This window comes from Eleginops maclovinus, chromosome 8 (genome assembly GCF_036324505.1).
Source record: "Eleginops maclovinus isolate JMC-PN-2008 ecotype Puerto Natales chromosome 8, JC_Emac_rtc_rv5, whole genome shotgun sequence".
NCBI classification, from domain to species: Eukaryota; Metazoa; Chordata; class Actinopteri; order Perciformes; family Eleginopidae; genus Eleginops; species Eleginops maclovinus.
The window spans coordinates 5314547-5891262 of NC_086356.1; the positions used below are offsets into that span (position 1 = coordinate 5314547).

General features: G+C 40.6%; 7 protein-coding genes across 18 annotated transcripts; 3 read left to right on the forward strand and 4 right to left on the reverse strand.

Moving 5' to 3' along the window:
* The first annotated feature begins 46361 nt into the window (after positions 1-46361).
* On the forward strand, positions 46362-90313 carry lrrtm4l1 (leucine rich repeat transmembrane neuronal 4 like 1). Its single transcript, XM_063889297.1, has 3 exons — positions 46362-46589; positions 59332-60962; positions 89034-90313. Exons 1-3 carry the CDS (start codon positions 46586-46588, stop codon positions 89097-89099), a joined length of 1701 nt encoding a protein of 566 aa, XP_063745367.1. The 5' UTR covers positions 46362-46585; the 3' UTR covers positions 89100-90313.
* On the forward strand, positions 46419-160578 carry LOC134868284 (coxsackievirus and adenovirus receptor homolog). Of its 4 annotated transcripts, XM_063889307.1 has the most exons (9): positions 141027-141162; positions 143129-143217; positions 146087-146187; positions 146964-147139; positions 149056-149260; positions 152129-152281; positions 152979-153101; positions 155520-155661; positions 160038-160578. In XM_063889307.1, exons 3-9 carry the CDS (start codon positions 146094-146096, stop codon positions 160240-160242), a joined length of 1098 nt encoding a protein of 365 aa, XP_063745377.1. In that variant the 5' UTR covers positions 141027-141162; positions 143129-143217; positions 146087-146093; the 3' UTR covers positions 160243-160578. The 4 variants fall into 4 exon arrangements, with proteins under 4 accessions (XP_063745374.1, XP_063745375.1, XP_063745377.1 ...); XM_063889304.1 differs by lacking the exons at positions 141027-141162; positions 143129-143217 and adding an exon at positions 46419-46589; XM_063889305.1 differs by lacking the exons at positions 141027-141162; positions 143129-143217 and adding an exon at positions 101025-101122.
* si:ch211-127i16.2 (probable flavin-containing monoamine oxidase A) lies at positions 106038-141552 on the reverse strand. Its single transcript, XM_063889300.1, has 12 exons — positions 141255-141552; positions 141042-141129; positions 138683-138863; positions 137393-137507; positions 136837-136994; positions 135391-135480; positions 133003-133087; positions 126733-126833; positions 119846-120004; positions 117455-117541; positions 114425-114525; positions 106038-106620 (listed from the first exon to the last, which is right to left on the reverse strand). The coding sequence occupies exons 1-12, from the start codon at positions 141370-141372 to the stop codon at positions 106278-106280; spliced, it is 1626 nt and encodes a 541-aa protein (XP_063745370.1). The 5' UTR covers positions 141373-141552; the 3' UTR covers positions 106038-106277.
* Positions 160579-160978: 400 nt separating the features above from the next.
* Positions 160979-355898, reverse strand: vav2 (vav 2 guanine nucleotide exchange factor). Of its 6 annotated transcripts, none has more exons than XM_063889291.1 (29): positions 354662-355898; positions 297022-297138; positions 215090-215148; positions 204543-204611; positions 196154-196259; positions 193775-193873; positions 191626-191694; positions 190490-190590; positions 182489-182588; positions 180792-180887; positions 178230-178298; positions 177963-178049; positions 176463-176548; positions 176241-176373; positions 175876-175890; positions 174714-174823; positions 174439-174540; positions 173149-173237; positions 172205-172218; positions 172046-172064; positions 171214-171341; positions 168918-168989; positions 168701-168762; positions 168311-168427; positions 167324-167411; positions 167111-167234; positions 165277-165363; positions 164759-164913; positions 160979-163010 (listed from the first exon to the last, which is right to left on the reverse strand). In XM_063889291.1, the coding sequence occupies exons 1-29, from the start codon at positions 354995-354997 to the stop codon at positions 162963-162965; spliced, it is 2757 nt and encodes a 918-aa protein (XP_063745361.1). In that variant the 5' UTR covers positions 354998-355898; the 3' UTR covers positions 160979-162962. The 6 variants fall into 6 exon arrangements, with proteins under 6 accessions (XP_063745361.1, XP_063745360.1, XP_063745364.1 ...); XM_063889290.1 differs by having other exon boundaries at positions 176463-176551; XM_063889294.1 differs by lacking the exon at positions 175876-175890.
* Positions 355899-363457: 7559 nt separating this feature from the next.
* On the reverse strand, positions 363458-370862 carry LOC134868280 (bromodomain-containing protein 3-like). 2 transcript variants are annotated; one of them, XM_063889299.1, is made up of 11 exons: positions 370564-370862; positions 369822-370164; positions 368735-368872; positions 368507-368642; positions 367563-367687; positions 367162-367458; positions 366084-366212; positions 365844-365999; positions 364803-364930; positions 364453-364724; positions 363458-363666 (listed from the first exon to the last, which is right to left on the reverse strand). In XM_063889299.1, the coding sequence occupies exons 2-11, from the start codon at positions 370014-370016 to the stop codon at positions 363563-363565; spliced, it is 1680 nt and encodes a 559-aa protein (XP_063745369.1). In that variant the 5' UTR covers positions 370017-370164; positions 370564-370862; the 3' UTR covers positions 363458-363562. The 2 variants fall into 2 exon arrangements, with proteins under 2 accessions (XP_063745369.1, XP_063745368.1); XM_063889298.1 differs by having other exon boundaries at positions 365829-365999.
* Positions 370863-371154: 292 nt separating this feature from the next.
* Positions 371155-376775, forward strand: LOC134868285 (WD repeat-containing protein 5). Its single transcript, XM_063889309.1, has 14 exons — positions 371155-371328; positions 372238-372347; positions 372484-372592; positions 372982-373055; positions 373261-373350; positions 373629-373718; positions 373814-373897; positions 373978-374033; positions 374559-374605; positions 374802-374877; positions 375047-375080; positions 375262-375336; positions 375522-375609; positions 375724-376775. Exons 2-14 carry the CDS (start codon positions 372270-372272, stop codon positions 375822-375824), a joined length of 1002 nt encoding a protein of 333 aa, XP_063745379.1. The 5' UTR covers positions 371155-371328; positions 372238-372269; the 3' UTR covers positions 375825-376775.
* A 39-nt stretch (positions 376776-376814) lies between these two features.
* Positions 376815-478856, reverse strand: rxraa (retinoid X receptor, alpha a). Of its 3 annotated transcripts, none has more exons than XM_063889302.1 (11): positions 478594-478856; positions 451080-451193; positions 416806-417044; positions 401481-401631; positions 399501-399680; positions 394371-394555; positions 387437-387566; positions 385888-386020; positions 384025-384116; positions 381368-381473; positions 376815-380698 (listed from the first exon to the last, which is right to left on the reverse strand). In XM_063889302.1, the coding sequence occupies exons 1-11, from the start codon at positions 478619-478621 to the stop codon at positions 380551-380553; spliced, it is 1506 nt and encodes a 501-aa protein (XP_063745372.1). In that variant the 5' UTR covers positions 478622-478856; the 3' UTR covers positions 376815-380550. The 3 variants fall into 3 exon arrangements, with proteins under 3 accessions (XP_063745372.1, XP_063745373.1, XP_063745371.1); XM_063889303.1 differs by having other exon boundaries at positions 394371-394540; positions 451074-451193; XM_063889301.1 differs by having other exon boundaries at positions 451074-451193.
* Between the last annotated feature and the right edge of the window lie 97860 nt (positions 478857-576716).

The following is a 576716-nucleotide window of genomic DNA, read 5'->3' on the forward strand; positions in this document are numbered from 1 at the left end:
GTACTAGGAGTAATTGACAATGTTGTTTACATCCCACACAATCTAATTGTATGTGTTCCAAACATTTACACTATATCATTTATTGATCATGAATTGGGATTTATCTTAAAGCGGCATGTGGAAGACGTTGATGTATTACAATAAAAACAAAAAGATATCTACAGAGTTCAGCATAAGTTAGAAAAACTAAAACATACTAACTATTAAATCAAATCAAATCAAAGGATATATCGTACATTTTAAAGTGTGCAAAAAGAACTTGCGGTTAAAAATCAAATGCAATGACGAGTGAAACCAGAATGAACCATTTCTCGTGAAACTTTCATACTTGAGTAGTGACACCTTTGTAGTTATTTTAAACCCTACAGTTGATTTAAACCTAACCTTTGCCACTTCCAAACCACACTTTGTCTATTCCTATCCCTAACATTGACATGCAGTGTTAGACAAGCAAAGGAATACCCAAGTTAAAGACACCAAAGGGTTGGTATTCTCACATGATTGACTTCATCTGTAAAACATTTAAGCATACAAGTAAAATTGTACTCCTGCAATGTCAGGTATGTACCGTAGCAAGCTATTACAGCCTTCTGAGATAAGTGCTCTCGCAGGAGGACAGCGATATTATTACCAAACATAATACTCATACAAGCCATCATCTATTTACTACATTGTGACCAAGTGAGGGTTGTTAGCGCTCTATCAAGTCGCACGCCACCTGCTTTAGGAAAAGCTTTTAACCACAGGTGGTGAGATTAATCAACACTCAGCCCTCAGGTTGCACATGATACGCTTTACTGATTATTCATGGGTAGAATTAGCGGACCATGTTGATTGCTATGTAGCAGTGAAGAGAGCCTATCATTAGTTCCAGATCTTAACATTTGGATGTGTAAAGTCTCCTTTTTTAATGCACAATTTATGGAAACTTTGTTGTGAAATGAACGTAGTTTTTACTTAAACTTTAATATGTGACATTTTAGTCACTTATTCATTCACACTTGGTTGGGTCATAAGCTGTCCAGAGGGGTGTTGCCATGGCTGAGGCATTGCTGTACTTTTTTCATTCAATGACAATGAACTAAACTGAAATGATTCACAGCCCAATCTGGAGCACTTTGACCCAGCAGGAAGGGGAAAAAAAAGACCACTGCCAAAAGACCAACAGCAATGTCCTTGATGTCAAGATGAGTGACTAATTAAAGACAATATAACTGAGAGGGAAAACATAATGCAGATGCTAACAGGACATGAAAAGATTCATGAGTTATGTGGGCCATTCTGCCATCAAAGTTATACCCAACTACGAACCTTTTTTTGGATGATTGCTGTTCATATCTCCAGCAGAATGCCACATTTAGAATCTGAGCTCTGAAACCATGTGGAGGCTCTTTAATAACACCTCAACATGTTTTTCTACTTTTCTTCTCGTAATAACGGTTAGAAGTTATTCAACGAGTCCCTTCATCGACACAACAGAAAAAAAAGTGTCGCTATTAATAACCAATTTATCGTTTAAACTGCTAAATATTTGCAAAGACTTATTTCTTAAATAAGGAATGTTTTGTTACTTTATATCATGTGTTTTTAACTAGCGGTCGGACAAACCATCACATTTCCTTTGGATTAATTAAGATATGCTGAAGTTACTTTTCTCATTCTGTTTCATTTTTTGCCTATTCCTCTCATTCTGTCAAAAAAAAAACACCAAATCTCAATTCCCCCTCGTAAGTTAGGCATAATAACACAGCGTCATGTTTTCTCATTTAATTTATACGAAACAGTCAATCATCATGCATAATGCAGCGAGGCAAGGGTGGAAACAAGCTCACGGGCTTGGGGGTAATGCTAATTGAATTTGATGATGAAGTATCTTCTAGACAAATAGTTTGTGACTTCATCCTGTGATATAATTATTCATGTTAAATGAGGGTAAAAACATGCAACGTTGTTAAAAAGGCATTCCTCACGCAACCAATATGGTACTGGCATTTTCATAGGCCTCCTCCTCAAGACACAAGGCTCACTTTGCCAGCTGTTTCTCTTGTGCCTATTTATATCTAAACCTGTAATGAATACAGAAAAAAACTTAATATTTGATGTGTAAATGTAGTTTTAATTATATAAACACTACCGTTTTTTGCTTGTGACAAATGACTGAACGAATGGAACTGTTTTAGTGATCAAATTCCCAAGAGGCAAAAGACACAATATAATTCTGAAAAGAATTGCAGCTCATTTGGTGCGTTTCATCTCCTCTTCTGAACATCTGTTTTCTACGCCCCCGTGAACCATATTTTTGTTTCAAAAATCAAAAAATATATAGTACATTTTTAGTTTAATTCTAGTTGGCATTGTGGCGAGTCCAATCTCTAACTTAAATCAGCTCATTTAAATTGTGTGCTGTAGTTTTAATCAAACATACAACTTCAAATGACTTCTCGCACGAAGAAATCCACTCTACATCATCTGAAAGCCATTAAAGCACAGCTAATACTATGAGACCATTCATATAACAAGCAAATATGAATAATAATACCATAGAGAATGAAGCACGCTGTTGGGATTAATAAGGATTCCCGACAGCACCCACCTTCCATGCAGCTTTGACAGTGAGAACACATACAACACACATGTCCAGGCCTGTGCATCTTCACATTAGCCAAGTTAAAACAGATTGTGTTGCTGACTGGTCCAGCCAACCAACAAGGATTAACCCTGAGTAAGTTTCGACCCAATAAACATCCCCTTAATGCCTGTCTGTCAGATGAAAACCTTCATTAAACATGTTGCTCTTGGCATCACAGCAGCCTCTAGGTTTGACGACAACAACAGCTTTTCCTCAATTCTATTAACTGAACAGAAATGAATAGAAACATAATTAAAGCAAGCAAATGTGTTACCCATGTATACAAATTACGAAGCAAACAGAAGAACGAGAAGCGGTGTTGTTAATGTTAACACTTCTATTTGAGTGGACGTCAAGGTCATTATAGGACTATTTCACTCTGTCCTCTACTGCAATGGCTTTTTTAGGGCCAAGGTCTGACTTTAACATCCCTCTTTGACTGCCTTTAGTATCTGGCAGGCAACCAACAAAGCACATATTATGAAAAATATGCCTTACCCCTGGATTTGTGGATTGTTTTCACAGAGGTCAAGTCCCTTTTAGTTTATTGCTGCAATGGTAAAACGATCCTATACTTTTTCTGTAGGTTACAGATATATGCAAATAATGATCAAAATGATTATTGATTATTCTATCTACGTAAAACTGCCCTTTACCATAATTGTGTGCATCATTGAGGGTCAAACTCAAATATAGAATGCGTATCCTTGAAGTCGTGGATTGGAACCTGCATGTGAAAGTAAAAACGAGAAGGACTCATTCAGCAACGCTATAATTCTGCCAGCCAGCTGGTGTCGAGGATCAAGTGGCTTGCAGTAATTGGTCCAGTTCTTTTTGATGTGAACTTCCAGCATGTTTGCTAATGTGTCAAACTGGGATCCTGACATCTCAAAGAACATCTTCTGATGATATTCTCCTGCTCCAGTTTCAGCCTCTGAAACTCTTCCTGCTTTTGACGATTTTTCCTTCCCCACAAATGAGGAAATAATCACTGCTTGAGGCCTTCATGTCATTTCCGAATTACCTTTCTTGTAGGGAATCGAGAAGAAGAAAGAAAATGCATCAGCCTCCGTGTACACAATTGTATTCAGCTATCCCTAAATATCTATGTTGAAATGAAAGGAAAAACAGTTTTCTTATTACATGTCCAGGTTATATATTACCCTTTCTTTAGAGACCATTTATATTCCTATATTTCAGTGTGTAATGAACCTGCTCTACGTACAAAATGTATGTCAGCACATACAATACTTGAATTGAGTTAACTCATTTGATCATGTCTGAAAACACCATACTACCCTCTTGCTCAGCCTTTACCTGGGATAAGTCAACCAAGTCTGATCAACAGACCTTAGGCTGTTAAATGTAGAGAGAGAGAGAGAGAGAGGGACTGAGAGAGAAAGAGAGACAGGGAGAGGGAGAGGGAGAGGGAGAGGGAGAGAGAGAGAGAGAGAGAGAGAGAGAGCGAGAGAGAGAGCGAGAGAGCGAGAGAGAGAGAGCGAGAGAGAGAGAAAGAAAGTACCTGGCAGCATTTCCTACAAAGTGAGCAGGGGTGTAGAGCTATTTTTGTACCAGACCGCACCGTTGCCTTGCGCATGCATGCACGCGCACAATCGTTTGTTCCTCTACCTTGTTGACGGATGACTTAAAGTGTTTGCATGACTCATCTCTCAAAAATTGTGGCAGGGCAAAAGTTTTAACCTGCTGAAGCAAGGCCTAGGACTGAACATTTATTGGGAAAAACTTGGATGTAATCTGATGTTTCCTTTCACACCCAGGTATGAGAAGGTTGACGGTGAAAACATTTTTTCCACAGATTATGACTCGACCCAGAGGTTACAAATGAAACATCAAACAACAGAGGACCGATAATAGACCCCTGGGGGACGCCACCGATAATCACCGCACTTAAGGCATTCTCTACAGAGACAACTGTACAGCTGTTGTAAGCATAGTTGTGTTGCTATGATGGGTTAGAAAGCCTTGCTGAACCAAATTAAAAAGGGAGCGCACATTAAAAAAGCTGTGTAACCCCCCCTTCTTTTATACCTTGGTAAAACTGTGCAATTTAGTCCCTAGATTAATTTCTATGAGGGAGTTCTCAGATGATACATCAAAAAAGCTGGGAGAAGAGAAGCTTTCAGAGTGGAGCCTCCCATAATGTCATTATTTAATCTATTCTGAACTTCAAGATATCTGACTCCAGACAACCTGCATAGCAACCTTATTACAGCCACTCTCAAAGCCTCATTATGTTGGTAATTACCCAAAAGCTAGTGACTATAATTGAGGGTTGGTACACAGATGAACTGGTAAATTACAAGCTTCAGCCTCTTGATCAGCCCACCCCTCCTGCATCTGCATAAGAGGAGGTGCAACATTAATTTGCCTGTTGATCAATTGTCTTCCGTACTTCTCTGGTAACACACATGTATTTTCTCATACATGATGTGATACGATGACTTTCACCTCGCATGACATTCCAGCTTTCATGTTTTCCTACTTCCATTTGAAATGTTCTAGCCTGAAGTTCAACATTAATCCTTCCCTTTTAAAACGGCTATTTAATTAAAAGCAAAGAGCAGCGCACAAAGACTAAGATGGAATTTGTGTCTTGTTTACCTCTCAGCTATTTGTTTGCCTCCGTTTAAACGTGTACCTTCCATTAATTGGTTCTTGAAGTGCGTTAATCCCTCAGAGATAGCTTTATAGTGCTCTATATTCAATAGGCGGGTATTAGAGAGCCAGCAGCAGCACCTTGCCTCCTCCTCTGAGACGGAGAGAAACAGTGGGTGCTTTCTCCTGAGAACAGACAGCAGTATTCATTAGGATATTCATGGGGGCAGAGGGACAGCTGAGAGCAGCTCAGCGGCATACAGTTTGCAAAGCAACAGTTTAACGAAAAAGGTTACTACTTGAGCAATCCTTCAAACACTATACATCCCACACGAACACGGAAATACATGAACATGCGAGTACGTTTGTCAGGCATGTTTTTTTTCTCCCCAGCCTCTCTAAGCCCACATATATATAACATTAGCATGCTCCTATTGCTGTTACCAAGGTGTTCCGTCGACTCTCCACACCATAGTGTTGGTTTAAAGCCTGCATGTTTTTTTAGCTGCCAGAGAAAATGCGGTTGTGATCGAGATTCACGAATGCATTCTGCAGCTTTTGGTTGATGCTCAGCAGATACGGAGTTGCCAAAACAAACAGAAAAGATGCTGCACCGACACGCTGCCCGTCTCTGGCTTTCACCAGCGTAGACTCTCTATGTAGATTTCCTTTTTATGTTCTCTATAAGGAGATGCCCTCAATCCTCACAAATGCAGGCACATTAATGCATGTAAGCACATACACACAAAAAAGCATGTCTTCCTACGTGCCCTCCCCCCCACGGAAAGCAGCAATGTGGAGCTTGAGCTGCAGTGTGAATTAAATGGATGTGGTGAGTAGTACTCACTAACAGTCTTCAGCTGCACTGCCGTGGGGAGAGACAGCGATGGCAGTGACGAGTGAATGTGTGTGGGGAGAAAAAGTGAGAGAAAGGGGGATTGCCATCACTCACTGTGTCAGTGGGAGAAATAAAAAGCAGAAAAGGGAAGGGAAAAGATATCAAGACACAGAAAAAAGAAGAAGTCAACACAGGTGCTTACTATACAGAAGCAAAAGTTTCAATTTGCTTGCAGATATCGATTCAATAAACCTTCACATACAAACTCAAAAGCAGTCTTTGAAAACGTCCTTCATTACAAGACATGGATACACGGCATTATCTGTACTCCCGAGGGCCATTCTCTTCTCTATGCTTTCTCATGAACCCATTTTATGTTTACATTCAACGTTTCTGAATGCATCCTCGAGACATGACAAACATCTCGAGTCCATTTTCCTTTTCTTGCCCAATACTATTTTTCCGATACTCGAACGAAACATTTGCTTTAGGAGACGTCCTTAAAGCGGCCACATCTTTTAGTATAAATAGTTGAGTTATATAAAGAACAAAGAGAATCCTCTGGAGAACATAATTGCCAAACTGTGTTGCAATATGCATCCAATATTTGTCAGAACCTTTGACTCTAAACCCAAAACAGTTCATAGCGCAACAGGAAAATTCAGGGGTACGAATCCTTAGGATTAATCCTCTGGGGACTAGGGCTGCTCAATGTATCGAAGATCTATTGGCATCGTGACATCAGCATTTGCGCCACACAATATTGACCTTCATGTCTGATCAGAAGTGTTTTCTGTTGGATTCTACCTTTTTGAGAGGAGAAGTGTACTGTGGCTTTTCAATATGTGTTCTTATCCAGATGGACACCCCAACAGAATGCACGGTCGGTGATGTGGCAAAGAAATCATTTGAATATATTGTATATTATTAAATCATGGCTTTATACTCATCATGTTACACCTTCTGTTTCTCTAAATGTTAGGTCCATGCTATGGAGTCTCATTTTGAACAATACAGATATGTTTTGATTGGGTAGAACATTTTGAATGTGTATAAATAAGTTACATCATTGACCAGTGCAACATGCGCATTTAATCAGGCTCAATCCTTAAAGAAATGACACAAAAGTGGACCGAATTTTTTCCTCACCTTGGATCACATTGAAAGAAAAAAGGTCATCTACAGGAGAATTACTATTTTGACTCATTACAAAATGCCAGAGAGCGTTACCGCAATATTTTCTGTTTTATTTATATTGATTTCAAAGTGCCATCTAGTGCTGGAATTTTGTGTTTCCTTTAGATAAAGTCATTTCAGCATTAAACTATTTGCAGAGAACGCAAAAATGGATGCTTTTAATATGAACTCAAAAGCCAGAAAGGAACTTGATTTTTGTTGGGTGTTGACCTCCAAATCTGCCATTTAATTTGTGTGAATGAAACCAATCCCTTTGCCTGACAGCCAAGCACAAACAACATGAAGAACTGTGTTATAGTAGGGTTCACATATGGCCTTTACAAGAACAAGGTTAATACAAATCTATCATTTCTATTCACGACACTGTCTGCTAAATATCGTTCTCCACATCATTTATGTGTTTGACATGTCCTGTACATGTTGCCTGAATGTGTATGTATGTGTGTGTGTGTGTGTGTGTGTGTGTGTGTGTGTGTGTGACTGGGGTGGTTATATTAAGAATGACAGGTCGATCTCCTGTCTCATTAGGTGGGTTGAGAACAGCTTGCCATCAGAGAAACATTTCTGTCTCTCACCTCCATACTTTCTCTCTGCCCCACTCAACGGGCTATTATTAGACCCCACATGAAAGGTTGGACAGCACTGACATATCATTATGATACATTAATTAGTGAAAACACCTGAACTTATCACTCTGACATGAGTCGGGGTAAATTTGTTGCAGTCAGTGTAAAGGTTTATAGACAAAAACTAAAATAAATGCTACAGGATAACTTTATTTTTGTGGAAGACTTTTGCTGCTCGGTGCATAATTTAGAGTCAGAAAAACTGGAAGCAGCCTCTGAAAATTTCATTGATGTCTCAGAGGAACACAAAAAAAAGTGTGAAAAGCAGGAAGCGGGAAATAAAAACTTGGATGGGCGGAATCTAACACTCACATATGGAACCACCTTTTTCTTGTTACCTCCCGCTTCTATTAATCTGTGCACCTCTAACACATTAAGGACACTTTAATTTCAGTAAGCACCACTCGCAAAACTCGACCACTTTAGGAACCCTTTTCCATCCTGTTTCGACAACTGCTGTTAACAAATAGGAGTACACATAGAAAATAACAAAAAGGCTTAACATCCAAGCATTTGTGTTCATAAAGCGCTCTTGTTAAGTACATAAATAAATACAATTAAGAGGCAGAAAGTGCAGTAGTGCCTAAAAGAGAATGGAAGCTACCAAATTCATTCTGGTTAGCAAGAATAAGAAGTACATCAAAGAGAACGAGCTGAAAGAACTCTGCTGTTTCACATCAAACATTTTACTGAGCTATCTGTCTTTTAACTTTAATGCTTCTATGGTTTAAGAAAGACAGAACGTACCATTCAACTGCAGCAAAACTAAAGGGCAACCTCCTGGTAGAGCAAAACAGTAAGAAACAGTTTAACAAAGGGAGAACCGCAGAGAAGAATACAAAAAAAAAGAGGAAGTGAATTCTCTTCTACTCGTTCCAACATAAAAGGAAAAAGGTCATCCTATGAACTAGTCTCAAGTGAATATTCAGAGGTTGGGGTTCAGGTTGGGTATACAGAACAACATACAATGATGATTCAGATTTCCCTTCCGAGCAATGACCAATTATATCTTGTGAAATATGCAGGAGAGAACTGAAAATAGCGTGTAAGCCTCAAACGCACAGCATTGCAAAAAGCTCTGTGAAGCTGTACGGCGAGGCTTTGATCTGAATGCTAACATCATCACGCTAAGCTGCTCACATAGACAATGCTAACTGGGAGATATATTAGGAATGATATATAGTGAAAATGCCATCAAAGGTTGACCACAAGCTATAAGATTAGAAAAAACAAAAACACTTTTATTTGCAATGTATATAAAGAACTTCTGAACTTCCCCAAGGTGATGACAGATGCATGGACATATTTACAGCATCTTTGCTCTTCAGTATTGGAAAGGTTCTCCTACATTCTAAAACTTCTTCACCGAAATAAGTTTCTGATAACATTTGAGGCTAGAAATAAGCCGTGTGATAGCTTGATCCGATCCGTTTTCTGGGACCTTCCAGAGGCTGCCATTGGTTTATTGGAAGGGCTGTTCAGTCATTCTTGAAATGTTCATTTACATAAGACTGTTAGTTTTGCCCTTTTTTCCAATTGGTTTTAGATTTGAATCTAATGTTATATCTCACAGGCTTAGTGCCGAGCTGAAAATAGTTGTATAAAGCCGTTATAAAAATGGACAATTCAGCAGGAAAATCACTTCCGGAACTGGAGCTGTTCAAAAAAGTGGCCGATCTCTGATCTCTTTAATGTAGTATTACATGTGAATTAAGCATACATAAGTTTTATAACACAGTTTACGAAGTGCAACAAATGATTACCTTGTATTGTGACATTTCACGCATTTAATTCTGATGACGCTTTTGTAAAACGCTACCTTAATTAGTGCAATGAACCAAGAGAATCCTGCCACTGCATCGGCTTCTAAAGAGCCAAACCCTTATAAGTATTAGTACATTGACTTCAAATAAGAAGAAACCTTTTTAAGTGTATATATATTAGCTCCAAATGAGACAAACCTTTTGAAGTGCTTAACACATGGTTGCTAGGGATGCCGGATGTTAAGAGTATCTATGATTCATCCTCACGGGACCATGAACATCTATAGAGGTTCTTCACAATTCTGTGTGGAATTCTTCTCTTCTATCTTGTTGCTCATGTGACGGAATCTCGGATTTATTTAACGGAAACAGGGAGTCCCTTTCCAAGATTGGTGCTCGCTGATCTGATATGACCCATGTTTTCATTCACTCGTTGTTTATTGGCGGTCATAGTCGTTCTATGTCGGGCCATGTTGTTGGTTTGATTGAGATTGAATTAGACATCAGCTAGTATTTAAAAAGCTAATGTCAGCTGCAGTTCACAATCTGCAGCACAGTTTGTGATCCCTAGCTGTGTCACAGATGGTGGATCGGGACTGTTAATGCAAATACAGTTTAACATAAATTGCCTGATATGCAAGGAAGTTGCCTGTCTACAGAGATGGATAGAAAAAACTGCTCCGGTCACATGTTAACAGATGGTGGTCGGGTGAATTGGAAAAAGACCATTAGTTTGAGGCTGACAGAGTAGTGGAAGCTATCTGTGAACACCAGCATCGATTGGAAAGGGGTCATACTTATCGACCAGAAGTCAGCTGACGGCTGAAGAATGATCAACAACGCCTTCTATATCCAACAAACATGAAGACCATGGCTGTGTTGGAAATAATTCACTCTTTTTCGACTCCATACTCACTATCTAGAAAGGTTACGTGAATTTTCTTTTCTATGCCGTGAAGTTCCTAATTGCAGTCGCACAATGAAAGAGTTCCAGCTGGGTCACCTTAGATGCATTTTTGTGCAAAAAGTAGATGCAGTATTTCTAGAGCAACTAAGTAGTTGGTGGCCGTTTGTATTGGGATGTGCTGCTCACATTAAACACGTTATCTTTTATTTACAATTCTACTATAGTTTGTGATGGCTGCTTACTCTCCTCCTGTCTATTTGACTCGATCCGTGATCTGATTCAACTCGAGTTATATCGGTATAAAAAGACTTTCCTTTGTTTTTATCCTTTATACCTCACTAACATCTTTGAGTTTTCCTCCAGGGTATAAGACTTCTCAAAATGCAATGGATATAATTTGTCAAACTTACTATATAGTGAATGATTTCTGTCATAGCCAATCAGGGTTTTAAATCCCCCAACATATTGAAGTAGTAACAATTCTGTAGCCAAAGATCTATTCTCAGTGAACTTAATTTGTGATGTCAGGCCCTATGGCCCATATGGATAGAAGCTCTGGAAACATTGAGAAAAGTAACCTCCATGAAGGAAATGCTCTGCAATTCTGTCTCTAGGCAGCTGTGACTGAGGACAGCAATTATCCACCAATCGGAAGTTCGTCATACAACATGTTGCAGTATTTTTTCGAAGATTTTGAAACCCGAATTAGGAAATGTTTATAGCTTCAGATGAGCAGGTTGCACCTTGTATGGCAGTGTCTGCCACCAGTTTAAAGATGTGTGTGAATGGTCGCAAAATAGAAAAAGAGCTAGATAAATGCAGTCTGTTTACGATTAAAAATAAAGAGATGTAGTCGGACTTTAACGCCAAGAAATTGCGCCGTGAACACCCCAACCCACATTAAAAGTTTCAAAATGTCTTGACACTGTACGCTTTTGTTAGAATTGAACTTTTTTCTGTATATTTAGCAACATTTCAAAAAATTGCGTCCATCCATTATAATGTATTCCGCAACTTTTACCACTGTCAACCTCCTCACACCCTGCTGCTTCTTCTGCTTGTTTCTTATTACCTTGAGACCAAACTGCAGAAGAATGTGAAATGCATAAAGGACCGGGAGGCACGGATAGAGAATAAATGCTGATCCGGCAAGCAAAGGAAATCCTGAGGGAAAACATTACACAAACAGAGAATGAGGAACACACATAACATACTTTCAAAAACACACACAATAAATGTTGGTTTGAGACTATTCTTGCAAACTGGTGCCCTTTGTGAACAATTTTCAACAAAATGAAAACGTGATTATAAAATAAATAAATTGGATTTATATTCAAAGTAAAGATGAATCATCATATTTGGCTTTATTTTCTTTAAAGAATACTGTCAATCTTTATAAGCATTCCAAGTATTTAGGGGAAGCATAATTCTGCATTACTGCATGTGTTTGTATAACTGTAAAGGTATACATCTTGAAACAGTAACTAATTATTCAATTAAGGAATGATACAAATAACTTGTATTTTCAGATTTTACTATGTTTTTTCTTTTACTTTGAAATTCCATAAAAAGCAACAAAAAAAACACAACACAAAAAATACAAAACAAAAGACTCCAAACAGTCAATCAAAACTGTTTTCCAAAATCTAAAAGCTTTAAAGTTCCTGAATACCAGAATAAAAAAAAGGTATATTTTATTAGGTAATATAAAACGACATAAACAACTTACAACATGCAGTAGCTTCAAAAAGTAGGTCCTATGAACGTTTATAATTTTACAGGGGACATTATGCTCATTTTCAGGTTCATATTTGTATTCTGACATGTTTACCGTAATTTCCGGACTATAAGCCGCTACTTTTTTCCCACGCTTTGAACCTCGCGGCTTATACAATGACGCGGCTAATTTATTTTCCCCGCTTTCACAAGCTTCATGCCGCCAGAATGGGATTTTGAAAAAAAAAATAGACAAAAAACTGAGCACCGTCAAATAATGTGACGTAAATCGAGCGTGCTCAAACTTCCCATCATTCTGATTACGGTAGTCATTTTGTCACCCTCATCAGCAAAGACACGGAGAAATGCATATGATGCAGCTTTCAAGTTGAAGGCGATCGATCTGGCAGTTGGAAAAGGTAATACCGGTAGGCACCTGCGGCTTATTTATGTAGAAAATACTTCTTTTTTTTAATTCAGTGGGTGCGGCTTATATTCAGGTGCGCTTAATAGTCCGGAAATTACGGTACATGCTGTAATGTTCAAAACCTCTTTTCACCCTCTGTCTGAAACCAGAGCCCAGTCTGCTCTGATTGGTTAGCCGGCCAGCTCTGTTGTGATTGCTGAACTGCTTAGGGATGTGTTTAAAATATCCCACACCTTTAGCATATTAAGGCTGTATTTGCGGTATGTGGAGATATTAATATCCCACTGTAATAACTACCTTGGAAACAGGATCAACAGGACACGTTTCTACCAGGACAACATATATAACGTCATAATTCCCAAACCTATTCTGCATGTTGACTTTTTCAGTGATAAAAATGAGTAAAAGTATATTTTATCCAAGTTGGCTAGTCACTAAAAAACACCACGGGAAAGTTTACAAGTTTACAGACATTCATTATAGTGTGGACACAATGATACCGTACCGCAGTGAATGACACACTGACACATGAGGCTGAAGCCCTTATTCCAGCCATTATTCAAAGCCTGAAGTACATTTTAGGTGAAGTTATTTGTTTCTGCCAAGGCAGAATTACTTTTTGAAAAGCTGACAGAGTGGTGTTCACAGACTTTCTTTCTGCTCAACTTGTTGTGACATGAAAAAATGAAAGCATTTTTTGGATAAAGGCTTCATGACTAAAGAAATGACTGAGTAGATTTTTTTTTCATCCCACTTGTGTGTGAATTTTCATGTAATTTATTATTACTAGTTACATAAAATCATATAATGTAATGTATACTGGCCTCTATTAGAACATAAATAAAGAAACGCCTCCGCCACCTTCTGTTCGAGAAGTCTGTGCAGCTGTTCACTAGACTTCCTGTTTGGACTTTGAAAGTGAATTTTTTATCAGTGGATATGCCCATGGGACCTGTCTCACAGTTGAACACCGGGGTGTCCTGTAAAGCTGTAGCACAATGACAGGACCAACCTTACTTTGGACATTGGGATTTAACAATTCAATGCAGCAAGGATTGAAAGCAGGAGATCAGAGACGATTAAAACTACTCCTGGATTGGTCAGGGACTCAGGGAATTGAATCAACTACAATTATGATGAATAATTGACCATCAATCAAGGACAAATGAAAACCCTTCTAGCCTAGTTTACACCTTTTCAAATCAGATGGTATGGTGCTTTAATCTGCTAAAAAATCAATCAATCAATCAATCAATCAATCAATCAATCAATCAATCAATCCATTAAAAAAGTAACATTTCCATGGATTGATATGTCTGTTCTGCAGAATTGACTTTTTAAATAGTAGACACCGATGCATTAATATTTAATTAAATTCAACAATTATAAACTATTAAAAATAAAATGTGCTTTTGAGGGTTTCTCTTTCCTGTAGTGTAGGTTTGTGTGCATGTAAATGGTCTGCAAAGGCTAAAATCTCAAAAATGAGCATAAGAGCACCCTTATTAACCAATTGTGTTCCTTTTTACTGGCAAGATGTACAGTATATAACTTAAGTTGGGAATAAGACTAATAATAGATGTAAACAACTGAAAGTAATATAATGTCCAGCGCACTGTATTAAATACATGTGGGATTGTGTTAACATATGCTGCACACAATTGAAACAGATTAAGTAGACTGTCCAAATAGATTTAGGGGTAAAATAAATAAATACAATTCAGGAAAAATAATAACAATGTGCAATGACTCACCCAAAAAGTATCACAAAAGACATACAAACTGTTACTGCAGACAGGGCTGGAGAAGATTGTCGATGTGAAAGAGCATTTGGTTTAAATACGTAAACAGGCTTATCACTGCCTGTCATTAAGGCCCAGCGGGAAAACTGTGCATTGATACAACTCGGTGTCACATTGAGTCTGGCAGAAGATCTTCTATTCATCTCATATTCTGCAGGGCTGTGGTGAGAGGGATGCAGGGACAATCTGCTGCATCAATCACTGCGGGGAACCCGGCGATGAAACTTCAGCACATTAATATGCAACAGTAAATGTCATCCATGATTGATAGCAGCAGCGAGGCTACCTGAGAATCCTCAAACATTCCTGATATAGCATCTATGACACTATTAATCATTACGTAAAACAAATGAGCTCTGGACTCCAGTGGCCTGCAAATAGATCTCCGAGCCAAATTAATGTACAGGTTTTTAAGAATGAGGTCCATGTTTTTTTCAAGCGTTCTTTTGTACGACTGTTACTTTTTGCAAAACACGTAATTCAACGCAAAATATGTGGTAGCTACGGTTGGACGCTAGTCATGCTAGTTCCCACGACTTATGCTTATAAACATGGCCTTTGTTACTTCTGTGCTATTTACCTTTTGCCTCAGTACATTTCAGTATCCAGCGTGACCGTTCAAATGAATGGCGGGAAAATAACCTACGGGTTCAACTTTTAGACACCAATTATTTTAAATAAGGGATATAGAAGTACAGATGTCTCTTTACGAATGCAAGTCCATGGGAAAAAAGTATTTGTGGGCCCAAATGACGTGACGGACTAGAACGGAAGTGTACTACCACCGTTTGGCCTCCAAGAACAAGGCACTACGGGGTCTTGCAGCAAACGCTAACCTTCACCAAGTGCCTTAAATATACGCTAGCTGGCCCTCCCTAACAGTGTTCATCTAGTGCATATGATATTGTGAACCTCAAATGAAAATGTATTTTAATTAACAGGAATGTGCTGTACACATGACACATCTAAGACCGCTCCAAAGATGCATGGGCATCTTTCGGTGTCTGGATGCTTACTCTGGTGCAATCGTTTTAAGGTTGACCATAAAATGCTAACCATATCATCAGATCTTCTTCTAGACGTTTGTTAAAATATAGTCCATTGGATAGCAGTGTTGTTCCTAGAAAGGGCATTTCTGTCTGTCCTCTGCTGAACTTACCTCTGAGTGTGTGTGTGTGTGTGTGTGTGTGTCTGTGTGTGTGTGTTCCAGAAACAGGAACTTCAGACAGCCGAGCAGAAGGTAGAAATGATTGGGTGACATTTTAGCAGCTATAGGTGAAACACTGGACTTAATGTCAGGGTAAAGATGGAACCGCATCTAAATAAACAACTTTTGCTTTCTATTTGTCTTGGACTGATATTTACGAAAGTTAAGATAACTGCGATTGGTTGTTCTTCGTCACATGCGCCTGAAATGCGCATATGTACAGCTCTTAAGATAAACATTTCTGAAGTTCTTTGCATTCATATGAATAATATTAAGGCATCGGAAGCATTCTCCTTTTGGTTTCTATACCCAGGGGTATTGACCAATCACATTTGAGCAGGCTCTGGTGGAATTTACGCAAACATTTTGTGTGGAGAGCAAAAGAAGCAAAACATATTTGCTTGAATGCAATCTCAGAACCAATCGGCTGTTGATGCTTTCTTATTTGCCCAAATCCTTTAAAACTTGCTATTTCTAAAACCTTCTTGTCTCTGAACTCCTATTGTAAACAATCAGCCGTACACAGAAAACAAATGGTACATATCAGCTTGCTTCACAAAAACGGACATTTTCCATAACCGCACTCTAGAAAGTAAAACAAAGTCACAGGGTTTCAAAGATGCTTCTGACATGCAGAGACTAATTTATTATGTTTCATTTCAAAAAGATTTCAAGATAGTGCTCGAATGAAAAGAAAAGAGGTGTAGCAGGAAAGTTATTAATGTAACTTGTCTCAGCGGAGTACAAACACTTTCTTTCCAAAGAACAAGCATGACACATATGTCTCCTTGGGTCATGAACAAGGCGGCTCAATTAACAGCCTTTTACGGTAAAGATACCTTAATTGCATCCGTCAGTTGACAGAAATTAGCATAGCACAAAAATGTACTTCCAAGAATGTCATGCAGTAATGTCATCTGATATCAGTGAAATGCTCTGTAATTAAAATCCTGTTTTAAAGTGTAGAATAATGCATTCATTTTGGGTACACAGAACTGTCACCACAGATAATAAACATACAGTTATTTAAATAAAACTGTTTATTTATATTTTTGCTTTACTGATGCGTGAGAAATATTACACCTGAAGCACCACAAAGCATGTATAATCATAATAAGAGGCAGCAAGAGCCCATATGATATCTCTGTGAAACAGTGATTTAACTATCTTGTTTCATAAAACAGCTATAGGCTGTTATTCAGATTGTGTAATATGCTAAACGGAAGATAATCTCCAGTAGATCAAAACTATACAAATCCTTTTGTATGCCCATGTCAGACACACTTGGGTCAGTGCATTGAGAAACAGAGAGGACATGTAAGCGTGTTCTTATCTGCACTGAGCAAGGCAGCCCTTAATGCTAGATAAGAATTTTCAAGAAACTGGGGGTGTAATGTGTTAGAAAAGAAGTTCAAGTCGAGGTTAAAAATAGTTTTTATAACTTGTTATTAATGGAGATCAGTCCTCTAAGAGGAAAATATGATGCTCTCTAAAGTGTGAATATCACTGGTTCTAAAATAGTGAAGCCATGTGGAAATGTCTAAAAACCTGCTATCTTTTAATGGCCAACAGGATGCGAACCAACTGTTCCAATTGTATAAAAGTCTACGAGAAAATGTCCTTACTTCTCACTCATTTTTTAACCTTTAGTACACAGTTTCCTTACAGATTTAGGGTCTCAACAGAGAGGACACCCTGGTTGTAATCTGCACCGAGCGAGGCAGCTCTTATTGCGAGACAAGATTTTTTAAGAAACTGTAATGTCTCGTAGAAAAGTAGTTTGGCAAACCATTGGGGGAAATCACACTGACCATGTCTACTTATTATATAGAGTTTATTGTGAAACTTGGATTGGATTGATAAATCTTTGATGTCAGTTCACTAACGGCATCATTCAAGACGTGTAATGCAGGTAAATGCGCTCGTGAGGTCCTGTAATAGGACTTATTTTCATTATAAACATGACAACAAGACCAATTTCTTGCAAACAATGATAGCAAAAGCTGGAATGCTGGGAGAGCAGCATGCTCATTTAAACACACTGGAGCCAAGCTGCCAGGGGGCTCAAATATTCCTAAGTGGTCTGGTTAAAAACATCAGCCATATATCCAGAGAAAGAGTGGTGGAGGCTGCTCAGCGAAAGCATTTAATTAGTACGCAGGCCACAAGTTTCCCAATGTGTTCGGATCCAAAGTCAATCATTTGAATACCATCAGCATTCATGTCTCTAGCTTCACCTGCTCGGAGCACAAGGAGATCAGAAATTGAAACAGTGTTTACTCATCGCAAGCAATCATATTCAGGGCATCATCATGAGCGCTGATTACAGTTGTGGAATGCTCAAAACTTTGACTGCATGAGTAGCTTATCTTGCTGAGTATTTGTACATAGAAATGGTATATTCTCTCTGACCCTTTATGCCAGTATTAGGCCGGGGAGATTTGTTGAGATTGTGAAATTGATTGGCCACAATATCGATCATCATGTGTCCACGCTACGATATCCAATTATGCAAGGCCTGTTGTGAATTGGGCTTTATGTTCGTGCTTTCTCATTTTCCATTGCTTTTTCTATTCTCCAGCGATGCATATTTGTATTTAAAAAAAAACACAACATCATGGGAGCATATTTGATGTGTTCATAATAACCCATGTAGCCACAATCCAGGAGCCAAAATATCCACTCTCAAGTAAAACGCAAAGGCCACTATTATTCCTTCTTCAACAAATAGGAAAAAGAATAGTCCGAGAAGAGAGAGTGGTGTTGTTGTTGAGGAGAATTTGCTACGCTGGTGGAAAAACAATCAGCAACCCTTTTGTCTAATCTCGGTCAAAAGTACTTGTGTTTTCAGTCTAGTTGGAAAAGTAGTAACTCCCTCAGGCTTGCTGTTGTAGCCAGATAATGTGGACATGCTCGGCTTCCTTCCAAAGTATTCATAAAAAGGCCAACTGCATGTAAGCACTGTAAACTGTCTAACTGTTAATGTAATCCATATTTATTTCACTTTGAGTGTCACGACTATAAGACACCAGATCTTGTATTATAATTTGTATTTCTAATGTGGACGACAACATTGCCTGATCCCCACGGTTGATATTTTCCCATCAATCAAAACCTATAGGTTGTGGAAAGAATGTAGGCCTGGTTTTGACTGTGTTCAGTCTATAGATATGATATCTCTATGTTTATCTTTGGCTTTTTTTAATACAATAATATTGTACACTCTGGTTTTTCTTTAAGCAATATCATTTTTTTCCCGATTGCGATTTCTATATCGCATAAAACCCCAAGTGATCAGGATCGCTCAGGTTGAAGGCAAGAGACGGAAGGGTTCGGGGTTGGGCAAAATAATACCGTTTATTTCGTTACAAACGTGCACACAAAAGACAGCTCCCCGGCACTTCCAGGACGGCAAGGCCAGGACGGGGTGTGTCGGCTTCCCAGGACCCAGCCTACTGCAAGACAGACCAGAACCAGGTTACCAACATGCTTTATCTTAACTGCCTGATTACCTGATTCCGATCAGCTGTCTGGTCTCCGGCCGAGCCACTCCCCTCACCCCAGCAGCCGGCGCTCTAACCACACCCGGCTGCCACACCCCATTTGGATGATTTTAGTTTTACATTGTGCGTCTTTAGCTCCAATCGTTCATTGGCCAGCAATCCGATTGTGTAGAGGTCTATGAGAAAATGACTCGCTTCTCTCAGTAGCATTTTCTTGACAGACTTATAGGTTCAATAGCTAGTTTTTAAATGTTCAACATTCAACATGATGATGACTTTAATTTGAATATCGCATATAACAGCAATTGGATAATCCTAGTTTAGCTTTGTGCATCTTTTTTTTCTACCTCTGAGAACATACAAAGTCGAGGGCATCATCCCTTCATTATTAAACAAAACAATGAACACATGAATAAGTAAGCAGATGTATAAATACATATTATAGCATGGCAGCTATGTGCCAATAAATGTGAACTCAATCATTACATGATAAAAGAAAGGCCCAAGTAGCCTTCAGTAAGGTAACTATGAATGTAGTATTCATTACCACAGGCTCATTATATGTGTCCCACGTAGAAATACTATAATGGGACAACATATGAAAACTGCCAGAAAACACTGTAAGGTCATAAAACATTTACCGAGTGCCATAAATATTATAAAGACAAGGTAGAGCCGTATCTCAGCACTGTGCAGAACGACAATGCGGCTGTTTAAAAAATGTGAATGGAAGGCATTCGAAACATCCCCTCCCCCCGCAGTATGGCAAACAATGTAATTCCTTGTTCAGGCACCAAACCACGTAATTATCTGTGAATCAGTGCGACGGGTTGTTATTCTACCGTTTGACCCCAGAGGGACTCCATTTGTAAAAATAGGGTTACAGTTATTATGGTCACTGTCGCTGCCCGATCTGTATAAAAATAGCATAAGTTAACACTAAACCCTGATCAGCATGGATGTATGGTATCACCTTTCAAACTGAGCCCTGCATGACGGTTTTATTCCTTTTAGCTATTTGACCAACAAAAGCAGAGGAAAAATCCAAACTGTGTTTCTTTACCTGACACACAGCCACAGTAGGACCTGCATTAATTCAAATCCTCCTAGTCCCCTTTCAATAAAGCCTGCTCCATTTTGTTTCACATCATCCAAAGAAGCCTCAAGCTTTCCTTTGATTCCCTTTCCTTTCACACATGGGAGCCAATCATTAATCAGCGTGGTCTTTATTAGCCCAATCAGCTTCTCCAGAGTATTTAATTCGCCGTGGTCAATGATAGCGTACCACAAGGTCTAACTAAAATATAAAGGTGCACTTAAATGGCTTCATGGTCACGGTGTAATATTGTGGCTAATGTTGCCATTCTGTAAAGCTCATTTCAAAAACACCTTTGAATTTTTTATGTCCAAAAACGCTCAAATAGGAAATTAAAGGTGACGGTATGTACAGTATGTTTTTATGATATGCATTCTTTGACACCATCACTTTTTATTTCCCTTCAAATTTCTATATTGTTTATAAAAAGACGAAGAATATAAATAACAATTAGGCGTCTAAATCTCTGCCAGTTGCGTCACAATTTCTGCCATAAACTGTTGGAGAATAAACCTCTGTGAAAATCCTTTAGGGAATGAGTTACGGTCCATCAGCTTGGCTATAAAGTCGATGCCATGGGCTGCGTTGCAGTTGTGCTGAAAATATTACACAAATCACCACAAGCACCGTGTGTGCGTGTATGCAAACACTGAATGGCAAGCGTAAAAACAAAACATAAACCGCTGTAGCTGTAGCAGGTCTATGAATAAATTAATGTATTCCATAAAATTGCCATGTGTCTGATCTGCTTCACTGTAGGGATTTCATCATCTCAAAATAGAGTGAACTGAATGTTGAGTACCTCTCAAAAGTGCTTATAGAAACACGGTTTTTCAGATTAACAACAGAGATTATAGCAGGCATGTTCTCGGCACAGTGTCTGCATGTATGATTGATGCAGAACAATGTTGAATACATCCTCATGTTTTCCATGCCGGGGGAAACATATTGTTGCATTTTGAGAAAAATTGTACCCGTTGATTAATGTGAATGTACAGCAGCTCCAGAGTCACAGTTCAGCCCGCGGTGAACATTGCAAACTGAAACTCACCTCTCTGTGAAGTGTTTTTAGCATGTAGAGGAGTGCCTTGAAGCAACAAGCATGAAGTCAGTTTACGGGGTCAGTGCATTCTGCAGACTATAAGTCATATTAGTCATTCACTGTTTACACCCATCTGCTGCCTCATATTCTATTCAACAGCTGCAACGCAAGAATTCAATACAATTACACCAGGGCAGGAATCTCCTCTCAGCCACTGTCAAGGGTGGAAAAATCAATGGCTGCTTATCTCGTCCGCTGTCCCACGAGTGGAACAGCAGTTAGTAGTCTGCTTTCCCAAACGGACAATGATACATTGGCAGGCTGGGAGTTTTATGCTGTAGAGTGTCTGGTCACTTACCCCTGCAGCATGTGAGGCCAATAAATGTTAGTTTTTTCATACACTCATGAGCAAGATGCACTGCTGTCATTCTTGCTCATTCTCCAGGAAAAAAAAATAAGACATTGCTGTCATGAAACAAAAAAAAGGCACCCTAGGTTGTTGTGACAGTTGAAATGCTGTGGGAAGAGCATTCACTGGATGTATGCCTTCAGGAGAAGAAGGGATTTATCACTGTCACACCATCCACCTGCATGTCAAACAATAACACAGTGTATTTAGAAAAATGAGAATCATCATCCAGTTATAACCCTAAACCCAGTGTTGCTCCCTCCCACGCAGAGTTTGTTCTTATTGGCGTATAATCAGCGTTTCGGTCCAGGCAAATGCCAGTGGCAATGGGGAAAACATCTGTCCGACCTGTGTGCAGCACAAGTGATATTTTTGCAATTGTTTATCGCCAAGCATTTTGTATTTGCTGCATAATGTAGTGTTATTTTCTTTTGGGTACGCTCCAAGATCTGAGGAGATGCTTTCAAAGCAGACAAAGATGAAGCACACTTTCCCGAAGTGTGTTCAAAGAAATGACATCTATAGTTGCTACCAATTAAAATGCATAGAAAAGTGGTTGAAAACTCACTCTGAATCACCTCAAGGCCTTCAGGATGGTGCCTGAACCCTCGTGTTTCTTTTTTGTAAACTTTTCAGACATACCAATAAATATTGAATTTTAGACACATGGAAATTCTCTTCTGGACAAATGACACACAGTATCTTGATAAATGACATGGTGTCTTGTGCTGTATTCATCTTGGACCCTAAGAAGAGATGTGGTAAGGTTTGTGCAACACTCATCTTATCCACCACATACTATTTTCACAATGATTCACTTTGTGTAAACATCTGGGTGTAAATTGTTTCAGAGCCAATAGTGCTTGCTCATTCTCTCCTACATTTGTTCTCAACGCACATTTTAACATGACACGTTTTTGTGTCGATGCTTTTTATTCAGTTGCACATTGAATTCAGTTTCAGCAGCGACTGCAGCCTTAAACATTCAACAAGGGGTGAAAACTTGGCCAGTGGGCAGACTGAAGTGTGTTTGATATGTTCTATGGGGGTCCTGCTTACTACCACCTCAAATGGACTCCACTGTGCACCAATCACATGAAGACAGCAGGAATCCAACTCCCTGCTGAAATAAAACTCCACCATGGCTCATGCAATCAATGGGGGCTGTAGTGCATTGTGGATGCACAGTGATATTGATGATGTCAAGCAAGGATTGCCTGACATGGCTTTGCTACATGACTCAACTGGACTGCCCTTTTAAAGCGAAGGGTCATGCTGGGAAAAGTTCATGAGGTCTGCAAGGTCGCATGTACATGGCAGACTGCACAGTAGAGCTGATAGAGTAAATCCATCATAAGCTGATCTGCTCAATGATTTGAAACATGTCCATCAATAGTGTAGAACAAGATGTGAAAAATGATAGCTACTTCCTTGGAAACCAACCCTCTCGCCAGACAAGTTGTCCATATTGGATGTTCGTGTAAAAACCCCCCAATAAATACAAGTATTTCCACAATACCTGCCAACGGTGTCTGTGGTTTGAGTACTAGGCAAACCCTTTTTCAAGTGTGAAGTAAAACAATCCTCACATTCCTGTATGTACATTATGCAAAACAGTCAAAAATATAAGTTAAAGATCAAGCAAAACATTCTGTGCAAATCTGTCCATTCATCGTCTATGGAGTGGATACAGGATGTTTATATGTTTATACGGGGGTGGTGGTGGCAAAGTCCATAGGGGCTTGGCCTGGGAACTGGAAGGTCACCAGTTCAAGTCCCCGAAAGACCAAGTGCCACCGTGGTGTCCCTGAGCAAGACACTGGTTACCTACACTGCTCCCCGGGCGCCGTACATAATGGCAGCCCACTGCTCCTAACCCTAGGATGGGTCAAATGCAGAGACCACATTTCGTTGTCCTAGTACTTGTACTCTGTGCAATGACAATAAAGTTGAATCTTCATCTTCTTCATTTGATGCCTCAATTTCACAAACATTGATTAAACTTTCCAAGGTCATTGAAATAACATTTTCTAATTATTAATTTGGGGTCTTTTCAAAACAGTACTGCTATAATGTTTGCTTCTCTTCATACAGAACACAAAAATGTCACTTCTTTAAGCGATGAAACTGTCTAATGTGAGTATCGTTTTCTGAAAAGATCCCTTGGTCCTTGTCATTTTGTAGTTTGGGACATATTGTGGATAAGGCTAATAAACTGGTTCAATTTAACTCAAACACTTCACCAGGGTTCGATATTGTTACACGTTGTACCAGGTATTACAATACACTGAAACCCAGTACCCTATGTGGTCTCCACAGCCTTACTCTATACATTCTTACCTTTCAAATAAGTAAGGATTTCACTTGTTCTCAGGAAATGTTCCTTTAATTGACAGTTATGTTGATAAGACGGTGTACAAAGTCAGAATGAGTTTGCAATCAATTCATCTAAGTCCAGGTGAGATGGGGGTTCAGTGAAGCCAGCGGGGAGCCTTGTTGCCGAAGACAGGGACAGTTCATATGTTTTCACCTCTAAAGTGGATTTCTCTGTTTGTCTGGAAACTGGGCAGTAGTGCTAAAAAAAGATGAAGAGAACCTGCAAGTGCTACTTCAAAGGTTACCATTCACAGTGCGTTAATGGACACTGGCATGAGTTGGAGGGAGCGGAATTGTGTTTGTAAGACATGAGAGACTGTTATTGTGTTTGTTTGACAGGAATGAACATTGAAATGAATCAAGCCCCTGCTTTATTCACTACATTTTGGCCAAGAATTTCGTCCCATGTTGGCTATGACAAGAGAACAATTTAGCCGATAGAATAAAGAGAAATTGCATCCGAGTGATCAAAAACAGGTCCCCATGCACTTGCTGAGAAAGAGGAGTTGGCGTAAATGTCACCTGAAGTGCTGTTTGCTGGCCTTATTGCAAAACAATATGAAAACAAGAATATTTTACATTTTCTTCCAGTCATATTTGTTTCCTTTTTTAGTTGATATTCCAAGAATGCTATGTTTAGGCGCGGCTGTCATCCTTTGGGAGGTCTTCACCATAAAGCCAAAGTTGCCTGTGTTAGAAACGCAGCCAGGAACAGCACAGCATACTAATGTGTGCATATTCACTGCAGTTTTCTTTTTTGTCTATTAAAACACCATGCCAGTGGATCACACACACAGGGATTAAAGACTACTTTAACCTGGGGAACTTGCGAATAGAGGTGGCAACAACAATGGCTCTGATGAAAAGACAAAACAACAACAAAGGCAGCAAAGGGAATGTTTGATCAGAGTAATTATTTTGTGAGTCAAGCCCAGGTCAAAATATTTCAATGTAAGCACTTTGACAACAGGTTAGAGAGATGCCAACAAAGTACTACAACTGGAAAGTCCAGACCCCACATTCAGTCTATGTATTATATACTGTACCTTTGTAGCCAATTTGACCATTTGCCCAAATTTGGAAGTGGAAATGTATACAAATAATACAAAATAAAAGAAACTGTTATTTTTCCACCGGGAAAAAGCGTGACTTTCTGTAATGTTGAAGAAGTATTCTAGCGGACACAAATGAGAGTCCAGAAGGGTATAAACAGTCTGTATGAACGTCTCCATCTACCCGTTTATTTGGGCATTTTCAGTTTGCGAATTTACAAAAACTGTTAAGTAAAGGCTTTGGCTGACGTGCAGAAATCGGAATTGAATGAGCACTGATCAGGAGAGTGGGATTGCATCCGCAATTTTCAACATGTATTGTGCGCAACTCGGACAAGCAAATATTGCTGTTAAACCCCCCAAGTGATGCATTTTGTTAGCAGTATAAGATGAATGCATCTTCTGGTTCCTGTCAATATACTTAAAGTACAATGTGAAAGATATGGCCAGGAGGTGGTGCGTTCAAAATCCTATTAACATACTGTAAGAACTCTTGAGTTATAAAAGCGTGTTCAGTGAAGTCTCCGTTACCTTGACCGTTGAAGTCTTATCAGAACTTCCTTGAGTCTGAGTGCCAGATTTAAAGAAATACTCTCAAGGCAATCCGGAGATATTGCATTTACAAGGATGGTACGGATGTGTGGCAGCTCCAGGAGACACTTTTGTTAGCAGTTAGCTCAATTTCAGTCAGTGCAAACTCCAAGAAGGAGGTGCTGATCCTGCTGGATCAACACACTCTCTGTTGCTTCCTTTCACCAAGTACTCCACCATCCCACTGTGACTGTTGGTGTGTAACCAGTCCCTTCAAATCCAAGTCCCCACAGCTGCCAACTGAATAGCATGATCCTCTCCTGGTGAAGTGCTCCCTGCTCAGTTGTTCGGATGAAACAAGAACACTGGAGTCTGCTTTGTTTTTATATTATTATTGTATAGACCTAGCAGTAGAGTTGAAATATTGCCACTTATCCCTTTGGAATATGTGGGTAAACCTTTTACCGAACATGAAGGAAAAATAAATCTGTGCCATAATTTCCCCAGTTGATTCAATGTACTGTAAGGAAGTATCTTTACTGAATCTGGAAAGAGTTTGTGTATGTACTAAGGAAAACAACACTGTTCTTTGCTGCTGCTGCAGCCTCTGTGTTGCTGGGTCCCTTTTTATTTGCAACAGTATTCATGTTTCTGCAACCTAGCAACAGAATTTGCAGCTTATGCCTTTACATCAGGAGTGGGAGACCCACTTAAAGGGAAGCTTAACTAAGAAAAATGGCAAATGGCCTTGAGTGGGACACCATGTGAATGCATTCACTGTGATGTGGAGCAATTACATGACGTTCGCGCCTATTGTTTGTCCATACAAACTGCAACATTTTTACACCATGCAAAATAAATACTTCTCTAGATGACCTTCATACAAAAAGCAGAAGCAGCCATTCCATCCACTTTATAGCTGAACCACACGTAGACTGTTTGCCTCAAGAGAGCACTACAAACGAACATTGATGACCGTCTGTTAGATTGATGAGAAGTAGCTCCTTTTCTCTTTGTCTTTCCCTGTGTCTTGACTCTTTCAAACACACACAAAGACCCCCCCCCCCCCACACACACACACACACACTCTGAAGATTCTATTAAGATTATCCTGTATGAAATGGTACAAATTGAAAAAACTGAAACTTCATCTTCAGCTCCAAATAAAGTACACTAAGCGAGAGGCTCTCCTTTTTATCAGTGTGCTGAAAAGGAAGTCCTTGATTCTTTATCCTCGGTAGATTAAAAATCCACTCAGCAATCTCTCAGTAAAGATTCTAACCTACGATGAATGTAGATTCCACTGGAGTTGTGTTGATAAAGAGCGACCAGTATGCTATAACCCTCACCCTTATAATGGATTAGTTATATGAATGTGTCATTTTTAGTGTGGTAGGGCATACCCTGATGTCTCAATTAACAGTTGTAGTGTTTTATAGATAAAATCCGTACAACACACTTGAAGCCAGACATCAAAACAGACCTACCGTATTTTCCGGACTATAAGGCGCTCTTAAAAGCCTTACATTTTCTCAAAAAACAACAGTGCGTCTTCTAATCCAGTGTGCCTTATATATGGATTACGGTAATTCTGGTTGTGCTTACTGACCTCGAAGTGATTTTGTGTGGTACACAGCGCTCTGTCAAAATGTTTTAGTACGACTTTGGTAAAATACAAAGCCGCACCGCTTGCAGCATTACGGCTACCGTAGTCAGGAGCGTCGCGGAGTTGCACCAAATGGCACCGGTCAAGAGACACGCTTACGACGCGGACTTCAAACTCGAGGCTATCAGTCACGCAGTAGAACATGGGAATAGAGCAGCTGGGAGAGAATTCAAGATTAATGAATCAATGATACGGAAGTGGAGGAAGCAAGAAGATGACCTGCGCCAAGTAAAGGAGACCACACAGAGTTTCCGAGGAAACAACGCGAGATGGCCGCAGTTAGAGGACAACATTGAACAGTGGATTATTGAACAGAGAGCAGCAGGTAGAAGCGTCTCTACAGTCTCTATTCGAATGAAGGCAACAGCGTTAGCACGGGACATGAATATCAATGACTTTCGAGGCGGTCCTTCTTGGTGCTTTCGTTTTATGAAAAGACGTCATCTCTCCATCCGCACACGAACTACCATCTCGCAGCAACTGCCAAGGGATTACGAAGAAAAGCTGGCTGCTGGCCGCTTTCCGCGCATACTGCGAAAAGAAGATCACTGAAAAGAAGTTCCGGCCAGAGCACATCACTAACATGGACGAGGTTCCCCTCACCTTTGATATCCCCGTGAACCGCACTGTGGAGAAAACAGGGACCAGAACGGTGTCTATACGTACGACAGGGAACGAGAAGTCATCCTTCACTATAGTTCTCGGTTGCCAGGCTAATGGCCAGAAACTTCCACCCATGGTCATTTTCAAGAGGAAGACTTTGCCAAAAGAAAATTTCCCAGCCGGCGTCATTATCAAAGTTAACCCGAAGGGCTGGATGGACGAGGAAAAGATGAGGGAGTGGCTGAGAGAAATTTACGTCAAGAGACCGGGTGGCTTTTTCCACAAATCTCCGTCCCTATTGATCTGCGACTCCATGCGCGCCCATCTCACCGATGCTGTCAAAAAACAAGTGAAGCAAACTAATTCGGAGTTTGCCATCATTCCGGGTGGATTAACTAAAGTACTCCAGCCGCTAGATATTGGTGTAAACAGGGCGTTCAAAGTTAAACTGCGAGCTGCGTGGGAGCAGTGGATGACAGAAGGCGAACACACATTCACCAAGACAGGGAGACAGCGCCGGGCGACTTACGCCACTATCTGCCAATGGATCGTGGATGCCTGGGCTAATGTATCAGTCTCAACTGTGGTCCGAGCTTTCACGAAGGCCGGAATCATCACTGAACTGCCAGGTAGCAGCAACGACACTGACTCGGATAATGACGAAAGGGATCCGGGCATGCTGGATGCCGTAATCGCCCAACTGTTCAACTCGGACACTGAAGATGAAGAATTTGAGGGATTTGTGGACGAGGAATGAACTGAAAAAGTGAGAGTATTGTGTTGTATTTTACGTGTTATAAGTGAACATATTACTGACTTATCTGACTGTTTTGTTTCTGTTATATAATTAATAATTATATAATATGTATCCGTTTTACGGCATGTACAAAAGGAGTGTGTAGGAGAGCGACATGCGGGTCGGGCGTGTGTGTGCGGAAGAAGTAGTTTTGGGAAAGTGAAGTTGTTGCCAGGTTGGCTGCGTTGTCGGGTGTTCGAAGACAATAAAAAAGGATTACTCCAGCTTCGCTGTTTCCCCCTCCTCTTTCCTCAGAGTGTCACATACCCAGCTGCTCTTCACTACGGTATAGAGCATAACAACGCTGGAGGTAACAACATTTCGCTTAATGCGCCTTATAGTCCGGTGCGCCTTATATATGAAAACATTTCGAAAATAGACCATTCATTGACAGTGCGCCTTATAATCCAGTGCACCCTATAGTGCGGAAAATACGGTACTCCTTTCCCCCCATTGGAAACTAACTCATTTCCATCCCAGTCTTGTGGTGCTAACTGTTGTGCGTACTTCAGCACTGTACCCGGCAAGCCCGGCAAAGCAACCAGCAATTGGCGCCCCAAATGCAAGTGCTTTGAGATGGATAACGCTCTTTGACAGTTCCTTAAACGTGTCGAGTCAAAGTGACAGATCCCAATTTTCATAACGCTCAGCTAAATCTACGAGAATCCACTCTTTAGTTTACAGTTTAAGAAAGAACTGAAAATTGCGTACAAGACTATACTAACTATCACAAAGTCACTGGAATAACCAGCTCAGTAACACAGAAACATGACTCTCTTGTAGTTTCAGTACGGCTGCTTACATTAACCAAAAGTATCAAAGCTTGTCTTACTCTTCCTTGTGTCCGTAAACAAGAAGATTGCAACCACCATTTACGAAATGAGGTGAACCTGCTGCAACAAAGCAACAAAATCCTAACCTTGTGTATAGAATATAGGACGGATAGAGCTTCTTTATGTTCACAGTGAAAGAACCAGTGATCCTCCCAGAAGCCTCAGCTTTAAACGAACAGAACTGTTGCTTTCATTTAAACTCTCAAGGACAGAGAACTGACATTGAACACTCACATTTCGTTTTTGATATGACGAGGTTATCATCTGAGTGCACGGTGTAAGGTATTCATATTCTCAACAATACTATCATGCTTCTGTGTCAGTTCTGTTGGTTACTCTTCAAGTTCCAGGGGTGCTATAGAAGGATCTGAAGGTCGTGTATGAAAGCCTGTCAGCTACAAAAATGTTGTCCCTGTGGTCAGCGTTGAAAAGTTACTTTAGAAATGTAGTATTTAACAGTTTCTTAGTTATTATAAAAAATGGTCGGTCACTAATGTAATCTCAACATTACATTTGATTGCTTTTTGGCTACTTTGAACACATTTTACACTTAGATAAAATGAATTACTCTGTGCAAAGTTCTTTTTATAACAGTTGTTGACATAAATTGAATTTAGATTAGAACAGAGCAACACAATAAATGTTATGTTCAATTTAAACTCTAGAGGGAAATAACACACTGGGACGTAAAGTCTTTGAAATCCACAGCACTTTTTTTGAGTAAATGTAATTGTAAAACAGGCTCTAGGCATTTAATATGTTGACTTCTCCGTTTCAGGTTATGGGCTTTTACTTTGTTGGTTACGGGACCTCGGTCACACTGAGCGCGACGCGCATTGTTTACGTTTTATTCCGGCGCGCTCTGGTAGTAGCACGTCTTCCCGTGTTGACGAAAAGAAACCTGTTTGTTAAAGTGTGCTTCCATGCGAGAAAGTGAGCTGGTTAGTATGATGTTATTCCCTGTTGTAATGAATGGAATGTGTTGGTGACGTGTACTACTCGTTATAATGTAGTTACATACTTGCCTGTAGTACCTTGTGGGTATATGGTTATGTATGTAGGTAATATTACACATTTGCCGTGAGTTTAGCCTGCTACGCTAATATGTTCACACACACACACACACACACACACACACACACACACACACACACACACACACACACACACACACACACACACACACACACACACACACACACACACACACACACACACACACACACACACACACACACACACACACACACACACACACACACACACACACACACACACACACACACACACACACACACACACACACACACACACACACACACACACACACACAAACTTGAATAGCCCTTACTGTCGTGCACATCCACTAACCCTCACCCACAGTAATTCAACAGAAACATTTCTTGGTAATTCAACTCGTATAATACTTAGTGCTGCACTTCAAACTCCCTCCTCCACTGAATATTACTGTCATCGCTGATTACAAATTGTCCCAGATTACCCTGACTATCTCTCATTTCATGAATGGTATGTTCCATACCTTGACTACAGGAAGAGACGATTTGCACTTGAGCTGTGTTTTTATCCAAACTCCACTGGTGGTCATTATTTTCGAGCGCACAATGGAGAACATGTGAGAAATCCCTAGAATAGCTCCTGTCTATTTTTAAAATGCAAATGCAATCGGTCATGTCCTCTGTACTGCTCTTCCTCTTCTCAGGAAGGCCTGTAACCTTCTCTCAATAGCTCTTATGAAACATACAGTATATCACTTAATGTGTTAAATTGGAGAAAAGGTTACCGGGAATAATAGATTTGATTTATGCGACATGACAGGAATGATGAGATTATGTCTGGGATTCAACGCCATTTCAACATTACAAAACCTACATTTGAGAACGTTTTCTTGTCTTATATTTATTTGGAATAATGAAGACTAAACGACTATTGCTCCCAAATGCACAAATCAGAACAGACAGAGGATAGACAAGGCAGGGATCGTCCAGGGATAGCCTTCAATACATTTCTAACCACCGGATGAAAAGCAAGTGTTAGAAAAGCATCCAACCAATCCAACAAACAACCAAAAATGCAGTCTGATCTTTGAAAATGGTTTCAAAACCGTGGAGGGGCGATCTGCTCACATTACATGGTCTGTCAAGCAGATGCTAGCAGGATGGTTGCGATTGAAAAAGTGCTTTTTGAGCCACTCCATTGCTGCCTCTGTCCACCACCTTAATGAAACGTTTTTAAATCCAACACATTAGATCTGGCGCTGTTTTCTTATCTGCGATATACCATGACTTCAACCTGCTCTGCATCAGACACCTTTCCCTGCATGTTCAAGGTGCCATTTTCAAGAACTATTTCCTTACAACGAGGTACAAATAGACTAAATGTGAACTCGCTGAATACAAACGATCCTGTATAATTATAGCCAACGTGATAATCACAAGGACCTTGATCTTACATAGAGATCGCAATTTTTTAATCATAATTATTCATAGGAGTAGGTGACAAGAGTGACTGCTATATTTAAATTGAAAGAGCACTAATGAACTATTTATGGCTGCACCGTATTGGACAAAACAGACATTGCAATATTACGCTTTCATTCAATATGCACTTCAATATATAAAAAGAAGACCTGATTACAGAACAACCTATTGTGCATTTCAAACTTAAATGAACCAAAGTAGTGCCTCAAGGGCTTGGTAATAAGAGAACAGGACACCTACCCTCTTATTACCAATTTAACCAGGAACCCATGTCATGTATGAATGGTCATAAGCATGCATAAAGCACACCTCCATTAAGCATGGAGAGACAATACGAACCTTTTTCCAAAAAGGGGCCCTATTATGCTTTTTGGACTAGTCAACATCTCAATATTATTTTGTGATACGAGACTAAACACTATCTGGGATTATGGATTACGCAATGTTGTTGTAAGTCTTTTCTTTTCTTGGCTTTAAAGACTGCATTACAGTTTTGTGATTTAATATGATGAAATTGTTTGAAGCCTCCATGCTTTTGAAACTGTTCTACTATTTGACTTTATCCTCTTAGTCAATAGATCCAAAATAACTGATCATTTATTGACAAAGATCTCGGTAATCTTTTTTGAAATCCCCATAGTCAACTGTTCAATATCATTGCAATTCACTGTTGAGGAAAGACGATTCCAAGAAACATTTTCTCCATATTGCCCAGCCAAAATCGAAAGCCCTTCACAAGAATATTGAAGACCTGTCCTAGACCGTGCTGCTACCGGGAGACCAGAGTCTTAGTGATGCCTCATTGCACACATTAGGTTTAATAACTAGAGAGCAAGCATTTCAATACCTCTGACTTTGACCCTGCGCAACATCTTGCTATCACAGTATGTGATGGTTTTGATGTTCAGTCATGCTGCTTTACAAGCCCTGGATTGCTGTCTGTAGATTATCCGAGCCAGCAAACAGTTTCCTGGCCTGTGCCAAGACCGTAAACACTGTAAACACATTTTGTGGTGGAGAGGCCCATCAGCTTCCTCTATGCCCTGCTGCCCCGCCAACGGTGAAATATGCTTTTTAGCTGCCAGTTCATCTGCATGGCACAGCTTAGCCGTTAGCCAGAGTCCAACATCCCCCTTCTGAACACCTTCCCTTAGAGCCTTTAAGTTCAGGGAACAAACCAGCTCTTGACCGATCTGCTGGTGGACTGCAACAAGATGCACCTCAGCAGATGGAAAGAGCTCACACTGTGTCCTATATTGAACTGTTTACGTTTATGTTAGGCCTATCAATATTTCGAGTTGACTCTCGCTAATAATCTGGAAACCTTAATACGAAAAAACCTTATCAAGTTTGACCACAACTTCTTCCCGTAACTCCTATAATGAAATCTATTGCAGTGAAAAGCTCTAAAAAGATGGAGAAATTGGCACAAGCTACATGTTGTGGACAAACTATCAGTTAGAACCCTAACTACCTCCTAAACTTGTGGGGTGCAGGGCGGCACTCCTGCAGACCTTCTATGACTCTGTGGTGGCATCAGCCATCTCTTATGGTGTGGTCTGCAGGAGCCGAAGCATCTCGGCTGCTGACAGGAAGCAACTAAACAGAATTGCAAAGAAGGCCAGCTCTGCCCTGGGGATCCCTCTGGACAGTGTGGAGGAGGTGGGGGACAGGAGAAAGGCAGCCAAGCTGTACACCCTGCTGGACAGCATCTCCCAGCCCCTACAGGACACCCTGTCCGTACTGTGCAGCTCCTTCAGTGACAGGCTGCTGCACCCGCTGTGTCTCACGGAGAGAAACCGCAGGTCTTTCCTCCCTGCAGCGGTCACATTAACTGTGCAATATACTGTATACTGTATATTTCCACCCTGCTATATCTCAAAACTGTCACTGCTACTGGATATGTATTTATATATTCTTTCTGCTTTTATCTTCATATATGTTATGCTTTGTTCTAAATGAATAGTTAGGCAATCTTTGCCTTTTTACTTGCTGTAACAAATGTTCACAACAAACATTTCCTCTTCACGCGCCGAATAAAGGTATTCTGATTCTGATAAATCTTGAACAGTCACAGCTTTTTATTGTCCAACGCGATTAAGTGTTTTAATCAATTGACGCCATTACTATACAACTCTGGAAAAAAATGAAGAGACCACTCCAAATGTTTGAATCTCAATCTCTGCATATGGCAGCCATTCCAGTGTATGTGGGATTCCAACACAGAGAAATGTTGTCAGTAGTTTATAGTATACAATACAAAAATACATACCTATAAATAGTAAAACGAGAGAGACAGATAATGCTGCAGTGGTCCCCAATTTTTTTCCAGAGCTGTATATTATTCATCCATTTTTTCAGTTGTTTTTCTGTCAATCAGGTGACATACTGTCAATGAGTTCCTATCAATATATCTATACAACTATTGATAGTTTTCAGCTCTGCACTAAAGGACATCCATTTTTTTTAAATCCTCCCTGCACTGGCAATTAAATATCCCTTCTATGGAAGGGCATACCAGTTGAAAGGTGCTCCCAGCTGTTATTTTGCCAACCCCCTATATTGACATGACACATGCAGCTGCACTCGCCCTGCTGTGGGAAAGATGAATGCAAATTCTTCCATATGACTGATTGTTATGTTCCAGGTCAACGACACGAGACAAATGGCAGAGCAGAGCATCAGCATCAGCTTGCTTGTCAGTGCCAATGCAACAGTGTGTTCATCTGTATTTCTTAGCTGATGATAGCCCCCTGGCACAGGCTAGAACGGGGTCATAGCTCAGTGTGTAATTACCCTGCAACCACGGCAACATTGGAAAAATACTGTTGGAACCGGGTGCTTATTCATGGCTGCCAAAACAAATGTTACCTAGGTGTTTGGGTCTTTTATAGATGGGCTTGCGGCAAGCGATCACCATGATGCGTATCCATATGTTCGCCCCATTAATTACATAACACACTAGTTTATGATCGTGCTCCAAAATTATTTCTGGCTGTCAGTGTTGTGTATTGATGAACCTTCACTGGACAGGATGAGCACTGGTTTATTATGATAATGTGACCTTATCCGCCTGACTGACCTCCATTTATAATGTTGAATAATTGATACGCTTGCTGCCAATTTATATCGAAACTTACATGCACCGTTTGGTCCAGTTAGGAGAAAGATTAGGCCTGAAGCTTCAGCTTGTGTTTCTAAACTGATTTACAAAATATAACATCAGCGCTCCTTGGATTTGCATCAGCTTAGATTACGCAACCTCAGTTTTCCTTGTCTTTTAAACCTTTTATATCAAAGTCACTTTTTTTTTTCCAAAAGGCCCTGTAATGATTTAGGGGGTTTCCTTATCCTGTAGTGTTATAGTGGGTTTTTGTGCATGTAAATGGTCTGCAAAGGCCCAAATCCCAAAGTTCCCTCCAGAGTGACTTTCTAACCAGCGTCTGGAGGGGCTGTAATTGAAAAAACACTTCTTTGTAGATCTAGATCTAGCGGTGCGGTGCTCAGAGCTACATTTCATCATCTGAGAAATATGACAAAGACGAGGTAGTGCACGTTCGTTAAGGATCTCATGACCCTGAAATCCTCAGGGCGGAATCATAAAGACTGTTTCAACCTGTCCACAATGAGAGAGACACGACATGTCAAAGTAAACTTGACTACTACTCTACTTCCAAGTAGATCATCAAGAGTGCGTGCAGATTTTTCCAAGTCTTAATGTGTTACAACTTCTTTCTGGTCACAGCTGGGAACACTGACTTCCTACAGTCTCAAAGTGTTGCCAGGCTATCAGGGAAGACGATGAGCGTCTGCACTTTCTGTATGACTTAGCAATGATGGCTGAAAGAAAGTAGTTTGGCCGTGTCTAGATGTTCTATTAAAATCTCTGATAAACATTGTTGTTGGGTTAGGCGAAGATTCCAATTATGACATTTTCGAGTGCCAAGGGTTTTATACATCATGATGGAAGAATATAATAGCTATTCACATGTTCATGTATGTCCTTTAGGTTGGTGGAGCAATTTTTTGGTGGATAGCGTTTTCTTTTTTACCAATTCCGTGCTTAAACCATGGCAAAAATGTCTCGAAGTTACCACGTTCAGGAAGAACATGCTGTGTTTTGACACCTGGTTATTGAAAAAGTCCTTTTTTAGCAATTACATTGTGAGCACTTGGAAATATCTCACTACATTATGATGGTTTACCCCATCCAAAAATGTGGTCTAATTTTGCAGCATTGTTTAGCCTTCTTCACAACAAGATAGCATGGCATGGTTTTGACAATGGCTACAATAGGGTTATTCACTTTGTTGTGGTACCAACGTCTTCAATCAAGTTTCAAAACCCAGCCTGCTACAGCTTCACAAAGTCAATAACAATGTCTTATCCTTTTACATATTATATGTCTCATCCCTTCCACTGTTATTTCATGCATTCACCTTGTACGCTCTTGCAGGGAACTGAAATGACTTGCAGAGATCCAGCCACAGGTGGGAGAATGGGGATATTTTAAATGTAGCAAGTCAAGATCACTATGTCAGTGATCTCACCACAGTGAGCTCCTATAAGAGATGCTCTTGTCACTGCCTCTTGAACAAAAAGATTTCCCTGTTGAATGTTAGTAAATAATAGTGACTGACACACAATGTTTGCTGATTAAGAGACATTGAAAAACTGCAGCTCAGTTAAAGGCACTTGAACTGCATTTTTGTCGCATTGTTGGAAAAGAAACAACCAACCATCCCTTAGACATGTAATTGACATCACCGATAACACATCAGCAACGGAGCATGTGTTTAAATTCCTGATTCTGCATTAAAAATACAAATGTCTCACTCTTCTCTTCTTAAAGCGGTGATTCTAGACAGTACTGGCTATGGCATCAGCAGGGGTGATGTGATGGTTCCCTAGTTGGGACATTGAACATTCATTTTTCACAGCACAAGCTTTTGTTGTCCTAGATACTGTATGACAAAAAATGTTTTTACCCCTGACTTAGATTTGCAACTGATTCAACAACAGAAGCAGGAGCAGACCCTTACTCTAATCACATCACAACTACAGAGCACTGGGACATACACAGGAGCCTGATGCTGGAAGCGAAATGCATTTTGTGAGAGGAAGCTCAGTTTTTTGCCTTCTTTCTCGTAGCCAATGAGTGTTTATGAACTGTTAGGATCTGTATCGTGCACAAGGCATGCAACGCAATTTGCAACATGATTTCATCATACACATCTGCAAGGGGGCGACTTTGAAGGTAATCTAAACCGGAATAAAACTGAGCAGCGAGTCAAATCCATTATCTCAATACTGAATCCACTCACACATTGAAGCCTAATTATTTTTAACACAAGTATTACATTTTAAGGATTTTATTACTGCATGTTCAGACACAAAACAATATACTTTCTGAGTTGATTTTGCATTATATTGCCACAATTGTTATGATGGCTAACGTGCAAGCAATTCAGCGACGTATGAAGGCCTGAGACCATTCAGATCTTTATAGACTGGTAAAGGATTTTTAAAGCTGTCCTTTGACACTAAGGAGGCCAGTGTAGAGATTCAAGGACAGGTGTAATGTGCTTCACTCTCTTGGTTTCAGTGAAAGATATGGCAGCACAATTCCAGACAAGCGGCAGCGGTCCGACACACCAATTGAGTAGTATAGCCAACTGAGGAATCGCATGAACAAGTTTTTCTCCTGCTTGTTTTCAAAAGAAGGCATGAATTCATGCTATGTTAAAAGGTAAAGATTGTTCTTGGCTGATTTTGTAGTTATCTTAACGATGCCCTGTTATGCGTTTTGGGTTTATCCCGTTCCTGTAGTGTGGTGTACAGGTTTTTGTGCATGTAAACGGTCTGCAAACACTGAAATCCCAAAGTTCCTGAAACCCCCAGTTTGTAGTCCTTTGTTTACTTCCACAACATAGTGACAATCATTACATAACACTCAAGCTTCTATTGGATAGTGCTCTAACACATTGTACGTGATAGGCTAATGGGCGAGAAATGTCTAAGCAGTTGACCAATCACAACAGAGCCGGCCAACTAACCAATCAGAGCACACTGGGCTCTGGCTTCAGACAGAGGGTGAAAAGAGGTGCTGCAGCAGAGGCAGTATGAGAAAAATAAAGAGCTTTTTGAACATTAAATGTCACTGTAAGAAATAGAAAAATGCAACCTGAATTCAGCATAATAGGGCTCATTAAATGTCTTTGATAAAACTTTGTGCCCAGTCAATATTTACAAAAACTTTCCTTGCCTTGTTTGTAGTTTTTAGTGTCATATGCAGTGCGCACAAACTTGTAGTCTTGCTTTTTAATGGCCAAAAACAATTACTTATTTTCACAGAAAACAAAACCTTCTTTATGGCAACTGCCTCAAATTAAATATGTTGAAACATCCCTTCGGTTTTCTGATTAAACAACCCTGATGAAAACATGAGTAATTTAACTTAAGCTGACGTCATGTTTGAAATCTAAAAGCTCTACAAGGTTTGCAGGAATTCGGCTTCGGGCTCTATAGGAGCAGAGCTACTAGTAGTGTGACGCTGTTTTTGAATCCATGCACCTGTTCCTTATCCCCTAACCACATGGTCATTATTGAAACCATGGAATCGAACAAACGTAAAAGACAAATGGTTCATCCCGATCGCCTGGCAAGTATTTCTTCAAAGTGCCTGCCCTTTCCAATGACGACTTCTCAGATGGTTGTCTGCAATAAACCATCTGGCGCGTCAGGTTATGACATCTTGTTATGTACCTTCAATCTCAAGCTGCGAGCCATTTGTTTTCAAAAACAAATGATGAGTCCGGCACATTTAGTGACGTCAGCTCAAATACATTTTTCTGTATTTTCTTCCGTTTTGAGCTCCCTGTTTTTTTAATCCTACGTTTTGCTGAACACATTTTCTCTCCCAGTCGAGGTGGTCAAAAATGCTGTTGACTTCTGTTTTGTCCCAAATAATAATGTTTCCTAACCAAGTCATTTCTGGAGCCAAACCTAATCCAAGCTCTGAAAGACCATTTGAGTATTTCATTATTTTCTCCAAACAAGAGCCGTTCTTCCTTTGGCAGCTAGAGGCCTTTTCCACTTACATACATAAAGGTGTCTTATAGACCCCAAGAGACATTCATGCTTTTCACAGTGGCATCACCTGTCCTGTCCCCTTTGTTATCATTGTTCCCCCTCTGTCATGAGGGCCTACCTCCTCCTCTTGCATCTACCTGACACCTCTTTGCTGACACCACATTTCGTTGCTGTTTGACCTTCGTCCTCTTCACAACGAGAAGGAAGAGGAAGGTAGTGGAACAGAAGGTGTTGGGGGTGGGGGTCCCATAGTGCTGCTGATTTACAGCCCTGCCTCCTTGTAACATGCGGCTTCAGGGGACAGGGCCAACATCAGACCACCATGGGACAGCTCCCTGCACTTGTTACATTCATTTCACGGCTCTTGTCACTGCTTGTCGCAAATGTCATTCCTGACCGAGCTGCACAAGTGTTATCTCAGGAACTAAATGTTATCACCAGACTCTATTTAAAAATATGTACACATTTCCAGAAAGCACTGCAGGATCAGGACAATAACAGCACCTTATTGTAGACGAAAGCTAAAGCACTCAATCTTGAAAAACCTGGAGGAGTTTTTCTGAGATATTGAGGCTTGTCTTGAGAAATCCATTCGAAACTAAATAAGTGCTGTTTTTATGTGACTGGCTCAAAGAAACACAACCGGTCTGACAGCCAAAGAACACTGACATAATTATTTTGATACCGTTAGTTTGACCACAGAGAGCCGGATACTGCAGCTGTTTTGCCCACAGCAGGAACATCTAGTTAATGGTTGGTTTTGTACCCCTGTTGCTCAGTTTGCATTTCCATTCTTCCATTCTCCTTGTTATAAAAATAATTGTGACTCATTCACACAATCAAAAACTAAGAAATATAATTCAAAGACAAGCCTGTCACAAGGTTTTCCTGTCATCAGCCTGACTGAGAATTCTAAGAAATGCTTTTAAATGTAAACCAATCTGCCCTGTGATATGTCAGCTATACCCGAAGACGAAAAGTGGACGAAAGATATGATTGATGCATTATACAGCCACAAGTATGTACACACTTGTAAAACTGTACTGAATGCAGGGTTGGGAGGGTAACTTTAAAAATGTATTCCGTCACCGGTTCGCATAACCTGTTAAAACAAATGTGATCATAAACCTAATCCAAGTATCAAATTAGAAGGTCATGTAACCTGGATACTTTGCTTACTACTTTTGGATTACCCCAATATGAGATGCATTCAAATAAATACAAAGAGATAAATATCATGAAGATGGCTTTTACTTAAGTGTATTATGTAAGAAAACCTTAGAAAGAAGAAACCAAAGTTATTTTTGTGTAAATCTTTCTTTTACAATCAACATGACATGCTCTAACTACAGTATATGGAGCACAAGAGCACCCACGGTATTTTAAACAAATCATGTGTCCACCTACTGAACTGTCAGAAGAAAACAGAAAAATGCAGGCAATAAACAAGCCTCAGGATTCCAGATAAATTATAGAAGAAGCCTGCAGATGAGTAATGCAGTTAAACACATGCTATTTAAAGAGGCCCTATAATGCTTTTTGGTTTTTCCCTTTCCTGTAGCGCATTATACAGGTTTTCGTGCTTGTAAATGGTCTGCAAAGGCTAGAAACCCTGAGTTTCTCTCCCACACACTCCCTGCCTGAATCACCTCCATTGGACTCCTTTGTTTGCTTTCGCGACATACTGACATCATTATGTAATACTTGTGTTGCTATTAGCTATTGTTCAAACACATTGTAGGTGATGGGCTAAGAGTGGGGACACCATCAAAATGAACCCTGGCCAGCTAACCAATCAGAGCCGACAGGGCTGCAGTTCAGGCAGTATGAGGAAAACAAATGGTAAATGGATTTGTACTTATATAGCGCTTTATCCAGTCTTTTCGACCCCTCAAATCGCTTAACATACTACATGTCATGCACAACAAAGACCCTTTTAACATTAAGTCATGAAAACATGTGACAGAGACCAGTGGCAGCGCCAGAGTATTTGTTCTGGTTCAACTAGGGTGGGGCTAACCCATACAGCGGTGGGGCTCAAATCAATGCCATAATTTCAATGTGAATATATATTCAATAAAACAACACGCTCCCACAGCTAGAAACACACACACACACACACACACACACACACACACACACACACACACACACACACACACACACACACGGTATAGTTAATAGTTACGTTGTCCTAAAGCCATAGGACATGGCGGTGGTGGGCGTGTTGGATAACGACACACAACTACCACACACCAGCCAAGAGTTAAAACACATCTCCAGGAAATTAAGAACGCTAATTAGGCAACACCGCAGCAAGGAAGAGCACCACCACTACCCACAAAATGTCGGCAAGCGAAGCAGAACGTTGCATCCATGTCAACCGAATATTCAAGCCAGCTGTAATGTGACAAACCAGGCAGCATTGAAAGATCTCAACTTGGTTACCTCTTAGCCTTGAAGGGTAACTTTTCCTGATGGGTCGCCGCCGCCCATCCCCGGCTCGTTGGCTAATGTCAGTGGTAGCATTAGCATCATGGCCAGAGTCCGTGCCCGCAGTGGTTGGCCATGCCAGCCCCTTTCCTCGTCCTCTTCCTCCTGCTCCTGCTGCTGCTCCATCTCCTCGTCTTTTTGCTCATCTTCGTCCGGCCAAGCCTGGCACATACCGGAGTGGTCGTCTTCCCCTGCAGGTGTCAAAGTTGTGTCGTTATCCAACACGCCCACCACCGCCATCTGTTGTTCCGTCCGACGACGTTTAAAAACACATGTATCCATGATAAAGTTTGACCTGAGCTTAATAGGCTACGAGCACAATATAATTTCCGGTTAACTTCTGTGTGTTGAGCCTAAGCTCGACTACTTCCGGTAGGTTGTGGTTTTTATGGAGATTGGAGACGCTAGTTTAGCTGCTAATAATTTGATTGACAACATACACACATATGAGTGGATTTCGGCTGAAAGAGAGGCGGTTGGCATATCAACGCGTGAAAACGACCGCACTCCATTGTTGTATACCACTTTGTACGAATTCGTCGAGGTACAATATAAGCTTCCATAGCTTTCCAGTGGATGTGTCGGTGAGAGCCGAATGGATGGTAAGAGTACGGCGGACGTTACCCCAAGCAAGAGGAGTCGTGTTCGCAGCAGGCACACATCTACTGACTTGTATTTTAATTAATACATTATTTATTTTAAATCTATATCAACCTGGTCTCCCTTCGTGTTGTTTCATTTGGCCTGACTCATTGAATATTAGTTGGTTTTATGGTAGGGCTAACACAGCCCAACCTAACCCTACCCTGGCGCCGCCTATGGTAAAGACTGTAAGAAATAATAATCAATAGTATGTGTAACTACAACACTGTCTTATTCTGAAAACCGTTTTACTTTGAAACTGTTTATTTTGTAACCGGATGTTGGTTTTAGCCTCAGATAGCATGTAGCTAATATTGTATATGAGTAGAGGGAGAAGGACGTGTGGAGTTACATACTAAACACACCGCCTCTACCTCTCACTCATTGATGCTGCAATAATACTATTGCGTGTTTAATAACTGATAAACCTCAGAAGGGTTGCATAATAGAATATCGTTGGTGAGCTTCATTTCCTTTCCGAGAACCAGCACCTTATCGTGGTGGAGAGGTTTGTGTGCCCCGATGAACCTGGGGGCTGTGTTGTCTGGAACCTTGTGTTCCTGGTAGGGTCTCCCATGGCAAATTGGTCTCAGGTAAGGGGCCAGACTAAGATTGGTTCAAAATGACTCCATGAATAACACAATTGGAAGCGAGAATACCCGGCCCGGAGGAAGCCGGGGTCCCCTTCTGGAGCCAGGCCCAGAAGGAGGACTTGTCAGCGAGCGTCTGGTGGCCGCGGAGCCCGGCCGGGCACAGCCCGAAAAAGCAACGTGGACTTCTGTGCTAGTCATGGATTGGCCATAACAAACACCATGTTCGAACATAAGGATGCTCATCAGTGTACGTGGTACCAGAGCACCCTAGGCAGAAGGTCCATGATCGATTTTGTTATCGTATCATCGGACCTGAGGCCGCATGTTTTGGACACTCGGGTGAAGAGAGGGGAAGAGTTGTCAACTGATCACCATCTGGTGGTGAGTTGGGTCGAGTGGCGGGGGAAGCCTCTGGACAGACCTGGTAAGCCCAAACGTGTAGTGCGGGTGAACTGGGAACGTCTGGAGAGTCCCATGTCCAGGAGGCCTTCAACTCACACCTCCGGCAGAGCTTTTCAGGCATCCCTGTGGAGGTTGGGGACATTGAACCAGAGTGGGCGGTGTTCAAAGCCTCTATTGCCGAAGCTGCGGCAGGGAGCTGTGGTCTCAAGGTCTTAGGTGCCTCAAGGGGCGGTAACCCTCGAACCTCCTGGTGGACACCGGTGGTCAGGGAAGCCGTCCGACTGAAGAAGGATGCCTTCCGGGATATGTTATCCCTGGGTACTCCTGATGCAGTTGCAAGGTATCGACAGGCCCGAAGGGCAGCAGCCTCAGCCGTGGCCGAGGCAAAGCAGCAGGTGTGGGAGAAGTTCGGAGAAGCCATGGAGAAGGACTTTCGGTCGGCACCAAAGTTGTTCTGGAAAACCGTCCGACACCTCAGGAGGGGGAAGCAGGGTACCATCCAAGCTGTGTACAGTAAGGATGGAGCGCTGTTGACCTCAACTGATAGTGTGTTAGGGCGGTGGAAGGAACACTTTGAGGAACTCTTGAATCCGACAACTCCGCACTCTATGTTAGAGGCGGAGCTGGAGCATGAAGGGGGATCAATTCCAATCTCACGGGGGGAAGTCACTGAGGTAGTTAAACAGCTCCACAGTGGCAAAGCCCCGGGGTGGATGAGATCCGCCCAGAAATGCTGAAGGCTCTGGGTGTTGAGGGACTGTCATGGTTGACACGTCTCTTCAACATTGCGTGGAAGTCGGAAACAGTACCGAAGGAGTGGCAGACCGGGGTAGTGGTTCCTCTCTTTAAAAAGGGGGATCAGAGGGTGTGTGCCAATTACAGAGGCATCACATTGCTCAGCCTCCCCGGGAAAGTTTACTCTAAGGTGCTGGAAAGGAGGGTCCGGCCGATTGTCCAACCTCAGATTGAAGAGGAACAATGCGGTTTTCGTCCTGGTCGTGGAACGACGGACCAGCTTTTCACTCTCGCAAGGATCCTGGAGGGGGCCTGGGAGTACGCTCATCCGGTCTACATGTGCTTTGTGGATTTGGAGAAGGCGTATGACCGGGTTCCCAGGGAGATACTGTGGGAGGTGCTCTGGGAGTATGGGGTGAGGGGGTCTCTGCTCAGGGCCATCCAATCTCTGTACTCTCAAAGCGAGTCAGAGATGGTTGATGTGGCCAGGTAAAGGAAAAGTTTGGGGCTCTCTGCTGGAGCTGTTACCTCCGCGACCCTGACGGAAAAGCGGGAGAAGATGGATGGATGGTGAGCTTCATGCCTACGCTAAGATGGCGACGATGACGTCATGGGAGGGCCCGCCCCAGACGATGTCAGCCAATAGAAGTCCGGAAAACCCCATGTGACGACAAGCGGCCAACAGGATCCAGCCCCCGCTTTTAACCGGAGCTCGTCTTATTTTGAAGTTGTTTATGTTTATGTCCGGAAAGGGATGGTACTATAAAATATGTTTGTATTTTGAAATCGATCTGTCTTTTTGTTCCGGACGGCTAGACAGTAACTACTGATGAGCTCCACTCATTCAGTGACCTGTGGACGCCAGTACCGGGCTATTGAGCCACAGCTGTGAAACTTTTGTAAAACCTACTGCTGCATCCTTTTATTAAATACTCCTTTTAAAAGTTATATGAGGAGCTTCACATCGTTTTTCTTTTAAATCTACTCCTGGACTTCGAATAAAAGAACATTTCCTACAAGACACACAATACAAACATAAACTTGAAAATAGGCCCCTTTTTAAAAATGATTAAATATTTTCAAAAGCATCGGCTCTTATATTCTGCTATACCAGCCTGTACAGTTTTTCTCATAGCAAAACGCAAAGCCTGACTGAAGACAGGTAATCGTCTGTCTTTGCTCACTTTGATCCTCCTACTCGAAATGTCACGCTGTCGTAAACGTTCACCAAGTCACTAAATGGTGTGCCAAGACTAACCCAGAAGTCTCACCAGGCTTGAGCTATTCCTAATAATGGCCACAGTTTTATAATTTTTTCTAGTGTCTATATCAACCGAAAAAAATACCAATTTGGAGACCAAATACCAAGCCCAGGAGAGAGAATAAGAGGGGGGGGGGGACTAAATCAAATATTTGAAGGTGTGTGTTTTGGACTGCGGGGATAACCTCGCAAGACTTCAACATGATAATTTAATATTAGAGAGAAATCGAATTGCAGAAGGACTTTTATTGGGAAACAAAGGTTAATCATGGCTGGAAACAACCATTTTCTCTCTGATTCAGACATTGACATGCTCCCTAATGTTATAAATGCTTCACTGTACAAATTTAAAACGTCTCGGAAAAGTATTGCTGCTCTGGCAAAACCTGTGCAATAATCGTTCCTATGCACAATAATTATGCAACAAGAGGTGGGATCAGGCAGGCTACCCAGTCACGCTATAATGATGACCACATAGCCCTAAGCATACACAGCACCTGCATAATGGACAGAGGGGGCATGGTAAAGCATGAGACGGCTGCATTGGTTTGTTTGTGTCGGTGGATATGGAGAAAATCACATCCACGAAAAAGACAAAAACAATCTCACATTTGACCAGATCTGCCTGCAGCTGTTAAACACTGCATTGAATCCTCTCTCTCTTTTCTTTTTCTCAGACGTGCACACGCGCGAACACACGTTCCCCACGCAGCCGGGCGCGCACACGCGGACCCCACTCGCTGATGCGCTGCACACAGGAGCCCCTGACAGTGCCCGCGCCTGCTGCCTGGAGATCGCTGCTCGCATCGCTTCTCCGCTGGATGTTTGCGCAGCAGAGGACACCTTCCTCCGCCGATCACCGTGCCGAAACCCACCTCATCGTTAACTTTTGAACCGTGTGACATGATGTTCACCTTTTTCTAGACTATCGTTTGAAAAAGAAAACCTAGATACCCTGGCGTTTGACTCCCAACTTGGATGGATATCTGCGACAGGTTTGGAAAGTTCCCCCTGCGTCAAGGAGCATGGGCGCAAACTTTAGAAGCTTTTTTTTTATAAACCGGAGGCAGTTTTTTAGAATGAAGGCAGGCGAGTCACCCTTCGCGTGAGTGGCGCGTGGAGCTCCGGAGGCACTCCACTCCAGGTGCTGGGAAAAGGCGACACGGAGGAAGTCGTGATCTTTGCGGCGGATTGCGCCACGGAGGACCGGGGGGGAACGGACCGATGAGCCATCATGGGTAAGTAAGAAAAGGCATAATCCGTCTGCGAATCTTCACTATTATTAGTTGAGCGCACTTGTGGTCCTTATTATAACAATGAGGGTTGATTTGGCGCATATGAGAGTGTGGATGTTTAGATAATTCCATCTTTTTCTGCGGTTTATTCGCTCCAGATCACTACTTTTATTCCAACTGCCAATATTTCTTGAGATTTTGGCTCTTTGTTTCGTTTGCACCATCAACATGGAGAGGTTTTCCTGCTCTGTTAAATTAAAAAACAGAAACACTGCAGGAGGGAGTGCTGGTGCCTCAAGGGGAGGATGGAGACAATAATGCTCACACCTTTATGATGTGGAAGTGATGACAAAATGTGCGACGTGAGATTAGGTGCACAATGAGCTGCAGCTAAATGATAGACAATTATATGTCATATGACATCCCCCCCCCCCCCCCCCATTATTGAAGTTTTATTCCCAATCTGACTTTAAATGGCTTAAATGGGAGCACTCTCTTTTTTGTGCCCACCCCCCACCTCCCTCTTTTTTTCCCATCAGAGCTCTGGCATGTTTTGACTCCATCTACCTCCCCTCTTCTCCTGACAGCTCTGAGCACCTACAATCTCATCCCACACTGCCTATCAACCTCCTCCATTTTACTGACTGTGGGTGCTCCAAGCCTCACAAACCCACACTTCTCTTCAGTGTTTGCAGCTTTTTTTTGTGCATATTCTTTAGGGGGGTGCTCAAAGAGAACAGTGGGTGTTCAGAATGTCACGGAATATGCGTGTAACGAGGTTGAAAGTCACGCCCTTCAAATTCAAGGTGTTCTGATGGAAAGAACACTCCCTTATTTATTTTAAGTGCAACTTTTGTTGGATTTATCAGTGAAGGACTATTATTCACGCAGAGGCACACTCATGCACACTTGTTTGATTGGTGGTTAGGTGCAGAGAGAGGCGTTCTGAAACTGCAGCCCCACTGTGATGGATTTTTGTTTGTCTCGCTTTAGTTATGCCTCTTTTGTTTCGTTTTTTTTATTTTTAAATGAACCGGAAAGCTGGCACAGGCTGCAGAGATGCGCTCTGCCCCACACATCTGTGCAGAATGGTGGCACTTGCCCAAGTAATGAGCAGCTTAGTGCGACTAATGAGCACATGTTTTTACAGTTTTAATTATGTCATCACAGTTACACTCAGCCAAAATAAGTGGCTGCATTTGTTAGGATATCAACACTTGTGACTGAGCTGCTCTCTCGCAGTGTGCATCCCATCTCCATCCAATGTCTTGTTTTTCACAAATGACATAGGAGAGCTACATTTACACTGTCTCCAGGGATGACATTTTCTTCCTTTAGTAGGACAATCAAACATGACATCAAAACGATTTGGTCTGACGTTTTTAGTCCTGTAGGTAAACTTCTATGTCATTCTCATGCAACATATCCTAAAATGCTGTTTGTAGCTTCTCCAACATGAATATTTCCTGGGTAATCTCATATTGAACTAAATATGTTTAGCTCTTTGACTGGCAAACAAGATTTGAAATGCAATACTTTGGACTTTGAGAAACTAGTACATCCATTATTGATAAATCGATTAATCTAGAATGACAGGCAGATGAATCAATAAGGAAAATAATCCTTGTTTGCAACCCTGACAAGGCCCTGATTATGATCTGCACAGATGGGAAGAACCACTTTTTGCTACTGTGTATTTGAGAGTATCAACAAAATACTCAGAATAGCAATCATGATGTGCAGCTAACAATTATCTCAAGCATGATTATACTTCGACTTAGATTGATAAACTCCCATCACACTTTCCTTGAAAATGCTTGAATTGCCTGGCCAACAACACCATTATTTGCAATTTTCAGTGATATAAAACCACAAATGGCAGCACTTTCTCACATTGTAAAGAACTAGAGCATATTTATTCTATTTTTCCTCGATAAATGTTTTCTATAATTGACTATTTCTAGCCCTGCAATTTACGATCCTTTGCAGATTTATGTCTTTATTATTTCTCGATTGGTTGTTTGATCTGAAAAATGTAAGAAAATGGTGAGAAATGGCAGCCATGTTTTTCACAAGCCCAAGATTAGGTCTTTAAATGTTCCTTTCTTCCAAACTCAAAGAAATTCAGTCAACTGTCACATGGAAGTCATTAAAAATAGATTTCCTTCACATTTGAGAAACTAAAGCAGACAGTTTCTTAAACCAATGAATCGATCGTTGGCGAATCAATAGTTGAAGCATCAAGTAACGGCATATCTTTAGGGTTAGACAAGCCAAAACGAGTTAGGAGGTACATACTGCTTACTGGCAGCCCCACACTGATTCTTATCTACGTGTGGCTTGTGAAATTGATATTCTGCCCATTAGCCCACAACAACAAAGCTGTGCAAACGAAGCAAAGAGGGGCTTCATTATATCTAGTTGAGGTGGGCAAAGTATGACTCATTGTGAACAACAAGAGGCCTGATGGACTGTACTCAACTTTTCCACTGTTGTAGAACTGGTTAGCAAGAGCAACAGGGCAATTACGTTGAGATAACCTTCAATTTATTCAATAATCTATCAGTTCCCTAGAGCAGACAGAGAGTAATTGGCCCGTGGAGCCAGGTCTGGAAACATAAGCGGAATTTCTGCTAAAAAAACAACCCAAACCCGTATACACCTTTTTTTGCAATTGCATTTGAACATAAAGTGAACATGATTAGAAGATCCACAGGTTTGCCGCTGGCACAGAACCACTCATTTCTCCTGCAGATTAAACACCATTATGCAGACTTGGAGAACATGATTGGATCAAATTTCTTAGCTCTATAAGTAATTATCAAGTCCTTATTAGATGAATTAAACATTGAAATCCACGGTCTCTCTATCTGTCTATTCGACAGATTAACGGCGGTGGCAGAACATGTTACCAGTACTTGTGTCAGAGCCATGTAATGCACATATTTTAAACGACACAGAAGAAGTAGCCTAACCTTGAACAGTGTAAATAGCTGCAGCAACTCCTTTTTTAAATAGCTCTAGCCATCAATAAGGAATACTCCGTCAGCGCGAGGCATGTTTCCTCATTCTGAGCTGACTGCAAGCTCCCATCAGGCTCTTTCTGCAGCAGTTTAGTTATATTGACCTCACCACTACCCACACACACTTTTAAACTGCAAAAACACAGCATATTAAACTCCTTCACTCCACCTATTGGTCATTCCTTTCACTTCATTCGTCCCAGTCGTCCTTTCGGAGTGCTGGTCTATCTTGCTTCTCAAAGTTTGTATTTTTCTTCTGTTTTGTGTTCTCAAGTCTGAAAGACAAACAGTGTGTCCTGCACATTGAAGTTGTGCAGTGTGATACGGGCAGAGACACAGAACTGAGAACAAAGTCTGGCAGTGAGCAATGTGGGAGCTGAGCTTGCACAAAAAAAAAAAACAGACCACAAGCACATGGTAATGCGTTGTGTATATTTGTACGTCCCCAGAGCACACTACAGCCTACGTGGTTTTTTATACATTTTAACGGTCTCCCTGAGAGCTCTGAAAATTAACAATGCTTGCAAATAGACACAGCAAATTAAGAAACACCTTCACCAGTTTCACATCACAAACACATCAAGTCATCACAAAGGCAGAAAAAACCTGCGAGGAGCTAACAACGGAACCCAAACAGTTTGAAAGAGGTCAGCGCTTCTTGCGGTTTCTCAATTCTGAATTATTGAGTCTTCTATCCAGACGTGGCTGTTGAAAAATGACTTGAAATCAAACCAGTTTTTGGCTTAATACGAAACTCGAGTGCTTTGACATGTGCAAAACATTGCAGCCCCTTGCCAATAGAGTTCACCTAGGCCTATTTGTTGAATAAGTCTATGAACCCCAGGCAAAGAGTTCTCAATAACATCGTTTACGATAGTTTTGGATGGTGTAAATTACACAGTGTTCGGCATCTTTGGCGTCTTTTCTCCGTGAGCATATCCATTAGGAGTCTGCGCATAAAGCTTTCTATGTCAATTTGTATTAATTTAAACCATCTTCATAAGCTACAAACTCAAGCAACAGCTTGCGTGTTCCCGCTGTGTGCACAGCTTTTTGTACTGTCCCCTGGTAGAACTTTGCCTTTGTGAACTTATTGCATCAACCTTTCCATATGCTGTTTGTGTGGATACATTGATTTAGTTGAATCTTAACAAAATAAGAATAATTTTACTCCACTACTGCCTTCCACCCACAGTCATTACTCGCTTGGCCAAAAGAGGTCAGTAGGAAAAAATATTGTAAAGGAATCAGGTCAGATTTTGCCAAAGTATTCAAATAAATGTATATTTTATTACCTTTCATCTGCATGTCGTTTCCAGTGACTCCATTAATCATCCGTGTGGTTTAAAGTTCAAATAAGTAATTTATGATCAAAAGATAGTGGTAAATTATATATAGTATATATAAAATGTATGTATTTTTTCCCTTGGGAAAAAGCATGTTTCTGACCTTTACTGACTACCAGCATACCCCAAACCCACTCATCATCCATGGTGTGAACTCCTCAGGCTTTACATCAGGCTCTCCTCACAGTGTCCAGCTTTAACAACTCGTGTGTGCTGATCTTTTGACACCGGCACTTATATCGATAAATGCAGCTTTCTGCCTCTCTGCACAGATTTTTAATAACATGGGTGTGTAAGTAGGTCCATTGGAAAGCGACTTTAAGTTAAGTACCTAACATGTTTGATACCACAGACTTGTGTATAGTTTAAGCTGTCACATTTTAAAGGGCTTCGGTTGTTAATGTTTAACACGCATGCTGCTGTTAGAGAGGCGAACCATCGACCTCGTGATGCTGTTCGTCAAAAACTCTATGTATTCACGCAATGCAAAGGTTGTTTGCTATGGAACAGGAAGTATATGTGTTTTCATTTAATTAGCCCTTGCATGGTCATTATGGTCATTTTGGATTTGCAAAGAATCAAATCCTTCTTTTAAAAAAGGGACTTTTTTCAATAGCCATTATGCCTTTCTTTCATAGCAGACAGCATTCATGGTCACACAAAAATGTGGTTTGAACAGTTTGACATTCAAAACAACCAATTAGCCTTTATAAAGGCTTGTTTTTTAGCCTTACCCACAAAATGTCAAGAAGTACAAAAATAATGATCTCTATAAGAGGACTGTCTGGCGTCTATCATTTGTTCTTTTTAAATGTGTAATTCAACATTAAAGCTAGTTAGACATCTGTAGTCACAATCAAAACGTCCAAACAATTACACAATGAATCAATTATCTACTAATCTAATATACAGTTAAAATACCACAAACTTACACCTTTAATCCATTTTAAGTCATAGAAAATGTAACTTAAGTCGAATTGTTTAAAAGCCAGTTTTTATCAAATTGAAATGACATTTTTTCAATTCACTTGCTTGACACATTTTTTGTCTCACTTTTTAGTTTGAAGATGTGGAAAATGTAGATCCTTAAAGTACGAATCTCCTTAAATCAACACAACAATTATGCAAACAAGCATCCTTGCAAGTATTCCTGCCTCTTGTAATGTAAGAACAATACTTCATCTTCAAGAAAATGTGAAATTGTGACACATTTTACCATCATAAGAGGAAAAAAAGCTGTTGATTGCCAAAAAAAAGTTAGCCATACTCAAGTTATAGCATTGGTGAGTAACCCTAACCTCAGAGGCAACGGTGTAAATTGGAATGTGCGACACGGGAATCAATAGACATGGCGGCCAGCTATGCTGCACTGCACTTACAGAGAGAAGTTGTACATTACAGGCAGTTTGTTTCGTGGATAAATTAAAACTATACACACCGTATGTTGCTAATCCTATTGATCTGGAATGTTAATGCTCGGACTAAGCAAATCAATACTCCTTGTCATGGCATTAAGTCTTTAAGTGGTAATTATTTAGGCTTCTCTCTTTTTTCACATACAAAAGGGGGGCAGGATAAGCTGTAGCAAGCAGAGCAATATGTCTGTCTTCCTTCACGGTCTTTTAGTGTTGCACCAGAGTAAGTCATGGACTCATTGGACCTTAGTAACTACATCCCTTACAAATTCAGACAGAATAACCGAGCTAAGATAATTCACTGTTCATTTAATTAGACTTTTTAATGCTTGCTGCTCCATTTAAGCCGTAGTTTGCCGTTATTGGTGTGATATTTCCTAGATTTACTCAATTTTTCCATTTGTCTTGTTCTTGTTGAACTGTAAAGTATCGGTTTCCGGCTGGCATGTTTTTGCAGCTTCAGTAGAAAAATAAGCTTTTATCATAAATCTACAGTTTTGCTACGAGTTGAAATTACGACTGACTCCAATATCCAAATTAATGCGTGTGGAATAATGGGTTTTAAGTGTGTAAAAGGTACTTCATTTCAATATTTCAATGCAAGTGTGTCCAAATGAATCACTGTTGCATGATGGTCCCTGTGACTATAATATATGTCACATCCTTGGTAGCCCTGAAATAATTTATAATTTTATGTGCCTTAAATCTGGACGAACACACTCAATAATGTAATCTATCACACATGCTGTAGTGCCCTAGAATTCTGCTTGCCTAAGCTCAACCACACTTTAAAACCTTTGGCTCCAGTGTCGGAGAGTAAAACAGTCTAGTGGAGAAGGAAAGGACGGAGGTGCTGTTGGAGGTATTATCAAATCCATATTTGAGGTTTTAAAAGATTCAAACAAACCTGCTGTATATAAGCTACAGCCTCCTAGTTCTGTCGTGGTTAGTCTTCATCAGGAAGGCGCCATACGTACATATTTATTGTATTTTTCTTTAAGAATAGGTGGAAAAGAAGAAATGGTTTCTGCATTTCTACGAGTGTATAAAGTTGTTAAGCTGCCACAAAGAACTCTTCCTTTTCATGTGTATATCCTCTTCTAAAGTAGACCACTTAATAAGAAATATTTAGTTTTATTCCGCACTTTTCATTTCTTTGAAGTGCCCCAGCATGTGGCCTTAGCCTTTCTGGCCAGCCTACTTGGGCACTCTGGGTAATAGCCTTTGCATCAGCGCTCGGTGCCTTCGAATGAAATATCAACTTGTCGCACTGCCAAGGAATACGACAGCTGACTCCGTTAGTCCTGCCAGAATCCACTCCGTCCCCAGCAAGGGTTAGGGGGAGGGGGGGTCGTCTCACTTTTTATGGGATTCCAGAAACGTTGAGGGTTGATCGTATAGGTGAAGTAATTGGGGATACGATATATTTGATGAAATTACATAATGATTTACTTTTTGCTGTTGTGCATTTCCAAGTTCATTTTCATTGACATTTAGTCTGAACATTTGAGTCCAACTTTCATAAACCACTCCCCATTGGTGGGTTTGTTGAGCCCAGAGGGAAGCACTTTGTTCCGTAATGGATATTCATTGGCCGCAATTGCATCTTTATCAGACACAAATTGTGTTGAGGCTTGATTTGCTGTACGCAATAAAAAGAAAAAGCAATGTGCTTTTGAGGCACTAAACCCTATTGTGCTTCATTTTTCCACTTGATTAAGTGCAAAACTGACTTATGTCATCTTAATATAAAAGGGGAATGTTGCAATGAGGTAATGAAGGTGTAGGGTTTCTGACATAGGACAAACATGCTGATACATTTTCATTGATTTACGTCCAGATTTCAGCTAAATCAGGTCTCTCAAAAACCAGTTTTTGATGGTTAGGGTTAAGTTTTATAGATGCTATCCCTGCAGAAAATAGGGTACAATCCACTGAAGTTCCTAGAAACAAATTAATCTATATCACTTGCAGCTTACCACACAAACCCCGTCCAGTGCTATAAAAAACACAGGGAAAAAAAATGACTTTGGACTTGAAAGTCAGGAACAGATTTATCTTTGTGATTAAAGCACTCTAATGTGTACTTCTGTATTACTGCATTGCAAGTTGTTCAAAACCCAGAGATGTAACTTCTACAAGATAGGAAATCTCCCAAACCCTCTGGCTGTGATTGGTCATGCTCTGCGAAGAAGAGAGAGCCAGGTAAGCAGATGTGTGAAGCTTAGCACAAAAGATCAAATCCCTTCAAACGGGGGAACAGATAGCATTTCCTGCCAAGAGCCATGGTTGTAGCATTTTATTAATATTAAAGGGACTAAAAGTGTGTTTCTTTCCATCGATGTAGGGACGCAGATCCTTGCAATTAGGAATAATGGCCATTCCTGTCGGCTACTGCTGCTGTTAGCCAGACTAAGAGAAAAGCGTGATTCATTTGAAAAGCTGTAGGAGGCCACGCAACTGAGCCCCGTTATAGATTTGGTATTCCTGGAGTCTGATGCATTGAAAAACATAAAAAAATGGAGTGATGCCTGTGCAGAATACTACATGTCAGATAATCAACCTGTGCTTAATAAAAAGCCTTACATTAATCTTGCTCTGTATTGCATCCTGTGGGGGCTCGGTGTACACATGTCCGGTGGGTTGTTATTACTCCTCCGTCTACAAAGAAATCCATGCTGAACCAATGTGTGCTAATTAAAGATGGTGTCTTGCGGAGGCGTCAATGAGCCAGTGGCTGAATGTTGTGGCTTTCCGTCACATCCCAGAGTTTTTCTTCCATGTAAAATATGTGCGAGTCACCCTCTCTGTTTGATACCAAATGTATTTTTCCCCCTAAGGGCAGACCCTCTTTAATGCTCCAATGGAAACATCATTTAAAGGAGACTAATGACTATGTAGAGTACCGTGGAGGTTTGGTCAGTTTGGTATCTAATGGAGGTGATGAGAGGCAGTGGCAGTGTACTGCATCTGTTGCTTGGAGGACTTTAGGGGTTTATTTATAGCACACATTATCACAACGCATGATATCTGCACTGACTTCTCATACTCAGTTTCACTAGAAGTCATTTACCTCCTCCACGTCCTACTTCTTTTTCGCTTGCATTCTTGCAAATTGACAGAAATCCAGCAATAGTTTGCATTCTTTCTCTTCTTCACTTCAATGTGTTATTCATTATTAACTCATTAAAGATGTTTTGATGAAAATCCAGATGCACAATCATTTATTGATTTGTATTATTATTAAAATAACTACTTTAGGGGACTGTTCATCCAGCTTTCACAAAAATATCCACTTTTAAAGTGCTTTGTAGTGTTAACATGGCAAAAAATCAATTAAGATTGTGCAATTTTACGCTCTAACGTACATACCATAATTGATGTTGAGCAGAAGCTAGGAATTAGTAACTACTTTGCCACGTACGACATCCACTCATGCAATTGCAATAAATGTCAGCCTCAGACAAATTTACTGTTCCGTATCCCAACTCATTGCAGCATGGAATCAATTCCGATAAAACTAAAAAAGATAGTTGTTTTTTAAAAGGGGAAATGTTTCTTCGTATCTGGTCATTATATGGCTCAAGACAAACCTGCTTGTATTGAGTTATATTAACACTGAAGCAGCTTGTGAATAGTTGTATCTGGATGACCCACCACAAGCTGTGTTGTGGGTCATCTCCTAAGTTATTATATATTTGATATAATTATATATGTGGCATTATAATGTACTCTGCATACTATGAGTTAGACAATGGAGGATTTATTTTCTTAGCTGACAGGTAACAGCAGAAGCTCAACGCATAGAAAGGACAAATAGACTAGATGCACTGATTGTACAATTCCTGCCAATTCCAATGTTATGTTTGAGATGCTGTTTCCAATTATCTGTATAACTATTTTGCTTTCAAAGAAACAGTTCCATCACTTTTCTTCAATGAAAATTGTAATCCAAGTGTCTGGTCATAGTTGAACTTGACTGTTGAAAAATGTACATTTTGTGACAAGGCCTTCTCTTACTTAAACTACATTTGCCTGATGATTGGCCTGTCTGGCAAGTGGCTCTTAATTCGGCAGCCACATCGGAGGCACATTCCAGCAACTTTTCATATTGAAAGTGACCAACACAACATTAAGCTAGAACAAAGTTATTGAGGTGAAACTCATAACTGTCGTCCACTGCCATTAACAAACCTCATCTTATTTGCAGATAGTCCTATGGAGGTACACAAGGCCTGGAGCCATTCTAAGTAGCAAACTTTCTAAAATACTTCTCAATTTGAATACACATTGACTCAAATGCATATTTCAGAATTTGCATCCTCAATCCATCACGCTCATGGTCTTCCTCTGTGTGTTTACCTTAAATTGCTTGTTTGTCCATACTGGAAAAAGCAATATGTCTCTCCAGAACTTAAGTATACAGAGGCACATTCTGCCAGAAGAGCACTTTTGTTTTTGTATTCATATCATTCTCTTGCGGTCATTTCATAAACCTTGCCCAAAGTCAAACAGTAGCTTCTCACGCATTTACCAAACAAATCACAATATTTGGAATCCATGTGTTGTACTTCTAATTTTTCAGAGAACACATTTTAAGGGGTTAGACCTTGAGAGACCATTTTCTCCACTACCTACCTCTACAAAACCTCTACCTCTGTGTGTGTATGGGGGCTCCGATTTGTGCTGATGACTGATGTAAGTATCGGCTAGCCGGTATTTTCAGTTTTTCCAAACGAGAAATAGGATGACACAATTCAGTTTATATGGATATTGTTTGATGTTGCCATACATAACCCGTTTCTTCTGTCATCCGCTCCCACTCCCCCGCTGCGTCTGTTCAAAAACCCAGCCCCCCCCTGTTCTTTTTGGCTTCACTACAGCTAAGCAGGGGTCACCACTATAAACTTGAAGAGCTGTCACTGACACTGACGGACTGAAAAAGTCGCTTCTGTGCTCACGTTATTCCATCAGCTGTCTCTCTTTCAAAATGAATCAGCACAACAGTGTCTCAGTTCCTAACATCCCCTCGGCAATCAATCAGCTAACCTTCTTCCTCACTTAAACGGTTGTGGTTTTTGCTATAGGACTATACAATGTGTGTTTTCCCGTTAATGTTTTTCAATCATAGTCAAGTCTGGTGTTGCTGAGGTGTTGACACAGTTGAATGCATATGTAATAAGATAGCGTGTGGGTGTAGCTGTGAAGCACTGAAAAATATGGAGAAATGCAGATGCACTAGAGCAGGTGTTCAGCTGTATTAGCATAACGTTGGTGTGGTGAATATATCATCACAAAATACAAATTGCAGTTTGTATATGAAAAAACAGAGCAGCTAAGACCAGCATTCGCTGTGTGTATGTTCATTATTGTCATGGGATGCGAATAACGCATGTGATAAGTCATCCAAAACAAACCATTTTTATTTATTTAGGATATAAGTTGCTTTAACTTGCAACTCAAAAATGTATCTGACTTCTTAAAAAGAACAGATGTTTATCATGAGTTATGATTTTGGTTTAAGTTCTTAGAAAGGCTATGTATTATTGGTGGTCCTCACAAGTGATGCATTACAAAAGTGTGTGTAATAGTAATCTCCTTTCGTGGAATGTGGTAAAAATACTCAACTACAGTAAAAAGTAATATATTAAATGTAATCATTTCAAGCATAACAAATGGCCTCCTTTTGTTCTTATTCTTCAATGCATTTTGACCCCAATATTCTACTCTAAATTCACTTTAATAATCAGTTTTAATTGACAAATCTGTTGCTGTTGGCGGCTACTTCCAAAAACGGAGCAGAGAACAGACATTTGCCCGAGGGGAGTTAATTCAAAGCATATGAATATCCTTTGTCTGAGCATTACTCAGTGTGAGACCAGATAAGAGCCCTGGGTCAGGGATGTGTCCCTTGACATATAGTGCAGTCTGAATGTATTAGGGCAGTGACACAGCTTCTTACGTGTTCGCTCTGTAATGCAGGATGTTGAATTAGAAATCAAAGGAGACTGTAGAATTAAAAGGTCCAACTTTCATCTTTAATCTGTAGCTGTGTGCAAAAGGTTACTGACAAATGGACGGACATTCAAGCACCTACCATTATTTAAAGCAAAACCCCTTGATTGCCTTGCCTGTATGTTGAAAATGATTGTCCAGTTGCATTGTCCTTTAATTGTAGTGCTCGATAAAAGCAGGCCACAAATCCTACACTGATCATACAGCATGGATATACCCTACCTCAAGCAGACCCTGTAATTTGTCAGCCGGTGCAACCTCAACCTACATTTCTTTAATATAAGTGGAATAATCAGACAAATAGATCTGTGTCAAGGTCCTGGAAGGTCCTTATCGTCAATGGAATATTATTTCACCTCTCCTATCTTTTGTATTTAAAGGTTGTATTCTAGTTGTCGGAGGCTTGTAAAGACAAAAGGGGTAAAGGTTAGGTGTAACTTTTGTAACAAAAAGAAGATGAAGATGCTTAATATTACACAGGTAGAGAAAGAAACATAATACCACGTCTCTCTGTGCTGATGTAACAAAACAATTCCCCTTAATTGGGATTAAAAAAGTAGATCTTAAATGTATTTAGTTGGTAGGGACAGTGCTCATTGATTAACAGACAAATTGCTGTAAATAAGCCAGAGTTAGCTGCTATGCTAATTTCCATCTGTTGTCCCTAGCCAGATCTCAAAAAGGCACCCTAAGATATAAAAAAATTAAGAAAATAAATCTGAAAACAGTATGTTCATATACTCCTGTGATAGTTTTGCCATTCAAATGCGTCTGATTTCATTCAACAAAGAACTGAAATGAGTTCTCATATCTGTTTTGAAAAGTTTTGAACCCTTTCAAGGGATACTGAATGTTGTATTCAGTGTTTTTTTTCTGTTGCATATAACATCTGAAAATGGGACTTCAGTAAAATCCTCTCTTCTCTCTCTGTCTCATTCTCTTTTAGGTCCATTGATGTGTGATGGACGACTGACACACCTCCTCCTCCCTCTCCTCCTCCTCTTGCGGGCTCCCCCGCTGTTTAGCTTTGGTGAGCGCACCTGTCCAAATAGCTGCCGATGCGAGGGGAAAACTGTACATTGTGATTCAGCTGGCTTCTTAGATGTTCCAGAAAACATCTCAGTAGGCTGCCAAGGCCTCTCCCTGCGCTACAACGAACTACACACCCTGTTGCCGTATCAATTTGCTCATCTGGGCCAGCTTCTCTGGATTTACTTGGACCATAATAAGATTTCAGCTGTTGACAGTCGCGCGTTCCAGGGGGTTCGCAGACTTAAAGAGCTGATACTGAGCTCCAACAGGATCACATCGCTGCATAACTCAACATTCCACGGAATTCCCAATCTTCGCAGTTTGGACTTGTCTTACAACAAATTGGAAATCCTTCAGCCAGGTCAGTTCCATGGCTTACGAAAACTACAAAACCTACACCTGCGCTCAAATGGTCTCTCCAACATCCCAATTCGAGCATTCCTGGAGTGTCGAAGTTTGGAGTTTTTGGATTTGGGCTACAATCGTATCAAGGCTCTTACCCGCACTACATTTTTGGGGCTTCAGAAGCTAATGGAATTGCATCTGGAGCACAACCAGTTCTCACGGATCAACTTTTTTCTGTTTCCACGCCTGGCCAATCTGAGATCACTCTATCTGCAATGGAACCGCATTAAGGTGGTCAACCAGGGCCTTCCATGGACTTGGTATACACTGCAGAAACTTGATCTGTCCGGAAATGAAATCCAGACCCTAGACCCAGCTGTGTTTCACTGCTTACCCAACCTCCAAGTCCTCAACCTGGAATCCAACAAACTGTCCAATGTGTCTCAGGAGGCGGTGTCAGCATGGATCTCCCTGACCTCCATGAGCCTTGCGGGGAACATGTGGGATTGTGGGGCCGGGATATGCCCGCTTGTGGCTTGGTTGAGAAATTTCCGGGGTAGCAAAGACACCACTATGATATGCAGCAGCCCTAAGTATCTCCAGGGAGAAAAAATTATGGAAGCCACAAGGAACCATGGAATTTGTGAGGAAACTGATTACGTTCTGACTGAAACACCCTCACCAATGTCAGAACTCATTTCTGAAGCAACAGGAGAACCAACCTTTGGCCCCACTAGCGCCTCTCCACCTATGCCAATAGCTAGCACCTTTGGTCCTGTCCCACCATACAGACCTCGACCTATTCCTAATCCTACTTTTCCAGGGCATATGAGCAAAGACCCAAGAGACTCAGTTGCTCGCACCCGTCCCACCCTCATACCACCTCCAGAACTGGAACACATGACTCTTCACAAAGTGGTTGTGGGCAGCGTGGCACTCTTCTTCACGATGTCCCTAATCTTGACAATTATCTATGTGTTTTGGCGGCGATATCCAGTTGCCACCAGGTTGCTGCCGCAGCGATCCGTGGTGGGGCGGAAGCGTCGTAAAAAGAGTCCAGAGCCTGAGCAGAACCTGAGCTCCCAGCTCCAAGAGTATTACATGAGCTACAACCCTGCTGCCACTCCAGAGGCATTGGATGTGCTAGGCAATGGCACTGGTTCCTGCACATGCACAATTTCTGGCTCCAGGGAGTGTGAGGTATGATTCATCGCATCAGCCAAAAATAACAAATCTAAATCAAAATGCAAAGGCTCAACAGAGAGGTAAATCCTTTATCAAGTATGCCCTGCAAAAAAGACACTGTTGAATCACAGTTAAGCATCCTTGACTCTTGATTCACAAATTCTATATGTTAGATTAGTCCAATTACTCAGGTTTGGGGAAAATAGAGAAAACCTAATTTGATCCAGGGTCTGAGTTTGGTTGAGTGTGGAATTAACACACTTGTAATCTCAGCGTTATTTGTTATATACATGTTGTTTTAATGCTACACTATTTCATATGGTCATGTCAACTTGTAGAGAACATGAATAATTGGACATTATCTAACAGTTTTGCTTACAGCACATCACATAAGCATGGCATGACTCATGTTTTGAGCAATTGTGTGTGTGTGTGTGTGTGTGTGTGTGTGTGTGTGTGTGTGTGTGTGTGTGTGTGTGTGTTAATGGGAGTGTTGGGTACTTTAATGCGTGTCTACAAAACCTTTTCTTGGATTGTTTATCTTGTATCATGAATGGTACCTACTCAAAATACACTATTTTTCATTATATGCGAAATTCCCAGCAGTTGAAGATGGATCGGGTAGAATTGTATTTGTTGTTTGACAGTTTTGCTGTCACGTGCCAAAGCTACGAAGGGGTTGCACAAAAGTCCTTTATTGCAAATGAAAAGTGTAACAAGTTCAATTGTTTCGTTACAAGGTCCAACATCCATTATGTTGACTCAGGTTTGTGTTGTCCTGTTTATGGAGGTGCACTGTCACCGCCTTTTTGGATTTTCGCCGGAACATTCGACACTTCCTCAGCTGCGGTGATACATTTATGGTAATTTGCACAGAGGAGATGCACTTCGGTAATCCCAAAGCTTATGATATGGTTTGAAAGTGGATCCCTCCGCTGTGATAAGGAGCATATTTATAAACCAGGGTAATTACAATTACTCGCCTGGAAACTGAGAAAAAGATTAGCATGTGGTCTTTGTTAGATCTCAGGAAGCATGTTTCAGGTATGACAGATTCACCAAGGGTCATATAGAGTTCAAAAGATAGAAAAAAACATTCAGTTTGATCAATTTTTTGTTTAAATGTATGTAAAAAAAACAAAACAGCGATGAACACCAAGAGTGTGTGATATCAATGAAAATTGCAATTTGTTGATAAGTTGCTGATAGTTTTGATAAACTTCTCACAATAACCTTTTTTTTTTTAAATGTTAGATGTTGAATATGTATATGCTGTACTTCATATCAGTTTAAACATATTTTATTATTTATATCATTTTCACTTTACCTGAATGCAGCTTTTCCATTACAGTGGTGGAAAAAACTGTGTGTATCTTAAATAGGATATATTAGTTTCTTTGGAATTCATCAGCATAACTGCAACAGGGAAGTAAAATCAGTAAGTCAACCAAGTCAGCTCAATCTTTGTAAGACATACTTTCTTAATATTGACAATGGAGCAGTTCCAGCTTTTATCTTTTTACATCAACTGTAAAAGTGTTCTCAAAATTGCTTTCCTGCAGTTACTGCACTTCCTTTATTACATCTCTCTCTATGCTGTGTGTTCAAGAGTAGATCTTGACAGTTACAACAAAGTGAGTTTATTTACGTGACAAGCCATTACATTTGGAGCTATAGTGGATAGTTGCAGTTGTGCTGAATTATGATTATTTTAAGTAGCATATAAGCAATTTTGAAAAGGCAATTCTGAGGAACAGTATTGTTAGAGCGAATTGGTTCTGGGGCCTTCACAATGCACATCTGAAAGATGTGTTATTCTTCCTCACTGAGATTTGTGCTCCTTTGATGTGTGCATATGATTTAGAAAGGTGGCAGCTAATCAAGCAATCAGTGACTGGAGCTGTCTTCTAGGTGCTCTCTATGAGTGAACGAGCTTCAGAGGAAAAGTCCAATGTTGATTAATGGGCGGAACCAATTTTTAATCTAAACCCAATCAGGATGCTATTTGTGGAGAAAGCTCCTTTCACATATTCAGCAATTCCACCTACGTACTTCCAAATACAACCTCAACTTTGACTACAACTCGTAGCTCAATGGCTAGGGTTAGGGTTAGGAGAAATGAACCTGTTTCAAACCTGGCATAACTTATAATCATTTGAAAGCTGCTGAAATGCTCTATGCTAAATATACTTTGTTGTTTCAACAACAAATTCCTATTATGACAAACCCATTTATTTTGAGAGTCAAAGACAGGCACTGAAAAGGTTTATGAGACCCCGTCTTAGTTGGTGGCATGCCCGGCCATATGCCCGATTTGTTAGTCATACATCTGGCACCAATATGCTGCTTGACTGCAATTTGCCACAAAACAAAAGCAGGGTTCTGATTCTCTCCTCAAGCAATGCACGTATTTCTGTATCAATCAGCTCCAGTGTATTGTCTCTCTCTCTCTCTCTCTCTCTCTCTCTCTCTCTCTCTCTCTCTCTCTCTCTCTGTCTCTCTCTCTATATATATATATAACCATAATCCAATCTCCTCCAAAACAATCTCTCCCTTTCAAAGACACTGACAGGTGTTTGCAGTAGTTTGTGCAGTGAGGTGGGGGTGTTTCACTGTTGCTTATTTCAGGCGTTTAATAATTGAGAAGCTGGCGTAAGCTTGATTTATTTTGATGAAAATGCGATCTTGCTGACCGGCTCAGTTGGCTGTGTCTTTTATTTTCGGTCTGTGCAGCGCCTGAAGTCTCTGTGGATGGCACTGGGGAGGAACAAAAGGCAACACAACACATTTACCTCGCTGTAGGACTCAGTGAGGTGTTGTCACGACCGGCACAGAATGGTTTCTGTCTATCACTTCAGGCCTGGATATTCCAAACGTATAAGCCCTCGCAAACCAAGACAACTGACGTTATTTATTCAGGCTGATTGGATTTGGTTCACTCTGGAGTTATGCTATGAGATTGCTGAGATTACCAGAATCCCTTTTAGTCAATGCCACATTCCCATCATGCTGTACAGAATGTTAACGTCAACAATTGAAAAGGAAGTCACATTTTTAGAGGGTCTAGCAGTTATTGGGAACAGACACAGTCTTTTTTGAATAAGAGAATAAAGAACTGTATCAAAAGAATAATAATGACACCAAATAAATCATATGAATAAAAGATACGCCTTTACTAGAAGGGCTGAATAGTTAGGTATTCCAATATCCAGGGGCACATTTTTTTAAACGCCAGACCCATATTTTTAATTGTAATTATCATTATTGATAGAGCCCTAGTAAGTGCGAATGAATGACTAGAGAATTAGGACTTGTCATGATTCGGAATCAAGTCAAAGATCCCAAAAGCAGCACATTTAATAAACAAAAAAAAAAGGTAGATGTTTGGGCCCATTTTGGTTTGAAGAAAAATAAATTAAAGTCAATTCAGAGAAAAGCACTGCTTGACAAAACATGCCCCAACTGCGATTAGGGAAACTAAATGACTAATTTTCACATCCCTCTCTTGAATTAGCCTCACAGCACCGAATGAATTCTCAATTGCTAGAGATTTAAAAAAGAAAATGGACGAATACTTTTTTCTCCATTTCTCTTGAGCATTTGTATGAAATGTTGTTTCACAAAAAACATTTATCTAGGGATGGTACCCAGTAAATTATTAACGTTCTTTCCTTTGAGCCGTTTACTCCCACACAATTCTCTTGGCTTTCTTTTATTAAGTTGAGCTTCATCGCCATTTAGCTAAACTGCCAGTTATGTTCAGAAACATTTCATAACTTTTGTTATTTATTATATTATTTGAACCCCAAATGATGTGGTGTTTTGTTTCTAAGAAATCACAAATATCGCGAGACATTCCGACACCAGAGCAATAATTGTGCGGGTAGAATAGTAACTCTAAGCCTGTTTACTATTTGTTAAGAGGGCTGCAGAAACATATTCGCGATTGACAGTTGCTTGCTAGCAATGGAGAGCTGCAGGCTGACAATGCAGAGCTGCAGGCTCGGACAAAAGCAAAGAGAAAGACAGGAGTGTGCGCAGGCCATAGCAACAGAAGGTAACTGTCTCTCGGTCTGCTGGTTGAACCCCGAGAAGTTGAGAGACTCGTGGCAGAGGGTTGAAGATCTGCAGCCTCTGTCCTCTGTGGAATCGCCGGCTTTTAGAAAGCTTGTCAGCCAAACCCCCGTTAACACACCAACGACAAGGTGAGCTAACGTTGCCATAGAGACTCGTTCATATACGGCAGGTTACAGGGCCGTGCCGAGGCTCCACTAACATGTTATTAATAACACACAGAGACGTTATGGTACCGGTATCACATATTATTTAGCCCACTTAAACGGAGCATGAGTTTAATTTCAGCATGTACTTCCATAGATAGCTTTAATTAATGAGCTGCAATAAACTACATTTGAGCATTTAAAGCCCTACTTTTGCGCTTATTTTTTGTGAAAGTAACGCAAAAGTAGTGTAACGCATTACATTTCAGACACAGTAATAAAGTAATGTAACTTATTACTTTAAAAAGACAGTCATAAGTCATATGTACTGTATTACATTTTGGAAGTAACTTGCCCATCACTGGATGTGACTTATCAGCAGTTAGACATGCCAAGGAGCTGTTATTAATAAATATAACGCTTTCGAAGGCCATGACTTCCAAGTGTTTGAGTTCAATACGAACCATACCGGACAACGTCATGCAGCCCCGCCCTAAAGCATACCCTGCCTTATTGTTTATATTACTATAAATGAAACTATGATATAGAAAATCAACCTCATGCTTTATTGAAAAAAGGCTTGAAGCTTATAAGACCATAAACTCATGTTTATTAATATTACAGGTAGGGTCATTTTCTCACAGACTTCTAAACAATCTCAAAGAAAGGATCTGACCATTTGTAAAAATGTATAACACATTTTTCAAACATTCAAGTTGCGGCTGAGAAAATAAATAGGTAAGAGTTAGGGCTATGGGGATAACTTTGGTGAGAACCATTCCTTGTTTTGGGTTAAAGTTATACTCTATTAGGATTAGGGAAACTCCATCATATTGGTAATGCTTAGAGTACTGCTGGAGTATTGATTGAGAGGTATTGATCAAATGCTATGGACACACATCCCTACTCTTAATGGATGTTGTAACTCTAGAGGATGAACAACTTTAAAAGTGCAAGTAAATGAATGGAAAAGTCATGAACAATTGCAAAAACAGTCCAGGAAATCAGAACTTCCTTACAAGAGACAATCACTGGCCCGGATTAGACAGCCACCATCTCCCTCTTGTCTTTTCCTCAAGCACTCTCTGCCTCTTGGTAGATGTTGTGCCTGTGCCCCTCCCACCTCAGACAGCTTTGAAGAGAGAAGGATGTCACACATATAGCCACGGCGCTCACTTTGCATGTCCCCTGGCTAATTCCCCCCCTCCCCAGTTCCGTTCCACTTGATAGGCGTTGCTCCGAAATGCATTTAAAAGGACACTTTCAATTTATGCTCCCTCTCCTCTCCTCTTTACCTCATCAGTTTTTAAGGAATCATTAAGAGCTTAAGTGCAAGCAGGCGTGTAGCACAGAGGGAGATCTCAATGAAAATACACACTGGGTCTCATATTCAAGTTAAGTCATTTGACTCGAGGCTTTTTTTATCTAGCAAATTCCTCCTTCCTGGAAGAGGACCAGCAGCTTTAAATGTGTATATCATGAAATCCTCTCTGGCCTTGAATTTATTAAACTTCTGTGATCAAGCAAGATACAGTTTTTAAACAATTGAATTATTAAGGAGGTTTTATATGTCATAGAAAGCTTTCGGTTTCTGTCCAATGCAGCATTTTATCTCAAAGTGTTTTACTTCTGAGTGGGAAGGAGACCACACTGCTGTTGTCAGCCAATAAACTAACTGCTATTATTGGAAATAGGGGACTAATGAGGGCAAGATGTATGTTTTTCTCTGCTTGGCGCTGGTGTAACAAAACTAAAGAACAGAAAAGCAGCCTGTTTATCATCATTTGGAAATGCACTGCGGTGAGAACAGATGCTCTGGCAAACCTCTCGGTGAGAAGTATTTCCACTTATTCAGTGCAATAGCCTCTCAAAAGTCTCTGAGGGGCAATTTCATGCCCTCTTCCCTCGATCGGCGGGTCACCCTCAAAAGAACTCCTCCCCGCAGAGGCTGAACGGGAGGATGATGCATGTATTGAAATGTTGTAAACGTGGCTTTTCACCCATGGCACTCTTCCCAATTGTACATGCAGTAATACAGCCATACGAGAGAAACCCTAATGAGCGGTGTATTATTAGCAACATCTGGAGCTTGGATTAGCCCTGCAGCAAAGACAAATAGAGATCTTCCATTTCACTGGGTGTCACAACAAAAAACACCATTGTACAGCAGCTTTTGGAAAGTGTGTGCATGTGTCTTGGATTGAAATGGGGAGAAGAGCTCAGTGACGCCTTATACAAAAGATCCTCCCCCCCTTTTGCCCTAAATTTAATTGTCTAATCCTTACCTGCCCCCTCCCTCCCTCCCTTCTCTATTTTGCTACAGGCTTTGGCAGCCCCTGCGTGCCTCATCCTCAGATAACAGTAGCATCAACCCACCCGCCTTCACTTGTTCTGTCAAAACCCACAAACATCTCATTCTAACACGGCTTTTATAACTTCAAAAGCCGACACGAATACATAACCGTCCTAAACGGACTTTGGGTTCTGAATGAGAGTGAGTGTAACTAGCGGTATTGTGACATTACTACACGACACAGTGTAAGTGCAATTAAAATGTACAATGCTCCTGCCCACACGCAGTCACACAGTGTCTTTACAAAGTGCAATATGCACATTTACGGAGAAGTGAACGTGTAACAAAGCGCTCAAGTAATTAAGGCAAGACACTAGAGGCAAAAACATTGTTTGTTTTTCAGTTCTTCTTTCAGATTAGTTGGTAGAAGACAATTAAAAAACACATTTAGTGTGTGTTCTAAAACACTTTATCTTTTTGAGCCTGCAGATTTGTCTGTTACCAAAAGTTAGCATTACTTGGAGTTGATTTACAGAGAAATAATGCAGTTATTTTGATAACCAATATATGGAGCATGTTATATTATTTTCAAGCTAAGTTAATTTACTGTGGAATTACTTTCATCTTTCCTTTGTTCAAGTGATAGTTGAGAGTAAATATTGTGTGGGGTACAATCTATCGCTGTCTGAGAGTGTGACAAAACAATCAACACGAAGAAGCCACCTTTGGAACTTTGTGTAGCTCCTTTTGATTTCATTGGCGAGAGTGGTAGACAACCTGACGGAACATCTGCATTACTGAACTCAGACTGAAGCGAAGTCAGCGCAGGCTCTTCGGGCCCTTTGGCTGTGTGACTAGAGTTAACAGGATTTTTGATAACAATTTATTTCCAATCGGGAAATGACTGATTGAGATATGACTTGTTATCCTTTCTGAAAAAATGACTCACATTATCATTAAAAAATATAATAAATAGATCATGGAGTGATCTTGAAAGAACATCTGTACCGCACAATGAGTTCTCATTAAGCGTGCAAAACATCGTCGGTTGGCCGAGACTTCAATATTTCCCTAAAATGTTCATACAATTTCAATATGGACTCTATTTAATGTGCAACTCTTTTGGGAACCACTGGACTGATTGAATAATACCTATATGAATCATAAAAATAATTGTCTGACCCTTAGTGTAACGCTGTATGACTGCAGGAAATTAGCCTACACACCCATCAACCCATTTTTCCAATATATTAAACCTTCCCCCAAGGCACCTCTAGTTACGTTTCTACAGTGTTATCTGCTACTGTGAACCAATTGAGTTTAGACCATGTGGGAAAATAAACACTGCAGGAAATCAGCTGGAATCTAGTGCTCCATGCCTTTCCAAGTGCTATTTATATCAATATGAGGTTGGTGGATAATGTGCAATCAGGCAAGAAGTGGCAAGAAATCACCTCTATGTAGACAGAGCAGGGCTGCCGCCCCTTAAGGAGTCTGACAGCAGTGACCAGTTTACTCTAAATATAAAGGATGGCAACAAAGAGAGACTGTGAGGAGGCGCACATAAAAGCCCTTAAATGTTTCATTGTTCTCATCAAGAGAGACAGGCTTTCCAAAATAGTTTAGAGTTTGAGTTTATGTGCTTTCATGAATTTGACAATATGAGTCCTTTGCAAGTAGTTTATGCTGTTCATTGTTCCATGCACTCGGGCATTTATGGATAAAAACATTTCCCCTCAGTTAGAAAATCAATATTATTTTCACAGCAAAGTTGCGTGTATCAGCTCTAAATCAAAATGTATAACATTCCACACCGTCTTTTATTCATTGTCTTGATCTCCTAGTTGTTTTACTGAACATGAAATGTGTTTGCAGTCCCCTTTTTATTTTTTATTTTCTGCTCCTGTCATATTCATTTTAATTTCACAAGGCTCTGTCTCTTTCTCTGCATTTGTTTGAATTATTAAAGTGTGGTTTTCAGAGGGGAGCAGATACATTTGTGTAGATCACATCTTTCTGAATGGTGCCCTCAAGGCATCATGTTCGTAGAATCAGGCAGCAGCAACAGCCGCCCACACAGGCTTTGCCTATTAAAGGGAACATTGGAAAAGTTTACATCTTATGGGTTCAAGAACAGTTTTCCCCTTTAACTGCGATTGGGAAAGAGAATCAAATTCGAGGTGGCACTTAGGAACACGAAATGAACGCCATGGATGCTATCGCCCCAAACTCGAGAATCAGGCCTTTTTGGCTTTGAGTATCTTTCATAGGAGTTCATTCGGCCCCGCCTCTAATGCTGTATTCAGTTTTCTTTATACATCCATGGTCATACAGCCTGGAAGTAGCCATTAGAAGACGGGTACATTCTAAAGGAGGGGAGAAACATATTTCAGGAATGCTGTGGCATTTAAACATTGTTAGTACATCGAAAATAGCCCACACACCATTACACCGCCAGCAGCAGAAGAGGAGCTAATGATGGATGAATCCATTCTTTTCTGTTGTTTACGGCAAATTCTGAACCTACCGTTAAGGTTGCAGCAAAGATAGAAGGTCACTGGACAGTCAAGGCTTTTTTCCAATACTCTTTTGTCAAATTTTGAAGATCCGTTTCCTGTTGTTAGCTGGCAACAATGGGTTTGCTATTGCGCCCATCTGCATCAGGGTTCAAAGTGTCGCACTTTCAGAAATGCTCTTATACGTACCTCAGTTGAATTGAATGGGTATTGCATTTATTGTTTATCAGCTGTAATTTCGGGCCCTTCGCCTCTGCCATCAACAAGGCCTTTCGCCCACAGAGCTGCCGTTCACTGGATATTTTCCTCTTATTTGGATCATTCTCTTTAAAGCCTAGAGGTGGTTTCTGTGTCAAAATCCCATTAGATTAGCAGTTTCTGAAATACTCAAACCAGCCTCTCCAGCACGCAACGTTCACAGTCACTTAAATCCCCATCCCTGTTCTGATGCTTTGTCTGCTTGGAATGGTGTGGTTATGTTTTATGCATACTGCAGTGGTGAGTCTATTAAGTGGTTGGATTGAGATACATTTCAGATGACTTTTACAGAAATGCTTGATATTCAGTGTCTCTTTGATGGTGAATCCTTGGTTTGCAGCTGATGTTACCCAGTATGGAGAATAATCTAGCTTATTAGCTTTTTCAATTTTGCGTTTCTGATTAAATCCATTTCTTTTGTCTTTCATATAATTCTTTCTAAATTGATTTCTTTTAATCCAAACGTATGATGTTACTCCGAAAGAGGCACACGTTTTCCAACACAACACTACAATGGAGCTCCAGGACAACATAGTAAAAACAATACAAATAAAACATGATTAAAAATACAACTTTAAATCGTTGCAGATCCTCTGGGAGTCGGTACATTTCTATTTTTATTGAAACACAAAACATATAAGCAATCTGGCTATATATACGAGTTCCCCTACTAGATGTAGCCCATTCTTGTTTTAGTCCTTTTTTGATTGTCTTCAATTTAGATTGGTTGGGATCCTGATTGAATTGTGGTGCCGGTTCATAAAAAGTTCAAGGTATCACATTCAGGATCATGATATCATTTTCATGGCATTTTCTTGTTGAATGTCGCATTATGTCTGCCACTTGTGAACAGCTGGGTATGACAGTGTCATGAGTAGTTGCAGTAGGAGTGCTAATTGCACAATTGGACCCTCTGGCAAGTGTCAACAGCCACTCCAGTGGGAAAGAGAGGGATAGGAAAAATATTTCTCCTTAAGCTATTTGGCAGTTCTTCAGGATCAAATTCGATTATAACAGAAAGTCACAGCCGATTTAGAACACAGGCACGGATTGCATTAAAAAAACAAGTGTTAAACAATATGAAGACGTAATACCATTCTTTACAGTTAACGATTATGTTGGTTCTGTGCAAAAGCAAAGCACATAAATGATTCAAACCAAACTATATAACATACAGCCGGAAATGAGAAACTAGAGGCCCAGCTGCCTGAAAATAAAACCCTAATTGGTGTATTAAAATGTCCAGCGCATGACTACACCAACCCTTAAGGACATCTAATTCTGTATAGTACAGGTTTAAGGTTGTCATGTTTTATCCCCTGTTTTCCAAGCCAGACACTAATGCATGACCACAAACACTTTTATTGAACACTAGAGATTTTTTTGGAAAGCAGCCTTTTTCACTTAAAGGTCAGACCCGTATTAGATCTGGCGTTAGGAAGTGTATGAGTAACACTCACCCCCTCAAAACAACTCAATGATGCACCATTCACTCCCGGCCTGGTCTCCTGTCATTTCATATCATCTGCACCGTTGTATTCAAATGCAAATGCCCTGAACAGAAACATACTTATTCCAGACTGGAAGGATCACGTGAATGAGATGAGTAAAACAGGTTTAATATAATAATGTGACATCCCTTTGCATTAGTCAGTTTAACTGCCTTGAATCCGGGATCAAATACAAATCAGAGTGTGTGCTTATGCACCTAAAGCTGCTTGGTAACTACCAGAATTGCCCAAAGAAGAAAAGTATCTGCATCTTAACCGTTTAGCAGTGAAGCCACCATTAGCTGTCAAACAAATATACCATTGACTAACATGGGGTTGATTCATATTTATAAACAATAACAGTTTTTAAATGTTCACCTAAATGGATTAATGCCCTCTCAGATCATTCAGTTGTTAACGTTAGGACCTTCTACATTTTTGATCCAAACCATATTTGGTCTACAGATGTGTAGGCAAAGCCAAATCTCCTGCACACTCAGAACTGAAAATAAGGCAAGCACGCAGTAAAACAAAATCAGTGGCTGTAGTACATTTGTTTCAGAGGAGGCCAAATGTTGAACACACATTTGGGTAATTGACTGCATGTGTGTTCAATCTGTCTCTCAGTTTGGCTAGACTCAAACAACCTATCCGGGTTTCAATCCGTCTCTGATGCTTCTTGGGTTCATTCATGATTTGTTTGTGTACAGACTGCTATTAAATCTGTCCAAGACACATGTAGTGTGACTGCGGCCAATGACACTGACTGTGGCCAATCTTAAGTACGGTAGAAGTGAAAACTCTTCATGTTTTGAAGTGAATAGGAAACCTCAGTCTTCTCCAATGAATTGAAGTCACAGAACATGGACATCTGACAATGAAGAATAAAAACAATGTGCGTGATTAGAAGTAATGAGCTTTGGTTAGTATACCTCTGATTAGAAGGTACAGTAGTAGCCATTTATTTAAAATATCATGACCAGTGTTTCTCACAGCATTCAGTAAACCTAATGGTATTTGACGACACTCAAGTTTAAAGTACGTTAACTTCAAACTAGTTTTTTAGTTTTGTTTGTTTGTGGCTCTTAAACTGCCCTTGTTCCATCTGGTTCACTTAATCTACAGCCAGCTGTAACACTGCCACCAAAAAGATATCAATAAACTGTGTTTTCCCCTTCATCTCAACAGCTTCTCATGGTCAAAAATCTATTATTGAAGACACTGCATATACAGTGTATATTCTACAGCTGTGTTGCACATTAAATAAGTAATTGCCTCTGTGAAAGGCCTAGTTTGAGTTGACTGGTTTCCATTTTTCTTACTTTTTTTATTGTCAATATCCTCCGAAAGCGAATTGAATTAATCATCTAAGAAGGTTCTTTATCCTGACCATCAGAGTGAGTTCATTCTGATTTTCATCTTTATATTAAACCCATGCCAAATAAGCCCTTGTTTAACTCCTGGCCAACATACTGCCCAGTAGAAATAATGTAATAATCCAATCATATTATATTTAATCACGTTCAAACACAAATTGGATCACGACAGCCCTGAACAGACTTTCATTAGCTCAACAATACTTCTCTACTGAGTAGGCGTCAGAAGTGAATATATTTACTCTGAAATAAGTGACGTTTTCTCACATGATTTGCAATAAAACACATTTTGTTCATGCTTATGAAGTGTTGATTAATTGAGCTGTCAGAAGCAATACACTTGTACTCTAATATAGACGGACTTTTTCTTTCTTCAATAAGTTATTACAGGGTAATTTCATACAGCAAGTCCTTACAATCCATCAAATACTAACCAGTTTTATTTCCCATGTAAGAAAAAGTCAATATAAGAAAATTAGACTTCACTTTGTGGCCCCTTTGCTGCTAGGAGTAATCACAGTGTAAGAGATGGACCAGAGATGGAGGCCGGTTATTGATTTAGCAATTATCATTAAAACAGGCCTAGAAACTATGTTGTACAAGCTTCATGTTGGTCAAGGAATAAACTCAGGGAACATCCGGAGCTGAGATGAGTGGATCTGCAGGGAACGGACATGACAGAACCACTGTGTTTCTCAGTTTCCAACTGGGCCCCAAATGACATGTGGGGGGAAAAAGAGATTTTGATTTGAACACTGACATAGTATTACAGTGCACTGTAGGGGTGGGCGGTATGATGATATATGCCAAGAGAACAGGGACATGTGTCAACTGCTAAAAAAATAACTGCCAAAATATATTCTGGGGCCCTTGTCACTTTTTGAGCACATTTTGAGACAGATGTTCAGTTTGCAGCTATAGAAGCTCAAATTCAGCTATCACAAACTACAGCCATTAGCCTGCTAGATCAGCTCTTTGTAACAGCAGCCACATAAAGTATGCATGGAAATGTTTTAGATTTACAAAAGCCAGTTTGCCACACAAGGTCGAGGATATCATAAGGAAAGAGATCACCATTTTGACATCATGAAAATAACGCCCGGCGCTCCCGTCGACTCTTGGCCACGGAGACTAAAGTGAAGCAACGGAACCACAATGCAGTTCGTCGACGTCAAGCGTCAAGAGAACGGAACCGTGTGGACGGGCTTGTTAGGGTTAGGGTTAAGGTTAGTTTCTGTGATGCTTCATCCAACTACTTCCTTGGATTTGCTTTCATTTAGGTTGGTTGTTGCCACACAGGACCCCAACATCTTCTGGACAGGCCTTGTCAATATTGTCGGTAATCCAGTCACTACAGGGTCATCGGCAAAGGTGGTGATGGAATTGGAATTCCATACGTTAATATGAAATGTAGAAAATGTAGAAAAAAATTACAAAAGGGTTTTAAGATTTAAATTTGAAAGGAATCTGCCAGTGGATTACATTTTCCAGTGCTGTTCGTGACTTTGATCACGTAACTTATTTGTATAGGTGTCTTGCAGGGTTTGAAGGACAGCTATACGGGAAAAGCAAAGCAAAATGTGAAACTGCTGACAACCCTTAATATTAAGTGGATAGGGAGAGTTCACAAGCTTGAAGAAGTGATCAAGTGTGTGTGTGTGTGTGTGTGTGTGTGTCAGTCAGATCCTCTTAATATCCACTTGTCCGTGATGCAACATTTGCACTTTGTGTGCTGTCAGTGCATTCGTGATTCCAGAGCAGACAATCACTGAGGCTTTGTGTTATGAAACTTGTAAAACCTGTAATCCCCACACAATCATATACTTGTCAAGCTGATATCAGCGCTTTTATGTTTAGCTAGGCTACATGTTGCCAAGCAACCCACGCTGCAGGAATTCTTGAGCACAAAAGCTATTATTTTTGAGCTATTTATAACAAAAGATCAAAGATATGTTATACAACAATAAAGATAAAGATCACAAATTGAAGCATGCAGCTGTGTAAGGTAAGAAAACTCCCCCCTGCCATTCCTACAAGTTTCCTAACAAGGGTGTTGTTGCTTTGGTTATAGGTTTTGATTTATTTATCGCCGCATGATGTGTGCAGAGAAAGACTTAGGAGTGGAAAAAAAATGCAGCTCCTAATGTGGTCATCCATCACCTGAATAAATCACTCTAATCATCAATCATAACACTCAGGCACAGACACACATCCATGTGCATTCGCTTACATAAACATGGGTACACCACGAGACGTTTCATCAGGGACTCCCAGCGTCAACTCACAGGCTCAGATTTCCTCTGGGAGATCTTTTGTGTTCTACCTTTTAGACCGTGCTTTGCAATTCTTGCTTAATACATACTCACAGGCAACGTCTCTCTCTCTTAAACTTCAAATGATATTTTTTTTAGAGCTGCTTATTCTCATTGGCCCACTTACATATGGGTCACTTCCCCGCTTCTAATAAAATACATTTGGTGTTGTTCCGTACACGGATGGTGCATCGGGGGAACACACTTGTGCTTTTTTGCTCTTCTCTCAGTAACTGTAGTTAGTCAAAACGTTGGACATAATAGCATATAAAAAATACATTTTAGCTACATAAAAATGTATTCGTTTTTAAAATAGCTTGTGCTAGATCTCCATGATGGCTGGCTGCTTCTATTTGTGTTGAAGAGTTCTTCTTATATTTCAGTGTAGACCTACATTCAAATGATTACTTAAATACAAGTACAATGGTCAATAAGCACTTTCTATATTCAGAATCGTACTTTATTTATTACCGGATCATCATTAGTGATGCATTAATGTGTTCATCACATAACATGTTGAAGCTGGTAGAAGTGTGAGTAATTGGAATGACTGTTCTCCTTTGCTTAACCTTCAAAACATATTTGGATTTACCAGTTGGACAGTCCTACTTAAGGACAGTACAATATTCTAGCTATTCTCAATGTCATTACAGGTGGAGCCAATATAATGCAATGATCGTTACAATAAAAAAACTCTGGACATAAACATTTTTTTAAATACAGCTACAGCTTTCATGAATGTGAGCTGATGTTAGCTCAACGTTTTTGCATAGTTTGGCTAACTTAAATGCTCCGTGTACTTGTGAGAGACAAATTGATCTCGCTATTTATTATTTAGTTTTCGCAATTTTAGTGCCAGAATGTTTGGAAGGTATATGGCCTGTGAAAAATGGGTGGATATTTAAATTGGTGATCCTTGGGCAGGAGGAAAGTTATAATACAGTGGTGGAGGAATGAATCCAATACCAGAGAATATGCTTTAGCTGTTCTGGTTCCCCCGTCTTGAAGTCACCGTTTTTCAAATTGGTTTGTGGTTTCATAACTTAAATAAGGTCTGTGGTTAGCACAAGCTTTAGAGATGATAAAGTTTTGTTCTCAGATATAACCTACGTCTTCCCTAACCACTCTAAAGATCGGCCACTAGTCTCCTCAAGATATAGTTGCAGTGGCAAAACCCACAGAAACAGGAAACTGACCCCCAGTCTTCTATTTTGAAGCAAATGCAGTTAGTTTAATTTTACCACTGCTGCTGTAGTTTTCCTTACAGTTTGAATTAGGTTATAAGGTTATGCTACCCATTTTTACAAAACTGGCACTTAAACATCTATTCTGTGTAAATGTAGTTATTGCATGCAGGTTGAAATTATGCATTTGTGTTATTGTATTCGTACGGTTTGCTTACCAACCGTTTTGCTTTATTGCTACCCTGCAACAGTCTGAATGCTTGCCTTGCAAAGACAGCAGTTTCAATTGGAGTCATAAAGAATTGCTTGGAGGCAAAATATTGCACTTTCTGTCAAGTATTATATATTCATACATTCATGCTCTCAGCACCAATATAAATATGGGTACCCATTATTTACGTATCAATAGAGAGTTGGGATGCATTTCGAAACAAGAATTCGGTGCTCACTACTGCATGTGTTTTATTTCTCAACCTTTTAATTGGAAGGCGACATGCCAGTTCATCCATGAAGTGGTGTCTTCTTTTTCAAAGAGTATTTATATTCCCATGATAGATTTGTGTCCCTGCTGAGAACACAATTAGAACTGTGTCAGACCATCGGCAGGAGGTCATGTCTGTCAAAGAGAGGATCCCAATTATTCCAAACTAACTTCTAAAGACATGTGCAGACATGTTCTTTTACCGTCTACGGACATATCAAACTAAAACTAATTTTAAGATCAGGGGCTTATGCAGGCGTCAGCTCCTTCAAGAAGAGTGTCCTCAACGATCATTGTTTCTCTTTGAGCCGAAATAAGCTCTTTTGTGGTGCTTTGATTTATCCTCCTTTGTCTGTATTGTATATGGGGATTAGAGCTGATCCACGGTTGCGGTCGAATTGTTCATTTTGCTTAAAATGCTTCTTAACGGAAGTACTGACCCTGAAGTTCCTGAGTGGCAGCCATGGTAACAGCCGTTCGAAATCTTCCAAAGCTTGGAAAGGAGCTTCAGAACTTTGTCCTTTATAATTTTCTTTAGTTTAGGATCCACTAGATCATCTTTTACCAACATAAAGAAGATAATGCTGCCCTTGTATGTTTTAAACGTTACGCTAATTACTGTCACACGATCAAATAAAGTTGCGTGGGGTTTATTACACTTTTTATCAACATATTGGAATGGTGATATGCACAGTGATAGATGCGTAGGCCTTGCCAGTTATACATAAATTGCATAATGTTTTATAAATTTCATATATTTTCATACAATCGTATTTAATTGGATTCATGTGGATTAAATACCAAGCCCCAAAGAAGAGCGTCCACCGTTGAAGCAAATTTTCGCATGGGCCAAATGGTGGCACTACACTCACGTTCTAGTCCGTTACGTCAGGGGTTTTCAACCGGTGGTCCGCGGACCCCTGGTGGTCCGCGGCGGCATTGCATGTGGTCCGTGACAAGAGCCTATGTTGATCAGTTCACCATTGTTTTTTTAAATATAAATTCGCTTTGATATTTCAACACATTTCCAGAATACCGTTACATATCGTGAAAAATATGTTTAAAATAATATAAAGGAAATTCAAGCTGACAGAATGTAGCCTTGCGCCTATCCAGTCTATGGTAGCCTGTGATTCGCTAATGGTAATGAGTTGCGTCGCTAACCTCACTTATTATTCATTACGTACAGTCTTGCGAGCAAAGTTGACACACATTTATAAGCATAGCCGACGAGAGTATTTTAAGATAGGTTGTAGTACAGCAAACATTTGTTACATATGTACTAGTCTAGCTATATATCTAGCACCAATGGATCGTTTTGTAGTGAGGAAAGTGCCAGAGGGACAGGCTGCCATGACAGAGGGTCAGGCTGCCACGACAGAGGGACAGGCCGCCACGATAGGGCAAGGACAGGCTTCCGAAGCGTCAACTTCGCAAAAAAGACGAAAAAGAAAATACAATGAGGAATATGTTAAATATGGATTCACAGTGACGACAGACAGAGCAGGAGAGGAGGTACCACTGTGTTTCGTATGTTCAACAATTCTCTGTAATGAAGCTATGAAGCCGTCGAAACTTACGCGGCATATGGAGACGCATCACGTCCACTTGAAGGCCAAACCCGTTGAGTACATGCAACAGATGTTGCGTGATTTCAAAGGACAGCAGGCTACCATGAGGAAGAGTGCAAAAATAAATGAAAACGCACTGAAAGCATCGTATCTGGTCGCTCTCAGGGTTGCAAAAAGTAAGAAGCCCCATACCATTGCAGAGCAGCTTATATTGCCAGCAGCCATAGATATGTGCAGAGCTATGGTAAGCGAAGAATGTGCCAACAAATTAAAAACTATTCCGTTGTCAGACAACACAATCGGAAGACGAATTGGGGAAATGGCAAATGATGTCAAAGACCAGCTGATGGCAAAACTTCAGACAGTTCTGTTTTCCCTTCAAATCGACGAGACGACAGATGTTACTAATGATGCGCAACTGTTAACATTTGTGCGATACGAGGACAGTGGCACTATGTGCGAGGAATTTCTTTTTGCAAACCACTGCCCGGGCGAACTACCGGTGTAGAAATATTTAAAGCACTGGACGATTTTTTCACGGAGCACAATATCTCGTGGCAGAGGTGCGTTGCATTATGCAGCGATGGGGCCCGAGCCATGAGTGGCAGCAAGACTGGACTGTTTGCGCATGTAAGGAGGGTGGCTCCGGGGGTAATTTGGACACACTGCCTGATTCATAGAGAGGCTCTCGCCTCCAAAGATCTCAGTGTTGAGCTCAGTGGTGTGTTTGATGTCGTTGTCAAGACGGTCAACTTCATAAAACGAAACGCATTGAATACACGCCTGTTTTCATCCCTATGCCATGACTTGGGAAGTGAACACAGCTCTCTCCTTTATCATTCAGAGGTGCGTTGGCTGTCTCGCGGCGCTGTGCTCGCCCGTGTGTTTGAACTACGCGGAGCTATCTACGAGTTCTTGTGCGAGAAGCATTCTGATCTGGCTTCCAATTTCAACGATAGTTACTGTTAACTAAGCTGGCGTACCTCACAGATGTTTTTGCAGAGCTGAACAAGTTGAACAGCTCCATGCAAGGGAGAGATGCAAACGTCATGCAGCTCTACGAGAAGCTCGACGCATTTGTGAAAAAAATGTCAAAGTGGATCGAACGAGTGGAGAGCAATAACTTGGCGATGTTTCCTTCAGTTGAGGAATACCCTGACAGCACTGACATCAACGACACTATATGTGAGCATTTGAGGAAGCTTGTGCGTCAATTCGCAAAGTACTTCACTGATTCGGAAGAGTGGCGCCGTGACAGCAAGTGGATCCTGCTCCCATTCAGTGACGATGCATCAGTAGGGTCAAGTCTGACGGCTGTGGAAGAGAATAAGCTGATTGAGATGTCCACAGACTCTGTCAGGAGGCATATGTACGACACACAGCCCCTTGTTAAATTCTGGATAAGTTGGCAGACAGAATTTCCACAGCTTGCTGCAAAAGCAATGAGGTGTCTTTTGCCCTTTCCAACCACATACCTGTGTGAGAGTGGTTTTTCTACACTGGCGTACTTAAAGAATAAGTACAGGGCTAGGCTTGATCCAGAGAATGACATGAGACTGTCTCTGTCTACCATTTCGCCACGAATAGACAGGCTGTGTGGACTTCACCACGCCCAGATATCACACTGACAGGTAGGCCTAATTCTCCCATGTTTTCACTGTTACGACCCTGGCGGGTTTAGGCCCCGCCCTGTGTTAATGGTAAGCCTGTTCTCTCTCCCTGCTTTTCTCAATCTCTCTCTGCTTTTCTCAATCTCTCTGTCTCTACAGCAGGTGATTGGTGACAGGTCTGTCCTGGCTGGGTTATAAAAGCCCTGACCAGCCAGCAGTTGAGGCTGCCTTGGTCTTCATTTGTTGGATTTTGGTTCTCCGGTGTTGTTGGATTTTTGTTCTCCGTTGTTGTTTTGTCACACACCTAGACTGACTTTGCATGACATTTTTAGTTACTTTTCCCAATACTGAATTGCACAACACTTTATTATTCTTTATTCTTTCTTTAAAATAATCTTTAATTTAATTTAATTTAATAAATCTACTTTTATTATTATAAAATCTGCGTGGCCTCTCTTTCATGTTTCATGCATTGAGCTATGCATGTAACACCAAATACACACGCGCACGCGCAGGCACATCAGTGGGCCGCGGATTGCTTTCTAGTCCGAATGGTGGTCCCTGGGACAAAACCAGTTGAAAACCCCTGCGTTACGTCATTGGGCCCACAAGAGTTTTCCCCAGGGAGACGTCTGTAGATCAGCGTATCATTTATTTTTGTGCTGAATTGTTACTTCAATTCCAACTTTGTTAATGAAGAAAAACACTGTTGTCCAAGTTTATGAAGCATAGTCATAACAGCAGAGGGGGCACAGTTCCTAGATGTGCTTAAAATAGTCAACTGTATGGACAATTGTAGTTTCTCCACGGCTGACGCTCATCAATTAATACGCTGGCGCATCCTAACCACGTTGGCCAGTGTAAGTGGAGTCAGATTCTCTCAGCACGCCAGTTGACGTTCTTTCAAGTCCTGAAGAATTCATCTTTCCTTACCCCCGGAATGTTTCTCCCTGAGGTTAAGGAATAGTGGTTAGGAAAAGACAAAGCAGATTTCTTTGAACAATTCGACCGCATCCCAAGTCAACTCATTGGACAGATTGTGTGACTCTAAAACAGGTATCAAAATTCGCACTATACATATGCACGTACATGATCATAAATGAGCAGCTGTGATTAAAACGCACATGACATGTTTTGCAGACGTGAAGCTGCAGTGAAAACTGTCATTTTGATCATCTCTTTTCACTAAGAATTGACACTTTTTCCTAACATCTGCATCTTTTTGCTTGGCTTGCTTAAGGGAATCGAAGAGAACATGAAAAGTCACACAATCACACAGGCGGGGGGGGGGGGGGGGGGTGTAGAACAGGGTAATTGGCGCTCCCAGAGGAATAAGAGGCTTGTGATCCGTTTGAATGTGGCTTCTATACGTCTGTTACTTGCAGCTGTCCTGACTGAGAGCATACTAATTACATCATGCCTGTTAATTAGTATTCTAATTAAAAGCACATAGAGGCGTGAGTGGGGGTGGATTAAAGTAGGGACGGCCTCGGACATGTAACCTGTGTTCTTGCAAGGACCGCAACTTAAGTCTCAGAAGTGGTCCGTTTTCATTTGCGTACTTAGGCAGGGGAACAACACTTTTAATTATGCACCTTCCAATTATGGTCATTGGTGTTGTTTTGTTGTGCATGCAATTATTTCAGAGCATTGTGGACAGAACAACACAACTGATTCATAAGTACGTTGCTTATTGTTGTTAGTTTTCAGACAGTCAAACCCCCAAATATTAGTTTCTTGCCATGACAAACAGAGTGTTCTCATGATGTTTACAGCTTGGATCTCTGTATATGTTTTCTTATGTGAAATTTTAATGCAGCATAGTATGCTTTTCTGTGAATTGTTTGTAAAAATGTGCTGATTTGTATCACAATCAAAGTGAGTGCTTTATTTTTTTTGCTGTTTTACTGTCCTGCCATTCTCAATGCCATCCAATTGAAGTTGCCTTTTAATATTATATAAATCAGAAGCAATGGACACACATTTTATGTCCAGGCCATTAATTATATTGTACATGCATTTTCTAACTCAGGGTTGAGCTTTCAGGCTAGTCTTTGTACCTCACACAAACATTCTTGCCTAAAGGTGGACAGATGGACACAGTTGAGGTTTTGCTGTAGAGCAGATTGCTGAGACACACAGGGCGAGGTATTTATGAAAATGACCTAATTCTAAGGTTTACTGTTTTTTTTTTGTAGCACATATAAAGTGTCCAAGTTAAAACACTCATATTATCTCTTAAGAGGAGTGCTGAAACATACAGTAGAATTCTGTTAAGGTAGTCCTTGACTTTGAAAGTCTGCTGTAAAAAAGCACATATTATTTATCTCATCTATCAAACTAGCAAAAGTCTCAGTATTATACTTTGCCATCACAAATTGTGGTTTGAAATATGTTCATATGTTTTTTTAAATAAGCATGAGTTAATACTTTGATCCATTAGATTAATTGGATGTATGACGGCCTTGCATATAAATACATAAAGTCCATCATAAAGCATCAAGAGTCATTCAAACTTTCAACATTGTCTCTACATTCCAGTGCACGCTGATAGCTTTAGAAATAAAGGGTCAGTCCCCCCCAATGTTGGACACTGTGCATGCCATTTATCCCTTGTGACAATGTGTTCCGGGGCTGAACAGCGTGGTGCCTGCAAATGCCAAGTAATCTTTGCCTATCGAGGGAAAGTTGTCCAATCTGAAAACCACCAGGATCCCTGCCAGCTCCTCTTGTCTTGTTTTCCAACAACTAGCAGCTCATGCGGGGGAAGAAAGTCATAAAGTATGCAAACACAATCCTCTCCAGGGTAGATGTCATTGGGTGACTTGAGAGCCACAAAGGGCAGTGGCTTTTTGTCCTTTAGTCAATCACACATTCTTTTCTTTCCAAAAATTCTGAATGAGCGTTGAATGTTCAGGGTGTATCCAGTTATTGGCTTGTCTTTTAATGTGATTCCTCTTGGCCTAGCTACACAGGTTCTCTGAGATCTCAAGCAGTACAAATAGGCGACAACTACACTTCTATATAGCGCTGCTGTTAGTAAAGAAGGACCTCTGACCATAGTGTTTGGCCAGTTTGTCCTGGACCTTTGCCAGCTTGTTGTAATGCTTACTTTTGCTAAAGGAGAGACAGCCACCTTAGCGTTGCTTTCGGAGATGACACACTTTTCTTCATTTATGCTAACACAATCTTCTCCAGGGTAGATGTAATTGGATGGCCTGAGATCCATAAAGGGCAGTGGCTTTTTGTCCTCTCGTCAATCACATGTTCTTTCTCTTTCCAAAATTGATTGAAACATGATTATATCTTATCAGCTTTTGGCCTGTCTCTTTCCTGCGATTCGTCTTGGCTCAGCTGCATAGGTCCTCTGAGATCTTGAACAGTTTAAATAGCCAACAGCAACACTTCTACCATGCACCGCCATGTTGCATTGGTATGGAATAGAAGGACCCCTGACCATAGTGTTTGCCAAGTTGATCTTCTGCCATTGCCAACTTTTCCTAACACTTAAAGAGAGGAAGCTACAGTACCCTGGCCTTGCTCTTATAGATGACAAACTCTAATACCTTTTACGCTGTGTTCAGTAAGGTACAGAGCATCATTTTGGTGGAGAAAGACAAATGTTCCTTCAGACACATTAAAAATAGTTGCATTGTTTGAACAAAGCAATTCTAGAGAACACGGAAAATGTGTTCCCCCTTCTTCAACTGAAAAGTTTCAATTTGTCTAAGAACTAGCAGCTCGTGCGGGGTGAATACAGCCATAAAGTGTGCCAACACAATCCTCTCCAGGGTAGATGTCATTGAGTCGAACACATATTCTTTTTCTTAGCAAAATTCTGAATCAGACTTAAATTTCAGGTTGTATCTCGTCAGCTATTGGCCTGTCTTTAAGGCACTGGCGACTCCTCTTGGCTGAACAACATAGGATCTCTGAGATCTCGAAGAGTTTAAATAGCCAACAGCTACATTTCTTCCACGCGCTGCCATGACACATTGGTGGGAACCATAGCCTTGATCATAGTGTTTGCCAAGTTTGTTCTGGGCCAAAGCCAGCTTGTTGTAACCGTTTGGCTAAAAGAGAGGAAGCTACTTTGGCCTTGCTTCTAGAGATGACAAACTTTTCTTCTGTCTTCAGTACATTGAAGATGTTACTTTGGTGAAAGACAATTCCTCCATAAGACATATTAAGAAAGTTGTTTTGGATGTGAAAGGATACTCTTTCTATCCAGCCTTCCCAAAAATCCATTCTAAAGAAACGCCAGCAGAAAGAATGTGATCATTAGGTGGCCTGAGGTCCACAAAGGTCAGTGGCTTTATGTCCTTGAATCAAACACATATTCCTTCTCTTTCCAAAATTCTAAATCCAACTTAAATTTCAGGATGTATCTTGTCAGCTATTGGCTTGTCTCTTAGGCATTAGCTATTCCTCCTGTCATATTGACATTGATTCTCTCAGATCGCAAACTCTTCTACCACCTGTCTGCCATGCTGCATTGGTGGAAAAGAAGGACCTGTGACCATAGTGTTTGGCAAGTTTATCCTGGGCCCTTGCCAACTTTTCATTGAAGTTCCACGGAGAGGAAGCTACCTTGGGCTTGCTCTCAGAGATGAATAACTCTTCTACTTTTGTGTTGTGTTCAATAACGTGAGAGGCAGCATTTGCTCTTTCAGATACATTATGAAAGTTGCTCTGAGGTGAAAGGCCATCTGTTTTATCTAGCTGTCCCAATTTTATAGGAGCGGCAGTAAAGAAAAAGTGTTTTCTTCTGCCCCTGGAAAGTTTTACTTTTGAAAGAGTAAAGAAGGGAAGAACATGTCCCTGTTAACAGATGACAAAGCATCAGCACTTCTTTCTTGTCACAATAGAGAAAGCGAGCAGTCATTGAATACTTGCAGCAGAAGAGATGTGAGTTGGTGGAGACTGGGGACAAAAAACATTACAAAGTCATCCGGTCCTTTCATGCAAAGGGATGTAAAAAGCCCTGTCTTGTTGCTTCCCCTTAACCTACCCAGTAGATCGCAAACCCCATGCACCAAGACTTAGTCCCTAACACAGTCCATTAATACACCCATGTACAACTAAAGGCGATTTTTATATTTGTATTATCATTGTGAAGAAAAACACAGGTATTTTTTTAATGAGCAGTCTTCAATAGCTTTTATGTCTATGACCTTCTGACTTCAATTCAATGCAGAATTGTTTGAATGTACAAGACGAGTAAGATAAACCTCTTTTATAACATTTGTGGTTTTTTTCTACTTTTAAATATTCTTGAGTGTGTAAGGCGTGAATATTGATGTGAAAATCCAGTATGTTTTTAATACAACTTTTTTTTCTTATAACTTCTATATTGGAAAGCCGTGAAACAGCTACTGGCTGTTTGCAATGCACTTTTTGATGAGGTGTGAGCAGCAGGGTGAATTATTGTTCCCCTCATTAACTAAGCACTTAGTTAATGGTGAATGAGTATGATGAGTTTGTGTGAATAAAAGCACAGCTGTGTCCATGAAGCAAAGATTTAGGCGGGTTCTGAAATTGCAGCGCATTGTGACGGAAAACATCACGGTAAAGTAAAATGTTTGGTCAGGTTGTAAACACTATGTGCTGCTACCATCAAACAAAGCATAATGAGTCGCATCGCAGTTGACTCTTTGACCTCCATCTAACAAGCAATGCACTTAACCAAAACAAAAAAAATGTGTGTTAGGAACAGCTTTCCACATGTAAGAGATACGACTGCAATTACTTGTAAATTGCTGCTGTGTTAGTGCATCTGCAAAGCCCCATTTCGTGTTTTTTACAACCAGAAGGACACTTTGTTACAAGAAAAATGTTGTAAGATGTCCAAGGTTCAGATTGACAGTATTTTTCTCATACTGCCTGTGCTGCTACACCTCTTTCCACCCTCTGTCTGAAACCAGAGCCCAGTCTTCTCTGACTGTTTAGCTGTCTGGCTCTGTTGTGATTGGTCAACTGCTTAGAAATGTCCCGCCCATTAGCCTGTTACATTCAATGTGTTGAAGTGCGAGCCAATAGAAGTGTGAAGGATACGTAGTGATGTCACTATGTCACAGAATTAAACAAAGGGCTACAATAGTGGTGTGGGAGACATTATGTATACCCATGAGACTATTTGTGTTTTCGCTCAGGAAGCGTCCAAACATTTGCTCCTTATTTACTTTTTTCTTTACTTTCTTTACCCTTTAATGTACATTTGGATTATAATACAAACGATGTATTTGATCATGTGTGCACCCTGCCATGTTTTTGCTTACATAGCCATGTGTTTCCAGTATCTCTTATTTGCATAGTTCTACCAGAAAAACAAGGCTGTCAACACCATCGCATGGTCCGTTACAAGTTGCAATGGGGCAAACCTTTTCAAATTAAATACAGTGTAATGACAACATCTAGACGGGGAGATGATCGTCTTATTACATCATTTATTGCATCCTTTATTCCACCAGCATCACCACAGAGTGATGTGTTCTCCGTCTCTCTTTGAGTGTGTGCTTTTGTGTCTGCATCGGTGCTTAAAGTTCACATTAACACGCATGTGTTCACAGCACAGCCTGAGCTTTTTGCTGCAAGTTGTTTCTATTTATATGCTAGGGTGATATTGTCTAAGGTACGACAATATGTACAGCTGTCTTCTTTTCACTCACTTCCACCTGAGAGCTCAAAAATGAATTGATGGAAGACTTATCAGCCTTTTTGATAACGTTTAATAAAAGGTTGTGCTCAGGGCATTCTCGTCTGAGCCCTTGTCACACAGATCTGCTTCACACCGACAACAATCTGAGCTAGAGCAGCGAAAAAAAATTGAGCTGGGATAATTTCGAGCCGATCCTGAAGGCTTTAGAAATTGCTTAGCCGGCAAAACTCACCGCACTTCTGTTATTAAGGAAATGCGGATTTACCTGTAGCCAGACTCTTTTAAAAAGGTTAAGTTGCAAAGCGCAAGCACAAACGCTCAGTGGTAAAAAAAAAAATTGGATATGCAGCTTTGTGTGTGTGTGTGTGTGTGTGTGTGGGGGGGGGGGGGTGTGTGTCTCTGCTTCTTAAAAATGAATTCAAAGCTTGTGGCTCTTAAGAGAGAGTAAAATGTCAAAATCCCCCAAGAATTTGCCTCCACATCTCAACAAGACTGAGTTGACCATTGCTGACATTTAAGGTCCCAAATCGTTGACTTTCGAATGTTATTTTCCTATTGATAAGAATATGCTTTGTGATAGGAATGAGCCTGTCCTTATTTTAAAGTAAATATGTGTTATAAAGACTGCAGACATGTTCCCACACATAGCATCAGGAATATCAGGCACTATATTTATGTAGAATTGGAAATGCACATTAAATGCTGACGATTTAAGGCTCACATTACGAAACCAGATCAGCCGCTACAGTAACTATATATTTAAGAATACAGTGCATTTCCCAGGATATAAAAGTAGAGAGACAATACATTAATGCTGTTCTAAAGATACAATGCCCATCTATAGATTGCTGCAGAGATGACATTTTTTTGTAGGCCAACCGGGGACGTTAGCATGGTTCCCCTGAAATGAACACCATTATGGATTTGTGTGCATGTAAATGGTCTGCAAAGGAATAAAAACCCAAAGAGTTTATCTCCCCCCCCCTCCTATCTGACTGCCTCCATTGGTCTCCTTTGTTTACTTATGTAACATAACGACATCACTATTTAACAGTTGTGCTTTTCTTGGCTAGCACTCCAACACATTGTATCTGATAGGCTAAGTGGCGGAAAATGTATAAGCTGCTGACCAATCACAACAGATCAGGCTAGCTAACCAACCAGAAAAGAAGGCTGGGCTCTGGTTTCAGTATGAGAAAAATAAAGAGCTTTTTGAAAATTAAAGCATTAAACATGTCACAGTAGAGGCACAAAATAAAAATATGAACCTGAAAAGGAGCATTAAAGGCCTTTAGGCTATAAACGTGGCACATAACGGTACCATGACATCATGTCACCACCACCAAGCTAAAGGTGGTCTTGTATTCCGCATGACGACACTTAATGGACTTATTTAGCCATTAAGCGTTTTTTTTAAAGTAAATGATCTAATTGCCTATTTTACATTTCTTGAGTGAAAAAATAGACCTTATTTCAGGCATCTAAACAAAGATAACGTTCAAGAATCCATTGGCTTTGGGAGGAGTTCATCAGAAATGCAAAATCATAGAGAGCTGCAGGTCCTAAGGAATACCATTGATAACCTAATTCTTGAAAAATATGAAAAATGTACCCTCTCTGGCTGTCATATAATTGACTTACATACACTCAAGTAATTATAGTTTGCATCCAGCTTCTGTTCCAACAGCAACCAATGCTGAATAGATGCTAATTGGAATCTGTAGTGTTGCAAACAACCTGACACGGGGCGGGTTTCTTTTTTCCTTTTCGAGCAGCTTCAACGGAACAGCTTTATTTAAACGTAATTATTTCAGTTTTAATTGAAATTTTGAACACAAGGTTGTGTTGAGCTTTCATTCAATCTCTGAAAGACACTGGGGAAGTCTCTCCACCTCAGCCTTTTCTAAGCTATCTCAGTACAGAACAGGATTTCATCATCTGCTTAATTGCTCACTCTAATTTGCTTTGCTGGCACTGTCACAGCCCCATTGTACCGTTATCAAATCACTGGACACTGTAATTAACTTTACATTGTAACCACCACCTCTGTATCTGCCGCAGACCAGCTGTTAAATGGTTTTAACTTTATTGTCTTGTTCTTCTTCTTTCCCTCGCAGAATGAGTATACGTGCCCACGCCCGCTACCTGGTGCCTGGCTGGGAGATGTGTCTACGATCCATTAACTGCTAAAAGGAACTGCTTTGAATGAAACAGGAAAGAGACATATGCAGGGAACCTATCAGGATCCTACTCACATAATTCAAAGGATACATTTAAAACGATCCTCCACGCTAACAAGGGAAACCACTGACAAAGACCACGAGGAGATGTCTTTTTCTTAAGATTTTATATTGTCTTGTTTTTTTCGCTCATAGGCTTCGCTGCATTCCATAATGCTCCATCACTAAATGAATAAATGGTTGTGGATACACAGTCTTATGGTAAATAGTGGAGCCTTGGAGGAAGACTCATGAGCACTAACGGATGGTTGCATCCAACACGGGAGCTTATTGTATAGACTTTAATAGCGTATTCTCTCCCTGAGGACAACATGGCATTGGTTTAAACAAGGCAAGAGACTGTACAAATTCATGAGGCTTTAAAAAAAAAAGTGTAAAACCCAGCAAGGAGTTTTTAACTAAAATGCACTGAGCAGCTGGACCTGATCGCTCTGCTAATGCAGCTATGTATAATTTAAAGTGTATTTCCATACTTTGATTTCACCACTTTATCCCCTTTAAACCTTTTTTTTTCGTAAGAAAGCCCAATTAAAGTCGAGGGTGGTGTAAATGTGCCTCACTGGAGCAGAAACATTATTAAAACGGAGCTTCGGTGCACCTGTCAGGAAAGAGGAATCCGCTCCATCAGGTGGAAATCGAGCAGCAGCTGGAAGATTGCTTTTGAAAGCCTGAGAGGAAAGCAAACTATCCCCCCAGCCATCTTTGGTGGAGTCTTTGTGTTTTGTTTGCTTTTTTTTAAGAACCGTTTTCTAAGTTGTTTCTAATTGCAATCAAACCTTGACTATACAGTTTGATTTGGAAGACCTAAGGGGTCAATCAGAAGCAAGGGGGAAAAGGAAAACGCTCCTATCAAGGGTATACGATGTAATTTTCTGCAATTATAATGTTGTTAATGTTGTACTTTACGAATCTGTGTTTCTGACATTTTCAACACCAAATACCAAAGAGCCAAATTGGAGCACCTTTGGCTCTCCCAATTGGGTCGTCACAGATCTACGAAAACTCTAAAAGAAGCCTCAACTTGAGTCCAATAGTGTCCAGTAGTGCTCCATTACCAGATTGGCTTTTTTAATTTTCTACGTGTGTAATGTGTACGTCTTTGTGAACAAAGGATCTTGCAACCACTCTCACTAGCAGGATCTTGTCTTGAAAGATAACCTCGGCACTGCTTGCATTTTACGACTTACGTTGGATACATGCTTCACTTCTTGAATACCCCTCAAAGGGAATGCAGATGTTGCTGTGCGCCGCGTGTGCTTGTGTTCCATTCCTTTTGAGTTCTTGATTAAATTTGAACCGCATTGTGAATTGTTTCAACCCTCAGACATCTTTCTACACCGGAAAATGATAATTTTCTATTGTAAATCTCCCCCCCCCCCCCCCCCTTGTTGATATTTAGTAAGCTGCTGTATTCTTGGTTCACTTTCAACAGTATGTTTTTTTAATGAAAATAATGACTTTATTGGTGAGCAATATGAATTGGTCCAATTAAAAATGTTCATTAATCATTTCCTGTGTTCCAGCTCTGTGTGTATGAAGCCAGTCTTATTGAGTGTGCGCTCCTTGGCCACAGTGATTTAATAGCACTCCTCCGTGTCTCCACTGACGCTTATTGAAATCCCTCCTTTTCCCCGCAGATCGCCGGTGACAAGGCGCTCACATCAACATTAGCCTCATTAATTTAGAGAGCAGAACATTGATCTCTCTTCGACCGTTCTGCTCACAGTGACGCTCACTGCGGGCACTCGCCAGCCCTCTAATTACTCCTCTCGTGCTATGTGTTGTATATCTCAAGAGGGGGCCCTGCTTAGTGAATTTGCTCCACGTTCACTGCACTTGGAACATGTCAAGCTGTCAGCTCGGAGGTCCAGATGGCCAATCTGCCCAGCCCTCCCTCTGGTGTTTTCACATCCTCCTCTCTACCTATCTCCCCGTTTCGCCTCTTCCCCCTCGCTCGTCTCGTGTTCTGGGTGACCAAAACTCACAAGCTTTTGGTTTCTAGTCAGTGTTCTGGATCTTATTTTATCTCTTTCTAAAAGGGTCAGTTCACCCAAATACAGAAATGTATCCACTTAATCTCGGTAGTAGATCCTTGCAGGTGGTGAAATTGGGTGAACAGTGTACCCTTCTTGAAAATGGGAATTACTGCCGCGCTGCTCTTTTAGTTTAAGACAATTTACAGAAGCCCATGTTCCGTAACATTGCATCCATATCTGCCAGTTCTAACACATTGTAAGTGATAGGTTAAAGAGTGGGACTTATCTAAGCGGTGGATAAATCAGACCAGTGCCGGACCAGCTTACCAGTCAGAGCAGACTGGGCTCTGGTTTCAGACAGAAGGTGAAAAGAGGTGCTGCAGCACAGAAAGTATGAGAAAAAGAAAGACGTTTTCAAACATTAAAGGATGTAATCATGTCACAGTAAAGCCACAAAATACAATTATGTCAGACAGGAAGCATACGTAGTTTGGAAAGACACATGCACCAAAGTGTTATAATTTGCCATTATTTAAGCAGACGATTAATCCAACCGTTTAGAACATTTCCAGTCCAAGGTGACACTTTTAAGACATTGTTTTCCCCGTATTCAACAGACTGAAACCCAAAGACATCAACCTGTGCGTCTTTGTGTTTTGGACTGTGGAATGCGGGGAAAAGCAATATATTTGTAGACACCGCCTAGGCTCGGCACTGAGTAATTGTCTCATTTTCTAAAAACAAATCAGTAGTTGCAGTGGCTCATGAACATTTTAATTTGAGTCAACTGACCCTTCAAGTATCTTGTGGTTTTGTTTCACTGTCAAGAGCATTGTACATCTCTTTGCTCCGGTTTCTCTGTTCCCCCTCTCTCCTTTCTGTGTCTGTGTCTGTGTCTTCTATGCCGATGTTCCCTATGATCTCCGTAACTCAGTCTCCAGCACAGACAGGGCTGTATGCCTGTGAGCAGACACCATGCATTATTCATGTAGCATGGGCTCCCTGCTGACCTGACTCCTAACAGTTGGCAGTCTATAATACTTCCGCAGAAGGCTTCCACAGGCCCCCTGAATGAAGAAATCAAAAATCAAAATATACTAATGTAAGACACTGCTGTGACTTAGTGTCTTTGCATCAATCAGATAAGCTTGTACATACAAGTGTGTGAAGCAAAGAACATACATTGTACATACAAGCCAGGCTAGATGGATTACAATTGTGAGACTTTAAGGAAGCTCAACATATGATAAGAAAGAGCAACTAATTTAGTGCTGATGATTTCATGGGGACAACTATGGTGGCTGACAGGGGCAATAACGCCACAATGGCCAAAAACACTTACATTTCAGAAGCTATGCTAATTTAAAAAACGCTGCCTCAACAACGCTAAAAACACAACGAAAACTGGGAAACTAAAAGTGATGCACACAGCTGGGAACACACTATTGTTGATATCCGGGGTTAATAAAGTTGGCCAACTGTCACTGGAAACTTAAAATGTAAGTTCAATCAAACGATTACATAATTCCTTTCGATATTATTGCAGATCTACTGTAAGCTAGCTAGCTGAAGTAGCTTACCTAGTCAATTCAAATATACTGACAAAACACTTACAAATATGAAACAGACTAACTCTGCGACGGTGGCAGTTGGCCGTCTTTATAATCCCCGACGTCAACAATCACTCTAGTCCCGGCTGTGTGGACCACTTTTTGTATTGGCCTCTGTAGGTAACAATAAATGAAACCTAGGACAAAAAAAATCTAAGCTGTATGAAATTCACACAATTTAAAAAAGGGCCAGCCTCAAGAAGAAAATATATGAAAAATATTAGCAACATTTCTTTCAGCACAGAGACCCTTTTGAACCATAAGTTATTTTGATTGGCAAAAATGTGAAAGGAAGCACAAAAACAACCGCCTTTTGATTCCTGCGCTGTTCCTCCTTCTGGTGTTCTTGGCTTCAAACAAATGTTCCACTAATAACTTTGCCTTCTTACCTCTTGACGACTGACTCAAAGATGAATCTTTTTTTTTCATGTGAGGCCTGTTAATTTGAATTGACACTTCAATGCACGGCCTTATTCAGGTGCGTTTCTATTTAGCATCAAGATGTGTGACTTATGAAATCTCCAAATCGAGGCAAAGCTAATTGGGTGGTGTTGACTTTAATTATGACTTGTCGGGGCAATTAGTCAGCGACCACTTGAGCAGAAGGAGCTATCAATTAAAATTCCATACTCCATCATCGGGATGACTGTCAACCCTTCATGTAAGCTCCAGTTATTTCAAAATACAGTCACTGCTTTTGCAACCCACACCAGGAGTGGCGTTCAACAGATCATGTGCTCCAGCCATCTGCTTCTGAGTGGGGGGGACCACAGGGTTCTCATCGAGATCATCTCTGCTGCCATCATCGGCCAACTGCTGGTCCGGTGCTTCCTCCTGTTTCCGCCTCCTTCTTTAACCTTGAATCATGGTGAGCAAATCAGTGCCATGGAAACTAAGGGTGCGTTTGCTCTTAACCCGTGTGTCATTGATTCCAAGCATGCACTCTCTAAAGCAACAACTGTGAGTGTAACGTGTATGTTTAAAAAGCTGATTTAAAAAATATTAGGAATCTTGGGGGATATTTCAGAATGTCCGATAAGGGCCATTATAGATACAAATTAAGAAAATACAGAGCCATGGAAAGGGGTCAATTTATCCGAAAGAAGTGGGAAAAGTTTTAAATGTACGAGAAAAAAACAACTGGGATTCATAAAAGAAATGGGAGGGCTAGGGATTCGTTGGGCAAAATATAGCAATGGATGTATGACAACTGGTTTTCCAAAGAGGTGTTGAAAAGGGTTGTATACAAAATACAAAAAGAGGTTCAACTATATGTAGACATGTTCCAAAGATCATTTTTATCATTTTAGTTTTTCCTTTACATGTATGACTTATCCCCCTCCACAGCTTCATATTTAGTTGTTTTATTCTTCTACATACCATGGCCCCAATAAATCCTTATAGTATTCCAATAAGATAACTTATATCAACTGGATTTATTGAGTTAAGTGTGCAGGGAAGATATCTTTGATCATGTCACGCCCCACAAGAGCACACCAAACTCAGTGCAGCAATGTGACTGTAAGCTGAATTCCCAAAACAGCATATGATACTGTTACTGTATATAAAGCTATGAAACCTACTGTACTATCTGCTGGCCTAAGTAGCCACTCCCCAACAAAGCGTCTCAGGGAAATACACTATCTACACCATCCTGAAGTGAAATGGATACATTTATTTGGAATAAACCACCTGACATGTCGGCAGCAGATGATTATCAATGTACGGATATTTAAGTCAGAAACTCATTCCGTGGGGGAGACTATATGAAAGGCCATGTAGTGTTGACAGTTGCCATCAGTACATAAACATAACATCAGCAAATAAACAAGTAAACCATCACGAGGAAATGGTTTTCTAATGTTGGCTGAATATAAAGTGTGTGCAAAGGATTTCCATATGAGGCATTGATTTTCCCTTATAGCCATTTGTGGGGAATAATTACGTGAATGAGCTGAGCAGAACAGCAGTCTTATTTATGCTCCTCTGAAAGCCAACATACATTATTGTCTACCAGAGCTTTCAATTTTCCAACAACAACCAGCCGATAACACTCAAACACAACAAGTGCTTATAAATAAAACTAACAAACGTGGCATAAAATCTTCACAATGTTCCTGAGGAATAATAACCTAAAACAGAAACAGGAGCTCTTTCACAACAAGGGATTAGCTGAAAAGCAGAATTTGTAACCAGCACACAGAAGACAACCGTAGGCAGTTAACGCACACTGATTAAACACAGCCCAGGCAAAGGATACACATGTCAGCAGAAGCACCACTTACTCTGTTGAAGTGAAACAGTGAATGACCTCTGGCCCAGCTGATGATAACCCCCACTCTGGAAAATTTGCGGTGCTGACAACAGGGCTTGAAAAAGACTTGGCTTCTGGGTGGAAGTGGCATTTGAGTCAACACCGCTGATTTAAGCACCTGCCCTTTGAAGATTCCCAAACCAAAAGCCTGTTATTTCCTCCACAGAAATGTTCCCTAGCAAAATGGTCCCACAGTTTGAAAGCTCAACAATGAAATATGAGCTACATATTGCTACATGCTAACGTAACGTCAGCTTTTACGCAGAGTTAACAAAGTAGAAATGGGGTTCTGTTATGCCAAAAAGCGTGTTGATGTTGTGTCCATATGTCAACCCTAAATGCCCAATGGACTACCCCAAAAAAGCAAAATAGGACCTCTTTAAGGCATTTCTAAGCAAAAGTCCCATAGGATAAACTTCTATAGCATGAGAAGAGGGGATTGATGATTTAAATCTATACTTATGTAGCCTCCTTGTTCCCTTTCATATGTTTTAAAAATTGCACTTACTGTAATCTGTGCCTGTAATAACATATGGCTGCTGCGACAGGGCAGACTTGTTGTATTAATACTGATCTATATGTTCTCTGGCTGCTGTCTGTGGCGCTGATTACAGGCTGGTTGGAGGAAGGGTGAAACATTGTGAGTTTCACCGTAATGACATAGCAATTGTCTGGAGCCAATGTGTCCGTTAAGGTCCATGTGTGCCTATAAGCTTGTATTTGAGGCAAAGCAATAAGAAATAATTTGCATCGGGCCCAATGACAGTTATTTTACACTGCTGTTTCTATCCATTCACACCGTATTCAGGGCGGTTTTTTATGTAATTTGGAGTGACATTTCAGTTTTGGTGAGGTCAATGCATTTGAGTGGGCGTTCTGTGACATTACCGGCCGGACGCAAAGCCCAGGGTCCTCTGCTATAAAAGATCAGCGAACAAATTCACGATTCTCAAGCAAGTCCATAGTCATGATAAATGATTAATAAGTGTGGTTGTTCAGCATACTTGCCAACCTTCAGACATAAGGAGCCTAAACATGATGATGATTAATCACCCTTCACCTCAAAAGTCCTGCACTAAGGAGCACTTACATTTTTCCAGTTATGACTCTGAACTGTACATTCCTGCCAGTCTTTTACTGGCACTGCAGCTCTGCACGTCATCTTTAAAAAAAATGAAAAGGCAAAGTATATACTTCTTTCGTATTTGTATTTTGTGCCTCCACTGGGACATGTCTCCATGCTTTAATGTTCAGAAAGCTCTTTATTTTTCTCATACTGCCTGTTCTGCAGCACCTCTTTTCACCCTCTGTCTGAAACCAGAGCCCAGTCTGCTCTGATTGGTTAGCTGGACAGCTCTGTTAGGATTGTTCAACCTCTTAGAAATGTCCTGCCCCTTAGCCTATCATCTACAAAGTGTTGGAGTGCTATCTAATAGAGTGTGAGTGAGATGCACTGCAACCAAGGCGTTTCAAGGCGTTAGGAGCGAAACTCCTTCTGAAGGGATTTTATCCTTTGAATAGCTATCGAGGGATGGAGAGCTTTGACCTAATGTCCGTCATCTCTCTTGATAAAGCAAAAATCCTGGAGTGTTTGCTGCAATTACCATATACATGTGTGTATATTGTAAACACAGGAGGTGCATGTTGTTGGTCTGCCTCTTGACAGGGAGGCTTGAACAAGCACTGTTTGTATCCTGTGTCATTCATTTCCTTTCCCAGTAATGGTTGCTTGAGAAACCCCTCGCTGTTAGCTAAATTAACCCCAGGACTGAATTTCTTTAGATACACTGGGATGTTTTAGCCTTGAAATATTAAAAGTGCAACATTATTATAACATGCATATAAACACAATGAAACTTACTGAAAAAGTACTTATTCCACATAGATGAAAACAAAACAACAGATCGGTAGCTAAGTCCAAATTCAGTCAAGTTAATCAATAAATCAAGGCTGAAAATGTCCGTGAAAACACTGTAATGAAAACAGTTGATAATCCAAAACATCTGATCGAACATGCACCCCGCAAACATTAGTACTTCCATGGCCATGCATAAAAAGGCTTGACAATAAGAAGCATTTCGCAGATTTGAATCAAAGAGGTTTGTGTGCTGTCGAGTGTTTGCAACCTGAAAAGCGTGAACTCTCTGTGGACTCACTTCGTGGTTTAAAATGAGCTAATGAGCCGAAGGTCTGTGCCATCCAGCCCATTTAAAGCCTTCAAATACAAGCAGCAGGAACCCGACAGTCACTGGGAGCAAAGAGGGGGAATGCACTACCAATGAGGTCATGTTATCTTCCTGAGCAGCAAGAGCTCAGAGGCAGCCGCTGTGGGTTAGACATGGACAGGGGACTAATAACGGCAAAGATGGAGTGACTCTGAGTCGATATGTGATATAAATATATATATATAAGGAAAAAAAATGTAAAGAGGGAGCTTACATATTAAATACAGAGAGAAGCACACGTTAGGAAAAAAAGCAAAAGGCAAATAAGTAGAGTGTGTTCAAAAATAAGTATGCAGCATTGCACATAGCATGGTTATTTTGCACGGACAGTGACATAGTGATGTCATTAAGTTACGGAAGTAAAACAAGGAGTCCAATGGGGGCGTTTCAGGCAGAGGGGGAGGTGTGGGAGAGACTTTGGAATTTTGGCCTTTGCTGACCATATACATTCAATAAAACCTATAGGACATACTACAGTGAATGGAAAACCCCAAAAAGCATAAAAGGGCATCTTTAAGTGTGTAATGTTCTTCTCATAGTTTATCTGAAGTTTCACTCTTTGACCTTTAAAGGTTTTTAATATTATATCCAGAGCAATAAAATAAAAACCCAACTTGTTTTTGCAAATATGTCTGTGTTGATATCTGAGCCTCTCTGTGCTTCCTTCACCTCGCTGGGTCCTCGTGCGTGCATGTTGGTGCATGTGAGACCCAGGGTGTTAAAATTGTCTTTGTTTGCACTGTTTTTGTTGTTGCTTTGTTAGCATGCGGTTCAGCTGAGGCCATGTTCACAGTTGTCTGGAGCCAACTCTTCCGCTCAGGATGTTGAATTTGGATCCTTTTAAGTTGAAATGACGTTGTCCCTCATTCTGTTCCCAGGGTAAGATATGAATTTCAACGCTAAAAACTACAACGGAATGTTGGGAATCAATTTTAAGGTCCAGTTTGCATTGATGTGGCTTTTTCAGTTTAGAATAATTATCTTATGTTCATTGACATGTAGCACATTTACTTAGAAACTGCACTGATTTAAAAAACACTGAATAAACCCATTTTTGAAAAGATGTTTAAATTCATTCCCTAGTGGTTTTTCCAAAGCAGGGTGTGCATTTTAGGAAACAGCTCCTCCCACTTGCTCATTTGCTTTGCAATCAAACAAACATTTATGAGGGAATGTTTCATTAAAGACAGAAGCACACAGATGGCATACTAGATGCCAAATTACCTAAGAATTTGTTTTGTTTGTTGCAATGCTGCAAAAAAAAATGAAACCTTGAAAAATAGCCTTCTTAGTTATTGAACCAATTTAAATATAACCTTGCAAAAAAACTCATCTATGGGTTATTCAAAGAAACAAAATCCATTGCAGGCCAAATAAGACACACTGAAAATGAATACAGAGATCTTGTACCTGATACCTACTATGGAACACAGTATACACAAACAGATGGCAATTAAGTTCACAATCATACTCATCAAACCAATTAGTGGCTCTACTGTGTGTCATATCATAATTGGATCTTAATTATGCCATTGAAATTAAACATCCACTTTTTTTTAATGTCTTTCCAATATAAGTTGTTATTAGAGATGAGGGCTGGGAAAATGTTCAGCCTATTTATGTGTATTATTCCTTTCTGTTAGAATTCAGTTTTATAATCAATCTGGTAGAAAGGTGTAATGCAACGTTTTGATGCCAACTGCCTTGAAAAAACAAGAAGTTCAGTTTTTTTTGTTTTTGTCTCAAGCCCTGTAAGAATCCACACTATTAAGGATACCCAGAAATACCCCACACCTCAACACAATGTACAGTATAGCTAAAGTAATCTGTAAAGATGTGAACAAGACATTGAATTCCCAAATGTGTATTTGAATTTATAATCAAGACAGCATAAAGCTCATTCATAACACTTGATCACTTGAATGTCCAATAAGAGCAGCGCTACATCAATAATACGCTGAGCGGGGGGAAAAAATGCTATCATACCTAAAAGCTGCTGTGTCTTGTATTGCATGTCAGACAACAAAACAAAACAGTTTTCCTTAGGAGAAAAGATAGTAAAAGAAAATGTCTGTGGCTTCAGGCCTCCTCAAAGGACGAAAAGCGTAACCAATGGAACCCGGTTAGTAAATGCATGTAAGTCTATAGTGAACACTTCATCACAGCTGAACTATGACGCTCATGTGTCTAACCTGAACTGGCAAAGTCAAAAGTTGTAATGTTTAAAGTCAATAAGTAAATCTATACTGCATTGAAATACAGAAAACATTGACAAGCCAAGGAAATACCTGTTAGTTGTTCGCCTGTTAACTGGTACAATCCCCAATAGCTTCTGATTTTAAATATAGACGGCAATCTACAATGTCATTTTGCGATTGTTGCCTGTCGGAGTATTGTCATTTGGCTCCTTGTAGATAAAAAATGCATGGTAGTCATTTTTGATGAGATTACCGAAAACCTCTGACTCTGTATACCACCAGTGAAATGAAAGCAAAACTTTACACCCTAAAAAAGGAGCAGGCCATGAGGTAGAGGGGAAGTACGAGATGGGTTGCTCTCAACAACACTGTGATAAACACTCACTACTCTGTGTCTATGATTTAATATGAGTAGTATTCTAAATTGGTAAAAACAAATGTAAGAAATCCTCAATGTGCAAATGAGGATTCATCTTTCTCTTCATGTTATACCATCCATTGGTCTTGTATTCAGTCTTCATCAACATTACCTTGTTTCCTATTAAAACATGCTCAAGGGAATATTTGAGGCTTTGATTTGAGAAAAGATAAATCCATTTTTTGTGGCCATCATGTTGTCTATGAAGTTTGTTTCGCTGCTCCTTGTCCTTGTCATGATGGGTTTTGAGTGTTTCTCTGACTATAATACATAATAAATTGAAGTTTGTTTGAATGAAGCACCTGAATGTCTACTCTTATCCAACCCGAAAGCTCTGCAGCCTTGAAATTGTATTCATGAAAAAGATTACCAGGCTGCTTTCAAAGCAAGCACATACTGCTACTGTTGGTCTTGCTTAGCTGCCTTTGAACCTATCCTTGGAACACGGCAGACAAGAAAGCTAATTTGCTTAATTGAAGTGCAACAACACAATCAGATCATAAAACAGTCATCATTTCACCCTAAATGAACACAAATGTGCCCTCCTCAAATAATGATACATTTTCAGAAATAACATTAGTTTGGAGATGCAATATTAAACCCATTGTAGTGGTATAAACTATTAGTTTTATTCATGGCCCAAAGTGTCAGCCGTTTTTTGGCACCACAAAACCCTCATTAAACTACTTTAACACTGATAGACAGTCTAATTTAAGACACATGTACGATAAATATGACAAATGACAACAGGTCCTGTTTGTGCAGGTGGGCGGGGGCAGAGCTCCATAGTAAAAGGTTGAGATTGCTAGCAGTTTAGCGCTGATAATAGATGGTTTTACATGTTATTTCTTGACAATGTAAACACCAGCTGCATAAGGGTCAGACGTCTCAGCATATGATGGAACACTTGAGACCCCCGTTAGCGTAGAAAGTGAAGGAATGTGCTTTTTTAATCCCAGCGAAGCTAGCAGGAAGTTAGCCATTAGCAGCTAGCAGTAAACAGGTGCAGCTCCGTTAACTCTCCTCCTCCGTTCCCACCGACTGCTTCAAACTTTCCTTTCCTTTACTGAGAAAAAGTTTCCATTTTCCCTGAACACCACGGAGTCCTGTTGAACTCGCGGAAGACCCTGTTAGTTCATCTGAAAGTTCCAGAAGAACACTAATGACTGTGAAGATGTTATCTCCACACAGAAACGACACCTCGCCGCCTCGAGCTTTTTTAATTGTGAGTGCTGCTTTTTTTTAAATAAACCGCTGCCATCACTGGGCTTTTGTTCTTCTGCTGTACTTGAATTTTCACTTGGTTTATGTCCGAATATGCTTTCCTGTGCTTTTATTCAACTTTATCGCTTTCCTTGGTGCTGAATGCAGCTTGGTCTTGTGGTCCGAGGCAGAACAGCTAGCTCTTTCAAAGTACCAACTATACATTATGTCAAAAATACAGCGTTAGAAGTGAAAGTTCAGAAACAACCTCTTCTTAAAGTATAATGTGTAAGAAATGTTCGTTTATTTGAAGCCCAGGAGACGGTTTAAAATAAAGAAAGCAAAACTCCCTTAAAAGTTATAAAAGGAGTGTTTAACAAAAGGATGCAGCGGTAGGTTTTACAAAAGCTTCACAGCTGTGGCTCAATAGCCCGGGACACGCGTCCACAGGCCACTGACTGAGCGGAGCTCATCAGTAGTTACTGTCTGGCGGTCCGGAACAAAAGAGAGCTCGATTTCACAATCCTTACATGTTTTATAGAACCACCCCTTTCCGACCATACAATAAACAACTTCAAAATCAGACGCGCCCCGCTGTCGTGCTCTCATTGGTTGGTAGCGGGGGGCTGGATCCTCCTCTATAGGCTGACGTCGTCGGGGGCGGGTCCTCTTATGACGTCACCGTCGCCATCTTGTTAGCGAAGTCCTGGAGCTGTCATCTACGATATTCTATTATGCAATTCTTAGGAGGTTTATCAGTTATTAAACAGGCAACTGTATCATTGCAGCACCAATGAGTGAGAGGTAGAGGCGGTGTGTTTAGTATGCAACTCCACTGGTCCTTCTCCCTCTACTCATATATACAAAACAATATTAGCTTTATGCTATCTGAGGCTAAAAACAACATCCTGTAATACTACCGGAAATGGACAAATATGATCCGTCCAGAAACAGTGAATTATCTTTTAAAGTTCCGCTCTAATATATTGATTATTTCTAACAAATGCCTCCATATCAATATGACAATATTAGAATGTTAATTATTGCATAAAGAGGAATTTAACTGGTGTAGAATAATCCCAATGTATTGACTTTTGGACGCGTTTCTTTAAAGTGTTTGCAATAATAGGTGATTGAACCATGGTGTACCTCAAACACTTATTCCACTAGTGTAATCTTTATAAATGCATCTTGTTAAAAGCGTATTTCTTCATTGTAATGCTACATCTCAATCTGAAAGGTGCCTTAAGCCGTATACATGTTCTAAAGTAGAGGTATAACGTAAAAGACAAACCTTTTTATTTTATTTTTGACTTTGCAGACCATTTTCATTCAGAACACTATATAACACACTACAGGAAAGGCAAGCATAATAGGGTCCCCTTTGACTAAAGCACAAATACTTCAAAATGATACAGTCCTTGAGTAAATAGGGATACTTGCCTTCCCCCACTTCTTGTTTTGGATTCAAGAATGCCCTTTCGGTCATCTCTATTTGTTGACAGCCCTCTGAGTCTATATATTCACATTATTGTCATGCACTTGTCCTATGCGTGTCCAACATGTGGAAATCTGAGTGTAAATCAGATTTGTTCTGCACTGTATGTAAAGATGTTGGGTTGTTGGCCTGGATACAGCCTGGAACAGCTTTAAGGAAGCCAGCCAGGAGTTGATCCAGTGCAAGCTGGTGATAACAAAGAGAAATAGTCAGCCTTACTGCCAGACTACTGTTCAGTGATCAGTGGGTATTGGAGATCCTCCCTAGGTGAGAAATGGAGGCCGACAGAAATCCTTTCCATCAACTGTGCACTCAAGTGATAACGATGAACTTACTTTCTCTGGGATGTTTTCGTTTGTATGATATGATCATGCAGTTATGTCGGTCTACAATCCTACCTGATCTTCATGCCCTGTTATTCGTGTCACTCTTCCTTAAAAAAACCTAAAGATGTAAATCAAAGGTTTCATTACAGTTTTCAATCAATATGAGCGAATGTCATATGCTCGTTTAGCAGTTCAGTGAGTTAGCTTTATATCAGCTTGGAAAAAGCAATAGAATTAAAATTAAATAGAATTTGACAATTTTATAATGGTTCGGAAAAACAAAGGAGCGTGGATGGATAAGGTGTATTGAAAATGAAAACATAGCATATTTAAAGAAAGATATGTTGATGTTTCATTTTAAATTGATTAAAATTGAAACTCGCTATACATGAATTCAGAAGCACCATTGTTGTGAAGAACACTGCTGAGTAACAGAGTTAATTTTGGTCTCACAAGTTAAGAATACAGTTATAAATGGAAGCAAATTAGTGCTGCAGGATCATGCAGTATGCATAAAGAACAACAACAACAACAACCTGTCTTTAAATGTTGAGTTAAACGAAACATCCAGTCGCATAATAGCCCTAAAAATGCTTGATGTGTGTTAAATGTAGGAAAGCTTCTTTGGCAAAGAGAAGCAGAGTCCGTACATAAACCCATGCCAACATATTAACTGAAAGGCCCTTGATAGAACATTAGCATAACAATGCTACGATATGCAGGCTAAACAACACAATTGCCTGAGTAAAATCAACCCTGTGCAGACATAATTTAAAATAAATGAACATTATAAGCTTCACAAAGGCGGTATTTATTCCGTTGTTGCTGAATTGCATTATACTACTCTTGTATTTGTCAGCATAACCTGTATGGTATGATGGCCACATCAACTTAAACAAATAGGGTCTGTTTTTTTTTACTGGTTAAACAGTTGTTTATGGTTACCAATATTGATTACATTGCAGCAATGTAGGGTTTCTAAGTTGATGCTATCGCCTGAAGGCAAACACTAAGGCGAGTGGTCTGACAGGTAGAGGCTACATTAATTACAGCACCATCCCTGATGTAAAAACAAATAGAGTCCACCGTGCAGAGCTGAGGGTGATATAGGCTGAAATACGCTGAGGTGTCTATTCTGTTTTTAATTTAAGTGCCATGTTTAAGGCTTTCAAATTTTTAGGGGCTGAAAAATTCGTTATTGCATTTCATGCTTTTCTTGGGAGCGTCAACATATCGAGCATTCTGTCAGTCATCCTGATTTTATGTGAAACACAGTATTCCTGGGCTTTGAACAAGGAAACATGTAGCCAGCAAAGATTGTTCTGAGTCGTCCATTGCTTTTCCATCCCAGTTAGGATTTAACTATGCCCACTTCCAAATGGATCTAGCTCCATGTGACTACCTCAAAGATGAACAAAGGGAATGTCATTGTCTCTATCTAATCAATGTTCAAGTAACATGACAGCTTTTTGAATCCATTGGAGAATTAATATTAAAAGATGAATTGACATTTACTCAGCTCTGCATATCTGTGATCATCAGGCACATTTTAAAAAGAGCTATTTTCATAAATGTGCTTTGAAATAGACGCTCTATGAAGTAACTGTGGCTGCCAAATACATGGGGATGAAAACGGCAAGGGTGATGCTCTGATGTTGCCTCGATGAAGTGGGCTTAGTGAATTCTAAACTGGGTTCGAGAAACGAAAGAAGCATCCAGGAGCTTTCACCCCTTGGAGAAAATGTTTTGCCGTAAATGCCGTTATCATATTGCAAACACTATCTGTTCCTACTGTGGTGACCCTGTCTGCTGTCTCCCACACCTGTGCAACTTCAGGAATCAGCCGCCTGGCTTAGCAAAACACCTTTCTTACATCTCCACCTCTCCAAATCATCATCTCACTGATATCCAGTTGTCTTCAGTCCAGTTCAGTGCCTGTGACTTGTGGAAATGTATCAGTTTTTCATTTTCACTGCCATGTTGACAGCCCTAGGAAACACATTTGCAACTTATAATCACTGTACCTACATTTGACAGACTCATTGTGAAGTTAATCAACAAATTATCTTTATCATCTTTGCGACATTTGTGAAGTGTGCATAGGAAATGCAGACCTGTTAGTGGACTTTAAAAAAAACCATTTTTATCCTTACTGTGCAATCATTGCGTTTCGGCCACTGGTGTTTTCCAAGTTTTTCTGGAGGACCAGGCCTAATGAGAATGTCCCCTGTCTTTGCAATCACTGCAGTTATTAATGCGTTGTTTCGCTAATCATTTTGCTAATTTGTCAAACTGTGATGTCCTTCTACTCTGGAGGACACAGACATCTGTTATTATCGGACTGTATATAAAAAGATGAAGGTTCCTATGTATTATTTGAACAAAATCAAGGTGACGGTGGTGAAATGTGACCATGTGTTTCTGACTAAACAAATGTCCAAATCAGGGATCAAATGGTGTTAGACAGTCTTGATTCAGCTTGGACTGGGTTAAGTGAAACCAGGGGAGGACAGGCAGTTGATCCAGTGCATGCTAGTGTCGCCAATGGAGTCAAAGACTACTGTCCAATGATCAGTGGGCGTTACAGATACTCTTCAAGAGAGACACAGGGACTGACAAAAATCCTTTCAATCAACCGTGCAATCAAGTGATAGCGATTAAATCCGTTTCTGTGGGACGTTATCATTGTGGGGCCAGTTCATCCATCTTATGCTCATTCCAATGTCTGTTGGTGGTTTTGTGGGCGCTCAAACGTGTGTGTGGCTCAGCTCCAAGCCTCACAGGCAGGTTTTATGGCTTTCTGGGAAACAATGCAAGGCATGCCGAATGAAAGCTCGCTGTGGTTTAAACACAGCGTGATCGCTCTGAAGCTCTAAGCTTGCAAAACACAACCTCAATTTTAAATATTCAAAATGTTTCTGCTTCAGGAAAAAAAACTGGTTTTCATTTGTAATGAGCAACAGATAAAATGAGAAGGAAAAGTTCCTTTGGAGTATGATAATCTATGAACAAGGAAACTTTATTTACATCAACAATTTAAAATGCAATTCATGCAATATCGCAGTGTAAATATACTGTATTTACAAAATCACTACGGCAAAGAGCATCAACTCTTTAGTTAAAACGTATTTATTCCACACAGAAAATGACATGAACAACATTGGCACGCTTGGATACCAATATTACAATATGACTTGATCTGATACAATATAATGAAATCATTTAATTTCAACTTTGTCGTTAAATATGCAGCTTTTTCTGGGGGAAAATGTAATTAGGGAGAACACCTCTTCTTTGAAGCCCCTGAAAAAACTTGAGCAGGTGGAAATCAAACCTGTGCTTCACGTCTGTGTTTATAATCCAAATGTAGTATGCCTTGTTGCTGTAAATACATTTGTAACACAAGCTTTAATCTTAAACATTGCATTCTGTTTCTTTGCCAACAAGACAGCTGCACTTATAGCCAGTGTTGCTATGACCACAGCCTTGCTGGTGCACAGGTGGCGGAGTTTGGATGTTTGCTTCGCTCCACCTTTAGCAGTGTGATTGTGCTGCACAGCTTCCTGCTCCTCCTGGGTCAGGTTCATCGGGCAGAGTTCAGCCAGTACTTCCAGAGATGCTCGCTGACCCGCCTGCACTGCTCCGCTCATGTAGCCACACCACATGGTGGCTGTCTCCGTGCCTGCCCAGTGGATCCTGGAAAGCCAATACAGTCAGTGAGAGATTTACTAAACACATGGCCTTGTGTTGCCTTTTGAAAAGGCTTTAGCTGTGTGCTCTGTTGGAGCGTTCAAAACCCTTTTTTGCACATTTATATAACATTTGAAGCCACTTCCAATAATCATTACCAGTGTTCACCGATGAAGCTGTTAACCAATATGATTTATATTCTAGCAAGTGTTTTACCCCCCCCCTTGTCTGTTTGTCTAGATGCACGCAACTCTGAAATAAAAGCTCACTAAAGCACAATAACCATAATGCCTCTGATTCAGACTTCCCCTGCGCCAGGCAATGACAATAAAGTCTTAAGCATGTCTTTAGAAAACCAATAACTCTCCACCCATGGCAACAGAGTTTGTTGTCAACATCAGTCCACAGGGCTTTGTTTTTGGGGAGAAGCTATAATTGTGAGTTTGATTGTGTAACAGTCGGAAGAAAAAGGGATAGGAGTTGAAGCTTGGGAGGGGAACTATGGAAGTGGATGTTGCTGCTGCCAACTGCCAGCCCCCCCAGGAGGATCCAGACAATGGCTGCAAAACTGATGATGATGAATTAGTTTCTTTTTACCAGTGGCATTCTGAAAACCTATCACTACCCACTAAGGGCAGCTTAGCAGCATGTACCTTTTCTCAAAGACCCACTGCAATGGCCGCAGAGGTAAGAGATTTAGGGCCGATCTTCTGGCTTGTTTCTATGACCTATAACTTATTAGGTGAGGTGAAGCTGAGTCACAGAACCACATGAATAATGTCTTTCAATTTTATCATCCCTTAGGCGGCTACTCTACCTGTAACAGACATAGGAGCAGACGTGAGAACAAAAGTGGAATATGAGAGATTCAAAGCTGCTGCCCCACATCCGGCCACCCTGCAGCCTCAGATGGATATGATCATATGTAATGGCATGGTCTAATGGAGCCGAGGGACACTTTGAACGTGTCATTTCATGAGAGAGTAAAGGAGTCGCTAACAGCCTCTAAAGGAAAAAAGGAGGTTAAAAAATTCTACTGTGCTTACTGGCTCCCCTGTGAGCCCCTGTGACTTCCGATTCCTCATGACTGCTGTGCTGAGTGTAATCACACAGTATGTGGTACATGTGTCCCGGGAGATCCATAATCCCCGCCTTGCTATAGGAAACTAAACAAACCCGGCTACCTAAGCGTCAGGTTCACACCAACCAATTCTGTATTCTACTTAAGCTGCCTTTACATTATCTGTGGCTCGACCCCTCTGTGCTTCATTCCAGAGCTCAAATTATGTAAACTAGGACCTCGATGCTGTGTCTTTTTCGAAGCGGAACCAACGAGACAAATCGGCTGTAAAATGCGAAACAGGAAAGCAGGCAACGTAACCATGGAAACAAAGCTAACTAGCTGTCTTCTCAGCATGGCTCTCCGCCCCTACCTTGCAGTGAGCAAAAAGTACATTTCTTATAATGTGAGGGCAACTAAAGCTCCATGATGTTCCACTCACTTATCATCCGAAGGAGAGTACTCAGCATATCCCGAGGCTCAGAGCGATCGTCCAGTCGGTGGTTCGATCCCCACCCTCTACTGCCTACCTTTTTTATCATCTATACTTCTTGGCATGGCCCACAGTGAACGAACATGTGTCAATGGGTGAAGGCTGACTTATATGCAAAAGTGCTTTGAAGGGTTGCATAGACTGGAAAAACATTATATAAAGGCAGTTCATTGACATGTGGATGACAGCTGATGTACTCTCTAACCCATCACTCTTAATTCAAGGCTCCTCCGCTATACCACCCCCCCACCCTGACCATCAATCAGAGGAAGGGCTCTCCCTTAGCACCTTTAATCTGGCCAGCATCCTTGGTTATTCATTTATCTTATCTGATCAGCAGAGTGTAAGGCCTCAGCACCAAACAAGTTTCCTGAGTACCCAATTCACACACTTCTCTCATGCTGTAAAGCTGGGTATGACAGCGGATTTCACAAAGGGACCACCTTACTATTCAGTAAGGGTCTTAACAAAAAATGGATGAGTGCTCGGAAGTGAAGAGTTGTGCTAAAGCTGCGATGACAAATGCTCAGAAGTATGTTGAGTGTACAGAACAGCCTGCTGGATGATGCCACTTGGGACTTCATCAGCAGAATATCTGAGAAGATGACCTCGGACTGAAAGGCTTTTTGGCAACATGTCAACAAGCTGTGAGTTGGTGATGCACCCCTCCTGCCTTTCCACCGAGACGTCCTGAGGGCCTGATTGATCCTGTCAAACTAAATTTTTAAAACAATGAGATTGTTAAAGTTGCCTGATGTTATATATCTTTAAATACATCATGGTTACACACCGTTTGGTACCGGAATATATACAGCAACAAAGAGAGATACGGACCCAATATTTACTCCGATATAATGTACACAAATGATAATGAAAAAGGAAAGCAATGCATTTACAAAGTAAGTAAATAAAAACAAACGGCAGGAGTGATGTAGGGAGGGATCAATCAACCCAACCATTACAGCAACACACATAGCAGGTGGCCGTGTAATTAGCAGCAGCATTATACTGAGAAGAGTGGGCCAGATTTAAAAAGACTTCTCCGTGGCATTATCGGAACTCAAATACAATAGGATCTCCAAAAAGCAAACCATAAATGCCAATATGCTAACCCATTCCCAGGTTTGTAGGACTCATTCCTGCACCTTTGCAGAACTTAAAGCAGACACAAACTCAGTTTTCTGTCAAAATGAATGCAATGTTTGCACATGAATATGTTGCTCACCACTTTGGAGAATATCCCAAAAATGCACAAGTATAGTTTAATCTCTTCTCTAAAACGGGGGAATGAAGATAAAACAATCCCTCTGAGCTCTCGGGATATCATTTTGACCTCCACTGTACTGTATACTAACTGTTCTGCTGTGTTCAATTTAATCACATTTCCCAGTGGGCTGAGTCAGATACTATAACAGCAGATGAACAAAATGGATTTAGAAGGAAACTGCTGCCTGTTGTCACCTTAAGCACAAATACACACTGTAGGAAGATGAAAGCTTTCTTTCATTTCTGTCATACACCTTCACAAGCATTTGATCCCAGTGAGTGAAGCGTTTTCTGGAATCACTGCAGTCTTCTTGGCTTTTGTACTGTATATGGAAATAAGAAGTGTATCAGCTGCCTGTCTTAATGGAATTGCAGTTGCCTTAATCTGCAAACAAAGCCCAAAATAACTAAACGTTTCTTTATCCGTCCTCAAGATGACCTAATTGACTACAATGGTTGACACTAATTCACTTTCACAGAACATATTACATATTATTCTATGTTGTGCCTCTACTGTGAAATGTTTAAATGCTTTAGAGTGGGAACTCCTCATGGAGGGAACGTTGGGATTTTAGCCTTTGCAGACCATTTACATGCACAGAAACCTATACAGGAAATGGCAAACCGAAACAGCATAAAAGGCCCTCTTTAAAGGATGTTATGATTCTGTTCAAATGTTCCTTTGGGTTGCTTTTAGTCTGTTCCTGTACAGTCTTGTCAGTAGTGACATGCGACGATCATCTTGTCTGTTCTATGTACTTTATACTTAAAGTTAGTCCTATGACGTTCCTGTGTGGTCGTGTCTTAGTGTCGTGATCATGAGTAGATTTTCCGAGATGTTTAACCAAATGAATTCACAGCTTCACACACAGGCTAATCTTTGTGTGCGTTGGAAAGCCTTGTAATTCCCTGGGATATGGGCAGTGTTACATACTGCAGTGTGCATCTTTGTAATTGAAATAAATGAGTTATTTTTTTGTTATTCCTTGTGGGATCTTGCATATTTTAACTTGGTATACTGTGTCAGAAGGATCATCAGGCGTGGGTTGTCTTGGACGATAAGAAAAACCTCTGGTATTGGCCCCACAAGCATCCAACCACTTGTTTACTTTTTCTTTACTTTGTCTCTGTGACGCCCTTGGAATAGAAAACCACTTTGTTTTCATTGGATTGTCTCTGAATAAACAAATGCATCTCTACAGCCTTTGTGCTGGCATATCACAATCATATTGGATGTGTTGGCAGACTTCCTCATGCAAATCGAGTCTCTTAGAGCGGGGGATATGTGGAGGAGATCTGTGCAAAGGTTCTGCGTGTGGCCCGTGTTCATCACGTTGGACCTTTTTGTTAATCTGTTGCTTTGAGTTTATACCTTGAGGCAAATGTGCTGTGAGAGTAACTCACTGCTGGTCAGAGACTGCGGCTTGGCGATAATTCAATGAGGTAATTGATCTTCCTAAATTGTAGAATTACATATTTTATTACAGAAATGTGTCGTCTACATTGGTGTAAAACAAAGCCTTTACTAGTCATGTTTACATTTCTTTAAAAAAGTTGATGTAAAGTTTTTTGTGTAACTATCATTTTTAAAACAAATCCTTGAAATATAAACGGCACTTTTTAACCTAAATTCCACTTAAATCTGTTAATGATGCACTTATGCTCTTAATAGCATGAGAAACAGATTGCAGCACTCTTCATCCGTCAGATTTTACACAGGCATATACAAAAATAGGATTACCATGTGTGTATTTCTTACACGTGTTTTAATTGAACTCTTTATCGTGGTTTATATGGTAATTGGAGATATGACATGACCTACAGCAGGATGGTAGATTGTTGCAGGATCGCCCCGCCTTAGTTTCAGCCTCATTGAACTTGGATTCATTTTGCTATTGACCTTTACTTAATCCCTGACCTGACCAAGAACCTGACATAACTACAACAACCAGGGGATAGCAGTATTTAGTTGTAATCATAAGTGAAATACTTGCCCTTTTTTATAATTGATTGACCAACTTGTTATGAAACCATTGCTTATTCAACATTATAGACCCCGTTTGTGAACGTAGATCAAATATTAACTGACTTTATCTACATTTTTAGCTTTTAACATCTCCCGGAGGAAATATCTGGCTCTTAAGCTGCTTTATGCTCCACTTTGTTCACCAGCTAGTCACTAATTTTGTCTCTTTGCTGTTAAGTGGGGTGCAGTGGGTTTTTATAGCTCTTTTTGCAGAAAACTGCTCAATGTTAAGTCTAGAAACTGTGCTATGAGAGCTGTGAACTTGAAAAGAGGACAACAGTAAAGTTGCTTTATAGCGAGCTAAACAATGAAGTGAAACTCAATTATAAAGGTCCATAAAGCCAAATGGAGCAGCAGAGTTGGTATAGGCCTGATACATTAATTTAGACACCCATTATAGTCGCTTTAACAGGGAGAAAAAATCTAATCCAAACAGGTTATTGGTTGTTTACAGCATAAGTAAACAAAAGTAAATATTTAAACCAAAAATGATGTAAACAGTTCAGAAAACCTAAATGTTTAGACAACCTTATTGACTTTAAACATGCCATTTATAGATGAGCCATAAAAACCTGCACACGTTTTTAGTACAAATAGTTTATTGCTGTGACCTTCTTTTGAGGACAGGTGTGTTGTTGTTGATCAATTCATGCAGAGCTGTTGTCTGTTGGTTTGCAATCCTTTTGATTTACACAATGAGGGTGTAAACATCAGTCATTGCCCTTTAAAGAAGCAGACGCCCTGGTTTAAAGACTGATGTGAACATATTGCAGATCTACGGTTTTAATAAACAAGGGGCTCACTGAGGAATCATTCTGGGGTTTTTAATGATGAGGAGCAGAGTTGATGCTGCCTTTTTTGGAAAGACAGCAGAGAAGGACTAATCCTGAAATAGCTGAATGGATGCAAACCTGACCGTGTGGACATAGAGATCAAAAACCTTAAGCCCCCTACGGAAATCGAAGGTGACATAACTAGACCTTTGGAACAGCTTTTCTTTTCTTTTTCTACACCAAGCTCTGAAAAAATAAAGCTGATATTTTAAGAAATAAAATAATTATGCTGGATTTACCCAGCACACTGATTTATAACATGTTTAATTTATTCCGTAGCAGCCTGTGTGTCATTGGTTGAATGAGCTAATCCTTTTCTGCTAGTAGTCAAGGTAAGTATTGTGAGGAGCAGCCAAAAATATATTGTATTTTAGTTATTTATTACAGCATCCAAAAAAGAAAGAACTCTTCCAATTGTGAAGAGTTTATTCTGCTGGCATTAAACTAAGTAAAGCGTGACCCCACTATGGTCAATATATTCTTGTCTCTGCTCTCTGCTAACCACACCTAGAATTGAGTAGGGCTCTTTGTAAAGATCTCACATACTGAGCACTCGGGCACAGTAACCACGTGAGAAAATTGCTCTAATTATACTTAACGACACTGGTCAGCATTGAGATTCATACCCCTCACAAAATCCCATACTTCACCGGACACTACTTGAATCTCCCTTGCTGTTAAATACAACCCGTTGAAACACCAGCAGCATTTTTGCTGAACCAAAGACGGGCTTCTCTTCATTACACGTGCTGGAATCGTGTCAAGGTCACAACATGTCCTTGAGGATCCATTTTCTATATGGGGTAGGAACGTGGGCCACTGCCTAATGCAGCTGTTTGACTAACGTTATGTGATGAGCTTCCTCTGCTCCCCGCAGACTTAATGTCATTACTGAAATACATTACCTGGACCCTCCTCCCCTCAGCTGTGTGCATCTCCGAGCAGGCCATTAGAAATTGATTACTGGACACTTTTCTATGAGAACGCCACTGCTGACCACCTCTTGCTACTTCTTCAGAAATCAAAGTGTATCTGTGAAGGCATGATCACTCCCAAGGCTCCATGGTCTAAGGCATTCGCTGCTAATAAAGTAGTACCTGGTTGCACTGTTTGTAAATACATTTACTCGAGTATTGTGAGGTACTTGTACTTTAGTCACCGTTGTGTGCTTATTCATCACTGTGATCCTCTACAATCTGGAAGAAAATATTGCGCTTTTTACTTCATAGGTTAGTAGTTACTTACATATTAGGGTTATTGATTCAAAAATATAAAGCAACTAATAAATTATATTTATAATAAATGTATAATTATGGATTATTGTACCTGGAATTATTATAAAGATAGCGCCACCCAAATAATGTTCACTTTAATTAATTAATACTTATGTAGTAATACAGCATCAATTATTATGAAAATGGCCATTCTACATGATGAGGACTTTTAGTTTTGGTACTTTTTAACTCTATGTTTGGGGCGGCCGTAGCTCAGTCTGTAGGGACTTGGCTTGGGAACTGAAGGGTCTCCGGTTCGAGGCCCAATCGGACCAAAAACATGGAGTGTGTACTGGGATTTCCACTGATGCCAGTTCACCTCCTGGGCACTGCCGAGTTGTCCTTGAGCAAGGCACTGAACCCCAAACTGCTCCCCAGCGCCAAAACACTGCTAGCCCTTTGTATATGTCCTTGTTGTTCATGTGTGTGTATTTTGGTGTGTGTTCTTGCAAATGAACACCACAGTGAAAAACTGAATTTCCCCTCGGGGATCTGAATCTTATAATAGTTCTTATATGATATTAAAGTATTGATGCTAATACTTTTGAAAAAATGGATGCAGTAGTTTTACTTTCAACAATGTGGTATTTAAAGGATCTAATTACCTTTTTTATGGTATAACAATTGAGTATGCAGTAACCACAGTCATTATCTCTCATACGATCATGCAGTGCACAATTACTGACCTATAAACTAAAAATGTAGCTCTTGAAAGGATCGGGATGCTGGTTTACTCCACTGCTCCCCCTCTCTTGTTAACCACTTTTTCTATTGGGAGCCTGGAGGAAAGGTGACTCGTTTTGAGTTCAGGCAAGAGGAGAGCTGCTCTGCTGTATTTGTCATCACTCGTGTGATTACCTGCCACAGGGCTTCCTCAGGCTCGGGTGGTAATATGTTAGCAGACCTGGCGCCATGACATTAACAGGGCAGCCGCCGCTGTACTCCTCCTTAGCCCAGTCCTGTACAGCAGAAAAGTTCAATGACGTTAACATTGTTCCATTTCACAACACGGCACAAAAGCAGGGCTTGTTGAAACAAGGCCTTCAAATCTAGTGTGTTTTATAGGATAGTACAGCTCATGAAAACACACCATATTCCAGGGCCTCTGGTAGACACTACCACTGTCCCGCTCCCCCCTCCCAACTCCTCATGATTCGTTGTTATTTAGTAAAATGTCAGAAAATCATATATTATCACGCAATAGAAAAATACCCGTATTCATATTTCATGACACAGCTTAGTTTAATACTCAATTCTGATTGATCAATATGGACCTTTCAGATGTTCCAATTGTCGCTATCAGACTGCTGCTCACGAGGATCAGGGGGACTTTGTGCAGTCATATCAATTGGCAGAAAGAAGTCTGGTAAATGTTACTTCATCTGTGGACAACAGATATTTGTGCGTCTCTGCACATTATCCCATATATGTGTTTGTCCAACTTTATTCTCAAACCGTAGCCTGCTTAGTAAATATAAAAGGAATAAGTTTTGACTTGACAACACAAATGCTTTTCTTCTAATGTAGAAATACACGATTGGAATGAAGCTTTTTATCTGCCAGACAAGTTGTTAGGGGAATAGAGGAGCGGCTTGTCACTACAATGACAGAAGTTGGTACACCTTAAAGGTCAGACCACGGTAAAGTGAGTCTGTGGACCTTTACATGGTTATAAAACTGTAATACTGATGCCTCTGTATGACCTTTCTTAAGAAGAGACCCTCAGTGAGAAAAGTGACTTTTTCTAAACTCTCTTATTTTGTTGAATTCCCCCCCAAAACTCCTTCAGCTCAGACTCCAACCTGCTGTTTGGACTTGACATGAATTCATTACTCCTGTGCTAGTTGGAGAACCAAATTGGCATCAGTGCAGCATCTTTGACCAGTAGCCAATACAATGAATGCAAAATGTATGTAGAAGAACATTACAGGCCCCAAAGCACCAAACAAAAATGCATCCATTCCACATTTCCAGTCTCACATGGTTTGGTTGACAAGGCACACATCATGTAGCATTGAATAATTGAACAACTGTAGTACACACGATGCTGCTCACACAAACCCAGAGCCCCTCATGTGGAAATAACTACAGCATGATACACAACATAAATGGAAATGATGTTTGCAACTCCTCAGATATGTACTTTATTATTTTTATATTATAAATAAAAAAGTTAAAACCTAATTAGTATAAAATATTAAGAAACTCTGCTTGGCTATCGTCAAATCAGGCCCCTTGCGTCCCTCAACACTATAGCGTCAATTTATTTTCCCTTCCACGAAGCTCTAAGTGGTTCTTATTGTATTCTTTAAATAACGGTTCCTGTTGAGTCTCTACAAAGTGGAATCGTGATGTCTCCCTTAACATCCATGCCTCTAATTTCCTCAGGGCAATTTCCCTTTCAACAGTGAAGAGTCCGGGGATTGAAATCATATGTCTGCATGGCTAATGTGCTGTTTCACAGTCTACCAATGTATGTTCAGCAACATTTAATGGGCCAAAATAGCTGTTCTGTATTCAGTGTGTGTGTGTACTGCATGTAAAATGTTCCTTCCACTCTAGTTCACGCACGTTCTGCTTCTCTATCGTGCGTTTGCCACTCCAACTTTCTAGTAATTCAGTATTCTATTGGTTTTATTATTTGGCATAAACAGTTTAACAACCGAGCCTCCATTTTTAGAAGGTTGCTCCTAACAGGAAGGTAGATCTATTGTTGGTTTCCCACACTGTGCTCCTTCGTGTGAAGTCAACTTTTTTGTTGTTTGTCTCTATGGATGGCTTTGCCTTTCACAACCATCCTAGGAAATAAATTGCCTTTTGTTCTGTCCCCGAGCAATTTCAGAACACACCATTTTTGAAACCATGCTGCACATCCACCTTATTATCAAACCATTTGGGATGGCAGCTTTGCTTATACTATGGGAGTTCCGTCAGTTTTGGTAATAACCATTGTTGACATTTCCATGGAGATTTTTTAGTGTATGGATCTTGTTTAAAACATTGGTGGGCCACATCAGCACATTGATGAATGTGGATTAAAGCTTGCATTGATGAAAAATGAGAAGTAATGGTTGTGTGATTATCTCAGGTCTTTGCTAGGGGTGCTTCTAGAACCAATGTCTCTGTATCAAGACTATGCCATTTGGTGATGGTTTTTGAACTTGGCAAAGAAAACAAATGTTGAATGTAAAGTTAAAGTTAAGACAATTGAATAAGTATAGTTTGAAGGGCTTATTTTATACAGAAATATAATAAGGATGTTAGGAAGGGAATCATGACCCTATGAATTATTTCACTTCCTCAGACTGGCCCTCAGCTCATTGCTTTTTAACATGAGGTTTTCAATCCTTTGCTGCAAAAAATTGCCTTCCCCTCTTAGACTGCACAAAATCGTGAATTCTTCCTCAAACTTTAATACCATTGTTTTCTAATGTTAGACATCTGTCACTGAACTACTTACTTTCTCTGCATAGTGGAAGAAAGACCTCAGGTTCTATGTGTTTGACCAGACTGGAAAGCACATGATATGTTGCAAAATATAAGCTTGTGAAACTCTTTTGGGGCGAGACAATTAAAGAAATACAGTTGTTTTTGAAGGATTCATTTTCACAACAATATGACATGGATATTAAAGAGGAAATTATGACCCTATGAATGATTGAACTTACTAACACTGGCGCTAAGCTACTCCTAATACATCATTAAAAAATGTATTTGCCCATTTACTTTTTCTTTCAAACTTCCTTGCCAAGTATGGATAAAACTTCACTTATGGGCTATAAATACTCATACCGATATACAAAATAAAATGGCCCGAATTTCCTTCCCATCTGGAATGCAGCAACAAAAAAGAAAACTTGAAAGTTCCGTTAGACATCTGTCACTTACTTTCTCTTCATAGTGGATGAAAGACGCGGCCTCAGGTCCCAGGTATTTGACTAGGCTGGAAAGCACGGCTTCTCTTCTCTCCCCGCTCTGCAAACAGAAGGACATGCACTTGCCATTACACTCATCACTATAACAGCAGGCTGCGGAAAATATTAATGCATATTTAAGAAAGCAATCCAGCTGGACAAAGGAAGCGGCAGTCCATTTGAATAACTCAGGCGCTGTCAGCACATGCTCCTGGTCGGATTAGTTCACATTGTGAGTTATGTACACAGCAGCTGAGAGTCCTGAGGATCAAAAGGACGGATCACCATGAAACATGCTGACAGATGTTGCAAAACTGTCTCACATTCCTCATCTGCATGTCACTTTACCTTTGCTCTCAGCACACCCTTGAACGATAATTCATAGCTCAGACTCTCTTAATGCACTCTCTGCAGAAGAACAAACAGTGAAATCAAGCATGGAGCCAAATTGCCTCCAATTAGAAACCAATACATAAAGAGCTAAATGTTTTTTGCTTCAGCGCTGTTATTAGTGCCATCTGCATATCCTTTCAAAATTGCCGTTGAAAAAAATATCTTTGATATGTGCCTGCACCTGTGCAAAGCATAACATCGATATACTAACAGCCCTAACCATAACACACTCTTTGAAAGCCCAATGAAGTGGATAAACTTCTATTTAGCAGTGACATAACAAGCACAGTTGAATTATTTAGCACTCTGTGCAGCATGGACCAGTAGGGCAATGACTACGCTTCAACTATGTAGCATGTCAGGATAATGACTGGAAAGCCAAAACAATAAGTGAATTTATATATATCTTTCCAGGTAAGGGGAAAGTACTGGAGCTGAAGTAAAAATGCCAACACTGAAGGAAAGCAAGGGAAAGGGGAGGATGGGGGTGAATTGTGCAAAAAAATGTGTCTTCTTTACTGAAGTAGAAGCAGATTATGTGAAATGTGACCTTATGATGATGATGTTTTTTGTTTACCCTCTATGTTCTTTTTTAACAGTTAGAAACTGGGACCCTGCTGTTCTCTCCTCAGTTTAGATGCTCTGCTGCTTTTGCATAATATTTTCATAATGCTGCCTGAGGCATTTTAGAAAATGCCCTGTTATGTTTCTTTTGCACTTCACAACAGGTCAACCAGGCTTAACCCCTATAACATGCATGAACTATGATTTAAGCTCTATGTGATGGTAGAGATTGATACGCAAAGAGAAGTACTTCAACAAACACACCTAGTACATCTATGTGTTGAAATGTAAATGTAGAGTTCATTTAAATTTGAACACAGTGATGTACCATTCGACTGTGTTTAATGAATCTACCAGACATGAGATGGTTAAGCTTTTGAAAACCATGATGTTTCGCCTGGCAACTTGCAAAATCAGCAATTGATGAGGGCGACCGTCCGGGTACTTTCCCTCTACTCCCCGTTTTGGTAGGAATATCTGCTGTCATTGGATTGGTTGCAAAATCAAATGTGTAGTTCTACGCCAATCCAGACCAAAGATTTAATTATTTTATCTACAGCAAGCCCAAATGTGATGGTCAGTCAGGCAAACAATTACTCAATGTCATTGGAGATCAATGATTGGCATTGATATATTTTGGAATAAAAGCTCTAGGGGATCGATTTCCTTTCAATGTAATGGTGGATAAGCACTAAACTAACTGGGATTTACTGGGCTTGGAAATTTGAATATGCTTCTACAATTATTAGCTTGACTTTTAACCTTACAACACTTTAGATGTTTGAAATTAACCTCATTAGCATCATAATCAAGTTCCATTGATTCAGAAATCCTTTATTTGCCCCACAGTGGGGAGCTTTAGAGTTACAGCAAAAGTGGTATCGTATAATAATATATTTAAGTCATTTAAAAAAAACATTTGTAGCAGTAATTAAACTGAAACTAAGTGACATAAATAGCAATTATGCTCTCCTTTCTCCCTGTGGAAAGCCTGAAGCCAAGGATATTTTTTGTAGTGAAAGAAAAGCAGACCTAATCCTGTTTGTGTTTAACGCCAAATACACAGCAGCTTTTAATTATGAAGAAACAATATTCTTCCCCTTAGAGGCGGTTCTTTCTTTTCACCTATAAGTGTCTGTGTTGCATAATCCTAACCTTCCTGTCTTTCATTTTGTGCGACCAGTTTCTCTCCTTTTATCGACCTAAATATAAACACACCGATAATTTAAAAAAAATACGAAATCAATTAATTTTCTTATTTCCCATTTCTATGGTATGGATTAACATGAGATTTGTAATGAACCACAATGGGAATTCCAACCAGTTGGCACAGCTGTGATAAAATGTTGTTTACATTATAGATAAATACTAATGAGTGTATCCGTTTGCCACATTGATAACACTTTACCTCCTTGGAGCTCCATTGTGAAGCCTGCTGGCCGGCAATGAAGCCTACCAATGCAGCATTACCACTGGGGCTGGTGGCGTCAAAAGTGACACAGAATGGACACCCGGTGGAGGATCCCGCCACTATTTCCCCTGAGAAGCCTTTCTCCCTCCAAAAAGCCTGTAAAGAAACAGAGAAAGTTCACAGTATCAACAGCAGCAGCAGCAGCAGCAGCAGCAGCAGCAGCAGCAGCAGCAGCAGCAGCAGCAGCAGCAGCAGCAGCAGCAGCAGCAGCAGCAGCATATAACCCAATTTGAAAATACTTACAAATAATCTACATCCAGTTCCTTCTCTTTCAGTGCAGACATTTGTCTGGGATGATTGTTCAGCAGTATAGAAAGCTTAATAGAGCCACTCAATGCCACATTCAACAGCATTCACACCCGGGCCCATTATTTATACTTACAAAACACATTTCACTCAATTGATATGACATCAGCAAAGTCACTTGTACATTGTACAGTATTCAAAACACTGTTGACATAACAATGTAAGTGCAAAGCTAACCGCCCAGCTAACCAATCAGAGCAGACCAGGCTCTGGTTTCAGACAGAGGGTGAAAAGAGGTGCTACAGCAAAGGAAGTATGAGAGAAATAAAGAGCTTTTTGATGTCACAGTAAAGGCACAAAAGGCAAATATGAACCTGAGAATGAGTATAATACCTCCTCTTTAACAGCATCTGTCATATCAAACCATCATACGTTTTGTATTGATATATTTCAAACTATCTCTTACATCTGTCAATAATACAAGTCACTTTTTGGTATTACATTTTATTACGCGGCTCAGTTTTGCCAGCAGTAGATGGGAACCATTCACCATTATAAACTGAATATAAACCCCCAATGCTTGAACCTAAAAGAGTGTGAAGGAGTGTCCTACAAACTGAATTATGTGCGGTCTAGTGGCCCCTATAATTGATATGTAATCAGTCCATAAGAAATAGAGGCAGTATTGAACGTTGTGCATCGTGTTGAAGAAAAAAAAAATCAAAACTACACATCAGATTGTTCTCTGTGAGGCAAGGAAGCCATTTATAAAATAAACACTATAAATATTAGCTACCATAAACATACACAAAGTGTAAACATAGAAGTACGTAAATTCTGGTATAATTTATTTACAAAGGTTAACAATGATGTATACTAAGTGTGTTGGCATAGTTTATAAGAATACATTTAATGTGGGCAGAATTTCAATTTCAGTAAATGTCGAGACAATTCTGCTTTACTTCCTCGGTTGGCACGAGACCCATACATGTATAACAAATGTCTCGTTAATTATTAAGTATGTCGCTCTCTTGCACGCTGTGTGTAACCTGCCTGCAACCTTTCTGTCTCATGTAACATATGGCCGTAAAGTACCTTAAGCAGAGCATGAAGTTACACTTTCACATTTCTTATTCATGCATTTCTTTACGTGCTTTGTTTTTACAATACCAAGAGAATTACAATGAAACCCTTTGTGTCACTTCTCTTAACCCGTGTGTTTCAGGTCATTTTGACTCTGAAAGCCCTGATTGTTACATTTTTTTTCCTTTAAAGGGGCCTTATTATATATTTTCGTCCTCTACTGTGACATTTTCTTCATACTGCATGTGCTTCAGAGCCTCTTTTCACACTCTGTCTGAAACCAGAGCCCAGTCTGCTCTGATTGGTTAGCTGCCCGACCCTGCAGCGATTTGATAACCGCTTACAGATGTCCCAACCCTTCAGAATATACTGACTCCTGTAGCTTCATTCATATTGTCTACTTATTATTTAAAACTAATTCATTCATTTAAGTTGCAATATGCTTGCACTTTCAAAGGAGGGCTTTTAAAATAATGAAGGCACAACATTTTCCAATTTAATTGTACCCTAAAATGAAAAATACTTTAAGCACACTGCATCCTTTTTGTTTAATTCAAGTCAAATTTTAGTGAGCCACACCACTCCACTCTGTGTACAGCACATCTGTCCAAGGGCTCCGTCAGCGAGGCTCATTTGAGTAATCAACAAGCTTGAAGTATGACGGCAAAACTTCAGCCTACTTAACACCTCAAGAGACATTAAGAGGAGAGGCACTTTACTGGCAATACAAAGCAACAGCATGCTGGACATCTGCAAACACCATCTGTGACAAGATCTTGTTTGGTTTTGGTTGTCATGTTTTATTTTGAAAACCGTTTTCCTTGTGTCTTGTCTGTTTTAACTTCCGGTGTTTTCCCGCCTTTCTGTGAGTGTTTACCATAGGTGTATACCCCGCCCTTGTGTTTTTTTAACATACCCCTTTTCAGTTGCACTCAATGTGAGTAGTCCTGTGTTTCTTTTTTAGTTTTACTACTTTGCATTCTGAGATGTACTACCTTCATATATACCTCTTGTTTATATTGGCTTTGCTAAAAAAGGGGCCTTATTATGAATTTTGGAGTTATCTCTTTCCTGTGGTCTGCAAAGGTGATTAAAATCCCAAAGTTCACAGCACAAAGTTCATCCCTGTAAAACACTAGCGCTCCGACACATTTGACATGATTTGCTAAGGGGCAGACTGGGCTCTGGTTTCAGACAGAGGGTGATGATGCTGCAGCACAGGCAGTATGAGAAGAATAACAGTAGAGGCTCTTTCATTATATCTCACTTAAGTTATTAATACGTTATCTGTCTCTGCCTTTGGGTCCTACTGCCTTCCTCACCCCTGACAGTCTCGACAGTAGTCTCTGCTCTCCAAATTACCTCCCTCAGCTGTATTTGCAGCATGTTGTTCAAGAAGGCATGGACAGTACACCTGCTGGCATCTTTAACCTAACCTAATTGCTTTTCTGTCCCAACATTCACAAACTGGCTCCTTCAGAATATACAATTTGCTGGTCTTCTGTATCCGGAAGCTGGTTTGGAGATACAGCTGCTGTAGGCGTTAGCCCTGACAAATTACCTAACATTGGGGACCGTCGCCAGAGGTAAATCTAGTGACAGATGTGATGTCCACCCTGAGGCTGCCTTCAAGGACTTGGATCCTGTGAGGGACAAGCTGTGTGCTTCTAGGATTGGCCTCCACCGTGGAGAAGATAATCCAAGGCAGGAATGCAGACTCGACTCTTTAGGCTGAAAATGTAAATTCCTTAGGATTGCACAAGCAATGTGGCGAGGTTTCTGCTCACTCAGCTCACTGTTCGCTTTTATTATATCTCTTCCTAGAGAGGGGTCTGCCGCCATCTGCTCTCAAAGTGTTTCAGGGATTTCACGTGGTCATGGGTTTTTAGCCACTCTCCTCTGACAGGCAGTGAGAGAGCGGTGTCCGGCGCTACTCTCACTCTTCCTCTCCCTTCAGTGGGACTGCTGGTGGTTCTTGATATCCTTTTAATAGGAAGCTGTGTCTATGCATTATGCATATACTTCTCAAGCTGTTTACAATCTAAACAAAGAGGCTGCTAGCTTTAATCTCAGCTAAAAGGATGAGTAAATTGCATGCCATTTCAACTATAGGAGGGACTAAGTGATAAAATGCTCTGAGCTTCATTGCAAGGACTTTTCTACACGATGTCTTGGTTTAATTAAAAATGAGGCCATTCAAATTTAGATTCATTTAATTCAAACACATTTTTAAACTCCTGCAACCCAACATATTGTGATGAAGAAACATAGAAAAGGGTGGTAGTTATGCCCCTCAAGATGATTATAAATATTATTTCGAATATATGATTTCTTAGTGTTGGGTGGAGAGCAATTAAGAGCCTGGGAGATTCTAAAAATTGTAGATCTTTTATCACTGGATGTTGGTTTGTCTGGTACAAATCACACAAGGTGTTTTGAGACTTCCTCTGAGTGAACACACTAGATTACAGATGCTTTTATTGAGCAAGGGAGAGCAGTTAACATGAGCAGTGAAGTCTCCCAATCAACAAGCACACTCTGACCTCAAGTGTGTGCTCAATCTTATATGATGTGTGTTTTTCTCAAAGCCTTTACAAAAAATCAAAACAAATAGGGGTGCAAAATAATGACCACCATTTTCAGAACATACATTTATAAACAATGGACTTTCAATTCTTTCCATTTTAATACATAGTCTTTTTAAAATCTATTTGTTGTGTCTTAAAAATCCCATTTTGCATCTCATTATTGCCACAACTTCTGTCCATAAAGAAGTTATTTCCTTTAGAAACTGAGTCTCTCCCAAACTGTGGAGGTATTTGGCCTATTCTTCCATGCGAGACCTGTATCCAGTCAATAACATTTTTGGGTTTTCAACCATGAATACCTTTCTCTCAGATCCTGAAAGTACACCCTAAAGAACTTGGCCTAGATGACAGGCCTGCAGATCAGAGGATCGTGTTTTGGTCAATAACACTTTTACAAGTAGCCTCACAACCGAGGCCTTCTGTACCCAGCATACTGATGCTTACAATTACTCGCAAGGGCAAAGGTTTGTAAGGTATACCTTGGGGAGGACTTGATCTCATTGTTAATCAATGTATTCAAACAGCCCTAATTAGGTTTAACTGTGTTGAGCAGGGATTACGCTGCTTTTCTCTTACCTTAAGATGCATGTTTTAAAGGTTTTGGAACAAATGAGGGCGCCCACAACAACTACAAAAGCATTAGGCTAAATTGTATCAATCATTTCTAGAATTACACACGGAAATCAAACGGTGATGCCGGGATATGTCAACGATAGAAAGGATCTCACTTACAGTAGAAGTATCAGAGACACAGCATCCTCGTGTTTTCCTCTGAGTCATTAAAGAGCTTTTGTGACATGCATATTGGTGCAGCAAAACACTTTGAAGTGCAACACTCAAACTAAACACCACGCAATGGTAAGGCCCCAATAGACACAGGTGCGTTGACAGTTCAAGGTTGATATCGAGGCCCCTTGCATACCGATACAGTGACACGTTACCGTCATCTCGTTAAGTTAAAAATGTACGAAAGGAATGACACCTGCATTTCATTTAGATGAGCTAATTCAAAGGTCTTGGTATTACGGATGCTACCTCAATGGCTAACACAGTTTATTGAATACATAGTTTTTGTATATTGAAGGTATTCCTTAAATTGGTAAAGTCTATGAGCAAATTAGAGGTCAACAGGGAAGTGGATTATCACGGATATCCTAATTGTGGTGCTACAATATATTCTAGTCAGCATTATGGTACAACCCCAGCAAATCTTCATTATAGACCAAATATATTGCACACAGTTTCATCACAATTTGGACTTTAAAATAAAATGGTAATTGTGGTAGTAACGTGATTTGCGGTAGTGATAGTTCTCCTTCGGTTTTTTCTCCTGTGCATAATTACAAGTGCTTTTCCTATTTGAAGCACTTTTTAACAGCTCTTCAAATCAGATTGGATTGATTTGTCAGTGAGTCGTTTTATTTTCAATTTCGGGGCAGGCAATCTAGTGCCTTAATTTAAGTGACAGCATTGAAAGGGGGGCACAGAGGGGAAATGGTCCCATGCCATATTTGAACCCGGGTTTTCAGGTGCATTCATCTTAAAACATTTTTATTAATTCAAGTTTCTCCCTGTAACAATAGTAATGGGGACCGAGCCGCAGTTACAGCCCATCAATTTGTTAAATCATTTGCAAAAAAGTGCCAATAGAAAGATGCATTGGTTGCAAACTGTAGGAAACTTTTTAAAGTGTAATATATAAGTGTTATAGTTATGCATTTCCACTTTTGCTTCCATGCCTGCCATATGTCAGGGGAACTTATACACACTTCAACACTGATGAGCTTCACACCCTTAATTTTCACTGTGCTATTTTAATAGGAAAGAACTGCATGTTCCAAACACACGAGCCACGCTTCTTGTTTTACACTAACATGTCATATTTATAACTGCAGTTAAGGCAGCTCTCCAATAATGAACTGAAATAAACAATATTCTAGAACAGAGACAAATGTGGTTTTTTTGAGAATCCATAAAGATCTTGGCAAGACACCAAGGCACAGATCTAAGTGCTAAATACTTTGTGTTAATTACATTAGACACATTTACCCACCAACACATTAAACACACATTTTGTTAATTAATTCTGTGGTTGTAAAGTACAGAATGGGGGGGAAAAAGCAACAAATTAAATTCCATATGCAAGAAGCTCTTTTGTAGATCCATAGAGTATGTGCCAAATTAGATGACAGCTGTCTCTATAGGCTTTCTGTTGTATTAAGCAGGTGAACAAATCCATATTTTAGAACAATGTTCACTCAGTTCTGCTGATGTGGAGGCTTTTTTCCATTTTACACAAAAGGAAATGTTGATATTGATAGAATTTCAAGTGTTTTTTAAGGTTGTGAATGGCTGAAAGCTACCACTTAATAAGAGCAAAATGTGCACCATAAGGTCATTTTGATCATTTTTAGCACGCTACAGTTTCAATCCATGCCTGAGCATGCATGCGCCTTGCAGGACTCACAATTATCTGCAATTTGCAAGCAGAAATCCATTGTGAAACGTGACACAGCCAGCACTTGCTTGTAAGCAGTGCTTGAACATTGCTTGGGTGAAATGGGCCCCTATAGAAATCGAATGGACTGTTTCGAGTGCTCTCTAACCCCGCATGAATCCTGTTTTCTATTTAACATTAATTGAAAAATGTTTACAAAACAGCCCATGTGTAAGTGCGACCAATCTAATAATCCTCCATGACAATCACAATCGGTGTTACTCTTTATGGATGTGAAGTATGAAACATGTTATTTAGAGGAAAACCCTTTAGGGATGGAAAATATGTAAAAAGCTGCAACAAATGTTAAGAAAACAAAGTCAGTGTTTAAAATGAATGTGCCTGATTTGCATCCTAAATAACGTTATGCAAATGTGTGTTCACATTTTGATTTGTCTTCTGTTACTCACCGTCTGGTATGTTAATATGAATTTTATCATGTGGCCCACAGGCATGTTCTGGGTAAGGAATTCTCTCTGGTTGGGCAGGGCTGGCTGGTACTGGATCTTTGCTGTAGGGAAAAAACAACAGTACGCCATGAATCTCAAAACCAAAAAGCTCTTTTCAGTCTCATTTAATTCATCTTCCCTCTTCTCACCTGGTTAACTTTAAACTAAAACATTTGAGACCAATCGATGCTTTATTTTTAGAGAACTAATAAGAGAGGGAAATTGAAATAAGTGAAGAACGATGGCCCTCTGGAGCTAATCCCTCTATTGATCAGGATGGTTTTATCTTGAAACATTGACTTGCATTAATGCCAAAGATATCCACATGACCTAATACTACTCTGGCTGTGGCTCGGTTGCAGAGAACTAATCGCGGCTCTTACATCTGTAAAAGCTCCATCTGACTGATGTGAGAGCAGTCAAGTGACTTCATCAGTACCGTTAGAGGTACTGTAAATCGTGCATGCAAATAAGCCAAACCGTTTCTCGCTCTGGCAAGTGAAGCGACATCTGGCCCAAAGCCAGGCTTTTAACAAATGACCGAGTGGAAGATGTGTAACATCATTTAGAAACCATCAAGAGCCCGTCGGCAACCTCAAAATAATACCCTTAATGCTAAACAAAATTGATGAGCCCGAAGCAATACAATTGAAAAACACTGACATGATAAGTGGCTCCAAACTAATTTGACATGGTCACTTAGACGTCGAAATGACAGCAGTGTACACATGACTTAAGACCTGTCAAGTGGTGTCATATCCATAAAGCGGCTTGTTTTGACATCAAAGCTGGTAGCAGGAAATGCCTTCCACCTCATTATTTGTTAATCAGTTGAAGGCTAAATTAGACGTTTTCTAGCATCTTATTCTCTTGAACGCTGAAGTGCAATGCACTGTCATCCACTCTAACGTGCACAACTCTGCTGTGACACTTTTGTGGAACTCTGCATCACAGTTAAAAGGAGATGACAAGAATAAACAGGTTCAACAGAATGGCAGTTTGTATAAATAAGATCAAGCACATCAGTCTGACACTGTGAGCCCAAAAGGTGGCTGGCGGATAAAAAAGCGACACATCACTGCCTGTAAACAGACATCAGTGACAAGATGGACTATTGTCATGCATTCTCTCTGGTATCCAGCAATTTTAACAGAATTTCACTTTGCTCTTGAAGCAGCTACAATATAAATACTGAGGATGTGTTCTCTGCCAAAAGCATTCGAAGAGGCACTTGACAGAAAGCCACTGATGCTTTTGTCAAAATGACAATCAACGATAGAAAGGATCTCATCAGTCCATAGCTCACTGCTGTGTCGGCATTCATTCAAACTGTGCACGCAAAACCGAAAAAAAAGACAAAATGTCAGAATCCTCGAAAAATCCAGCTTTGAAAAGGTTGAGGAGTAGCATATTCTACAAATGTACGCCATGGTAGTGACTGGGAAGTTGATCAAACACTTTGGTCCAGGCTAAAATATGAATTCCTACGACTTTGTCTATACCCTGACTCTTCATGTGGAGCTACCAGCAGGTTCACATGTTTGACTGTGTTTTGTCATGGGTTTTAGTCCATCGTGCCAAGTTGACAATCCTGCTCACTTGGATTTAGCATTATTGTATTTTATTTGCACTAGTGCCACCATAATGTTGACATTTCTTTTGCTAACATATCTCGAGAAATTGTGGGAGGTGTTTACAGGACATTTGAAATGTACATCCATGCCCTACTCAGGATGGATTGAGATGACTTTAGTGGTCCCCTGACTTCATCTCCAGGGCAAATCGGCCTAAAAACAACTTGAAATTGATCTGAAATCTGAAATATATAGCACTTAATTTGACCAAATACTAACAGACCTGCAAATCATTCCTGTCCTCTTCAGAATACAATTAAACATGGAGATGCTGATTTTGGCAATTAGCTCAATCCACCACTTTCCATTGAACCATCAGTTAGCACACATGATTAGTACCTGCTAACGTTCCTAGATTGATTTGACAGCTCTTAAGATATGTAGACCAATGCGGCAAGAACTAGATGGAAGGAATAATTGTTATGTGATAGATATTACTTGGATATTTTTATCATGCAAAGACACATTTTGCTTGAATTACAGCCTTTTTATATTAGGTATTTGTACGGCAATTTACTTTAGAATGACGTGATTTATCTCTGTGATATCAATCAGTATCCTAAATCATTCAAGAAATAATTATAGTTTAACTACAGTGGATGAAATGTCCTAAAATGACAAAATGATTCCTACACACGCCTCATCTGCACCGTTCCCTGAACTGAAGTACTCTCTGAGCATCACTGTGTCATCTTTGGAAAGTGGCTGAAGTTCAAGCGCATCTAATGCCTCTAGAGTAATCTGTACAACTACTGGTTCCTGACCCTTAACATAGCCCCTGTCCCCTGCAGTGGCTCCTTACATTTTTTCACCATCTTTCTGTTCGTCTCAATCTCACTTTCTCCTTTTAACATCCCGTGACATTTTCATGCTCCCTCACTCCTCTTCTTGTGAATGCCCTACCGGACACCGTTGACCTTTATTGACCTTGCTTTCTCAATTTCCTGTCACCGACCTGCGAGTTAAATATGGGGTAGCCTTTAGAGAGGGGCTTTCGAAATTTCCATTACTTTCTCACTCAGAAGTTCCATCGTAGCGCACAGGCACTTTCACCGTCTTTGACTGTCAGACGGATGAGGAAGGTAGAAACATGAAAAGCCACTCAAATCAAGACATAACATCAAAGAGATGATGATTCAGAGATGCTGCTTCCATATTGCAATTTATAAAAAGCAGTGCAAAAAAAAAAAAACGTTAAAAGGTATGACAATAGCTACAGCTAGCCAGAGCAGAAGTCTGGTTCATGGCTGTGCCTGTGTACACTCTGAAATTGGTTCGTCTCTTTCATCTTAAAAAAAGCCAATAGAGCAGAGCACAGCACATGATGTAGAAGCTTGTTGTGAAAGCGAAGACGAAGAGGCAATTACATGCACATCCTCCTGCTAGGTGTTCCACGGAGATAAGGGTCATGTGACAATGTGATAAAAAGCCTTCATGTTACACTTCAACAGTGTCAACGTTTTGATCCAAACAAAGATACGAGAACCACTTATGGCATAACTCCTAGCAAGTATACAAAAGCAGGAACGACAGATGGATACCAAATGGTTGAATAAATGGTTTCACCAACCACTTAATCCTGTAGCTATAGACATCTTTCACTTCCAGTCTTTGATTGAATTATGTGCATAGATCCTTGAGACTTACTGAAACTGAATGGGCTGAAAGGTAGGTGCAAAAGACACAAACGCACGCACGCACAATCAATATGATTCTATATATTTTCTGTTGCAATTTCTTATAAATTGTTGGGTGGAAAATACTTCAAACAGGTTTGAGATGAAGCAGTGAGAAGAAGATTTGATAGTCAGTGAAGCATGAGCAATTGAACTAGGATCCAGTTCTCAACGGACACCAACTCCAAAATCTCATCCTTACTGAGTACAAACTGCTTTTTAGTCACAGCTCTCAGTTACAGCTCTTCGATTTAAATTATCCTTGACAACATTTTTTGTCAATTTTATTTGAAAAACTCTCAGATATCAAGATCAGGTATTGCCCCAACATTCCATTATTGAAAGACGAGAGCCTCTGAAGAGACTATTAAGGAGGTCCTGCCCTTTAGGATCGGAAAACATTCACCATAGCCAAACAAAGTATTAACAAGCAGTTTGTTCTACAGTATGCTGCAGCTGTGGCTCAGGAGGTACAGCTGCCACCAGCCAGAGGGAGTGTTTGGATCCTGTTGTGTTTATGGGCAAGATACTCAACCCCAGATTTCCCCCGATTGTATGGCCATCAGTGTGTTAATATTAGGTAGGACAGCCTCTGCCTCCATAATTTGGTTGCTGATTTGTATATTTAAAAATGCTTTGAGTGTTTGCAAAGAGTGGAAATGTGCTTTATAAATTATTTCTGTGGAAATGTTCCATCCGAGGTTATATTTCTAATCAGAAGACATGCGGAATACACAAGGTAAGCTTATTCCCTTCTAAATCCAGCAAGATAACAATCCCATTGCGTTGGTTATCTTCACAATCACTCTAGCTCCCACTTCACATTTAATCCCTTAATGAGGCTCCATTAGTTTCATTCACAGCACAGTAGAGACTGGCCTAGAATGCTGGCTCACAGTGTCACTTGGCAAATCATTGCCTGACCTGTTTTCCACCTAGTGTAAACAAGCCTCTGGACTAAACGGTGAGTGGCAGATATAATAGTTTCCTCATCACTGCCCGAGCCCACTGTCATTACACAGCTCCTCCTCCACGGGAAGACAGATAGCAACATCAGATAAAGTGTTGTTTGGCTGCCTGTCAAGTTCACTCGCAATCAGACGAAATGCCTTCTTTTAGTCAGGTTTGCAAGCAACATCAAGAACTTTGCTTCACCCGCAATAATATCCTTAGACATTCAGCAGAGACGCATACGTGCACTCACAGCCAGACAGTTGGCATGCTCTGTCAGGATAAGGAGAAAGTGGGGAAAAAAACACTTTGAAACCAAAATGTTAATTTAGTAACTGTAGAGCTGTCTCTGTAGCTACAGCTGAATGTAAGACTGGATGCCTAATTGCATTTCATTTCAACTGCATGCTGCAAAAGGCTTAATTAATTTCTTCATACCGTGCAGTCCCTGAAAGAATCTACATGGGAACCGACAAAAATCGGCTCATACTTCAAGCACGTCCTCAATGGCCAAAATTCGTATTTTCATGCTCATCCTTTTCATGCATAACAATCTCATATGCAGTGAAACCAAACTGTTCATAAATCATGGAGGTGAGAGAGAGAATTGGTTACAAAAACGGGGAAAAAACAAACTGACGGAGCTCATTATAAAAGATGGATGGATGAAAGGGGAGATAAATCCAGGAACCAAGAACAGGACAAACGTGATATATTGGGGAACGCATATCCAGCATGGCTCTGTGTGTGTGAGAGAGTGCAATGGTGGATGTCTTTTGATGCCAAGCACCTATTGGACCCCAAACAGTATTAATTTCTTTGTTCATTCATCCATCTACCCAATCATTGACTCAAAAGCAAGAGACTTGAGAATTGAATCCCCCTCTCTTTGGCTTGTGTACTAAATAGAAAGTACTCCGGTTTACAGAGATTTCTACAGACAGAAATCCTCTCTCTATGATTCACTACGGCTCCTTTTGGGAGAGGTGATGTCTCAATCACTGTCCCGACTTTGGCTTTTTGAAAAGTCCCCGTCAATCTCCCTGCACCGATTTAAGGCCAAAAAGTGGCACTGTGGCATCTGAGCCAGAGCAACCCGTGCTACATTATTCAGCACTGTTCCCAAGCCTGTCTCATTAAGGATCCTGGCTATGGTCCATGCCTCTGTGTATGAGGCTTTCAGTGACAGATCTGTTGCCAGCTTAGTACAAACAGGCACAGACCCAGTGTAAACCCCATCGACAATCCCGATTCGTCCCCTTCCAAACCTGGCAAAAGCTAGCCCCTGCTCCAGCATCATGCAGCAAGATTCCAGTGTGACAAGCACCAGCCAAACAGCAAACATGAACTCAACTCCAAGTCACCTCTCTTTTGCCCTCCAGATGATTGGAAGGTAGGAATTTGTGTTTTCTGACCCGGGAAAAGTTAACTTTGGGTTGGAAAAGTGTTCTCCAACTCACTGACACGCATGATGTCCTATGCACATGGCAACAGGAGTAAACACATTTTATTTGCCCTAATGACTTCCAAGTTCCAACATTTTAAATGTTACATTAGTTGGTTCAATTAAAACTTTTCGGTTCTTCCAAACACTCTACCACAGGGTCCATATTTCCCCCCTCCTCGGGTGCTTGACGGCGAGATAATGACGTGTTTTCCACTTTCAACTTCACACCGCCAACCATAACGATAATGTCACATTAGCTCCTCCAAGTTAAAGTTTTGCTCTGGTTAAAAATTCAATCCAGGCAATTCCCCAGCCCTTAGCCCGACCTCGGGTGGAATTAATTCCAAATGAATTGACCGCCACACCTCCAAGCCGGAAAAGATTTAGCAAAATCAGAGATGTATCTGCATGGATGCACAGTTTGCCACGTTTGACTGACGTAGTGCGAGAGGAGGCTATTTGCCTTCTGCATCAGTGAGAATTTCATTTAGCGAGGCGACAGAGGTGGGAGACGCAGGCTGACCTGCCAAATGAGGGGGGCAGGTGACGATCACGGCTCTGCACAAGAAGGTGTTGGTAGTGGTGGTAACCCGGGCCCACTCAGCATCCTGTTTAAACACATACACAGAAATACAGCCTTAATAAGCAAGTTTCATATATGTGTTAGTACATCACATCCTCTCTGCTGTGGTGGAGCTATTTGTAAGTGTGACTTAGTGACTGATTTTGGACACAATTTGTTTTTATATGGAATGCAAAAATTGCATTTAACTTAATTAGTAACATTTTTTCAAGTAGCTGACCCCATATTTTCATCAGTAGTATCTTAATTGTCCATATTTTAAATTGCATTGTCTAAATTGTTCCACTTAAGGGCTAACCTTCTGCATTTCTTTAATTAAGGCATTTTATTCAGAAAAGCTTGAGATTTTGATGAATTAATTCACGACAAGCCAAAGTATCATACAGAACAAATCCAGACATGCTACTTTTACTATTGGAAACATGTTCTACTTTATTTCACTGGAGTTTTACATCACAAAACGTAAGCCTCTGGTGGTTATTAAACCTCACACCAGAACGTCGCTGTGCACGATGAAAGATGGCTCGATATGTTTGGAATATCTGAAAATTCTGAATTTAAAAGACTGTATTTTTGGCTCTGTTGACTGAATTCCATTTAACTTTATTCAAAAAGGAAAATGTATTCAGAAGACATTAAAACAGTGACTCCCTTCTGTAATCAGAAAGGTCCCACCACTGGCGGTTTGATTTTAAAGATGGCTACCGGATTTTGCTTGAGCTTTCCTCAAAGTCTGTTGTTTTTTATCATTCTTGCTTTCATGTGCATAGCACTATTTCCTTGCAGCAAGAAAGTCCTGGGGATCCAGAGCTGCACAACCTGTAGCTGTGAATGTGAGTGTGTTTGTCACACAATATATGTTAGCCTGGTGATAGACTGGCCAAGTGTGAAGGCTGTTCCCTGCTATCACCCAGTGCATGCCGGATACTCTACAGCCTCATGTTACCCTTAATATTCATTGCATACACTAGACTTACACTATATAGACAAAAGTATTTGGACACCTACACATGACACCCAAATGCCAAATTCTTCTGCATTACTTTGAAGTTGGTCCCCCCTTTCCAGCTGTAACAGCTCCCGCTCTTCCTGGAGGCTTTCTACAAGATTTGGGAGTGTGTCTGTGGGAATTGTTGCCCATTGATCCAGAAGAGCATTTGTGAGGTCATACACTGATGTTGGACGAGAGGGCCTGGCTCACAATCTCCGTTCTAGTTCATCCCAAAGTTGTTCAATGGGGTTGAGGTCAGGGCTCTGTGCGGGCCAGTCACGTTCTTCACACCAAACTCATCCAACCAGGCCTTTATGGACCTTACTTTGTGCACTGGGGCACAGTCATGCTAGAACAGAAGAGGGCCTTCCCCAAACTGTTTCCACAAAGTTGGAAGCATAGAATTGTCCAGAAGCACTTTGTAAGATGAAGCATTAAGAATCCCCTTCACTGGAACTAAGGGGCCGAGGCCAACCCCACAAAAACCACCCCCATATACCAGAGTGCCCCAATATTTTTGTCCATATAGTGTATGAAACTAACTATATTTAATACAAGAAACTAATCTGCAAATAATGGTATTGAGGAACACTTTTCCAAAAACATGGTGACTTTTTGTTAGAGCTTGTGAAATATAACGATTTTATTTGATCACTCCCTGAGATTAAAAGTGTTAAAAGTGCTCAAACTTGGTATTTAAATGTCAAAAGATTATATAAAATGATTTGTGTGTGGTCTCCCACCACAAAAACACATAAACATATTGTGATCCCCGCACATTACTCTGTATACTTTGCACTTTTCTATATAACGCTACCCCTTTGAAAGTCTGTACAGCTCTACAATTTAATGCTTTGTTTTTTTTTTGACTGCACTTTTATTTATTTATATTTATGTCCTGTTTAAATGTTTCTCTAGGGTTAGAGTTCACATCTTTTGAGCTCTAATCACATATTCTTCTCACAATTCCCCAAAACTGAGGATGACATCTTACATATTTCATCCTAAGAAATGACCAAAGCTAAAACATATTAGATTTACTGTGATATAAACCCGTTAACGTACCAAAGACAATCAATTAAAAGCCTGCAATCAGTTAATTATTGGCATCTTTGCTTGATGAATGACTTAAACTAATAAGAGTGTTATTTAAAGTTGAGGTACAGCCCTGGACCTTAGGATGGATGGCCCCCTTGGTTTCTCAGATGACGATAAAGCGAACACTGAGGCAGAACAGCCAGTGCCTTCACAGGAGATGGCCCGTTTCCTCGGTGAGGAAGCTGTTATCTCTGCGTCGTGCCTCATCAATCCCTGAGTGAGCTGTTACTGTACTCTACCTGCCATATGGCTGTCACAGCAGAACCCAGCCGGACGTTCTTTAACCCAACGTGTTCCGCCAGACACTGAGAAAGCTGCTGGGTGCCTCCCTGTGGTGACATAGAAACTGCAATTAAAATCCATCAATACCTCCAATGGGCAAAGAGCCTGAATAGAAATGATTTCTTCAACTTATTAATAAAACCACAAACCAGTGATGGGGTCTTGAGGGCTATCCAGCTAATCCAGTTATAACTTCACCTCATGTGCTGACAGTCCAAAGCATTTCAAAATGTTGTGGGATTCAAGAAACTAGAGATCTACATTTATATTTACAATCAGCAAGATTTATTTCTTGACAAACTGTAAAGGTTACTCTTCATTAGCCGAAGAACTGGCTTCTAAGATGATTTGTCAGGGACGTGTATCTTCATTAGCCTTGATTTGATAACTGATAAGACTTATCACTTCTGATGCTGCTTCAAAGGATCCATATTATTATATTCTGGTTCATATTTGTATTTTGTGCCCCTACTGTGAGATGTTTACTTACTTTAAAGTTCAAAAAGGTCTTTATTTTTCTCACACTGTGCTGCTGCGCGTCTTTCGCCCTCTGTCTGAAACCAGAGCCAGTCTGCTCTGATTGGTTAGCTGGCCGGCTTAGATTATTTACAATGTTTTTGGAGCGCTAGCTAAGAGAAGGGTGAGTATAAGTGATGTCACTATGCTTTGGAAGTAAACTAAGGAGTCCAATGGGGGTGTTTCGGGCAGGGGGGAGGGGGGGAGGGGGGGGGGGGGGAAATTCCCACTGGAGGGAACTCTGGGATTTTAGCCTTTGCAGACGATTTACATGCACACAAATCTATAAAACCCTACAGGAAAGGGATAACTGCCCCAAAGCATAAAGGGTCTTTAACAGTATGTTTAACCTGCTTGTGCTTTTGTCTGGTTCTACTGTTTTTAACCTTGGGTGTTATGAATGGCACCTTCAAATAAAATGTATAAACCACATCTGTGTCGTTACCATGCATGCTTGCAGTACGACTGCTCATTTTTCCTTGAAGATAAAAAAAAGTAGCACGAAGTTCTAAAAAGCAGTTATAGATTGTTGCCATTCTCTTTTTCTTCTTTCTATGGCCTGGAGCCTTTCTTACACTCCACAGTCTGAGAGAGAAAGTTCAGAAGCAATAGCTTAAAAAAATAAACCCAATATGGAACCATAACTTCCATGCTGAGGGAGCTCATAGAAAATAGGAAATCCAATACAAGACTACAGCACCAAGTGTTTACACTTTGCCAATCAATGGCGCGTCTAGGAGAAAAAAGGAAATGGAGGGACAGTGTTTGAACGAGATGTGCAGACTGTATAGAGAGGCTGAAGTGCTATAGTCTAGAAAATGACTTGTGTTTCACAATAGCCCTTGAGTCAACTAAATGCACTGTGGGGAAGGATACAAGCTGCATACCTTTATCTTTAGCTCTTGTGCACAACCTGGAGTGCTCTCCAGCAGAGGCATTACCCCTCCAGCTGCTGCAGCATACATGAGGAAGAAGAGGAAGGACATCTGGGAAGGCTCCATGCCAAGGACGGACCTGCTGCACACTCCCATCTCCTCTTTTAGTTCTGGCAGGAAGGAATGAATGAATCACACATGCAGTAATTAAGTGCTCCTATGATGTGGTGTTAAGTGGTATACCTTTAGCCAACCCGTGCGTTGTGTACAAACTATAATTTATCCAACTCTGGGATTTTAGTCTTTGCAGACCACTTAAATGCACACAAATCTTCTTTAACACACTACAGGAAAGGGAAAATTCCAAAAAGGATAATAGGGCCCCTTTAAATGATGTTGTCCTACATCAGCTCCTCCTGTTGTGGCTGTAGACTAGAATCGTTAGGTAAACCACTGTGATCACTAAATCGAAAGTGTTTGTTTCTCACCGTGATTCACCAACCTTGGAAACCTTTTCGAAGGAGCAAAATAGAGTAAGTTCTATTTCAAAACAAGTCTTAAGACTAACCTGTAGTCCAGGCTTGTTTCTCAATGTACGATTGCAAAGTCATACTGTCCAGTTCAACAGCACCGGGAGTCATTGAGGGTTCCTGGACACACACTGTGGCACACAATCTGTCAATCTGAGCAAAAAGTACAGTCAATACAACACACCCACCCACAATGCTTTACCACTGTGAAGCAAAATGATCTCATTGATAAAACAAGAGTAGTCAGAGGCTGCCAAACATGATTCTGACAGGGCTCCATGCCCCACATTCTCTACCTCCCACTGCTACTTGAAGCACTTATCTTGGGCAGAATATGTTATACTACTTGTTGAGCTATGAATATACATTTGTCCTATCAATCACAAAGCCCCCAGCACTTTGAAATGTTAAATACCACTACAATGTCCATTTCTAATGTCTATAAAGCCGATTATAAAAATAAAGTATTGTAACAATTAGCCTCCAAAGTAATATGGTATACCTGCTGATGTATATACTTCTATTCCTATAAATTTAACCAACAAAAAGATAGTTTTGTATCAATAGTAATGCTGCAAGTCAACAATACATTGACTGAAATTTGAATCTAGTTGACATTACTGGTAAGAATGTCAACTAAATGTGGGTATTTACATTTTATAAATCTGTACTTTTATCTGTTTGTTCTTGTTGTTGTAATGGACACTAAGTCAAGTTTTAAGTCTTCATTGTTATGTGTTTATCAGTTTAGGGACTTCAGATGGAAGATAGCTAATTGCTAAATCTGCATAAATCATCTCTTCTATTTTTGAGATTAATGGATTTGTGTACACGCTCGCTATTTAAGTAAGGCATAATGTTCAGATCGTCTGGATCCTGTTCTCCCTGCGGTGTTTTCTGATGGAGAAAAATATTGTTTGTGTTCTATAGCTAATGTTAAATTGCCTGACTTGTTTCTGCAGATTGATATGACTACACATCGGGAAGAGATGAGGAGTTTCGTTTTGAAACCTCATTTTGAACTGAGCCATGTTGGTTTTCATAACGCTGACTTTTCAAAATGAAACAGATCACTTTTGAGCGGTTGATCCCGTTAGCGTCGGTCGGTTCTCCTAAGCGGGGGTCTGTTAGCAAAAATGTACAACTTTTGGAATGTCCAAACTGACCAAACAGAATTGAGTATTCAATTGAGCCGTGTAATAATGTAAACATAATAGACACTTTAACCACTCATCAACTATGTATGATATTTTCTGATACGTATCAGACATTTCTACATTTTCAAAGGACAGCTCTGCTAGTAACAAGTGCAAAGTCTGCTGCCTCACCTTCCACAGGAGCTGGGTCATGTCCATTAGCCCCATTAGGGACAGAGCAGGGATAATGGTACTGTAGGTGCGAACTTTGGAGCCTGGACCTCCCATGTGGTGCACCTTCTTGCCAATATTGAATTGTGCATAAGTCTCTAAGCCCAGCTCCCTTATGAGCTCCAGGATGTGTGTTTGAGTGCTGAAAGAGAAAGTATGTTTTCCATGATTAAGGATTTAACGTGTGCTCCTTTCTATCCATCTATTCTGATCGCAGAGTAGTGAGTACACAACATTGCTTGAGTCGAGTGAGTCCTTGCGCAGCGGAAAAAAACCCTGCCAAATTATGACATGAAGCAACTGAGAGATGCTTTTTCCTCTTCCATTAAAACATCTTCAAAGTGCTCTTGAACAAAGCACTTCATCTTGTTCTTTTTGGGTTGCCAAGAGCTGACTACATGTTTTAGCCAACCAGCAAGACGCCTCTTAGATACAAATGTTTGAGGGCTTGTTACGTTCAGAGGCTGTCTGAATCGTGCCTAAAACTTCTCAGAAACATCCTTCTTTCAAACAAGACTTTAGATGAGTTACTGTATGATGAATTGTTGTATGAAAACTTATGAGAGATGTAGCTGTTTTGAGATGGACTGGTAGTTGCTTTAAAAGTGTTTTTACCGTAGTTTGGCAGGCTGGAACCCGGAGGAGACAATGTGCCATGAGATAATGAAAATAGACAGTGCAGGGGCTGATGTACGACAAAACCGTTAAAGAGAAGCAAGTTTTCCGTGTTAGCAAACTTTCCATGATTGACAAAGTCTGTAGTGCTTAATAGCTTATAGAGTGGATCTCCATTACCTGTAGACAGTGGTCGGATTTCACTAAGTGCTGTACTTTATTTATCGCTGGTTACTTTTTACATCTAAAGCACATCGTATCTTAGGCTCATATTTTTTTGTACGTTCTATATTTATTGTATTTAATATTCCACACATTTCACACATATTGTACATATAATGTCCTGCTTTATATTGACTTATTTATATTTTCTGCAATGAAAAAAAATCCCAAATTGGGATCAATAAAGTAATCCATCCATCCATCCATCCATCCATCCATCCATCCATCCATCCATCCATCCATCCATCCATCCATCCATCCATCCATCCATCCATCCATCCATCCATCCATCCATCCATCCATCCATCCATCCATCCATCCATCCATCCATCCATCCATCCATCCATAGACACTTTAACCACTCATCAACTATGTATGACATCCATCCATCCATCCAATGAGTTTGAGTACATTTAGCCCATAGTACTTGCAGACTTTAAGTTACTGAAAAGGGCCAATGAGCAAAAGGAGTACTTTACATTGTCGTACTTTGAGTACATTTTGATGCTGATACTTTTGTACTTTCAGACAAGTATTTTGAAAGCATAGTATTTTTATTTTTCCATAAGTACACGATCTGAGTACTTCTATTTGAGAATTTTCAGACGGTAGTGATTTTACTTTTACTTAAAGTACAGGATCTGAGTACTTTATCCACCTCTGCCTGTAGCCGACAGGAACAATTCTGTACCTATTATTGTGTAAATCAAACACAAGCGGAAATCAAATAACTAACATACTATGTCTTTGTGTATGAACGAGTTTGTATTATAATAAGACTGCACTGCATCAGAAGCCTTGAGTCTACACAGCCAGCCTCCAAGCTTTGAACAATACAAATCCTACTTGTTTCACTGTTAATTGTATTAACAATGTATAAGTCACTCTCCTTGAATATATCTATGACTCATTTCAAATTATTTACAGCCTTTAAAATTGTTTTCACAAGTAACCCTAATTAAATATGTTCTGATAAATGGACAAGTACGGGCAACTTAAGATAGGAAACACTGCTGCTGCTTCAGCAAGTGACCATCCTTCGGTTTCATCGATAATGCTATCTACTGCACCACTTAGGCCAAGTCATTAAGAACATGTGTTGCAATTATCATATAGATTAGACCCACTTGTATAACTGAGGTCAAGATGTTTCACGTTAATGATTTCCTTGAAGTTACTTTGCACTTATTTCTATGATAGAAAGAGTAAGAATTATGACTTTAATTTGTTACAATCAACTCACTCCAGAATCTACGAGTTTACATTTGTTTCATATTCAGTGGAACTCTGCACCATCTCAAGTGCTAATAAATCAAAGTCCTATTATGAGGTAATTTCTCTCAGCAATTCAGAAATCCCTTTAAGACATAGTTTTACAAATAAAAAATACCCTTGAAGGGACTCTTAAACAGTTAAATTAACCTAGCATGCTAACATGTGTGTGTTTCCTGTCTTTGTTATTCCAGTAGTTTTTCATCCTTACCTTCCTACCCACTGCCCTCCAAAGTCCCAGCGATCGACTCCATTAGCTGCCGGTATTTCTGCGGACACCGTGCGACCTCCCACTCGATCTGCATGGCATACCACGCATGATTTAGTAAAAGGTATACCTCTTTTCAACAATTTCACAGCTGAAAGAATCCAGTATCAAATGACTCGCATTTCAGGTCACCAATTTGCTTTCAATTCGACAAACCTTTTCCTTCCAGTACCAATATTTTAAACTTGGCATTCCTTTTTCTGAGCAAATGAGCCGCACTCAGCCCAGATAGCCCGGCGCCAACAATAATAACGTCCCAGATTTCTGCAGTCATAGTCGAGCTCGAGTGCCAACCTAAACGTGTGTTAGTGAACTTGAGTCAGAAACAGAAATCCAACATGTATTCCCTTTTCTTCTCTGTATCAATTAGGTTATCTTGCAAAGCATGGGCTGCTTTCATAAAAAGTGCACTTTGGAACTGTGAACAACAGAGCTTTTGACCTACTTTAGAGAGTCGGCAGTGTAAACTCCAGTCATAAGAGACAAGCTTTTGTTATTTGAACAGGGAAGGCTCTGTCAGATGGGAGGTCTTGTGCATTTTTGGCAACTCTGGCGCAGGGGATGAATAAGCTTCTACCAATAAGAAGGTTAGCGTTTTGATCACACCCCCTGCAGTCAGTAAGTGCTATTTTGATCAAAGCGGTGGTGAAAGAAGTACTCAGGTCTTTCCAGGCCTTGCTTGAATAAAAGTAACAACACCACAAAGTAGAAATACTCTGTTACAAGTATAAGTCCTGCATTCAAAATGTTTTCAAGTAAAAATAAAAAGGTATATGCATCAAAATCAACTTAGAGAATGTATACCAATAGTGATCGTTACGCAGAATGGACTTTTTAGGAATAATATTTATTATAAAGCTGGATTTTAACTGATCCGCTAATGTAATACGCAATTTGAATTTGGCAGCTCAGGTGGCTTCAAATACTTTTTATACTGCCAGGTGTCGTAATCCATAAGAAAAATCTGTCAAAATGAGTTTAATGTAATTTTTGTTTCAATATGAACTCGCAAAGTAACGAGTAATCTCGTCAAATACATTTAATGGATGTAAAGTACCCGATTTTCTTTCAAATTGTAGTGGATCTGAAGTATGAAGTAGCGTAACATGTCAAGTAAATACAAATATGCCTAAATGTACTTAAGTACCGTCACTTATTGTTATTCATTTATTGTGTTAACAAGAAATATGTGTGTTTAGCAGAGTGTGTTGTTTTTAAAATGTTCTGAATCGTCAATCTGGATCTTTTTTAACAACTTGAGCTACGACACAAGCCTTATGTTCCCAATTACCAGATTCAACTGTTTTGAAAAGAGAAAAACAATCAGATTTCTATCACTGTATAAAATTAGGATTTGTAGAAATTGATAACCCAACAACAACTGGGACTTACTTAAAAAACAATCATCTCCCTTTAGTAACCCATTCACAGATTGGAGTAATTATTAGAAAGTCAGTAGCAAATGATATCAAGCTGTTGCCAGTATGGCACCAGAGAGCAGTGCTAGAGTAAAAAATACACTGAACTTTTGAGAGTATATTGAAAACAAAACATGGGATCCATAATCCAATCGAAAATGAATCAACAAACATGTTTTGACTCCAAACGGAGAGATACATAAAAAAAGAGGAAGTGTGAGAAACAATCTTGCAGCGTGTTTGAGTTGCCAGGTCTGTTTTTACAGTACGAAATCACCCACTTACTTACCTGTTAACTTACTTCATCTATTCATTAATCTAACTTTCTTTTTCTAGCTGTTTAATATTGTTTGTGGCCTTTTCCACCTTCCGCTTTGGCCATCTGTGTTAGATTTTAAATGAAAATAAATATGTTTGAAAAAGAGCAATACAATAGGCCTATGGACACCGAACATATTAATGGTGAGAAGTGTTAATCCATGTTGTTCTAAAGGGGCCCTATTATGCTAATTTCCAGGTTTCATATTTGTATGTTGTGCCTCTACTGGGACATGTCTCCATGCTTTAATGTTCAACAAGGTCTTTATTATTCTCATACCGCCTGTGCTGCAGCACCTGTTTTCACCCTCCGTCTGAAACCAGAGCCCAGTCTGCTGTCATTGGTTAGCTGGCCGGCTGGATGTCCCAACCCTCCTCACAAGGTAAAACATGTTGAAGCACTAGCTAATAGAGCACCAGTGTTACATATCGATGTCATTATGTTACGTGAGTGTGTGGGAGAGAAACTCCCTCTGGACGGAACTTTGGGATTTTAGCCTTTGAAGACCATTTACATGCGACCCAAAACCTTTTTTAACCCACTAGGCAAGGGAAATCCGAAAAAGCTTAAAAGGGCCGCTTTAAACAGTGTGGTACTGTTATTCCAAGAAATCAGTCAGATTCACTGGCCATTGTTTGGCCTATCATTGGAAACAAGAACTACCGCCTTGGGTGTCACTTGACTGGTTCGCTTTCTCTGCTATGTTCTTAAAATGGATGGTAAAATAGTATAACACAGTTGCATAAAACGCAAGCCAACAAAGGTTTTGAAGAACAAAACAGATATATTTCTTTGCTAGGACTCATGTAATAATCCAAGAAGTGAAAGTCCCTTTAGACTTCACTTGGATTGCCTGTTTTTCTTCTGTCTTTGTTTATTTTTGTCCTCTAAAGTTATTTTGTAGCTCCAGAAACATTAATCCCAGGGAAGACAAACTTGGCATGTTGTGTAAAAATACTTAGGCAATGCCAACATCTTGTGTTGCGTAATGGTTACACAGACCCAAATGACTAAGTCTCCTTTTAGTCATTCATTATACATGTTTAGGAGTATTGTTTTTTAAGCTTGCTGAAATACCGCTAAACAGTGACTGTCATTTTTCAGTTTTGTTGGTCCTGTAATATTATCCCCAACAACATTCAGGCCTTACAATGAAGACAAATAGAAATATTAATGATCTGCACAAAATGGCTGATGAAGATTGTACCTAGATGGCAAATAAGTATAGTAGTCCGTCTTCTCTTAGTCTTCTCTTCAGAAGGAAAGAGTTAGGATTAGGCTCAAGAACTAAATAAGAGTAATAAGAAGCATGTCAGCTGGTAAAAGACTTCTGTGAAGGATGCTCTTATGCTATCTCGTTGCAGAGATCCCTGCTCGCTACTCGTTTTTGAAAGCAGAAATAAGACCTTTGAGACTGTCTTGAGATGGTGCAACAGACTGACTTCTGGTTCAAGTGAGGAGCTAGGTAATATCAAATAAGAGCCTCAGGAAGCACCTTTTTAAGGGTTGTTTTCTCAGATTGAACTGGCCATGAGACACCACTGAGAGACCTTGTTTCCCCGCTGGAATACATCTAGGCGGTTGACCAATCACAACAGAGCCAGCCAGCTAACCAATCGGAGCAGACCAGCCTCCTGAAACCTAAAACCTGAAAATAAGCATTATGGACCTGCCATTGCTGTTCATCACGCTTCAGCCCTAAATCACTTGTTGTCACAGTTACCTTAGGGCTATTGTGAAAAGATTTATATTTGTGGAGTCCTCTTAAGGTTTTTGGGTGTCCACTTGCATTTCGTGTCCTCCCATTTCTAAGGATCCATGTAGTTTTGACTGCTGCATCCTCACAAAATATATAACTGCCAAAAGAAATGGACCATAACAGACATACCCTACAGTGTAACAGAGGGCATACCCTACAACGTAACAGAGGGCATACCCTACAACGTATGTAGCGTTTGTTTTTTGTAAAAAAACCTTACATGGTTGCATAACCTGTGTTTTGTTGTACTGGTTGGTTGTGCATTGACGATACAGTTGAATAGCGAACAGTATACAATGATTCCCTGAAAAGGTTCAAATGCTTATTTTTTCACATTAAATGATGAGTACCGGTTCCAATTCTCTCAAAGCATATCATTTCCTCCAGTAAAGTACAATGCATCACAATGTACAATGCGTGTCAGCGAGAAAATGAGCTGGATTTATATGTAAATGTTTCTGAAAACCGGATGTAAGAAATACCCAAAGCTTGTGAAATACAAGAAAAAAATCACCTGGCATTTTTTTTATATATCTTTATCACACAGGAGATAAAGTCTCTTATCGTTTACAAATAATCCATGTTCTGCCTTGTATGTCATGAAGGACACCCTGTTTCTCATCTTAAAAGGTTGTTTCCCTGTAGGTCTCGGCACAGAGATAAGCCCTTGCCTTTTTTTTCATACCTCCTGCTTTTGTGCAGAACCCTTGCTGTTCTTGTGGCTGTGGCCGCACAACCAGTTTCTTGTCACCTGAGACCTCATGTGCTCTCTTTGTCTTCATTATTATCGGGAAATCACAAATGAAAGGTTCCAAAGTGGTGTATTGTGTGTGGAACAAATAAGAAGCGTACAGCCACTGTGCTTGTTTTTATCCAAATAAATGAAGCTAAAGGTTGATGTAATATTTGCAGTCAAATATCATAGAGAGAGCAGCCTTGCTTTCAGTAGCAGTTCTCATCAAATGACCTCCCTGAGTATGCATCTTCAGAAACCCTTTTTAATTGCATGCTCCCTCCTCCACTTTCACAATGAATTGCTCTCTATCGTTCTTCACCTGCTTTGCCCGGGCACTGGTTTCCTCATGCTCATTCCCATTGGTTTCATCTTCCTTGATTAAAGTCTCATTTAACATGATTTACTAGCTGTGGCAGTTGTGGGGATTAGAAAGCGCAAATAGTTGGGATCGTCGAAGGGTTTAAGAGGAAATATCAACAGCTGAAACTTGTAAACAGGTAAAACAGGTGGAGCCACCGTCCAATCAGGAGGTGTTATGGTAATGAGGGGGGAAGTAAAGAAGGAGCTCTCTGTGGAACTGCTGCTGCTGATTCATCCTTTGTATTCCATCGTCAGACATTTGGTTCTGCATTCAGGTAATATCTACAGTAACAACAGCTTAGTCTTCTAATCATCTTCTCTTAAGATTAGTATCGTAGGTTAGATGTGAAAACTAAAGTATGGTTTTGATCATCTTCATGATTTTATCTCTTACAGCACCACTATGATTAGAAAAACCAACACTGCTTTAAGATCAGATTCTTTCCCGCCCTGGTCGTCCGTCTACTTGTTATTCACCGCAAGTCTCTTGAGCACAGGTAAGAATACAAACACACACACACACACACACACACACACACACACACACACACACACACACACACACAGATGCAATGATGTCTGTCCTCTATTGTATATTACTTTGTATTCCATGGCATTGAATGGAGCCCCTTTCTTGAAATGGTCTTTGAGACCTTCATGGCTCTGTTAAACTCTGACAAGGTCCTCAGTGGTGTAAGCTTCACCTTGTGTTACCATGGCGCTCACTGACTATCCAATCAGGCTTTGAGATTACGCCTCAAGATGACTGTCTAATGTTCCAGGGATTTGAAGTCACATGTTGTTGGTTTTTCTCCAGGGTCGGGCTTTGAATAGACTGGGCTCAAACGCACATTTTATTTTGAAAACATAATTGTTGAAAAGGTTGCTTATATGCGATACGTTCAGAGTATAGAATCCCTGAACACATTGAATATTGAGTTCATTTCCTCCATGCCACAATCCCATTGAAAACATCATTACCAACTTTCTCAATATGTGTGCACATACCACTATACTGTTATAATGTGAAGACATCAAATGACGAGACTAACCTATGGTTCTAGTACTTTAAATCCAATAAGTTTCACTAAAGTGCTGCTTTAGGAATATTTAATATGTCATTTGTTCTATTCTTATAACTTCTCAAGTCAGATCTTCTCTGCGAAACAAATTCCAATCGATATTCAAATCTAAAAGTATCCGTAAAACTGTGTATGTTAACTGTCTTGCGTCTCTTTGATTCATTTCAAGACTTGTCTAACATTTTGTTAAGAACTGAAGTGTGCAGGGGGGATGTTAGTGGCGTCCACGGGCCCGCAGACCATTCAGAAGGCCCAGGGAGAGAGCGTGACTTTGGGCTGCAGTTACACACCGAGCCCCTCGGACACTGGAGAGCTTGACATCGAATGGTCCGTCGTCAGTCCAGACACCACGCAGAAAGATCACATGGTAAGAGGCAGAAGGGAGACAACTGTTACTTAATTGCATATGTATATGTACCGCCTTAAAATTACATTCAGAAAAGATGTAATCAGATTACTGTTACATTTAAACAAATCAGGGATTACTTGCAGGATTCAAATGTATAAATAAAGGTCAATTATTATTATATAATAATACTTACTGCCTGAAATTTCATTTTCCCTTTCCATTTAGGCTGCTTTCATTCTTCTTTTTGTAAACATGTATTCTGTGTTGTAAGTGAACTCCTGATTAACTTAAACACAAGTGCAGTTTGCTTTCAGTTCATGTAATAAACTGAAACCCTTTTAGTAAACTCTACTCTTCTGTAGGTCTGGAAGAAACCTTGTAAATGCTAAAGATCTGGGTTTCTTCTTTTGCTAAGGTCACACTGTTACTGAAGTAAAAACATCTTGTGAATATGTTTTTCTTCTAAATTGAAACTGTACTAATAAATGACTGCCAAATTCAAATTTAAAGAGTTCTTCCCATTTTCTAAAACTAGTTTGGATACTGAACATATACATGAATATTTGACACGGCCCGATTTTTCTTTTTTGGTTTTCATTAAGGCTACATTCTAAGTTTGATCTGTTTCTTTTCTCTGGTCTTTATTTGCATTGCATTTGATATTGAGGGAATCGAAAATAGCAGGAAGTAATCAGGTGACATTTCTTTTATATTGTGACACTTAGATTAGATTGTGTTTTTTAACATCTAACTTGTAATTGTTATATATAAAATGAAGTAACCTTCCCAACCCTGGTTACAACATGGCTCAGCTCAACCCCTATCGCCTTTTCTTTGGTCCTTTTTTATTTGGTAGCACTTTGAGCTGATTCTAGAAGCACTGGACACTCTGTAGAAAAATCATGGTCAAAAACAATTGAGATTCTCTTGGCATATATACAGTCGCGGAAAGAGTTAAGAGACCACTTCAGCATTATCAGTTTCTCTTGTTTTATTTGTTATAGGTACGTCTTTTGAGTCAAATGATTTTTTAGTTTTTGTTCTATTGTATTTATAAACTACTGGCAATGTTTCCCTCTGTTGGAGTTCAACACACACTGTAATGGTTGCTATACATCTAGAGAAAAAGATTCAAGAAGAGATTGCAGTGATTTCCGGGGCTGTATATATTTGTATATATTGCAGCGTACATTATGCCTTCCTGTACCTACAAAGAGGCGTATAATTGGTTCAGTGCGGATGTTTCTTATGTTGCTTATTCAAGGCAATTTCATGTGCTGTTGCTCAACCTATCAGCATATCAGCAATTAAAGAAAAGGACAAAAAAAGTGAGCTGAGTCGAGCTATGCAATGGGAACTCTCGTGACCTATGGCATACCAGAAATGACATCTTTAAAGCATCTAATCTATTTAGATTTCACACTTCCTTTGACTTCAAAGAAATCTATTCTCCATAATGTTGTTTGTTACAGGACTTAATTAAAATGAAGTTCAGGAGGCTGGTGTGTGGCTGACCTCCTAGCACCTTTTCAATTTCACACACATTAGTCATTTATCCTTTTGCCTTTTTAATTAAATGAGTCATTTCTGTCAGAGACTTGAGAGCATGTTTTTCCCCCTCATCTCTTCCTTTCTTTGTGGAACTTTGGCCACTACGAAGCAGAGGAACATCCACAGCTGTAAATATTGTCACATAAAGTTATGAAGTTATATGCTAATGCGTTGGGAAACAATTGCTCATTTATCATCCGTCAGACAGGGAATAATATTATCCCTTCAATTAGAGGTACAGCAACATTAGCATTCATTTTGGGGGGCTGTGTTGCTGTCCCGCTGATCAATGTCACTCCACTACACACAGGGGGAGGGTTCTGACACAACATGTTCAGCAAGTTTAATAATGTTGTGCAATCTCTCTTTTTGTTTTCCACCAGCTCATGTCCTTCACCAGCGGCACTACGTACATCCATGGGGACAACACTCTTGGGAAAGGGTTGAGCTTTGCTGCTCCAGACCCCTCGATGGGGGACGCGTCCATGTCCATCGCCCTGCTGTCCACCGCTCACAGCGCCACCTACCAGTGTAAGGTGAAGAAGTCGCCTGGAGTGGACGCCCGTAAGGTGTCCCTGGTGGTCATGGGTAAGACGGGGCATTGGGCTTGGCACACGCTACCTGCCTACATTATTTATGACCTTCTGACAGCCATGAATGTATTGGGTTTTAAGGAGGAGGAAGCCACAGGCATTTTGGGGTTGCCTGTTTCCATGAAGGTTACATCTCCCTGTCACATGCCAGTATGAATTAAAGTTGCCATTCACTACAAACATGATCTCCAGGTAGCGGCGATCAGGCCCACTTTCATCTTTTAAGACTTCTACTGCATTACCGCTCTGATGTGTGTCCATTAGTGGTTTGTGGGGGGTCAGTTTTGTTCAAGGTCACGGGAATGTCAAGGAGAACTAATTAAATTGCTCTTTCTGTGTCTGTTGAGATTAAAGGCTTTTTCAAGTAAGGCTTTGTTCTATAAAAGGGGGAAAAAATCTTTATTTAATGACAAGCTGCTCCCTAAATTCAGGCATTTTTTTCTCTGGTGACTATTATTAAGAAAATGCTAAAAACAACATTGGCTTTTCGCACAAAAGTATAACTTGATTTTGACACCATTCCCTCGTTTATGGTCAAAATGTGCACAGTTTTCGACCATTGTGATTAAATCAATCATCTTAACTAATCACTCTGGATAGGGCTGTTTTCCTGAAACCGATGGATACAGATTGAGCTGATGACGAGAGTATAAAAAAGGCGAAAGCAATTTGAAATGGACTTTATTTAGAGTAGTTTTTAAGTGTGTTCATCTTCAAAATTGCCAGCGGGGTCGAGTCATTGACTAGATTCTCTTGCAGCTCATCTTGTTTGAAGAGCCTGAGCATTAACTGGGGTTGAGCAGGAGATCATTTCTAAACAGATATATTTGTTATGACTGAGATCTGTAATAAATAACCCTAAAAAAAGATGTATCATGATTGTGTCCCAAACCAGAAGCATAGGACAGTTTCCCTCCGAATGAACTTGAACAAAAGGAGTATTTTTTGATCGATTTCCCAGTACCACTTTAAAAGATGCTTTAAACATAAACCCTTGAAAGCTTTTTTATTTCACAAAAACTTCACAATTCACTACCAAACTGCTCAGCCCTGAACTCCCTTTCTTTATTCTTCAAAAGGTTATTCTAATATCAGCTTAGACTTTAACTAGTGGCTATAATTACAGGATTCTTTCCAAAACCAGAGCCTAAATCTGAGGGAAAGGAAAAATGTTTACAATGTGGCTAAAAAACATCATTCTCTGGCAGAAATGAGTCATTCCCCATCAGATCTTATTTATTTTTCCATAGGAGGAGATTGTAAGGCTCATTTGATTGCCTTAAAGCTTAAACAAATCCTAAAGCAGTTAGTGGTGAAGTTTGTAGGGACTTGGCTTGGGAACTGGAAGGTCATCGGTTCAAGTCCCTGAAAGACCAAGTGTAACGAGGTGTCCCCGAGGAAGGCACCGTTCCCTACACTGCTCCTCGGGCACCGTACATACGGCAGCCCACTGCTCCTAACACTAGGGTGGGTCAAATGCAGAAAGTACATTTCCCCTCTGTGGGATGGTTAAGGGTTCCTTCTCTCTCTTGCATGTCATTCAATAATAATAACAACTGTATTTACACAGCACTTGTAAAGCTAAGTCACAAAGTGCTTGACATGGATTAAAAAAAGCCATTCAGGCAGCCAAACCAACCCAGTACAATATAATTGCTGCTACAATAGCAGCAGTTATACAAACAAATACAATACAAAAAAGTAGAACATGGATGTGGAATAAAACAGAGTGGCGTCATCATTAGATAAAAGCTTTAATAAGAAGGTGAGTTTGAAGATGTTACTGATTCTGCCAGCCTCAGATTCTCGGGCAGGGAGTCTCTCTTTGATTTTAGCCTGGTGTTGGGATCAGCCTTCAGAGCCCAACCCGAGGGTCTGAGGGAGTGGCTCATAAGGGCACAACAAGCAAGTGAGGACATCAGGGGCCAAAGTGTTAAGAGCTTTTAAAGTAATCAGTAAATTCTTAAAATCAATTCTCAAACAGACAGGTAGCGAGTGAAGAGAGATTAAAACAGGGGTGATGTGGTCTCTAGCATTCTGGTATTTGTTAAAAGTCTTGCTGCACAGCCTGAGTTTATAAGAAACATTCAAATGCCGACCTGTTAGACTTCTTAGAGATAGAGCATTTCAAACAAAAAAGAAATATTTGGACGTGCTATTTGGCATAGTCCATTGTTGAACTTTAACTGACCTTGTGGTGTGTGACCCAAAGTCTTTCTATCGACACTCTTGCTCGGTATCTAAGCTGTATCTAAATCACATCACCTCTCGCCTGTTAAAAACTAGCAGATGGTTAAATATATATCGGCTTCAAAGGCTCCCGTGTCAATAGACAGCCTGAAGCTGTTTTCATCCTCACAGCAACACAAACAATCCTGAGAGCAAGCAAATCATTTTATAGATCAGGGTTTTTTGTATGATCCTGAGCAGGGTAAGTGGTTCAAAGAATGCAGTTATTGATAGTAGATGGCTAGGACTCCTTATTATGTAATGTAAGTAGGGGACAACTCTCTCAATGTCTGAAACGTTTAATGCTCTTTTCTCCACCAGTATCGCAATCATTCTCTCACTAATCACCCCCAATTTCATCTCCCAAAGCAGGACTGTACTTCATGTTCCTGCCTTGTCATCTCTAACTCATCAAGCTTACATCTTATATTGATTTTCAAATATATACTTTATTTATGTGTCATAAAAACAGTCTGATAGAATTTTTGAGAGATAAAATGTGTCTGGTTTTAAAGCCCAATTCCAAATGGTTCTTCTAATTTCATTTTAAGGCTAAAAAGCTGGACACTTTTTTTCTAGGAAAAAGGGATACGAATGGCTGTCTGAAATGATCCATTTGTTGTATGATTTCTAGCAAGGCCGTCAGTGCCTAAGTGCTGGGTGGAGGGAGGAGAGCTTATCGGTGAAGTTGTCTCCCTGCACTGCCAGTCTGCAGAAGGCTCCACTCCCTTACAGTACAGGTGGGGGAGAGAAAACGCTGGCCCCTTCCCCGCTGCAACCACACAGGGTAAGTGTGACCTCTGCTGATGTCATGACGCTACTGCACATCAAAGAGCGTGTGTGTGTGTGTGTGGGGGGGGGTGGGGGTGGGGTGTTGGCATTAGGACAGGGGAAAGTTGTTTATTACTAAGGGAAAATAACTATTTTACGAACGTCAGAACTCCTTTTTTATTCCGATTTTTTAGCATTTTCTCCCCCTCACGCTTAATGATATAAATGTACATCAAATATAGTCGACATTTTTGAGTGTAAATTGCATTGAATGGTTAAATAGTTAAAGGAGCCCTAATATGCTTTTGGGGTTATACATTTCCTGTGTTGTGTTTTATAGGTTCTGTGCATGTAATGGCAAAGGCTCAAATCCCAAAGTTCCCTCCAGAGGTTCTCTTCCACTCCTTTGTTTACTTCTGTAACATTGTGACATCACTCTGTAACATCCAGCACAGGCAGTATGAGAAAAGAAAGAGCTGTTTGAACATTAAAGCATGGAGACTCCTGAAGATGAGCATCATAGGCCCCTTTAACAGCTCTCCTCCTCTTCAAACATCTTCACACTGTATGTGTAGAAGCAGCCAGCTTCAGTACTCTGCCATTTCTCCTAGCAACCCTCATGTATCTGCGTTAGATTCCCTTGTATGTACAGCACATGTACAGTAGCTATGTTGCTTAATCCGTGTTGGTGGGCGTTTGTGTGTTTTTCTCAGACAGCGTGACAGGGGAGCTGAGAATCAGGAACCACTCGCACAGCTCCGCAGGATTCTACCTTTGTGAAGTGAACAATGCTGTAGGAGCCGAGCGCTGCCGGATCAACCTGAGAGCGAACAAACGTAAGGCAACAACCCCCCCCCCCCCCCCCCCCCCCCCCCCCCCCACACACACACACACACACACATAGTAAGTCCCTGTTCACATACCACGCGTGACGCATACATTTGAACATGAAAGACTTACATTTCCTTCCCTTTGGTCTCCTCTCTTTGTAGATCTGCCACATCTCCCCGTTCCCCCCACACTGGGTTTTAAACTCTCACATTAATGTGCTCTGCCTATTAAGTTGTCTAATGGTGACGGAATAAGGTCACAGTCAATTGCAACAATTGCGTTATTCGTAGAAGACAAAAGCATTTATCCCATCAGCCTGGACTTCCTGCTGCTGAGTCGCAGAATGTAACATGAGTGATGTCGGCGACAGCCACGTATTAGCTCGAGAAATAACCACGAAAAAGGCAGCAGTGGAAAACAAGTCGACTCACAAAGGCACCTGATCACGTTAGTTAAGTTGGCTCACTGGAGACAGTCCAGAGCCTCCTCACAAGATCTCATTCTGGTGACTATAAATGAACTTTTTAGACTCAAACAAGCCCCCTACATTCTGTGGATCCATAAAAAAAAAGTGTGTCTGTGTGTGCCTCACGATCAGTGGAGCAGACCCCCTTATATTACATCTAGCAGAACCCATAGATTCCAGTCAAAGCTCTGATGTTTAGCTCCAGGCAGGGCATCACTCATTTTCATTTCATGCGCAGGGTGCTGTGCTAGATCATAGGTTCCAACCCTAAGGCTCAGGACCCCCCCCCCCCCGCCCCCCTCTAGAGGTGCTGCAAGATGATTTACAAGATATTACAGAATTAGATGAAGATTGCTGCACAAAAGCCCCCTTACTTACCAATGTTCTTGTTCTATATTGGAAATTTGTACCTGTTTAGCCCTTTCATTCTGAGATTAAAACAGCCCTGTTTTTGTCTGAAGCTTAAAAACATGCTGAATGTATCTCCATACTTTGAGTGTTCAGACAATTAATATATAGCTTAGTCTTACATCCCTGGAAAAGTAATTGAATTAGATTAAGTCTGTTACAAAGCCTTACAGGATGAGGGGAATGAAAGGAGCCTACTGGCTTATTAGGTTTGGCGAAGAGTTAGAAAATGTCCAGAAATAGTCCAATTTTCTAAAGTCCTGTCATCGCTGTAAGGTTGCCATGCAACTGACAGAGACTTGGGGAAGTAACTGTCTCTGTGCAAAACAATAGTTGATATAACCCAGTGTAAAACAAACCAGATCTAAGATTTGAGTGATGTGTAGTGAGCTTTAGATGTGCTGTTTCAGAGGGAGGACGTAGTTTAATGATTCCTTGCATGTTTTCACTGAGGGCCACATACAGAAGGGCTGGGCCACACACTAGAGGTGAGGTATACTGACTAATAGGTTAAGTTACAAGTTGGCAAAATCAATCAAATGCAGGTAAGATATGGTTAAAACTTGAATATGCTTTAAGACAGAAATCAGCCTACATCCCAGCTCTCCATAGGGTCTCATTTGTTCTGTTTGCAGCTCATTCCTTAAAACAGAACCCTCAGATTGCTGATAATAAGGGGAAAGAGGAAGGGGATATTTCAAGCTTCTTATGGAAATAAGTTTCTGTTGCTTTTTCCTCATCAACTAAGATTTGTCAGAAAATGTTTTCATCTTTAAATGACTTATTAACACGAGTACTGTGTTATTCCTGTTTACATAGATATATTTAAGAAGTACAATATAAGACGAGCACTAGTTGCATGTTGGTCATATTCCATGATACTTATAGAATTTGCTGAGGGCCGATTCAGTTGGCCGTAGTTTTGAGGCCCCTGGTGTAACATCAGAATATGTATGAATCCTAATGTTTGAGTATAAATGTAGACTGTTATTTACCTCAGGGATCAGCGAGCCTTGGGGGGTGTTTTCGGTCCAAAAAACCTATTCAATGAAATGTATAAGATGGTAGCTAGTAACTAATTCATGGTTATTCTCCACCTTAGTTTCATATCGAATAACATCACAAGATAAGGCATTGTGCTGCTATTGGAAAATCAGATCTACATGTAGACCTTGGCGGGAGTCTGCAGTCTTCAAAATGCCATTTTAGTTTTCACTTTTTCCAGTCTTTTACTAAGAGTAACTAACTAAGGTACCGAGCTGCAGGCTGTAGCTTCACATCCAATAAACATGGTGACTTAAATACTAATCTAACTCTGGACAAGGAAGGGGAAAAAGTGTAGTTCCCAATTTCCTATTGTCATGGACACTTTGACAAAACAAATACATATTTATTGGAACATGACAATGCAATCTGTATCTAGGATTTGTGAGAAGACATGATTTATTTTGAGAGGTCAGTAACCACTGCACTACACAGTTAAAACAACACACTAATGGATTCTTCTCTCTCTGTGATTAATTCCTTGTTATTCCCGCTGACTTCACAGCTCCAAACCGAGCAGCGGTGATAGTCGGCAGCATCGTTGGCTCTCTGCTCCTCATCTTCATGCTCGTGGTGTTCATCGGGCTCCTCTACTGGAAGCTGAGCGGCAGACGTGACTCTGAGAAGGAATTCTCCAACGACATCAGGTACTGTGCCGCTCTGCGGAGACAGCAGGGCACAGTTAGAGGTGTTGGCTGCCTGACAGTCACATAACTGAGCTGCTGCTCGGAGGGAACAAATCCACACACATTCAAACTGTCTGGCAAGTTTCTGCTATTCATTTATCACCCAAAAGTCCCATGAGAAGGAAACTTCTGCCTCTGTTAGTGTCGCGTTGTTTCAACAGCTTGGCAATTTGTTAGAGGGCATGGACATATGGATTCCACATCATCGTGTGCGCAGACTTCCACATTTGCATTACTTAGCATAATATGGGTTTTGCTTTACGGCACAGTTAAGAAAACACACAAAGTCCACCAAACATAAAAAGACAGAGGCAATTAAAAATGTTGCTTACGAGATTTGGGACGACACACTCAAAAGCTTTCGGATAGAAATAGAATCAACGCTCCAGAGTTAAATAGAAATCAGGAAAAAGAAAAGAAAAGTGTCAATACAGACGGTGATAGACAACACAAACCTAGGTAGTTAGGATTTAATTTCCCAATGTCTCGATCTCACAGAAGGCCTCACAATGTGCCTCACAATGTGATGGAATCCTTGTTTTATGTGACAGCTTTCTTCTTCAGGTAAATTGATGCAGAAATAATGGCTGACATTAAAAATAGCATCAGTTCTGCTGTTTGCTCTACCTGAAAGCCGGAGTAGAAGTCATTAAAAGTTACCAACCTTTCCTTGATCTTCTCCATCTTCCTTGAGAGTTCAAACATGAGACCCTGTCACTGTGTAAAGAACTCTCCTGTGTGTTCGACGAGCAGCAGTGATGTACGCTTTATTAAATCCTGGAACAACACTGGTAAACTACATTTCAGAAATCCTCCTTTTGGCTTTAAAAAGACTTCTCTTCGTCGGCTACTGTACGTCTATTTAATTAGCTTTTATACATAGAGCTCAGTAAATACACCTACGAAATATACAGTTTGAATGATATGGCTGAAATAATGAGCAAAAAGAGCTGCCACCTAAAGCAAAACATGTGAAATACTCCTGCCTGTTTCTGCTATTTTTGCTCCGTCTCATCAACCATGAACTTGTGAGTGAAGTGCAAGCGGAAAGGGACGCTTTTATTTTTCTAACATCCTCCCTTTATGCAGATAGTTCTAATTTTGTGCTGAGTAACTGTGCTTGTACTGTTGTTAACAGCGAAGCGTTACAGATAAATGTAATCTGACTACAGAAACGCGCCGTTCAGAACCACATTCAGGAATCCTTCATTAGTCCCAAAGCGGGGAAATGTACATTTGTTACAGCAAGAGTGGCACAGCAGGTAAAAAAAAAAGGCATGTAATAACACAGAATAAGCTAACAGATTAATATGTTGAAGAAAAGCACACATCATACTAGAATACAAATACAGACAAATACGTAGGTTAGTAAGTATGACTTAAAATGATGAGCAGCAACTTCAGAACTATGTAATGTAAGGGGTTGAGACATTGTCTGTCATGTCTTTCACATAAAGGTGATAAATGCACAGTATTTAATAAATGTGTCTGTTTTGCACATTGTCGTTTAATTGCAAAACAAGCAACAACCCCAGCACTGACTTTGTCTGTAAACGTATGTGTATAAAATCATGTTTGCACAGCCTAGGACAGGAGGCCATCTGACCAATCACAGGGTCAGCTTTATCCTTAATCTTCAAATAATGATGTTGTTGTGAAAACATCATAAGTGTTAGTGTAGCACATGATGTCACTGTTGTAGATCTTCATAATGACCCGTGTGAGATAACAAAAAGCCCTGTCTCCTCTGTTTTACATCTCTCTTTGAAATAATTGAAGTGTAAAGTTTTCGCCCCTGTTCGTTTCTATGGTATGATTAAATTCTAGTACAGTTACAGAAATGCGTTGTAACCGTTTCCTCCTTCTGTAGTGTCATCTTTTATTTTTTCCAATTTATTTTTCATTTGAAGCAGGCAGCACAGCGTGCCCTCTACCCCGTGAATATATAAAAGCTTTTATTAAAAGGATCCATCTAAATGAATAACAATGTCACCCGGGGCCAGATGTAACATGTGGTTACAGAACGCTTGCTGTCCATTTGTTGGACAGATTGGATTGGTTAAGGTCATTTTAAGGTGAAATAAAAAGGAAAAGTGCATCAGGACAACATTTAAAACAATACTTCAATTTAAGTAAAGACTTGAAATGTGATATATTAGCCAAAATGAAGTGCATTGATGCATTGCTTCTGGAAATCTTGGATGTGTTTATGGTTTGAAGGTCCAGCAAAATCACTTCCAGACAAAACACTGATGCACAGTAAACTAGTGTTGTGTACGATAATGTCAGCAAACCCAAATTAAATGAGCTCGTATCCAGCCATCTCCTATATCCCGTCTCTCCATCGGGATTTGGCTCGTCCAGGTGCATTGTGGGGCTTTGGCTGCATCTCATGTTGTGCTCCATTGTTTGTGATTCGCCACACACACACATGCAACGGAAGTTGTTGTTTTCCCTTTAGTCATGAAAGTCCTTCGCCCAACTCGCAGGAGGTGTATTGTTTTCCAGAAGACCCAAGGTTGGTCGTAGCTACAGATTCGTCTGGATTGATGCCTCTCGCCGTGCTTTTGGGATGTTTGGCAGCCAAGGCTGTTCTGCCATTCAGTAGTCCTGGTATCAGTTGGGGTGGTGTCCAGAAAAGTGCTCCTGGATTTAAGGCGTTTGTGTTGTGCTCATGGAGCGGGTGCCGGTTGTCATTGGCCTGCTTTGTGCGCTCTGCTACATGTTCCCTGTTTCCTTTTGTACCGTTTTTAAGAATGCTTTCTGCATTGAAAGCTGTCCTTGGGTGCTTTGAAAGGCGCCTCTAAATGACATTTACTATGATTACATGAAGTTGCTGTAAGTGTGAAAACAGAGCCTTGAGTATTCGGCCTCACCTCATTCTTTCCGGACATGTGGAATTACATGTTCCCTAGTTTTTGTTTTTAACCTGAAATGCATTTGAAGGAATAATTACATAAATGGTAGACAGTTATTTATTGGGCTGAAACTCTAGCCTCTCTCAGCTGTAACTATTTAAAAAAAAAAAACAGCACCCTCTCAAACAAAAGGTCTGTTAATCATTTGGTCCTCAGAGCCGCTACAGGGCCGATGATCAGTAGCTGAACTCCCATCCTAACATCTCAGACAGGATTTGCATAAAAAACAGTGTACCAAAATATTCGGAGATATGGTTCATCTGAAGTTGAGACAGTCCGTGAGCTTTCAAAGTGGATGGGTACAGTCTGAGCGTAGGAGGACATTATTGTGCACAAGAGACAGAGAGACACTTCAAGCAACATCCCCTCTCCATATCTGCGACTAACAGGAGTTCAGTTCTCCTCTCATAAACATAGAAGAGAGGACGGCAGATCAGTCAGGATTTGAGCCAAGACAACAAACGCGCCTCTCAAATAGAGTTGACAGGGGAAGAAAAGTTCAGAAATAAGTTATGAATGGTATCAAATCACGTACTGTATCCTCCTTATTTAAAACAAACAAAAACTGTGAGGGAATATTATGAAGCTGTAATTATTTATATTAAAAAAAGCTCTTGTTTACCAGCAGAAGGTCTATCCGTCCTGCAGCCACATTAATGCAAAGCAGCTCCTGAGCTCGACTGTTGGCAGCGTGTCTCAGAGTGAAGACTGTACTGTTTGCTTCTTGCCAGAGTTTTCTGCTTGAAGCACTAGGGTGCCTTCCCTTCTTCCGTAGAGGACAAGCACAGTTTCAGTGAGAGGAGCCTCGAAATACTCAAACATGCTGCATGGTAAATATTGTCAACACTCCCACGTCTTAAAAAAACAACAACTAAAAATTCACCATTTCACTCTTCCTGTCAACCCTTAAGTCCTCTAACCCCCCATTTTTTGCTGGTCTTCTTTACCTTATTACCTTGTAAAGTGTCTTTCAGCTCTAGGAAAAGCACTATATAAATATCATGTATTATTATTACAATTACAATTACAATTAAGTACAAGCCCTGAGAAAAAAATCAGTTTACTGTATATTTTTTCTATCAGGAGCAAAGCCGCAGTGAAAGTTAGTTGTGCAATCGCCTTGGAAATCTAACTCTTCCGGACATGAAACAGAATAAGCTGTGTAATGAGGAAAACAAATGGTATTCTCTCCCCAATTCATTTGTAGCTAACATAAGCTAATTTGAATATAAACCCTGTGTACTATCGGGGGATGCAGCTCTACCCCACAGCTCCGTAAACAAGCTGTTCTGAGTTCACGCAAAACCATACAATTAAATGAGTCTAGCGATAATTCTGTGGAATTCAAATGAACTGAATTAATGTCCTCTCTATTAAAGACCTTTGACCGTCCCTCTGTTCCACTCTGATGTCACACAGGGAGGATGCTCCGCCTCCTGAGAGCCGCCCGGTCAGCCGGCGTACGAGCAGGAGCGCCAGCCAGCAGCCGGGGGCCGCTTACCGTCAGGTGGGCGGGACCGAGGTGAGCTCTCCCGACGACGGACACACACACTCTCCATCCAGCAACAGCCGGGGACACACACCGGACAAACACAGAGCAGAATGTGACGGATTCTCAGTGTGACAGTCAACCACAGAGCTTCACTGTAATGTTTCAACAGCAAGTAAAGACAGTTTAGACGCTTCAAAATGAAACCTGGAGCAGCAGGACTCTGCGTAGAGCCTAATTAAATTATTCGACTTGTGTGATCTTTTTGTAACATTGTTCATGTCAGTACTTTAGGATAATCGTACTCGAGTAGGAAGAGTTATTACAAAATGTAGGGTAATATCACTGTTTGTAAATCAACTAAAAATAACATGTTAAAGGGGCCTATTGTCCTTATAGGGGTTTTCCCTTTCCTGTTGTGTGTTATACAGGTTTTTATCCATGTGAATGGTCTTCAAAGGTTAAATAAAAGTTCCCTCCTATACATCCCCCCCTGCCTGAAACGCCTCCATTGGACTCATCTGTTTACTTCCTTATTATAGTAACATATGTAAAACCCGGGCCTCGAATGGCTAGAGCTCCAAGACATTGTACAGATAGGCTAAGGGGCGGGACATCTGAGCTGTTAAGCAATCACAACAGAGCTGGCCAGCTAACCAATCAGAGCAGACTGGGCTCTGGTTTCAGACAGAGGGTGAAAAGAGGTGCTGCTTTCGCGCAGGCAGGATGAGGAAAATAAAGAGCTTTTTGAACATTCAAGCATGGAGACATGTCACAGTAGAGGTACAACATACCAAGTTGCAAACATCTGAATATGTTGTTGTTTTCACCATTTTGTAATACAACTTTAAAAAAAAATGATAGTGTCAAATTTAAACCAAAGAGAAATATTTATTTCATGATAGACCTCATTGGAAATACTCAACCATTCAAAAAAATGTACACGATTAAGCACTTATTTTTTTCCAGGACGTATGGACAGGAGTTGAAATATCAATAGCCACATGCAATGGGATTTTGTCCACCATATAAACAGCGACTAGATCCCCCCCCTTTACTTAGACAACATGGAGGCTTCCTGTGTGTGTCCCCCCCCTCACACAGTGGTAGGACTTAGTGATTTTTTTTTGGGGGGGGGGAGGTCGACCTTTCTAATGTCACACATCATAGACAGTCAAAAGTTTAGAAACTAAACATACCAGCACCTTCTGCTCTGTTAGTGAGCCAGAGCCGCCGTGCTCAGTGTTTGCACTCTGCTTCCTCTGTTTCAGTTTTTTAGCAAGAAAACGAGAGGAGGTTTTATTTTAGCACTCTGTGACATTTTCAAACTTAGGAAAAGACATGTCAGTGTAAGCTGCTGAGGATTCATCAATATGAAAACGTGTAGGTGGGGGATATTAAGGCCAGATGCAAACAGTCAATATTCTGTATCTGAAATGAAATGTAAACAAATTTGAACTATTCTAATCTAACAGGGCCAATAAACATCTGAATAAGCATAAATAGAATTAGAGACTCGTCTTCTGTCAACAGGAAAGTGATGAAAGTTTAAAGTTGACTGCCGTCTGAATGACTGTAAAACCTGCATTCATAGCATGCCTTAATTAATGGAAGTACATGGAAACACTGAGCACGGCACCTTGGGAAAAACACAAAAGGTCTTCTTCTGTGGATTCAGGTTAATTAACACGTACATTTCCCTTCAGATTAAAAATCTTCTGACAGTTTTAATTTTTACCAGTCTGCACAGCACCATATTTCACGCATGAAAAATGATTTACATTAAGGGGGAGGCGAGAAAAATTAAAAACACCTGAACATCTGTAGAAACAAGGCAAAGTACAAAAATCAAAACAGACTCCATGCAGACATTAAAACATGGCTGAATTTGGCTTCAAATAAGAAAGTTCTTAAAAAATAATCTATGCACACACACAAAAAATAATCAGTGTGAAGTGGTTGTCCAGTGGGATGTCTCGATGGTTCCCTTTAGCATCCAGTTGGTTTCACCCATTGAACAGTGTGTGTGTTGATGGCTATAAAAACCTTTCTGAGTCCATCCAGTCACGGTTAGGATAAGGTAAATGTTTCACCGTCTCGTTTTCCAGGGCTCCGAGGGCTTGCCATCCCCTAGTAAGTGCCGCAGAACACCCCCCCCCCACCCCCGATCAGCAGTCCTCTGGCTGTGGATGAACTGTCTGTTTGTGGTTCAGTAAGCATGGACCATTCTTCAAAGGCACCGTACTGTACATTGGTCTGAGTGTGTGTGTGGGCTCATGCATACATGGAGAAGTAAAACCAGTCAACAATTCCCTCCACTGGTGTCAGCCCACAAGGCATCACCATGACAACTAAGGCAAAAATCTCTCCACATGAACACAGAGCATCTGTCTTTTTCTCCCCCCCTTATTTTAGTTTCATTGCTTCAGCTAAAATCCCCCACAATAATCATTAGTAATGATAATAATCTCTATTCAATAAATTATCTATACTGTACAATTATTTCACCTGGCGTAGACCTGCAACCAAGGGGAGCCTTTTCAAAGTAAAGCTATCCTGCCGTGTCCTCAGCTCATAGATCCAGGCTGACACTTTCTGCTTCTTCTTTCCTGTACAGAGATTAAACATCCTGCTAAAATAAGAAATGACAAATGTACAAACATAAGCAAAGCAGATGCATAATTGAAGATTGAGAAATGCGGTAAAAACACTTGGATTGGGTATCCAGCAAAAGAAACAACAGCAAAAGTTTTTTTTTTCCCTTGTGTTATTTCCTGGAGAGAGTGAGTGATTTCTCTGAGAACAGCAGAGCGATGATGGTTCCTGATTTAAGAGCGCCGGTAATCATCCCAGCATTACTGCCCTCCTTCTTCGTCCACGTACGTTGAGGGAAACCATCCGATCTGAAGCAGAAAACAGTAAGTATTAGTGTGTAAATATAAACAAAGTAATGTTCATTTAGAATCATTTATACATCGTTAGGGCATGTGGCTTTTTCTGAGCGGCCAGCATCCTTTTTAACATGGTAGAGGAAGTGTGGTTCATGCAGTTGCCTCAGTAAAAAGCACAGGAACACACACCATTTGTTGGAAAGTGCTTCGAGTTGACTATCTACATTTTTCAAAAAAGAGCTGGTGACGTTCCTGTAGAAGCTGGAGTATAAGCTTTTTTTCCCCCTGTCAGACAGACACCATCATAACAAAGACCCTGAGCCCGTTTGTCTGAGCAGATGGGCCGGTGGACAGTGGATGTGTCTGCCGGTGAGAGTTTTACTTTTATCGCATCACACGGATCGCCCTACAGCCGTCTGACTGAGCGGTGACACACTCATTCAACCTTAGTTTGAGAGAAGTCATTTTCCGGTTGGTTCTCACGGCGAAAAATCAATTTCCAACAACTATATAATAGCTCAAATAGATGGATAACAGGGGGCGAGGCTAGTCTGTTTTATAAAAAGTGGTGATACGTTGTCCAGATATCCTTGTCATAGAAATAGAGTGCACCTTTTTTAATGAAAAGCTGGGAAGAGGCTCTGCTCAGCAACTTTCTGCCAGAAACAAACACTATGTGGACACTGGGCCTTAGCGGTACATGCAAAACGTATAACACTTAAGTGAATGTATCTGACCGCTCTGATCTATTCGCTGAAATTAGCCAGACAATGTGCATATTTTTAGATAACTGTACAGCTTAGATGTCACAGCCTTTTAAAATAACTCTTCTACTAATTGTACTCCAGCCATTCTACAACTGTTAGTAAGTATCAAACTGTGTTACACTGTGATAAAGAAATAGGAATTATATTTGTATCACTAGCAAGCAGTCAAATGAGGGTATTGCAATCTGATTCATGCGGTTATCAAAAAGTAACACACTCTTCAGAGAAGTCATGTTGTCTGGAACACCGCTTGGCAAGGCATCAAATCAAACCTACAAAATAAAGGTTGACCAATGCTGCGTCATCAGATACTTATATGCTAAAGTGTAGAAAAAAAGGTGCCATATTACAACTACCCATGGGGCCGTTCTTATTATGTTAATACTGCCACTATTGGGATTGTGTCTTAATCCAAAATGGGGTAAATGTGAGTGAATTAACACGTCGCTCTGACCTATGAAAATGTCCTGCTTTAAGTGGTGTATTAACAAAAAAAGGTGCAAACTAACTGAATCACAAGGAGGGTCTTTGATTCAACTCAAATACAGAACCACTGATACACATTCAGTATAATTTGTTATCATAAGTGGCCACCAACATGGTTCATCTGACGATTGATGTCCTATTTCTGTTGAGGTCTCTTGGAGTAGTAATGTAAGATGGTGACCCGCTATAATAAAACCTAAATTAGACCGTGCAGTAGTTAGCACTGAATCTAGATCCAAATGTAAAGCTTAATTATTACTGTCTTTAGAATAAAAAGTAGACATTACATCCAGTTTGACTGCTACCCCTTTAAACTGACACAGGAAGCAAGGTTTTCATTTTCACACATCTGCTTTAGGAGTTATTTTAATATAAGTTTTATAATTGGTTGAATTAAGTCCCTCCACATGGATCTTGGACTGAACTTTAAAGACTACAGAAACCAGAACCATTTTTGTTCTGTTGACTTTAACCATCCCTGAATGAACAGACGTTTCATGTACTCACTCGTCCGTTGGCCTCTCCTTTCCACCAGCCCTGGTCTCCTCCGATCTTGCTGTAGATTTTGACGATGTCTCCCTCCCGCAGCGAAAGCTCTCTCATGTCTCTTGCTGCGAAATTATACCTTGCCACTGCTGTGCTGACCACCCGGGGAGTGAACACTGCGAGGGGAAACAACGGGAGCTCAGTCTTCTCACGTTGTTAGAAAATTGACACGTGTGAGAGGTGAAACAAGACATGGTGGTTAGAATTAGTTGTGAGGGATGATGGTCATTTCGGTGTTCAGCGTGACACAACACAGCCACACAGTGACAAATGAGCTCCATGTGAAAGGACAAGTTGTTTCATCACGGGAGAGGAAATTGCTTTTCTTCTTGTGATTTAATGAGCGGGTGTGATCACAATAAGATTCTTGGTAATGAAAAGAGAGCCACGGAGAACAATTAATGAGGTCGACAGCACAGACACTTAATATGGAATAACAGTGGGAAAACAGGGAGGAGCGAGAAGAGAAAGAAGAGTACCTGACCAAAAGGGAGCTGAGCTCTGAGAGGAGAAGTTGAGGCCCTGCGGACTGAGGAAGGAGAAGTTGTAGGAGGCGCAGGTGGCTGCTAGGAGAAGAAGAAGAGACAGAGAGGAGGAAATAAAGATGGAAATGCAGAGCTGGAGTCAGAGAAGCAAAAATAAAAAGGAGCACATTGAAGTTGTCTGAAAAGAGGGTAATCATTCTTTAATCGTGTCATGATTTGAAAGCTTTAGTCGCTTCCCTGAAAACAACAATTAAAAAACAATGTCAGTTCGTGACATACTGTCAGAGTGAACGGGTAAACAAACATTTTCCTTTCTATTTTACTCATTATTGTTCATTGTGTGACTTCTAAAAGTGAAACAGGAATTAAAATGTGACACCATCTGCTCTTTGTAGCACATCTCTGCTGCTGCACTTTTACACAACACTTCTCTGGACTCCATTACCAGACTGTCAGTGCATAATAGTGTGGAGAGCACAGCTTTTAAAAGGTAATAAGAGAAGCATCCCAATCCCACTGTTGCCATGCACACCTTCCACAGTGACATTACAACAAAAATGTGCGCTTGAGAGCACATTAGCAGCAGAGAAGACTCAATTGTCTCATTTCCAAATGCAGCCAAAAACCAGAGGCAGACAATCTGTCCGTGGAGGCCAGTTCCTCCTGCGGATCACACGGCTTCAGGACAGAAGCCAGTATTGATGCGGCCTAATGGCTGCCAGCTCACAGCCACAGGCCACTGAGTCAGCTGACAAACTCTTCCCCTTTGTCTCCCTCTCTTTATTTATTTCACACTGCTGGTCTCTCTCTTTGCCCTGTTCCCCTTGGGGCTTCCTCCAATCCTCTCGGTGTGAGTAACCGGCCAGTGTGTCCAATTTATTCTAGCCTCCCTAGCTAGCTATATCCACAGCAAAGATGGCAAGGGAATACATCTGTAAAATGGACACTGGTTTAACAATCATTCAGTCCATCAATCCAAAGAAGTTGGTACAATTTGGACCCTAGCCATGCCCTTCAGCTGTTGCTGGGGTGTACCCAGGTCAGATTGGACAATGTCTTCTCCTAGTTTGATGTGCTCTGCATAGTGCCAGAGGGATGTGTTCAGGAGTCATCTGCATAAGATGCCCAGACCAGATGTCTGACTTTGGAGAACAGCTCAACCTCTATATGATCTTTGTTTGAGCTTTGCCTAAAGATTAAAGATCATGACCACAGGGGAGGGTTTACATGATGCACATTCCTGAACATGTGCCACACCATCCCAAACAGCTGGTGGTAACACGCGTATATATCTGCTGCAATGTGTCGCAAAGACAGAAAGGATGATGACCACATCTACTGCATCTTACTTATTTATGTATGTATTATTTTGTTACATTGCTTTTTGAACTTCATAAAGCAATGTAACAAAATAATACATACATAAATAAGAGTATTGTAAACAATAAGGGATCCAGCTATTTATGGCTACATCTATACAGGGATGTAAATCATTTTAGATTTACAATGCTATTTATAAGGCTGAGTAAAGAAAAAGCACATTTAAGTTGCAACACAACAGAAACACATGTTATTCATCACAAACCAACATTTGAATGATATAAAAAACGTCATTTTATATAAAAACATTTGCAAAAATACGCAGAATTTCCAGCTCGGAAATGCTTTGGGCAAGTCAGTGCCTGAATCTTGCAGAATGAGCACAACCCAGGCTCTTCTAAACTTTCCAAATGAAATCAGACAGATCTAATCAAGTTGGGAGAGTCAAAAGAGTCTTTCCTGACAGTGGCTGAGGCTGCCGGGGGACAGAAACGTGCTGAGGGCTTACCTGGTGAGCGCGTGCTGGCCCGTGTGAGCGAGCGTTCTCTCGACTTGTACGGGTATCGCAGGGTGGTGTCTAACAACTTAAAGCTCTCCTTCAGTGAATGTGCCTGATAGTACTCCACCAGCTCCTGTTACAACAGAAAGCATAGAAGGATGATTGTAATTATCTCACTCTGACATGAAGGTATTAGTGTTTGTAGTTAAACACGTGACTTACCAAAAGACTCTCAAATTTCTTGGCCTCAGTGATGTGAATCCAGCTGTCCTTTTCAATGACTTTGATGTGTTTCACTTCATCATTGAATCTGTAAAGGAAGGAATCAATGAATCAAACATGGATTCAGCCTAAAACTCAAATCAAACTTTATTTAGTTTGTTCACAGTTTATGTAACACTTAAAACCAACTGTAATCAACACACACAGGACTGAATAAAACACGCATAAAGAATAAAATTAGATAAAAAAAAATAACAATAAAAAAAATACAATAAATAAAAAAAACTGAAAAATAATAAAATGCAAAATGAAGTAAGAAGAAAAAACACATAAAATTAGAATAAAAGAAATAAGAATAAAATAGAACAATTAAATAAAAAATGAAATAAGAATAAAGTAAAGAATAAATAACAATGAAAAAATAAATACATTTATAATAAACACAATTAAATTAAAAGCCACGTTAAAAAACTTGTGTTGGCTCTTAGTGTTTTCACTATCTGAAAACATTGTAGGTGATACAGATTCTTGATATTGTTTTCCTCTCTCATGTACCTTTGGTGCTGCTGTCAGCATGAAATTCAGTTTTGTATACCTGAAGGACTCACAGTTTTTTAAAGTAATTTTCACAAACTGATTTCATTATGTGTCTAAAGGCTGGTCCCCCCAGCCCGTTTGCACCAGTCTTAGAGACAAATGTGCAGAAGCATTCCTCCCAGTACACAGTGTGTGACAGTACAGTGTGTGACAGCTCCAGTCAGAGCTGGTGTATTTCTCTTTCAGATGCATTTTCTCAGAGGAAATTCACACAAATAAACAGGATTAAAAAAAAAAGCAATTACCGAGCGGTAATTAGCCGGAGCGGGAAGATGCTCGGAAAGAAGCTGACTGGGGCATCCCGTGAGAATTTGTATTCCCCATGAGAAGTGAATAAAACCACTTCCCCTGAGTTTCTCCCTCTCCCGTTGTACGATGTTGAACACTCACTTGATGCTGATGGCGAACCTCTCTGCCTCCGCCGTCCTCTCTCTGATAAGGTAGGTCCCGCTGATGTGGGATTTCAAAAGGTTATCGGCCTGCTGGCGCTCCATGTTCCCCGCAAACCTACAGAGGAGCAGAATGATGTCACCTTCAAACACAACGTGATTTACAATGCAACCACGTGCTGAAGGCTTAACACATCCTTGACATCAAACAGCCGTGTAGTAATTTGCCTTTTGATTGCGGTCATGTTTAGGGTCACTTCGCTTTGAATTGAAAAGGTGCGAAAAAACATTAGCGTGAAGATATCTGGAGTAATTAAAGATAGTGACCCCGGGCTATTAGCATAGTGTTCATCGAGATACATCCACACTCTTGAGATGTTAAGGGTCTTACCAAGGATATCCATAGTAGTCTGATTCCCTTGAGCACTGCCGGGTGGATAATGACTGGAAAGGCTGGAATAAATATACACTCACTTGTAAACAGAACAATGACATGGAGCAGAAGCATATTCATGTATGTCCCACATAGGAAGTTAAAGTGTACAAGGCCCTCGAGACACTGCAATGATTCTATTTTAACGTAAACATGCTGTATATAGGTGGCTTACCTTTGGGTCCAAACATGGCTTTACACAAGAATTGGGGAAGAAGCCGCTCTTTACTGTTTGTATCAGTTTTCCCTGAAAGAAAAAAAAGGCAAGGCGAGTTAATCGTAGGATATTTAAAATACTCTGTTAAGGGAAAGTGTTTAAGATAAGATGAAGAAATGCAATCAATTATTTAAGAAGAAAAATCGCATACAGTGCTGGAATAAACTGAATGAACCAACGTTAGATGTAAAGCAAAGCACACTCATAAATATCTCATGGCAGGATTAAACTGTTCAGTAGAGGGATAACCATGGGGTGAGATGAAATAGGACATATTATGCTAATTTAAAGGTTCATATTTGTATGTTGTGCCTCTACTGTGACATGTTTCCCGGCTTTAATGTGCAAAAAGCTCTTTATTTTCCTCATACTGCACCTCTTTTCACCCTCTGTCTGAAACCAGAGCCCAGTCTGCTCTGATTGCTTAGCTGGCCGTCTGTTTGTGATTAGTCAAACACTTAGAGCTTTGTCAGAAATGTCCCGCCCCTTGGAATATCATGCACAATGAGCTGGAGCGCTAGCCAATAGAAACGCAAGTGTTACATATTGATGTGACTATGTTAAAGGAGTAAATACAGGAGTCCATTCGAGGCGTTTCAGGCTGGGGGGAGGCAACCTTTGGGATTATCACACACTACAGGAAAGGGGAAAACATAATAGAGTCCCCTTTAAATGAATAGCCACAGCAAGTTGCCCAGAGTCACTATAAGGACAGCCAGCCTGAGAGGGTACAGGAGTCAGAGTGACAGCAGGGTTACAGCGGCTGTCACTCAGCCTGATTGACTGTAGAAGCCCCTGCAGGTCTGCTGGTAGAGCTCCATTGATTTTTAACTAAGAGAGGGCCAATGCTGTTGTTGAAGATACATAGAAGGCAGTAGAATAAATCAGGAGATTGATTGTCTCAGTAATGTCTGGTAATATCAGATTAGAATTCTCTGCACACAAAGATGTGTTAAAGGTCCTACAAGAGGAGGCAGGATAACTTGAATCACACAAACTCCCTTGGGTAGATTCAATATTATTTAAAGACGGGATCAAAATTTATCGCCTAAATATGCTGATAATTAACAAGATTCCTGCTCTAAAGGACGATAACCTTCATCATCCTTCATTCAAATTGGCTCTTAATTTACCATATTGCCTGTCTGGAACTGTGACCTAAGGCAAAATATCAGGATGTGTGCTGCATCTTTAAAGAAGGCAAAAAAGAAAGTCTGAAAATTGTTGTTATTCAGAATGAAGGTGCTTATGTAAAACAGGATGTTGAACACAATCGAGACAACCAAAGTCAGTCACATTCCTGGTTTAGACGCAGGCTTTTGTATGGTACAGCTTACAATAATATCCCTTTTGTAACTCCCAGCCATTCACTTACTCACATCTTGTTTTCTTCCATTTTTCGCTCATAAATATTCATAGATTTACCATGTATAATATCACCCCTAAGAGTAGCTATTTTAACTTGTGCCTTAACTTTACCAAATGTGTTTTTATTTGTACGGTTTGCAATTATCTTGAGCTAATCGAGATTGGATTACCTGTTAAATCACATACCCGTGTGCTGACGCTTCATTTATAGGGCAGCCAGTGTGAAATGTGTTTCCACATTCCAGACTCTGCTCTTACATTGGTTTCAGCGAAAGGTTTAACATTTCTGAGATGTGAAGACTGATATCGCTCTCATACAAGGCTATAGCCAGTCTAGCAGTCTAAAGGTTACAAAATACCAGCACCCAGAAGCTCAATGTTTAACACAGTACATCATGTTTTGTCTGTTTAAACACTAAGGTGTCAAATAAATAGTTGTTGTGGTTCCACAAAGTGTTGAACTGTATTTTGGAAAATGTCTTGACCCTGCCATGGACTTCCTGGAGTCTGTGCCAGCTGCCCAGCAACCTCTCAGTAATAAAAAGAGGAGTCACTGCACCCGGCCAAGTAAAAAACATCTTGGATGGATTACAAACAAGACATTAACAGGGGGTGGGAGTCGGGACTTTTTAAACTTTGGACGAAGCCAGGCTAAAGTGTAGGGATGTATCCCAGAGATCCAAAAGGGCTATGACTTCCCCTCTGCTCAAACAGTATGGATGTGATCAACCTCAACTTGTAAGCACTCAAAAGTAGTACTAATTGATTCATTTAAAGCTCAATATCACAAGTTCTCAATGTGCTGGAGGTCAGAGCCAGCCTGATATGCTCTTTATAATAAATAATCACACTCTACACATCAGATAAGAGTAATTGACAGCCGTACCTCCCACCACGGGGTGTCAGGATCTCCCTTCAGTAGCTCGATAAAATCTCCAGTTTGAAAACAGAGCGGCGTCTTCCCCGGGGGCGCTGGGGTGCCGTGGTAGTTCCTCACTGCCACCATCTTGGGGCCTGGAGACACAATCAAGTGTTTGCTGTGAGTATTGATGGAAGTAGCTAGAGTAACAGTCTCATTTTAATCTAAACTTATGCTGTGAACTCTAAACCGCACCTCTGAAGTAACAAATTGTGATTTAGGCTGATAAAGACAAGCCTGACCCATTAAAGAGGACATGGTAATTTTCCAGTCTATATTTGTATTCTGGGCCTCTGCTGTGACAAACAGGAAAGGGAAACCCCGAAACAGGACAATAGGGCCTCTTTAAGTGACGTAATTGTCCAAAAAAACATAACCACAACTCCCTGGGTTCAAATCGGGTTAAGCATCTCTTTCTCTGTTTACTTTCAAGTACCATATACAGCAAAAATACTAGATATTTCAAAGAAAATCAAGATAAACTTTGTCATTTTAAACTGTCTCGCCCTCTTGAGACTGATCGCCATGTTCTGATTTATTTTAACAACCTCCTATCTCAAATGTGTTCTGGTTTTTGCATGGCAGGTAATCTTATGAGCACATAGTATCTATATTTTGGTATGCACTGCCACCCTCCGTACACAGGTTGATGTGTTTTATTTTTGTTGTTCATGTGTATTGGGTACATCCACTAGATGGCAGGAGAGAGCTGTGCTGAAAACTCATGACATGACGGCTGACCGAATATGCAGCTTCCTAGGGAGGTGCTGTGTGTCATGTTCAAGTGACAGGATCTTACCTGATGATAATCCAGGATCCTGTACAAGAGAAACACATACTTGATCAGTTAAATGATCTCAAACTCAAGTCATATTTGTATGATTTAATGTTGAAGAAAAGGGACAATTAGAGAACATGTTAATGATATATTTCTGCAGTAAGTAAAGGGTCCACTCACCAAGTCAAGAGGATCTGAAACAAGAGACATAAAACAGTGACAGTGAGGAATGTGAATGAACACACCATTCATGATGTCATAAGTAGACTTTGCTTCATTTATATAAGGGTTATACCCCAAAAAGGTGGGCAAAAGCTGGTGAAAATAATCAGTCAGCTTTAGTCCCACACTGATCCAAACCCCCAGAGACCTACAAGCAGTTCACCTTTCAGGAACAGTAGGTTTGTGCTCGTCAACGCAGTGAAATGTCACGAATAATTTTTAATGAGATTAACAAAAACATCTCTGAAATAATCATATCATAATCACACCAATGAAGTCTGTCACACAAGATTGATTTATGATTTAATCCAAACATTGCCAAGCCTTGTACGGAAGCCCTGAGAGACAAGTGAGAACAATCAATAGTTATTGGAACTCTGATCTAATTGTTTATGAATTCAGAACATTTTTATTTTATTTGAATTTTGCCAGGTGAAAAAAAACGTCACAGAAAATGTAAACTCATAAATGCAATTTCTGCCCATTCAGAACGTGGAGTGTGGTGCACTATACCCTCTTGTGGCTGAAATAAGTACTATAACAACAAACGACAGACAGACAGACAGACAGACAGACAGACAGACAGACAGACAGACAGACAGACAGACAGATAGATAGAAAGAACAAATATCCTGGGAATTTTAAACATTTTTTATTAATCATTTCATTTAGAAAATACTATTCTAGCAAACAATTCTCTTGCACCCATACTTAAGTCATACACACAAGAAAGAAAATCATAAAGATCAGATTTAATAATTTGATTACCAGAATATATCGTTTTTATGCACTTGCCACCCAGGGCCTCCGTAGCCCTGACATCAACCCCGCAAATACAAAAAATATATATAAATAGAAACATAAAAAAGGGGTTTCTGCTAGCAGATTAAATGAACACCTACTTATTTTACAGATGGAGATGATTTCCAGACACTCTTTGTGTGCTCCTGTTCCACAGTGAGAGCAGTAGTACCCCTGGTAGAAGATGCCCCTAGAGGACACACACACACACACACACACACACACACACACACACACACACACACACACACACACACACACACACACACACACACACACACACACACACACACACACACACACACACACACACACACACACACACACACACACACACACACACACATCAGTAATGCAAACAGGAAGTGTCTCAGACACAAATTAACTTCGTGTACGTACAACCCACAAGGGGATCGGCCGCTTGGCACTATAAGCCTGTGATTGCGGTTACACATGCTCCATCATTTCCACTCAGTGATCCTTTAAAATCACAGAATCGACTCGCTCCATTTAAGAGCAGTGCTGAAATTGGTTGCAGTTACTGTAACGCCGCATGTGTTGCACACTGCCATGTTGAATAGTAAGTGCCATAAATCAGGATGGGGATCTGCTGGGGCTGCAGCAGTAATTAGCATCTAGCAGGGAGCGGGAACACTGGCCCCTGCTTCCACTGGCTCTGTGAATTTAGGTCAGCCCAGCCAGGAAATGTGTGGGTCAATACACAGAGTGGAGTTTAGCCGGCTGACTGTAATAGAGGGGAAAGTGGTGATTCAGTGACTCGGGCTGTCCCCGCTGCAGTGGAGCAGCACTCTCACTGGGGAGGAGGTGCGCTCAGGGACACAGCGGGTGATGCTGGGAAGGGGGAAGGTTTAAAAATATCAGACTCAGACACACCAAGGATATTTTTTTCCAAGGTTTGCTTTTACAATAATAAGAGGCTAAGCTAGCCAAAAACATATTCCCTCTGTGACTTAAGTGTGTTTGTCTGTTTCTCGGTAAATGTGGCAGAATGTTCTCTTCTTTTAGCCCTTGAGCACTTCACTCTTTTAATGAAACACTACTTTCACTTTTATACATGATTATTACTTGTCCTACAAAATTATGTTTGTTTTATTTTGACTGAGCTGTTATCAGGTACAATGATCTGGCTGCACCACTGCATGAATCACGGCTATACAGTATCTTAGTATGCATGTTGCATAACATGTCTGAGTGTATAAGTGTCGGCCCAGAGAGAACAGACAACTGAGAGAAATAAATCTGTGCTACTGCTGAATACATCTGGATACATGATAGTCATCGGAAAGTCTAGAAGCACATGCATTTATTATTTATTGTAGAATATGAATGTGCTGTTCTGCACATCAGCACAGGAGTTGTCAGGGAGTTACCTCAGGAGCATCCTGCAGGCTCGACAGTTGGTGTTCTTATCAAATGTGTGCATCTGAAAGTTGTGCTGATTGGCTGTGGCTCTCTCTGGCTTGATGTTGGACCTGGAAGTAAACCATAATGATTGAGATTTGTTTAACTTTGCGATTTCTCCACTGTTTAATCAACACAGTGTAAAAAAAAATAGACACTCTCCATCTGGTTATCTTATTGAAAGACAATTTCTCAAGTGAATTTCAAGGAAAAGCTACCAACCCTTTGGTGTAATCGTACTCACATGGCCATTTCAAACTGCTCCATCCACTTCCTCTTTGTCTCCTCTGTTTTACAGAAGAACTGGAAACCCTGCTTCCCTTGCAGGTGGATCAGGTAGAAACCGTACGACCACTGGAGAGAAGAAGTGAGTGAGGAACAGATGGTGGAGACATATGTGGATGGCAATGACAAAAACAGGCAAATAACTTAGTGTTCTGCGTTTTAATTAAAATACGTACAAAAACCTATTGTAAATATCATCATGTTTAGAGTGATAGTTTGCATGTTTTAAAGTGGGCTTGTATCTCTGTCAATCAACACAATCAAAGTTTGGAGAAACAGGCAGGAGAACAAGAAGGGAGCTGCTGATTTTGGGGCAGCAGCGAATCATACGACCCAAAAGAAAGTCAATATGAATTCAATTATACTCTATATTTTCATATTTTCACTGCCATAGTTGGCTCTGAGAGCTAAGCATGAGCTAATGTATACATTTTCTATGTCCGATGAGGCGCTGTAGCTGTTATCTATGCTCTCACCAAAGCCACCAATTTTTATTTTTATTTTTACTCAGCAAACACAGGGTCTGCTGGTCTACTGCTGCCTTGATCTGTCTGTGTACTCCGGTAAATCCGGACAAACTTAAGTCCAACAATAACACAAACAAACTAACCAGTCAAGGCAGAGGTACACAGAAAATGTGGTGCTATGCGAGATAAAATGACTCTTTTTTACATAGGAGTCTGGCGGCTTTGAAGGCAGTATTGAAAACAGCTTCAGACTTTATAGCTGTTTCACAAAAAGGTAGAGTGGTGAAAATATTCTACATATATGAACTGATATTGATTTTTGTATAAAAGGTGGAGATTTTGGCTATGATTCATTGCAGCCCCAATCCACAACAAAGTGTTGCTTCACTTGCCCATTGTTTCTCCAAACTGTGGGTTCCCCTACCGCCATCCACGACAGGTTACACTGACTATAGTTGTGTATCTTATAAAACTCTAAACACCCCAGCTATCCCTTACTCAAAGATGCCCGACATGCTTTAGCGATGCATATTTCCAAAAGCTGGAGGGTGCGCGTGCAGTCACAGCATGACACCCCAAAAGAAAACACCACTGCCAATAAATAGGCCGTTATGAGAAGATGAGTTAAATAAAAAAGGGTCGACTTGAGCTTACCATTTTTCCACTGGACTGGTAAGCATGCAAAAAGAAAGACACCCAGAGAAAGAGCCAGTTACTCATGCAAATCATGAACAGACACATGCAGATTCAAAACAAAGAAGCCATGTTAGACCGGTGGCGCAATGCACTGATTTCATGAATCCAAATGTCCTTCATTGCATTTACATGGTTTCTCGAGCATGGGCGAGCACAACGCATATACGACATGTCAACGCATTACTCATAAGATCTACATCTCATAATACCATCAACAGTCCTTCAGCTCAAGGGCAACATTTGTAATGATTACGTGGGACTTTACATCATTTGCATACATATCGTTCAGCTTGGTCCTTTCAAAATAAAAGCATGATTCTTACCTTTTTCATGTCTCTGTTGTTCATGGGGTCATCAGACATTTTATATGACTGCAATTCAATAATCTCTTTGAGCTCATAGCTGTAGCCTTTCCTCTTGCAGACAATGACCACTTTATCAAACAGGAATATGTACCTGAAGACAAACACACATATTTAGTCTTTTTCCAACTGTAAGAATATGTGATTTCTGGGGTGATTTTTTCCTGGAGAGTTCATTCTTACCGGTCCTGTTTCGTTCGGTTGACGATAGAGCACACCTTCAGCTCTCCGTCTATCTTTGGCCTCCCGTACTCCACCAGTTTCACCTGCTGCTGAGGTCAAAAGGACACGCAGGATGTCAGTCCAAAGTATAGTATGACTTCTATATTTAATGAGAAACCATGATTAATTCAGATACACTTGAATTTCAGACCGATTCAGAATACATTTCCAATAAATGATACATATACAATATTCAGTCCCTGTTTCCTTCCGTCCTGGAAATCCACATTCTTAAGTTGTTTACTGTATGTGTGGCATACGAACCCAGTGACTAGTTGCACCTCTGTATGAACAATACATGGAGATAGGATGTGAAAAGAGAGAATGAGGCAGTCCAGTTGGAAATATTGAGAAATATAAAAGAAGATGAACATCAGCCTGGACGGTAAACACCAAATCATTCACTAAGCGAGCAAGATAAGGTTATTGTTTCTAGCAGCGGAGAGAAAATATGGACATTTTTGATGGGTTATTGCTCTGTGACGCTCAGCGAATAATCACGCTGACAAAATTTGAATCCCATCCTGGAGATAACGTTAGTGACAGTGTATTACTTTTTATACACAAAAGGGCTTCTGCAAAGACGTCAAATCTCTAGCTTTGTAAATGAAAACAGAAGCAGGAACGTTGGATTATAAATGACACAAGTTTAACATAAAACTACAACATTAAAGCAATGGATGAATTCTGGAAAAATATGCGAGACTGACACCACTCTGATATCCGTCACTAACATTTGAAGCTACAGCTACGCAAGCCTTAGCCTAGCCTAGCCTAGCTTAGTTAGGCAAAAAGACAGGGGAAATAGGCAAGCTGGCTCCATCCAAATGGTAACCAAATAAAAACAACAGACAACAAACTGCTTGTTGCTTCTGGCCAAAAAATAGCTCAGCACATAACATGAAGTGTGGCAAAAACATTTTTATTTATCAAGCTTTAAAGATGCTGCTTTTGGGAATTTAAGGCCTCTAGCCAGGATAGCAGTTTCCTGTGCTTTTTGCTGACCTGTGGCTTGTTGGGAATCTAATATTAGAGATCATATCAGAGTTAGGGAGAACATATTCTAATCTAACTCTGGTCAAAAAAGGGGTTTACAAATATGTGTCTAAAGAAGCAAAGAACGTAAAGTCAGAAAACACTTCTTCATTCAAACGCTAGTAAAAGTCAAACATTAAAAATACAGACTGCGTGAGTATGTGTGTGGTTTGATTACATATGATTAACAGTGGGTGTAATGTTATTAGGATTTGATGTGGAGAAACATGACATTGCCTTGAACCAAACCCACTTCAAACCAGTTAATAAAACTGGAAAAATAATATAGATACAGAAATCAAGTCTCAATTAAAATAACTTCTTTAAACTCAAGTCAGGGTCATGTGGGTTCACCTACAGTAAGAACATGAATAAATCCTGAATAACCTTGAAAAATAAATGTCCTCATGAGTTCACAATACTTACAAGATTCTCTATTGAACTTTGGAACTCGCTGATTTTCTTCAGCGTCTCGTTATCCCTCTTGACTTCGTTGATGTACATGGCAAGGTCCTGTGAGAGTGAGGCAAACATTCGTTCAGCCTTATCACGGAGAATCTCCTTTGACATCTGTCATATCATTGTAGATGTACAGCCCTTTGAGGCGCAGTATCTGTATGAAGCATTTTATACAGCTTTTGGCTCGGAGCGTCTCAGAGTTATTATGCAACGCGTCCTAATGCTCACACTGACCTGCATCGCCTCCAGAGCCTCCTTCAGTTGTTGTCTCTCTGGTCGGTCTGCCGAGTGACTCAACAGCTCCTGTGGAGGGAGATAATTATTCATATTTTGTTTACATACATTAATTTAAAGCCTATATGTAATCATAAATGTGACACTGATGTGGCTGAGTCACTAGCCTCCAGGCGTCTCTGAGCGTTATGGTAATAGGATAAGGGTAAACGGTTCCTCCACACAGTCAATCAATGACAATCTTCCTTTTGATATGGGATTGTATGTCTCCTCCACTTGCTTTTTGGAGTGATTTATAAAAAGACTATAGAGCCATGTGTTTTGTTAGAAATAAAAAACCCATTAAAGCTTATTAAATACATATGAAACTGTGCCAGATGTTCAACCAGTTGGCAAATCCATCAGCAGTGTCCTAAAAAAACAAAGAAATTAGCACACTGCTGAACTTGTATATGTAGTCTTGTCGTTGTTGACATTGATAGACAATATAAAGTAATACAAGGGAGGATTTTAGCCTTTGCAGACCATTCACATGCACCAAGAGCTATATGAAACACTACAGGAAAGGGAAAACCCCAAACAGTATAATAGGACCTCCTGATGGATTTATTTACAATGCATTACATTTTCCTCTATGACAACTCTTTTTCACATTTCACAAGAGGGCATGACCTTCCAGATCCCCCCTCCCGGTATAACCCCCACTGTGCAGCCGTGCTGAACAACCAGTACAAGCCATTAGTGCGGCGACACGCGATTATCTCTTGATGGCTTCCCGCAGCAGCCACACCCGCACAGCGAGGAGGACAGTACTCCTATTAGGCCTAATTTCACCTTAATTAACTTTAATTTTATATAAATGATCTAAAGACTCAGCAGATCTTTTTTAATACCGTGGTGTTACTTTCTCCTCAAGCGAAACCGCAGCACAGCCCATAAACTGAGCTTTCACACAGGTTCATAAAAACACTGCAAATTCATCAACTATTCAAACCCTGCTGGAGGAGAATTACTTCTGAGATGACTGTGCTGTATTCACTTTATTTAGAGTGCAGCCAAAGTACATAAAAGAGCAGAGTGTTCGCACCATGACCGTGAAGCTGCTGTGGTGATATCTATACAACCTCAACTGAAGACGTGTATGAATGGACAGAAAAACAGGACACGTCAGCGTGATGTTTCCCCGGGCCGCAGCGGTGTTTCACTGAAAGCTGCTGGATGCAGTGAAATGGGGTGCGTTTAATTGGATTAGAGTGCGCTTGATTTGACCTCAGTGCCTGGCTGAAGGTTTCTGCAGGGGTTCGATACAAACTAATAGACTAGTCGCTCTGTGTGAAGTCTCACAATCACCTGAAGCCAACGCTCGCCTCCATTATGCACCGCCTCATAAACTCATATGCTCATCCATAATTGAGATGCAAATTCAATTAATCATGGGCAGTATTACTGAGGCCGTCTTGTTTCAAGCACCAGGAGGAAAACTCCAGGGAGGAATAATGGCGGGAATATGTGTGGCCAGTCATTGGGCTTTAAATATATTTTCATATTAGTGCATCGGTGCACGGCTACAATAATGATTATAGCTACCAGGTAAACCAGAGGAGTTCTGTTTATAACATGAACTATAGTTGCTGAGAAGTTAGATGCTAAAAATTACTACATATTATTAATTCGTAATTAAAATTAACCTCAACGTACCGTAGACCATTTTAAAATGTAAATAGCAAAACACCAACATTATTGAAGTATTCAAATAAGATAAAGACAAATGATCTGTCACTGGAAACTACTTGTGATTTTTTTTTACATGTCAGCATACACATTTGAACGAGAGGTCATAACTACAATAAAGGAAGTAATTATTAAAATTAAAAGTCTAACACAAAAAACCACAGGCAAACATGCAGCAGGTTCCTAAAAGAAGTATAATTGGTTCCCAAACTGCTGGTGGATTGGTCAAAAACCGATATTTGTGGCGAGGCTAAAGGACCCGAAAATAATGACAGGAAGGTCACCAGTTGAAGCTCATGGTAAGGAATACAGAAAGACTCCGAAGAGGATGGTTATTAAGTAATAGTACAAAAAATAGACAAATAGAAAAGTACGCTGGAATTCATAGAATACCTTCTTTTAAAAGTGTCTAGATCCAGATATGCGGGGGAGAAATCCTTGAGCTTTCAGTGTTAAAAGGTGACACATAAGGCTAAATTGTCTCTTACATTCCTGCTTCTGAAATATGATTACACGTTGGGACGTCGGACCTACAGTGTGCTTTTAAGCCGTAATACTGGTCACCTTTGGTAAACAACCACAAACAACAAGGACAACAACAAGAAACAAGAAACGGACAAAACTCAACAAAGCAACTTTCTACGTAGGAAGGTGTCAGGTGTCCTTATGCATGTGTGTGACCCGGGTCTACAACCCTTTCAAATACACTTGTTGTGCTTTAACTGTGGGTGAGTGTTTTATATTATAAATATGGAATTTAATAAGCACCTTCCATTCCAAACACATGGAGCATTCAGAGAAGAAGTGTTGCAGCAGTGAGATGCCTCCTACCTTCAGTAGTAGGTGATACTTCAGCACCCTCTGCATGGGAACCACCAGCAGATCCTGCAGCTTGAACTTCCCTTCCTGCACTTTCATAGTACATTCCTGAAGAGGAACAACAACACCAGCAGTTATTACGCGTTGCATAACCACACAAAGCACATTTCCTTCCTACTAACAAGCATTCATTCATTGTTCAATAATTCATGGGGTCTTGTTGCATTGCTGTTCCACACATTCACTTGGCAATTCCATCGGCAACAACGTGCCCGGTTTATTATTTCGAGGGGAAACAAAAGCTTTGTGATGCAGTAAGCCTGAATGCTGACTGGGAAATTCCTCTGACTAATGAACATGTTTCTATAAACTCTGTACAGGCTCTGTGTCTTTTGTATGTCACACTATAAGGGTTAAGCTTGTGTAGGAGTTCCTTTATTCACTTTCTATAACTGTGCAGCAACAAGGACAGCTTATCCCGCCACAAATAAGGTTTTTGTGGAAATAGAAGCTTATATATCCCAGTGCAAAGATCTTCTATTTGAGAGAGTGTATCTCAGAGTTTTTGTCAACAGCTCTTAAAGTCACTTCTCTGTCCATGCTAAGTGCTTATGTGCCTTAACACCACTATTACATCAGTGTGTTAGCCTCTCTTCTATTATCCCTTCATATTCTATGGTAATATACAAAGAGGGTGGTCAAATAGACCCAAACATGCGATACAACTTGTTCTATGTAAGATATGGTGAATTTTCAGCGAGACATCTTGAAAGCCGTCACCACAATCCACCACTCTGACAACAATACACTAGTCAGATATATCTGGGGTTATGCTGAGTTCAGTATATTTCAGAATATTATGAATTAAACATTCCTTAAGGGCATATTTGCAAATGAGATTATTTGCCTCTCTGATTTCATTTCAATGTGTGCATGACCACGGTAAATTTGGACCACATTTATACATTTATTTATGTCATTATTTATTCAATGTCTTCATTTATTCATCAGCAAATTTGAATTTCATACTGGTTGTCGTAAGAGATGTCATTTTCTGTAGATATTTGTGTAATGCACGAATGTAAATGGTTGCATAAATTGCATAAACCCCCTAACTGTCCCTTTTAAAGGATTTATTAGCAATTTAATGAATATAGGAAACTAATTATTTGTGTATCCAGTACATCCATCTGGATTTTTCAAATTTTAAAGACACTTTTTTGTTTTACATGTGCAATATTAATAGGATACTAATGGAATATCAAGATGGACATTTATTTAGAAAATGACTACTGGAACTGAACATTTTGAATCATTTGTGTTTACCTTTATTATTAAATCAAGACTAAAACTAGACATTGCTACATTATTATTCTTCTCAAATATTTAAACCTGAAAACATGAAGTGTACTTTCACTATAACTTCAAAACAGTTAAATGTTTGGAGTTTTTTTTGTTGTAAAATCACTAAAAGAAATAACCTACATAATTTCCACTCTGTTGGAGGTGGCTTCTAATGTTTTTGTAAGGTGTCATTAATCTCCGAATCCTTTCCACAGTAAACCAGGATTTAGGTCCATTAGAAAGATGTGCTGATTCCTGCTCATAAATATGTATACAGTCTGAAGGAGAGGCCTGTGTTCACACTGATGTATTATCTCCACAACAATACAATAAATCAGTTGGTTGTCATTGGTGAAGGGCGCTACCTCTACTTTAATCTTGACGTCCTCTCGTGTCGCTATTAGCTCATCCAGTGTCTTCTGTGCGTTCTCCATGTGGCTGCAGTACTGACCGTAGATCAACAACCTGGGAAGGACACAATTCAAAAACAGCTGTTAATCTCAATACACACAGTCACTCATCGCCCTTCATGGGATGGAGAGAGGAAACACTACAAATTGTACTGTAAAAGTCACGTATGAATGAGGTTTATTTTGCCAGCGTTGGCCACTATGTGTCCTTACAATATAAATCACTCAGCATGAGTTCTATGAAAGCATTTGCAAAGCATGTGAAATGTACAGTGACCAATCGGCATCCAGCTGTTTAGTTTCCAAAACAGCTGGTGCTTCGAGCAACTGTAATGTATTTTGGAGTATTTTTATTTCAAAATAAAAGCAGAGCAAGACCCTAATACTCTACTGCCATAGAAGAACATTTGAAAAGACAGAGATAACAAGAAAACTGGTGAATTCTGAACAACCTTTGGCCTGTGTTTCCTATACAAGCCTGGACAGTGAGGTGGGGTCACCAGACAGTTTACAGGAAGTTGTATCATCAATTTGAAAAATACAAGTGATATTAGACAGTCTCTGGCTTGCTGATACATTTTCGAGCGGTTAACTAATTTTATTCTCAGATGGCCCCCTCTGCGCTCCACAAGATGAAACATTCATGTCTGCAAAGAGAAATCCACCGCTGGGTTTCTGATATTTTCGGCTTGTTCTCTGCGAGTTAGTCAAACTAATGAAGACACGTCAGCTCATAAAAAACATTTCCAGCTGAGCATATGGTTATAACTCTACAAATGAGGCTTAATAAGGACTAATGAGGCTCTTTTCAAAAGGTTGGAGTATAAATCATATCTTTGTAAAAACAGAGAGGAAAATGAGATTGGTGTTTGAGTCCACAATCAGCCTTTAGGCAATGTAACGCACATTAATTTACATATTAATAAACACAATTTCAGAGGTCAGCCTGAGAGTCATTTGGCACTGTAGAGGCCAGCTAAATGAATATGTTAATATATGTTATGTGATTAGGAATATACGTGAATACCATGAATAAGTAATGACCGGATCCCAGCGCAATATTTGGAGGGGCGGCCTCCTCTTGCCGTAATCTCAGATTGCTAATGAAAGGCGTTGTCTAATATCAACTGCTTTGCAGAGTTCCTCTTATCAGCGTATGAGGTGGAAAAAAAATCTCTTAATTTGGAGCAGTGAGGAAATGAGAGCTGCATTCATTAGCTAGTATAATGGGACGCTGACACAGATCTGTGGGTTCAGTTGGGAAGAAGTTCAAAGTCATCCTGCCTGGAGGATGCCACTGCAAAGAGGCATGCATTCCTCCCGCTCACTCGCTGAGTCAAAGTAGGGCACTGGCACGCCTGGTGAAGTGCTAAACCAAACACCCCCTCCCCTCCCGTGGAGTTGGCACTCGAGTCTCTTAATCTGAATCTTGAGCGGTGCAGAGAGCTGGCACCCTGAAGTCTAATCAGTCCTCCGATAGATCTGTGTGGCAGACAAGAGGACTGCAAACTGCTCTGATGAAGCAGCGGGAATACAACTACAGCATCATATCAATTCATCACCTTCCTGCTACATTGATGTGCTTCATTTTAAGTCTTATTAAAAAGCATAATTTTACACAGAAGCATAACGAAGAAGAAGTAGGGTTTCTTGCTGCAAGAGGAAAACATCACAGTACATTTACAGTATATACTGTACACACAATATACTGTATGTAGACAATAAGAAAGAGTAAAAAAAGGTCCAGTTGCAACAAGTAGAGCACTGGAAAGAAAGTAATAAAGTCAGGGGTAATAAACAATGTAATTAGGAGCTACGTATGTGCAGAATCAGAGCTGCGATTATTATTCGATCGATTGATGCCCTGTAGAAAAACAAACAAACCACTATTTTGATCATTGATTTATCTTATATGATACTCAATGACACAAGCATTATGGGACAGATTTACAAGACCCATTTTTTCAATTTTCCTTCTACATTAGCCTATGTTCCGTAAACTATAGTGGTTGCATTTCAAGTTGCATTTTCCTGTTAGCAAACCTTAGCTGGATGTTGTCGTCTAGCTTACATTAAGAAATTGATGACATTAACTATATCAGGGGGACACTGTTTAGTTCTTTAAAACATGGCAAAAACCAAATTATTTTGCAACCAATGAAATGACACCATTTACCTCCACCTAGGTAATTTATGTCACAGACGAAGACGAAGACGAAGAAGACATACTTTATTAATCCCTTACAGGGAAATTTCTTTCTCTACCCTGTTGTGTTGACACACATTACACACACAGAGGATATACATGCACAAACACAGAGGAAATACATGCACACACAACCACATGCAGAGGAGAGGTGGCAGAGCAGAGAGGCAGCCAGGTACCCGGCGCCAAGGGAGCAGATAGAGGTTAGGTGCCTTGCTCAAGGGCACCTCGGCAGTGGCCTAGGAGGAGAACTGGCACCTCTCCAGCTACCAGCTCACTCCATAATGTTGGTTTCTCTGTTTGTCAACATATAACAGAATAACTACATGCCTGAGTTTCATGAAACTTGGTCAAAGGGTGTAGTATGGGCCAAAGGAAGAACCCATTCTGTTATGGAGCAGGTCTGGCTCTTTAGGTGCATTTCGATATAGGTTTTTAAAATGTTTGCATCTTAAAAACACAATATGGCAGCTGAGGAATCTCCTTGTTATCAATGTTAAGCGTGACAATCATTGCATGTTTCACCAGAGGTGTAATTCTCCACAATAAAGACCCATCATCTCTTGATCATCTTCTTCTCTACAGAGATCCACAGTGATGATCCCTGGAGCTTCACTGGAGCCCACGCTGAGTTCTGACTGCAGCCCTCCAGTAGCGGTGCTCCCATCCTGGTTAAACTGGCCCTGGACTAATAAGCCCCTGATTAAGACTTGATCCACACACAGAGAGACAGCTCCCATCAGCTCCTGCCCATCCAGGACGACAAAGTGATTGAGATTAATGGCAGCCTTGACCAATTATAATGCAGCGGGTGGACTATGAAGCGTAGGGAAGATCCAAGGTCATATTTAAGAGACACTCGTCACACAGTACGTTATCAGGGAACCAATGCAAAGAACCCAAGCTTCTGGTGTCGTTATGGGAACCATTATAGCGGTTAAAGTGATGCAAGAGGTAACAGTCATCTATGGAAACATCATAGAAATATATAAGAGGGAAACATTAAGGTAAGGAATGTTCTTCTTAAATGACTTTAGATATGCTGTATATGTATAGGACCATTTTATGAATGCTACCTCTAATAGTTTGAAAAGAAAAAAAGTCAGGTTTCAGTATCTTTATCCATTTGCAAATATTAACTTGGATAATGAAGCTCCAAAAAAGCCCATTCCCGAGCAACTAAATCCACATTGGACATCTTCAGACATTAAACAGAAGATAAACTAATCACAGTATTGTTCTAATATATCCAAACCCTCCCATAGCCAAACAATCGCAGTGAGATTACAAAGGTCCAACATGCTTTTTTCTTGGCATTAATGATGCAATTGCTGCCTGTTTTGTTCTGTGAACAGTGTTAATCTCATGCCTTCATATGCCTTTGAGTTAGTTTGGGCATCCCTCACATTCTTTTTAAGCAGGTAATATTTCCTAATGATGAGGGAAGATTATACTTAAAGAAACAACACAGAAAGTTGTTTTCCAGTTGCTGAGCCAGCATGAGCCTGTGCAAGGTGTCCCGTGGAGTTCTCTTGTAAACAAAAGTTATGTTACACTCAGCGGTACTCATCATAATATATCTGGTGTACTGAGGTCCAACGAAAGTGTCGAATAATTTTCCTTCCTTGTAAAACTGTTGCAAAGGGCCAGTTTTTAAGACACTGAATTACCTTCACGTTCACGTACCAGCTTGCACCTCTACCTTCCTCTTTCCTGCCCCCGTGCATCACACAAACACATCTGTAAAGAGGAGCTTTAACCCACAGGGACCCTTGACTTTTTCTCTCATGGCATTATAAAACCTGCAGCAGTGCATATTTGAAAAAGAAAGAATGCAAACGCGTGGGTATAGGAAAAAACCGGAAGCTACTCAGTAACCTCAAACGGTAGAGTTGTTTCAGACAGTTCCCCTTTGGGTTAGGGAGTTTGCTGGTGCATTAAAAATGTGCTTGTATTCTCTTCAGCAACAGGGATATGGCCCTGCTGGACTGGCTGGCCTCTTCCATAATAAGGACGCTGTCGTGCATGTTATTTCACCGAAAATGCAATTTTGAACAACGGTGCCCTGGGAACTTCAACCCCCGTCCTTGTGAAGTCCTGCGAGCCGAGACAATCTCCAAGCAAACCAGAAGTGACAGGCTGTGGAGCCGGCTAATATTCTCTGACACTTGGCATTGGGACCCCCTCACCTCCACTCAACATATCCAGCTCACAGCAAATGGAGTTGAACATGAAGCAAAGACCTCCGATAAAGAGGCTCATAGTGCAGCCATGATTAGGCAGTGCGGATATCAGGAAGCCAGATGACTCCGGAAATGAGTTGGGGAATGCCGCAAATGAGGATATCAACAAGAGGGTACTCAGATGCCCATTTAGTTTTCTAGAGCTGCTTCTGAGAATACCCTTCCATTCAGCTGGGCTGTTTAAAAATTGAGAAGTAGACGAGATAAACCCGTGACATTTCAGCGTGGCATTCAGTGACGACAAATAGAAAAAAAGGGGAAAAGCTTTTCATCTTTCGCACCAACGTTAGAAAGCAGACGATACAAGCACATTGTTGTAAAGGTCACAGCTACTAACAAGCTTAGATAACAGAATTAATTATGCCAGGCCAGGTCCTCAGGAAAATCGCCCAGATGCCTGATGAGAGCGGTGCTGTGAAGGTCCAAATCCCCTGGTAACGGTTGCTTATCGCCACGGAGGGACAAGACACTGCGGTGGCTCATAATGAGGCCCGTGTTCATGTCAATCACACGCAGAGAGTCAAAGCCGGTGACGCACAGAATCTGCAAATCTAATGAACCGTTCGTCTCAAAATAACCCGGCTTCCCATTTCTGAGAATGTCACCAAAGGTAAAAATTAACAACAAGCGATATGTCATCTCCGGATGAATAGAAGGTAAATGTTATATATTTCTGTCAAAGATAGAAGGTTAAATCCACTACCAAACAACCCCAACGACTACAGGTCTTTAGTTGGTCTTGGGCTCTTTTACAAGCTTTGGTCCTCTTAGTTCCAATTAATAGAAATCTTAATGGTACAGTATGAAATGCTTCTTTAATATAATCCCTTTTCAACTTTGTGCCAACCGTTTCCCAGTCTTCTTTCAACATGGCACTGGCTCAAAGCACAACACTAGGTTGGTGAAGACATAGACTTTCCCAGTTTAGAGTGGAAGAACTTGACTGGCACTGAGCCCCAACCTCGACCCTGTCCATCACTTTCGGGATACATTGTAAGCCAGGCCTTATCGATTTATAAGTCACAACATCACAAAAGCTCTTCTGGATGAATGGGGGCAAATCCCCTGCAACCAAGTGTCCAAATCTTGTGGAAAGTCTCCTCAGAAAAGTGGAGAAGGGTATTTGCCAAAGATTAAGGTCATTGGTTTTGATGTTCAACAATCCCATATGGGTGTAAGGTTCAGGTTCAATGTGCTTCATGTCAAAAAGTGGAGTTTTAGAAACAGTAATGAAAGGTGGAGATGGAAGGGATGACATGCGTTAAGGGAGCAGAACTTTAATTTGAATCTACGTTCGCTTGCTATAACCACTGAGCTGTACCACGGCCCTGATGGTCAACATTTCATCGAGGGTGAAATGTAGCGTAAAAAAGCCATTTGAAACAAAAAAGCCACACAAAAACAGGAGGAACTCCTCTTTTTCTTCATGTTTGAGTGAAATATTATGGATTTATTTGGTCGATTTGAATCCCAATACAACAATTAGTCTAACTTTTTTAAAATTCTATTAGAACCATAACAAAAAGGCTTAAAAACCCCTACAGTAAATCAATAATGATGATGTAATTTCAAAAGCAACTATTTCTGCTTAAATCTCTTTCAGGATTCTCCCGCTTTCCCTCTCTCCATGTGTATCCTTTAAGCTTTTAACAGACATCCTCCCAGTCCTTTAAAGGGACCTTTGGCTTACTGGACCTTATCTGAGATTGCGTGCAAATAAAGATTTCCAACCAAAGCTCCGTCAGATCAGAGAGTCAAATGAGCCACCAAAAGGAAGGAGATGCAGGATCAGTGTGTGCATGCGTGTGTAAGATAGAGGGAGAGAGTATGTGCATGCCTCTGTCGATTAGTACGAATGGAGTCTGTAGTGTCACACTAACTCTGTGTTACACGGCCCTCTAGGCTTAAGGGTAGAGGCCCTGGGACGAGACTATTACCTATGCAAACTGACGCCGACCAGAGAAATGCTGCGACTGCCTGTTTCCGCTTGGGAGGACGAGGGAAAAATGTGTGTTATCAGGATAAATGTGAAAAAGGAGTTTAATAAATGCATTCAAGAAAAGGTACACACACACATGCAGGCAGAAAAGTGCGTGACTCTTGCTGTAATGGGTGTATCATTGGAGGACAGTGGCATATCCATAGCTGTGTGTGGAATCATGCCCAGGGCCAGAGCATATCATCACCATCATTACCATTACCTATGAAGCAGCCTCACTCGCAACAGCAGGGAGGCAAATCACTGCTCCCCTCAGGGATGCAAATTATCCACACGCTGCTCAGCAGCTGGACGAGATGAAGATCCATCTGAGAGAAAGCCCTGTTCACCAATAAACCTCGGCTTACACGGTTCCCTGAGTTTTCTAATCACTGCAGCACAGAAATATCCTTCCTATAAAACGTTTTTTTGTCGACAATAAAGACCTTCGATATCATTTTGTAAAAGAAGGGGAACAGTTTTATATAAAGCTTGTCATCCACTTCATGAGTAATCAGTACGATTTAAGAGGGAACTCTTTAAAATGACTCCAACAAGTATTTTATTTTTTCACAAATGTATGTATATGTTTATTTTTTTTGGGGGGGGCTAGCAGTGCCTTTTTGGAAGCTACATGGTTGAAACAGAGGGCATGACACGTGGAAAATCGTCGCTGATTTCAACACGGGTCCTCTACATGTTTTGTTTTTTTATAAAATAGAAAAACGTCTTCACAATTTGTACCGTAAAAACATGGAGCCAGCTTTAAAAGGATAGTGCAGACCCCTACCTCTTTTTTAAAATAGATTGGATCACTTCGGATCCACAAAGAACAATCGTATACTTATACAGTAAAGCTAATCTGTCATTATTTAAGTGTTGTGTGGTATGACTTTGTTCATTTTTGTATTTGGGGAGCATGGAAGATACAAATGCTGGACCAGAAAAAAAATCCATTATTAATACCAGATAAATTAAAAGTTTCTGCGGTAAGATATTTAAACTTCTTTCCAATGAAAATGACTTCATCCAACCTTGATACAGAGCAGATAAAGCAGGTGGCTGCTCTTGAAAACCTGATTTGAGCAAATACTTGAAATCACTTGATTTACCAAAACACTTTCAAGTTAGTCCGTCTGCATTTTGAGATCGATGTGCTTGAGGAACGTAAAACATGGGCTAATAATGTGGCAGTGCAGGAGGAGAGAGCGCTCTGAAGGACTATAAATATGACAGGGAAATGCAGTGTTGAGCGGATTTACCTTGGCAGTTGTGGTTGAAAGGGGAAACATTGGTTACATGCTCTCTTAGCTTTTTTCCTCTACGTGTTTTGTTTGAATCGACTTCTTCTTTGAACACTAAATCCAACAATCCCCTGACAAATCTGTGGATACTCGACATGATGCAGCCTCTTGAAAGTGAAATGCCAGAAAAAAAATGCTCCCAACCATGGTGGTTTTAACACAAGGTACCCAAAAAAGAACAGCTTTTGCATGTCTATAAAACCAGACACAGCTCGGGTCACTAACCTTTCTTTGAAGTCGAGGAAGATCTTCCCCAGGCCGCTTCCTCCGCTCACCATGTTCAGGTCGATGCCTCGTAGGAGGGCGAAGTGGACTTTGATTACATCCTGAGTGAACAACAAATATAACATTAGAATCTAGGTCGAAATAACTGCATTAATATAGTTTGTTTAGGTTTTTGTAACCCCTCAAAGTGTATGTAAAAGTAACAACCATGCCATCAGCCAAAATGCCTTCCCATTGGTGGACAGCAATTATACATATAGATCTATACATACTGTAAATGTCCTAGGATATACAGAACATTATGCATACATAAATTCATCCTTAAAGGTTCAGCAGGCTACAGCACGTTCCTTACATATTGCCATGGTATGCCCTATGATTCAAATGATTGCAGTCGTCCTAGTCCAATGCAGTCTAATTATCTTCGCCATACGCAAGCCTGTGGGGAGACAATGTGGTTGGTCGTACGTGTGTGTGTGTGTCTGTCTGTCTGCATATAATCTCACAAACCACTGGACACATCAGCCTAATATTTTTGGGGATGCTCTTGTGATTTACAATTTTGGGAAAACCTATTTTATGGACTCTTTCATAAAGCCATTGACGGCTTACTCCTACTCCTCTTGCCCAGGCAGTCGGGGCCAACTAATTCCATTCCTGATATATTTGATGCACTACAGTAAGGCACAATTCCAGTTAAGAGATAAATACATTTGTATTTTCATAATACAATATTTGCTGCTATGTTGATTCCAAATCATCTCGTCTTCGTTTGGGTAAAAAAAAAAAACCTTCCTTTACAAGTTGAAGTTATTTCCCAATTCTAAAGTTTTTTGTGAAGTAAGTTGATTATTAACCAGGTTGTACAGCAATAACTGAACCCAATGAACCACTGACAAGCGTTTTTAAAAAGAGAGAAAAAAGTGAGCGTTTTGTTCGCCTCTCTGTGGCGGCAACATTGAACCGGGACATCAGAGCATGAATTTTGCATACTGTCATACCTTAATATACATATATACATCACATCCTGCCATTCACTCAGTCATCCATACACACATTGAACTATTCACTTGATGTGAGACACATCCAGGCGTGTTGTTTAGACATCGCTTTTCTCTGCTTCAGCGGTTTCTTACCTCAAGATTGACAAAGATAGCCTCCATTTCCTGTGGACTCAACACTTGCTTCAACGGGATCATGTAATTCTAAAGAGAAATGAAAGAGATATGTAAAGAGACGAGAGCAAATAAAAGTGAAGTCACTCTTCTGTTTCTGAGTTTCATGTTAAAAACTGTATTGACAAAATGTCATAAACCTCTGGCAAAGCTTTTAACAGACATGTACATATTTATTTTGAAGGCCAGCACAACCTTAAAGTTAACTGCAGCAACACAAAAAATCAATACCAAGCTACACAGTACAAAATGCAGCCAACACAATGTTGTTCACAGGAACTGGTAAGTCTTTAATAGCAGGCTAATGTTCTACCCCATGCTGCACGAATGCTTCCAGAAGAGAAACCTGCCTATTGTTGTTTTATGGTTGTCACATTCCATCATCATAATAATAACAAATGGATCAACTAAGAAGCAATGGAGGAATGAGGCTTTATTAACCCCAACTCAATTAAGCTTGACGACTCCTCAGATCACGAGGGGGTTATTTATTCTCATTTAGTCTCGCGTTGGTCCGACGCGGGATACACAGGATGCACATTTAGTTTAATGAAATTAGTGGAGCGCATGATTTGCGGCGCTCCATCAAATCGGGGATGCAATCTGTCAACGTGGAAAGTGATGTGTTAGCAGCACCGATGCCAACAAAGGAACATTAGCACAGAGAGAAGTTGTATGTGTGTGAGTTTATGACTACTTAAGCACCAGCAATTCACTGTTTTGCAGGGATTCCCACTGAATTTGTCGTATGCTTTACACATGCAACTGTAGGGTTAGGGTTAGCTTTATTCTACTTTTTTAAAAACTTTAAACATGAAATGTAACTACAACATACTTTGATTATTTATTGTTACACCGGAGAATGTGATGGGTAGGTGAACAACATACTAGCGAGGCAAATATGTTTTTGACTTTTTGAAAAGCATGCAAAGTTAGCATCTCAGTAACCTTTTAGGAGTTGTACATACATGTGCAGGACTGAAATGTATTACGATACAGTTATCTCTTAAAAACGGTATTCAGTAACCAAATTAAAGTATGACTTTATTGAAGGAGTGCAATTCGAATGCTCACTGATACTGAAATCGATACCAAATATGCAAACAACGTCAAGGGAAAATAACAATGCAGACAATTCACCAATTATTTTGCACATGAATCAGAAAAGAGGAACATCATCACAGCATTCTGCAGGTTCTTCCTTCCAGCTGTGAAAAAGCTGTAATCGTCCACCAACGTAAATCATTTGGCACATAAGTGTTGCTAGATTTAAAACTTAGAGAAGCAGCAGCAGCAGCAGCAGCAGCAGCAGCAGTACCCGTATAAATGAAATGAAATGAACCTACATTCTAATTTTGTGGTTTGATTCATATTATGTTGGCTGGACCAGATATTTGAAGCGCTTCATTTCTACTGTCGCTTCACCCTGGGATACCTCTCAGCCAGAAAAATAAACTGAATGGACTGGAAAGTGTGCAGACCATGGTGCTTCACGATTACTTGCATTGTACTGTAATATTTTATATATTTTTTCTGCATTATATACACAAAAACGACCACATTCCAACCAGTTAAAGCATTAGGAGGTCATTATGTAAGACTTGTGTCGGGAAGCGTTGCATAGTGTGAATCACAATCAGAATACTTGACTCATCTGAGGGAGATTGGGTTTTATCTCAGCTAGTTATATTACTCCTTTTGTTAATCCCCATTTTTACTGAATGATTACATTCCTTTGGATAACTTTCCCAATACTGGTTGCAAGTGTGTGCATGTGTGTATCTGTGTATGTGTGTGTGTTTTTTATATGTCCTTGCTCCAGTGATGTGCAGGTTCATACTTAAAGCCCCAGGGATCAGGGTCTCTTGTGGGGGCCGAGCCAATAATAACCCTATCGATCCGCTCCTGTGACATTTCTGCTCCCCGATGAATCCGCCAATCTCTGACATTTCCATGCTGTGACCCGGCCCAGGGCCCAGAGACACCAACAAGGAAGAAGTGACAAAAACAAACTCTGATGCAACCTTGCATATGCCAGAATAAAAATGTATGAAAACCCTCGGATGTACAGCATGTGCACATATCCACATACACCTTTTGTGAGACTCACCTTCTCGATGTCCTCTAGAGTCTTGTAGTACTTTGCTTCGGTCTCCTGGATCTCTACTAAGCAGCAATTTCTTTTGTCTTCTTCTGTCATGCCCATTTTCTATGGTGAGAAAGTTAAGCATAATGCGTCAGGACAATCACACTGCTTTCTTTTGGATAAAGAATTATCTTTTTCTGTTTCCTACATTTTTAAATGTTAATGATTTTCTTGCTTGTTTTTTTTTTCTAAATGGAGTTCAAGCTAGCCAGTTTCTGACTGAGTATCTCTCTAAATGTTTTCAGTCTCACATATACTATGACAGCTTAGCATTGTGAAAACGGTGCTGCTGCAATTTTATCAACCACTTTACCAGTCCGCCATTGGTTCCAATTTCTTTCCAAACATTATCGAGTCTATTAGCACACTTTTGAAAATGGCTTGAGTCGTGTAATCCATCAAAGTCTATTATCTGTACGAGATAGTGCACTGCAGACTGTTTTCCAATCAATTTACCATGAAGTCATAATGTAACATTGACAAAAATGAATGCGGACCTAATGTTGAACGTGATGGATTACCAGACCCGAGCTGGTTTCAAGAGTCCGTTCTGCTTTGTTTCACCGGGATAATCTATTAATCAATAACGCTTTCCAGGGAGGCATTGGCATACAATTGATAAGATTTCTTAAATGGTATTCGTAGTGTCTAGAAATGAATGGGAAGCATAGGGAAAATCCATTCAAAAATCATCTGTGCATAAACAGATAAGTACAAATAAAGTGCTGTCCTTCAGGTCTGACTGAACTCAGTAAGATAGAAAGTGTGTTAAAATAAAGCAGATGATTTCCAAATAACCTGGAAAATCTCACCCACAGTGACTGATTTCTGTCAGGCTACAGTAAAATGACTTGGTGAAGACTTTGGAGGGAAAGGGAAGTGCGTTAGCATTTGTCGTCACTGTATGCGAGGACTAAACATAAGTCATATTGATGAAAATGTAGATGAATAAAGGGTTTTTAATTCATAGCCATGCAAGCAGACACATTTTGAGGGGGAGGACGAGGATGGGGGAACGTATCTACATAGAGCGTTTCTCAAGAGACCTGATGAGTCAGTCTCCGTGTAGGAACAAGAGTACATATGCATATACACGTGTTCCCTGACAATATACCGTAATGCATATCCAATTTAGATATAGGCTTCATTTCTATGTAGATTTCCACATTTTGTGGGAGTGATATGAGCAACCAAACTGTGGAATAACTAGCTAAGCCATCTGGAACACATTTGATAGGATAATCAGTGCAGATAATAGAACAATCTGGGGCTAACACTGTAGCGATGTAGGCCTTATTTCACTTTGTTTTCAACCATTCCAAAGCCAGCAGAATATTGTTTATTTGTCTGGTGCTCTGAGGTTGGTTTTGGGCAGCTGGTGGTCCTCGGTGATGTCACTTAACACAGCAGTCATCGAGATGAAGTCACAACTCTCTCCACTGGGCCCTGAGTCAGACTTCAAAACAGATGGGGTCTTCTTTACCCTGGGGCACAGGTCAATAATCTAACTGGCCGCTCATTCTCTTGGGAGGCCATGAGTCGGTTTTAAATGAAGTGTTAGAGGATGTAGCTGACGGGGTGGGGTGAGTCACACGCACAGCGGCACTCACCTGCATGTATCTGATCTGCAGCATGGGGAAAGGCAAAGCAGCGCAAGTCAGAGGTCACATTTATCACCGTTCGTGTTAAAAGATCTGAGCGTGTCAAGAGATATCACATCATGCACATACTAAGGTGAGTGGGAGGAAGTGTGTTTCCTTTTACTGACACTACTTGTCCATTGAATCCTTCCTGGTAATAACGGTTGTCAAAGGGACAGAGGTGGTGCCAAATGATTCATTTGCAAGTCAAAATGTGGTCTAAATTCTTTGCCATCAAGTTCTATGTCGAGACAAAATTGTAATGTGTCGTTTTTGTACCCAAACGAAATTATCTTTGGTATTAATTCAATTTATTTTAACTTGACTCCTTCATGGTTCTCTCCTGCAACTTCTTTGGATGCCTACTACTACTCACAGGAATGCACAGCAATATAGAAAGTTGATTCAGGAAATAAAGGGGAATTAAATGACTTTCTATATAACTATATTTGGGTATGAGCGATGGTATTTGTAAGTACGTTCATGTTTAGTCAAATTCAAATCTGGCTAGTGTCATGGGAGTCCACACATGAGTATTGTCACCAGGTAGACCATTATGGAAGGTGACAAATAAATGCAACCCTCTATTCACACGCATTGAGCAAGCATCATACATTTAAGGAAACTATAATCATTACTAATTTATTTTTCTTAAAGCACACTGAATGAAATTGGGGCAGGGATTGTGTCACACTGTTCTCACCATGGGTTGTCGTACTTCCACCTTAATGATGTCCTCATAGATGTCGTCCCCGTCGTCATCACACGGAACACAGTCGTAGATGTCATCCTCACCCAAGTCATGCTCACTGGGGAAAAAAAACACCACGAAGATGAACGGCTGTAACCTCAAACAACCTGAACTCCAGGAAAACATCCTTTTACTCTGCCAAAAAGGCTCATATCTCAACTTTAAACCTCTCTGACAGCTGGGAGGCAAGGAGCAGTCACACCAGCACAAGCTCATTATCTCTCACGAGCCTCACCTATGGAGTGATATTAGATTTTGAGTCAAAGGGACGCAGCACTCGATGTCTACAAACCTCCAATGAGCTGCGCCATTGAGTGGCATTTTGTCTTAAATATGTTTATGCTGCTTTGGCACCCAGCTAGCTAACTGACCTTTAATTAGGCGAGCAGCCAGCGGAGCACAGACAGTAGCTGTGGAGAGGAGCGTCTTCTGGGAAAGTCCCTCATGCTAAGAGAGCGCACACTGCATCTCCCTCTGTCCTGTAAAAGCAATTATTGTTTGGGGAACTCATCGAGGCAGTGGAGGAGCCTCAGCAGGAATACGCTTCGGCGATGAGCCAACATCGATGTAGTTAATAACCAGGGAGCTTTAGGTCGCTAAAAATGGAAATAAATGATAAAGTAGTGTAAATAAATAAATGCTAAATAATGGAAGACCATGCTTATAGCTTGGCAACTGCTTTCTTGCTAAAACAAAATCTCAAATGTACTGAGGTGGAGGAAGTATAATGCTCATGTATATTGCTGCCAAATATTTAGTTAGTTAGGCTTTGGGCGACAATATTTTGGCAAAACAAGCCTGAATAAAAATGTGCTTAATTAGCTATTAGCCCTCCCTGTTGCTTTATTAAATTGAACCATTGATAAACAGAGAAATCTGACTGAAGCACTTTGATAAGTGAGGAAAGTTAAAAGTATTATAATTGTTGTAATATTTGTTTTTTCATGGAAATAGAAAGAAAACTAATTAAGTCAAATGAGTTTTTGAAGCAACTCTTTAACTTTAATTTCTCCGACATCTATCCTTGTTGTTTTATAACACTGCTTTGTATCTGTCACATTACCCCCACCTTTTCGTAATAAGAAAAATACACTCCCTAAATTCCATCTGGACTGTCTCCACATGCTCAGAAAAGGAGGACCAGGGTTCCAGCTTGGCAAGTGTCCGCTTTACTAAAATGTCCTTGAGCATGACACTTAATGCCTTCCAGATTGCTGTTTAGTGATCCGAGTGGGGGCAAGCCAAAAGGCGACTTGGCGGTTGGATAGAACCTCATCCTGTTTGAGTATTCTTGAGGAAAATCCTTCAGCCCCTCGCCTAATGGGGGCCGTAACCTGGCTGTCCCAGCCCCAAAACAGACAGGACATTTAATTCCACTTTAACATCCCCGGAAATGGAATATTTTTGTAGGGATTTTACATTCTTTATCAACTCGTGAATATTTAAAAAGAAGCACAGGTTATAGGTTATTGGATTTTCTTTATGGCTTGATATGACCTTCTACATCTGCTATCTTTGCTTGAATATTGCTTCTCGCACGGTCCGTGTGAATGTTGGATACAAATCAGAGAAGGCAGAACTGTACTCGACGACATATTGAGCTTTGTCGCCACGCCTCGTGCTGGGGTTGTTTGAAGTTTTAATTGAGGTGGCTTGGTTCACTCTCGGCGCCGTGCTTCTTCCTTCTTCATTAAGTTAAAGTGGCTCACGTTGCATACGGAGAAGGCAGTGTGGGAGGTCCGCGCAGTCCCATCAGTGCCTCCTCTCTGAACTCTGAGACTGATGTGTTGCACGACAGGGACGCTTTTGAGAAGAAGATGTTGAACTTAATTTTCCCTCTAATCCCTTCAGAGACTGTATTATACGACAGAGGTCTAGTGCGGTGATTTGAATATGACCTAAGGAGAGATCTAAGAGGAGCGGGATCTCCGGGGGGGGGACATGGAGGAGGAGGAGTAGGGAGGGCTATCTGAGTGGGGTCTATTTTATAAATACTGTAAATATTACACTAATAGAAAAAATAGAATGAAAGATGTGGCAGCCGGGTGTGGTTAGAGCGCCGGCTGCTGGGGTGAGGGGAGTGGCTCGGCCGGAGACCAGACAGCTGATCGGAATCAGGTAATCAGGCATTTAATATAAAGCGTGTTGGTAACCTGGTTCTGGTCTGTCTTGCAGTAGGCTGGGTCCTGGGAAGACGACACACCCCGTCCTGGCCTTGCCCGCCCTGAAAGTACCGCGGAGCTGGCTGTTGTGTGCACATTTCTCGAACAATAAACGCTGTTGTTTTTGCCCAACCCCGAACGCTTCCGTCTCTTACCTTTTACCTGAGCCATCCCGCTCACAAAAGACCACTGATTGAAAACCAATGTCATCTATATCTATTGACCATAACTCATCGAGGGGAAACAGACTATTGATTAAAAATGACATCTAGGCTCTTTCTTTTTTTCTTGTCAATTTCACAATGACCAATTCACCTTTCTTTCAGTCATTCAATCTAAGGTTTCAGTGGTTGCATGGGAGGAAATCTTTATATGGACTGGCGATGTTATTTAAAGCTTGTCCCTTTGCCTTATTTTGATTTGCTATTAACCATTCCTAATTGATTTTCGTTGATCACAAATAAGCATTTCACAAGCACTGATTTAAAGTTATAGTTACAGGACATTTTTGGACTTTTAATTCATTGTCCACATAGATTTTTCAAAATAAAAGACTGAGGAATCAATATGTAAATGACTGTGAGTCACTTTCACTGATCGTTTCCAATCAGATTTCCAATTACTGGTGTCATTAATGAGCTTCTTAACTGGCGTTCTGTTTTAAGTCTCAATACGCATTGATGTTTAAAGTCAAAACACTGTAATTAACACCATATAACGATCAGTACTGTATATTTCCTAATGTACATATTGCACTGGGTTTGGTAGAACCCAAACAAGCGGCCGCTTAGGAAAAAGGACATGAGTGTTTTGTAAGTGGAGGTTGGCCTTCAGTCTTTGTGAGGACATATTTTAGCATCAACCTCAGCAGTGATTTTTGGATAGTGCATTCTCAAAAGTGTGGGATATTTTAACTTTATTCTCACTTGTCTATTGACTTGGTTATAAGGCGAATAGTGTTTATGGTCAATCTGAAGGTACAATCTATGTTAAACTTGTGCGTTTAGTCACGGTTAAGTATAATATTTCATTGTATTTTATGTCATTTTTGACCTTTTCATGTTCTGTAAAACATGTTATTGATTTGTTTGACCAGGAAATGGAAAATGACTTGGACATACAATTGATGTTGCTTTTGTTTCAGAATTTTAGCTGAAATGTAATGTTAGATTTATGTAGGGATATAGATGGCTTTTAGACATGAATTATTGATGGTTAAGGTTAATGTTTCATGCTACACGTGGCATGTGTGTATATGTGTGTGTGGGTGCGTGTGTGTGCTCCCTGAGAAAGACAAAGCAGGAGAAAAATAGAGGGACAGTATAAATCTGTCACACCACACCTCTACTATTTATGTGCCGTTGTCTTGTTTAGTGGACATTAATAAATCATTCAAATGCACTTTGTGTTTGACTGTGTGTGAGCTTGTGCATGTGCATGCATCGCAATGCATCACTCAGAGACAAAGTGGGAGCACAGTCCTGAGGATTCATGAATTAGGTCTGATTTTCTGTCTGATTACACCATGACGGGCCACAGGGTGTCCAGTGTGTTTACACGCAATGGGCCCTCTGCCTCAATGACATACAGTTAGTAAGGTAATCACTGGATATGGGGGATTGGAGTATGACTCACCATATCAGAGCCACAGAGCATAGGTCCCCGAAGGCAGGGCTGCCTTACAGGTTTCTATTGGAATAATATTATTTCTGTTGTTAGAGCTATGATGCACTGTTAGGGGAGCTTGGGCATTGCCCCTAATAGTGTGTAGATGCTGTTACACTGCATCCATTCAGCTAATAGACCAAAGAACTGAAAAAACACACACACCAGTATGAACATGGTGGATGAAATGGCTTGTCATCAGTGAGGCTATGTGAAGTTTGAAGGTACCTGCCTAGGGATAACAGATGTAAATTAGCTAATAGCTAACTCTGGTGTGATTACTTAATCGTTAGCTGGCCTTCCAAACATATACAAACTAAATAAAATACATTATTGAGTGCTGCACAACTGAAAATGCTAATGTTGCCATTACAATCAAAAGGGTTTGTCATCTCAGGAGCAGAAATGCAGAAAATCCCATGCAATTTGGTATTTTGCCGATCAACAAAGACAACTGGAGATGCAATTAGGTAGGATCATTTTGTCAAATAGCATCATTAACTATTGTATTTCCCATTCCGCATAACTCAGCTTCCATAACATATGATTTAGACTGTAGAAACAGCACTGGGTATGAATCTATAGTGATGCCAAGATGTGATTGCAATCAAATACTCCGAACCATTTGGCCAAATGAGAAAATGATTGCTGAACCACAATTTGTGTAATATGTAGAGATCTGTCCTCCTTTGAAACTCATTTTTACAAAACATTGTTTATGTTTCATGTGCTGTACATGGCTTCAATGTACTCACTTTAATATGAGTGTTTACTTAATTGTTAGAATCATTATTTATTTGGCACCAAAGCTGATGTTGGAAAAATAACTAAGTTCTCAACATTAATTCTATGGTAGCTTATTTCCTAAGTATTTAGAGTATTTTCTATTAAAATGTGTAGTCTATACATTCTTAAAGCCCATATCTATTTACAAAATAGATCATCCTTAGAGAGTTTGTGTGGTAAAGTTCAAATTAAAATAAGTGACCTAACACCTGGCAGTTAATGATACCTGAGTCCCATCCGTCTCCAAGCTATTGACATTTCAAGCCAATCCACCCGAGGGATAATGGAGCAAAATAAACTGCAAAAAAAGAGTGACACAAAGGGCTTGCGACACTGTTTGCTTCGGAATGGAAATCTATGTGTGCCTTTCACCGAAGGAAAGTCCCTTGGCAACTGTGTCCGATCCACCCCCATTTCATGCTTTGTCAACTCCGGGATGGAGTAATTCCAAACAGGGAGGAAGTTAAGCGACATGAAGACTCGACATCACAAATCCAGAGGGGGATGAAGTACGGAAAAAGGGGGTTTACCACATTAATCCAGGAGACCTCGATTAGGTATGAAACCGGCCTCTAACAGATAAGGTGCAGTGGGATACTTCACCAAAAGATATACCTGCACCTATCATAAAATTCCGATGCAATTCATTTACTGCTGTCACTTACAGGGGAGCTCATTCTGACGGCCTAAAACCTCAACCTATCTCAGCTGATGGGAGTTCTCCTGACATGATGTTGTAAATATGGAAATCCACCAGCAAGGTAAGTGACCTCTACTTAACCCCGATAGTGAAATCATGCCCTTGGGTATATTTTTCTCCAAGGTACTGAAGAAAAGCCACACACAAAAGCCTTAAGTATCTAATAAATGAGTTACATCTTTACACACAATGCACCATCATTACATTAGTGAACTCCCAGCTATCCTCAGAGACGTCAACGGGTCCGCCAGTTCAAGTCTTTTGGCCGCTCCAGATTGAAATGAAAGGTTGATCGATTTTTGTTGCTGCTGGAACTGTCTGCCATTTAACATTTGGTCCACCGACATGATCCCTGTTTTTAAATCTCACCTAAAAATCAATTTTTATAGATCGCTTTCTGTCGCACTTAGTATCCCTTGTCGTTTTATCAGTGAACTTAATGATGCCATTTTTTATAGATTTTTTATTGTTTGCCATTATATTGCTCTTCCATGCTGTTTTATTTTCTCACACTGGGAGGAAATATCGCAGTTTTATTCCTTACATGCTGTTATTTTTATGGTTTCATCCGTTCGGTCATTGTGTACGCTGAGATGCTCTTAAAAAGTACTCCATCCATTTAAAAAAATGATCACTTTGGTTAAGATCATCATTGTCCTTTCTCTCACTCTTGCAGTTCAGTCATGCAGCCATTTTTACATTATGCATGCATCAATATTCCAGGCTAATTAATAAGTCTTTGAGAGGAGGGTTATTGCTTGTGTGGCCTATGTGCTAAGTGTGTCAAACTGTATTAGGTGCGGGACCTGCTGATGAATCAATTATGTGTCGGTCCGTTGATGAAACGAAAATGCATGCATGTTCTTTTGTAAAAGGTCAAGAGCAGCCGCACTGCCGAGCAGAATGATTAATTCCTTAAGAACCGGCCCTCTGCACCTACAGGTTACATAAAGAGCACCGTGTTACAAAACCACTGACTCCAGAAAACTCACTTTGAAAATGAACTCAAGCTCCTGGCTCACTGAAGACGCTGCCATGGTTACAGGGACAAAAACACATTAATGAAAAATTGCTTTTTTGCGTGTTTGAAGCTAATTTAACACATAACCTCCAATCTATTGAAGTAATTGGGTATATAGTGTATTGGAGCGAGCAACAAAGGCTTACTCTTATGACGATTTGACCCTTGTTGCTATGGGTACCATGCACTGGCCCAAACCACCAAATCAGACATTAGTCATTTAAACATGATATTCTATGGTGTTGGGATTTATTACGTCCGCCAATGACCTTTGTTTTCAGTTCGGTATTAGTTATTTATTAAGGATTATGGCAAAACAATTGACCTGTTATTCATGAAACTAGGTAGAAGGTTGTAAAATGGACCGATGAACAACCAACTACATTTTTGGCGGGAAATCTGAATTAAGTACAGATTTTCAATTGTTTTAACATTGTGGGACGGGGCATTTGGCCTTGGCTGATCACTGTGCTGTATTTAGGATTATGTAAGCAACAAATGAGCTTTTATTTTATGTATTTAGGGACACATCAGTCAACATTAAAACCTTATGATGAGTAGGGCTTCTTCCTGTTTCGATTCATTTCCGAGATGTACTGCCAGTAGCCCACACGCTGCATGATGAAAGCCCATTCTTTATCCCTGTTTTATTAAATGATATCTTTAAAACATCATCATCATCATCACCATCACCATCGTTTATTTCCTCTACTTTCCTCTACTCTCATGATTTAGTTCGGTTTCCAAGGTGAGGGCCCATGTTGAAAGCTTTCAGGGCTACATGTTTGGCTAAGCTGCGCTATAATCCAGCATTAGCCTGCTTGGCTTGCACTCCTCTCCTCTAGCGAGCGCACATTGCTCATCCCCTCAGAACACTACCATCATGTATTCAGCAGGCATTTATGTATAGTCCGCATGCTCATCTCCCGCTCTCCTCACTCCTATCTTTCTGTGATGAATGACACCCATCTCAAGGCGGTTAGCAAATGATTCTTCATTAATCTGAGTCGGGCGGCTGCTGTCATCCTGTTCCCCGCTGCCAACTCCGAGACCCTACGACTCTTTTTCACACCAACTCAACCCAGAAACAGGCGGAGAGGCAGCCGCAGCAGAAAGTCAGAGCAAGGCTGTTGTCACCATGGCAACAGGCAGATTGACACATGGCTCCACGCGTATATAATTAGGCGGTTAGAGGAAATTGGAAGAAGTGGCAATCACACTTCACTTTGACACGTCGTGTTGGTGGGTGGAGAGTTGTTATTTATCAAGATATACTGATCTTTATATGCAGCAGTTCATGTGTATTTATTTTGACTATAAATGTATATTATATATTATTATAAAGCTATAAAATGTCCAGTATGAATACAGTGTGTAGGGTCAATCTAGCATCATGTTTACATCAGTTGTAAGCACATTGATGGTCCTTTTTGCAGCATGTAAAGAAACAATTTGGCAGTTAAAGAGTATTTTCTGAGCTGAAATGCAATTTGCAACGACCTTTTGTGGAAGGAAACAACAACGTTTAATCTTCTGGAAAATCCAATCCAAATCAAAGTTCCTTTTCAGGGATCTAAGTGTCAAAATCACCTGTGAAAATAGTTTAAAACTATATATAAGACTATGAGACACTACAGTATGATAAAAACTGCAAAATGCATTATAGGGCCTAGTTATTCAATCAAATTGTGTGAACAGAAAAATGTTGTCCCTGTCAAAAAGTGGGGATACACGTCCTATTTGAAGACAAAAACTATTTCCCAAAAGATAACCCGTTTTATTTTAAGCTTTCCACATCAGTTTTGTTTATGATTTGGGTTAAATTAAGGTTAGGGCTTGTGCTGGCATGCACTAAGGTCAAGGAAATCTCATATGTAGTTAATACAAATGTAATCCTAAGTGACACAAACATGTGTATGTGTGTGTGTGTGTGTGTGTGTGTGTGTGTGTGTGTGTGTGTGTGTGTGTGTGTGTGTGTGGGTGTGTGTGTGGAAACTCAATACTTACTCGGCCAGCTCTTCAAGGCTCCGGTACACATCATCTTCATTCAGAGCGGTGTCCTCCGATGGAAAAGGCCTGGGACACACAAATACACACAGAGACACGACGAGTGAGAGGGAATGCAAACTGTGAGATGGAAACACACACACAACAGTGTCCCAGGTAGAACAATAACCAGTGTTTTCTGTCTGCCAGCCTGCCGATCTTCGCTCCATCACTTGGGCAGCACAATAGCAGCATGCATTTTACCAGACGACCCCGTCAGTCACAAACAACATGGTCAAAACACATCAACACATCGCTGCTGACAGATAAAAAAAACCTCTTCACACGGCCAACTTTCTCAGGAATTCAGCGAGAAAAAATTGCCTTTATTTCCACCACCTGATGGATGGCCAGATGCCTTGTAAATCCTCTAAGGGGTTTGAGCAGCTTTCAAGGACCCTCAGGGACATCGCAGAGCAATTCAAAATATTGAAAATGACAGTTTATAGCTGTCTTACTTTTATCCAGCTTGTCGTCTTACTGTATACACTACTTTTCAACAAAGACAATGACATGCACAGCAGGCTACAATAGCATAACTAGAAGCATTCATGTCCGCCCATCGCATAAATAATCTGAACAATTCCTCACGATCCCCTTCTTGTATTTATCATTCCCGCCCACGCCGCGTCAACAATCACAATGCTCCTGGGAAGTATAAATGGATGACTCATCGATTAGCTCATTAAGCGAGGTGGATTTATTTCTAATCTTTGTGAAGATGTATCTGCTTTCCGCTAACATTATTGTCAAGTGCATGTTTGGATCTCGATTGGCTGACATGGTTTATGATGTGTTTTTTTTTCTCCTTTAGTTTCTACAAATTATAACCTATTAGCTTAATATTCGTGCACAATTGAAGCCCATTAAAGCCAGTGAGGTAGTGATAAGCGCTAATCTTCAAACAAGCTAAAGTTACTGAAAGGGAAATGTTGTGTATTATTAAACTACTCCCTCATGTTTATAAGAGATAATAAAACATATTTTTAACAATACAGCCTATTTGCATCAAGCACTAATTTAATAAGGATGGTGAAATGTAAAAAAACACACTCATTAGCAGCTTTCAAAGTACCCACAATCTGACTATGCAATGACTTCAGTTTAAGAGTTTCTCCAGGCCTGATTGTTTGCTTTCACCGTGATGGAAGCATACTGTTTTTACCATCCTCTCCTCAAGCAATAAATCCCACGCACGGCAGCATCCAACAGGGATTCCTGGTACGGTAAACAGCCCTGTAAGGTTGACCTTGAATCCCGTCTGAATAATGTAACTACTGAACACATGATTTGTTTTCTTTCTGTCAAAGAGCCACTGGACACACACGCATACACACACACACGCAACCATTATTCAAGAAAGAGATGGAGAAAAGGATGATGGAGGGCAGTGAGGGTTTCAGGCTCAGGGGGAAACCAAAGAGTGAGATGCGCGTACGTGTTTGACACATAATCGGTAAAAAAAAGAGCTATTGCTGGACTGTGAATTTTGATATACAGTGGGGCAAAAAAGTATTTAGTCAGCCACCAATTGTGCAAGTTCTCCCATTTAAAAAGATGAGAGAGGCCTGTAATTTTCAGCATAGGTACACTTCAACTATGAGAGACAAAATGAGAAAAAAAAATCCAGGAAATCACATTGTAGGATTTTTAATGAATTAATTGGTAAATTCCTCGGTAAAATAAGTATTTGGTCAACTACAAACAAGCAAGATTTCTGGCTCTCACAGACCTGTAACTTCTTCTTTAAGAGGCTCCTCTGTCCTCCACTCGTTACCTGTATTAATGGCACCTTTTTGAACTCGTTATCAGTATAAAAGACACCTGTCCACAACCTCAAACAGTCATACTCCAAACTCCACTATGGCCAAGACCAAAGAGCTGTCAAAGGAGACCAGAGACAAAATTGTAGACCTGCACCAGGCTGGGAAAACTGAATCTGCAATAGGTAAGCAGCTTGGTGTGAAGAAATCAACTGTGGGAGCAATTATTAGAAAATGGAAGACATACAAGACCACTGCTAATCTCCCTCGATCTGGGGCTCCACGCAAGATCTCACCCCGTGGGGTCAAAATGATCACAAGAACGGTGAGCAAAAATCCCAGAACCACACGGGGGGACCTAGTGAATGACCTGCAGAGAGCTGGGACCAAAGTAACAGAGGCTACCATCAGTAACACACTACGCCGCCAGGGACTTAAATCCTGCAGTTCCAGACGTGTCCCCCTGCTTAAGCCAGTACATGTCCAGGCCCGTCTGAAGATAGCTAGAGGGCATTTGGATGATCCAGAAGAGGATTGGGAGAATGTCATATGGTCAGATGAAACCAAAATAGAACTTTTTGGTAAAAACTCAACTCGTCGTGTTTGGAGGAGAAAGAATGCAGAGTTGCATCCAAAGAACACCATACCTACTGTGAAGCATGGGGGTGGAAACATCATGCTTTGGGGCTGTTTTTCTGCAAAGGGACCAGGACGACTGATCCATGTAAAGGAAAGAATGAATGGGCCCACGTATCGTGAGATTTTGAGTGAAAACCTCCTTCCATCAGCAAGGGCACTGAAGATGAAGCGTGGCTGGGTCTTTCAGCATGACCATGATCCCAAACACACCGCCAGGGCAACGAAGGAGTGGCTTCGTAAGAAGCATTTCAAGGTCCTGGAGTGGCCTAGCCAGTTTCCAGATCTCAACCCCATAGAAAATCTTTGGAGGGAGTTGAAAGTCCGTGTTGCCCAGCGACAGCCCCAAAACATCACTGCTTTAGAGGAGATCTGCATGGAGGAATGGGCCAAAATACCAGCAACATTGTGTGAAAACCTTGTGAAGACTTACAGAAAACGTTTGGCCTCTGTCATTGCCAACAAAGGGTATATAACAAAGTATTGAGATGAACTTTTGTTATTGACCAAATACTTATTTTCCACAATCATTTGAAAAGAAATTCTTTAAAAATCCTACAATGTGATTTCCTGGATTTTTTTTCTCATTTTGTCTTTCATAGTTGAGGTATACCTATGATGAAAATTACAGGCCTCTCTCATCTTTTTAAATGGGAGAACTTGCACAATTGGTGGCTGACTAAATACTTTTTTGCCCCACTGTATTTGCTTTATTCTAAGCAAAGTAAGTCCTATCAGAAAATCTTCTGGGGGTTTGAAGCACATATTTGTTTTACTTTCAGAATTTCAACAACAACAACAAAGACATTTTTTGATTTCATCATTGACACTAGAAATATTTATAAAATAGTTGTCCTGCAAGGCCGTAGGTCATTGTTTTTGGGAGAATACAAGAAAAGTTATCTTAAAAATGTTTCAAGGAACAGCCTGTATTGGCTGAACATATTGACTGTATCCTGATTTTGCAATTTCAAATCATTTAAGACGAGGTGCTGTCTTTTAAATGGAAAGTAGTGTTTCTTTTTTGCATTAGCGATTCAGCTTGCTACTTCCTCACTACAAGTTGGACCCAGGTACCCCTCATTTGCTCACTTGCTCCAAAAGGTTGGAATGAGCTCCCCGTTGAATTCTGGACGGCTGAAAGTGTACATATCTTCCATCACGAATAAAAAAACCGACCCAGTTAACACAACAATAATAAAACATGTTGAGCACTGACAGAGTTTAGCAAACTTGAAACTAATGCACCAGCAAATATAACCGTACTATTTTTGTTGTTCGGAGTTTGTATCGGTTTTATTGCACTAATTGTAAGTTGCTTCAATAAAGGCGTCAGCTAAATGCAATGTAAAGGTCGGTCGAGTTGCACGTGTGTTTACTTCGCAAGAAAGAGATTGGCCTGTGTGTGATGAATGGCCTCCTACCCAAAAACGCAGTTACAGTGCATGAATGTTTTCTTTGTTTATTTTGTCTTACATGCCGTTATTATTTAGTGGTGTTGTTCTTTTAAATAATGATATTGTTTTAATGCTATTAATCCTTCTTTGTTGGTCCTGCGTAGGGGATTTTTCTAAAGTTGTGTGCAATCCTGTCTTGTGAAATGTACAAATATAGAATTCTATTTGTTTCACATATTTATGTTGTGGTAGCAAACTCAATTGATTTCTGAACAATGTTTATAGCAGATACAGTTTTGTTACCGTGAAGGACGTTTTCGCAAAGCAGGTCGTACTAGGGTGGTAATGGTTTATGGCTAGTGGGTAAGTACATATTGGTGAGTAATAACTGAAGGGTTGCCTGGCGGTTGATATAATTCATATCTCTAGTGTGAATGTATGTGGAGTACAAAGGAATGCATTTCTGCATTTGTGTTGAGGTTGACTGTGAAGTGAGAAGTGAGGAATGGACAGTTCAGTGTCAGGGGCCAGACGTTCAAAGCTCTCATAAAGGCCCTCCGCTCTTTATAAGCACTCAGCTTTGAAATCCTTTGACTGTGTTTGATCCGAGATACGATCAGATGAGTGACACTTTTATTGTGGTTCCTCGTCCTTGTAAAGAGAAAATGGCGGTGGCCTGTTTGTGTGTGAAGGCCCAATATCGCACAGAGTGACATTTACAGTGTGAGGGTAAAAAAAGAATCGAAACAGTAGTCTGTCTTTTCCTTTTAAATGTGCATATGTTCAAGTGTGTGTGTCAACCTGAGTGTATCTGTGTGACACCAACAATTACCCTGTGGGTAATGAAAGCTGTGGTCACACTGAAAAGAGTGCGTCAGCCATCAAGTTAATGAATGCTCAGCTATATAGTCAAAGGTCAGCTGGACACCCTTCAGGCATGTGCACACACACACACACTCAAACTTGCAAATACACACATTAACATGCAAAGAATCCTGCTAACTCAACACTTTCCTCTGATTCATTAACTTTGCTAACTTTACCATGTCTAAGTGGCCGACTTCATTAAACTTCTGTCCGTCCACGAGCTAATTACACGTATTAGTATGAAGGAATAATAATAGAAAAACTGCCTCGTCTGATTTGTTACTTTCTCATTCAGTTATGAGCAGAAACACAGAGCGCAGAGGGGGGGCTTTCTCAGGAGTGCAATAGCACAGCCGCGTTTGATGACCCCCTCCAATGAAATGTGCATTATATTATAAGTTATTAATGGAGTCCCGCAGGGCTAAATTTAATTACATAGTAGTTTGCGGAGATGTGCGCTCCTATGCATCACCTCGGTGTTGTTTTGCGCTGCCCAAAGCTGCCGTTTTCATTTCGCCTAAATGATACCACCAGGTGCCATTGAACACTGTTTATAATTTGATCAGGACTCCGATGATGAGCCGTCTCTTGGCTTTTCAATAACGCTCTTTTGTCTTTCTTGCACGCGTGTTGCTCAGGCCTGTACGCTGGGTGGTATAGTGGATGCTTTGTATGTTTTTCTTTGTAATCTGTTGTCTGTTCACATGATACACAGTGTGTTTTTTTTTTCTTTTAAACCTTGATTAGTCCCAAGCAATAAATGGTATTCATTAGCCCCTTTGACTTGGCGTATTCACGTGTTTTTAAAAGGTTTTTTATCCAAATGCTTAAAGAACAATTTGAGGTGTTAAGTAGAAGAGTTTAAGTTAGGTTGAATTATTTGGTTTGCTATTATTTTTGGGTCCAAACAGCTGATACATTTTATAAAGAATCCTGTAATCCTTGTCCTTTTTATTATATCCGATGATTTCTTCACTTTCATACGCTAATATTGTAGCTTGTGTGTTTTGTTAGCATGTGTTTTTCATTACCTCCCACAAGGAGAACATGGTGGTGTCAGGATTAAGCATTGGAAAAGATAAATAACCCAATACATTTTGGAATCGTAGCGGAATCACCGGTCGGATACCATCATTATTTTTCATTTTACAGTATGCCGAAATAACTATTCTTTTTAAAGTTATACCAAATGAAAATGTTATTTTAAGGAAACTCATAGGAAGTTATAAAAATCATGGACCCTTATGAAAAAACATTACCTATTGATTATTACCCAAGAACATGGCTTCAAATGGTTAGTTATGTGATTATTTTTCAACCACAAACAAAAAAGAAAGAAACATGTCAGACATTTTGCAGGGGAATTAAAAACATGAACAAGAAAAAACACATTTCATTCTCAAATTTCCTCCATACCAACGCCGCTCTTACTGTCATGCTTATTCTTGTTGATTTCATTGCATCATCTCTGATCTGTTATCTCTACTTTCTTACAGCCAGTCTATGCATGGATGGAGCATGTGCTGGACAAGCTGGTCCCATTGATCCACTGATGTCGATACAGCAGGAAAACAGTGTAGCTGTTACAGTAGGTGGGAACGCAGCTCAAATGGTCAGCAGTGGAAGCAGTTTCACGTCCCAGGACACGGCTTCGTTTCTGCACCGGTCAATAGATCGCTGGAGCCCGAGGAGGCTAGTCCCACTTATTGTACCAACTTACTGCCCTGAAACCCTTGTGTGTGTTTGGTAATGTGTGTGTGTGCAAAATAACATCGGAGTAAGAGCCTGTTTCTTTGCATGTGTGAGTTTTTCTCACAACAGTTACTAATAACTTTAGCACATGAGATGCATTCAAACGTGAGCAAAACAAGAGTGGATGTGCATTGTGATAAGAGCATGCTTATGTGTGTGATGTAATTTAGTCGCGTGAGGGGGCAGAGCTGTGCTGACAGGAAGAGGGAAAGGAGAATGCAAACATTACTGTAAGTCCTGACACTATGGCTGCTCGTTCTACTCCTGCTGTGCACTGCAACCCACTCACCTTAAAAAGAAAAGGATGTAAATTGCACATCCGTATCGCCCCTGTACTGAGTATATCATTCAGCAGCAAAGCAGGAAAATGCCTTATTTCTTATCAATACTCGTGGAATATATAACTTGTGTGTCACAAATGGCTTTTTATACACCACAGAAATACTTGAAGTCACTAATCACCAAAGATATATCCCCTGCAACTGAATTTGAATTGCCAACCATAACTCTAGATTTGTTGATTATCCTTTTTTGCTTCAATGCAAACCCTTTTGTTGTCTTTTGATCAGACAAAATAACCCATTTCAAAACATAATTGTTGCTTTAAATGACACAATGTCAGCTGATTCATCTATAATGATAATACTTGTTAGTTTGAGTTTTAAATTTGTTGTTTGCAGTGTTCTTTGATGCTTTTTAAAAATATACATCATTAAAGGGGACTTATAGCAATAGTACTCTCAACCTTAAATTCAACTCAAATAAGTACATGAGCACATACAAGTATATATATTTTAGAAAGTAAGAGACTGCAGCACACGATTATAAACATCCTAACCCCTGAACATACATGCTCCTCATCTGCTCTGTGTCTCCATGCTAAGCTGAGCTCTCTCACACTCGATGACCTTGATCCCTGGAGCTCACCTCACACGCTCCACTGATGAACTAGGACAGTAAAGCGCAAACTGGTTGATGATGGGGGGGGGGGGGGGGGGGGTTGGCTAAGGACAGTAAAGATAAAGTGGTAGGAAGTTGAGGTTCTGAATAACAGGACAGGGGATGACGCAGGCTTATACTGTAGATAAGCAGTGAGTAACACCAGGTCAACTCAAAGGAAACAAAGATACGTGACACCTTTAAGGCTGTTGATTAAAGGTTTGTATCGTAAATCCATAAGAGACAGATGGATGTAGACGGTAGAAAGGATGCTATTTTGGTTTCAAAGTGGGGGGAGTGGGAACAATAAAGTCAGACGTCTTCCAAATTCACCAAATTAGGGAAAAAAAGGGGAAAGTTTGGACTAAAATGTTGCTTAAATCTGTAAAAATCCGGTCCATGAAAAAAGTTATTTCTGAGTTAATGGTGTCAGTCAACTGAGTGTCGCACCAGAGGGGGAAAAAAACACAAAACTAAAAGCAGCCTTATCCTCATTTTTTTTTTATTGTCGTAGGAGGGACGGTAAGAGATCACTCTTAGATAGAGTTGAATAATTCATACAGAATTTAACTGAACATTTGTCAAAAAGCATTGGGTAAAAGTTATGGAAATGTTTTTTTTTAAAGACGACAATTCTAGCTGCATATAAGACTGACTAGAGACAACAGATTGAAAAGTGAAATGGGTAAATTAATAGTTGATGCATGCCCATTGTATCTCTGGTTTTGCACAATTTAGCATCCTTTTTCAGACCAGGGCTGGAATACTGACGCAGTGACAGAGACATAAACTATCGATGCAGGAGAATAGTGAACACACACATCAAGACCAGATCAATGGACTGCTACAGAACGTCAATGGACATGCCTGTGGCAATGTGACCCAACACAGTGTGAAACTCTCCGACCATTTTAAAACTCAATGGATGGCCTGATGTGCTGTCCTTACTTAAATAAGTTAAGACTGTAGGGTTATTGTCTGGGAGTAAAGATCTCCACCCTGAGGAACTAACGCTACAACCTCCTTTAAATAACTGTAAAACAGTTCTCTTCATGAACTTTTTTTTCTGTAGAAGGACATGGACACCCAACCAATTAGGACATCTCACGATTAACCACTCCAAACCCCAAAACCTGCCATGGGTTAAGAAACGTATGATTTCATAAGCCGCCCTCTTCTGAAGGTGTACATGTGAGACATGGAGGTGAAATCCAATTGTTTCTATTTGGCAGGCCAACACGAAGCCCTTTGCAACCTTATTCCTAAAGGCGTTGTATTGGAAGGTACTGCTTACATGTACAGTATAGTCTTTAAATGAGTGATAGCAGCCACTAGCTTGTACATAGTTTAAAGGGGATTGGAAGTGAGACAGATAAGTTCTGACAGGTCAACGGGTCCTTTGAATGCAGCTGACCTTGCTCTACTAGCAGTATTACTAAGAAGCGGATGAGGAGACCCTTTAGAAAGGTTAACTGGGGTCAGTAAACATCCATGTTGTGTAAGCGCTCTGCTGGATAGCAGCAGCCTGTTTGTGTTAGATCATAGAGTACATGGCCCCATACAGTACACGTGTCATATGCCCATGTGCGCATCCTGCAGCGAAAAAAAGTAACAGTCAGAGTTTTGCTTAACGCTCCAATAAGCACCATGTTAGATGTTATTACAGTGAAATGTCTATGCACTACTACCAATACCAATGAGTATATTTAATTCTTTTGATGCTTCCGTTTACATGGTTAGGATGACCTCTAACAAATGGCACCAACCTTCTCTAATGAAAAGCATGAGCTAGCTCAAACAGGGCAATTGTACATGAACTGCTGAGCACCAAATGACGGAAAGCTGAAAAACACGAGTCCTTGGTGAAGGGGGTGAAACATCCAGCAAGCTGAGGGACCTAGAGATTTTAAATTAGATAAATTGAAGGGAAGGACCAGATGTAGAAGGCAAGTGAATAATGGACTTCCATTTATCACAAGGCGAGAGGTTTAAGTATTCAACAACACACACAAGGGGGCACACCTCCTGCACCAAATGCCGAAGGGAAATAGGTGTCTAATCATGATGAAAAATAAACTCCTACAACAACTCTCAAGTTTGTCAGTGTTTTACATTCTGTGCCAAAGTTCTTAAAAGGTAATACAGTATGAATGATTACCAATTTCCAAGATAATGATGCATGGTAAGATCATTTTTGGATTTGACACGCCAAATAATAACCCTAATAAATGATCTCTACCTTAGATAATAAAGTCATAACCATTGATCCCTGTTGTGTTTTCACATCAAAATCCAAAGCAAATCAAGACTTCAGGGTAAACCTTGGGAACGAAAGGAATTCAATTTTAAGCTCAAGCACATATTAAAAGCCCGTCGATTGTCCGTCTGTTAAAGGAGAGATGGTCCAATTACTAAAACAGAAGAGTTTGAACCTAAACTAATTTTGTACTATTTAATTAATATTCAGATTTCTGAGATTAAAATAACACAGAACTGGTGTTTGACATTGAGATGAAATATGCTTGATTTCGACACCATAGAGCAGACAGACGAATACGCCAGCAGTCAGCATGTTGTGTTGTCTTTATTAATGGCAAGGGACGTTCTCTCTGTCACTCTCCTTGTCTCTCTTTCCCGCCTCACCCTCCTGGCGCAGCTTATAATGGGCGTGCTCCATTTACCCATTACTCAGATGAATAAAATGGCTTTTCATGCGACGCCAGTGAGTCACCAAGCCCCGAACTGATTGAGCAAATGAAGAGAAATCAGAAACCCATTCCAGGCCTAATAATTCTCTCAGCTCCACCATTATCCGTGAAAAATGAGTACCCACTGCATATAATGTAGCATCCTGACTCAGACAGTGGTGTTTATGCTGTACTACTACTGTACGGCAGCACTGTTTGAGTGACATATGGTAATGTGATGTTGGCTATTTAGTGCCCTGGAAGATAAAAGTGGCTAAAAGCTGCAGCTAATTGCCGAAAAATGTAAATTGACTTGTAAATGAGCACCAGATGTTAATAGCCACCTCCATCTTACTGCAGGCCCACAAGCAAATGTGGAATATATTCATCCAAATGGTTTCATAGATACTCTTGAGTGCTTTGCTTGCTCAAATGATAAATTAGAGAGTTAAAAATGAGACACATACCTGATGCCTTTGATTTGTGCAATGCTGTGGTGGGAGATCCTCGATAGAGCGGAGATTACCTGAAATAAACAAAGAAGAAAACACATATAAACATACAACTCTATATTATATTCTCTATTGAAAAAATCATTACTGTTCCAATGTTTCTTCTGCCTCTCTCTTATCAGTGAAACCTTGACTATACTGTAATATGTTTTGCATTTTATTGTTATTATATGAAGCACTCCAAGGAAACACTTGGAGTGGTGGGAAGATAATGGGATAAAACAAACAAACAAAACAGTAAAAGAAGCACGATTAAAACAGTCAGCGACACATGTGATAAAAAGATAAGCAGCATTAACTTTAACAGTAACTACAAGAGAAGCCACGAGGGGCCAACCAATAAGAATATACATTAAAATGTATAAAAAGAAACACAGTCTAAGGCGAAAATTAACTATAAAAACTAATCATCAGAGACAACAATAAACATTAACTGTAACCACACACATAAAGGTAATAATCAACAACAGAAGTAAATACAGAACAGGTTGTTAGATGCCATTTTAAGTGGCTAACATCAAGGTATCAAAAGGGAAATAAAGGTCAAGAGCAATATAGTTCAAAAGTAACTGCAGATCAAGTTGTCAGATGCCATTATCAACAACTAACATAAGAAATATCACAAAGGTAAACAGTCAAAGACACCAATCAACTACAACAGTTACCACAAAACAAGTCCTCGAATATAATAATCAACAACTAACAGAATCAGAATCCCTTTATTCGTCCCACAGCGGGGACATTTTCATGCGTTACAGCAAACAAGAGCCGCATACAGCTCAATGTTATAAAAGATACAAAAAATAACACCATTTTACAGAGACCTAAAAATAGACCTCATCAACCCTTCCGAGGTGTAACAGCCAGGTAAATATTGCACAGTTAATTAACGACATATATACATTTATATTTATTGCACAATATATTGCACCTGGTGTGGGGTGTTATAGTCTGTGTTGTTATGTGTGGGGGTCTACGGGGGGCCATGATGGTTGTACAGTGTGACCGCTGCAGGAAGGAAGGACCTGCGGAATCTCTCCGTGAGACACCGCGGGTGCAGCAGCCTGTCACTGAAGGAGCTGCACAGTGCGGACAGTGTGTCCTGGAGGGGGTGGGACACATTGTCCAGCAGGGAGGACAGCTTGGCTGCCATTCTCCCGTCTCCCACTACCTCCACAGTGTCCAGAGGACAGTCACAGGCCACATTCAGCTACAAAAGTACGTAGTTAACTAGTCGTCAGAAGCAGATAATCACCAACTAACAACAAAAGTAACAAACGGAAATAGTCAAAGGCACACAATAACATCCACAGAGGAACAGCCATTATCAAACTACTTTGTATGTGCTACCAGTTTAAAGAAAGTATGATAATTTGAGTTTAACATTTACTCTTCTTTGGGGATGATTATCAGACATTACTTGCACGTTTCCTAGCAACCCCTCTTGGGCGTATGCAGTGCCACGAAGGACTGTGTGTAAACATAATGCAGGTCACCATGTTAATGGTGACATTAACGGTGTCACGGATAGATGGATACCACTTTGGTTACATTACACAGCAACGCACACACATCTAGTGACCATCCATGTTTTCCTCATTTTACCTTATCTTTATTTTTCAACAGTTTGTCAGCCTCCAAATTTCCCCTTTCTACTTTTTAGTAAAAACAGGTTTAATGTGTGCATGTATTTATCCAAGCTGATTTAATGCTGCTTACGAGCCACACGCGAGTGGGCTTACGGCTGAGGACTACAGATGGCGAGCTTACAGAGTCTACAGAGGCTAGTTCAGGATGATGAGGGAACCACCTTCAGACTCACACACACCAAAACGCAAACCCCGTCTCCTACGCCTCATTACCCTCTCCTGGGTGTATTTCGGTTTGCGACGCCGTGGCAATGCCAGATGTCTTCTCGACAGGGAGGGGAAAATTGTCATCTCAACCCCACTTACTCGGCAGGTGTGTCATCTATAGCCTCTCATAAAAGTCCCTCTTGTCTAAATACACAATGCGACCATCTCAGCCTTTATGGCATTTAACATTCAAGATGAGCTAATGGCTGTTGTGAAGAGCAAACCACCACTTTAGAACTGCGGGGTACTTGCGTTGAAGCACTTTTGACCAATTCTCTCCATTGAAGTTGTTCTCATGTTTAACATAACCAGTTGTAGAAAGTGGGGGGACTACATAGGGCACTGTTATGGAGTGTATACACATCACATTCAATTACATCTAACCTCTTGATGGAGGGAAACCTCAACGGGGCTATTGCCCGACAGCATGATAAGGGGTTATTTCTCTGTGTCGCTAAATACCCGTGTAATAGGCAGTCATGTTCATGCTTAATGGTTCCAATAAGGGGCCAGTCTACCATTACACACCTCCTTAATATATTCTGACTGCACTTATAGAAAACAAAAAGGAAAGACAGACAAAAAGGGAGATGAGAGCTTGGTAATTTAGCCCAATCTGTGTTTAGCGAATGGCTGGGGTGTTTGATGAAGCACGGCGGATAAACCCATTGTTCTGCTAGGTGGCATGCTGCCCACCTGGCAATGCTGCAAGGAGGGATCACATATGGCATCAAGTATCATTATATTTTGTCTTATTAGCCTACGTTGTCTTTGTGGAAGGGTAACAAACAGTACAATTTCAAATGAAAACAAAGCAAAACAAAGAAGCAGTTGGATGGATAGAATGGTGGATAAATTCAGTGTTTAATAGCAGTTAATAATTTATGCCGGCTACTGGGACCAGATCCGGCTAAACTCAACCAGGTTTTCCGAGGTTCAAAGGATAACGGGGCTTTTGGCTTGGAGCCAGAAAGGGTCGCAGCGGGGCCAAAGCCATGAATGTGCCAATACGGAGCCTGCTAGCGTGACGTTCTAACATCACGAGGTGAAGTCTATTAATATTAAATGTCTAGTTTACTTAACATTAAAGAGTTTGTTCTAATTTCTAGTTTGTGTCAGAATCTGCACGGCATAATGTGACAAACATGTCTCAATACTGAGAGTGCCGTTCGTGACTCCCTCTAGCATCGAAGGAGAAATGCTAATTTGCAATCTGTCTTTAGGGCAGCTGGGGAAGTAAAAATGTGTTCTCACATTGTGTTAAGTGCCTTTAAATTACATGTCTTATTTATGTAGAGCTGCAGTTTCACTACAGACATACTGTGGTATGGTGGATGCGTGGTGTTATTTAGTTTTATCTAATAACGTAAAGGAATAATCCACTAAATAGATACATAAAAGTTGCACCTTACACGCCTGGAGGGTGTGAGTGATTTTTTTTAAAGTTGAAAGGTACCTCTTAAAACACTTTTTGTGTTACTGACTATCTCATAATACCATTCCTGCTCCTCATAGGTTATCAAAGGTTATTCCTGATTGTGCTTTTTTCTCTCTTTCCGTCTTTCTGTTCCCCTTCTGCCTCTAACACACTCCCTTCACCCTCCTCTGATCCTGTGGTTCACTCAAAGCCTTTGAGTCTCTACACATTATTAATTTCCCCTTCATCTAGTTCTCCCTGGGGGGTCTCAACTCTGGGGCTAGCCAAAGAGTAAAGCTTCTTCTACTCTAGGAAAATAGGAAGGACAAGTAACATGGTGGTTGGATAGCATAGATTGCTAAAGTTCCACAACAATATCTTGCTTAATCACACACACCCCCCAACACCCCTACAGCCCCCTCGCATTCCCTCACCCACATCGGACCCTTTGACATATGGTATACATCAGATAGTTTCACTGATGCTTGCTGTTTCTGCATGAGGCTGACATGCAACATTTACTATATTTACCGCTTAAGATGTTGGTATGCAAGGGTGTGTGTGTGTGTGTGTGTGTGTGTGTGTGTGTGTGTGTGTGTGTGTGTGTGTGTGTGTGTGTGTGTGTGTGTGTGTGCGTGTGTGTGCATGTGTGTGTGTGTGTTAGGGCAGGCATGATGATTGTATCTGTGGATTATCTCCATTATATGTTATAATAAGGAAAGTGTTTGCAGACACATGCCATCCATACACTTCAGATTCCCCACATGCGGGCCCAGCTGGGTTACAAGCGGAGGCACATGTGCCAATCAGAAGACCTACTGGTTACCCTTGGCAATAGGGCTAGACTGAATATGCATGGTCATCATTTACACGGCAAATCAAATGAAACTTGCAGCCATATGCTATTAACGGTAGGAGGGCGGGGCTGGGATTTGATTAAGATCGGAAAACACGCACGAGAGGACTATTGACAGTCCATCCCAAACCACACCCCCCCGCCGCCAGATCTGTTTATATCTGATGCACTCATGGCGTGATTATATCTCGCACCGCAAATCAATGCATGCTTTTGGAAGTCATCCAACAAAGAGGCTGAGTTAATGAAAATTTCATCACATTACTGTTATGCATTTTCTCATCTTTCTCTCTCTTCCCCTCTCTCGCTCTCTCTCTCTCTCTCTGGGCTATTCTTCCAACAGCCATCTCCCAGAGAGAGTGAGATATTAATGGAGTATTCACACTTTGATAGGACAGCATTGCTATGCTTATGCCAGCCTGCCAAAGTGGTAGGCACGAAGCGAAAAGGGGCACGGAGCGGGAGAGCCGAGAACAGATGGCTGAGTGGGAACCCTGCGTGCCCAACATCAATAATAGACAGACAGAGGAGGGATGGCTGAGTCTGTGAGTGTGTGAGTGTGTGTGTTTGGGTGAGTGTGAGTGTGTGTGTGTGTCCCACTGTCCTACTGCCTCCAGGAGTTTCTCGCAGTTGATTTACAAGCCTTCTTTTATTCTCTGACTTTTGTTTTTTTATCTTTAGGCTTTTGTCTCCCTTTCGTATATTTCTATTTTTTAGGCAAACAATTCACAAACATAAATATATTACACATGCAATAAAGCAAACTAGCTTCCTCTGAAACGTACATGTACAGAACTTACATTTTAGTTCACACTCTGAGGGAAAAGTGACAAGTATTTGACAAATGTAAATGTCAAAGGGGTAAAAAGACAAACCCTAATTAATAGTTTGAATACAACTTTATTGTATACAAGCCTCAATCAGAGATGAAATACATGCACTGATGATAACAACTATCCATAGCCGTTAAAGATGAATACACAGGATAGCTGAGCATATAAACTACAGTTAAACAGCTGCACACATAGACATCTACTGCTGAATACAAGTGGAATTTTAAAGCACAGCCAAAAGCCATGTGTCATGGGAGGTTTGAATTCACACACTGCCTCTGTAATGGGTTCTTGCGTACCTTGTCGATGATGCAGCATGAGTGCAGTGCAAGAAAGACCTGCATGAATGACTGATTAGTCCCGGGCATAAGCTCATGTTAAAGTTGCTGAAAGCCACGAGGAGCAGGGCCTGTGTAAATCCTGATTGCAGTCAGATTGGCACCTGCCTCATAGCACTAAATCCTCTCCAAGCAGACCTTCCAGCTGCTTGATTACAGGGGATTTCATCGCGTCTGTCCAGACAAGAAAAAAAAGCTTTCGTGCTGATCTAAAGGAAAAGAGAGAGTGCCGCTGCTGACCCAAAGACCCCATTAACCACTGGCAAAGTGGCTGTAGGTCTATAGAGGGCGTTCAGCCCACACACAGAATGCCACTGACATGGCACTTCTTGATTGAAATCGAGTGTTAGATTAACATATTGCTAACAATTTAAAGGGGCCCTATTATTTCCATTTTCAGGTTTCATGATACTATTTTGTTTCTCTATGGTGATATGATTAAATGTTCAAAAAGGTCTATTTTCCCCATACTGCCTGTGCTGCAGCACTTCTCTTCACCCTTTGTCTGAAACCAGAGCCCAGTCTGCTCTGATTTGTTAGCTCTGCTTTGATTGTTCAACCGTTTAGAGACGCCACGGCCTTTAGTTTATCACGCACAATGTGTTGGAGCACTGGCTAAGAGAGAAACTCCCCCTGGAGGGAAATTTGGGATTTTAGCCTTTGAAGACCCTTTACATAAGTATAACACACTACAGACAAGGGAGAACCCCAAAGGGCATAATATGGCCTCTTTCACATGACGGTATAGGTTTTAAAGAAAAGTTGTGGAGATGTCAATGCACGTTCTTCTCTATCAATATGAATTATTGATGTCCGTCCGATCAATTTTGGAGCTTATTTAGCTTTCGGACCTTGCACATTGAATTGATCTTAACCTGTGCTCCTTGAAAGGAAAAAGGGCATCCGTCACTAATATGTGCAAATTGTACTCCATAGATCGCATTGACCAAGTCAACACCTGCCAATGCCACGCAGCGCTGTCCATGACCTGTCCCATTTCACAGCGAATTACCATACACGGGTCTGCTCATTTATGCGTGACTCGTACATGTGTGTATCAGCACGCACCCAGCTGGAATGTATTCACATGTGCAGTGCATGAGCGGGCACCTTTTTTTAAACTACTTGTGCAGATCAATGGTGCACCGGCCTGTAGAGCAGGCAGAAAAGGTAAAGAGACATGGATGGGGCTTAAGGGGGAATCATTCAGGTGTCCAAAGGTGTAGGATAAGAGGATGAAGAGGAGAATAAATAGGCAGCAAATAAGTAAAGCAGGATGTAGCAAAGGCCTGGCAAACCCTCATAGAAGACAACTAAAAGGACCCAAGAAAGGGAAAGGATGTGGAACTAAATATTTAACATGATGACTTGGTTCACCTAATCCTTACTCTTACCTAAACAAATATTACTCTAAACCCCTGGAAAGCATCTGACATGGCTTTTAACACCCTTTTACCAAAAGCTGAAACTCCACACTTAAACGTCAAGACTCAATTCAACACCCGTTTTTACCACAGTTTAGAGTCATAACTAAAAATGTGCTAACACTGTGTGACTGCACTGTGAAATGTAGAGCAGCAGGAGATGCATTTACTTTCTTTGTGCAAAGCCGTTCTTGTCACCTTAAAGCAACGCTGAATGGTTTGGTTGACAGGAAATGCTGCTTGAATAGCTCTGCATTACCTCTGAGGACAAGTACATTTATGTGACTGAATGGCTGATGGCTCATGATTGTAATGCTTATATCCCATTTCGAAGCCGATCCATTCATAATGAATGAGGAGGCGTTGTGTTGAAAGTATCACTGCGCCTGTGTTTGGGCTCGAGGCGCAGCGGGAAGGTGGGAGGTTTTTGGGAGCGAGGGGGTGGCGAGAGGAACTGGCAGGCATATGGTGACTCAGCAGTGGGAGGCGGACGGAGATCCCTCCACTGCTGAGCCGGCACAAAACAAAGTTCTGTATCGGGTTACTGTTGGAAGGAGACGCTTTTAGCTGACTGTGGACCTTGAAACAATTAGATTTCTACGAAGCATTTTAGACCTTTATGTAAAAAGATAGAATTTCTTATTTTAAATATCAAGCACTATGAATTTTTGGTCTTAGGCTGTAGATATGAAAGATCCCTCATTTACAGCTTAAAATGTTGGCAGCAAGATAAATAAAGTAGTAGAATATAACTTAGTACATTAACTCAGGTACTGCACTTGAGTTTGAAATACTTGTTCATACCGTATTATACACAAATATTTAAAACACTTCAGTATTTCCATGGAATGCTACTTCTGAATGGTATCCCTCTACATTTTGGAGAGATTTTTACTGCATAATCAGCTATTGATATGAATATGTTTGTACAGTATATAAAAAGGGTTTACAATGAAAAGACTTGGGATTTTAGATTAATCAGACCATTTACATGCACACAAATCAATATAACACACTACAAACCCAAAATAGCACAACAGGGTGCCTTTAAAATGCTTTTTGTTGGCGATACTGATTGTGGTATTTTATGATAACATAATATCAAGAAAAGAGACAATAGGATTGACTTGATAAAGCCAATGCATTATTTAGGACTTTCTAAGGTTAATTTCAGACTGTGGTATTCCTAAATAAAGGATACTTTTTCCCTAACTTCTTACATGAGGCTGAATGTCTGTGTTTCCATCCAGAGTTGAAGTGATTTGGGCATGAGCCCCCTCACAACAGACGTCAAAACTAATCCCCTGAAGATTCTTGAGGTGAGAGTTCAATTAAATGTTAATAAAAGGCTTGGGTGTTGCAGTGATGTGGTGGATGTGTGGCTGTGAGGAATTCACATGAAGCCCGAAGGGGTTCAATCAGGGAGGTGAGTAAATAAACCGCTCTCACATTTTGAGTCTGCCTCCTAATCTCATCCTGCGGGCGCACAATGCCTGACATGACTACATGGGCGTCACGGCGAGCGCGATGGCAACAGAACAACTTGCATTCGCACGTGTTTGAACAGAGCAGCTCTTTAGGGACATGGTGGCAGCTGACAAAACAGCAAACAGTGTGAACAAGTGATGGAGAACAAACCTCGCCTATGTAGATGAATTCTTGATCTAAACGGACCTGATTGATTTCACAAAAACAAAGAGATGGAACGTCTTGCGTGAAGTTATCAAGCAATGAGGTGAAAATATGATTGAACGTAGGAGATAAGCCAACACAAGCGCAAATAACAACAACAAATAGCTTCAAATTTATCTGTAGGGAACCCTTGTTATTATAAAACCATCACGCAGGGTGGGTTATCAGTACAGGGGCATCTTTCGCTGTAGGTTACCCTGAAGTGAGAATGATATCAGACTCACAATCTGTCTCTTTCCCTTACAAAACAGCTGGTCAATTCCTCGCACTATGACTCATGATTTCAACACGCTGCAGAGAGAAATCACACCCTTACGCCAAGTGCTGAAAAGGCTCAACTAAAACAAAAATAGAGAAGGAAATGAAAAGCATGCATGGGTTTATCACTCTGTGACTGTGTGCGTGTTTTGGTTGGCCCAGTTCTTCAATGTGTTTGACATTTGCATGCTAAAAAAGGCCCGGACCCCCCGCTGTGATGAACATTTCCAGAGTGTCGTGCCATATTTTCGTACTCTTTCATTGCTGTTATGAACAGTCCAATCTACTGGACCGACTTTGACAATTTAATCAGCGCCACGCGCAAAGGCGTGTACAGGGCACTCGGTGACAAAATGGGTCATTACGAAATGTTTTAATGTCATCCCCGGTTAAGTTGAGTCCCGAAATACAAACAGCTGTGTGAGAGAAGCTAATGGAATCCCAATTGTTTAAAATGTGCCTTAAAGAGGAAACCGTGATCTGTGGTTTGGAGCCCGATCAAAAACAGCAGCTAATGTATATAATCTGCTCACACGGGGTCACCGGACATACATCTAGATGTACAGTAAATTGGCACTCTGCTGGAAGCTTTTTTGGCAGCATTTGATTCATGTTTATCTGGCTTAATTTTTAGCCATGCTAGAGGCAGGATTTGAGGGATGGTAATAGCAGTTGTGGTTTCCGTCAATCCAACGCTATTACTAAATGGTTTGCTGGGAACTTCAGTTGAAACATTCATGGTTTTCATGATTTTAGGAATACTCTGAATCTGTCTGTTGCTACAGTACAGAGGCTCATCGTTTTTATTTACCCTGTGAAGTATTCTCATATCAATTGACTAGACCTGTCCCAAGATCTTGTAGGGGAATTCATTGATGCCAGAGGATGTACCCTTTAATATTCAATATTTGGGTTGAACACAAAGACATTAGCACGTTGAAGTTGTACATATGATAATTAAGGAGTTTATTGTTTGAGTTTTGGTGAAGGGTAGAACCAGATGAGAGATGAGTACTTTTCCGACATGTCATATGTATCAACGTTGTTTATGTATAGCGTTTATTTTCCTTTAGAACACATTTATCAGGGTCACCGAGTTCAAGTTTGTAGTGTTGTATGTCTCGACAACTGTTTGATGGATTGATAGTTGGTGATTCCTTTCATTTTAAGTTATCAACATTTGTTTGATCAAATACAAGTTCTATTAAGCTCAAATGCTAAATGTTAGCATACGAGAAGAAGCTCTATATTTCTTCCACTTAAGGGGAACGGATAATGAACTGCAGACATCTCATTCTCAGCTTTCAACATCTATACATGCACCTTGGACACATGCATGCATTTGTTACATGCATGTACTTCCTGTCATATGCTTACTTGTATAATTGTAAGTGCATGCCATGCATCATGTCTGTGTCTGAAGCTGCTGGTGATGCCACATTTGTTTTAAGCTCATCAGACCATCAGCTGGCTGTCTACAGAGCACTTCCGACCAGGTTGCCATACAACACTGTCTGGCTCGCATCTCAACAGCACACAGATCCTGCCGTCAGCCAATCCATTAGTTATTATTACACATCCTGTGCTGCTGCTTCTCAGCTGTGGGGGCTACACAGCAAGAGAACAGCAACAACCACAACTAAACAATGTTTAGAATAATAGGAGCTGTGCTTTAGCTCCAATTCCCTCAAGACAACATGTATGCATAAGTCCAATATTCAGAAAACGCAATGCAATAATGTTTAAAGTAACCACTTTATTTGCCAAAACTGCTCAAAAACCATCAATTTTTCTACAGCACTCTCTGGAAAAAAAATTCTTGTTGAGGGAGAGTCTATTTCTCTTGCAAGAGATAGAAAAACAAAGTCTTATAGAACTGTGCTTTTCTCATGACCTGTACCACAGATACACGTCATAACATTTAAAAAGCTGAAACATGTGTAATGATAGTTTTACAACCAAGATATGGATGGATAAACGGGCGTTCAGTAAATATCCATCATGAATATACATTGTGGTCTAGGTTGACTCGACGTCTGGGAATTTAATGTATATATGTTACATTATTCAATAGGGTGTCTAACCCATGAGTCATGGAGTTATTCTATCATTCATTTCCTCTGCAGAGCCTTCTTTTCTGAGAAATTGTCCAGTCTTTAAATGAGTCAGAAGGGCAGGGAGAGAACTCTTAGTTCAAACTAGACCTTGTCCAAAATGACATGGGTCTGTGTTCCTCTATGAAATAGCCCATAATAATCAGGAATATTTATAGAAACCGTTACATTGGAGCTACAGGGTCCTTCCGAAACTCTTTTCTTGCAGCTGTCAATCCAAAAATGGAACACAGAGTTGAATCAAATGTACTTTAAAGGGTCTTTAATTATTGTCTTGGTGATTGTAATGTTGGCCAGCTGGCTGGCGCTGTTTTGATTGGCCGACCGCTTAGAGATGTCTCAATAGAAGCACGTGTGTTGCATATTGATGTCATTCTGTTCTTGAAGTAAAGAAAGGAGTCCAATGGAGGCATTTCTGGCAAGTGGGGGGAGTGTTTTGGAGAGAAACTCCCTATGGAGGGAACTCTGGGATTTTAGCTTTTGCAGACCACTGACAAGCACCTATACTGTATAACACATTATAGGAAAGGGAAAACCTCCAAAAGCATAACTTGGCCTCTTTCATATCCTTGTTTATTTCTTTGTTTGTCGTTGTTGATGTTGTAAATGGAGCTGCTGTGAAGCGAAAATAAGACCTGACAATAAAACGTGTTGTTTTTTTCAACTGTTTTTTCAATGTGTGTTGGCTGTGTGTCTACACAAAAACAGCATTTTAGACTTCCACTTCAATTGGTTCTCTGGGTTTTCATCTAGAAGCACAGATTTTTGGACCAAAACAAAAGGGATCATTCAGGAATGCTGATGTTCAACCAGACAGACTCGCCACTCCTCTCCAGAGGATGTCTGTTATGCACACAGGGGGAAAAGGATGAACACAAATGTTGCTTTTTTTTCTATTATTTTCACAAAACCACAGGACGTTTTCCAATGCTTTCTGATTCATCCGCCCCAGTGTGTACATGAGAGATGATCCCTGACATAAAGCTGTTCCTGGAGACCGTGTGGTGACACAAGGGTTTAAGGCTTTGGAGCAGGTTGTGGAGATAAGAGCAAACTGGGGATCATGAGATGAAATGGGATTTCTTATGATGAGGCTAATACTTCCACACAGTCCTTATCACACACAGGCACCTGAGCATGTGTGTGAGTTGATGGTCCAGTACATGATGGTCTGACAGAGAGCACTGAGAGAATGAATGGGATTAGACCAACATGCGTAATCCAGCTGGCCCGTGGGAGGGTGCTCTGCCCACTCCCCTCTGCTGGAGGAGATAAGGAAATTGGGGAGTAAACCTTCACATCATGAAACATCTGAGCAGAGATTTTGAAGCCGAGGTCCGTACAATTTCATAAAAAAATTTTTTTGATTCATATCACAAATGATTTGTCTCAATGTGTATAGTATACAACACCCAGACAAGGAAAAACTCCGAAATAAATCCCACAAATAATGCAGTAAAAATTGGCAAGCAGCCCCGTGGAGAGGGACAAAAGAAAGATCCTTATCCCAGGATAAAAATACACACTGTACACAAACCACCATGAAAAATAAAAATAAAAGGCGGTTTACCAATAATGCCGAAGGCTGGCAGGATGTTTGCGTTTACAACAGATAGAAAGGGTCAATGCATTCAGTTGCATTATGGGAAATATATCTACCACTGCATTTTTTAAACCCTTTTCTAAAATTCAGATAAAACATAAAGTGTTTATTTTAAGGTTCTCATAAAACATGTTCTTTGTTATAATACAATCATTTAAATCGTAACATTTTTGCAACAAATTATCTCATAATGAAGGGAGTCAGTACTAATCAGAAGGCCATTGAGCAGTTCTTTAAAGTATTAATAGCTCCACATCTTAGTGTTACTCGATCATTTAATGAACTGTACTGTGTATTCAGATAGAACGGATTTCCATCTTCTAAATTGCCAAAGTAACTGCACAGCTGTCATAATATCGAGTTTAAAGACACCCCTTAATGTCTCAGCTGTCATCTCTCTTTCTTTAGATAAACCAGATGTAAATCTAAAGTAATGACTGTTGAACTCTCTCCAAACATCCTTGATATGCCGGTTTATGTCTATAACGTATTATTTAGTTTGAAAAAGCATGTAGAAATGCATGAAAACACGTGCGCAGATCCTTGTTTTGTTCCAACCAATACATGTGCCAACATACTGTATATGTGGATCATGCATGCATACTAATCCGCAGATTAGGGGTGAGATAATATAACCTAGTTGAGGAAAAAACTAACTCCACACAGTATGGATTGATATTTCAGCCAAAATAAAACAACTGCAGTGGGCGCTACACATTATTAAAGCCTCTCTAGAGTGTACAGCTTATTGGTGTCTTTTGCTCATACACATTGACAACTTTTCCCATCTGACTGTAAGTCATGCTCCCGGGTCTTTAGATAAACAGTATTTCTGGAAGATGAATCATTTGGCGACCTACATGCTGCTTCAGATCCCAACTGGCTGCAGCTGAGTGCAGAGATACACACGATGTTGGTTTTCTTTCCCCTCCGTCTTCTCAACTCTGCCAATATTCTCTTCTCTGTAAAACCCTTATCGCACAGCGCAATGTTAACCCAGTGGGAGGTACACATGTAACTCTGTCTCCTTCTATATTCACCTCATAGAAAATGTCATTTGAGAGGTATTCATAGCTGCCTTAGGGAGAGGATAAGCTGTCATCCAATACATGAGGGAACTTTAGAAGAAACAAGCTTTTATTCCATGCTTTACCACAGCCTATCTGCAACAATTCAGCTTTGTTTGTCAACTTAAGACAGCAACGTTGTGGATATAAAATATTCTTTCAGATGCTTTACAATCACGCTAATTGCAGAAGGTGTAATATTTGGTATAAGGGGTCATATTACGCTGATTTCCAGGTTATTATTTGTATTTTGTGCCTCTACTGTGACATGTTTCCAAGCTTACCAAAAAGGTCTTTATCTTCCTCATGCTGCCTGTGCTGAAGCAACTCTTTTCACCCTCTGTCTGAAACCAGACAACATACTGATACCACTATTTTACAGAAGTCAACAAAGGAGTCCAATAGAGGCTTATCAGGCAGTACGGGGAGTGTGTACAAAAAAAAAAAAAGAGATCAGAAGTGAGATAAAAAGGAAAGAACTTAAGATAGTTCGGTGTGATAGATGCTTTTATTGGAACAGTGAAAAGCATCGGCTTCCACCCCGAGGGCTCGTCTGATTGGCCAGCAGGAGGTTTCCAAGGGAGCAGTGAAAGTGACAGCTGAACAAAGGGTTTCCATTAGAGGCCGTGTCCCCTTTCGCTCTGCTACTATTAAGACTCTGACTGTGGGACACCTACTGCCGCTGACAGATGAAAAGGAGCATAAGGCAACATGGAGAAATAAACATTTCTAAGGCAGATTACATTCACTGCTGCATGTCTAAATAATAGCAACAGCAAAAATAGGTTTACTAGAGGATATATATATACAGTGGGGCAAAAAAGTATTTAGTCAGCCACCAATTGTGCAAGTTCTCCCATTTAAAAAGATGAGAGAGGCCTGTCATTTTTATCATAGGTATACCTCAACTATGAGAGACAGAATGGGGAAAGAAAATTCATTAAAAATCACATTGTAGGATTTTTAATGAATTTATTTTCAGATTATTGTGGAAAATAAGTATTTGGTCAATAACAAAAGTTCATCTCAATACTTTGTTATATACCCTTTGTTGGCAATGACAGAGGTCAAACGTTTTCTGTAAGTCTTCACCAGGTTTTCACACACTGTTGCTGGTATTTTGGCCCATTCCTCCATGCAGATCTCCTCTAAAGCACTGATGTTTTGGGGCTGTCGCTGGGCAACACAGACTTTCAATTCCCTCCAAAGATTTTCTATGGGGTTGAGATCTGGAGACTGGCTAGGCCACTCCAGGACCTTGAAATGCTTCTTACGAAGCCACTCCTTCGTTGCCCTGGCGGTGTGTTTGGGATCATTGTCATGCTGAAAGACCCAGCCACGCTTCATCTTCAGTGCCCTTGCTGATGGAAGGAGGTTTTCACTCAAAATCTCACGATACATGGCCCCATTCATTCTTTCCTTTACACGGATCAGTCGTCCTGGTCCCTTTGCAGAAAAACAGCCCCAAAGCATGATGTTTCCACCCCCATGCTTCACAGTAGGTATGGTGTTCTTTGGATGCAACTCTGCATTCTTTCTCCTCCAAACACGACGAGTTGAGTTTTTACCAAAAAGTTCTATTTTGGTTTCATCTGACCATATGACATTCTCCCAATCCTCTTCTGGATCATCCAAATGCCCTCTAGCAAACTTCAGACGGGCCTGGACATGTACTGGCTTAAGCAGGGGGACACATCTGGAAGTGCAGGATTTAAGTCCCTGGCGGCGTAGTGTGTTACTGATGGTAGCCTCTGTTACTTTGGTCCCAGCTCTCTGCAGGTCATTCACTAGGTCCCCCCGTGTGGTTCTGGGATTTTTGCTCACCGTTCTTGTGATCATTTTGACCCCACGGGGTGAGATCTTGCGTGGAGCCCCAGATCGAGGGAGATTAGCAGTGGTCTTGTATGTCTTCCATTTTCTAATAATTGCTCCCACAGTTGATTTCTTCACACCAAGCTGCTTACCTATTGCAGATTCAGTTTTCCCAGCCTGGTGCAGGTCTACAATTGTGTCTCTGGTCTCCTTTGACAGCTCTTTGGTCTTGGCCATAGTGGAGTTTGGAGTATGACTGTTTGAGGTTGTGGACAGGTGTCTTTTATACTGATAACGAGTTCAAAAAGGTGCCATTAATACAGGTAACGAGTGGAGGACAGAGGAGCCTCTTAAAGAAGAAGTTACAGGTCTGTGAGAGCCAGAAATCTTGCTTGTTTGTAGGTGACCAAATACTTATTTTACCGAGGAATTTACCAATTAATTCATTAAAAATCCTACAATGTGATTTCCTGGATTTTTTTTTCTCATTTTGTCTCTCATAGTTGAGGTATACCTGTGATAAAAATTACAGGCATCTCTCATCTTTTTAAATGGGAGAACTTGCACAATTGGTGGCTGACTAAATACTTTTTTGCCCCACTGTATATATAAAGTGCCCACACCAATTACGACTTAATATGTTTTATTCAATAAAATATGTAAGAGAAATAAATTCAATCTGACTGGATTGCTCAAGAATTCAAAAGCATGTATTTTCTATCAAAGCTAAATGAGTCTATCCATGAATCCCAATCACTCATAATTAAAAACACTTTCATTGGGACTAAATGATCATGAATTATTCCAACGAGCACGTAATCATAATCCTCAAGACACTAATGATTTTGCTGAAGAGAGATCCAAAAATCAAGATTGCAATGTGGAACTAAAAGAATCAGTGATGAGTGGAAAAGGCCCCCAATACTTTACCAAGAGGAATGGTAATGATCGTACCACATTTAGCGGACGAATGAAATGAGATCAGATCACGTGCACACGGACGTCATCGACACACACGATGGGAACGTGAAAGAAGTTGAAGAGGTTTGATTTCAAGGTGTTGAATACAATTATCACAGTCAAACAAGAGACCATTGTGTACAAAAGAAGAAGCAAGTATGGTGAAAATTGATTACCTCGTTACCCAGCGATTGATTTTAGGACCAGTTTTATCAAAGAAACGCAAATGAACTGTAAATCATGTCTAAATTGGGTTCAAATCTGATGAAGAATAAGAGAAAGGAACACACAGTTTTTGTCCAACTCTTATGCTTGTTGGCAAATCACAAACACTATCTTCTGTTTGAAAGGAAACCACATCAAACCCAGTAAAAAAATCAACACATTTAATATGAAAATGTTCCTAAAGCAGCACAAGGATTTAGATATCCTCCAACATCCACACAAGTAATCTCCTTTACATTATTCATAAGATCAGGAGAATACAATGTGTCCGCCTCATGGGCCCCCCATAAAAGGCTGTGGGTATTCATAGGCCACACACACTTACCATATAGGTCACATTTAACTCCATTGTGTGACTGTCAGTGGGTCAGCGGTACATGAATACTTCACATTTAAGCCCATTTTCGTAAAAAGCCCTGTACATGCCGGATGTAACGGGATCGACGTGGGCTGTCCACGAGTATGAAGAATGTGTCAATCAACGTCAGGACAGTCAACAAGGGGCTTACAGTCAGGACACCATTGGGGCCTCCGGGCACAGGAAGTCGGTAGGAGCAGAGTAATGTATCTTATCTGCCCTGGAGCAGTTCCTTCCTCACAAAACACAAACTGAAGAGCCGTCAGAGGGGAAGTAAATGACTTATATAATAGCATAGGGTTACTGTGCACGTAACGTATGGCACGGTTTCTGATTAAAAAAAAAAAAGGTTTGTTGAATTTCCTTTAAAAACATATCACATTCCAAGTGAAATTTTGAACAAAAATATAAATATATCAAGTGTTTTGTTAATCAATCAATGTAAGACACATTCATTTTCGTTTTTAACTGCAGACTTTTTTATATTTGATGATGCAAAAAGCTTGAGAAGGTGTTCAACCATAGACTGTGTTAAAGAAGTGAAGTAGCCTATTGGTCTGAAAAGGGAAGCCATTGACATGCACTCTTTCTAACTGTCAGCAGGAGGAAATTATGTGGTTGTTAAAAAAGTCTGATTTATGGAAGTCTATGAACACATCATCCTACATCTCACTTGACTGATCGGTGAACATTTTTCTGACATGTTTAAGCTCTCAAATCATGATTATTTTATTAGTAAAACAGACAATAAAGTTAGGTATCCTTTAGGACGCTGCTACCTTTTAATTGTCATGTTGTTACCATGATGACGACCTGTCAATCTTGGTAAAGGCGTAGCATCACATATGCCTTCCAAACTCTAACCTCTTGTCCAAAACTGGTTGATTCTCGGTCCAAAAGACAAGGTAGCAACAGCCAAACTCTAAGCATCGCAACCATAGTCCATAAACCAATGGGTGACATCACTGAGTGGCTAACAAGTATTTGTTTTATAGTATCTCTTCACGTTCAACTGAAACCCTCATCTATAAGTCATGTACTGTACATTTCAACAGGATGGGTGTCCCATTGTTAGTTTAAGTGTCACGTTTATTAAATGGAATAAATAAACTCCAGAAGTTGGCTTTTCCAATGTGTGTGGGCAGTATAACCCCAACATTATATGTGGCAACAAGTGTTTCCATCTGCGACTACAGATGGGCATGTTCACATGATGCGTGTTACAAACATGCATACAGACAAACGGATGTGCACATGCATCTAGACTGATGTGTGCATGGGGTGTAACATGCATTAAAATGAGAGGTATGATCATTTGTTTATATTTGTCTAGTGGTGTCAGATGAGATCATTTACAGGTTTATTCAAAAGTACATAGCGCTACAGGTGATACCTCACATTTGGTACAAAGAGTCAGAACAACAGAGGAGGGGGAACTAAAATGTCCAGCAGAGAGAAGAAGGGACATTATTTTCTCCCAGTCTAACACGTGTCTGGCAGAGAGGCGAGGACGTTGGAAAGTGTGAAATGAGCCGGGGGTATAGAGGGAGGGGAAAGTGATGCCAAGTCTGACTTCATCTATCAGATTGCTGGAGTGGTGTGACATACTATGGACAGACTATGCTGTCCTCGAGGCAATTCTGAGAATCCACTGGCTTCTGAATGTGTGGGTGTGAGTATGATGTCTTATTTCTTAGTGGGATTACTGGAAAATGTATAAATAGACTGTTTTGTTTTGAAAGTCAGGGCATTTTGTCGGAAATAATATCTGTATTTCTGAACATTTGCAGTATCATCAAACTCAACTCGGTTGGAAAAGCACACTTTGTTTAACAGGTAAATGTCCTCTTGTTTAAACAGTAGTGTTTATGAATTTACGAGAAAAATGGTGAGAAAATTTGCCAAGAAATCCTTTAAATGTAGTAAAAAAACTATGACAAACGTCTAGTAAAATATGTAGTTGCCAATGCCATTTTTAAAATAAAAACAATGATTGTTTGACTATTCAATTCTGTTTCAATGTGCCGTTATTGTCTGATAAATGGAGGTTTTTTTGCAATGAACTTGTCACTTGTCAAGAACCCCCCCTTTGATAACACTGTCAAGGCATGGCAATACATAATAAAAAAAAGGTAGTGAGGGGCAATAACTACTGTAACACACCAGGGGGGATTCATAGCATGCTACCGAGGATCAAAGGTGTGAGGGAAGTGTTTGGGGGGGGGTTGCTGTTAAAGTGTTACCCCAGACTCATTCAAAGATTTGCCCCGGATCTTTACCGACCCTGGAAGCACCCCTGCTGCTAAGGGTTATGGAGAGGTTACAGGAGCCTCCACACTACCAGAGCTGACAGAATGAACCCACCCCCCCCATACATGCTGTGCATGAGACACATGTCAGGGTGGGAGAACTCCTGCATTTATGTCATATCATTAAAATAAAAGCAGTCAAGTGGGAGAGGAACAATAGCATCTGTCTCCTTGTTTGCTGTAACTAGGAGTCTGATGTATGAGGGATTTCTGCCAAATATGTAATATCTGTAAATGTCCTAAAAAGAATAAACAGGGGTCAAAACAGCTGTGAGTAATACACAAAATAAATATATAAATAGGGAAAAGGACTCAAATGTGTGGGACCACCTCTGAGGGTGCTTTCAAGGGCTGCTGGGTTCCATTGTATTATTTCCGGCAACGACTTTGGTGTGTTATTGAGTTCAAAGTAGTTCAACTTATTTGTTAGAGTTGGGTGGAAGTGGATGTTTACATGATTTATTTCCAAGGGGTAAATCTTTTTTCCAGGTATTTTACCGTTACATGAATGCAGCATAACGTACCTGTGATGTCAACGAAAGTGAAACATAATTCCTGTGTCCATCCTGTGATTTGGATCTGCTCAGAATACTATGGATTCATCCATGACCCGTGCTAAAAACCTACCTACAAGTTTCAATCAAGCCAAAAACATAACCTCTTAGTGAAAGACATGTGGGTACAGTAAGTACATATGAGTGTTTTATCACCTACAGGGTTGGTTTTTCAACAAGGAATTATGTGTAAATGCTATGAAACTGTGACAGGATGTGTTCTTGTTCTCCCTGTTCTGCTGTAATAGTATGAACACATCAATCATTTAAAGCGAAGGGAGCCGTGTGTGAAGGGAAAACAAAAGTGTCATAATCTTGTATTTCAGAACAACTACAAAGAATTGTGGGGGTTCAGTGTTTTCTTTCTTTACTCCAGGTATTGGATAAGGGCCATTTGGATTGCACGTCAGGAGGACACCTACGGGTATAGAGTTTTCCTACAGCACTGCAATGCACAGGGGGAGGATGGATGTGTGGGAGTGTATGTTAAAAGGTGGGAGGAGGTGGGATTCTTGGGGATGATTATGTCAGTTCAGATCTGACAGCCCATAGCCAAACTTCAAACGGACTCATTTCTTATTAATGTCCTCTCTGAAGGGGGAGACAATGCATTCCTGCCGCAGGGGGGGATGACCAAATACATTATGCTGTGTGTGTATGCATGTGCTTGAATGTGTGTTTACAGGCTGCACGTGCGCATGCTTGTGTGTGTGTCCCTCCATGCGTGAATGTGTCTCTATGTGACAGATCAAAAGGGAGGCGGAAAATCCCCAAATAATAAATTGGGTCCTCTTTGGGATGCCACTCTATATGATGTCCTACACAACAGAAAGTGAAAGATCCCTCCCATTGCCCCCGAGTGCACGAACCGTGAAAGAACGACACATCAAACTGGGCAACTGGAGTGGAGGGAGTGTCATGTCACATCGGACGGGAGTGGAGGTTGCTGCCTGTTAACCTTTCAGGATGGCCAGATGCATCAGACAGTTGTCGCCGTCGCACTTCCAAACCCCCTGCCCGCCCCCTTCCTTATTCTACATCTTCCCCCCCTTCCTTCTCGCTGAATATTTTCACATTCCCTGACTCCGAAAACACTGTTAACAGCCCGTGCGACAGTGAGAGAGCGTGAGAGTGCGTGCGCTGTATGTGTGATGTGGTTAGCGCTCCGGGCTACGCCAAGCAAACGGCACTCGTCAGCCAATGTGAACAGACACCAAAAAAAGAATAATGCATGCTGATGAGGAGGTGGGGGTGCTAAGGGGATTGGGAAGAGGCTTGAAAGGTAGGTGGCCATGATTGCATGGCTCCACACTGGTGAATAATTCTCTCTCATGAGGGGGGTTAATGTCTCTGGCACTGCCAGCGTGTCACTCAGGAACACTGTGGCATTTTGTCGTTGCCACATTTGAACTTAGATCTCTTTCCGCGTACACAAACAGATACATGAATAACCTAGACTCATTAGAATCTCAACCTACAGACAGGACAGGAATAAAACTAAATACAAACTATCAATTCAAATGATCTGCCTTGTATCTTTGTTTCATCGCAATTATTTAAATGTGGAGCAACATTTCAATCACATATTGGCAGCATTCTTTGCTGCAACTCAGAGGAGTTGCCTTTTTGCCGATCATATGGTATGATTTTACTTCCATGAAATAAAGGCATCTTTTTGTAACCTTTGCACCTCTATTGGATAGCGCTCCAACACATTATAAACGATATGCTAAGGGCCGGGACATTTCCGACACACCTCTAGGCAACAGAGGCCGCCAACTAACCAATCAGCAGACTGGGCTCTGGTTTCAGACGGAGGGTGAAAAGAGAAACCCCATTAGCAATTATGATCTGAGCTTTCATGTGTATAGAGTATAGCTTAACATCAGTAGTTACGGTAACTCCCACGTGACCATGGCCTTTTCACTCCGTACTAGTAGAGTAGGACTTTATCAGGGTCGTACGCGTCAGAATATGACACATATTCGACAGAAGTGCAGATTTAAGTTAAATCACTCTGACATATATCCTCACCAAATACTGTACTGCAGTGTAAGTGTAGTGTAGGCTACTCAACGCAAGCTAAACTATATGACGTTATCTACCTTGCACACCAAGGAGTGTGTTAAAAAGTGAAGCCATCCTGACCAATCATACACTAACACGTTTCAAAGGGAACATATTATTCTTCACTTTACAAGATACCAGGCCGACTTAGTCACTTGCCTGTATTCCAGCATTTTTGTTGCTACATGTTTCATGCATTTTCAAAATAAATGAATGAATACATTTCTGTCCTGAGAAGAAAAGCATGCAACAACTAGCTGCCACACTGCATCAGATTCCTGTTTGGTGTGGATCAGAGCTTGGTGTGTGGTGATGTTGTATCAAGGGAATGTTTTTAGACGGAGACTGCCAGGTTGAGCAGAGCATGGTGAGATAAGTGTGGAAATCTAAGGCTTCATACGGCTTCTGTGGTCGGAGTGCAAACACTCGCTATGGCTCGGAGGGAGCCGGCTAAACAGGATGTGGGAATCTCTATGGTTGTTTTCACTTCTCTCAGTGTGTGAGTGTGTGTGTACTCGAGCATGTGTGACAGTATGTCTGCTTCCACATTTCCATTCTGTAAAGGGATTCACCGCAGCCTGACTGTCAATCTCAGATGGGCGGGGCTAGCTAAACATGAGAACGAATGAATGTTTTTTTTTTAAAGACAACAATTATATTTTAACCAAAGTTTTGGAAAAGTGCTACTGGACAAAAGTGCTACATCTCCAAGTGATGCTTCAACCACTAGCAGACACATTTAAAGAAAAAAACTGTGGCAAAAAACATGGAAGAAGTGTTGGATATAAAAGGCACATGTGATGCTTTACTGCACCTGTCTTCTATTTGATACATTAGCGTCAGATTCAGCCTTTTGGGATAGGTGAAACTTGTTAAACTAACCCGATTGTTAACAGAATATGGACAAAACAGACCTTGGGCAGTGCTTCTATGATTTGGAATATAGTTGAACACATGTCTGAGCAGATATAAATAATACAAACAATAAGGAGCTGCTATTCAAACTAAACAATCCATTCTCCATATATTCTGAACTCGCCAGTGCCTGGGATGCCATTCATCCTGCGGGTGATCAATAAATGCCATAAAACACATCATACAGGGAATACAGAGCACTTCAGTGTACAATAAGCACCGTTTTCCTGGTCAATGGATGATTGATGAGAACTATTTTTTGCACTGGGCAGAAGTCAGAGCAAAACTCACTTAGCTTTAGAGGATCCTTACTGTGTACTATTGACGGTAAGTTAGGATGTTTTCCCACTAGATCCTTGAATTCACTGTATAGCCAGGTGTGTTTGCTAAGTAGAACAGAATCATAACTTCCTTACAATTTTATAAAGTGCTATCCCTTGAAATGGGGGTCTTTGTGGGGTGTATCCAAAAGAGTTCCCTAAGCATTTGCGATTCAACGTGATTTCTTTGATGAAAAACCAATCAAATGGTTATCTTTTCCTAATAACACATACGTAACTTTAAGGTTGGACGATATTAATGTGTCAGGTACCAATTGCATTGTTCAACTTCCAATGTGTGGTTTTTAAAAAAAATAGTCTGGATTCTTCTGGAATGAATCAGAGCTGAGTCTGACCTCTGTTTTGTGGTGGATATGAAACCAGTTTCCTGGACCACTCCCAAGTTCAACAACAGCTTTTACACTTCACTAAACTTTTTAATCTGTCTGACAAAATGGCCTTGGGTGAGAATAACCTAAAGGTAATAGAATGATTCAGCTCACTTACTCGACTTTTAGAGGGGATCTAAACATTGGTCTTTCAGGAAACTGCCTTTCCCTTTGAGCCTTTACACAATACCAACATTCCTCGGCATCAGCCAGGTTTCTCCGTATGCTCCTTCAGATGTGGAGGCAGACGTTGTACTTCCAGGGGCAGGATCTGTCAGGCTGTCTTCCCTGCTGCTGCTGCTGCTGCCAGACACATGTGTTCTCACCAACTGCCTCACTTACCCTAATGAAAAACAAACTCCGCTTTGCACTAGAGGGACCCCGCGTTGAACAACAACAGCCTGAATTAAGCAATTTGCGGCAACGCATGCCATTGCCTCAGAAAGTGACAGAGACACGACAAAATAAATTGTTTTTTTTGTGATTGTTTTTGGAGAGGGAGAAAGATCATAATGAAATCCCCACAGTGGTGTACAGCAGGCGTAGGAGTGATGTAAAACTGTTGAAATACTTGTTCATATTTTCTGTTTTCCTAACAAAGAAAGAGGAACAACACGATGTTGTGTGGATGTGTGATGGGGTGTGTCTAGGCCACAGGACCTCACTCAACGAGGTCTGAATCTCTTTCATCCCCACGTGGAATTTGGAAGCATTTCTAAGCAGGGATGCCTTTATTGTGCACACAGACGTCTGGAGAGAAAGAGAGAGAGGGAAAGGCCCTGAACGAGTGACACATCACAGTCTGAGACAGCTCACTGTGTCAGCTGGAATACACACAGAGGCTCATTATGGGGGCTCCATTCTGCCTGTCTCACCAGGGACGCCCAGGATGGCAATGGGGGAGGGGGTGGGGGAGATATAGAAAAAAGGGGATCATAATCTCTTTTTTCTTGGTTCTTAAAAAGGAATGCAGATAGAGCAATCCTTGGTGGATCAGAGACAGCGATGAAAGAGCAGTACAAAAGTCAGGCAGGATAGGGGAGGATGCCTTGTGGCTTGTAGAGAAAGAGTTTGGGTATTTCCTGATACTGCGGTTGACAATGTGCAGCCAAGCTGTAATACATTTCCCGTTATAACTCTTTCACACTGCGATAGAATTTTGACGGATAAACAAAACGCAATTCTTACACCAAAAAGCAAAAATAGGTATCAAAGCGTTTCAGGTTAGTAGTGAGAGTAGTACTCAACCAATCATGTTTGGCTTCTTGTAACATAAGGCAAACAGTCCTAGTTGAGCGCAAAAGAGCTTAACTTCCCTAAAATCCCGTCTCTGAACCCATTGGCTATTGTCTGCTTTAAAATTGGCCTGTAAACTGGCTACTTCTAAAACAATCAGGTTGTAGACGCTGTCTCTCAACCCCTTAACTCGATATTAGTTGCTTGCGTTGCAGAACAGATTGTAAAAACAACCGGCACACGGACAAAGAAAGTGTTTGCTAAGATATGCACTGGCTACACCTGAACTCCAGAAAGTGGGACGTTGACCCAAGGCTATTTCGTCTTTGAATAAAAGCTGAGGGGTTCTGGGATTCCAAACTTAACTAGTGTTTACTGTCACCAGGGTATGGAACATGAGCCACAGTTAACATGCTTTTTAAATGCATAAACGACCTAACCCTGATCAATAACAAATAACTTGTTTTGTCTAATGATGTCTAGCTACACCAACCCTGAGAGAGGGCAGCACATATTAACAGAAGTTTGAGCGGTCTTTGTCAGGTAAATGTAGATATTTGTTCTACATTTGGAAAATCTTACCCATCCTGGAGGCTTAAAGCTTGTCGAACAATCTTCAAATGAAAATGACTGAATAAAAATCTCACAGGATGCTCTTTACTAAGAAGTGTGTACACCTCTATAACCTAAAATAATCATGAAGCCGAAAATCAGGTAATGTTTTCAGTAATGTAGGGGTTGTCAAAGTGGTGGTCATGAACTCAAAGCAGCTCTCAATTATTTACTCAGCACTTTTTTTACAGGACAGAAGTCAACTTATTTTCTCACCCTGACAACTGACGAAAGAGGAACACTGGATTTGTCTCAGAGCACTTGCTCCCCAATGAAGCAAAATAAGATTGAATGTCTTCACGATACCCACTGTTATGCTTGGTTTCATCCTCTCTGTTCTCTTACTGATTGAAAATGCAAGATACTGTCCCTCAGTGGCCCAATGGCACTCGCTTATCCTTTCAGCTTGGCCGCATCCAAAAAGGAGAAATAACTATTTTCTTGTGTAGAGTGTTGGAGTTTAGTATCTTGACAGAAATGCAAACAGAAAGGCAGGTTCACAGCCAAGTCGCCGGCTTTGCCTTTTTCTCCCACAATAGCGCTGGGGGGATTTTAAACGGGGCTTTCAAACCAGGGAAATCCATTAAGCTGTCAGTTGTCGTGTGCTGGCGAGGTGCCGCACACAGCTCACCTGTCTAATTTTATTGCTAAACCATGCTTTTTTTCCATAAAGCCCGTGCTTTTAAAAGGGCACGAGACAGGCTTTGGGACCACAATTGGTCTATAGGGCTATTTTCACAAATCCCTGCCATTGCCTTGTTCTTGAAAAATGGTTTACAGACCTTAATAATGTAAGACAATCTGCAAAAGGTTCACCACAAGAAAAGGACCATGTCTTTTCAACGCCTTCCTTACGCATTGGTTGTAAAGGCATCTGATAAAATAGAAATAAGGGTATTTAGAGTATTAAGGTATTTTCCAATGTTGTTCAAATCCAGCCTGTCCCTGGTCGAATACCTATTGGTAAAATGCAATACATGCACACAATGTTCATTTCTAATTGATGCCATTATACTGAACTAACCTCCTGACTATTATCAGGGCAAGTCAATCAGAATCCTTATAAAAACACACACTTGAGCCCAATAAAATACCCCGTGCTTCAAATCGGCCAACTTAATGGGGTTACTGGTGTCAAGAAGTTCAATCAGTTGGTCGCTCTCACACATCCAGTCATGTGGTTTTTCCTGCTGGTTTTGTCATTGATGTGACAGCTTCTCCCTCTGCGGACGGCACTGACCTGTCTTAGACGGTGAGCCAGATCACAACAATGTGAAGTGGACGGGACAGCCACATATACACGGTCCATACACAAGCACTGAAGATGTCAAGACAATGTGCACACAAACACACACGGAAAAAGGCTGTGCGGAGTGTGTGTGTGCTTGTATCGCCACAAGCGCACACACCGATCCTGAGCACAAACTGAAAGAGACAATGACACTCTAAATAACCTCGGATCGAGGCGACAGGGATGAATCTGACAAGGAGTCCCGTCATCTGTGAGGGGTTATAGGCTACTTGAATCCAAGGCTATTACCAGCTTTTTTCATTCAATCTCTGGAGAAAACCACAACATCACAACTAGCACAAACACACCTTTTATCTACTCGGTGTCACATCAAAGCTGTCCACACTCGAACTCGGTTATAAATGTGGCTTATTCTACATATATTGTTGACTGATGGATACGAGTCTGATTAACCCAACATGCATGGCATTGCTACAGGGTCAAATCCTTCAATAACGGCATAAAAAGACTGCTGAATCGAGTCCAGCCAGCTACTTTATGCAACCAGTGTTAGATTCAGATAAAAACTGTTTTGTTTAAGACGTTGGGATTCAATACGATTAGCCCAAGACTCAAAACAATGATGTCTGATGATGAAGAAACTTTAAAATGTCCTCGAATGCTTTGATTTTTTTGCCATTCACAAACTATGCAAATGAATGGCAGCACATATAACATTATGTGATAGAACTTCTTGCTTACTTATAAAAAATGAAAAAAAGTATTTGTTTTCGCAACATCATACATTTTAGTTATGGTTTTACATTCTTGGTTATCTTGTCATTCTTGTGCTACATGATCTATTTTCATTCCTACCTGCTTACTTGCCCATAGGTATGGAGTGTATCAATACAGATGGAAAGGAAGTTAAGGTGTCAATAAATAAATAAAAACAAGGTCTAATGATTATTACTGACGAAAATTCTGATCAAAAATTGTCTTTGTGTTTATATTTAGGTAGGACAAATTAATTACATCTGCAAAACATCAAAGTATAACATGTAATAGTGGCAGTAGCATTTGCTACATATTTCTTTTTCCTTTTTTACCTCTGGTAGGGGGACTGCCCTCAGACTCATTAAGCTTGTTACTTTTCCCCACTGGCTGGCAAAACAATATCTATATCTTGGTGGAAAGCCTTGAAGGGTCGCCTCTTAAAGCACTCAAGATGATGTAATCTGGCCATGAGGCCGCTGAAATGACACCAGTGGACATATCTGGCAACGGCAACAGCCGTTAGCCTAGCACAAAGCGGGCTGAGACACACTAACCGAGTGATCCAAAACCACTGCTAAAACGAGAGTGGAACAATTGGGGAATGGAGAAAACCACAGCAGACTATGGAGAGGTTAACAAGGTAATGAAAGTTGTTTTCAAAAGAGATTTGATTTGAAATGTAAGCCTACATTGATGTAATCCTCCAAAAATGCAACTAAAGGCCCTAAAGCTAAATCTGTTAATAGTGAGACACAATTAAATGTTTTATGTGACATTACCATGGGGGGACTTGGGTTATAAAGTAGCTTTGTTGCTCAATAGTTGAAAGCTGCAGCGGTAAACAGAGCTGATAATGGAAGCAGGGCTGAGCTACATATTAAGGGTGCAGTGAAACCAAAACATTGTGCTAAAAGAAGCCAAGAAGCTCCCGGCGTCGATGTTATGGGGCTAAGTCTTTAGGTCTTAGCTCCTCTTTAACATCTCCATGGTAAAACTCATTTTCCATGCGCCTTCTGTGTTATAGTGAGAGGCATTAAGGTCTTGGCTGTGACACATACAATCACTGTGAACTGAATAATGCAAGAGACATAAAAGGAAGTGCCTAAGGTATTGTATGTGGCAGGAGTCGAGGTCTAAGTGTGTGCTGTTTCTCATCCAGCCACACCTCATGGTGTAAATTCACTCTCATTAATGAGCAATGGTCAGCAGATCCCTAATGTGTGTTTCTTTAAGTGAGAATGCATGTTTAGCTTGACAAGAGCTAGTTGCACTCATAAACACTACAAGATTTGGTTTCAAAGTGATCAAGATAAGTTATTATATTAGCAACAGGTGTTTGTCACTGGAATGAGACTTTTGACAGGTGCTAGTGGTTGATTATAATGCAGTTTTTTTGTCACATTACATCACACAAATGGCAGGCCAAGTTGTGAAAAGTCCTCCTGTGGCTCCAAACACTCCCTCTATACCAACACATTAAGCCTCTATGACAGCTGACTTTGCCTTCTGAAAAGCATCTGTTACAAGATGTATCTGAGTGGAATCAGGGGTAATTTGTTTAATGTTTGAAAGGGCACAATCTAGGCTCAGGAGCAGGGAAAGCTTTTACGATAATGCATTTTTTCCATCATGGTTTTTTGTCCCAGTGGACCACCAATAGAGAAGCATAGCAGGAATGGAGACTTTTTTGTAAAAAAGACAAAAGGTTATATTTGGTTACTTTCATATTGTCTTGAATCAAAAGGTTAACATTTGCACCACCGTAGGGATGTTCGGGTTCAATTGTTCTACGCAGGATCCCTGCATGGACTACTGATGAGCCTTACGTAGCTGCTGAAGTCAAGGACATCGTGACAAGGCATGATTTTTTTTCTCCATTCTATTTAATTATATGGTACATTAGCCTAAATGTACCTGGGAGAAAGGGGGCTGTAAACGCTTGGGGTGTGTTTCAGGAAAACAACTGAAGTACCGTAGGAGATACAGTACAGCAGATGGAGGGAAACATGAAAGCAATAATTTAGAGTTTCATGAACGCCGGGCTACAAGCTGCTTCAATTACTTTTTTTCTCATGCTTCTCTCTCCCTCCATCTATCTATATCTTGTTTCCCTCTCTGCATCGGAAAAATATAAAAGCAGTTGGTGGGGTTTGTTTGCTTTATTACCTTTTGATAATGGAAGATGTTGCATCCTGATCAGGCCCACCAACGACAGGAAATGGGATTTGTCAAATAGGCACGAGGCAGCACGGCCGTGACGAGGCTCGACATGTGGAAGCACACCGCCCCTCCGTATTGAGGCTCTGGGCTGTGCATGTAATACTCGCTTCGTCTATTGTTTATTCATTGCTTCCTGGACCTCGCAAAGTATTGGAAAAAGCCGCAGAAGGGTGGGTGGCGGGTAAGGGGGGAGATGATTGCTGTTTTTCTTGCTTGGTGACATTTGTGTTCCTTAGAGAAACATACAGTGCACCACCAACTGCTCCAGGCAGGCTCCTCACATGGTTTAGAGTTTGTGCTTTAATAGTTGAGAGTTGGTGACGCTTTATAGCGGCCCTTTGGAAACAACTCGTAAAAAAGAGGGAAAGACGGATGGCTTTATTCCGACTGCAGTAGCGGAAACAAACAAAAACAGATCCCGGCCTCCTGCAGATACAGTAATTAGAAACAAGTATACATGAAAGATAATGAGTACATGTTTCTTATTCAACTAGCAGATACAGTATAATTGCTTTTTACACGGCTTGCTCACTTTTTGAATATTGTTTTTTATATTTTCGAGGAGAATCTTTGGATTCATGATGGCTAAACTGTCCCTAGAAAAGTAAAGGAAAGCAGTGCTAGAGAAGGAAAGAGGTTAAAGGACGGAGCCCTGAACGTCATAAAAATCAACAGAAGAAGACAGACAGGAAGTAAACACTAACGGGAACACGGCATGGGTTCTGGCAGTGTTTGAAGGATGGTTTATGGAAAAGAAAATGTGAAGAGACTTAGACAGTTATAGAAAACTTTGATCAGTGCTGCTCTCTCTTAAAGTAACTTTGCTGTTGCTGCAGTTTATCAATATTTCCTCCTCTGTTTATTTAGTAAGTGGCCGTCTAATAAGCAGTATACTGTGCAATAAGGCGGTCGTTAATGAAAACCTGAAAGCGTGACCATGGAACCTGACGTGAAGCAGATGGATCGTGACCACCCTTGACCATTCTTTACTTATGTAACTTCCATTGTTTCACGCTTGTGTTAACATAGCCACCAGGAGCCCAAAAACATGGTAATTTTCCCACGTTGTACCATTGAAAGGCAAGAATCAAGGTGTGTCTACCTTTTTACTTTTTAATTTCACATCCCTACAGCAAAGCTACAAACACGTTCCTATCATACACACTTACATACAAGATATAAATCAGCACACAAAATGAGGTAAAAATATTCATGAACCATTTTAATTTCCCATGTTTTCAATGCCCTCCTCCAAACTACTTTCGGAAAACCACCAGTGAAGAATTAAATGCAACCAAGTAGATGAAGTCCAGTTTGGTGATACGCCCCCCCGGCTTTGAAGGTGACAACACATCTTTTCCATGTTTGCTAAGGTCGAAAACATGCTCTTTTATTGCAGCAGTAATCTGTTGCAGACGACTAATTCATTCATGAAGCCATTTTCCCTACTGTTCAATTTATCCAACCCATAAGCCACTTTATTAAGAGAGCAAAGCACACAGAGGTTTGGTTCAGATAATACACCCAAGTGCTCCTATTAAAAGCTCATCTGAATAACTTTGATAGAGAAAAAATAAAGGCATGACAATTAAAAAAGCTTTAGGACTGTTATGAAATGTGACTCTGCCTTTTAAAAGTGTCCAACAGCCCCTGGAGATTTCTGAATTATTCAAATGAAGTGCTGCTAAAAACTCCTGGACATAAAGAGGACTTGTTCCAAAGCCATTAGAGCTTTTGTGAGGGTGACGAGTGCACCATGATAGCTATCGCATGCTTGATGCCTTACATAATTTAGTGTGACATCACTATCGGCACAAAAGGCAAACACAGTATATTGAGTCGAGTTGTAACGAGAAACTTCCAAAAATGAGTATTTCATCTCTGAGCAATTGACTTTTTTTGCTCATTTGTTTTCCGAGTATTGGCAGAAAGGTTGTGGAATAGTTAAGTTGGCCATCTTCAGAGAAACAACAGATTGTGGGGTTTTAAAAAAAGGGATAAAAGATAATTAACAATGGGGTTTTTGTTGCTCAACATCGAATATTTTGAATAGTTGTTTTAAACGTTCACATATAAACATTGTTCATTCATGAGGACAGGAGGCCATTGGATTAAGAGTGAGCTTTTACTCGTTAAAAGTAATGTGTACAAACCTGATTACTAGTTTCAAACCACTCATTTGAATCTGGTCAGGATGCAACAGAGCCGGAGCAAACGCATGTAAATGGGTAGGGACTTGCTGTGAATTCTAAGGGGTGTAATAACAGCGGCGTTGTGGAGTGGGGAGTTTGGAGAGGCACCGTCTAATTGGCAGGGATGAGCGCTCAGCAGCGTGCCCATAAAGCTCGGCCTCTTCCTGAGGAAAAGGCTCATTTTGAGGCAGGCGGGCGGGCGTGCAGCAGCAGGCTGTGGACAGGGCTGCACAGCGGAGGAAACTGTCTCCGTTCCAGTCTCACACGCCTCTGACTGAAAGCTTGGCAAACACACACAAAGGGATAGTATTTAACAGCCAACAGAGCTCCCTGCTTCCCACTATGTGCATTGTCTGTAAGTCAGTTAATGGCATTAGAATGACCACTGTTCAAGACATTGCAAGCATGTGTGTATGACATGTCTTTGGACACCAAATCCTTTCATCCCTCTGGGGACCTGGTGCTGGCCGAGAGAAACCGAGCGGACAGTGGCAGCTTTTTGTGTGTGTGTGGCTAAAGTATTGACTTTATGTAGAGTCCGTGTAGTGGAGGCAGCTGTACCAGTGGGCATTTCCACTGGGACTCTGTACTGTATTGAAAAAGAAAGACCTATGTGCCTGTGTGTCAGACAATGGCTTATCAAACACAGCTAATGAGGACAGAGGACCTTTGTTTCCAGCGTTTCATTCACTGACTTAAAGACTTGTTTAGTCAAACATTCTGGTGGTCAGAAATCCAAAGTATCGCGTAACGGCAGCATGAACGCAATGACTTTTCATACCAAAGGGTTCTTCCACATTTTAAAAGTGTTAAGGACACAGAGGAGAAAGTTTGCTAATGTGACTATTTTAGCAGGTCTTCAGTTTACCATATCCATTGTATTGGTTAAACTCCATATCAAGCTCTTATTTACCAATTAGGATGCCTTTTTTTCTGCAGGTTCAATTCAAATTTAGAACAAATAACCTAAGTTCTAAGGGGACATATCTGCACATGATCTCATGGCAATCCATCCAATGGTTGTCAGGACATTTTACTCAACACCACGTGTCAAATGTATGACTGGTGCTGGAGGGAAAGTCAAAACTCCACAAAGTCATCATGATACATCCATTTCACTTATGAGCCGATCAATCTATATGTGGATATTTTACAGCTTAAGTGAAAACATTTGACTTTCTGATGCTGCTGGAGGAAACGTCAGGGGAGTGCCAAAGTTCTGTTGGCTAAACGTCTAGGGGAAAGATAGTGGTCAAAGTTAAATGAAACTAACAGAAACTGGACTAGTTACAGGCAAACCACCTACACTTTTCAGGTATTTGTGTCAATAAAACATAAAACTAGTTAAGGCTTCCGAAGGAGGACAGATATTCTTTGCATAATTATCAACATTCTAGTACAATATTTGGTCTCAGAGGTCAATTCCAAAGCAATTTCTAAATACTGTGCCACATCTTTTGAATTTATAAATTCCCATTTTAGTATTTTAAGCTCTATTTAGTAGCATTTCTGTTTTATTGTTATGGTATTGTGCTTATTCAGTCTTGGTGGGCAATACAGTTTGAGTCATTTCACTAAGTAGTTCTTGAGGTCTTGTCAAGTCTGCTTGCATCACTGTGGGACTGCCATATCCATCAGGCGTTAGTTCAGTGAAAAGCCTTGCTTCAGCACAGAGCTCTTAACTCATGACACATCGTGCCCTCAGAGCAGTGACGGAAGCTTTAGCAGGCAGAGCATCATGCTTAACGAAAGGACGACCTCAACTTCAAGGTGTTTACCCTCACCATCAGGAGAACCCTCAGAGGACGGGGAGGTCGACGACGGAGCAGAGGAAGAGTGCTCATGAGTTCAATGCCTGAAGGGGCCTGCCATTAAAAATAAATGAAAAGTACACCGAGACACGCCACCTGTAGAGTGGAAAGTTTGCCCGGAAAACACAGAGAGCAGTATTCTGTTTGAACAAATCAAACTGATCAAACAGTTTTCTGGGAAGAGGAGGGAGGACACGAGGGAGAGGAAATGCTCGTTGATGGAATATATTCTCGTGTGGAGAAAACTTCTGGTGTTTCAGTTGAAGGATAGGGGGATTTTCTTTGTTGATCTCTCATAATTTGTTTTGCATTTGCATACAGGAATGAAATATTTGAGCCAGATCACATTTTGAAAATGTACATGACAGTTTTCACAGGTTGTCACTTTATATTGATCTTAACATCTACAGAGAAGGAGCCCGGCAGCTATGAAATATTAAACGCATTTATGTATAACGATGTACAGCTCTCATTGTCGCCTGTCAAATAGTGTACTATCACCATGTCTCAAAGATCATTTGCACCTTATGGCACTTCCTGTTAGCGCTGGCATGTGTGTCACTATGCAATATCCTGGAAAATAATGAAGATATTCTGAGCTGTGAGCTACGGTTCTAACCATATCGCTCCCTGGCAGAAACTCAATCTGACCAACACAAAGTAGTATTCATAGAAATCATCCCAAAGAGGATGAGAAATGACGGTAGAAGACAGAAAAAAGTCTGATGCGACAATGCATTTTTGAGGTCTAGACACCGGGTAGGAAGTCTTTTTTTACCAACAATACATCCAGAGCCATCTAAATTACCACTTATAGAAGTGCCCTCTAAAGTGCGAGAGGATAGAATCTCACTGAAGAAGATCGGGAGCAGCTGGAGCTCAAACAAAACATATCATTCTGAATAAAAACCTACACTTCCATTTTGGTTACGAGAGGTATTGAATTATTTATTATTATAAGAACATTGGACTTTGTTTTGTTCGACAGAATAAAACTGAGATCTAGTATCTTGGCAGTTTCTAAGCTACACATATTTCACAAGATAAAAATGTAAACTAAAACCCACATACACAAAGAAGGGCGTGTTATAAAAATAAGAGATTGGTTTTGGATAAACATGACATGATTAATGGCTGATATTCGAACAAAAATGCTCGGGTCGGACCAGATTTTGAGAGCCTTTCTTCCTTATAGTTGTGATATGCTATAAACTACTTTCCATGTATGACTTCTACTAACATTCTTCTATCCTCTTGTTTCCATGAAACTAAATCATGTTAGATCCTTCAGAACGTGCGGTTTTGAATGAGTAGGAATGGAAATTGATACAATTTTATTGATCAAATTGCATTATCGGTTCTGCTCAACAGTCCAATCCTTTATACTTTTCCTTATTGGTTCCTGATCAATTATCAGAGAGCAACAGGTTTTCAGAGTCAATTGAGCCATGTTGTTATCTCTAAGTCTGGTGAGTTACCCACTGCTACTTCCTGTTTCCAAGTCATCAGTTTTACGCCAACATCCATAAAAGTGTTCGATGGTCTAGGAATATTCAATTCTGATGGATCGGACCATTTGGAACCAGTTATCCAGTTCCATCCCTAAGTGGGATAATTTAATGAAAAAAGTAGAGGCAACTAAGCTGAAAAAAAACTTTGTACTTTGGCTGTACAGTGTAAAGAAGCAGTATATTAATCACAGACATAGCCTTTCAAACTTGGTGATCTAATCCAATGTGTGGGTCAGTGGCTGATGGCATCTGTGTGAGTGGCAGGGAACTGGAACAGCCGTACGTCCATCTGTGTGTGTGATTCTGTCTATGTCAGTGCTTCTGTTCTCCTTTTTACTCGTCTGCTCCGTGGAGGGGGGGTGTCAGGACGGAACAGTTCCCTCAGGACAGATGTGATTTCAAGCAGACTGCTGGGTCTGCATAAAACAAAGATGCAAAAGAACTGTTTCCAGCTAAAAGAAGGCTTCCTTTTATTCTCCAACCCCCTCTCGAGAGAACGACTGCTTCTATAACAACCGATGTAGGTGTGATTGTACATAAGGTATGGTATATAGTAAAAACCTACAATATGTAACAGCAGTTTGGTACTTTTTCGAAAAATCGTATAAAATAACCAAAAATACAACTGTTACTGAAACATTAAGCTATTTATTCATATTTTACATAGATAATCATGTTAGAATACTTTTTATTACAATTAATGGTAATTGGAAGGGGGTGGTGTTAAATAAGTCAATGTCTTTCCTTAGCGCAATAATAAAATGACATGCTGCAACCATAATATCAAAACATGTAGTGATTGGAGTTATAGCTGACAACGTAACATTGTGTCTACTTTATCAAACTGCCTCCTCTTCGGTGTCTGATAAGAAAGACTGGGTTTTGCCCAATGGTTTTCTTTTATCCCTCTGCTGTCTCCTCACTGCCACTCACAGAGGGCCATAGAATGAGTTCTTATCTGGTGTGTGTGGGCTCTGAGCACACACACACACATACACAAACACACACAGGACCGGCATAACAAGCAGAATCGCCTGAGAGATGGACCGCAGAGATACCATACAAGCGAGCAGGAATACATTAATAGTCAAGTGAGATGAGCCATGCAATATTAATCAGAGCATTATCAAACATCATCTCAGATTGACTCTCACATGCCGAGCATCTGCATTGAAATTCACACACACACACACACACACACACACACACACACACACACACACACACACACACACACACACACACACACACACACACACACACACACACACACACACACACACACACACACACACACACACACACACACACACACACACACACACACACAACAAACTTGAAGTACGTCTCTGCAGGGGGGGGGGGATTTAATTGAAGAAAAATTTAAGAGAGATTACTTTTGTTATCTTAAGTTGGTTGAAATATCCAGTGTCAGGGAAGTAAAGCAACATTAGCTATTCCCTCAAGAGAGTCATGTGGCACTGGCGTATAAGTATTAAGCCAAATGTGGGGTGAGAGGAGGTTTACACCAGGGCCCCCACGGGGTTAGCCGCTCAAATGAAGCAAATAGGGAAGCAGCATGTTCCCCTATGCCTTGTCCCCATAGATAAACAAACAGATACACATAACAACCTCCAGTAGGTCATGCATTAGCACTGGGAGGGAAGTGTTGTTGGTCGGGTGGCGAGGGGGGGAAGCTAAAGGACAAGTTTTTTTTTGCAGTAGAGCTCAGCTAAAAAAGTGTGTATCTCCAGGCACTGACCTTCATGAGGCTGTGGTTTGAAAAGCATTCTTAAATTGTGTTGTGTTTTGAATGAACCATAATACAATTTCTCAAACATCTTTGTGCAACTTGGAGCCTGGAACGTGCAAAGGAAAAGTTCCAGTCTGTATTATTTTGATTTCTTGCAGATTAGATACAGGTAGTGCATTGCTGCCTCGCGCCTATCAAAGACACCACTTGGTCTATTGCGAAGGGAAATGACGCATGACACATGGAGCCGCTTTCTAAAGCCAGGTGTGAAATGACGTACTTCGAGATGTCCACTTGTGATCAGATTACCCATGATGCAGGATAATGCCAGATGTGAACAGGGCCTCAGTCTCAGTTTAGTAGGTTTATGCTCTGTCTTCCTGATGCTTCTACTCTAGTGCCCTCAAGGAGGAAGGGGGAGCCTGTCATGCCATGTTGCTTGGTATTTATGTGAGTGGGTGGGGGCAATAGCCCTCAGCATTGTTACACCTCACACCTATCACCTATGCGCGTATGCATCTGCAGGAAGGTGGCGACCAGCAGTAACCAGGCCAGACAGACCGCAGCAGAAGTGAAGGATCGCAGCGTGGCAGCTGTTCCTTATTACCACCGTCTCTGGAGGTCAAGCAGAGTGTCTTAGTGTAAGTGAGTGTGGGATCTGAGGTTCCCTCTGACGTCTTTGCAGTAGCGAGACACTCCTTGGTTTGCTTTCATCCTCTCCTAACATAAGGAGCAGAGATTTTGCATTGTCTCTTAATCGCATGGACTCAAAAACACTCCTTAGAATGATATCTGGTTGCCTGCCAAACACTTACAATATTTTCATTCTTACATTACAGTTTGCCACTCAGATCTTGACATGTTCGACTGAGAAGCTGTGACACTGAATCTGTCCTTCACCCTGCAATCTTCTAGGTATTCATGACAGCCATAATATTGAGGGACCACTTCGATATTGAAGGCCATTCAAGGGTGAATACCATTCCTAAAGTAGAAGTTATGGGGCTGTAGGTTAATTAAACCAAATGTAATAATGTATGTAAAAAACATTAAAAGGATTACTGGACGAGGGTGAGTGTTGATGACAGATTGAATCAACATGTTATAAAGCAAGGTCAGCTCTGCAGGCTACAAACAAACCTACATTGTGTTAATGAACTATTGAAGATAAAACCCTCAAGAGAAAAACAGCCGCAAACGGCATCCCTAAAAAACGTTGGTTCTGCTCTGCCTTTGATAACACTCTTATTTGCATTGCCTTGCAGGACCTAAAGTGACTCTTCCTAAATGAATCAATGCAGTTTGACAAAATGCTTCACTCTGAAACACACCATGATCATATTTCCACTCAACTGTGTTGTATGTATGCGAGCACGGTCACATCGAGTATCACACTTAATGTGATGCGTCTGGAAGAAGTTTTTCAGCCGGAAGTTAGCCAGAGATGTTTGTGGTTGTGACGTCAAGCTGATTAGCTCAATTCATTTTGCATGAGCCCAAAAACGAGCAGAAGACTAGACATGCAAACAAATGGGACCATGGTATGCTTAGTCACACTCTGATGCCTCTGAGGCGTGCTTCTGGGCGTGCATAGAGGGGGAAATACTGTTTTTTATTGCTTACGGTTGGGTGATTTAAATTGAGCTGAACCAAAGCAGGGATGCAACAAGCCATAAATCCCAAATCACTGAGCAGCGATCTGAAAATGAGGACGAGGAGGAATATAACGGAGAAATATGAAACCATGACTGTTGTTTATTAAACATTCCAAAACTATTTAACTCAATCTAATTTTTTTCCAGGCCTCGCGGTGTTTGTGTGGAAAGTCGTACAACAGTTATGTAGCCTGCTGATGAAGTTAAAGTGCCAAATAACATAGAACATGTTAATGGGAAGCCCGGAAGCAAACAAGGAAACAATGTGAGTCAACTTTTACTTGTTGTTTTCTCACAAATGTCATTCTGGAAAATGATCCACTATAATTATGAAGAAGAGACACAGAAATTGCATTATTTTTTTTTATATATCAAACTTAAAACTTATCTCTTTACTGATCTAGGACAGTGAACGTTGGACTTTAAAATCAATAACTAAAACTGAAGTTTTATAAGTAAACCATTATATAAATTAAACCCTAAACTAAGAAGTGATGACATTTTTTCTGGAAAATATCAAAAGTTGGCCAAATACATCTACATCACCAACAAATCTTGCATTCGGTGAAACGTATTTGTATAAGTCAATTAAATAAGTTATCTAGATTCAAATTCAACTCCCTTTTTTGGACAAAATTGGAAAGACAGAGTTGAAATGGGGAGACAGAGGGGCTGACATGTGGCAAATGGTCCTTGGCTGGATTCTCTCCACTGCTTGGGGACCTAGCCCCAGAATAGGGGACCCAAACGCAAGTTTCTTAAAACATTTCCTTTATTATGTTTACAACTTATTTCTAAAAATCTCCAATTGGATCTGCCAGCTCTGTCAAGAAAAATCTAACTACTAACTGGTTTGTAGATGGATTTTATACAGTCCCTTTCCATTTTATTTGGCAGCACTGGGCTAAAGCTAATGCATTCATCAATACAAACAATAATAATAATACAACAATAAAACAGCCCAACCGCAAAACATTATTTCTAAAAGCCTATGAGTTCAGCTTTTGTTGTCAATGTTTAAAAAAGCAGTTTATTTCTGGTGCTGTTCATTTGCATTGTGTTATACTAAGGGAGGAAGATGTTTACCGGAGACAAATATTTTCCCACTCTATATTTCTCATGAACTCCCCTTCCTGTCCTGATGTCAATAGTCTTGTTTCTCTTCACTAGTCCTCCAGGAACCATGGTCGAATGATGGGCTGTTGGGAATATTTGTTTACTCATCTTTAAACTGCCGTCAGAAAACCATACTTATTGAGCCCAAGCGCAGAGGTTACAGTGAGCTGTACGACACAGTAACAGATGGTGAAAACAGTAGGTTTATGCTACTCTATCTTTCATTCCTCTCCTCTCCTCCTCTCACAGGACCTTAAAGAGTCATTTCTCCAGTCTGTCAGAAGGCTCGGGTTGAAAGGATCCCATAAGAAACTGCCATTTATACAGTATATAAATTCCATATTCACAGCCTCGTACTTATCATTTTTCTTTTACTTCTCCATCAAGGAGGCAGGGGAAGTAATTTAGTGGCGGAATATGGAGAGTGTCAGCCAGTGGGAGGTAAAGATGCCGGTGCCTCTTTCCCCCTGAGGGAGAAAAAGGATGGTATTGCCTTTTCAGCAGACAGGCTCTGGTTGCCACTGTGAGACGATGTTTTAGGTTGCTAAGCCTTATACTAAAGGAAGTTGTAAACCTTCAAATATTGCACATTATGAGCTGTCGTGTCAGAGATTCTGGGTGTTAGAGACTTTTCAACCAATACTGTCAAGGGATGTGTGAGCAGTTGGACTAAAATACTGAAAGACCAATACTGCTTTGAGAAAGAAGGGTACTTTATAGGTGGCACAGCTGCATACAATGCCAATGTATAGATGCACGAAGACACGAAAGGACACACATTCACTCTAGGCAGCACGACTAGGCTGTTTTTTTTCTGACATGAGCAATACATATTCACATATCCTAAAGCTGATGAGTATACAAATGCAAGGACGAATAAAATAAACTGGAAAATAACTGGATTGAGTCAAACCTGTCATAAATGGTGAGCACTAGCTAGCTAACGTGCAAATGCATTGGTTGTTTGGGAGCCCAGAAAACAGAACGAAATGTTGAATTCAAGTAGAAGATTATGGCGTTCACACAAATATTGTAAAGACATGTTTTACTTAGATCCATTCAGAACAATTTGACTGTTTGAGGAGTCTGTATTTGTTGAGAATACAAAAAACAGGTGACTTAAAATGTGTATGAACATTAACCCCTGACTTTAATTTGAGTCTTCAAAAACCGACCAAGAACTCTGCTTTTTTTATCCTTCAGTTTCTCCCTGTTTGGTTATTAGTTCTCTATTTTCAGATACTGACAAGCTCAAGGTGAAACAGTCCAAACACTCTTTGATAGCTTTTGTACTTAGCTAATCAACGTTTTTTCATGTGTTTCAGTTGAATTTGTATTCAATTTAAAAAGAACAAAGGAAAACGACAAGGTTGTTATTGTAGGGTTCAAACACAGGATGGATTTCTGATTTGATTTACCTTTGACAAAGGAACAGCATCTCCTCAATCTAAAACGTAGATATAAACACACCACCTATATGGTTCCTTTATGAGAGTAGTGCGGTGTGTGATGCCATCGTGATAAGGTGTATTGCAGGGGAGAGAGCCTGGCAGCTAATTGATCTGATATAAGGCGATGGGCCTGTGTGTGTCTCAGTTGTTCTAACCGCCAGATAATCATGATCCATTTCCCAGTCGGCCATCCGGGGCCGAGATGTTGCATCCTAATATAATCCATCGAGCTGGGTTTTGCCTGGGCAGATAAGTGCGGTAATTAATTATATTAGAGCGGGAAACTTCATTAGATGGCTAGACATCGGCTTCAGCACACCTTAGCCTGAGAAGCTCATGTAGCTGAGCTCATAAGCGTAACTGCAGAATCACGCATATACACTAACGTAATTACTTGCATGTCATTGCTCATTCACATGTTCATGGGCCCCGAAGGGAAATAGGAATTATTGATGCTTATCAAAGGGGTTGAGTTAGATTTGAAGCTAACAACTTCAGCTTCCATCTTGGATTGCGTTTTGCAACCTGAGGGACTTTCTGTTTATAACTGCATTTTGTGTAAAGCACTTACGTTTGTTTTTCTCAATTAAATATATATTATTAAGCATTCACTTTGAAATAATCACAGCATAAAATATATGACGATGTTAATGGATCGTTTTCATCAATCAAACAACAATTATGTACTCAAAAAACTGTCATCTATTGAATGGAAAGCAAAGGAAGGGAGACGTTATAATGAAGAGAGTCACAGTGTACATATTCCTGAGGATAAACATGTATTTCACTTCAAAATCACTATTTACTGTGTAGCATGTGCTCTGTATGACATTAGTCCAAATCAACTCCCACAGTGACCACAGACATGTGCACAAACAATGTGTCAAGCTTTGCATAACATGTCACATGGGATCAGGTTATGTACTAAAACGTGGTATATGACTAAAAGAGGGTTGGGGAAGGGGAGAAGTACATGTGGGTCCTGACCTTTTAAGCATCACCGAACCCTGTGGAAACATCTGCACCGCATGCTTCTCGGTTGAATGAGTCAAAAAAGTGACGTATGCATCGTAGCCTCAGTCAAAAAGTTATCGAAATTTAAGAAAAACAAAAGGAAAGGTAGCCAGGTTTCAATACCTGAGAAAATAAATGTTGCTGAACATTTTTCTGGTGTTTGACTAATTGATCAATTAACTGTTAGTCGATCGACAGCCATATAATTGCCACCTTTATAAAGATAATGTGATAAAGTGGTAGTTTCAGTCTCAAATCTCAAGATTCCCTGCTTCTCTCAGTTTTTTATCGTATTAAACTTTAACTGACTTGATTAGACCTCCTCTGAGGACCGAATGTGTTGTCAGGGCCGACGTTTACCCTGCCGTCCTTCTTATTGGTCCATTAGCTAGGCTACATCATGTAATTACAACTAACCCGGCTAATCAACCTTCGTAATTAGACACACCTGCGAGGGTTAATGAATAGACCTTTTTCATGTCAGACATGTTGACCCGTTATAGAAGGAAAACACAGGTGAATGTTATTCCTTTAACGAGGGGCCAGTGACCACGGATATTTAATGGCAGGTGTAGTGATGGCAGGTATCAGTCAAATGTGTACCGCGCAGAACAAATGGCAGGTAAACTATGATAGAAAGCAAAACAATTTATTAGATTTGTATGAATCTAATAAAATAAGCAATGCTCATTTATTGCATAACAGGAGTCATACATTCTTCCTGATCTCTAGGGATATTACACCTCATGTTCCAGGTTATTAATAGTCTGGACACACAATCTGAAGTAAAGAGAGAACAGCAACACACACACACACACACACACACACACACACACACACACACACACACACACACACACACACACACACACACACACACACACACACACACACACACACACACACACACACACACACACACACACACACACACACACACTTGCAGAGATAATAAACTTAAAAGTAAACACATGGTCCCGACCCACAAGCAGCGGGGTAAAGCAGCCACTTAACAACAACTGCAACCTGATGAACTCATAGGACGAGGGGCTTTTGTTCTGCACACACTATATTAATGACACGAGTACACAAGACGGATCAACAGCTGGACTTGCAGAATCAATAAAATGTTCAGCCGGCGTCTCGGCGCTCGGCTGAACAGCAGAGCGTATCTCGTTGCTTATTCAGAGGAGCAGCCGCCTGTTTGTCCATAATGAGCTTCCTCATTAAGGTGTGGGAGGACTGATGGGCAGAAGGAGAGTGTGTCAAGCCAAGGTGTGTTTGTGTGTGTGTGGGGAGAGAGATCCTGCTGATGGGAGGGTTTGTTGTGTGTTTGTGTGTTCTGTATGTTGTAAAGTACCAGCAGCATTTGGAGGTGATTAGAATGAGCACTGAGCCGTAACAACTGTCTGTTATTCTCCTCATGTCAGATGAAATCAAACAGACCAACTGCCATGAATAAATGCTATTAGGTACTTAAGAAGTGCAGCTATTAAAACCCAATTCATCTTTCTATTTTACATTAATATATTAAATGTGAGAAGATAGTGTAATATGCCCTAAACAATTTCCCAGTCACATTGTATTCAAAATAATTGTTTTTCATATGTACAAAACAAGACTTGCCTTTTACTTTATTCCAGTTTATAGTCATGACTTATACTTCCTTGACGATATACAGTAAAATACAATTCAATATGTATTTTGTTAATGATCTTTATCCTTGAGTGTCTTTCTTTGTGTAAGAAGTGCTAATTAATACTGTAAAACAAATAATTACACATTAAAACACTATGTAGAATCCACTCATTTGTGTCACCTTAACTTAAACTAGAAGCTTTTGTCACTCAAACCTGGGTTTGAATTAGAACTTATGTTTATATAATACATGCTAAAGTCTCACTTCTAGCTAACTTGTTTTTGCATACATAAAAATAATGCAACATATATTTGAATTCATGTTCATACAGTTTCCAGTAATGATTCATCACTACCTTTTCCACTTGCATTAACTGAATTAATTTGAGTAATGTCATTTTGTTTTACTTCCACACCTTATGCCTTTTCTCCCTCTCTTTGTTTACATGCACTTCTCTTTGTTTCACTGCATCTACTGCCTAATTTCACCCCCCTCCCCCTTCTCCCTTTCCTCTTGTCCTGACAGTCAGTCTTTTGGGACATTGTAGGGGGTGAGAAAGAAGGTGGAAAGACAGGCTGCTCAGAAGAATTGATTATCGAGTGCTGGGAAGAGGAGGGAATAAGTACGGGCTACTGACAAAACTTCTCTGCTTGGGAGACACTTTGATTCCTGTCCTTCAGGATTTCAGCGCAGACAGAAAACACACCTTCTTAAACACACAAACACCTTCAAGGACATGGGCCGAGCAGGGAGTGTGGCCAGGATCAAGAGTGAAAACAGCAGCAGAATAAATCCACAAGAAATGGCGTTTTTTCTTCCAATTCAGCATCCCTGAGCTAATGTTTAATGCAGGTTAACCTCAGATTGGGGCCAAAAAAAAACCACCACCACACTTCAAGGTCACATAAAAACAGGAATCCAAGGAGAAAGCCAGACATGTCCTTCGCAGGTATAAACAAAAAGGTCAGAGGTCAAGCCATCGGGGGAGCAGCAGAATCGTCTCAAATCTCCAATCTTGGGAAAGTAGGGTAGCCAGGTCTATAAGGGATACCAGGGCTATCTATAGTGAGTGTGTAATGATAGCCCACCGTGCAATAAAGTCTCTATTCCAGGAGGTCTTACAGAATGGATTTCATCAGGGAAATTAGTTATTCCAACAGCCACTTTATCTACTTCTGCTCTCTAAAGACTTTCTCTATTCACAACTGACACTTCCTTCCCCTGTGTGTCACTTCAACATGATTTTATAGCCTTAGTTGAGCAAAAAAATACTGTCATATTCCGTCAATATTTGTTGAGTATCCCTCACCCCTAAGGCTTCAAATATTGCTTGTCCCTCGGGAAATTCTGTTGAATAGTAAGCTCCTGTACGCACCTGACTGGTTACATAGAGAAACACCCTAAAGTGTTAAGGGTTAAATTGTTTATTATGTAAACTGTCAGATTTCTACACTGAGCCCAGTGCTGATGTCAGTACAGTCAACTCGGGATTGGGGAGACTACTGCAGAAATGTGGGAGTTGGGTTCAGAACTAAACCTCAAACCACAAATCAAAAACATTGTCTAATCATAGTTGCGAAAGCCAGCCTAGAGTTAAACCAATGCTCCTTCTGTCTAATTTAGAATGAGTCATTCACATGTTTTATAACAAGACTTGACGGGAACCCTCTCCTTTTTGGTATCGACCAAAAGCCTTGACGAATTACTTCAGAACACTTCTAGACAGCATCACCCACTAATCCAATCCTGACTTATTTCAGTTGGCTTGGATTTTGAATTGATGTAAAATATTTTTCTATCGATTGTTATCGATTTTAAGAAGGTCTGGGGCTGGCCTCAAGCTTTACAGGAATGGGTATAAAGAAACGGGTTCCAGTTGAGAACTGCCTCCCAACATATGAAGTCCTTTAATCGATATAGGCATATTTTAATGAGATTGAAAACAATGTGAAACTCACGCTTCTACGGTGATGGAAACAACAAGGAGTCAGGCCGGGCAGGAAGAAACGGTCCAAAGCTGGTAAGGCCCCAGCAACCCCAAACCAATGTTCTCTTCTTTCATCCATTTTCGACAGGTTGTTGGTCTACTCTGTTGCTACACCGTGTTCGGACTCAGGGAGAATAGCACAGTCTGACACAATACCCTGCCTTAGCAGGAGTCAGTTACAAAACATGGCGTGACAAAAGCCGTTGTAATTAATGAAGCCATTTGAATCAGCCCCGAGCATCGGATAGTGACGTCAGTGATGATTGACACCATGGCTCTATTTTAGACACTCGCGTCAGCAGTTTTAAGCCCTGGTTCTTGACATTGAGAGGCTCTGTGGTTTGTATATGTTTTCACTTTGACAGCTTAAGTAAGGCCTCAGATGTTCACGTTGCTTCACTCAATGCTGGGACAGAAGCTCAGTCTATAGGGACTTAGGAACTGGACGGGTGCTGGGTCAAGTCGAAGAATGGACTAAGTCTGGAGCAGGTACTTTGAGAGGTGCCAATTCACTACATCTTTTGGGCAATGCCAACGTGTCCTTGAGCAAAGCATACCCCTCCCCACAGACACACAACTCTTTCCAGGCACACCGTTTCCAATACAAAGGGAGGGTTAAATGTAGAGACAATATTTCACAGATTTCATTAAAACCCTCAATTTCCAGATGCATGTTTGGACAAACCCCTGAACAGAACATTTTCTTTGGACCCAATGATATTTGAAACCATACAGATACATTATTATTTACTTTCTCCAGATGATTTCAAATGTTGTTTTTCACAACAAATTCTCAAATGCTTGTTTTCAGGCAACCAAAAATGGAATGCGTCAGCAGCCTCATCTAAATTCACATCATTGTACTGAAAATAATCCCATGTGGGAGTCTTTTTCTCCCAATATATTTTCAACGATGTCCGGGGGAGTAGAGCTGTTTTTGTACGTCAAGCCGAAAAATGATGGGGCTAATGAAAGCAACTAAAAAAATAAGTAATCTCTCAGGCTCATAAACTGTTTCTATCCTGACAATTGGCCAATCATTGATGTAGTGTTTAATAATCGCAATTGAAAGCATTTTGGGTGGAAGACACACCGAGGACAGGGTTTATTTCAGTGCGAAGGTTGGAGATAGCAGTCAACATTTCTGGACTGTGGCAGTTCCCAGGTGATCCCATGGGGAGGCAGCACAAGGGACACTGGAACTTTCAAACTGACAAGAGTCCATATGGGACTTTGTGGGCCACCTTGACAGGTCACAGCTCTGTTCTCTAAAGCCCAGTGGTGGATGTCAGGTGTTTACTCGGAAAACTCTCCCTAGATTTAGATGGATTGCACGGTATAGTGTATAGAATGTGTGTCAGTGTATAGAATAAAAAGTTTGAGTGGTCTGAATAATTGAACACACTGAGATTTCATGTTTTAAAGCAAACAAGAAAACAATAACAGGCCTTCCCAGAAACAAAGATTCAGAATCTCTGTGTGAAAAGCATGTTTGTTCCTGTCATCCCTGCTCCTAGTTTATTTTTGGTCTGCATATTAGCCCACCCACTGCAGGGCTCAATCAGCTACTGTGAAAGGAGATCATTAAAAACATGCAGGCATTACGAGGCGGGTCGTTGCTGCCTGGCATCCAAACCCTGGCTCAGAAACAGAGAAAATGTTTAAAAAAACGGGGGAAGAAGAGCAAAGAGGGAAATGGGGGAGATAATCACAGCAGGTGTTTATTGATCTGGTATTCTAGAGCCAACCAGCAACAACTTTCATCAACAAAGGCAACAGGGTGAGATCTTTCTGCCACAGAAGCACATCCAAACCCTCCCGGTACAACAGTGCATATAAACAAACAAAAAAAAGCAATGTAGTGTTAGCTCTTTTCTGTCTTTATGTTGCCTGAGTTTTGAAATCAAAGTCGTTTCCATGTTGTGAACATTGCCATGCTTTCTCCTTTCCGTCTCTCTCCAGTCTGCTGACCCCCGGCTGTCTCATGACTCACCCCGTCTGTCTGATGCGTCTCTGATATGACGCCGCATTAGCCTTAATGACTCGTCCTGTCCTCTATGCCGCATTACATCTGACTCTGGAATCGGCACATTAGGTCTTACGGTCTCTCACATCATATGTAATGTGAACGTAGCTGTGCACATCGCTGTCTGTCGGCATCGTAAGCGGTCTGTTTTACACCTGTGGTTCCCTGATGACCCTCATTAAAATAACATGAGTTTTGAAGGGTGGAATCTGACATTTACCGCTCATCATCTGGATCAAGAAGTTGAATTGCTCAATTTGCACATGTTTTAAATACTTTGCCAGCTACATAACAATATAGGAGTGTCCCATGATGGATGAGTTAGGGTTACTAAACAAGTTACTAAAAACCCTCTATTTTTGCCTCAGTTTGAACTTTTTGGTAATAAATCTTCATTGTTATGATGCCTTTTGACATCTAAATATCATTTGTTCTGTACAATATTGCAAAACAACATATCTTAAATGCCTACTTTTATCATAACCTCTTTATTAAATGTTTTACAAGAATTACAATTGATTAACCTAACAGAAACGGTTACTCAAGCTACTCTATGGTTCTTATTTTAAGCATCGTGTAGAGAGCAATTCTGGCTGATCATAATGTTGGCGTTTGTCGTTGGAAAGAAATAAAATAGTTTGTAATTGAAATTAATTGATCATAAAATAAAGCAGAGAATTATTAAATCTCTCGGAAAGAGGAAACAGGAAAGAAAGAAAGAAAGAAAGAAAGAAAGAAAGAAAGAAAGAAAGAAAGAAAGAAAGAAAGAAAGAAAGAAAGAAAGAAAGAAAGAAAGAAAGAAAGAAAGTCTGGGATTATACTTTTTACTCCCCTCTTAAGCCTTTATGGATATTTGTCACCCAGGAATTAATGATAATGATTGGAGGGGCGTAAAAGGATAAATGAAAGTGTAAAGAACTATCAATTTTTCCGAGAGCACTTGTAAAACGAGAAATCTTCTGCCACAGTAATCTCTTAATACCTTTGTAAAACCGGTGCGGTGTGATATTAATGATGGCCCGGAGACATGAGCACTGATCCTCATAGGCATGGGGTTGGCACAGCAGTGGGTAATGAAGCTGAAAAGGTGTCTGCATCAAACATGACTCCATCTCATCTCTCTCGTCCTTTCACTTTGTGTCCTCTACTTTTAGATTATATTAGCATCCATTAATGACCCGGGCCATATTGCAGCAGTCAGGGTCTCTTTTGTTCCCGCTGTGTGATGACATTCAAGGCGTCAACGTGGCTTTGATTAAAGATCAAATCAAAAATGTGCTTCTTCAATAAATTCACACTTGATGATATTGTGTTCGCCCGCGAGGGAAGATGGATTCAGACAAATGAGAGCGACTAAAGAGACGACGACTAAAATGTATTCGAGCTTCAAGTGTCTTTGGTGGATCAGCTCGGCATAAAGGAGTCCTGAAGGCGGGGTTTTGGCTGAATTACGGTGATTGATCTTATTCAGATTGCTAAGAGAGCAGGTGAGGCTTGGACTTGTATTATGAATGGAGAACTACCACTGTAATGGCTCAAACACCACAGAAGAAGAACAAAAGAGGAAAAAGGATGCACAAAATTAGCCTTTTTTCACAGCAAAGTCTGTATCGACTTGGTAGCAGGTCTTTTATTTTGGATTTCCATTATTGATGTTGAGAATCTGCTTCATGAACGATGCATTCACATTTATTTTGCAATAGTTCTCCCAGATTTTAAGGAAAATCTAGGGCTTTTGTATGTTTCAGGCAATAAACTACAAATTGCTAATTCTGCCCTCAAGGCGTACCGTGAATTTTCAGATTGATAACACATTGTTTTAAAACCCTATAAAACCAACTTGCAGATTGGTAAATCCGCTTCAGGCAAGGACAGTATTAGAAAACTCTCCTTTATGACCCTATTGCAGAAGAGCCCCCAACCCGAATGCAAATTACTTTTGAAAAAGTTGGTGTCATAAAATTGAGACGTGCAATGTCATGTTTATGTAGCTCGGCTATGGCTTGATGTTAAAAAAATATTAAAGCAATACCGTGATACGAGACTGCATGAGGTCATAGGTTGTGGATATTGTATTATTGTTTGTGTTGTCTTTTCTGTGATTTAAAGGCTGCATTAAATTAAACTGATTTTTAGATGTTTTCTAGACTGTTCTATATTTGCCTATACCCACTATATTAGTTATTACTTTCACAGTACTGATTATTATCTATCCTATACTCTCCACCTCTGCCTGAAACCCCTCGTTAAGACTCCTTTGTTTACTTCCATAACATAGTGACATCACTATCACTAACACTCACATCTATTGGCTAGTGCTCCAACACATTGTACATGATTGGCCAAGGGGCGGTACATACAGTAAGAGACAAATAAACCAGTATTTGAACACTAAAGCGTGTAAAAATGTCACATAAATACAAATATAACCCTGACAATGAGCTCAAAAGTATTTATGGTATGTATTTATTATTTAAGTCTGCTTTAAGACTCCTAGCTTGAGCAACTTTAATGTAGTTTTGATTAAAAAGAGGACACTTCCTGCACCTCCTGAATTTAGATGAAATTGTATTAAACCTCAGGTGTGTGATGAAAGCCACACACTCTTTCAAAAACCACCAACCATTCAGCATGGAATAGGTGTGGCACTGCTGTGTGGTAGCAGCAGATCCAATATCACTGAATGTGCATGTTCAGGTGTGAATTGAACAAAGATGATACATGAATGAGGATGACACAATGGGTTTTGAAGCGTTTCCTCCACCGCACATCGCATTGATTAACATTCATCTCTGTATAAGTGACTGGAGACAGCAGACGGCTTGCACTGCATCTTGCACACCCTCAGCGATCAATTTGGGCTATAAGCTGACAAACCACAGAGGAAAATACAGAGGAGGAGGCAGAAAGTTACAAAAGAAAATTATGAGCCTGCTACTATATATGATATAGAGAGAGGAAAACTAGATTGTGAAAAAGAAATTTGTATGGCATTATACAACTGGAGAAGCATTTAGCCAGGCTTGCAGAGAAACAGCAGGCTAGCCACTTCATTAGTGCCTGCACTGAAGCACTAATGACTGTGATGACGGCATCTAGCACACCTTCACAACAGGAGAAATGTGCTGCTGAACGAGGCGTGTTATAGTTGCTGAGGAAGACTACGGACTTCAGGATGTAGATGATGGATTCAGAACAGAGAGTACAAAATTAAAGCACAAGAGCCAATCATACAATGGTGGACTGGAGCTCTTGAACAGGCAATCAAACATTTTCATGTTTTAGAATTTGACTGCCAATGCTATAAATACTTAATATTTGTTGCATAATTTTCTTCCGAGATAGTTTGATTGGATACAAATGAGGAACAACGGCATTAACTGATTATCGGGATCAACGCCTCTTTGCAACACTTTGCTTTGACGTCTTTCTGGGAATTTGGAAAAATCTTGCCACTTTGGATACACAATTAAGTGTGCACATTTTTTTCAGTAATTGTAGACATGGTAAAGAAAATAGAGCTACAAAAAAAATGGACCCTGGCAATAGTGCAAAGAAATTGATGGACAACCCACCATGATTCCTGAGTCAGAAAGCTACTGGACTCTGCTAACCATCAGACAAGAACCTCAATGGAAGAATACTGATGCGTGACGTAGGCGTTATCACCCAACTTCAGTTGCCAACCTTATCAATGCCCTGGTGGGTGGCTGAATGGTAGCAATATCCTGCAGTTAAGTTAAAAAGACAGACCTTCCCAGAAGAGTGGAAGCTATTAGCACAGGAGATACAGTAAACCCCCAAGGTTTTAGTAGGAGATACGACAATGTGTAGAGTTTTCTAATACGGTTTTTTTTGTACAGTTCTAACTACTTACAGTAAAGTGTTGAGCGGTGCAGGAAGGATGTATTTTTTGTAGGCCGATCTGGAAGATAGCATTGCAACGGATGCCACAGAATGCCAATGGGATTTTTCCATTGGATTTTGGAATATTGCAGAAAAAAAGCTATATTAAGCAACAGACTTTAACATTTCTCACACATTTTATTCAACACATTTGTTCAACAATTTAACAACATTTTATACATTTTGAACCATAAATGCAAATCTGCAGAAATAAAAAGCTCCACAAAGTCAATTTTTATGACACGTGGAGGACTTGGACATTCACGAGTGGGGTATTTACTGACACATTTTTATGTCTTAGTACAAAACGTGAACATTTGTCAGACCTTTTTTCAGGAATTCAAACTAAAACATGGTCTCAAACCTTTCGACTTTGAGAGTAGAGAACCAGAAACGCTATTCGCTAACTCATTTCCAGATTTTAGGACTTATATATGTACTGCTATATTATATTCATTATCAATCGGACTGTTGACTTTTTCCAAATTGAGGGATTCATCTTCAAGCCTTTCAAATGTAAGAAAATAGTTTGAAAGAAACAGCGCATGTTGAATAGAAAGCTGATGTTTACAAGTTTAATGAATAGTGGCAGACATCAAATGCTAGGGGGAATCCACAAGCAAGCATGGCACGACGGTGTTGTTTGTGGGATCTCTGTGTTCTCGTGCATCTACGTTGTTATCTGAGCTGCCTAATCACCCCATTCTCTCTGTGTAACTGCACTCTTCAGACTCCCCCCTTTTCATCTTTGTTTCATCTTGCTTTGCAGTCTCTCGGCCGACCTTCATCAAACATAGATGGCCTGTTTTATGCTTCATCATTAGTTTGACTTTACTTCCCTTCCATCTTTATTTCTGCTCTCCTCCCGTCATCCCGAGACGACTAACCAAAAACAGAGCCTGACACTCGATTTGACTTCATCCAAAACATGACAGAACCAGAGACGGGCAATCCAGAAAGCAGGAGAGGCCTTTTGACGTTGCTGTGAATCCATTACTGGTACATTCAATTAACGTGTCGCACCATCGCGGAATAACATCCCTCGGTAATTAATGAAGTTATTATTTATGGAAGACGGTTCTCTCAACAGCTACAGATTGGTGGGGTTGTGTTAATTTTCAGTCGTCATGGTACTAGCAACATAATTGTCTGACTTTGCATAGCATCTTAATTAATTAGGCTAAACTGACAGCCTCCTACAGGTATACCCATTACTTTGCATAAAGGAATCCCCGAGGCATGGAGATTTAAATTATTCGTTACGAAATAGATTCACTTTGAAACACAGTTGTGCATGACTAAAACCCTGAAAAATGTGCCCAACGGCCATTTCTTTTCCAGGGAGCCTTGCAGGTGTTTGTGTGCTTGAGGCTTTTTAGAGAAGCATTTGTTCTTTCTTTTTTTCACAAGACTAGGCCATTTGTTAAGCCAGAGGAGGGATTATGGTTGCCATTTCTGACAAGGTATCATATCTCAGAAAAAAAACAAAGTCCCCAGTCTATCATAACAGTGAAAAGAACAAATTGGTCTCACTTAAAGTTTCCTGCTCACATCATGGACTTAAATCAGGCTCAGGTTTCCATCACAGATCAAATTCAACAATTTCTTACTGGCTGCAATTGTTTAATTAGACAAATAGTTCCCAGTCACTGACTCCTGGAGAAAAGTGTGTCTACTTGTGGGGGTCCGTTGGTTGAAATCTGAGATCTAAAAGAGCACAAGGGGAATTAAGGAAAGAAAGTTGGTGGTTTGCACGGTGGCTGATTAAATCTCCCTGATTATAAAGACAACATCAACAGAGTCTGAAGCCGTGCCAGAGCTGAGCGGGTCCAGCTGAGTGCCTCTTGACATAATCTGCTTTAGAAATGGCTGGTTAGCTTTTCGGGTTAATTGTAGACAATCCAGCCCTCCATTGGTTCAAAACAACAAAAAATAATACATAGGAACACAAAAAGAAATATTAGGCTTTTGTACCTCCAACGAATAAAAAAGTTGCAAGTGTCTGCCATTGACTTCCTCTTAAAGGTTACAAGCCATCAACCATTGGTACAAAAACCTTTTAAAAAGCAGGTTTTCACCCTTATGTGGATTTACAGATAGATAGAATCGGAGGATGAAACCCTCTTTATTAGTCACATACATGCACACAGCAGAGCACACACAGTGAAATTGGTCCTCTGCATTTAACCCATCCTAGGACTAGGAGCAGTGGGCAGCTATCGTGCAGCGCCCGGGGAGCAATGGGGAGGGGGGATTGGAGGTGTCCGGTGCCTTGCTCAAGGGCACCACAGCAGGGCCTAGGAGGTGAACTGGGACCTCTCCAAGTAGCAGTCCACTTTCCATATTTCAAGTCTGTTCGAGGACTTGAACCAGCCACCCTACGATTCCCAGTCCAAGCCCCTACTCACTGAGCCACTGCTGGAAAGTTAGCTTTTCGGGTTAATTGTAGACAATCCAGCCCTCCATTGGTTCAAAACAACAAAAAATAATACATAGGAACACAAAAAGAAGTATTAGACTTTTGTACCTCCAACGAATAAAAAAGATGCAAGTGTCTGCCATTGACTTCCTCTTAAAGGTTACAAGCCATCAACCGTTTCCATTGGTACAAAAACCTTTTAAAAAGCAGGTTTTCAGCCTTATGTGGATTTACAGTAGGCTATAATACTTTATGGGATGATGTTAGTCCTTTTAAACTAAAATGGTTCTTCACAGTGCTGCAAAAGTACAAACATGTTGCATTTTGTCTTTAAAAATTAACAAAAGCTGCAACCATGCTCTGCCTTGCTTTCAAAACTCATCATAAGGACTGTTTTTCTATCATTAAATGACTGTCGTTGTCTTCTGCAGCTATTTTATATCACTTTATTCTGTGTGCTTTATTGTCGTGCTGCTCCGCTAATCTTCAAAGCAGTAGTTTCATGTTATAGAGAGCTTAAGCTCTGAATGCAACAGACATAATCTCACGAAACATGCTATTGACCAAGGCCATTAGTGTTACTGTGCGACACTTACTCACAGTTTAGTATTTAGCTGTTGTTTTCTTTTTTCTGTCCGAGTTATTCACACAAGCATACACTGTTGTTTCAGAATGATTGAAGCACTGGCTGACACGAACGGTCCATTAGCATCGTGGCATGCACACAAAACATCCTCTCCTTTTAAACAAGCGTGCAACAAAGCAAATAACCTCAGAAAATCAATTAAAGCGCGCTGTGTGTGTAAATATGTGTGTGTTTGAGCATTTCTGGTGCGTGTGTGTCTTTTTGCTGTATTACTCCAATAGGTCACAGAGATTATTCCACTATTACAGCTCGTTTAGATAGTCATTACTGTGTTAATCCCGAGTCAACACGAGACCGAGCCAGCAGTCCATGATGAATCCGGTGATTGAGCAGATTCACAGAGGTTGTGTACATAAACGCTGCTGGCTTTTTTTGTTACTCTACAAACAACCTGTAGGGGATCTTAGCTTTAAGCTACTACACTGTACTAAATTAATCCAGTTGTGAGCACATTGTCATAGTGATCGATTACAAAGAATGCGGAGCCTGTGAAAAAAAGTGTAAAGAGACAGTGTCCGCTCAACAGCTCAAGTCCACAGAAAATGTGTTTTGAGCATTGAAAGCTTATAGTGGGTTGGTTATCTTCTTCTGAACCGTACTTAACAACCGTACCCTGTTCATCTTTATGCATTTTGTTTTTTATAAACAGTGACATAGTGTTGTCACTATGTTACAGAAGTTAAGAAGGGACAGTGGAGGTGTTTCAGGCATGGGGGAGTGTGGGAAAGGGTCTCCGTTTGGGATTTTAGCCTTTGCAGACCATTTGCATGCACAAACCCCCTAAAAGCAAAATAGGGGCCCCTTCAAATGCTGTCATTCTAGGTAAACATTGCCACAGTTCTCCCCAAAACGGCAAGATGCAAACTTTTCAGAGCCACCTCTCAAGCATAAAGGGATTGTGTTTGAGACGCAGCGCAAAGGTTTGTTGGAGTATTACGATGTGACAACTTCTGAAAACTGGGATCTCTGTAAATAACCATCTCTCACGGTTCTGAGCGGGTATACACGCATTCCTCAGTGCAGATTAGAGGCTGGCGCCACAGCAAATAATCATCAGGTTTATGTATTCCCCATGTGTGACAAAGCAGGCTCATTTAGACTTCAGCAAGTAGGTTAAGAACCGATGAGGCCAAGGGCCCGTCGTGAGTCACCCAGCCTGCAATCACAACCCTGTCAGCTTCGTTATAGAGGACGGTCTGAGGAGAAGAAACAATTTTGGCTCTCGTATGAACGCAACCATTAGAAACCAGCTGTCAAAAAACAACTGTCACCGTGCGTGGCATGATGATGGCACATTAAAGCCTCTAGAGAAAAGACAGGATGAGAGATGACCCTCACAGTGACGGGGACGACAAGGACGCAGCTTGTTTCCCTGGAGATGCCAATCGTGTGGTTGTACTGTGGCTCCCTGACAAAGGCATTTCCCCAGGTCGTATCCTGCTGTATACCTAGGGGCACTACCACAGTTTTCCCAGACACAAGTAGGGCATGAAAATATTGTTGAAATAATCATGACTATCTGAGGAAGATAAAATATGGATATGGAGGTGAAGGGCTCTAATGGAAAAATAACCAACCAGGACAGGAAGATATGATGATGCAATGTATTAAGTAGGAGTTAAATCTGCCAGAATTTTGAGAATAATTGCATTTGGAAACCATGAGCTTTTGGTCTGCAGATGATTAAGCATCTGGAGACGATATTTTGTGTTCTGGTGTAGCCTCAGGACATCCGGAAAATGGGCCACTCCATGGGCCAAGACTTCTTCTTCTTCTTCTGTTGGCCGGGAATTGTTCATAGTCCGATTGTTTTACTTGAGTTGGAGTTGAGAGATCTATTTCAAAACAAGACGATTAGCCAATCTGATAAAATGCTAAATCATTGTCAGAAGACAACTGATGGTTTCAAGAGTTCTTCGGCCAACGGGTTCCGCCTCAAAGCCCGCTCAAACTTTAGGGGTCAAAACGACTCGGAAAATAAACAAGCTTTGATGGTCATTTAACAGAACCATGTTGTACCATATTAATAAAAGGACCGTCCGAATAGAATACTGTCAGAATTTAGAAAAGGTTTCACAGTTTATATGTAAAGAAGTGTCATTGTTAATTAATGATTCCTAGCCCTAAATAGAAAGGATGTTTCTGAGAGTAGAACATGAGTATATAGAACAAAATATTCACTTCACATGAAAGCACATCATACGAAACATGTCGTATGCATTTATCGCCTCTTTCCTGTAGCATGAACGCTGCGGTTTCTTGTTCATTTTGTCATGCGGTTGCTTTAAGAAACTTGTTCATGAATAATGAATAGATCTTTACACATTTTCGGAAATGTGTTAAACAATCAGTAGCTGTGATTTACATTTAAAGAAGAGAGAAAAGAGCAGGAAGAATAGACGAACCTATCTAACCGTTGCTAAAACCTTCTAATAACGTGTTGATGGCACGTCTTAAGATCTTTTCTTGGGGCTGCGAATTACAGCCTGTCATTGATTTCCACTTTGTGGTCCTGCACAGACAACGGCTCCTTCTCTCAGGGACAAATGAAATATATAAATAAGATAAACTAAAATAAATTTGGCCACTGAGTTGTGTTTGAGCCTGAGGTTTTTACTTCACTTTCTATTCATGCTTACCCGGGAGGAGCATCACAAATCACAATCTCACGCCCGGCCACAAATAAAGAGCTAACACAAATTCATTCATGCACACGCACACAGATAGCAGACCTGGCTCCGTGTTCTCATCATCTCCACGATCCCAGGGTGTCCAATTTAATCAGTACTTAAGTGATGGACTTAATAAACATGGCTCAAAAGAGCACAGGAGCTGATGGTACTATAAGACAAGGGGTTGGAGCTAGCTGTAAACCAATTCTGCCCCGCCTCAAAAATGTTGGATGTGACACATTAAGGTAGAATCTAATTTCCCACAGAAAAGGTGGACATTAGGAGTCATTTGTTACCATAGGAAATTGTATCTATCCAAATATACTTCTGTTTTGTACGTAAAATACAGAGGAAATGACATAATTCAGAAACAGTAAGCAGCATTGGGACATTTTAAGATGAATTCATATAAAAAGCAGAGTGGTTATAGGGAATGCGTGTGCTTTAACTAACCATTAAAAAATGTACACTAAATTCACAATATAAAATGGCTTTAGAATAATGACACCATGGGCATTTAGATTGTTCCCGTGTGTGCAATTATGCTTGCCTTGAAGTCACGTTTTTCCTTTCACAATAAAAGCCCTAGACATACACAGTGAGTCACTTCCTACCAGAGGGCGTTTTGCTTAGAGGCAATTCAACAAAAATGTTTAAGTAGCTAAAGAACACCAGGTAACTGTGGAAAAGTGCTTTTATGGTGGAGAAAGTAACACAAATAGTTTTTCTTATTAATACTAATGGTGTTTTACTGCTTTAACACTTCACGATGAGGAGATTCGAGTTCAAACAAGGATTCTTACGTTTGTGTCTTGATTTGGACAACAACATTAGCCAGAATGCTAATTGTAGGGTTGGGGTTATGTGGTCATTGTCATGTCAATATTTCCAGGAACACAGTGAATGTTTGTAGTACAAAAAGACCAAGATGTAAGAAAATCAGCTGTCCTTAATTGTTTGTGTATACAGTTTAAGAGCTTTGAACATAAAAACGATAAAGAAACTGGGCGCTGCAAAAAATGAAAACTAAAATAAAGGCATATACAAACTAAAACAACAGTTTGTAGTTTCAGTGATTTTACATTTGAAAAGTTTCAGCCTTGTTCAAAACAAGGGAGATACAATAACATGACAATTTCAATTGTGATTGCAACAGCATCCAGATTATCCGTCTGGAATCAGTAGACAAATGCACAGCTGCACATATGTGAGGATGAGAGGCAGAGACACGCACACGTAATAGGAGAGGGAGACAGCACGGCCATGAGAATAAGTCTGATCGTTTACATGCATTTGTCGTGTGACTGAACCAGACTGAACTTGTGCATACAAGCGTGTGCATGTCTGTGTTAAACCCACAAGTGCATGCATCTATCTGTACATCATGTGTGCGTTGTAGCCCGTATGGCGAGTCCGAGCTGACGGAGCATATGTTGTCCGCGGGCAGAACACCATTGAGCCTCTGCTGTGAGAATGAGTCTGACACACAACTTCCTTCATTGTTTCCGCCTCTCAGAGTATTTCTCAGCTTCAGGCTAGAGTCAGACCTCTCGCCAACCTTGCCACCCTGCGCTAACCTTCCTCAGAGCCCAGAACCTGCAGCTGATGAATTGTCGGACGTGCTAAATTAGGATCTGTAGCTTTCAATTTACAGGAATCTGGTGTTAGCTGACATTTCTGACAGTTCACTGTCAACCCGAGAGGGCCTGACTTTAATCACAGCCCGTCTTTCCTGGTGTTGAACAACCTCAGAGACTTGCACCCGCTGATGCTGGGTGGCACAGAGAATCCCTGAAGGTTTTTCCTGTTTGCTCAAGACAGACTGACAGGCTGTGTGAAGGGCGTCTATTTCTGGCGTGTCTAAGTCACGGATTATTGGAATCAGCGCAACTACTGGCATTATTGTTATCATTGTTTGTTTTGTTGTCTTCTTCTGTCAAGTTAACACTGCTAGTTTAACCACGTAAGTAGTGTTTGGCTCTTTAATTGCCATGTCATACCAATTACTGAAAAACTGAAACAATAATCTGAGGTTACACCAATGATCCTTGTCACTCAAACATAGTCAATGTATTTCTAGTTCAGTCAATTTTTGATGATATGATTCTGGTTTATGTTATTTTCCAGTCTCAACATTGTTGTTGTTCCTCATGATGCAAATACAAAAAATGACATACAGGACGCATGCAAGGACAATGCTACAGCCATCTTAGGTTATCCTTCTTATATCGGTTTAAAAACAATTGTTATCATTTCATACAGCCATTCATTGTCCCCAGATGATATACCTTAAGTTGTATGCTAACCTCTCTCAATGTTTCTCTAGCAACACCATGGCGTCCCCTGTATGATTTTTTGCAATAACTAACTTAAAAATATTCACTTTCCAGTGTCATCATTTGTAATATAGTTTGGTTTATGACACAAGTCTCTGCAAGGCTAATGTCATCGTACTTAATTAGTGCTAATTATCAAATGTCAACATGCTGACACGTTAGACAAAGATGGTGAACATGGTAGCGTTCTACCTGCTAAACTTAAACGTGTTAGCATAGTCATTGTGGATATGCTAGCATGTTGTTGTTGTTAGCACCACTTTGCTGAAGTTTCAAATAGCTGCTTGACTCTTAATCTAGTTACTAGTTGCACAAGGTTTCAATAATCTTTGTGATACTTAATGCTATTATTTTGAATGTATAACTTGAAAACTGTTTAACTTAACCACTGTTTTTTTTAGCAAGACCTAATTGTCTGTGGCTTTAAATGACATGTTTTGACAAGACAATGTTATGCTCATATTATTTTGTAGAGCTAATATTTGTTTTTAGTAAGAATCCACGCTCTCCAATGTGCCATTTTTCATATATTGTTTGAATCTAACAAATAGGATGATATTTAGTTCAGTAGAGATAGATAGTTAGATAGTTCTGTTTTAGTAAATGTCTAATATAGAAACGCATAAATAATGACAAATAATTAAAGTAGGCAATTGAGAGAACTATTTTGAGCAGCTTTTAAAAAGTGCAATTACCTAATAATCATCAGTACAGCATTACCAAAACTGACAGTAGAGAGTGAGGACAAATCGTTGTTGGGGCTCATTAAAAAGGTCCACCTGCCAGCCTGTGATTAGCATTATGTGTACTAATTATCTGGTGCTGCAGGTAAATACAGCAGCGTGGCCTTTGCCTTTCGCTTCTCTTCCCATTATCCCGCAGAATTAGAGGGGCCAATTACAGGGCATTACCTTGACAGCGGGATAGCTAAATTCCCACCACTGTAAGACTACACCTCACAGCTAGCTTCAAAGGACACGTAGAGGAGAGTAGACAGAGGTTATAAAGTAGATGACCCTTGCACAGTTAGCTTTGTTAAGCATTAAATCATGTTGTTGAACATCTGAACTGATGAAAGGACTGTTTGGGTACCGGGTAAATTAGAAAATAGCACTGGAAATATGACAGCTATTGATAGTTTACCTTGACTTTCTAAGGAATAAAGTGAAGGCAAACAAAGAGCTGAGGAAGAGTTCATGGATTTTCTCCTAATGAGCTTTTCACAGACAAAACACAGGCTTGACTGGAGAAAAATAAGTGGAAAATTAAGCAACATCCTGCAGCTTGCTGGATCAAAACTGACCACATTTGAAAAGAAACAGGGGGCGATGATGATGGGAGAGGTCATTCATGGTGACCAAGCTCTTCATTAAATCACCAATTCCAGGAATAGATGGAGTAGGGGGCGGGAGGGGAACAAAGGAGGGAGATGGAGGCAGAGAGGAGAGAGAAATGGACTACTCATGTCCCCCGGGAGTAGAATTAACAGACAGAGGAGATGAACAAAGAAGGAACATGGCAGCTCTGGTCAGGTGAGGTCATAATGAGGACGACAAAGACATCCTCAGGCGTGGCACTGTGGCCAATTTCAAAGTCTAAATTCAAGATTAAGTGTAACCTAACCTTTGCCCTGTGTCCCTAAAGCTTAGAGAGGCTGCTTAATGAATTGAAGGGGAGGCTAAATTTAGTATTTGATGGTTTGATTTTACCCCAAAGCACTCAATTATTTTTGTTTTCCGGTTTCATATTATGCTTTTGCCTGGGTAGCTTATTAATCATACTTGAGTTGGTCATAGCCTACGCAGTTTTATGCACTTCTTCAGTATTTCCTTTGAGAAACATGAAAAAACACTATAAAAACATAACTTTCAATCGGTAAATTATTAGCAAGACTATTAAGATACCTCATTTTTTATTTTACTTTTTAATGTTTGAAGTATGTCAAGGTTTTCTTTTTGTCTCCTTTTCTTATTTTGTATTATAGTTGTTTTATTCAAGCACAAAAATAAAATAATAACGACTTTAGCATTGAAGGCAAGCTATAAGGCATATATATATATATTTTATATATTGTTTTTACTTATACTGTATGTATAGAAGTAACATTAGTATCTGGGACAAAGCACACATATGGAAAATCTATGGTTAATAAATAAAAAAGTTCCGTCGCAGTATCCATCCAGCTTTGCCATACTGTTTATTTTAATGTGAGCGATTTGCAACCCAAGCTTAAGTGCATGTATCACAAACTAAATATGCTCTCCCATTGCTGGCACTAGTTTCATTGTTTGAGCAATCAATATAGTGAATTGGGAAACTTGAAAGTCAAACAAAGAGTCTCCGCGGTCTGCCCGGTATTTTACGGCTCTGCAAGAACAACTGGTCAGGCAATAATTACCCAATATTGGAATTGTGTCTGATCGGTTGTAACTTCAAATGGAAACTTTTGTAGCTTTGATTAATGACTGACTGACTAAAACATCACTGAGAGAGGATAAACAAAAACCTCTTTGTTTTTTGGTTACTAAAATGTGATTATTAAAATCAAATACGTAAAATCTGAGTTAAATGAATAGGTTTGCTTTGGAAACGTGTACAGTATAACCAAAAGCAGACGCCAAACAAAAACTGGTGATTGGCTGAACATGTATGGGTGTCGACCTTACAGTAAGAGTGCTCTGTGTGAACATAGAACCGGGGTTACAGTATGTTACTTTCTTTTTTGAAGCTTGATCATATTTCACCCTTTAGTGTTTCAGTGCTTGTAAAGAGCTATGGCAAATCGTGTACAAGTCAATATCAAAAATAAAATAAAAAAGGAACACAATAGACAGAAGCATAACAAATCCCACTGCCTGGCTAGGAAGACTATTACTGCCAGAGTGCACATGTGTGCCCCCTGCATAACAATGCCTCTCTGTGCTCAGCCACAGTCATATTTGTATTATTCTGTCAGATCGTATCAGTGATCTATGATTGGCTTCAGAAGCAGACTCTGTAGCATTTTAAAAATCTGACAGAATGTTTTTTCTCCCTGTCTGTCCACAGTCACGGACCAGTGGTGCCAAAAATGAGCTCTGATCCAATCAGATGTAAATAAGCTCAGTTTTTTTAATAATTTTTGCCTAATTTTACAACAGAATTAATCTGCTGAGAGCTGATAAACTTGTATTGTCACGGATCAAGCCCTGACACAGGATGCGGCCCGTGTCTATTAAGATGCTTGTGTGCGCAGTTTCTTTTTTTTTTTTGGGGGGGGGGGCCTGCCTGCCGCCTGCCTGTCAGCACCTGATAAATGATGCCATGTGAAATATCTCCATTAAATCTGCCTTTATCAGGGATGGAAGCTTGCTCAGCCTCCCCGCCATTACCATTGCAATTTATGGGACAGCTCCCAGGCTCAACAAATCAATTCCCAAGTGTACCTGGCCAATTCAGGCCAGATTAGTTGAAATGAAATAAAAAAGGAGGGGCAGGTTCTTTTAATAATGTGTCTGATGATTACTGCAGCTTTAAGATATCTTTGTTTTTTCGCCCCGTTTCACTCACTTGGCTGCTCCTTTGTAGCTTGTAAAGCGATGTCCCACTGTGGCGTTTTCCCTTTCTATTATTGTTTGTGGTGTTTGGGAGCACGATAGGTCTAAATCTGCTACTGACGCTGCTATGTCAGCATCGCAGACGGGGAATATTACCCTCATAATAATGCTTTTGGTGATAGAAGTGTTGAAAATGTGTGACACGCTATTTGTTGCCCATTCACAATGGTTCTTTTTGGAGATACCAACAAGAAACCTCCACAACCTTTTTTTTTTTAATTTAGGATTCATCTGTGTAAAGAAAACCCCCCTGGAGACCTCACCCAGGGCTTTGATTCTCTGACTCACATACATGTGTTTTGTCTGCGATGCACAGATGATGCAGCTTGTTTTAGTTTCTTCTAAACCTTGTCTCCACTTTTCTCTGCTCTTGCATGTCCCTGCTGCTCTCTAGCTACATGACATTAGGCTCGGGTTGAATGGCATGTGCGCAAATAGGACATTAAGGCAGTTCCGGAAGAGCAGAGATGTTATGGTGAAGCTTGTACACCTGCCGAGATTATCCACTGTGTATATTATTATTAGGGGATGGCGGTGGGGATTCATGGAAGAAAGTTTCTTATTTTCTAAGGTTCTTTTTGTAGAATTTGTGTTTATGAAAAGTTTAATAATAAAATACTTTCCTGAAAATAAAATGGCAGCTAGTTTGAGTCAATTGTATTTATTTGACAAATCGGCATTTGTATTTAAACTTGAACTTGTTTTTGTTTACGTCTTTGAGTATTGAGTTGCTTTTGGGGCGTACATTATTGCAATCAGTTGATAAAATGCATAGTTAATAAACGATAACATCTCGAAAACTCGAGAACCCATGTGGCTTTTTAGAAATCAAAACAAATGAAGCAAAATGGGCTAATAAATGAGACCACACATATGAATCAGAGAAGAGAATAAGATGGAGATCATTATCTTCGTACAGCTGGGGGGATGGGCCCCTATCAAACCCCAGATGAGGCCAAAAGGCTCCGAAACGCTGTGAGAAATGGTTGGCCTTAAATCGGAAAGATGGTAGAGGGCTCTGGAAGGTTGAGAATTTCCGTGACTATGAAAGGGCAAATGTAAAACGGCGGAGGCCAGAGGTTGTATAAATAGCCTCCCTACTCGACAGGAAGTACGAGCAAACAAGGCACAGACAACCTCCTGGAGATGCCCCAAACATCGGCTTTGACTCATGGGAAGAACTTTCACATAGACGACATGTAGAAAACGCATACAATAGAACTCAGATGTTAGCTCGATGAGCAATAGCGTGCACTTATTTGATTTTTTAGCATGTTTTTGTGTGTGTATTTGGGCGAGGTGGTCCCAGCCGCAGTGAGCAGTGCTTACTGGATTATACATCACCAGGTCATAAGGGGAAAAGGAAGCTATTAAGGTCATGAGCCGAGGGAAAGGGGAGATCGAGAGGTGAAAAAAAGGAGAAGAAGAAGAAGAAGCAGTGATGCAAACGTGCTGTCTCTATATCTCACGTCACTGTCAACTTGCAATAGAGAAAACTGCTTGTAGCAATCGCCCTGCGACAACTGACAGCAATAATTATCAGCATCATGACTCCACGGCATATCAGCATTCAAATGTGACTAATCCATTTCCAACTGCTGACATAATTAGAAAACACTTGATCTGAGTGATGGGGTTTTTAAGGTTAACGCATTTCTCAATGTAATGTGTGCCTGGGTTTGGATGTTTGATTTTTAGTAGGAAAGGGGACTCAAATGTTATTGCTAATCCAAAAGTCGCCGTATATAAGTATGGTATAAAATGGATTCTATAGAATGCTATATATCCACACCTAAATCCAGGCAGGGTTTTATTCATTTGTAATATCCATTCGAGCCCACACAAGAAAAAAAATGTTGACTCAACAGCCTCCACTCACTGCAGAGTACAGTAATTGAGTTCTTTCATTTCAAAACTTCCCACAAAGTGAAATATGATCGCCACACTGTGAGTCATAACTCGCATCACAACATAAAGATTTTGTGTAACACAGGCAAAAGAAAAAGTACAAATCAATACCAAATGACTTCCAATCCCTGGTTTTTCAAAACACATGTAGAGAATCTGCAAACAAAGCTCCTGGAAAAGAAATCTGTCAACATGGGGAGGAAATGGCACTTCTCCATGAATATTTGGCGAACACAACACAGCTCAATAGACGCTAAAATAGATATTATAAGCATATAAGGCAGCCAACAATTAATGAGAACTTGGGGAGCAAAAAAGCCAAAAGCATTCCTAAGAACAGTTATTTATATACAATGTGTTTAGGCTGTTTGTCCACCAGAAAACGCTGATAACTTCATTTTCTAACTTGTGGCTTTAATGGTTTTTGAAGATACATTTGTCCATTCTAACAGGTTCAAACTGTGTATATCTTGGTGAGAATTATGAATAATGTCAATAAGGAAAAGGATAATGCTGCTCACACACTGACAGTTCCATCCTACTTTTGTGTGATGTTAAATAGGATATATTTTGATTGATCATCATAGGCTTCATCGGCCTCCCAGATCCAACATTGGTTGAGTTCTTCATGGATCTTGAGATTTATCTGCCCAGCAGGTTTGTTAAAACCAGGAGTTTTTTGGAAGCAAAATGTGCTACAAGAAGTACGACTGGAAATGGGAAGCAAGTAAATCAAAAATCCAACTCTTAACTGCTTTTAGGTTAAAGAAACAATAGTTCTGGTCGGCAATTCTGCCAAGGGTGTCGACAAAAAGTGAATATTTAATACTGTGGCTCTGGCTCAGGGGTCTAATGAATCAGATGGTCAGGATGGTCTAGTCCACATGTCGTTGTCCTTGAGCAAGAATCTCAACACCAAATTGCTCCCTGAGGCATGTCTACAGTATTGAAGTTTTTGTAGGTTGCTTTGAGCAAAAGAAAATAAGTAATGCAATGTTCAATGAGAAGCAAAAAATAATCTAATTTCCTTCATATTTTCTTGGAAGCAGAAGTTATGGAAGACGATATCTCAAGGCTTTGGCATACAACATTCCATTATGCATCAAAGCTGGCCCATAATGTTGGGATCAAAGCAACAAATTTGGTATGCGGATGAGTCAGAAAGTGTGTCGAGGTCATCAGTAGGGTGCCAAGACCCCCGCCTGAGCTTCCTCTGACTCACAGTCCCCCTCACTGCAGCTTGCCCTGACCTCTGTACACCAGCCCTTCCTTCCATACCTCACCATGAAGGCGGATTATCTTTTCTTAGCTGACCACAGGTCGACCCCCTGCGCATCTACCTGTGTAATGACATTGCAGCAGCGTGTAACGAAGTCAAGGCTACAGAAACCTCTCGTGCAGCTGGATTGTGTTCATATCAGCTTTGAATGATCAATCTCTATTCTAGAATTACTTCAATGTTTGAAAACCAAATAAAAAATATTTCCATATGTATCTGCTGCGACAGTTAAAAGGAAAAAATAACAATTTATCTTTAAAGGATTAAGAGTTAGAGCCATCAGTAATAAATCCTCACCTTTTTCTCATGTTAAAGAATACAGAAACAGAATACAGAGGATATACAGAGAGACGAGGGAGGCCAACACTCACAAAAACAAGACGATAGGACTTTACAAAAACCTGAAAGCTCTTCATTTCCCCCGGCTACATAAATCTCATTACGTTCCTCTGCATTGCCTCAGCATAAGAGGTGAAATATCACTGCATTTTACATCAAAGTGCTGAGTAATACAAAGGTATCAGAGCTGTTGTTCAGGGGCAAATGAAAATGTTTAGTTGAGCAGAGACGCTTTGATACGAGCCATGTTTAAAGGGCTTCTGGGTATGAACACAAAAGCTAATATGACTATCTTTCCTTTATTCTTTATTTAATGTTTTTGTTATGGGAAGGGTAGGAAGGGGTTATGGTGGATTGAGGACCCTAGGGTGGAACTAAACATGAACTCCGAATGCTAACCCTCAAACAGACTTGTTGTTTACTTTCGAGCCAGTTGCAGACTTGTTCTAGCTTGGATACAAATCCAATACATTTGCAAATCTCTTCTTGTGAATAAACACATTTTGGTTTTCTACACTTAACTAATTAACTGTATTTTGAAATTGAAGCAATAACTATCTATTATATATATATATATATATATATATTTGAAATGAGTCTAAGTTGCAATGCTGTGTACCTTTGGTAAATAACCCTGATGTATTACTAATTAGATGTATGCTAAAACGATTGTGTCATATTTATTTCACGAGTACTATGTTAGTAGCAGGGGTGATGTGATGTTAATATCTACTGGCAATTGGCTGAGAACAAACCTGGTTGGGTTTCTTTAATGTCCACTTTTTTCCTATTTTATTTTGATAATTCAATGGTCTGCCTCCGGACTCAACTGAGATGCGCGGAATTACTTCTAAAAGCATTTGGTTATGAAATAAAAAAACAAATATGAATTCTGACTTAATTATAGCGCTACATTCAAAGTCAGGGGACCAACGTCCTTAGAAATGATCTGTATCCATTTCTTTTGTGTCAAGAAACCTTACTGAAAACCAAAAATATCAATCTCACCGTGGTCCAGAAAAAAAGTCAGAGCTTTACATCACCGAAGTCATTGGGGATTATGGTCAGAGAGTCAGTGTTAATTCCTTTATTTCACCCTTCACTCTTTGTTTCAGCGTCCTTTTGCAATCGGTGTCAAATACCAAATCCTTCAACTCCCTGACTGTGTCTATTAGACCATTATACTGCAGCACTGTCTGACTCACAATGGCCTTTCACACAATGACACACACACTTCAGGCTAAAGTCTTCAACAGAGTCACTTGAAATTTGTATGAAGTCGTGTCAAAAGCAATAAAAAGTCAGAAAGTGAAAGTTGGACTTCTTGCCGGCATGTCTTTTTGTGTGTTTCTATGTGAGCGTACAAATGCAAATAAATGCATATACAGTAGGGTAGCGTTATTCTCTGAATTGTTTTGTATGCGAGCCCTGTGTTTATTAGCGCAAGCATCACCCCTTGACTCAACTAAATGTGTGAAAACACCTGGGGAGCGAGATCAATGTCGGAGCTTTCACACCGGGAGAAAGAGGAAACAGCTCTCTATGGTCCATGAGACACTCTGCGCTGGAATGATTTTTCCATTTCGGGGAGCTAGGCTCAAACCCACAACAGACTTTAGAAGGAGAAGAGGAAAAAAAAGGGATGATCCAGGCGTTTCAGACGCTGTTAAACATCCCTCAGTGGGGCACAGAAGGAGTTTCTGAAAAGAGCAAGAAGTTTCCAAGTGATATTGGAAAAGCCAGAAGGAGGAGGTGATGAAATAAACTGCCAGCAGAACAGTGCCGGGTTCTCTTTCTAGGGAGAAAAGAGAAAGTGTGTTTGTGGCAGAGACTTGGCTAAATGGATGTGTTCCTCTAGCTGCTTTTTAATGTGCCCAAAGATTCAGTTTCCATTGTTCCCATGTCACACTTAACTTCCACGGTTTGGAAGGCCTTCTATTGTATTTAAAAGACGTCAAAGCATTATGGATTAGTGTGAATTAACTTTAAATTCTAACTGTGTTCTATTCCCAAAGAAAATATGGTTTAGAGCCAAGCATCAGACACACAAAATGCACAAAAAACAAGGTAACATTATTTAAGTTACTACCAATACATTCTTAGACAGTGTCGTAAAGGTACCAATATTTGCTCTATTATTTACATTTTCTGAGTGAAAACTGTGACTTAAATTAAACCGAAAAGCTTGGATCACATTTCGGAACATGACTTTACAATTGACAGTGAATTATGTTAAGTGGCCGTCTACAGCCATCTCTGTTTAATGAATGCCATCCAGTGTGACGGCTGCCTGCATGCATGTGTCCCCACAATGCTGCAACCACCACGCACAACGGCCACTCTGTTCTGGCTGGGGTGGAAACATGCTGTACCGGGAAGCCCGACTGTGCCAGAGGGCTAACAAAGTCTCCACTGTGTGTGTGTGTGTGTGTGTGTGTGTGTGGCTTTGAGTGTGAGTGTGTTGGACTTCTTAAAGACATATTGGAGCAGTGTTGCAGGTGTGGGTGGATGGCTATTTTACTTTGGCCTTTAATATTGTGCACAGCTTGGCACCTTCTGCTGCATAGTGCAAATCCCACTGGGCTGAATTTAACAACAAATGTTGCTTTTACCAAGAAGAAATTGAAGTACATAAACAACCAGTGAAGGTCTGACTGCAGAGCCTCCAGAGTTCTGTGGAGGGTCTATGCCTGGTTCCGAACCTGTTCCTGGTTAGTTATATTTTCAAGCAGGGCGCAGTTTACTAAACACACTCCGTCCACACATTGATCAATTTCAAAGTCCACATTCACATACTGCCTGTGCTGTAGCACCTCTATATTCCTTCTGTCTGAAACCAGAGCCTATAGTCTGCTCTGATTGGTCCCGTCCATTAGAATCTCACGTACAATGTGTTGAGCACTAGTCAATAGAAGTGTGAGTGTTACAAAGTGATGCTATATGGTAAGAAAGACAACAATGAGTTGAAAAGAGGCACTTCAGGCAGGGGGGGTAGAGACACTTGGGATTTTAAAACTAAAAAACTATGCTAACCTAATGTCTACGTGCAAACCTTTCTTTACAGGTTGCATATGTCCTATGTGTAAGCGTAAAGACAATTTGTCCATTCTTAAAGTATATTGCAGTGTGTTTTGCCAAATTTAGATTCCTGAATAAGTGTGACTACTACAGTACGTTGTACAGAAAATATCTTGTTCTTCCTGATTCATCTTGTGAGCCCAGTGGAGATCCTGACCCCCAGGTTAAACATAAAGGAATATTTATGCAGGACATAAAGACACACGGAGAACCACACCTACTTCTCAGCCCTGTGCACATCATTGCAGCTCAGGAAGCAGCCCTCTGAGGGGGAATCTGACTGAGGGGATTATTGATGGTTACCATTTAGGCTGACACAGGCCCAGTCTGGCAATAAGCTTGCCATCCTCTCCGACCATTGTCTGCACTGAAACCACTCTCCTCCATCACAAAGGGCAGTAAGGTGCCCAGCTGAGCAAACACACTCCCACTACAAAAGGATCGGCGGCAATGTCACTCTTCATTCTCTTCGTCTTTTCTTCATCTCCATTACGTCCTTAAGCGTGCCTTCGTGTTCCTTTCTTATCCTCTCATTTTAAATCTCTGAAAGTAGCTTGTCTAGTCATGTCTGTATCTGTTCACCTCAAACGTTGCCGTTCTCCAACATTCTTTCTCCTGTCGAACACTTGACCTCGTCTGGCTGTGATTTTGTCTTGGCATACAAATGTGGGTGGGTGTCTTCTTACTTCACCTTTCTCTGTGCTTGTCTTAATATTGCATAGTCATCATTTCAGGCTAACAGAGATCTGTGTAAAGAATGATTTAAAAAACAAAAGGAAATTCCAGTTTTATGGAGGTTTTCTCTAAAAACTACCAGATGTTTTATTATGATTTCATTTTCCAATTAAACCATTACTAAATTGATCCAGAAAACACAGAAAGATTGCCAAAAATACGCCTCTGGCATCTTAAAATGATAAATGACAGACAACAAATAATAGAAACACATCCTTTCAACTGAGCTGAAACCAGAGAATAGTTTTGCTTGATTATTGTATTAATTAATTCATTATCTGAATTGATTAGTTTTCAGGCGTTGCTCCAGACCTCTGCGAGCATACGAGACGGACATCTGACTAAGCGAGATTAGTCTGTTTCTGTCTGTTCTCCTCCATCTCTTCCTCTCCTAATCCCTCCAGCTTTCTCCCCCTTTCCCTTGAGCCTTAGGGGAGCGTCCTGAAGCAAACTAATTTCTCTTCCCGAAGCCTCCCTGCTCTCATCGAGCTGCGTCTCCCTCCACCTCCCCTCTACCTCTTTGTCAATCTTTCGCCCTAATCTCCATAATGCAGTCTCCGGCAGGAAGCTGCTGTGCGTGCTTTGTCCAGGGCCTGGCCCCGGCTCCGGGATGATGAGCAGGTAGCTATGGGCGCTCTCTCTGCTGGTAATTGCAGCTGAGGCAGACGGAGCACAGCATGGGGGGAGGAGAGGCTTGCACATTCACGCACACAGATGGAGATGAAAGCAAGCATGAGTATTATGTTCTGTGGGCTGTCTCACTGAGTCAGAGGTGGGGGAAATGTCAGATATGGTTTCCTGAATACATCTAACACTTCTACAAAAGTTTGAGTCTGCAGTCAGGTACAGGTGCAACATGTATCAGTACAGACTGAGTTATGCTGTAAAGAGCTCATATTTGTTTACTCTGTAGTCCTAGTTTTTACTTGCTGTTACTAAAAGCATATTTTGACCATGTTTACTGTCACTGTGAGCTGTAGCAGAGCCTGATCAATACATGTGTTGGTGAAATATGAGACTATATCAGGTCGTTACAGATATCCAGGAATTGGTGTGTTGGCACACAAGCTACTCTAAAACAGATAGAGAGAGAAATAAAAAGGTTTCTTTGAATCATTGTTGTTTGTTTGTTTGTATTAAAGTAAATGCCATCAACATTTTTGGTCGACATCCATGTAAAATCTCATTATTAAAATATGTACACAACAAATTGTTTTATTTAAAAGAAAGTGCAGAGCAGCCGTATTAATTTTAAAGCACATCCATGTTTTATCATTATTATTATTATTATTATTATTATTAAGAAATGTTTTATTTTTATATTGGGACACTTTCTTCTTTCAAACCTAAGCTTACAAATCCAGCAATGTATACTGTATTTATATTTTCCTGCCCAATGTTCCACCTGCTCAAAATATGGTTAGTATTCCCTTAAGTGTGTAAACTTCTACCTTTACCTACACATCAGGTGGTCCACCCGAAAGGCCACATAGAGCCTGTGCATCATTACTACCTGCTATGAGGCACCTGCAGGGAAATAAATGAATAGAAGCATGGAGGAGGGCATCAGTTTAGTGGCGGCTGCAGGGGGGTGGTGGGGGTTTATAACACCTGGCAAGCTCCCCCAGCATCGCACAATAGGGAGCCTGGTTGCTAGCTTATTTATCGTCCGTATCAAATGACCATGTGTCATCTGGGACACAGGCTGGGCAAAAACACAATAATCAGAAGCAAAAAAAAAACAAACTCTGAGGTGAGAACATGAAATCTGGTGGGAAAAAGAGCTCTGCAATGGGAGGAAAATACGGAAAATGAAGCAGTGGGGAATATTTTGACCATATGAGTTTGGCAGCAAGGTGGAGCAGCAGGAAGTGGGTCGATTAATAAGATCTGTAAAAGGTAGAGCGCTAGATTAACTTGCCAACATCGGTCTACCGCCATCACTGTTGAATGTGTTGCTACAACTTTCTATTATACATGCCGCGGGTAATGAGAGACCATGTCATCCATTCAGTGTAATTTCCAATTTACGGCCCTCTGATAGGAGGAATCAGAGAGCACTGGCTCCAGCAGAGCTTTTATGGCCCTGGGCTTCGGGGTGCAAAGTGTGTGTTTGTGTCTCCATCGCTGCTTATGTGCCCCGTGTGTGTGATGTAGCACTTTGATGTGGTCCTGGTGATGAACTGGACCGTGTAAAAAGCAATGGCAAATTTAATGGCTGCTATAGACAGTGCTGTCAATGATCCAATCGAGTAAAGTGGTTATTTCCACTTTCACGTTTACGCATATCGGACATGGTCTTTGTTGGTTGGCGCAGGTGATAATCCTTTGTTTATGTTCCCCGACTAAACCTGTTGGACCAGGATAGAGACATTTGAATTCTGGTTCTTTGTTTGAGCATGAAAACACCATTACAGAACGTTCATGTGGACGTCTGCAGTTTAATAGATGATGGAAACTGAAGGTTGTGGGTTCTGAGCACTACACACTACTAGATTGTAGTGTCATTCTTGCTACAGCATCCCTAGAGCAATTCAAGTTTCAGATTATTGCTAAAGGACACTTCAGCAAAGTCGATCTCTGATGATTTCGGTTCAGTGGGACTTCAATCTCAATGTACTTCACTCTTTTGTAGTGACAGGAATTTAGACCACAACATGTATTTACAATAAACTAACAAAATGTTGTTTTTTTTCACCAAAATTCTAAGATATATCCTCACTTGAATAGTAGGCAGTTGAACTTTAGAATAACCCATGTATGGCAAATCATTTATTCGATAAACCGTAATGTTCCTTGATGTAATAAGTGAGAAAGGAGTCAACACACACATGCCTTTTTCTTTTGGGAGACTTTACATAATCCAAACAGTCACAAAGGCATATTGTAAGCAGTGGTAATGTTTACTTGTTGACGTATCTCCTGATATGTTCAAATTTAAACATTATATCCATTAGCTGATAGCTGAGAAAAACCCTTAATGAGTGGCTGATGCACACATGGCAGTAAACACATGGTCCATTAATACTTATGGGGTGCAGCTAACTGGCTGAACATTACTTCCTATTTGCGCTAATTCTACTGATCCGTCTGATCTATCAACTTGATACCAACACTGACAACTATCGAAAATACAATATTCACATGTATTTCCAAGTTGTCTTTGCAACCCATCTGTTTCTCTAAAGTATTTTGCAAATAGAGCCCTCTATTTCACAAAAACTGAGGATTCTTCACGTGACACAGCCATTTGCTATCTTTCATGATTTAATCATGGTTTTTGAAAAGCAGCTTATTCTGATGATCCGGCAAAGCTACCTCGACGTTGTGCAATGAGTGCGCCAAATGTCTCCTACAAAAATATACTCTACAGAGTGCTGAGCTTCTGTCTAAAGCTTGACACAATGAATGTTGGGGACATTATCTTCCGTTTTAAGGCCAAATGGGGTTTTATTACATAACATTCAAATGTGTGCACAATAAGTGTGATTATGAGCCAAGTGATTTTGGATTTCAGCTCCACAGGAGAGTAATCCCTGTGCAAATAAAAAATGATTTAGGACAAAGTCGCTTTTTGGTGATTTTCTTCTTTTTTTTCGTGCCAGTGATTCCTCAGAAAAACATACCTGTCCATCACAGCCGTCCCTGCAGGGCCTTGAAGGGAGGAATCGGGGGAGGAGAAATAATGAGAGCTTACACCAGCTGCAAGGAATTCAGAGACTCCTGCCCAGTGGGGGCTCTTCCTCTTTATCCCCCCACTTAATTCCTGCAGCGCTCCACTGACACCACCCCGACAACAGGGACACACCCTCCAGTGACCACTGACTCACAATCCAAAAAGGCAATAGAGGGGTTGTGATCTACTTCAGCGGGCTTTCGGGATCTCGGCACTGCACTCCAGTGATCTGGGAAAACTTCAAAGAGCTTTTCTGAGCGTGAAGCATGGGCGAAATCACGTTGTCTCCGTCTATCAGTTTGTCTAGCGGCACACTGTAACATTCACTGTCACCCGAAACAAAAGGGGCCAATTATTTCCACAATAGGATTCAGACTGCACAGAGCATCCAAAGTTCAATAAAAGGGTTTTATACAGCTCATCACTTTTTTTTTTTTTCATCTCTCTTGTCTGGGGGATTTAAATGACACTGTTGTGCAATGCTGTCTGAGGGAAATGGTAAAGCAGAGAGGGGAAAGAAAGTAATAAAGACAGAGTGCTTTTTTTGTCTCCAATGATTTTGTAGACACTGCTTTGTTTTTTTTCAACAGAAGGGGTTTTAGTACAGATAAGAATGGTAGGGAAACACATTTGGTTTTTACCAAGGAATGCGTTTAATGATGTTTACTTGTAGCGCTAATTTCTGTAGATGGTAGAGCTGGTAAAACATGCTGGTTATCAATATTTCATGTTCACAAAAACCTCAGTCCCTCGTATGTTTGGTATGCATGGTTAACAATCATCATCTGTTCAGTCTTTTTGTGATTGCAACTGATTTTTTTAATTGCAATTTCCTCAAAATTACAAGATGCAAAATCAATGTACTATAGCATTTCTAATTACGAGGAAGCGTCTCCATTTGTATCTCCTTTTTGTTTGTGAATGAGCTTCCAAGGAATAAAATGGGACACTCAAAAAAAAAAAAAAGTCTATGGAGCAGGTGGGAAAGGAGCAGCTGGAGGGAATCCAGATGGCAGTAACATTTTATTCTGAAGACCTATTTTGGGTCATCTGGAATTCAAGCTTTCGCTCATCCGTCACGCAATGTAAAATTGACTTGTCTGAATAAAAGTAGATGGGATCTCTATACTGTGAGTGGGACACCTAGTGGCTCCATCCCTCACCTTCTGACAGTCAGCATCCCTGTATCCAGGACAACAAGCAATTGCTCAGCAACCACCTGTTTCTGCGAGTGTAACGGTAACGAGCCGCAGGAATAATGAGGTTGTGGGAGTGAAAGGGGGCAACGGAAGGGGGTCTAAACACAGGAAGGGGGAGGAAGTTCCCATTTATAATTCATGTCAGAGGAATTATCATCAGCGCTGTGGCATTTGGAATGAATTATTGATCGTGTCTTGGAAGCTTTATGTAAAAACTTGCAGTTGGGGGGTCCTGATGGACAGGGCGTGAAGTAAGAGGGCACGGGGGTAAAGGAATGAGTCTGCCGAGCGTTTTCAGGGAAGGTTATGGAGATAAATTCTCTCTACGGGAGCACTGACTGTATCGCTGGATCAAGGGACCATCGAGGTTGTCAGAGTAGAGTAAAGAAGTGGAAGTAGCAAAACCACAACTTAAGAATACTCTATGGTTTGGGGGATTTTGTGGGGAAGTTGATCATATGATGCATAGCATTTCATGAACTGATTATGGGATTATATGACAATTGAGTGCTGCTAAATGGAGAGAGCAGCTATAATGAAGTTCTGCTATCAGCGTGTCTTTTCCTTATCTGTTAATAGTTGAAAAGTGCACAAATCCTTAATCAAGTGAAGAAAACAGTGTTTAAATTAGGATTCCAAAAGAAATTGCTGAGGTGGGAGTGATTGAACTCCCCTAGTCAAATTATCAAGTCAAAAGCTGTCTTTATAACCGTTATGAACTAGTATAAAGTAGCATCAAAGGTGATATATTGTAATTTCAGCTACTTCCCACCACTGGGGACCATAAAGAAGAAATGTATGTAACCCTAAGCCACGCTGAAAAAGACTTTAAGGGCTTAACAACTATATTTCGCGATAAACCACTTAGCACTCCAAAAAGGGCAATGTAACTGAAAGAATCATAGGTTAAAAAATCAATTTTGCCCTCCACAGTAGAGAACTGCTGCTGAGGCTCACTAATGGAATGGGACGAGCCAACCTGAGAGAGTAACACTGTCTGCTTGACCCTTCAACCTTCCTCGATCATTTACTGCGGTCCCTCCAGCCACAGTCTGACAGGCATGAATCACTACCTTTCTGCAGTCATTCTTTTTCATTCCAAAAAACGTGCAGTGAATCGATACCAACATGCAGTGCATGACAATGGACATTGTTCGGTAGTCTGGTATAATCCGTCTCGGCAAACAGGAACACACAATTCTCCAACGTCCATCAACAATGAATGGCTATCAATTATTTTGTCACTTCAGATTGTCTCTTAATCATTTCAGTGAGACTTTCTCTACTGTAAAAAGGGTGCTTCTTGTTGATTGTTGTCTGTATACCCAGAGTTACAAGTAAAAACTAAACATAAATAGTAGCTAATATAGCATGAATATCAATGGTGTCAATTCACCATAAAGGTTATGCAACACAACACTTCCTGTTTCATACCAAAAGGAAAGATGCAAATTAAAACACAAAACATATCAGAAAGAGATACGAACTGTCAAAATGTGCTGTCACTGCTTGTCAATGCTTCCTAGAAAATAACACTTTCCTGAGGAAATGCCATAAGTTGGGCATGGTGAGTGCCCAAATACATTTCTCAGTAGCCAATATTCCAAACCCTACCCAGACACGTAAAACTGAGCCATAACCCTATAAACATCTTGAGGACAGCAAGGGGTTCAAAGGTTTAATGTACTGTTGCATGCTAAATGTTCCCAGCTAGAACAAATGATCACAGGCCGTGGCTGAGGGCTTGCGACTGAGGTTAAATCCAACTTCAGTAAATAGCACTCAGGCAGACGGGCCAACGGCGGCTCAGGCACGTTTCCAGATGTAAGCAGCACTGGGCGTGGATGCTAAGCAACTAGCTATTTTTAGTGGCAGAGCGCAGGAAGGAAATGAAAGGAACAGAGTTCAGTGCGGGATTCAGAGCGGCGGAGAGAGTAATCAAACACCGCCGGCCAATGGCAATCACAGCGCCCTGACACAATGGCTGCTCGCCTGCCGCTGGCTTAGCCTTATCACAACATACTCTTGCTGAGAGTGTGGGTGTGAGATGAATGAGTGGGGAGAGGAGGACAGTGAGAAAGAGGGAGGTAGAGATGGATTGGGGGAAGTGAGGAGGAAAGAAAAGCGTTGGAAAAAGAAAGCATTTGGTGCAAATTAAATCAGGGGGATTTCTGTGTTTCCTTCACATCGTAAATCCATCGGTTCCAAAGTCTAATCAACGTTAAGCAAACTGATTACATGCTGGGAGGCAGACAAAACCTCTGCAAAATCTTAGATAAAAGTATGATTTCAATCAAAAGAACATGCTTACTTATGGTAGCTAAAATGACCACATTAATATCACATTTTCGAGAAATTGGAATGGTTTTCAAATCCAAACAAATTGCTGAAAATATGTGTGCCAAGTGATGGCTGTTTCCTAAAAAACAATGAATGCACACTGAGTGACTAATTTCCATTCAGACGCTGTAAACAGATAACATCCATTCACCTTGACAGTGTACTATCAAGCCAATGAGTGAGGCTGGGATGGCGGTGACACTTGGTGAGTCAGTCAGGCATGACTCCAAGGCTGTGGAGATGAGATAGAAAGTGAAGCGAGCGACACCGTCTGCATTTCAAACCAACGACGCCATTCCCGTTAAATGAAGACGGCAAATCTGTCAGAAAGCTTCCCTCCTATTCGCCACGTTCCAGTCACAGACGGGAAGATTACCAAACTGTTGATAGATGGTTAACAGGTGCGGGCTAATTATGCTAATCATGGCAACAGCCAAATAAACTGATTGCCATGTTCATTTAAATGACAGCAATGTTCCTTTGGTGGCTAATTAAAATAGCTCGGGAGGAAGTAAACGAGGCGGCAGGGTTTTCGGATTGGAGGGAGGGCGTTTAAATAAAAAGCCTTCTCTGGGGTCCACTGTAATAAGCTGTATTTCATCGGTTTAATGATGTCATAATGAATTTCTAATGATGGGGGATGGGTCAAGGGGCGAAGAGGAGAAGTGAGCAATATGTGCATTAAACCGTAAGGCTACCTTCCTCCTTTGCGCGAAGCGGAGGCTGCGAGGGAGCCCTAGCTCATGTTGCATGTGGCGTAGCCTAACCCCGGTTGAAGTGAGCTGGATAATGAAAATAAAGATTGGTAGAGGACATCGAGCGTCGTATGTACTCCATCTGTTTCGATAGTAGCCCCACTGGAAAGGGTAGGGGAAGGTTTTGAAGGGGCAATTACTTTTTTCCTCAGCGTTGGGCCCAGTTGGCCCTGGTCTCTATTTGCATGTGACCCGGAGAAAGGCATCATTAGACGGAGGAATGGCGGTTCAAAGGCCAGGGGAGATGAACTCTGGGGGACCCTGAAAGCCACCGTGCAGGTATGAAAAGTGGATAGGGGCTGATTAATGTTTATAGGAGGCAGCTGCTATAGAAACCCGCCACCTAACCTCGTCTCCCCGTAGTCCTTCGTTTTAATTCCCTTCTTCCAGAGGAGATTAAAAATCTACAGTGTAGGGTATGTCTTTGCAAACAGCCGGTTTGTTTCCAAAAGGATTGCCGCCGGGGAAACACGTAGAGCTCAACCTTTCCATTCAGTAACACTATAATCTTCTCTCTACCTTTATTCTATTTCCGTCTCCTCCTTCTTCTTCTTCTTCTACACTTGTGATTGAATAAACAGAACTTTGACACAACGTTTGAATTGCTTAAACCAACGTTTGCTTATACCAAATTTGGATTTCGGATCACCATGCCAGAAAAGAAAAATTGGAAGCACTCGAGCTGGATCATACAAATTGCATACAATGTAGTTCAACTTTATGACTGCAACCTCGGTCCATGCTAAATGGCTAAGCTACAGCTAAAGACAGAATAAGCTTAATCAAAATCTTCTAAAGTCAACAGCACATCCTACCAAAACTACAAAAAACCAACATGGATTTTGAAATAAAAAAGTGAAATCAATAGATTTGTTCTTGCTGTTCTTAACAGAAACACATATTGATTTGTATGATGGGTTTTATAATAGCTCTTGGTCTTAAAAGATGCATCCTTTCATTACATTGTGCAAAAAGTTCAAAACCTGGGTTTAAAACAACGTCAATTCTTTAAGCGTTTCCACTTCTTCCCTAGTGTCTGGTGAAAAACAAAAGACAAAAGAATCATATGGAAAGAAAAGATGAATGATACTGAACCACGATGTACGATGCAAGTTAGAATTCCTTTTGTTTGCAGTCGAATGTGCTCACAAAGAAGCCTTTGTGTAAAGGTAACAAAACAGGAAAGAGCACATGCAGGGATGAGATCCAACAGAAAAAGAGATTTACTTCTGCAGGTATATAAAATAGCCCCCCTTTATCTTCCGTTTATGAGGCATTCTCATTATTTAAATGTATGCCACATTAGTAAGGATCTGCTCGATTCAATATATTATAATGTGATGTTTGGCCTTAATGGAAAATCAATGGCGAGACAAGCCCGCCACCGCTGCGACTATACAAAAGCAATTTCCAAATTGACATATGGAGGGCCTGTGTGATTGATTCTGACTGCTGTTGGATTTTAATACCGTTCACTGCGAGCTCATTGACTCTCAGACATCGTCTTGTGGTTTATCTACAAACTGCCAAATGAGTCCTTGTCTCCTTTTTCTTCTCTCTCATCTTTTTCTTCCTCCGTCTTTCTTCTGCCTCTGTTCCCAGCCCTGAAGCCGCGAGTGTGGATGTTCCAAATTAGATATATTAGATAAACGAGCAGATGACTTTCTGCAAATACATCCTCTTTGAAATCGATCACAGCCAGATGTAATGTGGTTTCACCTCCACCAAAGCAATCCTCGCCACTGTATTACAACTGTTCCTTCAATCAGCTGAAGAGGTACTCCATTAACATTCCCTCCTCATAAGTGCTGACACAGTGGCATCAGCTGCCCTATCTGTTTAATTACATCATGCTTTCCCTGCTACTAGTCAAGAAAGAGGCTAAGACCCCTACTTCTCGGTCTCTCACGCCAAACAACACACTTTGCAGGAAGATTTGAGGGTAGAGAGAAACAATCCACTTTCAGGAGCTTAGGTCAAAAGCAGGGCATGCAGATCATGGATTACCAGCCAATTCATCCCCTCCCCCCTGCTCTTATCACCCGTTGGTTTCCACCTTTCATGTTGAGGAACATGAAAAGAAAATATGGAACGAGCAGCTGGCTGCTTTACCTTGTTTTGCAGCACTTTTAGATTGATGTTGGAATTCTAGTATTTTATTATCGACTTTAATTGCATTTTGAACGTCATTCATCCGTAATTCATCCGTTATCCGGGTCTGAGTCACAGCGACCCCTTTTCTATAAACTAAGAACCGGTTCTGCTACACTTCACACACCTAGTTGAGCATTTTGACCCAAAACCTTGGTTCTTAAACAATAAGGTTTTTTCTTGACCTGTTGCCGCTCATTACAAGTTGAAAAGAGGGGTTGGTTGTAAATAACACGTTTGATATACCATCTTGTTAACACGGTGTACTTTCATTGTGCAATGACAACCTTGATTACGATTGTTTCGCTATAGTATGGGAGCTGGTTTGCTAGATAGCATCAAGGTTCTGAGAATACTGACAGAACCAGTTCAAGAACAGAGCTAAAAAAAGGTTTGGGACATAGCAGACCGAACATCCAGATGTTCTTCCCTCCATCTGCAACACTCGCTCCTTATGGTTGATCCTTAGATATCCCCAGGCCAGGTGGAATATGTAATCCCTCATGAGTTTTCTGGGTCAGGAACAGCCAACTGGTGGTAAACATGCCAGGCCATGTCCGTGCTCTCAGGTCTGATGTTTATCCACCTTTTGATGCAAAAAGACGTGCAGGTCTACTTGGATCTCTTTCTGGTTGTCTGAACCCAAAAACTCAATTCAAGTCCCAAAAGATTGGAAAAAATAGACCTAAAGAGCATTTAATAAATACAAATATCCACTTGATTACCCCATAAAACTCAAAATAAACCTTAAACGATGTGTGAGTGAGTCAGCCTACTTTACTGCTGAGCCAACACACACTCCCACACTGCAATTTTTTAGCATCAGCTTGTTAGAAAGCAGATTGAAGTTCAAATCTGCACACTCAGTGACATGAAATGAGATTGCTGACCCTGAAGTGTAACAGAATCTCTCCGCTTTATTTTGAAGTTAAAGTAACTGACAGATTCGACTGTAACCAAAGAAAATCACCGGGGCATGTTGTGCTAAACTGTAGATGAACTCCCACAAGCCTGCACTCTTCCACAACACACACAGGTGATCAGCCCACATGAGCGTGAATATAACATACGCCACATTTTTGCTTCCCATCTGACAGCATCAGGACATCACTCCTGATATAAAAGGTGTAATGAGGGTACACAAGCGGCTTCATGTCTCTGAGCGTCCATAGCCTCTGGGCAGCATCGCTTTGGAGCAGATCACAAGTTCAAGTGCAGAGCGTTTTGGAGGAGCGTCCATCATGCTTAACTCACCTTGCCAAAGTCCCTGACATCGAAGAGGTCGAAGGGGTCGAACAGCTCACTGTTGCGCAGGCCAAACTTGTCGTGGCACACCTTGAGGAACGTCCGGATATTCTTCAAACACAGGAACTACAAAAAAAGAAGGAAAAACATCATATTGGATTCATACCAGTGTTGTAACAGCATGATTAATGAAGCAGATTATTTGTCAGAAGAATCATGTTCCGCCAGTCTGTTTAATATCCCCCCCTGTCAAAGAAGCAGGTTTCGGATAAGTATTTCATTTCCTGGCTGTGATTGGCAGGCTCTCCTGGTGCATTAGTGAGGGTTCAGCTGCAGAAGGTGCAGTTGATTGCTGCTCCTGAGACCGATGGTCTGCCTCTCTGATCCAGATAAGGAGAGCCTGTCTGCTGACATCAGAGCAAAGACAAGGCCTCCTAAAGCAAGCCCACCGACAAAGAGCTGACCCTGGACAAAGCTGGTCTATTAGACTGAGGCAGTCACATGAACCTGAGAGGTCAGGGGTCACAAATCTGACAAACAAAAACAATGGAACTGTCTTTAAGAAGAACATTAAGCACGAGCATTTAGTGACCACCACTTAAAACTCAGAGAAAAAGCTTTCCCTTTCCTATTCTCATTTCAAAACATTTTAGTTTTACATTTTGTATAGCTCTATTTTATTTTATTGCACACATTTCCTAATTCTATTTTATTTTATAATTACACATTTAATACGTATATTTATTTACATATGTTTATATTTTTTTATTCATTTTCTTTCTTATTTCAAAGACGTTTGCTGCATTTTAGATTATAAAATAAAAGGTTATATATTTTTTTTAACATTAAAATAATGAAACAATATTTATAATAACATAAAATATACTAAGAACGTGCAATAAAAACATTACTGCAATAATGAAAGAAAATACAAATACTTATATACACATAAGAAGTTAAAGTACAATGATGCACATTGTACTCCAATATGTATGTTTCCACAGTGGTTTCAAATAGCTCAACTATCACAAAACCCAAATTCCAACCAATGATATATTAAGTAATTAAAGCTTTACTGTTTTAATTATCTTTTATTATATCATTATTTTGAAATACCTTCTACAAAAATGGAAAAAATAGGTCAAATTTGCCATTTAACCACTGCTTCTGCATTGACCTATGAACTAGAGCCTGACAGATACAATGGGGGTGCCTCTACAGTATTTTGCCCGATGTTTTCGCCTATTGCGGATTGTTATCTGCTTTTTTCCCAATGGCTACTTTCCAGTCATGCAAATAAAGCGTCTGCCACCTTGAGACTGATAGCCAATATAAAAAGGGGAATGGGGGTGTTCACAGGGACTCCCCAGCGGCCATGAATACTCATAATAAAGTGCATAATATATAATCTGTGGTCACGAATATGGACGCTCTGAAATATGCCCTCACACAGATAAACCTGGAGGGGCTTGGGAAACAGACCAGGAGTATTGAAATATTAATGATAAGCATAAACTGCCTCCTATCTCCCACTTCCCCTGTGTGAGAAGAACACATTACCTAGCATGTAAATCTGGATGCTGCAAAGATATGCCGTTTTGTCTGTCTGTGCGTGACGGATATGACAACACGGAAGAAGATGCACACAAGGAAGAGGCTTGAGCGAGAACGACTGAAGAACAAAATGCTTGTTTTCCTGTTCAGATGGACAAACATTACGTCAAACGACAGACTTTATCCCAGTAATGGTTGTTGCATACACCCAGTAAAGCAAGTCACACTTCACATTTGAGTTTGGCTGGGCAATTATTGAGTTTTATTTCCAATCCTGATTTTGCCTCCCAACGTAATCAAGATAACACTATTATTGTTTCACACTGACGCTCTTGTTTTGTCTTAGTAATAGAAAATTCAGAAATAAATCCAGCCTTTCCTCTTTCCTTTACAGTGGTGAGCTTGTGCACATCCATTATAGCCCAGACTTGTTCTTATTCTTTATTAGGATCCCCATTAGCACTAGCATTAGCATTGGCTATTCTTCCCGGGGTCCGCACACACTCAGTCAATCACACATAAAACTATAGAAGAAAATAAAGAGAATTTTGTGGAATTCAAAAACTAAAGTAATCATCCTTTTAACCCATCACCGAGCCAAACATTATAGTACAAACTGTTGTAAATACCACAGACAATTGCATTAAACGTTATGATAACGAGATGTTGTTTTAACAAACTTTTGAAAATAAAAGTTTGATTAATATCGACCGGCTGAAAAAAGTCACTCAAACTAAAAATATGAAACACGTTCTCAGGGGGAGAGTGGGATTTTAGCTTTTGCAGACCATTTACATGCACAAAAAAGTATATGACACACTACAGGAAAGGGAAAACGAAAAAAGGGCAATAAATGCTGTTTTGTTAGTCAATGAGTAAAAGTGTTACATTATTGCCAATTTCAATTATGATAAAGATAATTGAGATGTTTTCTTTTGGCCCTTTCTGCAGTTTGATGATGCAGTGTTTCCTGTTGCAACGACTGAACGTGTGAGGCATTATCCTGTGCTAATTAGCTTTTGAAAACACGCTGCTGAAATCCCGTTATTGATGCCCCTCCAGTGAATCCAGATATAAGCAGCACAGTTCCATCTGATACGGTTTGCTGGTATTCTGTGGCATTTCGATCGGCCACTCCTGGCCACACCTGAGAGCCCTGCAGACTCATTCTCATTCACGTGTGCACATCTGCCCCGTCCCAGTGTCGTGGCTGTGAACCCCATAAGAGAGCTATGGCGGCCGGCGACGAACGGCGCGATTGGTCGGCTAGCCCGAGTGACATTTTCAGTTCAGCGGCGAAGGTTATCCTGTCTGCAGATCCTCACGTGCGGTGGGAGAGAGAAAAAAGCATATTTTCTCAGCTCCAGATATGAAAAGGTAACATTTGCTGGAGTGGTTTGTGGACGAGAGAGATATGGATCAGGGGGGGGGAGAGATGGGTCTGACATTCTTATATATGTTTGGTGATAAGAGAGCCAGGGTAGGGGTAGGGAGAAAGAATTGCTATGATCTTGATGAAAGAAAAAAACACACCATTCCTCATGGAGAGGAGAGTGTGAGAGCACCAAGGAATAAACAGGCTGTGGACATCTCCTTAGGCAGAGGCCGCCCTCAGCACAATCCATCTGGAATTATCTCACTGCGCTCTGCAACACACTCCAGGCCAGGTGCAGGCACTCCTTCATTTTTCAATGTGTTGTGAGTACATCACACACACACACACACACACACACACACACACACACACACACACACACACACACACACACACACACACACACACACACACACACACACACACACACACACACACACACACACACACACACACACACACACACACACACACACACACACACACACACACACACACACACACACACACACACACACACACACACACACACACACACACACACACACACACACACACACACACACACACACACACACACACACACACACACACACACACACACACACACACACACACACACACACACACACACACACACACACACACACACACACACACACACACACACTAGAAGGCTGATAGTATTTAGAGAACAAATATCATTCCAGAGACATAAATGCATCCCCTTGGTCTGCAGGAACTCTGTGATGTCCCACAATCTAAATCACGACACTCAAAAATAGTATATGCATTAATTTGAATCAGAATATGTCAGTTGTCCCATTCTGGTGATGTTTGCTGCATTTTAGATTATAAAATAAAAGGCTAATAACAATGTATATATACATGGGTTTTTTTTAACATTAAAACAATAGATTTTTTGTTATAATAACATAAGTTATAGTCAGAATGTGCCACGAAAACATAAAATAAAATACAAATATTTCTAAAAAACATAAGAAGTAAAGTAAGTTATCCACATTGACCTAACATATATGTGTATTACCACAGTGGTGTTTTAGTATTAATAAGATATTAAAGTTTACTTGCAAATCAATTATGATTTGAAGTTGCAACCCTACTCTACAAACATTTCTAAATGATCATATTATTTTCTCAAAATGTTGAAGTCATTAACTGCAACAGATTAAACTTTAAATGCTCGATTTCTCAGTTTGGATCCTTACTGTAATACTCATTCAACTTGATTTTGTTTCTCCCAAACGCTGTTGTTTGAGAATTTGAGAAACAAACACATACCAACCCCCTATATGTTTGTACTTTGTAATAAAAGTTGATTGTTGAATTTGGAGTGGTGTTTGTTCCTCTTTTGGGGGGAATTGCATTATTGATTCCTATGTTGTACCCTTTCCTGAGACTCTTCTGCAGAGCAATCTTTTCTTTCATAGCAAAAAAGAGTTCTGTGGCCAAGGATTTCTAATAAATGCATCTTCCCCCACAAGACAAGACACACTAAATGTGTGTGGACAGCATAAACACCTGTGTGCAGAAGTGTTTACCACTTGCTTCAAGTGTCATTTGAAGCTACCATTGTGTCAGCCTCATTACTCCTGGCTCACTTAGGACTTTGACTGGCTGCTGACAGTGGGCTTCACAAGGCTTCCCGGTGCCAGCGTGCGTGTGCAGTATTCATCGGATGTAAATGTGTGTACCGACTTTAGTGTTTAATAATTACAAAAACATTGCTATAGGGTGGAAGACATGAAAAGAGAAGGTCAAAAACAGATTGGAAGTGAATGAGGAAGAAGAAGATAAAGACGCCTGTGGTCTCAGCTTCTTTTTTTTTGGTACACTGGCTGGTGTGCTCCAGTGAAGCAACGGCTCGGATTTTGACTTCTCAGTCGAGAGCAAACAACTCTTAAAAGAGGCAGGCTTGTTTTCAGGTGAGGAAGGAGGAAGAAGAGCAGCAAAGAGGAACGAGTCGGGGTAACAAAGACCCGTCACATCCCCTGACAAGCCCTTCAACCGTATCACTGCGCCACATCACACGGGGAATAATGCATTACTCCTCTGGGAGGATGGCCCTTATCTGCACACACTCCTACAGTACATGCTCATATCTGAGGAGATACAAATTAGAGCTTCCTCAACAAAAAAAAACATGAGCATATTGAGGAAAAGGGGTGCAAGTGAATGTGCAGGGATATGGGAAGTAGAGGAGGGGGAGGTAGAGGGAAAGGTGGGTTGTTTTGCCAAAACTGAAGCTCTTTGGTGTCAGGGAAGAGGGGGTGTTATGGAGTCGAAAACCTAGAGAAAAAACACCCATGGGAGAGAAATAGCAAAAGAGAAGGAAGCTGCGGGTACATCAAGAAACTGATCTGATAAATGTTTCCTGGACCGATTACCTGCTCTTGATTCATGTTGCAGATTAAAAACAAAAGGAATGGTGCGGGATCTTTGTATCTGTAGGCAACCAACCAAGACCTAAAACAATTGTAAAAATGTGTAAAATTCATGATATGTAAATAAACTGTTTTAGAAGTGGCAGAGAAAATAGCATTGTGTACATCCTTTGGAGCCAGGCATTGTAAAAAAGGTAGGCAATCTCCCAATTACCAGCTACGTCACACCATGTTTACATTGGTTTTAAAAAATCTGCTCAAAACCTACAGCGGAACACTTCTATTTGAAATGGGTTCTGCAGATAAACATTTTGTTCTTGGCTCTGGCTCATCTTATTTCCCACGGCAGAGATAACGCCGTCATTGTCTTGGGAAATAAGCAGTTAGTTATCATTTAATAACATTTATTAAGTCATTAAAAATAAAAGGGCATTTCTTTCGTCAATTTCAGAGTCATTCTATCGGCCCCGGGAGAAGCATAAATAGGGCCTTACCGGTGCTTTGTGAAGACGGGAAATAATTGGCGAGATGTTTGCTGCCAGTAGTGGGGAATACCAAACAACAGATACACGAGTACAGACATCTGACCAAAGACAATTTCTGTTTTAATATATAGAACAGATCAATTGCCAAATATTTGCGGAAGGACAGGCGCAAGACAATGACTTCCTCTTCTGCCTCCTTCCCAAAAAGGCCGTATTGGGAAGTCTTTGTTGCAATTTTGGCGTATTCAGGAGCTTAAGTTTGTATTAGGAAACTATATGGATGCTACAAAAAACATACGTTGTATTTCATTGGTCAGAGCCATGAATCTAACATTTACTTTCCGTATGCCTTGTTGCTGCAATTTGTAAACAACATTTTTGAAGTTTGTCCAAATTGAAGTTTCAGATTGAAGGAACATTCTGGTGAAATGTCCCTTTTCGTCCACCACATGAATGCAGCACCAATTCTCCTATGTTGCAACGTTACAAAAGCAAGAGCTGATTGGCGACGTCTCATATGTTTTCATATCCACTCCAAATTTGAATGGCTTCTTCCTTGACCCAAGGTTCACTCATCCACCAAGTTTCATGAACTTTCCTGAAGTAGTTTTTTCTGTATTGGTGCGGAAGGCAGACAGAAAAAAACAAACCAAGCTGAAGTCCTTTATGGAAGTAACAAGGAGGAAATCTTTATCAGAAAATAAATAAAGGCAGTCTGCTGTTTAGGACTCTAAGGGGAGTTAACTTGCTTAACTTTAAAAAAAGAAAAGCACCCCTTTGTCCACTTTACTTCTTCCACCAAACACAAACTAAATGGGAAAGAGACTTAATGTCTTTCATTTAAAGACATTTTACAAACAAATCAGACATCACCTATTCCGGCACTTTCACACACCGTTGGCAATGCCATTGGGAGCAATTAAGGAGTTAAGTATTGCCCAGTTGGACATATGTTGAGTGAAGGGGCTGGAGATTGAACCACCAACCTTATGATTGGCTGACAACAATCTGCCTCCTAGGTTATAGCAACCCAAACAATATTTTCAGATTCCTTATCTAGGCAATCTTGGACAAAGGATATTTAAATGTCTTGAAAAAAAAAACATCCTTTGTGTCTGGTGGCGTTAAAGGAATCGATAATAATGTTATTGAGAGAAGAGGATGAATAGGAGGGTCGAGGGTTTATGACAAACACAGGTGAGGTGAGTCAGAGAGATGATCAGATACCCAGACAGTGGCTCAGAGATCAGGATTCAATAAGACACTGATGCCTATCTGGGAAATGTGAGGCATCCACATACTCTCACAGAAATGTATTAGACCTACTTTTACGATATCAATCTGTACCTCTATTTACTGGCTTTCACATATTTGCTTAGCTTGGGAGAAGTCCTTATTAATAAGATTTGTTGTAATGTTGTTATTTACACACGTGCACCAACGGTATGCCCTTTTGTTTACTGAGAACCTCCTAATACTGCCTCCGTAACTTCCAGAATGTTCCTTTCATTATCGCCAAGCTTAACCCAAGTTTAAATATGCAAAACTCTTCTTCTATGCTCTCTGTATGACTGACTGAACTTTCTTGCTGGAAATCAAATCTGACAAAGACAGCTGAATACTTTGCTTCTTTATCCACAATACTCATCCTCTCACCCACACTTAAACACACACCAGTCACCTCATGTTGTGTCTCCGGCGGTGGATCTTTCCACACCTTTACAACAACAGGAAGGAGGCTCTCAGCAGGTGAGAAACCACAAGAAACAGCAGGCTGAGCTTTTTCCAAAAGTCAGACGTTCCTACACAAATGCACACACACGGCAGGTAGAGGTGATGATGGATCTCGTAAACTCCTGGGTTTGGTTAATGATCCCGCAGCCGGGGTGTTGATTGCTTTCTGGTAAGGAGAGATTTATTTCTGGCAGCGATCGGCACTCAACCTTTTCCAAAGCAAACCTCATCCAAATTCTGGGCAGCAAAATGTCCATTACACACTCGCCTGGTAATAGCTCATTCAGACTGAAAGGCTTACATTTGTTAAGCAGCTAGAAATAGCAACAAGAAATTGACTGTTATAAAACCTCATGCATGTAGGATGGTACGACTTTTAGCGTTATGAAAAGGTCAATTAATAGAAAAGCTATGATACATGTGGATTGAACAGACTGTGAAAATATAATGCATGGAAATGTATAGATCTGGAAGGGAGCCGCCTTCAGTTACTATCTTTTGTTCAGAGCAATAAACAGAGCCCTGATTGTAATCTGCGTCTTTGGTTACAGCTAATATTCTCAGACACTTGAATAGAACATTGATCAAAGATAAGGGCGTACGGAAGGTGCAGAGCTCCTTGTAGTAAAGATACAAACACGATTATATGGTTTATATCAGGGAAAGTACACATGACTTTAAGTAGTGGAGGATTAGTAACCGCTTCTAATTACCTTTTCTTTCCATTATGAAGAGGAGGAACCTGATTTGAGTTAATTTTGTAAGCACAACTAAAGCAAGTAGTCATTTTAAAGAGACCACATTATGTGTTTTGGGGTTTTCCCTACCCTGTTGTATAGGTTTTAGTGCATGTAAATGGTCTGTAAGGGCTAAAATGTCCAAGTTCTCTCTAGAGGAACTTTCTCTGCCAGAAAAAAAAACCACACTTTTTTGAGTAGAAGAGGCACAAACCCTAACCCTAACCCTATGAACCTTAAAATGAGCTTTATAGGACCACAATAACTATAAACAAGCAAATGCCCCTGTGCCTATTTCCCCCTCATGGTAGTTTGGCAGGCAAACACTTCAACAGGAACTTTATGTTGAACGCCAACAAGAGCCTAATGGTCTGAATTAGCCCATTTGATTTAACGGATGGGCGTCGAAGGGTTGACAGATTTTGTACACATTAAAGCTTAGCAAAGTGTAATGATAATATATTCCTGGCTGACTTTGTGAGGGTATTAATTCCCCAAGATGGGAACACTGTCAATTTAAGAGCCAACTTATAATCTTGAGCTTTGATTTTGTGTCTCGCGAGTCGACAACAGGTGTTAACCGATACCGATGTCGATGGATGACGCACTCACTGCTGTCAATCCGCCAAGTTGTAGCTTTTCTATTTAAAGCACGCAAAAAAAGAAAGCAATCCAGAGATTTTTCAATAGCCAAGACTTCCTCCTCTGTGATCTTTGAATTCCTTTAATTGAAATCAATATCTGCTTTGATGAATATTTTACACGAGAAAATGGTTCCTCCGAGTTTCTGGAGTTACACATTATCAAAGTAAAACAATCTTATTGATGTTAAATAATGTCTTGTGTTGAGTATAGTTCAGGGTTTGTTTAACACTTGGGTTTTTAAAGTGTAGATCCAAGCACGCCCCTCTACTCTGAGGTCAGTAAATGTTTAGGTATGAGCGGGGTGGGATTAATGAGCGCTGGGGATTTTCTGCCCCGGTTCCAGGTCACCCAGATGTTAAAGTCGGGGAGGAGAAAGGCCCTGCTCCTGCACATTAGAGAAGAGTACGCTGCATGAATAATGCATGGTTATAGTATGCAAATGTGTTAATCTTATCCTATTACCCCTAAAAGCCTGTAAGCAGGCATGGATTGACCACAGTTTTAAATTTTGTACAAACCCTCAGCAGACGAGGCAGAACTGCTTGGGTAGCGAGGGCTCCGTGTCTCCTGTTAGGATATGGAAGTTAAATAGGCTAAGTAAGCTTTATAGTGAGGTTAATCTCCATTACAAAAGAAGATAATTCTGCCCAGAGAATAGTCTCTGGAGGCGGGAAGTCACCGCGATTGTAGAGCATGACTACGTTATTAAATCAAGTCCACCTTCACCTTTACACTGGCCACTTGTGGAAAAAAACAGCACACTCTAATTGCATGAAAACGAAGCCTGAGATGAGAAACATGAGGATGAAAGTGTTAGCTGAACTTGTAACATGCCATCGGTAACACGCTCGCCACATGGACACGCTAAGGTATTTGTGGGAATAGAGAGGCAGTGATCCTGAAGCCAACTAAGACCCTTTCCTGGGGAAGAAAGCTTTTGTGCCGGAGAGAGTGAAACAGAATTGGGGGGGTGGAAAAAATAGAGGCGATATGTCTTGAAGGTATACTGCTCTTTCCTCTCTCTGCTGAAGCGGAAACGACCACAGCTAGGAACAAAGAACCGGCTCTCATGGATAATGGAGAGAGAAAAGAGGAAGTGGCTAGTTTGTGGGGGTGCATTATAAAGGTCCACCCATAGTTGTATTATTTTAGATATGTTTTCAGCATTAACAATGAGCTTTAACAATGCATGGCTTATAGGAGTTCAATATTGATGTACATGAATGGTCCCCAGAGGATGTGTCTTTAGGAATTGAGTAATCCTCAGACCTTTACTCCATCAACAGCAGGTTGACATTTCTGGCTTACATTTTGTATGTAACATTTTGTAGACTATCATGGTTCCCAGAGGATAAACCCTAATGAGTTGTAATGGATATGTTAGCAGATGAAAATAGCGTTTAATTCAAAAGTACAGTTGTGTAATCTGACAGAGCTCTATGCCTCTGGACTTATTAAAGCATTTAGGAAGTCAAGAGATTCTCAATATTTTCAAAATGAGGACAACAATAAGAGGTTCACTTTGGTTTCTTTTCATTCATACAAGGGACCTTGAAAGAGCATTTTGAATATCTTCTTGGAAAATGTAGGAATCAATACAGGACGCAAGTATGGTTGTCAAGGTGGTAGTTCATTCATTCATCATTTGAAACCGCCTGCAGGTCGTTCTGCAAATCATTCAACAAAATAAGTTGCTTGAGTCCAGTTTATATTTAACCAAACTACTTTTGTTTTAAGGTTAGATCATGTTTCATTTGGTTGCAATCATAACGGAAAACAGGGTTAAATGATTGACTTGGGCAGTGGGTATGAACTGTGAATTTTACTGTGATATGGGATGTCTGTGGATGGCTCAGGTAAAAGGTAAAAGACGGAAGCGTTCGGGGTTGGGCAAACCAACAGCGTTTATTGTTCGAGAAATGTGCACACAACAGACAGCTCCGCGGTCCTTTCAGGGCGGGCAAGGCCAGGACGGGGTGTGTCGTCTTCCCAGGACCCAGCCTACTGCAAGACAGACCAGAACCAGGTTACCAACATGCTTTATATTAAATGCCTGATTACCTGATTCCGATCAGCTGTCTGGTCTCCGGCCGAGCCACTCCCCTCACCCCAGCAGCCGGCGCTCTAACCACACCCGGCTGCCACAAGTAACTATGCATAATGAGAAACATTGTCTAAAGTTATCATACTCACTGGATTTCATGATAATTTGAGTGTTTTAGAATGGGGTTCAGCATAAAAAGGTAAGTATATTAATGTCAGACCAACTTGTTATTGTATGGCCAGTTCAATCGGTAGCTCAATTGACATGTTGGTTGGGTCCCTGCTCTGTCGCTCTTTCAGGAGTCCTTGTCCCGTGATCTAGGGGAAGTTGTGTTCATGATGCTGAGATACGGGGGGTTAAGCAGTGGTTAAAAATGTATTATCATCTTAATTCTACCTGACTTGAGTTTTCAATTTCCTCTGACCTTTAATAGGATTTTTGGTTTTCTCTGCAGACCAGTAATAATTCATAGAGCGTCTTCCCTCTTAAGTGGTAGAAAATGACACGCAAGGTTTCTGTTTATGTTTTTGGGTGATTTGTTTTGAGCAAGAGAGGCTTCACCTTTGCATGACTGGCTTTATCTCCATTTGCACTTTGAAAAGCTGCTTCTCACAACAGCATACAATAAATATCACCAACATCCACCTGCCTGGCCGGCTGGCTGTCCTCTGTTTCATTCCTAGATTGTTGCTGGGGCAATCTCAAGCCTCTCCAGCCTTTGAATGGGGAAAAAAAATACTGTGGATGTATCTGTTTTCTAACTGCTACTGTTGTATACACCCTTTTGACCCTGTTTTACCTCAAAAGGATTCAGTGGGGTAGCAAAATTGCTGTATTCAAGGTGGAGATTTGCCTGAAATGTACCAACACTTTTGCAACCACAAGTGCTATAAAATCACACATCTAAGAGAGACCTAGATGCAATAACACCTCTGTGCATAATGCAATTCTCCAGATTCTATCCACTCCTCGGAGTAAATCTGTTTTGTATCCAAGCAACAGGCAATGCTACTGCGACTTAGACAAGTGTGTGTTTGAGACATTTCCACTCGGGCTCGGCTGCAGGCTTGATAAATGTGAGAAGGAGGTCCGTTGAGAATCCCAGACACCCATGGATCGATGGCCAGGTTATTTATGACATCAGACCGGGGAGAGGAAGAGTGCATCCATCTTTTTCCCCGGCGAGTTTCCCTCACAACTTGAGTCTCATTGAATTGATTTAGACCCCTCCCCCCCCCCCCACAAGAAGCAATTCCTTTCACTGTTGTTCCCCACCACACAAAAGAAGGGCTACACATAAGGCAAACATTACTTAGATAAAGATCCTTATTTGAGTGTTGCCACATTCACAGCCCATTTAGTCTCACAGTTTTTCAATAATGTTTGGCAGAGCTGCGTGTGAGCATGTGGCTGGAACACACATGGACAGAGAACTAACGAGGAGTTTAAGTTTGAACAGATTCAGATTTACGATGACACAGCGAGGCTACGAAAAACTATGTGCACTCAATTAAACCTCCCAATGTATCATACAGGGCTCTACAGTCTCATTATACTGTGGCTCCATCTCCAATGAAGCTGTTGTCTCCAGAACACCGAGACTTATTTATGAGTTAAAAGCTTTATGATTGTAATTACTGTTATAAACAACACAACTCCAGCTAATGAAGAGTTTCCCTCAGTGTTACAGGCACATTTATTGTGCTGGTTATTATTGCGACTTGTAAGGATAATAAGTGGTCTTCTAAAAGAGAGAGGGAGAGATTGAATATCTACTGGATATTTATCTATTTATGATTTGGGAAAAGAGTGTATTCAAATCAATGTTTTACCATTTCAAAGGCCAAAAAAAAATAACCAGAAAGCAATGGTGGAAAGTAACCAAGTACATTTAGTTTATTCCACTACATTTATCTTAACACTCAGTTAATACGATAAAAGTGACTTTGTAGTATTGTACTTAATAGTACATTACAGAGTATGTTTACATTGACAAACTACAATATTTAAATTGCTGTTATATGTATAAAAACTAAATATATATGTACTTCCATCATTCTGAGATGGGCCGTTGTGCAGAATGAGTCATTTCACTGTTTGTATCTTAAGTATATCTTGAATTCACAACTTTTACTTTGAGTGGAGTATTTTAAGAAAACAGAATTTGTACTTCAAGTAAAGGATCTGAGCAATTCCTCCAACACTACCAAAAAGTGATCAGAAGTAGTAGTCCAAACTGCTAACAGGAATAGATTATTTCTTCCACCATTGGTACCTTATTTATTCATAGGGAAAATACCTGATTTCAATGTTGGATCACAATTATAAGAGTGGCTAAACTGAGAGCATTGAAAGTGCCGGATGTTTGTTAGCCCTTTATTTAAGAAGGCTATCAGGTACACAGGAGGATGTAGCTCTGTGTACTCGACGGCTGCGATTATCTCCAAGGTGACTAATGCCATTAACATGGAGAACAGCCTGTTAATTACCGACTGGCTCTGGGGCCGAGCTTTAATCATCAGAGCCGCAGCTTGGATAAACAATCATTCGATCATCGCACGGCTTTGCCGCGACACACAATGCAGCAGTCGGCCAATTTACAGATTAAGTGATTGGACGGGCCGGATGCTGTAAGATTTAAATCCACTCAGTGGACAGTGGAGAGCTTTCCAGTGGGCGCTCGGCCGGAGAGAATGCAATATAAAACGGCAGCAATACGTTTGTAAATTTGCCGTACAGTTTGATTTCACAAGAAGCCGCCTGAAGGACGAACACAATGGGAATAGTCACCAACTGTGTTTGCTCACTGTGCACTTTCTGATAATATCCTATTTGCACTGAACACTCAAATATCGGCCACAGCTGCAGGTTTCTACACAGACTTATTTTGGCCATTATGGAGGGGGCGTCTTTTGGATGGCTTCCTTCGGCTCAAGCATGTCAACCCTCTGGCCTAAAAGAAGCAAATTTACACTAGAACAGTGGCTCGGGGTCAGCGAATAATGTCCTCTGTCACATCGCATCACGTTGTCAAAACTTTATTTGGCCCTCTGTAACCCGAGTCAACACAATTATGCATTAGGAGCACACTTCCTGTTTATGCTTTCCCAGCAAATTACATTGGAGAGCTTGTTGGCACTGTCCCCCGCAATTAAATCACCCAAAAAGTGTAAGTAGAAGAGGCACCAAGAGGATTTTCTTTAACTATATAATGATGAAGAGGGGAGTTTTATTGGTTGTGAAAACCTCTTGCCTTCGAGACAGTTAATTATCCCTTTACATTGCTGCTACTGCTTTATCAGAGGAAATTGTCCCTCATCACCCACACCTGTCTATGAAATAGAATTCACTTTTAACCTGCCGGCGACCCATCTGTCCTGTCTGCGCCCCCAGGTACACGAGAACTAAACCTGAGACCTCAAACAGCAGACAGCAAAAAAGAGCTTATCTATTTTTAAGAAAGTCACGGAAGTCTGGAAGACACACAAAGCCTTGTCAGGTGGATACAGCTGTGTTGGAGAGCAAGGCAGGATCAAACGTCCTGGTAATCTTCCTTGAGACGGGGGAGGCGGAAGAGACGGGATGTGGGAGAGGCTGTGCTACAGAACGCTAAATGTTACTGGCTTTTTCATCCAGCAGCAGGCGAGGCGAGGCGACGCCAGCCCCCTCCACAGCTCTTCAGACAGTCTGGCACACTGGCCACAGGAGGAAACCTCTGGGAACATCAGAGCCCCCAGCCTCGAGCATGGAAAGAGTATGTGTATATGCTGAGGGATAGGGGAGGGGGTGTTGTGTGTGTGTGTGTGCCTATATGTAGATGCTTATGCCGTTTCATACCACTCTGCCTGTTCTATAATTAGAGGTTTTAGCCCACATACAATGTCGGAAATCCACACTATGGTAGAGAAAAATCCAAAAGCAGTGTTATTCTTGTATTCATACCACGGCGATAAGATAACGGTGTGTCATGTATATAGGAATTCAAAACATACGTCAAATTGTGTATCATCAGGGAGGGCTTTGCATGCAACACTTTTAAACATTTAGCAACTGTAATATATATATTTTTTTCTAGGGCGTAAACGACAACAGGGGGTTATTTATTGGTATAGCAAAAGCAAATTTATAAAAGGTAATATGCCATCTCAGTTGAGACTATGCATAAAATTAAGAAATAAATGCACTCCCTATATTCAGCACTTTCATGATACTGCTTCACATTTATTGGAGAGAGCTTCTCTCCATATATATCGTCAACATACACTTGCAAAAATAATATAATCAAATAATCATTTCTGCATAACCATAAACAGTCCAAGTTCAATTTATGAGCCAATCAAAAAGAAATTAAGCTCTTATCTGCTACATAAAATCCTAAATAAAACACTACAAGAAAGGGACAACCCCAAAAGGCGACATAAAACTTGCAGGAATTAGTTGTATTTTCCCAGATGAGCTTCTTCTTTGGTATCGCTCCACAAGTTTTGTTATCGAGCAAAAGTAGTCAATTTCTAGTGTGTCATGCAGCTTGATGCCATTCCTCTACATTGAGATCAAAGGCAATAGGGTTACCCTTATAGACTTAACTCAGGGATTTGCAATTTTCTAGGGAAACAAAACCAGCGCAGAATGGGTTAACACAGCCAGTGATCAACAGCTGATGTGATGCTATGAGCTACGGTTTCAGGAGGGCAGAGGTGAGAAAAATCTAAAAGGCAGACACAGCTTGATAAGCCGGCTTCATCTTCTCCATCCACGGAGTTGGACACCGCCTGCAGCGCCTCTTTAAAAATAGGAGAGAGAAAAAGCTGTCACTCTGGATTTAGCCTACTTTCCAGCATGGCCATTAATTTCAAAACAGATGGCAAAAAAAACAGGAGAGGAGAGGAGAGGAGAGGAGAGGAGAGGAGAGGAGAGGAGAGGAGAGGAGAGAGAGTGAGTTTGAGGGAGGGGCATCCGCTAAGCTGCTGAATAACAGAGTGGAGAGCTTTGGATGGCAGAGCCTGGTGACCTAAGAAAACAGGCATGGCAGTCATTTTAAAGCAGATTAGGGCCTTATCATTTGGAAATATGGTTATTAGGAGGAGTTTATAGCTATTAGATGATGGTATTGGCGGCTCACTGCAAATATTATACTCCGTGAAGCAAGAAACTCCCAGGGAAGTATTGCTCTGCCCAAACTTTTATTGATCTGAGTATCCTCTCTTCCCTTGTAGGCAGTTATCATCAAAGCCTGTCTGGGGAAGTGTGTGTGTGGGGGGGGGGGGGGGGGGTTTAAGAGGTGAGAGGTGCACATATAAACCAAAGATATCTTCTGAAATGAAATAAAAAGGAGGCACAGATGGGAAAAATAGGCCTAGGGATGGATGCGTCTCCATACGAAGATGGGAACGTTCCCTTAAGACAGAGAGAAATTGCCGGCGGTAAACGGCGCTGCCATAAAGACGTAACGACCCCACACGGCGCAGATAAAGCTCTTGCTTTAAGGTGAAGCAATCAACTCAACTGCAATTAGTTAATTAACATGTAAGCCCATTGCGAGTGCAGCTAATGCAGCGTATGTTTGGTAAATCATATCACAAACAAGACATCCTCAAGGACAATCATTAATCTCAAGATCAGCCACTACGACGGGCGTCCTTGAGGCATTTTTTTGTTAAACCGGAGTTACAGGACGGCCTTCTTCTCAAAAGGTTTCCATATCTAAAGGGGTCAAAGTAAGATGATAAAGAAAAAGTAGATGGATGAACAGTGCAGGACATGGTGGAGGTAGATTGGGAAAAGATAAATCTGTCTGTGTCAAGGGGACCAACGGATCGGAGTGAACCCCCCTCTCGGAATAATCGGTTAAGCCTGCGATATGATGTCACCGTCTCCTACGCCAGGACACCGGTTGACCTCATAAAGAGGAGAGAGAAGCTGCTGAAGGAGGCGGGAGGCCAACAGGGAGCACATGAAGCAATGTTTCTAAACTGCAGCGCCAAAATGCGTTGTCATGTGGAATCACATCAACCTGCAGCTATGCTCAGCAGGGCGGCTTCCACATTAGATAAGACTAAGTCCTGGAGTTTGAGAGCAAAATAGCTAGAAAGGGGATGATCGGCTTAAAACGTTTTGTGGCGACATGCAGCTCTGGAGAAAACTAAAAGACCACTCGTGAAAAAACATTAACTTCATCTAAGAAAACTGGTGTGGAATTTATGGTTTAAGGATATTTTTACTGATGTTTTTTTTGTGTAGCTTCAGAATTACACCTGCCAGTGCAATTTAAAATGATTGTATTATTATAATAACTATGTTAAAGGAATTATTGGGATAAGAATCAGAGTTGATGGGGAGCAAAACAAATATGGTTTAAAAAAAGTGATGTTGTTACTATGTGTTCCAGTAAAAAAAGACAGAGGTGGAATTGTATGCAATGGTCAGATGCCAAAACACTTCACACTGGTTATAAAATAATTAAACCAGCATTAAAAAGTCATGTTCATGGCAAAGTGTGTTTTTCTTCCAATTTGGCGGAAGGATTAAGTAATAAACTTGCTGGATAGGTGTAAGATGGGCCAAGGAAGTAACCTGTTTAAACCTTTAAACCACCAGTAAACCTCTTTATCACTTTTCTTTATCATTGCAGGTTAGGGCATATGTGCTTAAAACTTCAACATAGTGTAAATGTTGTTTTCGCATTTCAACTAAAAGCCCATGAAAAGTCTGAAGAACAACCGCAAAACTGGGAAAGGGGAGCTCCAGATGAGAACAATAATGCACCACTGGATTGATGTCTTGTTTTTGAGAGAGGCAGAGAAAGAAGTGACTGGTTCTGGGGTACCAAACACCATCTAGCCAATCGTCAACTTACTGGAGAGGTCGAAGTCAGGAGTCCACCGTCTCGACAAAGATGCCTCGTGGCAATAAATTAAGACATTGTGTTTCAGTCTGGAATGAAACAGTTAAACTACAAAGTGTTTTTTGCTATATTTCCAACCCACCATCTCTGCCTTGAGCCCCAAGAAATGACCCTAACCTCTGATCCCATGAGCAGGGCTGCCTGGGAATTCCTCTATGGATATCAATACAAAAACCTTATATAGATCATCTTCTCCACATACATACGAACAATAAATGCACCTTGTGGTTTATTCTGGCAAAAAGCAACAGCAGCTTCCCAACAAATAATACAGTCCTTCACAAAACAAAGCCTCAGCACATGGACAAAGAAACAATACAAACATCTGATGCTGAGCGAAATTCAGTTTCCAGTTTCCATGACAGATTGATTCTGGTGTTTTGAGAATAAACATCAATGGAACAATCGTTTCTATCAGCCCTGTGTTCTCATAAGGTGCCAAACGACTGGAGCTGGCTCCTGCGAGTCGAGGTAATTATTTGGATGCTGTTGCGAGAGAGTGGGTGTTAGGAGTGTAATAGTATTTATACATGGATCTGGTCCACTCTCTTACATGCAGAGAAACTGGCAGAGTAATGGAATATTTGATCAGCGCATACAAACACTGAAGGAGCTAATATGCAGATGTCATACGAGTCAACCGTCTTTTCTGCATTATCCAGACTTGGGGTGCAGAGGAGACTAAACAAATCTGACAGAGTCCACAACATGCATGATTAAATGTATAACACTTTACCCCAGGCCTGATATAAAGCAAGGTTGAGCAGTGTTGTCAATGCCTAAGGGGACCATCATCGAGCCCCTTTAAAAACAGGAGACTGGAAGGAGCTGTTTCAGACTTTTTTCTGTGGATTTGTGACAAAAACATCACAACTGTGCACGTTACAGTTTGTTTGCCTCCCATAACATGTATAGCATTTAAGGTCATACCATTCCAAGATCAAGGATGATGTGGTAGAAATATGTATCTCATTAAAGTGGATATTTTTCCTATACATACATCCCGCTATTAAAATGTCTCTTTTATGATCCACTCACAAGCGGAATGAACCGAAGACACAATGAGGACACATTGACATCCAATTGCTAAGACCAAATCAGCATAACACCGCATTGCATGGACACAAATGAGTCCACAAATGAGTCCTGGGCCCACTTGAGATTACACCTATTCAACTCATGTCCGTTGAGGAAGCGCTAAGTCCCTGGTTTTGTCCTCCATGTCTGAGCTTGGTGCATGTTTACACTTTCTGTCTGTGATTTGTTTTGATTCCAGTGCTCTACAGTTTTAAAACTGGCAGCCTCCTATTAACCCTGGCTAACTGGAGCTCTGTAGACGCTAGGGGCGTTAGCATCCATTTATATGGATCGGTCTGGATCCATACAAAGATTGACCTTATTGAGCAGTGCTAGCATCATCAAGTTGCCAAGTGTGGGGTCAATACAGACAGCATGTGGGAGGTCCAATGGTAGTGATTTTATAGCTGTTGGTAGCAGTGCAGTGTCTACAGTTATTTTGTCAGTAAATAAATGCTACGACTCCTCAAGACTCCCATGTTTTGCTAGCCACTCGCAGATTAAAGTCATGTGATAGATGTAAGCGTCCAAGTCAGCAACACAAGCCCGGCTCAACTAAGGTGGACTAACTTTAAATGGTGGACCAGCCATTCTCATATAATGAAACAGAATGGATTGGTTTTTTTTTAAATTGATTTAAATGTCTAGAAGAGCCAAATATTACCATTAAAATTATATTTTAGTTTATTTTGGAGAGTTTATATGACTGTTTTAAATGGGGTTGTGATATTATCAGATATTTCTCAAAGTCCAGGGATATTGGCAAACATCTATTTACCCATCTATACTAACACCTAGAATATGCTGTGCTTTGTTAAGTCAATTAAATATATTTGGTTTTGTAATACTGGAAGAAAATTCCACCGGTATATAATAATTGCATTCATCTACATAATAATATAAATATACCATTGACAGTCCATCAGACATCCCTACTTCAAGATGAAAAATACATTTAAAGCATCTATAAAGTATTAATGTCCACCAGAGTGACAAAGCAACACTTTTCTAGCTTTAAACTCTCCGCAGTAAACCTTAAATAACCGATGTTCTTAGTTTTCCAATAGCCAAAACTCTGAGACACTGATGTGCAGATGACACACACACAGACAAGCTGACAAAGATAATATGGGGTCATCCAGATGAGGCCTCTCGGCTTATCACAAGTGCAATCATCCTCTCAACCGGGGCTCTTCAGGATAAAAAAAGGAGTGTCTCATTTCATCTGATGCTACACATACACTGTCTTATCAGCTCAGCCCGCATGTGAACACAGCTGAGCTTGCTGAGAGAAATCAGTGAAATTGCCCCGTCTGTAGCATGAATATGTGTGTTTTCTGCCACTGTCACTCCTAGCAGCTGGCAGTTTGTATGAATGACATGAATTTGTGTCAAAGTCGACCTTTTGCCACATGAAATCACCAATTAAGTGTGCATATATTTGCTTAATTAAGTGGATGAGGAAGACCACATTTGGCGTTATCAATCCTAGTATGATGGTCTGATCAAACTCAATATTACTACTGGGCTGGGTTGCCCAAATATTCAACTCAATCGATGTTAGAAGTTAGCATCCCAAACGCTCCCAACGCCAAAAGCGCGGAATTTTACCATTTGATTTTGGAATATTGCAGGAAATATGATCTGTATTTATCATACTTGCACTTTTTTGTTCAGCAGGATGAGTTCCACAGATTATACAACAGGTAAATAGCACAATGCTATAAACCAATGACAGTCACATGAATTTGTGTCAACACCGCTAAGCTAAAGGCGGACTCACTATTAATGGTTTTTAATAGTTTAGCAATAACCTTTTTTTAAAGACAAAATCAGGGGGGTTCACCAGCGGGTGTTTACTTGGATATCTTTAGTAGCGTAACATGTTTTAAGCTGGTATTACCCGTAGACCTTTTTATCACGAAACTAACCCAAAAAAAATTCAATTACATTCTGACAAGGGAGTCTGGTCGTGCTGAAATGCTAACTCATATCCAAGTTTGGAACTCATTCCTGCACCACGTTATAACTTTTTTTTTAGCCACAGACCTTTTTTTCGGGAATCTTACAAAAGGCTTATTCAAAAAACGAATGACTTGGAGACGTGGTCCCCCAGAAGTGCTAGCATGCTAACTCATATCCCGGTTTGGGACTCATTGCTGCACCACTCTACAGAGTCAGCTGCCTTTGTCGCAAGTGTAGTGTGTGCACACACATCCACACACCTCACAGTATGCGTTTCCATCCTGATGTGACTAAGACAACACCAGAGACAGTCCATTTAGCCTTATCGGAAAAGTTATCACGCTGACTATGAGAAAATATATACAGGCAAATAAAGCCCAGATAGTATCTAGCTACACACTACACTTACACAAACTTTTATATTCCCTCCACTCACACCGGGCGCACACACAGCCCTCGGGGCGACTGTGCTCTTTAATGACTCAATAGAATGGTCGATATAGCAGGCACATGTATACTCAGGTGAGCTGAGCTGGCATGCTGAACAGAGAGCTTGCTTTACGGCTCTCACTGTGATAGTTAATGGGGCGAAACATGAGGTACAATAGTGCGAAAAAGATAAAGAAAATCACCTTTATCGCAGTTGAAGTGCAAACTATGACATTTGCATCAGCACATAATGAGGTCATGTGTAAAAAACTAGACTGGAAACAGCTTCAAATTTTCAGTAGTGTATTTACAATGTTATAAAACTGGAAGAGGAGCCTGTACTTTATATAACAAAGTACAGCACAAGGCCTTAACACGTGTCTGACAAAAGGGAGCCAGAGTAAAAGCAACATCCGCTAAACAATAGCAGGTGAATGCTGCATCCTGAGGACTTTTGATCTTTTGTACGTAAGCCTTTGATATGCTTTGCAAAGAAACACACACAAGCCAAGGGCCAGATGAAGCCAACGCGTCCATAAAAGAGAATTGCGTGCACAAAGAAAGCTTCTCATAAAGAACGTGTCATGAGAATGTGCATACCTCCGAGCGTGCTTTGCGCTGGACTTTCCAAAAACATCCTATACTTGCATATAAAAGGAGGTTTCTTCTTCTTTCTTTCACAGTCAAGATGAGATTGCTTTCAACCCATCATGTTAACACTATCACCAGAAGCTACGTCTTAGAACTGTGTACGCTTTCAACATCACTGAGCCAAGAACATGACTCGAGGATTCTATGACATGTTGAGTAATTCCTGTGCAGGTAATGCATGCATTTTCTGCATGATTCCCAGTGAAAGGAGTTTAACTGTGCATACACATATTATATTACACTATTAATGGGGCCATTTTAGTTTTAATGGAACTAAATCCACTTTGGTTTAAAGCTCTGTGGCAAACATGCATTGCATAGTTTTTTTGGAACATAACCTTTACTTTATTAGCATTTGATTTGTATTGTTAATCGTGATGGGGATATGGGGAACATATTGTGTCTGCAATACTGTGCGTGTACACTGTGTATATCTGGCAGATAACGTGACCAATAACCCCACTTTTTTGGGCCTTATTTATGACTGTACGCTTAAGTACCTCTCATGGATGTGCCGATTCAAAATTGTTGCATCATACCACCACTGCAGACTCTTTGAACCGGACAATACTAACCTAAAAGTGTGTAACGTGTGCTCTAATAGCTAAAGACATTTGGTGCCATCAGCCTTTCTTAAAAACAAGGCTTACCTATTCTGTTGCAGGCCACATGTTGGCCTTTGTTATGTGTCAAAACTGGCATCCATAAAAAAGTTTGGACAGCTCCGGAAAAAATTAAGGGACCACTCCAAATTGTTTTTAAATCTAGTAAGTAGTTTAAAGAACACAATAAAAAATAAATAATAATAACAATAATAATTTAACTCAAAGACAAACCTATAAATAATTTAACCAGATAAACTGATAATGCTGCAGTGGTCTCTTCATTTTTTCCGGAGCTGTATATGTTATGATCCACTTAAGTTGAATGATGAAAACTTTGTTATCTTTATCGCTATTTTGCAAAGCAAGGAGGGACAATTGAGTGAGCTTCACATCTTTGATTGGGATGTTGTAGAGGATTTATTGGCAAAATTAGTTACGTTCCCTTAAGTACCTTGTATTGCAGTTTACAGGTTTATAGGTTAGGTGCTATTGCTGTAATTGCAATGCAAAGCTTGTATATGGACCTCTGTGAAAGACAGACGGACATCTCAACATTGTCTTAGCATAACAGCAGGAGGAGCCATTTGCCGATGAAGGCGTTCTAGTAATAAGAGCCCTCATTACAACAGGCTTCCCTCTCCGGGAGGCTAATGATAATTAGACATATACTACTGTCCAGCCATCCATCAAACGGCAGGGAGTGAGACGCTGAAGCTTCAACTGTGAGTTTCTCCGTGCCTTGAACAAACATTCAAAACATAAAACCTCATATAAAGTGATTTAAGTGGTAATAGTGTGTGCCTAGAGGGAGAGCAGTAGGGCGATAATGTTCGGATCAGGGCAACAAATTTTCATGATTACACTCCCACAGCGATCCTGGGACTCTGCCGCTGATATGCGTCATAAAAAGTATACATCCGCCGTAACATCTTTTGATGACTGGGGCATGTTTCCTATGGGTTTAATCTAAAAGTTTCTGTCTCTGCAAGTAAAACTCCAACCATCAAATCAGCAAGCAGCATTCATTACACAACGACTAGCACTTCAAGCTAGCAGTCGGTATGTCTTTTTTTGTTATGGAAGTCTTGTCATTTCCTATCCTGATGCTAATGAGGTCTCTCCAGCTTGTGAAAGTTAGATACGTTTTCTCCGTAGAGTCGTTATTCCGCTCAGTGTTGCGCTATCATCTAAACGGCATCACTCACAGAAGTCCCGGCTTTCTGCGGCAAATTAACTACCTGATGAACCTTCTATCAGCAACGAGCTCATGCAGCTGTCGTCCAAATGAACCACAACCCCTCTTTCCCTTCACTCTTTTCTTTCCTCTGTTTCGCTTTTCCTAAAAAAAATACAGAGATGCATTAAACTTGCTATTAATTAAAAAAAAACTGCAACAAGGTTCATTACACTTCCGATAACGCATAGTTAAATGTCATTGTGGTTAATTAAGTACATTTGTAAGGTTTTAATTGTTGTCATATTGGCAGGAGGGGAACGGAAAACCAGGGGAACTACGAAGGGAAACAAAAAAGACACGATTGTTCATATTCCACACCATCGCCCACTTGGGTTGTTGTTTTATATAGCGCAATTTCAGATGCAACTCCAGGGCACAATGCCTATTGAGTGTGAGCATATTACAAAAACAGCATGGCGGCACAGTGTTTGCTGAGGAAATTACACATTATGCCGCTGTGTCCCATAAGAAGATTTTTCAATTACACTTTCATTGCATTTGTTGACGCGCGTTTGCCTGAAAGTGAAGCTAAATGGCTGCTGGGAATAGAGCATTAACAGATGGAAAAAAGAAAGAGGAGGGAAAAGAAAGAGCGCAGATGGGAGGTCAAGCGCTTTTATTTTGATGATAACTTGTTAAATGTGACTGGCGTACAGAGATTCACCACGTGGAAGAGTTAGTGAAGCGTGCACTTGTAGCAAAGGAGGCCAGAGGATGATAAGGGAAGACGGATGGATGAGATGGAGAAGACAGTGTGAATGAGGCAGGGAAATAAAAGGGTGTAGGGGGTGTCTGAGTGATGAAGCTTGCACTGTGTGACATCATTCATATTCTCAGCACCTTACAGAGAGATGCTCTTCACTATGAACCGGATTTGCACAGGCGTGAGCATATTAACCAGCTCTCAGGGCTTCAGGAAAGGATCACTGAATTATTAGCTGGAGTAAGTAAGCCAGAGGAGCCAAAATGCTCTTCGAAAACTTTGAAAGTTTTAAGGTTTTAATGTTTAATCAGGCTTCATCCGGTGAGACGCGGGACATGTGGGTCAAAATAAAGTCTGAACATTAACTTGACAGATGCAGCAAAGAGATGAAGCCGAGAACATTGTGTGTTTATGATGTCACCAGAGGAAGGAAGTTTTGGAAATTGTTCCTACAATATGTATTAACCTTTAAAGGATGAACAGGAAAAAAACCTTGAAGTATTTGCCCTTAAAAACATTGCAACAACTGTGGCTAAAATAGCTCCTTCACATGGATGCTACAGTTCCCCTTTTTAAAGGACTCATATTATGCTCATTTCCAGGTTCATATGTGGATTTTGTGCCTATACTGTGACATACTTACATGCTTTAATGTTCAAAAAGGGCTTTATTTTTCTCATAGTTAAACATAGAGTTCGCTCTGATTGGTAAACAAGCCTGCTCTACTGTGATTGGTCAACCACTTATATACAAGACACCACTTCAGCATTTTCTTTTCCTAATTTGTTTTTTATCTCCAGGTCTTTGAGTTTTGAGTTTTCTCTCTGTTGGAATTCAACAGAAACTGGAATGGCTGCCAAACATGTAGAGATAAAGATTTAAGAAAAATTGGAGTGGTCTTTTATTTTTTTGTGGTAGCCAATAGAGGTGCAGGTGATACATAGTAATGTCACTATTTTACAAAAGTAAACAAAAGGAATCCAATGGAAGCGTTTCAGGCAGAGGTTAGGAGAAATGTAGGAGAGAAACTCCCTGTGTTGAGATTTTAGCCTTTGCAGGAGTAAAGGTTAGGGTCCATTTATGTGCACTAAGACCTATAACACTCTAAAACTGTAAACCCCCAAAGCTAAAATTAAAAGCATTTCAGTTATTTTCGAGCTGACACAAGCTAACATTTGAAGCTAAAATCTATACCAATACTACCAGTAATATTTGGATTTAGTAGGGCTTACTCAACTTTCTGAAATATTAACCACCTAATACTTTGATTATTGTAACACACACTGTAGTGAGACACGCTGTAGTTTTTTTTGTTGTAGTTTGTTTACCTGTTTCTAACCTGTTCTGCAGCATGTCATCTTAGTTTCCCAACCTCAAAGACTGCTTGCCTTTCCTGGGTAATATAAATATAAAAAAGTATGTTTTCTGGATTGAGTTTGTCTTGTGTTTTTTTAACTGCAATACCAGAGACTGATAAAAAAGGTACTGCATGTGGACACATATAGGTTCAGTGAAAGCTTTCAGTGGTGAAACTGAAAAACACCATCTATTACCAGTAGCTCAGCACTTTGCAAGATAAGGCTTTTTACTTTCTGGACCTGACAAACAAACCCAGTCACTTTAACCGGCCAACCTGAGGAAAAGATTACCTTGGCGCAGTCCGACTGTTGACTTTATGAGGTAAGCGTTGATGCAGTTGGTCCTAAGTGTAGGTGATGTAGTGTCACAGACGGACTGAAATCGGCCAATTTGCCCGGCTTTCAGGATATTTCCCAGCACTTAAGCCTCGGCTGAACTGTGCATTGTACTGTGAAACGCGGGTGTTTGTCGGAGGTTAAGAAACGTCGTGGTAAATCCATTCTGCTCTTTTTCTCGTGGCTCCTGCCCAAGCTTTAACAAACGGCCTCTCTGTGCTATCAGCCCTAGTTATCAGCCCGTCACACTGTACGGGGAAGATAAATCTAGGCAATTAAAATTTAAATTGCCGTGTGCACTGCCGTGACTTTCCCCTCTTTCTGTGCGTCTCCACGTCTCTCTCTGGCACCCTGCCGGACTGCTTCAGTCCTATGTCAGTGGATAAAAAGAAAGGCGTGCGGCCATAAATGGAAAACATGCTAGTCCAACAGAGATACATCTCTATCCTCCAAGAACCGCAGGGATCTACCACATCTCAAGATTTATTTTAACATTACTTCTTCACTGCTGGTAGTCTGTTTAGTGTTAGTGCTTCAATGCCTCTATTTGAATATGTAGATAAGAGGAGATTTTCTGGCTGGTTAATGAGTGGAGAGAGACACTGGATCCAAAGCTACCCGAGTGGAAAGGCTCATTGATTTAGTGATTAAAGGATAAGGATATCAAATGGTTGTCAGGGAAGGATAGTTATTTGATAACTCATTCATAGTTTAGGTCATTTATCAAACAAAAATGAACACTTTTAATTGGGTTGAGTTTCTTTAATTATCAATATTTTGTATAATACATAGTATTGCTTGATGATTGCCCTCCAAATAGTTTGAAATACATATCTAAATTATATGTATTTTCAAAATGATCTGTACTGTAAAACTAAATTCCCCTCCTGGTATCGATTAAAGCTCATCCTGTCTTCTCCATGTCAAGAAATTGGCCTTTTTTCCATTTTATTTTATAGTAAATCTTTTCTCCCCACTATTCCAGTCTCATATAACCAATGTTCTGTCAAAGACACTCTGGAGGCGATGTTAGTTTGTACAATTCACCCCAGACAGCTTTTAGAAAGAATCCCAAGAGGCTCTTCAGTCAACTTAATGGAACAGTTTCCCCACCTGGTCAAAGCAGCCAGTCCTCATTTGGCTACAGGAAGTCTCAGAGGGGAGTGAGGGTGAACCAAATCAATCATGTAGGGAAATTCAGTGCCTCAGATAACAGCAGCTTCCCCTCGGCTGCGTCACAGGGTGAACAGGAGACAGGGGGGAAGTGATAGAGGCAGAAAGGACTCGACATGTTGGAAAACATCTCCGTGAGACAACTTCTCCTCAGTGGTGCTTGTGTAACCGATAGCATGAGTGGAGCCCAGATGTGTTTCTCAAAGAGGGGATATGGGGATGAGGATGCGGCTGAGGATGCGGCTGAGGATGAGGATGAGGATGAGGATGAGGATGAGGATACAACCTTACAACCACGACAGGTCAAAGGAAGGAAGATGTTGTAGGTCGGACGTACTGTAAAGCCATCTAATAATTACCTAGTTTCACGGTTAAATAGTCAAACAGTGTGTCTTTCTCTCTGTGTTAATGAAGCTCAAAATCAAATCATCAGATGTATTTGCTGACAGGGCATAATACCAAGACACACAGACAAAAAAGGCATTTTTTCGTAAATCGAACCAGAAAACATTTGATATACCAGTCCCAGATCAGTGACACACAAAGATGGCTGTGAACATGATGATACTGACAAATACCTTAATTATCTGTCAATCCCAAATCCACCAATGACACCATTTTTAAAAATCCTTTTCAAGGGAACCAAAGTGGAGCCAAAGATGTCTAACACAACAGAGACACTCCCCTCTTCCACAGTATGGTTCCTCATCCTGGCAGAGGCAGCTGTGTCTCTATTCAACCTGCTGATCAATAGCAATAGATCTAACCCTGGAGCTGCTTTCACTGTTATCACTGCACATATTGACATGGTGGTGGATCAGCGTCAGCACCCAATTCAGGCAGTCAACATTATTTAATGGCTAGGGATAAAGGGCATGTTTTCTTATTTTGTGTAAGGGTGTTAAAGTGACCACATAAAATAAATGTAATGTTTTAAACATGTGGTACCACTTTACAATAAGACTACACTTAAAGGATTCATAAAGGGTTTATAATTAGGTCATTAATTAGGTTGCAAACACTTTATTAATCATTAAGAACTCAGCTTACTTCGTCTTCTTCATCAGCCAGCATCCTTGGTATATCTGTAGTTCACCGAGTTGATTCTCCTTCCATCCATCTGGATGTTTCTTGGCATCTCTTAAGCTAAGTAGCCAACATAAGGCTTAGCAGTAAAGATAAGTGTGGGCTCAGTATTTGGCAAGCAACCGGTCACAGTTGCCCTGTTTATCTCTTGTCTTATAAAAGCTTATTAATTAAATGAATTGCAAACTATTCGTAAACCCTTTATAAGGGTGGTCTTATTGTAATTCTTGTTTTGTTTTAAAGGTCTACTCTTAAAATCGACCATTCACTACTGTTAATAGAATTTGGACAAAGAATAAGTAAGATGCAGAAGAACTCACACACATGCACATGCACATGCACACACACACACACACACACACACACACACACACACACACACACACTTTCAAAGCCTCAGGCAAGGCAAAGCTTCTCCCAGAATTTCCATGCACCCGTTAGCTTTAACTGCTTCTCCATCATCGCATAGAGAATCTTTGATCTTTGAACCATGACAATGGTTTGGCCTTTCCCTATGCCCATGCCTCCCCTCTTCCCCCCCTCCTGTTATTCCTCTTCCTCATTGTCCCTTTGCACTGTGTTAATCTCTGTGGAATAGCAACGTAACATCTCACTAACAGCAATCAGTAAATCCAACACAATCCAGTCTCTGTGTGCAGATAATGCAAAACGAACAGATAAGCGTTAAAGGGATAACCTCACACACACACACACACACACACACACACACAGGAAGGACCTAAAGCGTGACAGCGGCACAACAAGGGGCCCGTATGAGGGCGGCAGGAGATATGACGAAGTCTCAGAGGTGTGCTGGAGAGGCGTGATAATGGAAGAGCTATTCCATCTGCTTGGAGGAAGGAGGCCGAGAGTGACCACGCCCAGGAGGAGCGGGCGCATGCAGAACAGGGGGAGTCAAAGAAAATGAATGGAAACACGAGCAGCCGGAGAAGAGGCATCCCTCATTTCTCCAACGGGGGGGTTTGGCCGCCTGATGAATCCCCGATCACTTTGCAATGATCCATCTTGCTAATGGTAGCACTCTCTTATCCAAACAGTTATGTAAATGCCATCCGTTACAGCCCACATGAAAGCCCTACTGTAGGCTGTGCATGTCTATGTGTATGTTGCTATTTTGGCATGTGTGTCTTTGTTTGCGCATTAGAGCGGAGCAGTAAAGCAGAGCGAATGGTTTCAGAAAGGCCATTCTGGTTTGAATAGTTTCCACCTGATTTGGTTTTACAGGCTCGATGATGCACACCTGCGTTGTCGTTAATACACAGCAAAGCACACGGTGATTGCTGCACCTACCAGCTGTGTGCATTTATTTATATATTTATCTGTTTATTCCACACATTTTATAGCACATGGTGGAAAGGAGCAGGGAGAAGAACATATTATTTAACCTAAAATAAAATAACAAAAAACTGAAATAACCATTTAAATAAAGAGTATACTTCATATTGTCTGATTACTTTTTCTTTATACATTTTCTTAAACTTAAAAATGTTAATACAGCCCTTTAAGTCGTTCGTCAAACAATTCAAACACCTTTTTACACCAACTATTTGCTTTAAAGTAGTACCTGCAAACTGATGCTTCAAATGAAATGTTCTCCTGTGATACTCATCCTCTGAGTTTGGTTATTTTCTGGTAGTATTCTTGTTTTTGCTTTATGCATAACTAAAGCCGTATGTAATTCTATTAAGTCTTTACATTTTGAAAGCCTTGACTCAATAAATATGCATCAATAATTTTAATCAACACATATGATAATAATTATCCTGAAATGGGCCGATCTGCATAATGAGTACTTTTGGTACTTTAAGTATAGTTAGATGTTTATGCTTTTCTACTTTTACTTGAGTAACATTTTGTTTGCAGGACTTTTACATAACAAGAGTATTCTGGGACTTCACATCTGAGTCTGCCTGGGGGAAATAAATCACACCTTTCAGTCTTCCAGGGGTCCAGTACAGCCGTGCTGCTAATCAGGGATTGACTGAATGCTAATTGTGAAACACAGTGGGTGTTGTTGTCACGGTGATGGTTGCGGGAGCTCGAGCAGTCGTCTCAAGGCGGGCCTGCCTGTGTGGCACCCTCCATTTAAGCACAAAGCATGAACTCCCTGATCTCATCACAGAGGAGGGAAAGCAGGATTGAGTCAACGTGCTAGCTCTTTTCAGGATTTTTCCATCACTCCACACAGACGTTTCCTCTCATGCGAGGCTTTCAGTTTTTCAAAGTTGCGATGGTGTGCAAATGGCAAATACAGCAAAGTTCAGCACTGTTAAAAAACTTGGAAACACGAGAGCAGTGCAAGAGCAGCGTGTACCAGTGTCATAAAACAAAACAGAAATGAAAAACCAGCCAGTGCCCGATGACCTCATCAGCAGAAGGGGGTTTCCCCGGAGTGAGGAAGCAAACTTTTTCAGGCATGACTTGGGTGAACTAGCTACATTTGACTCTGTAAAACGAGTCAAAGGCCTAGAAATGAAGTATGACTTTACATACATGTCATTCACCCCATTCACACCCATCCATACAGAGCAGTACACTTTTTGCTCTAGGTAACTACCTTTCACACACATTCATACACCGTTGGCCATGCCATCGGGAGCAAATCGGGGTTAGGTATCTTGCCCAAGGATACATCGACATGTTGACTGCTAGGGCTGGGCACAACCTTCTGGTTGAAAGACGACCGCACTACCTCGCAGCCACAGTCTCAGACCTCCCTGTCCTATAAATAAACAAGCCTCTGTCCCGACTTCCTCTGCACCCATTCAGCCTCACAAAGACACCGCCAAAACCCACCGCCGACCAATAAACTTGCAAACGGGGACACGCTCGGTCAGTCAAGTAAAATCTAAGAGAAAAGTCGATTTGTAAACGAGTGATAAGGCCAATATGTCATTACCTCCAATAAAATGTGGCCTGTTAGATAACTTCTCACATAAGAGGTCAATAAATCTGGGCTGGTTTATGTTGTTACCGGACACTTTCCCTAAACACTTCTTTAAGATGGAGTAAAGGTTGAGTGCCAGAGAAAAAACCTAAAACTTAAGGGTAAAAATGTGTGGTTTTGAGAGAAAAAAACGAGATAAAAACCAGTCTTTTCAAACGTTTCCTGACAGCAAACGTAGCAGTTTACGACTGCAAATATGGATAGTTGTCATTGTTGCTTAATGTTCAAATAGTCTTCTCCATTAAACTTGATGAAAAATGGTTATTGTGGTATTCCAGAGCCAATTTTGACCCTTAAATTGCCTTGTAATGTCCAAAAAAGAACAACAATCCTAAAATATGCAGCTTAAAACAGAAAATTGTCACATTGGAAGCACCTTCTTTCATTTTTAGCTTTAAATATCCGAGAATGAAATATCAAAACTGTTATAGAATATTGTTAATTGTTATAAACTAATCAATTGTCAGCTATGTTGCAGAGGACTAGAAGATTGTGATAAAATAGAAATATGTGTTTATATTGTGAGCTTCAAATCCCCCGAAATAATGACCAAATCTTGCTTCCCCTCGAGCTGCCTTTGCTTTAATTTGTTGATGTTCTACTTGACAACGCCTCCTTGCCCCCTCCCTATCTAACAAAGGAAACATCAAGCCCACATCCATCAGCATTAATTCCAATCTGTAAGTGCCCGTCCCCGAGGAGTTACATCACAACTTCCTCCCAGCAGAGTCAACATCCCCCATGGTCACTTGGGAGGATGAGGGGGTCGTCGCTCCAAGATTCCAAGCTTGTTGTCCGGCACGTCAACCTCTGCAACCCCACTCAGTGGAAACCAGCACACCCTCCCTGCTTCTGCCTTTTCCCTGATTGTCTTAGCTTTGCATTAGCAGCCTGGCCATTAGGTGGAGTAGCTTGTTTTCCCTTCTGGTCCATTAGAGGCTCGGCCTGCAGCGAGGAGGGACGGACAGCGTCTCGCATTAAATCAGAGCAGGAAGTCAGCCGCACAGAGAGAGAGACTCGCTGCAGGAACTCCATAACTCACGGCTGAAAATAGAATAAAGGCTTCTAAAAAGAAATGAAAGGATCATGGGGTATGTCTTTTGTCAGTAAGGATCTTATCATTACCTGAAGTGAGGTTACCCTGGGAACAAGGAGCAGTAATGGATGACACCGGCTCCTGAGAGGGATGCGTTTCACAGCTGCAACTCATGATAGTTTTATCTTTTTGTCAACAGTAATTGCTTAATTAAATCCACATCCACAGATTAAACTGCTTATCAATTTACACTTGTATGAAGCAGAGAAAAACAGCACATTATTATATTTGTGAGGCTTATGTTTCAGATTTTTACTATAAAGATCATGAGCGGGATAACTCGGTCGTCCCCAGGGTCAAACTAAATTTGCTGAGTCAGCTTTTATGCACCACAAGCCTGGAACAAACTGCCTGAAACCTGCGTCCGCCCCAATCCTGGGTTCTTTTAAATCAAGGTTAAACACCTTTCTTTTCAATGCTGCCTATCCTGAGATCCTATAACCGTGCCTTATCGTTGCATTTAAGAACTTGTTGCTGCAACCATTCTTTCATCCCTTTTATGAACTGTCTGTTTTTGGGTGTTTTGTTTTGAAGTAGTATGTGTTAATGCCTATGTAAAGCACTTTCAATTGCCTCGTGCAATATCAATTAATTAAGACAATATAAGTGAAAAAAAAATCATTCACAATGAAGTATTATGGTGTTGTAGATCATACAAACAGTGTGCTGACGACTGAATAGAAACGTCCTTGTTTACTGCAGATAGTAAACACAATGATCTTTAGTAAATATATCGGAAATCTAATTGCAGTTCCAAAATCTGAAGAAATAAATCATTAAATAATACAACAATTTCATTTATTTGTTCCAAATTGTGCAGCCCTCACTGGTGACTTTTTGGGCTGCTGACCCTAACCCTGGAGTCCTATAACCCACCCGCAGAAAAAACTGTGTGGTCCTTTAATAGGCATGACGCGTCCTATGAGGAATCTTCAGTCCTGACTGTGTTTTATTGTTTTTTAACTGTACCGTGTTAATTGACATTTAGTTTGTTATTATTGTGTATTTATTTATTTCTAATTACTTATTTTTTTGTGATGTTGATTGTTTTAATCAAGATCTTATCTGTTACCGTTTAGTTTTTAATAAGCTCTTTTATTATGAATATTATTATGATTATTATTAGTATTATTATTATTATTCATGATTGTGTTTATACTTTTAGAACTTTTGTCAATCATCAAATATACATTACCACCAATACCAGGTCTTTTAACTGATTCCCAGTAGGACGGTTCCCTGGTACATACCTGCCTCCAGAGCCCACCGGGCGAGAAGGATATGCAGGTCCTGCTCTTCTGCCTCCTGGTCTAGACCTCTCCAGGGTTTTTAACTTGTTTTAATTTATGTTTTAGTATTTGTATATTTAAAGGGCTTTATAAATTATTTTACGAAACTCTTTGAGTTTTCCAGAACGTTTTCAACATTCCTTTATCCCCAAGAGTCAGTGCACTTCACAGCTGCTTTTCCTACCTAACCTAACAAGTAAACAATTCATTGAAATGGTTCGTTCCTTTTCATCCAATCATCTCATCTCTAGATCTCCGCTAGTGTGTCCTCATGTATTCAATCCCTTTGACACCATTCAGGCAGACACCGTCATTAATGGTTTGCTGCCCAAATACTGCCACGATGATGTTTTGACTACTTGATGAATTCCTTTTCTGCCCCGGTACATTTTTGACAGCTTTTTGGAAAGCTGCCTCTGCTGATGACCAGACATTATGTAAGGCGGTGAATCTTTTTGGAGATGTGACAAAGCATGTTGAATCGCTATAGTATGAAGGCACAGACTCCGTCATGTGGCCCTGAGAATAAAAACTAATTTTGTAGGCTGAGGAAAACATCCTGAGTGATAAAGCAGTTACTTTGTGCAGATAATAAACCTATTTGATATCAGAAGAGGGACAATTCCAAGGAAGTTACAAAGCATATTTGCATTTCCACTTGCTTGCGGCAGTATAAATCATGCATATCACATGAGGATGATGAACAGAAATACCTCAGACATCCACATTACTCTCCCTTCCTGTCTGACCCTTTACCCCTTAAACAAAAACACACTGTATTGGATTTTACAGTATATATTTCAAGCGAGGCTAAAACAGCTACTAGCGCTGAGTCATCATCCACATTTAAATTATTCATTAAACCCCGAGCCGGACCCGACTGCCTTTAGCTTTCTGATCAATTCTTTTCTGTGTAACTGTGCTGTTCACACACTCTTCTTACACCAGCCAGCAACCAATCACAAGGTATGCTTTTCAACCTGGAAACTATCCATCACACTATGGCAACAAATGCAAATGGCTGCGAGAAGAAGAGTATAAAAAATTGCATCGCGATTCATTTTTTAGCTCAACCGGTTTTAATCTTAACGAATCTGTATCGATTTTTAACCAGTTCACGATGCATGGTTACATCCTTACACTCTGTCTGTCTGTCTGTCTGTCTGTCTGTCTGTCTGTCTGTCTGTCTGTCTGTCTGTCTGTCTGTATATCTATCTATAAGAAGGTAAATGTTGGTAAGAAAAGAGTTAAAAATGTAACTTTAAACTTGTGAACCATAGTCAAAATGTACAGATGGTACATGCATGAGGATTTGCATACGTGCATGACTCTCTGTGCATGACTGAGCGCGTCAGACATCTCTTCTCCCACCTTCCGTGATTGATCTGTCAGACGTGTGTGTACGCTCATTGTCTTGTCAGCGCAGCTCTAATCTAATTGGACTGTTGGTTAGGAGGGGGGGCTGCTCTGCGTGTGCTGTAATGAATGGCAAACACACCTCGCATCGGGAAGATGTCCTGAGGAGGAAGCAAACGCCAACAGATGGCTTTAATATTAAAAAAATGAACAGTGGGTCTTTCACACGAGCAATCCGCAAAACGAGATGCAAACTAGACTAGACACTGCCACGCACTTTGGTTTTGGTCACTAGTCCCTAAACTAAATGCAAAGGGAGACGTAAAGAAGGAGCAATGGAACAGGGTCCAAAAGTGTCCAATATGAATACTCTTTGTTTCATAACTGTGTGTGTAGGTGTGAAAATGTGATCTGAAAATGGGCTGGTTACACATTTACTTCCGCCACATGTATCTGGAATCGTTTACACTTCCTTTTTCATTTTTAAAACAATGAAATGGACATCTATCTGTCTGCTGTGAGTGTTTTCAGCAGGCACTCAGGCAGCATTGACTCTGTGGGATTGATAACGGACTTCAGGAGGTGGTTTTTGTGGTGTCCTGTCGATATTCTATGGAGCTCATTTACATTGAAGCGAGCCAAACAGGTTTACTCTGCATTACTTACAGCAAAACCTCATCTAGTTGACTTCTATTTTGTATGATGTGCATGTATACTACACCTATGTACAAAAAGTAAAGGTTACTTTCAATTGATTATGAAGGGAATAATGCATTTTGAAGAAGAAACCATTGAAGAATCTGTTACAAAACATGGAAGTTCATTTTCAAACTGAACGGATAAAGTGACTCGTATCAAGTGTCGGATCACAAACTGAACATTAATCATTAACTGCCAGATAGGAAGGGATCAATAATCAATGTGTGTTATGTATCCAAAATGCATTTTACAGGAACATGTTTACTTCAACTTATTTTGATATGAATATTAATTAATTGTATTATCAGAATCATATTCAGAAACAGGTTAATTGCCAACACAGTGAGGAATTTGTCTTGGTGTTGAACTTACATTGAAATAAAACAACAATTGGAATCCTGATTCCAAAAACTTTTTTAAGATAGCAATATTTACATCGATATGGTTGAAATATAGATATGGTGCGACTGTCAGTATTTTGATTGCTTTATTGAACCAGTAACTCTACCGTACACACTTCCTTTCCAGCAGACTTTTTGGTCTTCTTACACTCTTCTCTGTCAACACCTGTGAGGTGAGACTTTCTGACAAGGTACAAACAACTGTCGGACGTAGTCAGAGTCTCACTTTGTAGCTTCTTTAAACCCTCGGGTGGGCTGGAGTGTCTCCATCAATTGTTGTGACAGTCATGTTAAGCACCAATCATCCCTCTGAGTGTCCTTAGAAAGCCATAAGTTTGTTAACGTCTATGTGGCTCATGATTATTTCACTAAGATGTTTGTTCAAGGTTAGTTGCTATAGCATATTAAAAGCCTGTCAGCCAATCAGAGAGAGTATTCCCATTGCCTATGATGACATAATCAACTATAAACAGTGTACTTGTATTGACGTGACTCTTGCCGCTATGCGCCAGTAATCTGAGCATCATGCGTTTGCGTGTAGTCGTTAATGAAGCCACAATCTGGACCGTCTTTTAAGAACGCCTTCCTCATCCAATAACACGAGAGCCTCGTACAGCTGATGACAGTTGTGATTTCTGCTCTGCAAACCACAAACAGACCTAATGATCTCAGGCAGTTAAATAATGCAAGAAGCAGATGCTGCAGCGGAGAGTGAAGTCATGCGGGAGACAACTTTCTCTAGTCCTTTACGGCTCAATCAGTTGTTTTTTGGGGACACAGCTGTCGGAAAAACACACGCAATCCTGAAGACGTTAGCTAAAAGTTTTAAAGCCGCTTTGCCCCGGGGCAGTGCGATAGAAGGTGCTGGTAAAACTGCATTAAAAAAACAAATAGCCAATTAATCAAACGCATCGTTAAAGTCGGTGTAAACGAAGTGGCGGGGAATCTCCCATCACGTTTTTGTTGTCTGGCAGACCATCCTATTGTTTTTCTCATTACAGCGCACTTGTCCTGAGGCATTTGGGAAGCAATCATTAAGCAGATGAGAAATTGAAATGTGTTCTTTTAATTCCACTGGTTTGTAATTCTAAAGTTTTGTGCAGTTTCCTGTTTGTTCTCAGAGGATTTAATTAGGAACACGTGCCTCAAGGTTGCAGCGGCTTTAAAGGGTTTGAGTTCCCACACTTCTCTCTGAGAGTTTAATCTTACTTATCACAACAAGGTAGCAAAATAGGGCAGGTAATAATGTGTGCTGTGTCAAGACCTTGATAAAAGTAGTCACAAATGCACAATGCTAGAAGCAACGAGTTGATAGGTGCACTCAAACTGACCTCCATTGCTAAAAGACGCTGTGTTAACACAACAAAACATAATTATATAGCATTAAAGCACAGAAAACCTGTATTATCTTCATGTTTTACTAAAGATTGATGTCTTTTCTTAATCTGACATTCAACTTATATAAGGAATCTCCTACGGTGCTTTCAGAAGCTGTACATTTGGGAACATTTGTAAATGTTTTAAAATTCTTTCAGAGGCTTTAAACCAGAGCTAATGTACTCAAGCTAAATATTTCAGTAGCCTTTGCTGTTGGCCGGCGAGGGCAGTCTGGCCTCTTTTAGTCGAATAATTGAAGGCGGAAGCAGGGAGGAGAAGGGTGTCAGCGGGGGTGAATAGGTCTCTAACATTCAGCTGTCACATTTCATGGACTTCTTTTGAGAGGAAGTTCCTTTTGTCGCCCTGAAAAACCGTCACCCACCCACCTATAGCTCCAGCAGTTATCTGGGTGATTTGGGACGACAGCTGAACCTTCACCCTGGACCAAACCTCCTCAGGGACTTCAGCTAACAACATTTTTGATATCTCACACATGCACCCACACACACACACACACACACCCATGTTTGACCATGAATTGCTCCAGGAAACACACTGATAAAGTATGTGCTGCAAAACGTTTCCTTACAAGGATTATTCCATTTAAAAAACAGAAGCTATTGAGTTGTTACGGACTTCTACAGATAAGAGACAAGATCTAATGGGGAAAGCGGCTCAGGAATGATTTTAACATCCGGTGGAACTCTTATTTCTTAGCGGCAAGAAAAGCAGTGTTTACTAATCTGGAACGCATGCTTTTATGTCTCTGATGCTATCCTTTGGCAGCTAAATGCTAAAAAGCTCATGCTCATATTGAAATGCTTACATGCTATGGTTGAGCAGGTATAATGTTCAACAAGTTCCCCATCTTAGTTAAGGGTCTTAAGCATACAGTCATATTGTTAGTTTTGCCCACGCTTGGTCATTAACTTTATTAACCTTTAATTGAATAAATTATTTTGGGGAAGTCCATCCTCTGAGGAACATGAATGTCTTCACGAAATCCCATGGCAATGTATCAAATAGTTCTAAAGAAGTTTGGACCCAAAAGGTGGACCACATCACAGAAAGAGCCATCTTTTGCATGGCTAAAAAAACAACATAAAGATTTGTTTGGATGCTACTGGCCACCAGTGTTTAACCTGTCACAACAGAAAACAACAACAATCAAATGTGGCTCAAGGACGCCGTGGGACACTGCACCATTTGTCGAGACGAGACAACAGCTCAGAGCTATTAAAACCCCAAACACACACACACACACACACACACACACACACACACACACACACACACACACACACACACACACACACACACACACACACACACACACACACACACACACACACACACACACACACACACACACACACACACACACACACACACACACACACACACACACACACACACACACACACACACACACACACACACACACACACACACACACACACACACACACACACACACACACACACACACACACACACACACACACACACACACACACACACACACACACACACACACACACACACACACACACACACACGACAGGATTTCTAGTATATTGCGAACATCCTCATTTACGTGGCCAAGTGGTCCAGACATGTAAATGAACATGTGATTAAGAAGCACCAGAGCATTGAGAGGCACTGGTGTTCTAACAGCTATAATTAATTAACAATCAATCACCATTATTATGTATAGAAATCTCCATCTACATGTTTGTCTTCCTTTACAAAATCTGCAGAAAATAACATGTTTCGGAGAGGATTAAGTAGTCAACTACTTTGTTTACCCCAAATAACACGACGGAAGCATGACTGACGGACCAAAGCCTGGAGCAGATTTGTAGTTATCAATCAACCAGCGCTGCGACGGATTGCTAAAAGGTCGCCTCCATGATTACACAAATTAAAATCCAGCAGGAGGAACTACATCAGTTCTGCCAGTCAAACAGCCGTTCGCCAGTGCCATTCAGCTGTCTGGTTAGAAGTAAGCCCATTTAAGCCAGCGAGGCCTGTAATGATCTCCCAATAGTGTCATCACTCGCGCTGACATTTAAATACAATTAAATACCTAAGAGATGCAATATGTCTGCGTGGATTAACTGGGAGCACTGCTCTAATGGGGGACATCATCATATGCTATCGAGCGTAGCATGGGAATGGGATGTGTTTGGGATAGAGAAACACTTAACAAGTTTTTTTGGAGAACTTCATCCTCTATGTGATGAACGACCCCAAAGTTAGCATCGCAAGGGCTCTGGTGTCTGAAAGAAATTGGAATTGTTTTTAGACGCGCACGTTTTATTCAGCAGAATAATGTCCACAAATAAAAACACTTTTACATTAGTTGAAGCGTAAATGCAATCGCCAGATGTAATAGCAAATGTAATGCTAGAAACAAACTGCATCATGGTCAAATTACTTCACGTAACCAATTGCTAAGTGTAGGATGGAATAGCTTTTAGCAGTCTTATACAGTCAAAACCTTTTTGAAGACACATTAAAGCCTATGACATTCACAAATGGGGTATATAATGTCTGTATTTTATGTCGTAGAACACAATAGGAAGAGCTTGTTAGCTTGTATTACCCATAGAGCCCATATCAGGCATTTCACAAAAACACAGAAGTGCTAACATGCTAATTTCTTCTCATTCTTGACCCACTCCAAAAATTAGCTTTATTTCCTAAGAGTGTCATTTTTTTTCCAACTGCAGGATTTAATTTCCTCCCCCCTATCTTAACCAGAACAGAAAGGACCAAGAGAAAGGAGGTGAGGGGAGAGCTGTTAAGAGAAGAGAAGGTGCACGTTGGAAAGATGAATGTCACTAGGCCCTGCAGTTCATCATCTCAGAGGCCTATCAGAGGGTGGCGGTCAGGGAAAACAGATCCAGTACTCCCACCATACTCTGTCAAGGTCAAGTCATATCGGAAAAGCAATGTAGGAATGAGAAACCATGAAAGAGCAGTGCCAGGGGCAAAGACGAGCAGGTCAAACTCAACATTACATTCAGAACCTCGGTTAGCCGGGCAAAGTGGAAACGTGGTCACACGTTTCAGAATGCTGTTTACCAAAGGCTACGACCTTAGGGAGGAAGGTGGAGACAGCGGAGGGTTTCATAAATTAGAAAGGAAAGGTCTCCTGTGAGGGAATCACAGCGCTGAACTGAGAGTCCTGATTTATTGCTTTTGAAAAGCTTAAAAGAAAAGTACAATGTGCTTAAAAGTGATGTTTTGTCCACTCTGTTTAGTCTACAGTGAATTACACAATGATATCAATGACCCAAAACAATACAATTGACATGAATGTTTCCTAGATTATTTATTTCACAAAGAATAAAAACATTTCTCTTTGAAATTGGACTCCAATATAAAATCAGCCCTATTAAATGATAACGTATTTTTCTTGTTTGTATCAAGGCCAGTCATTGCTCTTGGCTCAGCGTACCATAATAAACACTGATTTACCAGCACATTTCTCCACTGAAGCTGAAATGGTAAACTATTTGCATGAGTCTGGGGGAATCATGACCTCTCCAACCACCGTGTCTGAACATGGCAGTTACTACAGAGACGCAGCAAAGAAAGGAAACAGAAACGGACACAGTTGAATGAAAAGGCAAATGTAAAAAGTTTTGTAAAAGCAGAAGTTATACCACCTTTATTACACAGTTCTAAATGTGGCTGCAGCACCTGCACTGCATACTCACATGGGATCAATGATGTAGAAAAAGGTTGTGTGACACAAGTGTAGGGCGGGGGGGGGGGGGTGTTTCTGTTATCTTAAGATCCACAGGCGTAGAAAAAGTTGAAATGTTATCTGTAAATGATGGAGGATTTAACGTTTGAGATGGGAAAATTAGCGAGACAACACAAAACCGGAAGAGACAAAGAATTAGAACTCCGCTTGTCAGGATAGAAATGTAGAGAGGAAAATAACACCTTTTACCCCACTCCGAGAAAAGAAAATTATACACTTTCCACCACACAGCAAGCCCCTGACAACTCCGATACGCCCACACATTCTTCTCAGAAACCGGCAAAGTCATGATAAGAATGCAACACATGCGCTGGGTTTGGTAGGATAACAGTGTGCTGTCCAGACTCCCAGTGAACGCGGTACGAGCCAAGCATTGTTGGACGGGTCTGAGGTGGGGATGGGTGCGTTCTGAACCCTCTGTTCCGCATCCAGATGTTTCTTGTTGTCTGGCTAAGTGCGGGGGAAATGGAGGAGAGGGGGATTACACAACTCTTTCTTTTCTTCGCTCTCTATCCCGCAGAGTGCTTATGCTAAGCAGGGAGTGGGAGGCCGTGAATATCCTCAGAAAATGTAAAGAGGAAACTCTACAGACAGAGAGATGGATCAACTTGTCATTGCTAATTGCGTTATACTTTGCAACAAGGTTACTTCCAGGCATTGCTAGATATTTTCTCTATTTCAAACACACTATGTGATGGAAACTTCTGGAGCAATGGAGACGAAACTCAGAGAGACACAGGAGAGCTGGAACTTTGATGGCAAGTCAATTTGCTGCAGCCACGAGTTGACAGAGTGGTTGCCAGACCCATTCTGAAGATATCTACTACAATATGAGGTTTTAACTAGTTCAGAGTGTATAATCAACATGCTTCAGTCACCAGACTAAACAAATATGGATCCTAAATCTAAATAAAGCTGTCGCACATGGGAAAAGAATGTACGCCAGGGAACCTACGTGCCAGATAAGAAGGGCTTCTAGATGTCCCTGAACTATCTCAAATCAGCTTGGGACTGGCATCAACAAAGCGCCCAAGCTGCCCCTCCTTAAGGGAGATTAGAGCACCGCGAAGACCAAAGAACTATGCCATTGGAATAGAGACAGAGGAAGGAGAACATTATGAACTAGGTCAGAAGTTAAACACCTAAGCAAAATATTTCCTAACATTAAGGTATTGAGTCTTTTTACACATGTCATGGCAAGGTGAGAAAGATGGGGCAAGGGACAGTGGTTTTAGTTTTGCACTACTTGTTCTGTTTTATTTTCATTTTCTTATTTTGTCTTATGTCCTTTTATAATATGTTGCATTGTTGGTTGTAGCTACTGTCCACATGATAATGAAAAAAACCTTGAACGTTCAACCCTTGAACAGAGTAAGACTATGGAAGACGCTTGTTATCATTTCGATGATAATGGCAGAGAGGCGGCAGCTGCTTTTGTCCGGTTCCAATGTCCTAGTTATGTGTCAATTATTAGACAAGGTTCCGAAAAATGCAAATCAACCAGGAAAGGATTGACATGAATGCTTAACTGTAAACAAGTTCCGGATTCTACTTTGTTTTGAGGTGGAAAATAGGCCCTAATCATTTCTCTGAATATCTAATCCACATTTGACCCAATGCAGGAAATGTTCCTGAACACATCATAGATAATAAGAATGTTTCAACTGAGTGGTTGTGCCCATTGATCACTATTTCAATATATTACTGCCAAAGGTTAAGAATGACATCAATGTGTATTTATGACTAACTATATCTTAGAGGGAAGTTAAACTCAGCTGGGTGCTTTATGGAAGATTTACAAAGGTGAGGAGGAAGACAGTGTATCAATAGGTGTATTAATTGTTTACTCTAACCAAACAACCTGATGAAAGCCCATGTTCAGAAAGAAGAACAGCAGGCCTCTTGCCTCAAAGTATAGGAGTAGGAGTATGAACAGTGTCTTTCTACTTTTGTTTGTACAGGTTAGCTGCCCCAAGGACCATCAGGGTGTCAGTAAATCCTTGTGTTGTCACCGTCTTGTGTAGTTAAAGCAAATCTTTGTGTTCTAATGGAGGGTCCGCTGTGAAAAGCCAGATGAGTGGTGTATGTCAGTGTGAGGGACATGCTCAATTTCACAGCAGAAAGCTACTAAAAGCTTCCTCTCAATAAGATTCTCTGTGACTCTCACCGTCTGTCTGTTCTCTCCCCCCCTCCCCTCCCCCCCTTTGTTTTCCCCCCAGGAGCTCCAGTCATTAATTCTAAATTGTTTGGTTCTCGTGCGTTCACACCCCGGTGCTTTCATTATGCTAACACCAAACCGGTGGCAGGTTTACCTTCTTTTTTCTTTTCTTTTTTAGATGGGGATTGAAGAAGCTCACCTGCCTTCCTCTGGCTCGCACTTATGAGAAATTGTTTTTTAGAAATATCATCAATCACCGACGAACGGGAGTGTTTGTCTGCGTTACAGAAAACTGGGGAGATAGTCAATTTTGTCTGAGGGACAAAAAACACATTTCTTTTTCCTCACCAGATGAATCATGTCTAAAGTGGTGAGTGTGTTGACAAATGCTGCAACAATTGCAAGTTTTACATAAATGAAAAGGATTTATGATCCCATCAATGCTTCACCTTCCAATATGCAAAAGAAGCTGCTAACCAAATCAAATGTGTTCCAATTTGTCTCCAATTGGATCAATAAAGTGATCAAACCAAGTGTATATCCAAAAGTTCCAATACATCCAGTACAAATCGGTGAGAAAGACGCTGCATACTGCAAAACGAGACACACTAACTGCCAGATGAACGATAGCAGGCCCTCACACGGTGCTGTAGACGGTAGACTAAATATAAACACCACCACACGTATACAGTTCAAGGAATTTGATTCAGTGTCGCGACTTGTTTCAGAGTCAAACAACACGTACGTTCTCAGAAATGTCTTTTGTCTGATTTCCCGTACTTTTCGTCGCCAAAGCTTTTCTGTCCACTAGAAAGGAATTTTTAAAATTGCCCTGCAAATTAAAACAGGATAACTTCCGAAGCACATAAAAGCTTAAAGTAGGTTCTCCTGGCTTTTGTTAACAGTGACAATTACAATTTCATTAGTATGCTAGAGGGCCGTTTTTTTTCTTCTTCAGATACATTAATGGGGGGGGGGGGGAATCTTGGGTTTGCAAGCTGCAGAATACAAATGAAGGTGTGTTAAAGACTGACAAGGTGCTTCTGTTTTCTCTGTATCAGGATAGTCCAGCGGTTAAAGACGCCGACCTTCAACCGTACAATTTGGGTCTACTCCCTGCTGACAAGACTCTGCCTTAGAGAAGTGTCCTTGAGAAAGATACTGGAGCCGGTGGCATAGTAAAACATTTCAATATGATTACACAGTATGAGACTTTCAAAGTTAATACCAGTCAATGGTTCATTTTATGTGTGGGAACCTCAATTAAATAATCAACAAGAGAATTTTATTCACATGCTGACGGTCATACTTTACAGTTCATTAGCCGGAACGATTATTTGATTACTTGAACAGAAAGCTGCTCTATTATTGGGATTATGTTTAATCATTTTAGTTAATCATCAGATGAAAAAATGAAGCACTAGCTGGTTATATCATCAGGATCAAATTAAGATAACCTTGCTTCTCTTTATTCCGTCATTACGTAATACATAATGTCTTACTAGCTCATGAGACACACCATGTCCTCATATTTACTCCATATTTAAAATAATATCTGGATAGTTAGGTTTGTTCATAGCGTCCCTTTTTGCACATGTAGCACACAGTTGTAGATTAGATTAGTTTTAGCAGACTGGAAATTCCCCCATTCGGTGAAGGCAAAGGTGGCACCTAAAGTAAACCAAATATTAGTTGACTGATTGCAGAATGACAAACGGAAAATGAAAGAATCTCGTTGGGATTTTCTGTAAAAAGGACCCATCTTTTTTTAACCGTGAATGTTTGATCTCTTCCGGTTAAGCATCAGCTGTAGTAGAATTTTCTACGGAATTATACGGACCTAGTACGAGGTAAGGGGAATAGCGACGTCCGTTTAATGTTCGGCCTGAATGATTTGTATTCTCACAAACATATCTTCGGGGTAATTTTTAGATAAAGTCAGGGTAACAGTGGATGGGTGAAAGGCAATAAAGAGACTACAAAGAGAAAAGGTGAGATAAAACGGAGCTACTGGAAAGAACGATCAACTCACTGATCAATATATTACAGCCCAACATTATACAATACACAATTAAGTTGAAATAATGCCATGAATTTAAAGACTTTACTGATAATGTTTGAATACCGTGTCTGATACTGGAACAAAACACCAGGACTACAACTGGGGAGAAATGACAAATCACAGATTAGTGCACCCTGACCGAAAGGTAGAGCATGAAGAAATGATCTCTCCCACCCTTACAACCCTCGACACACTGCTCCACTTTGTTTGTATGGTTAACAAGAGCCTGAGCCGTGGAGAAGATCAATAAGCACTGGCCTTTTATGGGACTGAGTCTAACGTTGCAACCCTAGCTCTGTGCCTTTCCTCTTCCGCAGCCAATTATGTGATGTGATCAATAGGCGTCGGTAATTGGATATTGGCGCTTCTTGTGACAATTCTGTGGCAAAAAAAATCCATGGCTAGTGCATCATTAGCCGCCACCGGGCAGTGCGTCATAAGGGTGCATGTTATCCGTTTCCTTTGGCTAAAAGATAGAGAAAATATAAAGCTGTTTATATTTCCCCCAGAAAGAGGCTGCTAATGTATTAGAGTTTTTGTGTACGGCTGGGGTTGGAGGTGTCCATGGGGGAGGAAGCTGCTGCGCCTCTCCCCAGAGCGCAATCCAGATCCTAATCTGATCTGTGCCGCAGGATGCAGCCATAATCAGTCTTCCACCACAACAACTCAAATTAGACTCCCGGCAACAGCGCTGTTCTGACAACAGCTCACCGTGTCACCGCAAACGTGTCATTACTGAAAGCCATGGATGAAGATAGATGCTAGTCAAGGAAACGGGAAGGAAAATGGACTTGATTACGGATGAAGAGTCCAAAACCATTAAAAAGCTAGAAAAATAAAAAGAGAAACAGTGGTTTGGGTCGAGAGGAACTGCAGGGGAGAATTTCAGCCATCTGGCTGGCCGCTACAGAGATGGGACCGCGGCCCCCACTTTCCCCATTTCTCTGTGGAGCAATGGCGCCCAGCAGAGCATGGCTGGCTTCAGAAGATTCAGGCGCCATTCCACTGCACGGCCATGCTAATCACCCCCAACAACCGCCATGCAGATGGAGCCTCTTTAGAAATCAGACGGCATCCATAAGGCACCGTGATCCCTTTGTCCATCTCTAGCGGGATGGCAGAACTGGCAGCATGTTGTCATGGCGGATCACTTTCCTCAATGTGTTATGTGTCCACCCCCCCGAGAATACTTAGGTAAGGCAATTACGAGAGAAGGATGCTAACAGAATGAGATGGGGTTTTTTTTTAAACAGAACACTTGTCACTCTTTAAAGTTAAATGCTATATTAGCTGATCTTTAATTCTCCCGTTGGTTTTGAAAGAGTAGGTCGACACGGAGTTCTAACAAACTCTGTGCTCTCATTTCTCACTGACAGCGTTCCCTGAGGAATGCAGGGAGAAGAAGGAGGGAAGCAGCGGACGAATGTTCCGCAGGCTTTAGGTGGGGGAGTGATATTAAATATACACGATAAACTGCATGGCTGATGGTTTTCAGCACTCCCCGGACACTGTAGAATACCGAATGAAAAAGAAGGTGAGAAGATACATTACAATAAGATGAATTGCAATGTGGTTTGAGAAACACTTTATCTGCCACAGCTGTAATTAGATGTTTAATTATACAAATCTCCTCATTAGCAAGTGAGACAGGAGTGAAACGTTCTTTCCATTTGACCTGGTCCCAAATGTATTTTCCTACAATCACATGCTGGCATGAAAAATGTTGTAATTTACTAACAATCCTGTTTATAGGAGAGTTGTGGTCAAAATGGACATTTTATAGTTCTTAAATCTGATAATGATATATCAGTCGATATAAAATGCCCCTCCCTGACATAAATGCCTCCGTTGTAGTCTTTTGTTTACTTCTGGACGACTCCTTTCTATTGGCTAGCGTTCCAACACATTGTGCATGACAGACTTAGGGGAGGGACATCTCTTAGCCGTTGATCAATCACAACAGAGCCGGCCAGATAGTCAATCAGAGCAGACTTGGCTCTGGTTTCAGACAGAGGATGAAAAGCCCGGCAATATGAGAACATTAAAGAGCTTTTTGACCATTAAAATGTGTAAGCGTGTCACAGAAGAGGCACAGCATACAAATATGAACCTGGAAATGAGCAGTATATCGCCCCTTTAATACACGGTCACTTCCCCTAACATGAACTGGTGATTTTACAACTCAAACCCTGATTGTTCTGTGGCAGCCCTTTCAGCCTGGATTGAAATTTCACGGTTCACGTGAGCCACATTGAAAGTGGGGCCTTTGCCGCCGAGTGCTTGCGTTTGGATGCGGACCATTTGGACTCTTATGGCGCGAGTGGAAAGAGTTAAGCTGTGCACCAATCAAGGGCAGGGGCTTTAAAACCCCCACTAAAAAGACCAAAAGTCAGCAGTTAAGCTGTAGGAACTTAATTACTTAGCATTTAATCATTATTATTCAATGATTATTAAATCATTTATTGGATTTACTGATTCATTATCCATGCCTGAATCTGCATTTACATTCTTTCTTTAATTATTGACATTTTTCAATATTGGGTTACTCACAATGTTTTGAATAGTTAACGGAAATCGGAGCTTACATAGAGCACAAACAAATGTATATTACGTGTAGAAATAAGGAAGTGGTAAAACAGGCTCCTTTTGATCCACTTCTTGTGTCGTTTTCCCAGCAGCAGCCCTTCCGCAGCATTACAGCATTGTATGTGTGAACATTCATTTGCACTTAATGAATATCGACCTCAACTACTATGAGATTCATTCAACTGCTGAATTATACAGCAAGTACTTAACTGTTTTCCTATTTATGTCTGTGCTTTGAATTCGTAGCGAACTGTAAGCATTCACAGCCTCATGTTGAGTTATTCCATGAAAGCTTTTGGCAGATTTTGACTTTATCTCACTAATTAATGTGACGATTAGCAGAAAGCTTGCTAAATTAGAGGCAAACATCTTCATTTAATTTTCTCTTTTTAGTCAATCAGAACATAACATTTGTTAAAGGGATCATTGAATAACCAAGGGTGTTTTCCCCTGTGTGTCTTTTAAATGATTACTATATGCATTTATTAGCTTGTTGAGCTGGTGGGGATGAGATGTTAACTATATTAAACATAATAACTTACATATTAAACACAACATGTGCTGGAGTAAGGAAATAGTAAACAGTAATGGAGTACAACGTCTAACATAATTATCAACTAACTCCAAGGGAGGTTCTTTTTCCCGAGTCACATTTCCTTGTTCCCATAATAACCAGGAACAAGGAAGAAAAGAGGCTGAATTTGTTAAATGATATTGAACTTTGCTCCACGGGGCAGTCCTTATCTCCTTTTTTGGAAAAAGCTTTTATGCAAGCACTCGTCTTTTTTCCTTACGGATTTTTCCTTAAGTGGCTTAATGGCGTTGTTTGTCTTTGCACACACTCCTGGCCATTTGCTCCAACGGTTATATTGTTTCTACATGACAGAAATAGAATACAATAGTGGTTTCAGTTCCTCAAATTTCCTGATGTACTCCTAGTCAGTAATGGTGCTGTATTTTCAAATCTGTTAAACTGTTTTAAAAAGAGACAGATGTTCACACCTAGGGAGCAACACTAGACTTTTTTATTGCATAAACGGGAGATTTAGAAGGGGAAGGAAAGAGTTTTTCATTTTCAGGAAGCACTATGGAGAGCTTAATCAAGTCATTTTTTTTTTTATGTGACTTTTTATTATATTATTTTACCATTACACCTTTTTGAACGCCAAATATTTGTTATGTTTAATGCTATATAACCACTACGATGTGGAGGGAAGCTACACAGAGGCAAAAACAAACCTATCAACTCCTCTAAGCTGTTTTAACAATGCATTTGGGGAATCATTTTAAGACATTTATTTATTTAAGTGTTCTGATTGTGGATCCGACACATGAATACTCCCTTATTGGCTCACTCCTTGATTTTTGTTTGAACTGTAAGTTGTTTTAGTATGCTATGAAGAAAGATACCCAATCGTCTTACTTCTGTTTGGGCTACGACTCTGAGCACATCAGAGTAAGGATACGACATATTTGCAAAGCTATTTCACTGGACAAAGAAACCCCTTTTTTATATTTATCTCTTCAAAATCTGTTATTGATTCCTCTCTCTTGGAATCTTTTCCCACATCTCTCTGTGTGTCTTCAGGGGAGAATGAAAGGAAAAATTTCAAGTGAGTGAAATATGGATGAGTGTTGGCATGTCCCCACAGATTAACTTCATTCTAGGAGGATAAATTCTTATTCAGCTTACAAGAAAATACCATAAATTAAACAGAGGCAGCAGGGCAGAAGCATCTAAACCCCACTGTCTTCTTCTTTTTCTAAGGGAGTATTTATTTGTAGGCCAAGTAAACGCCAAGACTGTCCTTCAACTTCACAAAGTTCAACCTCCCTGCTGTTGCAAGACATCCACATCCGCCCTAATGAGGTGACCTTGAACATGACTATGAATTCCCTTCCACTCCGGGAATTCTGCTCCTTACTCATCCATGTAACCTAACCTCGATGTGAAAAGACGCACGACCCCCTACAGATCAATACATTTCTCTGGCCTCTGACATATCCCCTGTGATTTAGGGGAATATTATCTATTCATACAGTATTCTTTTCTGTGGCAATACATGGCTTTGCTTTGCTCACACGGTTCAATATTGCTCAACTACAGATGGTGCAACATCACTAGAAAAAACAGGGTCATATGGCCATGCAAGGTGTCAACGAACCCCAGATTTAGTTTTATGATCCAATTCAAATTCAAGTTAGGACAGCAGGGTCAATTTTCAGATGGATATTGGGTGTTAATCTTAACTGTTCATTAAAAATATCCTTTTAAATGAGTCTGGTAACTCCTTCATGAAAGGAAAAGTGTAAGTTAATGTACTAAATTATTATTTATTTCACAACTTGTCTTCAGTTAGGAGTTAAATACGTCCACAGAACAGAAGTCTTTGTGAAAGACACACTTCCACGACAAAGGTTTTTTCCATCCCCTCAAGAAATGAGGGGTCAGTCATTGAAATGTCAACACGCGAGCCACGCCAATATCAAAAGTAAGAGTTGAAATGATATGTTGTGACTTTAGGAGTAGGTAAAGCTCACTGAAAAGGTTGGAAACCCCCTTCGTCTAGACCCTTTCCCCTCCTTGTCAATCCCATTAGCTTCCGGTGGGAGAGCCCCAGCTGTGCGACCCGGGACGTGTCCCTAACGAGCTCCATTAGCCGTATTACCTGCATCCGGCGTGCGCTCGGGGTCAGGGGGTCAACGCTAGACCAAACGCTGAGATTAAATTACCCCTGAGGGAGACCAGGGCGGGTGTTTGTCTACAGTAGTCATCCGCCCCCTCCCCACAAAAGAGATTTCAGGATAGTAGGTGGGCTGGCATTTACCATGTCGTTTTCCTGGTTCATACACTCTTTCTGATCTTATTTCAAACGCTGCAGAGCTCTTTAAACAGGGATTTCATCGAACAGAGGCAGAATAGGTTTAGGGTTAAGCCTGGAAATATGTGTGTGAGTCTTGGGTTACGCTTCCATTGAGAATTAATACAGAGTGCTATATACTTAAACTATTACCATTATTATTTTATACTTATTATTACATCAAACACACTTCTAACAGCCCTTGCCTTCGTAAATATTTATGAATGAACAAATTAAAAGCATACCAATTAATTAGATGAATAATATATCGTTAAAATGATGTATGAGTAATGGAGTAAATGGGGTCTGTTTTCTGTTCCGTCAGCACTTTGCTGAAACCACCATAGGTTTCTGTGCAGCTTATGATCTAGGTTTAATGCCAAATATTCCACATATGATGAACAGTAAAAGATGTGGGTCTTGGCTGAAAACCTTCAAGGTTTAAGTTTCTGTAAGTCGGTGCCTATGAACATGACCTACAGAGAACTGCGAGACTGTAATTAGACTATGATAACGAGACCGTAACACATTGGGATTCAAGCAGCGGGCGTAATGCATCTGTCCAGGAATAACTATTAGCCTTGCAGAATTTATAATGTGATATTCTTGCAGTCGACTGAATGACAAATAAGTGATCACTCCTTGAGTAAATCCGGGGACGAAATAACGTTTCTTTATTTTGTATCAAGACAATATCATTTACACTTTCCTTAAAGAAGGCTTTTGACAATAAACATAGGTTTGTGTTATAGGAAAGGTTTCAAATTGCTAAATAATATAATAGTGCAGCTCTACACTGAAAAAACTGAAACATTGACTTAATTAAATGTATTATGTCAGGTTAGGTAATTAGGTTAGATGAAAGCAAAAATATTAAGTTGAACCTAATTTTTTCTTATTTAGACTTAATATTGTTGCTTTCATCTAACCTATTACAGTTGTGTGAAATCTGTTGACATAATACATTTATTTGAAGTCAACGTTTCAGTTTTTTCAGTGTAGCGACCCTTTTAGTGTCTTTGTTTTGGTTCTGTAACGCACACACTGCGCGGTTGAGTCTTTCCTGTCTCCAAAAACTATTTTTGAGCAGAAATAGTACGGTTTTACACAAACAAGTTGAGTTAAACTTACGTCTACCAGCAGCGTAACCACACAAGTTATCCAATGATGCAAAACACTCGGTGCACTGCCTCTGTGCCAAACAATGATTAAGTAATCGTATGACAGGAAGAGTTATTTCTTACTGTACACAACACAGATGCTGGTTGGAATGTGATGTTAGCTAGCTTGTGGTGATTTGAAAGTGTGGTTTTCTGGCCAGTGACTGGACATGACATAAACAAGCATGGAATAAAGCTTTGTACATCAAAGCACAGAAAGGCCACTGGATTAGAGCTGCATATAGCCATCGCCCAAATATGAATGGTTGAATTATATTTTTTTGAAATCTAATTCAAATGAGCTGGTGTTGCCTTCCAGCCGATATTCCAGGAGGGAGCCGGACAAACGAGGACGCTCAATTACTGAGAGTGGAAGCGGCAGGCTCTGTGTGAGATCTCCGAGAAGCTCCGGGAGACCTCTGGGCTCAGACAGCAGTGAGCAACAGTCTGAGCAGTACTGTAACATCTCACACTAAAACACACATAGAAACAAAAGCCCAGCACTCACACACACCCGCCTGAGTCATCCCAAAGGCATTCACTACCACCTCACTAACAGGAGAAAAAAAAAGAGAGAAACACTGCAGAACACACAAAGGGCTTCAGAGAGCACAGCTCAGTCTTGTCTCTCAGACGCAGCCCGAGGCGTTGGATTCTGGATCTGTACCCGTTGAGCTCTGGAGCACCGCTGCTCATTAAGGATCCGTTTACAGCCTTGGAGGTAAAAATGCAAGCCTCTTTAAATATACAGACAGGGAATTATTTGACCACCTAAATGAAGCTTGGCTTGACAGCTTCTTAGCAAAGAGGTAGTTCGCCTCCTCTAAAGGCCACGGTAAAGCAGATACGTGTGAACTCACAGAAAGATACTTCTCACCATTTTCAAAACACACAAACAAAAATTAAATATGCAAATGTCTAAATCTTTTTTTTCTCCTTTGATTGGAACGTAACCTAGACTCCCCCTGACATATCATCAGGTACCATTTGTTTCCTATAATCTTTACTACCGTTTTGCTGCACTTCAAATGTCTACGTGCATTTACAGTTCAGTGGTTTATAATTTACTACATGAATATCACGATGAACTGCGCCACTTCTTCTCTGTGAACTGGAAAGATGTATAACAAAGGACATTTCCCTTTGCAGCCACTTGAAATGCACATTTCCATCCGTTATTTATTCAGGGGAGGTTCTGCTGAGAGCTGATTCTGCTGTTTCCTTCCTCATTTTTATGCCATTATTATAGACGATTTCACACCTGCAAGTCAAGCAGAGACTTCACCGAGTCACCTTTCAGCGTCGCTCAAGTGGGCGCTAATCAAGTTTGCTTCTTGTTCAAGGGTACGGCGGAAGTATTTTCTCAGAGGTAGCCCAGGAGGTATCAGTCACTTCTTGATAGCAACTGTTGAATGGTTATGAATTAGTTGATTGTCTGATCTTATCTATTCACAGTTACAGGTATCCATCTGTTGAACACCACAGCAGGGGGTTGGATCTATCCCAGCATGCCCTAGACAAACACTGACATTTGCACATATGGACAATTCATGGGATAGTTAACCTAACCTGCATGTCTTTCACTGCAGGAGGAGACTTGAGCAGCTAGAATTTCAGATAACTGGAATCCTACGAAAAACTGTGAGAGAGAAAAATGGGCGTTCTCACATTGAGACAGAGGTATTCATTTCATCATTTATCGAACCTGAAGTAAGTTCATTTCCTGTTACTCTCGAAGCATTACAATCCATTCAGACATCAGAACTAAATCAATATTTGAAGCCCCCTTATCTGTGTTTGAACCAAGGACCTCATTGAGCCACTGTGCTGGCCAGGTAAGACAAATCAAACAACCCCTTTACAGTCTCAGACTACCTGCCAAAGCAAAAACATCAACCCCAAACTGTCAAAATATCAAATCACACCACTTATTGCCAACAAAGCTTTATTTTGTAGGTCCACCTCACATTTGGCAATACAATCACAGATGTATTGACTGTTCCTGTGCCATCTAAAGAACACTTTCCTCCAGTAACAATACAGTGTGACCTCAGTGTTGCTATACCACTTCCCTCTGAGCTCTGCAGAATGCACCATGGCACAATGTTAATGCACTGGAGGACAAACTGGGATCAATGCCAGCCCTGTTTAAATTGGGATTAGGCTCTGCTAACAGCGGCAACTGAATGGCATTAGTGGTTCAGAAGATTAAAGGAGAAGCACATCCATTTGGACTGAATGTTTGTCTTTCACCAAAAAGGCCCATTCTGATGCAGTTCACACAGAAGCATTATAACCTACATCAACACTCAGTGTCTAATATGTTTAACGCTACCATGACTTAGTGTTCAACAGCAAGGCTTATTCAAGACGAAGGACACGTTATCTCAAGGGAAATATAACACATCAGGCTCCAATTTGTTGCTGCTTGATACAAAATGAAAACATTTTGATTAATTTAGAAAAAGACAGAACTTTATTTTCCCTAAATTGGATACACAGAGTTGTTGCTAGGGAGAAAGAGGCAGGCTCATGAGCAGCCACACACAATCATCAATCACAGTCATTATTCACTAATATATCATCATCTTTTTCTGAAATACAATCAGACAATGAGCCAAAATTGCACAAAAGAGAGTAGTATGGAAATATGTTGGCTACAGAAAAGATCATGTTGACCAAAAAATGGTACTTTGTCTTTGGAAATGACTGTATTTTACTTCTACCGAAAGAAAGAAATCACCAGCTCTATATAATTCTTTGGTTGCTTGTGTGTTTAATGTTTGTCATTTGGTAGACTCTACTTGTCCAAGTAGACAGTGAGTGTAAGTGAGCTCACTAAACACAGAGAGAAAAAGACACATTTTGTAAAGCCACTCACTCATAAATCCCCAAACTCATTACAAAGCATAAAAAAGAGACAGGTAATATCCATACTCATAAAATAATCATGAGAAGATGAAACAAATGGGTAAAATAAAACCCAACTGATGAGATAAAACACTAGCACCTGTAGAGAAATTAGTAGACACATCAAACGAGATGAAAAGCATTAAAAACATCTGCTCTGCTGCACCGCTGTTTAACCTGCCGAGCCAGGATGGTAGATTTAGAAAGTCAAACAGCCTCAGGATGTGTGTGTTTCCAAAAGCTGGAATTTTCCGTGCTTAATGCCTCTTGGTGTTTTGTAAGAAGGGAGGAAATTAAAGTGGTTGTTAGCAAGGAGAGAGGGGTCCTTAAGAACTTTAGGACCCTTTATTGGTAGTCTAGCTACAGATTTCCCCAAGGACTGGGAGTCCACTTCCATTAATGCTGATGAATACATGCCACTAGCTGTCCCCTTTTCTCAGCTGACAAGCCACATTGCGAAGGTAAGGATGTTCTTCCCTGCTTCTCCTTAAAACTGCACCAAAACATTCATATTTTCTTCAAATATCGAATATGCTTCAGAGTCTTCCTATCAACTGACTCTGGGTGTAAAGGCACACACGCTCTGACCTTTCCCTCATCATAAATCACACAATGCTGTTCTGGTGCCAGGATTTTGTTTAACCCAATTTGTCACCGAGGACACCCCCCTTCCACTCTAGCTGCGGATTCGCACAGTGGGACCGGGAGAGCGTGGGATTAGTGGGGCGGATCAAAGTGTGCCATGCAGACCTCTCTCTCTCTCTCGCCTTGTAATCATGGAAGTCAGCAGCCTCTGGAGCCGATGATGCTAACCAGGCAAAGAGAGGAAGATGGAGACATGCGCTGAAACATTTATTAACCACTGATTAATCTATGACAAAATATATTTGAAGCATTAAGTCTTCCGAAAGTAGGTACAGAAATAGCCATCACATGTTCTTGAAGATGAACCTGAACGTGAACAGTTGCATTTGAAAAGTAGAAACAGGAGTGTGTTTGACATTTTGTTTGGTACATGACTTCATTAACCATGTTTAGAGAAGAAACCCAGAATTGACAGGCAGAAATAAATGTCTATTATTGTTGAACCTGTTCAATTACAACCACGGTCCTGATGTCTTAAACTCTACTGAGCTAAATATCAGTCAGAAGTCAGAATTAGTCTAAATTATACGGAACCACATGTCTGACTTCCTTTCTCTACTGTTGTGGGTCGAAAAGCGAATATCAAACCTGTTCTGGATTCACTCTGATTGACTAGTACATATTTTACCATGTGAAAGTTTTGGGAAAAGCAAGGTTTATTTACAAATACCCAGCAACACAGACTGAAAGGCAGTCAGACAGACACAATCCACTAACACATAATTATGACAGAAGCGGGTCACAGAAGGTGTGCCAAGAATATCAGACAAACGTGCTGTCAGAGGGCAATTGCTGTGGTGGGATCTCTGTTTTGACAATAAGAAATCATTCAGTATGCAGGAATCCCTGAACTGACAACCCCCAGACTTCTCATCATACAGTAATAAAGGCTCTGTGGTGCTTCAGAGGGAATAAAAGTCAATAAGAACCTTTGCCACAGCACACTTTTACTCCGCTGCTGTGGTCACGTAAACTTCCTGTGGCACCCGACACTTCCTCATATCGGCTTTGGGAAATATGAATGAGCTCAAGCGTAGAGGGAGTCTGAGGCGAGTGACGTCTCCGATCCAAACCTCTAATTGTACCACAATATCGACTTGTGTTTTGCTTGAGCCATACTCCAAGATGGTTATTCATCTTTGAGTGTTTCTGCAAAGGACTCAAATAATTTGCTTTGCTTTTTCACTGCCACCCTTTTGATATGCGACTCAATTTCAAATAAAGAAGTCAAAATCTTTGAAGACATGGCAATACTCTTCTTTAATTGACCAACTCTATATTGATTATACTCAATTATCACTTCATAATGTGTTGTTTAACTGTCAAAGCAAAGTGACACCTTTCATTTCCCCAGTAATGCACTGCAAAATGTGCTGAACCACAGACAGACTTTTACAGTATAACCTCTTAAAACATGAAACAACCAAACAGATCTAGGGAAATTATTAACTTGGGGTTAGGCAGAAGCTAACCACCACTTGTGTGCAGGTATGGCACCTTCACCTGTGCAGACCTGACCGGGGGCATGCACATGTTAAATCAGCATGAACATCTGTTACACTGCTGGATTATCACAGATATTCTGATAGAGGCTCTCCACTGGGCTAGAGCCAAGAAGTGGGCTTGTTGTGACAGGAGAGTAGGGGAAAATCCAAACATAAGAAGCTGTAAAAAATCTCATTGAGCTTTCCATACAATGCATGGAACATGTCAGCAATCCCAAGGTGTGAATGATCAATACAGTCTAAGATTGTGTGTGAGCCTGGAGGTGTGAAATCAAACTGTTGGTTTGACAACTCACCTGTGACATCTGGGGTCTGAAATTGATCTCCTTCAGGTCCACTGATCCAGGGGAGAGGTTGTGCAACATCTGGCACAGCAGCACCCCGTCTCGCAGGGCCTGTGCCAAGTCGAAGACGGCCGCCGAGGGCCACACGACCCGGTGGTTCGGGGGCAGGACCTTGCAGTCTATCAACCACCGCCCGCATTGTCTCCACTCCTCCATAGCGGCTCCGGAGACTCCACTCAAAGTAACCGAGTCCTCCAGCGGGTTCACAGCAGGCTGAGAGCGGTCACTCACAGCGAACAAGCAGGCACTACTGTCGGCTCCCCTACCTGCACCGGGTTTTTTAATCATTCACTATCTATAGCTCTATAAATCAGGCTATTTCGCAACTGTTTGTCACCGCACTATATCCCCATTCCAGACACATGTCAGCTCTCCTGTCTCCACAACATGAAAATGAAGGCTTGGGAAAAATAATAATCCAGTTCAGCGAATGTGACCAGACAAAAGAGATGTGCTATGGGAATTTTCTCCTCTTCATTCTTAAAAAGTTTGCTTTGCATATCCAATCTAAAAAGGCGAGAGTGGAGGGTTACAGTAGTGACTAATGAAACAGCTGGGTACAGCGGTTTGTCATGTATCGACTTCACTAGTGGCTCACATTTCAGAGAAGCAAACAGCACAGCCTACAATGTAGGGAGAACAGTAGTTGACGAACAGAAAGCCCCGAGTCAACTACCTACCTACTGCATTTGCATTTAACGTTTCCAATGCAGTCAAAAACATGAACTTCCCGTAATTTCCATATCAAACAATGAAGAAAACAGAGCAGTCTTTCCTCAACGCCGGGTTAACCCTCGCTCCACACAGTCCAAACAACGCACCGGAAAGATGTCCAAGGGGCAAAAATCAATGTTTACATGTATCCATTTAATGTGACTTTGTTTGGCGCCTTTTTGCACGCCCAAAACAGAGTCACCCGTGTGTACAGCTCGGGTTGTATGTGATTTTCGCCTCCCTTCCGCTCGTGTCCTCTCTCCCCCGTCTCCCCTCTCCTGGCTTCCCCTCTCGGACGGGGATGTTTAGCGGTCCCAACTCCAGGCACGAGCCTCACTGAAAGCCTCTAGAAGTCTCACGCGGGGTCCACCCAGGTGGTTTAATGAGCTTGCACGCGCGCTCGGATTATCCCCGTGCAAAGGTAACAGTTGAATAGTGTCCACACTTTCGTTAAAGTGGCTCCACACTCAGAGAATGTGAGTTTCAGGGAATCATTTTTCGGAATTGAGAGCCGGGGAAGCGCCCTCTGACGGAGGAAGCGCACACTGCGACTGACACGAGAGGATTAAAGGGACAGTTCCATAAAAAAAGGGGTTACTGACTGGTGGCATGTGTATCTTATTTTTGATCGAAAGTGTCTTATTGTTTTATTAATTATTGTGAGCATTTAACAATTAAAGGGGCAGTCCACCATGTCCAAATGTGTCAATGTGTTCTATTAGGTAATATTCATATATGCTATCACAATCACAATTGTTCATATTGTAAATAGATTGGGTTAAGTTTGTGAGGGGTTAAACGTATAATACTATAAAAACACAACAGACAAATCACTATAATTACCTTGGTTTGAAATGCACTGAAAAAATATTTTGCTCGTCATGGCTTGTTTCATCATCCCTGTTATTTTTGGTAATGCCATAAAGTCTGAACAAACACAGATAGGTTGGTATTATTGTGTTACGCTATTAATATTGCACCTCCTTTGTTCTTTTCCCCATCTTTCTCCTCTTTATTAGATTTCCCAATGTCATTCCTTGTTAGTAAAATAATCACTATTCTTCAATTAATCACTTAATTGACACTAAAAACAATATGCCACCTGTTTCTTGTTAAACCCTCCCTGTCATGTCTCATTACTTCCTCAGCTCAGTCATAATCATCTCTTCCCACCTTCACATTTCCACAGGGACGTAACAAATTTGGCTTAATTTATCTCTGGGCATAAAATAGAGCAGCGCATCAAAGACGGATGTTCAGAGCTTCTCATTTCTTTTCCTGTTTAATGATTGAAAAGCTGGATTTATTTATACAGACTATATGTACAAGTGTGATGGGGTGCCAAATGCTGGAAGTAAGCTGGAAAGTAGGAAGTGAGTGTCCTACCGTCTGGCTCCATAAGCGCCTCTTTTTTTATTCAACATTAAATGGATATCAACACATAAGATGTTATAGTCATGAGGCTAACATATAACACCATTAAAACTTCCCGGGATGACTGCTCACATTAAGGCAATTATCTTCTGCAATACATATTTTTTTAGATGTTATTTTTAAATATTCAAATGAGGCATGATCTTATTTTGCATTTAAATCACACCCCCACTGTCGAAAACGCCTCGATTGGACTCCTTTGTTTACTTCCGTAACATAGTCACATCACTATGTAGCAATCGCACTTCTATTGGTCTAGCGCTCCAACACAATGTATGTGATAGACTAATGGGCGGGACATCTCTAAGCAGTTCATCATTCACAGCAGAGCTGGCAAGCTATCCAATCAGAGCAGACTGGGCTCTGGTTTCAGACAGAGGGTGAAAAGAGGTGCTGCAGCAGAGGCAGTATGAAGAAAATAAAGCCTCTTTTTGAACATTAAAGCATGGAACCAGTCACAGTAGAGACACAAAATACAAAAAGGAATGTGCATATTAGGGCCCCTTTAACTATTTGAAAGTGTTGCTAGTTGTTTTACTAACAGCACCTTAAAAAGCAAACAGGTTTACATCACAAAGACGTACCTAATTGTATACTTGCATGTGAGATTAAAATGAGATTACTATAAAAAGTTAAAACAAAAAGAAATAAACATGAAATCAATTGGAAGCCAGATCATAGCCGTGTGTCAAAGGGTGCCTAAAACACAAGGCAGTGAAAGTGCAGAGAAGTGCAGAGAAAATGTTATCTGCAGTTTTGCACTGCTTATGATCCCAAACTAATGGAGTCCTCCAAGAGCTGTTGGAGGTGATCCATTGTATTGCTCGGCTTCTTCCCTCCGCAATCATCCAAAGTATAAGTGTGCATCCACTCTCTGGTGCACCTGTAGCCCCTAAGATCATTTGGACTGCACAGTAAAGGCTTTATCCTTTTCTTTGGCTGCCAGCTTCACCTCCCACAGACATACAAACTGCTCTCAGCTTCACTAAGGCAAAACTACTCCTCTGAATGGCCGCTGCCCATTATATCTGACCCAGAGGTCCAAGCCTGCAGTATAACAAGCAGAAGCCAACAACTAACTGACGCCCTGTCAGACACAGAGTATTTCATTTGAGGTCAAACAATTCAGTGTCTGGCAGAAGAGCCTCAACCATTGGTTGCAGAGCTTGCAAGGGTACAGGCAACCCAGTCTCACATCAAAATGTGTAATAGCTACGTTGATCCACAGCGCAGTTTAAAATAATGTCTCTAAAATTGTGAGATGGCTTCATTTCTTCCTCGAAATTATTTATAATACCCAGAGTCCATGTAATGCGAGGTTACCTTTCTCTGCAGGAAAACCAAAAAGATGGTAGCCACTACTTTAATCTCAGCTGGATATTTTAAGGCAGTTTTGCAATTAAAAAGCTTCTTTTTTTAAAAAACATCTTCAGTGAGAAATGTGAGTTTTACATTTAATTTCTTTGCTCATTGAAAGTGTTTCGTTTGATGATTAAGATTATTTAAGGCTTTGGTAGAAAATTAAATCTTCGTTATTGCCGTCGTTAGTTCTGTTATAAAGTGTGACAAAATATCTGTTCAACTGACGGTAATCTCAGTCTTCAGTCCAGACTAACCCAAAAAAAACAAATAGTCAAGAGACACAAATCCGGAAAAGCAATTATTGTGAAACTACAACAGTTTGAGCTGTGGACCAATGTAGATAAAAGACGTTTGGATGTACGACTCTGTTAGTATAGAAAGTCAGTTTTTGTAGATTTTATTGGAGATCTACAAGACATTCGGCCTGTAAGCAAAATCCAAGACTCAATGAGAGCCAGGGAAGCTGCCTGAACAGTAGTTGGAGCATTTTCAATTTGGACCTAGTGAGACTCCTTCCCATCCCCGGCAGTTTCACACATCTACTCACTATGGTGGAAAGGACAGCCAGAGAGCCTGAGGCTGTTTTTCTATCGTTCACAGTGACAGTGAGTCTTTCAAGAGAGCTGGCTGTGTATTCCACAACACACATCAGGGCTTCTGTGCCCCAGGATTTAATCCCAACAACCAGCACACCAAAAGTCTTCATGAAATCACCCGGAGAGCCCTTTAAGTCTCATCAGTAACTGTTGGACTTTGGGATAACCCCCCTAAAAGCTTAAAATCCTTATTTAAACAGACTATACATGCAGTTTATGGGCATTCGGAAATGATATCCATTGTGGTTTCCTGTGTCGTAAACCCAGTTTTATGTAGCGCTCCTATACTTTTATTGGACAGGAAGTATGTGGTAAGAAGACAAATATGAATCCTGCTGTGTTTGTAAATGAGAGCTAGGATTAGTGCACCATTTCTCCAAGATCTGGACACGTCCGGAGTAGTAATGGTTAACTAAAACCTTACCAAATGCTGACACTGCTCTGCAATTTTGGGGCATATTAAAATTGTGGGAGCTGTGTGAATGGCTGCGGCTAATGTCCTCTGTACAATGCATTCTGGGATGTAGAAATTGGTCCCTGAGTTTGGCCGATGGAGCCATGAGATCACTTAACCTTTTACAGGCATTTTTGAACAGCCCCATCAGCCTAAAAATATGGCTGTTAAATCTTTAAGTAGGTCCTTTTTCCTAGGGGGGAACTTGCTCCTAAGCTAGTTGGAAAAATGCAACCAAAAGTGTAGCATGAGCTGAGTGTTTGGACGGTTTCCGCACTGGTTTTACTCAATATCTATGTATTATTTGAAGACGAAAAGAGCTCTAATCTAATGGTAATTACACAAGTGTAGATTCCTATGTTACAAATAAAACTCCTGTATTGAATGAATTAATTATGAAACACTCATTTGAATGTCCTTAAAATTGAACTTAAGTATGGTCCTTAAGTTAATGTGCTGGGTTACATTCCACCACCACAGATATCAAGCAAGGAAAACACAACATATATAATAACAAGAAACTCTGGGACATGTGTGGGCTTAATGGTAGAGTAGTGTTGCCATAGCTGATGCAGTAATACTGCTGAGTGTTAGCTTATGGTCCCTGGGCAACTCCCAGTGCTGCAAAATAGCAAACTCAGCAGTTTTCTTGGGTAAGTAATGGCTTTAAAATAAATGAATAAGCTCCATATATTTTGTTACAAATCAAGCAAATGAAAAAAAAAAAGACCCTCTCACTTCATCGAGAACAGCATCGGCTAATTTGCAGGTAAGATTCTCTATATGTCATAGTAGCATAGAACAAAAGTGCATAGATGTGCAGTTCTTTTCTACACGCCTTGATTCAGAGCGACTAACGCCTTTTTTCACTCCGAATGTTCTTCTAGGAAAAGAAAATGAAAAGCAGAGATCCATTCATCAAAGCAAACACACAGTTTAGCGTGGTGTGTCTGGAGAGTTGCATGTGGGGTCTTTCCATGCGTCTGAGCGATGGCCACAAGTGGGAGAAATGATGAGTTGTCACTACAGTTGTGGCATTGATCAATCACGGACCCCAAGGTTCTTGGCTGAGGGGGGCGAGTGGCAGGTTCTACATGGCATGATGGAGGGGTCAGAGAGCACGTCCCCCTGCGACATGCACACACAGTGCAAGGACAGAACAAATAGGGTACATGAGGAATGGCCTCAAAAGTGGGCATGCAGTTAGGCTTCCTCTCAACACTTTTTTACATCCATTTCTAGTTTTCAAAATAAAAGCTTTTAGTATGCTTTAGGGATTTAAAGATTGTGACTTCTTTAAAGGGGCCCTGTTATGCTAATATTCAGGCTCATATTTGCATTTTGTTCAAAAAGCTCTTTATTTTTCTCATACTGCCTGTGAAGCGGCACCTCTTTTCACCCTCTGTCTGAAACCAGAGCCCAGTCTGCTCTGATTGGTTAGCTGGCCAGCTCTATTTTGATTAACAGTTTAGAGATGTCCCGGCCCCCTTGCAGAACACCCTACTAGATACCAATGTGCAAGCGAGGCATTATCTTTAAAAAAAAAAAAGTGTTATATACTTTCCAGAACAGAAATCATCGTTTCATTTGTTGACATGTTTTTGAGGGAATATTGTAGATCTCTTCTAGATCTATTTTCGCCATGATTTTAGGAACAACATTGTATAACAACATGAATGATTTATGAACAAACCCCTTCTGTAAAAACCCTCAGAATATAGATGGGAACAAAATGGGAAAGTTTTGTAAGTGCTACTGAAGTGGAGATTTCAGGCTCTGTGTACGAGAGTAAACATCCTTTAGAGAGTTAAAACATCATATGTGAATAGGATCAACATTTTTATATAAAAGACATCCGTATGAATCTTCACGAGATGATTACCTACATTAGGACAACTGTATGTTGTATTAGAAGTCTCAAGAATTAGGTTTAAAAACTGCTAATGCTAAATGTGTTATCTAATGCAATATTTTCGTAAACCTTGGAGAAATCAACGAAGACAAAGTGTATTTATTCAAAACTGCATCTATGTTGTTTACTTAATTAGTTCTTCATTTGTTATCTTTGGAACACTTAATAGATTGAAGTCAATTGAGCTAAATTGAATACTAATGCTAGTGATGGCAAAACAAATGAACAAAATCATTAATCCAAACGTTAAAAAAGTAAAGAATAATAACTTTTTTTTTTTTTGCCCGGGGAGCCTTTATAAAACATATTTTAAGCTTAATTTTCTTGATTAATTATAATAAAAACATATAACTTATAGCTGCAGTGTGTCTTATTACAACAGTGAAAGAATGTCAAGCAGTGTAAGACAGCTCATCACAGCGCAGGATCGCCCTCTCCTGGTTAATCTCTAAACTACATGCAGGTTGTAGCCACCCACACGATCTCCTCTCTGCCAATAGGAGTGCTTTAGTACCACAGTCACTTTCTTCACCCCCGACCCCCCCACGAGCTTTAAGCTCTGGGACCCCATGGAGCGTAAATCTGCTGGAGGCCCCGGCTGCTGCTGACCGGTCAGCGCTGGATGTGCCAGTCTGGGCCGAGCAGCTGGCAGAGAGAGGGCTTTACTTCACAGCGGGGGGGGGGGGTTTGGTGTACACATTTCATTATATTTATTGTTTTTAAATATTGTAAAATGTGCACAACAACGTTTTTCTATTTGATTGGCCAGTAGAAATAAACAGCAGCAGACACGACCTCCACTTTCATGGATTGCTTCAAAACAATGTTTAGATGCCTGGATGGAGAGAAGAATAAATATATCATGCTGAAAATATTTATTACAACTCGTAATTCATAGTAAATGGACTGCAGGATGCAAAACACTGCTGTGGTCCTTTCCAAAGCTCAACAGGAAGACAGTTTTATTCACAACAGTTATTTACCCTTGGCAATAAAAAAGATGATGAAGTGAAGACCGGCATTCAAAACAAAGGTCGATAAAAACGAAATAATATTTTAATGTAAAATGAAAAACTGGATCTTGAATTGTTACATTCAAGTGCTGAAAAGTAAAACATAAAAGATGCATTGAAAACAGGTTTTAATGTTATGTATAAATGTTAAATGTGGGGTTAAGATGAAGGGTTTTTAAAGTTTGATTTATGTCAGTAAGTAAACTGAACACAAGCACAGGAAAGCCTTAGTCCATCTGACCAAACATGCTCAGTTATTTGGAGAACCATCAGTTAGAATCGGAGGATGAAACCCTCTTTATTAGTCACATACATGCACACAGCAGAGCACACACAGTGAAATTGGTCCTCTGCATTTAACCCACCCTAGTACTAGGAGCAGTGGGCAGCTATCGTGCAGCGCCCGGGGAGCAAGGGGGAGGGGGGATTGGAGGTGTCCGGTGCCTTGCTCAAGGGCACCACAGCAGGGCCTATGAGGTGAACTGGGACCTCTCCAAGTAGCAGTCCACTTTCCATATTTCAGAAAAGTGATCAAGAACAATCCACTGCTACTTCTCTAACATAACAATAAATGTTTAGTGTTTTATATCAAACCTGGAATATACAAATTACTTCACCGCAACAATTAGTCAAGCAATCAGAGCCGGCGAGCTACCCTCAGAGCAGACTGGGCTCTGGTTTCAGACAGAGGGTGAAAAAAGGTGCTGCAGCACAGGCAGTATGAGAGAAAAATAGAGCTTTTTGAACATTTAAGCATGGAGACATGAAACAGTAGAGGCACAAGATACAAATGAGCCTAAAAATTAGCATAATAGGGACCCTTTAAACTAAAGGGAATCAACCACTTCCTAATGACTCTCTCCTGTTATATAAAAAAAAGATATACTGCCAATTATATAGCTAAATAGCAGCCCATAAATAATAACAATACACTTGTAACATACTTGAGGTCACATGAGCCTTCATATCTGTCTGTAATCATGTGCTACATTCAAAATAATGAACTCATATTCGTAATAAGATGCCCGACTGCTAAACCTCTCACATTTAACAGATGCTGTTGAGTGGAAATCACTTTTTAGCCATTAAAGTATTTAAAAAAGAAAACCTTATTAAATGTAACGAGCTAACTGAGTGACGGAGACAGGATATTGGTATGAAATGTGCCCGGGTGCTCGGCGGCGATGTCTGATTAGAAACAGTAGAGGCGGATATTGCGATTTATAGAAGAAAGAGGGAGAAAATTCACACTGAATACACAAATGCTGTTTTGGGAAGTTTAATTTTCCAAATGTTTGAACATATAACAAAAACGAAAACGCTTGGAGACACTCTCTGTTGAAGAAATAAATAAAAACAGTAAAGCCGTCAGGAGTCGCTGTTTTCTGTGCTGCAGTCAGTGGAGCTGCTGGAGGAGGAATCTGAGGAGCTGCTGCAGCTGACGTGGTGCGACTCAGCTCGCCTGCTTCTCTCTGGAAAACGGGAGGAGAAGCACGGTTAAATGACACCCATGCCATTTATACATTTTGGCACCAAGGTTAAGTAATCTTTGAGCTAATCCTATCGATTACAACACGTATATATTAGAATATTATATCTTTATACTAATTTGCAGTAGATATTTTGATATGGAACTGTCCGTTTTATATTACGAATCCTTTAAATGGGTTTTAGGTACCTCCTTGTAACAGGGAATATCCTCCCAAATATAATCCCATGACAGACAGGCAGAGTTACGATGCTTTCTGGTACATGAGGTAAAGGAGACAGAAAGTCTGACACTGATGATACAGAGTCCTACTCATTTTTAGAAAAGGAAGCCTACAGCAGGCCCTCTGCAGGATAAATAGTCTAGAGTAGTGCAGTGTCCCCGGACTGAATTTTTGTCACAGAAGTTAGCATTGCAGAAATACTTAGAAAGCCAAAGGGATTCGTCCGTATTGCAGAAAATAAGATCTGTCTCATTTAGCCGCCTTTTGGCAACTGACATCTTCATGACACATAGATGCACCGGACAGTGGGATATTTACTGACATAATTTATGTTGTAGAACAGATTGTATTTCAGGCATCTAACCAAAAACATGTTGACCTTGAGACATGAGAACAGGAAGTGGTAAAATGGCAACTCATTTCCTGGTTTTAGGACTCATGCCTGCACCACTCTATATGGGAACATAATGTAGTTCAGTCTTCCATCACACCTTTTTTTTTGTCTACCATTGATATTGCTCAGAACTCATTTCAAACACTCCTTACTCTGAAATTTCTTGAACTTCTTGCGCAGGCAGGACTGGACGTATCGCTGCAGCTCGCGCAGGGTGGACGGCTTCAACATCTCGAAGTCGATCTCGATCTCGTCCGGGTTGGTGTCGCGCATCGAGGGCTCTCGCGTCTGTATGATGCGCACCACGTTACCTAGCTTGTGGCCGGGTAACCTGTTAATGTCCAGGCTCAGCTGGTGCTTCTCGTCGTACGTCATCAGCAGACTTTCGTCGTCTGAGTCCCAGTCTTTGCTCGCCTGGCAATCCCTGGAAGTCAAGAGGAATCAGTCAACTCCATATGGAAGTGCTATGTAACTGAGTCTTCATTTCTTTAAAACCTCGTACCTGGAGATGGGATTTGTGCTGCCTTTGGGTTGCTTGCTCTCCTCTTTCTGGTCCTTTTCTCTCTTCTTCTTTGGCTTCATCGCGGGGATGTCAGAGAGGGCCGAGAGTTGATCGTGAACAGCCTTGAGCTGGGTACAGCGACAATAGAAATGGGCTTTGGTTGGCTAAGCAGTAACCAATCAGAATCAGAAGAATGTTTAAGTCAGTGAGTAGCTCCTGTGGTAGCAAGTAGAAGCGGATGCGTCATAATGTGCGAAAATAAAAAGGGGGAAGTCTTAGCGAGCAATTTACTGTAAGCTAGGTTCATTTCAGCTTAGCATGTGAGCTCATCAGTCCTCCTCAAACAATCAGAGGAGTGATCTGATATGCTTCTGTGTAGTCAGGCAGAGATGCAGAAAAAGAAGTGAGATATTTGCAGATCATATCTCATCGCACATCAAATATTTCAAAAGTTTCAAAAGTAAACCTGAAGATGCGTAACGCTTCGTAAGAGTTGCATCTTGCGTACGAAATAAATATAAACTTGCATTGACTTCTACAGATGTATTTACATTATAAATGACATCATGCAGGTTTTTTAAAGAGGGTGTATTTATGTATTAGAATTTGGGTATATGTTCTTTTCAACCAGGAAAGTCAAACCTTTTTAAGTCATTAAACAGGAAGTCAAAAGAGTGTATGTATCTTTGGATGCACCACATACACCAAATCGATTCCTAAAATCTGGAAATGATTCAGCATCTTTTCACCCTTGGTAAACACGACTTTAAGAGATGTTGCTCTACGACATTAAATAAATGAGTAGATATCCCTTTTTGTACACGTGTAAACTTATTTGTGTGCTAAACAAGGCACATGCTAACAGCTGGCTAAGTCTTCCTAATGGTGATTCTGTTCAGTGATTGAATTGTGTGGTAGGACAGGACAGAAGCAGAGCAGCAGTGACTCAGGTTGCTGTCCCTCAGGTTTGAATTGGCAGACAATCATTTAAATAAGTCAGAGCTGGAGATCTGTGTAGAAACCCACCTGTTCTGCACCCACCTGTTCTTGCAACTCAGCAAGTCGAGTGGCCCGCTCCTCATCCACGTCCAGGTTGGAGGAGCTGTTGGTGCTTAATTCACCAAAGCCGGCGCTTTTTGGGGAAGTAATCTCCACCGGCTCGTCCGGCATCTTGGCGAACAGCTTCTCAAACACTCCCTGAAGCAAACACATATATGGTTACAAACAAAGGCAGAACAAACTGTGTTTCAAATGATCTTGTCTAACAGTTGAAGTGTTCACCTGGAGTTTTCTGGCCCTGGTGACGACTTCGTGATTCGGAGGGTTGTATTTGTAGCAGTTGGAAAAAATGAGCCTGACGTCAGCGGCGAAGCCTTGTGCGTCCACGTACTGTCCCTCAGACATCTTTCTCTGGACATAAGTACGATCAATCAAGACAACAGAAGAACTTAGGGATAGAATTAGGGCTGCACGATTTGGGAAAATGTATCAATTGTGACGATTTTGATTGATACAATATGATCAGTGACACTATTTCAACATATAATAAATCATAATAGTGTTACGTTTCTTTTAGGATGACTTGAGATGTTTTTGTTTTTATCTGTAGCATAACTTTTGAAGTTTTCTCTTTGGAATTACATCACCTTTATCCATCAAATATTTAGCCTTTACTTAATAAAGTGCTTACTGTGATTTGGATATTGCACTAGTCAATATTAGATAGATTTCAACTTAATTCATCCTAAATTGTGAAATTATTGAGCTTAAAACCGGCACTGACTTTCACTCTTTCTCTCATGGTGCAAAAATAATGGATATTAAGCAACCAGTCACACCAACATTACCACACTGCAATCTGAGTTTGTCAATCGAATTGTATTATTATATTGTAACGCTGCTATGTACTATGTTATTGACCTGTACCTTAGCCTGTTTTATTATTGTTTGTGTGATAGATATTATGCAATGTTTTTAGTATTTGTTTATTGTTGTGTACCTGCTTCAAGACTGCAGATGGAAATGAGCAATTAGCTCAAATCTGGCATAAATCACCTCCTCTCTGAGCTTAATGTATTTATATTCATGGTCCTAATTAATCTCGTCAGAGGAGCGTGTTTACAAGGCATTACAAAGTAAAACAAAAAAAAGCATTGTTAATATATACATATCAACATTAGCAGGAAAAACATTTAGAGGATATACAGATAAAACAATATAACATATACAGAATACGTAGACTACACTGTAGAAGACCATTTTACTAAAACATAGGATACTATATACATGTATCTATAGACTATGTATATATCTTACAATTGTACATTTAATGCAACACGTGAGAATAAACAGCTGATACCTTCACAGTGCCGAGGTCCATGGGGTATTTGATGATTTGGTGGTAATCGTGTAGCTGCAGAGCTTCAGCGTCCACGGGCTTGTAGAACGGCCAGGCGGAGGCAACATATTTCTTGGACAGCATCTCCTTCAGGATGTCGCTGCAGTACTGGAGCTGACTCTTCCCTTCACCTGACTCTTGTCCTCGGTCTACGCTTTCTCGTCTCCTCTTGCCTCCTGATGAATCACTCACACTGGTGATGCCCGCTGAGGAGAAAACCGCGGGGAGGTCTCCCTTCCGCTTCACGTGGTACTTGTTCTTTATTGGCACAAAAAAAAGCACCACAGGAAATGTTGAAACTCAATGATCTGTGATTTTATAATATTACAATTCAGGGCAAAGAAACATAAAGGGTGACTCACTTTTAATGTGGTGTGTGCCGGGTGTTTGGGCGCTGGGGATGAGCTGGAGGTGGTGTAGCTGAGGCTGGGCTGAGATGTGGGCGATGTAGCCGAAGAACATGTTTCGGCAGTGACAGCCTCCCCACCTGCATTACACACGAATTAAAGGAATAGTACAAAAGGCAGGTAAGAAAATATAATTATTGTAATTCCTTTTAAGAGGCCCTATTATAGTTTTCCCTTTCCTACGGTGTGTTATATAGATTTGTGTGCATGTAAAGGGTCTGCAAAGACTCAAATCCCCCCATCTGAAACACCTCCATTGGACTCCATTGTTTACTTCTGTAACATAGTGACATCACACTTCAATTGGCTAGTGATCCAACACATTGTATGTGATAGGCTAAGGGGCGGGACATTTCCAACACATCTCGAAGCGCTTGACCACTCATAACAGAGCCGACCAGCTAACCAATCAGAGCAGACTGGGCTTTGGTTTCAGGCAGAGAGTGTAAAGAGGTGCTGCAGCACAGGCAGAATGAGAACAATAAAGAGCTTTTTGAACATTAAAGCACGGAGACATGTCACAGTAGAGAAACAAAATACAAATATTAACCTAAATAAGCATAATATGTCCTTTTTAAGACTAATACTAATAATAAAAATAAATGATCTTGTGTTGGGTAAAAAAAGAGTTTACCACGATAATCTTTCTAAACGTTCAGGATTATTGTTCATGTTCAAGTGTTTGTTGTTGCGATACTCACTTCAGCCACAAGAGGTTAAAGTACACCTCGCCCCGTGTTCTAAATAGGACTAACATAATGAATGTCTTCTTCTTAACGCATAAACAGAAGGAGGAAAACCTTGTCACGTGGCCCCCAATTGATGAGAAACGGATTCCTCCCTCTTCAAATAACTCTAATAACATGTGGCAGCATCACCTGTTCGTACATGTCCGTTACCTGGAGTGCTGCTTTTCTTGCCCTTCCCTTTAGCCGCTGGAGGAATGATCTCCACCTCTCCCGGTGGCATCTGGGAAAATTTTTCCAGGAAAACCTTCTCCACGGCGAGGGCCATCAGCACGATGTCATCAGTGGGCTGGAAGACGGGAAGAGGGGCATCTTTAAAGACTTGGGTTTCTGCGAGGCTAACCAGGGGGGTGTTTTATTTGTACTAACCAAGTTCCTCACCTTGTTGTAGATGTAGCAGTTTGTAAACATGGTGTTGAAGTCTTGCATACAGTCAGTTGCGCTCATGTAGTAGTTGTTCTCAAGTCGTTTCTTGATGGTTCCCAAATCCATGGGAGATGTTATGATTTTATGGTAGTCCTAATTAAGAAGAAAAGAGTACATTTGTCAGATAAATATGGTGTTACTTGATTTAGTGCCACTTTTAAAAGGATCTGAATGTTATAATATAAGTCATTGCAATAGGTATGAAGAAGTTAAAATAGATTTAAGCAGTGCTTTTAAACAAATGAGACGAGAGATAAAAAAAGATATTCGATAAATATAAACAATATATAGATATATAAACAGACAAATGTGTATCGAACTGTTCGTTAGTAGTCATGTGTCTAACATTTTAAAGGTTTTTTCTTTCAGGATCATTTTGGTTTATTACAATATGGATCATATTCTGATGACTTGTTGCCATAGTTCTTTTTAGTCATTGAAATATTATAGACGGAAATCAGGGAATAGGAATAAATAATCAGATGCATCAAGAAACCCCAAGCAGTTTTAAAAAATAAATAAAATCCAAATGTGTTCAGAAGTGACAACTGTAAAGATAATTATTATAGAATTATAAAATCTATCCGTTGGTTTCACAGTTATTTTAGCAACATCTTCTGTGCAATTACGATTATTACCCACATTTCAGAATCACTTATACAAGGATGAAACACTGCAATGTGCTGGGATAAAAGTAAGGCTGCGCGATTTGGCATAACATCATTTACTTTGATTTTTTGCAAAATAATTAGCGGTTATTTGCATTTCAGAAATATTATTCACAGTATAATGGAAAGATATATTCAAACTATGGTGAGATTTTGATAACAGGATTTGTACTCAATACAGATTGGCCATTACTCTCTGCAGCTCCAAAAAACGTAATTGAGAAAGATACTTTTACATATTTTGATTTACTTAGATTTGGATATTGCACTTATCCATAATGTGATTTCGATAGAATAGTGTTTAACTGTGCAGCCATTGATAACAGCATGTTTAAATAGTTTGAAGAACATTGACACATGTACAAACTACTCACTGGTAGTCCAAGAGCGACTGCATCAACAGGCTTATAAAAAGGCCAGGCGAACTGGTGCTTCCACAGGGACTTGATCACTACGTTCTGCATGTACTGCAGCTGGTTGGTCCTCCGGCCCGGCCTGCTGGGGTCCGTCACTTCAGGGGGCGGAGGATTCACGAGACGTGGAGGGTGCGGGTTCGAGTCTGCTGACATGATGAGGCCAGGCTGGGCTCAAACAAGTGAACACAACCTCCACTGGTTTCTGCTATCTCCTGAGTTCTGTATTTTCCGTATATCAGGTCTCCAATGGCTCTGAGGGAAGGCCAGCTTCATTCATAGTTTTCATACCAGAAAATGTGATCTGTGGATATTAAAACAGAGGGTTGTGTTTTGTGATGCGTCACATCATACGGTCCAAAAATATGGGGGGGAAAAAAAGAGACCACTAATTTGGATGCAAATAATTAGCCTTGCAGGGTTTTTTTTACACTAAATATAGGATAAAACCAGCTAACTGAGTAAACGTCTGTTTTGGGATGCTACAACAAACCGTGGTGCTGTTAGCTTAAATGTTAATAGCCTGCCGTCGAAAGAAAACGTAGTTCGTCAAAAGTAAAGAACAGTCTCACCATAATAAAGTTTTTATAGGACGTATCATACAACCGTAAAGTGCTGCTTTGCTTTTTGAAGGACGTCGAGTTTCAGAATAAAAGTTTTAACCATGTTTGGAGCCAAACTTCAATGTTACAAGCTACGTTACCTGTCATCTTCAGACAACGGAATGTAAACACCTCTTGCAAGGAGAGACAGCGGCGGGAGAGTCATGTCGTAGAAAAAATTGTGGACGGGTTCTGAAGGTTTTACATATATTTTCGAAAAGAACGACAATTATTGCTTTAGAGGAGTCTATACCCAGCACATGCCCACCTATAAATATCCGTAATTACCCACAGAGTGAACCGTTACACCCACTTTAAAACTAAAAACGATCTTACGTTAACCAACCTAAGGCAAAGGAACGTGCTTTGCTTTTCTTGTTCCCTGCTCCGATAGCTGCATCGGCGGGATGCAAACAGAGAGGACACTGCCACCCACTGGGCCGGGGTGAATGGTGCCACGCTCAAATACTGTCCTGTACTTTTTTGTATCGACGGTTAAATGTCAAGTCTACCCATTAATAGTCTAAATTTAACAAATACATGCAGCCCAAGCACTTAGTAGGGACACATGAAAACCAGTGCTATCCCCAAAGAAAGAAAATAAGTAATTATATATTCAATGCATTGCGTTTGACACTTAATTGTCCCTCGTTAGTTCCCGTTTCTTCTGAGGATAAAACGCATGCGCAGTACTAATCCCCAAACCCCACATTCCCCGCTTCTCCTCGCAGCCAGCAGGCACGCAACCAGTAGCGAGCCAAGTGTTTAAATGCGGTCTCCATGATCGTCTGAATAATAATACGCGCTTTTTCCTTCCAATCTTTACGCGGAGTAGCAATCTGATCGCGGAGCAGCATCAAATCCCTGTGAGTTTCGGTTTATGATTGATTCCTCATTGTTTGAATGGAGGGCCCCTCCGTGGCAGATCAGCCAATTTGTCAACAGCATCAATGCTTTAAGGCAGACGGCTACACGAGTGTACTGCTATTAGCTGTAGTAATAAACAAGCGCATTTGAGATTGGGTTGCTATCGTTATTTGTCTTTAAAAAAATCATAAATGTTAAATACATGTATACAGTACGATGAAAGCTAACGTTACTGTCAAAGTTGGACTTCCGAACGGAGAGATTCCGTGTCGCCCTTTGTTTAATATTCATTCTTTTTGGATTATACCCTTAAAACACGAACAAACGTACACGTTTTTACCTGATGTATAACTATTAGCATGTTATGCATTATTACCGGGCTGTATAACGTGTTAGTATCCCCTTAACAAGGCCAGTTAGCGTTAGCTAGCTAGTTGCTAGCTGAAATAGCTACATTGTTGGATGACGCTGTGCTAAAGTGGAAAGCAGACACTTATTTCATGGCTTTTTTTCTTTAAACTAAAGACTAAAACATGCATTTATTAAAAGTGTTTTGTGGAAATGATTAGCAGTCAAACTGTTGCATTGTATAGTTACGAAGTGTATAATATATAACATCATGGTTGACATGATTAGCACAACACATCATTTTATCAGTGGCATTTGGCACCTACAGTACACACATATTCAAATTCACTTAAATTACATGAGTTACATATTCAGTTTCCATGGGGACCAGTCAATGAAAATAGTCACTGTAATTACAGTTTGTAGAGGATACCCTACTATACACCTGAAGACTGAAAGTCATCAGTCTGCAGTTGATCATGTGTTGCCTTCAGTTGGTTGTCGTGCATATAAAGAATGCAATTCTCAACTTATTTCAATATCAAATCCTTTTGTTTTAGGATCGTGCTCAGTTGATGCTCACTTCCTCACCATGGCAACAGAAGATAAGAAACCAGAGACTGACACGAAACCTCCCGTTGTCCAATCATCGTCTTCCAGTCAAAGCAAGGTTTGGATTTCTTATTGTACTTGTATGCCGGGGAAGATCATCTGAGGATATGTCCCTTTTTTCCCTAATCTATAGTTTTTTGATAAATGCGATGTGGTTGCCCATTTATCACAAATGACTTTGTTTTCATTGACAGTCTGCACCTGCCAAGCCAAATTACAGCCTGAAGTTCACACTAGCAGGCCACACTAAAGCTGTCTCCTCCGTCAAGTTCAGTCCGAGTGGAGAGTGGCTCGCCAGCTCATGTGAGTCCTTTTTCATTTTCTTGTTTGCTTTAAATCACATATGGGCCACAGTAAATTACTGCTACATTTATTTTCATCACCTTTCCAACTATTTTCTCTTCAACAATTAATAAAATAGTCGCCAATTAGTTTTCAGAATCAGAAATACTTTATTTATCCCAAACTGGGATTTTCAAAACAAACTATTAGAACTTAAAAATGAGTAATGTACAAATAAGGCAATAATATAAATAATAATTTCTTTGTTTCGATAGATCAAAAAACTTGCCTTTGCTGTTTTAGTCCAATTTAATGTTGACCTCTAACATTATTAAGCCATATTGTGAAACGTCTGTCTACAGATGAAAGTTGAAGCGACACTAAATGCGTGTTTTAATTTTTCTTTCCAGCTGCTGACAAACTCATCAAAATCTGGGGTGCGTATGACGGCAAGTTTGAGAAAACCATATCCGGGCACAAACTTGTAAGTAAAACGTATTCATCATCTTTACAGCCGCACATTGTTTTACCCTTTTTTGGGTGGGATTGTACCTGCCATGACATCCTACCCGTGTGCAGTACACAAAAAGGTTATGGAAACAAATAGCATACATTTGAATGTAGGAGTGAGCTATGGTATCATCCTTGCTGTTCTATTATGCTCCTAACTATTACCCATGCTCCTTCAGGGTATCTCGGACGTGGCCTGGTCCTCTGACTCCAATCTCCTGGTGTCTGCATCGGACGACAAAACCTTGAAGATCTGGGATGTGAGCTCGGTAAGAGAATGCATTAATCAACATTAATCATACTGAGCCGATATGGATATTTGTACCACAGGCTAAACAAGCAGAACATGAACCACCATAAATCAGGGTTGAATCAAATTCTATTTTTCAAAGTTAAACTATGAATGTTTCTCCCAACATTTCATGACATCGCACCTGTAAAATAAGTGTTATCATTAAAGCTTCACTAGCTGAAAATGTCTTGTACTGGTTGTGCTATCAGCGTGAAACAGTATGTTGACGGTTCAATTCATTTGACTGTCTTCCAGGGGAAATGCTTAAAAACTCTAAAAGGACACAGCAACTACGTCTTCTGCTGCAACTTCAACCCCCAGTCCAACCTCATCGTGTCAGGATCGGTGAGTAGAAGAAGCTTCTGGAATAAAACAAGCAGGTAATGGGGAGCGTATGTCAGACCTTTTACTCAGTGATTGTTTTTTCTTTGTGCTTCCAGTTCGATGAGAGCGTAAGGATATGGGACGTGAAGACCGGGAAGTGTTTGAAAACGTTGCCCGCACATTCTGACCCCGTCTCGGCCGTAAGTTAGTTTACTTCTTCACACATTTCTAGATTTTAGATAAACATGTAGCAGTAATTTGATTATGTGTCTGCCTGCAGGTTCATTTCAACAGAGACGGCTCTCTGATCGTGTCCAGCAGCTACGACGGCCTTTGGTAAAAACTAACTTCCACATTTACTCGTGTCCTCTTAAATGGCCCATTTAAAAAAATTGACAGCTGGAAATGTCCAGCTGCGTTCCTTATTAGCAGCTCAGTTTGAAAGAGGCCCTATTATGCTTTTGTGGGTTTTCCCTTTTCTGTTGTGTTAAATAGGTTTCTGTGCATGTCAACGGTCTGCATAGGCTAAACCCCCACCCCTCCTTCCTGGAACGCCTGCAATTGTTTACTTCCATAACATATTGACATCACTACATAACACCCACACTTCTACTGGCTAGTGCTCCGATGCATTGTATGTGACAGGCTAAGGGGCGGGACATCTCCTAAGCGGTTGTCCAATCCCAACAGAGCCGGCCAGCTAACCAACCAGAGCAATCTGGGCTTTTGTTTAAGATGCTGCCCCTTTAAAAAATATAAACTCCAAACATCTGCAGTGACAAGAATGTGGTTTGTTTATATATTAATGGTCTTTCTAAGCAATAAAGAGTCTTATTGAAACATTTTTTCCCCCTCTCCCAGCCGAATCTGGGACACAGCATCGGGCCAGTGTCTAAAGACCCTCATAGGTAAGATCACGTTGTAATGCAGTGCATCTTCAATCTCATTGATATTGTAACATCATTTACTGATTTCACCTCATTCTCATTAAGTTAATTACAGAAAATGTTTGAAAATTGTGTTTTGATTAGTGTCAAAAAATTAGAATGATTGGAGTTTGAAATGAGGCATTACTAATGCTGCTTGTTACTGTGTGTTTATCAGATGATGATAACCCTCCGGTGTCCTTTGTGAAGTTTTCTCCCAATGGAAAATACATCCTGGCAGCTACACTGGATAAGTGAGTATTATACTATATGTTTTTACTGTATTCTGTGATTTATTTAGTGCTCATTACGCTGTTCAGGACTGTCACCAGCAGAGGGCAGTATGACACTATAAGCTTTCCCTAGCTGCACTTTTATAAAAACAGACTCGTTTTTTAACATGTTTTATTTTTCTTATTCCAGCACGCTGAAGCTGTGGGACTACAGCAAAGGAAAGGTAAGCATTCAGTTTGAATACTCCATTTTTTTCTTTTATTTAATAATGCAAAAATGAGATGGTATTTCATTTTTTCCTCATTTGTTTACTGTTTTATACTTAAATACTGCTGCTGATAGTTATAATTTTTATTATCTAATGTGGAGAATTAATTAGTTTTATTGTGCCTCCAACATTTCAGTGCTTGAAAACGTACAGCGGCCACAAAAATGAGAAGTACTGCATATTTGCGAATTTCTCTGTCACTGGGGGAAAGGTAAGAAATGACTAATTACACAAAACAAAGATATGTATGGTCTTTTTTTTCCCCTTCATTAATTAAATAAATCCTTCCTGGTATTAACGCCTCAACCATGCAGTTTCTCCATTTCTATTTAAATACTTATTTGTAAAAAACATTCAAAGCTAATGTTGCTAAGCTAAGCGCCGGCTCTGTTGCAGTGGATCGTGTCCGGCTCCGAGGACAACATGGTGTATATCTGGAACCTGCAGACTAAGGAGATCGTGCAGAAGCTACAGGGCCACACAGGTACAGGACACACGCACGCTTCTGGAAATTGATTTTAAGACATCATATTTGTCACTGGATGTGAAACGCTGTTATTGACCCTGTTTCTGTTTCTGTTTCTCGTCTCCTCTTCAGACGTCGTCATATCGACCGCCTGCCACCCGACAGAAAACATCATCGCGTCCGCCGCCTTAGAAAACGACAAAACCATCAAGCTATGGAGAAGCGACTGCTAAGCTCTTTTTGGGGCCGTTCATATTCCTTTTTTGACTTGTTTTTCTCTCTGTTTTGTTGTAAGAAAGGACTTTTTTTCTAAAGGAGAGCTCCTGCGAATTGCCCAGGGCTTCCACATACTGAAATTCAGCAAGGAGAACCAAATGAGACAGAGCATCAACGTGAACACACCTCACATCTTCTGCAGCGGACGCGTTCCCCTCGTCACATCTGAGATATTCCTATGTTAATGTGCCAGGTTCTTGTTGTCTCCACAGGGATGCGTTTTTTCTGGACGTTTGTTAAACAATGTTGATGCTCTGTTCTGGTGCTTCAGTAATATTGACACTGCATTGCCCCCTGATGTCATGGAGCTCATACCAACCACCCATATCTGCTCCTTTACAATAAATGTAGTGCTTATTTGGCCTTTCTATGATTTCTTTTGCCTTTTTTTTTCAATTTGTCTGTGTAATTGTTTATCGGCTTTCAATGAGGGGACTTTAACATCAAGCGTAAGGGGAAAAAAATGATCCTTATGGCTGTAATTTATTCAAAAGGCAACTCTATTAGTGTTTAGTTTCCCCTAATATCAAATGCCAGACCTCACGTGTACTATATTATGGCAACAAACCCGGATGAGGTTTTGGAAGTAGGTGAATTAGTCAATAAAAATCAGCTTGACTGTACTATTTATTTAACAAAAAAAAAAAAATGTTCAAAGCCCCCTTAATGAATTTAATCACCCCCAATTTTCTATTATAACTGACCAAATGCAGCTATATTGTCTTCTAGGATTTGTATATATTACATTGATATATTGTGTTTTTTAGTCTTTTTTTTGCTTGAGTAGCTTCTATTGTAGTCCTACACCCCAGCAGCATCTGTCCTCTGTACTTAACCTGGATCTATGTGGAATACATGTTTGCATTTGACAGCTCTAACCTGAATAAAACCAGTTTTTGTATGTTTAACGAGTCGTCCACAATGTTACACACAGAAACACCCATCAGTCGAGTTCACTTTGAGTTTTTTTTTTTTAATAACCTTTTTTTCTGTCCATGAAAGATAGAACATCAGAGAACAACCCACAAAGAACAGATGACCAACAACTCCATCGCCTTTTTTTCCAAAAATGGACAAAAATATAATGAAAAGACATTTCCCATCTTGCAGCGACAGGTTGAAAATGGCAAAGTAAAGGCGACAGGAGGTGCCGACGACTCCTCGCACCTTTTAAAACTTTCAATCTGAAAATTGCCTTGTTGAATAAGCTTTCCACGACGTATACGACAGCTCGCAGGAGGAGAAGGGAACAGAGTACACAAGCAAGGGGATAAAATTACCTTTGTACAAAAATAGATCTTTTTTTCCAAGTGTTTTTTTTTCTTTTCGTTTTTTTACAGTCTATGCACAAAGAAAGCAGTGATTGTGTCACAAGCTGAATTCCTGATTACACTTTGTCAACATACAATTGCTAAGCAACACATACATTTCGGAGGGTTTTAAAGTCTTAACCTTTTTTGTATTTGTTTCATGTTTTTTTTTAAGCGGATTTTTTGTTCAAATCTGCTGGTTGATCAGGATTCATTTTAGAAAGTCAATAGCAAAAACAAACCCCTCTGATATTCTTAAAAAGTCTTGGGTTGCGTGGTCTGAGAAGACTCCCTCTTTCAATGTTCGGAAATACTCAAGGAACAGATCTGTCGATATATATTTATAAATATATACACATATACATATTAACAAAATAGAGCTTTATGTTATAAAGCATTCATGCGGGTGATCCTTTCTTTTTCCGGTCAAGAAGATCCTTGTCTGTTCATTTCCTGCACGGTTGAGCTCATTATTAACTTTATGGCTTGAGTAAGAGACCTGCCAATCACAGTAAACTAAGAGGAGAGACATCAGGCTGAGGGAACGGGAGGATGTTCAATTTAAAGTTAGGTCACCCAGTCCAAAAAAAAGCTGAATATCTGCTGTTATGATTTTAAATGTTACCTCTAAAAAAAGGAAATCCAACCCAGTCCTACAAAAAGAGTTAATTCTTTAATTTATGAACAATTGTTCCAGAATATAAATACTGTAAACTGAGCTCAGACTGGCAGTTAATACTGTCACCTGGATAGTTTGTAATAGAAATGGTTTAAAACACCACAAGCCAATACTGCACTTATTGCTTCTTCTTTTTTTAACAAGCAGAGACACTGAGGTTTATCTGATTAAAATGAGCTTGATGATAATAACGCAGTCAGAAAGTGCTATTCTTTTGTCAGATTAAATACTTGTAAAAAAAATTCAAGTAACGTCGCAGTGCTGCCTTTCGTCCACTACAGGGCTCTTGAAGCTCTTAAATAGTCGCCTCATCCCCCGGCTGCTGCTTGACTGAAAGTAAATGTTAACTGTGAAACTGGACCCCAATTATTATGAAAAATGTAATGGTCAATATTTCATTATCGCCTTGGTCGGAGTCAATACGGAGTACGGAGTCCTGATGGTGCCACCAGATTAGTTTCAGACTTCTTCGTTATCAATTAATACGTTGACAAATACAAGCGAAAACTGAAATAAAATGAGCTTGGAGGGACGATTAGAAGCCAAACAGCCGGCCAATAAAAGCTCTTGTTGCTATGTTTTTTCATCCGACCCTTCAAATGAAAGCCATCAAATATAAATGTAAGTATTGATGCAACAGGCAAATTCATTGTAATGTAGAATATGTTCGCCACATGAAATACTAAAAGAATATATTTTAAATAAAAGCCTTGTCAAAAACTAGGAGTATGACTATGGTTGAAATTCCAATTATTATTCTGTGACGAAGCAAATATTTATGATTTTTAGTGGATAATTGCAAAATGAGAAGAATACTGAAACTAAAACAATCTCAGATTTTTGTAATTGTTCTTAAAATAGTGGCACACTACAGACTCCGTATGCCAAAGACCTTCAATCCTCTAAGTTTATGTAAGGCTGATGAAAACAGTGCTCAGGGTTTTTCTTCCTTCTTTGGGTCCAGATTGTGTCAAGGTGCTTATGAAAAAGTGGTGAATAATATAGGATAACAAAAAAAACGTACAGAATTCTCTATTAGTCCTTTTTCCGTATTATTCTCGGCACTCTTCAAACGTGTCCTTAAACTCTGCTTTGCTTTTTCATAAAACACCTTTGAATGAGTGTTCCTAGCTGAATACAATAATGTAGGATGACTAATTGATGTTTGAATAGAGAGGAAAATTACCTTGATAAGATATTACCGGACCCCCACCTCACAAACACCTGGTTGAACCACACTCACATGCACCTGCTCTGAGGACAATCTTTGGAAATGCACTAGATGCATAGTTTTGCGGCAGCTGCAGCATTTAGAAAATGTAGAGAAAAACATAACAAACATTTCAGTTGGACTTGAATGACACTTGGTGGTCCAGAGAAGTGCAGAGAGAGCAAAGTGTGCCTCTGAATAGGATAAAACAATCATGGGTGCATTTAAAATCGAGCCAAATCCACCCCCAGGAGTCGGATCACGGTCAACATCAGCTTTCCATTTAGGAACTCCGCTGTTATGAGGTTAAGTGCCAAGTAACAAACAAATAAACAAACAATGGCTCAGCTGAGCGCTTTTCTCCCGCAAATGCGTCAACGAGCTGAGGGTTGGAGGGACGGAAACAGAGGTATTTGTGCATTAAAATCACAAGTGAAAATAACGTCAATACTGTGTACGGTTGTAACTTTCTGTACAGGTAGATATGAGGAAATACCCGCTGCGTGGAGGGATTTCTGAGTGTGGAGGTGGTAAAAAAAAACAGAAATTCACATGAAATGAGACGTGGAGAGGTCGGAGAAGGGACGAAAAACAGGAGACAGGTGACAAAAGGGCCAAAATTGTTTCGTAATAAGGATGATAAATGTTGTCAGCCTGCTGGTAGCCTGTCAGAGCATCGTGTAGCTTAAAGCTAATTTACAACAGCCTGCGTCTTCCTGTGTGCCTTAGCACGGATTGTACAGCGTTAAGTGAAGGGCTGATTAGTGAAGTCATTCGTCGTCCTCCACCCGGGGTTGCACAGTGCTGACAACAGTAAGACATGGTTGTATTTGTTGGAATTGAGTCCTGAGGGTTTTGAGCACTCGCAGTCTGAGTTTGACTCCAGGAAACTTAAAAAAACAGCTAGTGCAAGACCTGACGTGTTCAGGAGCCAGGCGGGAAAAAGATCCTTTGAGTTCCACCCCCCCCCAGTCCTTCCTTAAAAATGTAGTCCTGAAAGAGAGAAAGGGCTCAGGTCCATGTACAAGCAGCCCAAGGCTCTCTAAGTCCACGATTGTCCCGCTGAGAATCCAAATATGACATCGCTGTTTTTTCTTTTTCGAAATACCTGCAAGCGTTACTGTGGGAGTTAAAAACCTGATCACCTCTGCTTAATCTCGTCAAAGCGTAGGAGAAAGCAAGGATGAAATCGATGGCTCAATATGTTTCTTTTGTCCTCTTTAAGTCCATGTGTTGCCATGTGATTTTTCTCATATATATATTTCTTATTTATATATTTTTTACAAGGTATAAAACCGACCCACAGACGTGATGAAGTCATTGTTTTTCAGGGGGAAGGGTAGGGAGGGATGAGAAGAGATTCTCCATCCAAAGTCATTTTCTCGATCTGTCCCCTGCTGGAGAGTTTTTTTTTTTTAAAGAACCCTGATCCAGGGCTGGTTGAGGAGGGGGAGGGGGTGAGTAGGGCTCAACCCTCTCTGCTATTATGTCATTTGATGTGGTGCTTCTAGCATCTCCATGAGGAACGTGTCGATGGGTGTGTCGCCGATGAGCTTGAAGAAGAACAAGTGCTCCAGACACTTGAGGCCGATGGAGCGCAGCGCCGGTAGCCGCAGCAACAGTTTGGCAAATCTGTCACAGAGGAGTCAAATTAGACACCAGATCAAAATGGCATCAAGCAATATGACAGGAAGAGGGAGGGGTGGGGAAGGCTTTTACGTATGAATGTGGTTTTATAACTACGGATGATATTCATGAGGCAAAACTCTGTTCAACATTTAAGTCCCATGCTGGTTTCACTTGTACAAGCAAACCTTCCGGAAAAAGAAAAGCCATCTTATCTTATCTTTGTTCTTAATCGCTTGGTGTAAGGTGGTCATAAAAATCCCCCCTATTGCAAAAGCCATACATCCATTTTCACATGTATAATATTAATGTTTTGTCTAGGATGTAGGACACATTGTCTTGAGACTTAAGTATTTTCCAAATGTTCTTATGTAGGTGTGTACTAGTGGTAAAATACCAACACTTCTTTGCAGGCCATTTTTTATACTTGAATTCAGACCATTTCTGGCATCTAAACAGCTCATTTGCTGGAGGGCATGTAGGATGTAGAAAAATATAGTATTGCTAAAAAACCTTATTTTTACTTTAGTATTTACTCTTTTTTTGCTTTTCGCATTAAGGTAGTGTTGAATTATTAAACCAAAGACAAAAAGGTGTTAACTGTATGAAGAAAGGGGCAAATGAAGATGAATGTGGGTATTAGCACACTTGTCATTTCTGTGTTTGTGTTCATACCTGCCAGGCTGGTCGGGGTACTTCTGTTTGCAGTAGGCCTCTAAAGATGCGTACACCTTCTCTCTCAGAGCTTCTACCTCACCGGGATTGGACAAGCCTTTAGAGTCTGTGGAGCAGATGCAAACAAATATTAAGAAACAAAACACAGCAACCCTTCAAAAAAGATTTAACAAAAAACAATGGGGCAGTGACGACCTATTTTTGTAAGCTGAACCGGAAGTTAGCATCGTGGCATGGGATGCCTTGACAAAAGCAAATGGTACATTTTTATTGGATTTCGGAATATGGCATTAAAAAAGACATGTGGCAAACATCTGTGCTAAGATGTTTATAATAGGTGAGGCGTAAGTGCAATTGCTCAAAATAAATAGCTGACGTTATGCTGTAAATGGATTACAACATTGTGGCTTTATTTCGCACCGCTAAGCTAAAGGGGAGCTTGTGTAAGCGTTACGTAGTCTCATTTAGTCACTTGTGAGCAACTTCCTTTTTAAAGCTTAAAACATTTGGTGGGAAACTGACTGACGTACTTCTTAACACAAAAAACAAAGACGTTGAGACGAGGAAACCCAAGTAAAATGCTAACTCACTCCCAGGTTAAGGACTTATTCATGCGCCATTCTATTATCGATCTACCATTCTAAGGAAGTGTGTTCTTTCATAAGCATGTGTACACCCTTTTTATACTTGGTTCTTTCTAATATTCTCATTGTTTTTCATATCATAGTGAAACTCAATGGATGAAATGGCTATTAGCATTAGCATACAAAAACGTACAAGTTGAGTTTTAACCCCGCAGGCTCACGGAGGGCGTTTGTAACAACATTCTTGGTTACTCCAATTAGGCCTGCGCTAATTTAAGCCCCGCCAGAGGACTCATCTTTGAGTCACAACACAAACGCATCATTGATTTCACATTTTTCGATGAACAAAGCGCTGCACATTTGACCAACAATGAAAGAACACTTGTTGTCAATGGCTGGACTCGATGGCACAGTGTGGGAAAACGAGGGACTGATTTCTCCGTCAGAGCAGTCTTGTGAACCCCTAATGAACAAGGAACCGGGTCCACACGTGAAGCAGGGCCTGGATGTGGCCGGGACGAAAATGTGGAACACAGAGAATCATTTCTTAGGTAGACGGATTTACAGTGGCACCACACGGATGGAGGGAGTCGTTAGAAAACTTGGTATCATATCCATAGGGTTGGTTTACTCTGGTGCCATATGGGTGAGGTTTAAATACAGAACAGGCATGCTGATAGCAGGCGTGACACATGCCTTGGCAAGACTTGCGCCTCAATTAGACAACTTGCTGTTAAGTGCTTGCTTTGGACACATTTTCACGAGGATTTCATGATTAATTAAGATTGAATCAATATTGTCCTGTTCAGCTTTTTAGTTTGAGCTCTCTACCTCAGTTCCCAATTCTCCGTTTACATTCAAGAGGTTAAGCCAAATCACACTTAAGAGTTTTTTGAAACTGTTAAATATTGCCGGCGCGGGTTGTGAAGCTTCTCTGGATGTTTTGAAACTTGTCTTCTCGCTGTGAAAGGTTGTTGCAGTTGGAGTCGATCACAACCAAATTCCTGCTGCATCCATAAAGAAGCTCCTAACTTTTTACAATCAACTGTCAAGCGTAATGGAGGAGAGGCACTTAACTACATATTTTGGTTGGAGTATCACTTAGCTTCAAGTCCTTAATGAGGAGCTATTTTAACATCAGCTGTCTGCAGAAACATCAGCACATAGATCTCCAGCACAGACTCATCTTGGAACAAATACATAATAAAAAGCCCAACTGCACAGGAATGCATTAGTGTTGAACAAACAAGCTGATCAACGACCCAGCATTGATCTGGAATAACAATCACATATTGGAAAAATGTCAACGGTGTTGTGGATGCATAAAACGGAGCTTGGTTAAACTGTGTACTTGAATTCAAATAGAGTTCTTCCTGGAAGATGTTTTTCTTGTAGGCTGACCAGGAAGTTAGCATTGCAAGGATCCAGCAAAGAAAAGCTAATGGTACTTTTCCATTGACCTTTAGACTATAGCACAAAATAAGCTCCTTAGTGAATTTACACATTGATTTTCAGTAAGATAAACGACACACACTGACACCACTTCTTTAATGTTTAAAGATGTGTGTAAAGTGTACGGCATTATGACGTTTAGCAGTCTTATTTAATTAGCAACCTCCGTGTTTCTGAAATACAGAAGCTTCAGATGTTCATCAGTGGGGTATTTAATGCCGTCCAACAGGCCCAAACACGCTACGGCAAGGAACATTTCCAGTAGGAGAAGCACGCTGCAGCTTAAAAAATGAAAATAAAATAAAAAAGCCACAAGAAAGCCACAACACGTTTCTCCAATTGGAAATGTTTTGGGCTGGTGTAGCCGGTAGAATTTATTGTCATATTGTATTTCGTAGAACAACAATCTAAAATACTTTAAGAGTCTAGTATTATAACCACAGAGCTTTGGTTAAGGCATCAAACCAAGAACGCTTGCCTTTGAGACAAGGGAACCAGAAACGCCAAAATGCTAACTCATTCCCAGGTTTTAGGACTCATTCCTCCACCACAACATCTTCCAGTCATATACCTGCAGGATTCGGATTCAGCAAATGCAAGCACACACATGGTGATCGTTACCTGGGTTGAAAAGGACTATCGCTCGAAGGCACCCCAGTTCTGTCTTATCCATCTGCATGTCCCTCATTTTTGACACCAGTTCTGTAAGCACTCTGCAAAAAAGATACAAAACGGAAAAAGACAGGAGTTTAGGCGCAATTTGTAATCCTTTTTTTTTTTAATGATGTATCAGATAACTCAGTTCCAGAGATCACAGAGAACCATTTGAGTCTAATTGGTAGAATGTTGTATAAATGACACACTAGGCTTCGTGCAATTCCAGACTGGGGACATTAAAAATATGTTTTAACTACTATCCAGCTCAAATCTATTTAAAAAAACAAACACACGCCCGCATGTACACTCAGCCCACATGGGCACGGCTAGATGAGTGGAAAAGTTTACAACCCTGCTGTAAAGTAATTATATTTAGTATATGGCTTTCATAAAAAGGAAAGCCACAGAGTAAACACACGCTTTAACCTAACACCAGGGCTCCCACTGTCTGTGTGTGACATCACTGGTGGGAGTGTCGGTGCGTGGAGTCGCTCGAACTCCTCACCCCTCGTTGACTCGGTCACACCCTCTCCTTTATTTTCCCCTCTCGCTCCGTTTCTTTCTCCCCCTCTCTCTTTTTTCTACATCGGACAGTAAAGTCAATTGTGGCTCTTAGCTCTCATTCTAATTCAATTTGTTACCCGGAGGAACAACAGGGCTAAACAATTTTTAAAAAAGGAGAAAGAAGAGACTCAAGTGTTTAAGTTAATCAGTGTCTTCATTTGTATGGTGAAGAGGGAGAGGAGTAGATAAAGAAACATTATCAGCTCTCTGCATCTTAATGCTTGCCACAGTTAATGCCAGAGATGGAATATGTCCCCTCTGGCTGTGTGAGCAGAGATCATCCGGCACACAGGCAGGGTGAACAGGGCAGGGAAATAAGGAGATATTTAAAAACCAGACTGCTGATAATAAGAGTCTGATGACAGCAACTGCAAGCGCCAGTGCTGTTTGATATATTACTTTTTAAATTTAAAAACAATTTATCTATTTATTATTTTACACAAACAACTTTAATGGATTATAAAATAATACATCTATTTTTTCTTGAATTTTCTACTTTGGTTTTTGACGTTTTCTGAGCTTTCCAATGTTTCTGTGGGACCCTACATTGTACATATTTAATAAACCAGAGCCAATCAATATCTTCTGTGCTGCTTGGCCTTTCAGAACTGTAGGTGTAATATTTCAGTGGAAGAAAGCAATAACTCATGCGCTTTAAAACACAAACAAAACGGACTTCTACAGAGGATGTTGGAGGTCGTCTCTATATCCTAAAAGAAGGTAATACATAACTTATAGATCATTTAAAAATATATATTTATTAATGTATTGGCTACAATTACTGTATTTGTTGTTATTGTTTTAATGCCTATCCTAATAGTCAAGAAAAAATGTATCACAAAGAAAAATAAGTAAATGTATATAAGTTCATAAACCGATTTTTCAAAACCTATCATTACGGCATTATTAACGGCTTATAACTTACTATCGATGACTGATTAATACATTCATTAAAATGACAACAACTTCTTAAGTATGAATAAAATGTTACCAACGCTCAATTACATATTTGTATATATACTTTATAGACCGGTAGTAACTAAAAGGGCATCTGAGCTACGAGCTGTGGGACAATAAACACTGGTTAAAACAAGTTTTCCAAAGATTGTAAAAGTTGTATTATAACTGACTTGTAAAACCTTTATGAATTAATTCATTAACCACTTATAAAGCCATAAGTTACAATGTAAAAACCCTGGTGAAAATTCTAATTGAAATTCATAGTTCAAAGACAGTAAAGTTTAGTAATACGGTAATAGTAACCTGTCAAAGATGGCGCCCACACCCGCACTATGGGCGCTGTTGCGGTGGACGTGCAGCCCGGTCGCCAACAGGATCCCGTCTTTGATCGTTATCGAGCGGTGCGAGAATGACGCAATGAGGAGTTCATTCCAACCTGCGGCAGAGACGGGGAGAGGGATCGAGGGAAAGTGTGAGAAGAGAAAACAAGCAAATCCCTGTGCAAAAGTTCACACAGCATTCAAGCAAAATGAAACTGACAACAAAGGGTGGGGGTGGGGGGGAATTCCAATGAATCAATTAAGCTGCGCCGTAAAAGCGTGCAGCTTTCTCAAGTGCGGGCATCAGGTTATTCCTGAGATATTTGAATCATGCTTTCTGAGGAGACAAGCGTGTAAAAAGGGATGAACTGCGCCTGCCATCACAATAAAGACAACAGGCTTGATGTGCCAAAGCAGGGGCTTGACACGGAGCGCAGCGCATACACAAGACGCTGCTTTCTGAGTGACAGGGCTCCTTTAACTGTTCTGCCTGGCAACACTCGCCTCTTCTCCCCAGAGTTGAGTTGGGTATGAGAGGAGCCGGGATGCTTTTATCTGTGATACAGCAGAACTAAAGTGGTTATTTATAGAAAACCTGAGAGCCGAGAATGAGACAAGCTCTCCAGAATAATGTCTCTCGCTGCTTTGCTGACGTCTCTCCATCATTGTCTGCGCCAAGGATAAGGATTTCTTTATTAGGGTGCGGGACAGGGTGTGTAATAGCATTTTTTTTCTTCAAGGTGGATTTAGAATATAATGGTGTAATTTGGAGCGACAGGCAGGCAACAAGGGCAATGTGTTGAAAGAAAGCATAAGACCTCCGTGCATTTCAGGTTTGTGAATCGAAGAAAAGCGACAGATAATTCTCTCCATGTTTTACGTGTCCCTGTGATAGTGAGCGGTTAGAATGCTTCCCCACATAGACATGAGCGGTTGTGACCTTGCTTGGTCTGACTCTCATCTCAGTCACATGAACAACAGATATGTTATGGTTATGGCCAAAATTGTGTATTTCAACTATTGTTTCTTTATATTTTTCACCCGAAATAGACAAGAGCTAGCATTAGCATCTGTAATTCAGTGCACTTTCTTTCGACGGCTACATACTAGTAGAAATAAAAATGTTCATTATTTTATCCAAGATAAAACAATGGTAATTAAGCTAGCACTCAGTGGCAACATAGGTCTCTGGTTAGCCATTAGCATGCCGGCAACTTTTTCATTGAAGCTGTCGGCTAGGCGTTTAGGGCTAAGAAAAAACAAGTTGCATATTTGTTTTAAGACATGGTGATCATAGTTTATTATTAAGAACAGTTAATTATTTATACATTTCTACCACTTAGCTTAATGGATGGATCCATTTTGTCAAAAAGATGCTAAATCCAAGTGTTTATGGAGCATTTTGCCAGAGAGAGTTTATACTCAGTTGTCAATGTTTGTTGAGTGATTGATTAAAGAACAACACCTAATCCTGCATTTTAAACAACCTTTTCTGCTTTTGTATGACCTTGTTTTGGCCCTTTTTGACCAACCTGCTCGTAGGAGGATGACCTGGTCGTCCAGTGGCAGCTCAGAGAAGTGTGGGATCCTCTTGGCCCACTCCACCAAAGTAAAGAGCTGCTTGTCTGCCGCCTGACAGATATTTGTTACCGGGTCGTTGGGCTGCAGAAACGACAAAAGCACATGCAAATCCTAAAGTTAGAAATGTAGTTAATGCATGAAAGAAAAAAATGTATATCCTGTGTGTCTTTTTCTTGTCTGAGAGTCTGGTGTCAGGTTTAGCCACCTATCATCACACTCACATATCACGTTAAGAGGAGCAAGAAGGAAGACAAAAACAAACATTGATTCTGTCCCAGCTTGTGGAGGAAATACCCGCAGAGAGCTTACCGTGAAAAGAACGACTTTCACCAAGCAGGCTTTTTCTTTAGGGACCTTTTTAGTCGAGACACAAATCAGCCTTTCGGACAGCTAGCGTAGCTCAAGTGGCCCCCCTCCCTGACACTCCACTGACACTTCACTACATAACAAGCTCTTAGGAGTTCACATGGGACTTTGTTAGCAGGCTTGGCAGGCCTTTAGAAAACTCAGAAAATAATTGTGTAAAAGGAGTATATTTACTCACATTAAAACATCTAGTTATGACTGTGTAGTTATTCTTCAGGTCACATGCCTAAAACATCAGTATTGATCCAAAGGCTCATAAATTAATTAATTGCAGAGGTTCTATTCATACATGTCCAAGTTTTTAATACGGCCTCAAAGTAAATGTTCCCATGTGATTTGTTAATCGATTTCATCGAAAATTGGCCACTTACTTCCCAAAATAGTATCACTGAATGGTAGCTCTGTTAAATAAAAGGTGGACCAAGGACGGCGCTGAAATCCTCCATTGATTTCACTACATTAGATCTATGAAGCCTTGAAAAGGGATGAGCATAAAAGATTGACGACTCAAGAAGAATCGTACATGGATACCACTTATTTGAAAGCCTGTTATGTAAGGCGTAGTGTGTATGCTTTTAGACAAACCTCTCTTCACCTCATGAGCTAAATGGTATTATCTCAGTGGTGAATGTGCTACATGTACTTTTGCTCTGAAAGCATGCTCAAGCCCCTTAGAAATAACTTTAACTGCAGGACATGGCAGTGTGACAGCACTGAAGCTTTTATCCTTGTTAGTTTATACCTGTCGTATTCAATCTAAGCATTTTTTATTCGTATGCCCTTGGCTTTTTAATTACTGTTATAGAACATCTTTAAATATCCTATTATACTTTTTTCTTTTGCACCTCGTTTTCATGCTTTCATTTTTTTAAAGCAACTTTGAACCATTTGCCAACAACATAAACATATATATTTACTTAGTAACAAATCTCCCAAGTGCTTTCACAATGAAAAAATACCCTCTTAATGATAATGAAGAAATACCTCTACGAGGTTATTCGGTACAAAAATAAATAAAAAAACAATATAATAAACCCTTCAGATGTTAAGTTATGGTCATAACCTGCATGAGGCAAGACATTAGTGGTATTCATGCGAGATTTCATGTACAACAGGACTCTAGCTAGAAGCTTAAAATGACCCTCAATCAGAAAATGAAACACAACATAGAAGTCTTAGGGCCTACATATCATGGTTTCGGGATGACAACATCTGCTTTAATGGGGTGTGCATTAAGTGGAAGAGGGATCAGAGTGCCCTGGGTGTGCAGTTTTCCACCTCTCTTAAAACCTATTAAAAGGACGGAGTCACACTCTGATTGGCTGAGAGAGGAATGCACCCAGCTGCTCTCGATTATTAATTAGCAGCCAACAGGTGATCTGAATAACCTGCAATCAGTTCAGGTGGATTGGGAGATTCAGCTTTAATGAATTGAGGAAATGAAAACAAGTACCAAAGAATTAGGATAATCTAAAAATCATTCCACCTTTTCTGGTGTTAATTCAACACGCATTTACGAGGCTGCAATGAGGAATATACATTTAGCTAAAAGCTTAGTAAGGTATTGTTTTTACGTGTTGCCTAAAAAGTGTAAACTTGAAAGGAAAAGTCCAAAAATAGTGGTATGTAAATAGTTAGACAGGTGGGAGAAATCTTCAAATGTAAGATCTCTGAGTTTTTCTTTTAAGATGATCATTTCTGTGTGAAATTCAACACTTTAACTTGACACTCCAGAGACAGGGACTGCTTCTCCTAAACTGTCCCGACACATCCGACTTATTTTCACCAAGGGGGAATTTATGCACAGTGGAGGAATACTAATGCAACACGCATGCAGTGTGACTAACTCTCTAAAATGTAAATCCATCTGGGCAGGGGGGTAAAAAGAACCCAAAACAATACTGTCAATCTCTGATGAGTAATTTCCCATCGTCCCAGGAGCACATAACCTTGATATGCGTGTGTGTGTAAACAAAGACTGTACCCACACGCTTTTGTGCATATTTTAAAACAAGTAAACAATCCGTTTATTCCAAGTATCCCTGTGTGAACTCAGCAAAAACAGTCAGCAACTTCTCCCCAACTTCCCTCTGCCAAATCCCCACCGATCGATGCTAAAAGCTTGCAGGATCCCGACATCAACTGCTGCTCTCAAGAGGAGATTATAGTTCAAGATGAAGGAGAAAACATCCCTCCGCTCACACTATCCTTTCAAAATACGCAGGCCAAAGACTACCCCTTCCTCTACTCCACATCCCTCCCTGTGGTGCGAAACTCACACTGACTGCAGAGTATCACAGATATGAAAAACTTAAACCAGACAAAGCCTACACTGTTTTTGAAAGTTGTATTTCTTCACGACTTCGGGGGTAGAAAGAAAACAGTCATCTTATGAATATTTCAGCATGTGATCTCCGTGGGAGCCGTGGACGGGAGGGAAGCTCGGCGCGACAGCTTTTTCGAGTGCAGCGCTTTCACTAAAAAACACATAAACAGATTTGACTAATTCATTCCAAAGCGCAGCCCGAGCAAAAACAAAGATAAGCAACACAAAAAAGTGGGTTTTAGTGAATACGGCAGTCCAGCCACCCTTCCTCATAAAAATACAAGTCCCAGGGATCTCGTTAAACATGGCAAGCCTCATGAATGTTGAATGGCTATCTTAGCCGTGTTTACACTGACCTGGTTTCTTTGCCCCTTGTCTGCGGAGATGACAGGGGAGAGGAGCTTACACTTTCCTGCAACAATCCTCCGGCATCACATTACTGTACTTACTGTTCGAGTCGCAGAACAGCATTTAGGATGTTATCGAGCCACAATGGGGGAGCCCGCTGTGACCTAAGAGCGAATAACATTAACCTCAATGTTTAAGTACAAAAGCGCACCTGGGAATATCTCGCAGCTCGACTACTGAAGCTTTTTCTACTGTGCAGATCTGATAAGATTGGACAGAAAAAGGGAAACTAGAGACAGAAAGCAAAAGAAGACATTTCTAAGGTGCTGGATTTCAGCCACTTTAGCAGAACGGCTGCCACACAAAAAAAGAGCTGCTATCTTTACTCCCCAACAAATCAAAGGCGTTTACAGCCACAGGTTTTCTCCGCCATGGTTGATCATCGCTAGCAACTTAGAGAAACGCCAGGCTTGCATACTGTCCTATGAAATTTTCATCACTTGAGCAGGGGAGACGAAAGATTTGCCTTTCAAATTTTCATTATTCAGCTTGAACCAGACTATACTGGCGTGACAACAGAGAGAAACTCATACAGATCAGTACGGAAATAAATTACTCAAGTGTCCCACTTTTTTAGATTTGAAAAAAAACAGATTCTCGTCTGGGGCGGAGGATGAATCATCAGCTAATTATCAGCATCACTAAAATAACATAACAGCATCGCTTCCTGCCTTAAGCTTAGGAAAAACGATAAGCAACTTATTTATATATAAATTCACTCATATACGCAGTAGAACGGCCATCCGGAAATAATACAAAAAGACAGAGAGAAATTAGTAAAATAGAGGTAAAGAAATCCCCCCTAGGTTTAGTGAAAGATAGCATATTCTCCTCTTCCCCCTCCTCCTTATGAGAAGTCCTCTCCCTGTCCGACTGAAGGCACATTACTAACGCCTTTTTAACTCCTGTTCTAGGTCACCATGAGATAAACACACTTTATTCAGGTTGGCAAGACCCCGGCCATTAGACAGTGGCGGTGGCCTATTCATGGTGTACACTCATGGCCCGGGCCCTGTGATTAATTATAGCACGGGGCAGTGGCTCTCAATGGAGACCTCACAGAAGGGGGGAGGCAAGGGGGACAGGACACAGAGAGAAGGGGAGTCCTTGTGGTCGGGACAGCCTGAATGAGGATTCTCTGCCAACATCCTGGACTCACAGTTTCGTTAGAAGTTCAAAGTAATGTGTTTTTGCGTACTCTTAGTTGTATCTGGCCATTTTTCACAGGCTCCAGTATTATATATAAGACTTGTTTTATTTATTGTATCTCCATTTAGAACACCAATTCCTGATGCACTGCTGTCCTTTTCACTGCTGCGGTTGGACTTCTGCACTTGTAACCACATGCCAGCAAAGAACATCAGCAGGAGGCCATATTCACCCGAAAGCTTCTAGGACATCAACAACAACTACAACCCTCCCTTGCTTCCAAGCATGGCCAGCAATGCAAGTGAACAGTGGTTGGTTTTGTGGTGCTCAAAAAGGACATGTGAAAAACTCCAACCTTCAATCTTTTTCAGCTCTATTGTTTTGGGATGGCAGCCAAAGTTTCAGAGGCAAATATCTCAAAACATTGGCAAACCTAAAGTATATGCACTGATAGATGCTGGGCATTTGGGTGGACGTAAGAAAATACTCTGACCCTTACATAAATATACAAAAACAAAAGTCTTGGCAGTAATAGAGGGTATGAAGCATGGCACATAACTTGAGGTTACAACTTCGATAGGAAGAAGCTGCATCGAGAGTTTATTAAATTTGGGCAGGGTTAATATTTCAGATATAGATAATACAATAAGAGAGTGATGCACGTTAGCATGTCCCTTAATAAAACAATACGAAGTAAATGAGATCGGTAGCAAACCCATGTTTTCGAAAACATGAAATAAACGTTAGGTTTTAAACAAAGTACATGTAGGTCGCACAGCTCTGCGTCAATGCTGAGCTAACAGCAGACGAGGAGTGATGACGTTTATAGCAGCGTTACTGAGTAACTTGTTTCCTGACATTTTTAAGACACAGAGTTCTGACATACACAAGTGGGACATTTCCTGTCATATTTCAGCCGTAAAACAAACAGTTAACACTTCTTAAGCTTGTGTTTACCACATACTGTACCTGATATTGGGCATCTAACCAAAAAACACATTAAAAAACCATTGACTTCTAGACCGGGAGACCAGAAGTGGTAAAATGCTAACTTATTTCTGGGTTTATGACTCATTCCTGCATTACTCTATAATAGCAAGAGTTTCTTATATCAATATATTATGTTTTATGAGAGAACATTGTGATATACAATTGCACAGTTAAACTCATCCAATCCAAAAGTACTGTTCAACCTTAACACATTAAGTTATGTTCCTACTGTTTTAGCAACTTGAACAGAGTCAGGAATTTTGTCGATTTTAAATATGATGCGAGTCTGATATGAATCCTCTTTGAATATAAAATTTGGAGCCGTGTACATCTGTATTTTAGTGCTGTTTTAATCTCTTCTGCAGTACTTTAGAAACCCTCCTCTTCATTGTGTCATGCAGGCAGCGGGCATCGAGGGACCCATCAGGCTGAGCCCAAACACACTCAGTGCATTAGTGTGTCTGAGCTGCCAGCCGCTCCCCTGTGACTCCCCCACTCCTTCTCCCTCTCCCTTATGTCAACGCTCATCTCTTACATTTCCAACTTGCTTCCCTCAAAAATAGCTCCAATTTACTCACATAACAGCCCTCACATTTCTACCTTTACTTCGTAGGACATTTCCGTCCCCTGAAGCATATTAATCCCCCCCGCCCCCACCCTTCTTCTTCTCTCACCCTACTTCCTCGCTGCCTTTGGTAGGCTGCTGCTGTTTCTCGTGTTCCTGCAGAATTCCTGAGGAAGCCGAGGCTTTGTGCAGTGCTTTCAGGAACTAGTCTGCCTGTTGCATTATTCATCACTCTTAGTCTCCTCTGTGTCAAAGACAGCCTTCAGTGCCCAGCTGATACTGAGGGGATGTATGAGGCAACTCACAGCTGAGCAAAGGCGCTGATGCAAGGTGAACAAGTAAAGCAGCACTCTAGACGACAAGCAGTCACTCAAAAAGGGACTGAAAGAGGGAGGACACACAGTAATCACACCCATCTTAACCAGCAGATACACTTCCTGACTGACCTACAATAGGAATAACAACAAGCTGTAATGTCTTCATTGCTTTCCAAATGGGATGTCCCAATTTCAATCTGCATAACAATTGTTATCGGACAATAAGTATGTCAACAATTGCAATTCATTTAAAAACGATATAAAGTAGCAACATGCAGCTGGAATAAAATAGAACTTATTGTAGAAAATGGTCGGAAAGCTCAGGGAAGATTGGAAACTATGAGCTGAAAAAAACAATTCACTACCTCTTCTGTAAATATCACAGGCAAAAGTGTTGGATACAGTTACAGTTTTACATGTATGATTATATAATAAAGCTAAATATGGATTAACTTGTTGAATATTAACTGTAAAAACACTACTTATAGGTGTATAGTACACTAAATATGGACACATTTTAAGACTACTTGCAGGTACAGCCACATTTCACTGTCGTCCATCTTTCCCACCAAAGCTATTAATACTCAGATTAAGTCAAACTGGGTGAGAATGGAAAATAATAACCAGTTTAGCCTAAAAAATGTATGAGTTTTTAATGCCCACCAGCCCCTATATCTAAATAAATAAATAGTGTTTATGAGTGTGCTGACTTGTAGCACAATGATACAGGATGTGAGTGTTTGCATAAGAACAACATAACTTACCGAGTTGGATGGCACTCCAAGGTTGGTCTCGATGTAGGTCTCGGTTTTAGGTTCCACCGCCTGCTCGGCCTCCAGAATCTTCTCTACGGGCATGTCCTCGTTGGCGCAGCTGGTGGACTCCACCTCGTTCTCATTTCTCTCCTTGGCTCGCTGGCGCTCCTCCTGAACGGCTGCATGTAACAAAACTGGTTCCGGTCACTACTGCTGTTTTTTGTTTTGTTCTTATTACAATGTCAGCATGCATGTGTGGGTAAGAGGAGAGACTCAGGGTTGAATGCTTACAGAGTTTTGATAACTTAGCAAGATTTCAGTTTTAAAGACTTTAAAAGGCTTTTCTATGAAAATGACTCCATACTGTACAAGTCAAGTAGTTATATTTTAAAGCTGCATTAGTCAATAGTTTTTATATCACTATTCCTGGGTAATTTTAGCTACTTTGAGCTTAATGTTTTGGTTTACAGCACATTTACATTTTGGTTCCCCACATTAATCATTAGTATCATTTTCAGCTGCTAAAGAGCCCCGTCTTTTTCTAGAGCTGGTGGAGACCAACACAAGAGCTAAAAGAAGATACATACAGTAGTTGACTACATCAGGGTGTCAGGACAGTGTGTGTTTCACATTGTCTTTAGTCACTTCGGCCCCCTGAGGCCAATTATTATCAATAAGTGTCTTTAATCAGAATATGGGCTGCCACTGCAATGTTTTGAAAAAAACAAGTCAGTTTTTCAATTGTAGATGGAACTGCTTTCAACACTGAATCTTTCCTCCGATTAAACACTTGAACTCTAAACAAACAAATTGTCCATACCCTAGTGGGCCCTTGTTTGTATTTACACACACAAACTTGTACATACAATATGTGTGTGTATGCCTGAGTGAGTATTCGCTTGCCTGTGTCGAGTCTGCATGTGCGAGTGCCTGCTTTGTGTCTCGGTAAGCCAGATAAAAGTGCATGACCCTGTATGTGTTATGCCAGTAAACTTATCCAAGAGAGTTCAATCATCAATAACTGCTTCGACAGAGCGGAGGGAATTTATTTTTAACATTAGACCAGCATTATGCGTAACACAGTAGCATGGAAATGTTCAAGGGCTTCTTGTAGCCTCCTTATCAAAGAGATGTGTGTTTTTTTTTATCCAGAGCTCAATGACAAACAGCCGGATTCTTTTGTACACAAATCATTTATAGACACATAAATAATGTATGGTCTGTCACTGCTTCTTTGAGACATGTGCAGCCGCCAGAGCGGTGAAAAAAAGAGCTTGAAAACAAGTCAATGAAGACTTTGTCTCGTAGTTCTTTTTTTTGGTTTCATGTGTGTAAAACCGGGTTAGAGCAAAACTTGGTTCTGTCATCTGATTGGCTTGGCGAGGACACACAGGAAGTGGTTTGTGTGCTGAGCAGACACCAGCTCACTGTGGCCGAGTCAAGAGAAACCGCACGTCCACCCTCAAGTGAGGATGGAAAAGACGCCTGTGTGTGTGTGCTTTGTGTTTTTAAAAGGCTATAATTTACTTAATTCAAGACACCGCAAAAGAAGTGCTGTGGCTTTTTTATAAGTTTATCCTGCACACATGGATTAATGTAAAAAAGGTTTGATGATTAAGGGCTTTTGGAGACTCAACGTTAGCATGCAGGCATACATACACACCTGGTCTTGACTCACACACACACAAAACACATATCACACACACTGGGTCTGCAGGATGATCTGTCTCCTTCCCCCTACTCTGCTTTCTATTCCAAGTCCTGAATCATAGAGGCTGTGGTCTTGTTGGAAGGGTTGTTCGGGAGGGGGGGCAGGGGTTGTTAGAGGAGGAGAGGGAAAGGGGCCCCGTTTTAGAGGAACTGCAGTCTGGCGGTGGAGGTCAGCCCAAGGGTAGAATACTTGTGTTGGAGTCAGAGAGAGGTGAGGAGGGCTGGAATCATGTTAGCTTTATTCCCCCCCACCCACCCACTTACACTGCCAGCCCCACCTCCACTATCCTCCTCTCCTCTCCTGACTGGGAGAGCATAAATTCATTTAATCCTGTTTTTCTGTGGATTCGCTTAGCCTTTTGGGCTACTGCTGCCTTGTTCTCTAACCACAGCCCTCGGGGTGCATGGGGAGGCTTAGACGGCGCTGAGAGTGAGGCGAAAAAAAGAGGCAGTAAATGATAATATCCTTGAAACGAGTAAGAAGCCTAACAATGATATAAATAAAAGCAAGAAGAAGGGGGAGGGCAGGCCAAGCAAAGGTCCAGACCAATTGGCTTTGGATGGAATGTAACCTTCCAAAAAGCATTTATCCCAAAACAACATGCACCTTCTTGCTCACTCACCTTTAAATGGGAAAGCTACACTGGCTCAGTATAATCTATACACTCTATATCTGCATTCTGTGGCGATCATAATGGGGAGAGGCAGTGATTGATTTGTTCAATGTGCGAAAGAGTGCTGCTGAGAGCGCTAATATTCTTAACACCCTCATGGAGTGTTAGAATTCGCACCTGACTAACAGGGCGTTTCTTTTCTGCCTCCTCCTCACACAAGCCGACTCTTCCTTTAATCTTTACTCGGGGATGCTTTACTGTACTTGCCGGCAATCAAAGAAGGTATTCAGCACATTGCTTACAATTCAGGGTTGCGCTCAGAGACTGGAGAGTGATGAGTGAAGCATCAGATAAATATAACCTTTTCAAACAACCCCATTTATCTAGTGAATATGAAGATAAAATCAATTGTGCATTAACAGTGAACGTCTGTGTGAAAGGGCTTCAGTGTTCCTTTATACAGTATATACTTTGTGTCCTGTTCCCATGACGATACATACATAGCTAAGGTTATTTATTTTCCAATGTCTCATTTAGTATTTCCACTTGGTCCTATTCCAATCCGTATTGAATTACGCTGCTGTTCTGATAAAAACAAAGCAAGTAGTTTTGTGAATGTGTAGTCATTCCCTTTCTTTAAAGGGTTCTTTAATCGGTAAGTGCATGCATCTCTTTTTACATAATCTCGATAAACAGATTTCTGCATACACTACGAACGCAAAATCGTTAGCGACAGGATGGACTTTAGTATTGTCGTTTTTGGTTTGTATTCCAAGTAGAATTATCACATCACATTTGAGTGAGCTTTGTTTGAAAGCAGGTAAACGATGCGTTTTAATGGCAGTCTTCGAACCCTTTGGCTAATGCTAATGTAGATAGTAATGAAAACATAGCTTTTTATATTTGTGCGTTTCATTTTCCTTTACATCCATACAACTAATTTACTTTTTTCTGTAAGATTTCAACCAGGATACACCACGACTTGAGCTGATAACAGTGTCAATGCAGTGACAATAGCGAAAGTCAATGCTAGCTTAAGCTTAACAAATTAATGCTAGCTTAAGATTAGTTGCGAAAGGTTTGAAGTAACACTATCTACAAATGCATATACTGTTCTCATTATTTCAGGGACATCTCTGACAGCCTGCTAACTAGTTCCTACTAAAAGCTGCTAATTAGCAACTATGCTAAGCTAGCAAAAGGTAACGAAAATGTGCAGAAATGTTTGGTATTCCCCCTCATTACCCTCCTTCCCGGACTGACTAATGTAAGACATTTAGACCTAAGAGCGTTTTATAAGCAAAAGAATGCCTAGGTTTTCAACTTGACTCTTTTTAATCAAACATATTCTATCCTGTTAATGCAGGGTTCAAAGTACTTAGGAAGGAAGAAAATAAGAAGCACCTGTAGCTGAGACGGACTTGAATGCAACATTCATGGTAATTAAACCTTCACCATGTAAATGTCACAGTGGATGAGTCTATAATCCCCAGTCTGAACTGAGAGAAGACGGGGTTTATTATGCGCTGGAGGAGAAGTGATTTAAGTTTACAGGAATGTTGGATTGTTGCATCTTGAATAAATCCTTTAATGGCGAAATGAAGCCCTTCCTGTCCACAGTGGGATTATATGTTATCTGGATTTTAAAACTATCAACAATGCACTGAGGTCTAAAACATGCAATGTTTGTAGTCAGGATGCGGTCCAAAGTATCATGAGTAAAACAAATGTTTCTGCTCTTTGTCAATGTTATGGCTGTAGTTGCAGGGTAGATGCTCCGATAAACACAAGCTTTACATTAAGCCTTGTTATGTTTACATAATTAATGCGGTTTGAATGTCTTTTTTACATGGATACTAAAGGAATAGATCCTACGATACACAGGCATTACAGAAAGCCTTGCTGTGTTTATGTTACAGACCCCTGTTATACTTTTAATGTCTGTAACCAAGTTTACATAGACGCTTGAGATATGATTTGAAAGATTGATTAATAGTCTGTCCTGACACAACTTACATGTTCTGTACATGAGGCCTCACCATCATCTGATTAAATAACTGTATCCGTTTGAAAAGGGCAGGAGCAGTATGTGCATTCCACCAGTAGCCTCTAATTTGAGGATTGTGGTGCACGCTTCCCCCAATGCCGTGCAATTACAAGACATTATCCAATTTGAAAATAAAATCTTTTGCGTTCGTGAAAATGAGCCTCTTTCCCAATAACTAGGTAGGCTGTCCAACATAACTTTAAAGTTTAAACGAATAATAAGGAGCATGCAAGGGCACGCAAGGTGACATTCAGAGGGAGTAAAAGTTTTTATTATTCCAGTCTACATCAGTGAACTCCCAGAGGACTGCCAGTTCTGTGAAACGCTCACTCTCTTTAACATCCAGCAATACGTCTGGGATTCCTGCGCCTGCAACAGCTGAATGTATTATTTCCCCCCATGGAAGTGCTAAAAGCAGAACATTTTTAAATACAGTAGAGCCCATGGCTGCCATGCACAGTGTGATGTGGCAGAGCAGAGTTACAGTTGCAAGTACTTCTGTAAAATTGGATAGAGGCAGGATGGGGGAAAAAGAAGTTCTTCTAGGCAGCAAGAAAAGGAAATCTTCCAACCTTGGTCGTGTCTCGTGGGCTACCCATATTGACTTGAATCACATTTTCTATCCTGGATTATTGACCAAAATCAAGCAGCATATTTGGCTCTGAACCACACAATCAGTCTACAGTGCGAGTGTGTGTTGTATGTGGATTAGTACAGGTGTGAGGGAATGGTTAAGTGGGACTTTATCCTCTACGGTATGTGCTGTACCTTCTCTCTTCATGCCCATGGCTAGACACTTCTGGTAGCGGCAGTACTGGCACCGGTTCCTCTGGCGCTTATCAATGACACAGTGTTTGTTGTCGCGACAGGTGTACGAAAGGTCTTTGCGCACAGTCCTTTTGAAAAAACCTTTGCAGCCTTCACAGCTGTACACGCCGTAATGTTTACCTGAGGACAGAAAGAGACACAGGTGGTTCGTCCAATGCATATAGAAAGGTTTTCAAGCCTAGTTCATGTGAGAACTACAAAACTTTACAGTCCGAGACAAACCAAACAGCGTACAAAAACCCCCTTCTCAGGTAAATGGATGTATGCGATAATACATTAGCATATGCTCCATTAGCATCAATTATCAGAATTTCTATTAAGGGGGTGTAGTTCAAGGGATGAATGGGCGTCTACCAATCAGAGGGTCAGTGGGTCAGTCCTAATCCCCTGCATGTCGAAGAGTCCTTGGTCAAAATACTTAATCCCAAATTGCTCCTGCAGATGTGTGGTCTACGCTATTGACGTGAATGTAAGTTCATTTTAGAAGCTAAGTGAATAATGTAAGAGAGTGTTTGCTTGGGGGTTATGCAGAGGAATAAAAAGAGCAGGCCTACGGGAGGTCATCTGCAAGGAGGGCCCTCATGGATTGGCATTACGTTGCTTTCCTCGTGTTGCGGTACAGGACAAATCGTCTCTTTCTCCTGTTCCTAACAGCTCTTTTTTGTTGCATATGATGGATCGAGTCCTTTGAATTCTCCAGGGTTCCTGAAACTGTTTCTTTGTTAGCCACTCCGACCACCAGAGAAGATAACTAAAACCTCCATGTACAGTTAAATGAAGCATGACTAGCTATTAAACATTGTTTTGATTTCCCCCTTGGGTGCATGGGGGCGATGACGCAGGATGACACTGAAACTGTCCAATGAATTAGACATCTAGCCTCAGCCTGGAGGATGCAAAACCTTTCCCATGAGCGACGGGTTGTTCCTGGCTTCCCTCCCACACCCCACTTCTCTATTTGAGCTCTGGTTTCATCAGACAATCTATTGCATGTCTCATGATGTCAGTTTCTTTCATGTGCCTTTATGCTGATGGCCTCATGAGCAGGAGTGGCTTCTTTCTCCCAGATTTATGAATAATTCCAATGACTGCTGTCCTTCCAGGAAAGATGTCCCACTGCAACAAGCTGCAGAGTTTCGTTCTGCCAGAGCGGTCCACAGGGCTGGTCCCTGACCAAAGTCCATCCTTAGATCTTCTTTGGAGGTTTCTCATTGTGGTCGGAGCAACAGCTTTTGGTAAAACGCAGGGTAGTCCCATCACAGATTCATGTGTAATCCCAGCTGTCCAGAAAGTATTTTTATACCTTTGCCAACAGTTCTTCCTTAAATTATACATTACATTCCCAGGAATTCCTGGCAAGGCTTTGACTCATGTGCTCTTTTAACTGGCATCGCCAATCTATATCCCTTGAGTCTTTCTAAAATTGTAACGTTAATATATTAATAATAATGGAATTAAAACTGTGACATATTAGGTCATTTTGTAGACCACAAATATTTCATTTATTACATGAAACTAAAAACCATAACACATTTAAAAAAAAACTTTTCCCCAAAACGTTTTTTCTTGTTATTGATTTAGTTTCCCAATACGATCTATTTTTTTCACATAAAGTATGAATAAAACAAGACAAAGAAACATTATCATATACATCAAATCAAATATTTCTATCTAAATAATAAATAAGAATACAACAATGAAAAAACAAATGAATCATTCAACTTCATTTAAATAAATAAATCAAATTAAGGGGGAACATTTAACATGTAAAGGCTAACATATCTAGAGTTAGATTAAAGCTGATTCCAAGAAAGCGATGTATAAAGGAGGCTCACATATGTCACTTTACTTAAAATATTAAATTCAAATGTTTTTTTGTAGTGCATGTTTCTTCCTGTGTCATGGACTCCCGTCACTCACCTGAGGAGCGGTCCCCGCAGATGGCGCAGATGTGTTTGGTGAGCGAGAGGACCGTGCCTGAGGGCTGGGCGGGAACCTTCATCACGCCGTTGAGGCCCAGCGGGGGCTTGATGTCCTCCGTGCTGCTGACCGAGTTCATCGGAGAGTTTAGCTGGAACATCAACACACACAAACACACACGCCGACAGGTCACAAAGCAGTACGCGACAAACTCAACACAGGTGACGTCATAACGCCCTTCATAATGTACGGGCCATGTTGGACAATGTCCCCCACCTAATATAAATTGCGTGCTCGTCAAAGACGAGCTATGAGACTGAGACCTATTCCACCAAGATGCCGAACAGGGTGCCACAGGAAGTAATCCCTGCCAGAGGCCATCAGACTTTTTAACTCCTCAGGCGTCAGGCACTCTGAGTCAGTAGTCTGGCAGAAGAACTTCCCCATCAGCAGCTAAAACCTTCCTTAACCCGTGCGATTCAGCATAGGTATCTTTATTTCAACGATTACAATACTGCATATTTTGTTGTATATGCATTTTTACATAGTGTTTTTTATGCTTTTTAAGAAATTATCTTGTTTAGAAACAACAGAACAAAAGAAAAATAATAATTCTTATATTATAAATACTTGTATTTTTTCTTTTATTCCACTTTATTACACATTTTCACTTTTTAGATTTTTATATAAATATCTTTATCTATTTTTTTTCTCTATTGCAAATTTAACTTTTAGTTTTTTCTTGACTTTTTGTGTTAATATAATTATTTCTGTTAAATGTTATGTTAAATGAACTGTAACCCAACCCTATTGCTTCTGGGAACAAACAAAAAAAATCATTATGAATATGATTCTGAGGAGGCAGCGTAGTTAACTGATGACACTATCGGTCGAATAAGCGCCGGGTCAGTTGTGGTGAAAGAAAATGGTTTGTTTACACATACTGAATCAGAATCAGAAGTATTTGATCTATCCCAAACTGGAATTGTTTGCGTTGTAAATCTAAGTGAAGTTGCGTCATGCACATTGTTATGAACGATTTCCAAAATGCAGAAAGTGAAAATGGTATTATGGCTTCTCATTCTTATTACAGATGGTCAGCCTTCCCAGCAGCAGCAGCTCAGCTTGCCCTCTTCCATTGCTCCCTCTGACTCTCTCCTCCCTCAGTTTCAGATCTAAATCTGGCGCAGCAGGATCCTGCACCACTCCACCCCAGGAACTCTTTTATTCATGCACAAGCCCCGCCAGGCTCCCAAATGTTCAGCTCTAACATAACGCCACTGCAAAATTTAGCAGCAGTGCATCGGAATAAAAGAGACAGCATTTGTTTAAGTAGCGGTGCAACTGAAGCCTCTACTTCAATCGCTGGCTGCCTTCCCTCTGTGAAAAAAAAAGCGCTTACATTAAATATAGTGACCTCTCTTTGCTAAAAAGCGTAGAGCAAAGGGAGGGTAATTATTATAACTAGCGCCATGCTGTTTTGCAGAGGAGATAAACGTTGTTGGGGCAGGAAATAAATTATCCTGGAACACTAAATGTACTGGATGGAAAAAGAGGAACTGAGCTAAAGACGAGCAGCAAAGTTTGGGGAAGTCAAAGCACCAGCTTGCTTGACTAGGCTAACCCTAAAATGAAAATACACTAGGGGGAGAAGGGGAAACAAAAAGGAATTTATTCAGACAAGTGTATTCTACAAAAAACACAGCAACAGCAGGAGTTGAAGGGCGGCCACTCATGTAGCCAAAACTTTTCATTTTTATTACCACGTCTGTCTGATAGCAAGCAAACAAGTCTCGGCTCTAAATTTAGCAGAGAATCCCCGTCTCGCTCTGCTGGGAAGACGGTTGAAACATTTTGTGTTTATGATGAAGTCTTAAAGAGTTTGTCATCTTCAGCTGTGTTTACGGGGATCTGACAGAGTACATTAGCTACAAAGTAGGAGAACACAGAGATGTAATTACATGACTTTCACAAACACACGGTATATAAACCAAACAGCCGTGGAGAACTTATGGATGTTGATGATGTGGCTCCAAATTTCTGCTTTTAGCATATTTATTTATCATCTCTGTGGCTGGATTTCATAACAGAGTATTCTACAGATCGTACATATGGTTGCCTCGCAAAGGAGGTTATGTTCTGTTTGTCTGTGAGCAGGATTACGGAAAAACGACTGGCCAGATTATCGTGAAACCTGGTAAAAAGGTGAAGAAATGGGGAATGAACTAATGGATTCACACGGTAGAAACTCGTGTTATTTTCCACAAATAGAACGGCCTTGGTACTGTAGATGTCTGAGCGCTCCGATTGAATTTCTAGCTTATCAAGCTATCCCGTAAATACCTTTATTATTTGATTATAAAGTTTCGGGAACACAGATTAAAGGCTGATATCCTAATCCAGTCAAACTCCCGACAACGCTAGATTCTACACTTTCCCACAACGCAATTCATCCGCATCTTTGGTTAAGTCATTCCTACCTCATATAGATGACAAAGCTCCTCCAAAGCCACGGAGAAGCATTCACTGTTTATGCTGTACATAAATATACACATTCCCCTAAACAGAAGTGGTTCCTGGTTTCTCATTCCATCTTACACTGTCAGCATATACATTGTTGCTTGAAGCTACAGTACACAGTGGTTACAGTGTTTGAATACTCAAAGCCATGGCGCTTTCTCATCGCATCAAAGAGGAATTTCTAGATGTCTTCTGCGTCTTTTATACATTTCCCACATAATTCAGCATAACATTATGTGCCGTCACAGGAACCTGACTTCAAAAACTGACCATAATTCTGAATATAAAGCTTATGTGGGTTTGGATGCATTTGAATGATAGATCCAATGGTGGGTGCAGTGGGTTCAAAAGGGTTAGGTAAGCCCTCTGATACACGAAAATGTTCAATTCAAACCAGACACCCTTGCAAGGCCTGCTCTTTACACCAGGTTTGAGCAAATACACACTGAACACACACACAAAAGGATTATGGAAAAAATATATTTGGGATTTTATTCAGTGGGACTTTTACGATATCATTAATTCCAAAAAGTGACCAAATATATTGGAGTGATACTAAATGTGTCATTTAAACTCCCACACATGAATGTAAATGAATAAAAGACACATTATTAATATGAATACATGTTGGCAAAATACTGCCTTGTGCTGCAAAAGCCTTTCTTTCTCACGAGGGATAGGAAGATTTAGGGAAGCTTCGCCAAGTAACAAAAGCACCCGAAAAAGAAAAGCTGCATCATTTGTTTGGAATGAGCTTTGGCGGCATGTGCACACATCTCTGCACGATGATCCATGCACACACACACAAACACCCCTCACACATTTGAGGTCTTACCTCAGTTAAACGTCTGAGTCTTTTTCCCCCCCGCGCAGCGCTAACAGAGCTGTCTCCTTTTGCTGCTCACGTCTCTATCAAACCCCTCTTGTCTGCCTGACAGAAAAGACTCTTCCGCTCACAATCTATTTTCAGTAAACCTGCAACTCAATCTCAGAGACATTGCTCCCCGCAGTTGGGTGGGCATGCTTTGGGGAGGGGGGGCTTTTCTTTCTCTTCTGCCCCATGGTAATAGAGTCAAGGCAGGGGGGATTAGAGTGGCTCAGGACTTGGACTGGAAATAGAATACATGCACCCTCCCCTACAACACATACATGTGATCCCTGACAGGGAGGCATGGCAGCTGTGTGTACAGCCTCATCGTCTTGGGAAACCCCGAGACAATCCACTCCCTGCATACTGTATTTTGAGGAGGAGTAGAAGGCTTGGTTATGAAACTTTTTCACACTGGAGGGAGGGAAACAAACGAGGGGCATTTATCATCAAGCACTGGAAATGTAGGACACAAGTTTCCCTGCAGTACAGTGTACGACACGCTCCAGCTGAATAACATATTATCATGTGCTGCGGGTGTTACGTAACATGTTGTGGAGGACATTCGATTGGTACATGCAGTACAGTGGGACTCTGTGTCTGCTCGTGGGTGTCAGATTCCGCACAGAATTGATACATGTGATTATGTGTCCTGTGCCACCCGCTGGCGTCTGCGTAAGGCAGCAACTTTCAGACATGTAAATAGGCACAGGGAGACAATCTCCCTCGGAGGGCATGTTAACCCCGAAGGGCTGATGGTGTAGATAAAAGTGATCAGACGTGGTGTGAGGGTGCATTGATAAATGGATTCATTCTCAATCTAATACTTAAAGTGAGATATTTATACAGCATACTGTATTTGTATCCTCTGGGCAGAAATGCATTGATGAAAGAAGACGTGATTTAGAAACCAGAGAACAATAAACCACTTGTCAGCGTCATAGATTGTTGTGTCCATTTTTTTCCCCACTATTCTTTTAATATACTTTTTTTTTTTAAAGTTGTCAATGGTGACGGCCACTGCTTGAATTGTTTGCTTTAAATTTAAAACCCAAAGATATTTAATAAAGAGAAACATAAAACATTAATTCCTGTCCATAAATGAATCGATTTATCTTTTTATCATTTGCAGTAAAACCATAGGTTACAACCACCACTAAAACAAGGTGTTATATTTAAAAACCCTAATGTACAGAGGCCAATCGACAAACTATCATAATTTATTGAAAACTAGCAGCTAGAAAGATTGAGATAAAGGGAAACCATCAGCACACATAATCTCACTAAAAGCATATCAATTGCTGCTGTGAGTTGACTGAGCTTATGTGTCTTAGTAAATCCTAATTCTTTTAAATAGAAAGAACAATCCTGGCAGCAGAGCAGGTCCATTAGTATTCTGTGACAACACACATGGTGGTGAAACAGAGAGAAAGGAGTCGTCCCCCGAGTGAAGAGAGGAGAAAAGTAGAGAGGAGCGCAGAGGCAGTGGAGGCCTCTGACTAAGACGGGCTTAGCTTGATTCAGAGAGTCAGAGCACAGACTTCCCTCATAAAGACACTTCAAAAGGAGACATCAAATCCTAGCACACCCCTCCTCAATGCACAACCCTCATGTGGAACTTCAGTTGCTGCTTTCCAGTTCAAGGGCACCTTTTTTTAACACGGAGAAAAACTTATATTCTTTCGAAGCGCCCTCCCAGAATTCCTTCAGAGGCTTTCTATTATGCGGAGGCACAACACGGCTAGGAATAGAATGCTCTACTTTACTGTTACAGCAATTAATAACTATAATTTGTGGCGAGAAAGAATTTCCAGAGCTTGAATGTGAAGCGCCAAGGAGGTGTGAGTGGACCGGATACAAATCTTGTGTTGACACCTCACCAGCTGCCCTCAGAGGCGAGGACAGGGATCTCATGATAACCCTGTGTCACCTTTCACCTCTGACACCTTGTGACAATCACTTCCTTCCAAAAGCAAAGTTATCTTGGAGAGTCCCGCAAAGTATGGCAGGAATGAGGGAAAACGTTCCCCTCATACAGGGCGTGAGAGGCGGTGAGTCTTATCCAGACACGAATGAGCAGAGTTTAGGGATCGGGTTTCCACACAGGGGGAGTGTTAATGGGGAAGCTTTTTGGCAGCCCTTTGGGTTTATTCAGAGTAAGACACCCTTTTGGGGTCCATTACAGCACTGTAGGGAGTTTGAGAGACACCTGTTTGAACACACATAGCTCACAAACAAGCACAACACATAATAGTTCAGTTATGTGTAGATGAAGTTAGGGGTCGTCTGCAAATACATGTGACAACACTTGGAAGTCACACTCAGGTATAGGAAACGGAAATGTATGGATTTGAGGCCCTACAACATGTGAGTTAAAGGGGCCCTGTGCCTGAGGTGTTTACTTGTAAACAAACAGAGGCTATGTTATATGTGCGCCATAGTACACGTAGCGTGAGATCAGTAAAGATAAAAGCTCAATAGTGCTATTTAGGTCAAAATAACCAAAAGGAGAGCCTCAAAAAATCTATATATGTCTCAAATATATCAATTGCTTTCCAAAATAACAATTTATTAAACCTTATAATCTATTATAAAGATTCATTATATTTGACCACTGCTTTGCCGATGGACTGCTGCCTCTTCAGCCCCAATTTTATGATTAGATGCCATTTTAACTGTACCTTTTCTTAAATACACATTAATTATTGTTTTAAGTAAGAATTGTGTGTGGTGATGTGGAAAATGATCTTATGTGGACTATATATCGATTTATGATAACAACTAGTCGGTTGTTTTGAAAAAAAATTGCATCATACATTCTCAGGTATCTTTTCAAAATAAGAGTTGTTTTGGCGACAGAATAAAGTAAACTTAATAGGTCAGGCATTACAAAAACTTTGATTGATGGTCAATAATTCTTACAGGCCGACAATAAGCTGCAGTGTCATTCAAAAGGACTTTAAAGTGGTGAGCTTTCATTTAACTGGGAGCTCAATGACTGACGTACAGTGGGGAAAAGCTTTTAAATGTTATTTATGATGGCTTTTTACATAAAAACACTCAACCTTAAAAGTCTATTTGTTTTTAAAACAAATACTTTAATTAATACACTGTTTTAGTCTTGCTATTTGTTTCGTTTGGACTCATTTATAAGAGGCTGAAATGAAACAAAAGACATGTGGACCACAATATGTGGCTACCAAAAAAAGCATGCATTTTTATTGTCTTATTAATGATCTGTAACTGAATACACATATACTTATAAACCATTAATAACGTCTTCAGTGACAACATAAAAAATCCTTTTGGAGGTCTTATTGTAGAGTAGCTCCGAGATGACTGCCAGTCAGCCCTAATAAAACGCTTTCCTCCCCCGGTGGATAGAATTCGGAGGAAGCAGACATTATTCTAGACAGCTCGGAGGTTTCCAACACTCACCCCATGCTGTGCCGCAACAGATAACATGAATCATCCAAAGCACTGCTGGCGCTTGTGCGTGAGTGCGTGTGTGTTTTGTAAGAAACTTTTGTTACAGTGAAAAGAGGATATTAAGAGTATCATTGCTATGAAAGGCAGTGAGCCTTGTAGCAGAGGAGTGGGAATACGAGGAGTGAGTTTCAGCTGTTGTCTCACCTCGGCTTGGCTGCGTGTGTGTGTGTGTGTGTGTGTGTGTGTTTGTTTAAGTGTTTTTGGCATCAATGGGAGTGCGTGTGCACATATGGGTTGGGTCTCTGGTATGCATAGTGTATTTTTATTTGTGTGTGTGTGCCTGCATATTATGTCCTGGATTTCATGGGTGCATGCATGCATGTTTTCTACTGTGTCCCTTTGGCTTTGTGTGTGGGTGGATGAGCATAAAGGTTGTTTTTTTTTATTATTATAGGAAAGCTCCTACCACTGACACAGCAGCTCTTAAAACCGTGGAGTCTCTCTCCTTTCACTCCAGACTTCTCCAATGTCTACTTTTTATCCTCCTCACTATATACATTTTTCATGGAGTGTTTGAATTGTGACAATCCCTTTCCTTTGCTTCTTTCGGATATAAATCACAATATTTACTTTCAACCTAACCTGTTTGGATTGCTTTTAACAAAAGTTAGCTTGGAAAAATGCCATTCAATCTTGATGATTTGATCAGTTTCCATAGCACACATTTATTGGTTTACTATTTCAAAAATCCATGTAGTAACCAAATGCTTAGACACATCAACACATACATCTATTTTCTTCATAACTACAAGTCATCACAAGTGATCAATCAATGGGTTACCTTTCAGTCCGTCTAACTTCATGTTTCAATTTACTTTTCAGACATTTACATATTGTGATTGACTGATTTTGTGCAAACAAAGTCTACAAACCAGCCTTAATCTGCTTTCCAAAATGTAGTTTCACTTCATTTTCTGGAATGTTCATCCATCTGGTTTCGTGTGTAGTAAGAATGGATATGGAAAAGTACAGATTTGATCCTACTGTGTCATCACTGCCATGTGGGAAAACCTGGTTCATAAGTTCAAAACTGTTTATAAATGATATAACAAACCTTTATGTGGATGTGGTCATGCTCATGTATGTCATCTGCCTGTCAAACAGTGATTCATTCAAGTGTTTCCATTGTCCATTACAAGTCCTCCCGCAATCAACTGACCATCCGTTCCCTTTGTCAAATAAGCGATTAATATTTCCATTTTCCAACTGTAAATCAACCTGTTAGTATTCCACTACTGTTTCCATTGCCCTCTGCTATATCCTCCAGCAAGTCCTTGAAAATGGTCAAACATATCATTAAGTGATGGATCAAGAAGTATTTTTAGTGTCAAAATGAGCCATCCAGTGATTACAGTTCAAGTGTGTCCATTACCATCAAGTCATTCATCATACTAGCGGCGTCTTGTAGGCTACATGGAAATTAACTGAGTGCCATCTCTTTTGCCAAATCGCACACAATCCCGCAGTAAGTAAAATCTAGATTGATTACATCCATTCAAGTCATTTGGATATCCGTTGTCCACTTTCCAGCTGATAAAGACTGACAAATCCACTAACATGTCAGTCAGCATTTAATAGACCAAGATTTGTACCTCATTAGCATGTAACACCCACACTGGTCACTGCTATTTTTCCTGACCACTAACAAACTAATCTGTTGTATTGATTAATGCTTTAGTATGAATCAGTGTTATCCCAATGAGTAAGAGATCTTAAAATACAAAAAGTGGGGGCAGATCCACACAAGTTCTGACAGACCTAATAGAGTGGTGTCAAAGTCAATGTTTTTTTTTACTTGTTTTTGGGTCGATGCCTGAAATGACTTGACACTTGTGAAAACATATTTATGAAACTACTTTGTCACGCTAAAGTTAGCTTAGCGGCGTCATGTGCCCGTGATATAGTTTGTTTATAGCCAAACATTTGCTTTTTACTTCTAGCGATTGCATTTTCGCCTCAAAAATTGACTTTGAAAAGTGGTTTTAATTTTATGAGAATAGGCTTCTGAACAAAACATGTAAGAATCATAAACGTGTGTTTGCCAAAGATCTTTCTTTCTGCTGAAATCCAAAATCCAAAGGGAAATCCCATTATTTTTTGTACAGGGACCCCTTTCGATGCTCACTTGCAGGACGTACTACAAAAATAAGTCATCACTGCACAATTCTGTGAATTTTTACCCATTATTTTATCTTGTTTCGGTACTTTGTACAAAAATAGTCTGGTGTTGCATTAATTATCTTTCAGGAATGTTGTTTTTTTAAATGTGGATCGACCAATGTTTGCCTCCTCCGGTCTTTACAAACCCTAAGCTATACATTCTTTTGACACCAACTTTCTTAGCTCAGCCACAGGATTCACAGGTGTGTTAAAGTTAGAATTAGTCATATCGTTATAGTTTACTGACGTGCCACGGCATACATGTCTGTCCGCAGTCAGTGTTGAGTTGCTGTAAGATCACACCAACAGATGCAATTAAAAACCCTATAGGGATTATCTGAAGCTTTTAAATAAACGTGTGCCCCTGAGGTATTCAAACCGCAAGGCATGAGGAGGCGTCTCTCTGCAACTAAAACCTAATGTTACTGTTTGGATCCCTTATACCTGCCGTCTCCTAAATGGCTCGTCTCCTGTGTGGCCCCCCATCAAGTCAGAACACATAGACAGACTCCAGTGCTATCAGAACAAGTAACGGTTAAAAAAAGCCATGGAAAGTACCTGTGCGTTCTTAGGCATTTCGATTTTCACTACATTACCACTCGGTTCCAGCAAGTTTTCTGTTGTTACAGGATATACGGTCCTGGTCTTGTTCACATTTATACTGTCAGCGTCATCTCCCAAAGCAAAACATCCTGCACATGCTTCAGAAGAAAAGCGTTCAAGGGAAAGAAAGGAGAATTTGATCCCCGGACTCCTGGAACAGCTTTAATACGAAACAGATGCAGGACATTTGCATTAATAGCAACAACAGTATGGGAAATGGGAAACGATTTAATAAAGTTTATTCCTACTAACAGGAAAATGTTCTAAGGAAACCTGATGTTTTCTCTTCAGTAAACTAAGGGACACAACTAAATGTATTCAACACATTAGTTACACATCACTGAACTACCATTGCTCGGGGAAAAAATGGTCTCTAAAACGGCTTGTAATTGCTACCTGGAGACAGCTTTGGCAAAAAAAAATCTGCCCCCCCCCCATCCATTTTAGGGTTGATTGACGTTAGAGAGCCTTAACTGTTCTCCTGGGACGCTACACACAGCCTCTTTGTGCGGCCATTAGAGCCATGCAGCCATGATGTCATGCAGAGTGACTACAGCGAGGTCCATCAAAGACCAGAGCAGCGGAATGGACCTTTATTACTCCCACACAGGAAGGGGCTGAGGTCCACGACGCTCCGCCCCCCCTTACTTGTCCTCTCTTTCTCTTGAGTGTGTTGTGCTTCAGTCTCCTAGCGACCCTCGCCTGAATACGGCATACCCAAAAACGGGTGCCTGACATCACCAACGCCGCTCATTTATAACTTATTAAGACCGTGTTCAATTTCTTGTAAAACATTTACACCTTTTTTGCATTAGTGTTAGACTGCGGAGAACACTCAAGCTTATATGTATTTCTACAACCTTTTGAGAGACACTGGAGGCCTTCTGTTGGTTTAGGATTTGTGGTAATGTTTCTATGGGATAGCTTGGAAAGCCAGAGGGGTACAGATTGAGGGAGTCTGCAGTGGTTTCACGATACAGAACCACTTTTCTTTTCAAAACAACCCCCAAACAACTCTAACCATTGTCATCGGGAGGGTAGAATGTGTCTCAACCCTGTGTGTAATCCCTTCCAGCTGCTTGGGAGAATTGTGCTGCCTGTAATCGAATGATAGTCTGTGTCTTCAAGGAGTTCAAGCCCACAGATTGGACCACTGATGGGACTGATCCTATCGGTGGCCTGGCTCCGCACCCGTGATAACTTCCCGGGGCAAAAAACGACAAACCTAATAACAGCAAAACCACCTAAAGAAAGACATGCAGACAAAGCTGTTGTGTCAAAACATGTGTGTGACCCTCCTCAGAACAATGCAGATCTGATTCTCAACGATATACATAGCAGATATCCAGGATGCACAGACTTCGACGAGACATACTTGGAAGTATGTAACCACAGCATGTCGGTGTTTCTGGATGTTGGGGGAAGAGCTCGAGGGGAAGTACTGTTGTTTGAGATGTAAGAATTGGCGGATGATAAAGGAACGTCTCTCTCTTTACATGTGGTTTGGCTGACTGAGGATGTAAGATTCCAGTAAGAATAGGAGCGTTGTTCATTCCATCTTCGGCTTCCATCATGTTGTCATTTACGACTTTGATGTAGGGGATAGTTAAAGCTCATTTTTTATACCGATTGTCATTGGAAATGCCACAGGTTTTAACCAGAACCAGAGTGGTTGAATAGCATTTCCACCTGGATTATATTAGTCTATAATCTGAGAACTATTCTAAAAAGATACACACTGATGATTGTAGTTGATGGTAAACTCAGTCAACCAAGACAACTTCTTCCAATTGGAGAAAATAAATTAAACTTACATTAATAAGACAGGATGAGAAAGACAGCAAGAACAAAGTAAACAGGAAAAAGAGCAAATGTGTGATGACTTCTTCTATGATTTTCTATCTTCTTCGACCTATGTGTATGACCTAAAATAGGAAGAATTCAACATATGTCATAAGCAAACTGTGTGGTCACTTGAAAGAGAGTTTACAGTCAGTAAGTGTGTCCATGCTTATGCGTTTAGGTGTGTGTTTCTGTGTGTGTTCTGAGCATAGGCGGGGATCTTGTAAGAGCCTCTGGGCGGTTAAGTAGGGAGGAGGCTATGCTGTGATCCCGTTTCCAGTCAACTGCACATGAAAACAGCAAATCAGCCGAGTGTTAAGAGCAAGTGGAATTGGCCGTCTGACTTAAATCACATCTCATCACAAGTGCTGCGCCTCACGACCACAGGGCCCCGACACCGGCTTTGACCTCTGAGCCGCACCACTCACATCAAACTGCCACACCCCGCCTTTGCCGAGCAACAGTGAGCAGCTGCCATGGTCTCGGATATGTAAACGTTCACGGTTAACGGCTCAAATCCTCGAACATGAGTACCTGTCAGATTTGTAGCTGGGTTTTATTTGAAATGTTTCAACACTAGCACTCATACGGCACTGGAGCTTTGGTGGAATAACTCTAACTGTGCTTTTATTCTTATCTTTGGGTAATTAAAAAAGGGTTTTCAGTCATTTTCGACTTAAATCCTGCTATTTAGCATTTAGGAACAGAATACAAAAAGACAAAAATATAATAACAATCGGTTTACGTCACACTATTGTGTAGTTGAATGCAGGTAAATGCATTTATTTATGTATTAGTTAACACCTATAACCTAAAATTGGAGACTGGTGTATAAATATATGATTAAAGGTAATTTAGGGAAACTAGTAATACAACTTAATTATATAAAACAATTTAACAGTTAATGATTAAAACAGTAAATGGGGGGACTTAAAGAGAAGTGTTTCAGATAAAATAAAGTAAACCAAACTACCAAATTGCATCACTTTTTAAAGATAATTTAATATAGGACGCTGTGGGTAAGGGGGTAAAATTGTCCTCTGGTCTCCAATCAGTCAGTGGTTCAATTCCTAGCACCTGCAGTCAACATGTTGAAGTGTCTTTCTGTAAAATACTAAACCCCTAAATTGCTCATGCAATATTTCCTGCTATTTAGTCACACAATACAGTCATTACTGAAAAACGACAGAGTGAATTTGACTACTTAACTGCACACTGGCATATTGAAATGGGTGGTAAGCCTTGAAAACAAGGGCGGTACATTCCCCACCCTAATCTTACCCCTCCCAACTATAACCCCTTGCTGAAAAAGGCTTGTTGAAAGTCATGTTTGTATTTCTCAAAAGATGATATTGTTTCAGTATTGATACCAAAAATCCCATCAGAAGCAGTATCGTTTTTCGATACCTCGCCCTTTAATTTCAGGATCTTATGCTGCCATTTTGAGTCAGATCATTATCTGTATTTGACGTCCTGGAGAGTAAAAAATGAAGACCAAAAATCGCAACAACAAAAAACATAAGTGATGGCAATGGACCTTTTTGGCTGCAATTCGCTCTGATACCAGCTGTTTCAGCAAGTTAAATACAACACAGCACTGTAAAGGACTGGAAACCAGACATGACCCATAACACAAGTCAAATACATGCTGTAATTACTGTACATACAGTATTAAAACTGGCCGAAGCAGCTGTTTCCTGCTCTTTATACAGCTGGTAGAAATGGCAGGATTGGCCAAGATGCAGTACGTTTGAATGCTAAAAGAAGAAAGCACCTACTGTGAGGCGTGTAATACCTTTCATGATGCCCATAATTTAAACATATTTAACATTTGTACTAGTAAAAGAATCAGTTAAGCTCCCGGTTTAGATTATTCAAATAAGACTGAGACAGACAACTGTAACGTTCACTACCTAAATATCCAACCTGCATACCAAGTGTGTCGCTCAAGGACAGAAACAGCAACGCAGATCAAAGTGTTGGAATTGAAAAGTGTTGAAGAACCAGAAAAAGAGAGGGCTGGCAAAGGGGGGTGGGAGGGGGGAAGGCTTTCTAGCAATGAAGGATTCCGGCCGCTTTCTGAAAGTGCCCCTAATCCAGCCTTGACTCCATTACATGTGGGACACTTCTGCGATAAGCCCAACAATAGCAAAGGGAGCCCATCCCAAACAGCATCACGTTTGCCGACACACTAGAAACACAATTATTCACAAACACAAAAAAAGGGCAGTCACTGCATTTAAGGGGGGGGGGGGGCAATTTCAATTTCAGATATGGCTCCAGACGGAAACTGGGCCACTGCAGGCTTTGATGTCTTAATTGTGTGTGTTTTTTTTAATACCAAAGGATTATTGATGGAGACAGGAAATGGAGATGGTGTGAATGAGACAAGAAAACAGGAGAAGGGAAGAAAAGAAGAAATAGGACAGCCAGAGAGAAGAGGAATGAAAGGATGGAGACAAGCGCAGAAAGAGGCTGGAGAGACTGACAAATAGACCAGAGATGTAGGAGAAAGAGTGACAGAGGAAAGTACTGTGCAATCCCAGTTGAATAGGCCTTGATTAACTGTGGCATGGGGTCAAAGCGGGGCCTCTGTCTGCTGAGGCCTGGCTTAGGAAAATTATACTGTATGTGTGTGTGTGTGTGTGTGTGTGTGTGTGTGTGTGTGTGTGTGTGTGTGTGTGTGTGTGTGTGTGTGTGTGTGTGTGTGTGTGTGTGTGAGTGAAACTGTAATTTGTACTACTTAGACATGTGAATACAGTTTGTAAGAGATCAAATTCAACAGTTTTTTAATGGTAAGTTTACGGGGTATGTGTATATCTGTGTGAAAACACAGCAAAACCTCACAAAACCTTCGTACGGTCCGCAGAATATATCGTAAAACATTATGCTCTACAGCTACATCTAGGAGACGGTTAGCTTAGCTTAGCTTAGCTCAGCAAAAAGAGTGGACGCAGGAGAAATCTGCCAGACGAATTAAATTCCAACACATCACACATCAACAACTTTCAAGTGTCCAACGAACTAAAGATTAAAAAACAAACATTATTGCTGGTGATAGTGTGTGTTAGCATGTTAGCCTACATTTAGCTTTACATGAAATGTACACTAACACACTTTTCTCTGTCTCAATACTCGAGTGCTATTACATTGTACTCGACTTGAATTGACTTTATTTTTCTGGTCTTTTTGTCAAATGTGAATTTAAATGTTGATGTCTTTGCGATATATTGTTCTCAATGACATAAAACCTTTATCTTACTAAGACACAGTGGTAGGTTTAGAGCTCCCATGTGAATGAAAGTAACTTTAAGGAAACAATCGATGCGTCTCAACTGGATACTTCCCTTGTTGTGAAGTGTATACATTTTGGTAGTGTTGTCTCAAATCGCACGGAGCTGCTGGTTTCTAATTGGAAGTGAATACAGCCGTTAGCTATCTAGCTAGCATAGTTATCATTTTCTGTAGCAAATCATTACAGACTGATAAAATGAATAGTTTATTTCCGACACCAGGACAGAAGCATGTCTATTAAATCGTAAAAAAAAAACATGTTCGTTTGTATAATGCCGTGTTCACTGGAGCACATGCAATCACAGCATTCCTGCCGCTTCCATTCTGGTGAAACGGTGATTGTTGAGTGTAAGAAATGTCGAGCTTTCCACAGTCTTTCAACCTAAATGAGTGCCCCATCCGAGTACTCATAGTGCACTGCATTTTGAAATGTTGACATTTCAACAGCAAATGTAAGTAAAGAAGTATGCAAATTGAGCAGCTATAATAAAATTTAAAAATGTACACGTTTGTGCATGCGCTTATCTGCGAGTCTGTGACAGGCCTTACCTGGGGGCTAACGCTGGGGCCATATCCCATACCAGGCGAGTTCATGGAGTGGGGGCCCATGGGCGAGCTGATGACGGAAAAGGGTGATGTCAAGCCGTTCATGGGCGAACTCAGCGTGCTGATGGGAGAGTGCAGGGAGCCCGAGTGCCCCATGGACGTCGGGCTTAATAGAGACGGGTGCATTCCTCTGTGGGATGTGGGGGAGCCCAGGGGCGACGAGGTCAGATGGCCTGAAGAGTCTGGATGGTAAAGATAAAAGAAAAGAAAATAAATTAGACATTTGACATATTCATTGGTTGTTCAAGTTTTATAACTTTCACAGCTTTAATTTTCTAACACCATCTTTTCTCAACATGTTGTTTATGTACACCTTCAGATTTATTAAAAGGACCATTTTCACACTTGAGCTCATTTGTGTTTTTGCCTCCTTTGAGTGGCTGGCACCAAGTATCCAACACATGTGGTGAAGAGTGAAAGCAGATGTTAACTCTCAGAACGGTTCAGGGAAATAGACAACTCGGCAGAAAACATGCAAGACAAATCAAACGATATGCTAGTCAACGGAGGCTGGTGTCTACAAAGTGGTTTTCCGTCCCTGTATGAAGGGTTTACCTTATCTCACTGCTTCCCTCAGGGATCTATGAGGACAGGATGTATATCTATAATGTATGTGGTTGATGAGTGGAGTAGTGGGCCCCGGAGAGTAAGGGGAAATCTGGAGTGACATTGAAGTCAGAGGTAGCTATAAGGATAAGGTCATGTGTAATGTAAAAGAGCTCATGTGCTGCTAAATCTAATCCTGACCTTGACGGAAAGGGCTCGTCCCATCAGCTGTCAACACTGAAGATACGGGACGGGAGGGAACGCGAGCACAGGCGGAGGATATATTGCAGAGAATTTGCAGACAGGTTGAATTTGCACTGATAAAAACTCCTTTCCTCCCGTCTCGTCTGCTGCCCATTTTTATCTGAATATACTTCTTATGATGGAGGATGGATCACTTCCCTCTTTGTGCTTTCATTTATTATCTCACATTTTTTTCCTTGCAAGTGTCTAATGTTACGGTGTTTCTTTGCTCGATCTTCCACAATGCAAATTATAGTCTATCTTTCTTTTAGTGACCAACTCTGTATTGCTTTATAGTCACAGAAGGAAACCAATATACAGATACACATTATGAAAATGAGAATACAAAAAAAAAATTAAATAAAGGATATGGAGTCCCTTGCCTAAGCCACCCCTTCCCACCCCTCTTGCCATTTCACAAAATCCTAAATGTTGCTTGTTTGCAATCATCTGAGTTAATCTTTTTACACACATTATAGCATTACAAATTCATAATCCCATTTTTTTTTTTTTTTTTACATAAAATGTAATCTTGTAAACTTAATTTGGGATTTTGAGAATTAGCTTAGTTTATATAATCACTATTAAAGAAGCAATGAGCAGTTCATCAAAGGAGGTTTATCTACGATTCACTGATTTATTAATATTTTTTTTATTATTTCCATAATTTTCAAGCCAAATGCCAAAAATGTGATTGTTTTAGAAAGTATTCTATGTTATATTAAAGTTAATTAAATATATTTCCACATTTTTACTGGACAAACCTAAAAATAGACCATATTTACAAGAAAATGGGTGTATAAAATCATAATAAATACAGTCAGATGAAGTTATATAAGACCTACACCTCGTGACCATTGCCATACAAGCATTTAAAAAACCTCCCCAGCTTAAGTTCACCTCTGATAAGCCCTCTGTCCTGGCATACCCTCCTTGTTCACCCTGTCCTATTTTGACAGTGCAACTTTGTGCAGCGGGGACTATTATGTAATAAGTGTGGCTTGTCTATCACACTCCCGCGTTTTCATAAGTGACCAGGTTCCTTTGTTTCCTCGCGGAGGAATAAAAACTGATGGATGGCTCATTTAGACGACAGCCTGGTCCACTTCACGGCTTATTTTCCTGGAGTGCTTCGTCTCCGTCCCAGCTGACTATACAGGAATTCCTTTTTTAGTGCGTGTGTGTTCTTTGTGGTTGACTAAAGCAGGGAATCTTTGCATTGGATGCCCCCATGCATCAGCAATCCTCAGAGCAGCAACCTAGCTGGCAGCTCCGCCAAGCCAAACACTTCCTGCACATCCTGCCTGCCTCACAAGCACTTCCTGCAAGCGCACACATACACAAATGGGCCTTGTCCCTCTGAAAACAAATACGCATCCTTCTTAATAAAGGGCTAACAACGGCTCTGCATCGAGTTGTATTAGTTCAGTGTTTAATCCTCTCACTGATACCCCTCGAGCTTCTCTTCTTCTGATTACTTTTTCCCCCCTAAAATGCGCCCACACACACACAAAAAAATTATAATAAATAAATAAAAAGCTCTCCCTGATCCAGCAATTCCCATAACCCTTTGCCAATTGGGTTTTAATTCAGGCAGATAAAGAGAGCTGTGGTATTAGGGTTGCCAATCTGCCATTGTGGGTCTCAGCAGGGGGGGAGCTCGGCTGACAAGAGTCCCAGCAAGGCTCCCTCTGGAGGGGGGTGACGGAGACGGGCTGGGAGGTAGATCACATTGTTTACATCTCTTTCTCTCTCTCTCTCTGCCCAATTCATTCATTATGTCTCTCACTCGCTTTTTTCGGAGCAGAAAATTTACTGAGAAATCACCCATCATTCCTTCTGATCTCCTTTATCCAAATCAACATGAAGCTAACTGTAAGGCTGTCTGTGTCATATTAAATGGTCCTATTTTTGAAACGTCACTCAGAATATAAAGATATCTCAAAGCAAATGTGTGTGTGTGTGTGTGTGTGTGTGTGTGTGTGTGTGTGTGTGTGTGTGTGTGTGTGTGTGTGTGTGTGTGTGTGTGTGTGTGTGTGTGTGTGTGTGTGTGTGTGTGTGTTTATTCATGTTGGAGTTGGGTTGCCAGTGTAGGATTACAGTAGGATGAAAAGGACTCTGTCCTAATCCTCCCCAGAGAGGAGGAGAGGAGGAGAGAGGAGAGGAGAAAAAGAGGAGAGGCGAGGAAACAATTAAATGAGGGGAAGCAAGTGGATGAGATGAGAAGAGGAGAGGAAAGAGAAGAGGACAATAAACAAGAGGAGAGAAAGCCACAAGAGGAGAATAAAAAAGGGAATGAGAGGAGAGAGAAGACATTAGAGGAGAGGGGAGGAAACAACTAGATGAGAAGAGAGAAGAGAGCATTTGAATTAAGGAAAAAAAGAGAAGGATAACAAGGAGATGAGAGGATACATTAGAGGAGAGGAAAAAAGGAGAAGGAAAAAGAAGGAGAGAGAAGACCTTACATAAGGAGAGGAAACAACATGAGGAGGGAAAACAAGGAGATCAGAAGGACCAGAGAGAAGAGATTGGAGGAAACAACTAGAGGAGAGGAAACAAGGACACAAGAAGAGAGGAGACGACAAAAGATAAAAGGATACGAGGAGAGGGGGACTTATTAATTATTTAAATTCAGTTAAATTGTGACACAATGATACTCTGGGTTTTTTCACATGCAACCTGTGGAACTGAAAAGTGATGCACGATTTACCAGCAGTCCTGGGGAAACACGGTGACCGTGTTTCATAAAGTACACATGCCCGCAATATTAGATAAGAGTGTGATAGAAAAGCAAACCAGTGAGCAGGGGCAAAGCAGGGTAATAAAAACGATTGAAGCCTCCGAGAACTGGGTGGCAGTCGTCCACAAAAAGCTTGAGTCGTGTTTGGATACGGGTTAAAGTGCTTCTGTGCCTCCGCCTGTCAATTGGCCTGGATCGCTGGGCACACAAAAGCACAACTGACAGTTACAAATAAGCAAATTAGGGCCCATCTTCCAGGCCGGCGCAGACAGAGCCCTCCACTTATCACTTCTGTAGTCCATACAAGCATCTCCTATTTCTAAACAATGTTCCCCTCCCTCGCTCTCGCCTTTCTCCAGCTTTTGTTCTGACGTTGGGTGTGATTACACGGAGGAAAATTTGCCAATTTGCTTTCTGCATGTTGCTGGCTCGCGTATTTGGAATATGAGAAATGGATGATTGAGACAAGGACGGATGAAATGGGACGATGCTGAACAGGAAAAATGACAGCGATCACCCCAACGCTTGAAACAACCTTTGTTTACGGATTTTCTGACTGGTGAGCTGTCGCGGTTGGGATATATGGCCGTCATTTACCAGGAAAACAACACCATCTGTCATTGGTTCGGCAACAAAAAGGAAGAACTACCTATAAAAAGTGTGTTATGAATGAAAGAGAATTGTGTTGTGACAACAGAAAGATGCATGGGTGTGAATGTAAGTTGGATCCAGGCAGAAGAGTTTTATATTTACACTATGTCACTAAACCCCAAATTGATGGCGGGGGAACGTACATCCAGAAGGAACACAGCACAGGTTACACTATGTGTCAGCTAACAGACACTTTGGGGAAAGGTGGCAGACTATAGGCTGAGTGGGCCGGAATCAATATCACCACCTCCCCTCACCTCTGAATTACAGTGTGGGTTAAGTGAGACACAAGGCTTGATTTATAGTTCTTCTGAAAGTTTTGTTTCCCATGTTGGATTGAGAACATGACAAGGAGCCTAACATAACTGGGTTTTGTCAATTATTAATGTGACAGAAGAAGAAAGAAATGTACTTCTGCTGCGAAAACAAATCTAAAACAACATGTATTTGTTGGATCCCCTATTCATAATGTTATCTCACACTTAATCTACTTTCTTAATGCCTTTCTGATAGCTAGTGTAATATGCTCGCTAAGGCACAGCCTATGTGTATGGCACCTGGCTGTAAACGTGTTTGGTTTTTAAAGTACCTCATAAATCGACTTGAATACACCGTATCTAATGATCTCTTCAGGACTGAAAGGAATCCAGCAGAGGAAATTCCTCTCGTTGAAAAGCTCATATGCAAATGTAATCTGTTATGAAAAAGGTTACAACCCAAAAAGATTATCATCCACTGCCCTATCAGAGCTTTATACAGACTACAAATGACTCAGCTGACTGCAGAGCTAACACCAATGGTTGCACTTACCAACCCATGAGCTCGTGTTGCCTCTGCCAACAGCAAAGTATGATGCATTATAGATGGGAAGTGCACCCCTACACCCCCTGTTAGCCTGAAGTATCCCGAGTGCAGATGAAACCTCAATATCTGTCTTTTTCTTACTTGTGTTTGAATGAGAAGCTCAATAACTTCACACTCTGTCTTTTTAGCCTTACTTCTAAACAATGCATCTTCATTTTCTAAAATTCACATTTACAGTCATAAGCATGAGCTAAGCACAAGCAGACAGATGCTCATTTCTCAGTGCGCAGCTAACTCTCCTCCTCTATTATTCATCTAGTGGTGCCACGGGGGAGATTTAGTGGAACACGAGGACGTGGGATGCAGCAAAAACAGAAAAGACAGAGCTCGTAAATCTCAGTAAATCACATACTGTCCGGTTTGCCATTTTGACTTTAAATCTTCTGCTTATGATCAGTGGAATCAATAGTCACCATCATAAAGCTTTGGGCGCTCCCAGAAGGATGCATTGAGGACGGCCAGTTTTAGGTTAATACCCCTATAGCTTTTATCCAATCCTGCATTCTCTTGAGACTTTGATAAAGCTCTTGCTACAGCACAATCAAACAAAGAAATGATAATTCAGCCTAGCTCCATGCAGATCCCAGAGCTCAAAATGGGCTTTTCTATACCATTCTGCTGGCCATGGGTCAGCCGGGGGATGATGCCATTGGCGAGACAGCAGCCAGGAAAAAAACGGTCATTTCATGGATTGACTTTGGCGCAAATGAACCATTCATCATGAGTCACTTGCACCTGTACTGAGGCATAGGCAAACTTTCTCACAGTAAGGCTCGGATAAAAGCTGTGGCCTGTCAACAATAAAGCAACCCACTTTCTTTTTGACTTTATCTGTTGATTTGATATCTGTTATTATTCACAGGGATGTTTAGGAGAGGCAGGTGAGTCCGTTTTTGAAGTGCGCAGAGCAACAGAGCATAGTCAGAATGAAAGCCTAATCATTCGAAATATCTCAGTATGTGTTCACAGGAAGACGAGAGAAGCGGGGGGAAAAACATTCAACAAAAAAACCCAAGAGATACAGGCGGTTGCGTGAATCCCAAAATAACACAGAACTCGGTATAACAGCTTAATTTCCACCGCTGATGTCTTTCTCACCATGACGACAGCAGGCTGATGTTTTACTCAAATCGTCCGCGAGGCTATGTGTGTGTCTTTCATAAAAAATACCATTACTCATCAGCCTTTTTGTTCTCAGCATCATACTTTCTATCTGTGTTTTGATTAAACACCAATGTCAACATGTTGGGAGCGTACGTTGGCTCATTAATCTGGAATGTCTCCCTACTGTTTTCCGCTGTATAAACAGAATAATCTGCTCCCTTCAGTTAAGGTCCAAATAGTAAATATCCCAGTCTGATGTGCTTACTCGATGGATATGGGGGAGGGTGTGTGTGAGGAGAAGTGTGTGTGTGTGTGTGTGTGTGTGTGTGTGTGTGTGTGTGTGTGTGTGTGTGTGTGTGTGTGTGTGTGTTAAGGGATGGGGGGGTTGGTTGACCGGACTATAACATATCCTCATACTGCCTGTTCTGCAGCACCTCTTTTCACCCTCTGTCTGAAACCAGAGCCCAGTCTGCTCTGATTGGTTAGCTTGACAGCTCTATTGGGATAAGACAATCGCTTAGAGAAGTCCCGGCCTTTAGCCTATCATGTACAATGTGTTGGAGCACTAGCCAATAGAAGTGGAAGTGTCACAACATGATGTCACTATGTTGCGGATGTAAACAAAGCAGCATTTTTATTTAGATTCAAAAACTGAATTTAAAATTGAATAAGCTTCAGAGGCAGCCCAATCATCAATCAGTCATTTTTTTAATCTATATCTTTATATCACAAAGTACACATGTGTCTCGGGGGGGGGGGGGGGGGGGGGGGGGGGCGGAAATATAGCATGTGGGTGGGGATGATGCAAGACATGAATCAATAAAAAACAACACCTGTTCTCTTCTTGTGTATTTTTCATGTAGCCTACTTGAAAGCTTTTTTTGTCCGTTGAACAGACAAGGCGTTTGAGTGGTATTTCTGGTATTAGTCAGACTGGTGGCACAGGACACTGGTGGTAGATGACTGATGTTTCACTTCTGGAGCCAATTATAGTCAGTGGTAACTTGCGAATGGTTCTCTCTCTTATATATAAGTAGGCTAGATGACAGCAAGATAAAAAAAAAAAACCCTTTTCAAAATGAGTATGCAAACCTGGGACTGATCAGAAGAAATGTTGCTGCAAAACAATGCACCAAACAGCCAGAGATAAATGAGAAGTTGCAGATGGTAACATTCAATCAGCACCTCTGAGACTTGGAACTAAGAAAAGGACATCACAGCATTATTAATGCACAAAGGATGCATGATGAAAACAGGGTTTTGTTCTTAGTTGTTTGTTCCCCTGTGGTCTTTGTTTTTTTCATAATCCCTGCACATGCAAAGATCCACAACAGGAGAATATCATACATTATGTTCACAAGGTGTTTTTCATCATTACAATAAATGAGCCTTGACGAAAGAGCAACAATTCATGTGATGAAGACGGCGTTTGCTTTACAGTGATTAATGTGACGTCAGCAACTACATCTCCACTTTTTTGACAAAACAAAAGTATCCAAGTGTCTGCCAAGGCCCGTATAAGAGTCCACAAACCAGCGTAAAAGAGATAGCTAAAAAAACAAAAACGTAATGTGTGATAAGTGGCAAAAAAGAGTCAAAACAGGCCACCCATAATTTCACAGTAGGTGGGCCACTAACAACCATCATTTGATGCAGTGTTGATATAACCCGATTCTTTTTGCATGCTGTGACAAATGCCCTCATTAAAGACTTAATTCTTTCCCTCCCACCTCCCTTTGACTCTTTTTCTGTCTCTCGCGGGCCTCACTTTATTTTCCTCCCATTTCAATTCATTGGCCTGATAGCTTGGGTTGAAAGTGCCAGCTCCCGAGCCCGCCGGTGCCCTCTGTGACTCTTAAGTGTCTGAAGAGGCCACGGAGCCGCAGCAGGCCGTGGCTAGGTGCCAGCTAAGCCGCAGATTATTGGCGCTATTGCTCGCTGTGCCCTGGCTGCCAGCGCTCTGATCTGCTGATATGGTCTAATTGTTCTCTTTAGCTCAGGGGTGATATACCATCTCTCCCCCTTTCAGAGTTTGCAGCAAACAGAGCTGCGCCACACGAGGCTGAACAAATGCTGCTGAGAGTAGCAGACTGAAAATACCTGAGTTTAAAGAATCTGACATACTGTTCGTCATGTTGTGGACTTATACACATTGAGATGAGCTATGGGAAACTGTAGGACAGTTTGGTTTAGTAAAAGCTACTATTAAAAAGTGTGTTTTTTGCAGAGTATGATATCGATTTCCTTATTCATCAGGACTTAATTTGGGGAAAGATGCCAGCCTCTAAAGACAGAACAAGTGTACTTACCAATATTGGTATTTAAACATCAACTACAAAGGTGTATAACTTCCAATTTGATAGCCTACAAAGGGTGATCATCAGATTACGAAAAGGCTATTCCGAAAACGCAAACCCTCACCCAAAATGCCCTTATAGCAGAGAGGTGGTCTCCTCTCAGAGTATAACCAAGTGTATTTTATTTAACATATTGCACCTTTCCTATTGCTGCCTCTGAATTCATCAGAGTGACAAGTAAAGAGACTGACACAAAGAGAGAAAAAGAATACTGAGAAGGAGATGCATTACAAAGACACCAGGAGCAGCGACGGACAATGGCAGTTGATAAAAAAAAATTGCATGGAGCGATAATTACCACTGCAGCCCGCAGAGCTTGCTTTAATGGAGGAAGATTACATTTGCAACCACTGCTCTTCAGGTCTTTTTGAGGGCTTTTTACCTTATTGGAAACATGGCTGCATATCAAGTAGCCAGGGGACCGAAGTGAATACATGTTAAGAGCAAGAACAGGATTTTTCAAAATGAAGTAAAGACTGATTTTTGACGTCCAAAAACGTTGAGACTCTAAATGTTATCCTTGTGGAACCCCTTCCATTGAGTAAATAGGTTGGCTTTCTTTTGTATTATAGAATAAGCTTAAAGAAAAATCTGATATGTGTGCCGTTAAGCCTCTCATATCTGAGGCGGTTGTGTGAATCCCAGTAACCGGGGCAATGCAAGGCCGTCAGGAAGCCATGATTCATCGAACTTCCTCTTTTGTTGCACCCAGAGATGAAAATCACAACACAGGCCCTTATCTGGCTCGCTCACTGCCAAAACACACTTGAAGGCACATGGCCAGAGCATATACTATACACACAAACACAGAGAGATAATAACCTGACTCCCAAACACAAGATTAGGTGTAAAAACCGCAGCAGCTATAAGAGGGATCCGACAACATAGCTTTTATTAGAATTTTGACAACATTTCTTGCCATGTTGATGCATTACCAAGTGCCATGGTAACCTTTCTGTACTGAAAATATTGATGTTAAAAAAATAGTGAGGGTCGCTTCCGAACATTTAATCTGCTAGCAAAAAAAGTCTTTATCTGCAACGTGTCATGGGTCGGGCAACCAGTCAAACCAAGGTTAACCATTAGGGCAAATCACCTATTTAACATAAAAATAAGCCTACTAGTAATGGCTGCTTAAGAGATTGAGCTATTTTCTAGGGTTAGCTTACCACCTGCATGCTTCGGGAGAATTTATAAAATGATTAAATAATAGATATCCTGCTTACCTAGATTAACCCCATAAAATAAGTATTGTCCAAGGAGCTTTCTGATAAAGTTCTGCTCAGATTGTTATTTCATGGTGATATGCTTAGTGGCTACAGCCTTCTCTTGATTTACTTATATCACACATTAAAGTGACAACAACCAATGGTATTTAACCAACCACTCAGCTCCCAGTCTTCAACTGATCACACTTTTAATTCGGACATCATTATCAGTGGGCCATCGTAGTTACGGAAATAAAGGTCATATTGTCAAGGGCTTGGTTTTAATTTTGCAACCTCATATAGTACCATAGGAAACGGTCAGCCACGGCTTGCCCATTTCCTTTATTTCCATTTCTTTTTATTAAGGAAGAACGTGGGAAGTCTTTTGGTGGGGCGTGCAGTTAGACCCAGTCTTTCAAAATTCTGCATCTTAAACCAAAAGGTTAATTTAAGTTTTATTCATAATTAAACATTTACACTTCCTTGTAAATGAGGGAAAAACAGCCGCCAATGTGTAGGAGTGAAAGATAAATTAATCTACAATGTGCGTCCATTCGCTTTGTAGGCGTCTGGCTATGAGTCAGCGGTCAAAAAGCCATCAGCATGTGGAGACTAATTATGCCAATTACTAACCGAGGGAAAACAAACTGTCCCTTCCATCCGTTGACATGAACATGAGGAATGTGCCGCTTGATGACTTGTTTGGAGGCAGCAGGTGACGGGTGGTTTCCATTTTTATCGATGACGCATCCAAAAAGCATTAAAAGAAGAGCGCTGTGTCTAGTGGGTGTTAGATCCTGTGCAACACCTGGATTGAGCCCGAGGCAGATGTTGGTGAAGACAACGCCTCACGTATAAGCCCCCACCCCCCCCCCCCGAACTCTCGTGACAGTGGGTTGTTAGAGGCAGTATCACGGCCCATAAAAATGGTTACACATGATTTAAGACAACAGATCCTTTTCAATAAGCGTCAAAAACTCATACAAGCATAGGTTTTGGGACACGAAACCATATCGGAGACTTTTTTTTTTTAAAGAAAGCTTGAATTCTTGAGTTATATTACAAATGTTGTATACATTTTCTCGCCTCTGATTATTATTCTTTTGTGAGGTGCTGGTCTGTTTGTAATGAAATCCAAATGGAGAGGGTTGTGGCTGCTGGCCCTGAGCTGGGACTACCTCCCCCTTTCTCTTTGTTCCCCCGGGGAACATGCATGAGATAAAGGGAAGGGGGAGGATGAGATAGATGGATCGATAGATGGACACAGAGAAGGACAGATAGAGAGATTCATAGATGGATAAGAAACATTCAAACGAGGAGCGGGAGGAATAGAAAGTCTCAGAGAGAGCTGGAGACCCTGGGGGCCGGGCGGGAGGGGATGGGATGGGAAACTATGTGTGTACGTGCTGCAGGAAGAGGCCTCGCAAGCTTGGGGGGGAACACACGTGCCTCAATAGGAGAGGTTGTGGGGGGGTAGTATGTCCTGGCGAGTGTGTGTATGTGTTATTGTCACTGGAGGAGTGTACTTTGGATCGGTGTATCGGCTCGCAGCAAACAAATAACATAAAATCCTGCAGGGTGGAGGCGCGGGATCCGAGGGAAGCGGTATCCAAGAAAAATAAACAAAATCATGAAAATATAGTCGCAGTGACTGATGAGGCCCGACCTCTACACCCCCCGACCCGCCTCATCCGCCCCCCTTCTGTTGCTCTATTGCACACAGACAGCCTGTCCGGTACACACAAAATCAATTACCTTTTGGCCCGTTATCAACTAAATAAGTAGCATGGACAACTCAACCAGCTTATGCCAACAGAGTAACCCTATTCCACTGAATGCTGTTTCAAACGCAGATTTTATTCAGCTGGAAAGTTTCAAAAGAGCTCTTTACTAATTCTACACGCACTCACACTGCTCCATCCAAATCTGTTTTTATACTTGTATGTATTTGTGTGCATATTTTCTGTTTCTTCATCTAAAGCAAGTTTTAGTCTTTTATTGAGTCCGCAGAGTCCTGTTTTCAACATGTTTCAGAGTTAATGTTAGGGCTGCAACTGAGAATCAATTATAATAGTTATTTTTCTCTTTTTTAATTCATTGGACAATCACTTTAACTCAGTGGACATCTTTAAACGACAGCCAAAGACACATTTCTTTAGATTAGCTTATTATATGCGACGCACGCCTGTTAAATGGTGTTTTAGTCTTTATAGTTTACCTACTTTCATATTGTTTTATTGGTCTTAAAGGGTTTTCATTAGTATTATTTATTTTTATGTTGGTCTTTTTGTCTAACCAAAGGTCTTAATACAAAGATATTCTGCACACTTGCAAAGATAGAAACAGAACAAATAAGGGTCGTCTGTGACTGGATAGATTCCTATCACTCGATTTTGTTAACTTATTTATCAGTTTTTTTGTTCAAAGGGTTTCTTGAAATGAAGTCATACAGCATGAATAAAGCGTATAATTATGATTGTCTTGTGAAATATTCAAGGTGACTCAAAATGAACATTGAGTCAATTAATTGAATAAGAGGGGGCCGTTCCAGAAAGTTTGCTGAAGGTCCGATAGTATCACCCTACCCTGAGTATTCATGAGTTTCCATTAAAACTTGTCAAGTCAAATAGATTTGGAAGCGCAGTTCTTTGTAACTTGCACGAGTGTTCTCTGTCAGAGGGAATGATCACAACTCAAATTGTCTGAGTGTGGTGAGATAATGTTCAGGCTTGATTCAGATCAAACAGTGATGTGACTCTCTGGTGAATTAGCAGCACGGGCCATTCTTCAGTGTTGTACGCATGTTTTGAAAAAGTAGCAACCAAGCACAAAGGTGGTCAAATGAAGCATCGTCAGCCTTCGTGTTTCATTTTTCCTACCCTCCCTCTCCTCTGTCCCTGTTTCCTTTCATTTCTCTCCACGTCTTTCTTCCTGCCTTCTCTGCTCCTCAGAGGGACTCCCCTGGGGTGGAGAATAATCCCAGTTTGGAGCAGCGGGTCTTTCATGTCCTGGGAAGACGCGCTGGTGAGAGTGCTGCCAACTCTTTTTCCTCGCCAGAGATACCTATATCGGCTTCAGGGCTCTTTCTCTCACTGCCCTCCCTTCTCTATACTTCACCAATGTTTATGTTTTCCTTCATCATGAAACCCATTGGTTGTGGTGGGGACATGACAAACACTGCTAGCTTGTGTTTAGACAGTCCAAACACAACACAAACACCTGGGAGTCGACCTATCTCTAGCACTGACTGCTGCTCCGGTCTTTTGTATGCTCTGGGTGTTTCTGAAGAGCCTCGAGAGGAGGGCTGCTTCGGTGGACTTCTGATCTCCAAAACAAAATAGCAACACTGAGGCTGACATGTTTTTCAAAATAAGTTTATGTATTGCAGCAAACCAACTTGGCAATTACTTCTCAATTGATCCTGACCCAGGACCTGAATTCTACGCCTGAGCAAATTCATTCTGTTCTTACTGTCAACTTAGTCAGATAAAAGTAAGGATAGACCTTTATGAAACCCATCACACTACAGTAGAATACATTACAAATCCCCCTTCTACTCAACCAGCTGGGTTATTCCATTGTCTATACTTAAGAAAATGCAGCTGCTTTGATTCCAAACGTCTTTTACAACTTTCTTTTTCTTCTTTCCAAGTGTATGCTCATGTCATTATCTAATAAATGAGCTTTCAATGTACTGGAGGCTAAATCACATAAACAAGAAGAACATCAGAGAATTTCATGGATTTCATTGGTATTTCTTCTAGAGGAGAAGGCTAAATTGACTTATCATGTAAAAACACGAGATAAAGTAATGAGATTCCCAACATTATCCTTAAAGAACATAACAAACAATGGCTTTCATTTAAATTATCACAAAATATTTGGCCAAGAACTCCTTTTTCAGTTCTTCAAAGAGCTAATTTGTTAGCTTGCTGCCAATGTAAAGACAGCTGTTTCAAGAGATACTTGGAACTGTAACATAACTATTAAAAGAACACTTGTCCTATATATATTTAAGGCAAGTTCTACATACAAACACAGGCAAAGCTTTCACACTTTTAAAAAGGCAACAAAATGAGTCATTTTTCCAGAGCCTCACCACTGAACAATGGTCCCTTAGTCCTATCAAAAGGTTGCTTTACTGCAAGTTACTATTTTTCCGATGATGCAATGACGTAACGCACATTCGCTGTGACATTTGTGCTGGGAAAGTCATTTTCTGGACGCTCCATTCCCCTGCGATAAAATCCATATTTCACTCTGCCTGTGCCTCTCGTGGCTTGGATGCCCTGGAATTGCGTGTTGGGATTGGCTTCACGACAGAGGCCAAACAAAGTGGGTGTTATGATTGGCATGGACAGCCATGCTTGAGAGAAACAGGTGTTGCTCATTGGCTCGTGCAGATGTGCCCATAGTTGCAGAGGCTCGCAATTGGTGGAGGAAAGACACCACCGCTCGGGGGAGGAAGCTGCCGATGCCGGGCATGTTTGTGGGTATGGGATGGCCAAGGCTGAGGGAGGGGGAGTGTGAAGGGAGGGGGGGAGTAGGGCGCCGCAGAGAACAGACCACCTGGATCATGGGCCTCAAAGGCTGGCCTGACAGAGTCAATCTGAACAACAGTGAACAGAAGACAGCCAGTCTGCTGACTTCCCCTCTCTTGCATTTTCACTGGCAGCAGTCCAACAAACACACGCCATCCAGCAAAACTTTCAAAAGGAGCTTCAGCTTGGGTTTTTCCACTGAGTTAAAGGGGATTTTGTTTTTTAACTCTACCCAGTGAAAAGAGAAAGTCAATGAGAAGGCTAAAAAACTACCAAAAATAGACACACATCAGTAAGTATAAGGATGCATTCAAGAAACAATCCTAACTCTTGGAGAAAACAGGGTTGCATGAAGCCGTTTGTAGCTTTTGGTAACACAAATGTTTAGCATTATTATATGCATCCCTAAATCTGGGATGGTTGATGAAAAGTCACAATCTTAAGTGACAAGAAAACAATCTTTTATCAAGGATTTTTCCTAGAAATTAAAGAAGTTTGCTGCACTACAGTCAAAAAACCTAAGCCTTTCTGTAAATAGAAAATTGATGTGTAAACAGGGTACATTAACTCCTATTGCAATTTGACTTATCTTCAATTTAGCACTAAAAGATTTATTTACAAGCTAATAAGACTTGATCATAAACTTGAAAGTCAATCCAGAGTTTGTGTTTCCAAAAGCACTCCAAAAAGCCGTGAAGGATTTTGACAGACTTCCCAGTGTATTGATGCCATTTATGGTCCACGTGGGCTGTCACCCATTTATCAATCCTTAGCTCCTGCCCTCCCCACCCTTTGCACTCGTCTGAGCCTTTACATTACGTAGTGAGGATGACCTGGCCTGACCCCCCCACACTTGGCCTCCGTCAAGTCAATGCAAGGGCTTCAGATGTGGTGCAACAGGAGTTATTTCCAAAGCCTTTTCCTCACATCCCTATTTTGTTTTGACATAACTTATTTTCCCTGCCCTGGTGACCCTGCATCCTCCTCTATGAGCTCATTCGGCCGTGACTAACAGGGGTCCTCGGGGTAAAGAGGGTGTGGGATTCCTCCTCTTTCCCTTATTGCCTTCAAGGGTACTGTGTGAAAGAGGGGGGGTAGGAACAAGGGAACACATCCAAACATCAACAATGGAGAAGCTTAGTCTGCAAACTAGTGGGAGGGGGCCACTGACAGATAACTGCTCAGCTCCTCATTGCCACACACATGCTGGAGTGTTTTATTTGGACTCATCCCTGTTTGAGCCTGGGATTCCTGGCTGCCTATCTCTCTGTACAGCTGAGAGAAAGCCTCGCCATGGGGGTGGGGGGGGGGAAGTCAGAGCAGGACGTTGAGGAGGACAGGACCCCCGCGGTCACACATTGCCTCTGGAGATAAGCGGTGAATCTTTGGCAAACACACACAAATATGCCTACCACAGAGATGTGATTAACATGCCAATTAGACCAGGAAGCAGCGGGCCTCAAGGCCTCCCTTTTTTTCTCCCCCCCCCCCCCTCTGAAGCCATAAATAGAACAAACCATGCAGATATTTTGCCATGCACAAAAGCACATTGCGCACAGGCATGAATGCATAAACATACAGATACCATGAAATGATCAACCAATTCTTTATTACCATACACTCTTACATCCACCCACGCACAACATACATATTTAGACATCAATAAGAAACATGGTTTGACACTTGTTTGCTCCCTGTGATAAAATATCTGGAACATATAGCGATACAGGATGTTAAGCAACAGTGCTGATTAAAAACAATGTGTTGTTTGGCTTCTAATAAACCAGTTTAGTGTTTTAATAGTCATGTTTTAATTATATATGTCAGAAAAAGTAACATTTCTGTCCATCATATGCTTTTTTTTATCCAACCAGAAAACAACAAAAAAATAAAATAAATGTTTGACATTTCTTTCCGAAGCTGGACACCAGTAAATGTGTAGAGTCTTCAATTAATGACTTAAAGAATCAATACATTACCAAAATAAAATAAAAAAGCAACTTCAACATTTTTACAGCTGAATCTGTTTACGTATAAACTATTGAAATAACATATTTCAAAAGTAGTTCATGTATTGAAGCATTAGAAATTTGCTCCTGGCCCTCACAAATCTAACTTCTTACCTGGAATTTTTTTTTGTAATAATTGATCCTGAAATTCAATACAACTCTGAGCGCTGATCAAATATATTTCTCACTTACAACTTAATCTGTTAAAAATTCATTATTGAAAGCTGATGATTGCCATGATCAAACCACAGCAGATGACAGTAGAAATATACTTATATCACAAGAAAAGAAAAAAATAAGAAGGACAACACCTCAGACACCTCTGTTTTCCGGGAGCCTTCAAATTACTATATTTTCCTATTTTCTAGCATTTTAAAGATTAACGGATTGAAATATCAAATATCTTCACTGATTATACAACAATTGAAGATGCTGCTCCACTATGGAATATCTTACAGAGTGACATGACGCTGAGATGAACCAATGTGAGCTCTGAAAGCAGCCGCTCGATCCTGAAGCTGACTGATAGCCGGCTGTGGATCCTGAGGGGCATCGGGAGTTTAATCACCCATAACCGCAATTACAGACGTACACGTCAGACTCATAAAGCACTGAAACAAGATGAGCGCCTCCCTCCTCGCCTCCCCTCGGCGCACATCAGCCAAATTCCACTAAAGCTTCGAGGAGGAGCGAGGGAGCTGTGGGCATAAACCGGAGAGGAAAAGAAAAGAGAGAGACATCCCTATTAAGCCTCCATTACAGTGAGAAATGCGGCGCATTAATTAGTGCTTTTAATACACTTATGAGCCATAAAACAAGTCGTTATGCACTAGTTGTTGTCAAAGTGAAGAGGTGTTTCCACTGAAGATATGTACGTAAAAGAGCCTTGAAATGCAAGATTCAAAGGACTACTGCACAAAAAGAAAACATTTACATATCTAATACGCAAACCCACGTACACACGCTCAAATGTAAAGGGTGCGCGTGGAAGTGCGCGAGAGCCCACACTCTTAATGATCACATAAAAGCTCATAGTACACCGTAAGACAGGCCTTAGGATGGATTAAGATGCAAACCTTTATCAGTGGGTTCCCACAATCCCCTGTAGAATATCTCGGCTCTCTGTCTTTCTCTTTTGCTCCACTCCCTCTTTCCATTTCCCCTATACCTCAGGGATAGCGCTGGGAGAAAAATGAAAAGGAGAATGATGGAGGATGGTAGAAGAAGAAGCAAAAACATAGCAGAACAAGTATGCTAATGGACAGGCAATGAGCAGGTCAACTGCTTTCCGACTCAGCTGCTTGACAGCGAAACAGCAAACAGGATTCGGAGTCGTCCTTGCGCTCATAATAAGTCAGACGCAAAGACTGCATTATGGAGGGTGAGATTAGTGAGTGGGTGAACGGGGTAGGCTGCCAGAGGTCAAGTCGTTGACATCTGCAGAGGGTTGACAGAATAGTGAAGGAGGCATCACATGATGAAAGAGATTAACTCTTTTATGTTGGCCGTGCAGTGGTGTTAGCAGCGTGTTAGCAGCAGCTGCCATCAGATTCTAAACTTAATTACTGGGTCACCCTAAACCAGATTTTTGCTTGAATGCACAACGCATTCTCATGATTGTGCACAGAGACTTGAGTTGAAAACAGTGGCGCTGGCATGACGTATTTTTGTAGGCCGACCTGGAAGTAAGCTGCACATGGGTTCCGTCGACAAAAAAGCAATGCAATTTCTCCATAGGATTTTGGAATATTGTAAAAAATAAATGCTGATGTACTTAATGTCGTAGAACAAAACGTGATCCATCTCTCTAATTTGCATCAAACACAGACCTTATTTCGAGCTACTTTCCAAAATCCTATGGAGAAATCCCATTGACTCTGAGACGAGGGAACCGGAAGTGGTAAAATGTAAACTCACTTCTGGGTTTTAGGACTCGTTCCTGCACCGCTCTATACAAATACGTTTAGTAAAAGTGGTGTTTCTACGCTTAACTTCCACGTGATACAGCCGTCATGTGATTAGTTGCATTTGAAATCACTTTGATGCAGGTGCAGGTCACTAATGGTAGCGCTTCTGCCTCGTCGCTCTCTTCATAGAAACACTACGGCAGTGTTGTTTTCATTTGAAAGTGTCTTAAGGGTTTTGCCTTCATTTCCAGAGCCAAGTGCCAGACCAAAATCCCCCCCAAAATGAATCTTCCATGGATAAAACGAAGGAATGTAATAAAGCAAAACTTCACATTTAACAGATGGAACCAGAAGATGTGAAATCACAACCCAATGCTAAAAATGGTTTCATCTACAGTAAGCAAAGGGATGAGAGGGCTGATGCTTTTCAGAGGATCAGATTAACAAACCAAGCAAACAGGTTCCCACACTACCAATAGAGGGCCAATTTACACCTTTCCTCTATGATGTTTAAGAGACAAGCTTCAGAGACAACCTTTGAACTCCTTAGTTGACCGGGGGGAGCAGCGGGTCACAAGATCACCAGAGCAGTCAATTCATGAGACGGTGGCTGCACAACGCCGCCTCTGTCTCCTCAAACACGGCCCCCCCTTCCATAAATAAGCCCTCCGCCAGGGGCGATGAAACTATATGGACGTGAACATCACAGGAAAACATCCCCTGTTCCCTCGTCATCCCCACTCGCACAGACCTGAGTGTTTTTTCTCTCGGCTATCGTCAGCGAAACCTTCCCCCCCGACCCCGCATGATGGGTTGCGATTGACTCTTCAGCTGCACAATGATGCGGGATAAAGAGGTTTAGCTGCCCCCCCGTGTGAAAGGTCAACGTCTCTTTTTGGCGCAGGCGAGCGCATACTGTGTAAACAAGACAGGCAGGAGGATCAATCACAGAGACCGTATTTATTGGCTTAGTTGGCCCTAGAAGTACATCCGCTGGAAACATGATTCGGGACTAATCGCATGGAGAGAAAGAGGAAGAGAAGCTGAAAGGGAGGGAAAGAAAACAGAGACGAGGAGACAAAGTTAAACAGTGAAAAAGGAAGGAATAGAAAAGGGAGGATTGGGAGGAAAGTATGTTTCTGTTTCTAATATCAATTCATCCTGGAGTGGAAATGTGAGAAAAGTGTTACAAAAAGGAAAACAAAAAGCCAACTACCTTGACCAGAATCTGGAAAATCCAACATACAAGTTTCTTTGAACTCTGTGTGTGAATAAGATTCTTGTCATTTATGATTTCCAGATTTGTGCGTTCACTGCCAGTGTTTCTAATTTTCCCTCATTTCTTAGGCATGACTTCCCCTCTACTTCCCAGCAGCGCACAAACAGGAAGGCAGGGCCCTTTTGTCTTCCTGATTTGTTGCGCTGAGGGATTTGTAATAAAGAACATGGAAGTAAACATTCAGATGAACTACAAACTTGTCACACGGTCTTGTCCTGTACAAAGGTACGGGTTTGATCGTGAATAACGTAACTCGTGTATATCGTTTAAGTTTACATGATGGGAGCAGCAGTAAAGAAACGTAGATCTGTCAAACAAAGGTTATTCAAAATGACTACATTAAATGGTGTTTTACTCCTGCACAACTTATGGGACTCGCAAAGAACTTGAATAAAGGGGGTGAACCACAATACCAGCAACTAGGTGGTCAATAACAATACTAGCAAAAACACATATTTCTCAAGACCATCTCAATTAGACAACAATCCTTTTGACCTCTCGACACACTTCCAAATTCACGTTAGAATACTGGTTTTAATTAGTTTATAATCCCTTGCCAAAATTTGCATTTTACAAGACTAAATTTACTAAAATTACACATTATTAACACATAATGATAACATGATTATAGTTTACCTTTGGCAAACATCTTTTATGATAGAATACTTTTTTTTAACCTAAACGCACCATAGTGCACCTCTATGGAGCTTCACTAAAAGCCTGCACTCACACATACATTTTTAACAATACGGACTCCGAAATGTATATATGCGCACTTAACACTTAATTATTTTGTGTACTAACAGTTTGTTTTAAAACCGTTACTTAGCTGTATATCGTTTTACTTTTTATTTCATATCCTGTGTGAATCTTTTTTTCTTCTCAATCTGTTGCTGCATAAACTCTCTCCCCACGGGGATTAATGAAAAGGTACATCTTATTTTATCTTACTTCATCCGCTGTTAACTGTTAATACCTAAAAGCTAAGTAGCTTACCACTGTCAATTTTAACACAGATTTGATCTTAGCAATGTATCATTATTGGGAGGGGGGGGGGGGATAGTGTGTGTCAGTAGTGAGTTAACTGCATCCCACACATATTATTTGGTTCATGGCGCTAATGGAAGCACTTAGTCTCGAGCCCTGACAGTACAATGCATTCTGCGATATTGTTTTCCTCAGCATTTTGGCAGAAGAAGTATTACTTTTTGTTCAATCCTTGCAACATAGTACAGATCCTGTAAACATGAAATGCATGACTAACAGTTAGCAAGACTGACAAATTGGCATCTACATTAATCAATGAGTCCAGACGGATCTCATCCACACATTCCCCCTCCTCTGACGGAGTGAAAGGAAAGAAGCTGCTTGCATCACTCAGGCTGTAAGTGCAGTCTGATGTAGTAGAGGATGAAATCTCTTGAAGGATTTATGAATCAGCATATGCCTCGTCTAGTGAAGAGAAAACATGAGATGTTGTTTACAGTCACTTTCATGTAAACCCTTTTCCCTCTTCCTTACGCATCTTCGAAAGAGTTTTTTGACAAATATTCGAAAGGAGTTTTTCTACTTGCTACAACAGTTGCGTGTGTATTCTGCTAAATCTGTTCCGTCAGTAATCCGGACCCTGCTCTGCCTCCCCTGCATGCTGTTATACGTGAATTTTTCCAGGAACATTTCAATATTTGATATGGCACCGGGTGTGAAAACTCCCTTGCTGTTTTGTTAATGTCCTCCAGACTTGAAAATCCATTGGACACCCTGTTCATTTCATTGGCGTTCTGAGATGTTTCAGGCAGTGCTTTCATGTCAGTCACTTCGGTAAAAATGCATCGCAGAACAACTTTGAGTAGAGACAGTCGTGTAGATGTTATACGGTGCTGCTTGTCCTGTTATTTTACTGCTGCAGCGTCCGTCAGGACATCTGTCAAAGTCTGTTTTTGGATGTCTGATAGCCAATGGGAGCGTGTGTCAGATCTGTCAGCCATGAAATTGTTGAGTGATGTCTAACACTGTTTTGATGTAGCTGCCTTTGTTCTTATGGTAACAAAAGGGAACTCGACCAAAATCCATAGAGCTATCATGGGACGATTTATGAGTAGAATTTCATTTTCAGACTCGTAAATACACGTTCATGATTTAACAGTTTTTTGCACTTTTACTTCAACGGCATGTCACAGGCGGATTGGTAATGAGGAGATCAAGCGGGGTGATATCCCTGAGGACAGTGTCCACTCCATAACCCTGTCAAACATTGTGTCACTCAGTCATCATTGTTTTATGTTGAAATGTAAAAAAGAACCTTAAAAACTACTAGAATTTAATAACATGGATACCAAAAATCAGTAGTGAGTATGATCTCCCTTGTGTGACATTCTTATTATCCTCGCATACTTTTCGAAAATTACTCGTGCAGATGCTTAGAGGAGACACGTGGAGGTTGGCCTCAAAGCTGCCATATGGGAAATCTTTCCTTTCAAATCATCAATAAAAAACAACTTTGAGTCGCACATCTGCATATCACCTGTGGAGGTGCCGCATTGATACATCATGGCACACGATAAAAGAATGATGCATAGGATAAACCTGGGTTTCCTGGCTTTCTTCTTTCCTATTGGTGCATTTGAGGGATTGGAAGAACCTCCATGATGGTGGAGAGAGGACACAAGAAGCACATTAAGTGAGCATAATAATAAATAAAAAAACACCCAATGCATGGAACTGAAGCCAACCAATCAAAATGATTTAGAAATGTACTTTAGGATTTGAAAAGTGAGGGGGAAATTGGGTTGTTACAATAATATATGCTGCCAAAAAGTCAGATTTTAAAGTCTTGTACTAGGAGTTTCCTGTTTACAATTGCAAATTAATGGAGGCATATAAACAATGTTAGACATAAAAACAAGTGTACTTATTAAATGAACATTAGAACTTCAATAGTGTTTTTGTGTTTGTTTTAAGCCTGTCTTAAAATCTAAATGTGTGATGAAAGCAGTAATCGTGTATGAATTAGAGGGGCCTTCATGAAAGGCACCCTCCTATAGCCTTATGGGAAATGGAGGATCCAGTGATTCCTTAGTTTGACTATATTAAACACTTAAAGTAAGGATCTTGTGATCTTTTTATTATTGATTATTTTTTGGTTTAATCTGACATTAGGTAGGTTCAATAAAACATCTCTTGAAAACCCATTCAAAAAAAAGATAAGCACTGAATGAACTTGTGTACATTCACAATCATGACATTATATTCAGCTCGTTTCTTTCTAAAATCTTCTTTTTTTAATCATCTTTTCTTCTCCTCCACAGTAATGTATCACGGATATATATATATGTGTATATATATATATATATGTTAACCATTTAACACAGAAAAGATGAGAGCCAGTAAATGTGGCTTTTGGAAACCCTTATATAAAGTTGGAATTTGCGTCTACAGATGTGCAAGGGAAACAAGATATCTTGTTTTGAACAGTACTTATCCACAGGTTGTTTAATGTTTTATGAAAATCTATATCTCTGTTTTGAGTTCTGCTGACATGCAAACAGTGCTTGTCGACGACGTGGTTACACATTAGGTAACATTCTGAGAGATAAAACATCTATCAGACATTTTCCCAGCCATTAAAGCGGGCCAAAGTCAACTTCTGGTCTCTCTTCTTCAGATAGTGTCAACATCTTAAGTGATAGCTCATGCAGTCAGATAACAAAGAGCAGTAAAGCTGTTATTAAGACTGTTAGAAAGTGATATTTTTCAGGTTGCGATCATTATGTAACGCTGCGGTGCCGCTGTGCTGGGGCATTCATTTTTACACTCCCACATACTAAATGTACTGGGTTCACGGATAATGACTATGCGAACAAGTAGGGTACGCAATCAACACATGCTTAATTATCACATAACACCGACGTATAATGAGTGATAATAGACTTGTTTGTTTTTCCATAAGCTCTAAATGCTCTTTTAACCCGGTGACCTTTGGCAGACAGATGGAGGCTAGGCAAACACAGCAATCTCTTGTTGTATTAGGCATAAAGAGGTCCTCTACATATGCTTGGGATCACATGTTAATCGCAATTCTCCAAGTAATGCATCTGTTTGCTCGTAAACCAAAGATACGACTCTGTGTTTATACATGTTTTTTGGACACTTGATACTGTCTGCTCGTCTGTTTTTTTTCGATTTGTGGTTGACAAAAAGTCAAAATAATAAAACTGGCAGTGCGTTGGTGTCGGATGAGACGCCCGGCTGTTGTGTAATCATCGAGCGAAATGCACACGTGCCCTTGCCGGTGTATCACAATACACGGAACAGATGGCGAAGAGGGGGGGTTGTTTAATAAACACAAATACATGCTTACAATCAGCTCGGGTTACAGGCAGCTGCTGCTTTGCTTTTGCCTTTGACATACATGTATAAAATCACAACCTAATGAACTCTTTGTGTAAAAAAAGGAATCACTGCGCAGAAGCCACATACATTTCAGAGTGGGGGGGGGGGGGGGACATCAGATTATACTTCATCACTCACCTGGGTGAATCTAAAAATGCTATAAGTCACAGCTGGCAGGTCAGAGACAGCCATTTAAATACAGCACACACAGATGCATGCATTTGTGCATGCTTGAGCAAAAACACAACCCTGGTTCCCTCAAAATGCAAACGGAGGGACAAACTGCAGTTTTTCCTCCCTGGCATTAATGCCGATGTCTCCCCAGGTGACGAGATCTTCGATTTAAGTCTATTCCCAGACGGGGACTAAATGTTCCAGAGCCTATAGATTGTTTCATAACGGTTTCAAAAGCTGGCACGTCAATGATTAACTCCTTCCTGGGTGAGCCTCCTGCTCCATCGTAATAGAATGATAGAATCGGAGGATGAAACCCTCTTTATTAGTCACATGCATGCACACAGCAGAGCACACACAGTGAAATTAGTCCTCTGCATTTAACCCATCCTAGTACTAGGAGCAGTGGGCAGCTATCGTGCAGCGCCCGGGGAGCAATGGGGAGGGGGGATTGGAGGTGTCCGGTGCCTTGCTCAAGGGCACCACAGCAGGGCCTAGGAGGTGAACTGGGACCTCTCCAAGTAGCAGTCCACTTTCCATATTTCAAGTCTGTTCGGGGACTTGAACCGGCGACCTTACGATTCCCAGTCCAAGCCCCTACTGACTGAGCCACTGCTGGACAATGAGGCCAGAAAGACAGGTGAAGCATTTAGTGAGGGTAAAAATATGGGGTGTTTAAAAAATACATGAAGCCTAAAAACTTTCAATTTTTGCACTTTAAGGTTGCTAATGTCTTTCTGCTGACTAATTCAAAGGGCCACTCCACCGATATTAAATATTACATTCAATTATCTTGGGACACATTGTTATAAAAGTCATCAAATTGTGTCAAATAACTTAAGATTTTAAGATATTGCGAGCATTTTGCCTCCTGAATGACTCATTTTTTATTGTATCAATGATCAAAATCAGTGATTTTCTTAATCAGCATTAGTACACATCATATTGCCCCCCTTAGGTTTGAAAATCTAATCAGTGTGACTGATAAAGGTCTGGTTAACTGAACCGCACAGTCAAAAAGAAGTCTGATAAACAACAACCAGAGATATGTCAATGCTGAGCCATCCAGTTTCCACTTTGACTTTACCCCCACCCGCCCCCCCGCTCTCTGGATCTCTCTTTTCCGCATCCCCATTTCAAAAGGCAGGCTACAACAGCTGCACAAACCTGTTAGTCAATTAGCTCAATGTCAGTGACTGTAATGGACTGGTGGACATGATGCCCCCGTGGCGTTTAGGGCGCTCTTTCACACCGGTCCATTGACTTGGCCGTGGGCATGGGCAGACAACTAAAAGGTCAACTTTCCGTCGCCATCGCCCGAGGTGTCCCTGCGTCAGTTAGTGAAAATAACATGATGCTTTCCGAGTCACTTGCTGAGCAGTCGGATAATCAGGTTTACCGAAAGCTTTAGGTTTGTTACTTGGGAGAGAAAATCAAGGCGGACGCTAATACATTGCTTTTGATCTCAGCAATTACCCTGGTCAGAACAATTATCTTAACCACTAGAAATTATCTAGTTAATGACCCGTTTTCAATTTCCCAAAACAACCACTCTTGTGTTCACTTAGATACGAGACTTCCTGTTTACCATCTGTTGTCCTGTTTGTTTGGTAAAACTCGCCACAGTCTGCTCCTTCAGGTCCTCCAGCTGCTAAGACCAGCATACTGTCCTGACAAGATATTTCCATTAGCCCCTGGATTACCATCACCACCCCCCCCCCCCCACCCACCAACTCTCTTTCTCCGTGCACCTTGTGAAGCGTCTCTCTGAGGAGAAAGCACGTGGGAGTTGCAAACACGTCTCCCCTCTCACATCCCAGCATGTACTGGCCTGCATTAGCACACTCGGGTGGGCCTGTTGCTGTGCAGCGGAGACATGTGACATTGGGAGGTCAGGGCGCTGCAACCCTCACAACCCCCCGCCCCCACCTCAATCGTGCACACATCTTCCTCAACCCTTCGTCCTTGACCCTTTTGCACCCTTGATTCCCTGTTCACCCTTTAAAGGGGCACAAAGGGCGGAGCCTGTGCAGAACGGGGCGGCAAGTGCTACGTTTTCTGACCTTCCACTTCATGAGATCGACTTCGGTGACATTCGGATCAAGCGCTCGGGTGCGCCGCCCCTCCCCTCAACCCTCGTCGCCGAGCCAGCTATAATGCCAAGCGTGTCCAATCGCTTTATCGTCAAAATACCGGACAGTCCTCTCCCCCTTTTGCCTCTCTCCTCTGCTAGCTCCTCACCCCTCCTTCGGGGGCAGTGGTGGGGACGCACACAGTCTGTGGCTGCCATTGCCCTTCAAATTCCCATCGAGTACAGAGGCAACTGACCATATTGAGAAGAGGAATGGCCCGGACTGCCGCTGACAGCATCAAGCTCCCTGTCCACTCTTAAAGGACACCTGAGCCCCTCACAACCCACTCAACACACGGGCCAGCGAACAAACAAGAAGTGGACAGAGACTGTGCTTTAACTAGGGCTGAACGATTTTGGAAAATAATCTAATTGCGATTTTTTTCCTCAATATTGCATTTGCGATTTAATATGCGATTATTTTTTCAAGGTCCTCCTCATGTATTTTTCAACAAACACAAGCAATAAATCAACCGTGATTACAATCGTGAACCTCGTGAGGTAGCAACAGTAGCGAGGCACGTTCTGCACAATACCTGACGTTGCGCAGCATCTTCCTTTTTAAAGCCAAAATAATTCCACACAACTGACGTGCCGCCCCTCTTTGGTACCAAACTTCCAGCCGTGCACTCTTCTGACGAGCCAGAGGCCATTGTGCAACAGGTTCAAGCGCAGCGTTGACTTCTTTCCCTGCCTAATTGGCTCCGCTCAGCTCGCTCGCAAGTCACGTGACCAGATCACGTAACCAGTGAAATCGCAGCCTTTGCGGTTGGAAAATCTTGTTTTGTCATATCGCGATATTATCGCAAATGCAATTAATCGTTCAGCCCTAGCTTTAACCTTACACTTTAAAAAGGAAGATAATAACTTTTAAAGGTCTCCTATTATGCTTTATTTGAACAATATATTGTAGGGCAATATCTATACAAAACTTGTCTGTGAAGTGTTTCGCTCAAAATACAAAACAGATCACCCATGGTAGCATGCCTTATACCCCTGTATTTCAGCCCTGTTCCTGAAGTGCTGATTCTGTGACTGTTGCTTTAAATTTGAGCTGACCTGAAGCTGGCCGCGCCCCTTTGGAGCGCATGCATTATCTCTCTGTCTGAAGAGAGAATATTCTAACGGAGATACTCAGCTAAACGCTGCCGTGATCAAACCCCATATTATGTTCCAAACCACATCAAGCATTATTTCACACTTCTCAGTGTTTACCACTAGAACAGTGACATTATATGTATAATATATACAACAACTCTAAGTCCGTCCTGCAGGCATCCTGCTGAACACACAGAGGTGCTGTGGAGGGGATTCAGCTCGCCGACTGTATATGGCGGATGATAGGTTGGGAGGTGTCACATGAGGGGGACGTTGCCAGGAGTTCAATTTAAAGCCAGCCCACATTTCCGTTATTACATCATAACCCAAGCAAATCTGAATCAGCTCGTTGGTACCCCTGTTTTTAGAGATGTGGGTAAGGACGAAAAGAGAGACGGGTTGTATTTTCTGACACTTTGTGAGTCTCCTTACACACCGGGGACTCATAGTTATGTATAAAAGACAGCCAAAAGTGCATTTCTTTACACAATAGGGGACCTTTAAGGCCAATGACCCAATGGCCAAAATGCTATAGTGACATTCTAAGCTGCTAAAGCCAAGAAAAAACGTCCCTGCATTCTTGCGCTGTTGGTTTTTATAATAGCCAAAGTGGCTTTGGATGTTGCAAGGAAATAACAACCGGGAAACGCACAAGAGAAAATAAAGACATAATAAATAAATCACAAAAATTGGCTTCTTCCTTTGGTCTGGCCTTGTCGAAATATCTGACCCCGCTGCCGTTAGCTGGTCCAGATGTTGAACGAAAAACGTTTTGGACTATCCCTCATTCTAGTGAGGGGAAGTAAAAACAAAGAAGAGGCTCCGTGACTAATGTTGTATCTCAACATTGTGTCTTCCTTGGTTCTTTGAGTCCACCTATCACAACATTGCGGGTAGATAATATTTTGTTTCAGGTTCATATTTCATGACTCATCCCCGCCTGAAGGGGGTATTTTTCTAAACATGAAGAACACATTTGCCAGTGTTTGTTTGCACTGTGTGTCTTTAGCCAGTCTTTGTCCAAATGTGACAAACACATGCAATTCTTTTCATATCCCAATCCTCCATTGTTTATCTGCGGTAAGAGGAGTCTGGTGCCCATCAACACTTAGTCAGCCTCAGTGAAATGAACATGGCATCAGGCTTAAGGAGACAGGGAACTAAGATATCTGGGTTAAGATGTACATATTCATTTATATTCATGCACTTCCTTAATTTGCCAATATATTTCAGTGGCATACCCCAACGTGCTTCACTGTGATTAACATACTGTTCTGTGTTAGGCAACATGGGGCCTGAAGAATGAGAACTTGCTTATTCATGTTTAATTGATGCTGATAAAATATGCAGGGATTCTTTTTTTTTATTCCGTTACAGATGCAATGCCTCACACACTGTACGGTAAACCTTACTCACGGGGTCAGAATCACCTCTGGGGAGAGCAGAGAGAATGTTTTACCTCATCTGCGTGAAACTGCATCTGATAGAATACATTACCCACATGCTAAATTTAACCGGGGGAAGCGACAGAAAATTAAAACAAAAGTTTGAAATAATACAATGAGCTGCCTCTGATTTAAAAAGGAACAATGGACACATTTGTATTCCGCTCACAAATTCATCAACTATCAAATTATGGTGTACTTGTGATCATTTAAAGTTAAATGTTGTTTTCTTTGCGTTGCCATGAGTATAATTTAGACCTATGATGATAGACTTTGAGAATTTTAACTCCACAACCCTCAACCGCACTATGGAGATGACAATGACTGGATGATAGAAGATATACGACCAGTTCCTGTCTGTGCCCCGTGTCCGCCTGCTCTCACCTCGCCCCTCCGCTGAGTTTGAGCCGCCGCAATGAGATAGCATTTCACTGTGATGGCGCGGCTGGAGGATTATAGGCTCAGAGAGTTTATCGAAGGCTTAATCGCTCTGATTTCTACTGACCCGCTCTGTGCCAGCAGCGAGAACTCCATCTCTGCAGAGGCATACTGGCTGCCGATGCGGGGGCAGCTGGCCACCGTGGGCTGTGGGACTTGGGGGAATCCCATTGGCAGTTATGATGGATAGGTGTTGTGGCTATTCAGTAAATCCCCATTAGAAAAAAGGGGAAGTGGTTCTCATCATTGCAAAAGAACTTCTGACTATCTTCTCAAAGACGCACCTATCAATATGTTCATCGCATTGGATCAAATGACTACATTTAGGAGTCAAAAGAGAGTCATCTTTGTCTGTTGGGGAGTTTGGGCATCTTTCTGTTCCTTGTTTTGTTTTTCTAGACTCCCCAGGAGGTTGTTTTTAGCAGAAAAGCTCTTCTAAGCCCACTGCATGAATCATGAGTCAACGTTAGTGTCTTCTGCTACATAGTGGAGAATAAAGCGGCTCTTAAAGAGACTGATATTTCGTTTGTCAGAAACTCCATGTTGATCTGGTTATTTTCATGTGTTTCCAAGCTCACATGTTTCTCAAATAACTAGAAACAGTAATACTTGATAAATTAAATGAATGCTGCTTTTGTACTGCTTTTATACTTAAGGTTCTGTAATAGTTCACTGTTAAAGCAATAAATCAACTAGAAACAATTCAAACATATTGCAAAACATGTTTACATAGAAATTCAAGTTTATATTCAATTGAATTTGACAAAAGTCGTATTCTTTTACATTAAACATCCGTCATCTGTTAACAAAAGACAAGTTTTTGAATATGCTGCTACAACATTGTATTTGATTAGACGACACATTTCTTAACAATAAGCCCTTTCTCTGTTGTGCATTTACATCTTGAATCCCATCCCATTTCCCATTTCAAACTAATTTAAAAGCATTTGTCAATTTTGAAGGGACTTCAAAATCACTTTGAGAGCAGTATGAGTGGCTTTTGTATATGTTGGGAACCACAGCCAATACATCTCAACGTATCTGATAAGAGTATTAAAACCTTAGACAGCCAATTAACTTAACAGTTTTGTCAGTTCTTATCCGAGTTATGACAAACCCCAGTCCCCTGGCCTCCAGTAAACCCCTACCGTAAAAAAGAAATTCAGAGATTAGCTACTTAAAATGAGTCTGGAAAGTTGGAGTTTGTGTATGAAAAATAACCTGTCCTGTTTGTATTAAATGAATGGGGGCCAGGGCCCATAATCTGCAGTTTGGCGTGCTCAGGCCCCTTTGGCTCCTGACCTAACAGGAAGCAGCCAGCGAGAGCGCTGACTCTGGCCAGCCAATTAGAGCATGGGGAGCACTGAACACGGCGAGGCTAACAAGCTCCCTCTCGGTGACCCTCCTCACCTCTGCAGGACCCCTCGATGGGAAATATGAGGAGCCGGGAGCCACTTTAACCCCCCGCAACCTCTCTCTTTAGCCTCCTTCGCCTGCCCACCCCAACCTCTAGTCTCAAACCCTGCTGTGTGACCACAAGGTCTACAAACACATGCTGCCTCTCTTCAGAGGCCCGCCACATGGCTTTTTTACTGCCGCGCTGATGCTAAAAGGCGCCACACAGAAAAACAATGCACATACACATTCCTTGCACGGAGTCGGAGCTGTGTGCATTTCCCTCTTGTTTACTCTGGCCCGGTTCTAGACGGAGGGGGCTACAGAGCCTCTTTCCAAGAGCTCTGAATAGTAAATGGGTTCCAAATTAATTGGCAGGATTTGGAAAGGCAGTGAGATAATTCGGGGGCACTGTAATGAAGTGGGACTGCCGTGACCGCTAATGTGGCTTGGCTTTGGGCATAAATACTATTTATTGGAGCAGAAACACCAACAGTTAAAAGTGGTGAATAAAAAGCTACCTGGTGGGTTACACTCAGAAACTACAGTGGGACGGTTGATGCGTTACCGACACACTGCAAACTAATGAAATAAAGAAAAAAGGGGGAGTCAGTAATAATCATCAACATCCAACACCCCAACCCCCTGTTTTCTCTGCAGGCTGAATTGGTCCCGTCATTTGGACCCTCGAAACACAGACCATATGTGGGTTCAGCCCTGGCAATCAGACTGCATAGTGGAGCAGGCGGCTGAGTTCATCAGGAAAAAATTAGCCCGCCGCTCTGCAAGCCTAGCTCCCATTGGCCAGTCACGCGGCCCGCTCCGTTTGAGGGCACCCCAGACATTCCTGCGGATAATCTTTTCCATTCCTCTGCTCAGCTCGGTGAGGACAGACCAAATCACAGCACAAGGCCTGCATTGTGAAAAGCCGTTTTCAAAAAAGCCCTGTTTTCAATGCCGTCTCTCTTTTATGCTCTCCCTCTCTCTCACCTCATACACCACAATTCCTAAAAAAAAAAAGTTTTTCCCATCATGACTCTCGTAAAAAACACTAAATGATTGCTTTTTTGAAAGAGGAAACGGCGAGGTCCCGGGCACAGAGTTTCTCACAGTCCAGTAAGAGTTTGTTTTTGAAAGCCCAAACAATGTGAAAACCGCAGAAACCGGAGCCCGGCCACATCAGTGTGCGGCGTGGAGTTCAGCAGATCGCTGCTGAATACGGCACCCCGGGCGAGGCTTCCCAGAAACCTCCTGCTTGGTCACCGGCCACCCCCCCACCCCCAAAGCAGCTTGTCATTGTGGCCGTTGTCGGGCAGCTGGAGCTCCGAGATTGGAGGACAATCACACAATCTGGGGACACTGGTGGATTTATAGCAACACGTTCCATAATTACACCCATGATTATTACAGGGTCTATAAACTTTAGACTCCAGAGCGGCTGTCCAACCTCCGCTGCTATTACTCAACAGTTACTTTCTTTCTAGAAGTACACTCTGGTCTTGGCTGCTCGGGGAGAATTAAACACACCACTGACTTTGTTTAACATCCCCCGCTGTGAAACTTAGAAGGTTTTTTTTCTTCTTTTCTCAACACTTCGTTTGCCCCTGGAACCGAGGTAGACAAAATAATCTAACATGACTCATACCCTAGTGTGCTTCAACTCTTAAAATAGCCACAACACAAAGAAGCAGAACCTTTGACACGCGTTGGGCAAGACTACACTCCTAATCCAGATGCTCCTAATTGTTGAGGAAACACGTCCACCCTTTACTGCAGGCTGTGACAGTAAAAAATGCTGCAATCAATCAAGATAGCTCGGTAAAATACACAAAGATGGGGGTGAGGTTGGTGAAAAGACAGCGCGCTTCACTGATCGTGCTGAAACTTGTCTGGGAAAAAAGTATTCCTGAGAAAGAGAGGGTAGTGGGTTCTTATCTTGCCTCCACTGAGACAGTAAAAAATCATATATTTTCCGAAGAGAATTAAAATTTTGCATCGCCTTTTTTTCTTAGTATGAGCAGTTTCCTTATAGAAAAACATGTTGTTGTTTCTCTAGAGATGTTTGAACATGCAGCAGGGACATAATTCCTGTCTACCCCGGTGATCTGTGTCCTGCTCTGAACTCTCCAGTTACAGAACGTTCCATGCAAAAACCAGACAATGTCAACTAAAAACTGTCTGGGTAACAGATATCTATAATTTGTAAAGGTTATCTCATTTAGGGATTTTAACGGTGGCCGTGATTATGATTCTTAAAGGCAAAACTTTCCCAAAAACGAAGAAAGACAAGGAAAGGTTAATATATTAAAGGTTAATATATTAAATAGCAAATTGTGAAATGTAACTGAATGGTTTTACTTATGTAAAAAGCTAAAGTTTATTCAGATTCTACAGCAGTACTGAAGTGATATTTTCTAGTCTACAAAATAAAGTAAACAGGAAATGGAATTTATCTTGGTTTAAGAAGTAAAGCACATAATTTCCGAATGTGTTTCATGCCTATTCCTGAACATTTGAAGTGTCTTCCCAAATTTGTTTTATGACAAATGTAGAACAGATTCAATGAAAACATTCAATAATATTTACGTGTACCTTTTTAAAATCCAATTAACCACTTCAATAAGGAAATTCCATGGATGCAGCTAAGAGCACTTAAAGTGGGGTAGAAAGGAATTGAATCAAGCAAAGCAGAAAGGGGCGATTCATGTGAAGTGCTGAGAGAAAATGGAAAAGAATAAACGGAGCCAATTCAAACAAGATGCAGAGGAAAAGCAATATGGTCCGCTTAGTAGTTCTCCATCAATAAATGGTGAAAGGGCATTCTATTTTTATACACAAAGTAGAAACTTTCAGAACTAAAAAAACACGTCAGAATAAACCTCAATGTAATTTCCATGTATGGGGAGAGTCTAGTTCAAGGATGTAAAATCAAAAATGTTAAAATAAAACAGCTGAGGAAATGTTGATATGTTTATATGACTTGGTCTTGCCATGCGAGTCATGCTCTCCTCACATGACATGCGGCTCAGCTGGTCGCAGCACTGACACTGCAAGAGTGGGGGGGGGGGGGGGGGCCTTTGGGGATGGAGTGATAAATGTATCAGCATCAACCACATGTTCTGCACAGCTCTGCTGCCTATTAATTAGCCGCATACCAGACAGTTTGAGAATATACGCTGGTGTGAGACCCTGCTTGCCTGTAAGGGAGGTGGAAGTGAGGGAGGGAGTGGGTGGGGAGAGGAAGGGGGCCGATCTAAGAGCAACACTGTTAACTTGTCCATCACTGGGGCTCAGCATGCAAAGACATCATTAAGCATAAAAAAAAACCAGACTGACTCCAAAGTGGCCCCCAGCCACACCTCAGACCGGAGGCCAAGTGTGTGTATTGTACAGAAAGCTGCACTTTCCAATGTAGGACAACACCAAGTATAATAAAAAAGTAGTTTAAAATGAAAGGTATTTCTAATCAACCCTAATAAATTCACACTGGTCAGTCATACCATTTTCATTAGTTTGATGTCTTCAAACTAATTTAATTGAATCAAATGCTATTTTGGATAATTAGATCGATAAGTGCATGAAGTCATGAGAAAAGCATTTGTTACGACAAGTGCATTTTCCCTAAAATGTACAAAAGATTGCCCTGCAAAACAACAACAATAATCAAGTAGCAAGAGGTATGTTCCTACGGTAACCTGAGGATGTGCGGCGCTGATGGAGGTGACACATGCCGCTGAAACAGGAACAAGCCTCGCCCGAGCGACCCCGCTGCATGGGAGGAGCCAACGAGCACTGGGGCTTCAGGAACCCTGCAATGAAAGACACAAAGAAGCATGTGAAATGGGAGAAAGGATGACATAAAGATACAAAAGCCATTGTTTGATGATGAACCCTTAACCCCTGGGAATCGTAGGGTTGCCGGTTCAAGTCCCCGAACAGACTTGAAATATGGAAAGTGGACTGCTACTTGGAGAGGTCCCAGTTCACCTCCTAGGCCCTGCTGTGGTGCCCTTGCGCAAGGCACCGGACACCTCCAATCCCCCCTCCCCATTGCTCCCCGGGCGCTGCACAATAGCTGCCCACTGCTCCTATTACTAGGATGGGTTAAATGCAGAGGACAAATTTCACTGTGTGTGCTCTGCTGAGTGCATGTATGTGACTAATAAAGAGGGTTTCATCCTCCGATTCTACTTCTACGTCTACTTCTAAAGAGTCGGCCGTCACGCCGGCGTGATCAGATCAACTGTTCAAGCCGGTTCCGCATAAAAACAACAATCCGGACAACATTCCCGGCTGCTTCTGTTGAAAGCACTGGATTGAAACTCTGTCAGTCTTTGTTTTATGCAAAGGTTGACAGAACTTTGAGTGATGAGTGAAAAACGCCTGCTATTTGTTCATAAGATTTGTATATAGGTTCATGATACCTCAAACAAACGTTTACATTACCATAGTGACATCCCCTGTATATATTTCTAGCTTTCAAAATGTTTAGTTGTGCATGTTTGAAAACAATATCATTTTAAAAGTCCGTTTTTACAAAAAAAATTTGGTGTGATTGAGGGTCCAAAATGTTCATATAGTATATCAAAATGAAAACAATAACTATCAGGTTGTATCTTTAAAAAAAAATAAAGATACCACACATTGACATGCTAAACCTGTCCTAATGGGTTTAGTAAGACAAAAAAAATAGAAGTAGCTTGAAAACCAGCAAATTAGCCCCAAGACTCTAAAGGGTTAAGCATTAAGAACTGCTGTAACTAAATGAAGACTCCAGCGGAAAAAGGCAAATGCCAGGAATGGGAATTTGCCTTTGGGGATCTAGAAGAAGAAGAAGACATACTTTATTAATCCCAAAAGGGAAAATTCAGTTTCCACTCTGTTGTCATACAGTTAAAGAATTAATGGAGGCGTCAGAGCAGTTGTAGTTTGGTGCCTTGGTTCCCAGGAGGTGTACAGGCAGCTCTCTGAATTCCAATTCCAAATCAAGTATGTTTTTATTGGACTGTACGGGGTCTGGAACCAATGACCATCCGGTTCCCATCCAGGTCTTCTACGAACTTATCTACAATCGCCCTTGTGGTACTAATGGTATGACGCGTGAGTTAAAAAATAAATTCCCACATAGTGCAACTATCAGACCCAGCCCACCTCTCTCATTTATAGTTCTTTAGGCAGCTGGCCCTCACTCTAATCTCACTGCTCATGCCCAGGGCAATGGCACCAGAGAGTGGACAGAATCTGCAGGATACTGGGTAAGTTCTGGCCTGGAGGAAGGCAAAAATCGGACCGGGAAGGGAAGTGAGGTCAGCAACCCTTAGTGGGCAAAATGCCAAATCTGCCCGAGGGGCTGGACGAGGCAGTCTTACTGTCTCTCTCGGGGGTCGCCGGGGTCATTTTCAATAGGGAAGTCATTATCCGGCACAATGAAGCAACTGAGTGGGCTGTACCCCCTACAGACAGGGATTCATCGGCCTATGACATCCAGCAAGAGAGAAACAGCAACAGATGAGGCTACAGTAGAATATTCTGCATATATTTCTTGGATCTAACATTTTAGGAGCATGTAAATGCAAGTAAATAGACCAGAAAGTTGGAACCTAATGCACCCTCAAACAAAAATGTGGCATACTATGACCCAATAGCACTGACATTAATGGCCTTAAGCAATTCCTGAATATCCCTCTATATACTATGGACTTAAAGTGCTATATGGGTGGCATTTTATCTCATGATTGACACTGCAAAAGCAGAAATGTCTGTATGAAGATCACTCTCCTCAGTCAGGAGGCTTCGCTGCGTCTTTATCGACTGGGTAGCTCATGCGGATCTCATCGGCATCGGCACGTCTCTGCAAATCCAAACTTTATTCATTCCTCATGAGGACCTTTAGATTTCCAGCAAACATCAAGAGCAGCAGGCGGCGGCGGACCCCCCCTGCCCCCCGTCAATGTGTTCTGAGCCCAATAAAGCGCCTTTATTTCCACCATGAAAAACATGTCACTCCGGATGAGCTCAGAGAATGACATTTAAAACAGGCAAAGGGATATTGAATTAGTTCCCCATGATAAGCTGTCTGGGATATGTTCTGCTCATAAGGGTGTGCAAGCGCGAGTGTGCAAGTGCGCGTGCACGTGCCGTTATGTCGATGTGTTCCCGTCCGATGCATTTCTCAGAGCTTTGATTAGCGTTACGGATGGAGCAAGCAAGTCTGGACCAGCAAAAGCAAATGCTGGCAGACTGAGATCACCCTGAGCGTCATGACTGAAATAAATCCAACAAAGAAGGAATTATGAATGTTTCATTACATTTCAAGTACACATGTTTCACCTCATACGCTTTATCGTGCCGTTTACTGGGCACAATAATGCTGTTGTTATTATCAGATGTTATGTCAACAATAGACAATAGCAGGGACTCTTGAACACATTATGGCTAGTATTAAGCATAAAGGCATGTTGGAAGAGCATGAGTACATTTTATTGACAATTATGTTTGATTTTAACGGCTTAAGATATACTTGTGTGATTTCGTGTTTGATTTTGATCTGAAAAAGCTGTGACCTTGTTGTCAATCATTATGGATTAGTTCACGCCAAAACACGATCACACATGTTTTTCCTCTTAGCTTGGTTGCAATTTATCAATTGAGATTGTTTCAGTATGTTTCTGCCTAATTACTGCCTATCACTAACCCCGTACAACAACTCTATAGCCATGGCAAACATGGTGGTGATACACTAGTTTCACTTTGTGTCATCATGCATACAAAAAATAGATAATCCAGATCCAGAATGTAGTGCTAACATTCAAAAGATCTGTGTGTGTATAAATGAGAGATAAACCATGTGTTTTTGTAAACTGCAAAGGAAAGACTCCTTAAATATGCACAGTTTCCTACTTTTCAAAGAGAGTAGCTATAAAAAAATATTTTAAAAATCTCTACTTGAGCGTCTCATTGCACTTCTCCAGTCCTAATAGAAAAGGTTCATGCACTTTTGTTTCTTTTATTTGTACCTGGAAAACCATGTCAAATTATTATAAATAGTCCTGTTCCATGTATAACTATCCGTAACATTCCCTCATCTTTCCAAAATGAATCAATTCTCCTGGAAAATGGCACATTCCTGGTTGTACAATAGGGGTCAAAGGGCAAACAATGACACATGTTGTATAGCTCCGAGCTATGTCACTGAACATTAAGGCATTAACATATGAGCCCAGGCTCCCAGTCAAACTGAACTTTTCCAAAATCAGGAATAAACTATGCAGACAGCAGCTCCACCCCCCCGCCAAAAAAAAAGAACGCAACAGTGCAAGCCATCCACTGGAGTAATGTTCCCATGAGACGGAGAGTTAAAAGAATGGTGTTCAAACCCTTTTTCACCTTAATAAGAAACGTTAGCCTTTGCTATTCTCAATGTAAATATCTATAAATGAGATTTAAAAATAAAATTACAAAAACGAATATTGACTTTGACAAATATTTGAAAAATATTTCCGAGGCATGTACGTCTTTTTTCTGTCGGTGTCATGAATCATTTTTTTTGAAGGGCTAACCTTTTCTGGACTTGAAGTGCATGATGAAAGCTCGAACGTGTGTGTGCAGGTTTGGGATCCGCTGTCATGAAGGGTAAGGTTGGTACATGTCTTGTCATTAAATCTTCCCCATCGCTGCATTGATACGTCTTGGGCCGTATACTTTAGCAGGACTGTGATTACAGAAATGTCTGCTCTTGCTCTTCACTTCTAAGCAACACAGAGCTCATTGGCTTTAATGACTGTGTGATCCAATCTTTGGGGGGGGGACAAGCTCATACGCTGCAGAGCCAATCAGCATTATCCTTACTGGTGATCATGGGGGATCAGAGCAATGTAAACACGCTGGGGGTTTCCTCATTAAAGACAGGCTGCTAATGAAATCGCATCGAGCATTTACAACCTTGTGCTAATGAAGGAAAGCCTTTGAGATGTCCCGCTAATGAAAGAAGTCTGTTGATACACGGCTAAGAAAAGAAAGGCTTAATGACAAGGTTCTAATGAAACAAAGGTGTGTACATTTGCAATTATAACAAATCTGGCGGATAGCATCAACAACTGAAGTATTTTTATTAACGGACGATCCTCATTTACCACGGATAAATCAGTGAAAGTGCTCGCAGAATTTACAAGATCCCCACAAAGTCGTGTCTGTTGAATGAAATACATTCAAGCGTTTACGAGAGCTTAAGGAATTGCAGCCGAGCCTCTTTTTTTAAGTGTAATGATTGTTCGTGTCCTGCGTTGCCAGGGTGATCAAGTCCAAGGTCAAAGTTCATTGGGCCCTTAATGCATCTCCCAGGTGCAATAAAATAAAATAAAAACTTTTCCCACATGGGACTCCAGGGGCAGAGGTCTTGGTAGAACGCGCAGAAGGACGGAGCAGAAAAAGGATATATCAATCGCCCCGGTCACCGTTGTGAATGCCATTCACCTTCAGCGGTGTACTTCAGCATGCCTCCACATGAGGAGAGCAGAACATGTTTAATACAATTTTACACAGCTCCTCATTCTACAGCATGTCCTCTTGATGAGTCCGTCCATCAACATGTCCTGGAGTTATTTTATAGAAGAGTAGGGGGTGACAATAAATGGGAAGTTCAAAAACCTTTCCATTTCCAAATATCAAAACATTTAAGTTCTTCAGCTGATTTTCTAGGCTAGATGATTAATTGAGAAATCCATCAGAAGACGAGTCAATAATGAAACGTAGTTGCGGCTCAGTGTCAATACTCTCCGTGTTTGCGTTTCATGTTTTCCTATAAATGAAAGGCATTAAGCAATAGACTTAATGATCCTCTGATGTTTGCTTTTCTCTAAAGAGAGCTTATCCTATGCCGCAGCGTCTCATTACACCAACAATTACCGCCCTGACAGAGGCTATGTGCTGAAACATCTCGCCTCTTTAGTGAGCGCTCAGTGAGCTGCTAAAAGACTCTTCAGAACCCGTCAGCTGATAATCAAACACTTTTCATCTGAGCCGCCGCACCCCTCTCTGATCCCGATCCATCGGCATGGAAAGCGTCCAACCTGCTTCCAAGCATATCTGCTCCATCAGCAAACTGTCTTCCCTCCCCCCTAGACAATATCCATTTTGAAGGAGGGGGAAAAAGGGATCGAGAGACAAATTTAAACATGCCTCTAAGCTCTTATTTATCTCAGCCAGAACAAAGCCTGAGAAGATCTATCATGACAAGAAAGCAAACCTCATGAAGATTACCGGAGGCAATACCTAGATGCCGATCGTTCTATTATACTTGCTAGAAAAATAGACTTATTTAACACACGTAAACACACGTTTGATGTTGTTTACATGTTTCTTTGACGATCTAGATTGATTACACGCCTTCTTTCAGCTTCTGAAACACTGCCTTTGGGTAGAAATTCCTCCCTTAGTTGGACCCCATTACTTAAGGGTCCCTGCACAGGAAGCAGGTGAACTGAATCAGAGGCCATATGGTGACCCATAAGATAAACAAGGGCATACGCTTTCAAAGGCAGTCTTTTGAACATTTTATTTGGTATATTGTGTATACAAACCATACGGGATTCCCCTCGTGTAAAGCTTTTACGTAAAGAAACTGAAGGCAAAACCATTTTCCCTTGCTACAGATTCTTTAGAGACATTATTTACAAGGCCTTGGATGAATTAGGGCCACCTGAGGGCTTCTTTAATGAAAGATTACATAAAATCTGCAGAAACAGACACCCATGAAGACCTTGGCTCCAAGACATCATTTTCAGATTCAGCCAAAACAAACCAGACCACTCGTGGCAAAGCTTCCTTTCACAAAATGACATGAAGGTTGACGCTGTGAGTAGTGCTCGCTTAACTGGCAAAACAAAAAGCGACTGAAATCTGCAACATTTGTTTCTCGAGCTGCGAGTCACAAAACCACTGCTGTTTGAGGTCTGGGCTGGCAATAAAAAGTTAACTGGACAGCTTTATTGAATGACTTATTAAGCCGCTGTGTTTTGCGAGACTTAAACTGAGGCGCTTTTGAAATGAACAAGAGCACCTTTCTGTAATGGCTCTTTCAGGAAAAAACCTCTGACTTTGTCTGAGATTGAGTCTGCACTTTCACACAGTCTCAGAATAATGAAAGTGGCAGTTGCCCTGGTGTAGCATTTGAAGCTGCGAGGCATCTATAGGAAAGGTGAAACAAACAAAGCTGCCCTTTGTAAAAACCATGACTTTAGGACTGTTATCATTGAGCAGCACATGTCAGTCTAGAAACCATAGTTCCAAAAACTTTTTTTAGACCTTTTATCTAACTTTTTATTTAGTTTTTGGGATTTAAAATCAGGTATTGTTTATGTTTTACTTATTGGAGCATGCTTCTTGAGCAAAATAGAGGTGGCATAAAAGAAAGAGACAACAACCTGGTACAAAACTGAGTTTATATCCTAATAAACAGTTCTACACACCTCAACACTATTTGGTGCCAATTCCTTACAGCTTTGCATAGCTTACAATCTAAGACTTATGTACCTCTTAGTTTAAAAAAAAGTTCATTACACAATCTTCACCAGCCCTTATGGGGTTATGACTACTCTTGTGGAGCCACCCGTAATTCTGACACTTTGTAAAAGAGAACACACGTCTGGAGACAACTAGTTGAAAGTGTGGTTGTGGTTGTGGTACAATCCGCCGCTTATAGAGCTCCGCCCACAGGCTTCCTTCCAATACGGTTGCAATTTCTGGTGTAAACCAAACCCACTGCCTCCATGAGTCACTGGATTGGTTAGTGTGAAAATGTTTCAAGTCTCGTTTTGATTTCTTTCCCACACACACTCTTGAACGCCAAAAACTAAACTCAACTGCTTCCAGATAGTACACCTGCAAAAATGATGGCTGTAAAGCAGAGTTGTTTAAAAAAGGTATTCGATACTAAATACCAGATGGATGTATTGCGCTCCCACAGAGATGTACTGCGTTTTCTCCAATCATTGTATAAGACATTACACAGTGCCGGGGTTAAGCTTAGATGACACCGAAGCAGCGGTTCCTGATAATTTATAGCAGCCATTTGTCTCACTTGCTGTGACGTGATGAAGCCAAAGGCTGGCCGCTGGTGAGCAGTCACAGACAGAACTGGGGGGGGGTTAGATGGGAAGAAAAGAAAGGGTTGGTTCAAAGAGCGCTTGAGAAATCTTCTCCGGGGGAAATAGGGGAACAAGGGCCTCACTGCAGGCCCGCAGCCGGAGCAGCTCCTTGGGTAAACGGCTCTAATCAAATTTGTGTGATTGGACTCAGAAAGAGCTGTGAGGGTAAAAAGAGGCTCCTTTCACCCAGGGACGAACACAAGAAGCATTTAAAGATCTACTATCCCTGTGCCGATCTCTTACAGTAGCCGTTCACATGACGGACTATCTGCCCAGGCCAACAGCATTTGGCGCACACTGACCCTCTCTCAGCTGGGAAATATCACCCTGGGGGAAAAAAAAGGAGTGATACAACTTGGAATTATGTTGTTCTCGTCATGGATCATAGGGGGGAAAATCTTGCAATATTTTGTAGGATTCAACCCTGATTGCACTGCTTTATCTATCAATACTGCTATTTTTAGCCTTCATTAATGGCAATAAGAAAGGGTTCTGGCCTCAGTTCATGGCCTTGCTTTTCCTTCATTGCAGCTGACATTTTGGAGTGATCAAAGAGAATCACCTCCAGCGATTGATGTTCACGTAAAGCTCGGCTTCACAGTATGGCGATGAATATTGTTACAGGGAGATATCTAGCAGTGGAGAGGTGATTCGAGTACAGAAAGCGAGGTATTGTGCAGCCTACCGACCTCTGCCCCACTCACTGCCCTGAGTTCTGCTGGAAGGTCCCAGCGCACGCTTCCTGTTAGTCGGCTAAATTGGCTCCACACGCCCACACTCTTGGCTCTACAGGAGCACAGTCTTGCATTAACCACCTCCTGCCGCCGGGGCCTAGAACATCTTGAATCCACGTACTGAGGATGTAAATATGTACAAACACCGAAGGACAAAACAGGACGTAGTGTGCTGCCACCCACCTCTTCTGTTCTTTTCTTCCTGAACAAAGTGTCCTCTAACTCTTACCCAGATTCACCAATCAAGGTTGACACAAGCCAAAGTCAACGCATTCTCACTCCCTCTGCTGTTGCAAGGCCTGATCTCTTATCCGTGGCATACGGACAAATGCTTTTACTACGACCCAATCTGTGAGTCTTACAGAGATGAAAAAAAAGTGTTTTACCTTTTCAAAATGTTAAATAGCAGTTTTATTTTAAGGAAATTGGGGTGAAAGCCAATCAAAACCCTGAAGATTTTTCAATTTATAGTGATGTATAAAACAGAGAGAAGCAGCAAATCCTCACATTTGAGACTTTGGAACCAGCCCGTTACGGAAAAATTATTATGAAGTGGTACATAATTCAAAACCTGATTAAAAACATCTGGAGCCACAGCTGCAGCGCATGGGTGTACACAGTAAACCAGAACGACAATAAAAAAACTTCATAATACAGTCTAATAAGAGTTACACAAGACAGACCACTCGTATGACAAGAAATAAGAGCCAAAGACTCACTGGCTAAAATCCCTCTTTTAAATTGGTGGCATTAAATATGAATGGGGGATTTTGAAAAGCAGTAATGCTGATTTCAGCCTGTTGACTGTAAAGCTCCATTGGGGACCCCTGAAGAGAGACAAATTGGGTTTTCCCGTCCAGGATTTCAAATCTGCTGTGAATTGGTTGTTAAGTGCACACCTCTGATTCAGTATCACTACAAGGCGTTGAGCCAGGCTGGACTGCGAGGGACTTGGATAGGAAAACGGTGCTTACAGAGTGAAGTCAAGTTTTGGAATGGAGAGTTTTGGCCAAGATAATGAATGGACACAACAGGGTTTTTGTACAGAGTTTAAGTTTTGTTTCAGGTCTGATATTAATGACACTGTTGTACCTTCAGAAGCAGTATATTCACTCTGATGCAGAAGGAAGGCTTCTTCATATAAAATTGGACTGGACTCGACTCGTATAAACATTTCTGTTCATAAATAAAAACATTTAAAAAAGATAGAGGAAATAATTATTCCCATTGAAAATGTCCATCAAAGCTTTGTTGCAAATCTCGACTTGCTCTTTATGTTACGTTAAAACATTTTAAAAAATACAGTAAGGAGTCATCACTGAATGAGCCTTTAAAGTTAAAATGATAACTCTTAAGTAGGCCAATCATGCAAAAACATCATCATTTGAATAACATCATAGAGGTGTAAACAACTTCTCTATGATAATGTAGCTGTCCAGCCTTGAGCTGTGACTATAAAACCTGCTTTTACAACGCGATTCCCGCTCTGCGCCACGGCTCAGTATCCTACGTTTACAGAAGTGTAAAAGAATGGACATCTTCATTGTGATTCTTTCCGAAACAGCAACAGCACACCGAACAAACGGCTGCTTTTTTTCACAAAGTCTCGACATTAAAAGCTTTAACACCAAAGCTACATCATTAATTGGTATTTGCAGAGAGATAAAAGCATGAAAGAACTTACAACCGACGTGTTATGCTATCGTAGCAACTGGCTTGTATGGATATAAATTGTGTATAATCACCCACATTTCAGCAAACAGTGTGAGGCAGCTCAGGCTTGTAATGGGTTACTGTATTATTGCAAAGCCTGAGTGATCTCTTGTGCTCTTTAGGAATGGATACATGCCACGCATTCCAAGAGGCCACCAAATCGTTTCAGCTGAAACTTTGCCAAGCCGCCTGCAGCTGCTCTAACAGGGGCGTTAATTTATCTATTTACCTTTCTATTTTACATTTTTTTCTCTGTTCTAAGATACAAAAAGGTAATATATTTTCAATTGGGGCCGAACGGAGGGTCAGTGGGTTAGGGTTAGAGCAACCCATACTTGTCTTCAGATTGCTCCTGTAGACATATGTACAGTAAAGTAAGTCACTTTGAATAAAATAACAGCTAAAATGATGTGTAATTTTAGAAAGCAAAAACATTTACATTGCTTTTCTTTCAGTTTATAAGCATGTGTTTCACTTATATTTAGCAGAAGATTTCTCTGTCTCCTCTTATCTTTCTGCAGGTGGCCTAAGTTCCAAACACACGAGGGCCTTACACAGAATCACCTGCACACCGTCTGGACTGACAAAAAGTTGTGTCTCCTTAGATTCAAGAAAAGAAAGTACCAGGAAGGAAATTTGATGTCTCCATCAGACTTCTATTTTTGGAAAAGGGGACAGCTTGTCAGGATAGAGCATTTTCTAAGGCTTACTATCCACTTCAGTCTTTGGATGACACACTTAGAGAATGAGGCTCCATTCACATGCATTATGATACAGTATGAACACCAATTAGCCCTGTTTTCATTTTCTATTGGTTATTCATGTACAGCATTCCAACTCTTTAAGCAACGTAGAATAAAGAAGACAATATGAAGGCGGTGTACGCTAGAAAACACCACAGCTAAGTCAGACGGATGGTCCATATTTTTGTATATTATTCACTAATGCAAGTCCCAAAAAGATTCAAGACAAAACCACCACAATGATTTGAGGTAACTATACACATCCTATATAATATAATCATTACAATTTTCAAGTAACCTCTCCGCAGTACTATACGATTCATATTGTTGTAGTGCAGAGAGCAAAAAGTTGTGTTGGCTCACGGGTCAATGACTGAAAATAAAATAAGAATCTCTATGCTTAACCTCAATATGCTGCTTAATAAACCCAGAAATAAAAGCGGCTTGCAAAAGTAAAATGTGACCTGCTTGATATTCATCAGCTGAAATTTCACTTATGCAAAAGTGATTCTGCATAACTTGTGTGTGAACATTTTAAAACGAAACCGGGGAGTATCAGATGACTCACGACTTCAGTAATAAAACATATCCTGCTAAAATTAATTGTCACTTCCTTTATATTTGGAAACTGGTTTGTATTCAGTTTATAAATCAAGGACAGAGCTATTGGCAACATGTAGTTACAGATATAAACCAAAGAAAGACATATCTTTGGCTCAGTCATAAAAAAGAAACAGAAATACAGACAGCAGAGAGCATGGGGGCGAAGCACAGGGAACAGAAAAGAGAAGGAAATAAGGGTGAGAAACGAGAGTGAAGGGGATGGAGGAAAAGACAGCTCTTGGAGACTGTGAGAGAAAAAGGAGCGAGAGATAGACAGAGGAAGCCAGACAAAACTAGGTCAAGTCACATGACTGGGAGCGACTGCAGGCAGGATTAAATATCCTACAGCGTGTGGTCATTTACACAACAAATGCACTTTTCATTTTATATATTATTTTCCCATTCCACGAGGGATGAGGCTCGGCGTAGAGAGTGTGACGCTACGCCGTGTTCTGGTTGGAAGCTAGGCTTTTTTTAAGCAAACGCAAAAACTGGGGAGCATTAAAGACTCGAGCGAGCCATTCCCTCCGAGTCAAGGAAACAAAGCCCGAGCCTGAGATAGCATGAACATGATCATAACAGGGAGGGAACACGCTTCCAGAATGAGATGGCTCCATTGTGACGGGCTAATGGTTGTATCATGCACTGTCCATTATCCTCGGGGTAAGCAAGAGAACAGGGAAATGCTATGAAGTTAAAGATGTTTGAACTTCTTGCAAAGTGACAGCAAAAGTGTGTTGTGATGTTTGGACAGTAAGGACTCATGTAAACATAGTACCCTATCAAAACTAATGTTACTTTGCAACCGTTTGGCCCTCAGAACCCCCCTGAAGTCACGTTAAATGAGGACTACGGGAAGTATATTGCATTTATATAGCGGTTTCCCAGTCTTTACAACCCCTAAAAGCAAAGCAACTTTGTTAAGAATCTTGACTAACATCGGCATGTCGACTCCAAGGGCTGGGGTTTGAACAACTGACCTTCCCATTGGAGGACGACCAGCTACCTCATGATTTACAGCAGCATGGATAAAAACTGCAATTCAATCCATTGAGAGACTTATTTTAATAGACAAATAAGTCAGTTAGAATTTTAGTTTCGAATTTCCGGATTTAAGCTTCTAAAATGTTAGAATTTTGTAAAATGCTTTGCCAGCAGCCATGTGTTCCTATTTAGTGAAGCCATAGATAATTCTCTCTAAATGTGTTCTGTATGGGTTGAAATGTTTCTGGAATTCATGTGAAAATAATCATTTCAGGTTTTAGAGTTTCCTTCAAAGGAAAATATTTAAATTTAAATGTTTTGTATGGATTTTGTTTTGATTCAACCTCAACGTCGACTCCAGAAGCTGGAGTTTGAACCACTGATCTTCCCGTTGGAGGACGACCAGCTACCTCACAGCAGCATGAATATCAATCATTCATACCCAGTAGACACACAGATGTTTACGCGTTTGATACGTGGCAGTCGGGTATTAGATTAAAATCTCTCTAATTACAGAATCCCCTGTGAATCTGAGCCAGTCAAAGTGATATAATGCCTCTGAGCGCCCCGACCAACATGTGCCTCTTCTCTGCAATCAGATTGACCCCCCAGTTTTGAGGGTCACAGGGCCCGGCACAGTGCATTTAGATCAGAGTGGTTGGAGTGCATATAAGGCAGGCCGCTGCTGCAATGATGACCACATCTGCAGAGATGTACAACAAGGGTGAAATGATGTACAGACGACCTTATATGACATGGTGTCGTTCCTGCTTCCTATGTGCTTACAGGAATGGACTCATGGGAAGTTCATTTAGTAATATCTACATGTAAACTGCAATTGTAACACATTATTTAGGGACTTCTGTCAATGACGTTGCTCATTTTTCCAGAGTTTGGCTCTGGCTGTGTGTGCAGTCCCTGAATTCACCATGTATGACCTTTGTGTTGCCTCAAATGTAAACATTAATAACACATGGTATTTATGTGAGGCCTTTATGAGGGAAAGTATAAACTCCTTTGGTTAACCTTGAGAGATTTATTTGAAGTTTTACAGTGTAGACCAGGAGTGAGATTAGAAGCGCTCAGGTGCATGGAAACCAAATAACTACGGCAATAAGACTCTGGTTTATTTTGATAGCGCAGCGAGGTCCAGGTCGAGAGGTGAGGCACCTTTTCAAGGGGTTAGTGGCATATTCCTTCTCCGGAAATGTCATCAATGACATCACTGCACGTCTACCTGCAGACGCCCGCGAGATGCGATAAGCCAGCCAAGCATGAGACTGTTCCAAAAATACTAAATCTGCCTCCCGGGGCAAAAACTCTTATCTCAAATAACAATTACTGAACAAGAGAGACAGACCATCAAATCGGCTTAGAGCTGAGCAATGGTGCGTCCTCTCAAAAAACGAGGGGTCCAAAACAACTGAGTTAATTTGGATCAAGGTCCTTTTGCAGAGCCACACAGGGATGACTGCATACACGCTAACCTAAAGCCACAGGGAGAATGTTTCCCAGTGCAGTGCGGTGGAGAGGTGGTGTGTGTTACAAGGCCCTCGGGCTCTCAGATTCACCTTTTTAAGCAAGCAAGAGCCACAGTGTCATCATCTGAAGTGCAAAGCCTGGAGATGAGATACCTCTATCTAAGAATGAAAGTAATACTCATTTTGCTTTGAATATTAACTGTGTAAAGCCATATTTGTGTAGGTATGGGTTTTTCAAGGGCTGAGACAATTGCAATTCAATCAATTTAGTGACTTATTTTAATACACAAATAATTCTTTAAGTCATTTAGTAAAAAAGGAATCCAAATATTTTTCAAAGCCATGGTAAATTCTCTCGAAATTTGTTATGTTCAAATGTTTCTGAAATTCAAGTGAAAATAATAAAAAGTAAAATATTTATATTTAAATGTTTTGTATGGATTTTGATTTGATTCAACCACCATTGGCACCATCATTTTGCAGGAAAATATGTCTTAAAATGACACATGGTACACCAGAATATACATTATGGTTAAATATTGTTTACCTAACAATCAGTATTTCTATTATTTAACTAGCAGCTGTATTTTTCAGCCAGCTTTTTTTTTAAATGCCAATAAGACAGAAATGCAGTTAGACGCCAGCTCAGACAGACTCACTAGCACACATCCTCATCCAGATAAATGGGTTACCCTGACATCCCACACATACAGCAGACTGTATCATCAACATCAGCATTCCTAGAGAGGAGTCCAACTTGTCTGTTCAGCCATGCGGAAAGATGTAGGCCAACTGCATAGCAACATGGGAAAATAAATCAGCTCGCTTTCCACAGAGAAGGAGATATGATTGACCAACGGAAACAGCATGTCTGCATCCACACTCAGATATCACATAATGAAGGAAATTAGACAGGAAATGCGTGAGTGTTTTGCATTTCTTCTTGAGGATATTACTCATATTATACTCTGCAAACCTAGCACATTCCTCTGTATGTTTTGCACATTACTGTTAGAGGTGAATCCCCTTTTAAATTCTGACATAATTTTCAGAGAGTAATTTCTCACAGCTATTCCACTTAACTGTGATTATACTGTATATTTTTTGATTTTGGGAGTCATTTTTTACGTTTGTTTTCCTTAGTATGTCCTGTAAACATTTATTTAATAATTTTATTTTATTATCGTTATTCCAGCTATTCCACTTTGAAGTTCCTCTTACTTTGTTATAATATATACATAAACTAATTCTTGTATGTGCTAAACCTACTTGGCAACACATTCTGATTAAAATCCTTGGATTGATTTCTTCTTCTCTCCCTGTTTCACTGTCATCTATCCCCTTCTTTCTTCCCCTCCTCCTCCCATCCCTCTCAACCCATCCTTCCATCTTTCTCCCTCTGATCACTGCCCTGCCTTACTGTAGCTCTCAGGGGGGTGGAAGGCGGTGGGGCTCTGGCATCAGTAAGCCCATCAGAGGGAGACTGTATGTGATGCATCTCTTTTGATCAGCGCAGTCGCCACATTAGCATGTACCTCTGCGCTCTGAGTAAGCTACCTGCCTGTCAGCGCCTTCCGACCCACGAGGAGCCTCGCCCAGGTGAGACAGGAGCCGCTCGGAGCCTGTCTTGAGTCTGAAACCTCTAATGAACGCCGGCTGATGATAACACCCTTGTGATCTCGCTTGCAGAGACGGACAAAAGCCTCGCCGTACATCTGTAATGTTCTGCGAGGTACTTGAACGCACCTTGTGAAACCCTGAGTGATAAAAATCGAATGATGGTGTTGATCGAATGCTGAGACTTCTCTTGGGACTCCACACCTCAAAGGGAAGCTTGTGAAAACACTCTTTGTTCGTGCTTTTTAGCGACAACAAACTAACACATGAAAAACAAAACAAAGGTCCTTTTTGAAATTGCACAGAGGTAGCTTGTTTGTGTTCGAATCATTGGCTCTTTCATGCTATACTTACAAAGAGGTTATTTGTCATTCTAGGATTTAAAGTCTGAAGAAAGTAAAATAACTTTTTATTTCCGTTGTTTAACGAGGGGTTGTGTTTGGCCCAGGACTGGGTCTGAGTCTAGGTCCACAGCCGGGTGCCCTCTCTCACTTCTGTGCCACTTAATTAGCCCGCACAAAAGGGGGGAGTTGGTCACATGGGCCCAATTTGGCCACGCAATAAAGTCTGCAAAGGGCTCAGCGTGCATTACTACAGGAGTATTTACGTGGCTGCCTCACCGGGGGTAAGAGACTTTGAAGATGCAGAGAACAGGACGAAGAAGAAGTGAAAAGGAGAAAAAAAATGAGTGAAATGAAAGGAGGGGACCCTTAAATTCCGGGGAATTTTTCCAGATGTTGCACAAATATTCTGCTGAGGCAATCCAGATGTGCTAGCTCTGTTTATCCCCTCCTTCTGCTCGCTGTTTCAGGGACTTCTCTTTCTTCCTTTTCTTCTCTTTCACTCTCTCTTCCTCTTTCTACAACCCCCCTCTACCTCCCAACCGCACCCCCCCCTCCACATCAGTGTTCACTGATAGTGCCTTTTAAGTGAGGGCTTAAATAGCCCCCAGGGTGCCTTAGCATCCACTCGGATCCTGTAATAAACATCCACTCTCATTTTCTACAGCCCGTGTGTGTGAGAGTGTGTGTGTGTCGGAGAGAGAGAGAGAGAGAGAGAGATTACTCGCCTTGTTTTATCGCTCTTTGGATCAATTATCAATTAACTGTGTTACTAACAATAGCTGCACTGATGCGATGAGGAAAAAAAGCCATGCATTTACTATAGCTCAGTCCCAGCAGCAGAGGACCCAGGCTTGACTTCGACCTGGGACGCGTGTCCTCCCCAATTGTATATATATATATAAAATGGTGTCCATCCAATAAAAGGCACAGGTGACCCAAAAAATATCTTTAAAAAAATACATACATACAGTGTAAGGGGTTACTGGTTTTATCGGTTATATATTATAAGTAGTAAAGACAATTTCTCAGGTTCTTTTAGATTCTGTATCAATTTTGAAGACGCCAATCAGTTTATAAAGTGGCATATGTCTTCATCCCGTCTGTCTTCCCCTTTCAAATCTGAGGCTATTATTACTTAAGTCAGTAAGTTGTTTTTTGTTACCTTAGACTATGAGAATTTAAAGCCATTTTTCACTATTTTAAAGACTTCTTTAGCTGCAGCGACAGTTTTGATCACCACTTATCACAATTACGGAATCAAGAAACAGAGGGAATGATGCAGGAAAAAGGGAAAAGTATAAAAATGCATCAAAAGAACGACACTTAACTCGATGCCAAAAATGATCTTAAAAAATAGTCCATGAACACAGTGAAGCAAGACCCAAAGTCACGCTTCCTGCTTCCTTTTCTTTCTGCAAGCCTCAACAATGATCCCGTTTTGTTTCCCATCACTTCTCCCTCGTCCTCACCTCTCCCACAGAGCGTGACCCAGCCACAACCCCTGACCCCCCCAGCCACCCCACCCCTCTCCCAGACAGCGCACTGATTTTCGACTGCTTAAACTCTATGCTGCTGCAGAAACACCGCCACATGAATCAGTGTGTCGGGGCGGGGGGGAGGACTCCCACACCACCGACTCAGAACATACATGTTGTGGCATCGGATGATTGTGCGCATGGCACATAAAAGCAGACATATGCAGGCTTGTTTAGGACACGCTGACACATATGCATGCCCGAGCGTATACAAATACCCCGTCTGATTCCTAAATACATGAAAACGTGTAAATAAACTCTTCAGTTGATCATAAGAATGCTACTCAACTTTCATTTTTGATTATTAAAATCGTTGTTAATGCCAGTTACAAGGGAAAATGGCATTAGTTTTATATTAAAACCTCTTTTGTTAATTCAAAAAAATACATATTTTTTTATTAAATATTGTAAGGTTTAATTATTTTGTACTTTTTTATTTCTAATTTAATTCTTTATTTTTTGTAATATTTGTGTTGTTTTATTTGGTTTATTCTTAAAAGAAATGGTCTGATAAATATTTATTTTTATTTTGCTCTGAATGGGTTAAAGTGGCTGTGATGATTAAAAATTGAGCTCCTTAATTAATTTAATTAGCATGTTCTCCATTTGTTATGTAATAAAAATGAATTTGTCACAAAGAAACCAATCAAAAGTGTCACTTCTGGTTATAAAATGCCACTTTTTCCTGCCATTGAATCAACTGAATGATAAATTGATTACAATCAACACACACAATTCAATAATGAAAATAGCCGGTAGCTTCAGCCTTTACCGCCTCACACACAGAAAACCACACAGCTGCAAACATAAGGGCCCAGATCCGCCAACATCTCAACTTTCAGATCTGTCGCGTTTAATCTGCAGCCTTCTCCCGTTTCCCACTCTGGGCTGACACAGAAGAAAGCATCCTAAACGTGACACTTGAACTTGTCAGTGCCGCTTTTACGCAGGCACGCTGTCAGCCCTTTGGTATGCAGAGCACTGATGACAAAGACATGGCCGACACCTGCGCGCCTGCCTGTCTCTGTCGGTCTAGTTGCTCAACTTTCTTCTCCGAAACAACACAAACGACAGATTTATCCACATGCTAGGGTGGCATCTGCACTACATTTATTATGTTGGTTATTCTTCTGTATAAATTACACTGGAATGTATCCGCCGTGTATGCAATCCCATTACTATGAAAACATTTTCCGTAGGGGCACAATGCAGAGGGTTTATACCTCTCATAAGCAGGTTGACAATTTCTATAACCAAAGTAAAAGAGCATTTAACTGCCTAATGCGCTTTCTGCATCTATTCAGTCATCCTATTTACAGTCACTATTAAGTAGTGGGGCTCAGTTTATAAAAGAATATATATATAAACACAGTTATTTGTGACCTGGTATGGCCGTTGTACCGCCCTCAACTGTAAAACTTTACAAAGGCTGGTGAAACCTTTGTCCGACTGCTATTTTTACATATTTATATAAACTGTACACTAAACATATTTATTGTAGTGTACTGAATTAATTTAAATTCAGTTTTAAATGTTTTTTATTATAATATTTCCATCGCCAAAACTGCGCTTTTGCCATTAAAGGTTTTGATAGGATGCATTTTGGTCTTGCCATGGTTAAGTTGGGTTCAAAATGTATTGTTGTCTTTTTTGCTTTGTATAGCATGGCTCTACTGTGCGGTTTTACTGCACACCCTGTCTGCAAAAGCAAATTTCCCTGAAGGGGCAATAAAACTCAAATAGATTGGATGTTGTGGGCACAGGAAGGGAGGGAACAGACGTCCATCTAAGTGCCGTCACTCGGTTACGAATGTCACTTGGTGAAATGTTACTTTCGGTTGTTTACATTGCTTGGTACGGCATGTCCGACTACTATATCGAGACTAAGACGTTCCAAATTGCCGGTGTTGTTTTTCCAGATACAAAGCCCCTCCCTGTTGGCGTTGAAACACCCTCCCTGCCGTTGAGAACATTCCTAAAACCAGACGGCCGCGGCAAGGTGTCTAACCATAGGTGACAAAGCCCTCCAGACTTCCTCGCAGCAGACTTTCTGCATGTGTGCCTGTGTGTACACATGCATACAGGTGTGTGTGCGTGTGTGTGTGTGTGTGTGTGTGTGTGTGTGTGTGTGTGTGTGTGTGTGTGTGTGTGTGTGTGTGTGTGTGTGTGTGTGTGTGTGTGTGTGTGTGTGTTCTCAGGCCGAGGGGGCCACAGTCTGGGCGGATGTACGAACATGCTAGGCCTGGAGGCGTCAACAAAGAGTTAATCACTCTCTCTCTACTGCAGGCAGTGGAGCCCTGTTATCTACCTCTTTTTTATTTCATGCGTGGTAATTTGTGAAAGTGAAAACTCCTCGCGCGGATTACTTTGTGTCCATTTCCAGAGATGACCCATGTCAATACTTTTATATGGGCTACCGTCCCTTGGTATCCTAAATCTTATCTGTAATTGCGAGAGTTTGCTGGCTCCTGTAATGGATCTTCTGTTTATCATAATTGAAGTCGTAGCCCCATCTTACAGGCTGGTTGAAAAGAGATACTTTGGCGAAGTTAAAAGCGTGTAACGAGGCGTGTAAGGATAATTAAGCTATTGATTTCATTCAACGGTTAAAAGTTGAACCGTCTATTCTGGTTGGTCAACTTGGAGATTGAGCAGTCTGCTCTTTTTGGATAGCAGACTGATGCAAGAACAAAAAGAAAGAAAAAGAGTTTAAAATACACGAGGAAGACAGACAGGAAGTAAACACTGAAGGGAACAGGGTACAAGCTCTGGCAGTGTTTAAAGACTGGTTAATGGAATGAAAATGTGAAATGACTTCAACATTTACAGAAAACCTCGATCAGTGCTGCCATCATTTTAAGCTACGTAGCCTAGCTGCATTTCCATCTGTTGCAACCCAGTAGAACAGACCATTTTTTCTTAGCATAAGCAATATAGATTCATGTTTCAATCAATCTGTTGTTTTCAGAGCAAAAGGAACCCCAACAGGGTGATCAGCCTATGCAAAGTACTTATTTAGACAGGACCTTGACTTATTCGCAATATCAATGTATCTTCCACTGCCCTGCTGTTGAGCAAAATGGGAGGGGATGGTTGTTTTTGTGCTCTTAAAAGATCTTGAAATACTTAAGCTAATATATGGTAGAACAGCTTTCACTGTCCTTGACCTGAAAAGAACCAGAATTCGCAAATGGCAAGAAAACAGAATTAAATATCTTTGATTTTGTAGCGGTTGGACTGCAATCAGATTCTCAGAGGACAGAGGATAATACAAACATGGAAACCTTGAAACCTGGACAAACATATGGCAAACAAAACAGTCACCATAGAAACAGGAACACAATAAATGGTGGTTACTGAATAAGAGTTGCTATTGACAATGTAATAATTCTCTGCAGTTTTGATTGCTATATCTGCCCATTGTATTCATTAAATCGCAGCTGTTTATGGCACCTAATTATTGTCCCCATATGTGAGATTCTTTTTAAATCCTTATAAAAAGCAGTTCACAAAGCATCTTAGCCAGAGCTCCTGAGGTGAAGAAGTGTTCAAAGTAGAGAAAATGACTTCTGTTGAGCTTTGGAGTTTCTTAAGCAGGGAAGAAAATAGCTGCAGGAAGTGGAAAAGTTCAACAAATTGAATAAGAGAAACTAAGAATCCACTGTATTTGTAGCTGTGATTACATTACTCATTTAATGAATCAAAGGTGTATACATAATGACTGCCTCTGGCTTTTAAAAACATCTCTTCAGATAAATTCTGTTGCTTTTCATGGATGAAATGGATAAAAGGTGTGTTTAATAGAATGTTAATCTGGTAAATGCTGGAAAAAAAGTGACAAATGTTATTATCATATCTGATGTTTCCTGAAGATGAGTGTAACGGCATAGCCTTAGAGTCTTTGGCTATTATTAACTCGTGGGCTACTGTGTCTAATTGTCTCCAAGAATACTTTAAATTATAGCTGTTCCCAAGTAAGATATTTTTCTGAGTATAAAACCTCTCAGGGTTGCCATCCTCAGTATCGAGCAATCCCAACTCAGAGTTGAAGTGAAGTTATTTCTTCTGTAGAGAAATGGAAATGGGTTTTTTCATTCTCCGTGAAGAAGGAATAACTACAGTTCAACTCCAAGTTCAGATTGGTCTTGGTATTTTGGTAGCATGAGGGGGGGCTTCACTGTGGTCATATCACATTTTCTTGCCAGTAACAAACGCCACCTGACTGGGAAGGGAAATATGAAGGACATCCATAGTGAGTTTTAGGTGGCAAATTCTTTTTAATATCTTCAATAAATTTAAAAACATTCAAGATTGACAATTCCTTGACAATAATACCAAAGCTTCCAAGCCACAGCATTAGTAGAAACATCATGTGTCTTGCTTTATCCGAACTGCCTTACTTTAATCTCAAAAGACTATTATGCGTTCCTGTAGCTACAGCATTGAATCAATGGTATTGAACAAATGGCAGCCAGCAATTGCTCTGCCAAAATATACAGTCAATATACAGGTGTACAAGAACATCCCCTTCCCCCTGCTCCCAAAGCTCCTGCCTTCTGCTTACACCCAAACACACACACACCCACTCACACACACAGAACGTAACCGAGGTGTTTGCATGCTGTGGGATTTCCGTGGCCATGTGCCCAGCAGCGCACGGGAGCCCCACCCCCCATCGCATCTGGCGAGGTGACAGACAAACTTATCGGCAGCGACAGTGATGGTGGAGGTGGAGGGAGGAGAGATATAAAGGCACATTGGGACACCACCTCTCATCCCCCGTGACCTCGCAGAGTGAAGGAGCAGCGAGACTCCTAATTACCCTGCTCTGTTCCTGCTGCGGTGGCCGGTGTTTAGATGTACATGTATACACACAGTGAGTGTGGTTCAAAAAGAAAGAGAGAGCGCTGTGTGTAAACACCTGAATACACAGCTATATTTAAAACAAACCAGCCCATGATTTCACTCTTCTTTCTTCGAGGTAACATCAAACGCATCACTCGGGCTTTTGATCATGCTCTATGCTGATGATATCGCCAAGTCGTAACAGCTACATATTATTACAACATGTAAAGCCATGCTCCACTGTAGTTTAATCTCCGACTCATCATCCGGATGCGGGGGAAATACTATTTACTGCTGCTGCATTTTTTCCATGTGCCCTTCTTTAAGGGGGAATAAATTCTTTCTTTTTGTTTACATCCGCGGTGCTCATCGGGGCCAATTATAATTAGGAGAAAATGTGGGCATTAAAGGAAATATAATGACATGAAGGAGCATGGCATATCTGAGATGCGCTCGATTCGTCATCCCTCTCCAGCGAATACCCATCAAAGCCCGTATGCTCATAACTTAATTACAAAACACATCATAACCTCCAAACAGCCAAGATATATCATGCATTACCCCGGTCGCAGAAGAAAAGACGACAGTCGTTTTTATTATTGAAAACATGCCAACTTGAGGATTGTGGAGAAGAGAAGAGGGTAGTTAGCCTCTGACAGCTACTGGTGTTTTTCTGCTTTCTTGGCAGGGCTTTAATTGTGTTCTTTCTAACTGTTATAGTATCTCTCTATCTCAGTGTTGCCCTTATTTCTCAGTCTTCTGCTCTATGGAAGCTGCTAGAGTAGGGCGCACCGACCTTCCTCTCATTGCGAATTATGAGTGCGATCTGTTCAAATCCCCACAGAGACTACGTTTCCGCACTTCAAAAAGAGTGGCTGTACGCACCCTGCATACTGCCAGCCCTCAGACAAGCCATTCAGACACTCAGGAGGACTCACAATACACCCAGAGACGAATAGTGCTCGCTTAATTCAAAAATGTGTGCAACAACAAGCATGCTACTGCCAAAACAAATTAGTGTAATTGTCAATTACTGTTGACTGATCATCACTTTCCCCAACCGAAAATGTCACACATGCCTTGGTTCCAGCTTTTTAAGAATGAAGAGTCACTTATAATCTGTGTTTTATATTTTGGGTTCAGATAACCTTTTGTTAAAGACCTTTTTTTTGGACAACCAGTCCCTTTATTGTAGATTAATTGAAGCAGGGAGACAGAGGGGAAGACATGAGGCAAATATTCCCAGATAAAATTATGATTTATTATTACACTACTTTACTTTTTTATTTCTTTATGTCTTGAGTATTTTGTATGTTTCAAAGTGTAGATGTCACCTTGGCCATTTTACAGACTACTTGAACCTATCCTGAGCTGCGCCACCAATTTAAAATCACCACAAATCACAAATTGGGGAATCTAGAGCCGAGCGAATGATGCACGATTGAAACAAAGGAAAGAAACATGGATAGAAAGAATGACAAAAAACGTATGGAAAATGCTACTGTCATTAAACACTTTTAACAAGAAATCCAACGCCAAAGGCAAATTCCTGAAGTGAACGAGCAGACGAGGGGCAGAGGTCAAGGTCTGAAGTGCAAAGTTCAGAGCGGCCCTTATCAATGAAGACCTCCTGCGAGCTTCGTACACAAATAATTAACAAGCCTTTTAGTCGTGCCATGATTCAAGGAGCCTTCTGCCGCTTTCTGAGTCCTACTATGTCTAGCACATAAACAAGTGCAGAGGGGAGAAACTGAAGCACAATGCTTTATAGTGATCAACAGAGACATTATCCCCCCCAAAAAAAACACTACACTTGAGTGCAGTAAACTGTAATTAAAAAAACACACACTGGTTGTGTTCATAGTTGGAGAGTAAATCCTTTTTTTTCTCTCGTACAGTTTGCTTTGGCAGGGGTGATGGGTGGGAAAGTGGAGGGTGGGTACATGCATAAGGCACATTTCCTTTGATTTGCTTGAGTAAAAGGCCTCATGGGTGAGATTGAGACAGAGAAAAAAAAGGAGAAAGGAGACGGAGAGAGAGCTGTCACTTTAAGCCATTAAGTCTTGCTATAAAACTCCTCCAATAAAAATGACAGCTGCAGCCCCCTTTTCTCAAAAGGGGAGCAAAAGCATCACATCAGGAACACAAAACTGGACGGCTGTAAAAAGACAAACTTGGCCAAATGCTTTTGGCGGTGTAATTCCACCAGCCCACTCCCACCACACACATCCCTCCCGGCAACACACACACCCTCTCCCTGTATTACCTTTGTTCCTGCGTTACTGCCAGAAAAGGAATGTCTGTCTCTCCCACACACACTGCCACGAAACCCACTTTCTCATCAAAGACCATGAACTTCATTGATTCTGGGAGTGTCTGTGTGTGTGTGTGTGTGTGTGTGTGTGTGTGTGTGTGTGTGTGTGTGTGTTTCAAGGTTTCAAGGTTTCAAGGTTTTATTGGTCATATGCACAGCAGATACAGCGTATATGTTGGCAATGAAAATCTTATGTCGCGTGCTCCTCCAACAACTCAACATGCATGGTGCAAAAGATAAATAAAGTAGTGCAAAAAGAGAGAAGAATATTTACAATATTAACAATAAAGATTGGAGGATGTGAAATATATACATATGTGGAATACATTGAAAGTATTTAAATACTTTACACTGTTGAATGAGGAGGTATGGACAGATGCATATATTATGTATAGCAGATGTATATGGCAGATATGTACAATATATAGATATGTGTACTATAAGCAGATATGTATGGCAGATGTGTATAATATATATGTATGTGTGTACTATAAATGTGTATGTGTGTGTGTGTGTGTGTGTGTGTGTGTGTGTGTGTGTGTGTGTGTGTGTGTGTGTGTGTGTGTGTGTGTGTGTGTGTGTGTGTGTGTGTGATGTTCCTCCAAACAGAAGGCACCGCACACTTCTTTAGCGGGTGGCAAAAGGAACTGTTCAATACAGTAAAATAGTGGCAAACCACCAAAAAAAGAAGGTCATGTAGCTTTAATTATATCAAACAAATGTGAATCAATGATCGTAAAAGAACTGGTGGTCTAATAAGTTGTGCGTGTCACATTTTAACAAAGATCTTTGGGATGTAACGTGTTTCATTAATAAATTAATGTTTAAATGAAGGCTGTACAATTCATGTGTTCAAACAGCCGGAATTTGTCTCGTACAGCTTCACACCAATCCTTAGCTTGAATTGGACAATGATAAATTCAATAAAAAACAATAAAGCCAGAAATTTGAACTTTCAACCGGGGAAATGTCATATTTGCTGCATACTAACCAACCAAATCAATATAAATGTGACTGATTTACAGGCTTTTCTCCTCAAATGTAAAAACTCTGCTTTCCTTTCACTGTTTATTCCACTGACACACTGTTATGATCTGCCTCATATTGCTCTGACACATTCTCCTTTCAATGTCATCCCTTCAGTCTTCATAGCTAACATCAGAAATGAAGGCTGCACATCACCATGGGGGGGGGGGGGGGGGTCGTCATTACGTCCAACAACCGATCCATAATTGTAAAACGTACCCGCAGTCATTTCAAACAGTTGCATGTCAGAATTTCTAATGCAGCCCGACAGATTATTGCACTGAGTGAGCGGCTAATCGATACGTTCAAGGACTCTGTAGATAGCGACGTCCTTGAAGTGGCCAATTACCAATCAGCACTCAAAGTGGACCTTTGATGGAGCAAGTTTAAATAGAAATGGCGATTTAAGGGCTCACAGATTAAGCGATGAAAAAGCTGCTGACACAGCATGTGGCGTAACTGGGAGGGAAAGATGAGAGCCAACCCTGCTGGAAGAAAGTGTTGAGCCTTTCACCAACCGCAGATAACGCCGCTGTCAAGTGTCCGCATGAGCTACTCTGATGTACATTTAGGCAGAGTGAAACTTGAATCACTTTCGGCGAGGACACACAATATGTGGCACCTGTAATAACAGCCTGTCGGTGTGTGTAGTGAGTATTTCTGGGAAGCCACATAAAGGGCGTTGTGGGGCGACGGTGTCAGCGAGCATGGCCCCTGTAACAGAAGAAGAAAGCCGGCCCCGGCGTCTCAGAAGTCCCAGTGAATCTCCACGGTGCATACAGGCAGCTGATGATACATGTCGAGGTGTAACGTGACGCCCTCATGAAAGAAGGGCAGACACAATAACAGGGCTGGCCTGCAGCTCTGTGCAGCGTCTGTGCTGCAGGGGACAAGGGTCTGCTCTGTTCACTTTGACAAACTCACAGTAGCAGCTTGGCATTAATAATTTACAGTGTGATGTGCTCGTGTGTGACAGTGTGTGTTTAAAGTGGAATTTGAAAGGAGCCCTTAACAAAAATTAGACTTAGCAAATAAGAATAACGGTTGCGAAACATTCACAGTCATTCATACTTTATGTAGATTAGTGTTGATCTTTCTCTGGAAATTCAAACATCTTACCATTTGAGAATGTGACAGATGTGTAAATGCCTCCTTGTTGCTTTAAGTCTTTACTTTTTAGGAAAATGAGGCATGAAAAATGAATGTGAAAGTTGCCGCTTCCCTCCTAAAAAACACACACGTGAAATCACTAAATGAGTCGCTTGTGACTTTTCGTACTTAAACAGATTATTTGTATCCACACAAAATTCAGAAACTACACAAGTGCGACCTGTTTGTAACTTAATCTTTAGTTTTTAGAGACAAACTCCTTTATAAGTCAAGCAACTTCCTTTGAGCACACAGCTCATTTTAAATACATTTTCTGTTGCTGCTTGGGCTAATTTTGAAACAACTCAGCAACACATGGAAAGACAAACGGAAGCAAGTTAAGCCAAGTCACGTGAAAGACAACAAAAGCTTTAAAAAGGCTTCCATACCTATCTTTAACATAAAGCATGTTGTAGCATACCAGCTCACTAAAACTCATACAAATTGCACACGGCACTAAATCTAGTTTAAACATGCTAAGAAACGATTACATAGAAACTGCTCTTCCAAGTTAAAACTCCTCTTTTTTGCAATTGTGATTACATTACGTCCCTCTCGAAAGCAAATGCTGACAAACACAACTGTATCTCGGTTTGCAAGTTTCCTTAATGGAGCTACGTATATTAAAATACAGTTTTAAGCAAAGTTAACGCGACTATGACATTTAACTGTAGCGCACGCGAGGTATGCGCACAGCTTATCGCGAGCGAGATGTCACTCCGCATCAAAGCACTGTCATCACCTCAGACATCACAATTATAGCATGCAACCAAAAGGGGGACTATCTGCTTTTAAATATATCAACTAAATTATAAGAATGCCCGGTAAAGCTCGCAAACAGCTTCAAACATGTTGAAACATTTGAGAACTCGCTTCTGTCAAAATTGAACAAGGGGCACCACAGAAGAAGAAACAACTGCGCTAAGACCCGCTTCACACTATCAAAACACAACAAGTCATTAAACAAACAAACTTACCCAATGACAGGAACGGTTTGGTTTCCATGTCTGTCTGGTAGGTTAGCTCATGCCAGCTGAGACGACTGCGTTTGGGAGTTTCTCACAGGCGGCTGCTCGAGCACACCGGACCGGGCTGCTACTGCTGCTTCTCTCCGCCTCTTCAAGTAGACCGTGCACGAAGCAGTAAAAAGTGACAGGTCGATGTGTGATAAGTCTCAAAAGATAACCTAATGTTTCTAGCTCTGTTTGCTCACTCAGCTGCTTCGCTATCGCTCCTCTCCTCTCACTCTCACGCTCCGGTGTGTACAACAACTCTAACTACTGGATCTGCACTGCAAAAGGGACCGGTGCAGGGGGTACTCCCACCAACGTATGCCGAGCCTGCAGCGACGCCACAGATATAGACTCGTCATGAAATGAACAACGCAAAATTATTAAAAGATAAACACGCATTGCATTTCATCATACATATTAAAACTCTACAGATTTCCTAAAGGTAGTGATTGTACCATATTGTGTGGAGCAGAAGCTAGTATTATTTTCACTGCTTATCTCCTGTTATTTTAACCTGGTCACATCTGTTGAAGCAGGGCTGTTAGCTCTATAGATAGATATTTCAACTGCATTTTCACAACTGTAGCAATTGGGCTATATCCCCAGAAGCTCTTAGAAGCTGGTATCAAATTCACATACTCAAACCTAACTGGAGATCTGATTGTAGAACTATAGAATGATTTTGTTGTCATGAAGAACCTGATAAACCTAGAATTGCATATGATGTGTGCATCTTTGCAATTTAGTTTAACACTGCATGAATAGTTTATGCATTCACATTCAGATGTATCATCAAAAAAAGATGGGAGTTTTTGTTTTTGTGATGCCTCACAGTGCATTCATCTTTTCTTTGCAGGATAAAACATACATTTCACCAACTTTTCAACAGATCTGAAGACTAATCCATAATCCATTCCTAACAATAATATTGGGGAATACAGACAAAAAGGTAATCCAACATCGAGAAAGTTGCGCAAGCTAAAATATTACACAGTTTCATTTTCAAGTCCCCACTCTACATCTGCTAATACTTACTATATTCACACTGTGATCTGCCAATATAGCACACAGAAATTATATGATTTTTTTTGCAGAAGGATAAAAGTTTGGTTGCAGATTCACATAAGCCCCCCTCGGCTATAGCTTCACGCAACACTCGATTTGCATAAATCTCCTTGCATTAGATGTCGAATGAGATCTCTTGTCATTGTTCTTGCTGCTATATATTTTCTACACATGAAAGTTTACGCCTAACTCAAGCCACATCTATCTTGCACACACATAGAAAAAGGCGCATGTTTCAAAAGAAGAAAAAAATGTCCCATCTTTGGCTGAGATTGAAGGAGAGTAGAACATATGCAGGCTTTACATTTTCGCCCCATACTGTAAAATCCCTTATGCAGTGCATTATGGGAGCTGTGTAGGGTTTTTCTGTACATACGTTTCCTGCAGCCATCCTCCAGGCCCTTGTGATGAGCTTGCTCCTATTAAGCATTTGAAGGTGTACGCCACGTTTGCACTGAGGCGAGATACATAATTAATGCAATGCATGGCACATCAAAGATCAAAGGCAGTTGTGCGGAGAAAAAAAGGGGGAAAAGAGTAAAGTTAAGTCTGACTGGGCACTGTTTCAAGGTGTGTAAGAGAGAGAGTATGTGTTGTATGTCTGCAGATGTGGGAGGAGAGAAAAAAAGAGGGCGGCAGATTATTCTACTCAAGGCCTCGCTTTTTGTGCGAATGTGTCCTTCATCTATCTCCAAAGTAAACAATCAATCATCAGACGGTATCGTGTTAGCACGGGGATGTTAAGTGACTTAATTGACTGGGTAACTGCTCAGTAGAAAGGGAGGGTGGGAGGTACGGAGGGAGGGAAGAGCACCGATTGGACATTTTGCCTCTGGCCCTTACTCTGTAATAGAAGACAGACAGAACACAGTCTTTTTTAAACACCTCGATCAAGCCGGTTCTCTCATCTTCCTGCTACACCCGGCTATTTAATCCTCAACTTGGACCATGATTAATAGCGTGCTGACCCTTCAACCCCATCCATATAAATCGTCTGGAGGCTGCTTTGGCTCCTCTCAACACCTCACCTCCACTAGAGGAGGACTCAAACTCTACTCTACTTAACTCTTAATTGCGATATCTCTTGGCTCGGTTCTCTTTCTTCTTTCTCTTTAGCTGTGTTTCTCTCCGCTCTAGGTTCTTGGGCCCCAGGGAATGGTAGACCACCATTACGATATACACTCTCTGCTATGGTTGCTTTGACAGCCAGCCTCCTCCTCTTTCACCCTCTCTTAAAATGGGTGATAAATGAGACAAGGGCCTTTTGGTCTCCTTTGTACTTTGACCATTCACAACAAGCTCATCCATAAAAGCGATTATGGCCTCTTTCAGCGGCAATGACAATGGTGTCCAATCCTGAGGAATGTACGGATAAATGTACACTGCAATGTTTTTCCCATTCTTTATTTGGCCAATACGATGTCAGAGTTGTGGAAAATGCTCATTAGCATTCTCTAGGTTATAGGTGGTGTCTTCAGATCTCTTGTTTTGTCTAGACAATGGTCTGAAACTCAAATGTGTGCTATTTACAGCAATATAAATCAGACGAAAGCAGCAACATGAATTTTCTTGATATCACCTAGATTTGATGATCTACTTTTATTTTGCATCTCTGGAAATCCACAAAATAGATTCCAAACAAGCCAAATCCCTAAAAAAAATAAAACAAAACTTTTGGAAGAAGTTTGTCAGACACATTGTTGATGTGGTTAGTATTACGAAATTCCTGTCAAATGTGGACGACTGAGGTCCGAGGGAGAAGATCTGCTACGAAGAACACAAAAGCCTCTGAGATCATTAGGGCGTTTGCTGAGGTGTTCAGCATTGTCCGCCCCAAGGGGAAAGTCTTGATCGTCACAGTCCCGGGTTCACATTCCTTAACCCCAGGGTCAGGGCTTTTGTCTGAGGATAGCACTGAGGCAACTTCCCTTGCGGAAATCAGCAAGAGCTGACACACTGAACGCTGAGGAGACCCACACAGAGGCAGGAAGAGGGACCACCACACACACAGAAGCAGGCACATGGTCATAAACATGGCTGTTATGTCTAGAAAATTAGAAAACTGTCAAAAGCACCATGCCAGTGTTTGAGATTTTAGCACCTTGAGTACAAATCACAATTTTGCTGACCTTTCATAAATGTATGCTTTACTGTTTTACATTATTGTGGATGCTTTTTTACCTCCACCAATGAGGGAATGTTTTTGGTGAGCACAGTCAGCAGGGTTTCAGCATCAGTATTATGGCGTCAACCATGGACGGTTTATTTTTAGGCTTGGTTAGTTTTGTTTGTCAGGAAAATGGAAAAAAACTATTGGCCCGATTTGCATTGCATTGAAACTTTGTGGGAGGTTGAAGCATGGGCCAAGAAAGCCCCCATTAAATGTTGGGTTGGATCCCAATCATTGGGCCGATTAGGGTTAGGGTTTGTTTATGTTTATGTAAATGACGTTCCCATTATAAGAATCGACATTTGTTGTGCAAAAGTCCCAAGAGCACCCCTCAAGTCGGAACTTTAACTCAAGAAACAAATTAAAAAGTGTTGTTAAAACGCTTTGAGCACAAAGTACAACTCATCATCTTTGTAGCGTCCTTTTCAAAGCTCACAAAATCAGGAAATGGAACCATCTGAGGAGTATTTGGAGCACGATTGGACTTGGTGTAGATTTTAGCTCCCCGGGTTACCATTCTAGTTCCATCTTTTCTATGCAGGCATTGACTTCCATTCAATGTTGTACAGTGTTAAAAGCATAGTCTATAATTGTGTTTCTCAGGAGAAATACAAAGAAATATGGATTAAACGGGCTGAAACGTGCAAAACCACAGATATGGTCTACTTGCACATAATTCAATGATTGCATCAATCTTTCAGCCTTATTTTAAGTAAGTCAAAATTAAATAAAAGTGTTATTTCTAGGAAAGGTTCCTGGTTTTGAATAAAGCGCCTAAAAATGCATTCACCTCATGCACAGCACCACTCTGTTTTCACAGGCAGAGTTCATTTCATTTGCGATGATAAGAGCTTTGTGGGAATCTGCCCATCAAATCCAACTGATGGATGACAGGAATCCAGGCGCAGGGCCAGCAAATGGTAGTTTAAAACAAGTAAAAAAATGCACAATATTTTCCTAAATGATCAGAGCCCATTCCGCTCAGGGCTGTTATCAATATTAAACATTACATCAGCTGTATCTGCAGGGTTTTGACTGCTGCAACGCCCACACAAAACTCCCTCAATGGTAACATGTGAAGCTCAGGCATGCATCATTCTTTAATATCATATTAAAGTGAAATTGGCTACATTTAAACAGACGAGGCGATAAATCTCGTCTGCACTCGGCAGAAGCTGGTTATTTCACGGAAGGGGGGGTGGGGGGTGGGGGGACGGTGAATCACCGTCCTGCAGAGCATCATCTTCTTACCTACGATTGAGTCCAGCATTATTGCACAATGATGGAGCCACTGTGCTGCAGGAACTGACAGATTGAAGGCTGAAATATGGCTCTGTAAAGGGTTGAAGGTGTAGTCAAACATTTCCTTTCTTTTTTTTTGGACTGGAGTTGAAAGAGGGCGTGTGTTCACGTTGGAAGGTTAAGAGGGAGATTCAATTCATAGAGGCATTTTAATTGCTGGTCAAATATTGCATACGATTTCTCAGTTGTTTCAGCTTATTACGATGGTTTCTCTCAAAAAAGCATTCGGTGACACCTTAGAATGTCATATTTCCCTTTTCATCGTTTTTATTTGTATCCAACTTGTCTTCTGTGTGACAACTTTGGGAATTAAAGAAAGCAAATTCATGCAATACCATTGCACGTAATCTGTCACTCCAAAGACTTTTGTTAGGTCTACAGTATATGGCATAAGATTTGTCTTATCCCAAGCCCCTATTCACACGGCCAGGTCTGTTTTGAAATGACAGTAGAACTACCAATACTATTGTTTTTCCCATTTTGTTTTGAATGCTACACATTTCTTTCCTGTAAATGTGCTGGAAAAAGACAAATCTTGTTGATAACCGTCACTGACTACATTCACTTGAGTCACTCATTTACATTTTCACAGAAAGCCTTTATTTTATCTCTGCTGCTTTGTGTTGCTGATCCTGTTTCCTTATCCTGCTCTGCTTTGCATTGTTGTGACTTGCAATCAGAGCGCATAATACAACAACAACGTGGACCATTTCATCTCCATATAGGCTGAGAGATTTGAAGGTGGGATAACCGACAAAGCGTCTATTCTTGTACCTTTTTTTTTCCACTTGTGTTCTATAATGTGCTTCAGTTTTGAATGCACATGTGCTTGTGAGGCATGCATTAAGATGTGGAAATATCAGTACAACAAAGTAGGAAATGCAAATAAATATCAGTTTAAAACTCTTTTCAAATGAGACATACAATGAATCTTTGGATATTTCATTGAAGCCATGCAAGAAAAACTAATTCAAGGTACCGGGGTGAGCAATTACTAATATCTTGGAGGTAAAGAGTTCTTTTAAAACCTTTAAATACAGCTATAAAGAACCCAGAGAAGCCTGGAGAAATCAGACGTGTCCTAAGTGACTTCCCCTCCACTCCGTACAGTACAGCGGGGAGAGAGCTCAACACTGTTGGACTTCAGCTGGGTAAACATTCCCCACCGAGGCCAGAGATCTTGTGTACACACAGGGCACAGCGCACGTTCAGCGAGGGAGCCCCCACAGCTGCCGCGAGGATGTATGGTCTAACCAGGCCAGAGTCCATGTGGGCACAGCAGTCGAAACATGACAAGGGACCACCCCATCTGTTTTTAGCAACATTTAGCTGTGGTGAACAAATACTAGCTTGGTTTTGGAAGTAGCAACATTTTTGTTTGCAACGATGCTAACACGCTACATCTTAAGAAATCCTCAGGCTGCTTGTTAAGAAAATAAGGTTTTGAAAGACACATTTCACTGCGAGGAACATTAGAGTGAAGCAACATGACCACCAGTGACCGTATAGCTAATAATAAACCTCTGTGAATCACACATGGCAGTTGCGATAGAGATGAGGCATTTTCCTTTGCTGAAATCAAAGTCATTTTTCCTGTGTATGAAAGGAGGCCCGTGGAGATATCACAGCTAGACATTAGTGAGTCTGTGCAAGGCCTAGTTAGCCCAGGGGATGCACTGCAGAGTGTGACAGTGATGCTATTTGTCTGTATTAACCCCTTCACACACAAGCTCATGTCATCCCACACCTGCCATCTTTTATTGCACTCAGAGCTTTGGTGGTTTGTCTCTTAGTTAGCAGGATTTAAAAGAAATACTTAAAAGAAAAAATATTGGTGCTGATAGTGCTCCCCTGTTGGCTCATGACATGTGGCGTTGTACCCCAAAAAAATTGGTTCAATCCATTTCATGCCAAGCCAATTTCTGCTTGGTGTGACTGCTTGGCCTGTTACTTTTGGGAAAAATAGTTTTCGACACACTCACTGACTTTCAAACCCATTTTATCCAATGAATACCATATTTGGTACAAGTAATTGGATGAGGCTGAAATAACATGGCATGGTATTAGCCATTAGTTTTGGAATGATGTTGTGGATAATGTTTGTTTGTGTTGAGGCAGAAAAACGACCTAGGTTACATTTTGTAAAGGATACTGGTTTGGGTCAAATAAGTATCACAGGATAAGGGGCCTTGGTTGTCATGGTTGAAACTATAAACAAGCGGTTAAAGTTAGGGAATGATCGTAGTCAGGTTGACTGTGAGTTGGATCAGCTGGTTGAAATACAATGTTAATTTTTAGGATTTATTGCCAAAATCTTCTAGTTGAATAATTGTACATGAACTATAAAAAAGCACTATGCAACTGAACACAATTCTGATAAAGCATGCACATAACTTTTCCTTTTATTCCCATCACACAACAAGATTCTCAGAATTTTTAAAGTTTCAGAAGTCAAGCAAAAGCAAAAAAGCAAGAGCTTATTCCCCAAACCACCATGCCAGAACAGCTCTATCTTGTCAGCAGACTACTGGAGAGCAGCCCTTCCTTCACACATTATCTGCCTGTGAACTGTGAGCATAGGGCTTGGATGTGTTTGTGTATGTGGGTGTGTGTGTCTGAGCCACACTCTGGCTGTGATTTACAGCTCCCCTCACACTCTCCCCTTCTGTCTGCTGGTCAACTGCCATGGTGAAGGCGGCTTCAATGACCGGCTACGGAGTACCATAAATCTGGACACTTCCTACCACTGTCTCCCACTTCAAGGGGAAGCCTGTCCTGTTGCAAACGTGATTAACCCTCTTCCTCTCGGTCGCCAACCCCCTACACACACCCTGCAACCTCCATCCTACTTCCCCGGACAAGAGGCCATGCTGCAGGGAAGAAAAAAAAAACCTTCACACCTCAGAGGCAAGGAACCTTCCAGATTTTGCCATTCCTTCGCTACACAGGAAATAACTAATAAGGTATCACCTAGACTCTGTTTTGTCCCTATAAAGATAGTTTAAAAGTAAACAGTTTAAAAGTAAACAGTTCATGCAACAATTTACAGTATTCCTCCCCCACAATATGCTCAGCAAAACAGCAAATGCTTTTTTCTTTAAGTTTTTATGAAAGCGCCTCACTTCTCCCAATGACAAAGTATGAAAAAAAAGTTTTCAAAAGGCTTTCAAACCACAAAAGAGTCGTTCAAGATGAGTGAAGCGATAGTCCCAGAATGCCAATTTGCAGCTTAGTAAGGAAGTTTGCTTGCTGCCGGGAGGTTTAGAGCGGCAATAGAGACGTGTTGTCATTGAGCTGCCTGAATTCATCTATGAAATTTCAGACGAAAACGGGGTGTGTGTGTGTGTGTGTGTGTGTGTGTGTGTGTGTGTGTGTGTGTGTGTGTGTGTGTGTGTGTGTGTGCTGTCAGTGGAGAGCGGGTCCTTCAGTGAACTGTGACAGCAGACTATAACATGAGCCTTCAGTTGAAGCCCCAGCCTGCAAGGTCTGCCCCTGCCCAGACACACTCATAATCACCCACGTGCAGACAAAAGGACGCACAATATAGCATAATGATGTATCCACCCACCTGCTTACAGACATATGGATAGAGACAAGCATAAGCATGCAACACAAAAACAGAAGCATGGGCATAGCACACATATATATACACTCATTATTCACAGAGTAACACACATACTGTACAGTATTCTTTATCTCCTTGCTGTCAGTCAGGCTCTTATTCTTGGTTCCAGCTGAGGACACTGATGTAATATATTTTTTAAACTGTATACGGTCAATCAAGTCTAGCAAGTCAAAATTCTTTAAGTGTTCATGCAAGAAAAGACACTGACTTTTCCTGCAGAGCTAAACTATTGGAGCTACAACAGGTTGGCTGGTATATTTCATGTAGTTAGGGTTAGGGTTAGGAATGTAATATATTAATTGATTGGTAAATTAACATTTTTATCAGTTGACTTACTTGTTTGTTGCCTTATTTAAAGAGCTCCTATTATGCTTTTTGGAGTGTGTTGTATAGGTTTTGGTGCATGTAAATGGTCTGCAAAGGTGTTCCCTCCAGAGGCAGTTTCTCCCCCACACACTCCCCTTTCTCCCTGAAAGGCCTACATTGGACTCCTTTGTTCACTTCATTAACAAAGTGACATAACTACGTAACACTTGTGCTGCTATTACCTAGCGCTTCAATACATTCTACGTGATATGCTAATGGTCGAGACATACTGTATGTAAGCGATTGACCGATCACAAACGAGCCAAATCAGGGCAGACTGGGCTCACGTTTCAGAGGGTCAAAAGAGGTGCTCCACCACAGGCAGTATGAGAAAAATAAAGATCTTTTTGAACATTAAAGCATGTAAACATGTTACAGTAGAGGCACAAATTACAAATACAGTATGAACCTGAAAATGTGTACAATAGGGCCCCTTTAAAAAATGTCCAAAATGTCCTTGCATGAAGTGTTTTGCTTGACATTTCAATGAGAACAATACTGTTTCCTATTCACAAAAATCAGGGTAGCAGAAATACTTTTTGTCTAACATTTAACATTGCTATGTCAGTTGCACTATACAGTACTACAGAAGGTACATACTGTATACATCACTGTGCCATCTCGCAGTATAAACAGGATTTCCCATGTTGATGCAGGGTACAGATTCATCATCATTTAGCTGACATGTGTACACGACTGTCATAAACGTGGCAGCTTCACAGCTACTTCACGCTTGGAATGCAATCCCTCAAAGTGAAGTCAGACTGTCGAAATACAGTATACAGGAAACAGCACGAACAATGCTTTATAAATGCTCTGTTAGGACGTGTAAACATTTTTACGCATTAATCAGTTCGAAAGCCCTTCGATGTTATGTACTATTATCACGCTGCATGACAGTATAGTTGCAAAATGTCACACAAAAAGCCAAAATGTGTAGTAATAAAACGCCAAATGATTTTAGAAATTTTAAAACTGTAGAAATTGACGTGTTATTCATAAGCCATTCCGTGATACCAAGCTGTCTTTTTGGAAATAATATTGAACAGGCAATGTAAAAGGAAATACTTTGCTGCAGTGAAAAAGAGTTGATGGAAAATGTACTTTTGTAGCATAGTGTTCAGAATAAATTAGAGAAAACAAAAACACAACATCTGCTACATGTATTCATTCTCTAAGCAGGTCCAAAATTAGTTTTTTTTAATGACCAAAACGCCATTATAAAGTGTGACGTGCGTCTTTCAGAGCAACATGATAAGTGTGTAAACAGAAACTGAAGTGTGTTTCAAATGGCTCAACGGCTCTTCAACACTACATAGAAAACAGCTGAAGAGCTCTAATGACTGAACTCTATTAACTCCATAAAATAACAGGTGGAACAACTGAAAATATATTAAAAACATGCTAAATAGAAAGTAAACAACCATGTAGAAGGTGAAAGCCAATCGTAGCTCTATGTTTCAAACATCCTGATGAATTGAGTACTGTTTTCTTCAGCTTTTGTGGGTTGAGGTTCTGCTGGTTTTATCACAGCCGTAACTCACTTCCCCCTACCTTTACCACCTTTCCTTTGCATAATGAAAAACACCAATGTCATTAGATACATTAGCCCTAATGATATAGAATAGAAGGACCTGTGAAGGAGCCACCACCTGCTCTGATACTCTTTTATACCCCCAATTCCCCTGCCTCCAACCCCTATGTCTGATGAGGTCATCATGTCATTACTACAATAATCCCATTAATGAAGTCCCATGCACTGAAATAACACCAGTTTGAAGCACCCACAGGGATGTCTTTAGCCGACATCTTTCATTTAGCTTTTCCTTAGCTGAGGGGGGAAAAAATAAATAAGTGATGGAGCAACACTGTTTATGCAAATCTAATTTCACTTGCGTCTTATGTCCTGCCACGCTTTCTTGGCAGCGCACAGCTGAGATTGCGGGACAAGTGACAGCGCAGAGGCTTAATATGACTGATAATGCGATTGAGCACAGTGTTTGTGGCGAGCACAAAGGGGGCACATGAATGTGAGAGGGAAAGTGTGAATGATCAGAAAGGACCAGCCTTCTTCTCCCGAGGCTCATACAGTAGACACATTAAAGCGTGTTGTACCTCCTGGGCAGAGTACAGTCTGCTGTGTGTGTGTGTGTGTGTGTGTGTGTGTGTGTGTGTGTGTGTGTGTAGATCACACACCATATGGAAGTCTTCAGTGGGTGAAGTCAGCTATTGTGCTGATGTGATGAATGAGTGTATCTGATGGATGGATGTCAACATGTGGTATATATTATATATATAGTGCCACTTTGGCTGTCTTTTCTCATTGTTTGCTACAAATCCTTTTGCTTTTAAACATCTGGCGAGTTAGCCTAGTTAAGAGTTAGAATTCTGATCATTCCATATTTTTTAGAATATTTGTGATTGATTAAATATCTTCTTTATCTCAATCACAAACAATCACAGCTTCCCATTTATGTCAACATTCTTTGTCCCTGTTTAAATTGGCTGTCTCCTGTTTCCAATGTTATCAGCAGATTTAATGGCCATTATCAGTTGTTATCTTGTGCATAGATTTGAGGTGATTAGGCCCTACTCTGTAGTTGGCTCAGTAGGCCATTATCATCTATTGCAAAGCTGGATCAACAAAGCAATTATTCAATGTGTTATTGCAGCCCGTCAGTGGTTGAAACAATTCAAAAGTCATGTAACTTATGAAACAAACTCACACAGGACTTTCACCAGATACAGCGCTTTGTGTCCTTTGCGAAAAACTCTCGCAAGACTGGCTACCCAACGACCCATCCTAATTTTCTGTTCGTGGTCAGTGCCTAACCTTAAGTATCTCGCCTAAGTTCAGAAAATCAAAGGTTATCGTCTGGCACGAAACTTTGGATATGTTCCTGCAACAAAAGCAAGGTCTGGTCGAGTCTATGGAAATATTTTGATTACAGTCTAAATGTAATAAAACCTGTGAGTCCAGAGTCAGGTTATCATTTTCTGTGAGGGCTTCAGAACAAGCGGCTCCTTCACCATATTCAGCCATTAGATCCTTTGGAATAACAAATGATTTTAGCATCTTTGAATTCATTTTCAATTAGTTTGACAATTTTGACTTTTTCTGTGACTTGGATTCTAGATTCTACAAATCTGTCTTTGGTCCCCTTCTGTCCAATCGCTTTTGCGCACCTTGCAGGTTGTGACAGATTGATCTGTCATTGGTCTGTTCAACGTGAAGTCTGATATGGCTCTCAACAAAGACACTGGAGGAATTTAAAAATAAAAATTCTGAATGTGACCATTTTGAGGGACAATAATACCTCATCTTGGAATCAGAATGATATCAATGTTTTTGACGCTTTCAATAGTTTGTTCAACTAATTAATGTAGATTTGTATTGCGTACAACTGTTCCTACTTCCAATCAACTATTATATAAGCCTTTCACTTTGTTATCAGATCATTATTCAGAAATATGTCTGGCCTATACTGTTTTGCATATATAAAAAAACAAAAACTACAAACATACAGTATAATTGCTTTGCTGTTTGGTTCAATACAAGGCATTTTTCTAGAACTATAAAAGCCTTGGACATAAAACAAAACCCTTAAGAAAGCAAATGGGCCATATAATGAGCCTGTATTGGATCTATAATTTACAAGTGAGCCTCCTGACGCCCACTCCAAGCTGTTGATTCTATCCAATCATCAAAGAGTTTCTAATTCAGTGTCTGTGAATCTGTGTATAAAGAGTTGCATTAAATGAACATCGAGAAGCGCACTTCGTATCGCGCCTTGCTGACGATCCAGGGCAGAACCACAACATCAAAGCGAAAATGTGTCACATGTCCACACGTTGGACGGATACCTCCACTCTGACAGAACCGCTGTCATTTCCAAAGCACAGCAGAGAGACCGAATCAAAAGGCAGAGACATCAAAAACCTGCCAAGAATTCCTTTTTTCCTCCTCATCATTTCATTCCATCCCCCCACCACTCCTAATCATCAACCGAGCGGATTAGCATGTCACTGCTGGGTATCCCACTATCCTTTAGAGGGGCCCCCAGACAATATTTTCCCCCTCTTTCTCTTCTTCTAGCGGGGAATCTGCCATTTCATCAGAGCGTGAAGGAGGCACCAGTCGGCTAACTTGATTGTACGGATGGGGTCAGGGGCAGGTCAGCTCTCGGGATTGACCAGAAAGAAGAGGCCCTGGCCCCGGCCGTGCCCCGCGGTCCGCACGCACTCATCTTACTCTTAGCCTGTCCTCATCTTCGGAAAAACCAGAGACGCTCTGGAGGTCAGCGGCCCATTTGCGAGGACACTTGGCTCTCGGCAGGGGGTGAGATATCCTTTACAAGAGCCCCTGTCATCTGGACAGTGACTAATGAAGCCAGCATTGTGACAAGTAGTGATGAGCAGCCTCAGGCTAGTTTAGGGGTCCATCGCTTCGCATCTAATGACACCAACCGTGTCTCAGACTACTGCTTCGGTATGTTTCTAACACGGGTCTCCTCACTTGTAGGTTCTCAGGCCACAAACACGTCAGCTTTTGTGTATTAATAAAGCACATGCAGCTTTAGAAACACTGGGTTCCCATGGCCTGATGCCTCATTGGCAGTCACACAAAGGAGGGTGATGAATGAGCCCTAAAGGCCTGATAAAACATTAACATGGACAGTTGGTTCGATGGGAAGAGCAGCACAGATTTAAAGATGACTCTGTTTTTTATGCATGGCAAATTTCATTCCCATATTTTCAAAGTTGAAAAAAAGGCATGACAGGGAAAAAACAACAAGACATAAATGAAAAACAGCATGGTTTCTTGTCGATGTCTCATTATTTAGTGTCTGCACTCCACGGCTCAAGCATATAGGACTAGAGAAAATAAAAAAAGTACCTGTGGCATGAGTGTTTGCTTTGCAGAGATGCAAGGCTGGGCACAGAGCAGCGCTGTTCCACCTCTGGCACCATGTCAATTGGGGCAGAAACATTCATTATTCACAAGCTGCATGCATGAATTATGTAATGTGATAGGTCGTCCCCAACGCTTTAGATGCTGGAGTTTTATTAGAAAGCAAACAAGAGCTGCTAGAGGACAGAGAGGTCCACAGTGGAGAACGTCTGCCAGACCCGCAAAATACACATAGCAGACACGTGCAGTTAGCTTCAATCTTTCTTTCATTCATCTTTTTCTTTCAGTATTTATCAAAAAGCATGTTTTTCCCTGTATGCCTGTATGGTATTTTAACAGTAACAAGAACTACATGCAGTCATTCATAATGGGCCAAAGTCACTTTTTAACTATTTGACAGTCTGGAAGATGATAGAAACTTTTTCAAAATGCAACATTAAATGCTCTCATTATGAATCAATAAGATTTTACTGATATTATATATATTTACATTTTTATTTCCAGTTTTTCTGTTTTCCATTTGCAGGTTATATATATTTTTGTCATAATTTTGTATTTTTTTATTTCTACCCTTAGGTCTAGGTCTTTCTACCACTTTGGGTCGGTAATACTCCTTCCTTTATAATTATTCCATTGTTTATCTGTTTTTCTTTTGGAACTGGTGTCCCCCTTGAAGGTAGATCATGTTTGTGTTTCATTGAACTTGTCAACAGTGGATTTCATGTGCTTAAATCGAATAAATATCTCCAGCGGTCATTTCTGGACAAAACAAAAGGAAGAAAACACAGTTGCATCCATTACAAATATCAGCATCTTGACCTCAAAATGATTTCAAGTCGAACTGGCTCAACAGTTATTTACAGATTTGCTCTGAGGCGAGGATGATATAAATGACAAACAGTCTGTCAGAGGCTCCGAGAGAGCAAGCCATAATTGAAGCATCTGCACCGACATTGCTGTAAATATTTCAACACTTATGGACTAACCGGTCCATCTGAGTATAAGTAGCCTTCCCTCTTATTTTTCTTTCCTAATGTGATTTATCCGGGCTGGGATTCCAATCTAGTGTTTTCTCTCCTTCTTTAGTTGTGGGGGATTTCATTCTTTAATGTGCCTATTTCTAAATATATCTAGTTTCCTAAAGAGAGGATGAAAAAAAACAAAACCTTTCTTTCTCCCTTCTCCCTCTCCCTCCCCCTCCCAACCTGAAGCGCTTATAGCTCCACACCAAGGATGAGAGAGAATATTTAATTTCCAAAGATGAAAAAAAAAAACGAACGTGTCAGGGAGGCCGCGGTTTGCTGCTGTTATTCTCGTGATCGCCTGCTGTGCGCGCATGGAGGTAGCTGGACTAATTTTTTTATTTTGGTTTGGTTTGTCTGGAAACAATCAAATTAGACTATAGAGATATATCTAAAGGGCTTTGTTGGCTTTTTTAAAATTCTTGCTTTACCAACAACTGTGTTTGCTTGCATAATTCATTCACACTTTTCATTGCATACTGTACATTAGAATATCAAGCCCAAGTAGCTTGTGTGTGTTACAAAATGCATGCAGAGTGTTAGCTCAATAGATTATTTACCGCACTCTGTACATGCAATTTCCACTTTATTGGTTGAAATTAGAATCTGCTTTCATTTCCGTGTAAATGGGTGATGACTCAAATGTATGGAAGCCTCTGGGGGGGCCTTTACGCAGCATGTGCATCCACATTTTTCTGCAGGAAAACAGAAAAATAAACTGGAATTTTGCATCAGATTTCCCCTAACTGGGATCAATAAAGTTAATCTTAACTTAACTTATCCTTTTCAGAAATTAAACCTGGCACCTGAAAATATCTTTGTCAGATTTCAAAAGAGTAATCCAAAGCAAAAGTGCAGTAATAAAAAAGCAGCAATTTTTACATCACGCTCCTTTTGTTCTTAAGTCTTGGAAAAAGTGGACAAAAAGAAGCTAAGCCATAATACAGAGAGACAATAACGTATGCACAAGGACTTCTGGACAGAACTAATCATGTTTTCCACAGTGGGATGGAGAGCAGGACAGCATGACAGAATTTTAACTCGTTTTCTTTCTCCGGCTCTCCTCTTTCCAAACACTGTGCTCCAGAGTGGGGGGAAAACAGTGAATGGACCCTATGGGATTGCTCTATTTAAATTCCTTTACAGTTTGACTTGGGCCTTTGTCTGCCTCCGCACGATATCTGCTCATTGTTCGCGTGAAACAACCTATAAGCCGGGTTTGTGTGAAAAAAAAGCAGCCGTGCAAAAAAAGCCTTTCGTCCATTTTTTTCCTGCTAACTGACAACTCCAGAATCACACATCGAACATATGGAAAATTCCTCCAAAGTGTGACAGAAGACATATAAATGGCCGGTAAGCCTGCACCAATGAATGGGGCCACAGACGAGGCAATGTTTGCAGAGGCTGAGGCCTCGTGAAGCAGTGCAGAGTCTGAGCCTTGTAAAAAGTGCTTGTTGAGGAGTCTTTAAAGGCTCTTGTCACATACAGTACAGTATACATAAGGGATATGGGGCCGAGGAAGGGAGGTTTTTGTGTGCGCGGCCGTTCAATGCATCTTATAAAGAAAGGTACGTTTTTCAAGGACAAGGAAGGAAAATGTCAAAGGAGAGAAACAGGATATATTGTGGGAGTTGTGTTCAAGAAAAGGTAAAGCTTAGACTGTCTTTATTACAAAATAAAATAAAATAAAAATAAATATCGAGAAGATCTTACGTTCATTAATCAATCATCAAAAACAGTTTTGAACAGTTAAAGTAAATTATAAAGCAATTAATGTCAAATACTGTATGTGCTTGCTACAGCTCCTAAAATGTTAAAATATGCTGCTTTTATGTAACTGTAGATGAGATGTATTTTGGTTTTGGACAGAACAAGTAATGTATTAGCTGTCAACATGTGCTCTGGGATATTACATTTGGCTCGTTTTCCGTTTTTCCAAACATTTGTACACTAGAATATAATCCATTGACTAGTTAATCGATAATTGAATGCAGTACTGCACAATACATGATCTTCACCCTGTAATAGATATCACTGTGCCAGGTAATTAGAGCTGAGATACATCCATCATATCCATTTTCCCCCTCTATTATCTAATTAATGACTGATCAGTTATGCAGAGGGGAGAAGTTCATGTTGTGTTTGGAAAAAGAGGTGACCCATAGCATAAACCTAGTCCGTCTTGTGAGTTGCGGTCCCAGCACAGTGGGAAGAAAGACAACAAGACATGTGGCAGTGCATAATTACGGCCCGAGATGGATGGCTTAGCCCTGTCCGCGCCCAACGGCTCCCAGTCCATTTCTCTCTCTGATGAACGAGGAGAGAGACAGCTCCCTGTCATCTTCAGCGCCGCTACTGCCGGCAATGGTAAATCTCCTGCTCAAAGTCACCCTTGCTTCAATATGGCAAAGGGGAGGTGTGAGGTGATTCGGAAAGGGGGAATGCGGTGGAACATATTCTCATAGACGCTCGACCTACACCAATTCTACCACATGGGAATTTTCAGAACAGTCAAGTATTTCTTTGAGCTTTTTAGCACAAAAAATATAATGGTGGTGCAAAAAATAGCCTGGGTTTTTTCATTCATCCATACTTACATTTGATACAAAATTTAACACAGATAAGTGTTTTGGGACACTCATGGCTGTAAGTCATATTCTCACTGACTGTACTTCTTTGTTTCCTGTTACGATAGAAGATAAACTGTGTTTGACAAATTGGTCACAGCCTAAGATCAAGTGACACAATCAGTCACAAGAAGTTTAAATCAAATCATTATCTACAAAAAAACTCAAGGGGGAATTTGGAAGGTCGTATTTTTGGCTTGGAGTTTACAACATGCTTGGTAATCAAAGGGAGAAAAATATACTTTAAAAAAAAAAACTGGCTCTGCTTTTTGTATTGCAACATCATTTTTAGGAGTGATAAGGGCAATATGTAAAATGTGAGGTATCATACTCTTCAACCTATGAAGTCCATATTGCTATCCATGAATAAACATCCACCCACTTGAAGCAGTGAATCTTTTATGTCTTTTATGTGTTTTTCTCCTAAACATAACAAGGAAACAAAACATACTTGAAAGTGTGTTCAAACTGTCTGCATTTAGGCAAAGCCACTGCAAATGAAGCCAAGTGAAGGTGGACACAGTCACATGAAGATAGTAGCCGTTAGCAGACATAGCCGAGGTGTTCTGTGGATTTGTACCCTTGTCTTTTACGTAGGGTGACCAGACGTCCTCTTTTTATGTCCTGTCCGGAGCGTCCGGGGGGGTTTTATAAATTCATGAAAACGTCCGGTTTTCACAGTTTTTCATGGGACCATTAAGCGTGTACTTAAATTGAATGGCGCTTTGCACAGAAGTCTACTGTACTTAGACTTCCCCCCCAACAATCGCAAGTGTCCTCTTTTTCGCCACCTCAAATCTGGTCACCCTATTTTACGGCTTAGCAAAGGTGTTACCCAAAGTCTATCCAAAGTAATTTTAGTAAGAAGATAAACAATAACCATACTTTGCAGAGGTTTTTAGCAAAACACAGGGGTTTCTGCTAAATCCTAATCAAAGTTGTTCGATCCATACCTAGCTAGCAGCTACTGCCTACAGCTACAGCTAAGGGCTACAGCTTACATCTGCAGAAGTCTTCAGATTAGCTTTCTGTTGGAAATACGAAACAGGAACTGTTGTCGAACCAACGCAGATAAAATAAGATAGAAGCTGGTAGGAGTTTGGTTGATAATCTTGTACCAGTTAGCACATGTCTTCTAATCTGTGAAGCTTCTTGAAAACCGAGCTAGTCACTAATTATCAACTACAAAATGATCCTCTTTGAATCCAGCGTCTCTAAGAAGACGATCGACAAAACCCCAGCCTGACCCAGATCTGGAGAAGGGTCCTCTCGCACGGTCTCTGTGGAGTCTTTTTTTCTCTCTTTGTGCTCTCCCGTTCAATCAAAAGTTATGCCTTTGCCTCCCAACTCCCCTTTGATATCTGTTTGTTTGGTGGGGGCTTTGACTAAGGAAAGAGCTGTGTATGAAGGAGGCAGGACATTAAAGTCTCCAAATGCTTTATGTGCTGTATTTCTCTCACCGAGGCCTGACCAAGAGCCGCCTAAGAAGCAGTGCGGGTGTTTTTGTTGTGGAAATCGTAGTGTGAAGAGGTGGGACAGAGGGTTACCGCGATGGCTTGTGTTTTGTTGTTTCTTTGTGTTTTTGTCGCTTTGGGTTGTTTCCTTTCCTTCTGTTCATTTCCCATGCTGGAGCTCAGAAAAAGCCTTCTCACCCACTGCTTTCTCCCCTCTTTTCTTCTTTCCTTCACTTCCTCTTTGCTTGACTTCTCAGGAAATAACCTTCTATTGCCTTTTCCAGTCCCAGAGGACCGAGAGATAAAATCCCTCCTCTGTCTAGGGGGTTGTGTGAAGATAGCGTAACAGTCTTCTCTCACAGTCACAGCTCCAGGCTTTGTGAGGAAAAATCTGCCCCTCCTCCCCCACCTTACTTTTCCCCTTCTCCTTCCCCTTTTCTAACTTTTTCATTGCCAAATCAGAGTGGTTCTCAACAAGGTGATAGTTTATGAAAACGCTATGGTGTTAAAGAAGGTGGGATAAGTAGGACTGACAGCGGCCAAAATCTCACGTTTCATTGTTTTCCATCATGACTCCCTACCACCTCTGTGTCCTGGCTACTATTCCTGAGAAACTGTTTTACAACAGTTAATCCAAGATGGTAACTAAAGAAAAAACATCTGTATTTCCTCTGCCATCGTTCACAAAGTCAATTAAAACAGGATAAATAAGTTTAATTTTTAAGCATTAAATGGCTCTATTGGTAGAAATATTGGTCTGTTGGTCAGCACTTCCAGACCAATATAAATCGACTGTTATTGGGTGGATTGCCGAGACAATTTGTAAACACACATTCATTTTCACCCGTAGATTAAACCGATGGACTTTGGGGATCCCCTGACCTTTTCTCTAGCCCCACAATGGGGTTGATACCAACACCGTTGATGCATAACGGCAGCCGACTGTTTCTAACACTAGAATGGGTCAAATGCAGAATTTCATTTCCCCTCTGTGGTACGATTAAGGGTATATTCTTCATTCTATTGGTACAGATTTTCATTGTGCATAGAAAGTTTATATAAATCAGTTGGGTTATATCTTGACTTTCCTGTTGCCCACATAGAAAATACAGTTTTTTCCCATTATTGACATTCAACTAATACCAAAAATAGTTGAGAAAAATAATCTGGTACTCAATAGAAAAGAGAAAAAGCAGCTGGATTATTATGAACCACAGATCACTTGAGTAAGTTTCCAAAAACACAAGAAATGCATTGGTTAAAATACTGACTATTGCTTAAAACTGGAGGATTTTACTTTGGTTATGTGCTTTAAAGTCCTAAACTAAGTTGTAACCTACGATGTGTGGGCATTTATTAGTTCCTGTGTGTTTGCTTTATTCCACAAACACACTTTGACCATGTCAACAGAGATTCGCAGTAACAGTGATGCCTATCAGAACTGCTTTTATTAAGCAACGGCACATACAACCAGATACCGATGAAAGCAGATGGTGGCTCAGCACAGGGCTTCAATTGGTATGTGTGTGTGTGTGTGTGTGTGTGTGTGTGTGTGTGTGTGTGTGTGTGTGTGTGTGTGTGGTAAATGTCTGTGCACTGTATTTGAGTTCCAGTAGCTCTGTGGGCTGAAGCGGATAGGCTGTGGTGTTTGTTTAACCTTATCAGGGGTTGTCATCCACTCAGGTCGGCGTAGAGTGGATTTCAAAAAGGAAACTCCATTTATTACCTTCATGTGAAGCTCACTTCCCCCAGAAATGAGCCCGGGTGCTATGAAAACAACCATTCATATGCTGTGTTATTTGAGCAGATTTTAAGCATGCTTTGATTATGTAATAGTGACTTAAAATCTGTGTACCGAGGTTTTTGGCTACAATAAGACTGAAGACAGAATGAAAAACATCTGTATTTTACAGAAGTGGATTCTTATGAATAAAGATCATTGTTTTAATCTTCTCTCATCCCTAAAGTTTCTTTCTTTTCTTGGCTCACAGAGTTATTCTCCAGCTGAAAAATCACATTTCAGAAAACCCCTTTTTGTCCTATTTTCTTTTTCTTCTCCTGAAAAGATTTATGTTCCAAGGGAATGATTAAGAGGCGGTGACCTGAGTGTTTGACCTCCATTCATCTTCTTTGCTGTTTTAATGATTCAAACTCATTCTGACGCGTGGCACTGCCGCCTCCGACAATAATCAGAGAGCCTTGCCAAGAAGTTAAATGCCCTCTTATGGAGGCCATTAAGGAAGGTCTCAATGGAGAGATAAAGAAAGCTTGAAAGTTGACACAACACGTACCAACAAGAATTGATTCATGAACAAAAGTATCTTTCATCCTTCATGAGTAAACTTTGAAATATGTCACTTTATTAATGCATTACAAGAGCAGCAAATATGTCAAACAGTCCTCCACGGTGAGTTGAATCAGCATACAAAAAAAATGCAACAAAAGTCAGCTTCTTCCTTCTGATGAGGTCATATTGGATTACTTTTTTCCTCTGCTCTTTTCACGTTCTCTCGCTGCTCTTTGTGACCTAATTCTCTGTGTGCAATGGAAAGCACCTCCAATGAAAGCTGGCACTTCAACTGTATCTGAGCAAATTACATTCATATGCAACTCATTTGCTCCACAGATTACATTTTGGGAAAAAAGCATCGACTCTGAGCACATTCACTTTAAATGTATTAGTTGCAAGGCGAATGGTGACATTTAGGAATTGAAACGGCTTAGACATACCTTGAATTATGGAATTAAAGTTGATGTATAAACATTAGAATATAATCTACACAATGCAGATATCCCTGTACGACCTCCCCACCACAATAACAAAGGAGGGGCCTGCTCTAGAATTATTTGTAAGGAATAGGGATATACACACATTCCTTTGAAAGAAATGTAGTTTTCAATGTTGATTCATTTGCTGATTCATTTCTCGTTTCATCGCTAAATCTTTGGTGAGTAATGGTCCAACACCAAAACAAAAACAGATAGAAGATAGAACCAGACAATGTGTTTGGCTAGAAATTGACCCCCAAAACATTGTGTAAGTTTGTGACTTGGCTGAGAGAATGACATTTTCTTTGCTTATAAATTACTTTATAATGTCCTCAAATATTCATATTTATCTCCTTGTAAATCTAGGATTTTTCTAGCAAATTTACCAACTGAATTTCAAAGAATATCACAATTTTCTAACGCTAGGCAATGACTTTAATCTTCAACATTTTTTGAATTCTTCAAGTTTCTTCTTGGAATATTAGCCTGTATCACTCTGTACTTATATATTAGTTTTTACCTAAAATGGCCCTAATTTGCCATGAGTGCCTTTCTAGTCTCTGTTGCAGCAACAGCCTAAGAGGACAGTTCAGACCGCTGAAAAACTGTAACGGCAGCAACAACAAAACCTCCCCCAGACGTTTGGACAGTGGTTGCACTGATTCACATCTCCCACACACTTGCACAACGCATGTTTTTACACATAACCCGCGCTAAACTGAAGCTGAGTGGGATTCTTAGACAACAATTCTCACTGTTTGGTGTTCTTGTGGATGATTTACGATGTTGTTGTAGGATTCCAAAACCTGCGGCGTGGTCACATCAGCGCGTGTTTCCTCCCACTAATTTCATCTGACAATGCGCCACGCATGCCTTGGCAAACTGCCGGAAGTAAATTAAGAGATGGTACTGTAACTACATTTTATTGTTTACTGTATAATTCCACACCTCAGGGTTGCCGTCTTAGGAGTTTGTTTTCCTTCTTTTGTTTATCAAGTATAAATATTACATGATTATCCAAATTTTAGAAAGGGACATATTTGGGCTTGGAGCATAACGTTCAGCACAATGCAAATACAGGAGGGACAGATTCCAGCGGAAAGGTGACATAAAATGATTCTAAGGGGAAAACAAAAATCAATTGTGCATGAGCCGGTAGTCGGGAAAAAAAGTTAAATAAAGAGAATTTTTCTCCCCTCCTCAACTGCCTCAAACTTAACCCTGAATACAGCTTAAATACTCCTGCAGTGCTTGAAATCTGTTGCTTCCAATGACATTGTAGATAATACACTAAGTCTGTGTTTCTTCCCTGCAAGGTCAAAACAGGAGGTTCACTGTCAAGCAGGCGTTGGCTAGACTATACAACACAGCCATGGACAAACGATTATGTTTCCAGATGTGTGCTCATGTCTTTTTACCCTGTAATAATATACATAATATTGAGGTCTGTGGCCTTACTGTCATTTAAGGTAGGTTCACAATTGTCCAAGTCTGTCTTTAAAACATACTATATGGACAACGAAATACGTTTTGCTTGCTTTTGCAGTTTCTACTGAATTTAGCAAGATAACTTGATAGTGTCATGTTTTTTTAGAAATATTGCTACCCCTTTGCTTGGTCTGGATCTAAAAGATTGTTAAAACATTCACTTTTTTATGATGAAATGAACATGTTAATTCATAAGAAGTCTGACGTTTGGGAAAATTGCTTTAATTAGGAATAGAACAAACGTAACTTGCCTGGTGTTTAGACTAACTTTGATGAACCCAATAGGCAAAGGCACATCCAAAAGGTGTCCAACCAGCAACCAGAATTAATGTTGTAGTGATGTCATTTATAGAATCACGACTGATGTCGTTTGGACGTCAATATTAAATGGTAAAGTTCTTCTAAATGGGCCATATGTCATCCAAACTTTTTTTCAAACTTTAATGTAAAACAACTAATGTTTTTTTTTGGCTAATGCTTATCTTCTTGACAATATTGACATGAACAAAGGCTTCACTTGGTCCCAGGTTGATTGTGTTTATTGGGACATCTGTCTAAATAAATATGAAGCCAGCAGGTGGCTGTTGTTAAATCAGAGTCGTCACCTTTCATCTCTTTTTTGGATGCTTTTTAGATATCTGTTTGCGAACACGTCACTGTGTGTTTGCTTTCTCTTATTTAGCAAAACCTTTTTGAATCAACCTTCTGAAAATCGCTGGACCTCTTGTGGCCCCTTGGACGAGAATGCTTGTTAATGTGATGTCAACTTCTTTCTGCCTCACAGTTTATATCCTCACAATCAAAGCGGGGATTTGACTACATTTTGTAGGTGTTGTATTTCAGTTTGACCTCCTAACCCTGTGCCCCTCTCCAACCCCCCCCCCCACACACACACACACACATCCCCACACACAGGAGTCCACTAAGTCAAGCAGAACAAAATAAACAGCAAACATACACTGTGACCACAGCTCCGAGCTTTAACCTTTCACTGCTTCATTCACAGATAGCCACCAGTGCTGCCTCATTCAAACCCCCCCTCATCTCCCCTCACACCCCCACGACCACACTTACACACACAATCAACCGCAGACACACAGTTATAAATCCTGCGGGCAGATAACATCATCCCTGGAACAAGAGAGAACCGAGTTGCTCAAATGTACCACTCCCCTTTGAGTCGCAGGATATTGCTACATCCTATTTTAGGGTCGTGACAATCATCTCGACTTCAGTCCATAAATGTTTCAGAAAGCTGCGCAGGAAGTGCTGCGACTTTTTTTACAGCCTGAAAGTGAATAGCTGCAGACAATTTTGTAAAAACATAAAGGAAAGACATAAAACAGAAGCCATATGCTAATACCATTGGATGAAAATGACAACCTTAAACTCCAAAAAACTTGATTTCTGGATAAAAGAAAGCTCAGAAATAAGAGAGGATACACACCAACAGCAGAATGAGTCTGTAATTTGGCTCGGACTTACAGATAATAGATGATTGGATGCTTTGTTTAGAGAAGGAAACAAAAACACGACTTAAAGATGTCACCTGAGGTCACATCCGTCAGTGTTTTTTGGCCGTGAGGCACAATGATCTGTTTACCGTTAAATAGTCATTTGTTTACTTCGGATTTTGACCTTTCTCCGGATCCTCACTCTCCATTACCCCGTCATCCCCATTATCTCCGAATGTGTGTGATTTTTGTGTATGTGATGGATTTGTAATATGCAGTGATGGATAGTAAAAGAACATTTACTCAAGTACTGCAATAAACATTTGAGGTCCTTAGTACTTTTCATCTTAATACTTTTACTCAGCTACATTTTGGAAGACACGTTGTACTTTTTACTACAGATTTATTCACCAGTTACTTATACATTCAGATTTTGACACACAATACTTCATCTAAAACACCATAAACTTTGAATAAATGTTCCTAATCATACTTAAATACTAAATGATGTTTCTTGATGCAGTACTTTGACTTGAAATTGAGTATTTTGACTGTTTTTTTTTTTACTCAAGTGAAGAATCTGAATACTGTTCACCCATGTGTTGCTCCATAATCATGAAATTGCCATCACAGTGTTCTTAAGGTCAATAACCGCTCATGGCAGCAAAACACTATAAATAAAACTGATTCTAAAGCATGTATCACTTCCTCTGTTCATCCTTTTTTTAAAGTCATAAGCAATACGTTTACAGTGCAGTTAAAGAGCAGCGTCAGCCTCTCGTGGCACCCTGTGCGCAGGATGTCAAAAGTGTAAAACAACAAGCTGGCAGAGGAAACACGAGTAAGTAGTGTAGGGCCGTTGCACAACAGCATGCAATGAGTGCTGGAGACAGCGGTTTCGTTTCAGCTCTCCTGTTTTGGAGAAAATCCTACAAGATTGGCCAAGATGTCATCCTCGGAGATGAAGAGCGTCTTGTTTTTTTAACCTTTTGTTCAAAGTGGTGCGTTTAAGGAAGAACTGCCTGTTGTCCGTTTCTGTTGCTTACATTAAAAAAGACGTTTGGCCTCTTTTGGAGGTTACTAATTTTGTTTTATTTTTTACTCACTTTGAACGTTTTTGTTTTTTTTCTGTGGCAGAAGTCACACTTTCCATAGCGCTATTTCCGTGTGTGGGTTAAAGTGCGGTGCAGACAAAAGAAAGAAACCACTCAGCTGGCCAACTTCCTGTTTTCTCACAAGCCTGTTACTTGAGAGTAGAATCAGGACAAAAAATATATATATACTGTATATTACACGGGTGTTTTATGGGTGATTTAACAAAATGCACCCCTGAGTGCTCTTAAGCTATTATATGTGCTTTAACACGGCTAGAAAATAAATTGAGTATTTCACAAGAGGGAAAATGCCACTTTTTCCAGGCAGGCAGCGAAAGCGTGTATACTGTATATGCTCCCACCAACCCCCTCACTTCTTTTCTTCTGTCTTATTCCTACCTAGGAAAGGTTTGCGCTGTATGTGCATTGCACCTCTGATAGCTTTTAGAGTAACGTCGTATGGCTTGAACATTTATTTGGTATATCAGGAGAAAGAAAATGCCCGTTGTTTTCCAGGAAAGTTTGGCACAGTAAAAGCAATATACTGCATGTTGTTCTCATCCTCGTAATATTTCCTCAAATATGTTCCCCTCCATTACACTGCTGATGAAGTGCATGGTTCGCAGCGGCAATGTAAAAGATTGCTTTAGTTCAGTCTGTTTGTCTTAAAAGGCACCGTTTCATCTTAATGTCAAACACACCCTCACTTCCCCATCAAAGTACCTGATTATTTATAATACTTTTTGTTGCACTTTGACTCTTGGTTCATTAAAACAGCTCCTTTATAGTGGAAATGTGTTTTGTAACTGGGAGATTGCACACTATTAAAGTTTCTGTCAAGAGCAGAGGTTTCAAAACACACCAAACAAGTCACGCTGTTCTGAAATCTATGTTAAATGCTCAGAATTTCATGTGTTTTAATATTTTATTCAAAATCGTAAAGCTTCAATGGATTGTTTGATCGAGCAGATATATCATAGGCCTATACTGTATTTGATGTGATGTCAAGCATCACGAGAAAAAAAAAAGACTTCTGAAGTCATTTTATGCTAATTATCAGAGTTAAAGAAGTTCAAGTGAACATGAATTCAATACAGTAAATAGACGTAACACAACTTAAAATAGAAGCAGGAGTCTGCCAAAGTTAACATCTGGATATGAACCTGCAACACAGTTAAGCTGTAGAGAAGGAACATGAAAAATATGTGGGAACAGTTTTCCAATAACAGAGACTGGATTTGAAGGGTTTAAAAAAAGAAAAGCTCTACACCACCACCTGAACATATACAGCCTACCTGCAAAAACGTACGCTCAATCCCTTTTAAAAACATTTCACTACATGGCGTTAGATCACTTTTTCCAGTGTGATGTTAATTGGTGCTGTGTTCGCATCACACACTGCAAATCATCATCTGGTTAATCTTCCAAGTGTTGCTGATTTTTGGTTTTCCTCTTTCCTGCCTTCTCAGCAATTCAGCTCGTGTATTTAGAAACGGTAATTGACACACACACACACACACACACACACACACACACACACACACACACACACACACACACACACACACACACACACACACACACACACACACACACACACACACACACACACACACACACACACACACACACACACTTGTATAAGAACAAACAAAAGTAGGGACAGGAAATGCTTGCTAAAAATTCAGTTTTTTGTCCATTATTGCAGAAATCCCATAGATATTAAATTCCCAATGACAGTTAAAGAAGATAAAAGGATAACATTCTCCCATCTGATAAACTGGAACTGGAGAAATGGTTGGCACGTGTGCTATATATCAAACAAACAACATTATTGTCTGGAAACATAAAATACATGTTTCATTATTTGTTGGTAAAATGATCCTCCTCAGTCTCACATTGCATTTTTTTTCCCTCCAGAAATCACTGCTGTCAATCACATGTAAAACCCCCCCGATTCAAAAGGCCTTGAGTTAACTCCACTGCAGCAGCTGAGTGTTTAACAGGCTTCACTACAAATTACAGCATGTGATCGAGATCGCATGAACAATCCGGCCCCCCGGCTCCTCGGAATATCACATGATCAAACACTGAGGTGTTGCCTGTCTGTGTCAAGGCGTTGCCTGTCAGCGATAGCCCATGTGGTTTTGTTGACTATGTCCTCTGAGGAATGCTGATAAGGCTCGGCGGCGCAATCCCCTGAGCTCGCGGGGTTTCGGCACATGAGCAGAGATTCATCAAAACACATGTGAAGTGGACTTGCGGCTGATTGAGGGCCTGATATCCTCTCCTCTGGTCTTCATTAGACTGAGGAATGGGGGGAAGACAGGGGGGTTCCTCACCGCAGGGACTGCAGAGCCTCGGAGCTCCAGTTCCCAGCAACTGGGTCAGGTAGAGTGGAGGCGCTGGCAACCTCGGGCTGTTGTATACATTACTGCATTATGAGAGGCCCTGATTCGTAGCAACGCACTGTTGTTGTCTGTTTTTTGGTTTTAAAGGCCTGAATAAGTCCAGTTTAGACTCAGAAATAGGGTAAGTCTAGTTAATAAAACATCTGGATTTGTCATTTTTTAAAACTGAAACCAAGGTACCTTCACAGAAATGTCAAGTGTTTTTCTTCTATTTTTGGCCTAAAGAGAGAGTCATGCCTTATTTTATCAAACAGGATCTTGAAATAAAAACAACAAAATACATAGTTTTCAATTCCTCTCTAAAGTGATACCTCCAAAAGCTTAAGTCAGCGCCTTACATGAACCCCAACAAATACCTTTCTCTGATGTAGCATATCTACAATAAAAGTGTTTTCTATCACAAGACACACAAAAAAAAACTTGGATGCCGAAGGACAATATCGTGGTTTGGGCTAAAACAAATCATTGGTTAAGTTTGAGGAAATATTGTGGTTTTGGTTAAGAAATGACTATCTATCTTGGTAAAGGTGAGGGAACAGTCATGGTTGCAGTTAGATGAAACCATAATTGAGTAATGGTAGGAAACAGGATATAGTCAGTGGTCTCCCAAGTCCAACATTTATAAAACACCTCCATCCACCCCGTCCTCCTTCAAGGAAATCCTTGGATCTATAACATAATAATAATAATACATTTTTTTTTCAAGCAGATGAATCAGGCTCAATTCCATTGTCATCTATATGTCCTTCGTTTTTTCCATGGCTTTCGATAATTGCAATGCATAGTTTTGTACTGCATCTCTTCCAGATATATTTTTCATGAAAACATCTGCGTGCCTCTGTCAAATATGGGATGCATTTGGTTTGAGTAGTTGTTTTGTTCGTCTGTTTGTTAGCAAGGTTACAGAAAAACTGCCCGTCTGTTTTTCTTGAAACTTCGATAAAGGGTGTAGCATTGGCCCAGGATGAACCCAATCTTTCTTTGGAAAGGATTCAAATCCTTTGGTGTACATGCACTTTATTTTTCCCATATGGAAATGGCCTTGGTAGAGGTCCTTGCTGAGTTTAATTCTTGAAATGTACATAACTGTTTCAGATTTAGATTTAAGACACACTTCTGATTTGATCAAATATTATAAACCCTAACTCTTACAACAAGTGATTGTGTTGTGATTGCAATTTGATTACGTCAACGTAGAACTCCAATGTTGCAATTGGTGTATGTCGAAACTGAACTCATCATTGTAAAATAGTGCCTGCTATAATTGGTATGAACATGTTTTTAGTGGAAACAGAAGAGAGACATGAATCTAAAACTACTGTTAATGCATTTTCTCATCCATATCAATCTTGCTCAGGAACGATTAAGAGTGCTTTTCTGCAGCTGGTGAGTCATTGACGAAATTAGCCTGCGATGATAATCTAAGATAGCCACAGAATAATGGAGTAGCATAAGTCCTTTCCCCCAGTTTGGAGCATATGGAATAAAGTAACCAGATGGCTATTTCATTTGTTAATGTGGTCTGTTGCCTGGTACCTGGTATGAGAGTTTTTGCACAATAATGTCAACATGGCAGAGGTTAATCTTCTAATGACTACTCTACTGAATTTTGCAACATACAAAAAATTCCTGTTCCCGCAGGGCCACAGTTTAATGGGCAGGTGTGCGGTGGAACAAAGCTGATTGAAAGTAATAATGTTAAAGATGGCAATCATTACAAAAACTCTTGGTTATTGATACTAAAACGGAGGTAAATATTAATGGATTTGCGGTAAAGTCATTTACTTAATTGGCTATTAGAAGTATTTATTCAGTTCTTTGGGTATTGCAGTTCTTTTTTCTCTTACTTGCTTATGAAACAGTCACAATTTCCAATGTTTCTCATACTTTACTTAACAGATGTCCCCTGTGTTTTTCAGGTAAGCTCAGTTCAATGAACAGCAGCCTCAGCTTGAAAGGAAACAGTAAGGGGCTGGTGTGGCGGGTTGCAAATGTGCTCCTATACAGTTCATATCCAATATTCATGGTTTGAGTGTCCAGACTTTTGCGCAGTCATTAGTGCACTCGCTGCCTCTCAGGCTCATCACAGAGCCATTCACTCATGACATGTTCCCCTGCAATAAACATGAGCCTGTCCTTCCCAAAAGTCCTGACACCCCATGCGACATATCCCCCGACAAGTGAGTGTTTTTATTTCCTCTGCTGGTTCATACAATATGGTGCTTTAAAATATGATCATTGAGGAAATTATGAGAGAAACATTGTCTTCAAGCCTTATCCTGGTCTCCTAAAAAATGTGTTTCAGTACAAAGAATTCCACTGTCACGTAGGTTTCCAGGGAAACTTATTTCTCTGGTTATGTAACATTTTTATTTGACTAAAGATGGCTCTTATCAAACATCAAATGGCTGGACAATGGGTTAATCAAATAAAAGACTTACACCTGGTTTGCAAAACTAAAATGAAAGTTGCGCGTCATGAGCGAAACCAAATGTAATTATAATTTTCATAAGTAATATCAATACCGTCACAGATATATACTCATCGTAGGCCGTGCCGTGTCCTTTTACGAAATCTAACCAAGACGTTATATTTACGACATTAACCACATGTTTGAAACTATGACTGTTATCACGTAAACATCAATTCCTTCAAGCGTAATTCTTTAAGGGAAGAGAAAGCACAGGTGTATGGGAACGTTGTTTTGTAAAAGCCATGTTTGCCAGAGGTCATAAATAATAAGGATTAATAGAATTTATTATATTTTTAAATCTATACTTTTTACGAAAGGAAATTATAACAACATTGTGTTAAAAAGATGTAATCACCCACAACTTGATTCCTACCTGAACAAGAAAGAGTTTGCAATAGCAGCTTGGCATTGACTCATCTGGGGAAACCAGGTGATAGTCATCATCTTATTGATTCAACTTATAAATTGTGCTTCTGCCATGCAGCGGTGATGTCAATAAACAATTGAGCTAAGAAAGAATGTAAAGCCTCCGAGACATTGACCCCTCTATCCATGGTATGTCACTGTAAACAGGGTTTTATCAGAAATACAAGTATGTGTGTCTTGTTGCATTATTAACTTAAATGTGGATTTCAAATCTGTTTTATAAGCAGGTCTGGTCCAGTCATTTGATCTGGCTAAAGATAACTTATTTAAATACTGTAAAAGACAAATCACAATACTCATGTAGAACAAGAACCGTTCAATACCTGTACATACATTTTAACTGGATTTTTGTTTCGCATTTTGGGGTTTTATGCTGCATTTTTCGTAGGTCAGTTCTTTTTTGTGAAATAAATGTCAATGTCATTGCTATCTCATTGGAGAAGCAAAAAAAAATGTACTCCTCAAAGACAAAGAGCCATTTTCGAATCACGACTTGAATTCAACATTCCCGGTTCGAGTTGAAATGTTTCTTTCTGTCACTAGTTTACCACGGCACTTCTCCCTGATAGATATTTAATTGCCGCCAGTAAAGCAAAGACTCCCATAACTCTTTTTTGTGTTTCCCGAAGGCCAAGTTGAAGTCCTGAGCCCTTTCATTGACCAGCTGTCCGTCTCTCCGCTTTTTCTTTTCCTCCCCTTTGTTTGTCGTCTGCTTTTGGGGCGCTCCGTGACACCATTTGTCTCCATAACAAGTCTCAGTGAACAGCGTTTTGGTGGGCCCACCTGCAGGAGCCCCGGTGCTGGTCTCTGCTCACCGCGGGCCTCCCAGGACTACCCACAGAGGAGGAGGCAATTAAGGCCTGGAGAAGGAGCAATAAATCTCCATAAACTTCAGCGAGCCACTCTCCCCCCACTTTCGCTGGACACTCAGATAATGCATCTCCTTCTCAACAGCCTCCAGACGGACTCCGGAGGAGACAAGTCCATCTCCTGATTTCCCCTAACGGAGCTGCTCTTTCCCGAAGTTCCTGTACAGTCAGGGCCATGACTCATCGTGCAACAATTTTTTACAATAATGATGGTCAGTGTTCCTGAAGTTTGTTTGGGTTTTGAGAGGAAAATGTAATTTCAACCGTTTGTTTTTCTGGTTTAAGGAACTTTACCCTTATTTAAATTGCTCATTGTTTACGTACAAGTCATTCTGCAAACCAAGGTTAATTCTGATACTTTTGACAAACTATGCCGTGTTTTTTTCTGATAATCTTGATATACTATGACTTTTTAATGTAATATGTGTTTTTTTTTCTAAAACGTTTGACATACTAGACTTGGCCTAAACAAAAAACAACTATACTATGTATTTTTTAAAACATATTTTTAAAGATATTACAACCCACAATTTTGATTACCTGATATTTTGTTACATTCCAGACGTATTTCACGGACTAAACTAGTATGTTTAGGCATATCAATTCCTTATGACAAGCAAGCATGCCCAAGAGTTATGAATTATAGAGTCACTTTTTGTCTCAATGCAACGGAGGGCGTCTCCCAACATGCAGTATAACATGAAACCTTTTTCTGTAAATGTTTGGTAATGGATCATCTCGCGGTGCAGTTCAGGGGAAGAGGCACGGTTCTCACTAATCAGACAGGACGTGCAATGGAAAACATCCCTCCTGAAGAGGAAATGCCTGCTTCCTCTTTATCATGTTCTTAAGGACATGCTCCTCTGCAAAGCTGCTGAGGTAGGGATTCGGCACACCCACCTACGTAGTCATAGGTGTGTTTGTGATAGAGAAGCTGTCCAGTGTTGGGAGATGTACAGAGTTTCATAAGTAATAAACCTTTTTTCGTTCTAGTGAATGTGCACGGCCAATTGTCTTAGAAAATGTGCAATTAGCTTTAAGTAGTGAAATAAACAGCTTGATTTATTTTATGTTAATATACTGCCAAAATTGCCTTATATGAGAATGGTCTAAGAAAAAGTGTCCATGTGGTGGTGTGTTCAAGGGCTGGTAAGCTCTTAAAATCCAAGGGGGGGTGGGGGGGGTGCTGCTTAAATGTTTATGATGCAACACTCCCATTACGCTTTTAATTACTTCCATGTGTCTGTCCTGTTTGCGGCCTCCTTTGATTTTGACGACGATATAGTTTAAGAATCCAAAACAGGTTGGCAGAAAAAAGTGAATTATAAAGTAAGGTTGTGGAAAAAAATATGGTGTTTAAATATTGTATAGATGTAAGTTACTTGGATTTGAGTGTTTCCCCAGAACGTGCATACGCTTTGAAACGGTATACTCAGTTTCAGTTTCCTTCTTGGAAAGATAACTGTTACAGAGAGGATGTGTTAATAGATGTCTCTCAGAAGCTGTTGATGGAGATGTGAAAGGTGTTGACTTGATCTGTGAACTGTCTCTCCTCTCCCTGCTCCGCCCACGCAAACCTGTCTGGCACATCTCAACACACACATCTGGGGGAAAATGGCTGTTTCTGTGCGAGCTTGTGTGTGTGTGTGTGTGTGTGCGTGTGCGTGTGTGTGTGTGTGTGCGTGTATGTGTGTCACTTAAATGTTCTACCTTTCACTGACCTGAAGACACACATTTTCTTATATGCTGGTGAAACCAACATGTGGAGGTGGCAGCAAGACTCATTCGATCCCTACACCTCTGTGCTGTTCCTTCCCCACTCCCGCCTCCACGTTTCTCCTCTTTGGTGGTGTGATATCACTTTACTGGGTCACCAGATTTCCCAGAGTCACAGAGGGGACATGTTGCTCACCTCCTGACTTCTTTACCTCTTGAACTGAGGGTATTTTCCCCTGATATAGGGCTGAGACTGCCAGCTGTCATTCTCACCACCTACTTATTAACGACTGAAACCAAGAGAGGGAGAAGCTGCGCTATTTAGTGAAAGTAAAGGCCTTTAACAGAGGAAAGCTGATAAGCATCAAGCTGTACTTGTAGAGCAGCTCATCTAACATTAATGGTAGAGTAATTGGTTTGTAACTGTAACACTTACTAGGCCATCAATAATGACCAGGGAGGCGAGTGTAAGGTTACATGGTTGGGATAAGGGGCCATTGTGCCGGAGCTGAAGCCACAGGATCAGCTGAATGGGCCTGCAGTAATGTCAGACAAATATTTATACAGTGTCACGTTACTGGAACATTTTAACGAGAGGAGACAAGAATAGGCAGGGTGATTGAAAAGTCAGATACACATGTACTACATTTCTACTTTATCAGATGATCTACGATTGGATCATTTACTGATCAAAGCTCAGGAAACACAATAATGGAAGGAGTTCCTTTTACCAAAGAGTGATTTTCTTGGATGCGAAGAGGTGTAATTCTGGGCGGCTATTTTTGGAAAGTCTGAAATGCGTATTTATGGAAGAGGTGAGGAAAATGATGGTATATTCATTTCATAATGTAATGACTTTACCAAATGGATGTGTGTTTTTAGTTTTCAATCCAGTAAATTGATACCTTGCAAATCAGGGTACTCCATCAACCTCCATTAAATCCAACGAAAATAACTTGATGTATTTGACTCATACCTCAATTAGAATAAACAACAATTTTTAGGTGCGACATGGATATTTTAATACACTTTGCCTGCTATGGTCAACCCCTGTTCACACTGGCCAATAAGGATCCCTTTCTAATACTCTTTCGTTACAAGGGATGGGTAACATCCAGTACATTTTCAAACTGACACAGGTGCAGACACTACAGACCAAACAGAAGAATTTGTTTTTACTGCGTTATGAGAGGAAACAATCCAAGCATGGGCAAAAAAAATATGCTACACTTCCACTTGTAGTGCTCACAACAAGTTGGTGGTATGTGAACGTCCACATGGATTCTTCCTGTACATAGTCTTATGACAAAATGTACATCATGTTGACCCTAATGGACTTTAAAATACTCTGAAAGTAAAGCTACAGATGTAGATACACCAAGAGTGACGCCTACAGGTTGCTGTTCAAGTGTCGGTTATCTCTTAAAACTGAAACCATTTTTTGAACAGTTTAAAAGCTAACTGACAGAGGACAGGTGTGTTTACCTGCTTTTGTTGATGCCTGACAACCAGAGGTGGGACCAACTCATTGTTTTGCAAGTCACAAGTTAGTCTCAAGTCTTTGCTTTCATGTCGCGAGTCAAGACAAGCAAGTCCCGAGTCAAGTCCCAAGTCAAGACTGACAAGATTCAAGTCAAGACCGACAAGTCTCAAGTCAAGTCCCAAGTCCTACCATTTGAGTTTCAAGTCCTTTTGAGTCCTTTTAACAACGGAGAAATAATATTTACACAAATCATGTATGCTTTTAAGATCTGTATGTATTTCCATTGCTTATTGCACTATAGCTGTCTCAAAAGATCCTCATTTTTGCAAACCACTCTTCACTTTAAAACTTAAATCTAGCCTTGAACTAAAAAACATGTCTTCACCCTCAAACAGATATTTGGAGGATCACAAAAACAGTTGAATGTGACTTTTCCAAATGTGTTACCACTTTATAGAAGATATCCTCACTCCCAAAAAAAGTGTGTGTGTGTGTGTGGAAGGGGACTAGATGTACAGAGTTGTGCTTTTCTATGTCAGGGCCCTATGCTGCAATGCATTTGCAAAAGATCAAATTGGCCAAAAGACTGTCAGTCATTTGTGCACGATGGGGACGTAGTATGATGCCACCGTGGCTGAAAATTCGCTCCACTGGAGCACTAGAGCCAGGCACTGCCAAGACTCTGGTGGCCACTCGGAAGAGTGAAGGAAGAGACTTCATGTTCAGTGCCCAGAGCAAAAGGGCGTTCTGTCCTTCGGCTGTGTCTAGGTAGTGACTAAGCACATCTTTGAAAACTAATGTTTAGGGTTGTTTTAAGGACAATGTTATGAATGCCTGTAGCCAACCATTCTGAAGCAGGGGGTGATTCCAAATTAGCCAAAAGCTGGAGACTGGACCAATCGTCAACATTTGTATTTCATCCAAGACGACCCAGAAAGGGGGCTCAAAGTGCAAAATAGTGAACTTATCCATTAATGAACCCACAGGAGATACCGTTTAGCGTGTTCGTAAGCCAAGGTGACGTTTACAGTCTCATTGATATGTAGCTAGCTAGCAATTAGCCAATAAGCTAGTGTTGGCTTTCATTCAAAACGTACCGTTCTTTGTGCACCAATCCGTTATCTTCGTCCCGCATGTTTTACAGACGGCAGTTATTTTTTGGTTGACCACCTCAACGTTTTTTAATCCAAACGAATTGCCTACTTGGCTCTTTATAGTCTGTTCCGCCTCATTGATTGTCCAGTACTTTGATTGGTTGGATGCTGTCAGATCAAAACAACGTGGATCTAATTTGATTGGATGTGGTGCCAAACACACACGTTACGCACACAGATGCACACAGGTGCAAAGAGAGATAGCGCTGTCCATGTCAACATATTTTTTAATCTTTGGGTTTGGGGAAAGTAGCAAGTCTTTTCGAGTCAAAAGGGGTCAGTCCAAGTCCAAATGCGAGTCACTGATGTTAAAGTCCAAGTCAAAGTCCAAGTCTTTTTAGATTTTGTCCAGTCAAGTCTAAAGTCATCAAATTAATGACTCGAGTCTGACTCGACTCCAAGTCATGTGACTCGAGTCCACAACTCTGCTGACAACCACTCAACAATGGTAAATGTCACTGGAAATAGAATTGAACATCTCCATGTTACAAGGTAAATGTAATTGTTACAACAAGAGCAACCAATAGTCTTAAATATCCCAATATGCAGATGGTTAACAAATAAAAGGAACGTTATAAATACATTTTGGTGAAGTGTCTGGATTTAACTCTGTTATGCCCCTGTCGTTTTTTGTTAGAAACACTGTTCAGTGTTATTTGTTTACTTTGGTTACCATAGCAACTCAGACAGCATGCACTACGTCACTACGCTAAGAACCTATCGAGCATTGCTGAGTTTGTGTGAGCATTAAAGACTGTTAGCATTTTGATTGTGTAGCTAAACGGAATTAGCTCTATATTTTACTACTGCCGGATGACAGATTATATTGTTTATAATAATGCGGATATTTTTGCTGTATTTTCAGTTTCACAAGATTCTCAATAAAACCTCATGGAATCAATCACATGCGTCCTGGAGATTATTGGGAGTGTTTATGCTGATTGGGAACGTAGCCCATGACAAACTCACTATTGCTATAAGTGGCAAATATGGTGGGTGTTACAGAAATGCAATTCTAACAAAGCTACATAAGAGTATATGATTTGCCCTACTTTCGTAAGTGTAGGCTTTTGTAACATTGCTGTGTTGCCATTTTCTCATCCACCACATCAACAGTCTGCCCCCGCCTCTGCTTAACTGACATTGAGTCCTGCCAGATCGAAATCTCCGTGCCTGCACTCATTTAAAGAAAAAGCCATACATCAATTCCGACCTCAACTTTCTAACATGGCTTCTTAAGTTTGATAAATGCCAGATCAAATCCTTGCACTTATGTCAAATTCAAAGTTGTTCAGACTTTAGATTTTAAGACGGCGTGGAGAACGTAAACACATTGCAACTCAGGAAATCATGAGCAAACTGAAAATACAGAACTGTATTCCTCCTGAGGTGAAATCTAAGGAGGGTATATTTCTTTCAAAAATGTGGAAATCAAGACAAACACAGCAACTTGGCTTTTAAAGTCAGATTGAATTGCCATGTGACCCTAACGTCCCCCATTCTCGCTGCCCCAAACACCCTTGTGAACCTCCCATGAGAGCCACAGCTGCTGGGGACCTCTCTTTGAACTCACAGCAGGAGGTCTACAGCACCCCCTGGCCTTAAGCTGTCCCTTCTCTCCACTACTGCCTCAGACACTTTCACACTGTAACCATAGCCCGACGTGGATTTTTAAGAGGGCTCAAAACCTCCCGCGGCAGCTGCTCGGCTGGTAAACGGATCCACGCTGAGGCAGATCACCTGAGAGTGCCGGGGGTAGATCTCTGGAGAGCTGCTCATGTGTCCCATCCTGCCTGCTCCATTCACAGAGGATCAGCAAAAGAAAAAGGGCTGTGAGGACCCATGAGACTTAGCAGAAAAAGAGGAAGTAACCAAAGTAGAAACTTTCAAGGTGACCCATTTATGTAAAGATTACTTGGAGTGCTTTATTTAAGCAGAGGATATACTTACGTAAGGGCTGTCACACATAGCTTGAGGCCTGGTCAAATTTCTGTTTTGTTGTCTCCATTATTGAGATTCCCTCATTTACAGATAAGGTAAAAAAGACGGTGTGTTATCTGGTACAACAATCCAAGAATTATGTCACCTATTTTGTGTTTTTTCTTAATAATTCTCCCTTTTTTCTGTATAATTATAGTTTTGGAAGATAATGGTTATGGTCATTTAACTTTGGGTAAGGTATGGTTAGGGTTAGGGAACAAAAGCACTTGAGGTTGGAGGAAAAGTATGGTTACGACTCATTGAAATGCAAAGGTTAACTTCAGGGTTAGGGTTAGGGTTAACCTGATATATTGCAGTGGTTGATATTTAAGAAAACAGGAGCTTCTAATAATGCTCATTGTCACATCACTACATTCTTTATCTTTATATCATGGATCGTAGATTCAAGCAATTTTATTCCCTTCTCATAATACGCATTATTCCCCAAGGAAAATTCCTTGCAATGCTTGATATATTTCCAACACTCTTATGTCAGGGTATTAAATCAAATAAGGATTGGATCCGTGGTGTAGCGGCAGCTGGGGCGTGCCATGTGGGACTTGTAGTCATTAATGAGCAGTGACTAATTGCTACATGGTTCTGTGGGAATACAGCGAATCTCTATGGGACTTGTTCAATGCTAAGCTTTCCCCTTCAAACAACTCTCATGCCTCTCATTCATTCTCTCTAATCAAGGTTTGAAGCTCTACACCCTTATCGCGCACAGCCAATAAGAAAGGGAGATACATTAAGAAAAAAACGCCTTTCATACTCTGTAGAAGTTGTCTTTAAAAGATATGTATCCGCCTGTTTCAAAAGAAAGCTACATACTGGGGGAAATAACCATTGGTTTTGCAGAAAATCCATTAAAACAAACAACATGTGAAATACTGGGTCAGTGACTTCCAGTACAAAGTCTTTGTTAATGTCCTTATCTCTGTCTGTAGTTGCACAGGGTTATATATTTAGACTTTTTGGTAAGCAGTGTCAATGGTTACCGGCTTGCAAAAAAAATATGTCTTTCACGAAACCAAGGACACGGTGTAATTTTTTTAATGCATTGTTTATCACTATTCCAATAAAAACGAAAAAAGACAAAACGCCATAAATCCGCTAATAAACATCCCCGTCATCAAGCTGATTTGACAGCATTTACTGCCTGCCTTTCACGTCCATTATTGCCATCGATTGCTGTCAGTTCAAAATGATATTCTGTTATTTTCTACGCTTGACTTGCCATGGCTGCAATAATCACTTACAGCATGAGCAGGCGTGTTCTAGCCTTGAGGTGGTAGTTTCAGTATGTTTTGTCTCAACCGTGATGGCTTCTCGCAGATCAATAACACCTTGTCAAAGACTAACACCTTACTTGAGTGAGCATCTTTATTGAAGATGGCATTTTGTTTATTCTGAGAATAAACTCCCGTTGGTATGTGAGAGAACATGCTGTCCAAAAGGCTTGTACTTTGATCAAATCAATTTTGTTGAAAAGTTGCTAGGGATCCAGTTTGTCCTCAGCTGTGAAAATACTACGCTACGTTCTTTGACTATTTCTGAAATATATAGACAAACAATTGAAAATCATAATCCAGGGAGGTGACAATGTCATTTTCTATTGAATAAATAGATTGTTGTTGCTGCAACAGGACTAAAAGAGAGATGGTGGAATATTATATCAAGTCTTGAAAGGTCAGGATGTTTTCACTTGGAGCACTGAAGATGTGAGCAGGAAGTAAAGACAGCAAAGCTTAAACTTAAATTACCGGTATCTCAATATATGTCAACTCAGTTCTCAAAAACAAACAAAGACAAATGGCTTTATATCAAATGTCTCACTGTCTTCTGTGGTAACATCTACACACACTGTCTCTTTGTGCACCTCAACCATTGTCTCTTCCAGCACACACTGTCTTCCTCCCCCCTTTGAACTCTTTAACCCAGGCAATCAGCTGATCAGTTGCAGCTGGGCTGCAGCCATTATTCTGACTACCCTGCTGACTGTGGGATTTGTAGTCCTTGTTGCATCCACTGAGAGGAAATTAATCTCACCTCTATGAAACGTCCTCTCTAGACATCACAATTCTTAACCATTTGTTTGTTTTATTTATATAATAAACATCATGAACAAAATTCTTAAGCATGGATTTATATTTTGGGATGCGCCACAGTGAAGAGCCAAGTTTAGGCTCTGAGCGACATCATTTGTGGAAATTTGGTCGACATATTCATGATCCCCAGAGGATGAATGGTTCTGACTTTAGCATCCCAAGACCTTTCATTTACACCTTAAGTGTACCAACCCATTGGCACACAAGTTTGTTCAGACATCCATGTTTACAAGATGATGTGTCCTTCCGTAAAACATAACCCAGTGACATTTAGCTTTCTGTACATGAAGACACTTTCTTTGAGATCAGGTTGGTGTGAGAGAAAGGAAAGAGGGACTGAGGCTGCAAGGCAGCAATCACACAAAACACATTTGGAGGTCATTACAGAGCCAGTCATGCTGAGTGACTCCTAGAGGCTGAAACACTGCTTACAGTGTTTAAAGTGGGTTTGATGAAAGCTTTCATTCAGAGCAGCTCATTAGTTTGAGCCTTGGATAGTACACATTCAGAGATTACTCACTGTGGGCCTGCGCTGCGCTGCCAATGCAAGGAGGTTTGCTTTTCATTTACTTCTCCATAAATCACTCAGTAGAAACACACATCCAAAGCAGAACACTTAATATGTCTAGAAAGAAGGGCACGTCCATAATATTAGCCTTCTGTTCAAGAAATAATATCCAGGTATGATTTGAAAATATATACTAAAGTAAAATACATTTACATCCAGCATGGTATACCCTTGCAGTCGTTACCCAACTCTTGTTTGTGACAATACAAATGACTTTGATCAAGAATTGTAATCCATTTAAAACCCAGAATGGTTTTCCTACATGCAGAACTAGTCAACTTTATAAGTAGAGAAAATAGGAAGTTTAAAGAAGTCCATGTACTGACATTGGTCTGCTAATGCCTATAATGGTCATTGTTGGGTCACTGTGCCGAAATAAATGACGGCTGTGTGTTTATCCTGTTTCCATTAGGTCCACCAAGAGCCTTAACCCAAATGCATTTGCTACAGTCAGCAGCAATTAGCATTCGCTCAAGAGCAGGTTTAATTTTAGTATTCCCAGAAACAAGGTCTCTCAATATTTCTGAAAATCCATTAAAACTGTTGACAGAGGCACAGTCTCAGTGCACCGAGTTATTTTGTGCTTCACTCTCTTTATTTCCATGGATAACTGAACAAACAGGTTAACATATTTTCAAAAGCAGAAAATGTTTCTTCTTTTCAGATGTTTCTTTTTTATATAAATGGATAAAAGCAGGTTTTGGACTGTTTGGACACAAGCAAGCACTGAAAGACGTCAATGTGCGTTCTGGGAAAATGTATTTTTTGACATGTTGAAACCGGCAGATCCAGTTTACCTAAAGGACTGTTAATAAGCAGACTGGAAAAAGAAAGAAATAAGTTAATAGAAAATAAGAAATAAGTTCATAACGCAACGACAGCGAATACAAATTTGTTCAATCTGAGCATCAAAACCTGGAATGTGAGACTACCTGAGGGTAAAGGATCTTCTCTGAAATTTGCTCTGTGAAGTCGACATTTAGCCGATGCTCTTATCTAAATGTTAAAGATTGGAGCCATATTTCTCCTTGCAGCCTTTCGGATCGTGTCTGAGGGCATTCATGTGCACGGAGGGATGCAGGATTTCGCCAGCGTGACCCAGAGCCCTTACAGAGGTAAGACAGAGCATGCTCCCGTCTGACTCAGCTCAGGTCCACGCAGCGGGCTGTCAAAGCCCATCATCGTCATACACTCCTGCGATCAATACCTTACAGCCTCCTGACAGAGCGTGTTAGCGTAACGCATTCCTCTTTCTCTCCTAAGTCTTAATCGGAAAAGCCACCTCGAAAAAAAAACGTGTGTTTGTTGTGACATACTACTCTATCTATTTCCCTTTTGTTGACATTGTGTTTCTACATTGCGTTGGACTCAAAAAAGATTCCAAATGTTCTGTAACATTATAGTGTTGAACACATTCCCACAACTAAGACATCAAAAAACCCTTTCAGCCACATAAATGGGACATTTATTTTCTCTCATTAGCTGGAGTTACAAGCATGGATATTTTACTAAAATGTTACAAGTTGTTGCAGCAATTCTTGCACAGAACATGATTTATGTCTTGGAATTAGAACGCTTAAGGCTCTCCAAACTGTTTTGAAATAAAGCTCAAGTTAAGTACCGCCGGGACATAGACCATTCAGCAATGCCACACACATTTCACTTCAGTGCTTTACCAATTTCTACATCGATGTGTCCGTGCAAAACACTGAAAGCAGTAATTATGCCAAACATTTAATGCTCTACATACATTTTATGTTGCTTACTTTGAGGTCATTTGGGATTATTTGTATGTTTTTTGAAACCCTTTTTGCCTTGGACCAGCTCAACAAACCAGTAAAAAAAATGATTAAGATACCAGAGAATTTTACTGGGCAAACATAGATTCACCACAAACAGTAAACATGTGGATGAGAGTTGTTGCACAAAAGTGAAAATAAAAAACGTTGACCAACAGTAGAACATGTCTCCAGGGACTAAATATGAAATATGAAGCAATCTACAATACAATTATTAAAGTCATGCCTTTCAAAATGGCTATAGCTATTGCAACAACAACTGCTGGCGTTCAGTTGTACACACACACTATCACACAATCATACACGCACGCACGCACGCAAACGCACATAGACAACTCATACACACTTGCAAAATCAATATTCTTCAGTCCTGCTTGACAAACAAACACACCAGAGCCTCTCTCTGTTACGTGTGTTAAGTCTTATTCTGAGACAAAATTGAATCAGCTTTAATATTCTTTTGTTTTTGTAGATGACTTAAATCCTAGAGTTTGCTTACAGGACCCCACAAAACCCTTGTTAGGCTTGAACATGCATTGAAAACAAAGCTGCTAACTGTTAATGTAGTTAAGAAATGTGTCATTTTGATAATGTAGTTATAACATGTCCCTGGAAAAGCAAATTTCTTCAGCCAATCATTTCAAACTAAAGTAAAAGGCAATTTAACATACTGATAACAGATGTTCACAATGTAACAAAGGCTCTCAAAGTTAATAGACTTTATTTCCTGATTTCCCAATAATAACACCTCTGTCTCACCCATGCTGACGTCCACACAGAAGGGATCCATCTTGAGCTACCTCTAGCAGACAGACAGATCCTTGGATGTATGTCTTCCCCCGTCAGGTGTCAACTTGCCTCTTACGTCAGCCGTGGTCTTGCTCAGAGTGTTCTCTCACACCAAACTTCTTTTTCTACTTTCGGGCCAGCTCACTTTGAAAGAATGGACAGTCCCCTGTTGCAGATCAATCTGTTGAGAGCTCCCCATTCTGGGCATTAGGAAATCCTGGCTTTCTTTGGTTGCAAGGCAATCAAAAGAGAGCAGTGCATGGCTGAACTCTTAAATAGGACTTTCTCATGCAGCTGGTACCGTCCAGGACAATGCCACTGCTAGCAGGGGGTTGTATTTGGTTGTTTTGACTATCTTGAGGGCTTCAACACCACTTTGTTTCATGGCTGTAATTTGCTGGGTATCTTTCAATAGCAGGAATATGAATATTATCAGTGCCTTGCACACAGGTACTGTAAAACATGCTGATTTAGTCCAAAAGGGCACAAATCCTGTGGTAAAAAAACGGATTTAAACAGTTTATATCAAGCAAGTACCATTATCTTGTCTCACAGAGAAATAACTGGACATATTAACTTGGAAAAGATACTTTACAAAAGTGAAAATAGTCATCATTTTAGCCAGAATGCATCAAATGGACTTGCAAAACCTTGTTGAATTCTGTCTTTGCTTTTTGTTCTTCTTAAATGAGAGAAAAATGCATATCTTCAAAACAAATGGGCATTCACAAAAAGGCCAACATACTGTATAGCATTTATCAATTACAACCATAAGTGATGCTCTGAATCATAATTGGCAAAAATAATACTGGTAAAAAGGACTGGTAAGCGTGACAGATCACAACACATCAGTGAAACATTCCAAACTCTCTTGGAAGTGTCCTTATTCCTCCATCATCACACGCACGCACGCACGCACGCACGCACGCACGCACGCACGCACGCACTGACATTTCACCACCAATGCATTCATTCTGGACTGAATGACGCACATGGCATGGTCGTACATGGACCACAAAATATTACATTTCAATTATTGCTGGATGATTTATTTGTCATTTTTCCACTTTTAAATGAGTCTTTACCTTAAAGAAATGTTAATAAATTACGATTTAGCATTCCACACTCAAAACCACTGAAAGAGGAATCTGCTTGTGTGTTTAGCTTCTAGACATTTGTCAGATTAATTTGCAGTCAAGGAGAGATATCATTCCAGCACATACATTGTGACATGAGGCCACGGACATATATAACATGGACCAATTTGATATTTGGACATCTCAGGGTTAGCAGTTCAGTCCCTGGACTGTAATAGGCCAATTCACTGAGTTCATAATGTCCTTTTGGAGCTCATGTTCATTGCCATACTGTTCATTTTGAGTGGGATATTTGTTTCCATTAGTCATCCACGCAGTAAGAAAATATGTTTTGTGGTTTGGTCAAGATAACTTTTTCGTAATGACTATTTCCTGCTTAACAATTATCTTTGGGTGGACCTATTATGTCAACATTACTTTTTTGTAATTGCCAAAATGCATGCTATGTTCAAAAATATTTTGCCATGATTAGCCACTTAAAATCCTGGACAACCAGTGAGCTACAACGTGTACAATAGAATTATGATTTCTTGGAAAATATGTTCCTTAAATACTTTGATTTAGTGTCTAGGTAAAAAAGTTTGGCGCACTGATTCATTGCATTTGCACTGAATGGAGTCTGTTTGTTGTTGCAAATGTTTCTAATGTTTCCTATCCGATCATATGACTTCTAGAAGGTTTAATATATATCACATGCCCTTATATTTGGCTTACATTGGCTATGGTTTATTGTCAATGCAAAAAGGCCCATGAAAGTGGACAAAATAACAGAAAAGCTAGAAAATAATTGTACCGTTTCTTTCCAAGCCAGACATTTCTAAAAGGACAATCATGGCATCTAAAATAGTCTCATTGAGCAGATCGTAGTCTCATTGAGCAGATCGTAGTCTCATTGAGCAGATCGTAGTCCCATTGAGCAGATCGTAGTCCCATTGAGCAGATCGTAGTCTCATTGAGCAGATCGTAGTCCCATTGAGTAGATCTCCCGGACACAGGAGAAAAGAGCAAAATAATTAACAGAATGGAATTGAAAATCCTCATGGTGCCATAACTGTCATATCCACATGTGAGATAATGTTTCTGACCGTGAGTGTCTGTCAGTATAATTACTTGGTATTTAATGGCCTTGGTTATCATGCTCATTGGGTCTAATGGAAGAACTACTTGTATGAAAAAAGATTTGTCCTTAAGTGGCATGTATGAGTGATTTAAGAGAGTGTCTGGCATTAACAAATTAATATTTATGTCACCTTTTAATCATCATGTTTGGGAGTTATTTTTATAATTGCATGATGACTCTTAAACTACCACAAAATTACCATTAGAACCAATAAATGTACAAAACACTGATTCAAAAATACAACAAGGAATGTCTTTAACCCACACTCTAACCTGTTGCTTGCATTTTGCCATCCCCTGAGTGACGGGTTTAAACATTTCCATACCTATGCCGCCCACATCCTGACCTCCGGTTTGACCCGAAGGTCACAACCCCTTCACACCAGCGCTGGGTAAATATTTACTTCCTGATTTAGCAGAACACACTGAGCTGGGTGGAACAGACAGGCTAGGGATTCCAGCGACTGAGTCAGAAAGAAAGACGTGGTGTGAGAAACAAATTAGACAAGAAGACAATAAAGGGAAAATGCTTGCTTGTGAGTTTATGTGTGCTAAGGGGAGGGGCGTTGAGGAGCAAACCAGGCCTCTACATGTCCATCATCTTTTAGAAGGCAGGGTCCATACTGCTTTAATTAAACCTTTTTGCCTTTAGGGGAACTCGACCACTGCTCAGGGCTCTTGCAGGACACGCACCACATGTGCAACTGGGGGATGGTATGACATTGGGGTGGGATGAGGACTGTTGGGGGGACATTTGAGACTGTTTAAACAAATCAGTGAAGAATATCAGTCACAGAGGACCCTGCGGGAGATGCTGTTGGTTTGATCCCCCGCTGCAGAGGCATTTGTCTCCCCTTGAGGGACCGTTTTGTCATCGCTAGAGTGACTGAAAGAAAGAGGGATGTTACCAAAAGTACCTGCATGTCTCCTCCGGGCACAAAGCGTTCCGACAAAAACGATAGTGTCATTTTAGTTGAATACAGCTAACAAGCATTCGGCTGTCTGCAGAACCTCTGACCTATGTGTGTGCAAGGCTCGGTGGAGCTGTGTCCAGCAGACATGCACGTGTAAAACCCAGATGGTCAGATGTAATAAACATGGCCAGCGTTTTTGGCTCACATAAAGGGCATGGCGCTGGTGTTTTATTTCATCAGGGCCTCGGGGCATGAATGTGTTCACCCAGACTCTCAAAGTGGGCTTTACGAGGGTGGAGAGTGAAGCCTGTTTCTACCTTGTTTGAAATACTTATATATATTTTTTTTGCAATGGAGGTTGCTTGAATAAAGGCGGGCATAGGGAGCGGGGAGGGAATTGAGATGGCCTCCTATTGGCAGAGGTGGGAGGATTAATCAAATCTTGTAGAAGTACCAAAGTGCAAGGATACTCTGGGACTCTGTAAATGGAGTGCAGTAAAAGTACAATATTTACCTCTGAATTGTAATGGGGTAGAAGTACAATGTAGCCTGAAATGGAAATACTCATCAAAAGTAAACAATTGTACTTAAGTACAGTGCTTTAGTAAATGTACACCACTGCCTATTGGTGCCGGATGTCTCCGTAAGACATCATGGCGGCGAGGGCCTTGTGACAGAGGTCTGTTCAGAACCTTTGTCTAGCATGCTGCACTGTGAAGCAAGCAACCACATCTGGTTTTACTCAAAACAATCAGGGGCCGGCTCTGCAGGCAGCTTGAGCCTGTTATTAAAGGCTTTCTGGGGCCTGCTGAGGGACGGCCCAGACGAAGTGATTTATCCAGTCTTTGCTGAGTGGACGAGGATCGAGTGTGATGTATATGGACATGGAATTCCAATCAGTCATCCTTGCCAGGACACCAACACAGGAGGACTGATGAATCTGGGCTGTCTCCCGCAACACGATGAAACAGTGCCTACTTCCTGCATAAGAAGGATATTCTACTAGGAAAGGATCATATGCAGATTGGATTTGTCCTCCCCCATAGTGTCTTACATCATTCAAATCCAATGACATAAGGGTTAAGACAGCAGTGAATCTGTAATTAGGGTTCAAGTGCCAACGTGTTTAGACTATGCCAACTATTCAATCTCATGTGTGTGTTGAACACTCACATTTGCATTATACAGTAGCAGTGGATTACTCAGCATTCTCATAAAATAGTCTTGATTCATTAGATCAGTTTTTGCTGAGGGCAGACCTGCAGAGTTCTCCTACAGACCCTAAAAAAAGATGGGTTAACTCAAGGAAACCTAAAATACAAACTCCAAGCACTTCAGGTTCCTCTCAACGCCAAAACCGGCTTTTAAATAATTTGGGGAGAGCCCTCTGGAATCTGAATAATTCACTGCAGCGTGACGAAGTCTGTAGCCAGTTGGGTGTTCCATTAGTAGACTCACTACTCGACAGCTCTATTGCAAGGCCGGCCGGCGGAGGGAAGAACAGTTGGGGGGATGAGTATGTGAGGGGGGGGGATCATCCCATCCTCACTCTGCCCACTTCAATCACATCAGCCAAAGGCACTGCGAAAAAGAGAATTAGGCACCGTCTGCCCATGTTTGCTTCGAACGACCCTCCCTTAGCCCCGCCCAGCCCATGATAGCCGTTCAGTTGTTGCACCTCACCTTAAAGGACCCCAGGGCTGGACATCTGACGGGAAGGGGAAAGAATAAAAAGCATTTCCTCTGAGCTTTTGACGATGCAGAATCTAATTCCTCCTGCCATATGACCTAAATGTACTGTTTTTGCGTCGACTCTAGGCGCTAAAGTGAATGACCCGGTTCTTGTCCAGATGGCTTCCATCATGGGGCAGATAAAAAGAAAAAACGCTGGCCTGCTGGGGCATCACCACCAGTTTAGCTCATCTAAGCTCCTCTGGCAGAAGAGGCAATGAAACGAATGGACATAGCAGATCAAACGCTGCTTCGCTGTGACTAAAATCTACCATCCTATGAGGCATCAAAGCATAATAGGATTTTCTGCTGAGGGGTTTTTCACTGCTTACTGTCTCTCCCACATGCCTAATACATGTGATCGTTGATTGCCAGGGTATGAAATGTGATACAAGCATCGACTTGTCAGTGAGTGACCGTTAAGGTACTCAAGAATTCCACAGTTTCTTCATATAGGCCCACCATCATACTACTCAATCTTCTATCACATCCTTATGGTCACTTTCCTATCGGTTCCAGATAACACTCAGGTTAACCTTGCCTGCATTTCCAAGGCCTGCCTCCCACTCTGTGCAAAGACCCTGTCAACTCTTGCCCTGAGTTACTGAGTGGCCGGCTTTACCTTGTGCTGCCAGCCAGCCTCATCCATAACATCATCACCTTCACTTGGCCATGTCATGCCTCTTACGGGAGATGGATGTCTCCAACCCAAGGACAGCTGGGTAATGGCCCTCATCCTGGCTGCAATACGGGGCACAATCACCTGTCATTCTCAATCTGTATGCTGCACTTCACAACAGATAGACAAAGAAAAAGAGGAAGAAGTAGAGTTCCAATTGGAAGGAAGGGATCACTGTATTACATGGTTTAAAGCTCAAATAGAAAGAATATAATATTTTGTACCAGCACCCATATTTACTTTCTGGCTTCCAGTTCACAGAATCACACAAGCTGGTTGTTTTCTACAGTAACAGCATGAAATAGTAGGAAATACAGTATAGGCGGGTCATACCACACAATTGATTTTGATCGGATATCCAGTGATACCAACTATATTGAGACTGATACAGAGAGTCATTTCATTTCTCTAAAAACTTTAACAATTCATCGATATTTAACGAAGATTTATTATGTGAATTCTTCAAAGTAAGGAAGCGATTGCTGGGAACCAAATACTTCTTGTGTAAAAGGAGAATTTGAGGAACCAGAACATAATTGAGCGTCAGATAGGAACAGTTTTTGAGGGAGCATCGATTTCATTGGGGTTGACGCTAGTATTGCAACAAGACTAAAGTGCTTTCCTGCCACTTCTGCTTATTGGTATTTGAGTTGAAACACTGACACTTCAAATACAGAACCCTAAAAGAACAGAACTTTAAAATTTGCAGATCTAAATTAGAACACCACCAACATCACGGTAATGACAAAATCAGGCAAAATCTGTTTTCAGTAACCTGTAATGGTCCCTACAGCTAACTCACACACATTCGCACTAACTGTGACACAATGTCCCATGGGTCTGTGCATACTATGCTTAGAAACCGTACACGCTGAGTTCTTCCTCTTTAAGCTCAGGACTCTTGCATGTTGTAAGTCTAGACATCCCTGATTAAAACTTAACATCTGCCAAACTTCTGTGAATCTTTAATTTTCCTCTGGGGGCACGCCATGATGAGTCTAGTGAACACTAATGAACACATAATGAGCTACAAATAGCTCTCCAAATGGTCTGGTTCCTACACTGCTTCCTGTGACCTAAAATTCATCTCCACGAGAGAAAAAACTAAACAACGAAACAATGAAATATTAGTTTATATGGTTACATAAGGATATGAAAAAACAAGAATCCTGTAGACATTGGTAAAATCATGAGGAAGAATACTAAAGGTCTGTGAAACTTTAGCAAACACATGACTTCCCTCGTAGAACAACTAGGTGACACACAATAGTACACTGTGTTCAGGGGGGGGGGGGGGATTCTCTTTGAACAAGTGGTTGCTTTGTACAGTGAAACAGCCACTTTTTTGCTGATTTAAGTCCATATATCTTTATTAATAACAGTGATGACAGCATATTCATGACTAGGGGCGCTTCCTCTTTGGAAGATTACTTCTTAAATCTCTTAATCCGTCACCAGTTAGCTGTTTTCCAAACACCCCTACAGTCTTCTCTGCATGTGAGGCAGGCGGCTTTCCAGAGGGGTTTTAGACTCTCTCCAGCTCCGGGCAGAGGGCGAAAATGACAGAGGGATGACAAAATACTAATGTAGGACAGAGGGAAAAAAGAGGTTATCATCATGTTATGAATCATCCGGTGTCTCCTTTCAAAGTGCTATTTAGATGCTTTGCCTTTTAATAAGAAAAAAAAAACACTGACTAAAGTGCTGAGTTAACTTCATAGAGAAGGGGGACCTGCTGTTTGTGTATAAATGTTTTAAGTACCCCACAACACTAACTGATGCTGGCAGTTTGGAAATGCTTGTTATGTAGATTAAGTTTGCAACCCGCATCGTCTGCTTGGTTATGTAACTCCTTTAGATTTTTTAATCACAATTTTCCAAATGAATGTTGTGTCTTGGAACAATCCTGAATGTATGCTTTAATCTCACAATTAATCATACAATTTATTCATTTTGTTCTCAATTTTCTCAAATGAATTATTATTTTGTTCATGTTTAAACAGTTTTGGTTGTCTCTTTCAATTTGTAGCTTTTTACATTCAGATTTTCTACCCACAATTAAAAATGGGGATGCTGGAAATTAAATTAAAAAAGATCTAAATTTTGCAAGAATTTGTTTTGGGCTTTGCTTAATTGATAAGGTGATGTTTTGGTCGAAGCATATCGAAACCATGCGCAATGGCCACTAGAGAGATGAATACTTGCAACCAAAGATCTGTGGAGCAATAATGAGATTAGTAGTGGATGGTAATGCATGTTAATGATGCATTTTCTGGAAACTTCTTTCAAAATTGGGACAAAACTCTAACCGGGGGCATAACATAGGAGTTGGCTTGTACTCAGTAGTTGTTTTGTTCCTTAGAATCGATATAATAAATCAAATTAAAGCTGTAAATGTTGTCTTTCTTAGGAAAAGGACAAGCCTGTTTGACGAACAATGAATCCCCTAAGACATGTATAGTCAGAGACATACAAATTACAATTACAATGTGCCTGTGAATGTACATCAGTAATATTGACTGTAAAAAGAGAAACCAAGATGTATCATGATGTTTCGTTAGCATTCATATTGAGAACGTTTTGTTGTCCCCTACAACAACCTGATGGAATGCAAGATTTTCAGGTAGAGGCTTTTGGCCCCTGGATTAAATCAATGTTGAAAGCCTGTCATTTTGTTGTGGTTAATGAAGGATGAGTCAAGGCAAATAAATAGGCTAAATGATTAGAGAGAAGAAGAAAACGAGTCAGCTGTAGTGAGAAGAAAGGAGGGTAATTACAGCATTTCTTTTTACACGTATACTTTAACTGTGCTCCCGGGCAGTAATTCCTAAGTTGAATGTGTGTGCATGGCACAATATTGAAAGGTAATGATTTAAACTGACAGCCATGCAAACAGGACCGACTTAAGGAAGGCCAACAAGCTGGAGCAGGTGATGGGAGGAGGAGAGAAATGTGCTGAGATCAACAAAAAAAAAGAAAAGCTGCCAAGAAAAAACGGATTCCTCCCATGCTGATGCAGTGACAGACTGAGTACCCTCGAGTGTTTGGAAAATGACATTAAAAAGGGCGGTGGGTGTGGATGTGTGCATAAAAAATGTAACCCTTTGGGTGCAAGCCCTTCCCTACCTTTCATACTCTTTCATACGGGATCTTACCTTGAAGCAGAGAAAAGTATTCAACGATGAAAACTGACTGATGTTTGAAGCCACTGTACCGACACCTCTACTTATTTTTTTGTGCTTTTTGAATGTAGACTACAATGAATATAACTCTGCAATCAAATGCAAGAGTGTTGAAGTGCTATTGTACCTGTCTGTTAAAACCAACAGATTTTAAGCACTGCCAATGTCTCTGGATTTATTTCTCTTGATTATAAACAGACCTTGTTTTAGACATTTAATAAAGAAAAAACTTTTCTCAGGATTTAATACTTTTTAGACTCAAAATATATGAGCTAATTGTGATGTTTTTTAACTTAGGAAATAAACTGTAGCATTCATCCCGCCAGCTACTGGGTTCAGTGACATTCAAAAAACAGCCTTGTTGAACAGAATTTGGCTAATAAGCTGGATCAGACTACCACTCATTTTTTCTCTTTCAGCAGTTCTCATCCCCTCCACAACTCACAGGTGTGACTACAAGTCTAATAAGCTGCCTCCAGTTCTCAGGTGTGGCTTGTTTAACGACTCCACTTTGTGATCAGGGAAGGACTATTTCTGTATTTTCTTTATTTTAGTTTTTATTTTCCCTGTCCTGCTACAATACGTCATTGTAGCGTCATGCAGTTTGTATATAGCATGATGACATTTGTTTAGAGATGTGGACGGGAGTAGAGTTTTGTTCTTGCATGAATCATGCAAACATAGGGATTCATACATTAAAACACAACAACTGAAAATGACTCATTTTTTGGCAGATCCTGAGTCTTTGATACACAGGACCGCTTCAACAATGAGGCCTTTAATATTGTTCATCAATAATTTAGCTGGGAAAGCATTAAAATGGGCCGTAATATGCTTGTTAGGATTTCCTCTTTACTGTAGTGTGTTATATAGATGGCAAAGGCTTGTACTCGTTTGTTTTCTTCCGTAAGATATTGAGATCAAAATATGACTCGAACACATCGTACGTGATGAGCTAAGGAGATGGACATTTCTGACAACTCTAAGAGGTTGACCAATCACAACAACACCGGCAACCAAATGATTTGGTGGTAGAGCTACAGACTAAGTATAATCAGGTCCTATATTTAAATGTATAAAAGGTACAAAGATGATTGTATGCATAAACCCCCCACTTACAGTATTTAAGTTTTCAATCCGCAGAGCAGCAGAATGTAAATAAGTCTTCTACTCTTGTTTTTCTGTGGCAGTTTTCCCTCCCATACTGTATTCTGTTGCTTCACATTAATCATTGTTAATATTAAATTATTAAAGAATAATTTTGCATCTTGTTCAGAGTGAAACTATTTTGTCGTTGTTAGTTTTAATTTGAACATAAAAAAAGAGAAAAAGATAGCAAACATTGGGACTGTCTCACAGCAGGAAGTGAAAACAACTGGCGCAAAAGAGAGGAGCGGAGCAGATCAAAGAAAAAATAAAAAGAGAAGGGTGGGGAGAGAGAAAGATTTCTAATTTAATGGATGCAACCATAGATTATTTTCATTATTTATCTCTCTTATTTGTTTGAATTATTTGTTTGTTCGAGAAATGTCAGAAAAATGTGAGTTCCCACTGATTAAATTCAAAGAATCCAATTTCCAATTTCATTAAACTGAAAAATAAATCACTTTTCAAAGCTGGAACCAATGACTGTTTTGAACTTTGGCTTAAAAAATCATGATAAAAGTTGGTCCAAGTCAGTCACTAAAATATTCTTCATTTTTCTTTTTGACAAGGCGCTTACTTCATGTCCCACTGCTTATCTCAAAATCCCATTTCCATCACTTTCTCTCTTCCTCACCATCTATTATCATTACATTTAATATCCATCCATCCTCTTATCGCATCCAACCTGCTTGCAGTGAGGAAGTTCTCATCATTCTCCTTTACCGTCCCACCCTCCGATGCCCCCAGACAGCTCCCTTCCCCCTGTAGTAAATATTTGTTTTCACAACAAATGAAGTTGGAGAGCTGACATATGCCCCCCTTTTTGGCACACACCGCCTAAGGAGCTGCACGTACAAGCCTTGGAATCAAATACATGAGACATCATTGAGATGAGAGGGTAGGGGGTGTTTGTGTGAATTAAAAACTGACATCCCGCTAAAGCTCTTAGGGAGGAGCATGGATAATTAGCATTCATAGAAATCCAGAGAGTGTGGCACTATGGTGTGTGTCTCGAAGCCCTACACTATATTCTGTGTAATTTTGCAGAATAAAATTACTGCAAGCATTCATTAACTTCCTTTAGATTACATTACATTTTATTTAGCTGACACCTTTATCCAAAATGACTTACAATCAGTGCATTCAACAATGAAGAAACAAGCTTAAATAAAAATGAAGAATCCTGTAGGTACATTCAATTTCAATACGCCAAACCATGCTAATGCTTGAAAGCCGTCAATAAGCCAAACCATGCTAATGCTACTGCTTGAAGCAAGCCATAAATTGAAAGTGCTACGTAGCGAAGTACTTTTGGCCAAGGTGCAGTCAAAACAGTTGGATTTTGGGTGTTCGTTTTAGGATGTGTAGACTTTCTGCTGTTCTGATGTGACTGGGGAGCTCATTCCACCATTTTGGAGCCAGGATGAGAAACGGGTTGTTTTGTTGAGGGGCACCACGGTCCACCTCACAATGAGGGAGAAGCGAGCCAATTGGCTGAGGTGGAGCGAGTGCTCATGCTGGTGTATATGATTTATGTCCTGGTTGTAGGTAGAGCTTGATCCATGCCAGTTCCTATACGCCAGAATGTTGAAAAGCACATGACAAGATTACTTGGAACACCACTGCTGCTTCCCATCTGAGATGTGGGAAATAAAACCGGAAAGATACAGAGGAGTACCAAGGTGGTCTAAGGTTTACAATAAACTCAATAGCTTGACAAGAACGTCTATATCAGAAGATTCTGAAAACTCTGGATAGTCCATTTTTTCTAATTCTCCTGTCCAACAATGTCTACACATGGCAACTTTGAAGTTAAGGTTAAGGAAAGGTTGTGATCTTGGTAAATAAAATACATGTATTATAATATGGTTAGGGTGAAGCCACTGAAACACTTGGTTAGAGTCGGGGAAGGTTATGATTTAGGTTAGTTTTTGCATGGAAGTGTTCGCTTTGCTCCTCTTTTGATGTAGATTAAGAGGTGGAGAATTGTCCAAAATGGACCCAACTCCTAGGAATACTACACTGCCGTTTTATATAATTCTGCCATCCTATCAAATGTTTCCACTGTGACAACGTGTAAGCGCCACATCAACAAAAAAACATGCCCTTTTCTAACATAGAATCTCTGATAGAATTAATGAATGTTATAGTAACTTCGTATTTCCCTCAGACCTTGTTTTTATGACATCGGTAGTGTATTGTCAGCTTGGCAAACATTTTATGTTTTGGTCTCTTCTTAAAAGGTTTCTTTTTTGAAAGATGAACAGCTACAACCTTGAAGTTGTATTCAAGCTTTTGAATAAGGGTAGGGAGTTACAGTAGATATTTGTTAGCCATATTTGTTAGATATTGTGGGTGAAATGACCAAAACCAATGTGACTTTACCAGATAAAAACATTTCTTTACCTAGGACCCGACCCCATCACTCACACTACAAAGCTGCTTTTAAAAATGTGTTTCCAGTGCTGCAGAGATGTAGAAGTGTGCCACAGCGGCATACACTTATACTATTTACCATCCGCAATGGTGTGTATGAGAAAAGAGGAAAAAGAGATAGAGTTATTCTCTCTCTTACTCCTCTTCACTGACATTGATTAAAAAGAAAATGACATATGTGGACGAATCACTCCTCCATCCATCCATACCGCTGTGGGTAAGAGCAATGCCACGTGCACCAACAGCACACCCCCAGTGCAGTGGTTGCGATGTGATAGATGACTTTATTGATAAATGAAACATTAAGAACATTACTAATGTGCGTGGGATTGACAGTGAAATGTGCGCTATAAAAAGAGATTCATGAGGGAAAGAGTCGAACTGTGTTTATTGTTCCTGCTTGTGATCATAATAGGTTTCCTCCAGTGTCAAATGCAACATTTGCTTTTTTGGTTGCAAGCCCTCACTCTTGACATAGACTCCTTTCTCGTTGGTTTGTATTGACTTCAGGCATCTAAATGGAAGGAAAAGGTTTCTGTGGGATTGGCAGAGTAAAGAAAGGGGTATATAAGGGAACCGGCTGTCCAAAAGCCAAGGGTGAAAAAAATACTGAAAAGCATCTGTTTCCAACAAGAGGCCCGGATCATCATGTGGCCTCAGGAATAACACGAAAAGTCGTAGTAAAAAAAACAAACACAAGATGCTTGGATTGTGACTGCGCTAAAAGGGATGGAGATAAAATGGTTTTCCAGATGAGAAAGCATCCCCACTGCATTCATGTACTCCTACTTTTTCAGGCTTATGTGTAAATGAGCCCCTGGCTTGATCTAGGAAAGGGCCAAAGCAAACCCATCGCAGCTTCAAAAAAGGCGGGAAAGAAAGCAGCCAGGTTTGGCAACCTCTTCAACTGTTCTTTGATAACAGCGTTGTTTGTATATGTGGACTCTTGTTCTGTTTGTTGTTTTGCACCTACAGTATATGCCCAAGAACATCTCCTTTTATGTACACTACCTTTCATTTCCCTGCTTTACAGTCTCCCTCTGATTTCCTATGTTCCTGAGAGTTTTTGATCGTAGAAAAGGTTGTTCCGCTACTTTCTTGTGAGAATCAGTGCTCCTCTGCTCATGAAAACACTGTAAGAGCCACAACAGGTATGGAAACACAGACTAGTCCTTTGATTATGCAGACACATACAGTATCTATTCGTGGAACGCTCTACATACAGCCCTGGAAAAAATTAAGAGACCACTTCAGCATTATCAGTTTCTCTTGTTTTATTTTTTTTATAGGTATGTCTTGAGTTAAATGTTTTTTTAAAATGATTATTATTGTATTCTATAAACTACTGGCAATTGTTCTCTGTGTTGGGATACTACAAACACGGGAATGGCTGCCATACATGTAGAGATAATGATTTAAGAAACAATAGGAGTGGTCTCTTATTTTTTTCCGCGGCTGTAAAGCAATTGGCTAAAAACAACCACGTCTGAGTGTTCACGTGAAGTCACTCAAGAGTCAAATGCTAATGTTTGCATTTGCTGACAAATTCAATTGAGTTTTTTTTAGGTCTTAATTCAATTCTGTCTGTCTGCTGAACTATTTAGCATGGTGTTGGATACTTGCAGTTACTAAATGAGATGTTTGTTCAGTGCCCACATGCTCGGTTTATCAGAATGTATGGAACTCACGACAAGATGAGGTCAAATAAAGGCTATAGGGCCTTATTCGTGAAGATAATAGGTTCACAAGAGAGTGCTTTATGCTTCGACAAAGCTGGCCTTGAACGTCTCTTCTCTAGAAGTTAAGAAGCTGAGCTGAAATAAACTACGCCTAGGTGTGCTTATGCCATACTCTTTTATCTTAGACAACATAACACCCAATTGTCGTGAAGAATGGCTGTTAAATACACATCTTCGGTTATTAGTTTATATGTAGTTTTCTTTTAAAGATATTTTGACAAAGATTGCTCCACTTCTGTCTTCCACATACAGTGACTCAATTACTACAGTTTCCATGTTCTATTGTGTAATTGAAAAGTTATGTTTCAGGCAAAAACACCCTTTCATTACTTCCTCCTCTTCCGCTTCTTACATGTATCATTCTCCTTTCTCCCCCTGTGTGTAGTTTTAGCCAGCACACATGTGGTTAATGGCCTGATGGTGTGCAGACCTCTCAGTGAAGAAAAGTGAAGGGAGCAGTGGGGGGATACAAGCCCCAGTCGACTTAAATAACCAAATAATTGGAATTTCTAAAAACAATGGTTTCCTGACTTCCCCGCGACCCCTCACCTGATCATTTTGGGGTCACGGGGCCTAAACTTGAACCCTTCTACTGCAGAACATTTGGCTGGCTGCCACCTCAGGTTAACCCCTCAGCCAGCAGCCTGCCACAAGAGTTACAGGCTGTCAGTGTGACTGGGAGGATGTGGAGTGCACAGATATCCCTCCCACTGGAACACATTCTGCTTCCTTTCGCTCTCCCTTTTATTGTTAAGATATATTTTGGAATATGGAAGCCAAAAGTATGTACAAAACTAACAACAAACACATAAATCATATTGGACATGAAAAGACAAGGAGATAAAACGGTAGAGGAAAAGTACACAAAAAGGATATTGTGCTATTTTAAATTAGATTAGATTTATTTTATTGATCGCAAATTGGAAATAGTTTTGTAACTGCAGAATGCCACCCTTACATCCCGTGGTAGGTGGTAATAGTATTAACAAAAACCACAAGTTAAACTTTCATCAAATGGAGAAAGGAATTTAAAGTGAATTATGACGTGACTTAGTTGAATACCCGATTCTGATTGGTCAATTTAAATATCCAGTGGCCTGTTGTATTTTTCTAACAGACCGCTGCTATGGAGGATCACAGAAAGAGGTCCGGTCAATTTACCTTCAGATCTGGACAAAAAAAACATGATCTTCATTCATCAGTACTTACTTACCACATACTTGTGTTTTGTTTTTTTCAGTAGCTAATCACATTTGAAATGTGGTTTAAATATATATAGAGTACATTTAGAATATAAAATCTATAGAAAAAGCTAGAAATTATTTTTATTCCCAGTTATTGTGTTGTTGCTGGGATGGCCTGGCTGACAGTATAAAGAGGAACCAGCTCTGGTTGTACTGCAGAAAAGGTTTGTTGAAATATATAATATTGTCCATGGTTGTCTGGTAATAGATTGAGATCATCAATTGTATTTTAAGTGTGTATAGTGTAGGATAGTGAGAGACGGGAGATCTTCCTTCTGCTTTCTGATGTAGCCTACTTTCAGACCCTCGAAACAGACACATGCTAACATGCTACATGCTAAAGATGGAGAAAAGCCCCACAACAAATCACTGGCCAGTGTAAACCCATCCTATACCTATACCGAAATACATATGAGCCAGTATAACATGGATACTCTGCAGGTCTGATTCAGGTTGGTACCAGGGCAACAACAGCTAGTTACCTAGGTTACCTAGGTCTTTCACTACCTCTATTTGAGACCGGCTGCCTTTTCTTTAAAGAGGACATGTACAAAGAGTTGTTATGGCGAAATAAATAATGGATTTCTGCTCAAGTACGAAAGAAAAGAAGGAGCATCAGTCGTCATGGAGAGAATATGCATGAAAAGCTTTATCTGACTTTAGGAGGTATATGGATGGGTCTGCAGATAGTATTAACAGAACACGCATAAAGATGAGAATTGAAACTCAACTAGGAGTAAGTTAAGGTCGACTGGGATAATGATTATAAAACCTACGATTCAATGACTCTCAGCTCAAAGGTATGAAAGAACCTAAGGTATAACTGAAAGTGAAACATAAACAATCCTTTAGAAATCTATATTTATTGTTTGGTTTGACTTGTGTCCTTTATTTGTCAAACTTGGATTAAAAAGATGTTTTAAAAATAACCTACGAATGAAAAATGTATGAAAGTTCCCCTTATGATTTGTTTTAATGTATTATTCATTAATTGATTTATTTGTTACTTGATCTATTTATTTGGATTGATTTGTATGACTACTAAATGACTTATTTTCAGGGCACACACAATCTCTTTTAAATTGCTACTTATCTTAATTACATTGATATTAATATTTATTCATCCCGCTACATTTTTTCATTGTTTTATTTTGTGAAGATATATTCCACAACATTGACAAAAGGTTTATTGAATTAGAATCACAGACTGTCCGTCAAACCCGATACAAATGCAATCAGTGAACAATCAAAATATGTTGATACTGAGTGTAAAGAAAAGATAATTCAACTTCATTTGTGAACTAATCCAGGTCCATCAATTTAAAACACTTCCAAGAAACAGTGATATGTGCATCCCTTATAAAAAAACATATTGTTGCAAGATAAAGTCTCTTTATACCCACATATATTAAACCAATACTTAGAATGTGTGTACTGTATCCTGATGCAGGCATATAAATAAGAAACCATCTGTCAAAGCCTCATTTCCTTTCCATATCTGAACTGGAAAATGAATATGAACAAGACCTTGTCAGAGTCTCATAGTCCCAACCTTCCATTAGTCAGAATGTATTGTTAAGAATAAAGGGAAGGTAAAATAAGACTGACTGACAAGAAGTGAGGAAATATAAATAATTTGAAGGCGTTCACAGATCACAGTATAATACCCCCTGCAGAGCGAAGGCACCCCGCTGATTCTGACAGTTGATTTTACTTTATTGGAATTGAGAGCAAATTTGTGTTTTCATATCATTTCTGATGCCGCCTTTGATCTGAAACCCAAAAAAGGAGCACAGGGTTGCTTTATTATACATATGTCTTCTTAACCTGTAATTTTAGCTCCTCATTCTATCAAAGTATGTCTCTTAAGCAGTCAAAGCAAATTATTTACATTATATAAAACAACCACACAGACAGTGATGGAAACAAAGACAATACTTAGAATTAAATACAAGGAAAAATATATGAAACTATGTTTTCAGGAATTGCTGAAGAAATTGTGTAATTTGATGGAGAACAGACATGTTTTTTTCCCCAGCACATGTCCTGCCCTGTATGTTTATTCAGGTTTTGTCTCTTGTGTAGCCTCTCAGCAGCTCTCATAATCAAGTGAAAAACTTGACAAAATATTCTGCTTGCTTGAACTGTTTTCCTCTCAGAGTACAGACAAGGCTATATTGCACAGGGTCGTCACAAACAAAGGTTTAAAAACCACTAGCAATGAGCATTCAGATTGATAAGAGATTGAAGATGTCCTTCTCTTTCTTCTTTTATCTTCTGCAGAATTAAATCTAGCATGCATTAATGGATTGGACAACTCACTCATACAAATAACTTTTATGGGTTAAAATATTACATTTTGCAAGAGGTATTAGAGATGTTTTTCACAAAATATGCACACAAGGTTTCACTGAATTATAGAGTAACCTCTGATGAAGAGGTTATGTTTTGGTGAGTTTGTCTCTTACAAGATTAGAATTTCTTTTAAAATCTTGAATTTTTCAATTGTTTTTTTTAACATTGCTGGAATGGAAATTCATCCTTGGCAGAATCCTTCATTCAGAAAAGGACCTTTTATTTAGTTTATTTATTAACATATAAAGGGGCTCCATTCTGCTCATTTTCCATTTCATATTTGTAATTTGTGCCCCACTGTCACGTTTCCATGCATTAAGGTTCAAAAAGAGCTTATTCTTTTCCATATTGAAACTTGGGGATTTTAGCCTTTGCAGAACACATGCACAAAAACCTATACGACACACTACAGGAAAGGACACATCCTTAAAAGCACAACAATGTTTTCAAGGAAAATCCTATTACTGACCATGCAAATACAGTATGGAGCCATGTGACAGTCACAAGAGCTGTCAGCATTTCGCCTTCAGCATGCAAAACAACATGGCTTGAAGACATTACAGCTGTTACTATGCAAGCACCTCCACATGAACAGAAAAAGTAGTTGAAATCATGAAAGATCGCCATCAGCACCAAAGCTTCCCTTTCACATTACTTCACATTGATGGAAAACACAGATACTACCTCATTATTACCTCTGAAAAAACACCACTTTCTGCGAGGGACACAAAGAGGGGTTTGTGTGCAGAGCTGCCCCGCTGCCAAAGACAATACCATGTGGAAGCTCTACCTGTCTGCACTCTTCCTGACTATAAATGCGTTTATTAACAAGATTTGGCTGGCTTTGGATCAGTTTTGGGTAGAGGAATTGTTGGGAGAAGTACTCGGATCTTATACTGAAGTAAAAGTAATAATAATGCAGTCTAGAAACACTCCCACAAGTAAAAGTCCTGGTTAAAGGGGCCCTATCATGTTTTTATGATGTGGTTTTCCCTTTCCTGTAGTGTGTTATATTGGTTTGTGTGCATGTGAATGGTCTGCAAAGGCTAAAATGTTCCCTTCAGATGGAGGGTCTTCATCAGTATGAGAAAATAAAACACTTTTTGGAAATTAAAGCATGTAAACAAGAAAATACAAAAATGAATCTGAAAATGAGCATATAGGCCCTCTTTAAGTCCAGCACTTGAGTAAATGAACTTAGTTACTTTCCACCACTGGGTAATAAAAAGTGGCTTGCTTTGATTAATAGGCTTTAACTGGATCCTGGCTACAATGTGAAGGGGAGAAATTGAAGGGACATGATTTCACATGTGCTGTTTTTTCTCTTTGACAGCACATTCATATATCATATGCCGGCACACAAGGAGATCACACATGCAGTAAAAACAGTAGGGATCGTTCTATCTCCGCAATTCCAAGAAAGTAAGAAAAGCTGCTTTGTTTTTAACTCCAAGACCATGCATTTTGAGCTCAACCACGCTTGAAGGCTGCTGCATTAAACCAGCATGTATGCAGACACAGAGTACAAAAATACAACTCTAACTCTAAATCCATACTTCTGCTGATGAAAAAAACCAAGATGACTTTGACAGACAGTTGACTTGGCTGCGGAGAATATTGCCCCTGAGTGGAAAATACTCCTCTGCGTCATAACATTTACCTCAAGTCATCATTAGGAAGACGGGGGCACAATGGCTGGCTGTGTTTTTCGCTCTGCTCGCTGTGCCTCACACTGTTATTAAACATCATTAGACAGGCAAATGTGACAGATGATGAGCAAGACAGCCCAGCCCTGAAAAAGAAGTCTTTTAAAATCCCCCCTTTTTTTTTTTTTTTTTGTCCACGAAACCAATTTCTGCAGCAGTATTAAGCTGTCATATGGAAGTGTGGCGCCACAGACTCGCTCCAAAATGTGGGGCAGGGGAGGGTGGGTCGGACAGACTGTGGGTGAGTGTGTTAAATAAGCTCATGGTGCTGTTCACATCATGCTTTGCTGGGAATGGAAACATGAACATTGATGCAATAAGTCAGTCAAGACCGTTTTTTTTTGTTCTTACTCTTCAATTGATATTTTTCCCACATGTCTCTGGGATTCATATTTCTGCTGAGAGGCCTCGGAAAAATCCTCTGTTCTCTGCTCAGCTGGCAGAGGAGATGCCGCCTATCAACTGCTCCGTACATGAATACAAAAAAACATTACAAGGCCTTTTTATAATTTCTTTCTTCGTCTATCCTTCTATTAGTCACCCTCTGTCAGCGACTTCCTCCCGTGGGTTAAGAGGATTGCAGAAATTGTCAACAAGTCCTCATATCATTAGAATGTTTTTCAGTCATGATCAGTAAAAGAAATTGTTCACATGAGTGTTTTTTTAATATCTTGTATGACTTTTGTTAGATTTAGGCACACAAACCAAGTAAGGAAAGGATCATAGTCAGTAAAAAAGGAACTTTTGAGAGGAAGCGAAGCTTTTTTGAGTCAAAATCAGACATAACCACTGCATGTTACTTTCACCTTTGCTTGGGACATGAGTCACAGTTCCGTTCAAAAGGTCACTTTTCAGAAACTGTACCTATTACTTTCTCATTTTAGAATGTGAATAAGGCATAAGTGCTATAGTTTTCTATTTAGGACAATCTGAAAATCTACACTTTGTATGCCTCGTATACTGACTTTGTTCTCTAGGGAAACAATGAGGTATTAAACATACAAATAAAAACAAATAAAATAATCAACTCTACATTTTTTGATTCAGGATTAATTAGCCTAAAATAGCATGGTTTACCATGCATGTTCATTCCCCATAGTAACTTTGATGACTATTCCAGGTCCCACATGTAGCCAAACTCAAGCCTTGGGATTTGAGTTTTGTTTTTAAATTGGTAAAGGGAGCCATCTTGTGGGCATATAAGGTCAACACATTTAAAAATGTTGGTGAAGTAATTCCATTAAAATCAGAGCTAAACGCAAATCTATATACAGATTCCTTGTGAATTACAAGTACCTAACTACTAATAATAAGAAAATAAGAATACAAAAGCCATACACATGCATTCACAATCAACGTGGTAAACAGATAGTTAAAATATTCTTACTGTTCTTTCTTTATACACTTTCTTTCACAACCCTTTGAATCATTTAGAAATGTTCGTGGTTTCAAACTTTCGGATTTTGGGAAAAACAACCTGTATAACACACTACAGGAAAGAGGACCCGAAAAGGGCCTCATTTTAGTTTGCTGATACATGATACACGTTTACCCCCTTGTGGACACAGCATGCACTGCACTATTATACATTGGTTTCTTATGAAACACTGCAGTCTGCATGGTCTGGATGGTAACTACGTTCTACACTTCACATGTCTGGCAACACACATCATCTTTTATGGTTAGACCCTTGACTCAAATATTACTTAAAAACCTTCAATGGAGAGGAAGAAATGTCCACATACTTCAAGGTTAATACAATACTTTCTCTAGCTATAGCAGAGTGGATGGAAATGTGTGTTAACCATATACGAGACAAATAATACAGATTCAAAACTGTATTAGCATATTTATATACTATGTGGATTTGAAAATACCTTCCCTGTTGTTTTCTGGTTTCATTTCTTAATTATTACATTTATTTAGAAACAAAGTTATGATTTCTATATAAAAATCCCTCTGCTAAAACATTCATAGAATCACATACAGTACATAATAACATGCAGTGTTTTCTAAACGCTCATGAATACAGATTGATATTGCACATGCATTTCTGGCATCATAATGTAAAAGACTCACAATGAACCCCCCCTGGAACATCTGCTAAATAGAATGCATGTTGGGAAATTGGGCTGGATTGCGTAGTGCTTAACCGCATAAGAACCCAACAATAAATGCTACTGTGCGTTGGAAATCCAATCCTCTGAATCTCTCCCGATGTGAGCAGAGATACTTTTGGTCTCATTGTCGGCCAAATACTAGCACAATCATTGACATCACGAAGGAAATGTTTGAGCACACCAGGTAATAATTGTCACCTTCAGCAAGGTAGGAGTGCTAAAATGGGAAATGAAAATAACCATGTTCGTGGCGATGTTTTTGAAAGCTGTATTTATCTATTTCCTTTGTGAATAATGAATAAAATGACGACCTGTTTGTGAAAGGAGGTCATGCGCCAATGATAATCGCCAGCCAGTTGAGTTCATTATTGTTTCCATGACAATGAAGGTCTCCTTAATTGCACCCATTTTAATACAAACCAAACCCTAATCAAGTTGTTTTTGTGCATCAACCTCATCAAACTTTAACCTTCGAACTGTCTCATTTCCAGTCTGATTATCTTTTTTTTTTTTTTGTCAAAGGGCATGGACAAGTGCTTTGCCATTTCATTTGAACGACTTGTTGCGCAACCCATTCTGTTTTCAGAAAATAGGTTTTGATAAATCCACTGCACACCAACCGCCATGGAAGAAATGGAAGATAAAGAAGGGTATAATGGACTGCAGTCGTCGACCAATCTGACATTTGGTTAATTTATAAAGGACTATTTCATTAGGGTTTATCCCGAATGGTTGACTATTTTGGATACACTGGCTTTAAAAAAATAGGTGATGAATCATTCCGTTCCTGTGGGTATGTAAGAGTACAAAGAATTGCTTGTTTTATTGAGAAACCCTTATTAATAGATTATTTGAGTATAGATATTTTTTTACTGTGCAGATATGTGAATAAATAAGTCACCTAGTTGACTAAATTGCACTTTTGAAATTACAGCAGTAAGTTCAGACAATTCAATCACAATTCACATAATGTTACTATTTTAACATCAAAGAATACATGTGCAGTATTCAATCAGAGCTCTCAAATAAGGGCAACACCTAAACGAGTCAATGCTTTTTTGAATTTATGAACAATTCTAGATTAAAACAAATGTCTCTCTTTCATTCCTTTTGTGGTTTATCTTTTGTTACATTGCGGGAATGGAATAAGGGCGGAACTTTGATTTGACGTTATTTATAGGGCAGTCATTTTTCAAAAAACATCAGAAAAATAAAATGTGATGAAAACATTCATCAAAACAGTAATAGACGCAAAGAGAAACTCAAAAGCAGAAAGCACTAGTTGAATTAACTTAGTTTTTTAATGCATACGTTGGTACTAACATGGAATACATGCCATCTAACAACATCAGCAGTAAAGTTTAAAATGCTTCTTTAACATTGCGAAAGCCAACATTTGATGCATTGATTGCCACCTGGAAAAGCGTGGCGTTAATGTATATCATTACTCCTATGAATGTGTCAAACGGCAGCGAATCATACGTCAAAACACGTTGAAAACGTCTCAGAAGGAAACATATCATTTAACCAGACAGCGTCAAGAAACAATTTCATGCACCACAGGTGGAGGCTGACGTTTTGTTCTGATGGAAGCATGATATTATTGACAAGAGCTGTTCCACTGCTCCCCTGTTGTTGCCCGACAACACTTTTTAGAAATAAGTGACAGGGCAATTTTCATGCCAAGTATAAATCACAAAGTTTAAAACATTACATTGCAACAAAAGTGAGGTGCACGTTAATAAAAAAGTTCAAGTTGAAATTTGAAGGCTACAAATCACAAGATGAAATATATAAAGCATTCATATTGCAATCAAATCTCAGGGGGCTTTGGTGTTTGAACAGAATATGCAACCCTCAGTTCTTTGAATTTCTTTAAGGAAAAACTCCCAAAGAAGTGCCCATGTATATAAATCAAAAGGATGACAAATAGACAGTCCAAATTTGATAAAGTAAATTGTGTCAATACTTGAAAATGAAGTTGGATCCACGTGGACGTGAAACTGTAGTAGACAGTATTTAATTTTGGGGAAAAGATGTACAAGGAAACCTTTGAAATCAGATGCAAGTCACAAAAGGCCCTTTGACTACTCTACTAAATGGTTGACCCATGTCTGTGTGTGTGTGTGTGTGTGTGTGTGTGTGTGTGTGTGTGTGTGTGTGTGTGTGTGTGTGCTTGTGTCTGTGTGAGCAAAGGTAGTTAGCACATTATGTAGTCTGAGGACAAGAAAAGGTTTTCTAATAAAAAGAGACACAGAGGGAAGATCAGGTTTGTTGTGTTGGTGTATTGTTCTGATTGACCTCAGAGCTTTGCCTATCACTTGTAACTATAGCAGTCCCAACAGCACTTTATCATCGTGATAGAAGATGAATAACACACTGAAAACTTCTGTATCCCGGCAATGAATCAAACCCTCTCAGGAAAGTTTCTTTGGCAAACACAACGATTGCTCCAGAAATAAATATCCAAGCTGAAATGCAGAGGATGTGTATTAGTACTTGACATTTATTAATGGCGCCCACTATTCCAGAGGATTTATTGTAGTATTGATTGGTATACACTGTGAAATCGTCTTGTAGCGTAAATGGCAAGACCGGCTAGTTGATTATGCAGCTAAAACCTCATCTATCTGCAATAAACAATACAACAATTGATTGATGCTTCTTGGTTTGACGTCAATGTGTTCTCCACCCAACCCCCACACAGTGCCAAGTCGAGCCAGAGTCAGCATTTACTCCGTCTATCCTTCTCTTTGTTTGTGCGCTTTGACAATGACAATAAATTACCAAAGGAAACAAGGGCCAGTCTGAGGGTTAAGGTTAAATCAGATCTGTCTTAAATGGGCCCCATTATGCTTTTTGGGGGTTTAAGGTTAGGGTTTTCCCTTTCCTGTAGTGTGTTTTATAGGTGTTTGTGCATGTAAATGACCTGCAAAGACTAAAATCCCAAAGATCCCTCCAGAGGGAGTTTCTCTCCCACAGTCTTACCCCCTGCCTTAAGCGCCTCTATTGGACCCCTTTGGTACAATCGCACTTCTATTGGCTGGCACTCCAACAAATCGTATGTGATAGGCTAAGGGACAGTAAGACTCTTAGCAGCTGACCAATTACAACAGAGCCGGCCAGCTAACCAATTAGAGCAGACTGGGTTGTGGTTTCAGGCTGATTTAGAAAAATAAAGAGCTTTTTGAACATTTAAGCATGTAAAGATGTCATAGAAGAGGCACACAATACAAATATGAATCTTCAACTCGTCATAATAGATCCCATAAAAATGAACTTTTTTGCTCAGCTGGTTAAACATCCTGAATCATCTCCGGTTAAGGGTCATGACAATGAATCAATCAACTCATTCATATATCCTTCATTTCATAAATTGACTTACAGTAAGTGGGCTTTACAAACTGTACAGCATTCATAACTCTTTTTTCAGGAATAATTTGCAAAAAATAACTCAATCGACATGGGGACTAATTGAAGAAGACCTCAGGTATATACAGTATCCTGAAAAGGGATCCTTTTTTAGGGCTTGTAAAAAGGTGTCTTGTTTACAATATATATAAATTCACAAAATCAAAGCTGATCATTTGATTGTATATGGAAACGATGAATCTTACATCATAAAAGGGGAACACATAAAGGAACATGCTACTGAACTGAAATTAACTACTAAATTGAATCTGCAGCCACAGCAGATGGCAATGTTGCTCTGTCTGTCCTGCAGAAAGGCATGCCGGTGTGAAGGAGATAAAATCCCAGCAGGCGGAAGATGGCAGTCTAGCTTCATAACACCGTTGGCTGGCTGATTTTGAACACACTACAGGGAGATACAGAGGACTCCATCGATACAGACACATTGGAAGACGATGGCAACAAGCAAACGATATCACGACCAAAGATGGCAGTCTTGCCACAATGTTGGTTCAGGCTGGCGGAAGAGGAAGGGAAAGAATGGGGGTGTCACAGGGATGAAATGGGAATAAGGGTTGGAGGTCGGACAGAAGGGCAGAGGAGTGTGAGCGACAGAGATTAAAGGGACTGGAACACATGAGACGGGAGTGGGGCTGGTTTCAAACGGACGATGACGCAGTGAGGGTTAGGGTTGGCATATTTGTGTGCCCCTGCTTCGGACCACTTTATCCACAGGCTTACATGGGGAATTCAATTTAATTGCATTATCAAAGCCATTTGATTACTTTTCGGCTGTCACACAGTCACGTGTCCCTCGACCTCTGCGCTCTTTGCCCCAGGTGGCGCGCTTGATTGTTTGCGAAAGATCCAACTGTGGGAATGCGTGATAAATGTTTACACCACCTCTCCCTGCTATACCACCTCCTCACTCACTAAGAGAAGATAGCATGCATACTAATGCACTTCATGTACATTAATTCTCATTTGCATACAGACAGAGGGCGCACAAAAACAAGGGGCTAAAAGCAATCATAACTTGCTCAGCTTGTTTTTTTTCCATGATGTGACTCGCTTGGATTACTCAGCCCCTGGCACCTATTTCATTTCCAAAGAATGCAACATACTGGCAGTATTGTGCAATTAACCAAATGACCCCTTAATCATGTCATCTCGCTGTCTGTATATCACAGACAGAAAAAAGGCAAATCTGATCGCTCATATCAGCCGACCACCCAAAGCGAAAATATAATGGAAACCTAATGAAGTGTATTAAATGTCCTTATATTCTATTCCCCACACATTAACCAGAGGGGGCCCCCTCCTAAACTGTGGTAGTGCTTATGAACAAACTTAAAAACCTCACAGGGTGGAATTGAATCCTCAACATGCACTTTTGCAGTATTGCGCGAATCATCGTTTTTCCTCCAGAAGAAGGCTAGTTAAACAATGCACATTGATGAGGGGAGTCGTGTTTGTGTGCGCAGGGTCCGAAAGCCGGTCATTAATTTTCATTAAGAGCCGTCAGTAAGGACCATTAACCAGGCTAGAGAATAATCGCCTCCCCACAGGGTTGACCTGTTTACGGCGTAGGTAAGGGTTAATAGAAACAGCCCACCTTAGTGACACAACACTCATAGCACACACACTACAGTTAGCAGTCTGTAATAATTCATTGTTGTTCACTTTGCGTCGCCAAAGCAGGAAAACGCACCTCAGAAAGGGCAAACCATTATGCCCATTTGTTTCTGTGTGCGTGTGTTTTGATTTGATGAATGTGATAGCAGTTGGGGGGAGGTTATCAGACAAATTAGATCAGCTAAAGTCCTGTCAATCAATGTTTTTTTCCTAGAGAAGCTACAGGATCATGTGTAGCTCAATTCCCAGCATCGATTTAATATTGCATGGCTGTCTTTAATCTATAATGCATGAAAGAAAGAGGTCAAAAGAGACTATCCCCTCTTGACGAACTGTCACTTAAAAAACAGCTTTATATTTTCCCTCCTGGAAGTGAAAGCATGTGATATATACAATTAAGTGTAAAACAGATTTGAAGCCCTCTTTAAATCCTCTCATGGTTACATCATGTTATGTGAGAAGGAAGAACCAGTGGAAGAAGTATGAATATTTACTAAAGAAAAATGTTAACCACCATTTAGAAATACTTTGTCCTGCTTTCAATAGATGCTGCTAAAGTTACTGGTACATACGCTCACTCTTGGCAAGTGTCCTTAAAACACACAATGTTTTTTTCTGTAGATTCATAACTGTATTTTCTGGAGGGTCTCTTTCGGCCTCTGTCTGCTGGGAACCAACAGTTGCTGATAACATTGTCTGGGAAGCCTAAGGTTGAATTCCAAGGTAAACAGAAAGGCACTAGTTAAGGCCTTATATGTAAAGTCTTACACGATCATAAGTAAATCAAGTTTTAAGCTGCCAATACAAGTATTTATTGTATTACTAATATGAATATTCAAAGTGACGTTCAAAGTTATAAGAACAGTAGAGTAAAAAGTAACATTTTTGTCTTTGAATCTTTGAGGGATAGAAGATATCTTTTAGGGGTGGGCGATTTGCAAAATTTGGTATCGATCCGATACCAAGTACATACAGGGCCGGTATCGCCAATACTGATACTTTTGACTTTTGTGAAGGGGACAGCAATGTGTCATCAATATGCAAATTTGAATGAAAATTAAGTTCTCGTTAAGGTGGGTTTTCAGGTGTTTGTACATTTGTGGTGTTGGCACAGTATCTTGTTTTTTTTTCTGCAAACATCGCAGCTTGCAGTGTTTTGTTCTGCTACTAAATAAAACCAAACAGCGCTTCTCTTCCTCGTATGAGTAGTAGGACATGAAAACGTCAAGTGAAGTAAATGACCTAACAATTGTGTATAGGTGAAGTACTATAGTAAATTGCTTACAATAGTTACTTTCCACTATTGCTAACCCCATTTCTGGTACGGAACTGCATCAAAGATGAAGTTAGTGACTTGCTGATGAAGACGGATATTTCACTCGGCAGTAAAAATTAAACATTTCGTTGTTTTAATTCATAACAAAGATAAACTGATTAAAGTTCATGATTTTCAGCTTCAATGTCTAATGTAACTAATCAATATCCCAACGAAAGTTCCACAGACATTATTCTCACATGGACACTTTTACTACCAGTTCCTGAAATGCTTGAATATAGAATTATCCAATCCTAACTTTTGGTGCATTTAGGAAAAATCCCATTTGTTTCTATGATCTTAATACATATGTGCAAGGTGTGTGCATTTGCTTAAGAGACATCTGATATTTGATAAAGCCAGCTTAAAAATTCTACTTTCATTTGGTTGGACAATTTGGGTCGAAGATTCTAGGGAGAGTTTCGATGGGAGGCAAACATTTTAGGCCATTACGCTGTGATGGTATAGGAACAAACGCATCTATAGAAACGTCTGAATGAAGTTAAAGTGAAAATACTGCCGTATTTAAATGCTTCTGAAGTGGAGATATCTGGCTCAAAGTATAAAAAAGTTATTATTTTACAAGAATTATCTAAGGCTTACTTTTATTGAAATAGGAAAAAGGAACGTTCAAGTAGTGTCTTGCTATGGTTGCATGTCCCAAACACCGACACTGCACAGAAGCGGCACATGTGAATCTTAAAACATGCAGCAAATCTTATCTTTGTGGTCTGTCAGTGCTGACAGAACATACAGCATAATCAGCATGAAGGGAAAGTCTGATTCAACACAATCAGCATGCAGGTGTCACACAAAGGCTTAGCGATCATCACAGACTAGCTATCATTACAACCAATCAGCTGGTACTGTAGCAAAGTTGTAGGTGATTAGCGTAATAGCCCATTTCACAGTTTGACATAGTCATAGTTGCAGAAAACTCAGCGCCGTCAGGATTTAAAGGATTATATTACTTTCTTTTCACTAGTCTGTGCATGGATTATCCCGTGTATGTGACATGCTCTCCAAGTCATTTTGCAGGGTTGAAAAGAGATTTAGGATTATGTGGTCTAAATCTGCTCCCTATCTGCCATATGGAGGCTGTGTCTATCCATTATCCATCAATGTGTCAAACACCGTGCAAGGGAGCAGCTGTCCATAGAAGGCCAGCCAATTGGTTTGATACAGGTGAAAAGTGATGTATGATTGCCTTAGCAAACCTATCACTCTCTGGCTGCCAGATGGCTTTGGACTAGGGACACTGCTACCATATTAGACCTTGATTTCTGCACTCTCTAAGGGTTTCACCCCAGCGTTACTATCTTGGTCTGGCCTGCTTTCCCTCGTGTTGATGGGCGACCTCCATGGCCCTCACTCCTTATTTGAGCAGACTAGTAAATATACTTTTGAGGCAGCAGTGCAATCCTGTGCTGTTATGTGGTTAATGGCAAGTCTTCAGTGACACTGGCACACACAGGGAAAAAGTGACTGGAATACAATCATGACTTTAGGGAGAGGCAAAGAAGAGCTGAGGATGCTGGAGTGGAGAAAATGACCTTTGTCAAAATCTCTCAGGCAGCGTTCAGGTTGCATGGGGCTGTGTGGGTTATGTATTGCGAATTGGTACAGGTGGTAAGGAAATGAAACCCAGGGAGTCCAGTTCGAATACAACATTCATAAGTTGAACGATTTATCTAGTTTTGAAGGATGTCAGGATTGTTAACCTGTGGAACGTTATCTTGCAGCGTAAATATTCTCCATCTAACAAGTCGGAGGGTAATATACCAATTAGCATAATGCTATAATTCAAATAAATAATGAATACAGTGGTGTTCTTGATAAAAAATGGGTAATTTCTACCAACGTGGACATTTTGCTATTTATACTATGTGGTTCACAATGACATTCTTGCACAATGGTTTTGGAAATCAACAAAATATTGTACAGATATAAGTAAGAATATATAAGAACAGCCTACGGGCCGACACAGTGGTACTCATTCATTTAAATGAATAAGTGACATTTTCTTTTGGATGCAGTTATATTGTTGGTCTGATTAAAGCCATATCGGCTGTTTTACGCTGGACCCATTTTGAGTCATCCTTGTCACGTGTGTAAAAAACAAACAGTAACCCATTAAAGTCAATCAATACTAAAGTCTTTCGAACACATCCGAGTACGATCTAAACAAGAATGAATTAATTGTTGTTATTCACCAGCTGATTTAATGTATGTTTACATGTACAGTACAATTTGGATATTTCCAACAGCGCAAGCACAACGTTAGTAGCAAAGTGAACGGAATAAGGGAAAAGATGGTAAAGTCATGGTGAATACATTGGCAGCTTAGCGTTGGGTGTATTATCTCAACATAAGGCCATATACAGTATGGTACTGCCTTGGTGGCCAGGTGGTTACAGTGCATGCTATAACATTCTGGGTTCTATTCCGGCTTTGGGACCTGCTGCAAGTAATAACCCTCTTGGAAAGGAACCATGACTGCCTTTTAACTTGCTGAGAGACTAATTACATGGTGTTGAACATTGCATTGATTAGAAACTGACTTTTCCAAATTGAAAATTGTATTCCCCCCTCTCAAATTACCATATCAAGAGGATTATGAAAAGAGAAAGAGCAATTACCCTGATTATTACATTTCTGTGTTTTGCCTTCGAGACACATCCTATCATGGCTTGTTAATTTCTTCCATTACGAATCAATATGTTGTGACAAAAAAAGCTGCAAAACAAATATATTAAATAGTAAAAATAAAAGCCAACAGGGTATCTACTCAGTGGAGGTGCCGAGGGAAAGTGTTTTACTTCTCAACTTTCACAAAGGTGGAACAGTGGTCAATTGGAGAAGGTATACGTTTTCCTGCATTGCGGACCAGGCTGTTCTCATACAACGTTTATAGTTAAGAAAGTTAATAAAATGTAGAAGGTCATGGTGGACGATAGGGTCAAAAAACAGTTTGTGTCCTGTGTAAAACCACAATTGTCAGTCCCTGGAGGGATCGTCAGGATTTCAGACAGACAATTCTGTTAAGACCTTCCTTTTTCATGTTTCAAGAAGCAATACGAGTATATGTTTAAAACTGAATCACTTTAATCCTACGCGCAGCAGGAATGTTACCAACTCACTTTTCCTCCTTTTATATTGCTTATCTGCACGTTGACGGGTGTCATTTTGAAAATTGTTGACCATCGTTTAAAGCATCGAAGCTTCAAAACAGGATGTCAATCATGGCCTAATTATCTTGTGCAACTCTTGTTGTGTTAATACCTGCCATTTCCCCTCACCGGCACGCACAGGTTTTTCTATGAAATTAAAACACATTGAATCCTTCCATATGTGTTATGCTCTGTGAGTTTGATTGAATCACACAACCGTGGCCACAAACACGCTTATCTTTCGGTGCAGTGAAAAAAAGACTATCATTTCACCCCAGCGTGGTTCATGAAAAACACGCAGTTTCTCACCTTAAGGTTTGAATTCTTTATCTGTCTGCGGGGAACATTGAAGCAGGCAGACCATAGAATTGCCTCTTTGTTGTGTACCTTGGATTTTTGTTTGAGCAAGATTTAATGACATTGTCGGCTAGTTGTCATAGTGCTCAAAATTATTATTTTTTTCTGTCTGAGAGCTTAGTAGTCCTTGTCAGTTCTCTTCTTCCATTTCATCCCACTTTCCTTTTTGTGTCCTTGCTCGTAACTGTCATACATTTGATGCACTAATAATCTCAAAGCTTATTGGATACTTATTTAATGTGAGAGCAGAGCAGATTTGGTCACTATTAATATACAACATGATAAAAAGACAGGACAAAGACCAGTCAAATATAACAAGTCCAAATCAAGTCAAAGCTGACTTAAGCTTGCCACATAACCGATCTCAAAGCTAAGAGCTGTGTTTCGGTTGCAACAATCAATGTCACTTTTTGACAACAACTATTCACATCAGCTCACAACTGTCAAGAGGCTCGATTTGTGGTTTGCTGAATTGTTGTCAGTGAGAAAGGGATCATTTTTGAAGAATTTGGGAGGCCTTGGAAACAATTCCTTTTTCCTGCTATTTCTTCACTCATATCAAAGCGTCATAAAAGGTGGAAAGCTTGATGCTGTGACTTATTTGAATGGCCCAGACTCCAGTGGAAAAATGGATGTGTCACAGTCTGACTCTGTCAAGATGCCCTCAGACTTTTTGTTAAAATCTGACTGAGTTTTATAATGTGTTTTTACATCCGGTGTTCCAGTGCTGCTTTTCCCTCCTTTACCCTACTGCACACCTGCTCTCAGTCAGCCTCGTTAGTCCCTGCTACCAGAGTACTTCCCAGCCAATCGGCAGCCTCCCCCTTTTCCCACGGGTTTTCCCAGCCAATCAGCTCCATGCATGTTTCCCTGCCTAATTACCTCATTCCCCTCACCTGAGCTTCTCCACCTGCACTTAATCCCTTTGCTGAAGTTTGGATGTACTGACGGTTAAAGAATTTCAAATACATACCATTTAAAGATAAATATCTATAGAGTACATTGAATAGATAGATAGAATCGGAGGATGAAACCCTCTTTATTAGTCACATACATGCACATAGCAGAGCACACACAGTGAAATTTGTCCTCTGCATTTAACCCATCCTAGTACTAGGAACAGTGGGCAATTATCGTGCAGCGCCCGGGGAGCAATGGGGAGGGGGGATTGGAGGTGTCCGGTGCCTAGGAGGTGAACTGGGACCTCTCCAAGTAGCAGTCCACTTTCCATATTTCAAGTCTGTTCGGGGACTTGAACCGGCGACCCTACGATTCCCAGTCCAAGCCCCTACTTACTGAGCCACTGCTGACTACACAGAAAGGTAGTAGTAGTAGAAGTTAGTATACACTTTAATAGACAAGCCTTGTATTAACAAAATGTAAATTAAAAGTGAGGTACAAGATTAGGGCAATATGCACAAATGGATGAATATACTCTGCTCTGAAATGCCGGAGATATTTATGGATGTATAGCTTTAATGGAAATCAAATAATTAAATCATAACCTTTCAAAATGTAACAGGCCTGAATTGATACGGGTAATGAAATTCGGGGCGGGGTTGTGATGCTCCAACAATTCACCCACCTTTTTACAGTCGCAACAGAAGAGCAGGCGACAGCAGCGTCTATGATACATTATTAACTGCAGTTAGTGAACCCATTGGTACATAGGTTTTTAATTGACTTTCACACGTCACAGTTTGAAAAATAACAGGTGGAAATAAACAAATGAATCCTGGCTGCATTCCATTTAGCTGATTTAGATCTTATGCTTCTGGTCCAGACATTTAAAGACAGCTGCATTAACACCAAACAGTGGCACGTTGGTAGACCTTTTCTTTTTCCAGGTAACCTAGCAACTATCGATATCTTCCCTGGGCTGAACTGCTTGAAGCTATAGTTAAAAAAAACTGTGATTTCCCCAAAATCCATTGCAAATTAGCCCAACTTAAGGTAGCCTCAAACTAGAGGACAATCAAAGTCTGCCTTTGTGTTCCTAACAATGGAAACGCAGAGTTTTGCCACCGAGCATGCTCAGTGAAGTCTTCCATGGGTTACTTTATAGAGACTGATACAGTCTACAGAGGCTAATACAGTAGTTTCAGAATAAACTACACAGGTCATCTTCCTCGTATAAGAGCCTTTGTCACCCAATGCAACAGTGTTGCTCTGTAATGTGTTTTTAATGGCTTTTGGAGAACAGGACAGTTCTGTGCAGCCACAGAAACTACTTCAAGCTGTGGTAACACAAGCAGCACTTGTTAGCAGGATGAATTCATTGTTGGTTTTGGGCTCTTTGGGGGATTTGCTGATAATGACAATACCAATATTAATAGCAAAAAAAGATGCCAGTGTTATCCTTTAAGCGCAATAATACTCAGGACAAAGTGCTACCAGATTTTAAAATGACCCCCTGTGAGAGATATAATGACATCTTATTCAAGCACTGGGAGCTGTCAGGCCTGAGGGCTTGACAATGGCAAGATGGAGGCCTGAACAATCAATACCTCACTCTGTATGAAACAATAGGCATTAAATACTCCTCTTTTCTGCTCACAGAGGCAAACATATCAATCAAAACCCAATCATCTACGCCTGCTCCATACACATAAACCCCCAAGCTACATGCCAGCTGTCCCTTGAGATATTATATTATTTTTAATAGTATCACTATAATTATTAACAATTCAAACATGTTTGTTTAAGGGTCCTTTAAAGACCTGTGTTAAGGTCGGAGGCTTCCAGAGGGAATGCAGTATGGATTCAGTAGGGAGGATTTTGTCCTCTGTGGACGATTTTATGAGAAGGGATCCTGCAAATGACTGTTGACAGGGCAGGGGGTATTCATCAAGAAAACAGGCCACATGAGCACCGAGACTGGAGTTAAGGCTGGAATGAATCTCATAGAAACAAATCTAATCTAAGCGCTGCCAGAGAACCCATTTATAATGTTAAGATCACAACATGAATCCACAGAGAAGAGGGCAAGGGGGTTGGAAAGATAGAAAGGGAGGCAGAAGGGTACCAATTGCATAAATGAATGTTTAAACTTTGTAGTAGGAGTATAGTAATTTGAGGCATTCATCTGCAGGACCATTGTTTGGCAATGAAGTGAAAGGAATCTGAAAGGCAGTCCTTTTAGAATTAAAGGTTGGTGTCAGTGAAACTCCAATTTCCTAGCGGTTTTTAGCCAACTTACAAAAACAAAGCCTCACATCCTTTGCATCACCTTGTCTGCAAACAGGAGGTCTTGGGCAAGGCTCTTTCATACTGAGGAATGGCGACATGCTCCGTCAATAGCATCAAATTGCTCTAGAAGCCCTCTGTTGATTTGCGAGACAAAGCTTATTTTAAAGTGGCATGGAGGTAAAACTTGTTAACAATACAATTCTGAACATATTGCTTTCCGTAACGTTGTAATAGTCCAAACATAACAAAACCAGACTCTGCCAAATCTTAATGTCCTTACTAAACCTCAAGTTATGAACCCTCCAGCAGTAGGGGCTTGGACTGGGAATCGTAGGGTCGCCGGTTCAAGTCCCCGAACAGACTTAAAATATGGAAAGTGGACTGCTACTTGGAGAGGTCCCAGTTCACCTCATAGGCCCTGCTGTGGTGCCCTTGAGCAAGGCACCGGACACCTCCAATCCCCCCTCCCCATTGCTCCCCGGGCGCTGCACGATAGCTGCCCACTGCTCCTAGTACTAGGATGGGTTAAATGCAGAGGACCAATTTCACTGTGTGTGCTCTGCTGTGTGCATGTATGTGACTAATAAAGAGGGTTTCATCCTCCGATTCTATCTTCGACACTTAAAGTATTGGGTTCAACTGGTATGTTTTGATACAAATGGAACAACTTTCCTTCACGACGCTTGTACATCCGACCCAAGTATTATTACTTTCTGCACAGCCAAGGCACTTGAGAGGTAGTTCCAGATTTGATTGTTTCTGTAATGAGGGGGAAAGAGGTAAAGTCAGAATGCTATGAATTGTGGGTAAATCTGTCAAGCAAAGGTCTGCAGAAATGCAAGGGCTAAAAAATTCTAAAAAGATAGCCCACACAACGATTTGACATCGGGACAGGCCCATAACCCTTGGGTACTTAGATGGAACATGGCTCAAAGTCTGTGAGCCCCTGAGTGTGGACATTGGCATTGGGCCACAGTCCTGAGTTTAGTATGCCCACCATTAACCTTGCCCACTATCCTATGACTTATGAGTAGTATAGGGAAGATAGCACCTGCGCAAAAGGAAAAAAGCATTCAGCATATAATGTTTTCTTAAAACGTTTCATTGTTGGATTTCTGAATATTATTTATAAAAGCAAAGGCCAGACGACTTTGGAGGGTATTGAGACTACCTTTTCTCCTCCATTAAATACATTCTGAAGTTGAGAGGATGTTTTTTAGCCAACAGTTTTATTCTTTACCCAAAATGGCTTTGTCCGCATCACCAGTGGAGCATAGGGAATGAAGCAGGCTTTACATGTCCAATACCAATCCATCAAAAAAAATGCCTGGATTGGGCCGAATCCCAGTTCTTGGGGTTAGTTTTGGACCCTCCTATTAATCAATATTTCAAATCTTCAGTAGGAGACTCAACAGACTCGAACTGGGCTTTGTAAGCTTGTTCAAAGAAAAAACAACAGTGTTCCTAGACACACTAGCAGAAAAGGCAACACTATGGGGAAAGTCCTGGATATAGAGAAATATATTCTGGTATAAAGACCAAATGAATCATGTATCATCAAGTTGATTTCAGGATAAATTGATAAAAGCCTCTCCTTGGATTAGTTGTTGCTAAAAGCAATTTGGATCAGGCCCTTTTTCTTCTATTCTTGTTCTATAGTGATGAAAATTGGCAATCATGTAATAATCCACTTATGAGCGTGCAACATTGCTTCTCAGCAGGCTCAGCAGCAGTTTTCACTTCAGAGGCCATCACCACCTCAGGCTGCTCCATCATGAGCTCTCCCAGGCCAAACGCAGAGCTCTCATTTTAGAGCTTGCTGTGTAATCCCAGATCAAAGGTCCCAAGGAAACTGGAATGGATTCTCCGCTCTAACAAGCACACTTTCTCAGATGGAAGAAATTAAACCCATTTTCTTTATCATCCTTCTGCAGGTTAGCTCAGTGCTCTGAAAGATGGACCTTGCAAGTATGGTACGGTCCTTGCTCATGGCAGAAAACAGAGAAAGATAGTCCCCCGACAGCACTCCGGTTGTTTGATGTCTGTTTTTACCCCCCCCCCCCCCCGGTTTTCATGCTACCTGGAGTAACAACTGATGATAAGCAAAAGAGTAGGCACCAGCTTCCAAAATAATGAGGTGTCACACAGGACTCACCAGGACATTTTATTAAAGCGGACTATCTTTTTGATTTGCATTTTATCTTGTCCAAAAACACAAAACACAATTTAAATCCTTTGTGGTCGATGAATTCAAACTCAACCCTAACTGTCACCCCTGGCATGTTTCACCAGGAACTTGGTGTTTGTTCCCAGAAAGAAAATGTCCCTCAATCTTGGTTTCACAATCATTTACAATATATTTAGAGGCTGGATGGAAACCTGATGTCTTTAGAAAGGTAGAAGCTTGATCTCGATAGATAAACGCTTGATTGAAACTTGACTGGGATGGATTGATAGATCGCTTGATGGAAGCCTGATCTTCAAAGACAGATAGATTGCTCATAAAAGCCTGATCTCAATAGGTAGAAACATCACTTCATGGAATCTTGAACTCGACAGATAGATCACTCATTGAAAGCCTGATGATCTATCTAAGGTGGATGGATAGATGGATAGATTTCAGATTGCTCTATAGATGCCTTATCTCAATAGATAATCAACTGATTAGTTCCCTATCTCTACAGATTGATCTATTGCTCGATTAAACCCTTATTTGGATCCCTTTTATTCCTCAACACAATGAGAAAACATTGCCTTTTAATGTGTCTGGCAATCAGCAAAATGTTGATACAGAATGAATCAATTGTTTATTGAAAACTACCACTGGGCACTGCCAACACTTGGATAAAGCTGGGATGGGACTAGTTCTTAGAGATGTACCTTTTCCCATGCATCTAGTTTTCTGGACTGCCTATCAAACCACAAACTGTGAAACAAGACAACACATCAGTTATGGACTGCCTTGGTCAGAAAACATCAATATGACATTCAGTTTGAGCTCCAATTTCCCTCATCTGAGTATCTCCGTCCACGGCTTGAGAAGTACTTTTGTGAAGAAGCCAATTAGAGCAAACTGAGCTATTTTAAGTATGAAGATCAAAAAGACAAGCTCAAACCCAAATAACAAGTATGAACCTGACCTGAAAATGAATAATATATGAGATTTCCAAAGACCTTAACCAAATCTTCCTTTCTGCCCCTTACGCAAATGTCAAAGTGCTTTAAAAGCAACTTTGGAAATGAAACTACAACGCACACTAAACATTTGTTTCTTTTCATCAAGACCTTCTCTTCCCATAATCGAGTGATGGTTAGGGGTTGGAGGAGCCTCTTATTATATTTACATAATCAAAGACCAATTGAGGGATTACCCTAACCCAGAACTTTTTTCTCTTGCCAAGTTGTAGTTACCTTTGTGAGAAAGGTTTTCAGTCAGTACATTGTATCACACAAGAATAAAAACAATAGGACGATGAGGGGAAAAGTTACATTTTGTTTTCAGGGGAAGCCATGATTCTATAGTTGTCTGCCAATCAGGCTATCAGGAAATAAGCAATAGACCAATACGCAGAAGCGTACTGAAATAGAGGAAGGTAGAAGGGAAGATCAGAGCATAAAAATCTGGCCCATGTTCAGAGCCTCTGTTTCATGCTCTGGAGCCTTTGAAAAACAGAAGGGCTGACTGGCAGCCAGATCTGAAATGATGGAGGTGTGTGTGTGTGTGAGGACAAAAAGAAATGCAACAGGAAACATCACATTGAGTCAGACAAATCTAAGGCAAACAAACTCAATAAAACATCAGTGACTTTTTCTCATGTCTTTTTACAGCCAACAAATACGAAAAACTCAAAATGATGTTGACAACCCTTTGAAGTACTCCAATTCGTTTGGCGAACTCAAATTTCAAAATAGAAGACCCTACTCAGAAGACCGTAGATGACAGAAGATCATGATGCTGTAAGAATTGGGTGGAATTTGGATAATAGCCGCTCATCTTTTCTATTTGCATGAATATGTTTCCTGCTTTTGAGGGTTACAGCCTAGTTGTTTACGGAATTATGTACTCATTACAGATGGGAGTTATTTTCTGCTTCATGTGGGCAGGAGGCAAGGGTACATTAGCACAGCGCCTGGAAATTTAGCACTATAAAACATCTTCAACACAGCAGGTGTTATCCCTTTCACCAGGCAGCTAACAACTTTGAAATATGCACTGTGAACGCCCTTACATTATAAACAAATTGGCGAGGATATCAAAGTGCCAATTTATCTAATGAATATTATGGCTAGTTTTTGAACAGCTGCACAGGAACTATTGCTTTTTCTTACATGGGCTTGGCATCCTGGAGAACACCAAGGTCAAAGTTAACACTCACACGCACTTCAGAGACGTTTTTACTGGCTGATATTGCTGGGATATAAACACACCAGGTTAAGTAACAGATATCTTGTGGATATGATGCACGTTGTATAACTTGATCGCAAAGCTCCCAATTTTTGGAATCTTCTGGATGGAGACCTATACGGCATGTCATTCCCTCCCTTTTGGGGGGGACCCCACCCAACCCAACCATCCAATAGCCTCTTCAGCCTCGGGAGAAGGTTCCGCAGCCTCCGCTCGAGCTCCACCAGGCTGAGGAACAGCTTCTTCCACCAGGCGTTCAGGATGCTAAACTCTCTCCCTCCCTCCCTATCTCGCTCTCTCTCTATCCTCCATCCCTCCCTCAATCCTCTGTCTCTCTTCTCCATCCCTCCCTCAATCCTCTGTCTCTCTCTCCTCCCTCCTACCTCCCTCCCTCGCTCTCTCTCTCATCTCCCTCTACCCCCGCTCCCATCTCTCCCCTGACCTCTCCACCCTCCGTCCCACCCACCTTTCCCCACAGCCTCAATGGAAATGTACCAGGACATTAATCCCCCTCCCTCACACACCCGTCCCTCATCCAGCACCAGTCACTTTCTATTCTCCGCTGCGACTGAAAATGTACTTTGCACAAAGTATTATTTGCACTAAAGACCTTCTTGCACTACCGTCAAACTGTGTTGTTTGTGTCTCACATATGTATATATTACTTAGTTTTTTTTTGTATACCCTTACCCCCCCCCCCCCCCCTATGTTTTTCTAGGCTCCTATCTTTTAATGTTATGTGTTCTTGTTTATATTCACACTGTGGGACGGCCAGAAACGGTATCTCATTTATGTATGTATAACACATGTGGAGACTTTGAGAATAGTTGGAAAAGTGGACTTTGACTTTGACTGACTTTGGCTTTTGTATCACCATATTTCCTGTAACTTCTCAGCCATCTCTATCCAAGAAAAAAAAAACTAAGAAATATGACAGTGTTCTCGTCAGTGCTGACAAATGTATTTAGTTGCTCAACTTTCAGTTCCTGGATCAGCCAAAGAACTAGACTTTTGAAAATCATTTGTCAATGCCCTAACACAAACATGCACTATATTGTGAAAAGCCCCCATTGGCAGTAATATCTCTATGCCTTAGAAACATGGCTTGTTTGGTTAGGTAAAGAAATAAAGGTAACTATTGCTAAACCTCCATACAGTAATACCATCTGATAACTACCTTTGAGTCTTATGAATGTTCAGAAATGTACAATTGCAATTTCATATAGACAGGAAGTACTCTTTACGTTCCCAATTTGCTGCAATAATATCCTGAATTAGAACAATTATTGTGTCCCACGTTTGAGAGAGGGATAAGTCATCTTGAAGGACTTTTCACTTAATAAGGGGTTTCAAAACATTAAAGTATTTGATATTTTTCTGTTTAATCTGGTAGTAGATCAATTCAGTAAAAAACTCAATAAGTAAAGTGCAGTGTACTGTACATGTGCGTACAGCAGTGGTAATGCATATAATAGATAGTAGGATTGGATATTATGTGGTAAAGCTAGATACATAAATATAAAAAGATATAATTAAGTAATAAAGACACAACATCTATCTGCAACACTGTGTTCTTTCCATATGAAGGGCAGTCGTGATTGTTGACGAGTAGGTACTCTAAATAAATAGCATCATTCGAATGACAAAAAGGAAAGTAGAATTGCACTGCAGTAAGTGAAGCCACCCCCCCCCCCCCCCCCCCCAGTGGTACATCAAAAAACCTGTGTAGTCTAAATCCATTTTTTTTCCCTAAACATATTTTATGTTTTAACTATGTCATTTTTATTCCATTATTTTTTTCACATAACTCTATATTTCTTTCAATTTTTATGTTGATAAACACCACTTTTGAAACTGCTATAATCTGGTACAAAGAAGAAGAAGAAGAAGAAGAAGAAGAAGACATACTTTATTAATCCCTTACAGGGAAATTGCTTTCTCTACTCTGTTGTTACATTAAACACACAGAGGATATACATGCACAAACACAGAGGAAATACATGCACACACAACCACGTGCAGAGGAGAGGTGGCAGAGCAGAGAGGCAGCCAGGTACCCGGCGCCAAAGGAGCAGATAGAGGTTAGGTGCCTTGCTCAAGGGCACCTCGGCAGTGGCCTAGGACGTGAACCGGCGACCCTTCGGTCCAAGACCAAGTCCCTACTGACTGAGCCACTGCCGCCCCCACATAAGCACAAGCTTATCTCTTGAGATGTATGTTCTTTTTGTACATGGACCCTGACAACTAAACCAATAAAATAAACTTAGTCATAGAGACAATGTCATATCATATTATTGTGCCATCTACCTGTTTTGTTTTGTGCAACACCCATTTAATTCAAGTAAAATCTTGTTTTGTTTTTATATTGAAATGACTTGAATATCCTAAGAGTCTATATATTTTCCAAACTTTTTTCAAGGCCTTTTTCTTTTGATTATTCATACACATGTACACAAAGTAGTTATTTCAAGAGCATTGAAGGAAGAAAGAAACTGCAACATAGTTTGACTTGGTACTGCAAGTCTATTCCTGGGGATGCTTCCTGTTGCGGAGATAAAGCACCTCAGCATGAAATACATAGCCACATGCAGGGAGTGCATGGGTGTATAAAACAAACACCCTCCAAGGTGCACATAGAGCGGAACCACAGCAGGGGGTCGCTCGAGGTGGAGCAGGTTTTTACCGACAACAATAAACAACAGCGGTGAGCAAACCCCTAAGTTCCTACGGGATTTATCACAATATGGCAATGTATCAAAAAGCACTCAGAACAAAGAGCAATCAATGAGCTGCAACCTGCAATGCCCATTCATTTGGAAATGAGTTAAACAAACAAAAGCGATAAGATTATTTAATCGCCACCTGACAACCTGACACCACGTGTGACTTGACTTCCTGCCAGAACTATTCATCCGATTAGTTGTGTCATTTTTTTAGACTAATATTAAGCAGGCTGCTTTTAAACAAGGATATGAGCCATGCAAATGCTCAAGCATCCTATGTGAAATGCTTGTGGCAGCGTAATAACATGCTCCCAACAAAAGTGCTAGAAGTTGATGTTAAGAAGGCTATTTTAGCACCAACAATTTGAGGCTGATAAGCTAAATTAGCTGTGTTATTAGCCATAAACCAAAGCATTGAATAAAAAGGTGTGTAACTTCTCAGTTTCATGTCATTTAATATTAAAAGACACTTACAAAATAAAGTATAATTTATCACTCACTATGTTTTCATTCTTATACAATAGTGTTGCCACGAAGGCGTATGGCCATAATTACATAGGCTACAAGTGTTCTGTATACCAGATATTTATTGACTTTGAACCTTACAATGTGCCTTTGAAGCAGTCGAACCTGTAAAAAGCATTTGTTTTAACCATATCCATGACGTCCTGTGTAATTATGAAGCTAAGACTGCTGACTTAATATAAAGTGATGAGGAATGAGCTTGTGATGAAGACCTTGCCTGGAGCTGCTTTGTGGATTTATGTCCTCTCCTACTGTATAAGTGAAACACCCCTCTGCGTACTGTTAGACAAGGTATTTGAGGCAACAGAGGTGAAAAGAAGGAAAAGACATAGAGCAAGGGAGAGAAAGAGAAGGACTTTCATGCTCCATGGTAATAAGCAGTTGTCACAGCAGATAGTAAGACCTTATATCAACCCTGTTGAGGCTTTGGGAGATATGCCAACAGGTCTAAATAAAGCTTTAGTGCACTGGGGCTTTTTGAGGTTTCAGGGCCACAAAACTAAACTTCTCTACTGAGAACTTGTCCACTAAAACTATCATCAATCTTTGATTCCTGATGACAGGCATCAGACTCTGACATTGGGTACATATCCTGTCTCATGCACTTTTTCAGAATGCACAATAAAAGTGACTAAATTTAGTGGAATGAGTTAGAGTTTTAAGTCAGAGAGTCATATCGCACAGGAAGTCATTGGAAACGCATCAGTCGTGCTGCCCTGTAGTTAGGGTAATGGCTGTATATCGAATTTCTGTTTCTCTACATTGTTATTCTATAAATGCTTTGTCTGTCTGCTCTGTTCCTGACCTCAGGTGGAGAATTTAACCATATCGATAAAAATAATGGATGATAATAAATATATACATTCTATCTGCATTAACACATGCACGCATTTTACTTTTCCCCATTTGCACAAAGTCATGCACAGATTTAGAAAGACATGAAAGCTATCTTTAGAGAGGATATATTATGCTCATTATCAGGTTCTTATTTGTATTTTTTGCCTCTACTATGACTGTTTACATCCTTTTAAGGCATTTTTTAAATACAGCTACCTGGATTTGTTTAATTGCTATGTTTGCAACTAAGAGTTCCTTAAACTACAATAAAAAACCTAAAGCAACACAGTCATTCAGTCAAATTGAAAATATGAAAGCCAAATAAATCAGAAAGCTGCAATGAAATGCAACCAAAGTTCTTGATACTTGAGCCACTATTTAAATGTGGTAACATCCTTGAACGTGAATGTGCATGCATGTGTAGATTGATTTGCATGTCATGGTATTTTGCTAAGTCTTAAGAAATGCGCGTAACATTTTGTATTGTCAATTTTGTAAACCCTTATGTAACTAAACAAAGTCTATTCAATACACATTAGTATTGTCCTTCTGTTATTTCTTTATCACACTATTACTTACTGAGTCTGAAGTGTTTGAACTAGACTGCCTTTAATGAATTGTCTCAATTATTTATGCATTTCACTGTGCTCTACATTGTGATGGGGCCCTTCCCTGCTCCATAGCCATCTGGGAATAACTCATTGATCATCAGGGAGTTATCAGTGTTTGAGTTAATACCTTGTCACATAAAACGGCACCCTCCAGTCCCACAGATAGTCTGACTTGCTGCAGTGACATTTTGGAGTTTGTCAACTGCAGCTTATTCTCCGTCTAAAGTTCACTCCTCTCTTTTGGAACCCAAGGAAGAAGAGAACAAACTTTTAAAAAGTGTTAACCCTCCCTTGATCTTGACTTTTTTAGAAGTTAAAGACTTGTTGCCTTCGCCTCTCAAGGCATCAAAAGGTTTTTCTGGAGGACAGCTTTTGTAACATAAAAAGATTCTTTCGCTATGATAGGCTGAAAAACTACCCTACAGTGATGATTTCCTTTTCAATTTATATTCTGGGTAGTGCTTGGTTTTATTGCCGCTTAAAAAGAAGCCTTTCTTCTAAATCTATAATGCAGATGCAAATGGAATATTGAGATTGGGTTGATATTTGTTGAAATGTCCTGGACTGACCCTCAGATTTCTTTTAATCTCTATAGTACTTAGATGCATCTCTTGATCTGTGTGGATGATGGTTAGCCAGAACTCAGACAGTCAGAATTTGACTCTTTGCTTAAGACCTGCTCTTTTGGGGTCTGCATCCAATCAAATTTTTTTTGTCTGTTGTTTCACAACCATTAATTAAACTCTGCATTGTAGGACCAAAGGGATCGATAGATTATAAAGGCATACTGCATTCATATTGAGCACGGCAATGTTATAAAAAATAAGTCCTATTATGCTTTTTGGGGGTTTTCCCTTTCCTGTAGTTTGTTCTATAGGTTTTTGAGCATGTAAATGGACTGCAGACAGAGGGTTAAAATAACCACACACACACACACACACACACACACACACACACGATAAAGAAACATTTGTCACCTCGACCGCCGGTCTGACTCAGCGACTCTTTAACTGTCCTCCAGGAACGAGGCAGGGCCAGGCACACGGGATAACCGAGAGGTCAAGGGGTGAATCTTAAAGAGAATGATCAAACTACCAATTCTGCTGCTTGTCAAATTGGATGATATATGAAATAGAGCTGAGTTGCTAAATCAGGTTAAGAACCATGGACCAGAGACTCTACCAGAAATATGTCCATATTTTCTTTTTTTAACGACTATTGCTCCTAATCTAATGGTTTTCTAAACTGATTCTGACTAAGAGTTTTTGTTCTCAAATCACATTTAGTGGACCCTAATTTAATTCTGGTCACCACAGTCTCAAAGTTCTTTAGAAAACAACAAAAAAACTAAAATAAATCACTTTTTTTCTAGGTTTTGTATATTTTTTTAACACAAAATGATTTGAAAAACTTTTCTTTTATTTCACTATCCTACTTAACATTTGGCACCATAAGTATTTATTCATTTTGTGTGATAAAAGCAATTGTAGTGTTTAAGATCTACAGCAGCAGTTCTCTAAGCAGGTCCAGTGACTCAAAGTGTTAGAGTTAGGGTTGGGATCTTGAGGGGTTTCCAGGTGACGTGGCTAAAAATAGAGAATCATATATTTGTACTAAATGTCCATACATAATTAACACATTAATAGAGTGCATGAACTATGGATTTTCCTATGGATTACAATATCTCGGTTTCCTGGTTCTATTTGTGTCAGTTTAGGGGTCCTTTTGGTGAAAATGTCTGGAAAGCACTAGTCTGGCAGGTTTCCTTTATTTTTTGTACTTCTGTAAGCCTCATCAAGGAAGTGGACCAGTGTTTAACAGGCAAAGTCTAAAGCGGTGATGTTAAATAACCAAGATTGACTTTCACCATGGGCTTTATACAATGTAAACAAGTGCCTGATGAATCAAAACAGTACGAACCTAATGGTTATGTTAATCTGCAGCCCAGACCGGTGAGTCAAGTGCATCTAGGATAATACTTCCACTCTGACCCCGCAGTCATTCTCCATGATCAATCCGTTAATGCCCTCCTCTAAGCATCGGCAATTATCCTGCGTCACCTCGCCCGGTGCAACCCTAATGTCTAACCTGCGAGGAACTCCGGCAAATTATCCATATTAAGCACATGCTGTCTCTAAGTCCATCCCATGACGCCAATAAAAACATGATAGTTGTAGGCCTGTAATAAAAAACAGGCAATGAAGTGGGAAATTACCATGAGTAAATAATAGTCAGGCTGAGTAATGAAGCTCGGTAAAAGATTTTAAAATAATAAAATCGCCACATGTCATTGTTTATGGATTCCCTGTGAAATGTAGCACAGCTGTGTAGAAAACATGAGATGAAGCTTCACTGATCACTAAATTAGCCTGTTTTGGCCCGTAAGGCTATCTAACTAATTGTTTTTCACTGTGTCTGCATCTGTTTAACAATAAGGTCTGATGGTAATGAGCTGTATTTATCAAAACATGTATGAAATATGGGAAATTACAACTTTTAGAATCCACTATAACTTATAATTTCTACTACAAGTATATCTGGATAAAAAAATAAATATACTTGTGTTGGGTCTTGGAAATGCTTTACAAAGCTTTAATTACTTGATTTCAAAGTTATTTTTCTCTGCAATGAGGTTTAAAAATGCATTAACCTCAGTGCACAGAAAGCGATTTAATACAAGACAATATAATCATGCAGTGACATTTTGATATAACACCTGTTGTTTATACTTAAGACATTATAAAAGGCTCATTTTCAAGTTTATATTTGTATTTTGTGCCTGTTTTATAAAATGTTCACATGCTTTAATGTTCAAAAAGGTCTCTTTTTTTCAAATGTACCACATTATCAGCCAGTGTCTGCACAGAACTTTGCACCAGAAAAGCACATGTAAAATGAAATGTTTGTGACAGATGAACAACTAAAACATGTCACACAGGTAAGGTTCACACTGGTTTTGGCTCAGATGCCTTTAAAAAAAAGACACAGACTGGAAAGAATTGTCAAGTTTTCTGTTACTAAATAATACATTTAAGTTAAGAGTGTTCAGCTTCACACTGAAGTCACCTACGCCCCCATTCTGTCTTTGTTTGTCTCATGGCTGCCCTTCCTATCTAACTGTCAGCAGTCTCAGGAACAAACAGGGCGGGATGTCTGTAATTAAACACTGGTAATGATGAGAGTGTGTAAGAGGAAGGGGGGGACACACACTCATTACACTGAGAACAGATGCTCTTACCAACCCCTGCCAGCCTGCCTTGATGCCCACAGTATAAATACATACATACATATAGAGCTCTGCATCTCTACTGCTTTAAGACTCAATGCCAAGGGAGCCCATCTAGGCAGCCACATGCTAATATTTTCCTCTCACATTCTTATTGAAGTCAAAGTTTCTAGGTCGATTATATAAAAAAAAAGAACAAAAATTAATAAATCGGTCTTGGCTTTCTTGCTGTGTCTCTCACACATTCCAATGCCAGCCCACACTTGGTCATGTCACCCTTTCCTTCTCTCCAGACTCACCCCCACATTGTGTAGTGCTTGTGCGTCTAAAGTTGCGAGTTTTGAAACTAGTGTGGTTGCAAAGTAGATCACATAAACAGCAGTCAATATAACAAAATAAGGTTAGGTTGAATATGAACATGAGATGATCTTCAAAAGAGGAAAAACATCAAAGGGGTGATAACATTTAGGATTCAACAGTCTATGGAAATGTGTGCACTACGAGTTATTTTAGAATGACTAAAGGGCATTGTATTTGTGTCAACTTGGGTATTATTTTCCAAGACATAATTTCTGTCAAATATAGTTACATTTAATTCCAGATATCAGAGAATATTCCAAATTGGCAAAAAGTCCGACATTCACACAGTGTATCCAGATTATTTGAACCATTTTAACTAATTCATGAAGTGTTTGAGTATGTGCGTTCCAATAGTTGAGGGGAAAAAAACAAACAAGCATACTCAAACTTTACAGTATGCTTGCGAAAAAGGATTCACTGCTAGACGTGTGCTGTTCTCACACAATATAATGCAGAAAGAAAATGGAGGACCGGGGGAAAATAAAAATACAATTAATTGTGAATGTTGGTGAGCCAAATTCAGAAAAATCTAAGCTAGGGTTAGTCACAGTTTGATTAACATCAACAATTACCCACATTATATAGTTTTCTGCTAGTACAAAAACCTTGAATATCCAAGTCAAGACACTTTTTTCAACATGCAATAATACTTATACATATATTTAGTTTTACAACTGTACACAAAGTGTGCTGTCAAACTGTTACCTATGGTATTGCAAGCTAATCGCTAAAACAGTCTACTATGATATAGTTTGTATAAAGTGTGATTGTGTTAGCTCATTTAAGTATGAACTTGGGTTCATGCAAGAGCAGGTATAATGGTTCACAAGTGTAATGGTTCACAGTTCATGCAAGAGCCAGTATGATGGCTCAAAGTTGAACCAGGTATTTGATGAATAGGTCATTTTGTTAATCGTTCTCCTGTGTATAACCATTAGTTATCACTTTCAAATAAAGTTGGCTTAAATGTTGAGGTTTCAAAGAACCATGTTTAGTTTAGAACTGAAAATGTGTCTGTTTTACAAACAGTTTAGGCCGAGTGCCACTAGGATGTTTAATTGTTCAAGCCCAATGAAATGTGATAAAAAGGGATTCGGTTTATTGCAACGTTTGGCATTGTCTTCGGCATATTATCTTTGTAAATTGCTGTTTGATGTTCAGGGATTCTCACTTATAAAATCATTTACATGAGAGTAAACAGTATGACAGAAGCATTGCCAAAAGCAAAAGCAGCATGCTAATTACATTTGTGAAATCATTATTGATAAACTGTTGATGGAAATACATTTTGCCAGTGAGTGGTTTGGTGAAAATGTACGAATCCTTTTTAATATGAACAATATTGACTGAATTGTTCAAAGTCAAGAGCTGGATTGAACAATTGAGGTATGGAAAGTTTGGATTTGCAATAGGAGCTGCACATGGTGTCCTATTGGTCCCCTTTATTGCTGGTATTAAATATTCCCACTGTTAGCATCTAAGCTTTGATTTACAGCTGAACGTTGTCATCAAGGGGGCCAAGGACTGCCATCAATCAGATAGCCTGCAGGTAATAGCCAAGTTGCATATTGTCACAATACCAATACATTATTTACTATGAGACATTAAAAAGTAATGCGTATTATTAAACAGACCCAAGGCCAGAGGGCACAGCCACTTTCAATCCAGTCGTATTTCTTCTTGCTTTCATCAAGGCGACACGTTATAATGAATGTATGGCTAGACAACACTTAAGGGCATTTTCTTTAGCCAACAATGCTTTAGTGAATAAATATAGTTGCCACAGTAAACATATACAGTACTGATTGATTAGTCTTCTTATTTAACCAGTGGATTTTTTTTGTAATCCCATTGCCAATTTGTATCCCTAATAAAGACGTTTTTACCAATTTCCAGTTCAAACCACTACTTAATTATTATCGTCTTCCTCAGACTTAATCCCATTTCCCACTTAATGCATCTAGGGTAAAGCACATTAACTGGTCAACTTATAATTGTCATTTAAATACTGTTGGGGAAAAGAGAGGATTTAACAAAAGACAATCCATGTTACCTCCCAAAAAGCCAAAATTAAAAAGGAAAGACCAAAGTAAAGCCAATCAATATCACCTCAAAAACACTATGATACATTGTAACTCTGATAATTCAGTTTTTCAATTTCACAGCTGTGGATGTCCATGGGCTACTCTTGACATTATCATAGCAGAATACAATTACCTTTGAATTTCAATAGAGATCAAATGGTCCTGAATCAGCACAATGATATACTATGGAGCAAATTATGAACGATAATACGATTTAGATTATCTTCTTATTTTCATTGACCGTTCTGGTATGAAAATAATTCTTCCATGACTTAAGTGACTGAAAAGCAAACACTTGCCTCTACAAACATTTCACACCAATCTTAACATATGCGATAAAGTGGAAATATTCACTGTTACAATTACATGGAGGAGTAAGTGAAGCAAACATCTAAACAGATGCTTTCTCACGCCAAAAGGAAGCATCTGCACCCTTTTTTACCATGTGCTTAAATGTCCTTTCCATCCCAAGCCAGTGCTGTAAGTGCTCCCACATCTGCTACAGTTTATGTAAGATGCAGATGCATCATCTGCTGAGGGAGATACCCCCATGGCAGAGTTAAGTTCTCTCATCATTGATTCATGTTCCTCGGGGAAAAGAGACAAATTGGAACCCTAGCGTCTGTAAGAAAACCTTATGGATCTGTCAATGTGGGAGGTGGGTCAAAGCCTGAGCTGGAAGTCAAGTCTGTTGAGGCTCAAGTCTGTCATGTCTGCTCAGGAATAAGGCTCAGTCATACAATATTGTGTGTGTAGAGAAACAAGAGAACATGACTGTAGTGCTTGCAGTACTTTTCTCAAGGGCGTTATTTTAAATCTTATTAAATCAACCAACCAAAATGACATATTGGATATATAATATTAGATTAGATATATTGTATTGATCCCAGATGTGGATTTTTTTTTGTCACAGCAGCAGAAAGATAACGGTTATTACACATGGGTTAAAAAAAAAGAAGAAAAAACAATATAATTAAACGGGCCCTCATGCAGCAGAGTTACTGCCGTGTTTCGTTGTTTGCGTGTCAATGCACACGCTCAGCCAAGTCAAATGATACCTCTCGCAGGTGTCTGCAACAATAGGTGCATGAGTTATGTAAGTAAGCAGGACGTAAGTAAGGTAGCGGGAAAAAAAAAAATCACCAATAAAAACAGGAACTCTCAGCTGAGTATTATGATCCACATGAGTCTACGACATCGGTTACGGAGTTATGAAACGAGGCGTGTTTTCAGTATGGGAGGCGGGGACAAATTTACCATTGCAACAGGACGTATCTGCTGAGTCCAATGATGCCTTCCACAAGACTCTAGGACAAACGCTTCATAAGTAATTAAAAATGGGCGTGGCTACAGTGTAGTGGGCAAGTATACAATATACATTAAAGTGTGCAAAGAAAACACACAAAGCATAAACAAAGACATACAGTACACGCACACCGTGCCAATCAAATCGCAACATATACAACATAAATGTATAAGAACTTTGATTCAGCTTTCCCAAATAAAAACATAGCAGGAGGATAATGCAGTATGTATCCATTGTAATGGCCTTATTCTCTAAAAAGGCATAATATGTGCAGTTTTTACCATTTCATTAAGCATTGCACTTTTTGAATTTATTTTGACATAGTTCAGCAATCAATCCTCACATGAGAATTTGCCAGCAGAGCAGGGTTTGCAATTTTATCCTCATATTGCAAATAACAATCGTTTCTGAAGTGTGACGGTGCATCCATTGATTTACAAGTAAGCAGTGCAAGCAAAACACTGAAAAAGCCACAATTCTCTCCTGCTCTGTTACTGACAACAACACCTACTGTATGATCCAGGGCATTTCAGGTAAACCTAACCCTTATCTGTAATTAAAAAAAAAAGTTAAACAAGCATAAGCATTGAAAAATGAATCTTGGACCGAAAGGCCCCGAGAAGCATTTGGGTAGAATAGGGAGCTAAAATGAGCAGTAAGAATTGAAAAGGTGTACCGGAGGATGAAGCAGTATAGCAAAAACAGGATAGGCCAAAAAATAAGAGATTATTAAAAAGATTACTGAACAACCAAATGACAAGTGGAAAACAAAAAAATGGTTCAATGCCCTGGGTGATAACGAGAAAAAGGTCGAAGAAAGTTCAGATCAGAAGTTGTTCTCGGATTCTCAATCTGCCACTGCATTAAATATTGAATGAAAATGTTTGTTCAAAAACCCTGCAAGGACATTGCCAAACTGTATACAGCAATCTGCTTTGAAATCATTTCTGTCCTTTTTTCTTTATCCTCCATTTCAAGCTATTTCCTGGGGTCTTGCAAGTACTAAATCCTGAGCTGTATACCAAGGCCTCATGAAGAAGCCAAAGTGAAATATGTCAGAATCTGACATTCGGGTGGAGTTGAATCGTGATTGACAGTGAAGGGGTGACAGCTGAGGTTGCAGAGGTTATCCAGAGGTTTCAGTTCCTGTGGAGATGATAGCTGGTGATGCGTAGCGGCAGTGGCAGTGGCAGTGCAGGTGAGTGTGTCTGGGTGCTCTGTGAAGTGTGACACGCCTTGCCTCTGGGGCAATGAAGGGTAGATAGGAAAAGGGAGGATGGTGGTGAGCCTGGGTGAGGATTGCCTTCTGCCTTGTCACACACTGCTGCACTGCTGCGCACAGTCAGCATGAGGGTCTTTTCATCTATGGACCATTTAGGGAGTCAAAGTGTTTCCATTGCATGAATAATTCATAATTTAGCCTCGTCACAAACAGGCGCATACACACAGCTCTCCCAAATAAATAATACATTGATGTGTCTAAGAAAAAGCATAAAACTTTAATTGTAGAAGAAAAACCATGCATCTTGCATTCATCTCAGTTAAACCACATTGCATCATAAGGGCTTTTGCGATGAGAATTTAGCTAAAAAGCAGCCACAGTTGCCAAGATAAGACTTTTCTTGTGACAGTTAGTGGAGGTCCCCAGTGACTTCCTGTCCGCTAATGTGTTTGCCACAAGTATCATGAGTAACGGCGCTCAATTTCCATGCTTTGACATAAGAGGGGACATTTGATAAATAGTTGGAGGACCTGAGCACATAAATGAGGCATAAATAATGCATAAATTAAGTGCCATTTTATGGAGAGATGTCAGTGCGTTTCTCCAATAACGGGAAGATTAATGACCTGACTGTGGAGGGGGAAATACTGCATAGGAGAGCGGCGGAAAGATCAAGGGATGTCTCCACACTCCTCAATCAATATAACCGTGTATTTACAGAAACTGGATGATGCAAGCAAAACAAACATTTGGCTGAAGTTTCTGGGAAGAAGGAAATGTAGGCATTTAGGAGATGACATACTCGAGAGGAAAGCCCCCTTCCTCCAGCAGTAGATATTTTTAAGAGTTTGACAAAACAAGGCCACATTATTGACCTGAGGTGTTACCTTACATTGCTACTTAAGCGCTGCACTGCGAGGACAACAGCGAACGTTCTGCATCAGCGTGAAAGGGAATAACTAGACTCTAGAGACTATGGCGGTAGATTGAGCAAAACAAACGTGGCAGGATTTTGGCACCGATACTGAATTTACAATACACTCGTCATGCTTATGAATACAAATTTAGAATGCTATCATTACCGGCATACACAGCTATTGTCAGCAGTAGTACCTGTAAAAGAAAGAAGAAAGATCGAACGCAACTCATACACAGTCACTATTTCATAAGGTAGATTTGTGCAAACGGTAATGGAAGACGGTACACAGCAAATGTGTTGGTAAACTGCAGATGGCTCAACTCTGCTAGTTGCTAGATACCAGATGTCCCCAGTGGCTAACTGAAACTGCAACCAAAGATCCAGATCTTTTTGCGATACTTCTGTCATGGCTCTCAATATGGCAATGTTCATGGTCGACCACTTTGGTGGTAAAAGCCTTCAGTTGGTCAAAACTTTCATCTGACAAGAACTTGGTTTATGACTTACCTGCGAAAGACTCAGTTTATTTTGTTAAGCACTAATTAGCAAATGTTAGCATCCCAATAAGCTAAACAAAGATGGAGAACATGGTAAACATTATAATTGCCTAGCATCAGAATGATAGCATTGAAGTCAAGCCACCTGGTGTTGATGGTGGCCACAGTGACAATGAGTGCAAAGCCCAGCACTTTTCCTGTGGGCTTGGATCTTTAAATAGCATCCTACATCTATGGTCAGTGCTTCACCTCTACCCTTGTGGAAGCATCACCTTCCTGAGGCATCGTTTACCTCGCATGTCTGTAACCCCTACCTGTGGTTCAGTATCATTTCCTCTCTGACATGGAAATGCATGTCCGTGTGTCTCTGAAGGTGGCGAGAGTGTCACTCATGCTAATTCCAGTGGACAGCTATATGTGGGTCTCTTAGCCATTTCCTGTGAGCCGGGGCATTCAGACATCGGCAGCTGTCCACTTTAGTTTCTGTCCCTAGAGCTTGGAGAGGACCTGACACCGTGCCTCTCTGACACAGAAACCTCATGCACCCCTGGGAGCGATATCTGGCCCAAGAACCATCCCCAAAAAATAAAAAGATACGACCAGTGGAAGGTCATGAAGAATACCCCCACCATCAGTCAGATCTAATGTTCACTGTGGCATAACTGAAGACTGTGGTAATTGAGTAATTGACATTGCATTACTAATCTTACATATTCCTCAGAGGCTGAGGATAGCTTCCCAGCAGATGAGCAAAATACTTTAGAAAGTCTGAACAGTGGAAAAGGTGACCTGCGGCTCATATGATCTATATAGTGGGAATGACACTTAAAAAATCATGGGGACCATCTCTGCGGTCTTGTTCATTTGGAGTTTACCCTAATTAGCCAAGGAGGAAAGGGATGACGGCAAATTGAAAATAATTGCGGTGATTATGGCAACATCTGTAATGTTCAATGAATGTAAGTCAAGGGCAAACATCATCACTGGAGGAAAACTATCTTTGGAGCCATCATCTTTCCCAATCAACCAAAAGATTAAAGTCATTGGAGTGTCTGTGCACCTTTTAAACTGACTTAACCAAGTAATCCATACCAGATTTCATCAAAAACCCATGACAATTTTTGCACATCTACAGTATATGGGTCATAGAAAAAAAGAACATCAGAATCCTCTATTTTTTCTTTATTGATTTTTTTAGTAAATTCTTCCATTTCTGCTCTTTATTTTGATCAATATTCAGCTCACCAGGTGACCTGCCAAGTGACCGGGTGACTCCTTGCATGTTTATTTTAAAACAGCAAATGTTCTTTCTGCCTGACAGCAAAAAACCTAAAAAAGTCACACATTGTTATTTGGGGTGTATTTGCGTGGGCTTCTGACTAGCACATGCATGTGTACAGTAAATCGGTGTTTTGCTGAAAAAACGGCCACAATAGCAAGATACTGTCAAATATTTTGGAAAAAAAGACAGCAAATTAATTGAAAGTGTTTCTACTTGTTTGGATTGGAAACAAATTTGATATGATCAGTCATATCGATTATTTTTTACTGACCCGTTTCAAGATTTGTATTGATTCAATGAATCACTAAACATGATTGCATGCATTTAAGAAACTGTCACAACAGTATTTATGCATTTTTACACTGTTTTCAACTGTAAAGCCCTGCTGTAGTGATGAACCCGTTTTCGTTTGAAAGCTCCT

Excerpts from the sequence above, each read along its gene's own strand:
- LOC134868284 (XM_063889304.1), top strand. Across the intron at positions 146,188-146,963 it reads CGCAAGTCTCTTGAGCACAG|AACTGAAGTGTGCAGGGGGG; the intron begins GTAAGAATACAA and ends CATTTTGTTAAG. Across the intron at positions 155,662-160,037 it reads GAATTCTCCAACGACATCAG|GGAGGATGCTCCGCCTCCTG; the intron begins GTACTGTGCCGC and ends GATGTCACACAG.
- lrrtm4l1 (XM_063889297.1), top strand. Across the intron at positions 60,963-89,033 it reads CTGGCTCCAGGGAGTGTGAG|AATGAGTATACGTGCCCACG; the intron begins GTATGATTCATC and ends TTTCCCTCGCAG.
- si:ch211-127i16.2 (XM_063889300.1), bottom strand. The coding sequence starts at position 141,372 with ATGACTGCAGAAATCTGGGACGTTATTATTGTTGGCGCCGGGCTATCT. Across the intron at positions 136,995-137,392 it reads GAAACAAGCCTGGACTACAG|AACTAAAAGAGGAGATGGGA; the intron begins GTTAGTCTTAAG and ends CCTTCCTGCCAG. Across the intron at positions 106,621-114,424 it reads CTGAGGAAGCCCTGTGGCAG|GATCCACTGGGCAGGCACGG; the intron begins GTAATCACACGA and ends TTGGCTTTCCAG.
- vav2 (XM_063889290.1), bottom strand. The coding sequence starts at position 354,997 with ATGATTAAAAAACCCGGTGCAGGTAGGGGAGCCGACAGTAGTGCCTGC. Across the intron at positions 193,874-196,153 it reads TGGAAGTACGACAACCCATG|AAAATGGGCATGACAGAAGA; the intron begins GTGAGAACAGTG and ends TTCTCACCATAG. Across the intron at positions 182,589-190,489 it reads TTCCTCGACTTCAAAGAAAG|GTTGTTGATCTACGGTCAGT; the intron begins GTTAGTGACCCG and ends TGTCCTTCCCAG.
- LOC134868280 (XM_063889298.1), bottom strand. The coding sequence starts at position 370,016 with ATGTCAGCAGACTCGAACCCGCACCCTCCACGTCTCGTGAATCCTCCG. Across the intron at positions 364,931-365,828 it reads AACAGGTGGGTGCAGAACAG|CTCAAGGCTGTTCACGATCA; the intron begins GTGGGTTTCTAC and ends CGCTGTACCCAG. Across the intron at positions 364,725-364,802 it reads AGCACAAATCCCATCTCCAG|GGATTGCCAGGCGAGCAAAG; the intron begins GTACGAGGTTTT and ends CTTGACTTCCAG.
- LOC134868285 (XM_063889309.1), top strand. The coding sequence starts at position 372,270 with ATGGCAACAGAAGATAAGAAACCAGAGACTGACACGAAACCTCCCGTT. Across the intron at positions 373,056-373,260 it reads CCATATCCGGGCACAAACTT|GGTATCTCGGACGTGGCCTG; the intron begins GTAAGTAAAACG and ends ATGCTCCTTCAG. Across the intron at positions 375,610-375,723 it reads GAAGCTACAGGGCCACACAG|ACGTCGTCATATCGACCGCC; the intron begins GTACAGGACACA and ends TCTCCTCTTCAG.
- rxraa (XM_063889301.1), bottom strand. The coding sequence starts at position 478,621 with ATGGAAACCAAACCGTTCCTGTCATTGG. Across the intron at positions 451,194-478,593 it reads CAAACCGTTCCTGTCATTGG|GGTTCCTGAAGCCCCAGTGC; the intron begins GTAAGTTTGTTT and ends CTTTCATTGCAG. Across the intron at positions 380,699-381,367 it reads TACCCCGACCAGCCTGGCAG|ATTTGCCAAACTGTTGCTGC; the intron begins GTATGAACACAA and ends CCTCTGTGACAG.